The sequence below is a fragment of the Acomys minous genome, assembly GCF_964271855.1.
Source record: "Acomys minous genome assembly, chromosome: 9".
NCBI lineage: Eukaryota > Metazoa > Chordata > Mammalia > Rodentia > Muridae > Acomys > Acomys minous.
This window is the reverse complement of record NC_140490.1, coordinates 72,213,878-72,693,005: the sequence shown is the minus strand read 5'-3', so window position 1 is coordinate 72,693,005 and position 479,128 is coordinate 72,213,878. Positions and strand designations below refer to the sequence as shown.

At 42.2% G+C, this 479,128-nt stretch overlaps 2 protein-coding genes, 2 long non-coding RNA genes, 1 pseudogene and 3 gene segments (V, D, J or C); 4 read left to right on the top strand and 4 right to left on the bottom strand.

Moving 5' to 3' along the window:
• Positions 1-15,134: 15,134 nt before the first annotated feature.
• On the bottom strand, positions 15,135-57,834 carry LOC311605725. 2 transcript variants are annotated; one of them, XR_014782070.1, is made up of 5 exons: positions 57,731-57,834; positions 56,394-56,470; positions 48,409-48,569; positions 15,704-15,760; positions 15,135-15,266 (listed from the first exon to the last, which is right to left on the bottom strand). It is a non-coding gene; the product is annotated as an uncharacterized lncRNA (long non-coding RNA). The 2 variants fall into 2 exon arrangements; XR_014782071.1 differs by lacking the exons at positions 15,135-15,266; positions 15,704-15,760 and adding an exon at positions 45,993-47,424.
• Positions 57,835-57,861: 27 nt separating this feature from the next.
• AMPH (amphiphysin) lies at positions 57,862-254,534 on the top strand. Of its 7 annotated transcripts, XM_084796448.1 has the most exons (22): positions 57,862-58,017; positions 149,879-149,959; positions 171,044-171,098; positions 178,683-178,777; positions 181,328-181,423; positions 189,648-189,755; positions 191,017-191,102; positions 199,299-199,374; positions 199,932-200,014; positions 202,152-202,290; positions 203,451-203,579; positions 215,431-215,547; positions 218,475-218,498; positions 220,287-220,310; positions 220,530-221,012; positions 223,058-223,090; positions 223,755-223,811; positions 224,607-224,729; positions 239,505-239,711; positions 240,886-241,152; positions 245,026-245,127; positions 253,343-254,534. In XM_084796448.1, exons 1-22 carry the CDS (start codon positions 57,949-57,951, stop codon positions 253,448-253,450), a joined length of 2,562 nt encoding a protein of 853 aa, XP_084652574.1. In that variant the 5' UTR covers positions 57,862-57,948; the 3' UTR covers positions 253,451-254,534. The 7 variants fall into 7 exon arrangements, with proteins under 7 accessions (XP_084652574.1, XP_084652573.1, XP_084652572.1 ...); XM_084796445.1 differs by lacking the exon at positions 220,530-221,012 and having other exon boundaries at positions 57,864-58,017; positions 223,755-223,799; XM_084796443.1 differs by lacking the exon at positions 220,530-221,012 and having other exon boundaries at positions 57,864-58,017.
• A 43,844-nt stretch (positions 254,535-298,378) lies between these two features.
• LOC311605096 (T-cell receptor gamma chain C region C7.5-like) lies at positions 298,379-305,140 on the top strand. The segment is given in 4 exons: positions 298,379-298,438; positions 302,167-302,496; positions 303,850-303,894; positions 304,436-305,140.
• A 6,358-nt stretch (positions 305,141-311,498) lies between these two features.
• Positions 311,499-335,282, bottom strand: LOC311605721 (T-cell receptor gamma chain C region 5/10-13-like). The segment is given in 8 exons: positions 335,044-335,282; positions 334,634-334,947; positions 328,242-328,296; positions 322,491-322,820; positions 319,545-319,592; positions 315,154-315,207; positions 313,791-313,835; positions 311,499-312,040 (listed from the first exon to the last, which is right to left on the bottom strand).
• A 28,614-nt stretch (positions 335,283-363,896) lies between these two features.
• Positions 363,897-392,279, top strand: LOC311605716 (Ig heavy chain Mem5-like). The segment is given in 6 exons: positions 363,897-364,135; positions 364,232-364,527; positions 372,900-372,966; positions 379,808-380,137; positions 383,015-383,062; positions 391,183-392,279.
• Positions 392,280-400,923: 8,644 nt separating this feature from the next.
• Positions 400,924-439,825, bottom strand: STARD3NL (STARD3 N-terminal like). Of its 2 annotated transcripts, XM_084796456.1 has the most exons (10): positions 439,678-439,762; positions 422,368-422,495; positions 420,315-420,596; positions 416,653-416,730; positions 416,087-416,164; positions 414,080-414,133; positions 413,859-413,976; positions 410,901-410,996; positions 402,241-402,314; positions 400,924-401,375 (listed from the first exon to the last, which is right to left on the bottom strand). In XM_084796456.1, the coding sequence occupies exons 3-9, from the start codon at positions 420,516-420,518 to the stop codon at positions 402,256-402,258; spliced, it is 687 nt and encodes a 228-aa protein (XP_084652582.1). In that variant the 5' UTR covers positions 420,519-420,596; positions 422,368-422,495; positions 439,678-439,762; the 3' UTR covers positions 400,924-401,375; positions 402,241-402,255. The 2 variants fall into 2 exon arrangements, with proteins under 2 accessions (XP_084652582.1, XP_084652581.1); XM_084796455.1 differs by lacking the exon at positions 422,368-422,495 and having other exon boundaries at positions 439,678-439,825.
• Positions 439,826-443,087: 3,262 nt separating this feature from the next.
• On the bottom strand, positions 443,088-450,631 carry LOC311605724. Of its 3 annotated transcripts, XR_014782067.1 has the most exons (6): positions 450,502-450,631; positions 449,451-449,509; positions 449,109-449,291; positions 445,668-445,945; positions 443,689-444,048; positions 443,088-443,550 (listed from the first exon to the last, which is right to left on the bottom strand). It is a non-coding gene; the product is annotated as an uncharacterized lncRNA (long non-coding RNA). The 3 variants fall into 3 exon arrangements; XR_014782068.1 differs by lacking the exon at positions 443,088-443,550 and having other exon boundaries at positions 443,627-444,048; XR_014782069.1 differs by lacking the exon at positions 443,088-443,550 and having other exon boundaries at positions 443,627-444,048; positions 445,668-445,942.
• Positions 450,632-455,203: 4,572 nt separating this feature from the next.
• On the top strand, positions 455,204-455,686 carry LOC311604492 (cofilin-1-like; annotated as a pseudogene). Its single transcript has one exon. The product of its transcript is annotated as a cofilin-1-like (transcript).
• Positions 455,687-479,128: the final 23,442 nt, after the last annotated feature.

The following is a 479,128-nucleotide window of genomic DNA, read 5'->3' as shown; positions in this document are numbered from 1 at the left end:
AAAAACTCACAGAACTTATGAGTTGAGGAGCGAGGGGACTAATTCCAACACATTTTACTTCCAAGGTAAATAACACTAATTACTAAGTCACATTTGGACAATAAACCCTAAGTGCTTCATTCTTTTTTTTTTTTTTTTTTTTTTTTTTTTTGGTTTTTCGAGACAGGGTTTCTCTGTGTAGCCTTGGCTGTACTGGACTCAATTTGTAGACCAGGATGGCCTCGAACTCACAGCGATCCACCTGCCTCCGCCTCCTGAGTGCTGGCATTAAAGGCGTGCGCCACCACTACCCGACACTTGCTTCATTCTTAAATAGTTGAGCTGAGACACAATAATAAGGTGGGCTCATTCCATTTTTCAAAAACAACTTTGAAAATCTTGTGCTGTAAGCAAGGAACACCACCTGGATGATTTTTTATTTTGAAAAAACTATGGCAGACAATTGTACTAAAGGGTAATCAGTCCATTCCACCGTTTTTCCTTTATAATGATTTAAATATAACTAAATAATAAGGTTTCTCGTTATCCACCTTTGCAATGTGTGAACAGGCCATTAAAACAGATTTGAAGGAATATTTCAGTGGTTGAGAGCACTGGCTGTTCTTTCATAGGACCTGGATTCACTTCTGAGCATCCACATGGCAACTCATAACTGTCTGTAACTTTAGGTCCAGGGGCTCTGACACCTTCTTCTGGCCTCTGTAGGCAGCAGGCATGTGTGCTGCACACAGACACACATCCAGCGAAGAAAACACAAGTACACATAAAATAATTCAAATTTCTTAAATAAATAAAATGCGTCTGAGGCAAGGTTGGCCCACTTGCCCTTGAGGCAAACTGTCCTGTGTGTGAATCATCCAAATTCAAAGTTAATTTTAGTGACAGCCATTGTGTTTTGTTTGTTTTTAACCAGAATTTCCTTACTAGCTTGTACTCTTCATTGAAAAGTTTTTCAGGCACTCTCAGTCAATTGATTGTCACAGTGTTTTAATACTATAAAACAAATCTTTGTAGAGTAACTTCCATGTTGCACAAGCCTTAGCCAGCCTGCGGCCATTATGAAGACTTCTTGGTAGACTGCCTGTTTGCCCATGAAGGAACGCAGAGGCTCAGCAGCTCGCCACGGGCCAAGGCAGGAGTCGGTGTGCCAGCTGGATTCAAACCCAGCCAGTCACAGCCTGCCTCGGGGTGCCTGCTCTTACCCACTGCAGATGTTTTCACACAAGTGGTTAGCTGACCTGCTCTGGTCAGTGTGTAGAAAGAGAAAAGTGTTGATGATGAGATTTCCACAGGTGACAGAATCACTGGTGGATCTGAAGAGCAAGCAGTGGAAAGACTCTAGAAGCATCAAGCCACCCACACACAGCCTGGCTGCTGTGGCAGCCCTGAAACCGCTGCCCACTTCCACCAGGGGGCAGCTGCACCCAGCAGTGTGAATCATGATGTGTAAATAAAACATTGACCTGTTTCCCTGGTCCACGTGAAGTTCTTGGTTACCTTAAGGAATACTGTGTAAGCACATATGTATAGGGGAGATGTTTCTATATGTCAAATACAGAATCTGTGTGTTGTGGCTTGTTATTAAGGCCCGGGGTGTTAATACTAAATTTCGTATTGTACCAAGTTTCACTTCCTATGCCTGGATTCTTCTATAAGGGCTGGCATCTACAGTCTGAGGAAAGGTACTTTCCTAGTGTGGCACAGGTTTGGGTGTGATTAGGAACAACGATGTGACACTAGGAAAGACCAGAGAATGGAAATCAGCCTGTAACAGTTCTCACAGAACCAGCCATTGTCCAAGCTCCTCATGTGCACCCGTGTGGGAGTTGAGAATGCAAACTCCATGCCATCGCCCACCCAGCATTTGAGGGATCCTTGTGTGTGCAAGGGCTGGCAGGCTTTGGTTAGATCTTCACAAGGCATTGCAGTAACTACAGCCTCCTGTCTCACTCCTGCGTGGTAGCCACATGACTTGACTTATGGCCCTTCACCCTTGCCCTGCTGCTGTGCTCTGCTACTCAGTCTGCTCAGACAGTCCCCACTCACCCTGACCTTGGGACACTGGCTAGAGGCATTCCCCCGTGCTCTACCCAGCACCGGGGTCTGTCTGCCTTTGACAGCTTCACGGTTGTCTGTAGAGCAGATGTATTCCATTACCCATTCCCAACTGGCTCTGGCCATCAGACCTTGCACTAGCTGTGGTGCATGGGGAATACAGACTTGGTAACCTGCTTGCTCTTTGTCCATGCTAAGAACGCGTGGAGAGGGGTGGAAGAAGATGGACATTTGTGTTGAGCGACTGCTGCTTCTCAGAGGAACCAGAAAGTGAGACAGATGGCTCCCTTTAGCTCCTAATTAGCCCTTCCCTACTAACAAGCTGGGTCCTAAAACAGAGGGCGCCCACCCTCAGCCCTTAGTGCTGCAGCCTGGTCACTTGAGCTCTCGGATCTTTAAGACAGTAGAACTGGCTCCTGCATTTATTATTATTGTTGTTGTTGTTGTTGTTGTTGTTATTTTATATATTTGGGGGGTTGCAAAAGTTGGGTCTCCTAGCAGCTATCGACTAAGTTTTAAAGAATGTTTCTGAACCTAAAAGACTTGCTTTTCCTTTCCTGCTGTGGCACCCCTGCCCTCGTTCCTATCTTACCAAGAGCAAGGAGACTATGGCTGAAAACGTGAGGAATAGCAATAACCCATCCTGATTATAATATCTCCATGCCAGCTCAATAAACATCCAGCCCCAGTCCCCTTCCCTTGTCACGGCACCCTGGGGGCTGGGTGGTGCAGTAAGTACAGAAACATCTTATTCATTTTAGTGCCTTAGATCCCCTGCTGGAATGACTCCAGACATTTGGAAGATGCTGAGTGAGCAAGTGAATGAATGAGTTTATTTGTGGCAGGGTAAGGTAGGGAAAGAAGTTCTTGATTTCTTGCAGAATTCTGTGGTGAGTGTTGGGAGTTGTCCGCAGGGCCCTCTCTGCCTCATTTTCTCACCTCTGCATTACTCTACCTCACCCCTTTCTCTCTTGGTCCTCACTATCAACGAATAGAAAATAAATGAATGAAGTCTTCCCTGGTCTACCTTATTTCTCTTAGAATGGGCCTGGTTTCTCCCATGGTTCAGTATGGCTAAAGCCTCACACCTTTCCCCATCTTGGCCTCCCGTCCCTGTCCTGCCTTCACTATTTCTCGCCACCTCGTCACCTTCCCCTTTCTCTTGAACCCAGATTCACATTATCTAACAGCTGCGTGGATTTTAAGCTTTTCTTCCCCATTTCCTTGCTGCAATGTCTACATTTCTGAGTTTTCCTGCATACATCCTACAAGTTGCAGGACTGGTGATGCCACACTATACTTAACAGGATGAGAAAACAGTGAGGTTAAATCTGAAACTGCCTTCTCCCTTCTACGAGAAACTGTAAGTCATACTTGAAAAAGCAACCCTGCTTCCATATTGCTGGTGGATCATAGGGACCGAAGCTGAAAAAGGGGGCGATACAGGGATGCCAAACCCTCCTGAGGCTGAGCATGGTATTGTGGGCTTGTGGCTCCAGCACCCAGGAGGCTGACACAGGAGGTGAGAATGGCAAGATGCTGCCTCTTTATAGCAAGATACCATCCCAAAAGCTAATGCCTTTCAGAGTCCTTGCTGCTAAGCAGAGCATCAGGGTGAATGAGCATTGCCCGGAGCTCTATGTAGGATGGAGAGTCGAGTACTCTCCTCATTAAGGCAAGAATTGAGAGATGAAGGTTTAGTAAAAGAATGGATCAAGGTGAGTGATTTTTTAAAAAATGTTTTTAAGAAACCGTGAATATTTAGTTACTTCCTACACTGATGTGCTTCCATCTCCCTAGACATTAAGTTAACTAGGGCATACAATAGTCATCACTAAGCCATTTCCCATATCCTGAACCCTGAAAAGCAGAAAGAAGAGACTAGCAGCAGGGGATAGGATCTGGGATTGAGTGTGAACAGGTGCCCAGGCCCACAGTTAGAGCAAAAGATGGAAAACGGGAGGGGGTGCAGCAATTCTGAGATGTCTTTGCAAAACGCAAGAGATTAAAATCCTCGAATCAGTTCCTTATGAGCATGAACGATCTGGATGGCTGTAGGCAGGTCCAATTGCACATTCATATCTGTGCACAGAGTACAAGCTGATAATTACATTTTTGTCACTAAAAGTTTATTCTATTCTTAGTGTGTCTCTTGTTTTAGATTCATCTGTCAATTCTGAATTCTTAATTATTGCTGTAGACTGTGTCCTGTCCACAAATAGAAAATTTGCTGGTGACATTAGCATGAACGGAAGGAGGTCACACACAATGAAGCAAGAGTGACAGGCACCTTATGATCTTATCATGCTTAATGATGTAGCAGAAGTAAAGCGAAAAGTTGTCTAATTATGGTCACAAAGTGATTTGCCAAAGTGGATTGGGAAGGATGACCTGCCCAGAAGAGGAAAGGGAAGGAAGCAGAAGCATTTTGTACTAGAGCCAAAATCTTCCACACCTCAGTGATGAACATCAGCTATTAGCATTTCTACCCATCACTTGCCTTAAGTGTCAAATGAGGTCATAGTATCAACTTGGGAAGATTTCGACATCAGTAAGTAAGATGCTGCATGGAGTGGCTGGCTAGTACTGGGAGCAGGGAAAGCACACAGAGCCGGCGCTTAGTTACTGTCTGCACCTGAGGGCTGTGGATGTGGCTTAGTAGTAGTGCTTTCCTAGCAGGTGTGACACTCAGGCTTTGCTTCAAAGCACTAAAATAAACGAATGCTGCTGTATCTAAAAGGACTCTCGCCTCTACTAGAGTTGGTTTGTGTGATTAATGGAATATAGCAGAAATAGATCTATATAATTCTCAAAATAGAGTAATGAAGGGCATTGAAGGAAGTCAGATCCTGCAGAAAGAGGTCATGAGGAACTGACACCCCACCTACAGCGAGCTCTTGTGTGTGAGCTTAGAAACCATTGTCCAGTTCCCATCAATCTCCAGGCTCTAGAGTCCCAACCAACACCCTAACTTACACATGCCAATGAGCAGCATACCCAAATCACGTCTAGATCAGAAACAATGGTGATAGCATTTAAGCTTCTATGTTCAGGGGTCATTTGTTATACAACAGTTGGCTGCTACCACCTGACCACAAATTTGAGCCATCTGTCTGTTAAAAAAAGAAAACTGTGATAATTTTAATAGATTATTTGTCCTATTTACAGAGAGAAGCGCTCCTGATTTAGCAGGTGAGAATACTTCTTTGGTTTAGGTGTTTTTTAAAAAACAGATCCGACAAAACAGAAGCAGCTAGGAGAGGGATAGAATGTGAAAACCATGCCACTTAAGAAACAGTGGACAAATGGGACAATGCAACATTTTAAAGTCACAAACTCTACATTTTAGAATTTAGAAATTTGTTATATAAGAGGAGAGGGAAAAAAGATACTTCCAGGTGACGTCAAAAAAACTGCTGAGATGAACCGGTGAGAGCTGCAGCAAGAGAGATCCTGGCTCAGCCTAAGATGGCTTATGTTGGCCAGTGCCCATCTAAATATGGGGGCGCTTTGGATCCCAGAGACACTGAGCGAAAGCGATGGCTCAAGCTAAGATTGGTAACCATCTAGCAGGCTGCAGAATGTGACACTGAGCTGCCCCCAAAAGAAGTTGATCTCCCAGCCCCCACTGTACTCTAAGCAGGCCTAACTCCCCGGAGAAACAGCAAAATTAATCAGCTACCGTTATTTTTGTACCGAGATCCTGTGCCCATCTGGTGTGTGTCTGAATGCCCACAGCTTGGGCCAGCTTACTAACTCGCCATCTCTTCAGGCCCCTTTCTCCTTCCCTTCCTCCTTCTGCTGGGTACCATCCATGTGCCTCACCCATCTGATGACTGCAGCTTCCTTTTTAAAATTGGTTTTGGTTACATCAGTGCACTCAGCCTCTCCATCCCCCCACTCAGGATAGGGCTAGTTCTTGCAGAGCTGTCAATAAGTAATACATATCTTGATTTTTTTTTTAAAGAAAAGGTGACTGAATGTTTGCATGTGTTATAGGTAGGATGGGGTTCCCCCCCAAATTTGAATTTTGCAGTCTCTACTTGACTCCTTTGAATGTGGCTACATTTAGTGATACAGCCTCCCTACATGGCATGACCTTCTTACAACACCAGGGCGCTGCCTCAGACCAATCCATCTTAAATCTCTCTTTCCAAAATGCTGTATTGTCGATAGTACCAATATTTTCTCTCTGAATCCGTGGTGCTAGGTTTCCCCACCAAAACATGGACTGAGGTTATATCTTGAACTATATTTCTACTTAAACATTAAAAATCTCAAGAACACAGATTTCTCATCCCCAAATTCTGGAAGTATTGGTTTTTTGTTTTGTTTTGTTTGTTTGTTTGTTTGTTGTTTTTGCAGGTGTAATTTTTTATTAATTCATTAATATTGCATCTCAATAGTTATCCCACCCCATGTATCCTCCCATTCCTCCCTCCCTCCCACTTTCCCCCTACTCCCCTTCCCTATGACTGTGACTGAGGGGGACCTCCTCCCCCTGTATATGCTCATGGGGTATCAAGTCTCTTCTTGGTAGCCTGCTATTCTTCCTCTGAGTGCCACCAGGCCTCCCCATCAAGGGGACATGGTCAAATATGGGACACCAGCATTCGTGTGAAGGTCAGTCCCCTCTCTCCACTCAGCTGTGGAGAATGTCCTGTCCATTGGCTAGATCTGGGTAGGGGTTCAATGTTTACTGCACATACAGTCCTTGGTTGCTGCCATAGTTTGGGCGGGACCACTGGGCCCAGATTCACCCATCATAATGTTCTTCTTACAGGTTTCTAGGAATCTCTGGATCCTTCTATTTCCCCATTCTCCCATGCTTCTCTCACCTAGAGTCCCAATAGGATGTCCTCCCCTCTATCCCACTTTCCTGGTAAGTGAAGACTTTCGTGGGACATGCCCCTTGGCCTAGTGTCCTGATATAAGTGAGTATATACCATTTGACTCTTTCTGTTTCTGAGTTAACTCACTCATTATAATCATTTCTAGTTCAATCCATTTGTCCACAAATTTTAGAAATTCCGTCTTTTTAATAGCTGAGTAGTATCCCATAGTGTAAATGTACCACAGTTTCTTTATCCAATCTTCTACTGAGGGACACTTAGGCTATTTCCATGTTCTGGCTATTATGAATCAGGCCACTATGAACATGGTTGAGCATATGTCCCTGTTGGTACTGGAGCATCTTCTGGGTGTATTCCAAGGAGTAGAATAGCTGGTTCTTGAGGAAGCCCTTGTCCCAGATTTCTGAGATAGTGCCAGATAGATTCTGAAAGTACTGTTAAGAAGTTAGTATTTTGTATAGGATATCATCCTAATTGGAATTTTATTACAATCTCTGTAACAATATTTTCGGTTTCAGTCACTTAAAACCATGAATTAAGGTTTCTGTTCAAACCACATACTGTAAAAAGGTAGGTGATGGATCAGTTGTGTAATGGCAAATAGCAACGTGGCAAACCAAGCTCTATTGAAAGGAAGCTTGATGCTATGACTTCAATATGGCAGTGTCCTCAAGAGGTCCATGTGTTAGTCTCAGTCTCTATGGTGGCAATGATGGCAGCTGAATTGTAGGAAGGAGAGGCTAGTGGCTCTGTGATTTTATAAGGCGTGAAAAGTGTGTGTCAGCACACTTCAGTGACCTTACCAGAAGAATGCCCCTATGTGGCTGCTCAGTGTAAGATACAACACCACAACAAATTCCCCCACCCCTGCGTGTGTGTGTGTGTGTGTGTGTGTGTGTGTGTGTGTGTGTGTGTGTAAGCCTGTGTCAGCTATTTCGTAGTAACACAAAGTTGAGTAGCATGATAAGTTTGAGCGCTAGGTTTTTGCTAAGGCTCTGTGTTTCTGAAAAGGACCCTTGTGCAGCCTACAGAGAGATCAACTTCCTGGAGGTGCTGTTCCCTGGCACTGGCTTCCTGTGTTCCAGAGAGCACATTGTTGCTGGGAGTCCGGCTTCAGAGGTAGGCAATTTGTCCTTATTTGTGCTCTGAACTGGGTTCTCCAAAAGTACTTCTTAATTACAAATGGTGTGAGCTGAGGAGCAGGACAGCACCTCACTTACTGATGTTACGGGAGGAAAGTGGTGACAACTTAGAGGAAGAGTATTGCCTTTGCCCTCTAGCTAACTCCTGCACATCTGCCAGCATCTCTTCACATTCGCCCAGAGGCCCAGTTAATGGTTTTCATTGCAACTTAGACTTTAAAAAGTTTAAACCATTGGAATAATTTATTTAGTTTCAACTTTCTACAGTTTCTATTGTGATTTCAGTGGTTATTTTTAACTCTTGTCTATTCCCAGTGCCTACGTAATATACATAAAGACTAGGAGGATAGTGTGGATCTAACTCTGCTAAAGCCCCAGCCTGTGGAGGCCCAAAGCAAGCTAAAAGCAAGAAAGAAAAGTCCTCTGGAGGCCTGACTGCTGGGCTAGTCTTCATGCATTTCCTTCTTCCTCTCTGTTCACTTGCCCAGCATATTGTTGCCGTTGCTATGGCAAGAGATGCAAGCGAGGAAATGCTGACCGTGTAACCAGGAGGTAAGGAGTTTACATAGAGCATGGAGGGAATCAAGGTTTCTGCACCGTGAGTCAGAGGATGGAGCAGCTCACTGCACTTAAAATGTCTATTTTCAAGAACTTGGGGGGTTTTATGGGTTGATAATTTCAGGGTTTCCCCCTTCCTTTTATGAGCACCCCTTCCCGGCCCCAGTTCCGTTTGAACCAGCTTGAACATTTCTGACATAGCATATCCTAGTTTATCAAGTGTCTGCTCAGGTGGGCCGTGGGCATGTTCCTTGGTCCCTCTGGATATAAGTAGATATTTTGCCTTGTTTTTTAATATTAATGAGACACTATGATGGCAAGAAACATGAAGGCTGATCAAGAGCTACCATGAATACAGTGGCAGCAGTTGGATGGGTAGCTCTGTGGACTGTTGATTGGCCATGTTGAAGGCTCTGTCCTCACTATAGACATAGACTTTTCACAGACACATCTTCCAGGTCCATGCGCTGTCCCCTATGATAGACATCATGCCCATCAGAGATTAGTTCTATTGCTCTCATTTAGCAAAGACAGAGATGAACACTTGGCGATATGAAATGACTCGTCAGCAGTCAGGAGTCCCAAGCACATCAGTGTGACATTTTACCCCTTCATGTCCTATATGTTCGGGCTACATTTTTTTCACCTGTGTAGAATTTCATTCCCTTCCCAGGAAGAGATGGGAGAAGGCACACCCCACTCAGGGACCCCTAGTTTTAAAACCCTGGTGTGTAAATTGCAGGAAGAAGGCAAGGACACCCTGGAGCGTCTACCTCTGGGGTAGCTTTGAAGTGTCCAAATAGACCCAAAAAATTCCACCTTTCAGCCACATTGGATTTTCTGGGTTTCTCTCTGGAAGGAGAAGGGAGTTGCTCCCCTTATCCATGCTCAGATAAAACCAGCTTTTTCAGGAGAGGAACTGACTCGAACCTCTGTCCAGAAAAGTCCCACACACCTGCACTGAGATTCTATGCCACCACAGGATGAAAATGATGACTAAAAGCTGAGGGCTGTTTTGTGTGGCACCTCTGACCAAGCTCTTAGCACACAGTGGGCTCTCAACGTTTGTTTGTTTGTTTGTCTATATATTTATGATATGAATGATCTCCTAGGCACTGACAGAATTTTGTCAATAGCTGGCCCTTGTTTTTAATATTTATGAGACACCATGATGGCAAAGCCTTCCAACTTTGCTAGCCAAAATGAAAATGGGGCCAGGACATAGAAGAAAGATTCAATTGCATTTCCCTTGAAAAAGTGCTCACACACTGGCAGGAAGTCTTCCAAAGAATATCCACAAAGGGACTAAATTATTGCTTGATTTTTTTGGATTAATATCTTTCTTATCATTCAGTAATGCCTCAGTCCTATCTGAAATATCTTTGATTCTCTGCCACATAACCTTTAGGTGACCCTATGTTCAAGGTTGCACCCTCAATACATAGACAGTTAGGATACTCCTTCAAGACCACTGGGGTATATTAGATTTGTAGTTTCCATCCCAAAGTACCTACAATTTCTTATATTCATTTAATATAAAAAAATGACTTTAATAACCTCAGCAGCCTGGTCACTGGCAGCATCCATAGCCAAGAGTTTATGAATATAATTTTTCTTTGTGGCCACAAAAATAATGGGAACCTTTTCCAGTAACATATATTGGAGTCTTGAATGGAAAGACATATTGGCCACAAGAGACTTTAGCAAACACTTTTCCTGGAAACTCATTTACAGCCCATCTGAGACAGAGTTCAGAGGGAAAGGAGCCCCTTTCCAATGGTCCCAGAGAATTTCTCATATCAACTGTGAGTGGCCTACGGTGGTTCATATATATATGGTTAAAGCCTGCTGTTGAGAGAGAGCTAGTCACATCCAAACCATAGAGACAGAGAGTACAGAGGCTGGAATAGGGGAGGCAACTAAGGCAAATGCATTTTTAATACTTGTAATCTGCTTCGACCTATTTGCTAAAACAAAACCTCAAAAGCCTCCCAGGAAGTTTATTCCATAACCCTACATCCTCACATCTTCATGACTACGGTGTTTCATGGACCATGCTGCGTGGTCAGATTAAAAGACAAAAAAAGATAGTCTAGACCTTAAAGAAATGAAATGGTTTCTCTCAAATGGGAACTTGTAAAGAGAAAGCCCAATAGCACACTTCAAACAGAGGAAGCAATATAGATAGGTTATGTCAAAGATCCTCTCAGGGATAACAGAGCGAAGGAAAATTGAAGATGTCTTTGGGATTTGTACCTTCTTCATGTTATCAAAGTGGGGAAATAGGGAGTGTGAGCTTCAAGCGTGAGAAAGCAAGTGCAGCTGGGCCATGGTCCCTGAGTCCAAAGAACTACTGTAAGGTTCTGAACGTTCTGGATATACTGGTGGCCCTGTCACTGCAGACTGTGCTTACCATGACCTCACTGGAAGCCCCCCATATCACGGCAGCTGCCCACAATTGCCAAAGTGTTTTGGAGAGAAACATTAGAAGACTTTTTTCCCCCTCTGGATGTCTCCTAATCTCCCAAGAACATTTTCATTGGCAGAATGTAATAAGAACCTGGCTGCCAAGGGATTCTGGAAAACGTACTTTGCAGACTCGTGGGCCCAGTAGAATGAGACCCAGGATGGCAGATGTGGAGCTGAAATACAGGGAGTGAATAAAGAGCACCGTGGTGTGAACAGATGGTTGTGAAACAGCATAATGCTAGAGCATAATAAAATCTCTCATCTGACCCAGACATCGGCTGAGGAAAGAGCTTCCTAAGTCAGTTCCAAAGAGATGCTTGTGAATCAGTCCATCCTTCCTTCGTTCCTTCGTTCCTTCCTTCCTTCCTTCCTTTTTAGAAAGTATTCTATAACCTACTGTCCATCAGACAAAAGAAGGGGTCTAGTTAAAACGAAAGATAAGAGGAAGCTCATGAGGGACACAATAATGTTTGTTACATCATGTGCAAGATATGATGTGGGGCAGATAAAGGGGTTAAGTCACACATAGCTGGACATGGTGGCTCACAACTGTAATCTCTGAGCACAAAAAGCTGAAGCAGTTGGACCAACTAGTGCTGCCTGGAGAAAGTATTTTATAGTGACTAACCCAAGCAAGCTTCCTACCCATAGAAGTGGCTGTTAACCACACAGGTGCGATACAGACCTTTAGAACTTTGATTTTCCTGTAGGAAAGATACCCTTAGTAAGGGTTGCACACTATACTCACAAGTTGAGTAGGCTCCCTCACCCACATCCTTCTTGCAGGATGGAAGGGTGCCCTGGGACTCAGAAGCCCAGGAACCACACAGCTCTGAGAGCAGGCCTCATCAGCAAAGGTGCTGCAGCTCCCAGGGGAGGGTATCCCCAGCTGAGCTGAGATGCTCCAGAGCCTCAGTCAGCTCCATGTCTTCTCTTCTTCCCTTCCTTTCATCTCTTCTTGGCTTCTTCCAGTGACAGAGTCATACAAGGCAGCAAATCTCATAGAAGAGAGTTATTGGAAGGGTCCAGGGTGTGAGGAACAAACCCAGGGCTGGCTGGCCCTACTCCTGGGAGAAGACAGCCGGGAACTGAGCAGACACAGCCTTTATATAGAATTTCTTAGCAGGTGGAGCATTTTAGGGCAGACATTTCCACGGTGATGATTGGTGGGAGTTCAAGTCCTGAGCCTGGGGGAGCTCAGGGATTGGTGGGTTTTCCTTTTCAGGGATCGGTGGGTTTCTGTGGAAACTTCAGGGATGGGTTGGTTTTCCTTCTCAGGGATTGGCAGCTTTTTGTTCAGATTTTTCACCTAAAATTAGCACAACCCTGAAAGGGTCCTATTGAGAAGGTGGAGGTGACCTATGTGATAGTTGCAGAGGCTGGAGAGGCTGTTATGACAATTAGAGAGGTCTGGGGGATGGGCTGGCTGCTGGGCTTCTCAGGTAGGTAGTGGTGGTGGGGTGCTGGCCACTTTCTCGCCTTGAGGGTCTACAAAGTTTACAAAGGGAACCCACTTCCCTGGTACTTGTGTAGGCATGAATATCCAACAGCTACAGCTCTTAAACATTAGATGGCATGTCTGGGGTAGAAGAAAAGGACAAGCTATATAGTACAGGGAACAAGCAATTGCAGCATGGAAGAGGCTGATGCAGTAGATGGCTGCATTACAGCAGACTCCACACAACCAGCCAGTAAGAAGCAAGACCTTCCGAAAGAGTCTCGGTCTAACACTGCAAGTGGAAACAATAGCTGCTGTGCTCTGCTTCATTATAATGGCTCCCCGGTAGGTTAACTTTGCAGAATAGATCATCTTGTCATGATCTGATACCATGACACATCTAAATCCTGTAGGACAGAAGGGCCTTAGCTCCATGTCACTCTATGAGAATACCTGCACTCATTCCCTTACCACTTGACGGGATGCTTTCACTTTGTATGAAAAGCTTTCTCATCTGCTTTCTTACTGTGTCCAGAGTTCCTTTTCTGTCAACATAAGAGGCTAGCCATATAGGTCTAAGGGCCCTTATCTCGTCTGTGTGTCCCCAAGACATCCTGAGTTCTCACACTGAAATGAGTTGTCAATCTGGTCCATGCATGCCCCCCTCTTATTGAACACTACCACATAATTTTGGAGTAAATCTTTTTGATGTTTTGTTTTGTTTTTTTTTGAGACAGGGTTTCTCTGTGTAGCCTTGGTTGTCCTAGACTCACTTTGTAGAGCAGGCTGGCCTCCAACTCACAGAGATCTGCCTGCCTCTGCCTCCCAAGTGCTGGGATTCCAGGCATGCACCACTGTGCCCAGGTTTTGAAGCAAATCTTACATATCTTTCTGGAAAACATTGAAGTGTGTCTGGTTTTATGTTGATGTCTTTAATCCATTTGGACTTTAGTTTTCTGCAGGGTGATAAATATGGATCTATTTGCATTTTTCATTTCCTCTCTATAGGCTTCTGTCATGGCCTCTCTAATGTCCTCAATCTGTTTGGCTGCATCTTCCTGTATTTGTTTATGGATTTTATTCATTTCCTCTATTATTATCTTCATTATTAAAGATCTGAGGTCATTTGTGTGTGTGTGTGTGTGTGTGTGTGTGTGTGTGTGTGTGTGTGTGTGTGTGTTTCAGTTGTGTTTGAGCTCCCAGAGTTGAATTCCTTGGGATAACTGGGCTCTGGAGATGCCATATTATTTTGGCTTTTGTTGTTTGTGGTTTTGTACTGGCCTTTAGTCATCTTCCTGTTTCTGATGTTAGGAGGTAGTTTCTGTTGTTCTTCACTGGCCATTGAGAGCAGTTCCTTGGTGATCATCTATAGGTTGATACTCCTAACCTGTGGGGATCAGGGAACCCTTCCCTGAATCAGGCAGGTGACCTGAGTTCAGCTCCTAGGGACTTGGCTCTGCACCCTGGGCTCCCCACTGGGCCAGCAGAAGCTGGTGCTGGTGCTCTGCAGCCCAAGGTTCATTCTAAGAGAGTGTAGATGCAGCCTCTTATCTTGCCTTTGGCTGGGCTTTGGCCACTGGGACACTGGGGCCTTGGTTCAGTTCGCCAGAGAGTGTGGGTACTGAGCACTAGCTTGTGGCTTTTTCCATTGCTTGTTGCCTTTCGTAAAGACATCAAAGGCTGCCATTTTCACCAGCTATGGAGTTGATGTGTTTAGTGACAACTTGACCTTGTAGTCTTGCTTAAGAATGTTGAGTACACCTTCAGAATAAATCCTCTAGACATTTCCATAGAAGATCTCAAGATGCATGTTGACCAGACTTGGGCTTGTGTTTCATGCTCTGATTTTTAAGAAGTCAGAAAAGCCTGTGTTGCTTTCTTTTGAAAGGAGCAGTTTGATTTTCTCAAACTTTGGTCTCAGAATGTAAAAAGACTGGGACAATTTGTGATATAGGAAATATCTTTACTATTTGCTTCTTCAAATATTTCATGAGAAGAATAACATAAGGACAATAGGTTAAGAATTATAAGTCAATGGCCACTATGACATGTATCACATGCTTTTCTATAGTATAACTGCCTTAATGCTGAAAGCATGAAGGTGACAAGCTCTGGGAATACCACATCATCCCATCCTGTTCTAGTTCATTCTTAGAACCTACATACCAAACTCTAATGGACACCAGGTATGAATCTGAAAAAACTGAGTGATCCAGACAGCAGGCTTATCATATCTTCTGGTAGCCAGTTGGTCTCATCCATCAGACATATGAATAATGTGGGGATGGCCATGTCTGGGGATCAAATTCACGTGTTGAGCCTGACATTCTCCTCCTGAAAGGATACATTATTATGAGCCCTATGGGTAGCTGAGATCCCCAGAATGGAACACTGAAACCAGAGTGGAAATACTGCTTACCTTGTCATGACAAGACAGACCTGGACAAAAGTATAGCTGGAGGTTGATATCATCAGGAATGGAGAATAGAGCGTCAAGAAAGAAATCCCCATCTAGCCACAGACTCAGTGTGGATAGAGACCATGTGTTCATATGGTCTTTCTGCTGTCAATAGTGCCAAATCAAGTTATTGCATATAAGATAAACATCAAGAAACTTACAGGGATGGAGAGATGGCTCAGCAGTTAGGAGCACTGACTGCTCTTTCAGAGGTCCTGAGTTCAAGTCCCAGTACCCACATGGTAGGTTACAACCATCTATTACTGTAGTCTCATGAGAACAGATGGCCTCTTCTGGTGTACCGATAGATGTACATGCAGACAAAACATTCATATACATAAAATAAATAAATCTTCAAACAAAAAAAAAGAAAAGAAAAGAAAGAAACTTACATACCTGAGCTATTGTTCAAACTGTAAGTGGTCCCCAAAGGCTCATGAGTTAAATGTAGTCAAGTAAAAAAAAATGTAGTCAAGTTTTGTGTGCTTTTGAATGGAGGTAGGGCTTACTGAAAGGAGACAGGTCCTTGATGATATGCCTTTAAAGGGGATTTTGAGAACCCAGACCCTCTTTCTCTTTACTTTTTGAACACAGTGAACAGGCTGTGTCTGCTGTGCACATCCACCATGATGTAATGTGCTGCCACAGGCACAAAGCCACAGACACATGTGACTAAAGAGTCCAAAAGCTCTGAAATAAACAGTACCTTACCTCTTTATAAGTATTTTACCTGAAGTATCTTGTCATCATGATGGGAACATGCCATACTCTACACTTTCTGAAAATCCTATGAAAGGGAGTCCAAGAAATATGTTTTAGAAGCAGGCTAAGTCTTCAAGCTGGCCATTTCTAGTTTTATCATTTCAGATGGAATTAATCTATCTTGAAAATGTTGTGTTATTTAAATCCTACTTGTTTGTGTTCACTGGTGTTTTCTAGTGTTTAGTATTTCTTCTCTTCTCTATTTTTTTAATCTATAATAAGATAAAGCAAAAACCATCACATCAAGGGTGGACAAAGCAACTCTAGAGGGAAAAAAAGCCTCAAGACCAGGCACGAGAATCAGAGAACCACTCACTGACATACTTAGATGACCCATAAAGATATTAAACTAAAGGCCATAATATATATACAGAGGACCTGGTGCAGATCCGTGTCGGCCCTGTGCATTCTGCTTCAGTCTCTGTGAGTTCATATGTGCTTTGCGTAGTTGATTCAGAGGGCCTTGCTTTCTTAATGCTTTCCACTGCCTCTGATCTCATACTCTCTGACTCATCTTCCACAGGGTTCCCTGAGCAATGGGGGGAAAGATTTCATAGAGACATCCCACTTAGAGCTTGTATTCTAAGAATTCTCTCTCTCTCTCTCTCTCTCTCTCTCTCTCTCTCTCTCTCTCTCTCTGCACAATGAAAATTCTATGATGATGACTAAAATAAAACAGTAATCTATGAGTATAGCAGAATATCATTGGAAGTCATTTTACTGATCCAGTGGTGTTTGGTTTTATCCTTGGATTTTGAGCCATCTATTCTCTGGTTCTTGGTCCCCCAAGCAGTGTTGGGTGTGGCTTCTGTCTTGTGGAGTGGGCCTCAAATCAAATCAGATGTTGGTTGGTTACTCCCAGTTCTGTGCCATATCTTGCAGAGAGGCAAAATTGTAGGTCAAATGTTTTGTCACTGGGTTAGTGTTCGCATTTCTCTTTTGGTGGCCTGTAGAGTGTTGTCCTCTACCAAACACACTAGAACACAGGGGTGAAGTCTCCATGTAAGAACGAGCTCATGTTTAATGAGTTGTATGGGTGTTGTCCTCAGCAATGGCATCTCACATTCACTTTGCTGAGAGCTCTCCATTGTCTTTTTTCTTTTCTTTTTTTTTTACTTTATTAATTTATTCTTGTTACATCTCAATGGTTATCCCATCCCTTGTATCCTCCCATTCTTCCCTCCCTCCCATTTTCCCCTTTTTCCCTCCCCTATGACTGTTCCTGAGGGGGATTACCTCCCCCTGTATATGTTCATAGGGTATCAAGTATCTTCTTGGTAACCTGCTGTCCTTCCTCTGAGTGCCACCAGGTCTCCCCCTCCAGGGGACATGGTCAAAGTTGAGGCACCAGAGTATGTGAGAAAGTAATATCCCACTCTCCATTCTACTGTGGAGTGCTCTCCATTGTCTTAGCAATGATCTGGGTTTGGTGGGATTTTCACTGAACCCCATTGACCATGAGCTCAATTGAATGCAACACAGTCCCACTACAGGAACTGACAAGAGATGGCCAGTTGAGTCTCCATTTCCTCCGTTATTAGGAGACCTCATTTGGATTGCCTTCATATATGTTAGGAAGTTTCCACTGTACTAGTTTCCATGTCATCCATCCCTCAATGCACCTCAGTTTCAGCTGTCTCTGCCCACATTACCTCCCTCACCTTTACCTCCCCCTCTCCCTCCCCTTCCCGACATGATCCCACTTTTTCCATCCACCCCAATCCCCAGCCCACCGGTAAACTCTATTCTATTTCCTGCTGCTCCAAGTCTGCTTCTGCCCCTTGGGGTAGGCAGCCCCTTGTGGCTGGGCTGGAGGAAGGGCTAGTGGATGCAATATGCAATACTGGGGTAAAGATCACACACATACACACACACACACACACACACACACACAGAGAGAGAGAGAGAGAGAGAGAGAGAGAGAGAGAGAGAGAGAGAGAGTGTGTGTGTGTGCTTCAGGGAACTGGTTTTGTTTATTGGTGGGGAAAGTGGGGAGGGAGCAAACTTCTGACACCCTCACTTGAAGCACCAATCCAGGATTGAAGCTCTTCGACCCTTCTTCCCTAATCCTGAGCAATTATGATCTCCCAATATCCCTCTCCAGTGAAATCCATATGCCCCTTAGCCCCTTTCTTTGTACCTAAATTCTCTGGGACTACAGACAGTAGGCTGGTTATCACTTATCTAATGGTTAATATCCACATAAAAGCAAATATATACCATATTTATCTTTCTGGGTCTTGGTTACTCGACTCAGGAAATCAGGAATAGTACGGCCTCCAGCAGGTTTTTTTTTCTATTGTTCAGAATTGTTTTCACTATCCTGTTTTGTTGTTTCATTTTGTTTTGTTTTGTTGTTGTTTTAGGATGTTGAAAATTGTCCCTTTAAAGTCTATAAACAATTCTGTTGTAATCTGATGAAGATTATATTGAATTTTTAGATTGGTTTTGGTAGGATGGCTATTTTTTTTTAATATGTTAACCCTACTGATCTATGAGCATGAAAGATCTTTCCATCTTCTGATATCTTTCACCCTTGTACTTATTTTAGTTTTGATGCTGAAATAATTTGCATTGCTTTTTTGAGAACTTTTCTCGATATATATATATATATATATATTGTCTATTTCTTGTGTTTCTTCTAACAAAGTATTTCCACAGGACCTAGTGGGGCTGGTAAGATGACTTAGTGGGCTAAGGGTAACTTGCTGGACTTGCTGACTGGAATTAGATGCTTATGTTCCATCGTGGAAGGCTAGGATGAAATCTTGAAAGCTGTTCTCTCACTACCAATGCCCAAGCTCAGATACTTTAAGGTGTGTTCAATTAATGTGATATGAGAGATTGCTACACATGGATAATTCATCATGTAGCAGTTGGTGATAGACCAATTTAAAGTTTTAACAATTAACATTTACATATTAAATACAATGTTTTGTTTTTAAATGATTTCAGCTGACATTTATTTCACATTGGTATCTTATGTATTTTTATTACCAGATTTTGATCACTCAGATATATAATCTTGTCACAACATAATGGTTGATAATTTTTGAACCATACATTTATAATACATTTAGCAGGAATTAAAACTTTAAGTATATAATCCATCACAGAAAAACAATTTTACATGTATTGTAATGTTTACTCGTTATTTAAAAGCACATAGTGAATATGTACTAAAAATAACACACAGATTTTGCTGGTCTTAATCAGGAGTATCGAGAGTTCAAGGGCATCCTGAGTCACATAGTTAATTCCAGGCTAGACTGAGCTTTGTAGCAGCCTCTGCCTTAACAAGATAAAGAGAGGAGTCTATGATTTGAGAATTTCATAAAAATTTCCAGGAAATCCTACTACAGAAATATTTCAATGGTATTCTATTGAGAACTTGAGAAAACACTTGCCTTACAAAATCCCTCCTGCATGGCAGGGTCTCCCTCCACTGCAGAGCCCCTCCTCCACTGCAGGGCCCCTCCTCCACTGCAGAGCCCCTCCCACTGCAGAGCCCCTCCTCCACTGCAGAGCCCCTCCTCCACTGCAGAGCCCCTCCCACTGCAGAACCCCTCCTCCACTGCAGAACCCCTCCTCCACTGCAGAACCCCTCCTCCACTGCAGAGCCCCTCCTCCATTGCAAAACCCCTCCTCCATTGGAGATCCTCTTCTGTAGATATGCCTTCATTTCTCGCCACATTTTGTCTTTGCTGTACCTTATGGTCAGAGAGATTCATATGCAAAATAAATCTGAACATTTTACTTTCCATGTGAAAATACTCCTGTGGCTTCCTACAACATTTTGATCCCAAACTGGAATGCTACCTGTGTACAAATTTGATAATCTACCACATACGTATTTTTATCTATAGCTTGCATAAATGTATTATGGAAAAAACGGTGCATTAATCTTAAGGCATTCAAATGTAAGCATATTTAAGAATGAAATTTCAAAATACAGAAGTTCTAAGACCTGTGTGGTGTATACACCTTTAATCTCAACACTCTGGGAGGCAGGGACATGCGGATCACTGTGATTCGAAGCCATAGTGGTCTACAAAGCGAGTCCAGAACAGTTAGGACTACACAGAAAAACCCTGTCTCAGAAAAACAACAACAACAACAACAACAACAACAATAACAACAAAATTAAGCACATCCTCCCCCCCCCCCCCAAAGAGAAGCTGTACTCTTTTCTTTGGTAAATCAGGAATTCATTCAGAGGCAGAAACCCATAGGAAGTTCTTGGGCTAACTGAGGCATGCTCTCAAAGCTAAGGTGGCATGGGTGTCCCCAAGCCTACAAGAGTTGTGGCATCTTGGCTATTCCTCCACTCTGGGCTCATGCCTCTCTGCACCTCAGCCCCAGGCAATGCCTTCCATCCACCACCGCACCCCCGCCAGTTTCTCTGCATCCCATGTCTGTACCTTGATCCCTGATTACCTCCACAGACTCACATGGTCCAAGGCCCCCTAAGTGCATCCTCATTGATCTTCCCTGGCACAGCACTGAAAACATTTAAAAATAGGACAAGAACAGAAGTTGGTGGTAACTGCAAGAGATGTGGACTCAAAGGCGGGCTTTAGATGAGAGAGACCAGAACAGCTTTCATACTTGCTAAGGAAGGACCATATAGGGTGCCAGGAGCACTAAGCACTGAGGTGAGGATGAGGGCAGACCAGAGAATGGGCAGAGAGGGGACTGAGAAACCCCTTCCGTTCTGGTTCACGTGAGGGAGAGAGATCAATGAAGATACATTAGGGTGAGAGTGTTCTGCCCAAATGACTGCCACCTTTTCTCAGGAAGAGTATGTTGTTTGCTTAAAAAAAGTTTGCTAAAAAAAAAATAAAGGAAGGAAACAAGAGACAGAGCTCTTTTCTATTGCAAATGGCTGCCTAGGGATGGAAGATGAGCCACCACACCAGGTTGTGTGGGGTCCTGCTGAGGAACGATCTTTCCTTCCCGCGTGAGTCAGTGTGTTAGTCTCTACCGGCCTCATTGGCCTTGGGACTGTTAAGCTGAGAGGTGAGGGGTTGTTGGTTCCAGTGTTAACAGGTAGATGTCATTGACTGCCACCTGTCTGACCAGCGGGAAGCCCAAACGTGTAGGAGCTTTAATGGAGCTAAAGAAAAGGGGCAAAGCAAAGGAGGAGCACTGGAAACTCAAGGGTTGCACTTTTCTAAGGTGGGAATTCTAGAAAACGACGGAGCGTACAGTGTACTTTTGACTGAGTAGCTGAGCCGGAAGGCTTTGAAGGAACGTGTGAGAATTCAGGAAACGATATCACTTGGGCTACTTGCCGATGCTGCTGGGGGCCATGGAGGAAGCCTGTGGTAGGACCAGGCTTCATTCCTGTGCCTTGAAACATTGTGTTAAAAACTAGACACAATGAAGTAGGCTTACACAGAGGAGACAATGAATGGATTAAAAGAAATTCCTATGATTGTGTTTGTTACATGGTTTGTTGATATGCTGGAATAAAAGTGAGCAAGGAAGGGCTGTTTTGTCTCATAGTCCCAGAATACAGCCCATCAGTGGAGAATCACAGGGCGGGAGCTGGAGGCGGCTGTTGAATCTGCTCCCACAGTCAGGAGGCAGAGGAAGGCGAGCGTTCAGATTGATTTCTCTGTTTTAACTGGAGAAAGTAGGATGGCATTGCCCTCACTTACCATTGTCTTCCCATCCTGCTTTACCTCGGTGAGATAATTCCTCACAGTTAGGCCCGGAGTCTTGACTTTTCAGTGATTCTAGAACCTGTCAGCTTTGAGGCAGAAACCCTACCCCAATGATAAAGCACCATTTCTAGTTATCATGAGAATCTGATGCTTGGCAGACCATTTGGGGGAAAAATAGTTCATTTTCTACCCCAGTTCTTAAAGCCAAGCAAATTCAGAATAGAACAAAAAGTCGAATTACAGAAAATGTAGTCCATAAATAATTTATAAACATTATATATAAGTACACATTATACATTATATATGTTGCATGTACATTAGCTTATCTTACCATGATTTCTCATTCTGTGGCTATTTTATGGTTTTCTTCTACATTTACATCTTTATCTAGAATTTAATCTACTCCAGTAATATACTCATTTATTCCTATTATTATAGCTTTATAGTGCTGGGGGAAAGTTCACACAATTATTTTTCAACAATGCCTTAATCTTACAGTTTTACTCATTTTTCTCTCACAAGTTCATTCTTATATATTATTTTTCTTACAAGTATTTTTTCTTTTATTATGAATAGATACTTATAATAATTTTAAACTCATTTTTATCCAGTTTCATTGGTAGTCCTTTGTGATTTCAAATGAAATTATGTATACAGATTCACGGATGAAGGATGGGTACCATTATAGTTCTGTCTAGAAACCAGTGATGCTTCTCTATTCTGCCAATTATTCATGCATCTTAGGAGATTTAGATGCTTCATTTTCATTGTTCTATTTTTACAATTCTTCTAGTTTTATAATTTAGACGGCTGTCATGATCCCTGTCCTCTGTGACTTTTGGTTGCAGAGGTGGGAGTTAGTCATGTACCTCATCTCTGTGGGTCATCTTCCTGCATTCCTTTCTTTCCCATTTCTTTTCTTCAGGCTCTTATCTCCAAACACTTCAGTGTCTTTTATAGCCTGTAATAGTCTGGGTCACTCTCCAGTCCTGATACACTCTGTTGTCCACACCAGCCCTAACTCCTTCTATTGCTCTCTGCTGCCTCCAAACAGTTTTGCTTGGGGTTGATGGTGAGTTTTAGGATGCTGTTATTTTCTAGCCTTTATGATGAGCGATTCAGGTCCTAATTCTCCTATCATTGCAAACATCATATTTTGGATGATTTTGATTGTTTCACTCAACTGTTGTGTTTTCATGGATGTGAATAAATGATAGAATAGGGACCAAGACTACAAACGCTAACCCAGAGCACTATAACCAGCAAGTCTGTCCATCATAATAAAAGGAGAAAGGAAAACTTTCCATGATAAAAACAAATGTAAGGAATCTAACTACTGAGCAAGTTTCATAGAAGATACTGGAAGGTAAACTTAGGTCTGAAGTGATGAAAACATACCCAGGAAGATACAGGAACGAATGAGCAATTGCAGAACACTGGATTGGAGGAGGAATAGCACAACACCGCAAAAGTGACCACACGACAGCAATGAGGACACATTGTCCAATAACTCAATATCTTTGTCTCAACTCTCCAATAAAGAGACAAAATGACCACAAATCAAAAAATCACACACATTAAAGGAAATATCCAACAACAGAATATTACAAACCTGAATGCATATGAATCAAACACAGGAGAACACAATTTTAGGAGAGAAAGGAAAACAATTACATTTAAAACCACCTCAAAAAATCCTGGAATAAATCTAATCAAAAGAGAGAATGAAACCTTTAGGATCATGAAAAAAGAAATTAAAGACGACACTAAAAGATGAAAGCACTTGCACACTCCTGCCTTGGAAGGATTAAGATTGTAAAAATGTTCACCCCCACCCAAAGTCATTACAGATTTAATGCCAACACTGTCAAATTTCTAGTATAATACCGAGAACATTTTTTTTAAATCCTGATCTTTATTTTGATATGGAAATCGAGAAGACCCTGATAGAGTAATCAATCCTAACGAACAAGAATCCTGCTGTAAGTGTCGTCATCACAGATCTCACTTTATACTACAGAACTATAGTAATAAAACCAGCCTGGTAGTCAGTAAAAATGGACTCCTTGATCAATGGAATAGATTTGAGGACCCAAATATAAGTCCACACTCCCATAGCTCCCTGATGTTTTGACAAAATGCTAATTATACACATGAGAGAAAATACAGCATCTTCAACAAATGATGCTAGTCAAATTGGATAGCTATCTGGTTCATTTACTAAATGGCTAAAGAAAAAAACCCTCACTTTCTAATCCAGTTTTTAAAATAAATTTTACTGTTTATTATTTATAAAACATTAATATTAACAAAGAATCAGGCATTGTTTTTATCTCAGGGAATTGAACTTTGACCTTAATAATTTTAATAATACAATTAAACTTACAATAAATACTTACAATTAAGTTTAGATAACTTGTGTCATCTTTACTCACATTTTAATTGTCAGGAACTTTTTTACAACATACTTTTTTCTAGTATTGTTTGGCTTTTTCCATTTTGCAAGAATAATTTACTCTGGCCAAAATCTCCACACAACACCTTTCCTATTTAAATCTCCCTTTCCCTCCCCCCCCTCTCTCTCTCCTCTCTCCTCTCTCCCACCTCCTCTTTCTTTCTTTCTTTAGCATTTTAACTCAAAATAAATTTTATAATTATAACCTTTATCTCTTTTTCTCAGTTAATGCTTTCTCTTTACTTTATTATAAAATTTTGAAGAACCCCCTTTGTCAATAAAAGCAGGTATATTTTGAATAAAATGCAGCAAACTATATCAGAATCACACACACACACAGAGACAAAATCCCCATGCACTGTGTATCTTGAAGGTGTGAGAGTCGTAACTTTCTGAAAATGTATGTACTCAATGATTTGAGACCCTAAATGTATGCATCATCTTTCCTTTTTGAACTGAACACTAAGTAATGGTTATCTTAAACTGAGCATGCTCACGAATGTGCCCATGCCCAAAGTACGAATGAATGTGCATAGATTCTCTGAATCAAATAATGTTCGTGCATCCTTTGTTTGAGAACACTGCTTATGGAATAACCCAGTAGGTGTTTGATACTTATTTGCTGCAAGTAGAAAATCCTTTTCCATTTTCTTATGTGCTTACAATTTCACTGCTCTGTATTTACCAAGAAAAGAACATACATTGTGCTGTGTTGTAACCAGTCTATCCCCCTATTGCATGGTTCCCTTAAATGCTCCTTGTAGGGAGCAAGTGAAGTCCTGACAAGGGAAGTCCTGAGTGAATGTGTATTGTTTGACACAAACCATTCAAGACCTTTGGAATCCTGGCAAAATGTCCCCCAGGTCAGACTCAGACTGATAACAATGTCTTCCCCTGGACTGGGTGTGGGTGTTGGCAATGTGTGCAAAAACTACCAACCTCAGCTTCCTCCTCCCAGATGTTTGCAGCCTGAGACAGCTTGACTACAGAAACTATCTACAAAAACTGGCTAAACCCTCCCTTTCTGCTCTACATAATAAACATGCCTAGGGGCCATGCTGTTGCATAGTTGATGCCCCTCTATTAGAATGCACACAGCCCGCCGGACCTCAGCTGTTCTGCATGTGTGTGTCATTCCTTTCTTCTCCCTGCCCCAGTCAAACTTTCCAGGACCAAGCCACATGAGACGTGGCTGCTCCTCAACGTCTACTTTTCTGCTGCTGCTGAGAGAGGAGCAAGCAAAAGGCACACATTCAGAATTGAACCCCCTGTCCCTCTAGAACTGAATTCTGAGCTGGTGGTGGGTGCTCTTTCTTAGGCTCCAATTCATTGCCTTACACTACCATGTGTTAACAGGGACACCTGACGCTCATTTCAAGCCTTTGCTTTGAACATTTATTCACAATGGTAAATGGTACCAGGACCTAGAGGTGGCTGAGAAAGTCCAGGCAACAGTGGAGAAGGTCTAGGTGAGCAGAAGAGCTCACAAGGGTCAGGGACATGCATGCCCAGCACTGGATCTCAGTCCCAAGATCTGAGAATTTAAGAAACAGCCTATCCAAGCTGATGACAGAGTGCTAGGAGGTGAAACGGTCTCTACCTTAAAGGGAAGCTGTTTGCGAGACCTGGGCATAATGCTAATCCTCAGACACTGGAAGAAATCCCAGTCAAGCTAGCCTGCAGAATAGTTTCTGTGGAAACTCTTCAGCTACTTTAACCAAACTCTGGGCAATTCTGAAGGTGAGAATTGGACTTTAATCTATACTTAGGCCATGGAACCTCTGCCAAAGCCACTGCAGAATAGCAAACATCTCCACGTGAAAGGCTGCCAGAGCATGCTGCAGGCTCCATGTGCTAATTTTCTTGCTCTGAGGTTTGCCCCAAGTGTATGGGGAAACTTGTTCATGTGCAGGCTCTCAACTGCAAGAGTCTGTGTAAGACAGGGTGGTTTTTGTTGTTGTTGTTGTTGTTTCATTTGTTCATTTTTTTATTTTTATTTTTTGTTGTTTGTTTTGTAGATTCCTAGCTTCTATAGAACAAAAAGAGACTTCAAGCTGTTAGAATTTGTGTCTAGTGGGCCAGTCTGCAGTACTGGCTGCAATGTATCTGTCTAAATAGCACCTGTTGACAATACTGTAAAGAGTAATTATAACACATGCAAAAAATGTTTAAATCCATATGGTACAGAAGATGTAAAAGACTAAAGTCTGGCAAACAATATCTTTCATTATCTCTTCTTGTCTCAGCTATCTACTGCTGTGTAACAAATCTCCCCTCCCACCCCCCGCCCCAAACAGTGGTTTAGCACATAAGCATTTATGCAGTCCCAGTCTCTGTGGAGCAGGAGAGCAGGTGGTGCCAAGCTGGTTGTCTCTGACTCTGTCTCCTTCAGGAAAGCTGGTCTCTGACTTCAGCCTCTCTTAAACGCCCATCTGTGGGAGGAGGTTCTCTCTTCTCCAGTCACTTGTTAACACCATTTAGTTTCTTACACACTCCCTGGATCCTTGCCACTTGGGCCTCTACAAAAGGCAACATACAACTTGGCAAATAACTTCCTTCTGTGTGAGCAGATGGAAGAGAAAACATCCAAGAAGGAAGCAACAGTCCTCCAGGACTGAATCTTGGAAGTGGCGTCCATCACTTTTATGAAAGTAGTCAGTGAGTCCAGCTGATGCAGGGCATTACATAAGGGTTGAGGACCAGGGTGTACAGTCATGCCTATAGAGACTGCATATCCCACCTCCTTACCCGCTGTGTTCATGTCACCCAAAGTTACCATTGTTATTACTTATCATTCTTATCAGAGAGTAAAAAAAGAAAGAACTATATTTGAATCAATCTCTAAGACACAGAGGCATTCTAACAGTTACTGTTAAGATTTAAATGTCAGCCATTTCTAAGTGGCATAAATGTCATCTTCTTAGCCAACTAGACCAGATGAGCATTGAGACTCACAGCTTGTAGTCAAGTAAAAAAGGTAAACAGTAGAGCGATGGTAACACATGATGGGCCCAAATGTGTGTTTACATTTTCACAAGTGAAAAAAAAATCAACCGTAGAACACATGGCCGATGTCTCTAAAGTTCCTGAACAAAACTGCTCAGAAAAGCAAGAGCTGAGAGGGAATCATGGCTGCTGATCCATGGCTATGTCATATTAGCCTGATGTGGAGTTACCAGTGATTGGTTTCTGCTTGCCAGGATGCAGTATCTATCCCTATTAGTGAGCACAACCAGCTCCAACAAGGCAGTGTTGTTAATTGCCTTTCTCAGATGAAGATACCACAGCTCTAAGGAGAGAGTGAGCTGTCCATATTTCAAGACACAGGTCTTTGGTTTCAGTGCCTTCTTTTCATTTCATTTTCAAATGCCAAATGCCTGTCTCATTGCCAGGCACAATGACCTGTAACCCCAGCATTGGGGAGGCAGAGGCAGAGGCAGGCAGATCTTGGTGAGTTCGAGGCCAGCCTGGTCTACAAAGTGAGTTCAGGACAGCCAAGTCTACACAGAGAAACCCTGTCTCAAAAAACCAAAGCAAATGAACAAACAACTCCCCCCAAACCCAAACAAACAAAGAAAAACAGAAACCAAAGCCCCTCTCTGCCTTTGCTGAGCCCAAACTCTTGTACAGTGTGAGGAGGAAGACTTAAGGCCAGGGAGTTGAGTTCTCCTCCACTGGCTTATCCAGAATGATAGTTTTCAGATGGTCCCTGGGAACATTCTTCCCTGGGAAGGACTGAAGATGGAGACCACCTGCTTCTCATCTGCTTGCTCTCAATCTAGCTATGTAACACTCCATAAGGTCATTTTATTTTACAGTAGCCAGAAAATGTTTAGCAGCCATTCTTCCTCTGTGTATGTAGCAGCTGGGCTTAAGATACTGGCTTTTGTCCTGTAAACATTAAAGTTAAGAAAACAACTGAATAGATAAGACTCAGCTATTTATAAATATTTATAGACAGCATCAAACACAGACGGTAAAGCATGCAGTTTAGTTAGAAAGGCTGCTAGGAAGTAGACAGTAATGGCACCTATTTTCATTTAGAGAGTCAAGCTATCACTACCTAAAAAAATTCAAGTGTTTTAACTCAGCCTCTTCCCACCCACCTGCAGCCTGCCTGTATTACTTACATTTCGGTTCTTGTATTAAAACACACATTAATAGAATAAAGAATTTATTTTGGCTTCTCGCTCCAGAGGATTAGAGCCCATTATGTCTGAGAAAGTGTGGCAGTGTGGAAGGCATGGCAACAGAAGCAAGATGCTGTGAGCTCATTCCTTGAACAGCAGACAGGAAGCAGAGAGATCAAACTGAAAGGGAGACATTCATCTCAAAGCCTGATACCCTGTCTGCATCAGAACTCCATTAGCTTAACCTCCCCCAGATAATACCACCAACTAAGGACTGAATTTTCAAAAGCCCAAGACTATGGGCACATTTTTATCCAAACCACCACATTCTACTACTTGGTCCATCTAGGCTTGTGCCCATGAAATAATACAAAATGCATTTGGTTCAACTTCAAAAGTCCATAGTTTTTAAAAAGTCGAAGTCCCTCACAATGACTCAATGAATTCTCTTAATTTTAAGCCCTTGTAAAACCCAAAAGTAAAGTGCATAGTAGAGCGATGGTAACACATGATGGGCCCAAATGTGTGTTTACACATAGCAGCACAGGATTTACATTAGCATTCCACAGGCAGAAATGGGGTATAATGAGGAAATACTGAACCAACCCAAGGCAGTAACTCAGCAGATAAAGCATCTAGGCTTATAGCTCCATGTCTGTTGTCAAAAAGCTTGGATGGCTCTACTCCACCAGCTCTGTCGCATGCAACACACATTTTTCTCTTGGCCTGTTTCTACTACCATATTCAGCTCTTCTCGACAAATACCTCTCAAGGCTCTGGTATCTCTAACATCATGAGGTATCCAACTCCATCTAATATTCACCTTCATAGTGAAGGAAATGGTTTTCTCAGCCCTCTGGCTTCTCACAACCGTCACACAGGTAGTCCTGGTCTTAGTAGTTCTTTGAAACCATGGAGGAAGAATCCGTATCCCTTTAATTATTACACCTGTCATTCCTCTAAACTAACACTACATGGAGGAGGTTGCCAAGTTCTGCTGTCACCTTGGGATGGGCCCTTCTCTGCTTGAACGTCAGCATCAGCTTTTGTTTGCTGTTGCTTCCCAAGAGTAGAGACATCTTTAGGTCTTTTCCTTTCACGGTTTGGGAGCTTAGCTGGGTGGACCCTTTCCTTGCATTCCAGTGCAGAGGAGGAGGTGTCATCTTAATTGCACCAGTTCCTTGTCTCCCTCAGCACAGGCCTTGGTTACAACATCAAGTTGAGCAGTACTCCTTTTCTCTTCAAACTGCCCGTTTTTAAATTCTTTCTGTCCTTGCCCCCTTTTCATTGTTAACCAGCACAGCAGCAATTATCAATAACCATGGTACAGAATCAATATTATGGTTGCTTGAAACCACCTCTAGCAAGGAAATCAGTCTGTTGTTTTTAAATTTAGCCTGAGGAAAGTTCTCAGGACAAGGGCAGAAGTGAGCTGGGTTGGTTTTTTGTTTGGTGTGGTTTGGATTGCTAAAATACCCCGGGAATGGCTTCCTCGTAGGAAATATTTTTTCACCTCTGAAACCTCTTGATCTGAGCCTCCATATCCCACTTCTCTCTCAGAGCTAGTGTCTTCTAGGTTCCTGCCCCATTTAACTCTGCTTGCAGCATTTAGCCATATTCTAATCCAAAGGGCCAAAGTCCTCCACATTCATCTAAGAAGCAACATGACCAGGTTCTTTGCAGCAATACCCACTTCCAATAACAATGATACAGACGTGTTACAACCTTCTATATTAGTTTCCCTTCTGTTGTTGTGATAAAACATCTTTTTCAAGGCAACTTATACAGTAAACAATTTATTTTGGCTCACAGTTCCGGTGAATCAGAGTCAATAATGACAGGCATGACATGGCATCGAGTGGCAGGCATGACGGCAGGAGAGAGTGGCTGAGAGCTGACATACTGAGCAGCAATGGGAAGCAAAGTTTGTTTTTCACACACCATTATTCACAGTGCTTCCTTGTAATCTTGTATGTTTCTCTGGTATCAATATGAACGTCTCCCCTTTCCTCTTGAATTTCATTCCTTTGTATATTTATTCATTTTTTCTTGGTTAGGCTAACTAAAAGCTTATGATTGATGATATCTGTCATCCATGTCACTACCAAAGGGTGGCCTGTACTGCCACCTGAAACCATGTTGACATCCATGGGCTGTGTGGATGTCTGTGGTCTGTGCTCCCCCTCGATGCCATGTTGATGTTCCTGGTCCATGTTACCACTGAAGGCCATGTTGATGATATATGTGGCTGGTGCTGCCACCTGAGGTCATGTTGACATCCATCCATGGTCTGTGCTGCTGCCAACTGCCATGTTGCTGTCCTTGGTTCTGGCAGGGGGCCATGTGGATATCTGTGGCTTGAGTTACCACTGAATGGAATGTTGCTCTGGGTGGGCTAGGCTGTCGCCTGAGTCCACGCTACAGCCAGAAACCATGTGGAAGTCCACGATCCATGTTGCTGCCAACTGTGAAGGGCAAGGAAGCTTCTTTTGCAATGGTATTGGTGACTGCAGACTCACAGCTGAGAATGAGAGACATAGAGGCTTCTATGTCAACCTCTGCCCACCTCTCCTCACCAGAGAAACACTCTAGACAGGAAGACATTGAAGAGAACTCTTTAGGATTGTGATAGGGATGCTGACGTGTGGCTCTTCATGTTGATGGCTTCTGGAAGGGGTGGGAATAAGATAGGACTCAGTGTTTTTAAGGGGCTGGCTGATTACTAGGAGTTTAAACATGATCCAGCGAGTATATGGGCAGCGAAAATTGGTTTTGGTTTCCTCCTCCTCCTCCTCCTCCTCTTCTTCTTCTTTTTCTTGCTCTTCCTTTTGCTTTGGCAGAGGTCACAAAGGTAGGAATGGACCTAGGAGGACTTGGAAGTGAATGTGATGTGGATACATTATGTGTAATTTCCAAATAATCAATAAAATATGATGTTTAAAAAGCTTATCATTTCTTTAGTTCTTCAGGAAACCAATGTTTTATTCATATTATCTCTTGTATTATTTTTAGTAGTTTTTAAATTTATGCTTTGATTTTTTTTAAAAATAATTTTCAGTTTAGTTTAGGTTTTCAAAATCTCAGGCATCTATTTAGGCTGTTTATTTTAGCTCTCTCCTTTTATGCATGCATCTACTGCTATAAATGTCCCTCTCTCTGATATTTAAAGCACTGAGTATATATACCACAGATTTTGGCACATTGTGCTATAATTTTCCTTTCTTTCTGGGGTATTTTAAATTTCCCTTTTAACTTGACTCATTGGTCCTTTTGGAGAAGGTCATTCTGTCTCCTGTGTACTTTATGAGCTTTTGGTTGATTTCTGGCTTTATCCCATTGTGGTAAAAGGATTCATTACATGATTTAAATATTTAAAATTATTTCTTCTATTTTTGAGATTATATACCTAAAGTTAAAAAATATTGATGCTTGACTCATGACTTATCATGTGAGAGAATGATGGAGAGTATTCTATGTGTTGATAAAAAAACATGTATTTTGATGCTGTTGAATAAAATATGTGAATATTTGTCAGATTCATTTGCTCTATAATCTGGTACAACTCAGATATTTGTCTTTATATTCTGTTCCTTTAGAAAAGTGTAATGTCAAAGTTCCCAATTATCATTATAATAGTCTAGTCTATATTTCCCTTTAAATTTAGTAATATTTGCTTTATACATTTTTGTCTTTCCACAGTGAACATATATACATATGCATATGCATATACATATATATCAGAATTGAAGGAATGCACACCCACATATGTTCTTTCTATGACACTTCATAGACATGATATAAAAAAAATACATCATCCCATCCATAAGGCATCCCAAGTAATGATATCTGTAGAAATAAACTTAAGAAGGAAGCGAAAGATCTCTACAATAAAAACTTCAATACAATAAAGAAGGAAATCAAAGAAGATACTGAACTATGGGAAAGATATTCTCTTAACAGAATTAATATGAAAATTACTCTATTGACAAAAATAATTTACAGGATCAATGCAATTCCCACTAAAACTGAAATGTTACTTTTCACAAAACTAAAAGAAAACCGAAAATTCACATGCAAGTACAAAAGAGCATAAATAACCAAAGAAGTTCCAAGGGAAGTGACCTAGCTCAAGGTAGCACACTATCTGCCTTGAGAAGCACTTGTCCCTAATACAGTGACACAGACAGCCTGGTATTGGCATAAAAACAGACAGAAACACCAATGGAGTAAAGAAGAAGATCCAGAAATCAAACGAAGCTATAGCTACCTGACTGTCAACAAAGGTCTCAAAAAAAAAACATGAAACAGAAGAAAGCCTATTTGTCTAACTGTCCTGGCTAACCTGCACATCAACCTGAAGAAGGCAAGAGCTAAGGTATATCTTTCACCCTCACAAAAACATTCTAAAGTGGATTAAAGATCTCAATTTAAAACCTAAAATGGGGTCCATAGAGATTTCAGTGGCTAAGAGTGCATGATATTGTTTGAGAGTTCAGTTCTCAAATCCAAAATGTTGGGGGCTCACAATCACTTAGACCTCCAGCTCCAAGTGATACCACATCCAGAAACATCTGCCTTCCTTAAATAAATACATGTGGCACACAAACACACAGATGTGCTTCATTAAACTACCAATTAACAAATGAATGAATAAAATGAATAGACAGTTCTCAAAATAAGAAGTACAAATATCCAATACATAGTTTAACAAGTTTTTAACATCCTTATTTATTGGGGGAGATGTAAATTTAAACTACTTTGAGATACCCTCCCCTGAGTCAAAATGGCTATCCTTTAGAAATCTAATAATAAATGCTGGTGAAGATGTGGGGAAAGTGGAACTCTCATTCATTGCTGGCGGTAGTGTCAACTATTACAGCTATTGTGGAAATCAGTGCAGACATTTCTAATATAATTAAAAATAGAGTTACCACATGACCCAGCCAGAGCACTCCTGTGCGTAAGCTGAAAGAACTCTATTTTCTCCCGTAGAGGTACCTGTGCACCCATCATCATTGCATGCCCATATCTGATATGACAGCAAGGTCTTGGAAACAGCTTATATGTCTATCAATAGACAAAAAGATGATGAAAATGCACATAGATTTAATGGAATTTTGTTAAGCCATGAAGGAATAAACAGAAATTAGCAGGAAATGAATGGATCTGGCTAGAAAAATATTGTGAGATGAACCAAACTCAGAAAGACAAAACCCACATGGTTTCTTATTTCCCTCCTGTGGTGGTTTTTTATAGGTTTGGCCCCCATAGATAGATCCATGTGTTTGAATGCTTGGCTCATAAGGAGTGGCACTATTAGGAGGTGTGGCCTTGTTGTTGGAGTAGGTGTGGCCTTGTTGGAGTAGGTGTGGCCTTGTTGGAGTAGGTGTGGTCTTGTTTGAGGAAGTGTGTCACCATGAGGATGGACTCTGAGCTTTCCTATGCTCACTCTCTGTGGGATGACGTTCTCCTCTGGCTGCCTGCAGATCAAGATGTAGAACGCTTGGCTCGTCCAGCACCGTGTCTGCCTGCTATTAAAAAATAGACTGAGCCTCTGAAACTGTAAGCCAGCCCCAAGAAATGTTTTCCTTTATAAGAGTTACCTTGGTCATGGTGTCTCTTCACAGCAGTAAAAACCAAACTAAGACACCTCTTATCATTGTATCCTAGTTTGCAATGTATTTATATAATCCCATAAAATGTGGTCAGAGCCTAGGCAACAAGAAAAGAGGCCAAGAGAGGATAAAAAGGAGAAGCTGAAACCAAGGGACAACATTTGACGTGAAAGTAGAAAAAAAGGGGAGGCAGTGAGGGAGATGAGACGCAGCTAAAACTTCACTCAATAATGCCATGCTAACTTGTATTTTGTATGCTAGTTTAAGCAAAAATAAAAAAACAAACAACAATAAAGAATATATCTATAAAAATAAAGCAACTTCATCTCCAACAGTTATAAAAATAAATTATCTAGGAATAAATTTAATGAAGTCATTGGATGGGATCTACAATTAATACTATAATTTCTATAAAGATAGAAATCCTGGCATGAAATTCTGTGTTTATGAACTAAAAGAATTTATATTGCTAATACAACCATGATACTCAAAGTGGTCTATAGATTAAATTCAGTTTCCTACAGAGTTGTCAGTAAGTGACTATTTTTGAAAAAAAAAAACCATATAATCCTCTAATCAATATTTTCTGATCTGTCTTCATCCATTTCTCCATTTCTGGTTGGCTATCCTGGCTTGGCACTTTCCCATCACTCCTCTTCAGGTTCACAGTCACCTCCCTGTCCTCAAATTCACTTGATGCCATTCACACTTTATTTTGCCACTGAATCCACCAGTGATACTGAATTAAGCGTGTGCTTCCAACTCTACCCCCTCTTACTGGTAATGAGTATTTCTTAGACCTATTAGATTCAGTAGAGCTCACTTGAACAAAGCAAAATCAAAACAAACTTAACTGATATGGTGATTCTTAGAACTAGAGCAACTTCTCCAAACTCCGGGCAACAGTTGGATCACACGGCATTCACAAATAAGTGGAAGTGAGGCACAGGCAACAATCTGATTGGCTACCATTTAGTCATCAAGGCACTTGGAATTTGTTAATTGGCTACACAGTTCAGCCATTGTGACTAATCTCTACATAAGTTTAGTCCATTGGTCTAATGTAAGTGGCCTCTAAGAGCATTTTAACTTTTGTTCTTTTTGATCAAGCGTCACCTGAACGAGTGTAGGGAACACTTGAGTGATTAGCATCACTTGTAGTCCCCGTGATCCTGATTTGGCATTAGCATGTTAGGCATGGAATCGAATCCTCATGTTACTGACTTTGTAGAAAGACCATTTAGCCTTCAGCAGATGGCTGCACACCAAGGACACTGCTTTATGATGACTGGAGGAAGGATACCAAGTATTTGGAGCAAACTGCTCAACCAGGCTCTCTGTAATACACCAATTAGGAGTGAATAACGAGGCTGGGCCACATGAGATTCTGTCTGCTTGCTTATTAATTCTTTGCAGCTAGGTCTACAATAACCAATGTATTGCCTTTATGGAAAGAAGTGTTAGCAAACCCATAGTCAGCTTCTCCATCACCCAGCAAGCAATCTAGCACTACAAAGGAAGCAAATGAAACCAGGAGTGGAGACAGTGTCTAAACAAGTTTTAGGAATTCACTTTCACAACGGAAGCCACCAGCGCCTCATTGTGCTAAGGCTGCTGCTAACGTTAGTCACCGTGGACCAATGATGCTCTAAGTTACATAAAGATCCAAGTTTAGTGTGAAGGACCCAACACCTGAAAGGCACTGACTGGGAAGGTTTTCTCTTTTTGACTTTAACATTTTTGCAGACTATAATATGATCATATCACTTCTTCCTTTCTTTTCCTCCCTCCAATCCTTTCCATATGTTCTTCCTTGTTTTGTTTCAAAGTCATGACTTCTTTTTCATTAATTTTTGTTGTATGCATGAGTGCACATGCATGCATGTGTGTTCTTAAACACATAAACACAACCTTCTGCATCTGTATAATATGTAGATGAATACGCATCAAATAACCAATTGATGTGCTCTTCCCTGGGGAAGACGGCAGCTGAATCTGTGTTTTTGAGGCTACCACAGACTGTTTTCTTCCTGCTCCTGGGAACATGGCTGAGCTCTGCCTCAGGTCCTAGTGACTCATCCAGAACAGTTAAAAGAAAAATTCCTTAGGTCAACTACAGTTAGCAGAGTTTATTAGAGCAGAGAAAAGCCAATTTGAGAATAGCGCATTCCCTGGGCCACGGCAGGCCCTACAGATTGCTCAGATGAATTCAGACAGAAAGAAGGCATGAAAAAGCCACTTAACGGGCCACAGCCAGTGGGTTACAGCCTACGTCACTAACTGTTGACACCAAAGCTCAGGTATTGTGGCTGAACTCCAGGCTGGATTGCTCAGTGGTCCCAGTGCACTTGAATCCAAATCTGTATGCTCTCATAATTCTTAGCACACACTGTGCATTCACATCCCTTCTAGCTCTCTGCTGCCTTTTCTTAATTATCTCTTACTAAGCTATTGCACTCGAAGTTCATCAAAGCCCAGGTCTTTTTTTCCAACACACACTTTCCTTTTATGCAACAGCATCCAAGATGATTATTTTCAGCTGCTAGCTAGGACTATATATAACCACAGTTACAGAGTTGGCTCAGACGTCTACTTTGACCTCCAGGTGCATATACCTAGCTGCCTATTTATCCCAGAAGCATTCCAGACAATTCATGCCCCAGATCAAAGCACAATGCCTCTCTACAAATCTGCTTCTACACCTAGGTGATTCACCCACCTTCCTGGCCTTCATCTCCACCACCATGGGGCTTTCCATGTTCTGACCTAGCTTCATCGAGTGTTCTTTCATCTCTTCCCTTAGATAAATAAACTCCAGATATTTTTATACATTATTTTACTCAGCAAGATTACTCATGGCCTGAAAACCTACATCAGTGTTCTTTATTCCATTACTCTTCATTGATGTGCTCATCTACATATGAAGGTTGCGTTCATTAGCTAGTGCAATTATTTAGCAGACCTTTAGGGCTTATATTGTCTCTTATGTCTTATATGTCTCCCCACAAAAAAAAGTACCTCATCTGTTATTGACCTCGTAATTCTCTGGTGCTCAGATAGAACAGATTACCAATAATACTTGCTAATACATTATTTAGTATTAACATGTAGTGAGATACTACTTACTCTCTGTGTAAAGTTTAAGTAATTATAGACTCCTTGTAGATGCTGAAGTCCCTTATACAGAATGACACAGTATTTTGCATACCACATCTCTCTCTCTCTCTCTCTCTCTCTCTCTCTCTCTCCTGGCTGTGATAGTGTTTTCCCAACAGATTGAGGTCATCTGAGAAGGAGAGACAGTCTATCAGGTAGATCTGCAAGGAAGTCTGAGTGGAACATTTTCTTGATTAATTAGTAATGTAGGAGGACCATCCTACAGGGGCAATGACACCACTGGACAGGTGATCCTGAGTTATATAAAAAAGCAGACCAATAAAGCATGGAGATCAAGCCAGTAAATAATTTTCTTCCATGGTCTTTGTGTCTAGATTCCTGCCTTGGGTTCCTGACCTGAGTTGTTCTGATGAAATACAATCCTTAAGCTAAACAAGCACTTTCCTCTCCAAATTGCTTTAGAGCATGGTGTTTGATCACAGCAATAGAGAGTGAGAAGGAATACTCCTTTATACTTCAAATAATTTCTACATTATTTATAACACATTAATCAATGTTAAGAAGTTGGTGTAGAGTATTATATAGAGAATAAGAGGAAAAATGTTTAGTTCAGTCCCATTTTTTTCTAAATGTTCTCAATATTTGCTTGTTTGAATCACCATATTCTTTGGATAGAAAGGGGTGACTGTATTTTGGATACCTTTCTAGTTGGGAGTGTGAATTGGTTTATTTTGTTGTGTGGTTAATGCCAGGTGTGTCTTCAAATTCAGTATATAAAACCACACCTGTGATTGTCAAAGCACTTGAGAGCAGGTGCCAAAGGACAAAACTCTAGGAGACTATATCGAGAAGATTAAGAAAACTAATCCTTAAAAGAAGATCTAGAGACTTCGGTTGCCTTTCATTCCTGAAGATCAAATAGCCAAAAAGCTAAGAGTATATTAGGATATGTGAATAATTCCAGAATATGAAGGCAAGGAGGGTATTTGTGAAGACGCCAGTCTGTGTGAACGTGAGACTGCAGTGTTCCTCCCATATCCCCCCCATGCCGCGGTGCTGGCTGTTCTAATATAAAGGGCCACCTAGGGATGAGTAGAATGTTCTAAGTTTCAAAGGGTAAACTCATCTTTCTTTTCAATAAATTCCTAGAGAATACAGAGGGACTACAAATCAAGGGCCCTCACAATAGAAACCAGGGTTAAGATACTGACAAAGTGAAAATTTCTACTCTGAAAATAAAGAATTGCCAAACTGAATGACAAGCAGTCCTGTAGTAAGTATCTGTACAGTGCTAGACCCAGGTTCTAACCTAAGGGCTCAACATAAACAAAGTCTTCTTGTCTTTAAAGATGAGAAAACATCAATAAAAAATAGCTAAATAGCAGCTTCAAGATCATAATGCATGTTGTGTACCTTGGACAGTTCTAACCAGGCACTAATTTGGATATGAAACAAATAACTCCGCATTCCCCAAGATGGACTAGTGATAGCTTGTGGGTGGGGACCTGACAGTGACATGAAAATCAAGACAGGCTTTTACTGGGAAGGTTTATTACTTAAAACTGGTGGGGTCACAGATCACTATTACAAATCTGCCTTCTCTGAAGGTTTGCTTGAGCCTTGTATGAGTATTTTCCCCTATCTATTTATCCACGCATCTATCTGTCTATGCCTTAGCATTTTTCAGAATCTTTTCAAGAGATGCTTTCTTGCTAAATATGTATTGGAAATCTACTAAAATTAGGTGTAGTAGATGGATCATGGTGCAACTGAGAAACTTTAATTTCCACACTTTACAGTTAGTAGAATGTGGGTGCACGAGAGATTGTGAGCACAGGTCCTCAGATCCTTCAGGCATGAATCCTTACCATTTTGTCTAAATGCAAGGACCATTGGGGGCCTCATCTAAGAGTGTGTCAGTGCACGCAGTACAATGGAAGACCCTTCTGTGTGCAGAGAGAGTGAGCATAGAGGAGAGTGCATGTGTTCTTGCTTGGCTAGAGTAACTTCACAAGTAGCAGGGAGATCTAAACTGAAGAAGTGTAACAAGAGACAAAATTATGAGTAGTAGTGATAGCAGACATACACTCAAAAGATAAATTATTGCCAGAAAGATTGGAGATGAGTTCAAATCCCTGGAACTGTACAGTAGCAGAGGTCCTGTGGCCAGTGAGCAGCATTTTAGATATTAAAGTACCTCACATGAGAACACTAGAGAACCTTGAAGTGGGAAACAGGCAGGTTCCTCCAGATCTCTGCAGCCAGAGCCGCTTTGCTTGCAAGCTTCTGCTGGGATCCTTGGAAGGAGCTCAGTTGCTGGTTCCCATCTCTCCAGAGCATTGCCCTTGAAAGCAACTGCAGTTCTGACAGTCTACAATAGATGGCGCTAGAGAAGATCTTCCGGTAAAAAGCAGCAGGGATGTCAGAGAGTTTGGGGGACTAAGAGCATGTGCAGCACGCCTAAGGAAACACTGAAAAAATGCAAATGAGTAAATGTCTTTGAAGAAGAGACATTAGACTCAAGGCTCAATAACAGCATGACTGCGGACAAGGCATGACAGATGGGAAGGGCGATTCCTGATTTCTCTTGTCACCAAGTGACTGAGTTCCTTTAGGCCTGCCTAGACAGTCACCACAGAGAACGCAGTATGAACAACAAGAGGGTGAACCTCACTGCTGAGTGAGGAAACCAACACCGTGCAAACATGGTTTTCCCTGTCAGTGCAGACATTGAAGTTAATTCAAGTTAGAAGCCTGGTGCATGTGTTTAAATTGGAGTAAACGAGTTTAAGTTTATATAGAAGAATACTTGATTCAGAGTGAATTGTGAGGATGATGACTTTTTAAGATATTAAAAAAGGTTAATGAGAGACACACAGTGTTCTCATAAGAACTGAAAAAAAGAAAGAAAGTAGGACCCTGTAGCATAGGGTGACCAACATATACTCTCTGTCTGTGGGAACTTGACGTGTGTAAAATATATTTTAACTAATTATGGTACTGGAAAAATGTTGTTCTGCAGTGGGAGAAAATGATTCTGTCTATATATTCAAGGATGCTTTTGATGTGTTATCCATAAAGGTATGAGAAAATAATTTAAAATCCTTTTTAAAATGTGGTAAACCACACTGTATATTACAGATCAATGAGGCAGGAAATCTGTAAACCACTATAGAAATTGGTCACAACTGATTTTATAAATATTAAAACATCTTATAATGTAAAATAAATCAAATAAATATGTGCAAAATGTGGAGTGACAAACACCTGCAATGGACATAATAGTCGAAGAGTGTATAAGGAACTATATAGCAAATACAACCCAAAAAGCTTGAGGCTCAATAGGAAAATGGACAGAGCTGTAAATAGGCAGTGATAGATGTGTAAAACTAAAAGGTCCTAGGGAAAAATCCTTCAGGCTTTTGGCAGACAGAGAAAACAGACCAAAGCATCAATGAGTCATCACCATGTGTGTGCCACATATAGGGACAGACCAAAGCATCAGTGAGTCATCACTGTGTATGTGCCACCTATCGGGACAGACCAAAGCATCAATGTGTCTTCACTGGGTGTGTGCCACCTATAGGGACAGACGTTAAAGTGAGTGTTGCCTACTGCTCTGGAGACTGATTATCCAGTGACTCCTTACATTTGTGTGAAAATGCCCTGCAAACATTTGTTTTAAAAACAAGTGTGGACACATCCAATCTCTTCAGATACAGGGTTTAGACCAGGCGTAGGATGCAAAGCATGGTTCCCTGCCTGTGTACCAGATCCCATTCCACCAGAAAGCAGTTGGTTACTTCCGTAACAGCCATGCATCTGTTACACAAATAGGCACGTCTTGCCTGGCAAGTTAGTTTTACACCATACGGCACCAAATCTTGGCAAGAGTATTGCTGGCTGTCCCCACCCTTCTACAGACTTCCTAGCACCTTCCAGCAGCACAAAAACTACCCAAGAAGGAGGAAGCTCCCAGTTTGTTTCCAGCATGATTTTCTTTGAGCTGCATTCAGCATGCATGACATCTTCAGCAACAGGATGGTGCCATCTAGCTCTGATGGGCACTTGAGAACAGTGGCAATAGCCTGTGATGCTCTGAGAGCCCGTGGTCCTCCTTGATCAGCCGGGAGGCAGACCCCATCCAATACTGACTTTTTATTTAACTAGCTATGGCTTCCGTGTGCAGTATTATTCACCTATGTAGGCGGCTTCCATTCAAACTCTTTTGAAAAGAGCAACATGGTTTTATGTGTATAGGTGTTTTGCCTCCATGTATGTCTGTGCACCACATGTGTGCCAGGTGCCCAAGGCAGCCAGAAGAGAGTATGAATCCTGTGTAGAGTTTCAGATGGTTGTGGGCCACCATGTGGGTGCTGGGAAATTGAACCTAGGTCTTTTAGAAGAGCAGCAGTGCTTTTTAGGGCTGAGCCATCTCCAGAGCCTTCATTATAGCTTCTCTATATAACAAATGATAGCCCAAAGCATACGGCTCAATAGAAAAATGAGAAAAATAGAAATAAATTAAAAATTCAAATGTATGGGGCTTTTTTTCCGAGTAGTTTACAAAGTAGCAGGTTTCTGTCTGTCTTTTGCCTGTATTCTTGGTTCTGGGTATCCCTGCTCCCACGTGACTCTCTCCATCACATAACCAGCCCCATCATCTCCAACCAAACATTCCCACTCTCAGAACTTCCTTCCTCTGTTTTCACATCACATGTGTTACTGCTCCTACACACCCCGCCCCTTTCTGGGGTCCCAGGCTTTATACTCTCTCACTCCAACTTAAACAAACAAATATAAAAATTCAAAGCTGGATCCAAATGTGACAAGAACAGTGTTTTTATTTTTTCTTTCTGAGTTTGGGTCACCTCAACATGTATAAGGTTTTCCAGATTCACCCACATTCCTACAGATTTCATTTTTTTCTATAGCTGAATAAAATTCTGTTGTTGTATGAACATTTTCACTCTCCATTTGCTACTTAATGCTGATCTAGGTAGATTCTACGGCTTTTTGTTTGTTTTTGTTTTGTTTTGTTTTACGTGTTGCAAATAGAGCTAAGCAGAGTAGCACAAGCACACATGTGCAAGTATGACTGCGCTAGGCCATAGAGTCTTTCCATTATAGACCCAGAAGTGGTAATTTTTAGGGTTCTCAAAACCCTAAAACTAAATACCTAGTGATCTTCATATTGGCTACCCTAGTTTACCTCCCCTACAGCAGTAAGAACTTCCTTCTTCACAGTGTTATCAGTATTTGCTATTATTTTTTCTTGATGATAATCATTCTGACTGGTATGAAACTTAACTTCAAGATACTTTCATTTTTCTTTACTTCTCTGAGGATTTTGTACATGTTTTCATCATTTTCACCCTCCTCCCCAACTCCTCTGAGATCCATTCCTCTTCCATACCAACCCAATTTTGTGTCTTTGTAACCCATAAAATCTAATTTGTAGTGCCCAATTATTCTTAAATGTACAGTTTTCCACTGACGTAGGGTTGGTTTACCAAAGCCCACCCCTCCTAGTAGCTATTGATTGCCAGAAGCTTCTCATCCAGGCTTGCTACTTCATTCCTAACTCCCATACGCATGCTGGGATTTGGTCTGGTTGAGCTTGCACAGGTCTTGTACATGCTGCCATAACCACTGTGACTTCATAGGCAGAGCTGCACTGTTGTTTCCAGAAGACACTATTTCCATGCAGTTGACCACAAACTATTATACTTTTTCTGTTCCCTCTTCTGCGATGATCTGCCATGTCTTGGGAGGAGGGGCTGTGATATACATGTATATTTAAGGCTGAGCATTCAGCAGTCTCTTTTTCTCTGCACCTGGTGAGTTGTGGGTATCTGTGTTAATTACCTTTTACTGGGAATAGGAGCTTCCTGTATGAGTATTGATTGAGAGATGCATTGATCTACAGTATAACAATAAGTCATTAAGAATCAGGTCAATATTATATCTATTTGGAAAAAATAACAGTAGCAGGCTTTCTCCTAGGACCATTAACCTGTCTATCCATGAGTTCTGGGAATAATGATGGTGCCAGATATGGGTTTCATCTGATAAGATGGGATGATGTAATTTATTTAGAAAGTGGTTGGCCATTCTCATGGTGGTGAAGCCGCTATTGCACCCCTGGGGATGCATTTCTAGGCTAGTCATTATTGTATCCACCAGGGTCCACGGGCAGGTAGGAATGACAGTGCTTTCCCCCTCCAGTGGTATGTATAGCACCTCCAAATACAATGAAAGCTAGCGAGCAGGGATAAAAAGTCTAGGTCACAGCTTGAGTTCTTGTGTTCTAAGACTCAAGTATGAGGAGCCTGGAACATAATCAAGACTGTAATGTCTTGGGAGTCTATGAGACCTCACTAGGTAACAACTACAAAACAGAAAACCTATTCCTGGCACTGGGTTTTTTTATTTGTTATTCTATGGTGTGTAGCAGAGTAACTACATGTACCCAACTCATCTCTCTGTCTCTCTTTGTCCCTGTCTCTGTCCCTGTCCCTGTCTCTGTCTCTGTCTCTCTGTCTCTGTCTCTGTCTCTCTCTCTCTCTCTCTCTCTCTCTCTCTCTCTCTCTCTCTCTCTCTCTCTCTGTGTGTGTGTGTGTGTGTCTGTCTGTCTGTCTGTCATGTATGGAAATTCTACAGTAGTAGGCTTCCATATGACCTTTTCCAAAAGATCTTAAGTAATTTTGGTTTGCATTTTCCTTATGCCTGAGGATATGAAACACTCTTAAATGTTTGTTGTCCATGTATATTTCTTCTCTTAAGAATGTTCTGCTTAGTTCTACAACTCATTATTTTAAAATTAGGTTATTTTTGTGATGTTTAATCTTTGAGTTTTTGTACATTCTAGATATTAATTCAATGTCTGAAATATGGTTGGCAAATATTGTCTCTTGTTCTGTAGGTGCCCTATTTACTTTTGTCCCTCTTTGATACAAAATAAGCTAGTTTCATAAAGTGCCACTTATTAATTATTTTTCTTATTTCTTGAGCAATCAGAGTCTTTTCAGAGGTAGAGACCTATAACTATGTCTTAAGGTATTGTTCATGCTTTCCTATAGAAGTTTACTTTCTAGCTTTGCATTAAAGTATATGGTCCATTTGGAGCTTATTTATTTTAAATGATTTATTTTCATATGTATGTGTTTGTATGGGTCTATGAGAGTATATACGCATAGGTGTGTGGATACACACAGAGGCCAGAAAAGGGCAGCCTCTATCACTCTTCCTATTCCTTTGAGTAAGGGTCACTTCCTGAACCTGGGTACAGTGTTTTCTTGACAAGAATGGAAACCAGAAAGCTCCAGTATTCCCCCTGTCCCTGATTCTCTTAGAGACAGGACCAGTGACATATAAGAGATAGCCATTTATTATTTTGAGCTGAGATTTGAACTCTGATTCTTATGGTCTTGAGACAATAACTTCTATCTATTGTTGGGGAACTGGAAGGGATTGTAGCGGATAAGGTTTAGAAGGGAGGTAGAGATAGAAGAACTCAAATAAAATAGCTATAAAAATTAACATAAAGGGCTCTACAGTTTCTGTTTTCAATTGTGTTTCTAAATTTAGACTAGGAATAATCTTAGTTTTATAAACTATTTTGACACTAGTATTCTTGTTCCTGTGTCTAGGATAGTTTGAGAAGTATTGGTGTTATATCTGTTAAGGTCTGGTAAAATTAGCCAACAAGTCCATCTGAACTTTTTTGGTAGGGGCATTTTTGGTAGTACTCTTTTCAATTTAACTTACTTATTTCATCCTGATCTAATTTGCAGAAGTTGCGACTGAGATGGTCAGAGGATGGGAGCTTGGGAGAGCTGGCCCTACCACTTGTTTCCCCTCCTGTGTGGTGTCATGGAGGAGGAAGAGATACCTACCCCTCCACTCACCCCTCACCATCTGCAGCAGGAGGGGAAACCTGGTCCTAAGGTCATGAGAGCAGGAGGGCACATCCTGCCCTTCACCAGCTGTAGCACTCAGGAGAGCAGGCCCTGCATTTTACCGAGGCAGCACAGTAGAGATGACCCTGGTGCCTGGGGTGTGTATGAGGTATCTCATATATATTTAAAAATTCACCCAGTTTGCTTAGATATTCCAACATGGTTGGGTATATATTTTTGGCATTCTTTTTTTAATTTAAAAATTTTTTTCATTCTTATGATGGTATGATTTTATTAGTGACTGTTATAATGGGTTCTTTTTCATTTCCAATTTTATTAATTTGAGTCTTTTTCTTTTGGCTTCTTACTTTAGTTTAGCTCTGGGTTTAATGATCTTATTTATCTTTCTGAAACAGCCAACTTTATATTTCTCTTTATTGGTATTGTGTTTTTTGTTTGTTTTTATCTAGTTACCTTCTGCAATGATCTTACTTTTTTTTTTTTTTTTTTTTTTTTTTTTTTTTTTGTCTACTGATTTTGGGAATTATTTGTTCTGTGTACCAAATCCTAAAGGTATATCACTGAGTTATTTTATTTGTTACTTCTCTGATATTTTGTGGAATGTTTGTCTTTCTCAATCATGACATTTATTTTTGATAGATATAGTAGCCTAAATTGACAGCTGTGGTTCTTCAGAACTTGGCATCAATTTTTTTTTTCGACAGGGTTTCTCTGTGTAGCCTTGGCTGTCCTGGACTCACTTTGTAGACCAGGTTGGCCTCAAACTCACAGTGATCCTCCTGCCTCTGCCTCCTGAGTGCTGGGATTAAAGGCGTGCGCCATCACACCCGGCTCCTCCAAGCCCTTCTTGCTCCTGATGTTTCTGCTGAGCGATATACTGGTATTCTGTTTGGCTTGCTTATATGTTTGGTGTTTCTCTCTTGCAGTTATCACTACACTTTGCTTGTTCTGTATATGTGGAGTTTTGTTTGTGAGGGGGGAAGTTTCTTTTCTCTTTCTGTCAATTTGGTGTTTACCTCTTGTATTTTGAGGGGATTCTGAGTCGGGAGAGCAGGGGCTGGTGGTGTGAGGTCTCCGACCTCACCAAGCTTCTCAGATTTTTAATTGGGTTATATTGTTGTTGAGTTGTAATAATTTTCTTTACATTACATTATTGTTCAGATATACGGTAAGCAGATACATCTCAGATCCAGTTACTTTTAACTATGCATGATAAAATTCTTTGCTGCACCACACAGTTCAAATGAATGAAACTCTGATTATCTTTCTTTCCTAAGCTGAGCACCATGAAGCTCATCATTATGCCTCTTCTATGTGCTTAACACTTTCAGGTCTATGTCGTAATCTCTGATGCATTTACATTTAATTTTATTTGTTGTGTAGGGTAAGAAGGCAACCTATTTTACTTCCATGTGGGTATATCTAGGTTTTCCAGCACTGCTTGTCTAAAAAAGCTTGTCCTTTTCGTCTTGAACGGCCTTGGCTTTTTTTGTGGAAGATCAATTGGCCACATCATGCAGTGTTTATTTTGGGCTCTTTATCCTGTTCCATTGCTGTATACATATCTTTACTCCAGAACTCCAAGTAAAGTTTCAAAGCATTCCTTTTATTTTTGACTCAAATAAAAGAACAACCACATCAGGAGTTCTTCTTGGTAGGATTTTGGGTTGTAGTGATAAAAATATTCTGAAAACATTTTGTGGGTATTATAGAAGTGTGAAAATGAATGAAGTTAACGATACTGTTCCACTCATGTGTAACAGTAGACAGGAGATTTAAACATCAAATAGGAAGGCAAGCAAGAAAATTGTATACATTTGAATTATAAATCTCAGTACAAGTTTATTATTTCACACATTTACACATATACTCCATCTACTTGATATCAATAAAGAGGCATAAAGGCCAAGTCGTTGATACTAACATTATGGTATGTCAGAAAAGTCAGGGACCTATTCTAGGGCATAGGTAGGGGCAATATAAATGAAATTTAACTTTATTTTTCTAGAAAAAAAGAGAAGCACTTCAAGAAAAATAAAAACGGGACTGTACATTTATCTAAAAGACACTGTCATTGGCCAGATCTGGCATAATTTGAGCATCAAAGTATGAAAAAAAATAATAGATTAACAAAAGAATCTAGGACTCTGTGCTGATAATAAGGAGGTAATATATTAAATAAATGAGAGGGGAAACCTGTTTTCTACAATAGGTCTCTGACTATCAACACTGCAGCACTGAGGAGCTTGGAAAATCCTCTTCCAGTGAAAATGGGTTTTGCTAAAACATGTTCTTGCTTGATTGGAGGAGGGAGTGTTAGATAAGAAACAGCATATTTTTATATTCTCAAAGTATATTTCTAACAATTTCTTGTAAGTGGAAAATCCTGCATAGTAGAGAAGCCTTGGAGAATGTTCCTTAATAACCCTGGCAGGGCAGGAGCAAATAAATGGTTAATGGTCAAATGAAAAACGCCTATACTTTCTGAGTGCAGCCAAGTCAGTAGTAAGGTACCTTCAGACACATCTCAGTGTGGGTAGAAGGAAGGCATCAACATACAGAATGGGGAAGAGACAGAGGATGACATTTTACAGAGAACTCTAATGCACATGGCTCCTACATGCTATGAGCACTACATCTTAGCTACATAGAGAAGGGGACAGACCCCTGACGAGATGGTTGTGCACTTACCAGATTCCACCAGCACCCCCAGCATGGGCTCCGCAGCACACAGTTACCTTAAATATGTGAATGCTCCCCGAGGTCCAGATGCTTCGTGACCTATAGTTAAGTTACATTGTGGACAGTGCTAGGCATGGCTTTCTATGGCACACCAGCCTACCCCTTCCGTGGCCCAACTCTTTCGTTTTTTCTTTCACTGACTCACTGTTCCCTCATCAACTTGTCCTGAAGGTCCATCTCAGACTCTTTTTCAGAGAACCTACCTTGCACCTGGCTTTGGACTGAGGGTAAATTCCAAATCTGATGCTTTGAGGAAAATACTTGGATAGTGTATATGTTTTATGAGGCTGTCGTATCAAAATGTCACCCACTGTATGGGTTTAAAAATAGAAGTTGGTTCTCTCACAGTTCTATGGGTCAGACATGCAACACAGACTTGCTAGCAAGGCTGGGGACATTCAGACTCTGTAGTGGCTGACAAACCATAGAGTTCTTCAAGGTGTCCAACTTCATCCCATCTGCTGTCATTGTGCAGCCTTCTCTTCTCTGACTATCCCCTCAGTGTGGCTTTTCTTATATGGACATCAATTACGTTGGTTAAAGAGTCACCTCCCTCTACCATGAACTCATTTAATTTATGTTGTACTTATGTGTGTACAGACCTATCTCCAAAGAATTTTGTCTGCTTAAGTGCCATTTGTAAAGACTTCAATCGTCCTGTTTAGGAAACATCTATCTATCTTCAACAGATCCTGTCTTAGATAATCCCCTGTTGGCCCTGCAAATCTGAGCTTCAAAGTAAGTAGCATCATCAAGATGGATTCCTCTCTTCCCCACCCAAGTCCATTGACTGTTGTGGTATAAACATTAAGCCACAAACAGGTCCCGGGTCTTCAAGAGACCTGGGACATAGTGTGGCCTCTGGAGCAGGAAGAGACATTGCTGAAGGAAGGGAAGCATGTCTTTGTGATAGAAAAAAAAAAAAACAAAACCAAAACAACAACAGCAGCAGCAACAACAACAACAAAACCCCAAGAAAACAATAATTAGCCCAGACCTCCTGTATCTAGAATAGTACCATACCTGTGAGCTGGGTAGACAGTAAAATGTTATCATTAGCTTTGGCTGAAGTGAGAGCTCAGAACGAGGGATACAGTGTTGAGGAATCTCATGATGAAAGGCAAGGCCTCTGCTGTGCCAGTGGCCACAGCTCCAAGAGCTCCACGGGTGTCTTCTGAAGGATTCTGGTGTTGGAAAGGGGGGTGGTAGACAGAAGCAAGCAGGTTAGGGAACTGCTATTCTTTTCTTTTTCTTTTTTCTTTTTATTGAGTGTCTACGATTTACACGTCATGCATTGAAATCCCTCTCCTCCCCACCCCCAGTAAAATAAAACAAAGATTCAAACAAAAAATCTTGTCACAGAAGCTGCAGTGTATCACGCAGTATAGCCTTTTGTCCATATATGTTTACTTTCAAATGTTCATTGCTATGAATCATGGGTCTGGTTTGAGGCCTACACTATTGTTACCAGATCCTCACTGGAACTGCTGTCGGATATCCCGTTGTTGCTGTGTGTCAAGGAGATTCTTGATCTTTGAATTTGCAAGTCCGGCCCCTTCATGTGTTTCAGCAGGCTATACATGGGGTAGATGTTGGGGTGAGGTCGACTCAGAGCCCTGGATCAGGGCCTGTTCCGTGTCATCATGGTAGAGCCAGCTCTCCCGCTCTGGTGTCTTCAGGGCAGGGCCTGCTCTCCCTCTGCCGTGTCATCAGGACAGAGCCAGCTCACCTGCTCCCATGTTCTCAGGGCAGGGCCAGCTCTCCAGCTCCTGTGTCCTCAAGGCAAGGGCCTGCTCTCAGGCTCCCATGTCCCCAGGGCTGGCTCACCTGCTCCTGCGTCCTCAGGGCCAGCTCTCCTGCTCTTGTGTCCTCAGGCTCAGCTCTCCTGCTTCCGTCTCCTCAGGGCCAGCTCTCCTGCTCCCGTTCAATTTGCCAGATTGTTGCTGGTCGTCAAGGCCTGGAAGGCCTCCTACTCCTGTGGGTACTGGATCTTGTAAGCCATCAAGCAGGTGGCAAATGGAGGACGCTCAAAGTCTACATTGAGTTGCTCACAGAAACCATTGATGTTGGCCCAGGTCAGCTTTTTGTCCCGGGGAACTTGTGGCTCTGTTGATTCGTGCCTCCTGAGTCTCTGGTTCCATCGCATGCTCCATCTGCCATGGCCCCGCCTCGATGCTGCCTTAGTATCCACTTCTGCATGATCCAGCTATCAGCACTGATCATGGCCTTGGCCCGTGAGAGGAGGTCTGTGAGGCCTGTGGTGCGGGCAATGCAGTCCTCGCTCAGGCTAGACTTGAACAGCACCCGTTCCTCAAATGCCATCTGCACCGTGCTGGGCCACAACCCGAAAAGCAGCAGTAATGGCGGTGGCAACAGCAGCAGCAGCCTGTGGTCCCTGGGAGCTCACCGGAGTGTGGTGCCATGATCCTGTGGTGGGAGGGGATGGACGATCCACATGACAGGGTTGCCACCTTTCTGGGAAACACCAGCACTGTGTTTTGGAGCTCTTGGTATGGTTCTTTGGTGGCTGTGCAGTCACTGCTGTTCCGTGTACCAGACACATTGTGTGATCGACACCATCTTAGATGATCTTGGCTTGAGTATTTCTAATACATTGTGCTAAGTGTTTCCTCCCAATCAGGCTGCTCTTGTTGGTTAACATTTGTGTGTAGCTTTGGAACACAATCATCCTTCTCAGAATGCATTGGGGACCTCATCTTTCGAATCCCACTGCCTTGTGCTGCAGCATGGCCCTAGCCCCACACTGCTGCCGGGACTGCTATTCTTATGTGACTATATTCCTCCAGAAATACAGTAAACTTCCTATCTATCTATCTATCTATCTATCTATCTATCTATCTATCTATCATCTATCTATCATTTATCTACCTATCTTATATTTTCATCTACCCATCATCTATTTTCTTTGTGTAATTCTGGCTGCCCTAAAACTTGGTCTATCTGCCTTTGAACTCAGAAATATGCCTGTCTCTGCCTCCAGAGTGCTGGGATTAAAGGAGTGCACAACCGTTACCTGACAGACATGAGTAAAACTAATACAAAATAGTTTCCTAAGCCAAAATCCTTGGCAACACAGACAGAGCCTGAGTTACAACGTTTTGGCTTAATGAGTGGGTTTTGACTTAAAGATGGTGTAAAATATACACTCACTAAGAACTACAGTTCAGATTTGGAATTTGGATCTTTTCCCAGACTAATGATGCATGGCATGAGTCTCTCTGGAGATATGGGTATTGGCAGTGAGTTGGCACCCACTCATGGCCTCTGAGAGGAAAAAGCCAACCGTCTACAGTTACTGTGATGCTAAGCTGTGATGTTTGGTACATTAGGTCTATGGAATGCACTCTGACTTCTGGTACACTTCCTTAAGATGAGTTTATTAATATGTAACTCCAGCCTAAGTTGATGAGCATCTGTGTATGGAAAGTAAGTATCTTAAAGATGTGTAAATGGATAGAGTGCTATAAAAAGCTGAGACTTGCTCAAGCTGGAAAATGATTCCTGATAAAATCGTCAACTGGTGAAACAAGTAAAAAGGGGCTCTCAGTAACACAAAAGTACCAATTCCCACATTGTACTTGGGATTTTTAAAGTTTATTTGTAGATTAAAAAATAGCACAAAATACTCAAAAGAGCTCATCTTTTCCCAGAAAGAGTTATGGCTAATTAGAATTTTGATTTCATTTTACTCTATGACATCTCATTTGGCTTGTAATATATTAAATGATATTCAAATAGAGGAGTATTTTTTTGCATCTGCTTTGCATAAATGCATCAAGCAGCATCAAAGCCCATTTACTGGGGTGTTGCCTTTAGTGGCCATTGGCTCTCTGTAAAACACAAATCTTGGCTCTTACTTACCATTTGCCATTCATAAAAGATTCATTATCAATGTAGCTAAGAAGTGATTTTGAAACTCAATAAAATTAGAAAAGGAAAAGTGTAATGATGCAGGCAAAGTTGAGTTATATTCATGGGACTAGCTCATAGGTAGTGGGCCTAATTTGAGCACTACTATGACTGTGCTTCATCACTTATGCCTAAAATGTGAAGGATAATCAACCAAAATATCTTTTCAGGACATCCTAAATTTACTTCCATTTTCATTTAATATTTGTGACAACATTAGATTTCATTCTTCAAACAAGGAAGCAAGTACAAGAGATAAGCATAACTTGAGTGAGATCAAAATTCTTGTTGTGCTAGTCTGAAGGACTGGATATACTATCATTGTAACTACCCATAAAAGGACATCAGGAGTGCAGTAATTAGAAAGAAGTAATGAATCAACTTTCAGCAAATGCAGCATTATAACACATGCATAGTGACAAACAGCTAGATGTGTGTAAATCTCATTTAAGTACTTCTTTCCCTAAGCGTCTTGGTTAAGCTGATGAAACATATATGAATTGAATTGTGATAACTGTAAATCTGGGCTGATTTCAACCATTATTTAAACCTATCATAATTTACATTTTGAGTCATTAACCAATTTCAAAGGAAGAAACATGAATCAGAAATAAAGAATGGTTAGGGAATTCTGTCTTCTATGGATGGAGGTCTGGAGTCGAAGTTGTGATGTCTTTTTGCAAACTTTGTGTAAACATTAAAAACTATTTTATATTCTCAAATTACAAGATAATTTGATAGTAAAATAACTACATATGTAGGTTTACTTCAGAAATTGGAAAGAGTTGCAGTTAACTTTTCATAAATAATAAAATACAGTAGATTGAGTTGGTCATAGCTTTCCTTGAGTGGTCGAGAAGGAAAATGGTTACCCAATAGGAGAGAGAGTGAGAGAAATAAGTAGTTAGGAAATGGTCGGCACGCCCAGTGCTGCCAGAATGAAGAGGGTGTACATAAAAGCGTGACCTTACCACGTGAATAGTAGACAGGACCACTGAGACCCTCTTGTGCCTTTGCCCTCCGCCTGCTTCAGGGAGATCTGTGTGTCTGAGATGGGCACTGGGGCATCTGTGGGAGTAAAGGGGGCTCATGGCTGATTCTGGGCATCCAATACCTTCTACAACAAAATTCCCATTTCCTTAGAATATTTAGGTCTTAAGATTATGAAAAAAGATACCACTGTGCATCACAAAATGTGTAAAGACATGAAAGTTGACCTCCATACTTCTCTTTGCTCCAGCAGCATTATAGGAAATCTGCCATGCTGCACCTTTGCATATAATTTGAACCTTGGTTTTGCCTGCACTATAATATTTGGTAAAACAGATTCATCTACTCTGTTAACATCAACACACCTCTAGTATGCCAGATTTAAAGTTTGTGTTGTTGCTGTTTATTTTACAGAACATTACATTTATCTGTTGTACTAAAGTCTTGTACATTTTGACACCAAATAACATTTTAATATACAATGTATGATCTCTCAGATCTGTGCCTGCAAAGAGCCCAACTGGGCATATTACCTAGGAAATAGCCCCTGCTCTGCAACTGTGCAGGTAAGGCTTCCAGTATGATCTACATTTTTTTCTCAGTTATCTGAGCTGGGAAACTGGTACGTATAAAACAAAAAAGGCCACGAAGGCTGAAACTATCCTCATTCTTAAAAAATAACCTGTGTAAGAAAATATATCCCTTTTCAAATAAATGTCAGTAATGGCTAAACTACAATCTAGTATTTAAAATTATAAGGAATAATATAAAGTCAAGGGTATAAAATGAAACATTAGAAGAAGCATTAAAATATAGGACCTACCCCAATGATGTGTTGAACCCTGTATGATATCTATTACCAGGACACACAACAGAAAGAGACACTACATCAGCTCTTCGGTCACATGAATCTGGTGTCAGAAGTGCAGAGGAGAAAAAAGGGGGAGGTGGTTATAAAAGGAAAGGGGGAGAAAAAAAATAGATGCTTAAGAAAAACAGCAGCAACAACCTAGAAACCCAACCAAAAATGGAGGGCATCCTCATGGAGTCAGGTTCATGGTGTGCGTGGTGTAACCAAGATGAAACAACTCCCTGGCTTACCTCTCAGATTTTCAATAGAGGGGTCTAACTATTATATTTTCCCTACAAACTCTCATTTCAAAGTCTGTGACAAAAATAGTTTCACATAAAAAAGAGAAGGTGCACTCACCCCACCCTAGGTGTAAGGATTACTTGTGTCAATTGCACTGACAAAAGCTGTCAGGAGTCAGAAGGCGGGGGAACCACTGACATGCCCACATCCCTTGTTTTACACCCTGCCTCTGAGGACTCACTCATCTTTCAAAGGAACCACAAAGCCCCAATGGACCAGATGTGATGCTTAAATATAAATTAAGCTGTGGAAGAGAAAGGCCAGAGAGGCAGGAGAAATTCCCACAGGCGAATCATCAACAGCATCAAAGCCATCTGTCTTCTCATTTTGGAGGCAAGAATTGCTGTTGCAAACTAGCCTGGCCAAGGCATTGGTCCTGAGTACCCACATCTGTGATGTTCTTCAGGAGAGGGACCACTGAGGAGCAAGAAATCTATCAAAGCCCTGGTCCCACTTACAGGAACCTCCTCTAGTAGGGAATGCCCCAGTGACACTTCAGAACTGTTCTGACACAGACAGGAGCATTAAACCATCAGTATGTTGGGTTGAAAAGGATTGGCCCCCATAGACTCATGTGTTTGAAGGCTTGGACCAGAGGGAACGGCACTAGTAGGCACTGTCACCTTGTTGGAGGAAACGCATCACTGTAGGGGTGGGCTTTGAGGTCTTCTACGCTTGAGCTTCGCCCAGTGTGGACTCTGGACCTCCTCCTGGCTGCCTTCGGATGAAGATGTGGAACTCTCTGCTTCTCCAGTGTCAAGTCTCTTACTGTGCTTCCCACCATGATGATAACGGACTGGAGCTGTCAACCAGCCCCAACTAAATGTTTTCCTTTCTAAGAGTTGCCTTGGTCACGGTGTCTCCTCACAGCAACAACACCCTAACTAAGGCAGGGAGTAACAGAGGAGGCAGGATCAGAGGTAAAGGTTTTTTTAGTGAGAAACTGGGAAACAATGCAGCAATCTTATCCCTGACGCCATGCCCTGACATACATCACAGATGCACTTGATCCAGTCCATTGGGGTTTCAGCAACTATTTTCAAAATGCCTACTAAGTACCAGCTAAAGTGATTGGTTGGCATTTCAGAGTGCCCAGAAGGAGCTCTGTGGCAGCTTGCAAACCGATACCCATTTGCCCTCATTTGGTAAATTTTGATTAGTTTGCACCTAACAATTGTTTAACATACCCCTCAAATGACATGACTCTTGCTCCAGACCTAGAACTGGGCACAGGAATAATAAGTAGTTAATCATCCATAGCTTTATTTCAGGAGAGTTCAGTGGTGAGATAACTGCAAGAAACATGAGAGGTTCTGTTGTGGATTGACACCTCGGGGGAAAGTAGATTTCCCATTTAGAATGCCTCTCCCAGGTTTATAAGGAGAGAACATTGCTATCTACTCCTTGCCAGAGCAGAGAGGGTCCTGACACTGATACAACCATGAATGGATAAACTCCAGGATATTCTGACCTCTTCTGTCATTCTTTTTTTTTTTTTAAATTTCCACTTTACATCCTGACTGTAGCCCCCTCCCCCATCGTGGCCCAGGCCCATCCTCCCTCATACCCTCTCTCTCCCTCCCCTAGTCCTCAGAAAGGGGAGCCCTCCTCCCCTAACATCTGACCTCAGCCTATCAAGTCTCATCTGGACTGCATGTATCCTCCTCCTCTGTTGCCTGGCAAGGCCACCACCCCAGCGGGAAGTGATTCACGAGTGGGCACCAGAGTCCATGTATTCATTAATCCCCATATTAAGGGCCCCACAAGGAGACTGTGCTGCCTATCTACTACATCTGAGCAGAGGGTCTAGGTCCTCACCGTGCACGGTCCTTGATTGGTGCATCAGTCTCGGCAAAACCTCCTCCTCTGCCCAGAATTGTCAGCTCTATTGATCACCTTGTGGAGTTCCTGACCCCTCCATGTCCCTCTACTCCACAAACTCTTCCATAAGACTCCCTGTGCTCCACCCTGGAATTTGGCTGTGTCTCTCAGCATCTGCTTGGATCGCCTGCTGGGTGGAGTCTTTCAGAGGACCTCCATTGGAGGCTCCCTTCCTGTTCCTTCTCTTCAACTGCTTCCACACTACAATACACAGACCTACAGAAACTAAGCAATAATGAAGACCCTAGGGAAAAATGCTTAATTATCATCCAGAAGGGCAAGTAGAACAGACACCTGAAGCTGATGAAGAGGAGGAACAGGAAGAAAGGCTGCCATAGAGGTCTTCTGTCATTCCTAAGCTTGTCTTCTCTCAGTCAAAAGCTCAGGGCAGAGCTGGGGTTCTGAATCCATTTTCCTGCACTAGAGAGAACTGATTGAAATGCCTAACTACCGAGTTTGTCTTCTTCACTGAATGTTGACCGAGGGCAAGAATCAGCTTTCCTCCTCATGTCTCTGTAAAGTAAACATGGACGGATAATCCCCGGGAGGAGCCGCAGGAACAGCTTAGTTATTCAGGGTGCCCACCACGTATGAAGTGATGGTGCGTATTTACGTTGTGTGTTTTGGACTGAGATGCACTGGACCACTCTTCCGTGGGGCTTGGCGATGTGCCTGTGTGGCCACGTTCACCCAGGCAGTTGGATGGATAATTGGGATGCTTGTGCTTTCCTTCTCCAAAACTCTCAAACACCTTCCTCTTCCCATGTGGCCTCTCCATAGCTATTGCTTGTTTTTATTCAGTGCCAGTATCAGGGCAGCTGAGTTTCTTATTTGTCTACAGAGGGTTCCACAGAGTGGAAGCCCTTGGAGCGTCTCAAGGCTGAGTCCTTCAGCTGGCTCACTGGCCTCACGCCACATCTTATGCATTCAGATGGCAACAGCACGGTTCCCAAAACCTAGGCAATGGAACTACAGCCCACAGAAGAATAATACTAGGGACCGTTGTGACAGAGGGGACACCTAAGTCGCTCCAGAAGAGGAGCAGGGTACTCACCTGTTCGGTGCCTGCCCAACCTCGGACTGGTGATTGTTGGATGACAGCCCCTTTCTCTACTCTTATCCTAATGAAACCTGAAATGAATAGTTCGCCCATTGTTAAAAGCCTTCTGGAGTTCCTTTACTGCCTTGCCTTTGCCAGGTGCACAGAGGACCCCATCTTCCTGTTAAGACTGTCAAAAGGAAACCATCTTTAATCCCACCACTCAGGGAAACAGAGGAAGGACTATCTCTGTGAGTTCTAGGCCATCCTGGTCTATAATAGCAAGTTCCAGGACATCCAGTGTAATGAGTATAGGTTAAAAAAAAAAAAAAGAAGCCTTTTAAGCCATGTAAAAATAGCTTAGTCACAAACCCCACCACACCCAAGGCTGCACCTGATAACCAGAACACCCTGACATCACCCACTCAAGATAACCGAACACAGGCCTGGAACCCCATGATGCCCACTGAACACTATATAAGCAGGGATGGAGAGCGATGCTCTGCTTTGCACATCTGGAGAGACCTTGATCTGCCCTGTACCCTAGAGTCAGCCCAGGATCTTGATCCTCGAGTCAGAGACAACTGCTAGAGACTGGACCTGTCATACAGCTAAGGTATATGACACAGATGAGCAGCCTTGGGGATGTAAGCTCAGGGCCATAGTTAGGAATTTAGAGTGTGATCTTGATGTAATGACTTAAAGCACGATGAAATAATAACTTTTGTTAAACTAATTATGCATCTCTAGTTTCTTGCTGGAGACGGTGCACTCAGGCAGGAATATATAGAGAGGCCTTGTCTCAAAAACAAACAAACAAACAAACAAAAACAAACAAACATAACTGACAAAAGACTGCTAAGGAAGCCTCAAATGGACCAGAGATCCAAACGTCCCCACGGGTCTTCTCACTGCATTATTGCTTGGAAAACTGCTGTGCTAGGATGTTTGCCGTGTAGGAATTTGAGTGCTGGCAAGGTGCAGGACCTGTGCATAAGAGCTTCACATTCAAAATTAAATAAGGGGTCCCTCCCCCTCTTCTCTCTTGCAAACTGTCCTGCCAGGTCTTTCCAGTCAGCTCCCCCCAACTCTGGAGGGTGGTCGGATTCAATTCTTCTCCACTCACGGTGTTTTTGAGGGGGCAGTCCTTTGGGGTTTTAGAGCCTTGCAGACTTTTCCTCACCTCCTCACGTTTCTTTAATTAGCGGACAGAATTAGGGCCTTCTGACTCTCCTTGCTGCAAACCTTCTTTTAGCCACCCCCCTAGGAGCCTCCAGACCTTCTATCTTCATCACCCTGACCTTCTCCTCCATCAAGGTGGATGCTTGGCACTTGACTCTTTTTCCACGTACCTGATTCCTGGCGGTGTCACCCATAGAGGCCGCACCCTCTGCTCTATCTCTTTAAGCCAGTCCCATCGCCGCTGCGCCCCTCCCTCACCCGTTGCCTCCTCTGCTCCTCACGCCTCTGCTGCTCCTCCTCTCGCTCCTCCTCCTCTTCCTGGGCTCCTCCTCACCGGCAACGGCCCGCTGCGCGCTCTGCTCTTCCAGCTCTGCGGACCGCAGCAGCCATGGCCGACATCAAGACGGGTATCTTCGCCAAGAACGTGCAGAAGCGACTCAACCGCGCGCAGGAAAAGGTCAGCAGAGGGCGGCTGGCTGCGGGGCTGGTGGCGCGAGCCGGTGCTAGCGCGGATGGATGGAGGTGCTGGCCTGGCGCAGGCTGCTGCGCTGCAGGGCCGCAGGTGCAGGTGCAGCGCTCTGCGGAGTCCGAGCAAGCTTAGGGTGGAGGTGTCCCCTGTCTTTGCTCCCAGCGTTTGCAGCTAGGCGGGATCCATACAGGCAGTATGGGCAAGGCACGGTGATGGGCACTCTCCTGGGCACGCCTCCCAAGATCAGGGTGGCAGGTGCAGCTGCTCTCCAGCTGCACCCTGAGCAGACCAAGTCCCTGCGTGCCTCCATCTCCCCGCGCCTGCACATCCCCGGAGCTGAGCTCAGGCTCTCCCACAAGCAGCTCAGGCGTCCTCTGCCATAGATCCGGAAGGGAGATAGTCGCATCTCTGTTTCATGGGTGGGGGTGTTGGGGGTATTTGAATGAGGTCTGTCGAAACGGAACTACTTAAGCAGAGAAAACACCCCCAGGTGTGCATAGACCAATGGGACAGATAATAAACAACCGACACCTTAGTACAGCGCAGAACTGGAGTTCCAGAGAATGCACTTTCCCCTTATGTACCTGTGTCATTTTGAAGCCAGTGCCCTCTGGAAGGTCAAAAATAAATAACCTCGACCTCAGAGTTCTTCTTGGCACAACTCTGCAAAAGACGCTTGTTTCTCTGCTTAGGAAGAAACAAAAACAAACCCCACTCTTATCAGAGGGTCTGGGGTCCAGGGTTCTCTTTTGCAAGCCCGGGAGTAAATTAGTCATTGTAATTTATGTCTCTTCTGGAGGGATATGAACAAATTTAACCCAGATTCATAGCAAGTCCAGCTCTGGGCTGTGTGTGTGTGTGTGTGTGTGTGTGTGTGTGTGTGTGTGTGTGTGTGTGTGTGTGCGCGCGCGCGCGCGCATTTTGCAGGCACTGGGTTCCCTACCTTCCCTGACCGCTCTCAGGTCTTGGTAATGTCCTGAGCAACAGACTTGGAACTTGAACGTTGCATTTGAAAGTGAACCTGGGCTAGTTGGTAAATTGAACTGTGTTTCTCCAAATGACATTGATTTCTGTCCCTGGGATGAGGGGTGTCTGGTGTTTTCCTGTCTTTCTGGAAATCAGATTTTCTTTGTCCCTCACTCTGATAGCACATACCCTCTTTTGATCCAAGTTCAAGCTACCTCCCCCCTCCCCCGCCCCCCGCCCCAGTCCAAGCTGTGCCAAGAGCTGAGCCAGAGAGCGTACAAACTCCGCCAGTCTCAGGCTCCGTGGCTGCCTGGAGTCCCTCCCTCCTCCTTGCACACAGGCACCTGCCCAGTGCTCTAAGAGGATTGTATTGCTTTTAATATCTACTCAAGCTCATCCTGAACTCCAGGATCCTCCTCCTGCCACTCCCTTAGAAGCTGAATTAGCCAAGCTACTTGTCCCCTTCCAACCACTGGATGCTTGACCAGAAAAGAGCCAGATATTGGATGCCTGCCAACCTCAAGATTCGGACAAGACTTTGTCGCCATTTTCCCCATTTCATTTCGCCCACTTGTGCTTACCCCTCCCCCTAAAATGATCACTTGGATTTTTCGTCTGAGGCTTTTCACTGAGTTGGCTTCCCATCTGTGAAGTGATTTTGCGATATGGCTTGCTTTTTCACATATTAATCTAGGTCACCAGCTGTTAATATGCTCCAAACAAATGAAGGAAACTGGAGTCTTTCTGACAGAGCATCCCAACCTGTATGAACCAAAGAAAGCTTATTTCTTCATGCTTAAGGTCAAATGTATGTTATGCTGGCCGCCGTGGATGGTGTCCACCCTCTACTAACTGGGAGTTCAGGAGCACTTCACAGGACTTCTTCAGACTTTTGTTTTCTTCACTGGGATCATTGCTTGTGTTTGTGCCTGTTTTACTCCATAGGGACTTAAGATACCAAGAGGTCAGAGGGAGATGTTCTGTCTCCTCTTTGAACCCGGGCAGCACTGGGGTATGGTTGGCACAAGGATGCAGCTGCCCAGCAAAGCCCAGCTGGCAGCTGTGCTTGTTGGAGTTTCCCAGTTGGTCTGCTCTTTCTGCCTCTTTGGTCTCTTCCTCCCAATGCAGATGCCCCCTTTCACTAGCTGAAAGCCACACATGTTCTTCAGCGCCTTTGCTCACTGCTTGGATAAAGCAGATTTTGTTGAAGAAGGCTGACTTTCCTCTCAACTCTTCTCCACTTAAGGATTCAAGCACAGTTTGGCTGCCAATGCCTGACTGCAATTACCCTTACAGGGACTGACAGCATCCTATACCTCTAGAAAGCAAGGTTTTTTTTCTTATCAAAAGTCAGTTAAAGTTCATGGGTAGGAGAAGTAAATATACATGTAAACAGGAACTAAGTCAAGCAGATTAGGAATCTCATACTTCTGATCTCTAGATATTTTAATATCTTCACTCCTCAGCCTTTTGGCTAAGATGGTGCCTGCAAGACATTCCACACATATATGCACACACTTATACAACTGGCTAGGCTGAGACTCTACACTCAGCTTAGTTATTTCATTTAATAATTGTGAACTGCCTTTTATCCATGCACATATTTTACATGACTGAATATAATATTGGAACACACAGACTTTAATGAATTCCACTTTTAGATATTTATTTCTCAGTGTTTCTTTATATAAATGCAAACCAGTACGGCTAGGAAGAATATTTGCAACCTTAATTATGACCTTAGGTTAATTTCTAAAAATAATTATGCATATTTTTATTATGGCTGCATTGCTTCCTATTTATACCTTTCCAGCAGTCTGTGGGACACCAGCCAAGACTGAGTAATAACATTTAGCTGTATCATTGGGAAAAATAGTTTATTATTAATGCCATTTGTTTACTTTTTGAGAATAGAACTGTTACATTCCCCTTCATTTTCAATTCATAAAAGTCCATGTTAGTACTCTTTTTTTCACAGTGTCTCCATCTTGTTATATGCGAGGGCAACAGTGCTACTAATTTTATGGGTTAAAACATTGTTTTACTTTTTATGTTTACTTTTACAAAGCTATTTTTATAATGGCAGGGTTTATATTTATGCTAATATGTATAAATCTATCCATTGGGTTGTATGGCTTTTCTTTGAGGTGGGCGAGTAAGTCAGGATCCTGCCAATTATCAGAAAACTCAAACTGACTTTTAGAAAAAGAAATTTAATGACTCATAATAAAACTAGATAATAATTTATATTTGGACCTTGCACATAGGCATTAAAATTTTTACCATATTAATATGCCTATGCATTTTTATGCATACATAAGTGTATGCATATGTATGTATATGTATATTAAATCATATAATTTACGTGGATACCTTTAATACTCCAGCTTTGTAGATGAGAAAGAGGTTGACGACGCAATTAATTCATAGCAAATCTGATTTGCACTTGGGCAGCTCCGTGCTTGCCCATTGTGCTCCCATGGTTCCACCTATTTTAATTAGAACCAAACTTGAAGCCTCCCTAGTGTCAGAGCTCAGGTGTCGTTCTACTTCCTTTTCTTGGTGGCTCCGGAAAAGAACAAGTCTTTCCTTCAGAATTTCCATAGAATTGTTTTGGGCGGCATTCACTGGCAGCAGCGGACCTTGTATCGATCTCTAAAGGAGAGACCTTCCTATGACTAGGGACCAAGTTTGTAGTTGCATTGGGCCAGAGTCATAAGCCATTGCTAGAATAACTGGGGATTGAGAGGCCCCTTTGACTGCGTGGACTCACAGTGGAAGAAAAGAAGTTCAGAATGCAGAAAAAAGTAGATACCGAGGTAGCAGAGTAAAAACTGCCACTGAGGGATCTCTAAGATGCCTTCTCCTCAGGGTCATGTAAATAACCACATATTTAATCATTAACCACTTATTATTTAAATGTTCTCATCAAATTAATCTATTACTTTAAGAAAATCAAATATTAGTAAGAAATACTTAGCAGTGTCCTCCTTAGCCTCTACCTTTGCTTTGCAGAGACAACTTTTTACTAAACACAAGATTTCTTAAAATTACAGTTCTGCAGCTGTTTATTAACTATCCATACATATTTGAGGGTGGTAGATACAGACTCAGGTCGTTTGCACTCATCGCTTTCCTTACCCTTCCCCATCACGTGGTACAACAAAAACTGTTGTAAACCCAGCTGGGTAGTGTCTGAATGGACATCTGCGTGCGCTTCCAGATCAAGTTACTGAACGGCTCATGTCATTCTAGACACTGATCTGTGCTCTTGTTTTTCTAGTTCTTTGTCTTTTTGTGCTCAGTCCTTTCAAATCCCTTGGTGTTGATTCGGGAGCCTATTCCTGGGTTGCCAATTACTTATTGGTAATTTTGTCTATTTCCTTCAGGGACTTGTCTCTTGAAGTCTGTGGCTTGTCTTTCCTCAGTACGGCTTATATTCTTCTTGTTTTATAGAAACTCTTTGTACATAAAGCTATTATCTCTTGTCATGTTTTGTCATTATTTTCTCCTCTACATGTGACGCCATGCCAAATGGGAAAACATCACCTTAAAGGAGCATTAAATATCATTCTTCCTCTGACTGTTGTGAAACTTTTGTAAGGAGTTGGCTGGTTGTTCTCTTTGCTCTTCTATGAAGGTACCATATGATCTATAATAATTCTTTTTTGTTTTTAATTAATTTTTAATATATATTTATATTATGACACATATATACAATAAACTACCTATATCAAGAAGAACCATGGCACAATCAGGAATTATTTAAATGTTACATTCTTAGTGTTTTGGCTATTTGTATTTGGCAGCCTTGAAGAAAACATCTTTCCTATATTGGTGCATCTAAAATTCTTAATGTACATCATTATCTGTCATATCTCATCATTGTCAACTTAAAGCATCTATCTAGACCTAAAAACATCTTAACCCATAAACAACTCAGCTTAAATGTAAAACTAAACTGTCTGGTCTTCAACCCCATTAGAGACTTCAGAAGGAATTAACTTGATTACCTGAGTATGCTGGGAGTGCAGGTTGGTAGCTTTCCAAATGAGAAGATGACAGAGACAGTTTTCTACCTGGATAGTCACCCAAAACTCTCTATTATGTTGGAGCATCTTCTTCAGTCTTCTGGCCCAATATATCTGACAGACATATTCATGAGGCAGAAACTTTTGAGGACTTACCCTGTCTGGATAGAGTTTGGCCATCAACTCTGCCTGCATCCAAGCTTGCCCAATTCTGTCTGTGGTAGAAACAAGGACATTTTGTCCAGTGGCTTGTTTGCTGCATCTGAAGCCATCTCCATAAGGAGGTTCTTTGATGCTCATCATCTTCTTTGAGATAGGCTGCGTGTTGCCAGGAGTTAACCTGTCTCATTGTCAGTGAATCTTTAAAATAATAAAAAAAAAAAATTTTAAAATGCCATATTCTGCATATCTCTGAGTTTTTTGAAGACCTTCTACAATAATTCTTATGTGTGTTGTTCACAATAGAAACTTTATAGTTATTAGGTTGCACTGTGTGGGATTTCCATTTTTACAAGCCAACCAGATATTGACAGACTCATGTGGATCTTCCCACTGTCAATTGAATGAAATGAGAAGAAGAGCAGTTGTCTCCTAGCACATGCCTAGTAATGTGGCATGTGGGTTTCCTGGGAATTCTTGATTTGTTGATGGTAACATTTAGGCTTATGATTAGACACAAGGATGAGTTTTATGTGTGTGTGCACATGTATGTCTGTATTTGTTTGTCTAGAATATTCTTTTATGTGACTCTAGGAGTCTTGTCTACAGAAGAAAAGCTTATATGATTGTGATTATGTCTCAGGCATCAAGAATGCTCAACTTCTTGGACACATCACGAGTTCCCTTTTTAAATTTACACAAAGATTTGTTGTTGCCTACTTCATGTTTTACAAACTAGTGCCTCATTTCAAGGATGAGCTGTCCACAACAAAAGCATCTACAAAAACCCTTAATTCTCAGACAACAAAATTGTGAGAAGGGGTTCTAGTGGGAGGAGCTAAGGTCATGAGAGACACAGCCTCTGGGATGGATGGATGGACACTAATGTGCTAAGGCTTGCAGCTGCTGTGTGACCTCTTTGTCTCTTTCACATCAACTTTCTGCTGTGGAATAATAGGGGATGAAGGCGCGGGTCATATGCTCACTTCTCTGCCTTAGACTTTCCAAACTCTGGATCTGTGAGAGATAATTCTCTGTTTATTATAAACCATATGCTCTCAGACATTTCATTATTGAATCATAAACCAGACCAGGCCACTGTCTACTAAGACAACCATACCCCTCTGGTTGAATTAAAAATTGGGAAAAAAAAATAACATGGCATTCTTGTTCAAGTGAGATTTCCTTCCATTTTGTTTCCAGAATGAGTCGACTTGAGGATTAAGATGACAAGAAGTGGTATTTAAATAGTAGTGCATATTACCATTATGCTTTGTAACATGACTTATTTGTGGGAGCTGTGCATGTTTTTATGCAACTCATATATATGCACAGCATATATAATTCAATTATATAATATATAATCATATATGTTTGTATACCTATTCATACATATATGCATATCTACACATATATGTTTATTTATTAAGTTTTACATAAAATAATATTTTGAGGTACATTGAAAGGAAAAACTAGGTATCAGAACATATGTTTTAAAAAAGAAGGTTTTATGTAATTATTAAAATGCAATTACAAACGTCTAGACATTTATAATAGGAAGACTTTGAGTAGACCTCCTAAGAAAGTAGGTAGACTGGAAGGTTTCTATACAGAGAATGAATATACAAAACTTCCTATGTCATAAGTACCGTGTTCTCACCAATATTAATAATGGTGGACATTTCAGGAAAAAATGCTGTCATCCCAGTGTCCAAGAATCTACTTGTAAAAGATTATAATGGCTGTACATGTAAGCATACATATATATGTGTGTATATATATACATATCTATGGCATCATACAGAATTAAAGTGCTAATAATAGCAACTTCTGAGAATACATTAGTGGGCTGCCTTTCAACATGAAAATGCTAAACTTGCATTCTTATCGATTCACAATCTAAATTTAAGTACTTTTGCTTAGCTGGTATTATACTTCCTGAACACATTTGAAAAGCATCTCTGATTTGGAAAGCTGTATGAAACCACAGAGAAGCTCTTGTTTTTTAAATAATTTTTACTCCATTAGCATCTAGCAGTTTTGATAACCTTGACACTTCTTAGAACAAATGTATTAAAAAAAATCAGAAAACCACCGTTTCAATAATTTCAATCTTATTCTGATTCAGGTATTTAGTTGAAAGCTTAATGAGTGGGAAAACGTGAATATAAGATAATGGCACATATTAATAAACATGTATGTGTTTTTCCTATCTTAAAGTGTCTTTAATATCATGAAATCTCACGGACCTCAGATAATATCCAGCGCAGGATACTAAGTTTATACAGTCCATAATTATTCTATCGTCAAGTCAATCCAGTGGAAGTTTTTACTTCCGTTGGAGACATTTGTTAAGAGTCTAGTATGTGAGAGGCACTTGCTAGCAACACACATATCTTATAACAATAATCATTTTTATTTTTCAACAATATATTTATTCAATATTTATTCAATATAAATGGCATTGTTAATATTATTTAATACTTGATAATAATCAATATAATAATAATTATTAAATTAAATGTTTATGGTAACTGCATAAAGCAAGTTTTATCAGGCCATTTATTTTTTTATGACTTCAGATAATTTTTTTTACTTTAAGCAATAAAGAATATTTAGGTTATGGTGGAGATATTAATATTGTAGACATAATAATACTTCATTATGTGGACATAACTTTGTCCTTTTGTGACATTCACTTGGCTGTGTGGTTTGATGTGGACCTGGACTTTCTCCAGGTTACACTTACACTTGAAAGAAAGCAGTTAACAAAATTGTCCTCATACACAGAGAACATCAAAGAAACTTTTATCTTTGCATATATAAGAAACTGCATGATTATTTATGAAAAATCTTAATAAAAATTTTTGTAAGGAAAAATACATTTTGTATTTGTGGAACTAACCTAGAGGTAGAGGGTTGAAAACCCTTGCATGAAGAAGGCTGATGTTAAGCTAAGGTCTTTAGGTGGCTTGAAGGCTTTGGGAATGTAGAGTGTGTGTAGGAGGGAGGGAAGCAGGACTCTGGAAATATTCCATGACTCCTGCACTTTTCCTGTATTCACTGAGCATCAATAAGAACTGTGATATAGAATCCACTGTACGTGTTGGCATTCTATTGACATATTCCACCATTTATGTTTTTAACTGTGCAAAAAAGACCCCAGTTAGGATGTTCCAACCTTAGTGCCAGTTCTTCTTCTTCAGTGCAATCTGATTTCAGCTCATACAGTGAAGGGCTCGTCATGGGCACACTTGCCCCTTTGGCACACAGTCAAGACACTGGGTCAGAGATGACGCACTCTCTGAATTAGCAGTCATACAAAACTCCTTTGTAACAAGCAGTAAACTCCAACTCAGATAGCTTTCTTGGATGTTTTCAGAGTAGGGGTTCTTGTCTTAATCTATCAGAAGCTCAAAATAAGAGTGAATCATAGAATTCTCAAACGTTACATATGTAGAAAGATTATTTTGCCTCTAAAAGGTTTGGCCACATTTGAAATCCTCACATTTAATTAGATGTTTTTGTATGCGTGTGCATGCAGTTATTTTGGCACATTCATGTAGAAGATAAAAAGTAGGAAGAAGGGGAGACAGCATGGTCAAGGCCAGCGCCAGCTTGTTTCTGGTGTGCATCGCCTTGCTTGTTTTGTAGGCAGTGGTCCTGGGTCTATGAATGATCAGTATGAAATGATTTATAGGTTGGGAGGAGAATCTTTAGTTGCACGTAGTTTTCTCAACTTCACTGAGTCATGGTTGCAAACTCCGACACCTCAGATAGACCGGGTCTTGGAAGCTGTCCTAACTCATGGAAGTGTGGCTTGGAAGGTTGAAGAACAGGGAAATCCCTGTGATCCAAAGTTCCTCGGTATTTAACTCATTGCTGTGGAATGTGCTGATTCCCTAACATACAGATTATATAGTATGGGGTCTACTTCTGCCCTCACTTCTCAATTCAATGAGCTCTCGCCTAAGTATCTCCTGGGAAAAGATGATAGACTTACCTTTCATTCTTCACAAAACTGGAATAGTTAGTGTTCCTGAACTGTGAGATGAGACATATGACTTACATCTCAGGGCCTTCTTGGCAATCCACATTGGTTCATCATCATTCCTTAAACATAGATGAAGAACCTGGAAATCAACTACTTGCAGATAGTCTGGCCAGGAGTGCTCAGACTCTCAGACCCAGATACTAGTTTCCCAAATTAGAATCTCCTAAATAAGACTTGAGCATCCGTATTTAAACAAGTTCCTCTGGTGGTTTTAAGGAGTAATGAATTCTACAAAGCACAGTGCTTTTGGGTTGAGTGTTAGGTAATGACTTCTTATTTATGAGCTCTTAGTGTTCTAATAGGAATAGTAAGATTTCTTCCAATGTAGGAGTGAGGAGTGGGGTACAGAGTCCCCTGTAGGCTGCTTTAGACTATCCCTATCCTTCCAAAAGCCCACCTAAATGTCTACAACATCATTTGGTTTTCTGGAAGCCAAATTGGCTTCTAGTTGCTTCTGGAAGTATGTCAAAGACCAAATGGCTTCCTTATTGGGAATGGATTACATGGCCTGGATGCTTGCATAGCATAATGCATTCTGTGTAATCTGATTCTACAAAGAACAGTATTTATTTATAGCAGCAGTGGTTGATGCAACAGTCTATGCAGACACAGGAAAATGAAATCCCAGCTAACAAACCATTGCTTTCTGTTTTGTAGGTAGCAAGAGATGAGAGAGATTGAGGAATATTTATAATTACTCTGATTATGTCTGTTTTATTGTGGTGTGGGAAAAATCAGAAAATTTAAAGTGATTGTAGGAAGCAATAAGCACTCACAGGAATATTTTGGTCTACTAAGAAAGAAGCTCCATTTTCCTGGAAACCTTTTTATTATTTTCTTGAAGGCTTATGTGCCACATTTCTCATGATATCTTTGTTTAACTTTGGATCTGGGTAGTAAAGGCTTGAGAGACTAGGAATGCATTCTCTCCTCTTTTATATTTTTGCAAGAGTTCAAAAGACTAGTGTTAATTTAATTTACAGATGTTGGGAGAATTCACCAGTGAGGCAATTGAAGTTCAGGGTTTTTAAAATTCTTATTTATGGGATGCTTTGATTAACATTAAAATTTCTTTACATGGATAAGGTCTACTTAGACTGCTTGTGTCCACTTTACTTTGTCTCTGAATTTTGCCTTGTCTAGTTATTTTAAATAGATGGAATCATATAGTACTGCTGGTCTGACTAATAACTAACATGTCTCAAATAAGAATCATGCACAAGTCAGGCCTGGAAATGCCTGCTGATAATGCCAGAATGGGAAAAGGAGGCAAAAGACTAAGAAATCAGACTCACTCTCATCTTCAGAGCTTCTTAGAAGACAGTCTGGGCTCCTAGTATCAAAATTATTTATGTATTTTCCATACAATTCCTTTAGGAGATATTCAACTTACAAATCTTGTCTTTTTATTTTGTTACTGTCTTTTGAATTATTAAGTCTTATATATTAATATTGTCATTTTCCCTTTCATTTGTAACTTGTATCATTAGTGTCTTGTTTAAAACGTCTTTGCCTAGTACAAGGTCACAAAGCTCTTCTTCAATATGGTTTGTAGTTTTACTCTTTACATTAGGTGTATGATGCACTGTGGATTAAGTTTGGATCCTTGAGTGAAGGTCTGATTATTTTTATGTTTTATTTTTTGGTTTTAGTTCATAGTCCAATTTCCTTGGCATCATTTGTTGTAGGAGCACTCAGTCCCACAATATATTGTATAAGCACTTTAGTTATAAATTAGATGTTTTGAGCTGTTTATTTGCCCACTATTCTGTGCCCAAAGGTCTCCCTAATATGTTGAATATGTGAATTTCTATGTATCTTTTTTAAATACTTTTATTTTATTACACATGTATAAAACAAACTACATACAGCAGGAAGAACCATGTGACAATCATGAGAATAATGAGTTCTATACATGTTACATTCATAGTGACTTGGCCATCTGCAATCTGCATTCGTCTTGTTTGAAGTAAGTGTCTTTCCTGTCTTGTTGGGTCTGAATTTCTGAATGAGATTCAGTATTTATCCTATCTCAACCCTAATAGCTTAACTTCTTTATCTTGATCTAAAATGATCTTGTCCCCTAACCAACTAAACTTGGTTGTAAAACTATACTATCTTGTCTTCAATGCCCCTCAGAGACTTGAGAAGGAATAAAACTTAAATTCCTGAGTGAACCACCAGTAGGGATTAGGAGCTTCCAAATCTGTATCTTATGTATGTTCATAGGAATATGTCTCTCTATAGAACTGTCAACATTTTGAATTTTAATAAGGTGGCAGAAGAGTGGTCCCTTTTTAACTTAAGATGCATACTCCTTTATGTAGAGTAGTTGTTAGATATTGACAATGTGGATAGGGATCAGGAAGACTGTGGTACAAACAGTCCATGGAAGCAGAATCATTTGTTTTGCTGTATTTTTGACTCCTGTCTACTAGGTTTCCACATGAGTGGTAGTTTTCCTTCATTTATACATGGCTTCCTAACTCACGATCTGTATCTCTCGGTTTAGCCAAGATCCAATGTTATGACATGATCTTATACCCTCACTCTGTGTTCTCCAGTCACATGGTTACTACCATGGGAACTACAACGATCTTCTAATGTGTCACATTTCCCAGCTTGATTTTTAGTATTTGCATGCTCATGGCATTTGTATCATAGACAGCTTGTGGAAGGTGAACTTAAGGTCTTCTATACTATGCAACCCTTGTTACACAGTTGTGCCCTAGGTTGTTAGTGATGAGGTCCAAGAAGTGATATTCTGTGGTGTTCAGTGGGACATAAAGGCATATCTCTTCCCTAGTCCTTGTGTTATCCTCAAAGAGTGGAGATGGAATAATTAGGACTTCCCCCACCCCATTTTCCTTTCTTTCTTGGAAAGAAGGGCTCTCTCCTTCATTACCCTCATACTCCTCTCACACAGAGCTTATTGGACTCACATGGATAGGAGGGAAACTGCATTAACACCAAAAGGACTCTAGAGGCTAGACCCTCCAGGTCTTATTGTCTTTTATGGATTTTTGTATACTCAATAAAGAAATGAAGAATTACAGATATTTGTCAGTGAAAGATCTTAATTTTTGTTCCCTGCTGTGGTTTCATAAAGAATTGGTTCTTACTTCCTGCAGACCAACTCCAAGAAGAGAGAAGAGAAAGTTTTGGTGGTTCCATAATAGGGAGAATTGACCAGGAGCGGAGCACTTAGTTAAGGGAAACCAACTGTTGGTGAACAACTAGCTAGAGGGGCTAATTGTTGAGGTGAGTTTGAAGAATGGAGGAGAAAAAAATACTGAGACCCAGGCATAAAATGTGGTGCAAACTGAAAGGTCTAGCCCAGGAGAACTTCGTTTTTCTTCTGCTTTCTCTGTCTCCTTGAGCCAACCCCAGTACTTTATTTAGTGAAATTCTGTTTTTCCTTCATTACAGATTACATCATGATTTTTTTCATATTTTACAATCAGTAGAGCCTTTAAAAATCAACAGACCAAGAAACCAATCTAGCAAAAAATACAAACAGTTCTGTATAACCTACAATGAAGCATACAGCAAAAATCAAGCAATATCCAAGCAATGATCAGCATGACCTGATTATTTATTTCTTAAACAATATTTGGGAAAGCTTAATCATAAATTTCCCTAGGCTAAAGCCATTGTGTTTACATGATTGCCATAGCAGCACAGCTTGAAACTAAATGCCTTTAGCACAGAAAAAACTTGACTTACTTCTAGTCCCAAACCAACAGGTATGCTATCCAAGCCTAGGCTAAACTGCCAAGCGGTCCTCTCTTGTAAGATAACTGTAAGACATGACATTACAAGTTCACTTTCTAATATTTCCAAAGCAACTTCTAAAGAAAGAAGTTTTACTTTTCTACAACTAACAATATCTAGCCAGATACTTTTATGTCAATGTCCTAACTTTCTTTTCAAGCAGTTTCTGCTTGACTGAACACAATAATCAGAGACAAGACTCTCTCATTGTCTGACGACTTTGGCAAGACACCTTCTTTCAACATTATCTGTGGGAAAATGTTTTCAGTGTATTTCTCATTAGAGCTCATAGTGATTACTGAGAAATAGAGAAAAAGACAGTTTTAGGAGAGAAAAGGTAGATTTGAAAGTAGCTTTTAGGCAAAATTACACCTGGACCATAGACAATATTTAAGGGCAGTGGTGATCATCTGGAGATCTTTGAAACTTTGTCAAGAGAACTTTCAACAGTTTTGGATGTCTAAAGACCATGCTGGGCAGTCAGAGGTCTTTGAAACTTTGTCAAGCAAAGCCTCTATGACTATTTCTCATGTCTGTGACTCTTACTCCTATCTTCTAAGCAATACTGTTAGTGATTTACATATATTACTCCTTTGATTGCTCATAGCAACCATTTTATAGATGAGATGATTGGCACACAGGTAGGAAAAGGGCAATTAACTTGAGATTATTTTACTAGTTAAGTATGCAGTTGGGACTCGGCTTTGAGGTCTTGTTCCAGAGAAATTGGGTTTTCTGAAATACTATGGATTGAAATACAGTGTTGACTTCATTGTTTTTTGACAATGTTTTCTTGCAGCAATTCAAGGCATTATACCTTGGATTCTTAGGCTCTCAATTGATAATTTGGAGGTGACATCAACAGTATCTGACATAATTTCAGTGAGTGTCTTAGTTAGGGTTTTTATTGTGATAAAACACCAAGACCAAAAGCAGCTTGGGGAGGAAAGGTTTTATTTCACCTTTCAACCCTGCTGTACCTCTACCACTGAGGGGTGTCAGGACAGGAATGTTAGGTCATAAGCCAGAGACAGGAACTGAAGCAGAAGCCATGGAGAAAAAGTGCTGCTTACTGACTTGTTCTCCATGGCTTCCTCAGCCTGCTTTCTTATACAACTCAAGAAAACCAGCCCAAGGAAGGCATCAACCCCTGTGTGTTGGTCCCTCTACCACAAATCATTAATTAAGAAAATACACTACAGACATCCCTATAGGCCCATCTAGAAGAAGCATTTTTTCAACTGAGATTCTTCTTTCTAGATAACTCTAGCTTGTGTCAAGTTGAAAACAAAACAATGGCAACAGCAATAACAACAAACTCATTGAAAAATTCCAAGTGCTGAAAAATTTCAGTTGTTTCAGAATATTCCAAGTAGTGATTTTTTTTCTTGAGTGCTGGAGGTTGCATTTAGGACATTCTACATGCCAGGCTGGTGATAAACTAAGCTCACAACCTTCTGAGCTGATAATTTGTCACTAGATGGTTGTATTTGGTTCTGGGAGTGGGAGTATGTGTGTGTGTGTGTGTGGGATAAACTCTTTTGCTTCCACTGTATATTGTGAAAAAGTCACTCTCAGTTTATTTATATGTCAGTCATTGGTCTGTGTTCTCATATATACAAATACCTAGGACCACACTGTTACATTCCTTTTACTTTATGGAAGCTGTTTTCTATAATATACTAGACTTTTCTAAAGCAAGGAAAACTGTTATGACAATCTACTGGTTTTTGATGTATGATGGTCTCATGGAATTTGAGGAGTCATTGCAGTTTGGATTCTTAGGGTTTCAAAGGATGACTTGGAGATAACAGAGACTAACTGAAGTCATTTAATTTATTATAAGACAAGATCATATAAAATTATTTCAAATTGAATACCAGAAAATAATAAGAGAAATATGTGCCACCAATAAACTGACCTTACAAACTGGGAAGAATAGAGTTAAGCATGGATATGTGTGCCTTGACAGAAAGGCAGTGGCCAGATACTTTCAAAGCCATCAGAATACTTGTGCGAGTTCTATATATGCTTAGTAGCAGCTTATATATGCTACGTATCTGGATTTTCATTTAATGTAAGCTCTCTTCAAGACCTTTATTTCATCTTTTCAGATATTCCAGAACTCTCAATTTGACATGAAGCTCTAGCATTGTATGCCTGTTTTAATTTTCAATTTGTTATGTAGCAGACACTACAGGTTGCCCCTAATATTAATTCTTCCCTTTACCCCAGGATATGGCTATCTAGCTATAGAGAACATGCTCAAGTTTCACTTGTAGTTAGCTGTGCCATGTGATTAAACTCTGACCAATAGTAGACAGATGCAGAAAGTTAATAACTCCTAGATCTTGATCATCTCTGGCAATGAACATGTGCATGCCCTGGCTGGAGGTGAAAATGTTACCTTATGCTGTATGATGGATTCATGCCATCTCTCGCAGGACAACGAGACCAGAGGAGTCTGATCGCCTGGCAACCTGGGTTGCTTAACTGTCACAGTGATGTGAGAGGGAAAACCCTCTCTCTACAGAAGCTATTGAGTTCTTTTTAAGATTTCCTTTCTGAGGCTCTGTCTAAAGATTTAGCTTGAAGCATTCAAAATCGATACACTTTGACGTCAACATGTGTTAAAATGTCATCAGTTTCATACAGTTGAAGTTAAATGTGCACATTTATTTATTTTTTTAATTGGGCTTTACAATGTACTGCCTGAGACCATACTTTGGAAGTGGAGTGTTTTAAGAAGGGTGCAGAAATGACTGAGGGACAGTAGAGAAATCCTCAGTTCAGAATACGAAACAAGAAGCAGATAACAAAATTCTTAAAATTTGTCTGTGTTATATGTTGCTCTGAGATAGTTTGAATGGGAATGTCCCTCCATAGACTCAGATGTTTGAAACCTTAGTCCCCAGTTGGCAGAGCTGTTTGAGTGGGCTTACGGGGTGTGGCCTTGATGTTTTGGTGGGCTTAGGAGGTGTGGCCTTGCTGGAGGAAGAATGTCATTGAAGACAGGCTTTGAGGATTCAAAAGGTTTCTGTGGTGCTCAGTGTGCTCTTTGCTTCCTGCCTGTGAGTTAAAGCAGGACTCAGCTTGCTGCTCTAGTCACCGTGCCTGCCTGCTGCATGCTTCTTCAGCATCATGGTGATGGACACTTACCCTTCTGGAAACATAAGTCCAAATAAATCCTTCCTTCTATGAGTTGTCTTGGTGGCAGTACTTTATCACAGCAAAAGACAAGTAACTAGTGTAGATTTTTTTAAGGTAATACATCCCTTTACAAGGAAGGTAGTGTTATTGTATGGGAGAAGTCTGTCAATGGCATTGAGACTCACTCTTTGGGCCATATTTCTACTTGAACTGTGATGTGACTGACCCACCTATATTGGGTCTGATGGCATTGGGAGGAGCTGAAAATGTTGTCAGGTGTAGAGTAACTACAATTCCATCGAAAGGGCAGCTTTGGTAAAAGATAAGCTATAAGCTGTGGTGGTGGGCTGAGAGAAAACTGTAACTATTTGAAAGCATTTTAAGACTTTAGGAAAAGTCTTTGGAATATGAATCTCAACATTCTCACTTCCCAGCTTTGTAGTGATGGCCAAAGCTTTCTAAACCCGTGACTCTCCTGTAAAGCACAGAACAGGATGCTAACGGGTTGATCCTGCAATTAGAATCAGAGCCAATGTTTCAAAAACTGGCACAGTTTTTAGTATTTCTACAGAATTAATTGATAGCTATTTTAATTCATTTAGACATCAGTGTCTTTCTCAAGGTGATAAATTTATGCTGCCTTTAGACTAAATGGTAAAAGGAAACTGTAAGCATATTCTTTATACATCTATTTGGGCCAGGGTACTCAAATGGGCACCTTGTTTGGACCAAGAGTTCTTTGCACCCAATACATATTTCATTTCAGTAGCACTCAGGTATGCTAATGAGCTGCCCCAGTCCTCCTGGGGTAAAGGATGACCACTTATGCGCAAGGGCAGCATTCTGCAACCTAGCAGTCAGGAGTGTGGGCCTCTGCCTCAGCCATGGGGAGCAACCCCCACAGAGCCTTCCGAGAATCATTGATCCTTTCTCTTGGAAAGATCCAGATGAAGGGAAGACTGAGATAAAAAGACACCACCATGTCCTCTTTTCTTCCGAAGCATGTATGTGCCGGAACTTCTGAGAAAAGGCTGTTGAGACTGCAGGGAAGGATTCTGGCCTCTGGATGCAGCTCATAATGTGTCACTCGGCTCCAAGGGTGTCTTTGCAATTCTAGTCGCCTTTCCACAGTGATGGTGTTAATAAGACAGAAAACAACCCTACTAGAGGATCACTGAATTCAGCTGTTTGAATTAATTGTTTGTCTAGCTGAGGTCACTTAGATTCCTGGAATGAGTGCTCACTAGTAAGTTCTAGAGAGCATGTAGCTTCAGAGAATATTGGAAATGTTAGGATACAATGAAAGTCAAATGTCTGGTGCCATGCCTGTAAGTTATAACAAGTTCACAGTGCATGGGGGAGGCTGATTTTCAAGTCTAACGTAATTCTGGCATTTTACATTTTTCTTAGAATATTATGTCAACAGAATTGCCCTTCTATGCATTTGTCTTTTTCTGCGAGTCTCTGGGTTTCTTTTATATGATGGTCATTATTCTTTTCACTACATTTGAATAGAGTAAGTTTTAAGAAACGCTTATGGGATGAAAGAACTGATGGTTGTTCGGCTATTTTTGATGTGCACTAATAAGCTAAATTCTTATTTTTTGAAATGGGTTTTAAAGAATGTGAATGTAATCTACAATCATGATAAGGAACATCTACAACATAACCCTTCAATGTGTGTGTGCATGTATGTATACTTTATATTACATTATCCTAATATTTAAAAAATAGATTTTTAATTCTTTTTTAATTTAAAATTCTTAAATTAGGTTTCTCAGTTTTTTGTTTGGTTTTCAAGACATGGTTTTTCTGTACTACAACTTTGGCTGTTCTGGAACTTGCTCTGTACACCAGGCCAGCCTCCAACTCACAAAGATCCACCTGCCTCTGACTCTTGAGTGCTGAGATGAAAGGCCACCCCTGTGCAGCTTTGATTTTTAAAGCTGAGATTAGCTTTAGACTTATAGCTTTTTTCTTGGCATCTTTTTGGGCATCTTTTTTTTGGGGGGAGGGGTTCAGCATGGCTGGAGAGCATGCATTTGGGGTGGATCGTAGTTGGAAGAAGATCCCTCACTCACTGCTCTCATAGAGTGCTAGTGATGGCCTCAAGTGCTTCTCAGTGCTGCACTGCCAACTGTCCAGAAGCTTCCTGAGCTAGTGGCCACTGCGGCTGAGTTAGGCAGGAGGATTTCTAGAGGAGGTCCAACACATGCCCCTCAAGGAGCCGCAGGTGCCTTTTCCGGAAGTCTAGTAAAACAGAAGTAATTTTATTCTCCTTGGCTGTGTGTGAGCCTTTGTATGTGCTGTATAGTCTCTCCTGCCTTTGACAGTACTGACTGCTGTGGAGAAGAGTTCTCACTTGAGACAACCCTGAAATTAGAGCAGAGTTGATGTCTGCAATCTGTCCTTTTCTCTCCGCCTTGCAATGGAATGTTCTGCCTTCTCATCAACATCTTATTTTTCTAGCCAGTGAAGAATGGTCTAAGAGTTCATTTGTTTTTAAGCTTTAAGTCCATCCTTTGTCATTTTTAAAGGTTTATTTATACATTATATATGGACTCTATACAGTATTCTGCCTTCAAGTGTGCCTGCAGGCCAGAAGCAGACACCAGATCTCATCATAGATGGTTATGAGCCACCATGTGGCTGCTGGGAATTAAACTCAGGACCTTCGGAAGAGCAACAGCCAGTGCTCTTAACCTCTGTGCCATCTCTCCAGCCCCACACTTTACTACCATTACCCAAGTAAAGCAGTTAATATAGTAACAGAATGCCCATAGTTAAAATTGCTGGTTTTGCTTAGAAAACACCTATCTCCTTTGTCACCTCTTCTTACAGAACATTTCATTTCAAGTGTTGGTTTAACAACAGGAAAAGGACAGGCTGAAAGTTACTGTCATGGCCCGTATACAGCTGCTGATACAGTCTTGTCATGTGATTTAAAAGGATGAGCTACCGGAGGCATTTGTATTGTGCGTGGGATGCTTCATGTTACACACTCCTTTTTGTCTGAGCCCTCACTGCTATTTCTTCTGTGGGATATCAGGGTTGATAAGTGATATCAGTAATGCCAGTGGCAGTGATATCAGCACATTGGAGGATGAGAAACAAATGTGATGTGATGGTTTGAAGACTTGGTCTCCAGTTGATGAGACTGTCTGGGAGTGATGAGGAGGTACGGCTTTGCTGGAGGAGGTGTGTCACTGGGGGCAGATGTTGAGAATTCAGACCACTTGTTTCATTCCCAGTGTGCTCTCTGCTCCCTGCTTATGGACCACAATGTAATCTCTCAGCTCTTGCTCCAGTTGCCTGCTGCCATGCCCTCACTCTGCCATCAAAAATGCTAACCCAACCCCAGTTAAGCACTTTCTTTTATATGTTGCCTTGGTTATGGTGTTTTATCACATCAATAGAAAACTAACACATATGGACATGCAAAATGATTATCCTTTCTTCTTTCAAGTCTGGGAGATGTGGTAGGAGGATGGTCAGGATAATAAGTGTGCTACAGAGCTCACCTATAAGGCCAGCGTTATGTATCAGAAAACAAGGAGCTACTTACTGTGGAGCCTTTGCTGAAGAAGACAAGAGGGGAGCCTTTGCCAGGCAGTCAGGTATTTTCTCTAAACAAGAGACGGTGGCATTGTTCTTGCTGCTTTTCCTTCAAGAGGACACCAGGCACAGGGCAGTAGGGACAGCTGGGAGTGAGGGTGGGGCAGTCCCTGGGACAGCTGTCCATAGAGCAGAACTCCTAGGCTCCCGCTGTGTACACAGGCATCCTCAGCAGCTCCCGCAAAGCACTTTAGGAAAGCTGTAAAAAAAAAAAGTCAGTTACAAACTTATGTCACTTAAGTGGTCCCTTAGGTCCACCAAGGGAGAAGAGGGGAAAATGTTCTATCTTATTAGTACTTTCCTAAGGTTTGATAAACAGAATTTAATGTTTATGACACCAAAATTCACCTGGCAAAGTCTGGGTATTAGAAATCTTAGATTCTGGTTTTTTGTTTGTTGGTTTGTTTTTGTTTTGTTTTGTTTTTTAGCAACTTCAGGGATCTATGCAAATCCAAGAAAACTCTTCACCAGGAAAGTTGTACTGAGCTCCTCGGTACTACCTAGATGCTCTTCACCTTCATGTCACCTTTCTGGGCCATAGAACAGGTGACTCAGCAGATTGTACACTCCTCCCCGTTAACAGAAACAAACTCTCACATTTCTCTCCACCACCCACACACTCCACCTCTCTGTGGCTCTAATACGCTTCTAGGGGGCCTCTATTTCTCCTTAGTCACGGTAGCCTTTTTCCTGGTAGCTAGACACCTCACATTTAAAAACCTTTATACTCTATAATTATAATGTCATTAATACTTAAACACAAACTTAGCCATGTTTTTAGCATTTGCACATTCTGTCTTGGGATTTAGTTTAAAAGGTAGTTTATGACTAAGAAACCTTAAGAGCTGGTTCAGTGGTTTGAGATTGGGTGCAATAGAGGCTTTGGGGATTGTATAAGCTATCTTTCTGTTGCTGTGATCAAATGTATGACAAAAAAATGTATGAAGGAAGAGAGGGCTTATTTTGGCTCACAGTTTCAGTGTGGCATAAGCCCTTCATGGGTGGAAGGCATGGCAACAGGTAGGGAGGGGATGGCAGTGGGAGCAGAAAGCTGCTGATCACATTTGTATCCACACATGGGAAACAAGGAGGGAAAAAGAAATGGGGCCAAGCTCCAAAGCTCAAAGCCTCCCTCCCCCACTCCAGTGACCTACTCTCTCCAGCAAAGCCCCACATCCTAAGGGTTCCACAGCCTTCCCTAACAACAGCGCCACCAACTGGAGACCTAGTGACTAAATATTTGAGCGTGTGTGTGTGTGTGTGTGTGTGTGTGTGTGTGTGTGTGTGTGTGTGTGTTTGTGAGTGGAAGTGGGTGTGGGGTGGGGAATTTCTCATTCAAACAACCACAAGGATCCTCAGAAATGGATAATGAAGTTGAAAAAAAAAAGCCTCAGTTTGTGTAATTGAGATCAAGTCTCAGTTACCATCTCCAGAAATGTATACTTTCTGTGCCTTTTGCAATTCCTGGAAGATTGGTGGTTGTCACAGAAATCAATTCTTTGGAGGAACTGGGGGGTGTAGTGATTATTACTGTGCATAATTTCAAAGTAATTGAAGGTAGGTGTGTAACAAAACGTTGTGCTGTCTTCCCTTGCTCTCTGCAGGCTCCACATCCTTGCATTCAGCCAACTGTAGATTTTGTCTAACTAAGACATATGCTGCTGTGCCATTGTTCCTTAAACAGAAACTTGCATGTCACTTACACTGAATTACCATCGCTAATATAGACATAGCCTGAAGAACACAGGATGGACATGTGTGTAGGTTATATGTAGACTGTGTCATTTTACAGAGAAGACTGTACATCCATCCATAGATTTTCATATTGATATTGTGGGATCCTATAAGTGTTTTCCATGTTGTCAAATGACAACTGTATTTGATTGTTCACAAGAGTATCATTTATAATCCTCAAAAGTGAGAGCAGCTCAAAGTCTAGACATGGAGGAATGGGTAATTAATATGGTTATCATATAATGAAATATGATTTAACCTTAAAAATAAATGGTACTCTTACACAGTCGCATGGGTAAACAGAGAGAACTGTGCTGAGTGAAGCTGAGCAGGTTATGCTAAATGAAAGGCCTCACACACAGAGACCATGCATCGTACAATTCTCTGCTGGGAAATATCCTAAGTGGAAAATACACGGAGAGAAGGGCCAGATTAAGGGTTACCATGCAGCCGTGGGAGGGAAGAGTAAAGAGAATATTCTGGAGAATAAGGGCTCCTTTTAGGGGATGAAACACTTTCATGTACACATGGGGAGCGCACTGAATGTCATCAGATTGTCCCTCAGAAGGGTGGCTTTTATATTGAATTTCACTACAGTTCTAAGAAAAAAGCAAGCCAAATCTCTTCCAAACGTCTGGGGATGTAACTTAGGTGGTAAAGTGCTTGCCTGGCATTTCTGGGACCCTGGGTTTCATGCCCAGCACTACATAAGCTTGACATGGTGGTGTAGCCCTGGAGTGCCAGCAGTTGGAAGCCAGAAAGAAAACGATCAGAGCTCAGTGTCGTCCTTGTCCATAGACAGAGCCCAGGCTAGCCTAGACTACATAAGATCCTGCCGCCAAGACAAAAGCAGAAAACCACCACCCAAAACAAGCAAAGCGATCTCTTCCAGACTCTCAATATGGAGGCTGCACACAAAGAATTGTAGACCCCGAAGGAATGCTGGGAAATAGTCTACCATGAGGTACAGCAGGAACAAGCAGTGGTGTGAGAGGGTTTAGAGGGAGTAAAGAGAATGGGGAAATATGTAGTTAAATCATCATCTCAAAAATAAAAGAGGTAATTAAAAGACACAGAGGCTGAAGCAGAGTGGCCCAGACTATAGTCCTGGTTCCTCATTTATTCGCTGTGCAAGGTCACACAAGTTACTTGATCTCCGTGGATTTTTTGCTTATTTGTTTGTTTTTGTATGTGTGCAGGGTAAGGACACCTTGATCTTCCATGCTGTGTGCTTGTGAGGCCTGGGGATGTGCCTGTAAAGAACGGTGCTCGACTTGTCTGCTGAGGTTGACTTTCTCTCAATTTGGGCCACAGATAGTTGGAATATCATTGTGAGCACTATTTGATTCTTTTTTAAAAAATTTTTTTAAAAAATATTTATTTATTATTTATACAGTGGTCTTATGTACATCTGCAGGCCAGAAGACGGCATCAGGTTACACTATAGACAGTTGTAAGCCACCATGTGGTTGCTGGGAATTGAACTCAGGACCTCTGGAAGAGTAGTCAATGCTCTTAACCTCTGAGCCATCTCTCCAGCCCCACTATTTGAATCTTGAGTTAAGATTCCAACACGAGAAGATGTGTTAAGCAGACTGTCTTCAAGTTCTTCAGGGAACACCATGAGATCTGCTATAGCAAATGTATAAAGCTGTCTATAATGAGACCAAAGGGAAAGAATCTCAGGTGCTACAGAAAAGGCTGCTCTACAGATGCTGTTCTGTATCTCATTCTTTATCCATCATGACAACTTGACCCCCTAGGAGCCTTCTTTCCTACCCAGACTTAGTCTGTGTTCCTCATCCTTTCTGCACTGAGTACATCCCTGTTTCATCCTGAACCTCAGCGTGACCTTGGCTTAGTTCTATCTGAAGTGGTACCCATTAGCCAAAAAGGCACTCTCACCCCACCAGATGTCAGGGATGACAAGATAACAGCTTTGTCTCTGTCACAGGAAATGTGTGTGCTTGTGGTAAATATTCCTCAACAGCTTCAAATGAGTTCTGCTGCTCTTTTGTCAGTTTTCAGAAGGACAGGAACTGCGTTGCCAAGCTGCTCTGACTTTCACATAGGAGAAGCACTAGCGAAGACGGAGGCAGTGCTATTCCTCTGGGTAGCGTGAGAAGAAAAGGTGGGAGAGAGAACTTTGAAGGGATGCCAATTGCTTGAGTTAATAGAATATTTCTCCAGAGGAGGCTGAGGGCAGGGTGAGGATTGGTATTCAAGGGTCACTCGCTGCAGGTGGGATTCTCTGGGTTGAAAGGTCACACACCACAGGTGGGATTCCTAGGAATGACCCTTAGGAGGGATTTCCTGCAGGAAGCAACTCTCCCTGAGGTGAGATCATCTGCTCAGCTCAAATGAGGCAGGATTCTAGGGAAGCCTCAGGCTCAGAGCCCATGCTCCATAGCTCTGCACCAGGTGACAGGAAAGTGCAAGCACTGGCTCCTCTGCATCCTGCATGCCTCCTTCCTTCACTGTGTAAGTGAGGTCACAAGCCAATTCAGCCCACTGACTCAGTGAGGGTCAAGTAGCTACAAGAGGCTCCTGGCTGTGGGGTTGGAGGCCACACCCCCCTCCTGGATTCTTATTCTTGTCATAAGATCTAAAAATATTTTACTTCTGTTTGTGTGTATGCGTGTTTGCTTACATGTATGTGTGTGTACCACATGTGTGCCTAATGCCTTAGTGAGACAGAAGAGGTACTTGGAGACTCTTGAATTCAAGTTACCGATGGTTGTGACTCTGTATGTGAGTGCTGGAAACTGAACCTGGCCCTGCTGCAAGTGTGGAAGTAGTCTTAATCAACAAACCATCTCTCCAGCCCTGTTATAACTTCTGTATCATTGGCATTTGGTAGCTAGAATTTGGTTGCCTCTAGATTTGTGACTATTCTTAGTTTTGTATGATTTTTTTGTTGTATACATTTATTTATTTATTTAGTTTTTAGAGGACAGTGTAAAACATCATTTTTATTCAGCAAGATTTTGTGTACAATTTAATTAGCCTGATTGTATTCCCCAGTAGTGGTCCCTGATCACAGCCACATTGGGCTATCTCTGAAGAATAGCAATCCATAAGACCATTTTTTAAAGCTTTCTGGTGACCTGGACTGGTAGGTTGTTCTTCAGTGACAGAATCCTTAGAGAAGGGAATAGGAAGATAAAGAGCATAGAAGACAGAGAAGATAAAAAAGCTTGGCACTAGGAGGTCTTTTACAAACTATATTATGCAAAGCAAGCTTATTAAGAAATACAGCATCTTATGTACAATTTCTAGGGAAGAAATAGGACAGAGTCATTAGAAGCTATCATACAATGGGAACAAGTCAGTGGGAAGATAATCAAACAATGTTGCTCAAGAGGAACACAGGGTATCTCAGGAGCATTATAGACTGAGCATACTGTGCCCTGAGACTGATAAATACAACAGCTTTGGGTGAGAAAAGTTGGGTTCTCATGATCTAAAGCCACATCTCCCACTAAGCCCTGGCCCCAGGCCTTTACCATCTCTTCCAAGCACATTCCTGGTTGTGTAGAAGGAACTGTGTTTCTCTTCTACACATGAGGTACTTGGGGATAGCCTCAGATGATCAGTCCAACCCTCATCATTCTGAAAGTTCCTTCAACATCTTTGTCAATACAGAACTAATTCTCCCATTTGGCTACTTTTTCCTGCCAGATGACCCGAGTCTTGTCTGCTTTGCTCTGTTCTACTGAAGAAAGGTACTACTGGTATCCTGCATTTTCTTAGGTTTGACAAAATCTGTATCTCCCTTCTTACGTGGGCTTCCAGAGTGAGAGGAGGGCCTGGATACAAATCAGTGGTGTTTGGTGATGCTCTATTCTCTGGGGGTGAATAACAATCTCAGAATTGGAGAAGTGTCACATAAGTCCCCAGTGCATGGGCAGGGAGAGTTGGTGCTAGTGTAATACCTGACACCAGCAGAGATTTGGCAAACCTGTAGTATGGTGGCTTTCAGGACCTCTCTGGAAGTCTTGTTTTTCTGGTGATTGTGGGTCACACATGTGCGGTGTCTTGATTTTAGGCCAGTACTGGCCCTTATACAGCTGTAACTCAAGCCTAGCTAACCATGAATATTTAGGCAGAAGAAAGATACTATTCCAAATAAGGTTGGAAGCATAGAAAAGAATTTCAAAACTGTCATTAACACCTTACTTCTTTGCTTCAAAATTCTTTTAGTATAACTTTTATGACATATTTTCTGTCTTATGTTGTATTGTTTTTTGTTTGTGCTATTTTGGGGATTATAGAAAAGTACACAGTCTTTCAAACATCAAGAACTTGACACAATATCATTATGTATCTGTAGAGCTAGTCCAGGACTCAATATAGCCTTTTAGCTGCTTTTTATATCAGGCAATCTTCAGACTTTTAGCTTAGGGTAGCAACAGTCCTTAAAAGCAGTGATTTTACTAAGCATCCCTCAGTTTGCATGCCTGTTTCCTCGTGGTTCTGTGGTTCAAAAGATGACATGACTGTATTCTCAATGCATCCTGTCAAGGACTTGGAGACTGAGGGAAAGAATAAGCACTGCTGCATCCTAGCTTCTGGGACCAGTCAATATACCTTACCTGTCTAGAGTAACTTGGCAGTGTGATTAATTTTCTTGAGGTAGGATGATGATCTGGGTATTCTGGTTACTTCTTGTATCACAGAGATTCTTTTAATGGCAGGTGGAAAGCAGGAGTCAAAAAGAGACTTATGGCATCAGGAGTCAGATTTAGGGTGAGGCTTGGCCATGACTGTAGCACTGACATTATAGAGGCATTGAATTTGGTTCTTAAATGGGAATTGTGGATTAAACTAGGCTTCTCAGTTTGTGAGTCAAGTACTGTACTGAGTGAGTTGTCTACATGGGATCACAAAGTTACAGATTCCTATATAGCTAATACTAAGAAGATGATGAAAATATGCCACCTTTAATAACAATGGGAACATATAAACTTCAGTCCATCCTGAGCTTCATAAAATACTACATACAAGGAATCATAGCTTTAAGCAAGTGATACTATAAAAATATTGGGATATGTAGAGAGATGTCCTGTCTTTTCAGCAAAAATTGACTGGAAATTTTAAGCCACTTCCCAGCTCAATCTCAATTTTAAAACTAACAGAAGAACGTTAAAAATAAAAGGGACATGCATCTTGGATACTTTTGTGCTATCAGATAGTATTTTTCCTTTTATTGAAAGAAATACAAGGTATGTAATTAAAGCAATGGTCGGGCCATCCAGGAATCCACTGTCAGTTTATATTTGAATACTAAATCCAGGAAAAATGACAGACCCGTTGCAAAAATATTTCTGTGACAAAGGGAAACATGTGAAAATGTCTATAAATAATCAATCACAATAAAAAACATTTAAATGGAAGAAATAATGAATTAAGTCTTTATTCCATAGGCAAGAATACCTTCCGTACAGTTCAGATATGCAAACGATATCAGAGGGCCTTAGGGTATAGCACTTGCCTCCTCATATAATTTGTACAGAGCTCTGGGTTCAATCCCCAGTATTATAGATAATCAAAATCAGATCAGGTCAGACGCAAAAATGAAAAGTTAATGTAGTGTTAAGCTTATAATAATGACTACAATAAGAATAGGGTAAGACAACAAAATATGATATAGCTTTTATCACATAGAAGTTTCTTATCAAGTGTGTAGAGATCTATTGAAAAATAAGCACTATATATATTTTGCCAGGTTAGTTGACTTATTACCCTATTACATCAGAAGGTCGTTAACTGACTAAAAGTCAATCAAATATCTGTGTTTTAGCAGAGAAGTGGATCAATGACAGCTCCTAAATGGCTTATATGTCTCTTAAAAGAATAAAATTTATTTACAAGGCATGAAATGGTTCAGATTGATTTTTATTGGAAGAAGTCAATCTAAATTGCAAAGGTTGTTGCTGTTTTGATGTTGTTGTTGTTGTTTTGTTGTTGTTTTTGAGTCATTAAACTATTGAAAAACAGAGCATAAAACAGTTGGTTTCCTCATGGGAAAGGTACTGCCTTTCAAAATACTTGTAACTTTAGCTCAATAATTTCATCCTCAACAAGATAGTACAAGGAATAGGGACATTTTTAGATCACAACACTTTTGTTTCTCCCGGCCTAGATGAAATTTGCATCAAGGCTCTTAAAATATCAGACATGTGGTCTACCACTGAGCTCTGTGTCCAGTCTTTTTGCTTTTACTTTGAGACAGGATCTCACTAATTTACCAAGTCTAGCCTTGACTCTGTAGGCAGGCATGCCTTTTCCTGCCTCAGCACCCAGAGTAGCTGGGATTACATTCATAATGCTTTTTTTTTTTTAACAAAAGAAGTTTATGTTAGTAGAATGTTGGAATAAATGGTGTCTAAAGTAGGAACTCTTAATTTATTTATGTTACATCTATTACTCTATTAATGGTGCTATTATCAAGTAGTATTTCCAAAATTTAAGTTAAATGAACATTTAAAGCATTTCAAACTCATTGGCTCAGCATTGTACAAGTTCTTGCTCTGTAGTTTTATGCATATGAATATATTATCCATCTGATATAATCATAGACATAGTCATATATTAACTGGAGGATATGACTGGCTTTTTTGATATAAATTATAAACTACAAGTGATTTATTTTATCCTGTAAATGCAGGATATATGCTTTCCCCAGTGTTTCAAGATATTCACATAAATAGTACTATTCTATAGCACTGTAAGGATTATCTCACTGCATCTGTAAAAGCAGAAATCACACAGCTCGTATTCCCTTCACAGTTCACAGAATTAGAAACAATTCACAAGGTTTACCAGAATTCAACTCCTTGATAAATTACAAGGAATTCTGTTAAGAACATTATTTCAAAGAAAAGAAACCCAGAATGCTTGTAGACATGACATGGAAGTGAATTCCAGCCACACCACACACTGAGCAGTGTGGACTATAAATATGCGTATGTGAGACCAGCCAGCACCTTAAATGCTGTTGTGGAGGAGCAGCCATCAACTTCATTGCTTATGTGTTTCTGGAGTATGAGGAGGCTCCACAAGAAGCTAGGAAAATAAAACAAAATGGCAAAGGAGAGAGGAAGTAATCAAGATAAAAGCAACAAGCAAGGTCATTTTGGAACAAAGAGAGAGCAAGCCCTGGACCACATATCCAAAAAAAAAAAAAAATGAGGATGACCAAAATGTAAATTAGAACACAAACTTAATTTAACTGGAGAATTCTGATTAATGACGTCAAAACACTGCACAACGTATGGCAGCAAATAGAGGCCAGTGAACGGATGCTGCTCTCATCTGGCCAGGTGTCAAGTATTACAGACTTAAAGACTCAGAACACTGAAAAATTATGGAAGATTGAAACATAAAGCCAAAGGTGTGTTTGTTTAGCAAACTATCATTGGATAAAATGGCAGCTTTATCTTATGTATCACCAGCAGCTGGCATTGAGATTACTGCATGGATATCAGTGGAAACTGAAGGTCTGGGAGTCTTTGGAACCAGGTACCAAAGAAAATGTTTTATCTCAAAATATTTAAAAGTTTCTCTCCATAGGTCCCAGAGAAGAATAAAGTGTCTGTAGACAAGGATAAAGGACACGGATGGTTTCGCATTGTGGAGTGACTCAGCCTGTGGCAGCCCTGGGCTTGTTGTAGGCAGTTTCAGCTCACTGGAAATAATGTTGCTTCCTATGCATAGTCTCAGTATTTGGTAAAAACAATTTCTACCTCTTCTAGTTGTGCGATAAAAATTGACTTTCATTGTGGAAAATGATTAAAAAGAGATTTCACCTAAACATGACAAGCATATCTAGTTCTGTTTAAGAAATTTCAGATAATGAATTACATCAAAACATATTTCTTGAATCAAAATATTTCATAACTGATCACACAAAAGCACATGTGTTTTACCTTGAACTTCTGGGTGTAGAGCTGAGTCAGAGCCTTCTTCAGTGCATAGCCTCCTGAAGCTGGCGATTTGTAAGAGCTTTATTTCCCTCTGTCTTCTGGGAGAAATATTTGATAGATGTTAATTATTTAGTTAATTTTCATGCTATGAACTATTAAGTGGAAATGTGATGACACATCCACATAGATTCCTGTACAGAGTGTGTGCCATGATTACTTACAATTCCACAAGAAGGCACTAGGATGACAGAAATGAAGGTGTGTGTGTGTGTGTGTGTGTGTGTGTGTGTGTGTGTTCACATGTGTGTGGGGGACAAAAGTCATCTCTCAGGACCTATCCACTTTGCTTTTTGAGACAGCATCACTCACTCCTTAGTCTAAGTATTAGCTAGCAAGTGAAATCCACAGACTGCCTCCCTGGCACTGAGATTAAAAGCCCACAGCACCTACCCTGACATTTTATATAAACACAAAAGATCAAACTCAGGTCTTCATGCTTGTGTGTAGACATTTCACTGACAGAGCTATTTGCCTAACTCCAGCATCTGAAGCTCATAGGGTTTATTGTACTAAACTGGAGAGTAACCTCTTTCCCCCTGGTGCACCACTGATGGTCTTCTTATTTTCAATATCTGTCATGCAACCTGGTGGTACTGATATTAAGAGGACAATATCTTTTGATATTGTAAGTCTCAACATCTGCCCAGATGTCCCTGACACAAAGCTCCACAGGATTTGGGAGAGAAGGAAAGCTGATGAATTTCCTCTATGTGGCCCCACAGTGTCAGACAAGTATGAACAACTCTCCTAGGATGTGCTGGCTGCTATCAGTGTTTGTGCCAACAAATATATGGTGAAGAGTTGTGGTAAAGATAGCCTTTATATTCCAGTGAAGGCTGCTCTTTCCAGGTTGTGCTTGCTAACGAGATGGCATCCTGTGCTGGGCAGATAGGCTTCAGACCAGTGTGCAGGGTGATTTTGGGAATCTCCAGGCCACTGTGGCCAGGATTCACATGGCCAAGTCATCATGTCCATCCACAGAAAGCTGTGTGGATAATAATGAGGAAAACGGGACTGAAGGCCTGTTAGGAGCCAAGTTTATGCTCCTTGGCAATTAGCAGCGTTGTAGTGCAAGAATTGCCAGACAAACCACTCTAGGATCAATAGCGGTGAGATATTAATGGTTTATTGAACGCGCACCCTAAGACAAGGCTGATTACAATCAGGGCCACTAAAAGGACTCAGGACCCTAACTGTGACATCGACCTGTTTTCTAGAGTTAGTTTATAAAGGCAAAAACAACAATTAACTCATACGAGGGGGTGGAGGGTGAAACAAGGCGGTCAGTTCTGACTCAGGTTATTTTGCTAACAATCAGTTCTAGCTAATGTAAGTGAGATAATCGAGGCAGTACTTAGGGTACATCAAAAGTGTATCCATGTACGGAGATAGCAAAGTACGAATTAAGACATCATTAAATCAGATAACAAGGGAGTAACCAAAGTGTGGCTTAGTATAAGCTTGAACTTGCAGGGAATGTTACTGTAGCTATGAATAACTGCTTCTGGAAAGCAGAGCTGAAAAGTTTAATATTTTTGAAATTAATTTCACCTTATTAAAAATGGAAGCTGTGTATAGAAATGGCTACAGCTTTATCAAAGAGTAAGCATCAACAGCAGATCCATAGCACAAAGAAGAACACTATCAAGTTTAATGCCCAGGAGTCTGAAGGCATTGTATCTGAGAAGAGTACCCATCCCTGATGGCTGTGGGGTCAAACATATCACCAATCATGGTCTCGTGGACAAGTGGTTGGCCCCGAGAGCTTCCTATGTTGATTTCTACAGCCTGCCAAATCATGCTCGGCAATCCACCTCATATCCGGTCTGCTTAACGGTCATGATGCATCTTTCTCCTCTTTCCACCTCTTCTCCCAAGGTTTACAAGCATTACGCTTGGGCACAGCTCAGTGCCCAACTGGAGTAGGATACAGAGAAATGATCTCAACCATATGTTGACTTTTTTTTTTTTTTTTGTGGGCAGGGACGCGCTAGGCTTTATCCTGCAGTGGAAGCCGCTGAAGGAACAGGGTTGTGCAAGCTGAGTGTCTGGGAACCGCTTTGCCTCTCATGTAGGAAGTTAAGATGACAGGGAAGTGGAGCCCAGTTAGAGATGAATGTGTGGGTGAGCTGACTGGAGGCAGGTTCCCAGAATTCAGCAGTCTTTGGGAAGTAGAGTTGTCAGGAGATGGCATGGCGGGTGGGGAGAATGCTGGCGGAAGACAATGTTGAATTTCTGCTTTGAAGAGAGGAGGATGAATTTATTCTGATTTTCACCTCAGCGAGCGGGTTCAGTTTTATTTGTTCTTGCTTGATTGCATCATACAGAAATGAAATTCTAAAGCTGCATCAGGGACACACAATTCCGAGCACGTGTCTGACGTGGGATCCAAATGTAAGAGTTGAAGTTTGCTATGGTTTGGCTATGGAGATCCTGTAAACAGTCTCATGTGCTGGAAGATCGGTCCCAGCTTGGAGCTGCTGCTGAGGGGAGATGGATCATGAAGGTGTTACTTTCAGCAACGGACAAACCCACCGATGAGTCTGTAGTTGAATGTGTTGTTAGGAGGTGAGGCACAGTATCTGGAAACTGTGATGCACACTTGTGTTCTTGGCACTGGTGAGGCAAAGTCTCTAGTTTGTGGCCAGCGTGGGCTATATAGTAAGGCTTTGTCTTAAAAACAGAACTAAACAGAAGGGATGCTGAGGAGCAGTGCTTCACTTAAGGTGTATCTTTGAAGGGAGTACTTACTGCCAGATGTTTTTGGATCCAGCTCTCCATGTTCCCTGGTTACCATGAACTTAAGACTTTCCACCACCACAATGCTTCTGTCCGGCCCATAACCTAAAAATGGATGGAGCCTCTTGGCATATAAAACTGCTCACCAGTTTCCTTCCCCACTTTAAATTATTTCTTGGTTATTTTTGTAACATCAAAAAAAAGCCACTAACAGTGGCATGGACAGTGTCCTCTCTCACTGTATTCTACCATCGCCATGTAATATGGAGAATTTAACCTTCTACTGCCCATGCGTCTCATCTGTGGCCTCTTTTCTCAAATGGTCTAAGGCTTCTCCAGGTTCTTTGTCCTGGCTGAAGGCTGGGTGCTCTGTGGCCCATTTGAGGCTGGAACTGACCAGGGAGGCTGGAAGGCTCTCTGCTGATGCCTCCTGGAAGCTGAGTGTGACCAAGCTCTGTCCATCTGTGGACTCATCTGTTCTCTCCAATTGGGCAATAAATCCCTCCTCTTCCTCAGCTGTGTTCAAGTCTTACACTGATGCAGCCCCTCTCTAGCAAGTACTCATGTTTTCTGGGCACTCTGATTTATATCTGACCTACATTCCTTTGTGGAAATCCTTAGGGTATTTTTGTTGTTGTTTACAGCATTGATTTTGTGTTTGAACTTCATGGGACACTTTGGAATTGGCATTATTTCTACAAGGGACTTTGTGTCTACCAGGGCCAGGCGTGAGAGATACTGTTGTATTGGCTGTGGTGTCCACAGCCCAGACTTCAGACCCTTTTTGTTTTCCTTAGTACCTTCTCTCCAGTCACTGACCTCAGACACTCTGCCTGTACCTACTGCTCTGCCTACTGTAAAAGCAGAGTGGGAAGCCAAAGGTGATGGCTGAAGATAGAAAGGCAGGAAGAGAAGACAAGCCCCAAAGGAAGACTGGTTCCAAGCACATTGTGTGTCAGGGTGTCTACGGTGTAATGGGAGGTCAGCTGCCTTGGTCACTCTGTAGGCAGGGGTCTCTGAGTTTCTGCCTGCCAGCAGGCCTCTTTCCCAGGTCCTCACAGGAGACTTTTCTACTGTAGAGCAGAGGGCATTGGGTAAATTTTTTCAGGCTCTCGTGCTGATAGCCTGCAATGTATAGATCAAAGTGGAGCTTTCACATGTTTAAAAATGTATTTTCTCTCTTCTCGTTCTTTGAAGAGTTTTGCCTCTCCATCACCTAAGATGATCATTTGAAAAAACAATTGCTTTTAATAAAAATTAGTTAAGAAAGAATCAAGAACTAATATCTGTGCCTTGCTGGCATGGGCTGCCCTTAAGGTACCTGTGTGACTGCAGATTTGATAGTTTGGCTCATACTATAGTTGCTTTTTTCTATTCATATGTTTAAATATCATAAAATTTTAATGTAATAATCAGGACTTCTAATTTCACTACATCAATGCATCATGAGACTACAGTGGCCCGGTTTTCCCTCAGTGCATCATCAACCTCTGCTGAGTCCCATGCTGCTTTTCTATACAAAAAAAGATAATACTCAGCAACCCAAAGGCTTCTAATGTGCGCCATGAGCCTTCAAAATACCAAATACACTGTCCGATACAATATGGATAGACAGAAAGGCGGGATGCTGTCCTCAAATGGCTACTGTACAGGAAGAAAGGAGTGTCTGTATGAAGAAAGTATATGGGGGCTATCAGAACTGCATCAGGATATTGGGGTTCACTAGGATCGTGTATGTTTTGCTTCATCCTGGCAGAAACCCAGACACCCTAGATTACTCTCTCCTGCCCTACTTCTAGTCATCAATAAACCATCAAAGTCTGCTTTCCACAGGCTGCCTGGAATTTGACCGCTCCTCACGTGGCTGCTTAAGACTATTAATTTCCTCTCGCTTGTTTATGGAAATGGTCGCCCAGTGTGGCTTCCTGCTTCTGCCTTTGCCACATGGCTACCAGCATGAAAGATTCTAGGCCGTCAGGCCTCTCCTCAGACCTCTTAAGTGGCTCCTCATAGTTCTGGTGCGAGGCCACTGCTCTTACCAAGCTCCGTGTCCTTGTCACTGTGACCCTCCTGTCTTCTCTGGGCTCATTTCCTACTCTTATCTCATGTTCCCTCTACTCTGTCTCTCCCTCTGACTTCCCCATAGTACCTCCGGGTTTACCAACTAAACCCTACACATTTACTTGTCTTATTGTTATATTCATCCTTATTTGAATGCCTGCTTTTGGAAAGGGTTATTTTTATAACATAATATTTTTAATTATTTGAAAATTTAATAGATAAGAGCAATGCATTTCGATCATGTCCACCTCCCCGCTCCTCCCCCTAACTAGTCCCAGATTCTACCCCTACTACCCCTCCCAACTTTGTGTCTTTTTCCTTCTATTTTTTTTTTCTTCACAAATCTGATGAGTCCAATTTGTGCTGCCTAAATAAACATGGGAATTAGGCCATCTATTGGAGTAAGGTTGACCTGGTAGGGAGCACATCTGTAAAGAAAATCTAATAGCTGTCCCCTAGTCAATTGTCAGTGACACCTGAGAGTGGGTTGGGGCCTTAAGAATGCCTTTTTAAAAAATCTATGTTGAAATGTTACTTGTCTTGGTCTTGTGTGGGTCCTGTGGAGGCTCTGAGTTCATCAGAAACTTTATCCTGTCATATCCAGAAGGAAAATCCAATAGGAATTTTCTTCCCAGTCCTCCTTGACTTCTGGTTTCACCGTCTTCCTGCCTCCTCTTCTGTGATGTTCCCTGAGCATTCAGGGAAGAGGCACAGCATAGACGAGTCGTGTGTGGGTGAGCATTCCACAGACATTTGTTATGTGCATTTGACGAGTTCTGACTTTTCAGTACCCGCTGCCCACTACATACAGAAGCTTCTTTGGGTAGGACTAAGAAGCTGCACTAATGTATTTACATATACGAGGCACATCAAAGGTCAGTTTGATACTGTGCCCATTCAGTAAAATATAGTAATATGTTCACCTCTAGGACCTTTGATATCCCCAAGGAGTTCTTGGTCAGATTTACAATTCTAGCCATGTATTTCCTGTGTGGAGCAGGACTTAAATCCAATTGAAAGTAATTGGTTAACCTATAACATTCATACCACTATTGCCCCTAAGGACATATCTTGCCAGGCTGATCATTATTGTTATTTTCAGAGTTTACAGCTAGGTGAGACCCTGGTAACCTTTCTCCCCCAGCAGCCTGTACAGCGCCTTTCAGGACTACGAAAGGGTCAGTCCTTGCTTGGTTTCATTATGCCCTATGAGCAAAGTGTGTGTGTGTGTGTGTGTGTGTGTGTGTGTGTGTGTGTGTGTGTGTGTGTGTGTGTTAGATTTATCCTACACAAGAGATAATGCTCCTTCCAGAAGTCAGAAGCTACCAAATAAAAAACTCAGTCCCAGATGTGGAACACCTCCCTCAAACTGCTGGTCGAGGCTGTCTTGAAAGACCCTCAAGACAATGCAGGAAATTGCCATTGTTCAGAACTTGATAACAGGACCCTGTTGCTGAAGACATCATATACTTTAGCCACTGGCCAAGGGTTTTTGGCTACGTGTTCTATACTGTATCCTCAGTGATCAGAGCAGCATGAAGTTCTTCTGTGGGTGGCCAATAAGTATTTGTTGGTGCAGGAATGAAAGCTAATTAGAGCATGCCACCAAGTGGGACTTCAGGTAGCATTCTTCTTTCCAAATCAGAGCTGTGGAGTAAGGCAGCAAATTAACACTTGCTATTTTTATAAGCGGCAGTTACCTTCTGTGCTAGAGCTGAAAGCAGTCACCGGGAATTATAGGTTCTTTCATATTTTTCTTTGATTAAATGTAAGAGCCACTCAGAGACATGGCTTGTTATCCTTTGGTTCTCTGGGTAGAACTTTGTTTAATTAAATAGTGTCTATTTCCTTCAAAACACACATTTGTTAGGGTGCACTGTGAGAGCCTCCGTATTTTCCTCCTCCTCCTCTCCCTCCTTTCCTTTGCTCCCTCTTTACTTGTTTTAAAGAGTGTTAAAGCAAGAAGTGGAAATGGTTTTATATTAAAACAATAATTTCTGTTTTTCTCAAATGAAGAAGATTTGTTAGTCTGCTTCTTTGCTTTGTCTTTTGAAAGTAGATCTCTCTGCGTAATCCCTCTTCCCACAGACTCCTAACTACTGGAATTGTAAGTGTTGCCTCCACGCCTGGCTAGATTTTTAATAGGCATATAATTACTAATATTTTGACTGCTGTAAAGATAATTTATGATTTCATTCCTTGAGATGCCCTTCATTTGTATCATTTATTCTACTTATTTGTTTTGTCCCCACTATCTGCCAAATAATTTCTAAGACACACATTGTTACTCTAAAGAGAAGTCTGTATTTGATAAAGTTCATAAGAACTACAAGAGGTTTTTTTTTCACAATTAAAAACAACAAAACAAAACACGAGATTTAACAGCCACCAGGGTCTTAGAATGTGACAGCCACTGTTGTCAACTTGTCTAAGCATGTGCCCTCATTTAGTGAACTGCGAGGGAGGTGCTCCTGTCATTTCTTTATTGATCAGGGAACCAAAAAAACAAAGACTCGGTTCAAGATCACATAGCAAGGAAAGTCAATTTTAATTGCAGTCATTAGGCAGCCAAGGTCGTTATGCCCCAAGATCATTTGATTCTACGGCCATTTCAAAGTCATTCCTCATGACACTTCAACATGGCCAAAGCAGTGCTGTGGGAACCACCGCCGTGAGGGCTAGATGCTACCTGTGGTGAGAGACTTCAGGGAAAGTCATTATCAAGGGTGCATGGCTGGTTCTTAGGGACAAATGTCAGGTCCCAAGCAGAACAATTGAGGTGTTGAGTACAGCTGTAGGTGGGTCCCTAGTTTTTACTCATGGTGAGGGGATGGTGAGATTTTGGAACTTTCTAGAATCTGCCCACTTTGGGGAACTTTTTCAGTTTAGGTGAGCCAGGCTCCAGCTCGGCGCCATGGCTTGCTGAGCATGGCAGTAGGAAGAAGATACTGGGTTCCTGAGCAGTTTTCAGGAGGTCCTGAGTTTCTCAACTTTGTGAGTTTCTCTCTCGGTTGAGATAAATTTTTACTTTGTCTTAACTTTAGGAACTGACGAGATTGGAGTGGGAATCAGAGGACATCTAATGACATAGCCCAAAGCTAAGAAGTCCTGGGCTTAGTCATACACTAAATATGACTTAACTTTGGAAGCATCTTGACTTTTTAAAAGTTGATGAAATATGAGTGTCAATTTGCAATGTTAATGTATTAGTTTATTAATATATACTTAAATTTTTTGTCTATAAATTATATCATGCTTAGAGATATAACTTATCTAACCTTTCACTATATGAAACATTAAAAAAATCTTTATATGCATCTTTGATCTTGGTGATGTTGTTAGTAGAGTTCCTCTTTAAATTGCTTAGCTAATTTCTCAGGGTGTCTTAGCACTCTTACATTGTTCTTATGTCCTTCTTCGGGGGTTGGATTCAGATCCTAGGCAACATGAAGCTTTTAATACAATTTGTGACTTTCCTTTTCTTCTGACTGTACTTATTTATGACTCCTGAAGCAAAATAGTTAGAAGTTTTCTCCATATGGAAAATTCCACCTTTGTGATCTTGTGTTTTGGTGCCTCTTTCAACATCAACACTGACATTGGTTAAGATTATGTCTGGCTTTGTTTGTTTATTTGTTTGTTTTTGTTTTGTCTGCCTGAAAGTGATTCTCTTATTTTTAATTAATAATTATAAGTTAGTTACCATATGGTGTGAAGTATTTTGTAAATAATCAAATACCAGATCTATAGCCTGAAAGGAATATTTTTATTTAAGCAAAGTTCATCTCCAAGTTGAGCAAAACCAAGATTATTTCAAGTAAGAGCTTCAGAGATGATGAAAATGCATGCCATTTGACACACCCACTCTGATTTGAATGCAGCCATAGTGGTGAAGTAAGATGCTGACATGGTAATAATCTAAAGACAAACCGCTGCCCTATGTGTAGCTGTGTAGCAGTCGTTTCAAGTTTGCCACATTTGAAGGCATCTCAGCACATGAGTATTCTCATAATTGGGTTCTAGGTTATTTCTTGTTAGTCTCATTTAATTAATTATTAAGCAGCGGTGGTTTGGGGAGTAGGAGGGGTTTTAGAAAAGGGATTTGGACTCCCATTGATAAAACTCAACAATCAAAGTTTAGCTATTCTAGCCCCATTCTCTGCAAAATATCTGTTAGTGTGGTCAACATTTAATGAAAGGACCACTTGCCTTCAAAGAGGATGATTTTTTTTTTCAGACACTGCTACCAAGTTGATAATATGCCTTGGTGCCATTTGGGTCTGTGTCCTTAGCCTGCTGTTCTACTGTGTACTTAGCCTATTTAAGGTTAGTTTCCCTGTAAGAAAATGATGTAACCAACCTTACTCACCTTTGGTTTTTCTATGTTAATCAGAATTTACAATCTAAACTAGTATGTAACTAGTGTGCAATGTGATGTTATATACTCTTCTATGTCACTCACAGAGAATGACATATGTGTATACATATGTATGTTGTAGTAATCATTTGCCGAACACCTCCAGCTGGTTGAAAGCAACCTTAAGTAAAACAAATATCTATCATCAATCTTGGAAGCAGCATCTGGATAGATGTAGGTTGATAATATTTTTTTGAAGTTCTGAGTGATATTCTTGGTCAGTAAAGGGACACACAGTAGACATCCAACAGGCTAGTAGCCACAGACTACCAACTAATAGGAGACATAGGGAGAGAGGTAAAGAATTCAAATTTGTGCTTGCTCTTGATCAAACTAATTCAAGAGCAAGTTTCTGTTTTCATTGCTTAATGCAGTATGACTGCATCTCGGTGCCCCAAGGAGGTGCGCGCTCTCTCTCTCTCTTTCTCTCTCTCTCTCTCTCTCTCTCTCTCTCTCTCTCTCTCTCTCTCTCATTTGTGCTTTATCTTTTTTTAAAGTTAAAAAAATTTTTATTTTTTTTCAGATTACAACTCAATTGCCATCCCATCACTTGCATCCTCCCGTTCCTCCCTCCCTCCTGCTTTCCCCCTATTCCCCTCCCCTAGGTCTATGACTGAGGGGGATCTCCTTCCCAACTATATGATCATAGGCTATCAAGTCTCATCTTGGTAGCCTGCTTATTCTTTCTTTGAGTGACACCAGGCCTCCCCACCAAGGGGAGGTGGTCAGATATGGAGCACAGGAGTTCATGTCAATGTCAGTCCCCACCATCTACATAACTGTGGAGAATGTCCTGTCCGTTGGGAAGATCAGAGTAGGGGTTCGATGTTTACTATTGTATTGTCCCTGTTTAGTGCAATAGTTTGAGCAGAACCCCCTGGGCCCTGATCTACCCATCATGATGTTCTTCTTGTAGGTTTCTAGGATGCTCTGGGTCGTTCTATTTCCCCATCTCCTATATTTCTCTTACCTAGAGTCTCAGTAGGATGTGCTCACATCTATCCCAATCTCCTAATGTGTTAACTGTTACATGTTAGTATCATCAGGATCTTACAGCTTTGGTGGGAAACAGGCTTTCTGGAAAATATTTTTCCATAATTGTTTGAGAGCTTTCCTTGAAGCTATGTATTTAGCACAAATCGCCTCCGTGTATGGGATACTCTGGGGCACACAACAGTCAAGAATGTGAATGAGGGGGAAAAAAGAAAAAATAATAAAATAAAATTAAGTCACGAAAAAAATATAAACGAATTTGAGTAGGACACAGTATAAGGAAAAAACCTCATTTCTTCACAAGCTTGCTTTGATGTGTTGCTGTTAACATGTCTCTCAGAGTTTTCATTAAAAAAAAAACACTGTCCCTTTCATTAACATAAATGAGTTCAGTAAGAGGGAAAACACCAATTAATGAGTGAGTGTGCCTATATGCATCTGGGCATCTTCAACTTCTACACCTGGAATGTATGTGTAAAAGAAATTCAACATGCTGAGAAAACTTAAAGTTAGGGTTAATTTTGTGGTTCCTAGTTTTAGATCTGAAAATCTTAGGTGTTTCTACAACTACAGAGACTTTAATATTACAGTGAGGGTTGTTTGCTTCAGAGGACGGGCCCAGTTGGCTGTCATGGTAACTGCAAAGGTTTTCTTTAAGAAAGATCTTCACATACATGGCATGATTTTTGGTTCTCCAAAGCTGGGATATCCATGGAGCACTATTTTTTGCATTGTGCAGAGGTCTGTTTCATCATTTCAGGCATCTGCTAATTAAATATTTTCATCTAAGAATAAAGTTTAGAGGAGCCCGTGCTGCCTCTCTCACCAGCAGCATTTGTTAAGGCTATAGTGCAGTTCTTTCTCATTTGCAGGCTCTCATTAGTTAACCGTCAAAATCTCTCCAAATCCCCTGTCAGTTGACTTTAGCACAGAGTGTTATTTAAATATCAGAAGGTCTTTTCTTAGCCAGACTTAAACACCACTGATAATTCAGGAAGTTTGGGCTGACAGTCTCTGAAATCCTTCTAGTGAGAGATCAAGAATGGCCTATGTTGCCATTTAACAGTCACAGTGTCTGGACCTCCTGTCTCACTCACCTTAGGAAACACCAGCCTTTACAGGTGCCTGAGCCTGTAGTGGAGGGTATGGAGCTAGGTATTCAGACTGGCGTGACTTTAGCTATTTAATATGTGCATAAAGCCAGAGCTAACCAAATATCACACATCCACGTGTAACCACTACTCAAGGGAGTCAGAATAACTATATTGTGTGTGTGTGTGTCTGTGTGTGTGTTCATTCTTTGTTTCACTTATATTTTATTTTTATTTTTAATTTATTCACTTTACCTTCCCTAGTCTCCTCTCAGTCCCACCCTCTGTCCCTCATCCCCCCTTCCCCCACTCCTAGTCCTCAGAAAGGGGAGCCCTCTTTCCCTCTCATCTGACCCCAGCCTATCGAGTCTCACCTAGACTGCTTGTATCCTCTTCCTCTGTGGGCTGGCAAGGCTGCCCTACCAAGGGGAAGTATCAACGAGTGGGCACCAGAGTCCATATCAGAAGTAGTCCCTACTCCCCATATTATGAGATCTACAGGAGACAGTGCTGGCTATCAACTACATCTGAGCTAGGGGTCTAGGTCCCCACTGTGTATAGTCCTTCCCTGGTGCATCAGTCTCAGCAAACACCACCCCACCACCATCACCTCTTGGGACCAAAGCTTGTCAAGAGGAGATTTTGAGCTTCTGGGCTGTGAGGACTCAGCTTCTACCTTAGGCTCTGCTAAGAAAGTCACTCTCTCTTCAGTAGACATTTGAGAACAACAACAACAGGAAAAAAAAGAATTATCTCATTGAAGATGAAAGAGACAATGTGTGAAATGATTAATACAGAATCTATGGCATGGATCAGCAGAAAATAGTTATGATAACAAACAAGACATGGACCTGTCACCTCTGTCGTTGGGGCAGTGGAATGTGGATGTGCAGCCTCCTGCTTTCTTTCTGTGAAGTGCTTTAGTTTCCCTTAGCTCCTCTCACCTTTACCTTGTTTTTACACAAAGCGTGGTACATGGGAGAGTGAAGATTAGTTCCTGCTGCTTAGAGCTGACTCACAGTAACTACCTGCATGTCCATATCCTAGTTTGTGGCGAGCAAGAGTTACTATCTAGAGTAATTTTTAAATAAGAGCAGATGCTTATGATTTGAGATTCTCTGTGGTGGAAGCACCTGAAAAATCATTGTCATCTCACAGTCTGCCACTGTAATACTAAATTTCGTGTGACTCAACTCAGAGAATGTCCTTCAAAGTCTGATGTGGCCAAATGAGGCATTGCATTCCTGTCATCCGGGAAGTTGAGACATAAAGTTTGCAAAGTCAGCCTAGCCTATGCCACCTCCAAAAGGAATATAAATAGAAAAAAAAATCACAATTTCAGTGAGAATAAGATGAATATATGATGCGACCACGGTGGAAAGTTGGGAATCTTGAAGTCAGTAGGAAGTGTGTGTGGATGTACTACGTATGCTGCTTCTACGTATGTGAATGCTGGAAAACCTCCCCGTTTAAACAACTTGGGGATGCCAACAACCTTTTAAAATATTTATAAATACTAAACAGATTCTACATCCTGCATAACTTCACCAAGCCACTGTTTGGGTGTCATTTAATACGTCATGTCACTATTATAGGCAATATAATATTTTCTGTAATCTATAATTTATAGATTATACAAAATAGTAAGAGAGATGAAAGTTAATTCATGAGCTATACAAGGAAACTGTCTCATTGCAAGGACATGATGCTTGGGGGAAAAAAAATCTCAGTAGATCTGCAACTCACTGTCCTCAAGGATTATGTAAGTTGAATCATCTTGTCACCAAAGCTATGCATACAATTTATATTTAATGTTCCCACCAGGAGAAGTAATCAGGGCTGAAGCATTACTGAGGGTTACACACCCCACAATATACCGCACTTGAGTGATGAGAGAGGTTTCAAAAATAGGCCTTGCTGCATTTAAATAGTCTATTCGACAAGAGTCTTCCACGGGCGCAGCAGCCTGTGAGGCTGTTTAATAGACCCATGCATTAAAAGCTTAGGCTAACTTTGGGGTTGCGATGCGTAAAATAACTGCAGAACCCAGCATCAAGAGCCTTTGCTGCCTTGTTTTCTCAAAAATGCATGTGATATATAGAAGCCGGGGGTATGCCGTCAGGGTCTTCTTCACAGGAGACCTCGACGTTTGCTGTCACTTCATTAAACCCTCTCACTTTGCAAGAGTTCCTATGAGGGTCCTGCTAGAGTTAACAAAACTGATGGATAGCCCCGCCCACTGACACTGAAAGCTAGTGGCCAAGTCAGAAGTCCTACTCTGCTTTATGCCACCTGAACCAAGGGTTTGTGCTTGCTGTTTCCTTGAAGTAAATGTCTCACACCTTGCATTTAGGTGGCCCTAGGTACAAATTGCCTATGAATGCTGTACGGAGCACAGACTCACAAACTCTCAGACTCCTCATCATAATTTAAGAGTAAGATTGCTGTCTGCCCATAGAGTTGCTATAAGAAAAGGTGAAACATGACTATCCATTGAACTGACACTAATATAATAATAGCTACTGCGGATTATTATTCTTGTGGTTGGGTACCATCGACCTTAAAGCCTGAGGGTGTGGATGTAGCTTGCTACCTCTTCAAGTTCAAAACAGCTATTTTTTCTTGGTTGCCATGAAGAATTCAGAAAAGGGCACTTTTGTAATTCACACTTGTAAGGGACTAGAAAACTCAGTCTAAAACTTGAAAGGCTTGGAGATCTTGTGGCTGTTCGCCCAGAATGGACAGATGCCCTTGCCCATTGGAGTCAAGGCCGTAGCTTTACATAATGGCTGTTTTATTTAGGTAAGCATCGTGAGGAGGCAGCTCCGTCTGCTCAGGTTTCTACTGCAGCAGTGCCAGAGCTAGGATGTGTGCCCAAGGGAGTAGCACATAGGGCAAGTTTCCAGAAAGACAGGGTGTTGATTTCCCATTTCCCTCCTCAGAAACCGTCCTTTCAGACCATAGCGGGCCCTTTTCCTTTTCTCCCACGTTCCCTGACTCAAGGGTCATGCAAGAATTAGCCGCCCCAGAAGGAAGAGTGCATCCTGGTGGGAGCTGTAACTTTTCCTGAGTAACTGACTGGGGAGACATTCTCTTAGGGATGTTAAATGGAAGATTCCAGGGAAGATGCTAAATAGAAGTGAATCACTCAGGGATGTACAGAGAAACCCCACAACTGTGGCTACATGTAGAACCACTCCAGTCTATTAGAGATCCCATAGGCAATGTTAACAGTACAACAGTGTCCATTCCTCATGAAAAGGAACAGTTTCCTGCTCAAGATGTCTTAATGTCAGGGCTCCTCAGGGACATAGTTTACCTCATGTGTAGAAGGAACGGTGTAAGATAAGATTGAATGTCATGTTATGCTGTAGCCAAGGAAGCTATCAAAGACTACACAGTTGTCAACTTGAAGGGACTACAGTCCTCTGAGATGCCACAATACTGGCATCAGAAAGACAGTGACTAAAATGGACCCAAACACATCAAATATATACAAACTAATATCCTCTTAGTGACCCTATATTTTAAAAATGCAATGTACATATAAAATTAACTTGTTGCCATCAAGTGTTTTTCACAGCCTAGGGCCAATGGGGATGAAATTCTAAATCATTACAGAGCAGTGCTCAGCTTGAAGACATGAGAGCAGGCATGGCTGGACTGGGTACCTTAAGAGCAGCTCCCCCTGGGTTCTTTCTCACCTTAAGGAAGGCAGCAGCCCCAGTTTGCTGGGTAGCGGGCAGTTTGCCCACCTGCTCTGTCTCCGGGGATGCTCAGTAATGACCCTCAGTGATTTGCTTGCTCTGCTCTGCAGCTTAATTTAGGCTCCTGACATTCCAGGGCAGAAGGGGCTGTGTTTTGTTCTCTTGGTATTCCTACCATTGGCTAAGGCACCGGGCACAGTGTAGCACTCAGTAGTGAAAGCTGGAGAAGTGCCTGATATGAGGTCCCTGTGAAATGAGCGCGGAAAGTCACTATCTACACAGCACCCCATAAATCCCTGAGTGTGTCTCCTGCTTACTGAGAGTGACTTTGTTGCTACTGTTCACTTTATACAGGGTTTTGCCCTATAAATCTGGCAGCCCTCGTTCAGGCTGACCTTGAACTTGTAGCAATCCTCCTGCTTCAATCTTCAATCTCTCAGCTGCTAGAATTACAGTTTTGTGCTACTCTGTACAGCTGTATCGTAACATTAGTGTTTACCTTTAACTGTTTAATAGGGAGTGGCTTATACTCCATGGCTAAAATGCTAAAAAAAAAAAAAAAAAAAGCTAAAATCTACCATTTGTACAACATATACCATTTTTTCTAAGTTTTATGTTAGTTTTTTAGAGGATATAGTTTTTTAGAGGAGCCAATGAGTCATGCGATCTGGTGACCCAGCCCAGAGCAGGGGTGAGGTCAAGACATATTCTTCCCTGCTCTGGACCTGGATGTCCTGACACATGTAGCCTTGTAACTTCACCTCTGCCACCCTGGAGGTAGTCCAACAGCCTGGTGGCCAGGTGACAGGTTAAACTTCCTCTCTCATAAGGACATGTCTAGCTATCACTGGAAATCCTTCACGCAAACGAAGCATTCCCAGCACTCCCTACCCAATCTCCAAGGTTAATACAGGCCTTCTTTCCCCCACCGCCCCTCCTGAGCTAATTAAGAGAGCTGGTTCAGTGAAAACTGTCTCCAGAGAAGGCTGTTTCTCCTGCGCTCATGCCAACCAGGATCCTGACTGCCCACCCGCCCCAGCTAAGCGTCACTCTTTCCAATCCAAACTGGTGCACAATGTGCCTTGGAGACCTCAGCGGGAAGAGCAGGCCCGGGTGGCAATAACTGAATTGATTTAACTCACAAACCTATCAATCCCACATTTGGCTGTTTGGAGAATTAATTCTCAGAGATATCAAAGCCTTGTGAAATCCATTCAGCTAGAAAACAGTCGGGTCCGGGTCTGGCAAACTCCATGGTTGATGCTCTCTTCCCTTCTTTGGGATATAGAAATGCAATCTTGGGCTCACTAAATGTTTTGGGTAAAAGAGAGCTTGAAGGAGTATTGTTCCTGAGAATGAATAAATAAGACAGCGGTGATTCTTTTAGCTGGGACATTTTTTTATTACAAGAATTCTCTATTCCCACCAGCAATAAAGCATGTAATTTTCAATACATTGTTTGCTTCCGTGTACAGAGAATAATTCTAGCCTATATTTCCCCTTAGACAAAATACTTGGGAAAATAATAAGAATTTGAATCTGTAGATCTAATCCTGCTTGAACATTGGGTGGTCAGTGCATTTTAAAATACAATCTTGGGTAAATTCACAAAGTCACTGTGGGGAGCCGGCTTTTGACTCAGGCCTTGCGTGTTGTCTGTACATCCCTGGGAGAACACGCCATCTCTTGGGTCTACTGTGGTGTCTAAGTTCCTAGGTGACTGATAGTAGAAGAAATTCATGTGACTGACTTAATACTGCGTGCGGTGGACCTGGGAGAAGAATCAGTGTCGCAAGGAGCACTGCATCCGTTCTCACGGTCAGTGCCTTGTCAATTAACACTATCTACCTGCCATCTATTATCTATCTGTCTATCTGGTCTATCTATCTATCTATCTATCTATCTATCTATCTATCTATCTATCTATTGATCTATCGATCTACCTATATCTATATTTATCTGTCTATCCATTTATCATCTATCTCTCCATCTATCTTTCTGTATTTCTATAAGTTTTGACTTAAATGGGTTTCTAGTACTGTGCTATGTATGACAACCATGACCAAAAAAACTTGCAGGGGAAAGAGTTATTTGGTCCAACGTCAGGAACACCATGGCAGGAATTCGAGACAGGAACTGAGGCAGAGACCATGGAGGAGTGCTGCCTATTGGATTTTTGTACGGCGTACTCAGCATGCTTTCTCATACAAGCCAGGACCACCTGCTCAGAGATGGCACAACCCATTGTGAGTTGCAACCCAAACTCCAACCACAAATCAAGAGAAAGTGAGAAAAACATGGATTTTGATGGATAGGGAGGTAGGGGTGATGAGGGAAGAGATGGAGTAGGGGAAACATGATAAAAATATCATATGAGAAATTTTTTTTAACGAAAAAAATCAAGAAAAGAGGAAGGAGGTACCCCTGCTTATTTGCCCACAGGTAGTCTGACAGAGGTATTTTTCTTTTTTTAAAAAATTTTTTAATTAATTTAATCAGATTACATCTCAATTCTTATCCTCTCACTTGTATCTTCCCATTCATCCCTCCCTCCCTCATTCACCTTATTCCCCTCTCCTAGGTCTGTGACAGATGGGGACCTCCTCCCCTACCATATGGTCACAGCCTATCAAGTCTCATCCTGGTAGCCTGCTTATCCTTTCTCTGAATGCCACCAAGACATCCCACTCAGGGGAAGTGGTCAAATATGGGGCACCAGAATTCATGTCAGAGGCAGTCCCTGCTGCCCACACAACTGTGGAAAATGTCCTGTCCATTGGCTAGATCTAAATAGAGGTTCAATGTTTACTGCATGTATTGTCCTTGGTTGGTGCAGTAGTTTGAGCAGAACCCCCTGGTCTAGATCTGCCTGTCATGATGTTCTTCTTGTAGGTTTCTAGGACCCTCTGCATCCTTCTATTTCCCCATTCTCCCATACTTCTCTCACCTCAAGTCCCAAAAAAAGGCCCCGCATCTATCCCAATATCTTGGTAAGTGAAGACTTTCATGGGACATCCCTTTTGGGCTAGTGTCCAATTATAATTGAGTATATACCACGTGAGTCTTTCCTGGTCTGGATTAACTCACTCAGGATGATCATTTTTAGTTCCATCCATTTGCCCACAAATTTCAGGATTTCCTTGTTTTTAATAGCTGAGTAGTATTCCATGGTGTAAATGTACCACAGTTTCTTTATCCATTCTTCAACTGAGGGACATTTAGGCTGTTTCCAGGTTCTGGCTATTATGAATAAGGCTACTACGAACATGATTGAGCATATGTCCTTGTTGTGTCATGGAGCATCTTTTGGGTATATTCAAAGGAGTGGAATAGCTGGGTCTTGAGGAAGCCCTATTCCCAATGTTTTGAGAAAGCACCTGGGAGATTCCCAAAGTGGTTGTAAAAGTTTGCACTCCCACCAGCAATGAAGGAGTGTTCCCCTTTCTCCACATCCTCATCAGCATGTGCTGTCACTTGATTTTTGATCTTAGCCATTCTAATAGGTATAAAATGGAATCTCAGAGTCATTTCGATTTGCATTTCTCTGGTGACTAAAGATGTTGAGTGTTTCTTTAAGTGTTTCTCAGCCATTCGATATTCCTTTGTTGTGACAGAGGTATTTTTTAATAGAAGTTCCTCTTCTCAAATGACTCTAGCTTGTATCAAGTAGATAGAAAAGCAAATAGTACAAAGTTTTCAAATATTTTTCTCTTAGGGTACCATTATATTCTTAAAAACAATGAATGTCTCAGAGAATTTGGTTTAATATTCATTATTACCTGCCAAGTTAGATATCAAAATAGAAACAGTTCATATATAAGACTATGCAGACACATGTGCCAGTAACTGCAAGTACAGGCTGTCATCATATACTGTGGAATGACTGGGAAAGTGTGCTGCACATGCCTCACCAAAGAAAGTACAGACAGGATTGAAGCAATGCAATTATGCAAGAATTTTGTATGTTCTGTAAGGGTGCCTTGACCATGCTTTGATAAGTACACATGCTCACATGTAGGTATACACAAAAATGAACACACACACACACACACACACACACACACACACACACACACACACACACAGAGAGAGTTTCCCTTATTGTCTCTTGACATTGCCTACTTTGTTTTCTACATGGCCATGCCATTTAGCAGCCCTTAAACATATTATTTTTCTTTCTTCATAATTAACTTGGGATGACCATAATCCAGTCTCAACTTTTAAAATACCATTTACATGCAGACACTCAGCCTTCACCTTCCCCCTGAACCCTGAGTCTCTATGATCAACTGCTACTTCTTCCCATGGGTATCCATCAGCACTTCCAGCTCAGGGTGTGCAGAGCTCATCTCTTCATCCCTCCATCAGTACCAGTATAAAGGTCTTCTTCAAACACTGATCGGATAGTTACTCTTGGAAAGGGGAATCCATCTCTAAATCCTTCATCGAGTTTTCATCTCATGCATACCTTCCCCAAACCAGAGCTTCCAAATGGTCCTACAGAGTCTATCTGGATTGCTCCTTCCTTCCCTTATTTTTCTTTTTGTAAGAGATGAAAATTTATTTTTATTTGGGTGTATGTGTGTTTTTTGTATGTGAGTGCAAGTGCCCTCGGAGGTCAGATGTGCCAATAGAGAACCTGGAACAAGTATTTCAGGGAGTTGTGAGTCATGTGACATGTGACATGGCTACCTAAACCAAACTCACTCCTCTACACTATGTGCTCTTAGCTCCTCACCACCAAGTCTTCTCTCCAGACCCCTTTTTACAACTCTCCTTCTGACAAATTCTCTTCTTGCCACCCTGCCACCCTGTGGATCCTCAGGGCATTTGCACTTACCATTCCCCTCCAGTGATCAATTCTATTTCTGTGGTGTTCAAAGTTACAAGCCTTATATCATTATCTTTGCAAATGAAACAATCTCTCAATCCTCTCTTTAAGATCATAGCTTGCTCAGCACCACTTCCCACATTACTTGCTTTATATTTTTTTACAGAGCCTTTTAAATCATCTAAAAGTACATTTTACTTATTACAAAAAATGTTGTTTCTGTCTGTTGTCTAGCAACAAATGGACAACTCAAGGCAACAGCTTTTTCCTCCTTTGTCACTCATCTTCCGCTGTTCTTCAGATTTTCAGGCATGCCTGGCATAGCCTAAAGTTTTAGTAAACAATCATTAAATAACTAAATAAATGCAAGTGAGTTATTTTAGGTCTTTAGATTGAGAATATATTAGGCATATCAAAGAAATGTAACCAGATTAACTATCAGACATATTTTTGATTCTTTAGGCCACTGGTGGAGGGGGCAAGAGACTCCATTACAGACCTGGCCCAGCAATCGGGGAAATCATGTCCAGTATTTACTGTGTTTGGTGGTCCAGAATTGACATGAAAAGATACACACTGTGAGTGGTAGAATTTTACAGTATTAGTGAATGTTATGGAATCATGGATGAAGTTAAGAGAAAATTACCCAGGAAGTGATCAAGTCCCTGCTTTCCCATGGCCTGTTGTTGTTGCTGCTGCTGCTGCTGCTGTTGTTACTGTTGTTTTCGTACACTGGGATCCTCTAAGGAGGAGGTACGGAATGTAGGATTTCGTACACCTAGAGAAACACAGAGCCCTTTCTGTCTTGTAGCATCTCACTATGAGAATTTGAGGACATAAGTCCTTACTATTCGTATGTGCTATATTTTTCATTGTGAATTCATTAAACAAAGGTATCTTCCTTGCAACCCAACTATCTGAAACAGAAGGGAAAGGAGATTAAGGAGAACAGGAATGAAACCTTCTGGGTATCATTTTCACCGGCTGAATCCCTTGGTGTAATTCTCCAGGATCTAGCCAATCCCCTACCCGACAGAAGAAGCTGTACTGTCCATGGTCCAAGCTTCTAGCCTGTGCCATATTTTTTAATCTTTTTTTTCCTGGGCCACCAACTCTAGAAAAAGAGAGAGAGAGAAGTATATAGCAAAGTAGAGAAGCCTTATATTAATCATTGTTTCCAAACTGGGAAGAAAGGGTGTCTTGCACTTAGAGTTAGACCAATGCTCCAGTCTGTCTGTAAATGAGACCAACAGAGGCCAACTTGGCATTGTGCAGATTCCCAGGAGTGTAGATTTTCACAAAACTGTTTCTTTGTAAGTGGGGGGGGGGGCTTCTCTCACAATGCATCTGTTCTCTCAGTCCTGTGTGCTTCTCTTTCCCTAGGTGGCATTTGCAAAGAAGATTTGGTGAGAAAGGAGCTCAGCCAGCAGGCCTAGGAACTGACTCATTGGTTCATTGGCCACTGGATGGGCAGGGGAGGGAGCTCTTACCAGTTTTGACTAACCCTTTCTCACCCAGCCAACTATCACAACTTACAGTTGGAAAGCAGAATTCTTAACCAGGCCTTTTTTCTATTCCAAAACAATTATCCTTTAGTTTCATATATCTCAAGTAATTTTTTCCTTTAAAAATTCAGAAATACCAACAGATTACTCCACAGTAACCAACAGAGTAACAGTTGTAGCCATCACTCAGGAGGAAATAAATTGTGTCTTGGATCTCATATTATGATGCGACATAGGAATTGTGAAACTAATTGATATCCACTTGTTCGGGGCGGGGGAGTCTTTCATACTGAATTTGCAGTTGAGGAATACTATTCTTTAGGAACGGTGTGCAAGTAAATCAGAGGGGACAACTGCAAAGGGTCTAAGCCATGCTTGTTGGGTCAGCTTTCTAATAGAAAGGTATCTTGATGCAGTCCAAAGCTGTGTCTTGGTGCTGGTGCTTCTGTGTTCCCACTGCGGTGTCTGCTGTACTCTGTGCAACGTCCCATGGTGAGTGAGGCTGGATCGATGGTGGAAACTGAGAATGAGAACATATCTTTTACATTGTTAGGTTTCCCCAGGTCATTTCACTGGTCTCCACTTGATTTACAGCTACTGTTCTCAAGATGTGGTCCAGGAACCCATAGGTGAGGCCAAGAGCCTTTCTGAGGCTTTGGGAAGGCAGCATGATGACAGCAGGGTGTTATTTGCTCCTCCTACAAGTGTACAGTGCGGTTCTCCACGCTCTGCCCACGTGATGTCTCAGAAGACTGAACACAGAAAGCAGACATCCCATCTGGCTTCTGAGAAGCCAGGCAGTAAGAAGATTTTAATCGTAAAAGCTGAAAGCCACAAAATATCATAAGGTGTTATTCATGTTGACATGTAGACTTTTAAAATGTTAAATGACTTAATACGTATTTCAGTGCATTCTCACTTTGAATCCAATCATGTAAATATTGAATTTTACATGAACTAAAACTCTTTGGGAATTTGTTTACACATAAGTGCCCCACATATTGCATGAATTATTACTTGCTAAGCCTGGTGTTTCTGCTCGTTCGTCCTCATATATGCCCACGTGCCTGCCTTTTAGGAGGAAGATGGAGACTAAACTCTTCTTGCTTTTTATTGTCAGCCACTTGGGCAGATTGGGCTGGGCATGCTCTTCTTCTGTCCCTGTGGCTGTTACATATGTTCCTCTTCTTGAGGAAGTTGAAGACTCCTTGAAAGGCATCACCGGGAGGGTGCCAGGCCTCTAGAGTTCACAGCAGCAGTAAGTGCGATTGAACTTCATCCATCTATCCCATCAATTACCAAACACAGCGGAGCTGTGTCTGTCACCACTGGTAGCATAGCTGTGCTTTCCTTCAAGGTTAAGAACTTGGCCTTCGGAATCAAGGGCTAAAAAGCTGGTTCTCGAGAGGCTGCACTGGCATCATCACTCATTCAGTCATTTTCCCTTCCCTCAGTTTCCCTTCCCACCTCTTTTCCTCTTCTCATCCCCGTTCTCCCTTTTGTTCCATGAGTATTTAGTAGCACATGCAGTATGTGAGCTGGTGTGTTAAATACTGGTTCTCAGAAGAAAATGTGAAAAGTGGTATTCTTGCCATAAGAAAACTTAATATCCAAGATTTAAAAAAACAAAGCAAAACAAATAAAGCCATGGTTTTTAGGCATTTATCGTGTAGCCAGATATCTTCCTGCTTTCTTATTTTATAATTTATTTTTAATGTATGTGTTCACTTTACACCCTGATTGTGGGCCCCTCCCCCTTCTCCTCTTGGTCCCTCCCTCCCACCCTCTTCCTCCTCTCCCCCCCTCCATTGTCCTCAGGAAAGAAGGGCACCCACCAACCCACCCCAGCACATCGAGTGGCATTAGGACTGAGTTTCTCCTCACCCACTGAGGCCAGGCAAGGCAGCACCGTTAGGATGAAGTGATCGCAAGCAGGCAACAGAGTTCATGTCATATACTCGGCTACGTTTACAGACCGGAGCCTAACTATACAGTTCTCTGAGAGGCCCCACCCAGCAGCTGATTGAATCACAGCCAAGCATTAGGCGAGTCCTGTGGAAGAGTGGGAGGGAACAATAGAAGGACCCAGAGGGGACAAACGACTGCAAGAAGAGCAACAGAGTCAACTAACAAAGACCCATGGGGGCCTTACAGAGATGGATGCACCAACCAAAGAGCATGCATGGACTGGACCTAAGCTCTCTACGTATATGTAGCAATAGACTATTTGATCTTCATGTGGGTCCCCTTGTGGTGCTGTCTATGACATGGACTCTGTTGCCTGCTTTCAATCACTACACCCAGAATTCTTTATGGTTGACTTGTTCTAAGTTCACAGTAGAACGAAGCATGTAAATGAGAAGGGAAGCATGTTACTCTGCATTTAGGGGATTACTATTTCCTGTGTATTCAATTTCTCAGCACCTCCATGTGGAAGATCGAGTGCTATGAAATCCTGGCCCTGGCAGGGTCGCAGCTGGGCAGGAGAGGGAAGCCGCAGTGACAGAAACACATGGTTCACTTACTATATATGAAGTTTGGAAACCTATAAGCCAAGAGTTATGACACGCACATGTGACTTATTCTCCTTATTCCTTTTACATCTATAAAGTTAGTTTTGGATGGGAATTCTTTTGCAACATTTTAAACCAATATCATTTTGTAACATCGTACAATGAAGTCAGAAGTCCTCACCTGCTTATGCTGCTACGTATGGACTTACAGACCACGCCCCCTCCCCCTCATTCTGTGGAACTGACCTGTAGTTGTGACGTGAGGATAAGGTGAATGTCTGGGCTGCACACAAGTGTTCTTTAAGGATACCACTTCCCGGACTACACCAAGGCCTCAGGTGTGTTGATGCATCTTACTTCTTAAGCAAACCTGCCAGGTAGACATTATAAATCAACTACAATTACATCATTCAGACGTGAGGAAATGCTAAGAAATGTCGAGCCCCAAAGCACACAACAGTTATCTAGGGTTGTAAACATATGGTCTGCACATATTCCTTATGCTTGATAAGGTAAAGAGTCTTGGGGCTGAGCCCGGTGTCCTGTTTTCTTAGGCTTTACTTTAAAGAATTAAAAACGAGAAGGAGCAATTCACAACCCCACACACTCTCCCTTTTGTCTTTAGTACTCTGACTTTATTAACTTGACAAATTGACAGGGACAATGGCTGTCTGGGCATCCGATCTGTACCCCGAATGACTTCCTGGAAGGCCTCAGCTGTCTGAGCATCTGATCTGCACCCCGAATGACTTCCTGGAAGGCCTCAGCTGATTTGTCCTAAGTGTTCTCACGTGCATAAGCACGAAAGCAGGAAAAAGCAACAAAGGCAGAATAGCAAAACATGACCAGGGAAATTGCCATAATTCAGTATCTGAGGATATTAAATTGAACATTGGAAGGGCTGTCATGCGAAGAAGGAAGTATTAGTTCTTCTCTGGGGAGATGAATTAAAGGAGCCAATAAAAAGATATTACAGACGTGGTTTACAGAGCTCACGGTTAGGGAGTTCTCTTGTTTGATGGTTATTTATTAATTTTAGAATTATTTCCTCAGAATGCTTGAGTTCTCTGGCATTCACTGGCCAGTTGAAAGACTTATTATGAAGGTTTTTTTAATTCTTAATTTTGTCCCTTAACACTCGTGGTCTTACACAGCACTACCATTCTACAGGTTCTGAAACTTCAGCAGCAGTCTAGCCCACACTTACAGTGAGTGTTAATTGGGAAAATGACTTTCTTTTTTTCTTTTTCCTTTCTCTCTTTTTTATTTTATTATTTTTTATTTAAATAATTTATTCAGATTATATCTCAATTGTTATCCCCTCACTTGTATTTTTTTCATTCCCCCTCCCTCCCTCTTTCACTCCATTCCCCTCCTGTAGGTATGTGGCAGAAGGGAACTTCCTCCCCCACTGCAAGATCACAGCCTATCACGTCTCATCCCAGTAGCTGACTTTCAAAAGGGCTAATTAGAGAAGGGTACTGAAGCCTCAGTGTTGGGTGAGAAGGGACCAAGGGAGGCTGTTGATAATGCATCCCCATGTGCTCTGTGGGAACTGACACATCAACCACCTCCTTTGTTTGGCTTTCATGCACTGCAAGTTCCCTGTAAGAGCAGAGTCCAGGTGGAAAGTGGACCAGATATAGGACAGCCATGATGGACAGTATCTGGGTGGCCTTTGAAAATGGCCCTTAAGGGCTGGAGAGGTAGCTCAGAGGTTAAGAGCATTGCCTGCTCTTCCAAAGGTCCTGAGTTCAATTCCCAGCAACCACATAGTGGCTCACAACCATCTGTAATAAGATCTGGTGTCCTCTTCTGGTGTACATAGAGGCAAAACACTGTGTATATATGAAAAATAAATAATTAAAAAAAAAAGAAAATGGCCCTTAAAATCCTATTGTTGGCATTATGTGTCCACTCTCCATTTTAACATATTATTAACATACCATGCTAAACTGCAACATTAACTACACAGATAGCCAATGGCTGTATATTTTCTGTTTAAATAAAACAGGTCAGGCTTTACAGCTAAGACAAATCATCTCTCACTCCTTCCTCCCCAGTGGCCACTATAAATTCTGCAGGAGACTGGATGCATATTCACAGATAAAGGATGCCAATAGGAAACTGAAGTCTAAGATCATTTACACTGCTCTGTACTGTTAATTATTTTAGTATTTTTAATGATTATTACTTGTGTAAGAAGAAATGATACATTTGGAAAACGTAGAAAAAAATAAAGGTGTTCATCTAGAGTCCTATAGCAGGAAAGTAGCATTGGCATCCAGTTCTGTGTTGTAGTAGGGTCACGCCATTGCTGACAGTCCAGTCTCTTCAAATCCTAAGTGGTAAAGATGATGTGAGCATCAGCTGCAGCTGTGGATCCCAGCTCGGCTTCCTTCATCTTGTAATTTGGAAAAATCTTAATGAGAGAGGAATAGTGCCACTGACATTTTCAGCATTCTTGCGAGTGTTCATTTGCAGTTGAGGGGCCTGTGCCTCAGTGGGGCACAGGAGAGGCTAATCCTTGGGCCATCCAGATGGCACAGGCCCAACGCCTGCTGTTTGGGATTTTGAGTCACCATCTTTGTACCTGTGGGTGTAATGGGGATATCACAGCTCTGCTTCATCTCTGTCATCTGGCACCTATGAGATGCCAGGAAAAATACGGTGTGTAAGTAATAAAGGTCAAATCATTGACTGTGCGAAGTAAAGATGACTCAGGAAGGCTTAGGCAGCTTGTGTGTGACTCAGGAAACAACACTTCAGCCTTTTGCCTTAATTCACTATCAGCGTGCAATCAAGGTAAGGGTTGAGGCTGAGGCTAAGTGCAAAGAATCTATATATTAGATTTGAACGTCTGTTCTGCCACTTACTGGCTGTGTGGTTGTGGTTGAGTTTATCCATCTCAGTAAGGCTTTATTTTGTGTGAAATGGGGATGCATTGCTGGCTGCTTCCTTAGGATACTTTTGACAAGCAAATGAGCTATTCTGTAGGTTACTGTTTAGCACTGTAATCTAAGAGAGTGGCTGGTAATAAGCAAGCTCCCTATGCCTGTTAGTATTGTTGTTCCATGAAGTGTTTTTTTTAATTTAATGAAATTATTAAATATTATGAAAAAATATAAATTATTATTTTTATATTCAGAGTGAGAATGTCTTGCCTTGTATGTATAATGAGCACAGAAAAACATAAAGGAATTACTAATTTGATTACATAAACATTAAGATTATTTTGCATAAGTTAATAAAGCAAAGTGAAAATATTTATAGTATTACAAAATAAATTAAAAACAATAAATAGCTGCAACCTATCTGACATGCATAGAGTTATTAGGCACTAAATTAACTTTGTATTGTAGCACAGTTCATGCATTGGATTTATGTTATAATATTTTATACTTGCTATTAACCTCAGCTCAAAATGACATACACAGTACTTATTGGTAGTGGATAGGTGTGTGTATATATGTATGTATTTCTTCCCTGAATATTCCATAAGCTATTTAAATCAGGTTGCAGTGATGCAAAATACAAACCAGCAAATATGAAAAGCAAAAGAAATGAGAGGCCTTGGCTGAGCTATGTATGGTCTAGCTGTGATTGAGCTAGACCATGTGGCATGCCAGGGTGATTGCACAATCCAATGGCCAAAGCACCAATATCTATATAAGCTGATGACAAACAGTTTCAGTACTTGGAAAACAAGAAAAAAAAATTCTCTTCAAAGTCTCCAGAAGAGAGTATAATGTGCTAAACCTAGTGTCATGTCCTGTAACCACAGCTGATCAGGGGACCAAAGCAGGAAGATTGTAAATACAAGACCAGCTTGGGTTACAGAGCAAGTTCAAGCCCAGTTTGGGCAACTTACTGAGACCTTGTCTGAAAAATAAAAAGTGAAAATGAAGAGATCTAGAAATATACAGCTCCGTGAGAGAGCAGTTCCCCTGTACATGCAAGGCCCTAGGGTCAGCCCCAGCACCATCCCCCACCCAACGAGGGAGGCGTCTGTATAAGGAGGACCACACAGATGCCACTTTCCCAATAACGATAAACATGGTGCATTTCCTTCCCTTGGTCTGGGCTTGTTAGCAGCACACCAAAGCCTGCTGCCAGGAAGTGAAGACAGGCGCTGTGGTGGTCACCCTGAGTCCACTTGCCCTCAGCCACCATCTCTCTGTCCTTCTCTGCCCTATATGTAGGATGGTGCTCTAGGCTCTGCAGCTTCCTATCCCAGACTGTGTCACTTGTCGTCCATCTGGGATTGGCTAACGAGAAGAACCCATGGGAGCCTGGAGAGTGGGTGGGAGGGAGAAACCAGGCTGCTTCTCCGCCTGTTTCACCTTGAGTGATTGTTTGTAGAGCAATTTCTCATGGACATCTTTTTTTGGGTACCAGCTTCTGCCAAGTGACCGCAGTCCTAGACCCCACTCTGTTCACTCACAGGAGCAGCTTGTTTTCCACGTTTCTGAATCTTTGGCAAACCTCACTACTTCCCATAGCTTCTAGATCTCTCCAAATTTACAGTTAGCTACACTGTAAACATCCAAAATATTTCTGCTTCCCACCCTATAGCCACCTGGATTCTGGATGGCAGCGTATCACCTTATATCTTAAGATGAAATGACGGTGCAGTGTGAAGGCTGGCACGCCTGCAGATGGTAATGCAGGGTTCAGGATACTACAAGGTGCAGTGTGAAGGCTGGCATGCCTGCACATGGTAATGCAGGGTTCAAGACATTACAAGGTGCAGCAGGAAGGCTGGCATGCCTGCAGATGGTAATGCAGAGTTCGGGACATTACAATTTGCAGCATGAAGGCTGGCATATGTGCAGATGGTAATGCAGGGCTCAGGACATTACAGTTACAGCTTCTATTGCATTTAGGAGCATTCTTTCTTCACCAAAAGATTGCTTTGGGATTGAAACTGAGCCTGGCTTTGGGCTTAGAGTCTCCAGCCTCTGATTTTCAGCATTCACGAGGGTAATTTCAAGGCAGGCTGCTCGACTGTCCTCTTGTGTTGAGCAGAGGATGTAAATCTGTGCTGTCATGGAGAATTACCATTTAGATTGAAAAAACCTAATTCATTTGTTTCAGTAATTTATTTCCGAGAAACTTGTGACCTGACAAATTTGACATAATTGGAACATTTGGGTCTCCTTGTTCATGAAAATTGCTTCCATCTCTGAATTAGTAGACAAAGAACATATAAATAATACTTCAAACAGTCCAGCCATGCCACTTCCCCATGCCTGCCTGACCAGCTGCCCTCACAACGCTGTTCAGAATCGCCCACCGTGATTACTCTGTCCTTCCCCATCTGCCGAGCCTTGAACTCAGGTTGTGTTTCATTTTCACTTTCCAACTCTAAATCCTTCACAAGTATAGCATTTAAAGTTTTCCATATTTTTTTTTAAGTTGTACCGATTTATTAGCAAATGGAAGCGGTTCTCCGGCAGCCACATTTGTCTGTGTGTTACGGATTCTTTTTTCCTGTGACAATGGCACGATCTTGTATCAGGTGGCTTTGTGCTTTATATAATGTGCGATGGCATTTGCATAAGTACATGGACATAGTGTTCATGGAACAGACAGATCCCAGTGCATGTAAAGCACCTACACCGAAATACTAGCTAACACCGCTCATTCACAAAGAGCGTGCATCTTTAGATAACTACAGTATCTGTGCATAAAGGACAAGATGCAGCTGCATGCTTTGCTTTCTGGTTCACTGGTTTTAGGTACCCGCCTTTGAAACCATGATGGTGAGAACACTCATCACAGCCACTTGGTATTTAGGTTACTAGGCAGTAAAATTATCTTCTAATGTTAATATCATGCAGATATACTTGGAGGCAAAATAGCTAAAGCTTGGGTTTTTCAATGACATTAAATGTTGAAAGACGTACCTCTAAGTAGGCTGGAGAGGTGGCCCAGTGGTTAAGTGCAGAGTATAAATTCAGTTCCCAGTACCCACATAATGTTTCACAAACATCTGTTGCAGGGATTTGATATCATCTGGCCTCTTTCAGATAAGTGCTTCACACGCATGCACATAAAAATTAACTAATTAGGGCTGGAGAGATGGCTCAGTGGTTAAGAGCACTGCCTGCTCTTCCAAAGGACCTGGGTTCATTTCCCAGCACCCACAGGCAGCTCACAACTGTCTGTGACTCCAAGATCTGACACTTTCACACCAATGCACATAGATTAAAACTAAATAAAATACTTTTAAAAAAGAAAGTCTTAAAAAATTAACTAATTAATTTATCAAACAGAAATGACAATATGTCTAATAGCTAAAAGCTTCCACTCTTTAGGTCTGGATTTGAGGCTCATTTTGCCCTCTGCTGTGCAGAGATCTCCTACGTTTTTCATAACTTCATGAAAACATCCTTAGCATCTATTGTGCTGAGCCATGTGTTCAGCATGGCAGCCACTAGCGTTGTGTGTCTATGGAACACATGGTGTATGGTTATGAACTGAGCTGTGCTATAAATATAAATATACATTGGGCTTGAAAAACCAAGTCTCTAAAAGAATTTAAGTGTTTCATCAAACATTCCTAAATTTCATTATACATTAAATCACAGCATTTTAGAAAGACAGTATTACCACTTTTAATTCAATTTAATATTCCTGCAAGAAAACTTAAAAATCACATATCTTGCTCACATTTTTATTGAACAGTTATAGTTTAGATAGTAATATGTGATAATACCGTAAAACAGAGAGCGCATTCCCAGGCAGGCACAAGACACTTCACTTCCCCACTGTTTGCAGCATTACTGTTGGTAGGAGGGTACAGCTGCTGCTGTGATGGTAACCTCAGAAGTCAGATGAAGACCAAGTTCAGGAGGGATGTAGGAGGAAGGGAATGGCCTCTAGGATACGCAGAAGGACACTCAGGAATGTGAATGGGCAAGAAGGCATATTGCTTACAAAAGACAGTGTAGGCAGCCTCTAGCATTGGTCCACTGACATCCAGGCTAAGGAGATGGTGAAAACGCAAGAATCCCATTGCTGTTTTTTTTTTTTTAATAAAACACCCCAACTATTGTCAATTTGAGATAACAGTATAGTACAGTCACCTAATATATACAGAATTCCAGCAGTTGGTAGCTCAGCTAGTGTCACTTATCTGAAAACTACTGTCTCTGTATGAGCAGGGGCCCCGGGAGGGTATGAAGGCTTATGAATAAAAACACATCGCTATAATAATTTATTTTTTGTATATTTTTACAGCCAATGAGCTCTAAGAAGGTCTGAGCTCCATTATAGCTGGACAGCGTTTCAGTTTGTCTCACTGTGCTTTTCCCAACAGCATCAGAGTATTTTTGTTCTGTCTTAATTTTTAAATGTAGCAAATGCAAATTTTTGTCCTCTACTACAAAAGCCAACAAGACCCAGAATCAGACATATAAGCAAGGGAGCAAGCAGGCTTCAGAGCTTAGCTGAACTGCAGCAACAGCAGTACTCACAAACAGGCAGAGCAAGTGCGGAAATGTAGGAAGAAAGCTTACATAGACACATTTCTGTGGAGGGAGCTGGGTCTCTGTTCATACTGATGGGCTCATGTGCTGGGTCTCTGTTCATGCTGATGTGCTGCTCATGTGCTGGGTCTCTATTCATGCTGATGGGCTGCTCATGTGCTGGGTCTCTGTTCATACTGATGTGCTCCTGTGAAGCCAGTGACACGAATGCCTCGATGTATGACTTTAAAAGGGAAAGTGGTGGTTTCATAAATGTTGCTTTGACTTTTTGTTTCAGTGTTTTAGGCCTACTAGCATTTTGTCTTGTAAACAAGTTCTCTCTCTCTCTCTCTCTCTCTCTCTCTCTCTCTCTCTCTCTCTCTCTCTTCTTTTTAAATAAACCAATAGAGGTGGAGAAAACAACACAGATAGCGGATTGTTGGAAAGGAAAGCTGTGTAGTAGGAAAGAAAGGACCCCAAACTCTTGGCTCTCAGCCTCTGTTGGGTCCATCCCAACCCCCACTACAGGCTAAATTGTCTCTCTAAGCCTCATATTCTGAAACCGTGGTCCCCAGTGCCTCAGGATTTGTTATAGAGGTGGGGAGTTGAAATATGTCTACTTGGATGTGGGTATAAATTACAAAATGAGAAAGGAGAACGGTGGAGGGGAAAACATGCTAAGGAAGGTGAAGAGGGCAAAGAGACAGGAAGTTATGGGGAGAGGGTGGAAAGATACAAAGTGGGAGGAGTCAGGAGCATCCAAGAAAAAGGTGAGGAAGATAGTCAACAAAACCAAATTTTATTTGAAAACACTGTAATAAAACTTAATATTATGTATGCCAGTAAAAAAGTATTTAAAGAGAAAACAAACATGGCCATGTGATCCATTTTTTTTAGATATATGCCTTTTAATTATAGTACCCATAGCTAATGGGATCCTGTGTCCCTAGGCATTACAGACTATAGCCATAGTAGTTGGTTACGCTCTAGAACTTGATAGGAAAGTCCTATTAGGGATGATATCACACATTCAATTCATAAAACATGAAGAAATCAAGCTGGTACTGACCTAGATGCTTCATGCCTGCATGATACCACTGCAGAAAAAAATAACAGAATCATTCACAGACAAATCCCATTAGCTACAGTAAAACTGGCTTGGTAAGATTTGCCCAGTCACACAATAGTTGCATAAATGTTATTATATAACTAACCACTTTATAATTTGAGCAAATTCCAGCTCCACAAGATGTAACCAATACTTGGTTCTGTTACTGTATCAAAAATCAGAGCCTTGAGCCAGGCATGGTGGTGCATGCCTTTATTTCTTTTATTTTATTATTTTATACTTTTAATTTATTCAGATTTCAACTCCATTGTTATCCCATCACTTGTATCCTCCCATTCCTCCCTCTCTCCCTCTTTCACCCTATTCCCCTCCCGTAGGTCTATGACGAAGAGGGAATTTCCTTCCCTACTATATGGTCATAGGCTATCTTGGTAGCCTGCTTATTCTTTCTTTGAGTTCTGGGAGGCAGACTGATGTGAGTTCGAGGCCAGACTGGTCTACAAAGCCAGTCCAGAACAGCCAAGGATACACAGAGAAACTCTGTCTCGAAAAAAACAAAAACAAAACCAAAAACAAAAATCAGAGCCTCTTAAATGAAGTCATAGGCCCTACAGGATAAACATCTCCTCTTATTCTTCTAAATGGACATGGTAATAAACTGCTCCCTATGTTTTTACCTTTATATGCATACATTACTGTATCTCTTAACCCTCATAAGAGAAACTTCTCTTTATAGTAGATGGTAATTAATGCAGAGAAGCTCAACTGATCAAGATACAGACAGTAAGACTATGAGGAGTTCAGCCCTAAACAGAACCGCTCTGTCACATTTCCCATCCTCTAAGGCTCAGGAACCATATCCAAAGAGGCAGAAGATTGTTAGGGCCACAGGTAGTGAAGTTCTACAGTGAGACAGTTCTCTCTGGACATGATAGCACCGCTCGCACACGTGAGCTCTCCGTGGTTACGACTACCTATGTAAGACTTGGCTAAGATCAAGCTGGCCAAAACTGCAGCGTCACTGGCAGAGGACCTCACTGAGTTCCACTCCCTGGCTGAAGAGTACCAGAGGAATACTGTGGGGAGGAGAATCAATTTCCCTCAGGGGTGCAGCCACTGATAGGCTACCCATCGGTAGCTCCAGGGCCCATGCACATTCAGGCAGCATTAAGTATATTTAGTGGATTTATATAACATAAAAGGGTTCATGAAGTTGGGAAGGAAAAGTCATGGGAGGGGAAGGGAAGCATTGCAAGGGAAGGAAAGAGGAGTGGATTTGATCAAAATGCATTCAACACATGATAAAAAGAAATGATAGCTTTTAAATGAGAAAACAAATATGGCCACTAGGGAGGGTCCTGATTCATTTTGACTGATGCCATTATCAGAAGACATTAGGACACAGAAAAGGGCATACATAGACAAAGGCAGGCAACAAGAAGGGGCTGTCTGCAAGCCAGTGAGAGAAGCCCTTGAGGAGAAAAATCTGACAGTGCCTCAGACCGGCTTTACCGGCAAAGCTGATGGGAAACTGAGCCTTTTAAGGCAGGTTGTACTTGGATGTGAGCAGCCTAACAATGTAATGCTCCTGTTTCCCAGAGCAGAGCCCACGAACAAAAGGCTAACATGGATGGAAGCCCTAAATAAAGTCATGGCAAATCAACTAAACCGTCATTTACCAGGACAAATTTATCACAGGGAGAAAAGACTTCTCCCATAATAAGCTCTAATATGTAAGACACGGGGTTTTCAGTTCTTAGGGTTTCTTTACCATATCAACTCTCAAATAAGCATTCTTAATTCAAAGGGAGCGACTTGGCATGCAGGCACCATAGTAGAGTGTTGGAAAAGAGACAGCTCCCATGGAGAGGGGGCTCAGTGTCGGTTTCTATTAGGAAACCCAGTGAGCAGGTGTCCAAGTTTCCATTCCCCTAGCATCTAAAAGGGGCTGCCAGCTTTGACTGTTCTTGCTTCTTGATGCGGCACTGAGGTATGGACAATCCTTTATCCTTTTCAGCCCTGAGGTCCCGCAGTCCGGGTCGACGCCACTCCATGTCTTAACTGGGCTCTGTTACCGGCAGCCCTTGAGTCCATGTGACTTGACTTTAGACACCCTAGGGCTTTGCGGTTGCTTTTCTGTCATAGCCTTGCTTCTCCTGTGCTATAGATTGGACCTCCCTTACTCCAAAACTCTTAAATATGAAATATTACTAATTCAACATTTTGAACAAATATGACACCAGCTGAAAATGCTGCAATATGGGTTTTTTTTTTTGGTACACAAAATTACTTTAAAAAGTATAGACATCACCTTTGTGCTATGTGCATCAGTTATATATGAAATATAAGTAGACTTTATTATCAGATTTGGATTTTTATCCTCAGGATGCCAGTTTGTGCCTGTGCAAATATTTCACAATGGACGAAGCAATTGAGATCAAAGCATTTCTGCTGTCAAGGGTATTAGGTAAGGGATATGGAAGCTAGCCATCCAAGAGCTAGGCCACATCCTGTATGGTCCCCTTGAGGAATTATGGAAATTCTCTCTCTTACTCGCCAGTGAAGCCCCATAGATGTAGATAGTAGAGGAGATCAAAGAGATCAAAGTCAAGGGATTAAAAAATCCTTCAAACTCTGTTTAGTGCTCCCGATTTCACACTTGCTTAATAACTTGAGATATTTTGCTCCCATTGCATACTGACTTTTTAAGTAATCTTTCTTTTCTTACATGTACATTTATATTGCTACACATACATAAAATAAACTACATACTGCAAGAAGAGCCACGAAACAATCAGGAATTATATAAATGTTACATTCATAGTGATTTGGCTGTTTGTATTTGGCAAACTTGAAGGAAGCATCTTTCCTATCTTGGTGAGTCTAAAATTCTGAATGAAAATCAGTATTTATCATATCTCATCTCTATAAACTTAAAGCATCTATCTAGACCTAAAAACATCTTAACCCCTAAACATCTAAGCTTAATTATAACACTAAACTATCTTCTGTGTGAACTGGAAGTGCAGGTTAACAGCTTCCAAAATGAAAAAAAAAAATGACAGAGACAGTTTGCTGCCTGAACTGTGAATTTATTACAATTTATTACAAAAGCTACCACAAAATTGTTATAAAGAACAGTCCTGAGCCGGGCACAATAGCACACACCTATTATCCCAGCACTCAGGAGGCAGAGGCAGGCGGATCTCTATGAGTTCAAGGCCACCCCGGTCTACAAAGTGAGTCCAGGACAGCCATGGCTACACAGAGAAACCCTGTCTCAAAAAGCAAAAACAATAACAAAGAAGAATATCCTTGGAGGATTGTTTTATCGTTGTAAAGTATTGGCAACCATACCTAAGAGTTTGTCATTTTCAAATAATGGCCAAATTAAAAATATGTATCATTCAAATAAATAAATGATTGAAATAAATGAATAAAAAGCAATGATTTAGAAAGATACTACCCCTTAAGAAAAGATTGGTTGTTTTTTTTTTTCAAGAATATTTATGTGTATTCCTGGTAAACCATGAATCCTAATCTAATCATTCTTCTGCCATTCATTCATTCATTCATTCAATCATTTATCATTTTATTTTTAATGAGCAGTTGCATAGTGGTAGGTATAAAATACCTTTTTAAAAATTCCTTCTTCAGAAAACATATTTAAATTAACATAGATAAACATATTTAAAATTAGATAGATAAATACAGTGCATTCAACAATTGTTTCCCCACATGAGTGTAGGTGCTAATGTACATCTACTGAAATCAGATTAATGGTTGTGCTTAGTTAAGAAGGGCCACGTAAGATGGAACTGAGACCAATGCTTGGAAATTCTGTTTCCATCTAATCTTTCACCCTTAGTGGCTGAGGCAGTCTCCATGGCACAGCTGGTGTCTTAGTTTGGTCCTCTGGCTGTAGCATTCTTGTAATGGGGCATCATATATGACAGAAGTGACCCCTCTTTTCTCCAAGCCACTTTCCTCTTCTTCCTCTCTTATAGTCACCCCAATATTGTCTCAGCAGTTCAGACTCAGTCTTAATGTCACCCGCTCTTTAGGAGTGCTTAGCTGTTGCCTTGCGTCTGCTAGCTTCACAGTGTTGGAGAACAGTAGGTCTTTCTCTCTGTCTCTGCCTTGCTGGTAAATGATAAAGTGTATTCATGAACTTCAGGTTCCGTCTTGGTGCTATTACATTATTATAAATGACATCATCCCAATCTAATATCTGCTTTAAAATCAATTGCTTCTTTTTTTAAAGATTTATTTATTTTATGTCTATGAATGCTCTATCTGCATATACACCTGCACTCCAGAAGAGGGCATCGGATCACATTATAGATGGTTGTGAGTCACCATGTGATTGCTGGGAATTGAACTCAGGACCTCTGGAAGAGCAGAGAGTGTTCTTAACCGCTTGAGCCATCTCTTCAGCCCCACTAAAATTAATTGCTTTAATCAGAAAAGGAAACGACAGAGCAATTAGCACAACCTCACTCATCCAGCAGTTGGCTGGCGCAGCCTGACAACCCATAATGACCTTCTCTTTGAACAGGAGGTCTTGGAAAGAATTAACTCATGCCCACAGTCTCCTGCTGAAGAGGATCACACAAGAAAGTTGTTCTCTTCTGCCTAGAGAGACTGTCCCGTGCTTGTCTAGTCATCCCGCCCATGAGATGACTGGCCCCACCTCAGCATCCGCCCGCCTCCTTTGGCTCTCTTATGTTCTACTGGCTTCTCGGCATATGGCTTTCCTCTTTGGAACAGGTGAAAGAAGGTTCCACAGAATGTGTGTATTGAACAATAAATGTTTATTTCTCATACATCCAGGTTAAGGCCCTGGGGGATTGAGGTTTGCTGTGGAGCATTTTCCTGGTTTGCAGGTGGCCATCTCCCTGCTGTGTCCTTACATGGCTCAGGGCAGAAGCTCAGCTGTCTTTTTCCTATAGGGAGCTAATCCTGTTGTAGACTCTCCACCAGCAGGACAAAATCTAATTTTCTCTCCCTGCCTCCTAATGCTGCAAGACTGGGGATTAGGTTTCAATTTGGAATTTTGGAAGGACATAAACATCGGGTGATTGATGCCTCGGCTCATCTGAGTCAAAGGAGTTCTACTCTTCCTTTCTGTGACCCACATGCCAGTCAGGCAGTTTGTGGGTTTCTCTTTCTATTTGTTTAAGCATAATTAGTTTAAAAAATCCAAACTCTCTTTCTAATCCCCCTCCCACCAGCCATGCCTGTCCCTGATGCTGGGGATTCAATCTACAGCATGATGTATTCTGTGCAGGTTTTCCACCTCTGAACTATATTCTTAGTTCTCTTTACTGTTTTAGTCTGGAACAGGAGCTCAGTAAGTTGTGAGTTGTCTCAGTTAGATTGGTACTCACTGTGCACCCAGCCGTGATAATCCTCCTGTCCTAGCCACGGGAAAAGCTGCAGTTTCAGGCCTCTGCCTCAATGCAAGGCAGGTTCTCATAAAGAACATATACAGTGGAGACGTGAGGCTTGGATTAAGGTGGACGCGCAACCACTTCACTGCTACTGCTGCAGGGCTGTCAGAGCACGCTCTCTTAAGTTCTGTGCCAGTTAGCTTGTGGTATAAAGAACCACCCAAAACCTAGGGGCTGAAAACAGCAAACATTTTTCACTTTTCAATTCCATCTGTCAAGTGAGGGATTCTGGAAGTCTAAGGCACTTCTGCTGGGGGATGGCTGCTGTAGGATGGCCACACTGACTTAACCAGTGACTGATTTGTCATCAGCTGGAGCAGTGGAGTGACTTTGCTGCAGCTGCCTCATCACCCAACAAACTGTTTTAGGTTTATCCACATTGGGGGTGAGAGGATTTGGATTCTTAAGTTAAAGAAAACAAAATCTTATTTTTCCTGTCATTCCCTACATGCTCCAAATGCAGCAAATTACAGGGCCAAAATCCAAACTGAGGGATGAAGAAACAGTCCATATTTTTCCATGAAAGGAATGTCACAGTTTCATGGTCACACAACAAAGCAGTATGAATATTGGAACAAGAAAGAGTCTTGTAGCCATTTTTATTTTGTGATCACAAGATTGTGGCTAACAGAATTCTAGGTGAAACAAAGTTGTCTTTAATTACATCCCTTTGTTGTATTCTCCTTTTACTTAACTTAGGCAGGACTATGTTATGTACTCCTAGCCAGCATTCTGTGTTCCACGTACCACAGCCATCCCAGTGCTCTTGAACAATCCATAAGTTCAACATTACAGAGCAGGAATGTTCTAAGGGTATGGGCATGGGTTTCTAGATATAGCTCTAATTCCTGTTTACCAACACCCATAACCCTTTGCTTTCTCACCTCTGACCTGGGTGTGATGGTACCCAGGTTCCTGGTTGTCTATGTGTCAAGTAAAACCAAACATATTTTAAACTTTAGAAGGTACAGTTGTTACAACAGGAGACCCTAATTTGTTAATGAGACCTAGAGAACTTCCTACAGGTTTCTATATGACACAAGGCTGGACCTCACTGGGTATATGAGTCTATTGTCAGTGAAGGCTGACTGAGCACTCTGCCTGTATCCCTGGATCACCATTTCACTGCGGATAGAGTGCAGCTGGAAGCAGAAAGCTGGCTTGCTTTCAGAACATCCTGTAGAGACTGGTATCCTGTTCTCTAAGCTAAAAGTTAGATTTCCATACTTGTCCTTCATCAATATTCACCTCATGTAAGAGAGTGCAAAGTAAGGCAGGTGTTACTGTGTGCTCATCACAAGCGAGGCAGGAATTGGAGAACTGTGGTGCTGTACCTAACTTTGATTTCAGTAGGATGGATGCCTACTGGATCTGCCCACAGGCTGACAGAATGCTGACAGCTTGCCAGGTTTTAATTATTGTGCCTACAGAGAGCCAAGAAGGAGAAAACACATGGATTATGTATTTAACAACACAGACCCAGAAAGGGCATGTCCTTTGTGACTTTAGTTCTTCATTAAAATTAACTTTTTTTAAATTCAAAATTCTTGTATTTCTGCCCAATTCCCCAGGATAAAGGAAGGGGGAAAACCACAGAGCTGCTATTGAGTGCAGAAGCAGGAGCCGTTGCGGCTTTCTGCATTCCAGAAGCTCCATGGCTAAGGCTGACAACCTTAGCCACCAAGTTCTTCACACCTACGGAATGTCACAGGGTTACCACCAAGCAGGCGCAAGCACCTTTGAAATCACAGTTTCTTTCAAGATATGAAGATGGTTATATAACTGATAGCGTTCTGTGTTTTAACCTCTAAACCCCCATTTAAGAAGAATTCTTCATGCTTTCCTCAGTCACCCTCTCACCTATTAACTGCCCTTCCCCCCGCCCCCCTGCTCTGCTCTGTCTGTTGCCCAGCAAGTTAATAGCAACAGTAAGCTAAGTGTTTTCCGATTCCATCTGAGTAGAGTTTGGTTTTAGAGAGAATTCATTTGATACAGGAAATTCCAGGCCTCTGAGCAAGCCAAGACACTAACTTCAAAGCAGACACCTCCATGTAGAACTAAGTTGTCAGAGGTCAGCCTCTCTTATCAGAGTACAGGCCAACCATTTCTGCCAAGTGTATTGCACTGGTATTTTTCACATCTTGATCATGCACCAGGTGTCATCATTCCCAGCCTGAGCTGGGCACTATGGACGCCTCCCCAAGTGGGGGCCATCTGTCTGGCCTCCTACTTGATATCCTTTCTCTGCGCATCTCACAGATGTGCTCTTTACTCCATCAGTGTGGTTAATAGTGAGGGTGCTGGAATTTCCCAAGGAACCCTGTGTTCTCCTGTACTTTCCCCTCTTAACCATCATGGAGGTTTTTCTATTTTCTCTTTTCATTAATTCTTCTTCATAGCACTAAACTACTTGAAGTTATTTTTATTACATCTCTTCATTAATTTTTCTCCTTGGCACTAAACACTAAAGATATTTTTGTCATATCTCATAATATATAAATCCCCACAAGGAAAAGACCTCTAAAATGTTCAAGGCTATGTCTCAGTATCTTAAAGGAGAGCCTAGTACACAAGTACAACTACACTAATGCCTACCACAGCTGTGTCCCTTTGTAGAATTGCAGACGACTTAAGCAGTTGTGGCATAAATGAATATGCCATGTGTGTTTGTGCATCTTGATTCAGCCCACCATTCTCTCACTTGTTTGCTGTGACCACAGCTACCCCAGTCTCCCCATCTTTCACCTAAAGCACTCCTTTTCATCCGCTCTACCTCGGAGTCACTCCTTTGTTTCCACATAAAGGCTCAGACTCATTGTCTGTAGAAATTCTCCCTCTACTGCTTGCCAAGGCAGAGTGAGGTAGTCCACAGGGTGATGCCCTATGCCTGGTTTCAGTCAGAGATGGGCTGTACACTTGATACATCTAGGGATCCTCATCCATGCTGTGCACTCCTGGGCCCAGAACTGGTTCACATTCATCTGTAATTGTGCTTCTGCCTTATGGGTTTCGGTACCCAGCGGGTGTCTAAGAACAATATTGTCTGAAAGGAAGGAGAAGCTATGCACAGCTCACATCTGTGCTTCCGTTAGCATTTACCTAAGGGGAGCCAAGGCATGCCAGGAATTATTGCAAATGTTTTATTATAGATCAGGTGTAGTTTTTAAAGTTTAAGTTTTGTCTAATAATGTTTTGTGTGATTTCCAAATCATACGTACATTTTAGAGGGTTTGGAAAACACTAAAATTATGAGAACAGTGGGAAATTTTGTAATTAGATACCTTCCATTTATAAAGTTTACAACCACTGGCAATATATTTCCTCCACAGGCTTCAGATCCGAAAATTGATCTATCTATCATCTATCTATCTATCTATCTATCTATCTATCTATCTATCTATCTATTTCTCTATCTATATCTATCATTTATCTATATCATGTATCTATCATCTAGATAGCTAGCTATCAATCACCTAGCTATTTATCATCTATCATCTATCTATCTATGCCATCATCTACCTTTTGTCATATTATCTTTCACCTATTTTTAAAAATTCTTTATAATTCTCTTACAATCATAACTTACACACTTAAATGCAAGTGACCCTCTCCCCCTGCTTTAGAAGATTACTTGTGTGTGTTTGCTAAGTCTAAGCCCTCAGGCACCATCACTCAGTGTTGCATAAAATGAACAACTTAGCTCGAGGCCTGCCCGTTGCCCACACAGATGGCTGTGCAGTCGCTTTACGTACAGTGAGGCCAGGCTCTGTTTTCCACTTCCAGGAATGGCTTTCATTCTGCTTCCCCAGCAGCAAGGTCAAAGGGGGCCATTTTTCTTGTGCTCGCCTTCTGGGAACGGGTATGGGGATGGTTTTCATTCATCATGACTCTGAAGGTGTAATTTTCTAGAGTGTCAGCCTTAGGATAGGGTAGAGAGAGGAGGGTGCAGGGTTCTGGGGTGCTCCCCAGCCTGGGTTACCAGTTTCATCTCTGTCCAGGTCTATCCAGGCAGCTTTCCAAACCGTGAAAGCTGTCCTGTAGCCAGAGCTTTAGAGCATTCTCATTGGCCTGTAATTCCCAGCTTTCTTGTTTTTTTCAGTGATACATTGAAAATAATGCTAATTATATTTTTCTTGAAAGTTTCAGTTGGAGGTGATTTTTTTATTTCTCTTTTATCATGAGTTAAATAGAAATGTCAGCAATTCCCACTTGAGAATATTTAATTTGTCTCTAGGGTTTTGTTATCACAGATAAATTAAAACAAGCATTTTGTAAAGATGTCTTTCATTAATTTCTGAGTATATTTATAGGAAGAAAACTTCTGTAACAATGAATATAGATATTTTGATATATCTTCAGAGAAGCTTCCAATTTTTAACCCCATGTGGCTGACTCAAATTCTGTGCTCACATCTGTATCCATTCATTTGTTTTTAAGTTCCTATATATAATGACTGAGTTCTCCTGAGACTTGTTCGTGGAGACAGGAAAGCCTGGGACACCCCTGGAGCTACTGCAGTCGCGGGCTTATTCTGCTCTTTACTGAACACAGAGGCCATCAGAAGTCCCTGTTGACACAAGGCTAAGGCCTAAGTGTGGTGGATGAAAACGCTTGGCATGTAGCTTGTGCACATCTTTCTCTTAGGAAAGCAATCCAGCCGGGTGGGTGAATTAAAGGGACAGATAAAGGTTTGTCATGTGTCAAAAAAGGGCCTAAGCTAGGTCTGGAGGTTACTAGTGTTTCCAGAACATTATAGAATCTGTCCTTTTGGAAGCAAAGTTTAGTGGTACCTGAAGAATGCAAACTCTCTGATTATAATCCTGTTATAATGCCCAATACTCTCAACAGCTGTGGTGTGGCTTTTAAATACTGTTTCCAGTCTGTGGAGTTGGAGCAAGAGTCTCCGAGCATGTGGCTTGGGCTCTTCCCGGGGTGTCTTTTTTAAAACATCACCAGGCTCATATTTAAATCAGCTCAAGTTTGGGAATCGTATAGAAATCAAAGGTGGAAAGCAAAGAAGACCTGTCCTCTCTGCTGAGAGGTCAGGAAGAGAGTCTGAAGGGCTTTAATCAGATCTGATGTCTGCTGCCCTTCCAGAGTGGCAGGCTTGGTTTTCAGCTGGAGCACTCCAGAACTTGCAGCCAATTAAACATGCAGTTTCGTTGTCCAACATCCAATGTGTATTCAAATGGCTTGCTTGAACCCCTTCAACCATCTCTGAAAAACCACATTCTTCAAATATATAAAAATGTGTTGGCCTGAATGCTTTAAACCTGTAAATAAGTGTTCTACACTAAGGTTGGGTCACAGCGGGGCACAGAAATAGGGACAGAGATGGTGAAATACCTCATCAGAATAAAGAAGGGGTCTCCAGGCAGTTGTGAAGGGCTGGAGATGTTTGGGTCATTCGGTTCCTGCCTCTCTCCACTATCCCACTAGAAGCTACAGCCAGGTCTCAGGAGGAGTAGCTGCAGGATTAGTCTTCACGACAAAGTGACAGGAGGGGGGAGATTGGAGCCTGGTAGAAGGTTAGACTGTTTACCTTCCAAGGTTTCAAAGTGCCCACTCCACACAGTTGGTCTTATTGATTTGTTTGGTTGTCACCTTCATGGTAAAAGAACAGTGGGAGGGGTGAGAAACCTCAGTTAACCCCGTGCAGAGCTGGGCCAAAGCATCTGCAAAGTTATCTCTGCCTTATCTGAATCTGGTTTATTCTGAATTATTCACATACAGAGTTAGTGATGTGATTGTATGTACCGCAGTTCTTTGACTTGAAGAAGTGGGAGGAACTATAATATAGGGGTTATAACACAGGCCTTGGCAGCAAGTGAGTATCAGGGTCCTGTGTGAGGTATGGGTTGGCAAGCAGATGAGGATAACATGCTTCCTGTGCCTCCAAGGCTTACGCAAGACATCCAGTTATTAGCTCATCTTTCTGGGAGGTAACACATTTGATCTCTGGATGTTGTTCAAGCTGGTCATTTTAATTAAGACAGTGCCTGCGTGGGAATGTGTTTATGCCCTTATCTGACAAATGGGAGCAATCCACAGGTTCATTAGAATGATCTGTGCCCGAATGCTGTCTGTTGATCTTGGTGGCAGCCTTCCTCGAAGTTCTCCTTCAAAATTTCCAGAATTTTCTGAGTCCAGGTTGAGTCTGTGATGCAGTAAGTCCCCCAGGGGCACTTGCTAGTTATCAATCTTCCAAGATGCTCTGAAATAAACCAAAACAATACATTCTGCCTCTAACTCTGGAAGCTTTAGAGTGTGTTTACATCTTAAGGCAGCGTGAAGCTATTCAGTGGCATAATTTAGGTTCATGCTGAACTTTATATTATTTTGTCTCTCCAAGTAGTTATATAATCCTATAGTTTGGCTTTTAATACTATGAAAACAACACATATTGCATTTGCAGGTATGCACACAGGTACATATGTATGCAACCATTTTACTTTTTTCTCCTATCAGTTTCTCTGATGGTTGATCTTGCTTTCCAAACTGACGTGATTTAGGATTACCATGGGAGCAAATCTCTGGGCGTGTCTGTGAGGGATTTTCTAGATGAGGTTAACTGAGGTAGGAGGACACATGTCTAAATGTGGACAACAGTTTTGCATGAGCTGGGGGATCCTCCACAACCATGAGGAGCAACAGCATCCGTCCATCTCTCTCTGCTGCCTGACTGCAGATGCAATGGGTTAGCTACTTCACCTTGCCGCCCTCACCTCCCTGCTACAATGGACTGTACTCTTGAACCATGAGCCAGACTAAACCATTTCTTCCCTATGTTGATTTCATCGGGTATCTTCTCTTTCCAGTGAGAATATTTAACATTTCCTAAGCTGCCTACTCATCATGTGTAGTCATGTACCTTCCAACTTCTCCTTTGTTCTCCAAACTCTCACCCTCCTAGACCACTTGGGTTTTATATCCATGGGCAGAATGTGGAGAGATTCTAGATTCTGGGAATCTATGAACGATGCTTCTGCCCTTCATTTCTATGAAGAGAGATTTCCTATGCTAATTCTGGTCATCTTCCAACATGTAATACAGCATCATTGTTGCCTATTTTATGGAAACTGCATCTCTTATTAGAGTCCAAATAAAAACCGAAGGAAGGAGAGAAAAAAAGAAGTCAATTATGTGATGGAAATCCTATATATTCTACAATTGTAGGTCAAAAGGAACAATGACCACTCAATGTTTTCAGTCTCCCCAAACAGAGCAAACACAGTACCTTGTTCACAGCTCACATTTGAGTGGGTAGTTGGTTGTTGACTGTTCCTTGAGATTCTGATGAAGAAGCAATGATTGGTGCCATGTTACTGCTGCTATGTCCCTCCTGTGAGCTACTGGAAGAAAGCTCGTGTCTTATTTTGTGTAAACAACGTCTTCATTTGACATGCAGATTCTCTAGTTTACAGCTATGACCGCGCAATACTGAAATCTCCTGCTTGTACACTGTGTTCTTGCTGCAATCTAAAAGCAGATGCAGCTCATCTGGCCTCAGCTTTTATTTCCACATGAAGGAACAGAGTCAGCCATCAAGGGATTTGAGCAAGCCAGAAATGATTTATCACTTTGGGTCATGACCAGGAAGGCCTTCATGGATGTTGCTGGTTCATTTATGTGAGTGCCACTAAACCTGAAATTTGAGGTTAATTCATATATTCTGGACCAAAATGTAACTGACAGAATGATTCCCCTCCTGCTAGAGAAGTCTGCAGAAACATCTTTTTCTAAAAATCTAAATGTAATTCTCTCATTAAGATGCAAATTGAACTACAACAAAACGGAGCTGAGTCAACCATCCAGGACACTTAAGCATTTGGGAGTTGTCAGCCTTCTGCTTTAAGAGGATGAGGAAACACAGCAGAGATTATGTGTTCATTTAAGTAGCCAATATTAAGGGTGCACTCTACAGCATTACAGCTTCGAGACCATCAGTTCCTGATATCTTTCTGCATCTGCATAATATTTCCAGAACAATGACTACATTTTTTTTTATTTACTTAAAACTCCATAGGACATAAAGTTTGTAATCAAGAGCAGACATGCTGAAATTCCTTGCACAGGCAATTTGCCTACAGACTTTTAGTTAAACTGTAAATTCTGCTAATGGCATAGAGAACTAGATTCTTCATGTGCGATGTACCAGATGCTGCTGTTTTGTGTGAGTAGCATGAGAGGCAGAAAGATAAAAGGGATGAAAAGACTCGTCAAATAAAGAATAGCAGTAACACGTTCATGAAGGCAACTTACTCATTCATGGAGAAGCTGTGTCTTAGTTCATTTTCCTACTGGTATGATAAAAATGCCCTGCCCAAAGCAAGCTCAGGGGAAACGTTTGTTCTGGCTCACAGCTCAAGGGTACTGTCAATCAAGGTGGAGAAGCCAAGGTTGCAGGAGCCTGAAGCAGCTGAGCACACACCCCAGCCACAATCAGGAATGAAGACACACTGCTGCTCAGCTCCCTTTCTGCACTCAGTCTAGGATGCCAGCCAGACAGTGGTTCCACTCCAACTGTGATGGGTCCTCCCATATCGATGAAGTCAATCGAGACCACCCATGCAGGCACAGGCAGAGCTACTTCCCAAGTGATTCTGGATTTTGTCAGATTGCCAGTGAGGCATCCCACAAGGTGATAAAAATTTTTTAAAAGTGTTTGATGCCTTGAGTTCATGCAGACGTTACAGGAACAAGACGTCAATAGTCTCAATTTTCTGACTAATTGGATGTTACTTATTATAAGTTATAGTTTTAACAGAAATGCAAGAACTGGAAGAAAAAGAACCAATACTTTAAAAAGCAACTTTATCTAAGTTCTACATAGATGACAAAGAAGTATTCTCTTTTATTTCATCTGATGAGGTGTGGAGTGGGTGTGTCTGGTGTCTCTGAGCCACCATCTCTGGAGAATACCATCTGAGTGGTTTGTTCCAGAAAAGTGGTTAAGTCCTTCAGTTTCTATCCTCTGTTCTTAACAGCAACCCCTGTGTGCACATTGATTTCCCCATGGACATGGAATAAGAATGACTGAAGTTTGTTCTTTGGTGTGATTTGCTCTGCTTGGGACTTAAAATGTGTTAAAGTCACAGGTTCTGAATGAGATCACTTTTCTAATGGGACAGAAGTAATTCATCCATCACCTTTTATGATTTCTAGTCTGTAAACTTGACTTCTAATGGCTTGGGAATAGGATGTAGCATCTTTCTTTAGTCTCCTTTTCAAAACTAGCTTTGGCTTGTCTGTATTTTTCTTTTACCTTTCCACACATATTATAGAGTTAACTTATTAGTTTCTTTATAGTCACCTGGTGGGATTTTTGTTTTGACTTCCCTCAATTCCCCAAGAAGGAAAATCAACATTTGAACAATGTTGATAAGACTGTCATGCAAAGTCCTGTGATGGAAGTTTTGAAGGCATTACAAGAAGGAGCATCATCTGCCCCAAATTGGAAAGGTCTCCAATGGAAGGTTGAGCACATCCTATCAGACACTCCTTGATGATAAGCACCTATCATCAGCTTGGAGTCTATAGTCCTGAAAACGTCTTGGCTGGCAGAGCTCATCATGGGATTACAATGCTCAAACTTTCTAATGTTTTCTGGTTTGGTGAATTGTGCTACCTTCTTTTAAGATCATTTCTATGATGTGACATAACAGTGGCGCTTTTACTCATAACAGAAGTATGATGCTTGTAAATATTAGTGAGGTAATTTCATATATGTTTATATTATATAATGATCAAATTGGAGTAATTAACATTTCCATCTCTTTAAACCTTTGTCATTTAGTTGAATGATTATTAATATTTAATATTGATATATCATTTTAATAAATCAGTGGTTACTCCTATACCAACTTTACACTCAAATAAGCACATAGAGAGACTAGGGTATATTTAATTAGCCTATAGCACAACAGTGTGCAATAAGTTCTCCACCCTAAACTTTAAGCTAGTATAGATTCCTCCCTTTCAGATATCGCACATCATACTTGCTTTTCACTCTCATCTCCTAGGGCAGGTTGATTTGTCCTGGAGTTTTGTGGTCCTCTCTATGTGCATCCCTCCTTTTCCTTCCTGCTCTTTCTCCTCTTCTCTCTGGACCAGGATGTCCTAATCTATTCCCTGTTATGTTCAGCATTGACTAGTTGACTTTTATTGACAATACAGAGAAGAAATGGTGACATGTTTACACAAACTTGAAACTGGAGTTACTTAGAACAAACATCACAATGCAATGTCCAGATTGCCAACAGAGAGTCAGGTAGAGAAATCAGCATTTGAATGAACAAGGATAAACTGTACACAGTCCACAAGAATACTATGCCAACATTGTTCATATTCTGGGAATGTTTGTACATTTTTAATTATTTATAAATATTGTTCATTACCTCACAATGCTACAGACACCAGAACTGATTCTTCCTATATAATGTATTTTTGGATATCTTACCCTCTCCATCCCTTCCTAGTCAATATGATTACTCTTCTACACTCTATCATTTAGAAGTGTATTGCTTTGATACAAATGGCCCCAGCTGCCATGGGGGCAATGTCTGTCAGGAACCAGGGCCTGTATCACGTCTCTGACCAAGTGGCCTGGGGAGGATATATTTCTTTCAGTTGAACATAACTCTTTAAACAGCCAGGTGAACAAAATGAACTGAAAAGAGTGGGGTGCTTTGAGTTAGAAAAATTCTCCACATGTTTATTTGGCCTTCATGAAGAGCTGGCCAATTAATTCTCAAAAATCAAAACTGCTCCAGTTTCTACAGTATCTCATTACCCCTGTAATATTTGTCCACACAATAGGAATTTGTAGGTAGAACCTTGAAAACATGCTTAACATGTTTTTTTTTAATGAGTCAGCGAACTTGCTGGTAACTCCTTCATATTGCAATTTAAAGGTATTAAATCAAGAAGGGACTCTACCCTCATTAAATATTTTCAGATTCTACTAGTACTTTTGTTTATGTTCGTCTTTAATTTCTCTGTAACTACAGAAAGACAAAAATAAACAAACAAGCCTGTTCTTACTCATATGTGGCTCCTATGTAGCCTACAGTGTATATGTTATCATATGTAAACAGGTGTAAGTAAGTAAAGAGTCTTAAAATCTAGAAAGGAATTAGCAAAAAAGAGAGGAGTATTTGTTGAAGAGGAAGGATGAGGGGTGAAGAGTGAGGAAAGGTATCTGGGGGAGGAGCGCATAAGAGGGGAGCATGCGCAGTGGGGAGCAGGCCTGGAAGAACCACAAATATACTTTGTTCACAACTAGCATGGTGGCACTTGACACATTGCATGCTGGCTAAAACCATCCTTTCCAGAGATGCTGTTTACTCAGTTTCTATAAATGAGGAAACAGACATTGAAAGGTTAAAAATCTTTGCACAGGCAATCCATCCCTCAAAAATGGAGTCCCGTTTTATTGGAGTTTTTGCTTACTTGCTTTTCAGCATGCCCAGGAAGTCTCTTAACATTCAAAGCAGTGGTCTCCCTTGCGATGGAGACCATGAACTTTTTCCAGCATAAAAACATAAAATATTAGCCATCCTTCCAACAGTTCAAGGCCTTCCCAGATTCCAGCACTCTATGCGTAAGTGTCAGATGTAAGACTCCTTGCAGAGAGAGAGGTCCTAGTCAGTCTGTGTGCCTTGAGGAAAAGTAGCTGCCTCACCCTCGTGTGAAGGTGTGTGGTCAGGGGGTGCTGTCTGGGTGTGCTTCTTGGGGGTCTGTCTCCATCAATCATGCCTGTTTAGGATTCTGTTTGTTAGGGTGTCAACAATTCTAATAACCCTGGTTCTGAGCACTGATTGCCAGGCACTGAAATAAAACTTTTCCATGTATTTTCATACTTAAGGCATACTGAGGTCCACTCTCAGTATTATTATGCCTAATCACAGGTAGGAAAAAATGTTAGGAAAGTGAAAAGCCTTGTCTAGCTCAGCCTGTCATCAGGTCTGGGAAGTGAACTGTACACATGGAACCAATGCACTCTGTGCCAGTCTAACATGCTGCTATGTATCACATATCTCTTCCCGTGGGAGACACTGGCTGTTTCAGTTTTCTGGAAAAAATACTGTCTATTTTCTTAAACAAAATAACAACAACAACTTCACAACTAGAGCTTGCTATAGCTCACATAGTATAGACCTGAGCTACTCACCCCAAATTGCTTCTCTGACCCAGTTTTAATTCTCATACTTTAAAAATGTAAATTATTTTTTGAAGGAAGCTCATGTGAATTGGAAAATAACTTTATAAGCTAGCTGGATGTCCTGGGCTTAGTAAAGTTCTGCACTTGATCTTTTAGGGAGATGAGAGTTTATGAGCTATAGAGATAGAAGAAATTGTGCTCAACTTGTGCACGGTAGGATAGAGACCTTGCAAGATGTCCGTCATGCTAGGCCAGCTGCTTTATGACAGGATTTCATGCAGCCTCCATGCTTGTGTTGAATGGAGCATTATGAAAGAACAATTAACTATGTCACGGAAGAGGCAATTAACTCTGTCCACGTGTATCCCCCACTTTATCATGCCCTATGCCCTGCAGGTGTGGCTTCTGTCGCTTCTTTGGGAATTTACTGCAAACTCTCTATTTCCTTCATTAATCAGTGAAAAAAAATTACCAACCCATATTCATTTAAAATTTTTACAAGCACTTTGTTTTTTTCTCCTTTATTAATTTATTCTTGTTACATCTCAATGGTTATCCCATCCCTTATATTCTCCCATTCTTCCCTCCCTCCCATTTTCCCCTTATTCCCCTCCCCTATGACTGTTCCTGAGGGGGATTACCTCCCCCTGTATATGCTCATAGGGTATCACGTCTCTTCTTGGTAACCTGCTGTCCTTCCTCTGAGTGCCACCAGGCCTCCCCCTCCAGGGGACATGGTCAAATATGAAGCACCAGAGTATGTGAGAAAGTCATATCCCACTCTCCACTCTACTGTGGAGAATGTTCTGTCCATTGGCTAGATCTGGTTAGGGGTTTAAGGTTTACCGCCTGTATTGTCCTTGGCTGGTGCCATAGTTTGAGCGGGACCCCTGAGCCCAAATCTGCCTATCATAATGTTTTCCTTGTAGGTTTCTAGGACCCTCTGGATCCTTCTACTTTGCCATTCTCCCATGCTTCTCTCATCTAGAGTCCCCATAGAATGTCCTCCTCTCTGTCTCAGTTTCCTGGTAAGTGAAGGCTTTCATGGGACATGCCCCTTGGGCTAATATGCAGATATAAGTGAGTATATACCATTTGAGTCTTTCTGCTTCTGGGTTAACTAACTCATTATGATCATTTCTAGCTCAATCCATTTATCCACAAATCTCGGGAATTCCTTGTTTTTAATAGCTGAATAGTATTCCATAGTGTATATGTACCACAGTTTCTTTATCCATTCTTCTACTGATGGACACTTAGGCTGTTTCCATGTTCTGGCTATTATGAATAAGGCTGCTATGAACATGGTTGAGCAACTTTTCTTGTTGTGTGCTGGAGCATCTTCTGGGCATATTCCAAGGAGTGGAATAGCTGGGTCTTGAGGAAGCCCTATTCCCAGTTTTCTGAGATAGCACCAGATAGATTTCCAAAGTGGCTGTACTAGTTTGCATTCCTACCATCAATGAAGGAGTGTTCCTCTCTCCCCACATCCTCGCCAGCATGTGGTGTCGCCTGAATTTTTGATCTTAGCCATTCTGATGGGTGTAAGATGGAATCTCAGAGTTGTTTGATTTGCATTTCCCTGATGATTAAGGAGGTTGAGCATTTCTTTAAGTGTTTCTCAGCCATTTGATATTTCTCTGTTGAAAATTCTCTGTGTAGTTCCAAGCCCCATTTCTCAATTGGGTTATTTGGTTTGGTGGTGTTTAGTTTCTTGAGTTCTTTATATATTTTGGATATTAGACCTTTGTCAGATGTAGGACTGGTGAAGATCTTTTCCCAGTCTGTAGGCTGTCGTTTTGTTCTCTTGACAGTGTCTCCTGCCTTACAGAAGCTTCTCAGCCTCATGAGGTCCCATTTATTAATTGTTGACATTAATGTCTGGGCTGTTGGTGTTCGGTTCAGGAAGTTGTCTCCTGTGCCAATATGTTCCAGGCTCTTCCCCACATTTTCTTCTAAGTGACTTAGTGTCTCTGGTTTTATGTTGAGGTCTTTAATCCACTTGGATTTGAGCTTTGTACAGGGTGACAAATATGGATCCAGTTGCATTTTTTTTGCACATAGACATCTAGTTAGACCAGCACCATTTGTTGAAGATGCTATCCTTTTTCCATCGAATGGATTTGGCTTCCTTGTTGAAAATCAAGTGACCATATGTATGTGGATTCATATCTGGGTCTTCGATTCGATTCCACTGATCAACCAGCCTGTTGCTGTGCCAGTACCATGCTGTTTTAATTACTATTGCTTTATAGTACAGTTTGAGATCAGGTATGGAGACTCCTCCGGAGCACCTTTTATTGTACAAGATTGTTTTAGCTATTCTGGGTTTTTTGTTTTTCCATATGAAGTTCAGAATTGAACTTTTTACAAGCACTTTGAGTCTCCCTTCTGAAAACATTTTGCAGTTTCTCTGAGTTTCCATAGAAGAACATATAATATTTCATGCTTCTTAATACTTATCCTGGAAAATGTTTTAATGCTGATTCCTTTCTTTTCCATGAAACACGTTGGAAATCTTGTTCTAGAAATAAAAATAATACAGGAGCAATGCTGCAAACCAAATCTCAGCCTTACACAAATCACAACCAACCAACCAACCACACCCTTGAGATGCAGAGAGGGCAAATATCCCTGTTCTCATGTGCTCCCAGCTGGCGTGGGCAGAAGCAGATAAGAAATCATCCCAGACTCAAAGAGATCATATTCAATATTGCCTGCTAGCAAATTTTAGCCCAAACTTTAATATACAACTTTAAAATAACTGACTGTTTTCAGTCTTCCCTCACTTTTGTACACCTTAGTTTTTCAGTGTCTCTCTTGAAAAACAAGAAGACTTTAGTGCCATGAGTCTTGTCAAATGCGAAGATAGGCATGTTAGCTCCAGCCCAGGAGCCCAGAGCTGGGGTCACTGAGGCAGGGAGATTGCAGGAATTCAAGGCCAGCCTGGGCTATTTAATGAGTTGCAGGCCATCCCTAGCTACAGAGTGATACTCCCCCAAACATACCATACACACACACACACACACACACACACACACACACACACACACACACACCCCATAAACAAGAACAAAAACCAACCAACTAAACAAACAAACAAACAAAACCAGATAGCCTCACCCACAGCTTAAAAAAAAAAGTCGAGAAATCTCTGCTGTGGTTTCTGAGTAGTGAAAACCTTCGGCTCCATGAACCTCCTGGCAGGATGAGAGAAAGGAGGGCGCCTCTACTGAAAGACATTCAGTGAGGTGAAGATTTTAGCGTGTGAGGAGCTTATGAAGTGCCATAGGAGGCAGGGTTCTTGGGTTCTGTCTGTCAGTACAGATGGGACAGATATAATGAGAGGGCTCTGCCTGTGGGCACCCAGGTGTCCCAAGAAGAAGAGGCTTTGTGAGCCCAAGCCTTCCTTCATGCTTCTGGGGAGTTTACAGCTTGCCCTGGTGGGGTGGGTTTTGTATAGACTTGATAGCACATATTAAGTTAAGCTGTCTTTATTGTTTTTCCAGGACCAATTTTTCCTGAATTCATGAGTCATCCTTTGCGTATCCATCTATAATGTTGGCACAAGGGAGTGGCGGCCACTGGACCTGTATCTTACTTAGGGTTTCTGATGCTGCTATAAAAGACCATGAGAAAAAGCAACTTAGGGAAGAAAGGGCTTATTCTAAGAGCACAGTTTCACATCACACTCCGTCACTGAGGGAAGTTAGAGTAGGAACTCAAACAAGGCATGAACCTAGTAGCAGGAGCCGATCCAGAGGCCATAGGAAGGTACTGTTAACTGGCTTGCTCTCTGTGGCTTGTTCAGCCTGCTTTCTTATAGCACCCAGGTCCACAAGCCCAGGGGTGGTCCCACCCACAATGAACTGGGACCTCCCACATCAATCATCAATCAGGAAAGTGCATGCCTATAGGCCAATCCAGTGGAGGCATTTTCTCAGTTGTCATTTTCTTTTCCAAAATGACTCTAGCCTGTGTTGAATTGACATAAAAGCAGCCAGCACATCCTGTTGCTAACAGAGCATAATTGGAAGTTGTCTCCAAGTAAGAATATTGTGTTTAACTGGCTTCCCTTCTCGTGGTATATATGAGTTGAAATAATAATAATCTATTTGGATAAAGTTGAATGTCAAATGGCTTCCATTTTAAAAACCTATGGATCAGACACTGTTGTATGAGCATTCCTAATGTGGGTGGAATATAAAGTGGAGAAAAATACTGAATTGTGAGGGAGACGTATGACTACCAGCCGCCTGTGTTTCCATCTCGACTGCAGCTTTCAGGGTATTAGTGTGTAGTAGGTAGGAGCTGACTCTGCCATTAGACTGTCTGCTTTGAATCTAGCTGTTACACATTAGCTTCATGGCTGTCAATTATTCAAGCTTTCTAATCTCCACATAGCTGTACTGTGTTCACATGGCCTTATCAACAAGAGAGATCAACCACAGTAACCTAACTGACTAGATTGTGGGGAGGATTAAGATAATTTTAAAACTAAGGCATTGGAAACTGTGTTTGATCCAGTTAAGGTTTCCAGCAATGATAACTAACCCATTAGAATCATGGCGTTGATGTGGAGCATTTTCACAAGAGGAAGAATAGTAACAACATGCTCTCCTGTCTCCAGAGGCTCCATCCATTTGTTTCTACTCGCAGGATGGGCAGCCCTCTCTTATCCCAGATAACTTGCTGCTGCTCCCAGTTGATGCTTTAGAAAGGCTTTTTTGGACGTTGTGTTCTACCTTCCTTAAAACTTGTGGAGCAGTCTGAAGTTTCAAATAGATGGTTTGTCTGGGTAAGGAAGGTAACTGACACCATAGAACTGAGCAAATAAGTCTGTAAGAGACAGCCAGGAGCAGAGCTCCTCCTTTGTGCTGCATCGCTGAGTGTAGATATATCCTAGATTTCATGTTTGGATATGTTCTTAAAACACCAACAGCTTTGTTATGGGGTCCACTGCTACAGGCTCAGTAAGTATGAGAAATCTCTGGAACTTCAGGCTAATGGTACATGGAAGCATCTCTCCCCTTGCCTAAAGAACCTGATTATTGACGTTGTGTATCTTGTATAGACTTGGCACATGGCAGTACTGTGACTGTGAAGAGGGCTGCTGGTGAAGGAAAATTTGGTTCATCTTTCAGTCTCAGGAGATGACTAGGAAACCTTCACTATAAGCTGGCATGCCCTGGCATTGAGACTTGCACATATCAAGTTTCATAAAATGGTAGTTCTGAGAAAAGACTCAGCCCAGGGTATGGTAGTGTGAATACAAAATGCCCCCATGGTTCTTTGGGGAGGTTTAAGAGGTGCAAGGCATTGGGGTTGCTTTCAGGGCATAATGTCTCATTCCCCTCTGGTTTGCTTTCTGTGATTTATGTTTATGGGTGATGGTGTGACCTCTCCGGGTCCTGCTCTAGCCACTGTTTCTGCCTGCTGCCATGCCTCTCCACCATGATGGACTTTTATCCCTCTGGCACTGTGAGCCAAAATCAACTCTTCCTTCTAAGTTGTTTTTGATCATGGTGTTTGACTACAGCAACAGGAAAGTATCAGAGACACAGGGAGATGGTGGGCTCAAAATCCAGTCATCAGTTCAAGATCAACCTCAAGCTATCTTTTTCCATGAAGGTTTTTTTTCCCCTTTCTTCTTTTATGTCAGGGGACTAGATGTTCTCAATGTTAAAGGATTTGGGATAGAAGAGAGCAAAATTCTGAACTTGATAGCTGATGAGAAAGCTATGGTTGGAAAGCCACACTGGCTGGTTCTTACTCTCACTACATCTGATTCCCATGACTTCCAGTCATTTACCTCTGATCCCTGCTAAACCTCTGGTTTTCTTTCTTTTGTATCTCCCACCTTATTTCCCTTTGCTCTGTTTAGGATTAGCCTACTCACGTGAGACATGCAAGGTCTATTAAAGATTATTCTCAGACTTTTCAATATGAAAAGTGAGGCAGGAGGCTGAGAACATTTCTTGTCTTAACTGTCCCCAAAAGTGTCTCCTGGAAATATCAGGAAGGTCATACCAGGCTGAGGAGTTTTGATGAAACAATGCCTAACACACTATTAAAGTCTTCCAGAGCGCAGAATGGATGCTTAACTGTACAAAACTATTGTCAACAAGAAGATGAGTCTGGGGACATGAGGCGATCATAGCACATGAACCACACTAAAGATGCGTTTTCAGTAATCTGTCTTATTCTTCTCTGGGTAAAGATAACATGCATTGACTAAAATAATTGAAAGAAGTTGGAAGACCATTGTACTAACACTGCTGTCTAGGTCCTGAAACACATCTAGACCATTGTGAAAGGAATGATATGCCGGATTTTGAAAAAACATCACCGCACACGTCTAGCAGGAAGATGTAGGAAAGCAGCAAGGGTGCACTTACCTTATGTGACGTTGAGGTATTTGAGTGTGCACTTACATGCTTTATAAGTGAGGGAATGACTGATGGAGCTTTGGACAGGGTATGGACAGGCCCTGAGCATGCCTTGGCCATCTCATGAACAGATAATGTTCATATAACATTATGTGCTTTTTTTGTGAGGATAGAAGAACATTAAGATGGGCAGATCTGGGCCCAGGGGTCCTGCTCAAACTATGGCACCAGCCAAGTACAAAACATGCAGTAAACTTCAAACCCCTACCAAAATCTAGCCAATGGACAGGATATTCTCTACAGTTGAGTGGAGAGTGGGGTAAGACTTTCACATGAACTCTGGTCCCCCATATTTGACCATGTCCCCTGGATGGGGAGTCCTGGTGGCACTCAGAGGAAGGATAACAGGCTACCAAGAAGAGACTTGATACTCTATGAGCATATACAGGAGGAGGAGGTCCCCCTCAGTCACAGTCATAGGGGAGGGGATTAAGGGGAAAATTGGAGGGAGGGAGGAATGGGAGGATACAAGGGATAGGATAACAATTGAGATGTAATATGAATAAATTAATAAAATACATTAAAAAAGAAAATCTGAAGGGAAGGTGCTACAGTATTCAAAGAAAAATATTGTAATTGTATCATTCTCCCATTGACATTTAGAATCTGATGAGAAGGAAGCATGAGTCACCAGGATGGGAAGTTTGTCTCTTCTCCACTCTCATCCACCATATACATTTCTCTAAGGTGGGCCAGGGGTCAGTTCTTCCAAGTACATTTCAGAATACATAGCTCTGGTCAAGCCAGATGTGAACACATCCTTGACATCCCCATATGGCCTTCTGTTTGAACTTCTTTGTAGTGTGCATTGTTTGTCCTTATCAACTTGTCCAATTCTGCACCCAAGGCTGGTGTTGCTGCTTGGGAGGTCAGACATAAGCATGGCTGAACCTTGCTTTGATCTTTTCCTTTAATGAACAGAAGCCATTTCCATAGTAAAGGGAAGGTTTAGGTTTTTTATCTTGTACTTCAAATGCCAAGTTTTTTTTTTAAAGCTGCCAACTTACTGTTTCATTTCTAATTTAAAATATTAACAGAACTGCTTTTCCCCAACCACAGCTGCAGTCAGTAGTGGGTGCCTTCCACTTTGGGAACATAAAACTTGATTAGAATTTTGTCTTTACATTATAGAGAAAGCATGAAAAGCAGAGTTCTAAGTCCTTGGCTAATCTGCTTGGCCACTTTGTTCAGGAATAATTTCCTTAGGAAACACAAAAGAACCATTGGGGAAATGCTTGCAACTCAGTCTCAGGAGATCACCTCTAGAAAGGACAGGGAAGAGGGCTCAGGACATCAGTGCTGGAGAGGACAGGGAAGAGGGCTCAGGAGATCAGTGCTGGAGAGGACAGGGAAGAGGGCTCAGCAGGAACCACTCTGACTTGTCATATTCGTGCTTTGCCTCTCCATTTGGCTCTTTACTTGATTCTATTAGAACTGGAACAGACTCAGCGAGCCTGGGAGGATGAGCACAGCCCTGGGGGGATGAGGTAGAATCTCACTGCAAGGAGGTACATGGTAAGATTTGCATTTATGATTTGCCTTTTGAAAAACAGAAGTTAACGATTAAAATTACATTGTTTTCAAATAGCAGAGTGTTCATGTGGATGAAATTAAAGTCCTTGATCCAAACATTCCCCAAAAGCCAGGGTATCAGCTCAAGGGTAATATCATCCACCATGAGCTGGCCCCAGCCACATGAGTCACTAATTAAGGCAATTCCTAACAGGTGCTCTATGCCAATAGTATGGGCACATTTTCTCAATTAAAATTCTCTCATCCCAAATATGTCTGGGTTTGTGTCAAGTTGACAAAAAAACCAACCAGGACAGACATAGATCTAACCTGTAACTCAAACTATAGAATGTACATTGTTTATTAATATCTGCATTTCTCTTGATTGCCTTAGTGACACTACCATTGAGAAGGGTGGAGAGAATGTAAGCTATTAAGAAAACACGGCCAAGTGTAACATGAAAGTGAAATCCAATGCCCAGATGCTTTCAGAGCAAGGATGAGGATTATCAATAGGACTGGAGTTCTCTCTTACATAGGAATGTTCTCCTCCAGTGACTAGCTTTGTGCTGTCTCATAGTTCAGGTCTCCGCAGCTACGAACTTGGTAGCATATGCCATAAAGTTGTCATGACAGTTCAATGAATTAACACATTTTAAGTCTTTGGAAAAAGAACCTGAAAGACAATATAGCTCAATCAAATAATTAGTTGATATGGAAATAACCAGAAGTCCATGACTGCACTTTTGTTACTATGGCAAATGGGAAGAAGCTAATGATGACGATCCAACATGAACTAGGACAGCTTCATGGGGGATTGAGAAAGCTTCATGACTGTATGATAGTAGAGAGGCTTTTGTAGGTTGAAGGTGGTGGAAAACATCAATGTGGGAATGAAATGTTGATTAAAGAAACTTTGGATATAAAAGTATAGCTAGATCTTAAATTATAGAGGACAAAATCCTCCCATGCTTAATCCAGGAGCTATCTTCAATTGATAGCTACCTACTAATAAAAATTTAGTTTTCTCCAAGGAAGTCTTGCTGGGGGGGTGGGGAGGGGAACCTACTCTTAAGGGTGGGCTGCATGCCTAGCTGCAGATGGCTTACAGAAAGGAATTCAGAAGCAATGTTGTATCAGGGCTTTTAGAAAGATCTTTTTTTAATTTTTAACATTATTATATATAAATCACAGTTTCATAATATATAAATATATTATTATATTAATGAATATGTATTATGTATATGCAATTTATGTATATTAGAACTTTCAGCTTCGTGTTTTTATGAAATTTTTGAGTGTAAATGAGTGGGTCTCTGTATCTATATCCCTTTCTTGTGCCTGTTCTCGGGCTCTTTTCCTTCTGTATGTCTGTATTGTCCTTCTGATGTGTTAGTTATCTTTTTAAAATTATTTTATGTTGTTGTTATCCATTAGAAGAAATGGGGTGAATCTGGATGGGAGGTGGAGAGGAGGAGCTGGAAGTAGTAGCATGAGAAGCTGTAATCAGGATTTATTATATGAGAAAAAAATCTATTTTCAATACAAAGAAAAAATGTAGGTGGCGCATATGGTTTTGCTCATGCCTAAACTGTGAACTTTAATGACTGTTCTAAGGTCACATGTACATTGAGAAGATTCCAATGTTGTGATAAGTCAGGATTTCTGGGGGCCTTGCAACATGGCAGCCTGTAGAGGGAGCAAATATTTCTTCTTCTGTCCATAATGTCAGAAGGTATTACAGCTTTGCCCACCCCCATCACAAGCAACTCATATTTGGTTCATGATGAATTGGGGATCCATTGAGGGGCTCTACTGAGAGACACTGAAGAAGAGGAAAGTAATTCAGCACCTACCATGGAGACGTCTTCTTGGGAGCACATTAAGTCTGACAGCTAGAAAAGTGTGGCATAGACGTTTCAGGCGTGGCATCCTAAGTCCCTGTTTTACAATGTCAAAGCTCTGGGGTGACACTGTCTTTGTAGGAAAGTCACCATAAGGAATGGGATACACGACTTACAAAGGAAGTGACTTTGCGTGCGCATCCATTTTCTGTAAGTCTCAGTTGACTTGTCTCTAGCTCAGGGATGAGAAGGCTGTTTTAAGGGTCAATTGAAGGAGAAGGCACCAAGTTCTCAATGTGGCCGCTGGAGTGATAAATGTTCCTTGGAAAGGGTAGCCTCCCTGTCCCTCCTCCTTTCCTAACTCTCCTCTGTGGACGCTGCTACCAAAGGCAGCATGCACACAGATGCAGGACTCCCACAGCTCAGGGTTCTGCACACTCTGTTACTCTCAGCGGCACTGTCAAGTTGGAAACTCTTTTTACATGTAGGGACTATTCCATGGCTGTTTTATGGCCTCATCTCATGTATATGTCATGTACAGGAGTCCACGGATGTTCTTCCCACCGTTACGATCATGCGTCCCATAAGACACATGTTTCCTAGAGCCCATTGGCCTTAATATAGATTGTTCATGAAAATAAGAGTATTTGATTTGGTGTGGGTCTTGTCTGCTTCCTTTGAGAAGGAAAAGGCCATATTGGTGGTGACAGAGGCACTGGGCTGCAGAAAGGTGATTTTCCGCAAAGTTTACAAGAGGCCACCTACTTAGCTTTGTGATATTAGTCCTTCAGATGTCATATGGTTAAAACAGGTTCCACACAACACTGTGAGGATGAAAAGAAAGGCAAGCTATCTTCTGTGATTTCAGGCTCACAGTGGGCATGCAATGCATATTTGTAGTGTTCATTTTTATGCCTAGGATAGAGTACATATTCACTGCTGTAGCAGCTTGTAAAGCTGAGACTGCAGCATCCCTTGCCTGCAGGCTGTTGTCAATGGATGAGTAGTTAAGTGGGTCTCAGCAAGTCCTGTGATACACAGTACCTAAAAAGAGTTGGGTTTGTGGACTTTGAGATCTACAGGAACATTGTGTGGTCCGTGCCAGCTCCCTTCCATCATCATCTTTAGGCTTGTGTATGACTCTACATGTGTCTATATATGTGTGTGTGTTTCGGTAGTCAAAAGTAATTTGGAATAGTTTTCTTTAAAATGTTTTTTAATGAAAAGGTAAAATTGAGTAAAGCAGCAGTAAAGCCAAATTGTCTTTCTGAAAATCATGAGATTTAGAAAGAAAATACAGGAGAAGGTGCGAGCCTTCCTTGGTTATTTTGAGTTTGTCTCTGTTGCAGGTGTGGCCCCTGTTGCTTTTCTTTATCTCTGAAACAATAATAATGACAAAAATAGTAGTAAGACTTGGAAGCATAGCTCAGCTCCACACTGTTGTTCGTTCTGCATGCTTTGATGAATGTGGATGGATCTCTGTAGTAGAGCTTTTTAAATGATGTTGGATAACGCTGCAGGATGCATTAAGGCGAAATTATAGAAGGTAATGTTTATGGAGTTTCCATATCCTTGAGCAAGCCAGAGTTTTAAAAAATGAGATATAAGGACACTGATCATCAAATAGCAAACTCTACCACAGCACTCGGGCTCTATCTGCCACATCCTGACACGACCTCTTATTTGTCTTTAAGAAATGCTTGCTTTCCTTGGCATCATGTCCTGTGTTCCAGATGTAATAGTTCTTCCTGTGAATTTACTTAGACCCCATCATTGCCTGAAATGAACTCTGATGCATTCCTGTCAGTTGAATTGCTAACAACACATTAAATGCCACCTCCGGGGCATTCTCTGAATCCTTGAGCTCCATGAGATATGGTTACAACAGTCTGTAACACATTTGTGTTGCTTGTACAGCATCACCTCCGATTTGTTCTTATAAAGCTTCCTTATGGATTCTACTGCACTGTCAGATGTTTTTAGGATAAATGCTGCATACTGATTTATGCGTCTTAAATTTCTGGGTAGCCAATAGTCGGCATTGGGTTGTACAATAGTGTATGCCCATGATCACTTTGAATGTTTACCAAGTTGAGGGAAATAGCAGAGCATGTTCAGGAGAATTGAATGCCATCCCTAGCATGTACACTTTAGTCATAAAGCCTGGTTTCTCTGATTAACACAGAGCTGGGTACCCCTTATACATTATGCATTTTGCTAGCTTCTGGGGGGACAAAATAACAAGTAGAGATTAGCTTCCTTCTTAAAGTTATGCCCAGTATCCTAGAGGAATTCATTTGTAAGCAAACAAATGCAATGGTGCATGACCCTTGCTCAAAATCACACTGCTTATGGGCGATGGATATGTGATTACAATTCAAGTCTATTCAGTTCCAGAGCCACCAAGCACAACACTTCCAGAACAGAAAACTTAGCAGTGCTGGGGGTGGATTCTGTTCAGACCCCTTGGAGAAAAGCGTCGGTCTCCATGGAACAAGCATGTGGTCCTGCTCTATAAACACTATTAAACCAAACCATTTTGTTTCATTCACAAACCAGGTCCTCCAGAAGCTGGGGAAAGCTGATGAAACAAAAGACGAACAGTTTGAAGAATATGTCCAGAACTTCAAGCGGCAAGAGGTGAGTCCAGTTCTTACGGTTCTGCAGCAGGAAGAACTATTTGTGTTTTCATATATGGTATGGTTTGGATGACTCCCAAAGCTTGTCTGTTGGAAGTTAATCCCCACCGTGAAGCCTTAAGGAGGACCCAATTTAATCGACTGTGGTGTTTAGAGGCCAGGACTTTCAGAAGTGGTTAGGATTAGAAAAAGCCATTCGGGTGGCTTTATAAGAAGAGGGACAGAGGCCAGAGATACATGCTTTCTGACTCTTGTTGTGTGACTCTGAGCTGCCTTACATCTACGCAAGTAATCCTGTCATTACTGGATGTACCCAAGAATAACAAGCTACAGTAAACCTCAAGTCTTATACTGTGCTTAGTCTGTGATCCTGTGTTACTGGCAAAAGAAAGTAAGTGCACTAGCTCAAATGTTAGGATGATGCCTGATATTTCTATACTTTGTGGACAACAAGAGGAGAGGCAGGGTGGCAGACGGTAAGTGTGGAGTATAATCTCAGGACATTACAGGTCACTGCTCTGGACTTCTACAATACAAGTAACTCAGCAAAAAAAAAAGAGATGCTGATTTGGTACTTTGTATTCCACAGAATCCCGGAGAGGTATTAAGCATGTCTATCAAATGATTTCTGTTAGTGCCTGAGCTGGCGAGATGGCTCAATTAGGAAAGTGATTACCTTGCAAGCAAGAGGATGAGCATCTGATTCTTATCACGCATACAAACGCAGGACATGCTGGTGCACACTTGTAATCCCAGAGCTAGGGAGACAGAGACTGAAGAAGCCCTAGGGTTTGATGTATTCACAGTCTACCCTAGTAGATGCACTCCAGGCCAAAGAGAGACCTGTCTGAGAGGATGTGTATGGTCTGAGGGTGACACCTTAGGTTGTCTGCCTGCCTCCACACGTACACATATTCAAGCACATCCCCGCAGGTGAACCCAACCTTTCTCCCACAATAAAAGACCATGCATTTTTGACAGAGATCACATCTTCCCAAGAAGTTAAAACCTATTCCCAGTGGGTAAAATAGAACTAACCTCTTGATGCCTAAAGCACAGATAAACACACATTACATTCATAAATATGTGGCATATCTATGCTATTCAATTTTCATAGAGTATGTAACTAGACAAGTGATGCCTAGTAAGACTCCTCATAGGAGATGATAATATAAAGGAAGGCTCGGGATCAGTGTGTGGTATTTGCTCCTTTGTAGACAATTTTAGTTTAACAGACACACGAATAAATAAAGTACTTTTTAAAATGGCCTGTTCTAATTAGTAAGGCTTACATAATTGACTCAAATATCACTTTCATAGTAGAGAGGAGGTGAGAAGAAGATAGGGCCAGAAGACTAGGAAAAATGGGCTTATCCATGAGGTCAATGTTAAGATGAAGGCTGTCTGTCATTAGCGCTACCTGGGTCCACAAGGAAATCTTGACGCAGGGAATGACAATCGCTAATGGAAGATCACTGCAGGTTATTTGGTCAGCTTTGCCCTACATAAAGACCCCTGGTATTAGAGACTCTCTAGTTCTGGTTGCACTAGAGCTTCTATTGTTTCTTCTCATGGGAGACACAGCCTTGCCTGAAGACAGAATCCCAAAGGCATTATCTAGTCTAGACAATGTGGAGTTCATGTTTTCCCAACAAACATGTGCTTTCCAATCCCCAGTGGTGTGATTGGCAGTATACCACGAATTGAATTTTTATTAGTATATTATAGTCATGTGACATTTAAATTTTTAAATATTCTAAAACTACATTTTTTTGTAAAATATGCACCATTTCTGGTATGTTCCTCATTAGTCTATAGTGTAAAAGGGCGGCATGTGGTCTGCCTTGGACTCTGGTTTGGAGCTTACATTTAATTTATTACAAAATAATTTTTTAAAATATTTTCTCTTTTCCTGAAAGACAGTTAGTTTGAGACAGGATGTATATGAAGGGCCTGTATGCATTGTCCTACTAGTCTTTTGGACTTCCAGGTGTAGTTTTTGAGACCTAGATTTCAAACTGCTTAATTGTGATGAAAAGGAAAGGAGAAACAAGGACAGAACAGCGAATGGAATCAGCGAAGTCTCCTATGAAGAACTTGGAATTTTCCATGATGAAAGCTAATCCAGCAGGAAGCGACAAAATCCGATGCTAATCCTCACTCCCCAGATGTTTACCCCCTTTCTGATTTTCCTCATTTATTAGAGCTTCTAATAAGTAGCAAAACTGGATGGTGCGGGCACCAATTATTTTCTGTTCACTCTGCTGCTTGCTGCCAGGTCCTTTAATGAGGGGGAGAGAAGCCCTTGGTGGAAGGAGGGAGCTTGATGTTTCTTCTTCCTGCCTAATAAACTCACCCTCTCTGCTGAGAAGCTCACCTTAGCAAGTTGGCTAGCTATAATGAAGGAGCAGGTGGGTTGGCTGGACCTGGGTCAGCAACTGTCAGAGCACATCTTGGTGAAAGCTGATGTGAGCACATTCATCCAGGTCAGATGCGACAGCGTTGTTTCAAACACAGATCTGTGGTTCGAATGTCTCGATTTCCTCTGAGAAGGGCCATGACGCGGGTCTTTCTTGCTTCTGTCTCAGCCACGCTTCAGAATGCCTTGTTTTGGTAAAATGCTTAGGACTAGTTGTGTTTTGGGTCCTCAAGACTTTTCTTTTCCTTCTTTCTTTCCCCCCCCCCCCCCCGAGACAGGGTTTTTCTGTGTAGCCTTGGCTGTCCTGGACTCCCTTTGTAGACTAGGCTGGCCTCGACCTCACAAAGATCCTCCTCCTCAAGTGCTGGCATTACAGGCGTGTGCCACCGTACCCACCTCCTCAATACTTTTAAACTTGGACATATTTGTATAATTTTTACTTGTTGGACATCATTTATCAGAAAATCCAAAATCCAAACTACTTCTGAACTCATCTTTAAAAAGGTTTCTAATTCGGAGTCTTTCAGACATTAGACGTTCTGGTTAGAGATGCTCAACGTGTGTGCACTGAGAACAGAAGCAATCCTGGGCCCTTGACATGCTTTTCGGCTGAGAGTGCAGACCTGGGGCCTATGGTTGTTAGGCTGCGCTGGCAGCTCCTGGCTTTCCCCAGCCACAGGTCCTGCTTCACCACTTTCCTCTACGGGACCCAGAGTCATGCTCTGAATTTGTATACATGGTTAAGGGTCCTCATCTCGATTCTTAGAGTAGACTTTCAGTTCTGAGATGAAAGCGACGCTTATTGCTTATTACGTGCTTCAATTGTGACACTTGTACAACACATTCAAAGACCATGGAGGGTGGATATCAGTGATTAAAAAGAAAAAATTAAAAATACATTTTAAGAGCACTTGAGTAAAAAGTTTATTTTCCTGTGTGCTGACATTTGAGTTGACACTTAGGATTTTATCATGATAAGTTGCACTTGTGTCCTGAAATGCTGGCGGTTTGGTGAGCAGTGAAACCTAGCACCTACCTTAAGTCCCCCTTTCCAACAATAAACAACCATGATGTGGGTGTGTTTGTGTATTCACCTCTCATTAAATATGAGCCATGGCCTCTTCTTTCTGAGCTAGCCACTACCAGAGCATACGTGAGCCCAGCAGGTCGGCTTTGCTTGATGATCCGGCTCTGTTCACAGCCTAGTGAGTCTCAGCCACCAAATCCTCCTTTCAGGTCATGAGACCTTCTAGACTTGGGGAAGAACCTCATTTGTTGAGTTGTATGTTTACCAGAGCAGCATCAGTCAGCGTTTAGCTTCTGTGTAACCATCCAGAAGGCCTAAGCACGACCTAAGTTTTTATTTTCCTAATTTTTTTCATAGTTCTGGGGACAGCCTTATCCTGCATTTATAACCTAACTAAAGTCAATGATACTGGTCCAGGGACAGTCCTTGGAGGACCTGTACATTGGCACAACTGGTACATTCCTCATGCCATGTTTTCTGGTGCCTTCTCTGGTTAATCCCTTCACCTTCATCACTATGGACAGGGCCTACTTTTAGTACCTTGACATATGGGAAGAGGTTGTTGATCGTGCTTTGGTTTATCTTTCACCTTCATGGAACCAAACAGTAGAAAGGATTTGTCTGTAATGCACGCGATGCCGAGTGCATCGGTGGAGCTCCTGAAGCCTCGAGGTTGTCATGGCAGCAGATGCTAGACATCCGGCTAAAGTACAGATGTCCTTGTACTTCCGTCTTAGTGAGAATGAGTTAAATGGGGGTCTCTCTAGGTCCTAAGGTTTATAAAGGGAAATTGGAGTTAGCAGTAGCACTCTAGATTTAGGCTACCGGGATGAAGTGAAGAGGGTTTGTCTAGGGAAAGATGGAGGTCTTTTCTCTACCAGCAGCTAGAGCCTCAGTGGAAGGGAAACTTAGAGGATTTAATGTGTACACTAGAACTAAGAAACAATCACAAATCGTTAATCTAGTTCTTACCGCAAGAAATTAGAACAAGTGCAAAATAAACCTGAAGCAAGCAAGACCAAGATCATAAAAAAAGATAAGAACAGAAATCAATGATCCTGAAAATCAGAAAACAGCAAGAAGATATATGAAACAAAAAAGCTGGTTCTTTGAGACATAAATCAATAAAACTGATAAATCTCTAGGCAAGAGTAACAACAAAAAGACACAAACCACCAGTCTGAGAAATGAAAGATTCTCATTTTAGACCCTGTAGCCAGTTAAAATATAGTAAGAGAGTACTGCAGTCAACTCCGTATTTAAACATTTAACAACCACAGTGAACCGATTTCTTCACGGCCAAAACTACTGAACGGGATGGGTAATCTGAACATATTCATTAGAGAAAGTGAATTTGTGGCTGAAAATTTGATAAAGATACTTCTATGTCCATGTTGTTCTGCTGGACACACAAGATGCTTAAATAGGAATTAGGATTACTTTTTACAAAGTCTTGTAGAAAACAAGAGGAAACATTTCAGCTCAGTCCCCTGGTTCCAACCCAATATCTCTTGATAATTTGAGCCTTCTTTCCATCCATATTTGTACGTCCTTTGAGAGTGAGACACTTGTTTCCCACTAATCTATGTACAAATATTTATTTGTACAACTTTCTTGTGTAGCAGTTCTTCTAACACATGTGCCATCTCCCCTGGCCCTGTGTTGCACTACTGGATAGTCGTGCCCCGTGCACTAGCTGTGGTCTGACTCACACCACTGTGCCCTCTCCTTCCCTCCACCCTCAAGGGCTGCTGGCCATGAACTCCCAGCTCCTCAGCTCACCCGCTGAGAGGCCTCACTTGCCTGGTACAGTGTCTTCAGAGAGCTTGTTCCATTTATTTCTGTTAATGCTGGCTTTGCAGCAGGAAATATTCTGGTTACTAAATGTCAATTAATTAAATTTATAATAATGATTATTAAAAGCTGCCCATGGTACAAAGTTGGCCCATTGCTACACTATATTGAATTTAAACACTTTATTATATATCTAATTATACTGAATTATAATAATTATTAATTTCTTTAAAAGTTATGAGTTAATTTAGTATGAACTGAGCATGAAGGCCATTAGTCGCTTCTTTAACACTTGTGGTATACTATTAGGTGACATGACCTTTAAATCTGCTAACCACTATGATTGGAGTAGTCTGCTTTTAGACTTTAAGAGTAGATGAGTTAATTAAAATACATGGTTTGTTTGTGTTTATCTTTAGCAGTGGTTATCAACCTTACTAATGCTGAGACCCTTTAATACAGTTCTTTATGTTGTGGTAAAATCCAACCATAAAGTTATTTTTATTGCTACTTCATAACTGTAATTTTTTACTCTTATGAATTGTAATGTAAATATTTTTGGAGAGAAAGGTTTGCCAAAAAGGGCACAGCTCATAGGTTGAGAACGATTGCCTTACAGAATGAAATATTGTCCTTGGTTCTTAGGAATGAGATCCCTGCTTGAGATGCCTTTTGTGTCTGCCTTAAACACTGACCCTAAAGATCCCATTTGTAGCCAGCCACACCCATTTTTTAAAGAACATTCTTAAGAGAAGTGGAGCAGTAAATTCCACAGCATGTTGGAGTTGACTCTAATTACCCTGTTCCATCATGACCAGTAAGAGAAACCAGAGTAGGACCCTCAGTGCTGGGATGAGCACTCACTCAAGCCAGGCGTCCTCTCTGGTACAAATTACAGGTTTGTTATTTATAGAACATTTATTTTTCTGTTTTTTACTTGGAGTACATTATCTCAGCAAGCATTATTCCAGGCCATGTTGAGAAAAAGAAATCATTTGCTCATAGCCACGGGATGTAGGATATAAACTATCCAAGTTGTGTAAAGATTGCATAGCAGGGCTCTATCAAATCACAGCTGTCAGCCGATGTGGAAAGGCATGCCACCAAGTTCGTGATCTTTACTTAGCAGGACACCACAAGCGTGTGACAAAGTGGCTGATGTTCAGGTTTCAGCCCATAGGTTGACACCCTTCAGTGACTTACAGGTTTACACTGGATTAGGCTTATCTTTGTGCACACTATGCAGTGGGGAAAGATGTTTTAAGTGGAGGGGAGGGAAGGTTGATGGCAGGATGAAGACCCAACAGTGTCACTTACAGCACCACTAACTTCTGGTGACACTGCAGCAAAGAATGCTGAAGAAAAGCTTCTCCAGAAGGCTGAGACCATGCGGCATCTCTCACATAGAGCATGAAACTCTATGGGGGTGATGGCATTTCCTTTCATCTAAGAATGGGTAGTAAATGAAGACGTGAGAAAGAAATACATGGAAAGAAGTATTCTACTCACGCTACACTTTTCCAGAAATTTCTCTGTGTCTATAAATATGTCTCACTTCCCGCATGTATTTCAAAACAGAAAGTAGCTAACTTCTTGTCTTATGTTGCTTCCTTACCTTTTCCCCTAAAGTCTATGTGATTTGGAACAAATCTTACTTGTTTGGTCTTGTCCTCATTTAGAGTCCTGCTCTGTTGGACACATATTGTTATTGGGATTAACTTTGGGCTTCATCTTACATCCAAACATCAAAACTTTCTTTGGCCAAAGCCAGAGATTTAATCACACGTCCCCTTCAAGTATTTGGCAGAACTCCGCAGCCTACCGGCCAAGCAAATGCCTTTTCTCTTTAAGGATCATGACAGAGAGGCACGTTTGAGCCAAGACACTCTGCTATAATGAAGAGAGGAAAGGAAGTGGGGGCAGTGGATAGGTTATGGTCAGTGCATTTGGGGGGGTCCCTTGGGGACTACACCACTTGTCTCCAAGTTCTTTCTGCATCCTCCCGTGTACCTAATCCCTTATGACTGCCTCTTCTTGTCCAGTCCTCCATTTCCACACTGAAGTCTTACTTGTTAAAAGATCTGTTGTTAGCCTACAGTTGCCCTGGTGTTTCCCAGTCCTTTCAGAGTGTGTAAATCTGTTTCCTTCACTAACACAATATATTTCCACTTTTTTGCATGACAGCTATTATCTGTGTATTAATGTCCATTAGGTTGCCATATACCTAGAGAAAGACTTCCTGTCACAGCCATTTAAAGAAATTCCCCGTGGTTGCCATCACATGCCATGTGCTTAATAGGTGCATTCCAGTTTTGACTTGCTTCCTTGGAACATGTGTGTCTTGCTTTGCACATTATGTGCCTCCTCTCTCACTCACCATCAGTTCCTGTCTTTGTTGTCACTATATATTTTTTTTTCTTCCTTCATCCTAATTCTTGGCATCAAAATACTTACTTGTGGATGTGTACATGGTTTGGGCTCAGCTGTAGCTTGGGTTCCAGAGCTACCTTACAACCATGGGTGCCATAAAGATCACTGGCATATACTCTTTTTTCATCTTCAAAGAGTCTTACATATTTTTATATACTTAAGTCACTTTATTTAGGCAGCAGAATATTTCTCTAGTCACTGAGCTCTAATTCTGTTCTTTAATTTCTAGCATTAAAAAGCATGCATTGGGTAGGCAGTAGTCAATGCAGAGACACACAATTTGCCCAAATGATGAGAATGAGAGGCTGAATGTTCATCCCTAAATCAGCTGTCTCTATCAACCACCATCAGCACCACTACTCAGGGGGCATGAGGAAGAGGAGGTGGAAAGTAAGAGCTGGGGGATGGGATACAGGAGATGTTGTCATTGAGCCACAGCATGGATACCGCACTCTTGAGCTCAGCTGTGGTTGCCTGCACAAGAAAAAGCCAGCCCATATTCTGGCATAAATAAAAGAAGTGCTCTCTAGTCCCCACTCCTTACTGGGAAGCTATTGGCAGTTATTAATTGGCTAGAGGACTGAGAATTATTCTTTTTTTGAGGATGTGGCAACTGGTAGGTTTCCTATACTCTGGCTGATACACACACACACACACACACACACACACACACACACACATGCCACATGAACATCTTGGCACTATTTTTGCCTTAGTAGATTATCAAAATATAAAATAAAAGAATATATGAAGTTCTGAAGGAAAAGTTTTGGAGGTCATGGGGGAAGTTAAACATGGAAATAAATGTCAGGTAGGTATGATCACCTTTCCTTATATTCACACACATACACACACACACACACACACACACACACACACACACACACACACATACACACATATATATAATTCTCAAGGTAAATAACATTGTTAATAAAAAATATGCTTTGTGTTTCAGAGAAAGCTCATTCATTCCTGAAACAACTCTTTACTAAAAAGCATCTGGATACTAAATTGATATCACTAAATTCTGAGAGAATTGTGAAATCCTGTTGCCCGGATTTACACCTGATGTCTTTTAAAGTGAAATTTCAGTTGTCATATATTATCCTGTAAGGGGATCTGTATCTGTCTGCATCTCTGGAAGGTTCTGCAGGATCCTTCACTCCACTTTTAGCAGGAGCTCTATAGCATTGTCCTCAAAAGGTTACAGCATTTAAGCCGATTCCAAGGTCATTTGTAGGTTATTTGATAGGTGCTATTATGAGGAGGCATATTACAACAGTAGTGAGCAAGTGCTTAAGCAGCCATTGCTGTTTATTGACTTTCTTCATATGCCAGGAGCTGAGCTAGGCCTTCAGCAAACTTCAAGTCAAAGACAGAAAAGTCACTGTTATTAAAGACCTTACACCTCCCCCTCACCAAATTAAAATGTAACAAGTAGACAAATTATATTATCTTCCCTAAAAATTCAAGAATATGGAAATACAGGTAAGTAGGAAAGAAACCAAGTAGTGAGTGTGATGCTGGCAGCCTTGAGGAGATCAGATCTCAAGCTCTGCTTCTTACTGGAGCTATCATCTGCAAGCCAGGACTACAGCTGAGAATGAAAGTAAGGCAAAAAATAAATAAACATTGTTTAACATGACAAATGTAGATGTTAATGGGAGCTGTTTATTCCCAAAGAACAACGTGTTGATTCAGTATAAGGATGCTCAGCAGGTCTGCATCCCATGGGAGGAGAAAGTGGGCTGGCATACACAAGTGGGGCAGTTGGCTTGGGCAGGAGTTGGACAGCTCTTCTCTGGAAGAGAATAGGCAGAGAATGACTTCCCTTTGGGTAAACGCCTGCCTGGCGCACTAGTACCAACACACAAGCATTGAGCCTTCAGAGCTCAGGGCATTGGTCCCTGGAGAAAGAGCAATTAGCCCGTCTGACATCACTCTTGCTTTGGCTAAGCTTTGCTTTAGTTTACAGAAACCTTTCTTTTGACACATTTAAATAAATAAACAGAAGGAACAGAGTCTTTGGACAATGTTACTTGTTTCTACCATCACGATACAAATTTCTGTTGTATCTTTTTTTCAATTTAGTGTATGAGTTTCCCCTAATCACAGTTAATATTCCTAGAAAACTAAATTACTTCTGTGCTTTCTCATGATACCATTCCCAACTGGACTTTGCAAGCTCAGTGAGAATATGAGAGATATTACTGAGATGAAAAAAATAATATACTAAATGTCCTGAACTATGTCGTAACTTGGTGTGAGAGTCTTTGCTTAATTGTTTGAGATGTGTTCCTTATACAACAGTCATAGCAGAATAAGTTTCTTACTAAGTACTCAGTGAAGACTGTCCATGCAGGGGTGGACGGGCTTAGCAGCTTGAGTTGGGCTTCTGGTCCGAAAGGGCCTGGGAAGGTAAGTGGGACGTGAGTTCCCTAGCTGGCCAGAGGTTCATTTTGTAGTGTGTGTGTGTGTGTGTGTGTGTGTGTGTGTGTGTGTGTGTGTGTGTGTGTGTTGTTTGCATAACCTTGATTTAATGTAACCCATCAAGGCTGTCAGGCGCACTGGATACTATGAGATGGAACAGAGAGTGGATGCATGTGGGTATGGGTGGGTTTGCCTACTTCATATCCATGCTACAGTTGCTGCCTATGCTGCCAGATGAGGAAGGACTCCAGTCATATTTATTAGATAGCCCAAACATCTCTAACCTCCTTACTCTGTGTGTCTACCATATTAACAATGGTCTGCCCCGTCCCCATTCTATCTTACATAATGCAAATGCTTTAAAATGAACAGAAATTTCTGTCATTGAAAATAACAGTGTTTCTAGCATCACCTGCGGTGCCTATTCCCAGGTGAAGAGATGGTTCCTGGAAGAGAATCTTCATGGTATGCTCTACAGACTTCTGTTAATGCATCCTATTCTGTTACCTGTCTTTAATTACCTTTTGCCTAAGTGTATCAACCATGACAACTGAAGAGGGTTTGGCTTCTCATTCTTCAATATCTACCAAGAGATTGATTACATATATCTCCACTTCCTCCCGTGAGAAAAGGTCACTAGCTATTTGGAAACCTCTCTAAATGGCTCCCATCCTGACAGTGTCATGCTGGTATGGCATACAGAGAAACAGGCATCTTTCTCATGGATGCCTAGGAAACAACCACCTGAAATGGTTGAGAATCTACATAAATGATTGCAGCCGTTAGATTGTTTCACTTGCTCTGTGTCTATCATAAGTCACCTTGCAATCCCATTGTTGGCCCTGCCAGTTGAATAACATTCTAAAAAAAAAGGCATTACCAAGGATCTCCTATGGCAATTGTCTGAAACCTGGAGCCAGGCATGTGGTTAAGTGCAGGGCTGTGCACCAGAAGCCAGTCAACATATTAAGGTTCCACAAAGTGAGAGATAGATGCAGTGAAGAATTAAAGAAGTTTTCAACAATCACCAGCTGCAGGTCTTTTAAAAGGTCGATTCCTACATCCAACTCTGGACTCTTTATTGCTGCAATGTTTAAAACCATAAAAAACTTTCTGAGTAGCTTGACTGTGCATTTGATGTATACCCCAATGAGTCATCCTGTGATGGAATCATAGTCTGATATTTTATAACAACAGGAGACATACTGGCTCCTTAATATTTTTGAACATGAGACCATACTTAATTACCTGTCTTCTAAGGAAGATTGTGATTGTTAAGTTTCTAAGCCCCACTGGACTACCACAAACAAAATACAAAGGCGCTTGTTTATGAAACATTTTTCAGGAAGAGCTTTGCCAATTATAAACTGTAAATACAGCATTTACTTGATTCACGTAGTGACTGACAAGTGTCACTTTGCTATATATCTGGGGAAACTAAAGACATGTTATAAAACTTTTGGGAGTCAGCTTAATTATTCTTCTGCTGTTAATATTCATGCTTTCTAGTTTCCACAGTCAGTAAATTTTCAGATGAGCTTAATGTCTCCCATATCCACTGTTAAATGTTTCCTGTACACCTGTGTAAATTGCTCCTGTGTGCCTCTGGAATTCTTTATTGCTGCAATATTTAAAACCATTAAAAACTTTCTGAATAGCTTCACTGTGCATTTGATACTTAGAAGTACAAATGAACAACAAGGACACATTATAAATTCCCACGGAGGCTGTTTGGTAACTTGGCTTGTTCCTTGTGAAGGTTTTCTCCTGAATCATGGCATGATGCAGAATTTAGTGCATTTACTTGTTAATTATTGAGGGGAGGTCCATGGCTACAATATGTGTATGGCAGTCGGAGGACAGCTTTTAAAAGCTGGTTCTTGCCTTCCACCTTGCTGAGGCTGCATCTGCTGCTAAGCTTTGAGCTCCAAGGTATGTGGTCTGCAAGCTGCCAGGTGATTCTCTCATTTTCTCCGCCAATCTCACCATAAGGCTCTTGGGATTGTGGATGTGTGGCACTGTGTCTACTTAACACTCCAGAGGTCAAACTGGGGTTGGCAGGCTTGGCTGATAGGCAGTTTTACAGACTGAACCCTCTTAGTTCCGTTAGACATTTATGAAACAATCTCTCTTGGCATAGTTGAACATTTGGAAAGCATGTAATAGGGTAGTGATAGTGACATATACTATATAGCAAGTGCATGGAACATTCCAGGCACATTCTATGAGACTTTCATGGACCTCATTACTCAGCCTTTGTTGTTGCTCAAGCTAGTAAATCCTGTGATTATCATAATTTTACAGAATAAAATTAGAGAGGCTAAGTAGTTGCTCACGGTTGCATGGCTAAGACAGGGATCATATTTATTTATTTTTACTTTAATTCTTGAGGCTATACTATAAGTACATTTCTTCCTTCCTTTTCTTCTCTCTATACCTTCCCAAATACCCCTTCTTTCTCTTTTTCAGGTTCATGGCCTCTTTTATAAATGTTATGCCATCCATATGTATATACATATACATATGTATTCCTAAATAAAGACTGCTCAGTCTGTATGTTACTTGTATGTCTGTCTTCAGGCCCTACCACTTGGTATTGGATAACCAATTGGAGTTCTCTATACTAGAGAAGACTGTTTCTCCCACTCTCACTATTCCTTGGCTGCTGTAGTTCTTTGTATAAAGTTGAGGCCTCATAGGATTTTCCCCATCTACTTTGGCATTTCTGTCAGTGTTGTCTTTGTTCAGCTTACATTCTGGCAGTCATGCTGGTTAGATGCTATTGGTGTATCTTCTGATATTACTAGTAGACAAATTCTCACAGCGATCTCTCTAGCCTTTTTCCTCTCATAACATCACCTACCCCCCTTCCACAATGTTCCCAGAGCCTTAGGTGTGGCATTGCTTTGTAGATGTACCTGCTGGGACTGGTCTCCATAACTCTGCATTTGGATTGGTTGTGGTTTACTGTAGTGCTCTCCAGCTGTTGAAAAGAGAAGGTTCCTTACTGAGGAGTGAAGGGTACACTTATCTGCGGGTACAAGAACAAATTTTAAGATTGTTGTTGGGCAGAGTGATGGTTTACAATTGACCTGGTACTGACCTGAATGCCTCCTCCATGAATCATAGTTCCCAAAGGCACTGTGCAAACTTCCCAAAGAGGCAGGCAAGCAACAGTTCTAGCCAGCTATGGTGCCTATGGACCAGAGCTCACATTGTAAAGCCAGGCAATGTGGTCAAGGCACCGTGTCATAAGGATATACAAATTACATCAAGTAAGTTCTGTTGAATCATGAGATTTTGAGGGAAAAAAGTAATTAAATTTGGCATTTTAAGTTATAACTGAGGACTGTATTAGAACATAGGGAATGGTGCCCTCAGTTATATTTTCCTCATTGATCAGCAGTTGACCTTTCCTCTTTCATTGCCCTCAACCATGTCTTCACACCCTGCAGCACAGAACTCATAGAGAAGCAGAGCTCCCCACTTGTGCACACATAGGGCTTAAGCAGCCCAGACTGCCTAAAGTCTAACAGATAGATGTTAGTTGGGGCAGGTTTTCTTCTTTTGTTTCAAGTTTCTCATTTCTAAAAGGGAAACACTATTTCTAAAACTCTAAAGCACCATGGCCATCTTATGGAGTTGTTGGGAAATAGCAGCACTGTAGTGTTTGGGACAGCTCCTCTAATAAACAGCACAGTAGTGTCAGACTTTATAATTATATTTGCCATATTAACGGCTTCCACTGAGAACATTGTTCAGTCATGAGTTGCACTTTGTTTCCCCCAAATCCATAGGTTGAGTGCTGACCCTCAGGACCTAGGGATGTGCCTGTATTTTGGAATCATCCTTATAGTTGTAGATTAGATTAAATGAGATCTTTCAGGTGAGTCCTAAACCAATATGGCCAGTGCTATTATGAGAAGAGACAAAGACTGCAGAGGTATAGACACTATGAGGATGCATTGAGAGGCTCTTTCTAAGCCAAAGAGAAACCAAACTTGTAATAGCTTGGGCTCTCTGCATCCAAATCTAGAGACTTGTGAGGAACTAAATTTCTGTTGGGTAGGGCCCCATGCTATGATAGTTTTTAGTAGAAACCCTGCAGAAATAGCTTACAATTCAGATTTTATATGTGGCGGCTTCAGGAACATATTAGATATTCTGTAGGGTTGGATTAATGACAGTCAAGGTGCATTCTTCTTCTTCATTAATGCATTCACTTACCTTGACCCAGCAGTTAATTTTAGAGAGCTTTTATGTCTGTTCAATTTAGTCATGAAAGAATATGATAAGTAGAGCCACCAGCCACATACACAATAAAAGACACTGAACAAGAAGATGTAAAGAGAATTATTGCTGGGCCGAGGCTCCTGTGGAGTTTCCTTTGATTTCACTCACCCTTTTCCTTATCTATCCATTATGCTCTAGGTCTTAAAGAAGTAATGAAAAGATATTTAAATAATGCCCTGGTGAACCTTACAAGTCACGTCCTTCCCCCTTGCCTTCTCCAAACAAACACATGTGAACATGCTAACCCAAGGCTTGTTTACCTTTGAAATGCTGTCTTACAGTTTAGCAGCACCTAAACTTGTCTTAGGGAGGACTGAATTTATAGCCTACTGAGGGTGCTTGTGTTGTTGAGTAGCCTACTGATCCATTTGATCACATGTAGATTCAGCTATCATTGCTTGTTAACTGAATATGGCCTCATTAAGTCCCAATTCTTTGATAACTTAATTTTATTAAAGTCTAAAATATGATAGACACTTTTTATTAACATTGCTTTTATTATTGAGTTAACTTTCCTGAACTTTTATAAATCATAGCCAGTTCTAATTTTGATGTGTGACTTCAACCATTTTCCAGTGGAAAATGTCAGCAAAGGCCAAAAATAAAAAGGTTAATGGGAGTTCATGTAGGCTTATCATCATGGGTGAGACGGTGGAGTTTAATCTTATGAAATCACATTGTGAAGTTCCCTCTTTTGAGGCCCAGGTTTCATGTATCTGTTATTACTGTGGCCTTCACACAAAGACCCCTTTCTAAATTCCAGTTTTCAGCTTTTTAATTAAGGGATGATTTAATGAAACCTATTTTCTATATGTGCAATACATATACATATATGTGCATATATATTACTATGAGTGACACTTCATTTAGTCATTTCTTTACAACTGACATTCAGGGAAATCAAAATTAACCACCTTACTAATGAGCTTCTTGTAGACAGCACAAGTGGTTCCATGCACTCTAAGTGGATATTTGGAGCCCGCTGCCCTGCCGTTTCACAGTATACTCTTACCTATTATTTTGCTTAGGGAGATCAAGTCCACAAGGATGGTGTTAAGCACCACAGTCATGGTGAGGCTTCAGGGTGCTTTCGGTTTTGTTTTTACAGATTTTTTAAAGTTGACTTAGGCTGAATCCTCATCTGAAAAATGAAGTCTACATGTTTCCCACTGAACTTTCTTCCCAGTTTACACCTAGCCTGACTTGGTTTTTATAACCAGTTGAGGAACTGGTATAAAAAATTACTTTCCAGCTGCCAACAATTTCAGTTTCCTCAGCTGAGGTGAGTTCCCACAGCTGTGCCCTGAGGTCTGAGTTCATCTCCATCCTGAGCAGAGCCTGAGAGATGCTCAACTCACACTGGTTAGTTTCTTAGTCTTGGACCTCACAGTCTTGATGCCCAAGCCGAACATGGCCTTGCTGTTATGGAGTGTCTACTTGGAAAGAGGTGTTTCGCTTTTGCTGCAAAAGTTATCTGAAAAGACAAATCAGTTATTACATTTACCACATTTAATAAGTTCATTCAACATTTACTGCTTTTTAAACAAATATCAAGCCCCTGAAACCTGAAGGTAATTTTCAGCCCTGCATAATCTCATTAATAACATCTGTTGTGCCTGGCTTCATAAGGTTAGTGAGTGATAAGTGATTCACATCCCTTGCCCACGGGTGTCATGCACAAAGTAGTATGTAAAAATAGTTCCAAAACGATCGAGGACTAGGTAATACACTAAGATATCATCAAATCTATGCATTTTGTTCATAATCCTATCAAATTAATACCTAAACCATGGCTTTTTTTTTTCTGGGAAGAACTATCCAGGATAAAAGCAAGCTAAAAAAAATTGTCCTTTTCGACTCTTGCAAACCAGAATGTAAGCATTTATTATGGCTAATTCCTCAGGTATTTTTAATTCTTCAATGTTAATTTTCTTTTTTCTTTTCTTTTTTCTTTTTCTCTCTTTTTTGTTGTTGTTGTTGGTTTTTTGTTTTGTTTTGTTTTGTTTTTTGTTTTTGTTTTTGTTTTTGGTTTTTCAAGACAAGACTTCTCTGTGAAAGCTTGGCTGTCCTGGACTTGCTTTGTAGACCAGACTGGCCTTGACCTCACAGAGATCTGCCTCCCTGGGGTTACAGATGTGTGCAAATGCTACTTACTATGCCTTGATGGAGACCTGGCTTTGAATTCAAATACCTAGAAGTCTGTCCATGAGTCTGGCAGCTACTCTCACCCTCTCTCTTTATAGAATGCCCACCTGCCACTACCAGGGCACATCATGACATTTCCCTTCAGTGGCATGCTTGTTAGGGTCTTCATAGAGTGCTTCATGGAGAGTGGCAGCTGTCTAAGGTTCTGAGGACTCTTGCAGATGAAAATCACTCATGCCACACTCTGTTGCACTGTCTGACAGCCATGCAAATAATTAATAAACATTTGTTACTCTGAGCTAGCATGGTGAAAAACATCTTGAAAACACATTGAGTTAAGTATGAAATGTGACTTTCTTGTACTACCACAGATCTTGGAAATGTTCACTGCTGATGTGCTTACCTGAGTGTTAATTTGATTATATCCATTGATTGATTTTAACTTCAAACTGATCATTAGGGGGTGTGTTGATGAAAGCTGCACATGAGAGAAATAATCAGAAGCCATAGAACTCAGCAAGGCTTTTTGAATGAGGCATAGAGTCTCAGATCTGTGTAGAGGCCTTTTAATCCACATGAACTTTGTGTGTGCCTACTAGTTTTTGAAACCTCTATGATGAAACCTTCATCATGTTTACCAGGAGATCTGAGAAGAAGGCAACTTGAGGGAGCACTTCCTTCTTTCCTGGGCTGGAAGAGTGTGAGACTCCATGGGGAGAGTGAGTGAGAGAGCTTTAATGTGGAAGAAAAAAAGACTATAACTCCCTTAGGCTGTGTGTGGGAAAGTGCAAGCTGGGGGCCCAGCTGGGCTCGAGAAATAGCATGCAGCTACTGACAAACCGAAAATGATTCAGATGAAAAAAGAAAAGAATTTCTGACCAACACTGGAGCTGTGTTGCAAGAGTATAGTGTTTGGCAGGATAAGGGACTTTGTAGGTGGTAGATTCTTCTTGGATCCTGTCCAAAGAAGAACATTGCTAAGAAATTCAGATGGCTTAATTGCAATAGATTTATTTTTATTAAATTTATTTATTTGTTCCCTTTATATCTCGATCACAGCACCCTCTCTCCTCCCCTCTTTCCCCCTCCCATTCTCTTAGGAAAAGGGAGGACCCCCCACCTGTACCAATGCACCCGGACCTTTCAGGACCAAGTTCATCCTCTTCCACTGAGGACAGATAAGGCAGCTCAGTTAGGGAAAGGGATCCAAAATCAGGAAACAGAGTCTATGTCAGAGACAGCACCTGCTCCACTCAGTAGAGGGCCCACATGAAGACCGAGTTGTCTATCAGTTACATATGTGTCAGAAGCCTAGGTCCAGTCCATGTATGCTCTTTGGCTGATGCTTCAGACTCTGAAAGCGCTGTGGACCTAGGTAAATTGACTCTGTTTGTATTCTTTTGGAGTACTTGTCCCCTCTGGATCCTTCTATTTCTTTTCTTCCTTGTTGCCATGAGCCCTGAAGAGATGGTGATCAAGATATGAAATTGTATTCTTAAAATTATTTGGTGGTAGAATTACGTTAAAATGTTGATAAAAGTAAAGCCATGTAGTAGCACAGGTGTGGGTATTTAAATATATCTACTGCACACAGACAATACAAAATCAAGACTGAGTGAGCGAAATGACAGTCCTCAGAGGAATTCAGAATGATTTCAGATTCAACAAGATTTGACAAGTTGGATAAGAATGTTTCAACTTAAATTGAAGAGAACTTGTGTTGAGGCCTGGATTCTGTGGAGCTATAGAGGAAGCGCTGGAGAAAGTGAAGAGCTCATTATAAACAGATGTGGAAAACATGTACTAGAAAAGCACAGTGCATTGGAAACAAACCAAAGGAAAGCATTTTCCAGAAGAATAGCATGTCAGTGCTTCAAGGTGTTACCGTGTTACTGAGAAAAAGGTATGCAGACAAGGGGAGTGCAGACAAGGGAGTGGGTAGGAAAGCCACCAGCTAGACTATTACAGAACAGTAATGGATCCAGGAAAAAGGCCATGTCTCTATGCTTGTCCATTATAAGATACCAACAGGCAAGCCTTAGAAACATCAAACAACTCTACTAGACCGCACATGTAATCAGTGACAGGGATCCTGGTATATGTTATAGATGAATACAAAGTAAGCATGAATAAATATGGATGAAGAATTTTTTAAATTACAGACTCACCCACAATAATGATGTAGAAAAAATTCCACATGCAAAAGAAGCTACCCCATGGCATGCTGGAGGTGACGAATTTTTGTGCAAAGCCTTCTACATTTTGGAATCAGGCAGAATTTTAGATGGAGCTCAATGGGCTTGTTACTGAAAGATTTGCATGACCTTATGGGGAATATTAAACATGTCAATAACAGGAAAGAAGAAGGTCATTTAAATTAGACCAACTTTTTGGCTTAAATTGAACTAATCTATTTAAGCCAGTGTCGGACAGCCTGAACTTTCCCTCACTGTTACACTAAAAAATGATCTCTTCTGAGAATCTCATTCATTAAAAACAAACATTATTGTTTCCTGTTGGCAAGATGAATCCAGTGTGCAGAGTGGAGCTTGAATAATTTAATTTTCTTTCTTGTTTTCAAAGAAAAGGCAGTGACTTAATTAGGGGCTGTATCTGACATACTTTGTTGCATGAACCTTTAGGAGGTGAGCGTTCCTTCCTGGGACTCTTGCTCTTCTGTATGTTCCCTGAGAAGCCACTGGTGCAGTCCAGTCCAGACTCTTTGCTTTCCTGGTTTGAGAAGTGTTACACTCAGGAACCCAAACCCTCCCATACTTCGCCCTTCAGAACTTTGAGCTTCAGACTGCTTTGGGTCTAAATCTTTCCAGGAAAATCTAATGTCTGGATTCGGCTTTGACTCCCTCTATGTCTCCTAATCTCTGATGAGGAACCTGGTCTCTCTGTCACCACCGCCCCGTCCCGTCTCTCTCTGTCTCTTTTCATTGTTCCAGCTTCCATATTTTCTAACCATTCTAACCATCCTTACCACTTCCAGTTGGTTTTCTTTTCTGAATGTTTCTGCAAATTCCATCAACGCTTTTCTGCTCAGCAACTCTGCTGGATCCTTTGTTGTTGCATTTCTGCCTTCCCCACAGGTCAGCATTCTCAGTGTTCGCTGTGACTCATTTAATTGGGCAGCTTGCCCTGCATTCTGCTGAGGTCACACTACCTCCATGGCTTTCTACAGAAATAGTTCTTACTTTGGGAAATGCAACTATTAGCTGCATTATGTTGTTCTTTTATTTATATGTGGATAAATTACTCTTGATGTTTTCATTATTGTCGGAAATACTGTTTCATCATTTTCCTAAAAGGTTAATTAGGAATGCATATTAACATATGATACATGTGGAGTAATAATAGATGCACTGCACGTTCCTCTCACCTGGAGCAAACAAGCAGTCCTCTCCCTAGGTGGAACATCGTGGGACTCAAAGCCCAGGAAAGGCACATCAGGGATGTAGGATGGCTTCCACCTTAGTGATTCATGGTACTTCTACTCACTACACGGCCCACTTACACATAGTGCTACATGACCCACTTACACGTAGTGCTACATAGCCCACTTACACATAGTGCTACATGACCCACTTACACATAGTGCTACACGACCCACTTACACGTAGTGCTACATGGCCTATTTACACTTAGTGCTACATGGCCCAAGAGGAGTCCTATAGCCAAGTCTGGTACTATTAAAGCTGGGAGTACTACTCTTTTTGAAAGAATCATGAGAGTTAGGCAATAATAAAATATCCCAAATATACATTTTGCATCTTTCACTTACAACACTTTCTTTTCTATGGGGAATAAAGACCAAATTTTCTGAAGCCATGAATTGTATCAAACCTGTATACATTGATTTTTCCCACAATACACACCTATAACCTACATGTGTATAGATGAGACAGCAACAACTTTTCGTAGCTCCTAAGATCATATAATCCCGTCAAACTATTTTTCTCCTTCCTTAAGTGCAGAACTCTCACCTTTTCACTCTAGGCAAGAACTTTACGGGTTCTTTTTGGCATGTCTAAATCAACGTGATGAAGCTCGCACTGTTTGGTGGCCATTGTAAGATAAAATAAAATTCCTGGGAGACAAGGGCAATGATGCAAGAGTACGACGCATACACAGCATGCCTAAGATGTGTGTACAGCATTGTGCCTCAGCATTTGCTCTCTGAGAGGCAGCCAAACTGACTTACGACAGTCAGCTGCCATTCTGAGCCGAGGAACCAAAACCTGTATTGTTATTTCCAGGTGTCAAAACTAAGAGTCATTGATTCTTAAGTACATATGAGTCTGTCTGCTGGACACCATCTTCTATTCTTAGCAAAATGTCATTTGTCTTTTTTTCTTCTGAATAGCACCTCTATAAGTGCCAAGACTGATGTGCATATTACCTTTTTTAGATTGTGCTAACATGATTATATCTTTTTCCAATAACAATGTTCTGGCAGTGATAACTGAATCTTATCACTTTTTATATATTTGCATGCAAAATATAAATGTTTAGCATCTCTGTACTTATGTGTTTTTCAGGCAGAGGGTACCAGACTTCAGCGAGAACTCCGAGGATATTTAGCAGCAATCAAAGGTAATGTGCATGTGCCTTATTTACTGCCTGTTTCCAAGCACAAGGCATTCTTGCAATTTGCAGGAGTCAGGAGTGAATGTTAATGAAGAAGCCAATTGGCTTTCTGGCAAGTAGTGTGCTCGAACACAGGTGTTTGATTCCACCCACTCCCAATTTCCATTGGAATGATAATCAGAATATACAAGGACAAATATACTTCTGCCCTTATGCTGCAAACTAAGAATAAGTGCCACCCACACGCCAGAGATTTCTAGGAAGGCTTGTTCGACAGAGTGAGTTGGAGACTTTACTGAAACCAAGCTGCATGTGGCTTTCCTTCTGAGAGAGTTGTCCCTCCTAGACTCACCCAAGTCCTCTCACTACAAGGAGCAAGGTGTTGCAGCAAAATCAGGTGGAGGCTGGGAAGGGAGCACATGCCTGAGACTTCAAAACAAACAAAAAGCAAAAACACACCACCACCACCACCACCAACAACAACAACAACAACAAAACCCCAACTGTTTATACATTCTCGCCAATGTACACTCTAGGGAGCAGAGAGGCCTCTGCATTGGTTTCTGACCTTTGTTGTGCAAGCTAAGAGGCTGGCAGAAGAGGGAAGGGAGGGGACTGAATGGTGCGGTGTGCTCAGCCGGCTGCTCCCCATTCATCACCAGGCCTCCTTTGCAGAGTCAGAGCCAAGAGCGCCAACAGATGTGACACCCCATAGAGCACACCCCCAAGATGAGCAGACAGAGGATGAGATTCTTACAGGAAGCCCAAAGAAAACTCTCCCAACACTGAGAAAACCTAGAAGGCCCAACTTCACACTTGACTCCTTCTCAATTCTTATAAAGATTTAAACATGCACACGTAAAAAGTGTCAGCAACCTTAGTCTTTTTACCTCATGCTCCTCATCTCACTGCCTTTGTGAAGTGGTATATAATTGTATAATTTTGGGTGTAACTGAATGCTTGGGCTTTCAATACAGTGTTCATATAAAGCAATAAAAATGTTATTTAAAAAAGTGTCAGCATGAAATCATTAGTTTCCATTTAGGGGTGAATGAAGCCTTTACAAGATACTTCAAAAGATATAAACCAAGAGATTCGACCATGTAAATGTGTGTTTAAAATTACCATAATTTTGACAATTTATTCAATGCAATTGAATTAAGATATAAAGGACCTAGTAAGTAAACTAAATGGAGAATGGTTTATTTTTTTTAAATGGGCAAAATATTTGAAGAAAAAATTATCTAGAAGAAAATTAAACAGGGGAAGCTGAGGCAGGAAGATCATAAGTTCAAAGCTACCCTGAGCAACTTATTGAAACTATCTCTGTATAAAAATGGAAAGCAGGCTAAGAGCAGGTGACACTGTTTGGTAGTAAAACACTCACTTGCTTAGCTGAGGTGAAACTTTAGGTCCAGTCTTCGCCAAATCCAAAAGAAGCAAAGAGCTGTTGATGGGTGGGACGTGAAAAATGCTTAACCTCAGGACTCATCAAAGAATGGTGAAGAAAATGAGACAGGAGATTCCATCCCTGCCTCTCTGCGTGTTCAATGACAAGAGAAACTTTTCTGTAAAGGTAGCGCTCCTGGAAAGCAATTTGGCAGAAGCTTCTAGGGGAGAGTAGTAGTCTTTGAGCTTTTTACACAGACCTTTACACACAGCACGTCACATCTAAGTAGGCATTCTCACGATTCAGGGTGAGTATGGAAATCTGATTATAACAATACTGATAAACAATGAAATACTGGCAGTGTTAATCCTGGGAAATTAATCATGATGATTGCTCAAATTGATTTTTAAACTGAAAGGTATGTAAGCCTTTTACTTGCCAGGCACACACTTCCCATCTTCCTGAAAGCTCTGTGATGCAGATACCTCTCGTGTTTGCATTTTTAAAAAAGGGTTTATTTATTTCTTATTTTTAATTATGTGTTTCCCTATGTTTCTCTGTGTGGGTGTATGCATGAGTGATGGTGACCAAGCAGGCCAGAGGCATCATGGCCTTTTGAAGCTGGAGTTACCTATAGATGGTTGTGAGCCACACAAAGTGGGTGCTGCATCTTGGAACCCAAACTTGGGTCCTCTATAAGAGTAGTATGTGCTCTTAACTACTGGGCCATCTGTATGATATATATATATATATATATATATATATATATATATTCAATGACATAAATAAAACACGTTTAATTAGCCCAAGAGCCATGCTTAGTAGACCATATGCATGGTAACCCTGTCTGTTTTCGTGTTCCCCAAACCTTCAGTTTTACCTGCTTTCTGACATGCCTTCAAACTTCATAACTAATGGTGAGCATCAGTTTCACTGAGTTTTAGCTCATTTATGCAAAACTTTTGTGTGTGTGTGTGTGTGTGTGTGTGTGTGTGTGTGTGTGTGTGTGTACATCAGACATAACCATGTGAGTCCCAGGGATCACCCTCAGGTTATTAAGTTGGTGGCAAGAGTTCTCACTAGCTGACCCATCTCTCTGGCCCTGCTACTCTTACTTTTTAAATAACACTTTCTATGTGCTGGACTCTGCACTAAACTACTTTAGGAATCTTACTTATTTACAGTCTTCCAAGCTGATGCATGATAGAGTAATGCCATTAACTCTATTTCACATTTTCTAACAAATAATGCCAAGAGTTTAATAATTAGCTAATCCAAAATCAACTTCAAGTACTACTTGGAACAATTACATCAGAAAATACAAATTTCTCTAGATATGTATTATTATTAATTATTGATTTAAGCTAAGAACACATGAAGTCATATTATTTCAAGGTTGGAGCTTCTCTCTATGTTAACTTATATATATTTTTTGCTTGTATATATTTGTTGCATGAATAGGCTCTCCTATGTAGTTCTGTAGGGCTTGGTCTCCTCTACCTCATTGGGACAGAGAATGCTGCATGAAAAGACTGGCACGATTCCTTTCTTGAATGTGGTACATTAAAGAGTGAGTGAGGCATTAGTTCCACTGAGAAACTGGGTGGAGTCTGAGAGCAGCCCCTGCCTGTTGCTGCTTATGCGCACGTCTCTCTGAAGGAGACTATCCCTGCAATGGGAGCGTTCTCCTACTTGTTTTATGCTGCTTGGATGGTATTAGCTAGTTATAGGCCACAAACAGTGTTCGCTGGTGAAGTTACTTCAGACAAAGCTGGTTAGCACAAATGTTTATGCAGATGCCTCTTGAGCTTCTCAGGGGGCTTCTGTGTTGTGCATAGTTGCTGTGAGGTAGGCAGAACATCCCAGATGGCCTCTCTTCTCCATGTGAGAAATCAGCCATGTTCCTTGGAACACATTTAGGCTTGGGAAACACACTTAAACACAAGGTGTATGCATGCATTAAGTACATCATATTTGGCCTCTTGGGAGACATTTCACTTAAGCCGATTTCTGTTTTCACAGAAAATTCTGGCTAATTGATAGTGCTGCAGTGCACACATCAGAGCAGCGTTTTCGGAGTAGCACAAAGGGATGGGATTCAGCCACAAGGGGTCCTGGGAGCTGAGGCAATTTTGGGAAAAGCAGTGAGCCATTGGCTGCAGGCATAAACACGTTCTCAAAACTAGTACCCTAGGTCTGACAGTTATACTCTTCCTGGCCCCTCTCCTGTGGTGGTCATTGAACCTTAGGTCTAGGAGCTTTGTTGTAGATGTGCCAATTGGAGTTTGTTTCTCGGTGGCCACTTATTCTCTGCATTTTGACATCTGTGGATCTCTGTAGTAGCCACTGTCTACTGAATAACAATAAGCATCTTTGATGAGGGAGAAACTCTACACTGTGGATATGAGGATAAGTCTTTAGATTATAGTTAGAAACCATATTGATTTAGAAGATTGGCAGTAGTAGGCTATCCATCCTCTAGGCTCATTACTCCTCCTGCCAACCCCCCTGCTCACCCTGTTGAGTAGCCTTAAGTCCAATTAGATAGTGGTTCATATCTCTGAAGGTAAAATCACCACAATTGCTCCTTTGGGAATATCTTTTTAAAATTTTATTAATTTATTCATATTACATCTCAATTATTATCCCATCCCTTGTATCCTCCTATTCCTCCCTCCCTCCCATTTTCCCCTTACTCCCCTCCCCTATGACTGTGACTGAGGGGGACCTCCTCCCCCTTTATATGCTCATAGGGTATCAAGTCTCTTCATGGTAGCCTGCTATCCTTCCTCTGAGTGCCACCAGGCCTCCCCATCCAGGGGACATAGTCAAATATGAGGCACTACAATTCGTGTGAAAGTCATATCCCACTCTCCACTCATCTGTGGAGAATGTCCTGTCCATTGGCTAGATCTGGTTACGGGTTGGAAGTTTACTGCATGTATTGTCCTTGGCTGGTGCCATAGTTTGAGTCGGAGCCCTAGGTGCAGATCTGCCTGTCATAATGTTCTTCTTGTAGGTTTCTAGAACCCTCTGGATCCCTCTATTTCCCCATTCTCCCATGCTTCTCGCATCTAGTGTCTTTGGGAATATCTTATCATGCCTGTCATTGCTGGGGTTTGTAGGCTTTACTTTGATTATGTTTCTCCCTGGACTGCTTTGGTGGCATTTCTAATACTGTGAGAGCTAACTGAGTGATAATGGGGAGGGAGGTATCTTTGCCTGGGACTTTCTGTTGGGTAGTCTGTGTTTCTGGTGAGGAATACTATCAACCCATGTAGTGTGACTCCAGTGACAACATTCTACAGGTTTATTGGAGTGGTTGCTTATTGTCCTATATAAGCCATGTTATTTTTTACTAGAACATACATGCCAAGGCCACACAAGCAAAGACTACTCATATTGGAGTGCAGTCTCTACCACCAGTCATAGAGGATGAAAACAAGCCTATGAAGTTGGCCTCAAATGGAAATCTTTTTTTTTTTTTACTAAATACCTTGTAGAACGTCCAACATTTAGAATAGAGACCCCTATTCAATAGGAACCAAATGCTCCTCCTATATATGGCACTCTGTAGTTGCTTTGCAAGCTTATAAGTTGCTAATCTTATAAAATATCATGTATTTGGTATTAACCGCCAGCAACAGCTTTCAGCATGAACACTGCTCTACAGTTAAGAAATTACTTTGTAAGGAAACTGGATTTTAGCTGTCTGCTCTTTTATGCCATATTCTGCCACCAGAGTAAGTTCTTTGCTTTAGTTTGGTTTTGTGCTTTTGTGGAAATTTATAAGGAATATGAACTGAGTAGACTCATCTGGAGTCTGAGACGTTCAAGATCAAAACCCCACATCTGGAAACCTTCTCTGGTGCATCACATCATGGTGGAAGCATCCCTGGGTAAGAGAGAGAGAGAAGTGACATGCTCATTCCTCTTTAGAAGGCCAGCCCTCCTGGTAATGACCCTACTTGCTCAGCTGCAGCACTAACTTATTCTTGAGGGCAGAGCCTCCTGGTGGTCTCTGTTTGAAGACCTCACTTCCCAGCCCCGCTGGGCTGGAATTAAGTTCCTAAAAACCAAGCTTCCGGAGACATAGTCAAACAGAAATAATAGCCAGTTTTTAAACCCGCAAAGTCTTCACACACCTTAAAAGAGCAGCTGGCCCTGGCTCGCTTGACTCACAATCCACCTGCTTCCCATGGAGTCAACTTCCGGGAACCCATTTCTTTGTTAAATTGGCTTCTTTCCAAATTCTCTGTGTATATGCGCAGTAGTGGGCATTCACTTTGGCCTAATAGAAACGTGACTGTACATTGTGTGAGTATTTTTTTATTAACTACATTTATTTATTTATTCACTCTACATCTCAAACGCAGCCTGTCCCCCTCCTCCCATTCCTACCCTCTTTCCCACCTCTCTTTCTCCTCACCAAATAGGAGCCACCGCCACCCCTTGCCCTAAACTAACCCACCCTGTCACATCCAGTTACATCAGGCCTATGAAAATCAAAACATTGTGGGTTTTTTTTTTAACCATCAATGAGTAAAGTCTTATACAATTTTATTTTGTTGTGGCCAATTTTATTTTTCACCACACAGTGACAGTGCTGTTCCTCAACTTGTCCAGAACCTATTTCCTTAGCTATTTATAATTTTTTTCCTCAGTCAGACAAAGACTTAAAGAAAATGCTAGAAGCCTTTGTCATCTGGATTATAAAAATACAACACCCTGTGCTTGTTGTGAAATTAGTGTTTGTCACAAAATGGAAGAGTATGTTTCTTAGTGCAATTTGCATGTAAGGGTGAATATGACATATGGGATGGTGCAGTTGTCACCTCAGTTGTGAGAGAATATGTCTTTGTTTGCTTGAATATTGGGTGGATATGGGTTCTGCATCACCTTTCTCTTGTTTATGCTTGCATGCCTATGGTTCATCCATCTCCACAGAGACTTCAGTCCTCACGGACTCTCTCTGCCTTCCCTCCAGATGTTCATACAAATCTCTCCAGCCACACGGGCCTCACACTTCATTGTCAAGGCCATCTTCAGCCGTGCTTAGCCATGCACTCCTCACGATAGGCTTTCTCACCTCCAACCGCAAGCGTGCCAGGACCGTTATCTGCGTACGGTTGTCAGGGACACAGGGAAACCTTATGGTTGCATGTCAAATTATGGGCTGACCTTCACATACTCTTCCTGAATATGGTGTATCACCTCAGGCCTCTTTTGTTTTGTCTTTTCAGACTTCTTGCTAAGCCCAGAACTGTTTACTGTCCAACAGCCATGTGCCTGTTGTCAACTTACAAATGATTTTGAACTTTGCTTCACTGCATTAGATTTCCTCCCCTTCCTTTTGTCAGGCCCTTACTGATGAAAGCGTAGACGTCAGTGTGGCCACGTGGGCTCTGCCAGCTGCTGCTTGCCTGTTGTTCTGCTGCCAATCATGGGCCACCTCCACTTGGACCTGGAATTTGCATCTTACCCTCCATGTTTTTCTGGGTCTGGCCACAACAGGAGGAGGGAACAGGGTGGTGTCTGCAAAGCCTTGGAGATGCTTTACACCCCTGCTGCTCATAGAAACTTCACCTCATGACTATTATTAATAAGCACGTGTTTGCAGCCTACCAATGTGGAAAGAAAATTTAGACCCATAGACTCATGAAGCCAAAGCTTTCTGAAAGGTTTTATTCAAAACTATGTTGATAGTTTTGAAAAACAGTGATAAAATTCCTTTCACTCGTCACTTATAAAAATAAAAGTTCCTCTTGAATTGTAACCACTTTCAACAATTTTACTATTTAAATCATTTCACCACTTTCAGCTGATATACACTAAAATCCTTTTTATACTTTTTCTACCTGCTTCAAAGGTATTTTATTTTTCTACAGTGATTCAGGATTAATTTTGCAGCTTTGTCTCCTGTTTCAGTGTTCTAGATACTTAATGTTAGCTTCCCTTTCATGAGTGACTAAAGTACATTATTACTGCAGTTCTTAGAATATGACAGTGGTGGTGACTGTTTTGGAGACCTGGTGTTTTGCTATCATTGTGTAAGTAACTGAAAATGTGTACCTAAGAGTCTGAATGAAAGATGTAGCTGTGCCATCACAGTTGGTTTTGTGTCACTTAGCAAAGCAGAGCAGAAGAGAGCAATGCCTCCGCCATTTGATGTAACAGAGACTGTTTTTCTCCAATGCCAGGCATGCAGGAGGCCTCAATGAAGCTCACCGAGTCACTACATGAAGTCTACGAGCCAGACTGGTATGGACGGGAAGATGTAAAGATGGTTGGTGAGGTAAGAGCTGGGTGGCAGCTCCTAGGAGTCCTGGGGTGGCTTGCAGAAGACTTTCACTGTTTGTGCCACCGTCTACTTTCCCACTCGACCACATTAATCACAAAGCAAGATTAGATACTCAGAAAGCTGTAAACATTGAACTTTTTCAAACCTACTTTATTTGGGGTTCTTTAACACTTACACCTCCCTTCCAACCCACCTACCCTAGATAGGAGAGAAAGGAGGTGAATGGGAACAGAAGGAGACCCTCCTAAGCTCAGTTCCTTGAAGCGATTCCACCCTTCGCTCAGCCAGGGTTTCAGCAGACCCATTAAATAGCAAGCCAGCAAGTAAAGGAGCAGGAATCCGGAGCAGCAGCCAGAACGGAACCTCGAAGCATAACAAAGGGCACGCCTCCACAGGAGGCGGTTCCTCTTCTAGTGGACAAACCCCACGTGTCCTCTCATGTGTTTCCATTGAGCAAACACTGCATGCCCTCACACAAGCCTGTTTCATATCCCACACTTATGATCAAAACAAAAGCATGTTTCCATCCACTACAGAAAGCAGCCTAGAGTTCTACTGTCTAAGCCACGCTTAGGCTTAGGGGAAGGTGATGCTAAAACCATTTGGGAAGATTTGGATGAAGGATTGCTTTTCTTCAAAAATAGCAATAGCTCTTTTCCATTATATATCATAGCTTGTGACAGCTGTCTGGGGCACAGCCCTTTTATAGGCTTAATTTTTATGCAGTAATTTCACCCTTTTATTCCCATTTCCCCTTTAATTAACCACCTTGGAGTACAAACGCAAAAGCTCAGAAGACCACCCGCCCACTCCCCTGTAGCACTAAACTTCACTGAACTTCATGGCAGCCTCGGACTTAGCAATATCCTTACACCGGAACTGAACACTGTGGCTCTGGGTCACTTGGCCTGAAGGAAGTAAGGCAGTGAGTGTCACTGCTCTGTGGAAGGCAGGGTGGGACAGGCAGCAAGCATGGCCGTGACACCTCGGGCAGTTCTTTCATCTTCTTGCAATTCATTCCCATGCACAAGGTTGAATGATAATTACAGTAACTGAAAACACATCGGAAGCCTTTGTGTTCCGTTCCTCTATTCAGTCTGGTCACTGACAGGGGATGGGTGGGTGGGGCTTCGAGGCAGCAACTATCTCCCCTCCAAGTTTCCTGTTGAAAGGAAGATGTCGTCACTTCAGGTGAGGCAGTGAGGCAATACAGCCCCTCTAGGAATGGAAGATCTGAATGAGACGATGCAGCCAAGGCCCAGGGGAAGGTTAGTTCAAGGCTGCAGTGAGTCTCCAGTGGCTGCATGAAGGTGTTGACATCCCTGTTGATCTTCATAATCTCCTTACGACTGAAACGGAAATGGATATATCTCTGAGAAGAGCTCTTGTTGGACATATTCCATAGACCAGAATCATTTAAAGATGCAGATTTGGCAAAACTGTCCCCACGCACCGTTATTTAATGCAATTATCAAGTGTTTTTGTCATCTTACATTTTCCAGTATGTAAACATCGTATTTCAACAGCATGCTGTTAAATGCTGATCTCACTTTGTACACTTCTGACTCATAATGTATTTTTAAAGCTCATCACAAACAAGGAAAATTTAAAGAATAATGGAAAGGTGTGTTTCTATCCTCAGAACATTACATGATCCCATTTGTCCACATCAATGCTGCTATTGACAGTGACTCTTTAATAAAATGGCTGCTGTCTACATTAGTTTCTGTGGATCCCAGGACACTTAGGACCCTCAGCTCCAGGTCCAAACATCATCCTTTGGATAATGGAGCAGCTGATCATTACATGTTCATAGTGTCTGCTCACAGTGATGATGAGCCTTTTTCACTTGGTGGATTTAAAGTATTGTATTTGCATAAGATTCTTACATTGGGCATTATAATAACTAGGATCAGCTTTTGAAGTACAAAGAAAGGAAACATAATGCAAATACAACTTCTTTGTTTTGGAAAATATCTCAGAGAGACAAAACTGTACTCAAACCTACTGTCTAGCTACAGCTAGCCTTGATTTTCTTGCCTCTCTTTACTAAATAAAGGGATTATAGATGTGGGTCACTATATCCAGCTTTAAACTTGGTTTTTGTTTTTTTAACAAGATCAAAGTAAAGACATTTGGAAGTGACAGCCCAGGAACTGGGGGAGGAGGGTTAGAACTGACAGATAACAAAGGTTTTTCTATAAATGATATTTAAGCCATGTTTTGTTGTTTGTTTCTCTCTGGATTGGCTCTAATTTCATCAATTGCTGCAGATAAATTAGCTGTCTTATAGAATTCTTCTAAATCTTTTAGCTTCAATGCCTGCCTACTGGGATTAAGAAACCTGTTACAGCTTCTTCCATCTTTAGTTCACTAGAACTCTGGCCAGATTGCCTTAAAGGTTGACTGCATTCTAATTAGCTCGTATTGTATCTTTTAATTCCTCAGGAATTATTGCTTTACTAAGTTTTACGGTTTCAGATGTTTTAGAAGTTTGGTGAAATATGTCTGAGCTCCTCAAGCCACTGTCTGTTTCTCCTTTAGAAGTGTGATGTGCTGTGGGAAGACTTCCATCAAAAACTAGTGGATGGGTCCCTGCTGACACTGGACACCTACCTGGGCCAATTTCCTGACATAAAGGTATTTCATTCTGTGCATGAAGGAAATAATTGAAAGGTCTTGTGTAGTTAGTGAAACCAGAGCAACGGAGGAGAATTAAAAGTTCTCAGGCTGAAATGAAAGACATTTGTAAGTTTTCATTTTTTAAGCATGGGTTTTTATTCTATTCCATTATTGTGAAATAAAATCCAGCTACAGAAATCAAAGTGCCTCTCTAAGTGAAAACTTCAATGTTTCTTTCTTTACTAAAGTCTTTTCAAGCCTGTAGATACAAAATCAGAACTCAAACTACCAAAACATTGAAGTTTTCATTCTATTTGAAACCTTTTATGCATGGTGTGTGCAATGATTTTCATTAGAAAAAGTGATTGTCATGGAGAATGGAGAAACCCAACTGTAAATGTGAGGAGAAATCTGATATTTCACTATTTAGTGTTAATTTCACATGTGGTCACAGTACACCTGGGTGATTTTTGCTGTCCTTGAAAATTTCAGATTAACGTTGAAATATGAGCCTTTCAGGTGTATTTGCATCTGGATATAAAAACATTATGTTTAAAACAATGGTTTTATCTCTTAACTCTCTGGCAAGGGTAAATAAAGAAGTGAATGGCTAAATGTTGTAGATTTGTAACTGACAATGGAGGTAAGACAGGTTTGAACAAAGGTCTGTAAGCAACAGATATGCAGTGTAGGCCCCTTTGCTTCTAAGCTCAAGGTGGAATCAGGGTACGTTGGCCTTCTAGCATGGTGAGGAGGCTATGAACCAGCACCAGTGGGCATCTTGGGCACTTCCTTTCACAAATCCACTGTGACCTGGCCTTTTCTGTAGCCATGAACCAATACCAGGAAACATCCTGTAGAGAACGCGCTGGCCGTGGCTACACAGTGAAATGAAGTGGTTTCACTGTGTCAGCACTCAGAGCAAGGATGGGCTTCTCTCCTCCCACAGAGAATGAATAGGAACAACTGGCCAATATGGAAAGAACATTCTGGGCTTCCTGGAGAGCTGGGCAATAACTTGAGTGGATCTCTCCAAACATATTCCACTTGATGGCCACATATCAAGGAAGCAAATGTGAATAGTAGGTTCCCAATGTTAACAAGAGCACCATTGAGGTTTTTTCCTCTGTATTTTCATTTTCTTTGAGTTTTCCTGATGGTGTCTGCACATTAGATAAAATAATCACCTGTTCATCAACAGACACTGGAGTGGAGAAGGCAAATGCTAGAACTGACTAGGTTCTTGTGTTTTAAAATAAGGGATTAGATGAGGAAAACATGGATTGTGATAAAAAAATAAATGGTTAATTGATAAGTCAAGCACCTCCAGGCAAGGGAGAGGACCAGAGAACTGGGTAAGAAGTCAGGGGTGCTGCTTTTTAGGCAGGCGGGAACTGTACTATGCAAAACAATGTGCCTGTTCCATTTCTGTCAACCTTGGTTCTGTAGAGTTCTTATGCTTACTCTATCATTGGTTTCTGATGTGCTCATCTTGATGGTCCACTTTTGGTCCAACCCACATAGTCATCCCTGTCATATTTTGAGACCCTTTCTGTCTTTCTGTAGTACAGCTCAAATCCTGTTCTTTTTTAAATAGACTTATTATTAAAAAAAAGAAACCTGGCAAATATAGTACTACCTCCCCCAAATTAACCAGACTTAAAATCTATATAACTTAATGAATTGATGGGAATTTAAAATTGGTGTTCAAAATGGAACCTGTGCAGCTTCCCATTAGAGTTCATGCTTTCAGTAGTGAGTTTATTTTATGCACTTGTCCACTACCAAATCCATCTGCTTGTCTCAGTTTTCAGTTATCTAGAGGGAGCTTGGCTCCATCTGTGCTGAGTCCAAAGCCATTTCCACAGGCAGTCTTTCTGAAAGTGGGACCACTACACACTTGTTGAACTTTTTACTTCTGAAGGAAGAGGGGTCTGGACTTTTTTTAAAAAAGCTTTGTTTGCACTAAGTTCAGAGAGACAGTGATGGTGATTAATTCCAGGTTGTTACTGGCTCCTCAGTGTGTTAAGCGGCATCCCAATACTGTGAGCCAGCCTAGGAATACAATGCAAAAGTTCCTTGTCAGATAGTGGATCTGAGAGTCTCTACCCAGGTAAAAACTGGGAGTCAGAACATAGCAGCCACATACCCTAGGCTGTGCCAGGTAATGGAACTACTTCAAGTGGCCACACACTTGTTGAGTGTCTTCCAACCAAGGCTTTCCATTGCACTTGCTGCTCATGTAGAAACCTTTCAACTAAATTCTGTTTTCCAAAGAGAATCTATTTGTAGTTTGAATTAGTGTATACAGGAAAGAAAGAAGAGCCAGGCTTCTGTTTCCTCCATCTTTTGATATTCCCTCTATTGCATGGTAATTTAATCACCACAAATTCAAAATCAGTCAAAAGAGGATAAAGAAAACAGTATTCTCCTACCTGAAAACTTAAATCAGCTTGCAACTTCTCTCAGTTGTGTTTTCACAATGTGGCTTGACTAAGTAAGATTGGGATTGACTGGGTAAGCAGACAATTGAAAGGCACCTGCATTTCAGAAGAAAAAAGAAATGGAGTGAACTATTACCTAGAGGCAGCTATTTTATTGTCTATGTTTCCTAAAAGTATATAGTTACAGAGCAAGCACGCACAGAATTACAGGGTTAAAACAAACTCATAATCAATTATGCTGGTTGCTCATTTCAGTTCATTTGAAGACAACATAGTGTAAACTCAGTAGAACTGTTACCTAAGGAGTTCCTTTCTTGAGGTACACAGGTGGATTCCTACTAATTATTCAGTGACGGCACATCTGGGACTAACAGGATTATAGGCCTCGTTCATGCTACTATCAAGGCAAATGCATGCTAAAGTTTTACATGTGTCATGTACAGGGGCGGATTCAGTCTCTTCTTTCCTATCGTTCTTTACTCTCAAGCTACGTTTACAAAATTAACAACCAAGGCAGAGGCTTGGGAAACTGTGCAGCATGATAAATGATAAAGGAAACATCCTGGGTAGCTCAGGAAAGAGACAATTTGAAGAGTGACAACCAGCTATACCTCAGTTGTACATGTACTCACCGAGTGCAGTTGACAAGGAGCAGAAGGCTCCCTGGGTCACAGCATGATGGCCAGCAAACATGTGGTAAGGGGCTTCTGATAGAAAGGAGCTCAGTGAGTAAGCGTACCTGAGTGGAGAGGTTTCAAGGCATGGGGCAAACCTGACGTCCTTGACGCCCATTAAAGTCAATGGGCCACATGCATGGAAAGCCTCAAACAAGTTCCCGAGCGTTTACTGTGGCCTCTCCCAGGCGACTGTGAAGGACTGCTCATGAGGATGATGTTTGACGTCTGAGCTGTGACTGGCAGGGCACTCTGTGCTGTGGTTCCCATTGTATAGTGCTGACATCAACAATCAGAATTATAACACATGGCACCAACCAGGCAGGCTTATATCTGTGAACAGTTATCATAAAATGTAGTTCAGATTCTAAGGTGGCAGCCATGCATGAGCAACTAAACATATTTTTACTTCAGGGCACCAAAATAAATTCCAAATTGGGTTTGTTAGAGAATTTTAACAAGTGCAACAAATTATTTTCTAAACCACAGAAATTTAAGGCAATAAGAAATTTCAAAAGTTTTAATTAAACGTATTCCATTTAAAGTTTATTTCTATTATTCAAATTGACTTAAAGTTTACCATTGGGTACCCAGTTAGAATTGTATTGTATGAAACAGTTCATTCTAGTTAATGCTGCTTTTATAAATCTTTTAAGTATTTATTTGTTTATTGCTCCAAACTTCCAAAATGTCACATAGGAAAGGAAATAAGATTGACTTGTTTTTATAGCACAAAACCATCCTTGTCAAGGGAATGACAGATCTTAAAATGTTCACTTCCACTCTAGTGAGCCACCTTCTGTGAGGGCCTTGCCAGTTACAGAGGAAGATGCCTCACGAGATTCACTTCACTGATTTTTCAAACAAAACCCAGTTGACCATTGCGCTCTGCCACCTCTTTGGGAAGCATGGTAGTGATTGAATTTCAACTCTTTTCAAAGACCAGCATCATTCAAAAGCTCATGAGTTGCTGTTTGGAAGATATTAAAGATGTGCCTATGGCCAAAGCACTTCCGTTCCGAAGAGCTCTGAGGGCGCTGAATGCTGCACAGGCTTCTGCCCCTTAGAAAAAGACTGTCAGGTGCTTGTTAAAAATAGCGAGCGATCTCACCTTTCTGGCACAAGAAGTCTGCTAGCCTTAGGGAGGGAATTCACCCTTCCCCACCTGGGCTATCTCAGTGGCCATCGTAAAGCCACCCTGGCTGTGTCTGGAAGCAGTTCGTGGCTATGTGGAAGTGGTAGAGACAGAAAAATATCATTGGGATGGTAATTAAGATCTGAAGCCACTCAGTTTGAATAACCTTCCAAATCTACCTGTCACCAGTGTTGGGGCTGTGAAGAGGTTATGTTGCATGGCAGGAATAATTAGCAGTGTCTGTGCAGGCATTGGAAGGGGCATTAACAGAGTCCCAGGAGCAGGGTAGGGTTGACAGGAAGTCAGGTAGGAGAGAGCCCGGAAGGTGTAAATTGGCAGGAAGCAGTGTCTGGCAGGTGCACGCCTTGAGCTCACACTGCTGAGGGTCGGCTGCCCCTTGAGTGCCCTTTCCCTTGCCTCTTCTGCTCCTGGTGCCAGTGGGTGCAGTGCATTTCTGATGTAATTCCCACTAGGTTCAGACATGATGAATAGTTCTAGGCAAATTACAGGTCTCCATGAGTAAAATGAGAATAACCCTTACTATATCCATACTGTAGGCTGGGTGGTTTCTGCACTATGTAAAAACATAAATATATTATTAATATTGTTTTCCCTCTTGTTACTGTATCCAATTTGAGAGCTTTTCACATGTCATCTCATAGAATTGTATTTATTATTAGACCAGCTGGGTACAACTAGACAGTTGCCGAGACAGAAAATGCATGGCTGTCAAATCTTCTCCGAGGCTTATTAAGTCAGAATCTAAACCCAGATCTCAAAATTCGGCATATTTTACCCTTTTTGTTTATTGGTTCCACCTCCTTGACTAAGCATCTTAGTGATTACTACACTCATTAAATATACATTTTCAACTGTCATATTCAACTCCATCTATTTATCCCACTGCATACGTCGTCTGCCAACGTCATGATACACTCTAGCCCCCTCCCCTTCCCTTCATGAGGATTTACCTATGTCTCCCTTTGCTCGTTGTAAGCACCAGACATTGCTTCTGGATTTTGTTTTTCATTTTGCTGATGTTGTTCTGAATGACCAGTAATGTTTTCATGTGATTAAAAGTAACAGAAGGCAGTCATGTACATCAGCCTTGCCTTTTGTCCTTTAGATTACCTACTGGGTCATGCAGTCTCAATTATGATGTTAAAAGCATTCTGCTAGCAATGGATTCCTTAATTTTTGACTGAAATTAATTTTCTTTCACCTTCATTTCTGGAAGTTATTTTTACTGGGTATATGCTGACTTGGGGGATTTTTTTTTTCTACATAACTTATTTTAAGTGCTTTACAGATAGCCCATTGTTTTTTGCCCCCTGTGATTTTGTTCCTTAGAGGGTTACTAAAGGTTGGCCTGCTGTGGTTCTCAGAGTTGTACTGTACTGACACTGTTTTTAGATTACTTGTTATCTTAGCATACAAAACAATGGGTTTCTCTCTCTCATTTTCTTACAAACATATTATGGGTTTTGTTCATGTTCACTTCATTTTCCTCTGTCATTTTTCATTATTATTGATTTTTAAAATATATTTTGTTTATTCATATTACATCTCAATTGTTATCCCATCCCTTGTATCCTCCCATTCCTCCCTCCCTCCCTCCCATTTACCCCTTACTCCCCTCCCCTATGAATGTGACTGAGGGGGACCTCCTTCCCCTTTATATGCTCATAGGGTATCAGGTCTCTTCTTGGTAGCCTGCTGTCCTTCCTCTGAGTGCCACCAGGCTTCCCCATTCAGGGGACGTGGTCAAATATGGGGCACCAGAGTTCGTGTGAAAGTCAGTCCCCACTCCACTCAGCTGTGGAGAATGTCCTGTCCATTGGCTAGATCTAGGTATGGGTTCGAAGTTTACTGCGCGTATTGTCCTTGGCTGGTGCCGTAGTTTGGAAATAGAAGGATCCAGAGGGTCCTAGAAACCTACAAGAATAACATTATGATGGGCAGGCCCAGGGGTCCTGCTCAAATTATTATTGATTTTAAATAGCCCGACTATGACAGGTCTAGGTGTCTATAAGTCAGGATCTTTCCCTCCTAGGTTTCTGAGTTTCTTGAACCTGTGCTTTTGTGCCTGAGCCCTTAGGTTCACAAAGTTGATGCTCAGTTTCCCTGTGCTCTAAAAGAAATAAGGGAGCAGGAATTGATAAAAAGAAAATGGACTGAGGCACAGTTTGGTCAGCACTGTATGTAGGAGGCGGGGTTCAGTCTTTCCTGAGGTGATGTTCCGACCTTGGAGAACATAAGTCACAATAGCCAGGACGCATATATAAGCATTTAATGGTGGAGTACAGTTCAGGAACTGTGTGAAATCTCTTCCCACGAAGCCAGTTCCTCTTTAGGCGAGTGCGAGAGCCTTTGCTGTCTTTCCTCATGCATAGGATTTACGGCAAATTTTAATTCTTTTGGGCCCATTGTCCCAATAGTTTGGCCTCTCCTGGGCAGGGGCACAAGACTCTGTCTTAGGCTGTCAATTACCTTCCAGAGCTTCAACCTGGAATCCTGGTTACTGCCTCTCTCCCTCCATTCAGTCTTGAGTGAAATCCTTAGGTGGGGCACAGATAAGTTAAAGGACATTCAGCTAATGTAAGGTTAACTTAAAATTAATGTATAGGCATTATTAATATGCCATACTCAGATTTACCAACTTTGGGAAGGGCTGGCAGGACTCTGCGCTGTGGAGCCTGTGGAAGTCTTCATGCGGGAGAAGTCTCTTTCTAGTTAGAGTTTCTTTTGGGGCAGCTTCCTGGAAAGCAACTCGTTCATATGAAGGAGAGTAGCCCACACTGGCTGCTACACAGTTCTGGAAGCCTTAAGGTGGGTCACTGTGCACATAATTTCTAGGTATATAAGCCCTATGCAAGTAGGGGTCATGCAAGTAAAGGTGGTCCTGGTTGATCAAAGCACAGTCCTGATCAAAAACTTCCTCGTGGGGCTGGAGTTCTGTGATGTCAAGATACATCACTCCATAGCTAGTGGCTTGGGATTTCTGGATCAGAAATTCCTTAATGAAGTGGCCACAAGAATGAGCTAGTCCATCAGCAGTGTCCATGTGCACTAGACACCAGCATTGCCAAAGTGATACGTCAGCTGCAGAGATTCTAACACATAGCTGACAACAGTGGACTGAGAACAGATTTCTCAGGCAGCACATCTTTTAGGGAACTGCTGTTGGTATGCTACTATATTCATAAAACCAAACCCAGTGGGCTAGAGAGATAGCTCAGTGGTTAAGAGCGCCACCTGCTCTTCCAGAGGTCCTGAGTTCAATTCCCAGAAACCACATGGTGGCTCACAACCATCTATACTGTGATCTGATGCCCTCTTCTGGCATGCAGGTGTACATGCAGATATAGCACTGTATACATAATAATGAATAAATAAATCTTAAAAACAAACAAACAAACAAACAAACAAACACCCAAGCCCAGTGTGGCTTTCTTCTATCTTCAGACTGCAGCATATTGAGAGTAGATGCTAACAGAGAGTCCAGGTTTGCCTGTTCCCTCAAAGCAACTCCAGGACGCCCCTGGTCTTTGATGGAAACACGTGTTTAGGTGCTCATGATTGGCCTCGTTTTTTATCAGAACGGGCACTGTTTAAAGCGCAAAAGCCTAGACGCTTTATTCTGATTTCTAGCTGTCTTTACTCATATCCCTGATCACCTCTATCTTTCGTTAAAAACCTCACCTTCCATGCCACTGAGCTGGCTCAGCAGGTAGGGTTGCTTGTCACCAAGCCTGACAATCCACCTGAGTTCAGCCTCAGAAACCCTCGTGGTAGAAGGAGGGAACAGATTCATGTAGATTGTTCCTTAATTATCCGCACACAGACAAATACACACATATGTAAATGCAGTGATTCTTCTAAACGCCACAGCTGCTTTCAACACAGAACGCATTTTGACCTTTGACTTTTGGGAGTCAGGGTCTCTGTGAACACATCTCCTTCAGTCCGTGTGTTTTCCATGTTGGCAGAACCGCATCGCTAAGCGCAGCAGGAAGCTCGTGGATTATGACAGTGCTCGCCATCACTTGGAGGCTCTGCAGAGTTCCAAACGGAAGGATGAGAGTCGGATCTCTAAGGTATGGATGGAATCAGTGAGTGACATCACTCTCTGAACCTTAAGGCGTGTAGCAACCTTGCTTTTTAAAAGTGAGATGTTCCCCTTTTAAAGAATGGCTACAAAATCAGGACAGGATTCAAACTAAGTTATAGTTTTCTAAGCCACTTTAATTAAAATAAGGGTTTTTTTTTTTCATGTTGTTATAAATGAGATCACATGAGTGAGACTTACTGACACTGGTCACACATTGTGACCAGAATAGTTTTGAGCCTGTTGCCGTGTTGCAAGGTCTAAGAAACCAAGGAATGTTTTTGCACTTCTTTCTATATGGTCTAAGAGCACTGATAAAATATAGATTCAGGTGAGAGGCCAACCTTGAAATTCTCCAACGAAAACTCCCAATCAAAAATAAAGATAGCGGCGACGTGTGCATAACATTACCTTTCTTGTAGAAGGACCACTCCAGTAGCTCTGATCATTGCATTAGTCACTTTCCTGGTGCTGTGATCACATGCTGGCCCAGTCAACTTGTAGAAGAAAGACTTACTTGAGGCTGAGCATTGTGGGGGGATGTGAGTCCATCAGCATCCCAATGGGGAAGTGTGGCAGCAGGCAGGGCTGGTAAATGGATCAGAAATCTGGGAGCTCATACTTTAAACCACCAGCAGGAAGCAGAGATCAAACCCACAACTGTGCGAGGCTTTAAGCTCTCGAAACTTGCCCCCAATGACATCACGCATCAAGGCTACACTTTCCAAGCCTCCCTAGAGATCATGACTAACTGAACAGGAAGTATTCAAATGCCCGAGCCTGGGGCGAATGGGGGATGTGTTATCTTATCCAATCCACCACAATCATGTTTGCCAGCAATTTGCAGATGCTAGTTAAATGGTGTCAGCTATTCACTGTTCCCTTGGGCTCCAGGCTTGGTTTGTCTTTTTTTGCCAAATCTCCTTTCAATAAGGCATCTCTACATCAGGTTCCCTACTGCTCACCTCTTAATAGATCCCATTAGTAAAAAAAAAAAAAAAAAAATCTAAAGCCCCTAGCATGGCATATAAGATCTTCACGGTTTGGTTATAACTTACTTGTCTACCCTTACCACCTGTCAGGTCCTTTCTATTTCCTACTTAATTACAAAATGTTGTGGATTTTAACAAATATCTCTCCTCATAACCTTCTCAGATTACCATAAGGCTAGTCCTATTTAATATGAAATGATGCTTTTATGTACAGAAATGTCTCCCCTTGTGTGTAAATGCATTGCGTGTCATTTTTAGGCAGAAGAGGAGTTTCAGAAAGCACAGAAAGTGTTTGAAGAGTTCAATGTTGACTTACAAGAAGAATTACCATCATTATGGTCAAGGTAAACATGCTTCTGCTCCAGTTTGCCCACCCCAGTTAGCAGCTGAGGAGGAGGGGCTTTCTTCTGTGTCACTTCCCTTGCCTGTGGTGCTTCTAGCTTGTTCAGGAGAAGTGCCATGCCTATGGGTTCCGGTGTGGAAGCCACTTACCACGTAAACCTGCTGAACACTTGGGATATGGCTGGAGAGACTGAGGAACAGAATTTTATATTTATTTCCTTGTATCTCATTTGAATTTGATAGCCATACGTGTCTTGCAGCTGTTTAGACCTTGATCTGTTTGTCAAGTGGAGACACAACATGTAACGAGAGAATTTCCCCTAGTCTTACAGCAAGAGCCCTTCAGCTCTTGGTTGGGTTTCAAGTATTGTAAGATGTCATCTCCTCTTCTGACCTTGCTCTTTGGACTTTTAACCTGAGCTATATTCCCATTTCAGACACCAAGTGCTGTTCTTCTTTCCAGGCATCCCGCAATTCTCATGGTGTCCAGTGAGATTTATGTGGTTTATCCTGTTTTCATGACTCAGAGGTAGAGCCATGGAGTTGCTGGAAGCAGTGGTGCCTTCTGCCCTCGGTTCTCATCAGCAGTGCCACGCCACCAGCCCCTCAGATAGAGCCTTGCTCGTCATGCTGTATCACTCTTACTCAATCTCCTCCCCTTCCTTCCAAATAGCTGGTGGTCCCAGAGAAACTAAATACACCAGCAGGCTTCATTCCCCGCTGCTTTTATCTGCGGCTCTCTTTAACTGAAATTGCACACGGTCATGACTTTTCACAAATACGTAGTTCTTTTTCCATTTACATAGCTCAACCCTGAAATTGAGGTCAGTACTTTTAATCTTCAGTGTCTCCTGCGGGGAAGGGCATGGGATTGGACATGCAGCTGGGAACACGTACTCAGTGACGAATGCTTGAATTCCTGCCTCAAACTCACATTAGACATTCAGAAGTTATTCATTGTGTCCCGTTGTGCTGTGGTGTTCCTCAAGTCCTCTCCTCTGTGTCTTCTGCCTAATTAGTCTGGTTATCAATGAAGCTGAGATATCGACCTCAACTATTTCCAGGCCCGTTTTCCTCTTCAGTTATGTCAGCTGTTCAAAAATATATTTTACTCCTTTTTCAGATGTGAATATTTTTTGGATGTGAATATGAGGATATTATGCTTATAAAATGTCCTACTTTTTTTTTTGTTTTCCTACTTTGAGATAGGATCCCATGTACCCAGGCTGGCCTTTAACTCACCCTGTAGCAAAGGATTACCCTGAATTCCTGATCCTCTTGGCTCCACCTCCCAAATTCTGGGATAACAGATGTTCATACCACGTCTCTCCTAATAAGAGTCTGTCTGATACCTGCTCCAGGTCTTTGCTGCTTAGTCTTCACATGGTACATCCTTTCCCACTCATTCTGTTTGCATCTTTGCATCTAAAAGATGGGCAGTATTAAGCTTGATGCTTGCTTGTTTTTTGTTTTTCCTCTTTTGTTCTTTTATCATCTATAACTTCCTGCTTCCATGCAAAGAAAATTGTTTCAAAAGTTTGGATGCATAAAGAAGAAAAGTAAGGTCTGGGGAGATGACTTAGCCGGTGAAGTACTAGCCATGATGTCAGATCTCCAGTGCCAAGTAGAGCTAGACATGGTGGCATGCATTTGCAACCAGCGTGAGGGCCAGAGACAGATGGATCGCTGGATCTCAGCAGCCACCAGCCTAGCCAATCAGCGAGCTGCGTGTTCAGTGAGAGGCTTGTCAGGTGAGAAGTCTACCTCTGGTCTCCACATGCACTCGCACACTCACACGCACATGCACACGCACACACACACACACACACACACTGAAAGAAGTAATCTACTGCAGAGAGGAAGGTATAGGTTGCAGACAACTGTAAATATATTTTGTTTTCTCCTTTGGGGGAGTTGCTGGGGATTGAACTCACCCTGCGCAGGTAGGTACTCTGCCTCTTGACCTATATCGATATTTTGACCAAACTTGTGATTCATAGTGAAAAAGTGTTACTATAAAGAAGGAGGACTCCATATGGAATGCCTAAGCTGAACCATGGAAGTCGGTATTTGGTGAACAAATATTTCAAGCTGATGAGTACACAAGTAAAGGCAGGGGTATTGTAACTTTTTTAGTTTTGAATTTTTGTCTTATTTTACGTGTATGTATATTTTGCCTACGTGTATTTCTGGCTATCACATGTGAGCCAGAATAGGATGTTAGGTACTCTGTAACAGGGGCAGTTAAGGATGGTTGTCAGCTGCCATACAAGTGCTGGGAACCAAGCCCAGTTCTTCTGGAAGAGAAGCTAATGCTCTTTACCACGGAGACATTTCTCCAGCTCCAGTTCGTGGAAGTTTAATTAATGCAATGCAGCATGAGGTTGATTGGAAAGAGAATGCAAAGGAGGGGGTTGTGTGCAGAAGGCAGGGCAGAGGCTAGGGGTTAGATTCATTTATTTATCCAATATTATTTGGCCGCCCACTGTGTGCCTGGCTTCGTTGATGGACTACAGACCTTATACTGAAAGTTTCATTTTCTGACAGCCTGTGTTGAAGGGTGAAAAAAGAAGCAAACAATAAAATGTCAGACAAAATCACATAATGGAGACTGACATGGCTGGGTGACCAGTGTAAATTCAGAGATGAGAGAAGCCTTCTCTCCACGGCTTAGTGTGGAACGAAAAATGGAGGTTTGGAAATGCACTCAGTTCCATCCTATGTGTGCGGGGCTTAAAGAAGCAGTAAGAAGTTTACAAAGATAATGAAGTCTGTAGCTATGAAAAAAAAAGGATAGGAGACACTAAGGATGGGTGATGTCCATGCCCAGATATCTGAGTGGCAGTATGAAGCGCTGTACAGTGTCAGGAAGGCCTGGGGGAAAATGACAGCTCTATCAGAGCCCTGAAAACAATAGACCCTCAGGATGCTGAGAACAGAGAACACGCTGATGATGCACGTGTTACAGGAGTCATAACAGGAAGACCAAGGACGTGAAAACTGACGATAATTTACCTTTGCTGAACGTCGAGAGAAGGCTTAGTCAGGGGAGGGACCCGAGGCGCCACCGTGGCAGCACTGGTGACCTCATGAGACATGAAGGAGCAGCACAGTGGATGCCTCTGGTTTGGGCTAACAACTGAGATGTAATATGTATAAATTAATAAAAATGTATTTAAAAAAATAATATATCTCATATGGAAATACCCTCTGATGTAAACAGAGACACTTTTTATAGAGAGGGTTCCTGATCATCGACTTTAAGTCCAATGTATATTCCTTAGAAATCAAATAAATAAAAGCAAGAGAAACAAAAAAAAAAAAAAGAAAAAAAAAAGAAAAAAAAAGAAAAAAGAAAATCTTGATTTTTAGGACGGGCGTGAGGAATCGTGCAGCAGACACAGAGGACTGATAGCACAAGGGAAACCTTTGAAAATCAACCCTTGTTTTCAGAAGATGGCAGTGCCAGTGGTTGAGGGTGGACATTCAGCCTGAGCATGTGCGGGGTGCGGGGTGGGTAGGAACAGGATGAGGGTGCGAATAAGACTCGTCAGGCAGGGCTGAGGGCTGATTCTCATGATTCTGGCTTGAAGGGGACTGGACCCCAGTCTCTGTGGCCTGGAATAAAGAACTCATGACCTAATGTGCAGGGTGAGAGACCTGTCCTAAGTGGCATGTCTTCATCAAAATCTTCCTCCCCTTACGGCTCAGGGATTAATGTGGAAGAGGAAGCATAGAGATTGTTAAAGGCAAAGGGGACAGAAGACTCCAAGAAAAACATGGCTTCCAGACACAACAGGACTGATGCAAATATGAACCCACAGAGACTATAATGGCATGAACAGGTCGTGCCCGGGCTCAAGACAGATAGAGTCCCAGCACTGAGAAGGGGAGCTGAACATGGTGCCAAGAAGCTATCTACAACTGATATATGCAAGCAAAGAAAAAATAGTTTTCTCCAATGAATTCTCATTGGGTATACATTGCACTTAAGGGCAAGCCTCAGTTCCAGGAGTAGTTGGGCAATACAAAGCAAAGTCAATGGTATTTTTGTAGACTTTTTGTCTCATTTTGTTTTGTTTGAAGTTTTTTTTGTTTTTGTTTTATTGGTCCTTTTCTTATTTATTTTGAGTTCTGTTTTGTGGGGGTTTTAAATGCATGTGTTTTGCTTTTGTTTTTTGTTTGTTTAAAGAGAGAGAGAAAGAAAAAAGAGAAAGAAAGAACATAAAGTTGGGTAGGCAGGGTGGTGAGGAGGATCTCAGAGGCATTGGGGGAGGAGAAGTGTGATAAATATGTATTGGATGAAAAACTGGACGAAAAAGCTTACAAAACCCAAAAGAGTAATCTTACACAAGTTTTAAAAGCAGGGCCACAGGTGTTCGCAAATGTAGCAATGAGGGATTCTTGCCTGTGGCAGGTTAGAGTGAGACAGTGAGTGGCTCCACTTCACAGATGGAGGCGTGACTGTGATGCCAAGATCCAGGATCTGGCATAGATGTGGAAGAACAGGCATCATAACGTGTTAGGGCTACGATACAAGCACTCGCTCTTTAGGTAGATAGTGACATGAATTGTGCTCCTGTGAGGACTGAGTGGAAGAGTGAGTGAATCCGTGAGACCCACCCTGATGCAGAGAAGATGGAATAGGGTTGCAGTTTCGATGTGAAGAGGCTAAATATTAAGCAACATGAGTGTGATGGGGTTCATCATCCGGGGAAACGTAGAAGAACACTAGCGTTCTCCACCCCACCTCCATGGCAGGTGAGGTGTGACCCCCTCCATCTTACATGCACAACCCCTTTGGTGCATTCTGTGAACCCTGGAGGATACAGTGTATATATGGGCTTGCATGCACCATTTGTTCAGCTTCCAAATAGTTTCATCATTTCTGAGGACAAAATATGTATCAGTGATGCCAATGTGGTGACAGCGATGTCATCAAGATGGCTGAATTATTTATTTTAAAAGGTACAGAATTTGACAGCCAATCACAAGGATCCTGTTTGGAAAAACTGGTAAAGCCTTAAAATTCCCTTCTTAATGAAGAACTTGTGACGTGGGCCTTCTAAGGACTATCAGAACCCAGAGCCTTGGACTTTGTATACATGTGTTTCACTGCTATGCACACTAACATTTCATAAGTCCAGGCACATCAGGATGTGCCCTTCCAATGGCTCTTTTATTTATTTATTCAGTTGTTCATTCACTACTTTGTTGTTCACTCACTCACATAATATTCACCATGTGCTTTCTGTGTCCCGGGTGCCATATCTGGGGCCAAGACTACAATTGTGAACAACTCAAAGGCCCCTTTTGAAAACAGTCCCTGATTTCCTATATTGAGAAAAACTTCTATATGATAATTTGTATCACCACTATGGCCATTTTTTTCTAAATTAAAACATGCTACTTAATTTCTAAATTTTAAAATGAAACCAATTATTCTGAAAGTATACATGCTTGCTTAGTTATTTAAAATACAGCTTTCTTTCTGGCACTGTTCCAGTTATTTATTTCTATAAAACTGATGTAACAGATAATATGGCAGAGAAACAAAAATTAGACATGAAAATACAGTATCTTAGTTCCTATTACTATAATAAAATACCACGACAAAAGGCACTTAAGGGAAAAGCATTTTCTTTGGCTCACAGGTCTAGAATACAGTCCACTGTGACAATGAACTCACAGTGTCAGAAGCTTGAGGGAGCAGGTCACATTGCACCCACAGCACAGCGAAAAGAGAAATAACTGCACACCTGCTGGCACTTGCTGGAGGCAATATGTCATCAGGATGGCTTGTGAGAGCTTAAGCTTCACCCTACAGTGGTCTCTCTGCCTCACGCTTACTATTCACGACATGGTCTCTCAGGTTCCTTGTACTGCTTCCATGCTGTCTCCACCACTAGGGAGTCCTATTACTCTGGGATTGAAAGCCAAAGGAAACTGATTCCTGTCCTGGTCATGGTGTTTTATCAAAGCAGAAGACAAGTAACTGAGGCGTCTGTACCAATCTTCACGTGAAATCTGACCCATCCTCCTGCCCCGACTACTTGTGTCTTCTCAAGCAGATGCTTGCAGCTGGGTTCTTTTAGCTGTTTGTGCCCATATCCATTTATTTTTTTCTATTTAACCATGCATGAACTACTGTGGCATCTTGCCATGCACATGTGGTTTTATACTTTGCTTTTATAACTTCGTTTAAGCATAATTGGAGCACATGCTCACTAATTAAGCCCCTATGAGTACTTTTTTCTATTGAACTATAATTTCTAAGTACATTTGAGCCCACCACTATGAGTATAGTCAGATTTTAATATGTTTTGTTGAGTAATTGGGCAAAGAAAATATTGACTAAAGTCTAAGAAAAATTGTTATATATTCCACTTTGACCCTCCAGAATCATTTTTCTGAAAATACTACAGTGAGTGCTTTCCTCTTTGCAGCATTTTCAGGGACCCCACTGTCTCGTATTTTCCATCTAGCTGTGTCTGACCTTGTTTCCTCAAGATCAAGTGCAAAGTGCGCCTCTTCCCGTATCTCCAGCATATCTGCATGCTCCTCCTGCCTGCAAATCAGTGTGATTTACAGCCTTGCAGGCTCTGCCCCTCAGAACCATCTGCCTCTCTCCTCCCAGCCTCTCACCTGAGTTCCCTTACACACTACTCTGGGGTTTTTATTACTACATCCCTGTGTGCCTCAGTATATGGACACGTGGAAATACAAATAAGTGTCCCTGTATCTGTGGAGAATTGGTTCCCAGAAACCCCAGGGGAAGCAAAACTTATGGAAGCCCTTTACATAAAAGGATGTAGTGTCTGTGTGTAACTATGCACTTTCATCCACATCTAGATTACTCAGAAGACCTAAAACCACGACAACATCATGTAAATAGTTGTTTTGCTGTAAATTGTTCAGAAAATCAAATGGAGAAAGAATACCGTCTATGTTCCATGAAGATGCCCTCTTGTTTTTGGATGGTTTGGATCAACTGATAGTTCAGCCACAATATACAGATCCATGGATACAAAGAACCATATGTGCACATGTGCGTGTGTGCATGTGTGCGTGCGTGCGTGTGTGTGTGTGTGTGTGTGTGTGTGTGTGTGTGTGTATGTGTGTGTAAAATAGAGGATTTGAAATCAGTTACAATAAAAACATGAGCTTGGAGTCACATGATGACTGAGGGCAGAGGAAATAAATGTAATGTGCCAGGGACACAAGGTACAAGAGAAGCCACAGAAAAACAATGCCTTATTTATGGGACAGATTTACTATTTAATTTTTCACTTCATTTCAGAATTCTTAAATTTGGGTCTGAGTTTTTATTTTAGTTAAAATTCAAAAACACCTAATTTAAGCAGAATTTGCTGACACTGACATAACAAAAGTCATGGTTAAAAAATATTTCTTGTGACGTGTTCTGTGATTTTCTATTACATTTTCCTCTTTGGGAGGTTTAAATGATGGTTTTCTCCTGACACTGGACAATTGACCCTGTTTACTTTTTCTAGTCAATGAGGGTCACTGCCCCAGGGGAGCGTTGTGAGCATCAAATTCGGGAACAAATAAAAGACTTTGGTGGCTCCTGGTTCCATCCACACTGATGGTCTTGCTGTATCTTCTTATCACAACCCCACACACTGCACGGCTCAGCTTAAGCAAGAGAAGATCATTAAGTTTCCTGTTGTCCAAGTCCTTGCTTAGTTTTGTTTTGTTTTGTTTTTGAGAATTCAGATCTAATTAAACAATCGAGACACTTCACAGGGTTTTGTTTTGTTGAGAATGTCATTGAAACAATAAGATGAATAAATTAAAGCTGTTGTTACTCAGATGAATGAAAAAGAATAAAGTAATTTTCTCATTAGGAGAAAAAAAATTATCCTGAGGGTAGCAGGCTACTTCTCTGTTTGGCTTTTGTGCTTCCTCTAAGGGAACTCAGATAACGACAGATGGAATTTGCCTCATGTCCCAGCACCCTTTCCATAACTTCCTTTTACAAGTGTGTTTGAGATGTTGCCGATGGGCAGCTTGTGTGCTCAGCAGCTGAGACAAGTCAGCCTTACTCTAGGATGCTATTTAATCCAACGCCATCCCAAGTTACACATAGGAAACTTAGCCATAATTTGTTTTATTGCCATTAAAATCCTTTTTTTTTTCTAACTGGCCTCTCCCTTCTTTGTATTTCTCCTTGGTAGACGAGTTGGCTTTTATGTCAATACTTTCAAAAATGTCTCCAGCCTTGAGGCCAAGTTTCACAAGGAAATCGCAGTGGTGAGTAACGGGGACTGAAGAGAGGCCCAGGGCATGGCTGCTCATCCACTCTCTTAGGTGGTTTTTGTAGCAGTGGCGTGTCAGTTCTCGCTGCACTATTTGCATTGCTTTTCGTCAGTAGCTTTCTATGTTCTTTGAAGATTTTGTCACAGCCTCACTGTTCTGTTTTTCTCCTCTGTTGGTTGAAGAGTTGTAAGTTCAAGTAATGTTCTAAAGTGATGAAAAACTGGTCCCAAAGTAATTAGCCATAATGTCATCTGCTGATTTCTTAGTTTATCAAGCAGTTTATAGGACAATTTTTAACAGAATTAAAACAATCAGATTTTCCTTTCTGCTTCATATTCTAGTGAATACATATCTGATTAATTTAGTGTTTGGCTTATTTCAGCTTAGCTATAGATTTTTAATTTGGTATATGGAGTTTCCAGTGCGTGGAGACTAATCTGATTCTCAGAATAGTTGTATCTTGTGGTTAAACAGTTTCTTTGGGGGCAGGGGGACGATAGCACGGATGGGTACCAGGATGGCCAGTGGCTAATAGGTCTCTGTCCCCTCAGCTTTGCCACAAACTCTATGAGGTGATGACGAAGCTGGGTGATCAGCACGCGGACAAGGCCTTCAGCATTCAAGGAGCTCCCAGGTAGGCCACCGGTCCTCAAGGCTAGTTCTGCTCCGTGTGCAAGTGATGAGCTGTGGGTTGAATTTTCTGGAGTCTGCATCCCACATTATATTGTTTCGTTCACCTTGTAAGGCCTAAAAGATTCCTTTCCATGTGGAGAGTGATCGCAGCCTTAGATTTTTGCCTCTTATGTTTACTTCTGGCCTTCAGTTACCTCACCGTGGTACTGGGTCACCGTAGAAGTAAGTAGCTGCCTCTCTGATTTGCATGGGGCCTGTGAGCAACAGTGCGGGAGCACGGTCCTTTCTACTTGTTACTTTCTCTGGGATAGAACAAATTTAAAAATCTCACAATTTTGTGCTGATTCTTAGCTATTGAAGAAAGGAAAGAAGGGGAAGAAACCTTATCACTCTCTCCAGACCTCTGCATTCCCACTTTCTCCTGTAATTTTTATTTTTTATTTTTTTTCTCCTGTAATTTTTAAATCTCTTTTATTTCACCTAGGCTCAGCAAGCCTTGAGCAGGGAGTTAGAAGCTCTGGGTTTCAGTTCGGTGCCTCTGTGGCTAACTTTCTTTGCTTTCCTTATGAAGCACCAATAACACTTTTAGTTTAAAAAAAAAACCCTTAAAAACATCTAATGAAAAAGTGGGGTGCTGTGGCATGAAATGGTTTCTTAAAGAAAGTAACGTTCAGCTCTGAGATTCTACGCCTGAGGTTTCTATGCCATTCGTTGTAAACACTCCTATGGATGAACTTAGAGGATCACGCGTAAACACATGCAGACGCCAACTTCTCCATATGTCGGTGTCTGAAGATTGCTATTTTCATCACTTGCTGCTCCTTAGCATGGCTGTAGCTGCAGCCCCTGCTATATCTGCCATAGCAGCAGGCACCGTCTTCTGCCTCCAAGGGAAGGAGGTGGTCGAAAAGAATCCAGGAAAGAAACAGAATCAAGGCTCCAGCATTATTTTTTATATTATTGAGCTAGGAAGAAGAGAAGAAGAAGAAGAAGAATGTCAAACTGCCTTTTGGATATTGTAAAAGGAAATTAAGAGAGGCTCCCTCACATGGAAATGAAAGCAACAGATGCATTTGCAAATATCAGTGTCATAATCAGCTAAAGCAAGAAGTAGGGTCACAGCCACTTAATGGATGTCTTTTTTTTTTTTTTTTTTTTTTTTTTTTTTTACATTCCTCTGCAGATCAAGGTGGTGAGTTTGCTCTGTGGGCAATTTGTAGACTAGAGCATAGATGGGGATGTTTCTAGCCAGAGGTCATGATTGCTGGCCCCAAGCCTGAATCATGTAGAGTCTCTCTAAAGAACCCAGCTCGCTTGGCTCTTGGGTGCGTAGACCGTGCTGCTGCGTGTGTCCTCCTATTTAGGTCACAGACTCCGTTCCTGCTGGCTGTTGTCTTTAAAAGTTCTTAGAGAGTAGGACGTCTTACTCATCCTGCCAAGCTGTTCCCAAGCATCTGGCAAGGTGCCTAGGACATGGTGGCTTCTCAGGAAGTTGTGGAATCTCACCTGTCATGTGGTCTGCTGGCACACTACAAGGTGTCTGAGTTAGTCACTGTTTCATAAGGTGTAGAAAGAAGTAATTGGTGAATCAAAAAATAATCCCACCAAATATTCATTAACTCTCTCTCTCTCTCTCAAGATGCCTTTGAAAATAAAAGTGTCAGTTTTCTGGGTGATTTTCTATAGGTTATAGCATGGCACGATTCTCCTCTATATCAACAGTGAAGCTGGTTTTATTATTACACCTTATGCTGAGAATTCTTTGAAACTTGTCTGGCATATGGAGGGAACAAGACATTTGTACTAAGAATTAAACACAAATGTAGTAAAACGCTGAGTGTCTTTCTTTGTTTTTAAACTACTTCTGCTCTACCATTTACATATCTAAAGCAGGGACAATATTGCATGGCTGCTGTAAAGGAAAGAGATCACGCAGGGCTGGGGTCTGGTCCACAGGAAACAATAAGTACGCCAGCTATCAGCATCGATTACTATTACTAATAGCTAGAATCAACGTGGTGGCGGGGAGTAAAATAACAGTGAGATGAGCTTCAGGATTTCTCCGGGATGAAGAATTGTGGGTGCTAGGAACCCTGTTTCTCAGAAGGCTTCTTGCTCAATCCTCTCTGCCCATCCAGTGACTCGGGTCCTCTTCGTATTGCAAAGACGCCGTCGCCCCCAGAGGAGCCTTCACCCCTGCCCAGCCCAACGGCCAGTCCCAACCACACACTAGCGCCTGCATCTCCTGCCCCAGTGCGACCCAGATCACCTTCACAGGTAGGACCTGTGTGCCAGGGGCATGGGAGAACCCATGGGGAGGGGACTTGATCTGAGATCCTCCTGTGGTGACCAAGCATTGCAGAAAGTTTCTATGACAAGACTAAGTAAACACCAAATTATTATGACTGTCTGCTCTTCTACTTGATTTTGGTTTTTCTCTTGTACTCAGTGTTTGAGTCACTTGGGACTTCTTGTCCCATCCCTAGCTTCCTGGGCTGGACTATACTCATCTTTACCTTCTTTTGCTCTTAGAGTCCCATCTTTCAGAGGCAGGAGTGGGAGTCTATTCAGTGATGGAGCACTTGCCTGGCTTGCCCCATGCTGGGAGCACAGTTACTAGCCTTGAAAAACAAAAATCACATCTTTAGAGTCCCATTAATTCTACATTCTTCCCAAACCTCCTTTTCAATGTTACATTGGGGTCCAGGAGCTCCAGGACTGCAGGATTTTAGGTATCCCACCCCCATATTGTGTTACAGATGGATGGTCACTCAACAAAAGCCTAAAACATGTTAAAAGAAACTGTAAGGACCGGGGTGGGGGTGGGGGGGAAGAACTAAGGTAAAAAAATTAGCACTTTTGATTTCCCTACATTGAGTGAAAATAGTATTTCTGTAAGGCTGTGTACTGTCCATGGTCCACTATAAGCTTTTGTCAATATGATAGAAGCTGGAACGTGGCAAGAAGACAGGTGTAACAGATTCTACAGCTCCCATTTCAAAATCCTGGCGTAGAGAGCAAAGTGGAAGCTATCTCGGGTTGGTCTCGTTGATTCAACTGGGGGGGAAAAACTAGCTTGATTTTTGTTTTGAAACTGCAATTTTCTGCTGATGAGAGAAATCATTTGTAGTTGAGCTGAGAGAATGCATGGCCTCTGTGTGACCTCGTAGGTCCGGCAGCTCTGAGCGGTACTCAAATTGAGATGCATGGACTCTCTTCTCATGACCCGACTTCTTCCAGTTAGACCATTGGTTGCAGTGTTCAGAGAGCCTCGCAAGTGGGCGGCATTCTTGACTCGAATCAAGTAATCTTCCACCTATGTGCAGCTCAGTTTTCAGTCAGAAGTCAGTCTTACATAGCTGTGTTCTTGTGACACTTTCTCAAAGATGTCGCAGACAATGTCTTTGGCTGCCATGTTTGTGTTTCATGCTTCCTAGACAAGGAAAGGGCCTCCTGTCCCACCTCTGCCTAAAGTCACCCCAACAAAGGAGCTGCAGCAGGAGAACATCATCAATTTCTTTGAGGACAACTTTGTTCCAGAAATCAATGTGACAACACCTTCCCAGGTGAGTGCTCAAGGCGTCTGGATAACCATGAAAGTGCCATGGTGGGAGGGACTCCCTGGCTGACTGTAGAGAAAGGAGCAGATATTTGAGCCATTAAGGGAACTTTGTCACTTGAGCATGTGTCATTGCTTTGTATAATCAAAAGACTATTAAATGCAAGATGTATGGTATTTGAATATTCTAATACCTATTGAGTAGAACATATTTACTACAGGGTATATTGAAAAGTGTAAAGCGAAGAAGACTTTCTGTCATCCTACCAGTGAGATGTAACCTTGAGCACACTCTGGCCTCTTTTCTTTCTGTCCCCCTTGAGGATTCACACTTTTTTTTAAATTATTAATTTATTCTTGTTACATCTCAATGGTTATCCCATCCCTTGTATCCTCCCATTCTTCCCTCCCTCCCATTTTCCCCTTATTCCCCTACCCTATGACTGTTCCTGAGGGGGATCACCTCCCCCTGTATATCTGGTGCTATCTCAGAAAACTGGGAATAGGGCTTCCTCAAGACCCAGCTATTCCACTCCTTGGAATATACCCAGAAGATGCTCCAGCACACAACAAGAAAATTTGCTCAACCATGTTCATAGCGGCCTTATTCATAATAGCCAGAACATGGGAACAGCCTACACGTCAATCAGTAGAAGAATGGATAAAGAAACTGTGGTACATTTACACTATGGAATACTACTCAGCTATTAAAAACAAGGAATTCCTGAAATTTGTGGATAAATGAATAGAGGATTCATGCTTTAAAATTCAGGTTGTGTTGTTATGCAGCCCTAACATAGCAACTTCAGCTCACTGGTCATATTTCTGCCACAGTGTTGTCTTTACCAAAGCCCTGAATGTAACTATTCTACCAGTTGGGTGTCCCATCCCCTGACTCTTAGCTAAATGTTAATTTCCAGACTGCACCAGCTCCCACCTTTGCTACTAGCCAGGGTCATTTTCTGTTTCTTCCACATTAACATTTGCACTGAACATATTTTAAGATGGCTTGTCCTTTGCTCAGTAACCAGTGTCCACCCATGGCAGCATCCTCTCAGTTCCATCACAAGTAGAAACGTCAGTCCTCTAAGGAGCCTGTGTGCTTAGCTGAGGAGATCCCTGTCTCGGGGATGGGGCTACTTAAGTGGCAAGCAGGGGAGAGAGAGTAGTGCTGATAGCAAGATGAGGTCCAGAAGTGTTCTTTCTTTGTAAGTGTTTTTATTTGAAGTTTTTTTTTTCTGGCCCTTATACAAGGACCCTCATGGTGGGGACAGAGAGATCCAAAGTGCTTTTGAAAATTACAGACACCAGGAGAGTCCTTCAGTGTTCTGGGAGCATTAACTCTTGCTAGTATTGTTGAAAGAGATGGGAAATGGTCCTTCAGGATGGAAGCCTCCTAGCTTACAGCTAGAGATGCTCACCTGCTCTCTGTAACACTTTCTTAGGACCTCATGGAACCTCTCTACTGGAACCAGACATAACTGATGGGTCATGTGTCGCATTTGTTAGTCTGTCAACTGAATTTGAACTTACTACCCACTGAGAGACATATGGCAGTTCACTGGGGCATGGGGAGCATTCCTTGTCATTTCATATGTTTTCTTTTAGTTTAAGAGGGAGAAAGAAGAGGGGTTCTGGTTTTGTTCATTTGTTTGTTTGTTTGTTTGTTTGTGTTTTACCTGAGAAGCACCTTGTCTCCAGGGCCTGGATCACAGAGTCTGAAATCCAGCACTACCAGTTCACTAAGTAGCTGCTGGTTTTGGACCAATGTGTCCAGAAAAGAGAAATGGGGATTTAGATTTTGGTTTGTCAATTTGGGCTTTTGAGTGAGGGGAAAATCTAGTTTTATTTCAAATAGACTGAAACTTCCTTTTCTGTAGTGTTTTAAACACTTTCTAGTTGCTTGTCCTTCTGTGACTGGAAGCAGCATGTGTGTCACTTCAGCACGCACCCAGTGTGTCTCTACTCTTCAGACCCCTCGAAGGGCTGCTGCTTTGATCAGTTGGGAGTCTACATGGTCTAGATCAGTGATAGTGAAATGGCTGCTGCAGTGAATTAACAGCTTCTGTTCCTGGCGCTGTCCTGCCAAGCCAAGGCTGGGTAATCACTGCCCATATACAGCCGCCTCACTTAAAAATAGTCTTATTTCAAGTGTTTCATGTAGGATTTTTGAACACTTATGTGCTATATCCTTATAATATTAGTTGCATTGAGAAGACTGTGTGTCAGGGCATTCATTATAAGCTAATGGATTATAAAATCTGGGTAATAATCTTTTGGGCAGCGCACAGATGAATGGTTAGTAGAAGGAAGATAGCCATTCGCGATGAAAATGGGACAGTAATTGCAATTATTGAAAACTGGAAAGCAGAGGATTATCTGAAAAGATTTCCCCCTACATTAATGCAAAATGATTCTTTTCAGTGTCGCCTCTTTTTTCTTTTTCTAAGTGAGTCATCCTACATTTAGAAGATGGTTTATGGCTGCAGGTGGCTATTTTTATCATGCACTTAATGGGAAAGAAAAATGCCTGTGTTAATCCTGGCCAGATGCTGCAAATGTAAGAAGCAAATCCTATTCTGTCTGGTGGAGAAATCACCTTTCCAAACTGTGTCCTTGGGCCTGAGACTAGCCTTCCACCAAGCCTGCAGAGCCCTCTCTCATGGCCCAAACCTCAACTGTAGCTCAGAATGTTCTCTATCAAATCCTTTTTTCCTCCCTACTCATAGGGACACCATGGAATGTCAGACCAAAATGCTTTGCCTGGTTTCTTAAATTTCTGTTCACAAAAATAAACTGCTAAAGGACAAGCTCATCCTTTCCCAATACTCCCTCAGCAGAACATCAACAGTAGCTGGGTGCAGTAAGCCACGCCTGTAATTTCAGTACTCAGGGAGGCAGAGGCAAGCAGATCTCTGTAAGTTCGAGACTAATCTGGTCTACAAAGTAAACCCAGAACAGCCAGGGCAGAGAAACCCTGTCTCCAAAAACAAAAAACATAAACAACAAACAAACAAACAAACAAAAAAAACTAAGCACGACCACCATCAAAACAATGAGAAAAACAAAAGAACTTAAACAGTGAATACAATCCTATGAACATATCCTTTATTATGTTTTAATTTTTTATTAATTCTTTGAGAATTTCATACTGTGCATTTTGGTAGCATTAACCTTTTCCCTGATTCCTCCACGAATCCCTACCCCCCTTCCCTACCTACCTTACTCAGCGACAACGACTTCTCCACTTCCCCTCCCCGTCTTCCCTCTTGTCCTCCTCCCCCTCCTTCCTCCTCAGGCCTAACTTACGCTGCCCATATACTCTCAGGTACGTGGCCTTCCACTAAAATGTGGTCAGCCTACGAAATACACATCAGTAAAGAAAGCTGGCTCTCCCTCACCCCAAAGCTTAAGCTATCAATTAGCAGTAGCTCCTCAAGTAGGGGTGGGACTTTGTGAACAACTCCCTTTCAGTGCTGAAATTCTGTCTGGCTTCAGCTTGTACAGGTCTTATGCATGCTGTCACAACCTCTGTGAGTTCATATGTGAAACTGCCCTGTTGTGTCCAGAAAATAGTTTCCTTGTGGTCACCCACCAACTCTGGCTCTCATAATCTGTCTGCTCAGCTCCTCCACAATGATCCCCATTGGAAAAAGGGGTGCGTGTGATATAGATGCCCCATCTAGGATTGAGTATTATGCAGTTACTTTCTAATTCTCTGTGTTTTGACCAGTGATGAGTCTTTGTATTAATTGCTATCTACCACAAACACATGTTTCTCTGATGACAGCGGACAGATGCCTTAGTCTATGGATATAACAGTAAGTCACCAGGATTTGGTTTAATCTATGTACATTTAGTACAATAATAGTAATAGGTTTTCCCTCTAGACTGTCTGACCTGTCTATCCTCAGGCTCCTGGCCCAACAGCGGTACCGGAAATAGGTTTTTAACTTGTAGAGTAGGCCTTACATCCGATCATAAAGTGATTGTTCATTCCCATGATATTCATATTACTATTGTACCTTTGGACATGTCTTAGCAAACAGGTTGTTATTATAGATTTCCTGGTTCACAGCTGGGTCGGTTAGTGATTAAATTTCATCTCTGGTAACATATAGTACCATCTCAACAAAAACAAACAGGCAAAAACCAATAAGACCTAAATTAAAAAAAAAAAAGAAAGAACAAATAAACGAAAGAAAGAAAGGTCCCCTGCTCATCCCTACACACAAACACAGAACATGAAGTCTGCTGTGTGTTTCCCAACTACTCATGAGCATTGGGTCCTCCAATAGAGTTGCTGATACAGCCAGTGGCACTCCATTATTGAAAATTAATTTTCTCTTTTCTAGTAGGCATCTATTACAAATAGCTTCTTGGGTAGTGATTTTTTTCATCTACTTCCTCTTCTTGGTGCTGAGACTTTATCTGGTTTAAGTCATCCTGTGCATGCTGTGCATCTCTCTGGGTTCACATGTGTATAAGTCCTGTTGTGTCTAGAAGATACTGTTTCCTTGGAGTCATGTATGGCCACTTCTGGCTTTTAAACTCTTTCTACCTTCTCTTTCTTGTAGATAGATGCCTGAGCATTGAGGAGGGTTTTAATAAAGTGCTCCAAAGTCTCTCACTCTGCTCATTGCCCAGTTGTGGTTCTGGGTTAATTACCATCTAGTGCAGGAAACAGCATCTCTGATGATGGTTGAATGAGTCATTGGTCCATTAAGAGTCATTTAATTTTTTGGTTCCTTTTGTAAATTAGTGGTAGTAGCTTTTTCCCATAGGACCTATCAGCTACCTAGTCTCAGGTTCTTAGCTACTTTAGCTGTGTTAGGATGGTCTCTCTCTCTAGGAGTGGGCCTTAAGTCCAATAAAAACAAAGGGTTAGTTACTTCCATAATATTTGTGTCATGCCACTGTTACACTAGTATTGTGGCTATTATAAATAGAAAAGCAATGCATGTTCTTAAAAAGCACCAATCTCATGACATGTTGTAAAAAGAGGGACTCAGGTTAGGGTCATATGAGACAAGGAGCATCTCCGTCCAGTGTCTCCTTGTTATACCTCATGCTAGAATTCTCAAGGTTCTATGACATGCTATAACAAAAGCCCCAATTTACTTTTCTTTAAACTACATTCTCTAATGGGCCCAGACCTTGTTCTTGACAAATAGGTTTGGTAAAATATTTTAAGAAATGAATATTTAAGTGATGTATCTCTGGGAAACAAATCTATAGGTATAATTAAGGGCTTAATAGTTCGCAACAAAAATAAAGCAATCACATAGATACACACAACATCTAGGCACACCTATGTAGGAGTCTAGCCCTCTCTCTGATTTTTCCTCAGAAAAAGATTTAAACTGTTTTCTAGTTTACCTTAAGGACTTTATTTCAAATCCATTCTTATCTGCCACCAGAGTCTTCCTGAGGGATTCTTGGCCAAGAGTAAAGTTTTTGTTTTTGTTTTTGTTTTCCTATATAAAATTCTTAATTACTTGAAATATCCATGTCAGTAACAATTCTGCTATCAAGTCGCATGGGAGTACAAACGTTAAGTGTCCTGTTAGTCAAAGGGACAATTTATTCAGCAGCCAACTTCTTATATTGGGACTCCTTCCTGTGGCCAATTTATGTCTCTGTCAGTCCACTAGTCATCATGGAGGCTCATTCTAATCAAAGCAGCCATCCATCTTTCTTGCCCTCTTCATCACTGTTGGCTTTCACACTGAGTCACGGCATAATGAAGGCATTCCAGGAACGCCATGGTGTGCTGGACCCAGGATGACTTTGCAGTCCTTCAGCTGGCTTCTGAGAAAACAAAAACAAAATAACTAGGAAATCGGTTCCCTAGAACACTGAGTTCATTGTGTGCCAACTTACTAGGACACAGCCAGGTTCCTACGTGTGTGTGTAAGAACGTGAAGCAAATGTGACACTTGGAGGAGGATGGTGAGTCAGTTCGTAGATAAAAGGACCTGAGTTACATTAGTCTTTTAAATCTTTCTATGTTGTGGGGAAAGCACTTGATAGCATTACTTTTTAATGAGTAACGTTTGCTTTCTTCTAAGATTGTGAATATTTACATCCTGTCAGCGTGCCACTGTTCAGGTTAACGGTGCTGCATCTACAGCGCTCTCCTCATCCAGTGCCAGTCCGGCAGTTAGGTTTCCTCAGCTAATGCTTCCCCATGCGTATTGATGAAATGCTACAACTTTGCTCATTGCTGTAAGTTATCAACTCTTTGTTAACTGAAAGCTATTGATATGTCACAACTCCCGACTCGCCTTGTTGCCACAAGCTTTATCTTCTCTGACGTAAGCTTCCCGCTTGACCTCCCCGGCTTCATTAAGAAGGTTTGGAAACAAGCAAATACTGGGGATATAGTAAGTGTTTTTCAAATGTGTTGAAAGATCAGAAGTGGGAACAAGCTCTAGAAGGAATAGCAGTGCCCTCATTGGTCTGGCTCATCAAAATAGTACATTACGATTTAACACTGTGTGTATGCATATATGTGCACATGAAGTTATGGAGTCTAGTTTTTGGAAGTACATTGCAGTATCTGTTGCTTCATATGATTTTGGAGGTTTTATATGCTAAAAAAAAAAGGACAAATAACTAACACAAAAAGTTTGTAAAAATAAAACAAAACACAAGATAAAAATTAAAAAGCACAATTCAAATTCTCAGAAATAATATTTTTAGTAATCCTATTATTATATCATATTTTTATTTAAATACTTAACAATGTGGCTTTGAAATTTTTATAATTTTCTGTTGTTTCATAATCTGTTGAATATTGTACTGCAACTACAGAAGGAGTATCTCAGTTTGACTTGACCTCACCCTTATAAACAGCAGGCTGAGTTCACTGTGAGAGTGTGTCATGACAGATGCAACCTTTCCTACTGCTGGTTCTTTTCATTAGTCAGTGTACTATGCACTAACATACAGTAAGGTGCACACATTTACAATGTATGTTTGACCTGCGTGTACACCTAAGAACCACCAGTAGGCAGTTTAAGGTGAGAATAACTGTATGATTGTTAATACTACTGCCAAAGAAGGAGATACTCTCAAGCTTCGGATAGACAGACATTTTAGGTGTTGGGGTGACGCTGTTGAACCGGAGTGTAGTTCTGGTTGATACTGAGTGTACAGGCTAACGATATATCTAAATTCTGATTTGTCTAACCCATAAGTTCATTGTCTCTCTCTGTGAAGGTATTTTCCGGTTTCACTGTGCCTTCCTTATTGGTTTGCAGTGAACAGTTGTAGACAATCTTTGCTTGATGTGTTTTGAAATACATGATTTGTGCTATCATAAATCAAACTTTAAAATTTCAGTTTGTGGTGGTTAATATTGTATGTAAGTACAATTAATTTTTATGTATGAATGCTGTGTTTTGCAAAACTGAAAACCCAATTATTTGTTCCTACAGTGTTTTATGAATTCCATTGCCTCTTCTGTGTGTACCATAGCTTTCTGTGAATAAACATAGTTTCATCCTTGCTTCCTTCTAACTTAGATAACATGGCTTTTTTTTTCTTGTTTTATTTCATTGGTTTCTATCTTCATTATAATGTTGAATAAAAACAACAAAGGGGCCTTAGGAATTCAATAAAGTAATAGTTTTTCTAAAAGTACTCTAAAAATTTGACTACTTGATATACAAATATAAGCAACATTCTGGTGTCAATCTTTTTTGTTGTTTTTAAATTCGTTCAAAATCTTGTATGATGTGAGCACCTTCAGGAATGACCCTTGGGATTAAAAAAGTAAAACTTATATGATTTGAGCTCAAAGAAACAAGACACATACTTGCAGGCAGTCAAATGACTATTAAGAATATATAATTAGAGTGATTTTTATGTAGCCACAGATAATATGTCATTAATAGCAATGATATTAGCTTCAATTATTCATACTTTTATGTATTATATATAGCACATATATTGTCTTTATTATTCATGAGAATTCTACTAGGTCATATGGCATTCATTTTATGAAAAGTAAGAATGAAGTTCAAAGAAGCTGAATTAATTAATCTTTGATATCTCTGTATCCACACAGCCCTAACATGACTCATTAGGCTCAAGGGGCAAATAACATTTATGATTTTGTGGCCCACTTTTGTGTGGCAAACCATTTTCCAGGGTTTTATGCTCCCTGTCTTAAATGTATGAATGATACAGACTCCTAGCAGCAGTCTAGAAAGGTCCTAGGGTCAAAGGGACTTGTCTACAGTGCTGCCTCTGCTTCCCAGTGTATCTGCAGGGCCCACAACAAGACCATACCAGTCAACATTACATTGAGGATGAGCATGTTCAGCCAATTCTTTTACCTCCAGATGAGCACACAACACCATTGTCTCTCCATTTTTAAAATAAGGATTATATTAAACAATGCAGGTAAAATGCAGCTTGGAGAACAGTTGCTATTTTAAAGGACATAATAGTGTTATTGTCACAGACTGCATTGAAATATATTAGCATGGTTTAATGTTGGCACATGCCCACTTCTTAGACTATCATCTGCCTAGTACACTTCATTGCTTTGTTTGTTTGTTTTTGAGAATTTTATACACTGATCATATGTATCCCACCAGTTTGCCCAGATTCTCCCATTCACCACTCAAATTCATGTTCTCTTCTTCTTCTGTGATATGTATAACTAGTGTCCTGTCTATGTGTATAGATACAGGGCTTAGCACTTTGGCAGGGGCAATCCACCAGGGAGCTCCTGCCCAGAGAAAACTGATTCTCCTCAGCAACTATTGACTCCCTAAAGCTTTACATCCTGGGACGAAACCCTGTGAGCCCTTTTCTCATCCTCAGTGGAATGCTGCCTTGGTATGGTCTTGTGCAGGTATTCATAGCCATTGAGAGGTCGTGGGTTGAGCATACTTGCCATGTCCAGAGAACAATATTGTGCAGTACCTTGGCTCTTGCACTCTGTCCCCCACTTCCACAATGTTCCCTGAGCTTATGCTGTAGGAGTTGTGTTATTGATGTCACATTTGGAATTGGGCAATGACAGTCACTTACTCTCTGTACTTTGACCAGTTGAGGTTCTCGGTAATAACTCCTTTTCATTGTAAAAAATGAGAGCCATTGGTAAGAAGTGAGAGTGGCACTGTTATATGGGTATAAGGATTGGCATTTTGAAGGCAATTAGATACTATATCAGTTTAGCAAGTTGGCAGCAGTAGGGCCTCCTGTAGAGTTCATGACCTCCCTGGCTGTGAATTCTTAGCTAGGTTTACTGTGCTTAGGCTTAAATACAACCAAACAGCTGCTGGTTAGCACAAGATAGTGCTACTATTACATCATTAAGCATCCCTTCCCAGATGATTGTTGTCATTTTTGTAGTTCACAGGATGAACAGTTTAGGACTGCTGATAACTTTAATAGAACCAGGAGCCTTTATTTTGTAATCTATAAAGATTTGAATTACAAATGTATTCAGGAAAACATTGTAGTTAATGATGAGAAAAAAAGAGAGGGTAATGAGAATAGAGAAGAAGGTGAAGGAAGATGAAGAGGCAGAGGATGAGAAGGCTGAGGAGAAAAGGGAAGAGATCAAAGAGCTAAGTAGGAGCGTACTGCTCTTTTGTGTGCTGCTTTAGCACATTCCTACAGAGCGCTGGCTTTGATAGACAGGGAATGACATTTTTCCGGTGTTCTTAGTGATCACACAGGTTCCTGATTCTTCCATTATCAAGGCTTCTAGGTCTGATTAACCAGTTTCTGTTCAGTTCAGGGAAATAGCTTGCTTTCTGCTACCTTTTTTTTTTTCTAATGACCTGTTTGCTATGGTAGAAACATGATACTTTTGTAGGGAAACACTCTCGAAAATTCTGTATTTGGCATTGTCAGATTTATAAAGTGTATATTATTTATTCCTTTTCACATGTGTATATAATATATTTTAATGGTAGCAATCTCCATCATTCCTTCTTGAACTCCCCGCAGACCCCTCCTACCACTCCTCACCTCCAACTTCATGTCTCCTCTTTACAGAGGACATGGTAAGCAGTTTTAGGATTTAAATTATTAACAAAAGAAGTGATTTGGGAAGAAGAATGTCTATGAAATTTTAAAAGCATATGAGGAATAATACTGAAAAAATTGAAAACTAAAGACTAATATTAAAGCATATATATGCATATATATATGTCCCAAAAAGAACCAATGCAAACTGTCTAGAAAAAAAATTGGACTATAAGGGGATGGGAGAAAGAGTAAGGTGTATGGGGTGAATATGGTCAAAATATACTTGATTTAGAAGCTATTTATGAACCCTTCACCCATACAATGAACATCCATCATTTAGAACTATAACAAAAGAGACACATACTGAACTGAGAAATATACTTTAAGTTTGACTTAATTAAATATCCTTACTTTTTTAAATACCATAAAGAATATGACTAAAAATCCATCCCTAAATATTAAAAATAACTTAGTATATATAAAGGTTTAATGTAGTAATAGGAATGCATTATTCAATTAAAAAGGGGGCCCACAGATTGGAGCACAGCAGCTTTCCTACTCAACAAATGTGGAGTGTTAAAGGTTTACCCATTACCCGCTTCCAGCTGCTCTTCCATTTCTGTATTCTGACGTTTGTTTCTTTGACCAGTAATGAAAACAATTCTTGTTCTTCAAAACCTTTCTTCAAACACTTCAACTTTATGTAGTATATTACCCATTGATGTGCCCTTTTGATTTCTACAGACACACACAAAAACTGTTCAAAATTGAAACATACCAAATATTAGAAACGTGTTATTTGCCTGTGTGGAGCTGCCCCCAATTCCCGTCCCTGTGATATCGCTTCTGGATACCTTGTCTCGGCTCTGCACTTTGCCTTGTAGCTTGAGCCCAGGTTAAACCAACTTTGATCCATGCCATTTTCCTGTGTCCCTTTGCTACAGGGGAACAGATGTCAATGTCTAACATAGTCTTATAGTAGGAAACAGACTTTCATTCTGTGTCTTAGTTGCTTAGCTGCTTACGTTGCAGCAAATGGCGGTTGGCAGAGCACTCTCAGACGTCTCTGTTTTTACCTACCATTCTTACACACACACACACACACACACACACACACACACACACACACACACACACGGTAGGGTGGATCATATGATAGCTGCATCAAGGAATGAGGCATTCTTTCCTGATGAGCAGCATCTGCAGTCAGATGCATTTCAGTTTTTCTTTGGGGTGGTCATTTCCTCATGATAGGGAGGAAACCGCAGCAGGAACACGAAGTGGCTCGTCACGCTGAGTCCACAGTTAGGAAGAAGAGAAAAGATAGGAAGGGAGCAGGCTGTAAAATGTCCAAACCCCATTCTCACATGTCCACATGAAGCTCCCATAGTCTTACCCCAAACTGCCAGCCAGCAGGTGGGGACCAAGTGTTCACACTCTTGAGCATCCGGGACACATTTCAGGCTCACTCGTCTCGTGGGAACCATGGGAAGATGAAGAGGATGAGGGAGGTGAGATGGGCAGCAGTATGCATCACTTCCTCAGTGTTAGCAGCATTGATGTACGCCCCTGCAGTGGGTTCTACTAATGAGTTCAAATTGCAGTGCATTTTTGTATTTTTTACAGTTGTGTGGAATTTTCTGATTTTCACTGTTTGAGATAACTGAAAGGGAGATTACTTTTCGCGGTTCCAATACCTCCCCTTCGTGGGCAATCTAGCCTGGGGCGTGGTCCAGGGAGATGGGTTATGTGTACCTGGATCTTACCACTGTATTGGATGAAGTGCAGACCTAGCTCAGGCATCTCAGTGAGATGTTCCACCTTGGCCCGCTCCACGAACTTCTATCCATCTGTCTTAGCAGAATGAAGTCTTGGAGGTGAAGAAGGAGGAGACTTTGCTGGATCTGGACTTTGACCCTTTCAAGCCTGACGTGACCCCTGCAGGTTCTGCTGCAGCGACCCACTCACCCATGTCTCAGGTATACAGTGAGTGGGGGGTGTTTAGAGGTGATGAACCTTAATAATTATGTGTAATTGGTTATCTGGTCATCGCTGTGCCTTTCGACTGATGACTGAATACATTTCCTTCTGGCTGACAAATATTTCCTATTTATAAAGTATTGAAAAAAAACTTTATTAGTACCAAATATTTCACTCTTCTCCATGCCATTAGCCTTCCCTTGCCACGGAGATGTTTGTGTCAGAATCGTGTCTCACTGGGTAGTTATCACTGCCTCACTTGCTCTCAAAGGAGTGTAGGTTCTGTAATGCACCTCCTGGCCTCGCCAAACAAAGCTGTCTACATTTCCCATTTCCCTACTTCTTTCCTCAAATTTTGCAAGTCAGGGTGTATTTGAGTAACTATCAGGCCATGCCCCCACAGAAACGTACTTGTCGTCCGCATGGTTCTGAGCTTGAAGCTGCACTGGAGGCCATCTTGCAGAACCATGCCCTGGCTGCTGAGCACTGTGGATGTGGAGTACATTGCTTCGTAGGCTTGTTCTTGCTCCACCCTCCTTCCCTCTCTCTCCTTCCGGTAGTTACTGTGGTAAGAGTCTCTGTGAGCGGGATACCTGCACTGGTGTGTACACCTGTGGATATCAGGATGATGCATTTGGAGTAGTCAGTGTATAATTGTCCATTTTCATGAAAGGCAGTCTACACAAAATCTGAAGAAACAGTGAAATGTGGTGGTACACACCTGTAATCCCACCCAACTCAGGAAGACGTAATGGGAGGATTGACAGTCAGCAGCCAGCCTGGGTTACAGTATCTCAGAACAAAACACAAGTCAGCACTATTGAGAGTAAGTGTATGTGTTGGGGACAGATCAGGCACTCACATATTTCTCTGAGAATGTCCAAGATTCTAGAGTATACTGCAAATTAAAACTAAAATCAAATTATATGTAATATGAATTATTTTATTTTTCAATAAAAATGTGTTTAGACAAAAAAAAACCTAAAATCATTACAAAATTCAACTGGGAATTGAGCACTGACTTGATTTCTAGTCTTGATGACTTGAGCCATTATAGCTAACTCCAGGAGAATATAAATTGCTCCGTGTGGACAGCCTTCCTGCTATTTTATGCTTTGCCAGCCTGACGTGACTTCTGAAGGCCTACTTGTTTTAAATGGGAGAAATAATAATCTGATAATCAAATACAACCAGCCTTCCAGGTGCTTTGCAAATAAAGAGGATCTCTTAGTTAGGAGGCTGTCCGTAAACTCTTCTAGGAGATTCACAATGTGCATAAATTACCACAATTGGGACAGGCTCTGTGTCCCTGTGATCTTCCTTCCTGCCAAGGAGGAAGTGACTCTGACTTTTCTGGTGGCCTAAAGAAGTGGCCCTGCAGTCTCTATATTTGCCTTTCCTCTGACAGGAGCAAGTCAGGTTGAGGGTGAGTCTTGGAGTCTATTCAGTCCTGAGCTGCCCTTTGCCCCTCACTCAAAGCCAGCTCCTTTACCTACCACTGAGGCCTTGTCGGCTGATAGTCTAGCTGCGAGCTGACAGCCTATCCCATGATCTCTGCAGCACTCACACGAGCTAGCACAGCCTTTCCTGCTCCCGAGGAGCCATAAACACAACCTTTCCCATTGCTTCTTCCTTTGGAGAAAACACTGCTGCTGTCTGCACTCCACCGAGACTTGTATCTTATCACTTTTATTATCTTCTGCTTCTAGCAAGGGGCTATAGAGAAACTATCAGGATAGACAGAAAAATCAGAAAATGGGCATCAGATACAGAGGCATCTGCAGACACAAATAAGTGTGGTTTCAAGGGAGCTTTTGTCTCCTATCCTCCTGTTAACCAAAAGGCTATCCAAGCTGCATACAGAAGAAGTTAGCAGGCCAGTCTGTGTAGGGAAGGAATATCAGTCCGTGCCAAGGACCTGGCTTTCTTTTTTTAAATATAGTTTATCAATTTATTCGTATTACATCTCAATTGTTATCCCATCCCTTGTATCCTCCGGACCTGGCTTTCTATGGTACAGAATCTGTAGAAGGCAGCTGTAGCCTGTAGAACCTCGTTTAAAATAAATGACTTCTTAGCTTTCTGTTTACCTTTAGTGAACCGAAACAAGTGGGTGAATGCAGCCCGAGTCACAGAGGTATAGTACACAACAATGAGGCTTTAGCAGGCTTCTCAGTCTCAGGAAGATAGGTCTCTCCCATTCTCTTCACCCTCAGTGCAAGTGGCTCTAACCACTGGGATTCTTTCATAGGTCAGCAAGCTTATGATTAAATTATCAGCTGTGAGTGCTTGTCAGGCATGTCATTAATATGTTCTAATGGGCACCTACTAATGTGCACGACTGCCAAGTAATCTGTGTGTTCCCTAACCCAGCCTATTGGAGAATGGCTTTTAAGGGTCTGTTTGCCATCAAAGTGATCATAATATGTATTCTTGAGGTAGTAGGGAGAGACAAGCAAATTAGTTAAGGATTAAAATCTGCATTTCCTCAGGTATGATAACCCTACAGTTGGAGAACGTCTTTCCTTTAATTGTGCATATTGAAGTGACAGGCTCATTGTATATCACACTCAGTACTGAGCAAACTCCTCTGAAGAGCAAAGGACAGATTGGTTAGATCCGCGATGTTCTCACAGTGTCTGTATATGGCTAAACGAAAATTAAGTAAAAATTTAAATTATATAAAATATAATAAATTTTGGTTCAGTTAGACTAGCACATTTAAAGTTCTCAATAGCCACATGTGACCAGTGTCTACCAAAACAGGTAGCAGGAGTGAGGCGTTCCTTTTACCAAAAGTGGGTTTAAGGAAGAGTGCAGCTCTAAATGCTTGTAAGTGTTTATGATGTCACCACTATTCCTAGCCTCTTAATATTCATCACTAAGTGTAAGAACTTTTACTCAAAATGTTTTTCTTTGTTTTTAGACATTGCCTTGGGACTTATGGACGGTAAGGCATCTAAGAACTAACTTTATATATTTTGATCTATAAAAATTTGGAGACCTCAATGTGCTTTTTCATTTGTGAATAAAAAAGAAAGAAAGAAAGAAAACCCATAAATTTATGTGATAATGTATTCCCCTAGAAGAAGGTTTGAGCCTTTCTCAAATCTGAAAAACCTAGTAGAGAAAGCTGTGACTGTGGTCCACATTGATGAAATAACAACAGCATTAAAAGACAATTATTGTGTTCTTTGTGTCCTCCTGTGGGGCCGGATGACTAAAAGAGCTGTCATGGGGGTAGGCATGCACACATGTGGTACTCTTAAACAGAATCAAAACAGAGTGTGATGAGAAGATGGCAGGCAATGGGAGTTATTTTTCATCATTATATTCAATTAAGTTTCATTGAAACATTTGGAAAATTTGAGCTGGGCAGCCATGGATTTGAGTTCGAACACTAATGCTTATAATCGTGCCAATTTGATCAATTTCTAAAATTCTCTAAGCCTCAGCTTTTCTGGTCTATACAGTAAAGGTAATGCCATCTACTTCAGAGAGTTGTTCGGTGATTTAATAAGATATGTGCCTGGCATTTATCCCAGTATGTGGTATGTATCAATAAAAGGTACCTATGATGACAGTGTTATTTTAGAAAGCTAACCTGATGTGCAAGGTTGAGTGTTTTTGGGTTTAGACTCAGGAAAGAGAGATGAGCAGAGATCTATGGCATTCATCTGCATTGCAAAATTAGGAGACTGAGACACCCATGTGACCCCTTGCATTCCTCGGGGCTGGATCTTAACCTTTAATGACTTCTATAGAGTTTATGTTCCATTTTTTAGGATCCTTGGAAGAGACCAAGAGCCCCACTAATAGTTTGGGTTGAAGGTACACATGATTAAGTCAGTCCTTTTACACTGAATTAGTTTTACTTGTGGATTTACTGAAGGGGAGACTGAGTTGATACTCAAGGCCCTAGAATTCTAACCTCAATGTTGCATTACTTTTATTGCTGATTGTGAAAATAATACTAATCCTAGTAATCCCAGAATTTTGTTTACTTTAATGAGAACTATAACACATTTTCTTCCCTCTCTAAAAGGAGTATGGTGAGGAAAAAGATATCTTCTAGAAGGAACTTTTCACTGCTTCAGAGGACAGGCTTGCTAGGAAGAATAGTCATAACAAAAATACATAAAATTGTGGCTTTCTGGACATACTGCCATGATTCTTTGTCCAATCTACTTTTCAGATTATTTTCTTGTGGCTTCCAGGTTGAGGGAAGACTGACAAGAGAGCACTCAAGGTAGTCAGTGTGGCTGATATGAATTCCTTCTTCGACCAGGACACACCTCAAAGATAGACCCTAATATAAAAGAATGAGTTTGGGGAGACTTTGCTCTGATGCTCTTACAGAGCATATGACATGGAGTGATTTCTTGACTTCTATGCTTGTTAGCATCTTGATTTTCTCAGACTTACATGTTCACTTAGATAAGCATTTTCATTTTATGGTTTCCTAAGGCAAAAATTGTGAACTAGCCATGAAACATCCTCATTGATGCTAGAAAATAACACCGGTTCTTTGCGTTCCATTTGTGCCTCTTTATCAATTGTCTTAAATAAGCTTTAGAACAAAACCATTCCTACAGCCAAATGAGTTGTAAAGTTTAATTCCTGGACAGTAAAAGCCACCGCCTTTAGGAGAACGCTGTCCCTGGACAACATGAGACTTCAGCATTGCAGTTAAATGTCTTCTCATTCTTTATTCTTCTCTCTCCTCCCTACTTTACAGACAAGCACTGATTTGGTACAACCGGTAGGTTGATTTTCATATGATTCTGGATTTAAAAGATAGTTAATATACACATGGTATTGTTTGTAGGATGACTTTTCCGCATGACGTGGCTAGTCCTAGACTTGGCCTTAAGCCAATTGAACTGATACTACAATGGTGAAGAGCTGTATGTTTCTCATCAAATATCTCATGGTCTATTTTATCTTTTTCCCCCCCTTTGCTTTTCTACATACGGTAAAGACTGACTCTTCAAAAAGTCTTTCTATGTGTAACCTGATCATAGAGGAAACTCCTGACACTGGTTTGGCTGAAGAGATTCAAAGATGTGAAACTGACATAGGTGCATTTATCTGGGGCCCCCATGCTAGGACAGACAGTGTCATCCAGGAGATGACCCCAAGTGGGTCTCGAGAAGACATTGTCTGTCTCTCTGAAGCTGAGCGAGACATGAGATTATCCACTGGGATGCTTTCTTCCGCTGACCATTCTACTGTAGCTGACCAGGGTGAGGATGCCCTGGGGCCATCCCCTCCAGCTAAAAGTGAGCAGCTGTCCTCAGAGCCTGAACCCCAGGCTGGCGTTTCTATTCCTGCATGCGTGGAGATGGACCAGTCATATGCATTACTTGACTCAGAGATGCCAGACATGGGAAAAGTTGACCTCCTCAAAGAAGGTCATGAAGAAGCTAAAATATCAGATGAAGAAATTAAACAGAAACAGAAGGTAGAAGATCCTATGTGGGGGCGTGTGGAGACATGTCAAAGGGTAGACATTGCAGCTATTGATATCAAGGTGGAATGTACTAAGGGGCTTGAGGAGAATGTATGTGGCAATCTAGGAAATAGAACACGAAATCATCTCAAAAAAACATCAGAGCAAGGCCAGGAGACCTTCAAAAGAAATGACATGGGAAGTAGAAACGATCTAAGGGTGAGTTGTAAGGAAAGATTAGAAACCTATGAAAATTATTCTGAAGAAGCTGATCTATTAGAAAAAGACAGAGAAAGATTCTATGTGGCAGATAAATTTGGTGACAGAATCCAAGAGTTATCCGATGAGATTCAAGTAATAATCAGTCATCATAGAAATGTAGAAGGCGCTGGGGATACACCTGCCAATGACACAGAAAGCTGTAATCTGCTTATCCAGACTGACCCTGTGAATATTATTAAAAATCCAAGCATTGAGGTATGGGATTTAACCAGAAAAGAGATAGGGAAACATTCAACAGGCCCTCACAACCATTCTACAAGGCTTCGTCCAGCACAGCGAGGTGCAGGTACAGAAGAAATTCGCTGTGACATTGTAGTCAATGCTCATGGAGCTGACGGGCGTAAGAGTCAGACTGATGCTTTGTCAATCAAATGTGCAGTGGTAGTGGAGTCTCCGACTGGCCCTAACTGTTCTCTGGAAATGCTTGCAAACAGAAAAGGACAGTGTTCATATAAGGGAGGGGAGTCATCATCAAAGCCTTCTGCAAGTACAGTGCCTGCAAACCCTAGTCAGGACATTAAATTGCCAAGATCTAAAAAGACAGATTCTTGGGGAACAGATCCAGCTCAAATCTGGCAGCCAGACTTGAATTCGGCAATAAGCAATGTGGATGTAGTGGGAGTCTCTGGTATTCCAGATGGCCAGCAAAGCCAATTTGCCAAGTGGCAGGAATCTAATAGCCACAGGCCTATCAGAGATATGGAAGGTTTACATAAATGCTGGGAACATTTGGGAGGAAGTAAGAAAGGGCTGGAGGAGGACTTACCAGCAGATGTGTGTAGGGAACATGCCAGTGCTAGCAGCTTGGATCAAAACCACAAGACAATTAGATCCTTGGTTCAGGGAGCCTCCCAGAACACTAGCATGGACTGTCCGGATAGTCCCCGAGACAATGACACCAACAACTCAGATTTGTCTGAAGATGAACTTGCTAACCAGAGATATGGATTGTTGTATCAAGAAATAGAGGCTGATAAAGATGAGGTACTTACCCTAGAGTGTAGCATACGCCAGCCGGACTTCCTTAGGTTCTGTTTTTCCTTATGTCTCTTACCAGCTTCACTCTCCATCGTTGATCTCCTTGACAGATGTACCTCTTGAAACCTATGTAAACCGAACACAAACAGGTTGACAAAAAAGAATCTACATGACGATTATACTTAGTATTAGTGGAGTCTTTCTTACCATCCTACTTTCTGAGTCATTTTCTCTCTGTTCTTCTCCCTCTTCCTCCCTCCCTCCCTCTCCTCCCCCACCTCCTTCACCCACCCCCTTTTTTCTGTTCACACACTGAAATGTGCAAAACCATGAGCAATGGAGACTTTCTGTCTCTAATATGGCTCCACGCCAATAAAAATGTATGAAATGTTTCTACCCAGGATCATTAAACCAAAAAAAAAAAAAATCCCACTTGCTTGCTCATTAAAGTGATGCATATCAATGACTGAATAGAGATATAGAGATATTAACCCTTGTGGTCCATGCCTAGACTTGTCTTCTCATGATCGAGAAGGTTAGTGTTGGCGAACACTGAACCACATACATGCCAGGGACAATGGTAAAGCTCATCTTTTATTTATTTTTATTTTTTGTCAGCCTGTTTTTAATAATACAGCATGGCTTTTCTAGTTCATAAACACTCTCAAGGAAAGCAACCTGTTGTATTATTTTTAAGTTTGTGTGTGGTAGATGTTCCTCTCCAGCTAGTCTAATGGCTATTCACTCATCCTGTGAAAGTATCGGGAAAACATTACCCCATTTTCCATTTCCTTTAGGCCTCTGGAGATTCGTTTAATGGCTTCCCCCAGGTAAGGAGAATCTGTTTTCTTACATGAGCCACCAGCTGGGAATGTTGTCGTTCTTCCCTGTGTGGATTTTGTGTTACGAACCCAGCAAAATGATGAAGAGCATCAGTACAGAATTTGACCTCACGATGTAACAACCTGAGGAGACGGCGCTGTGTGTGACAACGTTGTGATGAAGTGAGCTGTGCACATAGCCCAGCGGCCCAGCACATTAGATGCTCCGTAATGCTATGCCAACCTTTCTACCTATCCTCAATCCTTAAAAGTGATCCCAATCTGAAAAATCCTTTAGACTCAACTCTTGGAAAAGAGGAGATAAAGTTATTTTGACTAAGGTGCTGGATCTTTGGGATGATGTTTTTTAAAAGTGCTTTCTAAAATGTCAGAGTGAGCTACACCATGTGAGAGTACAGCCATCCTCTCAGGGATTCTCCAGAAAAGAGCCACCTGAAGACCAGAAGCCACACCCTGGCTCTGTCCAAGAGAGCAGTGGTTCCTGGATGCGTCCTGCTAGCACAGATCTATGTATAGAATAGCTCATGTCAACACTTAATCGATATTCTTTTAGTGATTTAAAATGTGACTTATAAAATTATTTAAAATGTGTTAATTGATGGTTATTAGTTTAGACAGCCGTTTAAATGCCTCATTTTCTTCTTCTTTTCAGACCCAGGACACTTCATTATTCACAGTCCAAACAGATCAGAATATGGTAGGTGGCTTGGTAAGTTGATGGTCCCTCCGTGTTTAGGGTAATTTACATTTACACGTGGAAAGTTCGTAGAACTATGTGCCCTATAAATTTTTCCCAACTCATTCCACCTGGCAAATGTTGAACCTTCTAGAGATAGTTTCTCTGTCTCTCTTTGTCTTTCTCTTTGTGTGTGTCTCTCTCTGTGTCTGTCTTCTCTGTCTCTGCCTCTGTCTCTGTCTGTCTCTGTCTCTGTCTCTGTGTCTGTCTCTGTCTCTGTCTCTGTCTGTCTCTGTCTCTGTCTCTGTCTCTGTCTCTGTGTCTGTCTCTGTCTCTCTCTGTCTCTGTCTCTGTCTCTGTGTCTGTCTCTGTCTGTCTCTGTCTGTCTCTGTCTCTGTTTCTGTCTCTATGTCTGTGTCTGTCTCTGTCTCTGTCTCTGTGTCTGTCTCTGTCTCTGTCTGTCTCTGTGTCTGTCTCTGTCTCTGTCTCTGTCTCTGTGTCTGTGTCTGTCTCTGTCTCTCTCTTTCTCCACACAACAGAAGAATGATTTCAAGTTCTCTCACACAGGCCATAGCAACGTGCAGACAAACTGTTACAGGTGAATACGATGGCAGGTCTTTGCCTGACTCTGAAGGAAACAGTTCTGGAGTCTGTTCAGAAGCAGCTTAACACAATTCCACTACTCGATTCTTATTTTTTCTAGACTGGATTGAGTGAAACTGGCCACCTGCTCCCATTGATGATGAAATTCTGGGTTGTCTCGCATTCCGCAGTGCCACCTATTCACATGTTGAATCTTCCTTTCTTCTTACCCCCAAATAACTCAAGGCTGCAGCTGAGCAGGCTCTATCCGCAGAGCCCGAAGCAGAGGAGGCACCTGCCACCGCTGCTGCGCCTGCTGCCGGGCTGGACCTCGGACTAGAGATGGAGGAGCCAAAGGAGGAGGCAGTGGTGAGTACCACTCCCTGCCCCCTCCATCCACCCTGCTTCCTCCTTCAAGCTTTTCCCATGATCCTCTGTATCATTTCCTGTCCTGGCCCCCTCTGGCCTAAAGGATCTCTCCATTTCCCATGGTTCCCAGAATCAAAAAGCCTTCTATATTTTTATAGTAAAACACAATTCCCTGACATCATTGGACGTTTTGGTTTTTGCTTTTGCTTTTGTTTGTTTGTTTTTGTTTGTTTGTTTTGTTTTGTTTTGTTTTTTGAGATTATACCACAGAACTGAATTTATGGATTAGGGACCCGCCCATGTAGCCATAGGAGCAGCTCTGCAAACACTGTGCCTGGATTCCTTCTGATGCACTCCTTTTGTCAGTGGAGAAGCTGCAGAATGTGGAGAAAATTAGCCTATGTTTGTGTTTGGCCTGAGACAGGTAAGCGTCCTGTAATTAGGGATCCAATTGCCAGAGATAAATGTAAGGATAACTTTGTTGGTTGTATCTGTGTTGCTGGCAGTTGGGTCAGGACAGTGTGTTTTCAGGTTCTTGGCCTCTTATTCAAAACAATATGAAATGAGGTCTCATAAGGACCTGCAAAGAGCCAAGATAAATTTATTTGGAGCAAAGTGAAAGGGTGAATGAGAGACACACGGAGAAGATCGAGCACATGAGGGAATATACTGACAGCTCCCAATTATGCTGCTTCTTTTTTTTAAATTAATTTTTTAAAAAAATCATTCACTTGCTGGGCGTGGTAGCACACACCTTTAATCCCAGCACTCGGGAGGCAGAGGCAGGTAGATAGCTGTGAGTTCGAGGCCAGCCTAGTCTACAAAGCAAGTCCAGGATAACCAAGGCTACACAGAGAGACCCTGTCTCGAAAAACCACAAAAAAACCTCATTCACTTTACACCCCGATTCTATCCCCCTCCCTCCTGTCCTCTCAGTCCCGCCTTCCCTCCCTCTTCCCCCATCCCCCTTCCCTAGTCTTTGGATAGGAGTGTCCCTCCTCCCCTACCATCTGACCTCAACCTATCAAGTCTCATCAGGACTGCCTGCATCCTCTTTCTCTGGGGCCCGGGAAGGCCACCCTGCCTGGGGGAAGTGATCAACAAGTGGTCAACAGAACTCGTGTTAGAGATAGGCCCTGTTCCCCATATTGGAGACTAAGCTACCTATCGGATACATCTGAGCTGGGGGCCTAGTGAAAGGGGATCCAAAGGCAGGCAACAGAGTCAGAGACAGCCTCTACTCCCATGATGCATGTTTGCTCCATATATGTAGCAGGTCTAGGCCCAGCCCATGCATACTCTTTGGTTGGTGGTTGAGTCTCCTCCGTGCATGATCCTTGGTTGGTGCATCACTCTGCAGGCCCCCCTGGGCCCAGATTTGTTAACTTTGTTGGTCTCCTTCTGAAGCTCCTTTCCTCTCCTGGTCCTTCTATCCCCCACCTCTTCAATAAGACTCCCTGGGCTCTACCCAAACTTTGTCTGTGACTCTCAGCATCTGCTTAAATGCCCTAGTGGGTGAAGTCTTTGAGAGCACATCTATTGTAGGCTCCCGTCCTGTTCCCTCTCTTCAGCTGCTTCAGGTGTCTATCCTATTTGCCCTTCTGAATGAGAAGTAAGCATCCTCCCTAGGTTCCTCCTTGTTCTTAGCTTCTTTATGTCTGTGGATTTACTATCTTGTATTATGTGGCTAATATCAGCTTATAAGTGAGTATATACCATGCATGTCCTTCTGGGTTTGTGTTACTTCCCTCAGGATGATCTTTTCTGGATCTATCCATTTGTTTTTTAATATCTTTTTTTATTAATTCATTCATATTACATCTCAATGGTTATCCCATCCCTTGTATCCTCCCATTCCTCCCTTCCTCCCATTTTCCCCTTACTCCACTCCACTATGACTGTGAGTGAGGGTGACCTCCTCCCCCTGTATATGCTCATAGGGTATCAAGCCTCTTCTTGGTAGCCTGCTATCCTTCCTCTGAGTGCCACCAGGTCTCCCCATCAAGGGGACACGGTCAAATATGAGGCACCAGAGTTCGTGTGAAAGCCAGTCCCCACTCTCCACTCTCCACTCAACTATGGAGACTGTGCTGTCCATTGGTTAGATCTGGTTCGGGGTACGAAGTGTAGTGGCCTTATTCATAATAACCAGAACATGGAAACAACCTAAGTGTCCCTCAGTAGAAGAATGGATAAAAAATTGGTACATTTACACTATGGAATACTACTCAGCTATTAAAAACAAGGATTTCCTGTAATTTGTGGACAAATGGATTGAACTAGAAATGATCATAATGAGTGAGTTAACCTGGAAGCAGAAAGACTCAAATGGTGTATACTCACTTATATCTGCACACTAGCCCAAAGAGCATGTCCCGTGAAAGTCTTCACTTATCATGAAAGTGGGATAGAGAGGAGGACATTCTATTGGGCCTCTCGGTGAGAGAAGTATGGGAGAATGGGGAAATAGATGGATCTAGAGGGTCCTAGAAAACTACAAGAAAAACATTATGATGGGCAGATTTGGGCCCAGGGATCTTGCTCAAACTAAGGCACCAGCCAAGGACAATACGTGCAGTATCCATTTGTTTTTAATAGCTGAATAGTTTACCATTGTATAAATGCACCACAGTTTCTTTATCCATTCTTCTGTTGAGGAACATCTGGGTGGTTTCCTGTTTCTGGCCATTATGGATAACACGGCTATGAACAAAGTTGAGCAAATGTCCTTGTTGGATGGTGGAGCATCTTTTGGGTATAGGCCCAGGAGCGGTGTAGCTCGGTCTTGAGGTAGAGCTATAGATCTCAAGGGGGAATGGGATGGCTACTGAGGGGCATAGTTTGAGAGCTTCTCAGTATGTCATCATTTCTCTGCTCTACATGTCCTTTCCCATAATGCATCTAATGTTAATCATAACATGCATGGCCAATTATGCATAGGCAGAAGATGATCCCTAAAAGATGACACAGTTTTACCTTACTACATATGTGACAGAAACTAGTTCCAGCCGGATTGGCCCTTCTACTCTTCACACCCAGATATGTTTGAGATTCACTTGAATAGTAGCTGTTACCAGGGTGGGGAAACTTGTACCATTGTTCAGAAATGGAAATATATGTAGCCTGCTGCATATAGGAGTTTAAGGAGGTTCTGAAATCTTCTATGCATTGCTGGAAAGGAGTGCTTACACGGTATGTGCAAGTGACAGAACTAGGCTACCAAGTGCACTGTTAGAAGTGGGAGCGGGGGAGTTGAATTAAGTCAAAATGAAAGGATGTCTATGGTCACTAACTTGTCTCCTATGATTGCCTGCCACATATGTATTGATTCCTTGTTGTTTTACTTTCCTAAGTTGGTGATGGGCCAATACTGAACCAATAGTATATATTTTAGAGCCAAGAATCTAAAAAGATTGATTCTTTACAAATATTTCTCAGGCCTTGACACTCTGGGGGCCCTTAAGGATGCCTTTTGTGCTGGATTCGAGACCCACCCTATGGCTCAGATACTTGTGCTTACCCTGATGCATACAGGCATGAGGAAAACCTGCCAGAGGACAGCTCCTTGGCTGTAGGAAGCTGTGTTGGGGAAATATTTACCTTCTGTGCCTGTCTCTCATCTCTCCCTTAAAAGAGTTGCACCTGATAAACATTTCTTCTGCTCTTAAAAAAAAAAAATCTACATCCAAATGCTTTAAAATGTAAAGACTTTCAACTCCCTGTGGTATGGTGAAACACTCATTTATGGCTGTTTCCAGCCTGTGTTTGCTAGGAGACTAGGAGGACAGATCACCATGGAGCAGTTTACTCAGTAATGCCACAACTGTTTTAAAGCTATGAAGAAAGGGGCTGCCCATCTGTGTTCTCAGTGTGGTGCTCAGCTGCCCTCTCCTCAAGCTTCGGGCCACACACTGCCATCTGTCAAGGCCTAGGCTACTCCAAGACCTGTACATGATCCTTGACACAGTCAGGGTTGGGAACATGAACGTGGGAACATGAACATGAGAATATTCAAGTGATTTTCACCCCGGTCTTCCTTCACCTAGTCTCAGGTTGTGCCTGGCACCTTTCCTTCAGTTCTGTCATCCTCATCAAAGGCCCGCTTAGGAGGTGTCCTGCTGCTCTTGTTTTGTTGTCAGTGTTTAGAGTCAGAGTCTTACTGTGTAGGTTGCCTTGTCACTTACTTATGTAGCCCAAGCTGTCCTCTTATCTCAACCCTCTAAATGCTGGGGTTTCAGACACATGCCACAATTCCTGACTTGCAAAGATGTCTTTTTTTTTTTTCTTATAACTTATTCAGACTACATCCCAATTGTTATCCCCTCGCTTGTATCTTCCTGTTCCCCTCCTACCCTTTTCCCCCTATTCCTCTCCCCTAGACGTGTGACAGAAGGGGACCTCCTCGCCCACCATATGTTCACAGCCTCTCAGGTCTCATCCTGGTAGCCTGCTTCCCTTTCCTCTGAGTGCTACCAGGCTTCCCCACCAAGGGGAAGTGGTCAACTAGTGGGCACCAGAGTTCATGTCGGAGGCAGTTCCTGGTCTCCCCACAACCATGGAGAATGCGCTGTCCATTGGCTAGATCTGAATATGGGGTGGAGATTTCCTGCATGCACTGTCCTTGGTTGGTACAGCAGTTTGTGAAGGCCCCCTGGGTCCAGATCTTCCAGCCTTGATGGTCTTGTGGTGCTCCTGGACCCTCTAGGTCCTTCTATAACCCCATCCTTCCATACCAATTTCACCTGGAGTCCAATAACAAGACCCAGCTTCTGTCCCGATGCCCCGCTGAATGAAGACTCTCAGAGGACATCCAAACATGCACTGTGTCTGACCAGCAGCACTGAGCCTAGGGATCGGGATGGGAGCTACAGAGGCAAAGACATCTTTTTAAAACAATCTGAGGGTGGGAGTTATGACTCAGTATTACTGTGCTTGTTTTTCATGACTGAAGCTCAGGGTTCAACACCAAACACTGTTAAATAGAGTTAAGTTAAAAAAAAAATCTTACAAACTTGGGACACCTATTATTATTGCTTTCCAGTCCACTGCTCACTTGTGTCCCCGTGTCTGAGTAAGCACAGCATACAATACCTTTCCTTCAAAAGCTACACCTACTTGTAGTCACTTTGCAGATAAATCACTGATCAAAATTTTAATGCCACAATATATTATTAATGTATACTGTGCTCTGTGCTTAAAGCCAAATTAACAACAACAAAAATTGATTAACTTTGGCATCTCTGCAGAAGATGATTTTTTCAAGGAAGATGTGGAGCTAATTTTGACAGCTGTTGCCATGGCAACATTGCAGCAATTGGTTGAGTTGGACCAGAATCCAGCTGCTTACAGTTTCCGATGAGACTGCAGGAAAGACTAAGATAGCAAATTGAAAGCTGAGTGAGATGCAGATGAGGGAGGGAAAACTCCTGTAATTCTCTTTGGAAGGAAATGCATGAATGTGACAGCCAGATTAGCAATACCAGGTACCACTTCAAACAGTGCCCATTGGACAGCACTCTCCCTTTGGTCTTGCTGGAGGGAGGCTGTGGTGGGCAGTATTTTAAATATCATTAATAGGAAGAGGTGTACCAACTGCCATCCTATGTCCAAGTACCAGAATCCTCTCTGTGGGATTATAATGGTCTCTTGTAGACCTGAGCTACCTCTTGACTTTGTCTTTAAAATAGACCCTGAAGAAAATATTTCATCCTTATTTTTAATCCTTTTAAATTTGGATTTAAAAGCTTATAAAATGCCAGGATTTTCAGCATGTCAAGAGCTCCAGCTGGAGCCTTACTTAAGGACAGTGAGGAAAAGGCAGCAATGGCCGATGGTGGGAACTGTCACTGCCTCTGTCCCTTTACTACTTTCCTCTGTAATGCTATACAGCCAGCTCCGAAGAGAATTGACAGTCCACCTCCAGCCCTATCTCCAGCATTCCTTTCACCCCACTTTATTTCTTCACTGGGACGACGAGAACACAGAGCTACAGGGGCTTGCACGTTTGGGATGACATTCATCCTTAGCTAGCGAACATCACTGTGAAGCATTTCTGTTTGTACTGCAATGAATGAATCCAGGCAAAGATCAGTGGGCCTTTTATACTTTTTCATTCTCTACATAGCTTTCTAAACAGTAAAATCTAGGAGATAAAGTAATGTAGAAAAGTTCTACTCAACTGTTCTAGTTTCATTCTGTAACTGGGATAAACACCATGACCAAAGCAACTTGAGGAAGGAAAGGACTTATTCTATTTAAATTGCCATATCATAGTTTATCTGTGAGGAAAGTCAGAACAGGAATTAAAAGCAGAAATTATGGAGAAATACTGCCTGCTGGCTTACTTGCTTAACCTTATGTTTAGCTACTTGTATAGTCTAGAACTACTTGATTAGGGAAAGGTGCTACCCACACCATGTCCCCTTCATCAGTTAACAGTCAAGGCACTGCCTCCACAGACATGTCAGCAGGCCAGTCTGATCTAGGCAATTCTTTAATCATGGCTTCCTTCTAAGCTGTGTCAAGTTGACAATTAAAACTAACTAGAACTCCAACTAACCTCTTCTTGATTTCTGAATTTGTTGCAAAATTTGCTGTTGATTATGAGACTTTGTGATATGTCTTTGCGAGCTCCCAAATAGTACATAAAATAGAAATTACTTAAAGAGTGGCATTCCAAGAGCAAAAAGACACACGTTAGCTGTTTAAAGGGATACTTAGAGTTCTCTTCAAACATGGCTGGCTTGAGAGTTAGCACCAGCGTGTCTGTAGGTGGCGCTCAAGTTCTAAGGACTGCTAGGAACCTCCCTAATTTAGATGTTTATCTTCTTGGGTACAGATTGGTATGACAAAACCACAGAATTTGAACAGACCATTCCAAATCTGTTTACTGGCTGAGCAGGTTACTTTAGCTTTTGTCATCTTAGTTAACTTCTAGAAACCGGGAATAAGCTATAATAGAGATGTTAAGGGAATAATATGCAACAAATGCAAAACTTCTGTGATAGAACCAGGAGAATGTTGCATTTATAGTAAATGCTGGTTTCTTACCCATGTTACAGCATGGACATATAAAAAACTGACAGAAGTAGATGGTTTGTGCATCAGAATTATTATTCTTCAGCATTGAATAAACTAGAAACCCCAGAGCTTTGTGATCTTTCAATCAGTTGTCTACATAAAGTAAACATCAGGAATATTGCCGTAGTCTGACTCCAATATAAACTGTTCAGCAGTTATCAAAATGTATCATTTATCTAAAATCTGTAATATATATACTTACTGTAGTCTTCACTTACCATTTGTGTCATTTATGACAGAAATAATGTAAATAAAATAACTACATAAGTGAAGATGGGATGAAAAAATTGAAAATACTAAAAAGCCATAAAGAAATAAAGCTAACTTTTATTAGTTCTTCTATTGTAATCCTCAGAATTGACAGCAAAAGAGAATTTTGACAAAGAACATCAAAGCTTCTATAGTGCTATATTCTAGAAATTTCAGCTATGACCAGGAGGCTGTTCCATAAGTGAAAGCATAGAGGCAACTGAAGTCAGAGCCAAGTTTACAAGGCACATGAGGACTGAGTATGAAGTCAGAGCCAAGCCTACAATGCACATGAGGACTGAGTATGAAGTCAGAGCCAAGCCTACAAGGCACATGAGGACTGAGTATGAAGTCACAGCCAAGCCTACAAGGCACATGAGGACTGAGTATGAAGGTGCTTGTCTTAGCACACACACATTACACACACCTTGGCAGTGTGCTGATGGGAGCACGCTTACACACCTCTGACACACATTTGAGACATTCAAAGTAAGTGATTATATGTGACAACTGGATAAACCCCTGCTTTGGTTTCTTTCTACGGCTGTGATAAACACCATAACCAAAAGCAACCTGAGGAAGAAGGGGTTATTTGACCCTCACATCCCAATCACAGTCCATCACCGAGGGAAGCCACAGAAGGAGCTCAGTCAGGACAGGCCTGGAGGCAGGAGCGAAAGCCAAGGCTGCAGAGCAAGGCTGGTTACTGGCTTGCTTCCTATGACTTGCTCAGCCTGGTTTCTTAAATAACCTAGAACCATCAGCCAGAGTAGGCGGGGCACTTCTACATCAGTCATTAATCAAGAAAATGCCTCGCAGGCTTGCCTGTAGATCAATCTGATAGAAACAGTTTTTTTCGATTAAAGTTTCCTCTTTCCAGATAATTCTGGCTTCTGACAAGTTGAAAAAAAAAATCTAATCGAGATAATGCTGTCCATCTGTTGACCTGAAAGGGGCATCTGAATGTCCCCAGGTGGGATGCAAAAAGAAACCAAAAAAAAAAAAAAAATGTTTCTAACTTACAGGAACTGCTGAGACATCACCAAACTTGAAGTAACTAAACAAAATGGAAGCAGTGTGAAAGCAGCAAAGAGCAAATAAAGCAACAGAAAATAAGGAAAGTATTGCTTATGAGATAAAGTTTCATTTTAGAGAACAGATTCCAAGAGTATTCTGCAAAATCTGGGGAGAAAAGCTTGAAACTATCGCCTCACCCTGAAACCCAAGATGACGTTGATGAGAGGAAAAGAGTCATCGAGAGTCACGTGGAAAGGATCGAACAGTGGGCTTTAAGGGAATAAAGTGGCATGTTAGAGGGCCAAGCGGTAAAGACCAGGGACGACTGTGTAGAATTTAAGCATAGGAGCAAGCACGGAGGATCTCCTGGCGTCGCGGACAGAGGGTCTCCCAGCGCCGAGGCGGGGGCGGAGGGGGAGGGGGGTGGGGCGGGAAAGCAGAGCAAAGGTTACAGAGCGGAAGGGCAAGAGAAGGGTTCAACTGCTGGACCACTGCTGATCCTCCAGAAGGGGCTGGGCAGAGATCTGCAGACTCAAGACAAGGCGTGTCATGGTGAACTGAGGTTTTCTATTGAAAGAATCTGTGAGGGCAGATTATAAGAAATCACAATCAGCAAGAGACATTTTTCTCAGGTGGATGTGCGTAAATTCATTTATGCAATAAATATAGTCGTCGGTAGCTATGACAATGAGGAAGTGAGACCATTTACAGAGAGGAGGGGGGAGAACAGGAAGGCAGACATGGAATTATGGTCCAGCAATATACCCACAGAAATGTCTATAAAGCCCATCACTACATAAAAATGAATATATGCTAACAAAAATCACGCAACAGCAAAACTGATGGCAATTAACATCTAAATATATTGTTAAACTATTAACTCAAAACATAGAAAGTTATGCAAGCCTCTCTGTTATTTGCTTATCTAACTTTCTAAGTTTTGATTTTATAGACTTAGCCTTCTCAAAACAAGGCCAGAGGTCGTTAGACCAGCACCGAGCTTCCATGGACACTGTAGCATCTGCTCCAAACCAGGAACTGACTGTTCTGAAGAGAACAAAAGACACTATCAAAGCATGGCAAAATGATGTCTCCAGAAGAACCATGAAACAATTTGTGGGAATATATTTCCACTGACGCTCATGTGGATCATATAAACATGGATAAGTGAACAAGTGACGTGTTAGTTGCCAGGTAGATAAGTAGAAGATTACTGTACGGTTCAGTTTTCTATTTGAAAATTTTCATAATGCAATAGCGTATAAATCTTCTCTCCCCAATATCAGCAAAAACAAATAGATAGAAGAGTTTAGTATTTAAGTGGATAGTGTTTGTAGGTGTTCCCAAGGCTAAGGGCTCTTTCTCACAGTGCACAGCAGTAAGAACTAGAAACCAACAAGTAGCCAATATCATGAGAACTGTTAAACAAATAGCTGAATACAAAAGCAATGAAAGCATCGTATGCCACTGATAGAATTTTTAAAATGAAGATGAGCCACCTTTTACTTAATAAATAAAGCCAGCCCCTGGATGATTATAAAAATAAGAAAAATAAATATGTCAAAATTATACTCTGACATACTTTCGTTATCTTTTAGATCATAATATCCTCTTTAAATCAGAAAATGCATGTATGTATCGAAATATTAAATCAGAAAATGCACATATTATCTCTTTCTATACACACACACACACACACACACACACACACACACACACACACACACGGGACCTATACTGAATTGAAGAAGAGTCAAATTATCTTCAGTTGTCCACATCGACAACTGGTAAATAATTGGCAAGCTGCTTTTCATGTATTGTTTGTAGTTAATGTTAGCAAGCAAAGGGGTAATTAATCAAAAGAATGAATGGCGTAGCTTCGCTGATTACAAATTCTCCTGCTGCCTTCCCTGCTGGGGGATCTCAGCCACTGCGAACCTGCTTCTGTCACTTCGCTGTGTTTTCCCTCTCTCAAGACTTGATCCCTCTGTGATTGTTACATTATATTCCTGTAATTCCACGCCCAGGTTTTGCTAATGTAGTTACTGGTGTTTAAATGAGTCTGACAGAAATGTCATAACTTTCCCTCCAACACAGAACGTAAGATCAGAGCAGATGAAAAAGCAGTGTGTCTGTGTAGTGGGGTGGCTGCAACACTCCAGCTCCGCAAGGTTTCCACACGGTTTCTGTGGCATGCCTCTGCTGGCTAGCAGTGGTACTGTGTGTTGTGGCTTGTGGGCCTCATCATCATAGAAAAGAGCAGGTGCCTGGGGTCAGGGGAGAAGGACATTGCCCACCAGGAAAAAAACCTTAGGCAAAGTGTGATACTGTTGTTCATCTGAACACCGCACAGCCCCTTCAGCAGCTTCTGTGTTCCTGTCTTCCTGAATAATGCTTTTAAAAAGCAACGGTTTGCACAGTGAGTTATGGTACCCACTGCAGCAAGAAAGCATAGAAATGGGTTGCCTTTTCTTATCTACAGAAAGCTAATTTATTGGGATGAATAAATACAATAAAAGAGGAAAATATTAGGACTAAAAACCTTTCCAGTCCTTCTCTGATTTAATCTAGTACTAACACCTACATTGAGCAGGTTCCTAATCTCTGTTGTGGTTTTGTATTATTCTGTTAGTCAGTAAATATTCATAGGAAAATGTTGGTAAGAGTAGAAATTTGAAAGACAATGCAGGAGTAAGAGGAGGGTTGAGGCAACGCTAAAACCCAGGTCAGACACAGAAACCATGTATGAGGAAGTGGAATAGGCCGCTGAATGTAGTATTTTAAGCTGTAAAATCAAAAATGTCAATTGAACATTGCCAGAGGATTAGAAATCCATTGCTAGATGATGCAAAGGTTTGGGAAGCAGTCTTTTTCACTTTCACTTTCTCAGTAGGTCATTCCGAATGTCGTTTTCCTCGGCTGTGAAAACACTACTTTTCTTAGCATCTTTTTCTGGCATTGTTCATTTCAGTGTTTGGGCGAGGAGGTTTATTTGCCACCACTTTTATTAGCCCTTTGCTGCCCTTTGGTCCCTTCCATGTGACAGAGTTCCTGTGAATTGCTGCGACCCTGAGGCTGACATACCTGCCTGATGAGGACCGAGTCCCTGGTCTCCACCTGCTGGTAGCTGTTGTCATAGCAGTGCTGGCATCAGAACAAGCCTGTTCAGCCGACAAAGCGTTTTCAGATTACATAGCCGAAGAAGAGCTATGATATGCACGTCTGGATACAGTCCAAACACAGACAGACAGAAAATAATCATGCATAGGCTAATGATTCTGTTTGCATCAAATGAGTTTTTAAATTATTTTTGGTGTTTTGGAGAGATGGCTTGGGGGTTAAGAGTGCTTGCTGTTTTTCCAGCGGACCCCAGTTCAGTTTCCAGCACCCACGTGGATACCTCATATCCACCTGTAACTGCAGCTGCAGGAGATCTGATGTCCTTTTCTGACCTCCACAGAAGCCTGCATGCATGTGCACATAAAGGCACAATCGCACATATACATAAGTAAAATAAAATAAATCTTTAAAAAATTTAATTAATTAAAACAACACCGGGTTTCCAGCCAGAGACCCTGCATGGACTGGACCTAGGCCCCCTGCACAGATGTAGCCTATGGTCAGCTCAGTCATCATGACCCTAGTGAGGGAAGTGGGGGTCGGCTCTGGCTCTGACAAGGACTCTGCTGCCTGCTTTTTTGTTGCTTTCCCCTGATGAGGCTTCCTCGATGGACCACAGGGGAAGGGGGATGCCCTCAGTCCTGATGTGACTTAATATGGGGGGCAGGGGAGGAGGGTTGGGGGGAGGGGAGGTTCCTCTTCCCTGGGGAGTAAAGGAGGGGGGAATGGGGAAACAGGGAAGGAGGGTGGGGCAAGGGGAGGGAAAGATGGGAGGGGACTATGACCAGGATGTAAAGCGAACAATTAATAATTTTTTAATTAAAAAAAGAAAAAACAACAACACAAAATTATTCTTGGTAATGCCATCAATATGCCATAGAATATTAATGTTTCCTTCAAAAAAAGTAACATTAATTCACTTAACACAGTGATAGTGATATGTGCTGCCCAGAACATTATGCATGGAAGAATTTATGTAAGGGAGGCACAGATTATGAAACTTTCATCTATAGCTCTGTGTGTGTGTGTGTGTGTGTGTATGTGTGTGTGTGTGTGTGTGTGTGTGTGTAGGCTGGTTTGCCATTCTGTCTGCATGTATTTAGAGCCCATCTTGTTCAAAGCCATTGAAATCATTGTGTTGCTCATAGGAGTGACTTTTCTTAAGACAGATGAAAAGCAAAAGTAACAGAATTATGATCAAACAGTTTGTCTTCCGCACTTGAGCCTGTGAAGCCCTTCCGTCATATCATTTGTATGAATAGTTCCTAGTGTGGAGGAAAACTTGCATAGTCTTGAGTAGCCAGGTGAAAGCCTCTTTCCTTCCCCTCCCTCACCTCCCTCTCCCTCCCTCTCCCTCTCCCTCCCCTCCCTCCTTTCTTCCCTTCCTGTTGTTTAATACCTGGCATTAAAACTGGAGCCTCAATGCAAGCACTGTAGCACTGAGCTGCATCCCAGCCGGAAACTGTTGATTTCACCAACAATAACCCATTGTTACTCTAGGGGTTAAGATGCCTTCCTAAGCTGTCGCTAAGTATGCTTCTCTTGACAACAGTGACATTAAAAAAAAAAAAAGACCACTGTTTACTTAAACGAGGGGTGTGATTCTCTTAAGTTTTTCATTTATTTTTGTTGTTGAAATGTTCAGTCATTCACAAAAAAAACCCTCAAATCTCCGTGTAACTTTTAACTAATTTCAGTATTTACCAGCATGTAAAATTCATTTCAATTAAGCGCCAGCTACAAATCACACAAGAAGATCACCTTTTTGAGTCCATGTACTTTTAATAACATAGTAAGAATAAAAGAAATAAAAACAAGTGGCTACATTTGCACCATGGCCCATGTTTCTCATATCAGGAGCTTCTCACACGAGACATGGAAATTTCTATGAATGTGACCGACATTTGACAGTGTGTCAGAGGACATAGCTTTTATAGTAGTTATCTAAAGTGCTTCATAGAAGATTACGTAACATAGCAGTTGTGACATTGAGGCAGAGGGGAGAGTTCCTGGAGGAAACCATGTTGAGAGCTGTGTGAGGTCACATTCCCATGTGACCCATCTGTGGTGTCCACTGAGCGCTGCTGTCCATCGCCCATGTCAGAAGTCACGGTTGGAGAGCCAGTGCTTGCAAGAGTACAGCTTTCCTGACTTAGCACAGTGAACAGCACAGAGCTGACTCCATAAAGGAAAGCATTAGCCCTTGCTAAGCCCATCATAAAGCAGTGCCAATTTTTGGAATGTGTATCCTGGGGACACTATGTAAAATCAGTCTTACCATTCTTTCTCAATGGTCTCTTTTATTCTACCTTCTCAAATCAGGCCTGCCATGCTGGTAGTATTAGAACCCTATTAAAGGGTTAGACTCGGTGCTTTCTTTATTTCATCATCACATGCTTTAAATACTACTGAAAGCTTTTTTGATTTTGCTTCCCTTAGTAAAGACTCCAAGTCTGACTGTGACATTTTCCTCTCCAGCAGCTGACTCCATGCATATCTGCATATTGCTGATGCATATTAAAATTTAGAGCTAGTTCCCCTCATCCACTAACGATCTTTTGGGCGAACCCCACCATCATTCCAATTTCCCCAAAGGATTCAGATGTGGAGAGCATCACTAGTGCAGCCATCCTGATTGTGGCTGCCTGGTGGGATGCTGACCCACTGTGCTGCCTGGTGGGACGCTGACCCACACACTGTGCTGCCTGGTGGGATGCTGACCCACTGTGCTGCCTGGTGGGACGCTGACCCACTCACTGTGCTGCCTGGTGGGATGCTGACCCACTGTGCTGCCTGGTGGGACGCTGACCCACTGTGCTGCCTGGTGGGATGCTGACCCACTGTGCTGCCTGGTGGGACGCTGACCCCTGTGCTCTTCCTCCATGAGGCACACCTCACATGGACCCAGGTCCATTCAGTGTTTTAACTTGTGTGATCCCTAAGGCTTATGCCACTGTTATCTGCTTTTATGCAACAACAACAACAAAAAAATAGCCCATGGAGAGAGATTCACCCACTGCTTACCAATAGCCTTTAAACTTTAGAGTCCAAAGAATGGTATATGTCACTTGGTCCATGCCATCTACAATATCTGGCTGAAGGGAAAGCCAAGGGATGCAAAATCCATATCATTAGATGCTCTGGGGAAGAGTGAGCTCTGATCCTGCTGCCCCTGACTCCTGGGATTTGGTCCATGGCAAAGCCGCTCAGAGCTGAGCCTTTAGCAGTTGAGGACTAACGATGGAGTGGGGCTGAGGCCTTGCGGAGACTCTGAATGCACAGACATAGTGACTGCCTTCTCCCTTACAGATCCCTCCAGAAACTGATGCCGAGGAGGCTGTGGGGGCTACAGTGCCAACTGAGGGGGTTCCAGTGGAGAAAACAGAGGCGGAGAAAGCAGCCCTCCCTGCTGGAGAAGGAGAAAGTCCAGAGGCAGCCAAAACAGATGCTGAATGCACTGAGGGTGTGAGCAGCGAGAGCCTGCAACCAGCAGAGCCTGAAGGCGCTGCTCCTCAGGTAAAGGGTTCTTGAGGCATGTCTAAGGCGATGGCTGTTGTGTGGGCCTTTGTCCACTAGCCTGGGTGGTAGCCATCTGTGTGGAATAGATTTCCTGTGCCTGTGGCTGATGCACGGAAAAGAACAAAGGAAGCTGCAACCATAGTAGGTGGAAGGAATAAAGCATAGACATTGAGTGTCTTAGGGTTTCTGTTGCTGTGAAGGGACTCCATGACCATGGCTACTCTTATAAAGGAAAACATTTAATTGGGGCTGTTACAATTCATAGGTTTAGTTCATCCCTGTCATGGAAGGAAGCGTGATGGAATGCAGGTATGATGCTGGAGAAGGAGCTGAGGGTTCTACATCTGGATCCACAGGCAGCAGGAAGAGATAGTGTGAGCCACTAGGCTTGGCTTGAATTTATGAAACCTCAAAGGCCACGCCCCAGTGACACACTTCCTCCAACAAAACCACATAACACCACTCCCTATGAGTCTGGGGGGGGGGCATTTTTATTCAAACCACCACAGTGAGAAAGCCCATAGTAGTGAGAGGAACGAAGCATGTGATAAAATGATAGAACTGTTGGGGTTAGAAACGCCCCCCAAAACTTAGCTCCCTGCCAGCCCTCGGGGGGAACTCAGCATGAGTAGTGAGGTGCAGTTACTATATCACTATTTAGTGTTTGTCACTTGCAGGGTATCTCAGACTCTTCACAAGGCTTCTTACACACACACACACACACACACACACACACACACACACACACACACCAGTTACAGAAAACAGCACATCCCAGGCCCCTATGCCTTGGCACTTACGAACACCCATTGCAAAGTGTGACAGCAGCATGAAGTGTCCTTTCTATTTTCTTTTCAGCATAGTCTCCTGCCGCCTCAGGACAGACCCCCTCCCTTTTCAGTCTCTGACCACCCTGGATTGCTCATAGACCCCTCCCATTTTCCAGGCAGTGCGACAGTTCAAGGGTCTGGATAGGGTTCCCACTAATGGGTTAGCGCTCAGGCGAGACGGTGAGAAAGTCAGGTCAAACGCAGCTCATGGGCGTCTGCAAACTCAGTGATCTTGGAACTGTGGGCGAGTGGGATAAAGTATGGGTGGCTGGTACTGACCCAGTAGCAAACACACCTGCTGTTTCCCAGGCCATGACACTTTCCACTTCTCCACCCACCAGGAGAAGGTTATCCCTTCCGTTGTCATCGAGCCAGCCTCCAACCACGAAGGGGAAGGAGAACACCACGAAGCTGCTATGGGTACTGAAACGAGGGAGGCCACCGAGGATGCAGCTCCTCAGGGTCCAGGGGCTGAGAAGCAGGAACTGCCTACAGAGCCCGCACCGCTGGATTCTCAGGCAGCTCCACCTGCGCCAGCAGATGCTGTGGACTCATCGCTGTCTGCAGGCGATGCCGCTCAGAACCTGCCTCCTGGCTTTCTCTATAAGGTCTTTGTATCGTCACTTCGGGGTCATTAATCGTTTCTTCGAGTCTCTTTTGCGCCATTTTCTGGTTTTCACGTGGTTTGAGGTATTTTGTTTGCTCATTTTTTGTTTTGTTTTCCATTGTGTATTCTTAAATCTGCTTCCCTTTACTTGACCTCCCCTGGGTGAATGGCCCCACGGTGCGTACTCTGGGCAAGCAAGATCTACAGTGATACCCTTTATATTTCCAAATAGAATAACTAGATCGCATATGCACTGGCCCTGGGTAGTGAGCGGGCACATTGCATACGCACTGCCCCTGGCTAGTGAGCGAGCACAGTGCATACGCACTGGCCCTGAGTAGTGAGCGGGCACATTGCATACGCACTGCCCCTGGGTAGTGAGCGGGCACAGGGCATACGCACTGCCCCTGGGTAGTGAGCGGGCACATTGCATGTGCACTGGCCCTGGGTAGTGAGTGGGCACAGTGCCTTCCAAGCCTCCTCCTTCAGAGCTGAGTCTGGCTTCCCTGCCTAGTGAATTGTACTCCATAGTCTGTCCCATGAGGAGTGGTCAAAGAGGCAGCAAACAGAGCCACTGGGTACAGATTGAGGGGCCAACAAATAGTCTAAAAAAACAAGTATCCAAAGACTCTGTGGGCCTTCTGTGAAAAGGAAGAAAGAAACGAGCCTTCCTGGGAAGAAAGTTTTTCTGGGCAGGGATGAAAGCCTCCTTACCAGTCGACAAAACAACAACAGTAATTGCCTAGAAAAACCACTTACAGCCCACTGTTGGCGGCAGATAAGGTCCCCGAAGAATCTGATTAGAGAGTGTAAATGTTTTATAATTTGATACTGTATTTCAAAATGCAGCCCTTGTTTTGTTTGGGTGGTTCTTTGTTTTGCAGTATTGAGAGCAAACTCAGAGCTTTGCACATGCCACGCAACCCTCTGCTGCTCCGCGACATGCCTTTGTACTTTTTCATTTTGAGACAAGGTCCTACTAAGTTTCATAGGCAGGCTTTTGCCTTGTGATCCCCTGCTGTAGCCTCCCAGAGAGGTGAGTGATAGGCACAAGCCACCATACACACACACACACACACACACACACACACACACACACACACACACATTCATGTTTATAAGTATGGGATTCTCTCTGTCCCTCCTTTAGAAGGAAACCTTGTCACCAGAAGTGGGTGCCGGCATAATAAATTTATGAAGGGATTAACGTGTGCCAAAATAATTTGAACATATGGGCTAAAGTTAGGACTAGAACCCTGGTTATTTGTTTAAGCAGTATAGCAAAGGTTTGTGCCAGGTAAGACTGGGGCATGAGGGACCCATCTTAGCCTGCCGATCACTGTGGTGTGACTCAAGGCGCATTGCTCCGCCCTTCTCTGGACCGCTGTTCCCATTGCTTACGTTGATGTTTGGATAATGGGCAGTTCTAGCTCTGATAATTTTTATTCTACATATGAGATGCATCTTTCAGAGACAGGCTGTTTCATCTTGAGTGTGCAGGTGTTTTCATGGAACCAATATGGAAGAAATAATACCGGTCAGGGCTATCCTCAAGCTGAGAAATGGGTATTCTGTCTTTTCCATAATGTAAACTTTATTTTTTTTTAAGTGAAAAGAAAAAACAGGCTGCCACGGCATAAAGCGATATGATAGAAAAGGGTGAATGTTAATTTTTAGAAAGCCATTTGTTGGGTATATTCCAAAGAGTGGAATAGCTGGGTCTTAAGGAAGCCCTATTCCCAGTTTTCTCAGAAAGCACCAGATAGATTTCCAAAGTGGCTGTACTAGTTTGCATTCACACCAGCAATGAAGGAGTGTTCCTCTCTGTCCACATCCTCGCCAGCATGTGGTGTCGCTTGAATTTTTGATCTTAGCCATTCTGATGGGTGTAAGATGGAATCTCAGAGTTGTTTAGATTTCCATTTCCCTGATGACGAAGGAGATTGAGCATTTCTTTAAGTGTTTCTCAGCCATTTGGTATTCCTCTGTTGAGAATTCTCTGTTTAGTTCCAAGCCCTATTTCTCAACTGGGTTATTTGGTGCTCCAGCACACAACAAGAAAATTTGCTCAACCATGTTCATAGCAGCCTTATTCATAATAGCCAGAACATGGAAACAGCCTAAGTGTCCATCAGTAGAAGAATGGATAAAGAAACTGTGGTACATATACACTACGGAATACCACTCAGCTATTAAAAACAAGGAATTCCCGAAATTTGTGGATAAATGGATTGAGCTAGAAATGATCATAATGAGTGAGTTAACCCAGAAGCAGAAAGACTCAAATGGTATATACTCACTGCATACTAGCCCAAGGGACATGTCCCATGAAAGCCTTCACTTACCAGGGAACTGGGACAGAGGGGAGGACATCCTATTGAGACTCTAGATGAGAGAAGCATGGGAGAATAGCAAAGTAGAAGGATCTAGAGAGTCCTAGAAACCTGCAAGTAGAACATTGTGATAGGCAGATTTGGGCCCAGGGGTCCTGCTCAAACTAAGGCACCAGCCAAGGACAGTACAGGTGGTAAACTTTAAACCCCTACCCAGATCTAGCCAATGGGCAGAACATTCTCCACAGTTGAGTGGAGAGTGGGGTATGACTTTCACATGAACTCTGATGCCTCATATTTGACCATTTTCCCTGGAGGGGGAGACCTGGTGGCACTCAGAGGAAGGACAGCAGGTTACCAAGAAGAGACTTGATACCCTATGAGCATATACAGGGGGAGGTAATCCCCCTCAGGAACAGTCATAGGGGAGGGGAATAAGGGGAAAATGGGAGGGAGGGAAGAATGGGAGGATTCAAGGGACGGGATAACCATTGAGATGAAACAAGAATAAATTAATAAAAAAAGTTTAAAAAGAAAGCCATTTGTTTAATTAAATAGTAATTCTTATATAACATGCAAGTTTGCCTATTTTTTCATTATTTTACAAAACAGCCTTTTATTTTGGCATATTTAGCTGAACTTAAATAGTCATCAGTGACAATAAAATATCTAGTAAAAATTAAAAAACTAATATTTCAGCTATTGTGTATTACATTGAATTAATAAGCATAGACACGAATGGCCTCATACAAGTCAGCAAGAAGCAAGCGTATTAAGTAATTAGAAAGCAGTGTTCCCAAAAGTATTTTGAAGTTTTCTTCTCCCCTTGGCGTTTGAATTAGCCTGACTTATATTACCATATCAGGATGCTGGATTCCACATCTTTAGACAGATAAGCAGTTTATTTACCTCACAATGGGAAGTTCAGAGAACAAGTGGCAGTGGCCCTGCTCTGGCTATAAGCAGATGCTGTCATTTAAGAAGGAAAGTTCATGTGATGGCAGAGGAAGCATGGAGAAATCCCACTCTATTATAATCCTCTTGCAGAATGCCAGAGTCCTATGAGAAGCCTGCTAGTTCCCTTGAGGACATCACCCCAGGGCCTCCTCCTACACTCCTTGTCTTACTGTTTTCCATGCCTCTCTCCTCCCCTCTGTGGACCAAGCTTCTCACACCCACAAATGAGCCTGTGCAGCAGGCCGCATCCTACCTATAGCAGGATTGTAACGTGCATCTTCATCCCTTATTTACTCGGAGAAAGTTTCTAGCAGTGTCTGCATAATCTATTAGGAAATGTGACATTATGCTTGCCTTCCTTCCTTCCTTCCTTCCTTCCTTCCTTCCTTCCTTCCTTCCTTCCTTCCTCGCTCTGTAGCCCACAGCCCTTGCTTGTCTAGAGCACAAGAGGCAGCCCAAGCTGACTTTGAAGTCACTGCTCTGTTCCTCCCTTCGACCGACTCCTGGGTGCTGGATTACAGGAAGAGCCACCACACTCAGCCTCGTTTCTAAAACTTAATCAGTTCCTTTTAAATGTGTTGCAGGTGGAAACCCTGCATGATTTCGAGGCAGCAAATTCCGATGAACTTAACCTGCAAAGGGGTGACGTGGTGCTCGTGGTCCCCTCAGACTCAGAAGCTGACCAGGTAACGTATGAGGCTGGAAAGTGCATCAGGCCACATGGGTTTTTTGGGATCTGTTGGAGAAGGGACTTCCTGAAGCATTTCTGTTCTCTAAGATGCTGCAAGCCAACTCTGAAAGGCCCTATGGACCTGCACGCTCAGCACTCCATCAGCGGGGTTCTCCAGGGTACCCATGTCGGATACCTCTGGCTGTAGCTTTCTGTACAATTAGATGTGATGGCCTTTTCCTGTCTCAAGATTTCTTGCCAGGGATGCTGCATCTGTAAAACAGGTTTCAGCAAATTCTGACACTGGGCATGAACTAAGCATCCCTTTCAGAAGTGACTGCCTCTAATACCATGGTAACCCATGGAAAGGACCGGGTAAAACATTTTAGGGAGGTTGAAATGTTTTGAGTCTTGATGAGGCCACACACAGGTAGACTTTGTTAAACCTTATTGAACTTTACAGCTAATGACTCTACCATTATAGAGCACAGTATTTAAGTTATACCTCAACTGGGAAATGTCTCTCTTAACAGAATGATTGAATAATAAGATGCTAAGAACTCCTAGATAATTCCTATTCACAATTTAGGAATTCCTGAAATGGTACGCATGTGTAAACAAGCCTGCGAGTGGATATTTTACAGAGAAGAGCTGTAACTCCTGTACTAGTTTTATAGAAATGTATTTATATGTCTTTTCCCTCAAAATAAAGTTTAAGACCACACCTTTAAAGTAGTATTTATAAACCAACATTTTGTTCTTTCCTTTGGTAATAGATTTAGCAATATAAATCAACTGATGTCCAAACACCCAGATAATTGCCTCTGACAGAGTTAGAACTTAATAAAAAAAAAAATACTCTAAAGCACCAAATATTTTAAAAATTAAAAACATGTTTATAAACAATAAATTTAATCAAATAAACAATATTTTAATTGAAAAATATATTTCATAATGGGCCTGGAAGGATGGTTGCTCTTCCATAGAACTCAGATTTGATTCCTAGAATACATATGGTGGTTCACAACTGTCTGTGTCTTCAGTCTCAGAGAATCTAACACCCTCTTCTGGCCTGCGGGCATTGTGCACATATGTTGCATGGGCATGCGAGCAGGCAAACCACCCATACACATAATAAATAAATGAAATTATACATATTTAAATATAGTGAAAATTACAATTATAAAATCAAAACCAACTCTGGAAAACACTGCCAATGTTCTAATCCTCCAATTAAAAGATCTGCTAGCGTTTACTTCTATGTGTAAAATTAAGCAAGTACAACCAAAGAGCTGTTTAAAATAAATTATTTATGATTTATTAAGTAAAATAAATAAATAAATATAATGAAAAGGAAACAATAAAAATAAATTTACAAATGAACGCAACCAATAGCACCCAAAATCCAGAAATGATGGCCCATGTCTGTATTCCAGCACTCAGGAGGCAGATACTGACAGAGAGGCTTACCAGATACAGACTATTATAAGACTACATATTGAAAATGCATTTTCAATGTGCGTGTGCACACATGTGCACACACACACACACACACACACACACACACACACACACACAAACTCAGAAAACAGCAAAGTACAAAAAAGCCAAATCCTGAACAATTAATAATAGTTAATAAGACGTATGTTAATTCTTTGAAAGGATTAATAAGATTATTATTTAATTATTATGCTATTTGTGAGGAAAATTGATAAAGCAGAGATTAACAATATAGGCAGAAGCAGAAGCATCTCTGTGCATTGTAAAGCATTAAAATCCCATTTAATTAGTTACTTGTCTCATTGCTGTGGTTGACTTGATGAGAAGCAACTCAAGCAAGGAGGGGCTTATTTGGGCTCATAGTAGGGCATATAGTCCATCCATCACTGAGAATTGCCGCTCATCAATCAGTCTGATAGCAGGTGGCTCTGTGGCAGTAGGAATGTACATCCAGCCCTCCTCAAATCTTGCTGGATGGGAAGCAGAGAAAGGGGCATGTTAGAACTTAGCTGGGTCCCCCAGATTTCCTTTTGCTTAGTTTAGGTCACAACCCAATGGACAGTCCTGTGTATATTTGGAACCGGCTTTCTCCCCTTGGTTAGCCCTCACTGGCAAAGCACTCATGGAAAAGTCCTAAGGCACCTCTCATGAAACGCTCTTGGCGCTTATCAATCTAATCAGGTTGACAACGGAAAGTAAACATGGCAAGTATATCCCTTGTCAGCTTAATAAGCAAACGTGTCTCACCCTTGAACCCTTTACCTCACAATGCCAGTGCACTTAGTCCATCTCCAGCACCCCCAAGATCTTAACAACTCTAACATTGCTCAAAAATCTAAGTTAGTCTCAACTGACACTTGACAACTTCTTAACTATAAGGCCAGGAAGAAAGAAATAGAAAGAAAGAAAGAAAGAGAGAGAGAGAGAGAGAGAGAGAGAGAGAGAGAGAGAGAGAGAGAAAGAAAGAAAGAAAGAAAGAAAGGGCAACCCTATTGCATACTTCCAGTATACATCCCCAGAAAGAAAGAATAGGAGAAGAACAAAAAATACTGGACCAAAGCCAGGCAGAATCCCAGCAGACTCAGCACCAAATCCTGCAACCACATGTGTAGCATCTCAGCTTGTAGAGTTATGTTCTGTGCTCCAGTGGGCTTCCTGTCCCCACCTCCTCCAGCACTGCTTCCTTCAGCACTGTGTCCTCTCCCCTGGGTGGACTTCACCAACTACATGAAGCTTTTCTTGACAGACATCCTTTGCCTTTCCAGTACCTCATGGGATATTTCAGCTTGGCTTCACCTTTACATCTTTGTGCATTTCCCTCTTAGAGCTCTACGCAGAAGATCTGACTTTGCTGCTCATTGATAGACTCTGGCTTCTTGGAGCCTTGGTGTGATTCTTCAGGACTCTGTAAACTTTGTATGTTGCATGTTTGAAAAATTTAATAACCTATGGAAAAGGCAAAAACCATACTGTCTGTTCAAGATGTAGCCTGGCTTCCTTAGACCACAATCACAGTAGCTTCTTTTTGTTTCAATGCTGAACCTAGGAAACCACTTCACTAAGTGGCCATTGCTCAGTCTGGATGCCCTAGGACCAGTCTTCAGCAAATTATTACATTTCAAATGAGTAAATTAAGACACATTTGCATGTCTACAAGCTGGAGTCTAATGGCCCCAACATCTCTCTTACCTTCCCAGTACAAAGCTCCGGGTTTTACATCGATTGTGCAGATCTTCTTCACAGCCATATCTGCTTCTCCCTCATCAGTTATGTTTATAACCATAACTGGCTCAAGTTCTTTGCCTTCAACTACACATTTTCTACATCTTTCTGTTCCTTTACACTATAAATATAAGCCAATGCGCTAACCCTGGGTTACTAACATACCCTGGTCTGGATATTATGCTGTCCTCTGCCAAATAGCTTAGCCCATTGCTTTTTAATTTTTAGTTCAATATCATTTATACTTTCAAGACACAGGCAAAACTCAGCCTGGTTCCTTGGCAGAATAAACCATGAATGGCCCATTAGAGTCCTTGTCCCTCACATCAGCTTCATGAGCACAGTCAGTCTTCACCTCCAGCACTCTGTCAGCATTTTGATGTCCAAAATCCCATCAGACTATCCCGTTAGGATGTGTGAACCACATCCGAGGTCTTTTCTCACCCAGGGATCCAACCCCTTCCACTGTTCCCCACAAAACAGTTCCAAAAGCCTACAAGGCACATAGGCAGGTAGTCACAGTCGCAAGCCTGCCCCACGGCACCAACATCCCATGTTAGTTACCATCCTCACCTTTGTGACCATGTATCAGACAACAAGCAACTTCAGGGAGAAAATGCTTATTTGGGATCACGGTTTGAGGGGATACAGTCCATTGTGACAGGAAGCATAGTAGCAGGTCGCTCTGCTTCGGTGGGGATACAGGGATGTGCTTTCTGGCTTCCTCATATCTCATAATAACAGGAAGCAGAATAAGAGGATCCCAGTATTCGCCGAGTTTGCTGCCCTTTTTCCTTTTTATTTACTCTAGGATCATGGCCCATGGAATTGCACCACTCCCATCCCATGTGGGCATGACTCTCTCTTCAGTCAACTCTCTTTTGAAAAAAAAAAACAGTTCTTCTAGGCACAACCAATGGTGTGCCATATGATGCCCTAGGCATAAATCCCATCAAGGTGACAATTGAAACTATCCATCACACCTATTATGTAAATGTATGTATTTTTTTCACTAACTATAATGTGTTTTTTAAAAGTAAGACAGAAGTCTTTTATAGTTACCAGTACACTCTATAATATATATATATATATATATATATATATATATATATATATATATATATATATATATGTAATATATATGAGGGCATATCTTTCTGATTAATTTTTCTTCCTTGAATGCTGGTGTGCTAACAGCTAATCCTCTGAGCCTTTCTTCATTTGTATTCACGTCAAAAGACTTCTCACTTAGAAAAAGACTCTAGGCTGACTTTTTTTCCTCTCAACACTTCAATATCTTGTTTTTTGGTCTCCATTGTTTATAATTAGAACTCAGCTGTTGTTTGGTTAATATGAATTACCCATAAGCAATTTAACTGATAAGTTGGACTATAATATGGTAGAGTGGTGTGTGTGCGTGTGCATGTGTGTGTGTGCGTGCGTGTGTGTGTGTGTGTGTGTGTGTGTGTGTGTGTGTGTGTGTGTGTGTGTGTGTGTGTTTTCGTACTTGGAGTTCATTTTGTTTCTTTGACTCATAACATTTTATTTCCCATTATATGGAAAACTATCCGGTATTATTTCTTTATTTTTTCCTACTTCATTCTTTTTCTTTTCTGTTTCAGAATTTCCATTTATATTGTATTCAAAGCTAATGCCTAGCAGCCTGTTCTTTTTTAATCAATATATATTGCACTGTGGTAATCAGGTTGGGGAATTTTTAAGACTCTCTTTTGCTGCTCTGTAGTTGTTGCATTTATGCAGTAGCTGTCTCAGTTCTAGGATCACTCTGTACCATTTTACCATTTCTTTCTGGTCTTTTTATGCAGTTTCCATTTCCTAGTTACGATTTCCCATATATTGTCTCATAATCACTACCTTCCAACTTAGATACTTGAACAAATTCATAATAATTGATTTAATAGTCTCAAATGATAATTCAAAATCTGTACAACATGAGGGTATATTTCTATCCATTGCCGTTGTCTATGGGGCATATTTACTGATTTTTGTCCTAGGGTCTGGTAATATTTATATTAACATTGAACACTGTAGCGAGCTGGATTCTGTTTTCTATATCCGAAGGCCATTTATTTTTGTTCCAAGTAGGAACTTAGATTATTTACTTATCATCCAAATTTTGGGGAAGATAGTTTGGTTTGTATTTTCTTATAATGTCATCCTATAGACTTTTTACAAATTCTTAGCCCTAGGACAGTATTTCTACCTCTAAAACCGAAGGCATGTTTAGGGAGATGTCTATAGAAGGCCTATAGTGTAATGTTTTATCAATTCTCCTAATTCAGTATGCATTATTTTTAAGATTTATTTTATTTTAAACTTTATGTGTGTATATGTGACTGTATGCAGATATGTGCACCTGAGGCAGGTGCCTAGGTAGGCAGGGTATCAAATGTCCTGGCCTGGAGTTATGGGTGTTTGTGAGCTGTCTGATGTGGGTGCTAAGAACCAAACCCTGGCACTTGGAGTTGCACTCTAGTGCTGCAAGAGCGCACACTGTTAACCACCGAGTCCCCCTCCAGCCCGACTCAGGCTTTAAACTCCAAACTCCCCCTTTACTGGCAAGGCTAAGACTCTTTTTCCAATTCTCAGCTATTCTGCTACTATTTCCCTCCAAGCTCTTGAAATCTCATTCATAGATGCAGGCCAGGATTTAATGAAAGTGTCTCTGAGTACTTGGGGACTTCCCTCCTCCCAGAACCTCTGTGCCCATCAGTGCACGCTGCTCTTGTGACCTCGTCTTCTGTAATCCGTCAGCACAGGGAATGAGCATCATCCGTGGGGTACAGATGTATTAACCTGTTCTCACCCACACTGATTCCCTAAGTTTAAAGGTTAAATATTTTCTATTCTCTGCTTGTTTTTTTTTTCACTCTTGCCTTTAGCTGGCCCTGCATATGATTTATACCCACTTCTACTATGCATAAATGTCTTATATTTTATGATTATATTTCAAAGCAAAGAATCAGCTATGTACAGATTCATCTATGGAGACACATATGCAAAGTTATCTGGAGTCCTTACTCTGTGCATAAGCATTTATCCAATACAAGGGGTTCCACCATAATCAAAACTGAAAATTCCCCTCCACCACATACATATTTTAGGCAGTTAAAAATTTAATTTTCCTCAGCTATAGATTTATATTGCGTAATGTCCTTCACTGTACAGTTAAAGTTGTACTTAAGAGGAATGTGTTAGAATATATTTTCATTATGGGCTCGTGGATGCCGCCTCTTATCTTTTTGTTCTCTGCTGAAAGAATTTTAAAATGCCTCGCTCTATTTGGCCGCATTGGACTGTGACTCACTGTAAATAAAATCCACTGTAGACATGTGGGAGGGAGACTGACCTTTCATATGCATGGTAGAGGCTTGGGGAATGTTTACTTATCGTCTCGTACGTTAGCTATCACTCTGTCCTTTACATGTGCAACATCATAATTTGAAGGAGGGCACCTTCCCTCATCAGCCAGAGTGTTATCAGTCAGTTCCATTGGGGCAATTGTTTTTCCTCTGTTATTTTTGAGGAGTGGTTGTTTTCCGCTCTCTTCAAAAATTGGCCTGTCTAAGTGCTTATATTTCTTGTCTGTGTGGAAGCATCAATTTATAGTCTTAGATGATATCAAGGGGAATATATCCAGCACATTATTTAATTTTTGAGACCTCTTTTATCAGATGTACTTGAGCTTCCGAGGAGCGGTTCAGATTAAACCTGGCCATCCCTCTTTGTAAGTGGGCTCTCTTCCCTGCTTTGGTTAACATAACAAAGATGATCGTTTCCCACTGCTGTCCTCGAAGTATGTCTCCTTCCATGTTCCTCAGGTCAAGGACAGAGGAGAGCCTGCAGTTCTCAGTTGTCGCAGCTGTCTCCCAATCTGTAGGTGGCCAATCCCAGCATAGCTCCTTTAACCTATGGCTAAATGTCTTTATTTGCCTGATGGCACTTATGAGAGAAACAAAGCTCATTTAGAGAGAATGTGTGTCTCCAGCAAGAATACCACAGCATCAAGTTTCTCTGCACTCCACACAAATGGGAAACAGCAGGCAGCAGGCAGCAGGCAGCAACAGTAGCAGCGGCAGCAGCAGCAGCAGCAGGCAGCAACAGTAGCAGCAGCAGCAGCAGGCAGCAGTGGCAGCAGCAGCAGCAGCAGCAGGCAGCAGGCAGCAACAGTAGCAGCAGGCAGCAGCAGCAGGCAGCAGGCAGCAACAGTAGCAGCAAGCAGCAGCAGCAGGCAGCAGTGGCAGCAGCAGCAGCAGCAGCAGGCAGCAGGCAGCAACAGTAGCAGCAAGCAGCAGCAGCAGGCAGCAGGCAGCAGTGGCAGCAGCAGCAGCAGCAGCAGCAGGCAGCAGTGGCAGCAGCAGGCAGCAGCAGGCAGCAGCGGCAGCAGCGGCAGTAGCAGCAGCAGGCAGCAGGCAGCAGCGGCAGCAGCAGCAGCAGCAGCAGGCAGCACCCGTCCAACACTCAGTAGTGGTGAACCCTGTATAAGGTTCTTTCTTAGGGCTGTGTGGTGTGAGCTGTGGGGCATTTCTTTCCTATAAGAATGTAGCTCAGGATGCACAGCAGACACTTGGTGGCCATGCGGCACTATATTCTAATTTAACAGCTTTACATTTGACCCTCCTTGGCACCAAGGATTGTTTTCTGGATCCTTGGGCTACTGTGAATCACAAAGCCAGTTGGCTGTGTTCATTGACTACCATATTTTCCTGTGAGATCCCTTTTTCTTAACAACTTACAATTCAGTTAATGTTAACTAAATATGCCTTACACAAAATTAGAATGTTCAATTTCCATTCATTGTGTACAATAGTACATACCTCAAATTATTTGTTCCTTTATGTTTTTCAACTAACAAACTTTACAGTGTTTTCTAGTAGCGTGGCATCCTGAGGCCACAGCACTGGCTGAATGGGTTTCATGTAAGTTCTGGGAGCTGTGGACGTGGCCGGTAGTTGGTCCAATGCTGAAACACTGTTCTTGTGTTGCAGGATGCAGGATGGCTGGTGGGGGTGAAGGAGTCAGACTGGCTTCAGTACCGAGACCTGGCCACTTACAAAGGCCTCTTCCCAGAGAACTTCACCCGGCGCCTGGAGTAGGGCTGCAGATGTTGCAAAAGAGTCACGTGACTGGGCTTTTAAACCTCCACGAAATACGGAAGAGTTCACTTTTGCTACTACACTCTTAATGATTGACAGACTAGTGCCGGATGAGACTTGGCAAGACCGATCAATAGAGCATGTATGCAAAAACTGTAAGAGGAGGGGAAATGGCAAGTTGAGGAGAGAGCCCTTATTTTGTTCCCCGTGTTCGATAGAGGCTTGCTTGTGCTTTGTCTAACTGTGGACACTGGTACTTGCGTCCCCTCCCACCAAGTCTAAAGTACCTTCCTCCAGGCCGGACATTGACTTCTTTGCATCAAGTGTGTGGTGTCGAGTGGCTGCCCTGCAGATGTGATGAATTTCCCTGTAGTAAGGCATCATCTTACTCCCTTGCCCGATGTGAGCACCTGCTCTCATTCCCTTTCAAGGTTACCGTGTTTAAAACTAAACAGCTGCAAACATTCTTTAACAGTCTTTTCCCATCACCTCTATACACATATGTACGGACACACAGCCCCACACGCTGTTCCCATGCCTGCTGGACCTATGTGTATGCAGATGGCTACATATACATAGCTGATTCCTCCCTCTCCACTGTAGCTATTTGCCTCCAAGTGTCATTGATACACGCATTGCTCTTATTCCGTCTGGCATCCCAGCTGCAGTTTTGCCTCAGTGCAAAACCACTCATCCCATTGCCAAAACAGTTGACAGTGTCTGTGTGTGTGTTGTGTGCAGTTTTCAGAGTGATACAACAGATAGCACGTCCATGCTGCTGCCCCTTTGGAGAGAGCCCTGGCCGTGCAGCTGCCCAGCTACTAAGTTCAGATAAATATAAGATCTGGACCAGCAGCTGTGCAGTCCTCACTTCTGCCTTTATGTGATTGACTAGGTGAGGGGGGGCAAAAGAACCTATTTACAAAAGCTCCTCTATTCCTCCATGTTATATTTATGCAACTCATCTTCACAGATCATTCTAAAATGAGCGAGGTGATGTATGCTGTACCACAAACCATCTGTAACAGTAATGTTCTCAGTGCTGTGTCATTCCAAATAAACCTTTGGTAATCTCCAAGTCACACCGATTCCTTTTCACGAGTGCTTTTTTTCTTTTTTTTTTTTTTTTTTTTTATCTTTTTGAAACCTTGTTCCACTTGGAGCAATTTACAGCAGAGTTGTTATTTGTGCAGATGTGTGCTTGCTCCACCACCAGGTTGTGCTCTGTGACCCTGCCTCACTTACCCATCCCTCCATCCCAGTCATTGCTGGCCACTGGGACTTCCTGGGAACCAGCAATTACTAGAGCACAAATAACAGCTGCGGGGAAACCCCCTTCCGTTGCTGGCTGTGGACACTCAAGTCTGTGAATCACTGGCAACCAACCGTGTGACGCATAATCAGTCGGCATCACAACAGCTTCATTTTTGGTCGCTTCTCTTTCTGGCATTTTTATGTTTGTAAGTGCATAAAGAATTAGGTCTGATGGGATAAAAAAAAAGTCAGTTCGTAGAGCCATGGCAGCTAGAAGAGAACGCATCGTGCAAGCATGTTTCATCCTGAGGGATTTCTGCTAACACAGCTCTACATACATACAGTGTATGCAGATCAGGAATGTGTTTCTTATTTGTGTTTCAGATTTCCTTAAGGATTACTGGGTTTTATGTTTTTTAAGTGTTAGAAGGGAAATGCCTATTACTGACCCACCATTTTCCCATGAGCTAATTTACAGGGAGGCTTGGTCGCTTTGCATGGAAGTCTAGTGCAAGAAATTAAAATGCTGCTTGCTAGGGAGCTAGGCAAGCCAAGTGCAGCAAGGTGAATCGTATAAAGGAAATCACTCCTGACATGAGAGCGTATGGGCTGCTGAAAAGTGACTGAACAAATCAGGGGGTTGAATTCTCGGCTTCGGTTCTGTTGTTGTTTGCAGTGTTTGGTATTAAACTCTGACCCCTGCAAGTGCTAGGCAATGTATCTGCTTCCCCAGCACCCCAAATGGTTTTGGTAATAACATATATGTAAGCTGTGCAAAGCTAATTGTCACATCTCCAGGAGCAGTTACTCTGCAATTCCACTGGGAGCCTCCCCTGAGTGGCTGACACAGGGCGGAACACGACAGACAGGACATGGTTCAGATAAATTTTGCCCTTAACTTCCTAGATGAATGTACCTAGGTGAAGCTAAGACAACGTACTTTCATCACTTAATCTTGCTTTTAAGATACTTTTTGCTTGTGAAACAATAACTACAAGTAACCAGATTGTTTTAGGACCTGGAAAGACCCAAGAATTCCCAATGCCCTGATAAAGAATGGGTGGAAGGCAGTGCCCTAGTCCTGTGCTGCAGAAACTGCTCCTACGTGCAGTGGACATTTTTTTTTCCAGTGGGCTTTCGAGTGAGTTGGCAGTGGCTTCAGGAACTAGCGTGGCTATGGCTGTGGTGAACCCACGGTGTGCACATCATTCGATCACATACCGTTCAGTTTGTACCTGTATTTTATTCCATGTGGCCTGAATCCAAAAACCTGTGGAGCCACTTGATTTTTTTCCCTCTTTGGAAACCAATGGCATGTAGATTTTCACATCTTTAAGACTCAGATAGAGAAAGCCTGTGGTTCCCATGAAGTGGACAGGACAGCCACTGGCCCCTGCTAGAACTTTACTCCTTCAACACGTGGGGTGTGGATAGCTACAAAATCCTTTGCTGTTTTAAAAATTCAATGACTCAGGGTACACTGCTCCTTTGAAAAGGAAAAGCTCCACACACTGTGCAGCTGTGCCACTCCGAACAAGACTCTTTATGTCAGTCAAAGCTCGGGAAGTCCACAAGGAAGCCGTGGTGACGGCATCTGCTGGGTGGAGGGCGAAGACTCCTTAGATGCTCTTTTACAACATATAGAAGCCTTGGCTTGGGTGGTTAGGAAAACCTCATAGCGATTCCACAACCCATTCAGATGTCCCGCTAAAGAAAACACCGTGGGGAAACTCCAAACACACAAGAAACGGGGAATTTGGTGATGACTAAGGCCCAGGGCTTTGTTCCACACAAATTGCAGGACTGAGCACTTTGAAGCTCTAGGAACACACAAGTCAACAGAGTCCTAGGACTCTACTATTCCTTTTTGAAAATCTCAACTTACTATCTGCCTTCTGATTTTTACTTAGAGCTGATAGAAAATCCTTATAAATACTATGGGCCAGACCTTGGTGCAGGGTGCCTCACACTGTTCCTGCTTGGTAGTAGCTACTGCCTTCCCACAGGGTTACCTCTTCTTGGGCCTCAAGCAAATAGACATTTAGTAGCTTCTTTGAGAAGACAATGACTGTCTCTTGGCAAAGTTAGACAACTGAGAGCCATGTGGGTTTGTTCAGCCTGGAGACACTCTTTTTCCTGACTCAGTCTTTCTTTGAGTTATTCTACAACATTAGGCTGAGACCAACTCTCTGTAGCCTAGCACAGAGCAAGGGGCTGAGCAAGTTCAAAAGCACCAAACATTTAAATGCATGAAAAAAAACTGAATAGTTCCCCCCAAATATTTTGTGAACTGTTAGTAATACCTTTTTCAAGATTGCTTAATGACTTTTACAGTTTACAAGATAATTAATTGTGACACAACTCTTACTTAAATCTATGCAAACTGAGAGAAAGACCCTAAAACTTTTTCTTTGTATTAGTTTCCTACAATACAAATAGTCCCCAGACCCTTACGATCTCAGGTCAAACACTTAGGTTTGTGTGATTCTTGAAGGTCAAGTGGATCTGCAAGCTTACTTTTGCCTCCCTCCAGCACCTGCAGGTGTGACAGTATTTAGCTCTTGAGAAATGCATCCTTGTACATCATAACGCTGTGTAAGCTCAACCCCCTGTGAGAACGCCTTGTCTGTAAGCATTTCACCACAGGAATGATGCCCGTGTGTCCTCTCCCCACTCAATAAATGTGATAGAACTCTCACGTTGCCATACCTCCCCCACCAGTGACCACCATGAGACTTTTCTGGAATGCCGTGACACCATTAAACATTTCCGCACTCTCCCTAAGATTCCAGAATACAAATCCGCCTTGTCCCACCTCTCTAATTTTCCCTTTCTTCCTGTCTGTGCTCATTTTTTTTCTCTTTCTGTGGGTGCTGGGAGTGAGGGGGCTAAACGAGGGCGTATTTCTGCTGTCCAGGGACTGTTCCCTTGAGAGGGTCCTGCTGTTGCTTCCAGGTCCACATATTTGCGTGTTCATTAAACAGTTGTCAAGCAGCCTCTCCGTCTGAATTGCTACAACTTTCATAGAGCTTTTCTACAAGACTCCACCTTGCAGCCAGCACAGGGCTGAATCCTACACATCTGTATTTGGAGCTTCCTTTGTGCTTTGTTTTCTCAAGAATGCACACCCACCGTTGTCTGTACCCTCCCAAAATGTCGTGCCATCCTGCATTTTAGTTTTGACTACCCAGTCCTGTAGGCATGTCCCCATAGCCGGAGGTGATTTTGTACTTCCTGTCTTCCTAATTTGCCGCTCTCCTCAATTCATTTTATATGCAAAACACTAGTGCCAGCCTATGATTAACACCCGCTCATTACCTTTACTCCTCATACCCATGTGACGTCATTGGCACTCAAGGATCTCTGTCTTCACAGGCACTTCCTCTCATTTGAGTCTCCTTACTGTCCCTCCCTGAACACACTACGCAAGCACACACTACATCTTTGCTCACCCTGCTGCAGTCCTTTCTAGAGTGACCTCTCTTCTGTTTGCCTGCACTCTTCCCCTGCCACCCCAGAGTGCAGCTTATGTCTCACTCTGAAGTAAAGGGCTCTCCATCGGTTCCAGCCTGTGGCCTCACCCACACAGACTGCCTTCTGAATGAAAAGTGGGCATGAGGCCCTCAGTCTTTTGTTCCCTACACTAACAGACACTCTATCTATCTCAACTCCATATTCTCCATCACTCTGGTACACACACACACACACACACACACACACACACACACACACACACACACACATATATATATATATATATATATATATATATATATATATGTCCTAAGTGGGTAAGCTAGAGACATAGTACAGAAACAGCCCTATAACAGCATTCCAGGATATCTGAAATTAAATATAAATGAAATACAAAGTAATTCTGTCACACTGGAAAGGGTAATTTTAAATAAAACTCCAAAGCATACCAAGTGTACAGACAAAAAAAATAAGCTTCATTTAATGAGACATAGAGACAGCAGAGCAACTTATACATTTGTTACGTCTGAAACTCACAAAGGATTGACAGGTAACACACAAAATGTGCATCCAAGAGGACATTTTAAAAAATTATCCTTACAAAATTCATTCCAATGGCTTCTTATATTCATGCCTATATTTTTGATTAATTGGCATCAATAGTGAATATAATGTTTGGGTTTTGCCAGGTTCTCTAAAAGTTTTGTGTTTGAAACAACTTGATCTTTACAAAACTATGATGTGATCATTAGTCTCGCTCATCACAAACCGAAAAATCTGAGCAATGTCATAGAGTAGCAAACCAGGCTGTGTCACCGCGGAGGACTGCCTCCTTCACTTACTCTCTGCAATGTTACCTCCTTTTTACTGTATATAAGGGACATTAAATACCCAGAAGTTGGGGAAGGAGATCCTGCTTAATGTGCGTGCGTGTGTGTGTGTGTGTGTGTGTGTGTGTGTGTGTGTGTGTGTTTTCTCCATGACCAGCAACCCTAGGACTGAGTTCCCAGGAAGAACTGACCTTCTGTCAGGAGGCCCATGAAGGTTACATCACACATGGGTAGTGACAGCAAAGGCCCTAACCCTGGGAAGTTACATGAATAGAACTCAGCGGATCCAGTCACCTCCAGTGGGAAGAGTGTGTGTTGCTTCTGTAGGTAAAATAAGCGCTACGCCATTCTCACAGATCACAGAGGCTCTAGGGACCTGCATCAAATGTGTTAGGTCAGGTGCACAGGAAAAGACAGCTGATGGACACGTGAAATCATGCCCCATTACTGGCAAGAGTTAGTAATGACAGCATGCCACCATTCAGAAATAGAATGGAAATCCAGAAGACCTATAATCTGAAACAACATAGGCAACTCCACAAGATATCAATTACCAATTTTTGTATAGCCCATCCAAAACCTCATATTTAAATTACTTTCATTCTTTTGCAGTAGTGGGAATTGAATGCAGGCATGCTACCCAAGCACTCTACCACTGAGGTACATCCCAGCCCCTTTATTATATTTATTTTTGAGAGAATCTTAAGTTGCCCATGATCAACGTAACTCAGTGTTGAAGAGAGGCAGCCCTTAGACCTGACATCCTCATACCCTAGCCCCCAATAGCTGGACCCACAGGTGTGTCCCACCATGCCTGGTCATTAAGCCTTGAGACTTAGACAACCCATAATCCTCAGCCACAGAGAGTGGTTTCAGCTCATAGACTGAGACCAGGGTAGAAAGAATTGTTCTCTTTCTTTGGTGGTTGTAAAAAAAACAACAAACAAACAAACAACATGGTCTCTTCTTTTCTCAGGGAAAATTTGTATCCAGTAGCTGCAAAAGGCCATCGTGGTGGCTCTGACCACTGGTCACTCATCTTGGGGGATTTGTCACACCTGGAATGAGGGGAATAAAGGACACTGGATTCAGGACTCTCATAGCTCAGTCATATGAACATTAGAGAAATGATAGGAGCTTGCTTTTAGTAAGATGTTACCCAAATCATAGGTGTCCCTCATGTCCCTCAGTTACAGAATGTTACAGAGTCTCAGCTGAAGGTCTTGCTGGTGTCTTGCTGGTTCTTATAACTGGATTATTGAAACATTTGAAATGTTAAATAAAACAGGCTGCATCCAACTGAGAGGAAACCAGCAGATGACTCATCCTTAATATTCCAGGTCAGTCCACTGTTTTTTTTTTATTGAGAGGTCTTCTTTTTCAATTTCTAAGACCAGTAAGATTCAGCATGACTCAGTTTCTCCTGGGTGCTTCAGTTGTGTATGTTTGTGTGCAAGCATGGGTCCAAGTGTGTGTCCTCCGTGAGTTACCTCCGCAAAGCTCAAGTTTCTTGGGGGAATTTTGAGCATTGCCATCCATCCTATTAATCTAAACCTAGTCCGCTGAAGTCACCCACCTTAGACAGTGGCTTGGCTAGGTAACTAAACCACCATCTATTCAGACACTCCGTATCCCTTGTGGATTTCTTAACAATTCTACTCAGTGTCTAGTAAAGAGGATAAAAGCAATATACATTATTTCTGAGTCAAAATTAAAGTGATCATGCTTCCTTTTTTCACCTTATACCTGTTACCTCAGTGTATGAACCATCCATTCGAACTGGGGTCCCAGAAGACTAAATCTGGAAGAAAGCAAACGCATCAGCCACTTCTCTCACTTTTGAAGATTGGAAAGTAGACACTAATTAAGCCCATGGTATGCACTAGGGGAGCATTAGGGCCTGCCTTGATTTTTGGCCTTTTCCAGTCCTTACTCAGGATACCTGCTCTTCAAACTTGATTTTCTAGAGGCTCAGTATGGCAACACAATGTATTGCTATACCTACTATGGCCAGGAGAGGGCACCAAAAATTAGTGTACAAACTAAAGCAATGGGAAAAAAAAAATCAAAAACCTATCTTTTAAGCAGAAGTTGAAAACTTAGAGAAAGTAGATCACCATCATGTCTTCTTGTTTTAAATGTGGCATTCTAGCAAAAAATAGTTAAATCTGAATCATACACGCAAGTAATTTACTCAGGGCACAGGCTCAGTAGACTGCGTGGCTCTTTCAAAATTTTTTCATTTATTTTTAATGTTTTGATTTGATTTGAGGTGTGTGTGTGTGTGTGTGTGAGAGAGAGAGAGAGAGAGAGAGAGAGAGAGAGAGAGAGAGAGAGAGAGAGAGAGAGGGAGGGAGGGAGAGAGAGAGGGAGGGAGGGAGGGAGGGAGGGAGGGAGGGAGAGACAGAGAGACAGAGAGACAGAGAGAGACAGAGAGAGAGAGAGAGAGGGAGAGAGAGAGAGAGAGAGAGAGAGAGGGAGGGAGGGAGGGAGGGAGAGGGAGGGAGGGAGGGAGGGAGAGGGAGGGAGGGAGGGAGGGAGAGACAGAGAGACAGAGAGACAGAGAGAGACAGAGAGAGAGAGAGAGAGAGAGAGAGAGAGAGAGAGAGAGAGAGAGAGAGAGAGAGAGAGAGAGGACCGAGACAGACACACACACACAGAAAGGAGGGAAGGATGGGGGGAGGGAGGTATGTTATGGGTATCTATGTGTGTGCATGCTTGTGTGTGTGCGCATAGACACATGCTTGCCACACTGTGGCAAGTCAGTGGACAACCTTGAGTGTTGATCCTTCCACCTTGTTTGACACAAAGTCCCCTTGCTGTTCGCACCATGTACGTCAGACTAACTGGCCAAGGGGCTTCTGGATCTTCTGCCTCTGCCTCTGACCTGTGTCAGCACTGGAGTTGTGGATACAATCCCTGAAACAGCTAGCGTCATGGCGTGCTAGGGACTCATGCTCAGATCTTCACACAGGTGTGGCACGTGACTTAGCACCCACTCATCTCTGCAGCCCCCTTTCCAAACTCTGAGTGTCCTCTGGAGAGTTACATGACATCAACGACTTCTTGATCTCTCTGCTGGAACTTCATTAGAGAAACTGGAACACGTAACGCCTACTCTACTCTTCCTAGGGAAAGGCTAAATATGCCCTAAAGGCTGTTTGTTATCATTTAATGGATGAAGAATTAGTTTTTCAAAAAGTGACATTAGCTATCAAAGTGCTGGGACAACAGTTTACCACTTTTTTCAGCCCCCATAAGTTACTAAATGATCTGAGAATACCCTGGGCTTTTTTTTTTTTCAGTTTCTGCAATTTTCTTTGCATTGTTCCCTTACATTGTCTAGGTTAGGCAGAAGTTCTGTCTACACTGAGTTCTTTCTATGTTAAGTGGTTGTGGCTTCCATTTGGGAACCCACTGGGCTTATATTTAGTTCAAGCCTCTTGTGCCTTAAATGGCCTTGAGCAGGTGAAGTTTCTTAAACTCCATTTCTCTCTCCTGTCAGATGCAGTTTTTATCTCCCTTGAAAAATTATTATAAAGATTCAAAGGTTCCCAACTTTTAAATTGTCCTTAAAACTAACCTATCTATTTTAGCACCAGTATATTGATGCAGTTCCCAGCACTTCATGGTCGGGTCATACAGGGAAAGAGTTATTCTTGCCTGGGATGCTGAGTTTCCAAGGAGCACACTCCTCTGAGTGGCAGCACTTGCACTTGACTGATCACAGAGTTGTAGGTTCTCAGCCAAGCCCTCTCAAGTGTCCTTCCAGAAGCGTCATCCTGGGAAGTCCCTGGCCCCAGTGCATTGTGTGTGGATCATGCTAACAGCCGCCCTTCCCAGATGAGCCCCACGGCCTGACTGTGTAGTGTGACAGACATGTAGCCTGAGGCAGGGCTGGATCAGAACTCATGGCCTCCTGATATCCTCATGCATATATGGACACAGTGACCAAGAGGTGGAGCTTTGGATGAAGCTTCCAAGACACACCCAGCATCCTGGACATGGTGCCTAGCCCAGACTACCTGGGTCTATGCTGATATTTGTGGTCCATGTTGCCACCAAAGGCCATCTAGACGTCTGTAGTCTAGGGCACATCCTGAGACAATGATTATGTCAGGGGTCATGTTGACACTAGGGCCAAAGTGATCTGAGTAGCCTGTGCTGCCACCTGAGGCCATGGTGATGTCCTGGACCCAGCTGCTGATGAGGGCCATGTCTAGGTCCATGGCCCAGGTGCAGATCATGTCCCAAGTTCCCACCAAAAGCCATGTGCATGTCTGTAGTCTGGGATGTCACCTGACACCATGTGGATATCTGAGGGCTGTGCTGTCATGGCTGTCATGGGATGACTTGTAGATCTGAGTGGCTGGTTCTGCCACCTGAGGGCATGGTGCTATATGGGCCCCTGCTGCTACTGGGGGCCATGTCTGGGTCTGTGGTCCTTCTGCAGCCAAGGTCTGTGTTGATATCTGAGGTCCATGTTACCACTGAAGTCTACACAGATGGCTCTGGTCTGGACTGCCACCTGAAGCCATATTAATGTCTGAGCGCTATGCTGAGCTAACCTCACCCATCTCCTGGAGCAGGAGAGCTCTTTCCACTCCTCACTGGCCACCACACTCAGGAGAGCTGGATCTGGCTCTTACCAGGACAGCTGGCATATCTGAAGGAGAGATGTCCTTTCCCCAGCCACAAGCCCACCCTTGTCACCTACAGCACTAGGGAGGGCAGGCCCCGCACCTTGTCTGGGCAGCACAATAGAGCTGACCCTGGTGGCAGGGGCACCTATGAGCTAGCCCTGAAGGCATGAGCAAAGAAGAGCTGGCCCTGCCCTTCATCTTCAGTGTGGTTTTATGGTACAATGAGAGATGCCATCCTCCACCTTGCCTCTTACCACTTACACATGCAAGAGAGCTGACCCTGGGGTCATGAGAGCAGGAGAGTGGGCCCCACACCTGGTCACAGTAGAGCTGGTCCTGATGGCCTGGGCATGGATGAGCTGGCCCTGCCCCTTGCCAGCTGCAGCACTGAAGGGCTAGCCGGGGCAGTGCTGGAGAACTCACCTGATGGTGCAGGCACTGAAAAACAGGCAAGCTGACCAGCTCAGCTACCTCTCATGTAGTCTAAGTTTAAAAGCAATAGACAAATTTCCTTGGCAGAAGAGATTTTGAGAAGAAATATAACGAATACAGCTTGTAGGGACAAGGTTAGTGTCACATCTAAGGTTCATGTTAGAAGAGAGACTGCAAATGCTAAGGAGTTCAGGGCCATTAAGGAAAGCCCTGATCTGTACTGGACCAGAAAAGAGTGCTCTCTCGGCAAGATCCCACCCAGATAAGCTTTTAACTTGTGAAAGGAAAAGGCACTGTGTCATGGAGATCCTGCACCTTTGGGTCTGCAGGACCAGCTCCTTCACGCACTCCAGAAGTTCACAGATGGGCCAACCCACGGCTCTGGATCTGGGCCTGGGTGGTAGTTGAGCTAGTCTGTCCACTAGGCTCCACCCATGCCCATGCCATCAAGGCCCAGTGGAGGTGCAGGGCCCTCTCTCTTGTGCTGTAGCAGACGAGGGCCTGAGCCAGCTCTCCCACCAGCAGCAGGTGGGAAGGGGGAAGGGGTAGCTCTCTGTGCCCATACCATCTCAAGGGGGCTGGATAGCTCTCCTGCTCTTACAGCCTGGGGGCTGGCTCATCTAAACCCCCACAATAAGGGGCCAGCTCTGCTAATGTCAAACCTTCAGGGCCAGCTCTACTATGACCCTCAGGGGAGCGATGGGGCCAGTTCTGCACAGCCCTCAGGCATCAACATGGCCCCAGATGGCAGCTCAGACATCTGCCTGGCTTTTAGTGAAAGCAGATGCCTGCTGCTACAGGGGCTATGGACCCAGACATGACCCTCTATGGCATCCTAGGCCAGGACCAGAGCCTTGGCTGCTTAGCAAGCTACTCAGATCAGGCTGCTCCTCACTACCCTCGAGTCTCCAGCCCCACCTCTCTTCACTGTGCACACACCCTCCTGCTTCTCTGTCTCTTCTGTCTCTCCACCACTTACATGCTCATCTTAGTGGCCAGTGGTGCTTCTGGGTGTCGGGGGTCAGCTCAGGAGTGCTATACCACTCCCTTGTGGCACCAGGGAGGGATGGTCTCAGCGGTAGTCTGCCCACCTGGGCATGCATGGCACTGGGCAGGGGGTTGTCTCAGGCTTGCTCTGACCCAGGCTGCTTGAGGCTGGGCAGAGGTCATCCCAGGGTTGCTCTCCCTGCCTGGGCCAAGTGCCACTGCATGACATTTTTATAACAATATTCTTTTCACTCTGGTCGATGGGAATTTCCCCTTCCTTAGGTTTAACTCTGAGCCTTCTATCTTAGCAAGAGCCTTCCAGGCTCCAAGACAGTAGAACTTGTGAGGCCCTGAAACATTATCCTATGTGGCACTCCCACCCGCACCAAGGCCTCTGATTTCAGAACGGCTTCCAGGGCAGCTTCATATTCCTGTGCTTTGGACCTGGAGACAGAAACAAAACAACTGGACACAAGCTTTGTGATAGTCCAGCTTCTGTTCTATCAGAAAGTGAGTTCCCTAATAGAGGCCAGAAAGTGCCTGGGATAGACATAGCCACTGCCTTGCATTTAATCACAAGCCTTCACAAACATTTATTCTCTCTGTCTGTCTCTGTCTCTGTCTCTCTGTCTCTGTCTCTCTGTCTCTGTCTCTGTCTCTGTCTCTGTCTCTGTCTCTGTCTCTCTCTCTCTCTCTCTCTCTCTCTCTCTCTCTCTCTCTGTGTGTGTGTGTGTGTGTGTGTGTGTGTGTGTGTGTGTGTGTGTCTGGGTCTGTGTGTCTCTGTCTGTCTGTCTCTGTCTCTCCCCTCTATGTATGCATGTGTGCGCACATGTGTGTATGTGCTCCTGCATGCATGTGTAGCATGGGTGTGTGTCCCCGAGTGCATGCATGTGTAACATGCATGTATGCAAGAGCCTACATTGCATTCTCTGTAACCGGGGTAACCAATACTTGTGAGCTGGCACGTGACTGCTGAGAACCAAAGTTGCTTCCTCTGCAAGAGTAAGAAGCGGTCTTAACCACAGAGCCATTTCTCCAGCTCCACAAGTTTTTTACTTTTGATATTTTATTTTTTTATCAGTACTGGCTTTGTATATATTAGGAATGTGCTGTACCACTGAAATATGTCCCTAACTGCCCTTCATCTGTTCAGAAAGTCAGCTTGCAGCTGTTGCTGCTGTACAACACAGACGAGCCCACACCTCACTTCTTACCTCTGACCCCCTCTACTCTGAAAAGGAAATTCTTGACCCCATGACTTTTCTTTACCTTGTACCCATCCCGTTCCCTTTGGCCAGCTGTATTCTGGCCGGTATTCTACCACTGGACATTTCTACTGACCACATTTCATAGTGAGGCAGTATCTTGCTAGGTTGCCTAGACTGACCTTGAATTTACTATGTAGCCCAAGCCGGTCTCTCCCTTGCAAGACACCTGTATCAGCCTTCATAGAAGTAGGTTTACAATCACACCCAGCAAGTCCTGCAGGAAGGGGTTTAAAGAGTTGATTTATGCAAACATGCAGTCTGTGTCTGTCTGTCTCTGTCTCCCTCTGGATCTCTCTTTGTCTGTCTGTCTGTTTCTCTCTCTCTCTCTCTCTCTCTCTCTCTCTCTCTCTCTCTCTCTCTCTCTCTCTCTCTCTCTCACACACACACACACACACACACACACACACACACACACACACACACACAAACACACACACATTCCTTTAGGAGGGGGTCAGATGTAGCCATCATCTGAGTTGCAGGAATTTTTCACAGTGGGGTAGGCAATTTCATCCAGTGCTGTTTCCAAATGTGTCTGTGCTGAGCCTGCTCCAGGTTCCCTCCATTTACTCACATCTCTGAGTTGTGTCTCTTCGCAGTCACCTCAAGGGGGTGCCAAATACATGCAGAGAAACAGAGGGGCGTGGCTGCTCCCCCTCAACCCTTCCCATTGGACAGCTGCTTGAATCTAAGAGCTGCTTTAGCTTAAGTCTCTGCTTGTCACTCAGCCAGCAAGACCAACATTGAGTTGCAGTTTTAGGAACTCCTGTCTAAGAGAGTTCGGTTTGGTTTGGTTTGGTTAGGTTCGGTTCGATTCGGTTTGGTCCATTTTGGTTCAGTTCAGTTTGGTTTGGTTGGGTTTGATTTGGTTTGGTTCGGTTCAGTTTGGTTTGGTTTGGTCCATTTTGGTTCAGTTCAGTTTGGTTTGGTTTGGTTTGGTTGTGCTGAGCTTAGCCTTTCCCAGTCCACGGAGCAGAAGGCATGCTGGGGACTCTAGGCCTACTTCTAGCTTTCTTGCCTGCTGGTGAGTATATGGCATAGATGCCCGTGAGCTTTAATTCTTCAGTGGGAAGCCAGGCTGATGAACTCCGATTCTACTATTCTCACTCTGTTGCTGTTACCTCTGCAGGCAAACAAGCATCCTCCAACTTGGAAGAAGGAATAATGTCAATCACCAAGCAAACAGGGTCCGCTGCTGTCTTCACTTGTGATATCCACATTCTCACAGCAAACAATTACATCCACTGGTACCGATTCCAGAAAGGGAGGGCCCCACAACATATTCTGTACTATGACTCCATTAGGTCAACAACTGTGGTGGATTCTGGACTCAAGTCAGAGAAGTACCATGTTTATGAAGGCACAGACAAGAGTCATAAACTTGTCCTTCGGAATGTAGAAGAGTCTGATTCTGCTCTGTATTACTGTGCAGGCTGGGGTGGCACAATGATTCAGCCCTGCCTTCATCTGTACCAAAATAATTAACTTGCAGCTGTTCCTAGTGCACAAAACAGACCAGCTGCCACCTCATTTCTTACCTGTGACCTCCTCTACTCTGAAAAGGAAATGCCTTATATTTCTCTTCCACCTATTCCATTTCTTCCTTTCTAGCTCTACCCCAACCCCTAACAGGACCATTGGACATTTCCGCAGACCAAACTACCACCTCTAAGCCATGACCAAGACCCTGGTTGAAAATATAACACTTTCAGCTCTCCTAGAGTCTGCTGGAGGCCCACACAGTTGACAGTCTGGAATGAACAAGTTTGCTTAGGATTGATATTTGTCACAAGATGTTTACTTAAGGGAGCACTTTGGAAAAATTAGTTAAGTGGGGCTATGTATGTAATCGTGACACAGAGAAAATAGCACAACCAATTATTTTTTATTACTCAGAATGTGAGAAATTTTCTTCCTGAAGACGTCATGCTAATGTACACTCATTTTTTTTAAACAAACTGATTTTTCAATCATCGTAATACTTATAACATTGCTTGTTGGAATGGAAATAAAGGAAAATACTTGTAAATATGCCAACTATTGTGTCTACTTAAAGAATACAAATTCGACCCACTGAATTTCAAAGATATACGATTCCTTTAGGGGCTCAGGAACAAAGGTTTCCAATCTACAAAACAGAGAGGAGCTCTGCTGGCGTTTGCCTAGCAGCTTGAGCCTAACAGAAAACAGCATGGTTCACAGAGAAGATGTCAACGTGTCAACATGTGGCTCCTGTTGACGTGTAGGCTAACGTAGAGGGCCTCCGTCAGGGTGCCACCACGGGTACACCAGTCCTCTGGAGAATCTCCTTGATGTTGTTATTATCTTTAGGAATTGTGGGCACACTGGCTTATTTCTTTGGCTACTTGTTCTCTCCTCTGTTGCTGGAAAAGTAAACAGTGTGGGTTTGGTTTGGAGACATGGAGCCTTCAACAGAGAACTGCATTTCAGTTTTAGCCTGTTCGTCCCATGGAACCAGAACTTGATCTCTACCAATGGCCTCCCATAAATTCTTTGGACACACAAACCAAAATACAGCCCAGAGACAGATCTGCTTTTCTTTACATAAATAAATATAAGGTTCCAAAGCCAACCTGCAGATTGACAAACCAAACCAGTATTGCCTGGAGAACCAATCACATTGCTGATTTTTCCCCCAATAAATAAAACTAAGGAACACATTGAATGATCACATAATGCATAGTGCACATTGGAGATGAAAGCACACAAGAAAGGAAGAACAGATGCCAAACTCGGTCATATATAAGGATATAAGATTAATATGTAATTAACGAGATGATGAGATTTGTAGAGAATCTGCATGTGACTTCAGAATTATGAAGGAAAATGGGTTTGTAGACTTTTAGTTTCATAATTTAAATTTCATCCACTTTGGGTATAAATAATTGCCAGGCACATGAGTGCATATGCACTCTACCCAATGCCCTTGCCCATTGCACTTAGGAATTATAATTGTATTCCTCATATGGTTATTTTAGGGATTCTGTTGCGGTGATAAAACACTATGGCCAAAGGCAACTTGGGAAGGAAAGAGTTTATTCTAGGATGCATCCCTCGGGTCACAGTCCATCTTCAAAGGAAGTCAGGGAAAGACCCGAGGGAGGGAAGAAGGAACCTGGAGCAGCAGATGATGCAAAGGTCAGGGAGGGCTGCTGCCTACTGGTTTGTTCTCCGTAGTTTGCTCAGTCTTCTTTCTTCTACAACTCAGGACCACCAGCCTAGGGATGTTGTGTTTTGTGGGGTAGTGTGGGTGCCTGGCATACTGTGTGTGTGGAGGCTGAAGGACAGCTTGTAGGAGTCAGCTCTTTCCTTCCACTATGTGGATTCTGAGGATCAAACACTGGTTGCTAGGCTCAACAGCAAGTTCCTTTACTACTGAACAATTTTCAAGCTCCATAAGCTTTAAAATATGTAAGTTTAAATAAATGTTTATAATCCTTCTCCTTGAAAGCATCTTCACTCAGATGAAATGAATCAACATATAGATAATAATCAAATAAGTAATTGTGGTTTATTAGATCTGTAAAAAGAATTATCCCTGACTCACAATCACTGGGAAGAACTCTGTAGAAACAAGGAGCTCTGCTGGACACCACAGAAGGACTTGCTATCTCTAACATGGCCCAATACAGTAGAACATGGGGTGAAGAGGTGCTATCCATAAACGTGAGCGCCATAAATATCAGCGCTGCACACTAAGTGACAGAATTGTTGTGCGTACTCTTCACAAAAGATGCTGATGGTAAGAGGGAAATTTTACATGGTGGTTGTTCATCCGGAGTCTCGCTTTGTCTCCATCTCAGCTTACCTCTGACCCCCTCTACTCTGAAAAGGAAATTCTTCACCTCATGACTTCTCTTTACCTTGTACCCATCCCGTTTCCTTTGGCCAGCTGTATTCTGGCCACTGGACATTTCTACTGACCACATTTCATATTGAGGCAGTATCTTGCTAGGTTGCCTAGACTGACCTTGAATATACTATGTAGCCCAAGCTGGTCTCTCCCTTGCAAGACACCTGTATCAGCCTTCTTGGAAGCAAGATTATAGTCACACCCAGCAAGCCCAGCAGGAAGGGTTTAACAAGTTGATTTATGCACACATGCTGCTGCGTGTGCCTGTCTCTCTGTCTGTCTCCCTCTCTCCCTCCCTGTCTCTGTGTCTCTGTGTCTCTGTGTCTGTGTCTGTGTCTGTCTCTGTGCCTCTCTCTCTCTGTCTCTCTGTCTATGTCTCTCTCTTTCTCTCTCTCTCTCTCTCTCTCTCTCTCTCTCTCTCTCTCTCTGTCTCTCTCTGTCTCTCTCTCTCTCTCACACACACACACACACACAAACACACACACACACATAGAAACACACACAGAAACACACACACACACACACAGAGAAACACACACACACACACACACACACACACACACACACACACACACATTCCTTTAGGAGGGGGTCAGATGTAGCCATCACCTGAGTTGCAGGAATTTTTCACAGTGGGTCTGTCTCTTAGCAGTCACCTCAAGAGGGTGACAAATACACACAGAGAAACAGAGGGGGTGGCTGCTCCCCCCAACCCTTCCCATTGGACAGCAGCTTGAATCTAAGAGCTGCTTTAGCTTAAGTCTCTGCCTGTCACTCAGCCAGCAAGACCAACATTGAGTTGCAATTTTAGGAACTCCTGTCTAAGGGGGTTGCTTGGTTCGATTCGGTTTGGTTTCGTGTTATTAGGTTCAGTTCGGTTTGGTTAGGTTCAGTTCGATTTGGTTTGGTCCAGTTTGGTTCAGTTCACCTTGGTTTGGTTGTGCTAAGCTTAGCCTTTCCCAGTCCACAGAGCAGAAGGCATGCTGGGGACTCTAGGCCTACTTCTAGCTTTCTTGCCTGCTGGTGAGTATATGGCATAGATGCCCGTGAGCTTTAATTCTTCAGTGGGAAGCCAGGCTGATGAACTCCGATTCTACTATTCTCACTCTGTTGCTGTTACCTCTGCAGGCAAACAAGCATCCTCCAACTTGGAAGAAGGAATAATGTCAATCACCAAGCAAACAGGGTCCGCTGCTGTCCTCACTTGTGATATCCACATTCTCACAGCAAACAATTACATCCACTTGTACCGATTCCAGAAAGGGAGGACCCCACAACATATTCTGTACTATGACTCCATTAGGTCAACAACTGTGGTGGATTCTGGACTCAAGTCAGAGAAATACCATGTTTCTAAAGGCACAGACAAGAGTCATAAACTTGTCCTTTGGAATGTGGAAGAATCTGATTCTGCTGTGTATTACTGTGCAGGCTAGGATGGCACAATGATTCAGCCTTGCCTTCATCTGTACCAAAATAATTAACTTGCAGCTGTTCCTAGTGCACAAAACAGACCAGCTGCCACCTCACTTCTTACCTGTGACCTCCTCTACTCTGAAAAGGAAATGCCTTATATTTCTCTTCCATCTATTCCATTTCTTCCTTTCTAGCTCTACCCCAACCCCTAACAGGACCATTGGACATTTCCGCAGACCAAACTACCACCTCTAAGCCTTGACCAAGACCCTGGTTGAAAATATAACACTTTCAGCTCTCCTAGAGTCTGCTGGAGGCCCACACAGTTGACAGTCTGGAATGAACAAATTTGCTTAGGATTGATATTTGTCACAAGATGTTTACTTAAGGGAGCACTTTGGAAAAATTAGTTAAGTGGGGCTATGTATGTAATTGTGACACAGAGAAAATAGCCCAACCAATTATTTTTTATTACTCAGAATGTGAGAAATTTTCTTCCTGAAGACTTCATGCTAATGTACACTCATTTTTTTAAACAAACTGATTTTTCCATCATCGTAACACTCAAAACATTGCTTGTTGGAATGGAAATAAAGGAAAATACTTGTAAATATGCCAAGTATTGTGTCTACTTAAAGAATACAAATTCAACGCACTGAGTTTCAAAGATATAATTGGATTCCTTTAGGGGCTCAGGAACAAAGGTTTCCAATCTACAAAACAGAGAGGAGCTCTGCTGGCGTTTGCCTAGCAGCTTGAGCCTAACAGAAAACAGCATAGTTCACAGAGAAGATGTCAACGTGTCAACATGTGGCTCCTGTTGACGTGTAGGCTAACGTAGAGGGCCTCCGTCAGGGTGCCACCACGGGTACACCAGTCCTCTGGAGAATCTCCTTGATGTTGTTATTATCTTTAGGAATTGTGGGCACACTGGCTTATTTCTTTGGCTACTTGTTCTCTCCTCTGTTGCTGGAGAAGTAAACAGTGTGGGTTTGGTTTGGAGACATGGAGCCTTCAACAGAGAACTGCATTTCAGTTTAGCCTGTTCGTCCCATGGAACCAGAACTTGATCTCTACCAATGGCCTCCCATAAATTCTTTTGACACACAAACCGAAATACAGCCCAGGGACAGATCTGTTCTGCTTTACATAAATAAATATAAGGTTCCAAAGCCAACCTGCAGATTGACAAACCAAACCAGTTTTGCCTGGAGTACTAATCACATTGCTGATTTTTCCCCCAATAAATAAAACTAAGGAACACATTGAATGATCACATAATGCATAGTGCACATTGGAGATGAAAGCACACAAGAAAGGAAGAACAGATGCCAAACTCGGTCATATATAAGGATATAAGATTAATATGTAATTAACGAGATGATGAGATTTGTTGAGAATCTGCATATGACTTCAGAATTATGAAGGAAAATGGGTTTGTAGACTTTTAGTTTCATAATTTAAATTTCATCCACTTTGGGTATAAATAATTGCCAGGCACATGAGTACATATGCACTCTACCCAATGCCCTTGCCCATTGTACTTAGGAATTATAATTGTATTCCTCATATGGTTATTTTAGGGATTCTGTTGCGGTGATAAAACACTATGGCCAAAGGCAACTTGGGAAGGAAAGAGTTTATTCTAGGATGCATCCCTCGGGTCACAGTCCATCTTCAAAGGAAGTCAGGGAAAGACCCAAGGGAGGGAAGAAGGAACCTGGAGCAGCAGATGATGCAAAGGTCAGGGAGGGCTGCTGCCTACTGGTTTGTTCTCCGTAGTTTGCTCAGTCTTCTTTCTTCTACAACTCAGGACCACCAGCCTAGGGATGTTGTGTTTTGTGGGGTAGCGTGGGTGCCTGGCATACTGTGTGTGTGGAGGCTGAAGGACAGCTTGTAGGAGTCAGCTCTTTCCTTCCACTATGTGGATTCTGAGGATCAAACACTGGTTGCTAGGCTCAACAGCAAGTTCCTTTACTACTGAACAATTTTCAAGCTCCATAAGCTTTAAAAGATATGTAAGTTCAAATAAATATTCATAATGCTTCATGAAAGAACATTATGGTAGCTCAAAGCTGCATTCTTGATTTCTTCCTTTTTGGGGTACATTTTGGGGGAACAAATCCAGGACCTCACGCATGACAAACAGGTGCTCTACCACAGAGCTGTGCCTCAACCCTTGATGTTCTTTACAGCAATAAATATTTAATAGAGTGATTCCCCCAGCTTTTCCCTGTGAGTAGAGGATTTGCTGCCTTCATCTGTTGCCTTAGCTGACATCCCTCCTGTAGATTTCATGCACCTTCTGAATATTTTTGACTTAACCTTTCTCTGTTCTGTTCACATACTGATCATCACTACACTACTGAAGTGCCATTGATTTCATTTCTTAACATATGAAAGTTACAGTTGCCAAAAATCCGTACCCACACTCTGAAAAGAAATGCATCAAAATTCGAATTTTGTAGGTTGACTTTATTCTTATTTACATTACTTAACCCAAAGAAAAAAATGAAAAATAGAAAGACTTAAAGGGCAACACCAAAAATTAATTAATGCACAGAAAAATAAGTGAACAATGTTCATTTAAGAAAATCAGTTCTGTATAAGGAAAGAATGCAACAAACATTCACCTAAGAATGTAATGATAACTATTGTCTTTCGATACTGAGTGTTAGCACTCTGTCTTTTAATCCTAATTAAAATATTATTAAAAATGAAAGATATAGCCAGGTATGGTGGTTCACAGCTCTGATCCCAGCACACAGGAGACAGAAGCAGGCAGATCTCTATGGGTTTAAGGTCAGCCTGGTCTACAGAGTCCATGACAAGCAGAGATACACAGAAAAACCCTGCCTCAAAAAAAAAACCCAATAAAATAAAATAGAAGGTGTCAAATGTTGTGATATTTGAGCTTAGTTTAAACTGAACATTTTCCTGCTTTCTTTGCAGTATTGAGCAAAAGAGAATAAATACACTAACCTCCAAGCCTTTTGCCTGTAAACACGCCAGGGTGAAATAAATAATGTTTTTACCCACTGTATGGTTTGTTTCATTGCCTGCCGCCTTAGACTGTACTCTCCAGAGTGAAATGACATCATACAAATGAACTTGAATTCAGTGCTTACTTAAAAATGATCTATTGAAAGATTTATTAAGCATTCAGGTTCTTAAAACAGGTGTTTACAGGCCCTTTCCCAAAGGAATGAAAGACACATAAAGAGCAGTGTTTGTTTGTTTGTTTATTTATTTGTTTTTACCCACAGAAGAGCATCACATTAGCTCTGAGCTGCATCTCTGCAACAGGAGGCATAAGAGAAAGGGGGAGGTGAATGATGTGGAGGCCACAGAGGATGAGTCCCTGTGTGCCCTGCTGGTCCCCGTTGTCAAACAGAGGCTGAGCGATAGACATTCTTATTTAGTCTTCATAGTTGAGGGTCAGGAAGGGTCTGAGAAGCAGGACACAGGCACTTGATGCTCCCTTCTGTACACCACGTGACTTGGTGCTAAGGAAACAGGCCTGAGTTTCAGCAACCCTCCTCGCCCCGCCCTCCCCCCTCCCCTCCCCCCCCCCCCCCATCCCCGCCACCTTCCCCTTGCCCCTTCCCACTGGCATGATCCTTCTGCTTGAAAACTTTGTCGCTCAGATGAAATGAATCAACATATAGAAAATATATGGGAAAACTTAAATAATCAAATAAGTAATTGTGGTTTTATGGGACCTATAAAAAGAATTATCCCTGACTCACAATCACTGGGAAGAACTCTGTAGAAACAAGGAGCTCTGCTGGACACCACAGAAGGACTTGCCTCTCTCTAACATGGCTCAATACAGCAGAACATGGGGTGAAGATGTGCTATGCTTAAACGTGAGCACCATAAGTGTCAGCACTGCACACTAAGTGACGGAACTGTTGTGCATCCTCTTCTCAGAGAATGAGGTGTAAAGAAGCTGATGGTAAGAGGGAAATTTTACATGCTGCTTCTTCGCCCGGAGTCTCGTTTTGCCTCCATCTCAGCTAAGACTTCAGGACAATTATGCTAAAATGTACCTGTCCCTAAACGTGTGTCTAAGACAGTGGTTCTCACCTGTAAATCATCTCCTCCGGGAGACACTGCTAGCGTTTGCAGATACTTTACGTTATCATAGAAGGATGAAGTCAAACTGTCTTCCACTGGGTAATTACCATGAGTCAGCCAAACATGCCATTGCCCATAGCACAGCTCTCTACTCAAACCTCAGGACCAACGACCACAACCAAGGTGTTCACAGAACCAGGCCAAGGAACTCTGCACTATACATATGTCCCAAAGGCTTAGTAATCATTGAAACCAATAAAATAATAATGTTGATGAAGGATCCATCCTCAAACTTTCTAAGACTTGAGAAAGAAACAACTCTTGTAACATTTGTCTCAATAAATGTTAGGTGTATACAGAAATTGGGCAACCCTGACCCATTAGCCCTTCTGGGACTGGCTGATCTGGGTGTGTCTGTTTTCTTTCTAAACACTATAGGATACAACTCCTCTTCCTTCATTTTACCTTGACACCTTCTGAGGCATTTACCCTGACTCCGCCTTCCTCTCCTTAGACACAGAGCCCGTGCTAGTGGGATGTTATAGCTACAGATATTCACTTTCTTTCTTTCTTTCTTTCTTTCTTTCTTTCTCTTTTCTTTTCTTTCTTTTTTTTTTTTTGGGTTTTTGTTTTGTTTTGTTTTTTTGAGACAGGGTTTCTCTGTGTAGCCTTGGCTGTCCTGGACTCACTTTGTAGACCAGGCTGGCCTCAAACTCAGCGATCTGCCTGCCTCTGCCTCCTGAGTGCTGGGATTAAAGGCATACGCCACCACGCCCAGCTTCATTTGCTTTTCAGTCTTGGGGTTTCTTCTTCTATTCCTAAGACTGCGAGAAAGATACTTTTAAATGATGTTTGGTATTCCTGCAATTTATATATTTCTCATAACTCTATTCATTGGTTTGAAGTAGAAATTAACAAGTAAGCTGAGCGAACACATTACACTGCAAAAATGACGCCCATCTTTTCTCTGCAGGCTCTCCACATACAGCTTTTTATACATACTTAAGTATGAAAAGCTCCAAGTGAGCCTGTTGAGGATCTGATATTTACTTCAGGAAGAAAAAAAAAAGTATCCGAGGTCATTTACAGGCAAAGAGCAACAAATGTGAGGCACACAAAATCCTCTCTCCCTTCTTCGATACGTAATACAAATTTCATGGAAAGACAAGACACGGTGACATGCTGGCCTTGGAAAACTGCCATGATTAGCATCACAGTAACGAGCGCATACACCCTCTGCATGTCTGCAACCACTTCCTTCCTACCAGAGAGCAACCCAGTCCAGCCCTGAGCCTCCTCAGCCTCCGGCCCCACCTGCAGTACCTCTATCAGGGGAAACCAGAAACCCCACAGATGCCAGGAACCGTGGCCTCAACTTTGTGGGTCGCCATAATTTCCTGTTGACTTGCTTTAGACATTAAGTGCATTAAACATTGTCTGACTACCTCAGTGAGAAAGCAAGATTCCCCTCTTTCAGTTCCCATGGTTTTTCAATAGTGCCGGCTCCGGTGGAGGCGCTGAGAGGAAGCATAGGGCAATGCATATATATTCTCAGCTTCCATCAGCTCTCACATTATTCAGTGCATATTCTATTTGCTTAGGATCTAACTCAGCCAACAGATCTATATAGTCAGACAACCCACAGGAGCATAACAACCTTTGACCTTTTGTAGCACTGAAGAAACTGAAGATTGGCCAAGTATAAATAAGTCTAATGAACAAGCAAAGATAAGAAGCCCAGTTGTCTGAACTAGACCACAAGGCCACACTAAGAAACGTAAAGACTGCAGTTCTGTAAGTGGGTGCTAGAATATCTGCAGCACATTAGGATGGAAGAAGAACCCTTCACTGGGACTAGGAGCTGGGAAATCTTTCAGGATGCTGCCATCAGAAACAACTGGGACCATTTCAGCCATGAGGTGAGCCCCAGCATGGCGTGCTTGCAGCAAGGCAAGAGAGAACTGCTGAGGCAGAAGCTAACCCCATGTGTAAGCTCTCCACTGATGTATCAGTTCCTTACAGCCACACTACCTAAAGTATCTGTGCTTTTCTTGTCAAACATATCAGACTCAGAAACTAACTGAAACACCAAATGGCCCAGGCGTTTATTCAGGCAAGGGTCCATGATAGAGCAGGATAGAAACACAACTAACATGGTTCGTTACTATAAAGGGTTTCATTTCTGGGGACATAAAACAATCACTTGATTATTTCCACTCCATAGACGAGATGTGCCATAGTGTAATGTTAATCAGTGTTAATTATTACTGTATGTTGAAGCCATGTCCAGGATCTGAATAATTATGTGGTTTGTGTACTAAGTAGTATGCTAAGAAATGCCAAGTTAATTTTTTCATGTAAAACAATTCAGCCAGCCTGGTCTACAAAGCGAGCCTGGGGACAGCTAAGGCTACACAGAGAAACCCTGTCTTGAAAAAAAAATTCAGATTCCTTGTCTTTCTTATATTTAACAATAGTAGTCTTCAGGAAATAACATGTCTCTCTTTGCTGTACCTACTTTTCAACTTAATTAATCTTCAAAATTGTATCAACATGTTCACTCGTGCTGTTCCTTGTGTCAATGATGCACAGTTTATTGATTTATTTGAGGCACATTTGGGAAAGTAGAGAAGAATTTACAAGGTAGGCGAACATGAGCAGTATGTTTCATAGACCTTTGACACAAATGTAGACATATGCTTCATCCAGTTCCCCTGTCTCTATTTATGATCATGCCTTTTTATTCCCATCTAGATCTACATACAATGACTATCATACAGCCTTTGCTATCAATGTGCTATGTGTTTATTAGTAAGATTAAAAGATACAATGGAATATAATGAAATTTTCATGTAATAATTAATCTCTGAATAATACAAAAATCATGACATTTTAGAAAAGGAAATATATTTTCCTGACTTTTAAATAGTAATTATTTCCAAAGAAATATGTGTTTTAATTTCTTCTACATACATTTCATAACTTTACTTGTTCTTAAATGAGATGATATTATGGCTTTGTAAAAATGATCAGTGCTCTTATTCTCTGTTGTTTGGTAATGGTTAATGACAGCACTGAAGACTTAGGATGCATAAGACATACATACCTGAACGTTTAATTTACTTACTTTACATATCACAGCATTATAAATCTCCTAGCCTAAAAAAAAGATGCCTAGAGGCAAGGTACTCAAGTAGAAATCGAGGCACAGGAGGCATAATAACCTCAGCTAGTTCTCCACGAGATTGTGACTATAGGAATGCACTTAATTGCCATTGGTTCCCCAAAATGATGATCATATAGATATAAAGGTGAATAATTGGAAAATAAATGGAAGGAAATTTAAGATCAGTTGTGCACATCCCTCTTAGAGTTATGTGCTACATACACAAATATAAATGACACCGAGGAGCCTTTTTCTACTAATGAATGCAAAGTAAGTACAAAAAATGCAAACTATTTTAATGATATTATTTGTCAAATAAAATGCCCATAACACCTATTCTGAAAGGCTATCAAAAAGTTCAACTAAATATTATAAGATAGTAAATTAATCTTAAAGTTCTCATTACATATTGAAGTTAACACTGACTTACAAATACCACTGCCTCTGACATCTGCTCATGGGGGATGGGGATCCATTACTAGAGGGGAAAAAAACTCATTTTCACAGCTAGCCTCTCTCACATGCCCAGTAACCGCGGTCTGATGCATTCTTAAAGGGACTAGGGGTACAAATGAAACGGTTTCGCTGGCTCACAATTTGCTTAGTGATTCCCCATTGATTAAAGAGGACATAAAAGTATCCGGTCAGAGCTTCTGCATTTGGCATGTTAAGTAAAGTCAGCAAAAACATTTCAAAGGCCAGTGTGTCGTTGTTAGACTATTAAGGTCACTTTTTTGTTTCTTTGTTTGTTTGTTTTGTCTCCAGGCCTGAATGTACACCACCAAATCGTGGAAAGGAAGACATGGAAAGAGAGCAAGCATAGCATTATATGAAGCTCATATAAGTCTTTATAGCTCCGGAACAGCTTTTCTGCGGTAAGCAATTGAAGAGGGGAAGGATGAGGAGGCTGCACTCATGCTGCCCCACCCCTAGAAGAACAGCCACAACTTACGTGCTAATCTGAGCTGCTTGTGTGGGCCAGGAAACCCAGAACCACCCATAACTACGGTAGACCATGAAGAAACCTATCTGGAAAGTCCTCCTTCCTCGACGCCTTCCCTGGGAAGCTGGCCCTGCAGACGGAACTTGGCTCCTGAAAGCAGTCGTTCTCTCGTGCCTCGTAACTTGTGAGTTGACACTGTCGTGTCCCTGTGCAGCAGAAAATGAAGTCAGTCCAGATTTATGTTTCTTCCCCTGCCGGTGTTTCATGGGGATTTTCCTCCTTTGCTTGCAGGTGGACATGAGAAGTTGCAGCAACCCCTAGTGTCACTTTCCAAAGCAACAGACGAGAGTGCCCAAATATCCTGTAAGGTTTCCATCAACAACTTTAAAAGTGTAACCATACACTGGTACCGGCAGAAACCGAAGAAAGGCTTAGAGTTTCTGTTGTATGTCCTCGCAACCCCTACCCGTATTCTCAAAGATGAGAAGCACAAGAAAATGGAAGCAAGTAAAAATTTTAGTGCTTCCACATCGACATTGACAATATACTCCTTGGAGAAAGAAGACGAAGCCGTCTACTTCTGCTCCTATGGCTAAAGCACAGCGTTTGAGCTTCCAGAGCAGCCTACACAAGAACCATCCCCCCCAAGCCTGTGTTCCAACCCACATCCATCTCAGCATGAGCGCCACCTGCCTGTCAGCTGGGGGCACCACCTGAGCCTTGCCTTCTCCATGCAACTGCGCGGATTCTTCTATCCAGGTGAAGCCTCAGAGATGATACTGCAATCAAAGGCTGGATGGAGACTGTTTCCTACTAAGTAAAAATATCTAAGAACAGTTCAGTACAGGATGGGAGGCTCACTGCACGATTTGGCTCCTTTTCAATTGTACCGAAGTTTCTCATAACTACGTTTATAAAGAAGGCAAGATAGGCTTATTTGTCAAAAGAGGGGTGTAGCTATTTCAGAGATGCTGAAAGCTACAGTTACCTTCTGATTTTATTCATGAGCATCAGAGGCTTTTAGAGGTTGGAAAATCTGGCGAATGTCATAAGTGGGTGACTGTTACCACTATCTTAAGGTCTTTCTGGAAAAAAAAATAGTGACCATTATGGCAACAAGAGACAATCATCTTTTTCCAAATACAACAACAAAACAGAATCCTGCATGTGGGATGCAGCTCAATGCAACTCAGGAGCAAGGCTGAGATGAAGAAAGATCTGCTCTAGGAAAGCACTTTGGCTCAGTTCTTTAGAGGTCTATAAGAAACAAATAATAACAACCCTACATATGAACTGTGCTGACTCCAAAAGAATAAATAGTACCTGCTCCTTGCACCAACAGAGAAAATCATCATCCTTCATAAATTGGAAAAGTAAAGATTAATTATGGACAACTATTACGTGTTTATTTTCCCACTTCTTTTTGGAAGGTTGGGAACATTTAAAAGTTCCAAACATTAAATGCCTAAATTAAATGAATTTAACAATGCAGTATCTCACAGTGCACTAGCCATTCATACAGTTTAGCTACAGTCTCTGAAATATCTACAATATGTTTTTGATTCATTTCTTTCCTCTAAGGATCAGGTTGGGCTGCTAAGCCGAGATGTCATTGTGGAATGAGAGAACGGGTAGGTGCTCAAGACATCTCCCCAAGGGGCAGACTCAGCCCCCTGGTGCCCCATACTGTACATGATGGCTTCCGAACATGGCGGTCCATGGTGGGACCAAGCACAGGACCCATACTGCCTCTTGCCTACCGTGTGCATAGACACGATTGTAAGAAGACTGTGGAAAAGATGGAAAGAAGTGGACCAAAGGGTGGAGTTAAGCTTCTTATACTCGCTGAGCTAAGTGCTTGGTGCAGAGGACTTCACTTGATTCTCAAAAGAGCAGTGGAAAGTCCCAGAGTCTCAGCTTTCAAATAGATTCCTGGGATGTAAACTTGATGGATGCTGAAGAGATGGAAAAAAGAGAAAGGGATACCTTATCTGTGGCTCTGAGGTGGCAAAATAACATGTAATCATTAAATACACTCTTTGAAGAATTGTTGGTACAATGGAAAGTATTCATTACATTGTAGCAGTAGAAGAAAGGAGTCTTAAGAGCACCAAGACAAAGAAAACCAGGCAACAACTGCCTGGGCTAGTCAATGCCCATGGATGTGTACATGCTGGCTGGTCTCATTTGAAAGTGCAGGCTGATCCTGTCTCTCCTGCAGCTCCTTTCTTTCTGCCTCCCTTCTCATTCTAACCAACACTACATAGTAATTCAAAACACTGAATCCAAATGTATACTGCCACAAATAGGAGATAAAGAAGCCAAAAATTCATAAAAGTCTCAAGCTCGTGACACTGGGGGTTCTGTAGCCTTAGTCCGAAGGCCTCCAGGTGCTTACTAAGGAAAGCAGCCTTATAGTCTTATGTCTTGAATTAAAAAGCCCGCTACAGCATATTTGCTGGAACTGTGTTGGCTACAGAGGTGATTTGTATTTTAAGTTTTGATATAAGGAACATATTTATTGGCAAAGAAAAGATTAAATAGAAAGAAAAATTTCCAAGTTTAGGAAATGATTGTGAAAACAATAGGTGACTTAAAAACATTTCTGGTCTCAGAGGAAGGATACAGGCTACCAAGACGGGACTTGATACACTATAAGCATATAAAGGGGGAGGAAGTCCCCCTCAGTCACAGTCATAGGGGAGGGGAGTCAGGGGAAAGTAGGAGGGAGGGAGGAATGGGAGGATACAGGGGATGGGATAACCATAGAGATGTAATATGAATAAATTAATAAAAACATTAAAAAACCATTTCTAGTGCTGTCATAGACTTTACACATGCTCATAGAAGCTTCTGTTACATAAAATGTTAGGTATGTATAGTAAATTTAACATGTTTATATATGTGTTTAATGGTGAAATTATTTTTACAAACATAATCATACGCATAATCATACGCTTGGAGGCGTTTTACTATTTATGTTTTCACACTCATCCGTGGTACAACTCCATGGACAAAACCAAGGCAGGATGAAGTGACATGGTCATTATAATAACAGTCACAAACAGCGGAAGAGCCATACACTTGTGTCTGAGCCCATAGCCCTGGCCTGTAAATAAAGGTTGGTCCAGGTATAGCTTCCAATCACTTGTATGCTACCTGAAGATGAAGTCTCAGGGAGCAGCCTAGTGAGTAGTTGTAAGAGATGCTCACAGAGCGCGAGGTAGTTATTACCTGGCTCCCTTAAAAACGTATTCGTCACAGCTGAGTCTGGAGCTCGGTTAGTAGCTTGCCTCAGTGCAGGATCTTGGATTCTGCTCCTCAGTGTCACATAAACTGGGCATAATGGCTTCCGTACCTACAGTCCCAGCACTTGGAATGCATCAAGCCTGTCATAAGTAAAGAAATCCAGGAGACTAGTCCATAGCTACCAGCGAGTGTTAGCTGATGAATGACACTTATGATGGTTACTTTAATTTGTGTTTCTATGTTTGTCATCATTCTCTTAGTGGACTTTTGTTCTACTTCCAAACTCCCCATATTAGTTGTTCATCTTTGATTAAACTACTTCACCTATCTATGACCCATTCTCTTAACTTACAAATGAATAATAACAAGAAATTAACTTGAAGTGTTGCAAGGACCATCTCAAAAAAATACACAACCCCATAACAAGGACATAGACCATGAGTGTGTCTGATGTTCAGTAACTGGAGCTAATCTCATTGGTCTATGGCAGATCAGAAAATGGCAGATTATTTTGATTTATATCCATGGCACCAGCAGTTAGATGTGCAAAAAAGAAAAAAAAAATCAAATATCAGTCTAGGGTAACTGAGTCTAAATCTCATTTCCCAAGGACCCAGGTCCCTCTGAGACACTTACAATCTGAGGTGCAGAGTCTAGGTGCCAGGCTGTTCCAGGGATGAGCCCACGGCCCACAACAACAAGAAGCTCATCCCATTTGCCTGGATCAGCTGGTCTGGTGTCTTCTTTGATCCCTTGACAGAAATAGTGAATTGCTACTTGATTTCTCTGTAGCCAAACGCACTTTCTAACCAATGCATGCACATGTGGTTTTCTATCCATGTATATATATTTTGTACTTTCTTTATAAAATGCATTTCGTAAATCAGTGCAAATTTTCAGTCACTACCTTATTTCCTAGAAACAGGTTTTCTTCACTAGCTTGCATTTTTTTATTTACAGCTAATCCACAGGAAGATTAATTTTTGCTTTACACACAAAATGCTTGTCCTCTTATTAGTAGCTTCATAGTGCTAATGAGAAAGCAACAGAGATCAGGCAAACGGTTGTGGAAACAACATCATTTCCATGTGTCCACCTCTGCATATCCCAAGCAGGCTCTGGACCCACAGCTGCACTTCCTGACAAGGCAGATTCTGAACATTTCCAGAGAGAGAGAGACTGTGCTACAGTCAGCTCACATCACTTGCTCAGGTTTCATCTTTTTCCAAGGAGTGCTGGGATATGGTAATCTTACATGGATAAGGTCTCTCTGTCCAGCTCTGCCTTCTGGGCTTGTGCCTGAGGACTGATCGTGTTAGCATGATGCCCAGCACCACCGCTCATGGTGCAAAAGCGAGTGTGTTATCCTCTCCCTGTATGCTTTGTAATGATCACTATCAGATATGTACTCATTTGTAAGAAGGAGTGATGGGCCTGAGAGAGCCACTCAAACATGCGATTTAATGGCAGCATTCAAAAGCAGAGCTAGAAAGGCATTTCTTTGTCTAGATTACCTACAGGACAAAGTAAACCATACCTACTCAAGTGATCCCTGAGACCTGTGCCCAAAACTGTCAGGTTCAGGGTGATAATGATCAATGAAAAGCTCCCATGATGCAACATGGAGGAAGACTTCTCAGTTCTCTCTCCTCCCCTTTCCTCGCCTCCCTCTTCTCTCTGTTTCTGACTCTCTTCTTTCCCTTCTTCCTTTCTTCTTTTCTTTCTGCATCTGTCTCTCTCCTCACTCGTCATTAACTCTGTCTGTATTTTAGGAGTAATCCAATAAAGAATGTCGGTCTTTCAATAAGACAATCATTTCTGGCCAGTAAAGAAGCAAACGTTCTCTCTCATAAGTGCAAGGTAAAAAATGTCAACCTGAAACTGAAATTGTGGTTCACAGGGCTTAAGAAGAGTGGAGAGTGAACACTGTGCATGTGTAGTATTTCCACACTCCATTGGAGGCATGCTCACAGGTCAAGAAATTGTTTATTTAAGTTGACAGTCTTATAAACAAACATCTTTCATAGAGAAAATAGTGACATCTGTTAATAATTGTGTTTGGCAAACCAGTTTCCACAGAAAACCTTGGTGAAACACCATGCCCCCTCCCCCTCCAGTCTGCAGAATGCCACTTCCTCTTCCTGCACAGTCTCCAATTTATTCTGGTCCTGTGTAGACTTAGTGTTCAGTGCCTCTTCTGGACAAAGGCTGTAGAATGTGGCTCCTGCTGCAAATCTTCATGCTGGTCTCTCTCAGGATTTGTGAGTAGACGTACTTCACTCATGGGAATGGAGAATCCAAAAAACTGGGACAGTCAGGTCACACCACAATCACTGAGCGGATAATTATACAGCCGTTCAAATTGAGCCAACAAATCATACCGTGATTCCGAATCCTCCTTCAATGCACATGTTGCGGGAGGGGAAGGCAACAAAACCCGGACACTGATTTGAATTGGATGCCAAATGTGTCGTATCTTAATGAAATTCAAAATTCACAGTTTTGGAAGTTTTCAAAAGTTTTAGCTTTTATTATCTTTCAGACACAGGAGGAAGCATTCCCACTTCCCATCTGGCATCATATATCACCAAGAAAAAGGGAAATACAGCATTTCTTGAATGCCAAATAAAAGCAAGTGTTTTGAAACGTAATTCATATATACACTGGTACCGACAGAAGCCAGGCCAGCCTCTAAGAAGAATGCTTTGTATTTCTTCAAGAGAAAATATTGTCTATGAGAAAGGCTTTAGTGCGGAAAGATATGAGGCAAAGAAATGGCAGAGTGGCTTGTCCTCAATCCACAGAATACACCATGTGACAGAAGAGGACACAGGAACATACCACTGTGCATACTGGGATACACTCTATCAAGATGCTGTACTGTTAGCAAACAAAAACCCCATGGGGGCTCACCTGCACACAGACACATGCTTCTCTTTTACTCTTTCCATGAGCACTGGACCACTGCCACTCAACAGAAGCCATCCTGACTCGTCCACTTGATTATATGCACATCCTCACCTCCTTCTTCCCACTTTCCAGAGAGAGAGAGAGCTCAAGATTACTGAGAATTCATATCCTGCATTTTTGCTCTGAGCTTGATCTCACCAGAATCCCAAGGGCTCATTGGAGTGTCTCCTTCACCGGGAGCTCTTCTCCTTCCATCCCTGGGGCAACTCCCACCAGTGTCCCTGCTTCCCTGCCTAGGGAAAGCTTCCTGGGAAAGCAGCCAAAGTGCAGTGCCTAAGGAGGCTCGTGGACTTCGGGAATGAGCAAGTGAGTAAGTGGTGGAAGGTCCAAAACATTTTGAAAAAGACAGAGCTGGATTCCAGAACTTCTCAGCTCAGAGCCACAGTGATGCCAAGTGCACAGGATTCTGGGGACTTCCTGAAAAGTCTCATTCGATGGTTTTCAGCATCATGATCAACCAAGCTCAGTCTTTCACATTACAACACAATTCTTCAGTGAGATCTCAGCTCCAGCAAAAACATTCCCTAGCTCGGGAAACCCTGTCATCCTCATTCTCCCAATAAAATTAAAGCAGAGCTTTCATTCTTGAAGGGTATTGTGAGTGGGTCAAATGAAGGACATTTTTCTTCAGTAGGATTTCATTCAGAAAAATCACAACTTGGTGTCTTTCATTACCCTGCCTGTTATCATAAAGTTATCAAGTTGAAACAGACTAGTGTGTCGTGTGTGCCTACACACAGGACAGTGAAGAATCTCATCCGCTATGCAGAGTAGAGCTACTTTTCTTCCGTGCTCATGAGACCATTCATACTTACCTACTGTGTTTATGAAAAAAAAAAAGGAAAATAGTTTAAAACTTAGGGAGTGAGAAAGATGTCAAGGAGAGGTGTCACTGAAATAATACTTAAGGAAAACAGGGGTAGAGGGATGGGGGCACAGCTCCCAACGGGAAAGGTAACGCTGCTGCTGTACCGGGTGCTTTGATGACATCTTCTGATACCTAATAGTTCCTTTGCACCAGGGACATGATAAAATGACCCCGAGACACAGCTCAGGGGGCAGGACTTTAAACAGCTCAGAAACGAGTCTTGTCTCCCTCCCCTGTCCCTTCTCCACAGAGCTGAGACTGCAGCTTCATCCACTGTAGTTTGGTCCTACCCACAGGCTCTGGGTGCACACTGCAGCTGCCATTGGGAATGGCAGCCCCTTGGGTTTTCCTTCTTTCTTTACCTTGGGTTTGTAAGTTAACTTCGCTCCTTTTCCTCTTTCATCATTTCTGGGTACCAAGTAAGCTGGGAATAAAAATGATTTGAACATCTCCGATTTCTCTCCCTCGCTTTTCAGATGGAGACTCCTGGATCTCTCAGGATCAGCTGTCCTTTACCAGGAAGCCAAACAAGACGGTGCACATAAGTTGCAAGCTCTCTGGAGTCCCCCTTCAGAACACCATTGTGCACTGGTACCAACTGAAAGAAGGGGAGCCCCTGAAACGAATCTTCTATGGCTCATCCAAAACTTACAAGCAAGACAAACCTCACTCGCGTCTGGAAACAGACGAGAAGAATGACGGTACCTTTTACCTGATAATCAACAACGTTATCACATCAGATGAAGCCACGTACTACTGTGCCTGCTGGGATCTCACAGTAGCTCAGCATCTGAAGGAACCAGTAAGAAAACCTTCCTAGCTTCTTGGTTGCACTCACAGCCCCTCAACCACCAAAGGCCCTTAGTGCGCTCGTTCATGGTTCACAGGTGGTAGGACTGGGCGGGTCCTTGGGACTCCTTTTGTTCAAGGATGTCCCTGCAAATGGGGAAGCTGGAGCCCAGAAAAGGCAATTGGCTTGTCCCAAGCAAGTGACCAGAGAGGTAGCTACAGACTTGTATCCATCTCTCTCCAGCCCCCTTTCCTTGCTTCTCTTATGGTCACTACTAGGATAAACCTTTATCATTCAAAGGGACACTGAGGCAGGAGATTGCTTGGCTTCCTTATACCATTAGACCCCCCCCCCCCGGCTGGGTGGCTGATGTAATCCAAATATGACAGTACCACACAGCTGGAACGGAGCTGGACAGAGATGACAGATGCATTCCACACCCGACATCCCCAGCTACCTGTGCATCTTCGTTCTTATAGCCTTCTCTTCGTCCTGAAGTCCCAACACCCAGAAGAGCTTCTGTGGCATAAATAGGGTGTGAGGGACACAGAGAATAACTTCTTCACAGGTATATTTATATAAGTCTTTGCCAGTTCTGGAAGGATCCTTTGTATAAGGCCTACATTTCCTAGTCTACTCTGTAAAACAATGGATTTCTCATAACTGAGGCCATGGGTTTTCCTCAAATTTGGTGGTCTGGCCTGATATGTGGCTTGTTAAATAGATATAGACCGTGTGTGTCCAACATCTGTGAGCCTTACCTAGAGAACGGGAACAGCAGCAGCAAAACCTGTGCAACTGTGTTCTAGGCAAATGCTTTTCCTCAGATGTCTCAGCAAGAGCCAAGTGATTCCAATTCCAGTCTGACTCTGACATGCAAGCCATTGGTTTCTCCTCTCAACCCCTTGCTCCCAATGCCCTCCATGGCAAAGATGCGGATGTACTGGGAAGAGAACAATATGATTCTTGGTTTTGTTTTTTTTTCTTCTTCATTTTTTAGCTTATACATGCTTTGTCTCCTCTACTGAAAATAACAGACAAATGAAATTCAGCTCTGCTTTTTAAAATATTTCTTTCATTTCTATTTATGTGTTTGTGTCTGTCTGTTTGTATGTGTGCTTGGGGTGTGTGTGTGCATGCATGTGTGCCTGTGAGGCCTCTGGGGGCCAGAGGGGTTGTCAAAGTCCCTAGAGCTAGAGTTACAGATAGGTGTGAGCGGCCTGACTGGGTACTGGGAACAAAACTCAGATTCTCTGCCAGATCAGTTAAGGGCTTCTAGCCACTGAGGCACCTCTCCAGCTCTGACCCACTCCTCTGAGCTTTCTATGATATGGAATGTGGAAGGTGACAGCACCCTGGGATCTGTGGTTTCACCTGTTAGAAAGTCAACCACAGCTAGACCAAAGTCTGACACTCCCAAAAGTGTGGTGGCACTTAAGATAGGATCATGACCCAAAAACTCTGTGGGCCCAATGAGACAACTGCAAGTCCTCTCTAACACTGGCCTCTTTATAGCAGACAGCCATGACAGCAATAACCACATAAGCCTGATTCACATCAGTAAAAAGCAAATGTACCCACAGATGCTGCAGTCTCCTTGTATAACTGAAAAAAGAAAAAGAAAAAAATCAAGTAACATTTGTGTGGACACTCACGTTAATCTATGTTCAGTTCTCATGGATTTGCTCCTTAGATATCTACCCTGTTTATCCATGCTTCACTTTATTTCTACCTATAAGGTAAGCACCAGGAGACTTAAGTCCTTGAGTAGTAAGAGTCATATGGCACGCTGCCCACCATCCTAAGAATATACCATATAATTTTCCTCATTATATAAGTTTTCAATTCTACAGACAACTAGCAGACGTGTAACCAGAAATGAAAGAAATGATAAACTAATTCTTAAAAGAAACACATGGAATGTCATTCACATTAAGTGCTGACATTCACAAATTTTAAAGTTTCCAGATGTTTTTCTTCATATTTCTCATTTAAGTGTATTCTTTAACTGATATATGCAACCCAAATCTGTAAACATCCAGGTAGTAGTTTGTGGTTCTTTAAAATCATTCATACAATGTATAAGACTCAAATCAGGACAAACATATACATTTCTTCAACCCATTATTACTTCTTCAAGGTGAAACACTCAAACTTCTTCTCATTTTTTAAAATATACATTGTTGGCAAACTACTGCTCCAACAAAGGGCAATACTTGCAGTAAACATCGAACCCCTTCTTAGATCTACCCAATGGACAACACATTCTCCACAGTTGAGTGGAGAGCAGGGACTGACTTGGACATGAACTCTGGTTCCCCATGTTTGACCACTTCCCTGTGATGTGGAGGCCTGGTGGCACTCAGAGGAAGAATAAGCAGGCTACCAAGATGAGACTTGATAGCCTATGACCATATAGTGTGGGAGGAGGTCCCCCTTGGTCACAGACATAGGGGAGGGGAATAGGGTGAAAGCAGGAGGGAGGGAGGAATAGGAGGATACAAGGGATAGGATAACAATTTAGATGTAATATGAATAAATTAATTAAATAAATAAAAATATATACACATTGTTCATTATCCATGGCCCCCTAATCTTTGCTTGAGTCACACTAACATGTACTACTTTTATAACTTATGGACGAACCATCCCTCTATTTCTTATTTACTGTGGCAATCCATGTGGTCCACACAAGTCAGCACCCAGTATTACAATACTGGTTCATTTTAGATGCAGATCCTCTGATAGACACTGGCCAGGCAGAGACCGGAGCTGGCTCCAGCCACACCAGCCTTCCCACTGCACCAGTGTAGTGACCAGTGTAGTGTGAAGGAATTGAGTGAACAGAGTCTGCAGTCTTTAGTCTTGAACTCAAACCTCACTTCAGTGGCCCACCTGATTTCTATTGGTCATAAAAATTTACAAATGCACCTGAAAGGTAAATGTATGGATGATGGTTCATGGAAAATTCTCTGTGAATTTTCTTCTTGCTCACTGCCAAGAGCCTAGAATCTGAACCTGTTATCCTCAAATATGGATATAGGAAATTTTACAGCTGAGCTGACTATACATTTCAATGGAAATTCATATACTTTCCAAAAGCCATGGGTTACATCCAGGGTGTTTGCTTGTAAGCATTCCATGTATCAAGAAGTTTCCATATCATATATAGTGGTATGTTACATGTTCAGTATGAACAAAGCCTTCATTCATAGACTAGATAATAAAAATGCAAAAAGAAAAACAGTAGTAAAATCACTAAGAGGAAGCCCCTTCCAGGACTGCTATGGCCTGTCCTCTTCCAAACAGTGCCCTTGAGTATATATAAAGAGACAGACCCAGAACCATCCCATGACCTGCTCTTCTGTGCAGGAACATGCTTGCCATTACATGTGTGACATGGTAAGTGGGGTTGCAATGATAGACACTACGAATGTTAATGTGAAAAAGTACTTATCTCTTGAACATGTCAAGTGATATGACTTTTTAAAAAGATAATGTTATATTCATTTGTTTTCTTATTGGAAATCTCTGTAAATTACTCAGATACAAATTTTATTAAAACTGATAATTTTAAGAAAATGAACCAATGCAAAAAAAGTGGCTGTTGTGTTTTAAGAAGGCAACCAAAACTTGAAATATGGTGTTATTTTAATCACAAAACAAATTTGTCTGAACTTTCTCAATTATAAAAGTTGTCATTTCAAACTTTAAAAAAGTGAAATTAAACTTTACAAACCACATAAAACTGAGCTTTATGATGCTTCATTAACTCATAATTTACATATTTATTTATCCAATCTTTTCTTGAATTAGAATTTAAGTTGTCTTCACTAGTCATCTTAAGACTTAAGTGAATGCATGTGCGGAGGCATGAGAAAGAGAGAGAGAGAGAAAAGGAGAGAGTGAGAGAGAGAGAGAGAGAGAGAGAGAGAGAGAGAGAGAGAGAGAGAGAGAGAGAGAAGGAGATGGAGGCGGGGTGTGTGTGAGAGGGATGGAGGGAGGGAGAAATAAGACAGAATGAGGAGGAAAAATTACTGCTATTTACACCCAAGTCTAAGATAGTTTTGTACTTTATTAAAATGTAAATCAGACAGACAAGATGTCTAGGAGATAAAGGAGCTTGCTATCAAGCTTTTGACCTGAGCTCAATCTTTAAGACCCACATAATGGAAGGAGAAAACTGACTAGCAAAAGTTGTTCTCTGAACTCACCATGAGTGTGCACATGTGCGTGAACACACCCCCCCCCCCACACACAAATATATATAAAAATATTAAAATGGTCTGTACCTGAAGTTTCACATCACTGGTAAGAGAAACCATTTATGAGTACCTACTATGTTGGAATGTCTATTCTAGAAACATTTCATTGAAACCTTACAAAGTCCTGTGATGCGTATCTCATCCACTTGGATGAGAACACCGAGAATTGAGACCTAAACACATCAAGGCCATATCACCAAGAGTAGAAGCATTGTGGCTGATGCTCCTCTTTGGAACTAAAGCTTCTCGCCCATCAATTTCAATGTCCTGAGGCAGTCAGCTGACTCCTTACATGATGACCTCCTTGAAACTCTGTTAAGCCTCTCAGCATTCATCACATCAGCCACGTGCTATGTCACTGTCAGAAGCAATGTCTTCTACTGACTCGTCTCCATCACCTTCAAGAGGTATCCTCTGTACTCATGAATTTATATTCTGATGTGGCCGTGCCACATTTCTTCATAGAGCCACCAGTAAACCCTGACTCTCTTAGAAACATTCATTTGAAAATACTGTAAATTATAATATACCACACTGCATTTCTTAAATAAAACATTACATGGTGGTTCTTCTATTCTTCAATCTAGGAAATGCAATGTGTTGTTTCAATATAGTCTCCCCAATATACTATAAGCATTGTTGATTTTAACTTAATTTGAACCTATCTTACATAGAAGTTAGATTTTTTAAAAGTGTTTCTAATGGATAATTTTTGGCTGATGGTAGAAATAGTCAATAATTTCACATCAACTTTGAAATGCTGTATTAATGCCTTCATTGTATGTTAACTCTAGAAAGGAATTTTACCTTGACACTTCTGTACATGAATATAATGTACTTTGATTACATTCAGCTCATTTTTGCTGAGACAAGATTTCCCGTAGCTCAGGATGGCTTTGAACTCTCTATGGAGCTGAGGTTAACTTTGAACTCCTGATGCTCCTGCCTCTACTTCCTGCCTGCCAGGATCATATGCTTGAGCCATCGACCCTGGCTTCTATTATTCTTTCTTCTCACTCCTCCCCTATCCTCAATTTCTCTTCCTTTCTGCATTTTCATCATTTTCTCTTTTGTATTCAAGCCAATTTTCCTTTCCCTCTGGCATCCACCAACGAAAAAGAAAATAAAAACATGCAATATTTGTCTTCATGAGACTGTCTTATTTCACTTGAAGTGATTATCTCCTATCCCATCTCTTTCCTACAAATAATATAATTTATCACTATTTTTTCCTTATCTATTCATTTATTTTGATCTTATAAACTGACCATTTTGAGAAGTCTTGCAATGGATGCAAATGTGCAGATATCTCTATACTAATCTGATTTTGACTACTGGGGGTTATTTATACATAAATGAAATGGTTGGATCATATTGGTGATTTTCTTTATTTTTTTGACTTTCAAAATGACTGGACTCTTCCATAATGACTCCTTACAGCCACCTCTGCAATCCTTTGTGATGTTTTTGATTCTGATGATAGAAGGGATTCTCACTAGGAGAGGATGCAGTTTTCATTTGTGCTTCACTGGTGATGAAGATTTTTGAACACATCTTAAACTACTTATTGGTCATTTAGACCTCATCATTTAAGAAAATGTCTGCCTTCCAGTGCTTTTTGGAAGCTGTGGGAAGAAAGGGAGTTTAGCATAGTTAGCAGGTCTTGAAACGCATGCAAAGCCAGAGGTAGGAAGAGGAGTCAATGACCAGTTAAACTAGGTGCACAGCATGCAGTTAGAGAATGAACACCTCTTGGCTGGACTAGGTGGACATGCACTGTCCATGTGTGCTGTCTATTGGACTAGGTGGGCATGCACTGTCCATGCGGGCTGTCTATTGGACTAGATGGACATGCACTGTCCATGTGTGTTGTCTATTGGACTAGGTGGACATGCACTGTCCGTGTGGGCTGTCTATTGGACTAGGTGGGCATGCACTGTACATGTGGGCTGTCTATTGGCTCACTCTGCAGTAGTCCAGAAAATTAATAAAACTCATTGGCACAAAAGACAACTTCCCAAACAGAACACCAAGAGCTCAGGCACTAAGACTGACAATTAGTAAATGGAACCTCATGAAACTGAGAAGCTTCATTACAAAGGACACTGTCAATAGGACAAAACAACAGAATAGGAAAAGGTCCTCACCGACCCTACATCCCACAGAGGGATAATATCCAAAATATATAAAGAACTCAAGACATTAAACACCAACAAACCAAATAACCCAATTAAAAATGGGGTAGAGAGCTAAACCAAGAGTTCTGAGCAGAGGAATATCAAATGACTGAGAAGCACTTAAAGAAATGCTTAATGTCCTTAGTCATCAGAGAAATGCAAATCTAAATGACTCTGGGATTCCATCTTACACCCAATGGAATGGCTAAGATCAAAAAATCAAACGACAGCACATACTGGCAAGAATATGGAGCAAGGAGAACACTCCAACATTGCTGGTGGGAGTGCAAACTGCTACTGCCACTTTGAAAATCTGGAAGTTTCTTAGAAAATTGGGAATAGATATACCTCAAGACCCAGCTATACCACTCCTGGGACTATACTCAAAAGATGTTCCATCATACCGCAAGGATGCTTGTTCAACTGTTTTCATAGCAGCTTTATTCAGAAACGCCAGAAACTGGAAACAACCTAAATGTCTCTCAACCAAAAAATAGATTTTTAAAAATGTACATTTACAGAATAGAGTCCTGCTCAGCTATTTAAAACAATGACATCATGCAATTTGGAGACAAATGGAACTAGAAAAGATCATTCAGAGGGAGGTAACCCAGACCCAGAAAGACACTCATGATATGTACTCATTTATAAGTGGACATTAGCTATAATGTACAGGATAATCATGCTACAGTCCACAGCCCCAAAAAAAAACAAAGGGAAAATGCCTGAATCTCACTCAAAAGAGAAAATAAAATAGACATCTGAAGTAGTGGAAGGGAAGGAGCTGTGTGGGAAAGAGTGTGGGGAGGGTAACAGGTGTGGGGAGAGCATGGGGGAGGGACAGGAGGACCTGGAGAGAGAGCAGAAATAAGAGGAACATCTCTTGGACAGGGGAGTCCCTGGGGGAAGTCTATAGGGGTGACCCTAGCTGAGATTCCTAATGGGGATGATGGGATACAGAGCCTGAACTTGCCACCTTCAGGTAGGACTTCCAGTGGAGGAAGGGGGACACCAACCCACCCATAAAGCCTTCAACTCAGAATTTGTCCTGCCTACAAGAAATGCAGGGATAAAGGTGGAGCAGAGATTGAGGGAATGGCAAACCAATGTCTAGCCCAACTTGAGACCCACCCCATTGGAGAGAATCAACCTCTGACACTGTGAATGACACGCTGCTATGTTCGCAGACAAGAGCCTAGCATAACTGTCTCAGAAAGACTTCATCAAGAAGCTGATGGAAATAGATGCAGAGACCCACAGCCAAATAGGGCAAGCTTGGGAATTTTGGGGAAGAGTGGGAGGAAGGATTGAGTGAGCTGGAGGGGTCAAAGACCCAAAAAGACCTACAGAATAAACCAACCTGAGCCCATGGGAACTCAAAGAGACTGACCACCATCAAAGAGCTTGCATGGGCTGGACCTAGACCCCATACACATATGTAGCAGATGTGCAGATTGGTCATCATGTGGGTCCCATAACAATGGGAATAGGAGCTGTCTCTGACTCTGTTGCCTGCCTCTGGATCCCTTTCCCCTAGCCGGGCTGCTTTGTCAGGCCCTAGTGAAAGAGCATACACTTAGTCCTCTCCAACCTGAGGTGCCAGGGTGGTTTGTGTACCCCTTGGGGGGCCTCCCATTCTCTGAGGTGAGAGGGGGTGGGGGGAACATGAGGGTGGGACTGTGGGGAGAGGAGGGAAAGGACTGGGGTCAGGCTGTAAAGAGATCAAATAAATAGGACCTTGCACAATACTTCTCTGAACTTCTGTTTTGGGTATGGGAGGGGAAGAACTAAATTAGCAGATGGTAAGAGGGGTCTAGTGTTTTGCGCTCATTTGTAGCTGGAACTAAGCTGTCACAGGTACTTTGAAAATGAACCATCAGGTGTTATTTCTAACAGTGTTCCCCTGTTTTCTTTTATTGATTCCAAGTTTCATCACCTTCCATTAAGGTATTTTTCAACCCATTTTAGAGTGATTACTTTGTAGAAACTAATAAGTAAGGATCTAGTTTCAGGCTTCTACATGGAGGACCCACTTTCCCAGCACTACTTATTAAGGAAATTGTCTATTCACTGTCATTGAAAATGGCAGTTGTGCTGAATCGGCTTATTTCTGATCCTCTATTCTATTCCACTGCTGCACATGTCTAATCTATGTGCTGGAATCACACTAGGTTGTTTCCCCCTCTATTGGTCTGGAATCTGTTTAAAATTAAGTATTATCCATCCCTCCACTTTTCTACAAGACTCCCTGTGCTTTGCCCAGTGCTTGGCTCTGAGTCTCTGAAGTTCTTTGGATGTACTTCTAAGTATACCCTCTCAGAGAACAGCTATGCTAGGGTCCTGTGAGTGAGCGTTGTTAATGGTGTCAGAAGTTGGCTCTCTCCCATAGAGTGGGTCTCCGGTTGGGCCAGGAATTGGTTGAACATTCCCTTAATCTCTGCTCCATCTTTATCCTTGCACATTATGTAGACAGGGTAAATTTTGGGTCAACATTTTTATGGGTGGGTTGGTGTTCTTCTCCTTCCAATAGGAGTCCTGTCTAGATAAAGGGTATCCTATTCAGTATCCATGACCCCTGTTCCTCTGAGTCTCAGCTAGAGTCACCCCTATATCCTCCTAGAAGTCTACCTAGTCCTATGTCTTCAGTTTGTCACAGAGATGCCTCCTGTGACATTGGAAACAGACCAGAGAAGTCACAGAGAAGGACCTGGGGTCCATGGGAGCTCCACAGGAAGACCAACAGAGCCAACTAACCAGAGTCCAAAGGGGCTTGTAGAGACTCATGCACCAACCAGGGACCATGCATAGACTGGACCTAGGCCCCATACAGATGTAACAGACGGACAGCTCATGCTTCATGTAGGTCCCTTGCTGCTTTTTGATCACTCCTCCCCCCCCCCCGCCGGCAGGGCTGCCTTGCTACACCACAGAGGGAAAGTAACTACTCAGTCCTGATACTACTTGATGAGCTGTGGTGGGTGGGTGGGTGAAGGCTCCTCTTCTCTGAGGATGGGGGAGGAGGGAGGAGGAAGAGGGAAGGGGAGTGAGTTCTGGGGAAAAAGAGGGGCTATGATTGGCATGTAAAGTGAATAAATAAATAAATAATAAAACTAAGAATTATAATGCTTTCAACATTGCCCTTCTTACTTAGTTAGGTTTACTTTGGTATTCAAAGCCTCTTGTGTTTCCATATACATTTAATGATTATTCTTTCTACTTCTATGAAGACTGTCACTAGAATTTCAGTGGACATTTAATTAAATTTGTGTATCACTTTTTTTTAGATTCATTTATTTTATTTGCCTGTGTTATCTGCAGAAGAGGGCACCAGATCCCATTATAGATGGTTGTGAGCTACCATGTGGTTGCTGAGAGTTGAACTCAGGACCTCTGGAAGAGCAGGTGGTGCTCTTAACCACTGAGGCATCTCTCCAGCCCCTTGTGTATCACTTTTAAAACATGTATTTTTAATTGTATGTGAATAGGTGTTCTAATAGTAGAGAACAGGGCCTGAAATCATGCCATGCCTGCGTAAAGTACAAAGGGAAAGCAACAGGTCTGAGTAAGAGGAAAGTGCAATCAATCACTAAAGCAATAATAAAACTTTATAGCGATTTACAGATATACTTTTTATGTAGCCTTCTCTATTCCAGTAAGGCGTGGCAGGTTACATTTTTCATGGATATGGCTAAAATAATTGTTCTTGATTCCAACTAATAATGGCAACTTTTAAAACAGAATTTGGGTTACATTTTTTTCGAATATGTTGGCATGGTTTTGCTTTACATTACTAAAGAGCTTTCTCTTCTCGGAAATATTTTCCCTCTTCCTAAGAAGAAACTTTGGTGCTCGTGGGAACAGAAGATGGATTCCTTTGATGCAAACACTGAACAGTTTCAACACAACTGAACTCATGGAAACTAAGAACAAAACAATTCTTGGAACATTTTTTCTAGTTACTTGAAAAAAATAGTTGGTGGACCAGTTAGCCCAACTTTTCTCTTTTCCGATTGTACACCTTCTATTTTCTGTTGGTGAATCTCGATTATCGCTACCTCCAGTGACATGTATGAGGCTAGTCTGTGAAGAAACTTACAAGTTATCAGATGCCACACTACTTATATTCAATGGCTTTCTAAGGGACCCAGAAGGTCAGTTTATCAGAACAAATTTTTACCCTGTTCATTATGTCATGAGTGTTTGGAGGAGGTTCCGATTTTTGTAGAAGCTGAGAGCACTGTGATAGCACTGGCTGGAGCAAGGTATTTGCAGAAGGAACTAAGCTCATAGTAATTCCCTCTGGTAAGTGACTTTTTTTTCTGCTTTATTCCGCTGATGAGAAGCACATATATGGTTGTAGAAAACATAAATACCTACTATGAGCTACTGTATCTGACTACAATGTTCTTAGCCAGAGTCATCTTTTCAGAACAGATGACTGGATATGACAACAAAATCTACTTTAGAAATGGTTTCTTCTTTCCCTCCGGAAGACATTAAAATGTTGTATTTAGAATATTCACCTATACAAAGGATAAATGGGAGTTATTTTAAGGATCGTGTGAAAAGGATATTGATGTCTCTTCTCTGTATTTTGAAATACAACTTAGTACTACATTCTCCAGTCAAACTGAAAAATAATTATTGCTTTGCTAGTTTTGACTATAATTCATAATAAATTATTGTAGAACATGAATGAATCCCCTTCTTATTCGTCTGACTCTTTGTAGGGCAGGTTGTGACTCATCACAATTTATGTCATTCTGACTCTTGAAATATTACCTGGAGATTTCTCAGTTAGAATTTGTAGTTTGTACAAACCACTTCTGTGCAGTGTCCATGAAAGACTCTTTATGGAATTACACCTGCTTTTTATCATTATTACCCTCAATTTCTGCAACCTGACTTTTTGTAAGAGTATCTTTATTGCCTAATTATTAGTAGTTATGCCTAAATACATGACTACTGCTTTTATATCGCTCTGAAAATTCTGGAAACTCTAAATTGCATTCTAGGCTTAGAACTGATCTACAAATGACAACCCTTTAAGGGAGGAAATACAGAAACTTCTGGAAAATCCTGAAAAGATAAAAATAAGAATTTTCACCTATGTGAACATGGCTCAAGCTTTGAGGCTTAGATTCTTAGATCCTCATCCTTAGATCCATTATCACCGTTAGATGTGATGTCACTTTGTTTTAGTTTTATCTCCACTTAATACCAACAGATCCAATTTTATATATCCACACAAGTGGTAACAAAATATTGTCAGGGATTCTATGTGTTCACAAGATACATTTCAGATGTTGGCTATTACATGTAAATTCATTCACGTGTTTAACCTAGGCATAAAGAAATTTTCTTCATATTGTACAGAATAAAGCAAGGAGATGGCCAGGATGCTGGTGCTGCACACTCCAGTCTCAGCATCCTTGAAGTGTTCCTGATTTGACCATGATGTCCAGGGAACTCAGGCTGCTTGTCTATGAGGCTGTGCTCTTTCTGCTCTGGCATGGGACACACGAGCAAGGAGTGCAGAGCAATTAAGGACCCTTCAGAGGGAAAAGCACACAATTAACATCCAGAAGTTAAAATGAAATGTAGTTCAGCACATTTTATTGATTGATAGTGAAGCAGACCAATTTCCAACCGTGATAATTTTTCCACTGTAAAATTGGAGAAGTAGTCCGGGGAGATGGTTTAGTGGATAAAGTGTTTGAGGCACAAGTGTGAGGACTTGAGTTTGAATCCTCAGTCAGTCTCAAGTCCTGCAGAGCAGTCCACACGTGTGTTCCTATGGTAAGGTGGGACAGTGGGGCAGGGAAAACCCCAGAATGTCCCAGGCCTGCTACACTGTTCTTTGGAATGGTAAATAGCAAGAAAATCTTTGCTAAAACCATGTGGACAGTGAGGAGTGAAGTAAGGCTGTCCTCTGAGTGCCACAGGGGCATGTTGCAAGCATGTGCCTGAACTTACAGGCAGGAACTTTGAGGTTCCACATACACATAGCATTGGAAAAAAGATTTCAAAGCACATTTTCTTCAAAAGGAAAGTGGATATTGATTGGAAATTGTCTCCAACATTCATTTTGAGAAATGCACGCTCTCTCTCTCTCTCTCTCTCTCTCTCTCTCTCTCTCTCTCTCTCATACACACACACACACACACACACACACACACACACACACACAAAGTGACCATTAAACAACCCACTGATACTGCTACTAAATCATAACATTTGATGTCACACACACACACACACACACACACACACACACACACACACACACACACCAGAACTCTCAGCCTATGAAGTCAGGCAGATATCAGTGCCCGAAGATGTCTTTGAGGACCAGCCTCCTGCTATTTCTTCAGTTAGTTTTCATGAACAAGCCAAGCCAGCAGCTGCAGCAGAGAGTTTGGCATGAGCTGATGGAAGCCATACTGTAACCGAACTTTCAGTAAAAGATCCAATTCCCATGTGTTTTGTTGCTGGCTGGGAGCATAGCCACTGTTTTGGACAGCAGAAACAATGTGTTCCGTCCACTGACGCACATTCTAGGCTTAGCCACATCTCCCTTTGCTATCCTAGAGCAGCAAGTCTCTCGTGGTGGTGGATTTGGCAAAGTAGACCATAGATGGTGGGTAGAGAATAACCATTCCTTTCCTTACCTGACCTAGATTTATTGGAAACCAAGCCCTCCTTTTCTATGGTTTATAGCAAAGTGTTTATCCATGGAATGCTAATGTCTCATTGAAGCATAAGTTATGGAAAATAAGTTGCTGGTCCTAGCCGCCATGTTGATAACAGTTATAAGCTCTGTATTTTTTACTCTTTTAAAACAGTTTTTCTCATCTTGTTTCATTAACGTGCTGAGGCTGGATTGATTTCCAATAACAGATATGCTTTATGGAAAATGAAACAGCTAAAAACGTAGAAGTTGTTTGGTTTGCTCGGTCTCAGAACTTGCTACAAATCAGTTAAGTCCAGACCGTCATGTTCTCCTTGGACTCTGAAGAATCAAGGACACTAAACTAATATAGTAGTCTCAATAAGACTTGAATAGGATAGTGTTCCTCCAACTTTGGTAGAGGAATGAAAAGGGATGTCATAGGTGGATTCTGAGGGAATAAATTTTCAAAGTCATCAAGGGAAGGCAAAGTATGGCCACAGTGGAGTGGCCTAGCAAAGCGTGCAGGAACTGGGCTTCCATTAAACATTCATATGTAATGTATGGAAGCCTATTATTGGGCTGACATGGGTTCATTATTACAGTCAAGAATGTAAGGGACTCAATAGTCTGGCACCTTCCCTTTTCTCCTAGTTAAGTGTGCTGTGAACAAGTCTGAGATTTGAACTCAGACACGGAACTCTGGATTCCCCATTTATTCCTAGAGACCATGAATTAATTTATGTTCAGATCCTAATAGGTAAGACAAATGCGTGCCTGAGAATAGCAAGCTCATGTACGAACCTAAGGTGATGATGTGAATAAAGCATGTGGTACATTGTCCAAATCATAGCAGACACATGGAAAGATATATCATTACATAAATGACTGTATGTAGTTACAAGGAAAATTTGAAAGCGGCTTCCTGACCTCTACTGCGATATAAGAAACTCAAGGCTCATTGTAGAGTCAGTTAAATGAACAGTGGTTGCACTGACTTGCATAGCCAGAACACAAAGAAACAAAGGGTCGGGCTGGGAAGCATGCTAGAAATGATTTTTTAAAAAAAGAGTTCATGTGTCCATTGACAGTAAAAGCAATGTAGTCTCTCATCCCCCCAGTGTGCTTTACCATGAGAAAACAAAGGTCTGTTAAAAAAAATAAATTGTCTGTAACCATTCAATATTTGTGTTATTGTAATAACTGTTTTGAGTGATTGGATTTGCTGGTGCCCATCCATAATCCTAGCACTTGGGAGGCAGAGGCAGGAGGACCAGAAGCTCAGGCTATCCACAGGTACATAGCAAGACTAATTACTATCATTATTATCATCTTTATTAGTGTTCATTCTCTCCTACAGACAAACGCTCTTATTCAGACAGTTCCCCGAAGCCCACCATCTTTCTTCCTTCTGTTGCTGAGACAAATCTCCATAAGGCTGGGACATACCTCTGTCTCCTTGAGAAATTCTTCCCTGACGTTATAAGGGTATACTGGAAGGAAAAGGATGATGATAAGATTCTAGACTCCCAGGAAGGAGAAACAATGAAGGTTGATGACACATACATGAAATTTAGCTGGCTTACCGTGAGTGAAAAGTCAATGCACAGAGAGCACAGATGTATTGTCAAACATGAGAACAACAAAAGAGGAATTGACCAAGAGATTTTATTTCCTCCAATAAAGAAAGGTATGTGTGTATATCCTTTGAAATATAGCTTTCTAGATAATGTGTTTGAAAATAACCAACATTTTTCTACAGTGTAATAATAAAATATTAAGATGACCTTTAATGCGACCATTACTTTTATTTTACCTTGTATTTTTTCTTAAGCTTTATAAGCCTTAGCATCATTATCCATCATATTTAGATGTATGTATGTATGTATGTAGAATTGTTAATTGAATTAAAAGAAATGACACATTAAAGCAACAAGTAACTCAGTACATAATAAATGCTAAAATCAAGGTTCCACATTTGATGATATAATTAGCAATATTCTACCAAACAAGTAAAGTTGTTTGCTTTAATCTTATTGTGTACAAAGTTCAGCCTCCAAAAGCTGGTGCCTTAGGAACTGGTGCTTTAGTTAACAACATCTTCAAATGAAAGACCCACAAAGCCTGTTCCAAAAAAAGGAGTAGGCTTAGCAGCCTTGACAATTTCAGGTTTTATTGTTGTATGTACCACTGTCAGATAGAATGTCATAGTTAAAGACTGAGTGAGGATATTGACTGCAAGTGTTTTGCTGTCTTCATAATTAATGGACCTCTTGTTATCTCGGTGCATTTCAGAATGTTCTTTCTGTGCCAGCACATATAGGCCTGAGTGTGTGTGGGGAGACCAGGATTAGTCAGTGTCCCAACATGGAGGGGGACGTGCAGTGAAGAATGCACACTCTTTCCAAATTACTCAGAATAATTCAGATGCAAGATCGCAAAGGAGCCCCTTGATTTAGTGAGGGGGATGGCTGCACATCCAGGCAGAGGGCTGAATGTGCAGAGGTCCTCATAATCTTGTAATTCATTAAATGTCACTGCTGATGGCTCCAAGGATGTCCTGAAACTATAAGGAATGAGTAGACATAAAACGTGTGAGCTACTTGATGTTCATTGTCTGGGTTTCTCCTCTGAGACCCCAAGTCTACAATGGTCAATGAACTTCGACCAGTTGCTTTGGAAAGACATTTGATTTGGAAAGATGTGGCTGCTTTTCTTTGAAGATTGTTTTAGACAGTCTACTATTTTTTTAGGGTAAAAAAGAAAACAATATTGTTTTCTACTCTGTACTTCTCTGCATGCAGAAATAGAACACATGAATGACATGTACTGAGTTACATATAATGATACTAGTTTTATAATTATATATATGATTATATATATATAATTATGGAGTTCGTGTTTTAATACACTTCTGTCGATGTGAGGACATCTATGTATTTATTTGCTTTTAGATATATGCATATTCACAAACACACAGAGGAAAGTCAAAGTCAAATAATGTACATATTAATTAACAAATTCTTGTTGTCGTTTGTTGTAGTTGCCATGAGTTCGAAGCCTACAACTTGCTGGGAAGATAAAAATGGTAGGTTTTAGCACATGTTTGCCTTTGTGCCACTTTACAGCACTTTTCCTTTTGAATATAGCAATGTTTGAACTGCCTTGAATTAACTTTAAAATATCTGAATGTCTGGGTGTTACAGTATAGACAGTGATATTTACAACTAGTATGTTGCTCTACACAGACATCACAGCAACACGGTGAACTACCAGTTCAGTATGAGTGGCTGTTAGGTGGGATACAGTGATGTCCTCATTTCCTCCGATGCCGATGGCTTCTAACCACCAAAGAAGTATGATAAATGTCAAGGCTAAGTTTTAAAAAGCATCTAGTTACTCACTAATTACCCACACTGAAGGATTTAGACAGGTTACCTCCCAAGTTCAATCTCCCTATGTGTGGCTCTTTTGTGAACGGTGAGTGCTGCCTTTCAGATTTGTGTGAGGAGACCCATTCCTCAATGTAAGTCATCAGAAATTAAATCCTATTACTCCCTCCTCAGTAACATGGGCTATACCATAAAAGAAAAAAAAAGTAGATGGAACTAATTAAAGAATTCTTTTAGATGCTCTGCAGCTTCACTTCACTAGCACCACCGCCTGCTACATCTACCTCCTCCTGGTCCTCAAGAGTGGGATCTACTTGGCCATCGTCAGCTTCTCTCTGCTCAGGAGAACAGCTGTCTGTGGCAATAAGAAGAGTGCCTAAGGACATGAGCAGCGAACAAAAAGCCAGCTAGTATTAATCCTTCAATGTCAAAAGATGCCTTACGGGAGTCCAGCTGGGTCTCCTTGTTAGCTTTGACTTCTATAAAGTCACGAGTACATCATTCTGTCATTGCATAAAAGTTTGAAAACTTTTATGAGCAATGTAAGCACTTTCAGTATAGCTGGGCACACCTCCTTGCTGAGCATCTTCTCAACCAACCGCCTCCCCCAGGAGCCCGAAGCATCTCACTCCCCCCACCCCCAGCACACACAGCCTGCAGCTCCTACCTTGGCCCTGCTCACTCCCTGAGAGCCCCCACTCTAGACAGCCTTCTTTTTTTTTTTTTACTTAAATTCTGTGCCTTGTATGTCATATTAGAGACAATAAACTTTTAAAAACTCAGAAGTCTACTTGTGTCAATTTTTGCTTTCATTTAGAAGGAGATTGGGATAGATATTTGGGTTTCCTATTGGGACTCCAGGTGAGAGAGGCAAGAGAGAATGTGGAAATAGAAGGATCCAGAGGGTCCTAGAAACCTACAAGAAGACCACTAAGGCTGGCTGATCTGGACCCAGGGGGGTTACTCAAAGTAATCTGAATAAATTACTTAAATAAAAAAAATGAAAAAAAGTCACTGAGGGAGAAAAATAAAAGCTACTTAACTGACTTTTTGTTTTGTATTGTTTCAACCAAACAGTGTAGTAGAAGTGGGCTGTCATAGTGTTTTATTTAGCAATGTTTTCAATAGAGTAATCTGGCTCCATGAAGTATTTCTAACAGTCCATTAATTCTCTTCATCCAGGACACTTGTAGATGATGTCACAAAATCTGGGAATCTTGTGTTTGCTTTTCTTTCCCGTGAGCACATCCTAAGTGGCAGGATGCTACTTCCACTGATACCCATGCTACACTTTTCTCATCAAGGAGCCACATACTCAAGCATGTTTTTAGGAACGTGCTCTGAATTTTTATGAAGATACAGAGAATATGGCCTTATCTTCTCTTCTTTGTCCTTTACTCAATTTCTGTCTAAGTCAGTGTGATACCACTGTGATAATATCTACATCAGGAAAAAAAAAAGTCATGCCAACTTCAGGATCTGACACCTGCTTACCTGCAGCAGGCACTCCCTGTGTGGCCGTCCATGAAGAAGTACAGTGAGGAGCACGGCCTTCTGCTGTAGTTTATCTAGGTCTCTCTTATATTCTCCATCAACTTGGAAAATATTTTCATGATCCCAGGATGTAGAGCAGGGCACACAGAACCAAATATCATAGTCAGAGTCATATTTTACTGTTTCATCTGAACATCTTTTTGTTGCTTAATAAGTTTTTGTTGCCAGTATTCATATTTTTCTATAAAGCCTTTAGAGCCTAAATATGAAGAGAAAAATTGTTTAATATAAAAATATCTACAGAATTATTTAAGCAAATAATCCATCTTATATTAGCTTAAATGCTTTCATGTAGTCATGCTTAGTAGAACCTATTAGTGCAGATTTTTTTAAAGGTAATGGTAAAATGGTTGGCTGGTTTCCTATCGTCCATCAAAGCATCTTTATTTAGAAGCTGTTTTCCCTTGGCAATCACTTTGTGGTCAAGTGACTAGGGATCATAATCAGACAGAACTTAGCTCAACTCCTACCTATCAAGTCACTCCATTTATCAAAGTCTCCAACTTTTCATTATAAAATTAAGATGATAAAAATGTGTAAATGCAAATCAAAACAACTCTGAGATTCCATCTTACACCCATCAGAATGGCTAAGATCAAAAATTCAAGTGACACCACATGCTGGCGAGGATGTGGGGAGAGAGGAACACTCCTTCCTTGCTGGTGGGAATGCAAACTAGTACAACCACTTTGGAAATCTATCTGGTGCTATCTCAGAAAAATGGGAATAGGACTTCCTCAAGACCCAGCTATTCCACTCCTTGGAATACACCCAGAAGATGCTCCAGCATACAACAAGAAAATTTGTTCAACCATGTTCATAGCAGCCTTATTCATAATAGCCAGAACATGGAAACAGTCTAAGTGTCCCTCAATAGAAGAATGGATAAAGAAACTGTGGTACATATACACTATGGAATACTATTCAGCTATTAAAAACAAGGAATTCCTGAAATTTGTGGATAGATGGATTGAGCTAGAAATGATCATAATGAGTGAGTTAACCCAGAAGCAGAAAGACTCAAATGGTATATACTCACTTATATCTGCATATTAGCCCAAGGGGGATGTCCCACGAAAGCCTTCACTTACCAGGAAACTGAGAGAGGGGAGGACATTCTAGTGGGACTCTAGATGAGAGAAGCATGGGAGAATGGCAAAGTAGAAGGATCCAGAGGGTCCTAGAAGCCTACAAGTAGAACATTATGATAGGCAGATTTGGGCACAGGGGTCCCGCTCAAACTAAGGCACCAGCCAAGGACAATACAGGCGGGAAACCTTAAACCTCTACCCAGATCTAGACAATGGACAGTACACTCTCTACAGTAGAGTGGAGAGTGGGATATTACTTTCTCACGTACTCTGGTGCCTCACCTTTGACCATGTCCCCTGGAAGGGGAGACGTGGTGGCACTCAGAGGAAGGACAGCAGGTTACCAAGAAGAGACTTGATACCCTATGAACATATACAGGGGGAGGTAATCCCCCTCAGTCACAGTCATAGGGGAGGGGAATAAGGGGAAAATGGGAGGGAGGGAAGAATGGGAGGATACAAGGGATGGGATAACCATTGAGATGTAACAAGAATAAATTAATAAAGAAGAAAAAAATGAAAAAATGTGTACATCTCACCTTGATTATCAGATTAAATTGTAATTAACATGAGTCAGCCACAGAAGCCTTACTCAAGAATCAAGAGCATCATTGCTAAACCCAAGAAGGCATTTGCAATGATGCGCACATTCATCCTGGACAAGGTTGACAGAATACTCTGTATAACTGACTACATGTATAGCTAAATATTTTGGTGCTTTAGCTTATTTAGGTAAAAACAGGAAATGTGCAGAACCAGGCGAGTCTATTGTCCCTTGGACTGTGCATTTTGATTCTATCAGGGTCTGAATATGGTTACATAATAGGTTTTTTTGGTAACTTATAGCTTTTATAGGTTAAGACAGATAAAGGGAAGGAGACTGCAGGTAGGAGTGGAGTCTTCCAGTGACAAGAAAAAATGGTGACATCTGACCATTGATAGCTTTGTTGGTGAGTTAATGAATTTCTTAATAGTGATACCTCATCAATGTCCACCTTACCTCCAGTCTGATCCAGTCCCTACCTGTGGTACTCAGATGACACCATGGTCCTTTTTCTGTTATCTGTAACTCTGTCTGACCTGATAACGAGTAACTAATAATTTTGATTTTCCGGGGAATGAGAAGATTTCTTAATGTATTGAACTAATACTTTCATGGTAAGTGAAATGCTCTTTTAAATAATCAAACTTTGGTGTTTGAGCCTCACAAAGCTCGTATTTCGTTTAAGATATGCATTAACACTAATGTTTTAAATGATGTTCCTATTTCTAAACATTTGTTTTCTGATTCTAATCTATCATTTACCTAATCCTATGTTAATATCTTCAACCAAGCCTTTCTCAGAAGGACTCTGATATCCTCTTCCTCATTTCGTGGATGGCACTTGGCATAGCTGAACTCAGGCCTTTGTTTCTGTGACTTCCTCTGGTACATTGTTCTTGCCCACATCTTCATTTCTCTGCACTACTTGGCTCAGGGCACAGCCTTGTTACTGTTCAACCACTGAGAAAATGAAGCAACAAGCTCATTGTACACTTAAATCAAGCACCTGAGAACAGTTTCTTCATGGGATGTTAAAATGGTGTTGGGGCTCTATCTCCCCTTCTCTGTTTCTTCCTTGGGTTCAGTGACTACACAGTTTTAGGAACCAGATTCCAGGACCAACAGCTGAGCACTGTGAGGACCAGCCACAGCAAACCCAGCCTCCATCAGCACAGAGGATGTTTCAGGACCACTTCCTGTGTGCGGTGTTGGAGGTTTTCTCTCTGATAGCGGTGGTCGTTTGAAAGCTAGCAGAACCTCCTGTGGTTTAACAGCTCCTATGTGGCCTTCTCACACCTTAGCCACATTTTTTGCTGCCCCAAGTAGAGGAGGTTTGACTTTAACCGTTCTCCAGGAAGTAGGCACAAAGATGGAGCAGGGAAACAAAAGAAGCTTGAGAAAGTAAAACCTCCACATCTATTCTCACTCCACCCCTCTGTCCCCAGCACTCTCCCAAGGTACACTGCTGAGGCTCAGGGCTGCTCCAGCAGGAGGGGGCTAAGAGGCTTGACACCACACCAGACATAGTCTGGCGCTTTGTCCAATGATCCCAGCCCCACAGGGCCCTTGCTGATGGTCAATTTTCAGTCAAAGGCATCTGTTTTCTAGTGCATCCATAGCCGTGGGTCTGTTTAGAGGCCAGGAACTTGGCCTGAAGAGGTCTTGTTGGTTCAGAAGCATCTGGGACTAAATCAAAATAAAATTTTGCCTTCTTAAGCCTGGCTATTCTTGTTACTTTTCTGTGGGAAACTCTTGGTTTCACAGAAACTAGAGTTGATTGTACAAACCCAGACATTTTCATGTTAAGTCAAAAATATGAGATCTAACTGAGGACGTGTGGGTGGGTAAAACAGTCATTTGCTTCATCCACTTTGAGCCTAATAGCGATAGGAGGTTTTCCTGAAGAATAACCTGTTTCAGTCCTACAGACAAATGCTGTAAGAGCAGTGTAAGAGCAGAATTGTTGACACCAACCAGCCGAATGCTGAGTCCTGCCGCTCTCTGTGGTCCTATAGGAGATCCCACAGTGTTCCCTGCCACACCTTGTAGACAACCCAGAAGCCTTGTCTGTCTCACTGTATATTTATGATACTCACCTGAGGTATTCCATATTTAATCTGCTACCTGGAAAATACCACACTAGCGATTTCCACTTTTATGTTGTTCAGATGTCAACCACTGTTTGTAAATTTGCAAGTGAACCTGAAATGACTTAATTGTATGCATTATTCTAGAGATGCATGTATGTGGAACTAACCACTAGAAAATAATAATAAAATGTGTATTTCCAAAGGCAGTGGAAAAGATTTTGACTATTTATTACAGAATAAAAATAATGAATGGACACTTCAGAAAAACAGTGTGCTTACCCAGATGTGAAGAATACTCAATATATGTATGGACTCAAATATTAATTAGGATTTCATGAACATGTACAAATTTTGTCATTCAAAGAGAGAGGCTGGTTTAGTTGAGAAAAGGCAGATGAGGTAGCCAGGATTCTGTGAAATGCGGCTTTGTGTTTAGGGCACTCCCTCCAAATTATGTGGTTACCTGCATGAGTCTGTTGTGTTGACAAAAAGTGAATGGGCCTAAGGGATTGTATAACCTCCTTTTTGAATCAGGAGTCACCTGGATTCTCAAAATCAGTCTATGGATGACCTTGTTCTCAGGATGCTACCCACATCTACACAGCAGCACTGTTAGGGGTGCTACCATGCCTGAGGCTCACAGCCCACTTTATCCGTGTGCTCTCCAGAAGAGCAGTTTTACACCAAAACCAAATGCTCAATGGAAAGCAGAATGGCTGTTCTACTTGTGGCAGGGGGCACAATTGTCACTCCTCAGAAAAGGGGTGCCCATTCACCTCGCCACCAACCCACCATAGCACATTAAGTCACATCAGGACTGAATGTATCCTCTTCCCCTGTGGCCTGATGAGGCAGCCCATCCAGGAGGAAGTGATCGAAAAACAGGCAACAGAGTCCAGGTCAGAGACAGGCCCCGCCCCTTACTAAGGGATCCACATGATGATGCAAAATGTTCCCTGCCTGCAAGATGTGCAGGGATAAAAATAGAGCTGGGATTGAGGGAATGTCCAACCAATGCCTGGCCCAACCTGAGACCCACCCCATGAAAGAGAGCCAGCCCCTGACACTGTTAATGAGACTCCTCTGTGCTCTCACCTGGGAGCCCGGCATATCTGTCCTCTGAGACGCTCCACCCAGCAGCAGTTAAATCAGATGCTGAGACTCACAATGAAACATTGGAAGAAGCATAGGGAGTCTTGTGGAAGAGTGGGGGCAAGGATAAAAGGGAGGGGACAGGAGCTGCACAAGTAGACCAACAGAGCCAACTATTGAAGGCCCAGAGGGCCTTTCAGAGACTGAAGCACCAACCAAGGATCATGTATTGGCTGGACCTACCCCACCCCCACCCCCAGATGTAGCTGACAGGCAGCTCAGTATCCAGTACTTTTCTGTGGTAGAGTCTAGAACATATACCAAGCCTCTTGAGGCCTGGCCAGCACACAGCTTTATTTTATCCATCTGGTGTGCACAGACCCAGGCAATGCATCATTCTAACTTTCTGTCAAAGGAGAAAACTGTGGTGTGGAGAGTTTGGTGTTTGATCTCACACAGATACTAAATTCTGGACCCAGAATGAAGCGCGGGTCCTCAGGCCTACAGTCCATGTGGCTTTCTCCATCATCCCCTTTGTCATCCTTCCTCTATGAGGTGTGGGCAGCTCTCTTGGGAACAGTGTGAGAACTGGGAAGCGTGGAACTGTTAAACAGGGGCATCGCAGACAACACAGCACACATCTACTGGACATCATTCTGTTCCCATGGGGATGACTCAAACCAAATGCCCCAGGGCTGGTTTCCTGATAAACTGGTCACGTTCACGTTGGCTCTGCACTTGGCTGCAGCTCCTAGGACCCACTGCTCCAGAAAACTGTCCCAACCAGCATCTAAGGGCCAGACTTAGGAATATAGTTTTGGACCGTGTTACCAATGGGCATTGCATGTCATTACTCAGCGAGTCATGTTGCTTGAACCTTCAATCAATGTCATAAATAAAAGCACACAGAACACCAAGAGTAGGCCTGATTTTTTGTTCTTGTTTTGCAAATCAAAGCACAAAATTAAACTCCAAATAAGGTTTCAGGACATGGGAAGTAGAGGTTTTGGGGGCATTATCTGGTTGTAGGGCATGAAGTGGGGTAACAAGAAGCTGCAGTCTGCACATTAAGCCTGAGATGCTCGGCGCTGTGGAGGGGCTGAGACAGGATGGGTCAGGATGGCCGACTGCTTCCTTGGGCTACTGTTGTAGAGGGCAGTTAAGCAGTTTCCTCCCTGCTTTGAATGCATTTGCACAGTAATGAAATAAGATTACACACATATGACCTTGAGGAGCCAGAGCTAACAAGCAAGCCCAGCTAGAGCCTCAGCAGATACTGAGGTGCAGAGCAGGATGACAGCAACATCACCCTTCCGTTTCATCATCCGTTATGAACTTGGAACATCGCCAGGCCCAGCTGCTCTTCTGCACAGACAGAATACAACGAAGGCCAAGTGGACCACACTCTTGACCAGCAGGATGAGGTAGGTGTAGAACACAGAGGTGCTGGTGACTTGAAGCTGCAGCAGATCTAAGAGAGCCTCGAGTTAGTTTCATCTGCTCTTTTGACAGAACAGCACACAGAGGCGATTTTTAAAAATCTGCCGACCTACATTGAATGACAACTCAACACCTACCGACTCTGTCCAGAACCAGCAAAAAGACTCATCTTGGAAGTCTGACTAATAACAGCCCTTGATAAATTCATTTATAATCATCCTAGTATTGAAAAGAGAGCTTGCACTTGGGATAGATGGATCCATTTGATGATTTATTGGGATAAGTCACTTCCAGTGTGTCTATATAATAGATAATATCCACCATATACAAAGCAAATTCTAAACATGATTCTGACATCTTTGCACAAGAAACTTTCACTTTTTCTAATAAATTTATAGCTTTTGGTGGAGGAATAACTTTTATTTCCATTTACAAACAGAGGGCCCAGAGAAATAGTTTGCCCAATGTGTATTAAGTAAACTACAGCCTAAGTCTTTGTGTACAGAAGTGACATTAAAGAAATGTTACCTATTTTTCTTTGTATATCTCTAACTGTCATCTAGACATAAAAATGTAAGCACAAATACTGTGTAGAATATCTGCAGCATTATACAGGAAGCCTGCAGTGCTATGGAAACCCAACAGGAGCACAGCAGATTATAGAGAGGGCACTAAGGAAAAGCCTGAAGGAACCTGTCAATCCAAATTTCCCCAAGCATTCACCTATGCATCTCAAGGCTCTCCTTGGGATCTAGTGGGTAAGTGAAGTTTTGTAAGAGACATGTGATGTCATCACTTAATACAGTGGTGGAATTGGAGAGCCACAGTAGCTACTTAGTGAGTCAAGGCCATGGCTTCTTTCTAGCCTTGAGATAAGAGATCTCAGTAATGAATTGTTTTAACTCTGTCCTTGGTCAGGTCCATTCATCATGTGGTACCTCAGATTCTCAGATCTTGGCATTGAGGAACTGGCAGAGCAGTCAGCCCTAAAGCCAATTCATGACTCTCCTTTTGCTGCATATGTTGAGAGAAAGGACCAGAGAGTAGTCCTTCACTCTGCCTTCTAAATATGGTAACTACAGTGGACATCTGACATCTTGGCACCCATCTCAATAACTGAATTTAGGGCAATTATTCTGCTTGCAGGATGGAAATCACTCATGCACATATGGACACGTGGATCACTAGAAGACCTGGAGCCCTAGTCTGATCTGGGGCAGCCTGGAGCCCATGTCCCCAATTCATCCAGCATTTGGCATTGCACCATAGACCACAGCTTACTCTGTGACTTAGATGAAAAATGTAAAACTGAGTGAGCAATCACATTGCCTTTTGGTGATCTGAGTTACCCCAGACCTGTATGCGTGACATGTAAAGAGGACTAAGTATGAGCTCACCGTCTACATCTGGGAAATAAAGGAAACCATGACAATGTATGGGAGGAGTAATAAGGGAACTCTTCCAGATATACACACAGACCCTGGATCAAGGGCCTTTCATCTAAAATGGACTCTGTGGGTGCTAGAAAAAGATGGTTAATACCTAAAAACAAAACAAAACAAAAACTGCTTTAAAAATCTATAACGCCTAATCAAATTCATACTGTATAAAGACCAATTGTTGGCATAACCAGGAAACAACTGGTGAAATGGTGGCATCTTTCAGTCTCTACCACTATTCTAGCCATTATGGCTTTTCTTAAATCAGTGAAGTTAAGAGTTAGTACGATTAAGATCATGTTCTCAATAATAAGATAAAAGGAAACTGATAGTAAGACGCACCTCTGCTTTCTTCCAGGCAAGCTTCCAGAGCGGTAGTATTGTTAGCTAGAAGAAACCGGAACAAGTTCTAGTGAGTTACCATGGCCATTATTTGGCATGCTGTGTGTGTGTGTGTGTGTGTGTGTGTGTGTGTGTGTGTGTGTGTGTGAGAGAGAGAGAGAGAGAGAGAGAGAGAGAGAGAGAGAGACAGACAGACAGACAGACAGACAGACAGACAGACAGACAGACAGACAGAGACAAAGAGACAGAGACAGACAGAGACAGACAGAGAAAGGTGGGGAGATTTCACTTATTGACCGATGATTGCTATGCTGGTCAATGTATTAAATGATTTACATTCATTGTATTTAATTTCATAGTCACATTTCAATGGCTTAAATTCTGAATGTCTCCATGTATGAGAAAAGAATTAGGCTTGAAAGATATAGTCAAAAATATTACCTGGTTTTATTTATTTATTTGGTGTGTATAGAGTGTTCTGCCTGCATACCAGAAGAGGGCACCACATCTCATTATAGATGGTTGTGAGCCACCCTGCGGTTGCTGCGAATAGAACTCAGGACCTCTGGAAGAGCGTCCAGCACTCTAACCTCTGAGTCATCTCTCCAGTCCCCACATGACTATTTTTTTTTTAACGACAGGGTCTTTGGTTGAAAAGTAAATCTATTAGTAAAAGTGCTTGTCTTGAAAACATAAGAATCAGAGTTTGATCCTCAGTTTAATCCATGTAAAAATGCTCAGCCTGGGTAAATTCTCTAGCCACTGTGCTGTGTCATCAGGGACAGAGGGGGCTCCCTTAGCCCAGGCAGTCTAGCTTACTTGGTGGGCTCCAGGCCAATGAAAGACCTGCTGCACTCCCAAGGTGTTCCTCCAGCTTTCACAGGCTCGTGCGTGTATACACACGAACTTGCATGCACACTCTCTCTGATCCCCGTACCCCACACGGACACATTTTAACAAAGCCAGTCTCATCCATCCCAGGCTGTTCTTGAACTTTTGATCCTTCTGCCCCTCTCTCCCAAGCACTAGGATTACAGGCGTGCCTCACAACACTTACTTCACACATCTTAATTCTTAAGTTTTCCTAGAAATGGCTTTTTTTTTTTTACTACAAGGGCTGAGCATTCCAGTACAAATCTTTCTGATAATGGACAAATAGGGGAGAAACTTGTATTTCTTTTAATCTATAGTGACATGGAGGAAGATATTGCTTTAAAATGCAACTCAGTCTCTTCTGCTACATTTAGCCATTGCTTTTCTTTGTTTGTTTTTAAAGATTAATCTAAGGATGTTCATAAGATGAGGTAATAGAGAGGAAAAAAACTTTCTTACACGGCAAAGACAAACATACATTAAAACTTACCATTTTCACTTCTCAACACACTTTCTTTTGGGTTAACATGAATAGTTTTGAAAGCTAAAAGAAATTAAAGTGCCAATTAGTTACTCATGCTTATTATTTGAAAGTAAGTGTGTATGTATGCACATGTGTGTGTGTGCATGTGTGTGTGAAATACATGTGAAATGTTGACAGAGAGAGGAGAAGCCATATTAAAATATATGAGGCTCATAATTCCCAGAATGATTGCAGTCACTCTGAGATTATTCAGTATATAACAGTTGTCATTTCCTAAAACACAAGATGCCAGGTTGCCTGCTTTTCTTCTGTATCTAAGCTCCATGCCCAATTTGCCACAATGGTATGGTCAACGGAAGACATTTCAAGTTGGCTGATTTTCACACTTCTGCACTGATATGTCATGTTCCACCCATAATGACTGTGTCTGACCTTAGAGTCAACAACAGAATCGTATGAACTATGAGGTGGTCTGGCTTAGACCAGTTTCTATCTAAACAGCCACATCTTTGTAAATCACTCATGTCCCCAAATGTCCCACTCATATGGTTGCTGGCAGAGAGGTGCTTGTAGCCATGCACGTCAGCATTAATCAGAGCTACTGTGCATCCTGTGATCAGGGCTACACCAGGAACTGCCTGTGATCACAGTTACACCAGAAACTGGCTGGGATCACAGGTACACCAGGAACTGGCTGTGATCACAGTTACACCAGGACCTGGCTGTGATCACAGTTACACCAGGAACTGGCTATGATCATGGCTACACCAGGAACTGACTATGAGCGTGGCTACACCAGGAATGGCTATGATCACAGCTACACCAGGAACTGCCTGTGATCACAGTTACACCAGGTACTGGCTGTGACCATGGCTACACCAGGAACTGGAGAAGCGTGTCCCCAGCAACATCTTGCTTAATTTCCTGTAACCCTAAATTGAGTCAAATTCTAGATATTCTAACTTCGGATTAAAAAATAAAATATAAAGGAGCTTATGTAACTCACAATGGTGAATGAGAGCATTAACATATACAGGAGAGTGTGGATTTAATAGATGTGATATGTGGGAAATACTTTGTAAATATCATCAAACTTGTGGAGCATTTATATTCTTCAATCAAAATAAAAATATTTGGAATAGAATGCAGGTTTGATAAAATATGACATTTACACATCTATAAAAATAAGCATGACCACAATTCATAAATTTTGGTAAATGATCAAGAGAAAATCAAGAGATTCATAGGGTATGAGAAATAGCTAAGTTAAAATGGGAAAAACTAAATATGGGTCTAAAAATGTAATCAATAAAACTATAGTTGAGCATTTCAAAACCAGAGAAAGATATAAATATCCAAACAAAAGAGGCACTTAGAATACACACAGTCAGAGAAGAGCCCTGCATGGCACACTAGAGCCGAGACGTGAAAACTATAATGGAAAGAAGTCACAAAGAGCTTCAAAAGAAAAATATCAAGCCGCAGAGGCACACATATTGGGATTTCAGAGCACTCAGCAGGAACCCTTAAGGCAAAGAAATAGCCGAGTGATAAATTTCAGAATGTAAGAATCTGCGCATGATATGTGCAGTTGTATCCAGGAAATGGTATTTGAAAATCAGTGGAGAAACAAAAGAACTTTTAGGCTGTGCGTAAAATGACATCCGACACGACACAGCAGAGAGGAAGAAAGAGTATCAACAAGAGAGAACGGCAAAGAAGAAATTTCATATACAAAGAAGAACCATATGCAGACAGCTCGGCAACATAGAAAGTTCCTAATGAAAGTGGGAGAGAAAGAAAAGAAGGAACCATTACTTCAAGCAGAAATACAACCAGCACAAATTATAGAAACCAGTAGAGCCCTCCAGTAATAATCTGGAATGCAAATGGTCCAATTCTCCCATGAAAATATGACAACTAGCTTGTAAATTATACAAAGTGAAAATCAGGATTAAACAATTGTTGTCTGCCTACTTGGTTTCAAGTATTTGTCGTTGAGGAATCTTCTCCAAATAGGCATAACGTGATATCTGTCTCTCCTATCTATAAGCTGAAACTGATAGTAGAGAAAATAGGTAGGTAGGGCTTTGTGCATAGGTCTCCAATAGCCCAGCAATAGGCTTAATTGACAAGTAGGATTGTATAAATTGAAATTTTTACACATAGCAAGGAAATGATAAAAAAAAATAAGAGAAAGCCTACAGATTCTTGGAAAAGCATCTACCTACATATCTGATGGGATTAAATCAACCTTCTTCCAATCTATTAAAAAATGTCAAATGTTTTGAATAGAAAGTTCTCAAAAGACTTAATTCCAGTAGCCAATAAACATAAAAATCTTCAGCCATCAGGAAAATTCAAATTAAATCTGCACTAAGATTCAATCTCACCCCAGTCAGAACAGCAATCATTAAGAAAACTAATGACAACTATTAGAGAAGATGTGACAGAAGTAATAATCATTGCCTAAAGATAAAATAACTATTTTATGAACTATTATTAGAAACTGTGTTATCTTCTCAAAAATAAAATAATAAAAAAACTACTTTATGATGCAGCTGGACCACTCCTGGGTATATACAAAGGGAGCTAAGTTAACACACCAAAGAGCGATTTAAAAATCAGAGCGTGTTGTAGTACAATTCACAAGAGCCAAGATGTAGAACTAGCCTAGATACCCACAAACAGCGGATGAACAGAGAAGATTTGATATATGTATGTTGCTGCATGTTATCCTTATACCCATAGGTAGGTGCAGCTCTCACCCCATCATTAAAGGAACCTGTTTTTTGTTTGTTTGTTTGTTGGTTTTGTTTTGTTTTGTTTTTTTTACAGCAAATGGAGACTAAAACAAAAACTGACAACTGGACACAATGCAGACACCAACAGATCACGAGGGCCCAACCCTTATGTGTACATCTGCACCAACATCACAGTTAGTGCATCTTCAACTAGGGAACGTCCTAAAAGACGGAGAAGACAGATTTTAGAGCCAGCATACCAGGAAGTCTGTTTTGAAACAGTCTGTCCTGGAAATGGCTGCATAAACAAGACAGGAACAATAGCAGTATCAATGGACATGCTAACATGGAAAGGAAAAAAAAAAAGACCTCGGTGGAGTCCCACACTTAGCAAAGATCCACAGGCAGCTGTTGGCTTCTGAAGGAAGGAGAATTAGCTCCTCCCAGGGATTAATGTGCTTTCTAGTTTTCCAGTGCGGAGTGGTCAGCTTTGAAACCACATACACACACACAACAAAAACAGACTCAGAGAGTTCTATGTGTTTATATTGGTACATACAACATATTGTATGCAATCTGAAAGAGGCTGTCTTTATTGGAATCTGGGGGCATTGGAAGATATTGAGGGGACAAAATTTGGAGGGGCTGAAGTAAATAAAGCCAGATGGGAAGTCATGTAATTCTGTTTCAGCTAAAGGAATTAAAAAAATAAATAAATAATTTAAAAAGAAGAAATTATCCTCTGAGTGTTAATGAATGGACCTGCAGATCCTCTTGTAAACGAATGAAACATACAAGGACAGATGTGGCGCGATTTCTCTGTGTTGTAGAGGTTGTGTGAGTCTAGAAGAGGAAGTGTGGATGCCAGTAGGAGTGAGGAGGCAGGGCTAGTGATGCTAACTAACCGTGGGCAAAGAGGGGCAAAGCCAGGGAAGGCACACGGGCACGAAAACGGAGTCACGAAACTCACTGTTTTGGACCCTAAGCCAAAACAGGGGGTTCTGAGTTGTATGAAGATTCAGGACATGGGCTACTGCTGCAGAAGCCAACTGCTCTTCTCCTTCTAGATGAGAAACCCTTTGCCCTCAAGATCTGTATTATTATATTCCAAGCTGTAAGTATGTAAACTCTTATTCTATAAAGAATATATTGCTTTCTGTATATTCTTGTGCATGCTTCTACAGTCACTTTTTGGGGACAGGCAATACAAGCCTTTGTAGGATTTTTGTTGTTTGTCTGTTCATTTTTTAAGTGTCTGGTTCTCTGAATCAAACTTAGGGTTCAAATTGTAGTTATCAGTGTTTAAAAGCAACACTAGAGTAACTTGGTATAACACTTTTTCTAGCAGTTAAATGATGGATGGATGGGTAGTGGGTGTTTGGGGGGATGGATAGATGGATGCTTGCATGGATGCATGGATGGGTGGATGGACAGACTACATTCTCTGCAGTCATTCAGAGCATGTCAGTGAACCCTCCCATTTGTTAATTTTCAGTGTTTATGTGATGCCAAGGAAATGACTTATAGCTCTAAATGTCACTCAGTATTCTCTCTGTCCAGCAAAATTCAGCCATTCTGCTTTTTCTACCTAAAGCAAGATGGACTCAAAAGTTATGATGACTAAGAAGGAAGAAAATGCAATCTAAAACTTACCACTTTCAGTTCTCAAAGCAGCTTCTGTGGGAGTAATGATGTTGGCAACTAAAGGGAAGGAAAGCAAACACCAGTCAGCTCTCTGTGGCTATGATTTTTCTGTTCATGTACATGTATGTATGACATATTTATACACCTATTTGTACACATGTGCATATAAATTTAATGTCAATAGAAAGAAACCCATTAAAACATGAGTCTCTTAAATCCAGAGATATTAGCTGCATTGTATATAATTTAGTAGGCGGCATTCACATATGGGGAAGTTCACAAAGATTACACTTTATCACAGCCTCACTGGAAATGCCCAACACTTTCTAGCCACACCCACTTTTCCTGTGTACTCCTAGGTCCTAGAGAAGCTTCTGCTACAGAAGAGAAGACGTATACATGCATGCTCAATGAAAAACAAAACAGAATGTCAGCTGACCCGCGGGCCTGCACATGCATGACTTGGCGTGCCACACTATAAAAAGCAAGCCTGGTCTATATAGTGAGTTCCAGGCCAAACAAGGCTTCAGAGTAAGACCTTGTCTTAAGAAAAAAAAAGCCTATTAAAATCCAGTTATTCCTTGGTGCAGTTATTTCTCAGAGATAACCCAAGTTATCAGACAATCCTAGTTTTCTGTATAAAATTTGAGATGAGAGAGAGACAATTGTGAGTATTTTAAAGCAAAAAAAAATGTGGTGCTTAATTATTTTAAATATGTTTGAAAAGCAGACATCTGTTCTTTGAGCATATTCTTCAGTTAAGTGTGTTCCCAAAGGCATGAATTTCTGTCCACTATGGAATTTTATTGAAGAACAAGCTCTGTGTGCATAAAAATGGATTTGAACTATATATGCATATATATAATACCCACATAGACATATGTTTAATGAAAATGTATATGCAGTCATGTTTGATTCCTAAGTATTTTCAAGATATTTCCTTAATGGCTCTAAAAATCTATGTTTTGTCCTTTCAGGTACTTTTTTTTATCTAAAAGATAAATGAAAATCACTGTCAGCATGAACTGATTGGGGTACAAAGAATAGTTAGTAATAATATAATCTTTGTATTTCTAAACTCCCTCAGCCAACGGGAATTGCAGTCTTAGAGATCAGCTTCATGCCATTTCATAATCACATTATTAAGTTCTATTTCATGTATGACTTTGAAGCTTTTATCAAGACAAAACATACAGAATGAGGAGTTTTCCTGAGGCCCTATCAGAAGATTTTTTGTTAAATGTTGTTACAAGAAATGCCCTTGATCACTTTCCTGACATGAGACGCAAGTAACAAAGACTTGTTTCAGTGTTCATTGTAAGTAAATGTTAATAACTAGAAGGTCTCCCAGCAAGAGTTTTACTGTCCTCTTATATTGTCTTCAACCACTAGAAAGGTAAGAACATAATTAAACTAATAAAATAGTTAATAAAATGGTTATATTGGCTTCATGCTTTGTGTATTTGTCTTGCCTCTATCTCTTTGAGCTGGAATTAAAATATGGGGCTGTCTTGTGATGATTTGCTATGCTGTAACAAACAACTTCCTTCATTATTGTTAATTGATTTCTCTCTAAGACAGCCATAGGTAAAGACAGGCAACTTTACAGACATCATTGGGTACTGCTGAAACAAAGTATTCCAGAGGACAAAGACTTACTGAGGATATCTGATGAGCAAATGGCAAACATATCCTCATGTTTTGTCATTTGTTTGTTTCTCCACTAGATCAAAAGGGATTGTAAACCACATGGCAGAGAAATAAAAGGATTCTTTGTCTCTGTCTCTCTGGGGCCCAATGTGTACTTTCCACTCAGGATAGGCACACGCCCACACACTGAACCAAATACTGGCACACCCCCAGTCTGCTCACTCAGTCCTCTGCTTAGCTGTGTAGAAGTGTCTAGGACATGGTATTGGAATAATGCATGATTCTAAATGATTAGAAACAGAACATAGACTCTCCACTGTAGCCATTGGGATACTAACTTGTCCCAAATTATTCATCTACATTGCACTCAGGTCTGACATAGAGGTGACACAGCAAATGTCTACCCAAGTGGCTACACTTACCAATGGTAAGAAATCCATTCACCATGGAAAACAGAAATGTGTTGCATACATTAGCCTCGCCCAAACTTCAATTATGATTGCTATGTAACAGTACCACATAAAATAAAATAAAAAAGAAGTGCATCTTCAGTGGCCAAATAGTTCTATTTTGCAGTTACTGTTGCTGTTGTTGTTGCTGGTGGTGATGGTGGTGGTAGTAGACATGTAATTGTATTGTGAAAGCACCATCTTCTCACTTAAAAACTTACTGTAGACAAAATGGCATTCATTGAAATGGAATTGGGTGGTTTTGTTTAATTTACTTGGTAGAACATTTCTGAAAGATGTATATAGTTCTTATGTCTAAATCAAGAAAAGTCAGCAAAAGTAGCAACAGCATTTCAGCCTTTTATGCTAACTGAGTCACTAGATGTTTTCAGGTATGTTTTTCCTTTTTAAAAAATATTTATTTATTATGTATACAGTGCTCTGCCTGCATGTACACCTGCAGGCTAGACGGGGCATCAGATCACATTATAGATGGTTGTGAGCCATCATGTGGTTGCTGGGAATTGAACTAAGGACCTCCGGAGGAGCAGTCGGTTCCCTTAACCTCTGAGCCATCTCTTCAGCCATCATGTATGTTTTTCATTCAATCAATTCTTTAAACTATGATATGATCTTCATATTTTACATAGTGCAACTGAGGCCTACTAAATTAATAGCCAATCTTCTGCTATTTTGTTCCCACCTGTAACATTCTCTGGGACAGAACAATATATGTAATAAGACTGAAGAGAGATTCACATTTCAGTTTTGTGAATGCACACTATAACAACAAGATTATTCCCTTTCACATATGTTTTCTGGAAAGTTCTATTTATATTAACTTATACATACATACCTTTATCTATGGGAGGAAACAGAATCTCTTGGTCCACTCCGTTCTCATTGTTCTCATGCTTGACAATACATTTATGCTCTTTATCCATTGACTCTTCCGGCACAGTCAGCCAGCTGAACTTCGTGTATGTGTCCCTAGTCTTCACGGTGTTTCCCTCCTGAGATTCCAGAATCTTATCGCCACCCTTCTCCTTCCAGTATACACTTATGACATCAGGGAAGAATTTCTCAAGGAGACAGAGGTATGTCCCAGCCTTATGGAGATTTGTCTCAGCAAGAGAAGGAAGAAAGATGGTCGGCTTCGGGGAACTGTCTGAATCAAGGTGCTTGCCTGTAGGAAGATGTAAATGTAAAAAGACTCAGATATCCAATGGATTTACATGGTCTGGTGCACAGTGCTAAGGAGACAAATCACGACTGAGTTAGCCATGCCCACTGTAGACTTCCACCCACCGCAGGCCACACAACTTACTATCATCCCCGTTTTAAAAACTATACAAATGATAGAGATTTTCCCATGACTTGCCGGGGTCAGCTGCTAACTGGAGGAGCCTGACTGAAACCTGGACTTGGCTGCTCCACAGGCCCGCATGGATTATTCACTACATCTTCTGTGTTTTCTCAGACTAGAGCACATTTTCAGGATGGATGGCGGAGTACAGGGGAAGCCTGCATGCTCTCCTCGAGGACAAGGACATGGACTTCCTGACAGCTGGTCTTCTCACCAGTTGTCTCCCTCACACTGTCCACGGGATAAGTGCTCTCCCATGCGTTTGTAATTCAATTAGCCCACCCAGGACTTAGCTGATTCTCAAATGTGCGCCTTTGACATTGTGTCACAGACGAGGTGTCACATGGTGGTTGCCTGTGTTGGTGGCCATCTCCTCCCACGTGCACTAGGCGCCCTCTGTGGATCCCTTGCCTGTGCCCACGGATCTCTGCCCAGGTCTGCAGTTCCTGCTCTTTCTCTATTGTTCCACACCACCCCATCTCAGCCTCTGTCCACACTAGGCGTGGGGGCTGCAGTGGAAAAGCTTCCTTTCCAGATGAATTGCAGTCTCTCGAATTTGAGGTAAACAAGAACACATCCACAACTTCTATTCAAAAGAATTAATGTGTTTATATTAATCTTTCAAGGTACCCACTCTAGCATTTTTGTTTTGCTTAAAAAAAGAACTTATTTTTGTTTCATTTAAAGTTGAAGCATCAGCCAGGTGTGGTGGTAGAAGCCTTTAATTTCAGCACTCAGGGAGGCAGAGGCCCGTGGATCTCTGTGAGTTCAAGGCCAGCCTGGCATACATAGAGAGTATAAGACAGCAAAGGCTACACAGAGAGACCCTGTCTCCAAAGAAACAATTGAAGCATCACTAAGATGAAATAGAAATGTGTTTCTCAAACTTGTTTTAATGTGAATTTATCTGATTTAAGAGACACTTGATTCAAAAAGAAAGAAAGAGACTTGATTCATCTCTCACGTCCAAGTTTAAACTCTATGCATTTCGTAAAATTTGTCAATATTATATGCTATGCTGTTTATATGTCCAAATAAGCTTTCATTTAGGGTCACATAAGTTTATTACATTATCAGCATTATATACTTTATATATGTGCACTTTGTAATTCACATGTTCATAAAGCTAAATCCTATTATGTTATTTGTACAATGTTCCTGTTCTCTTTTGATAAAATTACTTGTATTAAAACTCCATGTAATATTAGTACATCAGTCTCCATTGTATTAACATCTCCTCAGTACTCTTACTGTTTCCCAGTATGATCATCTTTTACCGTCCCTCTAACCTCAGAAGTATCACTGGTCCCAACCTGACAAGTGTTGTTCTTGTCCTAAGAACCCCACAGTGACTACACACACACACACACACACACACACACACACACACACACACACACACACACACACACACAGACACACCCTCTCCTTTAGAGTTTCTGATTCTCCAGGTTCTGTAGACAACATAATTGTATAACACACTCTGTCACTGAGCAAAGCAAGTGGCCTTAGAGATTTCAGCTCTTTATTTCATTCAACTCTCTACCAGCAATAGAAGCCAAAGTGAAATGGTGTTCGGAGAATCACTTGATGACAATCTCACAGATATACAAGAGGTCACTGTTTCTTTCACCATCGTCACCACCAGAGACATTTGTGTTCTGGGATAGCCCCAGCAGGGCATTTTACTTGCATTGCACCAAGCCTGGCAGGTGCTCCTGGGAGCTATGTACTCGCTCTCAGTTAGATTCATGGCAAATACGAGCAAACTGAAGTTCCTCTGTCCTCCATTAGCATTCTGCTCTGCTCTGACTGTGATGGCATTCTCAGCATTGTGATCTCAGGAAACGTGCCTTTCATACTCCACCTTCAGTGGCATCATCTACCTCAGGTGCATGTTAAGGCAAGCAAGAGAGCCCCGCCTGGCTGCAGCCTGGTGTCTGCCAATGCATGGAAACACTTCACTTCCATTATCCTGAAGAACCGATCTGTTCCAGGTTGGCAGCATGGCACACGGGAATCCTATCTTTTCCCAGAAAGAGCAGCTGCAAACTGATTTCAGACAGATCATTCCTAAATCTCTTCATGCATGTTGAGTAGAGGAACAGTAGACATCCATGCTGCACTGCCATCATAGGTTCCCAAGTGCCAAATTCTATAGCCTATCTTCTGCGGGATCCCAATCTGCATGGCACTAACTATTTACAGGCTCACAGCACTGATGCAGTGTCTGTGTCACGGATTCACTTCATAAGACTCTCAGTGGATGCTGAGGCTGGTGATTGCTCTGTGCTCTGTGCTCTGTTTTTCTTTTCAAGGTCTCATGCAATGAGGTATTTTCTTAAATTTGTTATAGAAAACACCTTATTTCAAAATACAATTTGTTTCTTTTTTAAAAAATAATAAAAAAGTATGTGTTTCATTCTGTTTTCTTTTTCCTTCAAGCATAAAGCTGTAATGTCTCTTGCTAGGTGTTGATAACTTCATCTCCTTTTTGTTTCCCTTCCTGACTTGTATTGCTTTTTAGTGGGCTGATTCCTTGAAGGCCACATGGTGGTGGCACACACCTTTAATCTCAGCACTCAGGAGGCAGAGACAGGTGGATTGCTGTGAGTTCGAAGTCAGCCTGGTCTACAAAGTGAGTCCAGGACAGCCAACGTAACATAGAGAAACCCTGTCTCGAAAAAGAAAAAAGAAAAAGAAAAAAAAAGAATATAATTGCCTAAACAAAACTGAAAAAAAAAGTGTCACTAGTTAATATGCCAATTTGGATGGGAGAAATCTCTCAAGGGTCCTCTCCTAGATGAAAAACTACAGGCAATTCATGGCCACTGAGAGAGAGAGAGAGAGAGAGAGAGAGAGAGAGAGAGTCAGACTTCTTGAGGCATGAGTGTCTGATGGGTTAACTAATTCCAAGTGGTCTGCCCTAAGCATATACACACACACTGGCAACATTATTGTATCTATTGTATCTATAAATTCATTATATATGAGTGTTTATTAATTCTAATATATTTATATAACATATAATGTATAATGCATAAAATAAAATAAATGATGTATATAATAATAAAATTCTTATTAAACAATAAGAAGCCATAAACTTAGGAGGGAGTTTGGAGGAGACATTAGAGGTGTTAGCGAGAGGAGAGGGGGGAGCAGACATGGTGCAAATAAAGTTCTAGTGAGATTCTCAAAAACCTAAGTTATGTAAAACAAAGCAATGCAAATATAGTCAAGATGAGCCTATATCAGTACTCATGTATTTGAACATCTAGTAAATATATATTAAATAATATTTATGGACATGTGGTGATTCAGATAAATGAAATGAGTGGCATCTAGATTGATTATAGCATGTAACATGACTTCTAACTCATATCCGACTCCAACTGAAGAAAGATGAGTCATTTCACAGAATGAATGCATGTTTTTCTCTGGGTTGGGGGCAGGGAGGTAGGCGTAGTTTCTGGAATACTGGTCAAGAATTCTACCCCTGAGCCGTAATTCCCAACCACACATGTGAGTGGTTAATGATGACCTTGTAAGCTGCTCCTTGCTTTGAAAATCTTTTTCTTTTTTGACTTGAGCATTCCCTGACAGTTTCCAGAGCACTGACTTTTCATTCCTCACTCATCACCAGAACCTGCCAACCTGTGGCTATATCTATGGAGTCCGGGCAGCTGTGAGTTATGAAACCAAGGAGTGCCATTTAGTACAACCTGCCTTTTAGAATCTTCAATATTCCCAGCAAATTTGATGCCAATACAGAAATGAAAGTGAGTCATGTCATACTGTCCGGTCACATGACAGAAGTAACCAAAGAGCCATGCCCTGCTCATTTAACTCACAGTGGCCTCCCCTGTCTTCCCCCCACACCCCCTGAGGAGAAAGAGGTAAGTGTGGCTGAACAACAGAAGCATTCATTTACATGGCACTCCATGTAATTATACAAATTGTGAAGGTTTGTAATCAAGTAGTTAACAAAAGCATTCAGGTAAAAAGCCAAGCTGCGAAGCAGGAACTATTCTGAACTTAAAACAAGACGGGCTTGTGACACTGGAATGCATGAAACTGTCCACCACTGTGTGCTCTGTAACTCGGGACACCAAGCCCCTCAGCTCCAGTGTTTCCCTGCGTGAAAAGATATGAACCTAAGTACGGTGATGCAGAGTAGCCAGAGCCCGTGCACATGCTCCTTAACATAATGTCTAGCCTTCAAAATGGTTTCCAATGTTATTTTTCTTTTTAATCACATAAGTTGTGACCACAATCTCTAATTTCTTTTTTCTGACCACTCATCCAAAATGCTGGCACCCACCAGATTTTACGCAGCGTTGCATGTGAAATGCTCACCCTAATTTGGATTTTGAGAGCAATAGTTACTACACAAATAAAGAATGAAAAGGATTCTCCGAGCCTAGGGCCTCTGGACTTTGTGGAATCTGCACCCCAAGGCCTTGTGAGGCCTAATCACAGCATCTAGGACATAGAGTCCCAGGACAGGAAGCTCTGTAGAGCGGAGTCTGGGTCTTGTCTACGCTTTTTATCGCTCACATTCTGAGCAAGAGCTGCTCACGAGCTGACAGCGGAGGTGATTAAATGCAGATGCGGAGCCATGAAGACTCTTTTCTCAGACTGGAACTCCAACCCTTCCGGAACAGGCACATGGCACTAAACTGGGCCTTCTTTAAGCAGCACAAGTGTCTCAGCGCCATGCATGCTGTTTGTTCTCACACTACCCGAAGCCGTCAGGCAAATAAGAGGGCTGTGTTGCCACCCTTAGAGTTTGCTGTGAGAATGAGTTACCTCGCTGTACTTAGGTATGTAACCATAACCAGGAGTAGAGATTTCGCAGTTTTCTGAAGAAAGGAACATAATGTAATGTCCCCCATATGTAGAGAAGAAATTAATAAAATTCTAATTGGAAGGGTTCCGCTTAAAAAACCTTCGACAAAAAGTAACCTGCTGTAATATTAATATTTATGACTAGCATAAACACTGAGTCTTCATAAGATTCTAACTTTCCCCTCATCTGTGCTCTGTAAATGCAGGATTTCAGTTTGCTGACTGACAAGGAAGGAATGAATTGCTTACAAGGTAGCTTTATTTCTACACCCAGTAACTCATAACTGTGAAGTTGTGGTCAGATATGGTTGATTATAATTTTATTCTAAAAATAAGAAAAAAAGACCTAATCAGTTGTGCACTACCTAGATAGCACTACAATGCCTTCCTTACCTGAGGGAATCACTCGGAGCTTTGTTCCATCTCCAAATATCTTGGTCCACGATGACTTTTCACATTGTTCAGAGCTTCTACAAAAACGTGACGCCTCTCAAGCTCCAGTACCATTTCGGAACCCTGCCTTAGAAAGCTGACCTGGGTTCCTTTGCCAAGTTTTGTTTAATCCCATAGTTTATAAGTTTTCTTGTAAACTGATTCCATAAAATCTTCCCTTTTCTAAGATGGCAATGACTGAAAAGTATCAACAGACAGTGGGAAAGATAAAAGCAGAGAGAGAGAGAGAAAAAAAAAAATAAGCCACAAACCAACTACCTTTCTAAGTTACCAGGAAACAAATTCTGAGAATGAAGTCTCTTTTTGTTAATTCCCAGATGCTCAGATTTGTTGTTCTCAGAAATACCAAAACCACTCCTTCAGTAATTTGGAGGTCGCTTAAGGGAGAAGGCTTTCTAGCAATAGCTGTTGAAATGTACCACCCCAACCAAGTTTAAGGATGGGAGCCAAGCCTAATGAGGACACATGACTGCTTGCCATCATGAGTCACCATCAGGGTGGCAATGATAAGGACAAATGTCTTCTTCAATGACTTCCGATTTTCTTGTGTATCAGAAAATAAAACTATACAGTTGTATCTCCCATAGAATTAAAAATTACTTATTTAAACTAGAATAAGGAAACTAAAATCCAGTGTGCTGAAAATCTGGGGAGCTGGAGGGAGAGACAGGCTCCTGAAGGTGTTTCAGTGAACTCCTGACACTCACCTCAACAGGAGGAAAGGGATGGCCAGAAGAAGATCTGCCAGGCCTGCCTCCTCCCCGTGACCCTTCGGTTCAGGCTTACGTTACATGAACAGACACGGACTCTGTGCCTGAGGATGGAGGACTGTTGGTGATCAGAACAGCTGACCATCCACAGCCCACTCACAGGCACCAGCCCAGACTGTAAAGGAAAATTATATCCTGGATATGGTTTTCAGTGTAAATGTTAAAATTTTAGTTTTCTGTACGTGAGTGTTTTGCCTGTGTGCATGTATGTATAGCTCATGCATGCTCAGGACCCACAGACCACAGACGAGAACGCGAATCCAATGAACTGGAGTGAACAGGCAGCTGTGAGCTTTGTGTGTTGTGGGAACCAAATCTGGGACTTCTGGAAAAATGGAAAACAGCCTTGCTGCTAAGCCACCACTCAGTTGGCATTTTGAGACAAAATAATAGTTTGTGCATTGAGTTCACATCAGTTCATTTCCAGAAATGTTGCTGTCTTTTAATCAGATCTGGTCCCTAACTAGTTGGAGATGTCTATGAGAGTGATGAGCAGCCTGATTTCTTCAGCAATATAAGCTGTTTTATATATGTGTGTGTGTGTGTGTGTGTGTGTGTGTGTGTGTGTGTGTGTATTGGCAATACATATATATTAGCAATACATTATATTTACACTATTGACACATTCAAGAGAGAGGAATCATACACTTTCACACAGTGGTATCATTGTGAGTTTACAAGTGACACACAGTCCAATGGCAATTCTCCCTTCACACTCTCCAGGTGATTCTGACTTGTGCCAAGTTGAGAATCAGAGCTATTCAAAAACTTCATTAAAAGGAGCTTGGCTTAGCACTGATCATAAAAGAGGCACTGAGACTGAAATACAAGTGCAGCCACCTTTGTAAGGCACAAGGTCCATTCCCTCTCTGGATTTCACCTTCCCCATTTGCAGTGACAGCTTTGAGCTCAATAGTCCTAAGGACCTGCTCAGTGCAAATACCTGTGAACCTATGCATGAGAGAGCACTGAGGGCTTTGGGTGGTTTGCGGACAATGAATGCAGCTGAGGAGCCAGGACAGGAAGGTTCCTTTCAGATGCTAAGGCACTGGGAGATCCCAGCAGGCACAGTAGTAGGTGGCTTCATCTGATGTGACAACACTGTTGATGAACAGGTTAAAGGCACCGTTGTTCTTGTCTCTTTCCAAGTGAGAGTGGGGCTTGTCTGATTTGTAAGTCTTGACTGAGTCCTAGAGGGTTTGTTGCAGGGGCCTCTCCTTCTTTCAGTTGGTATCAGTGCGTAATGGTGTTCTGAATGGGACACCCAGAGACCTTGAAATTTATATGCACCATCTTGTTTGTTCTTTGGAGAAAGGACAGCTGATCCTCAGAAATCCTCACTTTGGAGTCTCTATCTGAAAAACAGGGAAGAGAAATTAGAAACTTTCAAATCATTTTTATTCCCAGTTGCCTCCAAACAAAGAAATAATGGAAATGAAGAAGGGAGCAAAGTCAGCTTACAAACCCAAGAAGTGAAATTATCCCTATTTGCAGAGAATTCTCAACAGAGTAATATTGAATGGCTGAGAAACACTTAAAGAAATGCTCAATGTCTTTAGTCATCAGAGAAATGCAAATCAAAACAACTCTGAGATTCCATCTTACACCCATCAGAATGGCTAAGATCAAAAATTCAAGGATGCTGGCAAGGATGTGGAGAAAGGGAAACACTCCTTCATTGCTGGCAAGAATGCAAACTTTTACAACCACTTTGGCAATGTATGTGGTACTTTCTCAGAAAACTGGGAATAGGGCTTCCTCAAGACTCAGCTATTCCATTCCTTGGAATATATCCTGAACATACTGCGTCACACAACAGGGATATATGCTCAACCATGTTCATAGCAGCCTTATTCATAACAGCCAGAACCTGGAAACAATCTAAATATGCCTCAGTTTAAGAATGGATAAAGAAATTGTGGTACATTTACACTATGGAATACTACTCAGCTATAAAAAAAACAATGAAATCCCAAAATTTGTGGACAAATGGATAGAACTAAAAACAATCCTACTGAGTGTGTTAACCCAGAAGCAGAAAAAAACCAGATGGTATATACTCACTTATAATTGGGCATTAGCCCAAGAGGCATGTCCCATGAAAATCTTTACTTACCAGGAGATTGAGTTAGATGTGAGGATATCACACTGGGACTCTTGGTAAGAGAAATATAGGAGATTGGGAAATAGAAGGATCAACAGGATCTTAGAAACCTACAAGAAGAACATTTTAATGGGTGGATCAGGGCCTAGGGGTGTCTGTTGAAGCTACTGCACTAACCAAGAGACAATACAAGTAGTAAACACTGAAGCCCTACTGTGATCTAGCCAATGGACAGGACATTCACCACAGTTAAGTGGAGAGCAGGGGCTAACTCTGATATGTACTCTAGTGCACCATATTTGATGATCTCCCCTTGGAGGGGCACCCTGAGGGCATTCAAAGAAAAAATAAGCAGGCTACCAAGATGAGACTTGATTGCCTATGACCATGAAGTGGGGGAGGAGGTCCCCCTAAGTCATAGACTTGGGGAGGGGAATAGGATAAAAGCAGGAGAGAGGAAGATATGGGAGGATGCAATAATGGGATAACAATTTAGTTGTAGTCTGAATAAATTAATTAAATAAAATAAAAAACAAACCTCTATATTTTATTCTGTCCTATATTTTTAGTTTTCTAAACAATCACATACACTAATATGAACTAATAATCCATGTCATCAGTCCAGTGCCTCAATTATTGAATGATGGATGAGTATAGGTATTACAAAACTTAGTGTGCATTATTTGCTGATGCCTTTAAATAGTTCATTAAGGTTAATATTATCTATTTTCCATTGCAAATTATGAAAACAAATATAAGATACACAATTTAACTAAAGCCATTCAGAGATTGTTAGGGAATGGATATGTACCAAAGATTCATTTGTAAGCATTCACGAATAGGGAAAGATAAAAAAGAAATTGCACATATCTAACTCTTGGCATCCCAAATTCCAGTGCCATATACAGGACCCACCAGAATGCTTGCCCTCTTATCATGTAGGAGATGACACTACCAATCTCTGGTACTACCAAGCACCACTGCCATAGGACCCTGATTGCTCCCTAAATTGTAGAGGAAACAACCTTGAGAACTGCTGCACCCTCTTCCATCCATGCCAGCTCAAGCAGAACACCAACTAGTGAGGTCAGAGGTCATACACCTCCCAGCTGTGCTGGTGTCAGTATAGCTTCCCCACTCATAAACCAACATGGAGTGCCTCAATGCCTCAACGTCCAGCATCATCTAGCTGATATAAAGCCAACTAAGTCAAGGGAACAGGAGGCAGAGAGCCACACACTCAGTCAGTGAGGGTGGGCCAGAAACTCGTACCAAAAATGGAACCAGCAAATTACTTTCAGGTGTGAAAGTCCAATCTCAAAATATGAGCAACATGAAAAGCCAAGAGTATGTCTCCTCCAAAATTACCAAACATGCAGTCCCTAGTGAGAGTAATTTAGACAAAACTCCAGAAGAAGGGGTTTTCAAGTTATAAATATCTTTCCAAGAAATATAAATATTTTCAAAGAGGACATAAGTTAACTCCTCTATGGACTCAAAGAGAATAACAATAAACTCCTGTATGAATTCTAAGAGAGCACCAACAAATGAAGACAATTCAGATTATGAAAGTAGAATTGAGCAAAGCCATAGAGATGTGGAAGACAATTCAAGCTAAAATAATTCTTGAATACATAAAGCAAAAAAAATTCAATAAGTCAAATCAAAGGCTAAGTGGAAAGTTTCAGCAATAGGATAATCATGTGGGCAGTAGGGTATCAGGGCTTGAAGACAAGGTAGAGAAGTTGCATCACTCAGTCAGGGAAATCATAATTCCTAGGAAGCATATGAGTGCAACAATGGAACCCTTTGGGGCAGAGTGGAAAGATCACATCTGCAAATTAAGGGATAGAAGATGGAGGAGAATTCCAAGGAAAAGACATGGAAACATCTTAATATAAAGCATAGAAGAAAATTTATCTAAACTATGGAGAGGCCCATGTTATGTTACCTCTACTATTAGTGCTAATGATATTAAGAATATACACACAGACAAACAGACGTATGTGTATATATACACATACACATATAACCTTCTTCAGGTTCTCTTCTCCTGGCTTGTCTCTCCGTCTCTCTCCGCCTTTCAATCTCTGCCTGCCCCTCCCTTCCCCTGTTGGAGCAGCGCCTCACTGTGCTGCCCAGGCTGCCCTCAATCTCATGCTGTTCTCGCTCTGGCCTCCCAAATGTGATCAGCACAACATATTCCCCTTATAAACTACTTACAGGATCACTGCAGAACACAGCTCTCATTCAAATGGGATTAAGAGAGAGTTGGATATCTGAGAGAAATATAGGTGCTCGTTTCCCAGGAACATGGATTGATTTTATCATAAATGCCATGTCTCAATATAGAAACAGTTTAATAATGTCTTTGTAGTAAATGAAAAGAAGTCATGAATCCAAGATTCTTTTCAAATATTTCAGTGAGACTATCAAGTAGGTAAGTGGATTGTAGCAATGCGGGGAAATCTCTACCATAGGTGTCAGGTAACATCTCATAGAATGTTTAGCCTTTGAGTTGGTGGCAGCTAGTGTCCTGTTAACATATTCCAAAGGGATTTATCTGTTAGGCATAAAGATGCTTGTCACACACAAACAAGGACAATTAAAAATCATTAAGTGGTTAAAGATAGTTGAGGGGAACTTGCATGCATATGACACATTTTGGTCTCACTAACAACTCCATCCTCTCTAATTCATCTCATCCTAATCCTTCTTCCTTCCTAGCCAGTCCACCGACTCTACATGTCTTTTTGTTTTTTACTCTGTGACCCACTGGCTGTCATGAGGCTCTTGCTCTGAATTCATTATTTTCTTTGCAGATCAGTGAAGTACAGGAGAAGAGCTAGCTTTGTCCCAGCCATGAGCCCAGAGCACAGACCAAGGTTTAGCACATTGAATCACCTCCCAAGAAATATTCTCTGGTCTCTAATACCTCCCAGTGAACTTAGTTTTGACTTATAAGACTCACTATAAACTATAAATCGTAAATAAAGACAGATCTTCCAACCCCTGAAACTCTCCATGACCGGAAAGAACTGGGAAACTGTAGCAGGAAATAGCCCCAAGGGAAGCGCATTTCTCCTCACTCTTAGCCCTCTCCTGACTTACTTCTACTGTTCAGTTACTGCAAACCTCTGTTCAGAGAATTAATAAAAGACATGATCATGTTGCAAGCTCCCCAACCTCCTTTGAATAGCTTTGAGATACCCTAACTATGCAGGCAATAGTGCGGGGCTATCCTGGCACTGATATTCCACAGGACCTAGGACCTCACTAGGGGAATTAAACCCATGATGTTGCCTGGTTGTCCCCCTGCCCCCCGCCAAGAGCGCTGTGGGGAAAGAAGTCTCGGGTGGCCCCTCATCTGAGCAGCGAGTGGCTGTGCCTGCCAAGAAGGATGTGGGTGCAGACAGATGGGGGATGGTTCTTATGCAGGCTGGTCTAGACACTCTAACGTTGTGCGATATCCAGACTGCACAGTAGTAGGTGGCTTCATCTTCTTTCTTCAAAAAATTTACTTTCAGGACAGAAGTAGAAGTTTGAACATTTTTACTTGCTTCAATTTTCTTGGTCCTCCCTTCTAAGTAGCGTTGATTATAGTTTGTATTGACATATATTAGATGCTCAAACGGTTGGTTTGGTTTATGCCGGTACCAATGTATATATAATCTGTTAAACTCTGGGAGAGAAACCTTACAGGTTATTTGGGCGCTCCCATCTGTTGCCCTGGTGACTGATTGTTCAGTTTGCTCCAGCTGCCCGAGTCCAGCTGCAAGCAAAGAGAAGAATTCTCATGAACGAACAAAGCAACGAGTGGAAAAGAGGATGACTCCACCGCCCTCTGCGCACGGAAATGTGGACTTACAAACCCAGAGGCAGGAGAAGGTGAACAATGTCAGGAGCAGCATCCCAGCGGCCAGGCTGCTCCACGAGGAGGCAGGGAGTGGACCGGATGCTGGAGTCTCAGGTCACCAGCAGGAGGGTGGAGCTGTCCTAGTGTCTCAGGAAAATGCAGGGTCAGTGGGTCCCCCAGGGCTGGTCACGACCTGCTGACGTTCTGAGCAGTTCTGGGGTTTCCTGCCCCACAGCACTGGGTCAGATGTACACGTGAGGTAAAGGTCTACAGACAACGTCCTCTGTCTGCCTGTCTTTATCTGGGTACAGAGCAGAGGCAGTGGCCCAGCCCTTCCTTCACTGTACTGTTTGTATGTTACCTGGAGGCTACAAAGAGCAAAAGACATTGCTCTACTCTGTCTGGTTTTGGGATTTGCTGTTGACTCAAGATCCAAATATGAAGGTTTACTGTGATGTTCTAAACTAGGAGAAAAAAACCCTCAGATGCCATATTCGGTTGACACTCTGTTCACAATCAAAAAGGTATTTTGTGTTTTCTTTTACCAACAGCAAAGCCATACAGTAGATTGTGACTACAGGAATATAGGAAATTCGAAGAAAGAATCTGAATTGAAACTGTGGCCAGGTATGGAGCAAGGCAATCCACACAAAGTGTTGTCTCCATGGTGCTATGTGCCTTTAATCCTAGCATTCAGGAGGCAGAGGCAGGAAGATCAATGTGAGTTCAAGGTCAGCTTGGTCTACAAAGAGAGTCCAGGACAGCTAAAGTTAACACAGAGAGACCCTGTCTCAAAAATAAAACAAATAAAAAACAAAAAACAAAAAACCCCAAAACAACAACAACAAAACCAATGTGTCTTGTCCTCTTGGGTCTTGGAGTCTGGAGTGGATATTAGCTAGAGACAGCTTGAGACAGCCATGATTAACATTCACTGCTAGCTTTAAGATTAACCTTAGAGTTTCATAGGCATTGGGGGTTTCTCGGGCACTTGACAAGCTTCACTACAAGACTTGACTTAACTCTATCCATGACTCTATGAAGTGGGTACTGTGTTCTTCTCCATTTGGCAGATGGAGACCATGGAAAAAAGAAGCGAAACAACACACTCAGTGACACAGAACTCTTACATAAGATGATTCTTATAAACAAAAATCTGCTAATGAATGTATGAGTAAGCTGAAAAAGTCAGTGAAGCTACCAGCCATATATATTTTCTTCAAAATTTCCTCTACATATTTATGGGTATAAATAGAATCTCTTCACCCCCCACACACACATTGTGCACATGCGCCAAAGGAATAGAAATCATCTAGTCAAACTGATATTTGATTCTGCATAGTTTTTGAAGCACTATTCCTATGAGGCAAGATATGAGCTAATTTTATTTTCTAACTATGGATGAATGGATAAAGAAAATGTGATGTGCTGTGTGTGTGTGTGTGTGTGTGTGTATGTTTATGTGTGTATGTATGTGTCTGTGTGTATGTCTCTGTGTGTGTCTGTATGTGTGTCTGTGTGTGTATGTATGTGTCTGTGTCTGTGTATGTATGTGTCTGTGTGTGTATGTATGTGTCTGTGTGTGTATGTGTCTGTGTGTGTATGTATGTGTCTGTGTGTGTGTCTGTGTGTGTATGTGTCTCTGTGTGTGTATGTATGTGTCTGTGTGTGTGTCTGTGTCTGTGTGTGTCTGTGTGTGTCTGTGTCTGTGTATGTATGTGTGTGTGTCTGTGTGTATGTGTCTCTGTGTGTGTCTGTGTCTGTGTGTATGTATGTGTCTGTGTGTGTGTGCACACAGGCATTCAGACAATGAAATATTATTCAATTATAAAAAAGGAACAAATAGCATCATTTGTAACAATAAAGGTAATAAAGAACAATATTGTATCACATGAAAAAGCGAGGCACAGAGAGACACATGTATGTTACTTATCTTAATTCCTGCTATAAGAGGGCGTTTGTATCGCATTTATTTGTGGATACTAGAAAACTGGTGTCAGAGATGTAGAGAATAAAATAATGATTGATAAAGCCTCGAGTGTTGAGGAGAAACGGATGGGGACAGCGTGGTTGAAAGCCCAGGGTGCAGTTAGGCAGTGGGAATATTGTCTAATGTTGTACAGCAGACTAGAGCGCCAGCCTAGCTCTGGGTTTGTTCCTCAGTTCCACGTAAGAATGTGGTAGCAATCGTGTCATCCCAGAACTTGAGAAGTAGATGTAAAGGCATCAAAAGTTCAGTGTCATCCTTGGATAAATATCAACTTCCAGGCTAGTGGGACTATATAAGACGCTGTCTCAAAATAAGATAAATGTCCCACTTTACCCTACAGATATTACTATATACAACTACTATGTGTTGATTACAAAAACACATACTTAATTTTGCAATGCATATATGTTACACCCTTAACACATACATGTTACACATGTAATTCATGTTAGTAATCTGAAAACTTCTTAAAAACAAGAGATTTATGGTTTACGTAGTGAAATTGGGAGTAGTGAAAAAGAAGGGATAGGATCATTTGCTATTATGCACATATACACAGGCACACAGTGTGCACTTGTGGTATTTGCAAATGTGGCTTCTTCTACTCTTTCATTGATTAACTCACTGTGAGAAGCAGTATAGACTTTTAAATAATCTATATAGAAACTTAATGAATGAAGAATGAGGGGGAAATCGTCAATATTTCTTTACTTTAGAGATTGTTGACTAACTTATGTAAGCTTTGATTTCAGCATGTGTACCTTGTCGACACTTGAACTTTTAGTATCATTAAGAGGCTGACATCATTGAATGACACCAGAATATGACATAGAATTGCCACATAGTAGCAGCTGACAGACAAATCAGGAGTTTTTAATGATGTCATTTAATCCCTTGCATTACTTTTATCATCAATAAGAGAAAATGAAACACTTAAAATATATGTTTAAAATGTCAAGCAATGGGTTGCTTTCTTTTTCCCACAGTCCTGCCTTCTACAACCCACCGTGGACCACAGATGCCAAGCGCAATGCCAGTCTCACACTTTGCGTTGAGTTCCTCACACTCCTTTTTAACAATAAATGCCTGAGACAAACCACATTCAAGGCCTTCTTCTGATCCTTAGAATGAATCCTCATCTCTATAGGGTGCTTGTGTCTCGTTCTCAGAACTGCTTACTGCAGGGTGCTGGACAGACCCTGCTTAAAGCTCTGCATATCTGTTAAGAGGACTTCCTCTCAGACCTCATCAGTCACCATCCTGCTTGACTTTTCACTTACTTTCTTTTCTCTTTTTAGAGTCTCACTCTGAGGCCTGGGCATGACAGTCTTGAACTCTATGGTTAAAATTCCTCCACTGCCTTCAGTCCCCTAAGAAGTAAGGACTACAGGCCTGTGCAAGCATGTCTCTGTGGCTGAGTTGTTTTGTTTTGTTTTAAAGGAATCTCAAGTGTGGAGCAGAAAATCCCGCTGTACTGCAGACTTCTTCCCAAGGACTAGATGAATGAGCCAACCTAGTCTTGTGGGTGACTCCAGAGATGCCAGCTGATCTGGAGATGACAAGACCCTTATGTGACATGCCTGTGTGAGTGGCTGTTCTGTCTCTGTTTCCCTCTCCTCCTGGTCCTGTGCTGGTGGTGGCGGTGGGGGCGTGGGGGTAGGGTTGTGAAGGTGGTGGGTGGGCACTGCACTGGGAGTGGTTTTCTTTTCTGGAAAATGAATGACATGAAAGTGGTAAAGAGCCTTCGCTGCTGTGGCAGAAGACCTGATGTGAGCTGCTAGGCCCAAAGCCAGGGGCTAGAGGGATGGGCTATGGCAGTGCAGCTTACAACTATCTGGAATTCCAGCTTCAGGGCGTCCTGGCTCTCTTCTGGCTTCTGCAGGCTCCTGCCATCACAAGTGAGACACAAATGTAGACATAAATAAAAACAAAATGCATCATTTAAAAAGAAGACAGGACAACGAGTAAGAGTGAGGCTTCTGGAATGGGAGCTCTGCTTCCACCTTCAGTGTCTTAGCTCCGTGATCCCTTAGCAAGAAGCTATGTGCCTAAGGAAAACCGCCCATATCACACTGTAAAAGTCAAAAGACAACGACTGCTGGTGAGGATGAGATGAAAAGCTTTCGGCACTGTTGGTGGCAGAGCAACAGTGTGGTCTTTCTAGGGAGCATAGGGAAGAGGTCTCATAAACTGCCACAAGACACAGCTGGCAAATTCCCAAATGGAAAACCAAAAAAAAAAAAAATCAGTTTAATTTTGCAAAGGGATGTATACACTCTGATGTTCACTAAGCATTTATGCCATCAAGGAGGATGTGAAAACCTCATAATTCTGTATTTGGACGAATGAATAAAGGTAGTAAGGTAGTGCAATGCACACACACGCACACGCACATCCGCACACATACACTCACCAGGGATACAGCCAACATTTATGTGTGACTTCATTACTAAGTCAATAAAATAAAAAAAATTAACCCATGGGAACTGTTCATATTCTCTCTCTCTCTCTCTCTCTCTCTCTCTCTCTCTCTCTCTCTCTCTCTCTTTCTTCTTCTTCTTCTTCTTCTTCTTCTTCTTCTTCTTCTTCTTCTTCTTCTTCTGTATTTGAAATTTATTCAGAAGACATGTTCTAGACTGTGTTTTCATGTGCCTCTGTTTCACAGAAACATTTCTCAAATCAACTAAAAAATACCTTTTTATGATATTTCATTCCCTTCAACACTTGCTTTGGGAGCCTCCTGTTGCCTGTCTCTACTTGAGGGGTGTTCTGTTACAAGCTTGGCTGGTGGCCTCTGCTGCCAACCTACACAAGTCACTGGAGGCAGAGTGACAATGTCATGTCCGAAGTCACTGCCAGTGTCTACAGCCTCATTGTGTGCTAGCCACACACAATGTGTGTGTGTGTGTGTGTGTGTGTGTGTGTGTGTGTGTGTGTGTGTGTGTGTCTCGGCAGTCGGGGTGTTCCTGATTTTATTATCATAAGATAGATGAGGAACAGAAGTCAGGAAATGTTCAAAGGACTCAGACCGCGCAGGCAGGCAGTGTCAGTCTCAGAGTTGTCCATAAATAGTGTTAAACACTATTTACATTAAAACTTCTTCCATGAGATTTACATCTATGGAGTTCTTGGTTAAGTTTTTTTTTAAAGTTGCACCTTAAGTGGTTATCCGTCACGGGCATCAGAATACATTCAATGCTTCCATTTCCCTAGTTCACTCATCTGTTCTCTTTTTTATATACTCTACAAACAAATCCAGGGAAGCTAACCTTGGTCTCCATCTCCTGAAACAGTCCCTAACAGAAAACAATGGACAGGAAAAGTTGTAATAGAAGAGGACACAAGGGGGCGCCACTATCCAGCGATTGGAGGTGGCAACCTCTGACTTCAAAGGAGAGGGAGGCACCCTGAGGATGCAGCTGAGACTGCCTAGGAAGCTGAGTTAGAAGGGAGCCTGAGTTATGCAGAACATAGGATTCAAAACAGGATTCTGTGTAGAGACAGCACTACAGAATGCCAGGGTTCTGGAAACTTGACTTCATGCTCACAAACGAGGCCGAACAGGAGAGAATTCTAAGCGTGGAAGAGGGCCAATGAGATCTGTCACAGATGGAGATGGAGTTGGAAGAAGACCAGGGTTGGAGGCATGGCTTCCTGTGGCAGGAGGCGGTGACAAATGTCTCGGGCAGGAGGTCCGGGAACTGAAGTGTGAAGCAGTGGAAGAAGAATGAACTGACACTATGGCCCTGCAGTGGACAAAGTGGACAGCAGTGACAGGCCCTGGTTTGGAGGTGGAGACACCCTCTGCTGAGGCCCGTGTTCAGCAAGCACGCAGCGGTCTGTGGGCATCTGCATATGTTCACAGGAGAGCAGGAGAGAATTGCCTTGAAACGTCTGAGACTTTCTCCCGCCCCTTAAAAATAATTAAAGCTGGAACTGTAAGTGACTGTTCTGTTAGTGAAATCACAACCAAAGACAGATGTTTAGGGGGTGGATTTTGGAGACCAATTTGTGGAAATGCCCTCATGCTGATCAAATGTTCTGGGTTAGGAATAAAAACATAAAATAGTGATCTAGGTATCATGGCTAGTTTTAAAGGGACAAATCTACGCTTTATGAGCAAAATTCAGGTATTTGAGAAAAGGTATTTAATGTGAACAAAGATGAACGTCTTGGACTCAGTAATCAGATGGTAACTGTGACCAAAGAAAGCCCATGAATAGAGTTTAGGGGTAATTACAGGCTGGGAACCCACAGTTTCCAGCAGGGTGAAGGCAAACTGTCTGTGTACCACATGATGCTCAGCACAGCTCCAAGTCTCACTGGATAGCTCACAGCATCATTGAATAGCTATTGAGTTCTGTTATAGGTGGTGAGGGAAGAAAGCAAAGATGGCTATCATGGCTTCAAGCCAGGCCCTTAGGACAGTTCCTAAGGGACAGGTGACATATCAATGTATCAGTTTCCCAAAGACCTATGTCCTGTACGTTGTGCATGGTGGAGCTTCTGCAGAAAGTTCAGGCACAAGGGTGAGCAGTAATCTGTTCATACAGTTTTGAGAGAGAAAGAGAGAGAGAGAGAGAGAGAGAGAGAGAGAGAGAGAGAGAGACAGAGAGAGAGAGAGAGAGGTCCCATGAATTGTAGGTGATGAGTTGTTCACTGCATGCCTGAAGTCAGGTTGCCCGTGGCAGCAGAGGTAAGGAGAAAGGTTTGGCCCTTTAATTAAGCCATGCCCATCTTATAGGAAGAGCCTCCTTCAGCCATTAATTGACTAGGGCTCTAGCCAAACTTCTGTAGGGAAAGTGAGGATACGAGCTCGGTGGCAACCACACAATGCCCCTGGCATTTCTCTCACAGCAGAATAAGAGGATGCCGCAGGGGAGCCAGGCTGAGTGCTCCTACCCCAAACTCAAGGCTCCCACAACCTTATCGTCTCACACAGGAAACACAGATCCTGTGGTTACTGTTTTGGATGTTGGGTCCTCTGTGGTTTGGCCTGGTATCTGGCATTTCTGTAACTGCAACATGTTAGATTATATACTAAGGATATGTAACATCCATCAATCCAATGAACCAATATATCTGTCTACCTGTCTTGGTTTTCTTTCTATGGCTGTGACAAAATATCATGAAAAAAAAGTGTTTTAGGGAGGAAAGACCGTCAACTGAAGAAACAATGAACTTGGAGGTAGAAACTAATGTAGCGGCCAGGTTCTGGCTATGACAAATAAGGCTGCTATGAACATGGTTGTTCATAGCAGGTTGTTTTAAATTATAAATTATAATGATTTTGCTTGAAAATCTTGATTTCAAAGTGTCACCTTAATTATATATAAAAAGTAAATAATAGTACCCATTATACTAATAAATAATAATATTATTTATAATACTTATTTATATGTTACTATATATTTATAATTTTATATATTTATTGGGACCTGGAGTTTGCCCATTAGTCTAGACTAACAAGCCACAAACCCTGGGGATTTGCCCACCTGTACCTCCCTAGTGCTGGGATTATAAGCCCATGCTGTTACACCCATCTTTCTATGTGGATGCCAGGGATCAATCCCAGGTCCTTTTACTTCTTCTGATCACACTCTCCTGACTAAGTTATCTCCCCATCTCCTTATTTATTTAAATTTGAGACAGCTTGTCCTGGAACCTACTATTCATAACACGCTGGATTTGAACTTGGCCATTGCTACTTCTAAGTGCACTGGTATGTACTAGCATCTTTATTTTTAAACTTTTGCTTCACTTCTCTGAGAGATAACATAGGCTTCTCATTCTGTTTGCTTCCATGAAGAGAGGTAGGCACTGAGAACCTAATCTTCGTCAAGCATGAGTGCCGTCCTAGGTGTTGGTATAAGACTTACCACTTGTAACTTATTTTTGGGCTCTATTAGTGAGGAATTGGGCAAATTCCCATGGGAACATGAATATCTAGCCTGGGAGGCTCTGGGAAACTATAGCAGAAGTAACATCTAGATTAAGTCCTGAATGTGAATAAGAATTATTCAGAGAGGGCATTTAGGGCAGAAGAGCTGAAGGCAGCAGGCCAAGAAGGAAGAAAAAGCAGGATGTGGAGATCATCACAGCTGCTTTGCTGCTGCCCTGGGGCCTGGGAATCTGGAAGGGGGAGCCTGGGGTGCTGGTTTACAGGCCCTTCTGGCTTTTAAGGTCTCTTCTGAGAAGTCAGGTGTAATTCTGATAGGTTTGCCATTAAATGTTACTTGAACTTTTTTTCTCATATGTTTTTAATAATTTTTCCATTGTCCTGAATATTTTGTGTTTTGATTATTATGTGACGTGAGGTTTTTCTTTTCTGGCCTATTCTATTTGGTGTTCTGTAGGCCTCTTCTATGTTTATAGACATCTCCTTTAAATTGGGGAAAGTTTTTCTATATTTTTGTTGAAAATATTCCCTGGGCCTTGGAGTCGGGAGTCACCCCTTTCCTCATTGCCTATTATTTTAGGTTTTTGTCTTTTCATGGTGTCCTTGATTTTTTGGATGTTTTGTGTCAGGAATTTTTCAGATTTAGCATTTCTTTGATGGTTGCTTCAAAGCTTATGACTGTATCTTCTAGACCTGAGATTCATTCCTCCATCTTTGGATTATGTTAGAGAAACTCATCTGTGTTGTTTGCTTTCTTCTCTAAGCTTTCTCTTGCCTGTTTTTCTTCTGTCAGAGTCTTTATCATTGTTTCCATTTTCATCTTCAGATCTTAAATTCTTTTATTGATTTCCTTCAACTATTTGTTTGAATTTTCCTGGATTCCTTCCAGTGCCTTTCTATAGGCCTCTTTTATGTCTTCTACCTGTTTGACTGCCTCTTCCTGCATTTGTTTATGGATTTTATTTGTTTTTGCTATTATCATATTCATTACTAGGGATTTGAGGTCATTTTCTTGTATTTCAATTGTGCTTAAGTTCTCTGGGTTACTTTCTTTTGGATAGTGGGGATCTGGAGATGCCACATTGTTTTGGTTTTGTTGTTCATGTTCCTACGCTGACCTTTCATCATCTTGCTGTGTCTAATGTTGGAAGGTATCTTCTGGGTTTGTTCACTGATCGTTGAGAGCACTTTGTTGTTGAGTGATTGTAGGGCCTTTGCCCTTGGTGGTCAGGGAACTCTTCCCTTGGAAAGGCAGGTGCCCTGGTTTTGGCTCCTGAAGACTTTGTCTACATGCTGCCTTCCTCACTGGGTCAGCTGAGGTAGGAGTTGGTGCTCTGCAGTTCTAGTATCAGTTTGAGGTAATGTATGTAGAGCCAACTTTCCTATGTTTGGCTGGGCTTTGAATACCCTGCCCTTGGGCCCTGAGGCTTTGGAACCTAGGCTCTGATCAACCTAGAGTGCCTGAACCCCTGTTGGCTTCTAGAAGTTGTTTAGGTTTCTGCCTGCTCCAACCAGATATATAAAATTATAAATATATAGTAACATATAAATAATTATTATAAATAATATTATTATTTATTAGTGATAATGGGTACTATTATTTATTTTTTATATATAATTAAGGTGACGCTTTGAAATCAAGATTTTCAAGCAAAATAAAAAACAAATGTAGCAAAATCATTATAATTTATAATTTAAAACAACCTGCTATGAACAGCCATGTTCATAGCAGACTTATTTGTCATAGCCAGAACCTGGACACAACGTAGATATCTCTCAGTCGAAGAATGGATAAAGAAACTGTGGTACATTTACACTATGGAATATTACTCAGCTATTAAAAACAAGGAACTCCTGAAATTTGCAGGCAAATGGATGGAGCTGGAAATGATCATCCTCAGTGAGTTAAGCCAAACCCAGAAAGACACACATGGCATATATTCACTTATAACTGGGCACTAGACCAACAGAGATGTCCCATGAAAGTTGTCACTTAGCCGGAGATTGCGATGGATACTGGCACTTCCTATTGGGACTACAGATAGGAGAGGTAAGGAAGAATGTGGAAATAGAAGGATCCACAGGACCCTAGAAACCTACAAGAAGACCACTAAGGCTGGCGGATCCGGGCCCCAGAGGGTCAGCTCAAAGTACTGTACCAAGCCAAGGACAATGCATGCAGTAAACCTAGACCCTCTATCCAGATCTAGACATTGGACAGCATGTTCTCCACAGCTGTGTGGAGAGCAGGGGCTGACTCTGACATGAGCTCTTGTGCCCCCTAGTTGACCACTTCCCCTTGGTGGGGAGATCTGGTGGCCCTCAGAGGAAGAATAAGCAGGCTACCAGGATGAGACCTGATTAGCTGTGATCTTATAGTGAGGGACAAGGTCCTATTCTGTCACAGATCAAGGGGAGAGGAATAGGGTGAAAGAGGAAGGGAGGGAAGAAAAGGAAGATACAAGTGAGAGGGTAACAACTGAGATAATCTGAATAAATTACTTAAATTAAAAAAAACTAAAGCTTCAGCATGAAACAATTTGACAACTAGACCTTGGCATTCAGTAAGAAGAGTCTCAAAACAAATTCCCAATCTTTGTTCGGAGTCTGTGGTAATGACATTTCTTAAGAGAGTGGCTGTAGAAGGAGCCGCAAACTATTGAAAAGGCCATGTGACTGCACTTATAGGCCACCATATTTTGGAGATCATTAGATTTTTGGCAATCTGGAGGCAACGAGCAAATGGCTAACACGACTCACACTGTGTGTGGTCAGCTTCGGGCCTGTGTTTCACAACAGTATGCTTTCTGAATCTCAGACTGTTCCCTGAAAGCTGCCAGAACTCCAGAGAGGAGAAGTGAGAGGAGAGGCCTCAGACGCTGAAACCCCTGCACCGCAGCTTCCCTCTGTAAAATGACATTACAGCATTCTGTCTCCTAGAGCTCTGCATGTGCAGTGAATTAGTAGCAGCAATTGCAAGCAAGTCCTTTGGGAGCCCTGGCATAGTCCCTTGACTACCATAGAGAGAGTGGATACCGCACTCACACACAAAGGCACCAATAGTGATTTCCATTCTTCTCCATGTTAACGCAACAGTGTCATATCTTGTACTATGCACCTAGCAACCCCTGATCCTAACTACTCTTTGAAATAGCTATAATTATGGGTCACAATTCACAGATCGGAGCGTTAACCTCCGTACTAAGATTGCTATTTTGAAGCAGTACTCATAATTTAAAGCCAGATTTCCCTGATCCCGTGTGTGTGTGTGTGTGTGTGTGTGTGTGTGTGTGTGTGTGTGTGTGTCTGTGTGAGAGAGAGAGAGAGAGAGAGAGAGAGAGAGAGAGAGAGAGAGAGAGAGAGAGACAGAGAGAGACAGAGAGAGACAGAGAGAGACAGAGAGAGACAGAGACAGAGACAGAGAGAGACAGAGAGAGAGAGACAGAGAGAAAGAGACAGAGAGAGACAGAGAGAGAGACAGAGAGAGATAGAGACAGACACAGAGACAGACACAGAGACAGAGACAGACACAGAGAGACAGAGAGAGATGAAGAGAGACACAAATAGACAGGCAAAGACAGAGAGACAGAGACAGACAGAGACAGACGGAGACTAGAGAGACAGGAACAAAATGAGTCAGAGAGAGTGTATGTACAGTGATGTACCCCATCATCCAATATCTTTCAATGATATTCAGAAAAATAATAAGATATAAAAGCATCCATTGCCACCTTAATATAGTTAGTGATGATTTCTTTAAAGTCTTGTGAATTCATCTCTTTATTCCTCGTGATTATTCTATGCCACTGACTTGTCATTCTTACTCACTCATTCTTACTCTACCTTTTCATTTATTTATTTATTTCATCCCTTTACAGCCTGATCCCAATCCTCTCTCTCTTCTCCCAGTCCCATCCTCATGCTCCCCTACCCTACCCCTGTCTCCTCAGAGAATAGAAGACCCCCCAAGGGGTACCCAATCTACCCTGGCACCTCAAGTTGGAGAGGACTATATGCATCCTCTCCCACTGCGGCCTGACAAGGCAGCCCAGCTAGGGGAAAGGGATCCAGTGGCAGGCCACAGAGTCAGAGATAGCCCTTACTCCCATTGTTAGGGCACCAGCACCATGACCAAGCTGCACATCTGCTACATATGTGTAGGGGTCTAGGTCCAGGCCATGCAAGCTCTTTGGCTGGTGGTTCAGTCTCTGTGAGCCACTATGGACCCTGGTTAGTTGACTCTGTAGGTCTTCTTGTGGTGTCCTCCAGCTCCTCCAGCTCCCTATGCCCTTCCTCCCACTCTTCCACGGAACAACCTGGGCTCAGGCTGTTGTTTGACTGTGGCTCTCTGCATCTGTTTCCATCAGCTGCTGGATGAAGCCTCTCAGAAGACAGTTATGCTAGGTTCATGTCTGCCAGCATAGCAGAGTATCATTAATAGTGACAAGGGATGACTCTCTCCCATGGGGTGGGTCTCAAGGTGGGCAGCCACTGGTTTGGCATTCCCTCAGTCTCTGCTCCTTATTTATGCCTACACTTCTTGTAGGCAAGACAAATTTTGGTTCTTATGTTTTATGGGTGTTGTCCCCTTCCCTCCACTGGAAGTCCCTCTTGGCTACAGGAGTTGGTCACTTCAGGCTCCTTAACCGCCGCTGCTAGGAGTCTCAGCTAGGATCACCCTTATAAACTCCAGGGAGCCTCCCCTGTCCCAGAGATTACCCTCACCCCGGAGAAGATTTCCATTCTTTCTCCTGGTCCTCCCCACCACACCCTACCACCACTCTCAGCACACCTGATCCCTACCCCAATTACCCTCCTCCCATCCAGTTCCTCCCCTCCATTTATTAAAAATATAATTACATATTAAAGAGACATTGAATTATATAAGATGCTGAGAATAAAGATAGTTGAGGACACAGACCTCAATACACATTGATACCATCCATTCAGACTCAGGGAGTTTTGAAAAAGAGGAGGTAGAGAGAAAGTCAGACCTGGATGGAGGGAGAAGGATTCTATGATGCCATCTTGTAAGCAGGGCACAGCCACAACAGGCATGAAACTGTAACAGCTGAATCTGCTGACACTGGGCCCTATATAGGTCAGTCTCACTCAAAAGGCAGCTAAGGATGCTGTACTGGCTGGTTTTCTATGTCAGCTAGAGTCATTGGAGAGGAAGGAACTTCAGTTGACGAAATGCCTCCATGAGAGATCCAGCTTTAAGGCATTTTCTCAACTAGTGATCAATGGGGGAGGGCCCAGCCCATTGTTAGTGGTGCTCTCCCTGGGCTGGTAGTACTGGATTCTATAAGAAAGTAGGCTGAGCAAATCATGTGAAGCAGGCTGGTAAAGAACACCCTCCCTGGCCTCTGCATCAGCTCCTGCCTCTAGGTTTCTGCCCTGTTTGAGCTCCTGTCCTGACTTCCTTTGGTGATGAACAGTGAGGTGGAAGTGTGAGCTTAATCCAACCGCTCACTGCCAACATGTGATCTCCTCTAAAACAGTGACAATTGTGCCCCTTGCTACACGTAGAACAGCCATTCCGCTTTCCATTGAGCATTTGGTTTGGGTGTAAAACTGCTCTTCTGGAGAGCACACGGATAAAGTGGGCTGTGAGCCTCAGGCATGGTAGCACCCCTAACAGTGCTGCTGTGTGGATGTGGGTAGCATCCTGAGAACAAGATCATCCATAGACTGAGTCACCTGCAGATGTTTCTGGGAATCCAGGTGACTCCTGATTCAAAAAGGATGTTATGCAATCCCCTCGGTCCATGCCCTTTTGTCAACACAACAGCCTCATGCAGATAACTACATAATTTGGAGGGAGTGCCCTAAACACGAAGCCGCATTTCACAGAATCCTGCCTACCTCATCTGCCTTTTCTCAGCTAAACCAGCGTCTCTCTTTGAATGACAACATTTGTACATGTTCATGAAATTCTATGTAATGTCTGAGTCCACACATATCGAGGATTCTTCACATCTGGGTAAGCACACTGTTTTCCTGAAGTGTCCATTCATTATTTCTATGCTGTAAGAAATAGTGAAAATCTTTCTCACTGCCTTTGGAAATGCACACTGTATTATTATTTTCTAATGTTTAGTTCCACATGCATACAATTAAGTCATTTCAGGTTTACATGCAAAGTTACAAACAGTGGTTGACATCTGAACAACGTAAAAGTGGAAATGGCTAGTGTGGTATTTTCCAGGTAGCAGATTAAATATGTAATACATCAGGTGAGTATCATAAATACACAGTGAGACAGACGAGCTTCTGTGTTGTCTACAAGGTGTGGCAGGGAACACTGTGTGATCTCCTAAAGGTCCACAGAGAACGGCAGGACTCAGCATTCGGCTGGTTGGTGTCAATAATTCTGCTCTTACACTGCTTTTACAGCATTTGTCTGTAGGACTGAAACAGGTTATTCTTCAGGAAAACCTCCTATCGCTATTAGGCTCAAAGTGGATGAAGCAAATGACCTTTTTACCCACCCACACATCCTCAGTTAGATCTCATATTTTTAACTTAACATGAAAATGTCTGGGGTTTTGTACAATCAACTCTAGTTTCTGTGAAACCAAGAGTTTCAGACAGAAAAGTAACAAGAATAGCAAGGCTTAAGAATTTTATTTTGATTTAGTCCCGGATGCTTCTGAACTGACAAGACCTCTTCAGGCTGAGTTCCTGGCCCCATGGCTATGGCTGCTCAAAAAACAGATGCCATTGGCTGGAAACTGACCATCAGCAAGGGCCCTGTGGGGCTGGGGTCATTGGACAAAGCACCAGACTATGTCTGGTGTGGTGTCAAGCCTCTTAGTCCCCTCCTGCTGGAGCAGCCCTGAGCCTCAGCAGTGTACCTTGGGAGAGTGCTGGGGACAGAGGGGTGGAGTGAGAATAGATGTGGAGGTTTTACTTTCTCAAGCTTCTTTTGTTTCCCTGCTCCATCTTTGTGGCTACTTCCTGGAGAACGGTTAAAGTCAAACCTCCTCTACTTGGGGCAGCAAAAAATGTAGCTAAGGTGTTAGAAGGCCACATAGGAGCTGTTAAACCACAGGAGGTTCTGCTGGCTTTCAAAAGACCACCGCTATCAGAGAGAAAACCACTGGAAGTGGTTCTGAAACAGCCTCTGTGCTGATGGACGCTGGGTTTGCTGTGGCTGGTCCTCACAGTGCTCAGCTGTTGGTCCTGGACTCTGGTTCCCAGAACTGTGTAGACACTGAACCCAAGGAAGAAACAGAGAAGGGGAGATAGAGTCCCAAGATCATTTTAACATCCCATTAAGAAGCTGTTCTCAGGTGCTTGATTTAAGTGTACAATGAGCTTGTTGCTTCATTTTCTCAGTGGTTGAACAGGAACAAGGTTGTGCCCTGCGCCAAGTAGTGCAGAGAAATGTAGATGTGGGCAAGAACAATGTACCAGAGGAAGTCACAGAAACAAAGGCCTGAGTTCAGCTGTGCTAAGTGCCATCCAAGAAATGAGGAAGAGGACATCAGAGTCCTCCTGAAAAAGGCTTGGTTGAAGATATTAACATAGGATTAGGTAAATGATAGATTAGAATCAGAAAATAAATGTTTAGAAATAGGAACACAGTTTAAAAACATTAGTGTTAAAATGTATTTTAATGGAAATACTAAAATTTTGAGGCTCAAACCCCAAAATTGGATTATTTAAAAGACCATTTCATTTACCATGAAAGTATTGGTTCAATACATTATAAAATCTTCTCATTCCCCAGAAATTCAAGATTATCAGTTACTCGTTATCAGGTCAGATTGAGTTACAGCAAACAGAAAAAGGACCATGGTGTCATCTGAGTACCACAGGTAGGTACTGGATCAAACTGGAGGTAAAGTGGACATCGATGAGGTATCACTATTACAAAATTCATTAACTCACCAACAAAGCTATCAATGATCAGATGTCACCATTTTTTTCTGTCACTGGAAGACTCCACTCCTATCTGCAGTCTCCTTCCCTTTATCTGTCTTAACCTATAAAAGCTATAAGTTACCAAAAAATCTATTATGTAACCATATTCAGACCCTGATAGAATCAAAATGCACAGTCCAAGGGACAATAGACTTGCCTGATTCTGCAAACTTCCTGTTTTTACCTAGACAAACAAAAGCACCAAAATATTTGGTTATATATTTAGTCAGTTATACAGAGTATTCTGTCAAGGACTTTTTCCAGGATGAATGTGCGCATCATTGCAAATGCCTTCTTGGGTTTAGTAATGATGCTCTTGATTCTTGAGTAAGGCTTCTGTGGCAGACCCATGTTAATTACAATTTAATCTGATAATCAAGGTGAGATGTACATATTTTTATCATCTCAATTTTATAATGAAAGTTGGACACTTTGATAAATGGAGTGACTTGATAGGTAGGAGTTGAGATAAGTTCTGTTTGAATATGACCCCTATTCACTTGACCACAGGGAAAACAGCTTCTAAATAAAGATGCTTCAGTGGATGATAGGAAATCAGCCAACCATTTTACCATTACCTTTAAAAAATCTGCACTAGTAGGTTCTACTATGCATGACTACATGAAAGCATTTAAGGTGATATAAGAGGGATTATTTACTTAAACAATTCTGTAGAGACTTTTATGTTAAACAATTTTTCTCTCATATTTAGGCTCTAAAGACTTTATAGAAAAAATATGAATAATGGCAACAAAAACTACTTATTAAGCAACAAAAAGATGTTCAGATGAAATAGTAAAATATTACTTTAACTATGATATTTGGTTCTGTGTGCCCCGCTCTACATCCTGGGACCATGAAAATATTTTCTAAAGTTGAAGGAGAATATAAGAGAGACCTAGATAAGCTACAGCAGAAGGCCGTGCTCTTCCCTGTACTTCTTCGTGGACGGCCACACAGGGAGCGCCTGCTTCAGGTAAGCAGGTTTCAGATCCTGAAGTTGGCGTGATTTTTTTTTTCCTGATGCAGATATTATTATTTCCTCAAAGAATTTGGAACCAGGATTCAAAGACTGAAGCATGAAGATTACATAGGTATTGCTAGAATCCATGGAGTGAATTGTAGCCAAGTGTGGTTACCAGTAAATGTCAGTTTGCCTGTGGTATCACACTGACTTAGACAGAAATTGAGTAAAGGACAAAGAAGAGAAGACAAGGCCATCTTCTCTGTATCTTCACAAAAATTCAGAGCACGTTCCTAAAAACGTTCCTAAAAAGGCTCCTTGATGAGAAAAGTGTAGCATGGATAGGTACAGATGATTGGATAAAACCTGAACACATGAGTACCAGTAGAAGTAGCATCCTGCCACTTGGGATGTGCTCAAGAGAAAGAAAAGCAAACAAACGATTCCTAGGTTTTGTGATGTCATGTACAAGTGTCCTGAATGAAGAGAAATTATTTGGCAGTTAGAAATCACATGTACTCTGGTGCCTCATATTTGACCACATCCCCTGGATGGGGAGACCTGGTGGCACTCAGAGGAAGGATAGCAGGCTACCAAGAAGAGACTTGATACCCGATGAACATATAAAGGGGAAGGAAGTCCCTTTCAGTCATAGTCATAGGGGAAGGGAGTAAGGGGAAAATGGGAGGGAGGGAGGAATGGGAGGATACAAGGGATGGGATAACCATTGAGAACTAATATGAATAAATTAATAAAAAAATTTTAAAAAGAAATATTTCATGCAGCTAGATTACTCTATTGAAAACACTGCTAAATAAAACACTGCGACAGCCCACTTCTACTACACTGGTTGAAACAATACAGAACAAAAAGTCAGTCTAGTAGGTTTTTTTTTTCTCCCTCAGGGACTTTTTTTTTTCATTTTTTTATTTAAGTAATTTATTCAGATTATCTCAATTGTTATCCCCTCACTTGTATCTTCCCGTTCCCCATCCCTCCCTCTTTCATCCTATTCCCCTCTCCTAGTCAGTGACAGAAGGGGACCTCCTCCCCCACCATATGATCATAGCCAATCAGGTCTCATCCTGGTAGCCTGCTTGTTGTTCCTCGCAATACCACCAGGTCTCCCTACCAAGTGGTCAACTATGGGGCACAAGAGCTCATGTCAGAGTCAGCCCCTGCTGACTATCCACTGGCTATCCATTGTCTAGATCTGGATAGGGGTCTAGGTTTACTGCATGCATTGTCCTTGGCTTGGTACAGTACTTTGAGCTGACCCTCTGGGGCCTGGATCCGACAGCCTTAGTGGTCTTCTTGTAGGTTTCTAGGGTCCTGTGGATCCTTCTATTTCCACATTCTTCCTTACCTCTCCTATCTGGAGTCCCAATAGGAAGTCCCAGTATCCATCGCAATCTCTAGCTAAGTGACAACTTTAATGGGACATCTCTGTTGGTCTAGTGCCCAGTTATAAGTGAGTATATGCCATGTGTGTCTTTCTGGGTTTGGCTTAACTCACTCAGGATGATCAATTCCAGCTCCATCCATTTGCCTGCAAATTTCAGGAGTTCCTTGTTTTTAATAGCTGAGTAGTATTCCATAGTGTAAATGTACCACCGTTTCTTTATCCATTCTTCGACTGAAAGATATCTAGGTTGTTCCCAGGTTCTGGCTATTACAAATAAGGCTGCTATGAACATGGTTGAGCATATGTCCTTGTTGTGTGGTGGAGCATCTTTTGGGTATATTCCAAGGAGGGGAATAGCTAGGCCTTGAGGTAGCCCTAGTCCCAGTTTTCTGAGAAAGCACTAGGTTGATTTCCAAAATGGTTGTACAAGTTTTCACTCCCACCTGTAATGAAGGAGTGTTCCCCTCAAGTAGCTTTCACTAACACAATTTCTAGTGCTAGAAGGACTGATCTTGGGAAAATAATACCCAATTTTAGTATCGTTGTTTAATATACATTTGAACCAAACTTGAATTAAGCTGTTCCTCACATTGAATCCTGATATTTTTGGTGAGAACATTTTAAACCCTTGTATAGATATTAGGACTGTTTGTTGTGTCTGGATGTCTATGCTTTCCAAGAGTTTTTAAATGGATAATTAGAAAAACAAGCATTTCTTTGAAAAAAAAAAAACAACTGTTTTAAATGATAAATTATAATGATTTTGCTACATTTATTTTTTATTTTGCTTGAAAATCTTGATTTCTAAGTGTCATCTTAATTATATAAAAAATAAATAATAGTATCCATTATCACTAATAAATAATAATAGTATTTATAATATTTATATGTTACTATATATTTATAATTTTATATATTTGTTGGGACCTGGAGTTTGCCCATTAGTCTAGACTAACAAGCCACAAACCCAGGGGATTTGCCCACCTGCACCTCCCTAGTGCTGGGATTATAAGCCCATGCTGTTACACCCATCTTTCTATGTGGATGCCAGGGATCAATCCCAGGTCCTTTTACTTCTCCTAATCACACTCTCCTGACTAAGTTATCTCCCCATTTCCTTATTTATTTAAATTTGAGACAGCTTGGCCTGGAACCTACTATTTATAACAGGCTGGATTTGAATTTGGCCATTGCTACTTGTAAGTGCAGTGATATGTACTAGCATCTTTATTTTTAAACTTTTGCTTCATTTCTCTGAGAGATAACATAGGCTTCTCATTCTGTTTGCTTCCATGAAGAAAGGTAGGCACTGAGAACCTAATCTTTGTCAAGCATGAGTGCCATAACTTATTTTTGGGCTCTATTAGTGAGGAATTGGGCAAATTCCCATGGGAACATGAATATCTAGCCTGGGAGACTCTGGGAAACTATAGCAGAAGTAACATCTAGATTAAGTCCTGAATGTGAATAAGAATTATTCAGAGAGGGCGTTTAGGGCAGAAGAGCTGAAGGCAGCAGGCCAAGAGGGAAGAGAAAGCAGGATGTGGAGATCATCACAGCTGCTTTGCTGCTGCCCTGGGGCCTGGGAATCTGGAAGGGGGAGGCTGGGGTGCTGGAGCGGGACAGGGGATGGGTTTGGGTTATTGGTTGGTTGGTTGGTTGGTTGGTTGGTTGATTGGTTGTTTGTTTGGTTAGTTTGGTTTTTCGAGACACAGTTTCTATGTGCATCTCTGGCTGTCCCGGACTTTGCTTTGTAGACCAGGGTGGCCTCAAACTTGAATAGGTCTGCCTGCTTCTGCCTCCCTGAGTGCTGGGATTAAACGCATGCACCATCACACTCAGCTACAGAGGACAGTTTTTAATGCTACTTAAGTCTCCTTGTTACAGATAATAAGAATCTATTGAAAACATCAGCTAAAATAGAAACTATGGGAGAATAGTTGGAGGGCTTTCAGAGTTAAAGAAAGGCCTGACTACCAAGTCTTTGGAGAGAGTAAACAACGAGGGCAACTTCTGGTCTTTCTGAAGTCCTTGTGGAATTTTCTGCAGGGCTCTGTCCTTAGTTAACTTGCTCTAACTGCAGAGGGTCTTGTTCTCCACTTAGATATTCAGTGTTTGAGGAATAGCATGATTAATCAGCACTGCTTCCTAAATTTAAATCACAGTGTTAGCTAATTTAGGTCCTTCTCTGCTGCTAGGACTTCCGGTGCTGGGGACCCTCTGTGAATCTCAAGGGGTACAGAGGTCATTGGATGCTGTCTCAGTGGGCCTGAGCCCAATCTCTGTCTCCTCCTGGCAACCACACAGGAAGCAGTGCTGAACACAGCCAGCCACTGAGACTGCAGCTCCATCTAGTCCTAAACTTCCCCTTCCATTAGCTTTAGGTAATGTTTCTCTGACCCTAAGAAAATGAAAGGTGAACCATGCCATAAGGAAGGTGCTAAATCAGGGGTTTACTATAGTGTTCACATGGAATTGTGATTGTTAATTTGAATTAAAATTAAGTTTAGAATGACTTTTTATAACAGTTTCTTCAGTATGTAGGTGTTCTGTCCACAAACTGTGATAGAATCACTAACAGTGATGTGATGGTAAAGTTCTCAATACACAACCCCCTCTCCGTGTGTGGCATATAGCTGTCTCTGTGTGTGTGTGTGTCTGTGTGTGTGTGTGTGTGTGTGTGTGTGTGTGTGTGTGTGTGTCTGTGTGTCTATGTATATGGTGTATGTGTCTGTGTGTGTGGTGTGTGTGTCTCGGTGTGTGTCTGGGTCTATGTGTATGGAGTGTGTGTCTCTGTGTCTGTGTGTGTCTGTGTGTATGTCTGGGTCTGTGTCTGTATGTCTGTGTGTGTGTCTGTGTGTCTTTGTGTATGTGTGTATGTGTGTGTGTGTGTGTGTCTGTATGTGTGTGTAGAAAAGAGGGAGAATATATATGTTTATTGCCAATAGACAAGTAATATATTGGCTAGTATTATGTTGACTTCACAGAAGCAAGGGTCATTTGGGAAAATGGACTCACAACTGAGAAAATGTCTCCATAAGCTTGGCCTATAGGCAACTCAGTGGAGCATTTTCATGGCTAACGGTTGGTGTGAGAGGGGCAGCCCTTTCTGTGTTGGTCCTGTGGGCTATAGAGAAGTAGGCTGAGTGAACTATGAGGAGAAAGTCAATAAACAGCCCTCCTCCAGAGCCGCTACATTAGTTTCTACCTCCAAGTTCATTGTTTCTTCAGATGACGGTCTTTCCTCCCTAAGACGCTTTTGATCATGATATTTTGTCACAGCCATAGAAGAAAACCAAGACGGGTAGACAGATGTATTGGTTCATCGGAGTGATGGATGTTACATATCCTTAGTACAGAATCTAACATGTTGCAGTTACAGAAATGCCAGATACCAGGCCAAACCACAGAGGACCCAACATCCAAAACAGTAACCACAGGATCTGTGTTTCCTGTGTGAGACGATAAGGTCGTGGGAGCCTTGAGTTTGGGGTAGGAGCACTCAGCCTGGCTCCCCTGCGGCATCCTCTTATTCTGCTGTGAGAGAAATGACAGGGACCATTGTGTGGTTGCCACCGAGCTCGTATCCTCACTTTCCCAACAGCAGTTTGGCTAGAGCCCTAGTCAATTAATGGCTGAAGGAGGCTCTTCCTATAAGATGGGCATGGCTTAATTAAAGGGCCAAACCTTTCTCCTTACCTCTGCTGCCCAGGGCAACCTGACTTCAGGCATGCAGTGAGTAACTCATCACCTACAATTCAACTCTCTCTCTCTCTCTCTCTCTCTCTCTCTCTCTCTCTCTCTCTCTCTCTCTCTCTGTCTCTCTCTCTCTCTCTCTCTCTCTCTCTCTCTCTCTCTCTCTGTCTCTCACTCTCTCTCTCTCAAAACTGTATGAACAGATTACTTCTCACCCTTGTGCCTGAACTTTCTGCAGAAGCTCCACCATGCACAACGTACAGGACATAGGTCTTTGGGAAACTGATACATTGATATGTCACCTGCCCCTTAGGAACTGTCCTAAGGGCCTGGCTTGAAGCCATGATAGCCATCTTTGCTTTCTTCTCTCACCACCTATAACAGAATTCAATAGCTAGTCAATGATGCTGTGAGCTATCCAGTGAGACTTGGAGCTGTGCTGAGCATCATGTGGTACACAGACAGTTTGCCTTCACCCTGCTGGAAACTATGGGTTCCCAGCCTGTAATTACCCCTGAACTCTATTCTTGGGCTTTCTTTGGCCACAGTTACCATCTGGTTACTGAGTCCAAGTCGTTCATCTTTGTTCACATTAAAGGTCTATACCTTTTCTCAAATACCTGAATTTTGCTCATAAAGCATAGAATTGTCCCTTCAAAACTAGCCAGGATACCTAGATCACTAGTTGTATGTTTTTATTCCTAACCCAGAACATTTGATCAGCATGAGGGCATTTCCACAAATTGATCTCCAAAATCCACCCCCTAAACACCTGTCTTTGGTTGTGATTTCACTAACGGAACAGTCACTTACAGTTCCAGCTTTAATTATCTTTAAGGGGCGGGAGAAAGTCTCAGACGTTTCAAGGCAATTCTCTCCTGCTCTCCTGTGAACATATGCAGATGCCCACAGACCGCTGCGTGCTTGCTGAACACGGGCCTCAGCAGAGGGTGTCTCCACCTCCAAACCAGGCCCTGTCACTGCTGTCCACTTTGCCCACTGCAGGGACACAGTGTCAGTTCATTCTTCCTCCACTGCTTCACACTGCAGTTCCCGGACCTCCTGCCCGAGACATTTGTCACCGCCTCCTGCCACAGGAAGCCATGCCTCCAACCCTGGTCTTCTTCCAACTCCATCTCCATCTGTGACCGATCTCATTGGCCCTCTTCCACGCTTAGAATTCCCTCCTGTTCGGCCTCATTTGTGAGCATGAAGTCAAGTTTCCAGAACCCTAGCATTCTGTAGTGCTGTCTCTACACAGAATCCTGTTTTGAATCCTATGTTCTGCATAACTCAGGCTCCCTTCTAACTCTGCTTCCTAGGCAGTCTCAGCTGCATCCTCCAGGGTGCCTCCCTCTCCTTTGAAGTCAGAGGGAGCCACCTCCAATCGCTGGATAGTGGCGCCCCCTTGTGTCCTCTTCTGTTACAACTTTTCCTGTCCATTGTTTTCTATTAGGAACTGTTTCAGGAGATGGAGACCAAGGTTAGCTTCCCTGGATTTGTTTGTAGAGTATATAAAAAAGAGAACAAATGAGTGAACTGGGGAAATGGAAGCATTTGAATGTATTCTGATGCCCGTGATGGATAACCATTTAAGGTGCAACTTTAAAAAAAAAACTTAACCAAGAACAAGAACAAAATGCCTCACCCATTAGACTATGGACTCCATAGATGTAAATTGCATGGAAGAAGTCTTAATGTAAATAGTATTTAACATCTGTTTATGGGCAACTCTGAGACTGACTCTGCCTGTCTGCAAGGTCTGAGTCCTTTGAACATTTCCTGACTTCCGTTCCTCTTATGATAATAAAATCAGGAACACCCTGCCCGCCATCACATGCACACGCACACACACACAGTGCTCAGGACAGTCGCTAGCACACAATGAGACCATAGCCCCTGACTGTGATTTCTGACACAATGTTGTCATGCTGCCTCCAGTGTATTGTGCAGGTCGGCAGCAGAGGCCACCAGCCAAGCTTGTCACAGAACACTCCTCAAATAGAGACAGGCAACAGGAGGCTCCCAAAGCAAGTGTTGAAGAGAATGAAAAAAAAAATTGGGACCAATATCATACAAAGGTGTTTTTGAGTTGATTTGAGAAATGTTTTCGTGAAAGAGAGGCACATGAAAGCCTAATCTAGAACATGTCTTCTGAATAAATTTCAAATACAGAAGAAGAGAGAGGGAGAGGGAGAGAAAGAGCGAGAGGGAGAGAGAATATGAACAGTTCCTGTGGGTTAATTTTTTTTTATTTTATTGACTTAGTAATGAGGTCACACATAAATGTTGGCTGTATCCCCAGTGAGAGTATGTGTGCGGATGTGCTGGTGCATGTGTGTGCATGTGTGTGCATGTGTAAGTCTGTTGCACTATCTTACTACATTTATTCATTCGTCCAAATACAGAATTATGAGGCCATCATGTCTTCCTTGATGGCGTAAATGGTCAGTGAACATCAGAGTGTAGACATCCCTTTGAAAAATCAAACTGATTTTATTTTCATTGGTTTTCCATTTGGGAATTTGCCAGCTGTGTCTTGTGGCAGTTTATGAGACCTCTTCGCTATGCTCCCTAGAAGACCACACTGTTGCTCTGCCACCAACAGCACCGAAAGCTTTTCATCTCATCCTCACCAGCAGTTGTTATCTTTTGACTATTAAAGTGTGATATGGGCGGTTTTCCATAGGCACATAGCTTCTTGCTAAGGAATCACGGAGCTAAGAAGATGGATGCAGAGCTCCCATTCCAGAAACCTCACTCTTACTCGTTTTCCTGTCTTCTTTTTAAATGATGCATTTTGTTTTTATTTATGTCTACATTTGGGTCTCACTTGTGATTGCAGGAGCCTGCAGAAGCCAGAAGAGAGTCAGGACCCCCTGAAGCTGGAATTCCAGGCAGTTGTAAGCTGTGCTGCTCTACCCCCTCCCTCGAGCCCCTGGCTTTGGGGCTAGCAGCTCACTTCTGGTTCTCTGTCAGAGCAGCGCAGGCTCTTTACCATTTTCATTTCACTTACTTTGGATAAAAGTAAACCACTCCCTTTTTGCTTCTGGGTGAACTCACTCATTATGATAATTTCTAGTTCAATCCATTTGTCCACAAATTTTGGGAATTCCTTGTTTTTTAATAGCTGAGTAGTATTCCATAGTGTAAATGTACCACAGTTTCTTTATCCATTCTTCTACTGAGGGACACTTAGGCTGTTTCCATGTTCTGGCTATTATGAATAAAGCAGCTATGAACATAGTTGAGCATATGTCCTTGTTGTATGGTAGGGCATTTTCTGGGTATATTCCAAGCAGTGGGATAGCTGAGTCTTGAGGAAGCCCTGTTCCCATATTTCTGAGAAAGCGCCAGATAGCTTTCCAAAGTGGTTGTACTAGTTTGCATACCCACCAGCAATTAAGGAGTGTTCCTTTCTCTCCACATCCTCTCCAACATGTGGTGTCACTTGAGTTTTTGATCTTAGCCATTCTAGTGGGTGTAAGATGGACTCTCAGTGTCATTTTGATTTGCATTTCTCTGAAGACTAACGAGGATGAGCATTTCTTTAAGTGTTTCTCAGCCATTTGATATTCCTCTGTTGAGAATTCTCTGTTTAGTTCTGAGCCCCATTTCACAATTAGTTTGTTTGGTTTTGTGGTGTTTAATTTCTTGAGTTCTTTATATGTTTTGGATATTAGACCTTTGTCAGATGAAGGGTAGTGAAGATCTTTTCCCAGTCTGTAGCCTGTCACTTTATTCTACTGACAGTGTCTCCTGCCTTACAAAAGCTTCTCAGCCTCGTGAGGTCCCATTTATTAATTGATGACATTAACGCCTTGGGCAGTTGGTGTACTGTTCAGGAAGTTGTCTCCTGTGCCTATGTGTTCCAGGCTCTTCCCCACTTTTCCCTCTAACTGAATTAATGTCTCTGGTTTTAAGTTGAGGTCTTTAATACTCACTTATATCAAGACACTAGTCCAAGGGATACGTCCCATGAAAAACTTTACTTACCAAGAAAGTGGGTCAGAGGTGAGGACATCCTATTGAGACTTTAGGTGAGAGTAGCATGGAAGAATGGAGAAATAGAAGGATCCAGAGGGTCCTGAAAACCTACAAGAAGAACTTTATGACAGGCAGATCTGGCTCCTGGGGTCCTCCTCAAACTAAGGCACCAGCCAAGGAGAATACAGGCAGTAAACTTCAAACCCCTACCAAGACTTAGCCAATGAACTGGATATTCTCCACTGGTGAGTGGAAAGTGAGATCTGACTCTCACACAAACTCTGGTGCTCCTTTTCTGACCATGTCCCCTGGATGGCACTCAGAGGAAGGATAGCAAGTGACCAAGAAGAGGCTCGATACTCTAAGAGCATATATAGGGGGAGGAGGTCTCCTTCAATCACAGACATTGGGGAGAGGAGAAGGGAGGAAGTGGGAGGGAGGGAGGAATAGGAGGATACAAGGGAAGGGCTAACAACTGAGATGTAATATGAATAAATTAATAAAAAAAAGAAAGAAAAGTAAACCACTCCCATTGGCTTGCAGGCCCAACACTTCCCTGCACCCCCACTTCCCACGCCCCCACCGCCACTCCCAGCACAGCAGCAGGAAGAGAGGGAACAGGGACAGAACAGCCACTCACACAGGCACACCACATAAGGGACATGTCGTCTCTAGATCAGCCAGCATCTCTGGAGTCACCCACAAGACCAGGTTGGCTCATTCATCTAGTCCTTGGGAAGAAGCCTGCAGTACAGGGGGATCTTTCTGCTCCACACATGAAATTCCTTTAAAACAAAACAACTCAGCCACAGAGGCATGCTTGCACAGGCCTGTAGCCCTTACTTCTTAGGGGACTGAAGGCTGTGGAGGAATCTTCACCATAGAGTTCAAGACTGTCATGCCCAGGCCTCAGAGTGAGACTCTAAAAAGAGAAAAGAAAGTAAGTGAAAAGTCAAGCAGGACGATGACTGATGAGGTCTGGGAGGAAGTCCTTTTAACAGATATGCAGAGCTTTAAGCAGGGTCTGTCCAGCACCCTGCAGTAAGCAGTTCTGAGAACGAGACACAAGCACCCTATAGAGATGAGGATTCATTCTAAGGATCAGAAGAAGACCTTTAATGTGGTTTCTCTTAGGTGTTTATTGTTAAAAAGGAGTGTGAGAAACTCAAGGCAAAGTGTGAGACTGGCATTGTGCTTGGCATCTGTGGTCCACAGTGGGTTGTAGAAGGCAGGAGTGTGGGAAAAAGAAAGCAACGCATCACTTGACATTTTAAACATATATTTTAAGTGTTTCATTTTCTCTTATTGATGATAAAACTAATGCAAGGAGTTAAATGACGTCATTGAAAACTCCTGATTTCTCTGTCAGCTGCTACTATGTGGCAATTTTATGTCATACTCTGGTGCCATTCAATGATGTCAGCCTCTTAATGATTCTAAAAGTTCAAGTGTCGACAAGGTATGCATGCTGCAATCAAAGCTTACGTAAGTTAGTCAACAATCTATAAGGTAAAGAAATATTGATGATTTTCCCTCATTCTTCATTCATTAAGTTTCTACATAGATTATTTAAAAGTTTATACAGCTTCTCACAGTGAGTTAATCAATGAAAGAAAAGAAGAAGCCACATTTGCAAATACCACAAGTGTACACTGTGTGCCTGTGTATATGTGCATAATAGCAAATGATCCTATCCCTTCTTTTTCACCGCTCCCAATTTCACTACGTAAACCATAAAATCTCTTGTTTTTAAGAAGTTTTCAGAATTACTGGCATGAATTACATGTGTAACATGTATGTGTCATGGGTGTAACATGCATGCATTGCAAAATTAAGTATGTGTTTTTGTAATCAACACATAGTAGTTGTATACAGTATTATCTGTAGGGTAAAGTGGGACATTTATCTTATTTTGAGATAGCGTCTTATATAGTCCCACTAGCCTGGAAGTTGATATTTATCCAAGGATGACACTGAACTTTTGATGCCTTTACGTCTACTTCTCAAGTTCTGGGATGACACACTTGCTACCACATGCTTACGTGGAACTGAGGAACAAACCCAGAGCTAGGCAGGCGCTTAGTCAGCTGTACAACATCAGACAATATTCCCACTGCCTAACTGCACCCTGGGCTTTCAACCACGCTGTCCCCATCCATTTCTCCTCAACACTCGAGGCTTTATCAATCATTATTTTATTCTCTACATCTCTGACACCAGTTTTCTAGTATCCACAAATAAATGCGATACGAATGCCCTCATATAGCAGGAATAAAGATAAGTAACATACATGTGTCTTTCTGTGCCTCGCTTTTTCATGTGACACCATATTGTTCTATATTACCTTTATTGTTACAAGTGATACTATTTGTTCCTTTTTGATAAACAACAAAGACCCTTGTTGTTGTTTTGGGTCTTTTTGGGGTTTTTTTGTTTGTTTGTTTGTTTCATTTTTGAGACAGGGTCTCTCTGTGTTAACCTTAGCTGTCCTGGACTCTCTTTGTACACCAGGCTGACCTTGAACTCACAGCGATCTTCCTGCCTCTGCCTCCTGAATGCTAGGATTAAAGGCACATGCCACCACGGAGACACTTTGTATGGATTGCCTGCTCCATACCTGGACACAATTTCAATTCCGTTTCTTTCTTCGAATTTCCTATATTCCCATAGTCACAATCTACTGTATGACTTCGCTGTTGCTAAAAGACAACACAAAATACCCTTTTGTTTGTGCACAGAGTGTCAACCAAATATGGCTTCTGAGGGTTCTTTCTCCTAGTTTAGAACATCACAGTAAACCTTCATATTTGGATCTTGAGTCAACAGCAAATCCCAAAACCAGACAGAGTAGAGCAATGTCTTTTGCTCTTTGTAGCCTCCAGGTAACATACAAACAGTACAGTGAAGGAAGGGCTGGGCCACTGCCTCTGCTCTGTACCCAGATAAAGACAGGCAGACAGAGGACGTTGTCTGTAGACCTTTACCTCACGTGTACATCTGACCCAGTGCTGTGGGGCAGGAAACCCCAGAACTGCTCAGAACGTCAGCAGGTCGTGACCAGCCCTGGGGGACCCACTGACCCTGCATTTTCCTGAGACACTAGGACAGCTCCACCCTCCTGCTGGTGACCTGAGACTCCAGCATCCGGTCCACTCCCTGCCTCCTCGTGGAGCAGCCTGGCCGCTGGGATGCTGCTCCTGACATTGTTCACCTTCTCCTGCCTCTGGGTTTGTAAGTCCACATATCCGTGCTCAGAGGGCGGTGGAGTCATCCTCTTTTCCACTCGTTGCTTTGTTCGTTCATGAGAATTCTTCTCTTTGCTTGCAGCTGGACTCGGGCAGCTGGAGCAAACTGAACAATCAGTCACCAGGGCAACAGATGGGAGCGCTCAAATAACCTGTAAGGTTTCTCTTCCAGAGTTTACCAATATAAATATATATTGGTACCGGCATAAACCAAACAAAGAGATTGAGTATCTAATATATGTCAAGACAAATTATAATCAACGCTCCTTAGAAGGGAGGAATAAGAAAATTGAAGCAAGTAAAGAAGTTCAAACTTCTACTTCAATCTTGAAAGTAAATTTTTTGAAGAAAGAAGATGAAGCCACCTACTACTGTGCAGTCTGGATATCGCACAACGTTAGAGTGTCTAGACCAGCCTGCATAAGAACTATCCCCCTTCTGTCTGCACCCACATCCTTCTTGGCAAGCACAGCCACTCGCTGCTCAGATGAGGGGACACCTGGGACTCCTTTCCGCACAGTGCTCTTGGCGGGGGGCGCGAGGGGGCCAGGCAACTTCATGGGTTTAAGTCCCCTAGTGAGGTCCTAGGTCCTGTGGATTATCAGTGCCAGGATAGCCCCGCACTATTGCCTGCATAGTTAGGGTATCTGAAATCTATTCAAAGGAGGATGAGGAGCTTGCAACATGATCATGTCTTTTATTAATTCTCTGAACAGAGGTTTGCAGTAACTGAACAGTAGAAGTCAGGAGAGTGCTAAGAGTGAGGAGAGACGCGCATCCCATGGGGATATTTCCTGCTACAGTTTCCCAGTTCCTTCCCAGTCATGGACAGTTTCAGGGGTTGGAAGATCTGTCTTTATTTACAATTGATAGTTTATAGTAAGGAAAGCTAGTGACCATTACACTTGTGAGTAAATACTCAGTTCACTTGGGGATATTAGAGACCAGAGTATGTTTCTTGGGAGGTGACTCAATGTGCTAAACCTTGGTCTGTGCTCTGGGCTCATGGCTGGGACAAAGCTAGCTCTTCTCCTGTACTTCACTGATCTGCAAAGAAAATAATGAACTCAGAGCAAGAGATTCATGACAGCCAGTGGGTCACAGAGCAAAAAACAAAAAGACATGTAGAGTCGGTGAGCTGGCTAGGAAGGGGAAAGGATTGGGATGAGGTGAATTAGAGAGAGTGGAGTTGTTAGTGAGACCAAAACGTGTCATATGCATGCAAGTTCCCCTCAACTATCCTCAACCACTTAGTGATTTTTAATTGTCCTTGTTTGTGTGTGACAAGCATCATTATGCCTAACAGATAAATCCCTTTGAAATATGTTAACAGGACACTAGCTGCCACCAACCCAAAGGCTAAGCATGCTACGAGATATTACCTGATGCCTATGGTGGAGATTTCCCCACATTGCTACAATCCACTTACCTACTTGATAGTCTCACTGAAATATTTGAAAAGAACTTTGATTCACGACTTCTTTTCATTTACTACAAAGACATTATTAAACTGTTGCTATATTGGAACATGGCATTTATGATAAAAATCAATCCATGTTCCTGGGAAACGAGCACCTATATTTCACTCAGAAATCCAGCTCTCTCTTACTCCCATTTAAATGAGAGCTGTGTTCTGCAATGATCCTGTAAGTAGTTTATAAGGGGAATATGTTGTGCTGATCACATTTGGGAGGCCAGAGCAAGAACAGCAAGAGATTGAGGGCAGCCTGGGCAGCACAGTGAGGTGCTGCTCCAACAGGGGAAGGGAGGGGCAGGCAGAGATTGAAAGGCAGAGAGAGATGGATGCTTATTCTTTCTTTGATTGCCACCAGGGTGCCCCTCCAAGGGGAGGTCGTCAAATATGGGGCACCAGAGTTCATGTCAGATTCAGTCCCTGCTCTCCTCATATCGGTGGAGAATGTCCTGTCCATTGGCTAGATCAGAGTAGGGCTTCAGTGTTTACTATTTATCTTGTCCTTGGTTAGTGCAATAGTTTGAACAGACACTCCTGGGCCCTGATCCACCCATTATGATATTCTTCTTGAAGGTTTCTAAGATCCTCTGGATCCTTTTATTTCCCCATCTGTTATATTTCTCTTACCCAGTGTGATGTCCTCACATCTATCCCAATCTCCTAGTAAGTAAAGATTTTCATGGGACATGCCTCTTTGGTTATTGCCCAATTTTAAGTGAGTATATACCATGTGAATCTTTCTGCTTCTGGGTTAACTCACTCAGTATTATCATTTCTAGTTCTATCCGTTTGTCCACAAATTTTGGGATTTCCTTGTTTTTAATAACTGAGTAGGATTCCATAGTGTAAATGTACCACAATTTCTTTATCCATTCTTGAACTGAGGGGCATTTAGGCTGTTTGCAGGTTCTGGCTATTCTGAATAAGTCGGCTATGAACACGGTTGAGTATATGTCCCTGTTGAGTGCTGGAACATCTTCTGGGTATATTCCAATGAGTGGAATAGGGAGTCTTGATGACACCCTATTCCCAGTTTTCTGAGAGAGTGCCAGATAGATTTCCAAAGCGGTTTTAAAATTTGCCTTCCCACCAGCAATGAAGGAGTGTTTGTTTCTCTCCACGTCCTTGCCAACATGTGGTGTCACTTGAATTTTTGATCTTAGCCATTCTGATGGGTCTCAGAGTCATTTTGATGTGCATTTCTCTGGTGACTAAAGACATTGAGCATTTCTTTAAGCGTTTTTCGGCCATTTGATATTCCTCTGTTGAGAATCCTCTGCAAATAAGGATAATTTGACTTCCTCCTTTCCCATTTGGGTCCCCTTGATCTTCTTTGGTTGTCTTATTGCTCTGGCTAGAACTTCAAGAACTATACTGAAGAGATATGGAGAAAGTGGGCAGCTTTGTCTGGTCCCCAATTTTAGAGGAATTTTGTTGAGTATCTCTCCATTTAATTTGATGTTGGCTGTTGGCTTGCTGTATACAGCCTTTATAATGTTTAGGTATGTACCTTGTATCCCCAATCTCTCCAAAACTTTAAACATGAACAGGTGTTGTATTTTGTCAAATGCTTTTTTGCATCTAAGGAGAAGATCACGTGGTTTTTTTCTTTCAGTTGTTTATATGATGGATTATATTGATGGATTTTCATATATTAAACCATCCCTGCATGCCTGGAATGAAGCCTACCTGGTTATGGTGAATGATATCTTTGATATGTTCTTGTAATTGTCTTGCAAGTATTTTATTGATTATTTTTGTGTCTATGTTCATAGGAGAAATTAGTCTGAAATTCTCTTTTTTTGTTGGGTCTTTGTGAAGTTTAGGTATCAATGTGACTGTGGCCTCATAGAATTTGAGGTTCATTTCTATCTTTTGGAGTAGCTTGAAGAGTACTGGTATTAGCTCTTCTTTGAAGGTCTGGTAGAATTCTGTACTGAAACCATCTGGCCCTGGGCTTTTTTTGGTTGGGAGACTATGAATGATTGCTTCTATTTCTATAGGAGAAATAGGGCTATTTAATTTGTTCATCTGATCTTGATTCAATTTTGGCAAGTGGAACCAATCAAGAAAATTGTCCATTTCCCTTAGATTTTCAAATTCTTTGGCATATATGCCTTTGAAATAGGATCTTATGATTTTTTGTATTTCTTCTTTTTTGGGTTCCTTCACTGATCGTTGAGAGCAGTTTGTTCTTGATTGATTGTAGGTCGAGGGTCTTTTTGCCCATAGTGATTAGGGAACTCTTCCCTGGGACAGGCAGGTGCCCTGGTTTGGCTCCTGAAGACTTTGCCCCACACCCTGGGTTCCCCACTGGGTCAGCCGAGGTAGGAGTTGGTGCTCTGCAGTTCCAGTATCAGTTTGAGGTAATGTATATAGAGCCAACTTTCCTATGTTGGCTGGGCTTTGAATACCCTGCCCTTGGGCCCTGAGGCTTTGGAACCTAGGCTCAGATCACCCTAGAGTGCCTGACCCCTGTTGGCTTCTAGAAGTTGTTTGGGTTTCTGCCTGCTCCAATCAGGTAGTGGGGCCTATGTTCTGCCTGTCAGGGAAAGAGCAGCAACTGCCTTTTGATTGTTGTTGGTTAGCAAGATTTTTGCTCTATCTCCTCTGACCTTTCCAGCCACTCCCACTAGTATGGGAATCCCACCTAGGCTGTGGAGCCTAGCTAGACTGGGTCCATTTTGACCAGTTGTGCCAAGGTAGTGCTCTGGGGCTAGCTGTATGGCTTCTGCCCAGCCCTGCTCAGAGGGCTGTTGTGGTCCTTGACTCCTGGCAGCATCTCCAGTCTCAGATCACACTGCTGTGGCGGTGTATCCCTGATTTCAGCAGCTCACAGCTTTCAGGTGGGGTTCTGAGCAGATGCTGGAGACTGGATTGCTGTCTGTAGAGTCTCCTTCTCAGAGCACACAGAAGCTGGAGACCATACCCACAGCTGACTGGGTGCCTAGGCATTCTGTGGGCTTGCATGGGGTCAGTGGGGGCATCTGAGGCCCCCATCCACTCGTGCCCATAGATTTCCCTAGGCCAGGAGGTTTGAAGCACTCCAGCTGCAATTTCAGTCCCAAATCCTGAGTTCACCCACCAACCAAGGCCACTGCATTTCCTTCTCAGAGCGCACAGCAGCTGGGGACTGTGCCCACCGCCAACTGGGTGCCTGACTGGCGCCTAGGCTTTCTGTGGGCTTGCATGGGGTGAGTGGGGCGTCTGAGGCCCCAATCCACCCGTTTTCTGTAGATTTCCCTAGGCCAGGAGGGTTGAAGCACCACTACTATAATTTCAGCCCCAAGTACTCAGTTTGCGCCACCAAGCAAAGCTGCTGCTCACAGCTCGTCTCTTACAGTCTGATTCCTGTCTAGTGCTGGGGACTAGTCTGTCATCCTTCCTGGGGTGCTCGATGACCAGAGGTCTGACTCACCTGTGGTCCGTACTGTGTCGATCTCTCTCATCCAGTTATCCACAGTTCCCACGTTCCGTGGGTCCAGTTAGCGTCTGTGGTCTCTTCCTTGCAGATCAGGCAGCGTGTGTCTTCGTCGCTGCCACCTTGAATCTCCCCACAGGTTTGTGTTAATGCATAGTAAAATGGTACAAGAGCAAGTCATCTTTATGTTGGCCATTTAATTGCAGCACTTAACAGCAAAACAAAGCCTAAAGCAGGTTCCTTTAGCTGGGTAGTTAGAAGTCTAAAGTTGGGATGGAAGTAAGTTCTCTCTGCAGCCTGTCTCCAAATAGTCCACGTGAAGTGTGGTGTGAGCAGCAATGCTAGTACTGTAAGGGAGAGTTATCTTTGAAACACCTAACAGACAAGAGGTGGGGCGGACTGGCCACTAACAGCGGGCAGGAGACTCTGTTATCACGCACAGGCAAAACAATGACATCTTCTGGTATCTAGTATTTCCTTTGCCCAAAAGAAAATTCAAATGTGAACATCAGGGACTATCTATCTTCTATCTATCTCTTAACTATCACTTAGCTGTCTATTCAGGATTTATCATCTCTATATTTATATACTTATCTGTCATCTATTATCTACTATTTATCTATCATCAATCTTTATCTATTATCTATTATCATAATCTACATATCTATCATCTATTATCTAGCATTTGCATATATACATATGTATATATATATTCTAAAATTTATTTCAGTACTGCTCAACTGCCACCATCATCTTTCTTCTTTCTCTCCATCCCTACTTTTCTCCTCCCTTCATTTTCTTTCTCCATCTTTTTAGTTTTATTGCTTCCTTAAATTCAAGCACACAATAACTTTACTTTTTAAACAACTAGGTGGCTTCTTTATGTTATGCCTTCAAATAGAAAATAAGGAAAAAAATCACATTTTTTAAATTTAAAAACTGACTAGTGAACCAATTTCTGCAGCGCACCTTGATGAATATGAGATTTGCTCTTCTGCTACTCTTCAGGATTTAGCTGAAAATGAGTAATTACAGAAAATGGGTAAGAACAAAAGGTGTTAATTGACAGCAGTGTGGGAAGTCTTCAGCCATTATTGGAATAACTGGAGTCAAGCGCAGGACTGTGGTAAATGCTGCAACTCTGAAGGGAATGTGCTATTCATAGGGCTCTGAAATTCTCTTTTATTAGTGTGTTTCCTCATCTCATTCTTTACTGGATATAATAATAAAGCCCTTCCTGTATGATTACTACAATCACATACTATTAGAGACCTCTTAAATAATATGGAAAAGCATAACATCAGTTTCTTAAAAAGTTGTGAGGGAGAGCTATCTTTGAAACACCTAACAGACAAGAGGTGGGGCGGACTGGCCACTAACAGCGGGCAGGAGACTCTGTTATCACACACAGGCAAAACAATGACATCTTCTGGTATCTAGTATTTCCTTTGCACCAGGGACATGATAAAATGACCCAATGGCAAAGCTATGAACCATGCTTCATGCCCCCTTTCCCCTGTCCCTTCTCCATAGAGCTAAAGCTGCAACTTAACCCACTGTAGCTGAGATTCTCTTCACTGTCTCTGGGATCCACTGCCACTAGCACTGGGAAATGCTGGCCCTCTGAGTTTTTCCTTCTGTCACTGGCTCAGGTTTGTAAGTTGATTTTGCTCCCTTCTTCCTTTCCATTATTTCTTTGTTTGGAGGCAACTGAGAATAAAAATGATTTGAACGTTTCTAATTTCTCTTCCTTGTTTTTCAGATAGGGACTCCAAAGTGAGGATTCCTGAGGATCAGCTGTCCTTTCTCCAAAGAACAAACAAGATGGTGGACATGCATTTCAAGCTCTCTGGTGTCCCATTCAGAACACCATTATGCACTGATACCAACTGAAAGAAGGAGAGGCCCCTGCAACAAACCCTCTAGGACTCAGTCAAGAGTTACAAATCAGACAAGCCCCACTCTCACTTGGAAAGAGATGAGAACAATGATGCCTTTACCTGTTCATCAACAGTGTTATCACATCAGATGAAGCCACCTACTACTGTGCCTGCTGGGATCTCCCAGTGTCTAGGCATCTGAAAGGAACCTTCCTGTCCCAGCTCCTCAGCTGCATTCATTGTCCGCAAACCACCCAAAGCCCTCAGTGCTCTCTCATGCATAGGTTCACAGGTATTTGCACTGAGCAGGTCCTTAGGACTATTGAGCTCAAAGCTGTCACTGCAAATGGGGAAGGTGAAATCCAGAGAGGGAATGGACCTTGTGCCTTACAAAGGTGGCTGCACTTGTATTTCAGTCTCAGTGCCTCTTTGTGCCTCTTTTATGATCAGTGCTAAGCCAAGCTCCTTTTAATGAAGTTTTTGAATAGCTTTAATTCTCAACTAGGCACAAGTCAGAATCACCTAGAGAGTATGAAGGGAGAATTGCCATTGGACCGTGTGTCACTTGTAAACTCACAATGATACCACTGTGTGAAAGTGTATATGACTCTTCTCTCTTGCACATGTCAATAGTATAAATATAATGTATTGCTAATATATATGTATTGCCAATACACACATATATATGTATGAAACAGCTTATGTTGCTGAAGAAATCAGGCTGCTCCTCACTCTCATAGACATCTCCAACTAGTTAAGGACCAGATCTCATTAAAAGACAGCAACATTTCTGGAAATGAACTGATGTGAACTCAGTGCACAAACTATTATTTTGTCTCAAAATGCCAACTGAGTGGTGGCTTAGCAGCAAGACTGCTTTCCATTCCTACAGAAGTCCCAGATTTGGTTCCCAGCACACACAAAGGTCACAGCTGCCTGTTAACTCCAATTCAGTGGATACATGTTCTCTTCTGTCATCTGTTGGTCCTGAGCATGCATGAGCTATACATACATGCACATAGGCAAAACACTCACATACAGAAAACTAAAATTTTAACATTTACATTGAAAACCATATCCAGGATATAATTTTCCTTTACCGTCTGGGCTGGTGCCTGTGAGTGGGCTGTGGATGGTCAGCTGTTCTGATCACCAACAGTCCTCCATCCTCAGGCACAGAGTCCGTGTCTGCTCATGTAACGTAAGCCTGAACTGAAGGTTGACAGGGAGGAGGCAGGCCTGGCGGATCTTCTTCTGGCCATCCCTTTCCTCCTGTTGAGGTGGGTGTCAGAATGTCACTGAACTGCCTTCAGGAGCCACACCCCAGCTCCCCAGATTTTCAGCACACTGGATTTTAATTTCCACATTCTAGTATAAATAAGCAATTTCTAATTCCATGAGATGTAGGACTGTATAGTTTTATTTTCTTATATGCAAGAAAATAGGAAGTCATTGAAGAAGCCATTTGTCTTTGTCAGCACCACCCTGATGGTGACCCATGATGGCAAGCAGTCATGTGTCTTCGTTAGGCTTGGCTCCCCATCCATAAATTTGGTTTGGGTGGTACATTTCAATGGCCATTGCTAGAAAGCCTTCTCCCTTAAGCAACCTCCAAATTACTGAAGGAGTGGTTTTGGTATTTCTGAGAACAACAAAACTGAGCATCTGGGAATTAACAAAAAGAGACTTCATTCTCAGAATTTGTTTCCTGGTAACTTAGAAAGGTAGTTGGTTTGTGGCTTATTTTTTTCTCTCTCTCTCTGCTTTTATCTTTCCCACTGTCCGTTGATATTTTTCAGTCATCGCCATCTTAGAAAAGAGAAGACTTTGTGGAGTCAGTTTACAAGAAAATGTATAAACTATGGGATGACACAAAACTTGCAAAGGAATCCAAGTCAGCTTTCTTAGGCAGGGTTCCGAAATGGCTCATGGCGCTGGAGCTTCAGAGGCCTCACGTTTTTGTAGAAGCTCTGAGCAATGTGAAAGGTCATCACGGACCAAGATATTTGGAGATGGAACAAAGCTCCGAGTGATTCCCTCAGGTAAGGAAGGCATTGTAGTGCTATCTTAGTAGTGCATAACTGATTAGGTCTTTTTTTCTTATTTTTAGAACAAAATTACAATCAACCATATCTGACCACAACTTCACAGTTATGAGTTACTGGGTGTAGAAATAAAGCTACCTTGTAAGCAATTCCTTCCTTCCTTGTCAGTCAGCAAACTGAAATCCTGCATTTACAGAGCACAGATGAGGGGAAAGTTAGAATCTTATGAAGACTCAGTGTTTATGCTAGTCATAAATATTAATATTACAGCAGGTTACTTTTTGTTGAAGGTTTTTTAAGCGGAACTCCTCCAAGTGGAATTTTTTTAATTTCTTCTCTACATATTGGAGACATTACATTATGTTCCTTTCTTCGGAAAACTGCAAAATCTCTACTCCTGGTTATGGTTACATACCTAAGTACAGCGAATTCACTCATTCTTACAGCAAACTCTAAGGGTGGCAACACAGCCCTCTCATTTGCCTGACGGCTTCGGGTAGTGTGAGAACAAACAGCATGCGTGGCGCTGACCCTTGTGCTGCCTGAAGAAGGCCCAGTTTAGTGCCATGTGCCTGTTCCGGAAGGGATTGGAGTTCCAGTCTGTGGAGAGAGGCTTCATGGCTCCACATCTGCGTTTAATCACCTCCACTGTCAGCCAGCAAGCAGCTCTTGCTCAGAATGTGAGCGATAAAAAGCGTAGACAAGACCCAGACTCCGCTCTACAGAGCTTCCTGTCCTGGGGCTCTATGTCCTAGATGCTGTGATTAGGCCTCACAAGGCCTTGGGCTGCCTCATCCACAAAGTCCAGAGGCCCTAGGCTCCGGGAATCCTTTTCACTCTTAATTTGTGTAGTAACTATTGCTTTCAAAATCCAAATTAGGGTGAGCATTTCACATGCAACGCCATGTAAGATATGAAGCACTGGTGGGTGCCAGCATTTTGGATGAGGGGGCAGAATAAAGAAATTAGAGGATGTGGCCACAAGTTATGCGATTAAAGAGAAAAATAACATTGGAAACCATTTTGAAGGCTAGACATTATGTTAAGGAGCATGTGCGCCGGCTCTGGCTACTCTGCATCACCGTACAGAAGTTCATATCTTTTCACGCAGGGAAACACTGGAGCTGAGGGGCTCGGTGTCTCCCGAGTTACAGAGCACACAGTGGTGGACAGTTTCATGCATTCCAGTGTCACAAGTCCGTCTTGTTTTAAGTTCAGAATAGTTCCTGCTTCGCAGCCTGGCTTTTTACATGAATGCTTCCGTTAACTATTTGATTATAAACCTTCACAATTTGTATAATTACATGGAGTGCCATGTAAATGAATGCTTCTGTTGTTCAGCCACACTTACCTCTTTCTCCTCAGGGGGTGTGGGGGGAAGACAGGGGAGGCCACTGTGAGTTAAATGAGCAGGGCATGGCTCTTTGGTTACTTCTGTCATGTGACCAGACAGTATGACATGACTCACTTTCATTTCTGTATTGGCATCAAATATGCTGGGAATATTGAAGATTCTAAAAGGCAAGTTGTACTAAATGGCACTCCTTGGTTTCATAACTCACAGCTGCCCGGACTCCATAGATATAGCCACAGGTTGGCAGGTTCTAGTAATGAGTGAGGAATGAAAAGTCAGTGCTCTGGAAACTGTCAGGGAATGCTCAAGTCAAAAAAGAAAAAGATTTTCAAAGCAAGGAACAGCTTACAAGGTCATCATTAACTACTCACATTGTGTGGTTGGGAATTACGGCTCAGGGGTAGAATTCTTTTTTTTTTTTTTTTTTTTTGGCTTTTCGAGACAGGGTTTCTCTATGTATCCTAGGCTGTCCTGGACTCACTTTTGTAGACCAGGCTGGCCTCGAACTCACAGCGATCCGCCTGCCTCTGCCTCCCGAGTGCTGGGATTAAAGGCGTGCGCCACCACGCCCGGCTAGGGGTAGAATTCTTGACCAGCATTCCAGAAGCTGCGCCTACCTCCCCCCCGCCTGCCCCCTGAGAAAAAAAATGCATTTACTCTGTGAAATGACTCATCTTTCTTCAGTTGGAGTCAGATCTGAGTTAGAAGTCATGTTACATGCTATAATCAATCTAGATGCCACTCACTTCATTTATCTGAATCACCACATGTCCATAAGTATAATTTAATATATACTTACTAGGTGTTCAAATACATGAGTCCTGATACCGGCTCATCTTAACTATATTTGCATTGCTTTGTTTTACATAATTTAAGTTTTTGAGAATCTCATTAGAACTTTATTTACACCATGTCTGTTCCTCTCTCTCTCTCTCTCTCTCTCTCTCTCTCTCTCTCTCTCTCTCTCTCTCTCTCTCCATAAATTGCCTGTATTCTTTCATCTAGGAGAGATGGGAGAGATTTCTCCCATCCAAATTGGCATATTAACTAGTGATTTTTTTTTCAGTTTTGTTTAGGCAATTATATTCTTGAGATTCTGTGGGTGTAGTTTTCCTGTCACATACAGAAGACCCTTACAGCAGATATCCTGGTCCTCTGTCTCCTACAATTTTTTGTCCCCCTCTTCTGTGATGTTTCTGAATCTTAGCTGTAAGGGTTGTGTAAGAATTGGGTTGGGCACCCATTGGTCAATTGTCTGCATTTTGACCAGTTGAGGCTTTCTGTAATGGTTTCCATCTGCCGAAAAAGATACACTAAGTTGTGTTCACAGAATAGACATGTAAAATGCAGTTAGAAATTATTCTTGTGTAGGGAAGTGGCTCTCCTCTAGGGTTGACAACATCACCAACCAAGAGAAGTGGGCTAGGTTTGTGGTATTAGGCAGACATACTCTCCGTTAGGGAAAGCCTTAAATCCAATTAGAGGGCTGTTGCTTACCCACAAGGTATAGTTGCCACTACTGCACCTTTAAGGATATCTTGTCGTATGGTCATTGTGGTTCATAGGTCACTCATTGCTTTTCTGCCTTGGCAGCTTGCATACCTTCTTCTGGGACTATGAGAGAGAATTCCCAGGAAGGAGGCTTCCAGGCCAGTTCCATCTCAACTTCAACTACTTCAAATTCTATATTTAAGGTCTCTTCAGCAATAAGATCATACTTACCCTGTCCTGAGGCAACCAAGAGCAGTGTTTACAACCTGTAGTGTTTTGGAGGTCCCCTGGGCTCCCCTGACCAAAACAGAATTGAATTTTCCCATTGCTAGCACTGGGGGGGGGGTTGGAGATAGTGTATAGATGGGGAGAAGCCCTGTGACCCTAAGTGACCCCTCCCCCGTGTGCCTCCCCCCCTCTCTCTCTCCTGTGTGTGTGTGTGTGTGTGTGTGTGTGTGTGTGTGTGTGTGTGTGTGTTATTTTAACTATCCCCTATGGCTTTTCGAATCTCTTTAGTGTTGTCTATCCCCCCGCCCTGTCTTGCTCTCCATTTTCCTTTGCCAGTTAAAGTCTCTCCTGACACAAGTGCTCTTAGCTGCGAAATGATCTCTCCAACACACGCTCCCCACACCCAGCCCTTTATTGAGAGTTTTATAAATATATCCTGGGTACTAATACTCTGTCATATATACAGTTAGCAAAGATTCTCTCCCACTCTGCATGCTTCTTTATCTCTTAATTGAGTATTTCCTTTCTGTGAGAAGCTTTTTAGTTTCTTGAGTTCCTTTTATGAATGCCACCTGCAAAGTTAGCATCATCTGAGTCCATATAAGTCAGACGTACTCTCTAAGCTGGGCTTTGGTCATCTTTCCACATGAAGCTTGCACGAAGGCTCCATGCCATAAAGGGCAGTTTGGTAAAGAGGGCCTCAGTCTATGTTCTCGCATTTTAGAACTGCTTAAACACAGCCTGTGGTGCTCCAGTCATAAAGCCAGTACTGAGAAACAGATCTCCCACTCTCCCACACCATCAGCCCACAGGGTGGAAAGAGAAACAGCTATCACACACAAATGTGGACTGATTGTTTTAAATGCCAGTTTCTCTGTTTTGTTTTGTTTTGTTTTGTTTTGTTTGAGACAGGGTTTCTCTGTGTGGCCTTGGCTGTCCTGGACTTGGTTTGTAGAATAGGCTGGCCTCGAACTCACAACAATCCACCTGCCTCTGCCTCCTGAGTGCTGGGATTAGAGGATGTGCGCCACCACCACGCAGCCTCCAAGGAATCGGCCCTCTAAGAAGCAATAGAGGTCAGGAAGGGAAACAAAAGAAGATGCAGTTGTCAACACCTAGCAAGAGACATTACAGTTTTATGCTTGAAGGAAAAAGAAACAGAATGAAACACATACATTTTTATTATTTGATAAAAAGAAACAAATTGTATTTTGAAATAAGGGGTTTTCTATAACAAATTTAAGAAAATACCTCATTGCATGAGACCTTGAAAAGAAAAACAGAGCACAGAGCACAGAGCAGTCACCAACCTCAACATCCACTGAGAGTCTTATGAAGTGAATCCATGACACTGACACTGCATCAGTGCTGTGAGCCTGTAAATAGTTAGTGCCATGCAGATTGGGATCCCGCAGAAGATAGGCTATGGTAGCTGGCACTTGGGGACCTATGATGGCAGTGCAGTCTGGATATCTGCTGTTCCTCTACTCAACATGCATGAAGAGACCAAGCCAGCCATTTTAGGAATGATCTGTCTGAAATCAGTTTGCAGCTGCTCTTTCTGGGAAAAGATAGGGTTCCCATGTGCCATGCTGACGACCTGGAACAGATCGGTTCTTCAGGATAGCTGAAGTGAAGTGTTTCCGTGCATTGGCAGACACTAGGCTGCAGCCAGGCAGGGCTCTCCTGCTTGCCTTAACGTGCACCTGAGCTACAAGATGCCACAGATGCCGGAGCGTGAAAGGCACGTTTCCTGAGATCACAATGCTGGGAATGCCATCACGGTCAGAGCAGAGCAGAACGCAAAGGGAAGACAGAGGAACTTTAGTTTGCTCGTATTTGCCATGAATCTAACTGAGACTGAATGCATAGCTCCCAGGAGCACCTGCCAGGCTTGGTGCAATGCAAGTAAAATGCCCTGCTGGGGCAATTTCAGCACACAAATGTCTAGGGTGGTGACAATGGTGAAAGTAACAGTGACCTCTTGTATTTCTGTGAGATTGTCATCAAATGCTTCCCCGAACACTGTTTCACTTTGGTTTCTATTGCTGGTAGAGAGTTGAATGAAATAAAGAGCTGCAGTCTCTAAGGCCACTTGCTTTGCCCAGAGATAGAGTGTGTTATACACTTATGTTGTCTACAGAACCTGGAGAATCAGGAACTCTGAAGGAGAGGGTGTGTCTGTGTGTGTGTGAGTGTGTGTGTCTGTGTGTGTCTCTGTGTATGTGTGAGTGTGTGTAAGTGTGTTTGAGTGTGTGTGTGTGTGAGTGTGTGTAAGTGTGTTTGAGTGTGTGTGTGTGTGTGTGTGTGTGTGTGTGTGTAGTCACTGTGTGGTTCTTAGCAGTAAATCTTCAGCACAAGAACAACACTTGTCAGGTTGGGACCAATGATACTTCTGAGGTTAGAGGGATGGTAAAAGATGATCATACTGGGAAACAGTAGGAGTACTGGGGAGAAATGAATATAATGAAGATTGATGGAGTAATATTATGTGAAGTTTTAATACTTTTGATAAAATAATTTTATCAAAAGAGAACAGGAACATTGTACAAATAATATAATAGGATTTAGCTTTATGAACATGTGAACTACAAAGTGCTCATATATAAAGTATGTAATACTTATAATGTAATAAATTTACGTGACTGTAAGTGAAAGCTTATTTGGACATATAAAAAATATAGCATATAATATTGACAAATTTTAGAAAAAGCATAGAGTTTAAACTTGGACGTCAGAGATGAATCAAGTCTCTCTCTCTCTTTTTGAATCAAGTGTCTCTTAAATCAGACACATTCACATTACAACAAGTTTGAGAAACACATTTCTATTTCATCTTAGTGATGCTTCAACTGTTTCTTTGGAGATAGGGTCTCTCTGTGTAGTTTTGCTGTCTTAGACTATGTATGCCAGGCTGGCCTTGAACTCACAGAGATCCACTTGCCTTGCCTCCCTGAGTGCAGAGTTTAAAGGCTTCTGCCACCACACCTGGCTGATGCTTCAACTTTAAATGAAACAAAAATAAGTTCTTTTTTAAAAAGCAAAATAAAATGTGTGCGTGTGTAACCCTGTAAGATTAATATAAACACATTAATTCTTTTGAATAGAAGTTGTGGATGTGTTCTTGTTTACCTCAAATTCGAGAGACTGCAATTCATCTGGAAAGGAAGCTTTTCCACTGCAGCCCCCACGCCTGGTGTGGACAGAGGCTGAGATGGGGTGGTGTGGAACAATAGAGAAAGAGCAGGAACTGCAGACCTGGGCAGAGATCCGAGGGCACAGGCAAGGGATCCACAGAGGGCGCCTAGTGCACGTGGGAGGAGATGGCCACCAACACAGGCAACCACCATGTGACACCTCGTCTGTGACACAATGTCAAAGGCGCACATTTGAGAATCAGCTAAGTCCTGGGTGGGCTAATTGAATTACAAACGCATGGGAGAGCACTTATCCCGTGGACAGTGTGAGGGAGACAACTGGTGAGAAGACCAGCTGTCAGGAAGTCCATGTCCTTGTCCTCGAGGAGAGCATGCAGGCTTCCCCTGTACTCCTCCATCCATCCTGACCCCGGCAAGTCATGGGAAAATCCCTATCATTTGTATAGTTTTTAAAACGGGGATGATAGTAAGTTGTGTGGCCTGCGGTGGGTGGAAGTCTACAGTGGGCACTGCTAACTCAGTCGTGATTTGTCTCCTTAGCACTGTGCACCAGACCATGTAAATCCATTGGACATCTGAGTCTTTTTACATTTACATCTTCCTACAGGCAAGCACCTTGATCCAGACAGTTCCCCGAAGCCCACCATCTTTCTTCCTTCTCTTGCTGAGACAAATCTCCATAAGGCTGGGACATACCTCTGTCTCCTTGAGAAATTCTTCCCTGACGTCATAAGTGTATACTGGAAGGAGAAGGGTGGCGATAAGATTCTGGAATCTCAGGAGGGAAACACCGTGAAGACTAGGGACACATACACGAAGTTCAGCTGGCTGACTGTGCCGGAAGAGTCAATGGATAAAGAGCATAGATGTATTGTCAAGCATGAGAAAAATAAGAACGGAGTGGACCAAGAGATTCTGTTTCCTCCCATAGATAAAGGTATGTATGTATAAGCTAATGTAAATAGAACTTTCCAGAAAACATATGTAAAAGGGAATAATCCTGTTGTTATAGTGTGCATTCACAAAACTGAAATGTGAATCTTTCTTCACTCTTATTACGTATATTGTTCTGTCCCAGAGAATGTTACAGGTGGGAACAAAATAGCGGAAGATTGGCTTTTAATTTAGTAGGTCTCAGTTGCACTATGTAAAATATGAAGATCATATCATAGTCTAAAGAGTTGATTGAATGAAAAATACACCTGAGGGCTGGAGAGATGGCTCAGAGTTGAAGGGCACCCACTGCTCCTCCAGAGGTCCTGAGTTCAATTCCCAGCAACCACATGATGGCTCACAACCACCTATAATGTGATCTGATGCCCCATCTGGCCTGCAGGTGTACATGCAGGCAGAGCACTGTATGCATAATAAATAAATAAATATTTCAAAAAGAGAAAAACATACCTGAAACCACCTAGTGACTCAGTTTGCATAAAAGGCTGAAATGCTGTTTCTACTTTTGCTGACTTTTCTTGATTTAGACATAAGAACTATACACATCTTTCAGAAATGTTCTCCCATGTAAAATAAACAAAACCACCCAATTCCATTTCAATGAACGCCATTTTGTCTACAGTAAGTTTTTAAGTGAGAAGATGGTGCTCTCACAAAACATTTACATGTCTACCACCACCACCACCACCACCACCAGCCACAGCAACAGCAACAGCAACAGCAAAATAGAACTATTTGGCCACTGAAGATGCACTTCTGATTTTTATTTTACATGGCACTGTGACCTAGCAATCATAATTGAAGTTTGGGTGAGGCTAACGTATGCAACACATTTCTGTTTCCCATGGTGAATGAATTTCTTACCATTGGTAAGTGCAGCCACTTGGGTAGACATTTGCTGTGTCACCTGTATGCCAGACGTGAGTGTGATGTGGATGAATAGTTTGGCACAAGTTAGTATCCCAATGGCTACAGTGGAGAGTTTGTGTTCTGCTTCTAATCATTGAGAATCATGCATTATTCCAATACCATGTCCCAGACACTTCTACACAGCCAAGCAGAGAACTGAGTGGGCAGACTGGGGGTGCACCAGTATTTGGTTCAGTGTGTGGGCATGTGGCTATCCTGAGTGGAAAGCACACATTGGGCCCCAGAGAGACAGAGACAAAGAATCCTTTTATTTCTCTGCCATGTGGTTTACAATCCCTTTTGATCTAGTGGAGAAACATACAAATGACAAAACATGAAGATATCTTTGCCATTTGCTCATCAGATATCCTCAGTAAGTCTTTGTCCTCTGGAATACTTTGTTTCAACAGTACCCAGTTGTCTGCCTTTACCTACGGCTGTCTTAGAGAGAAATGAATTAGCAATAATGAAGGAAGTTGTTTGCTACAGCATAGCAAATCATTACAAGACAGCCCCATATTTTAATTCCAGCTCAAAGAGATGGAGGCAAGATAAATACACAAAGCAGGAAGCCAACATAACCATTTTATTAACTATTTTATTAGTTTAATTATGTTCTTACCTTTCTAGTGGTTGAAGACAACATAAGAGAACAGTAAAACTCTTGCTGGGAGACCTTCTAGTTATTAACATTTACTTACAATGAACACTAAAACAAGTCTTTGTCACTTGCGTCTCATGGCAGGAAAGTGATCAAGGGCATTTCTCGTAACAACATTCAACAAAAAACTTCTGATGGGGCCTCAGGAAAACTCCTCATTCTGTATGTTTTGTCTTGATAAAAGCTTCAAAGTCATACATGAAATAGAACTTAATGATGTGATTATGAAAGGACATGAAGCTGATCTCTAAGACTGCAGTTCCAGTTGGCTGAGGGAGTTTAGAAACATAGATTATATTATTACTAACTATTCTTTGTACCCCAATCAGTTCATGCTGACAGTGACTTTCATTTATCTTTTAGATAAAAAGTAACTGAAAGGACAAAACATAGATTTTTAGAGCCATTAAAGGAAGATCTTGAAAATACTTAGGAATCAAACATGACTGCATATACATTTTCATTAAACATATGTATATGTGGGTATTATATATATGTACATATAGTTCAAATCCATTTTTATGCACACAGAGCTTGTTCTTCAATAAAATTTCATAGTGGACAGAAATTCATGCCTATGGGATCACAATTAACTGAAGAATAAGCTCAAAGAACAGATGTCTGCTTTTCCAACATATTTAAAATAATTAAGCACCACATTATTTTTGCTTTAAAATACTCATAATTGTCTCTCTCTCGTCTCAAATTTTATACAGAAAACTAGGATTATCTGATAACTTGGGTTATCTCTGAGAACTAATTGCACCAAGGAATAACTGGATTTTAATAGGCTTCTTATTTCTAAAGACAAGGTCTTACTTTGAAGCCTTGTTTGGCCTGGAACTCACTATATAGACCAGGCTTGCTTTTCATAGTGTGGCACACCAAGTCATGCCCGTGCAGGCCCGCGGGTCAGGTGATATTGTTTAGTTTTCCATTGAGCACGCGTGTTTACATCTTCTCTTCTATAGCAGAAGCTTTCTAGGACCTAGGAGTACACAGGAAAAGTGAGTGTGGCAAGAAAGTGTTGGGCATTTCCAGTGAGGCTGTGATAAAGTGTAATCTTTGTGAACTTCCCCATATGTGAATGCCGCCTACTAAATTATATACAATGCATCTAATGTCTCTTGATTTAAGAAACTCACAATTTAATGGCTTTCTTTCTATTGACATTAAATTTATATGCACATGTGTACAAATAGATATAGAAATATGTCATACATACATGTACATGAACAGCAAAATCATAGCCACAGAGAGCTGACTGGTGTTTGCCTTCCTTCCTTTTAGTTGCCAACATCATTACTCCCACAGAAGCTGCTTTGAGAACTGAAAGTGGTAAGTTTTAGATTGCATTGTCTTCCTTCTTAGTCACTGTAACTTTTGAGTCCATCTTGCTTTAGGTAGAAAAAGCAGAATGGCTGAGTTTTGCTGAACAGACTGAGTGATGAGTGACATTTAGAGCAATTTCCTTGGCATCATATAAACACTGAAAATTAACAAATGGGAGGGTTCACTGACATGATCTGAATGACTGCAAAGATGTAGTCCATCCATCCACCCACCCATGCATCCACCAATCCATGCATCCATCCATCCATCCATCCATCCATCCATCCATCCATCCATCCACTCAAACACCCACTATCTGTCAATCCATCATTTAATGACTAGAAAAAGTGTTATACCAAGTTACTCTAGTGTTGCTTTTAAACATTGATAACTACAATTTGAACCCTAAGTTTGATTCAGAGAACCAGACACTTAAAAAATGAACAGACAAACAACAAAAATCCTACAAAGGCTTGTATTGCCTGTCCCCAAAAAGTGACTGTAGAAGCATGCACAAGAATATACAGAAAGCAATATATTCTTTATAGAATAAGAGTTTACACACTTACAGCTTGGAACACAATAATACAGATCTTGAGGGCAAAGGGTTTCTCATCCAGAAGGAGAAGAGCAGTTGGCTTCTGCAGCAGTAGCCCATGTCCTGAATCTTCATACAACTCAGAACCCCCTGTTTTGGCTTAGGGTCCAAAACAGTGAGTTTCGTGACTCCGTTTTCGTGCCCGTGTGCCTTCCCTGGCTTTGCCCCTCTTTGCCCACGGTTAGTTAGCATCACTAGCCCTGCCTCCTCTCTCTTGCTGGCATCCACACTTCCTCTTCTATACTCACACAACCTCTACAACGCAGAGAAATCGCGCCACATCTGTCCTTGTATGTTTTATTCGTTTACAAGAGGATCTGCAGGTCCATTCATTAACACTCAGAGGATAATTTCTTCTTTTTAAATTTTTTATTTATTTATTTTAATTCCTTTAACTGAAACAGAATTACATGACTTCGCACCTGGCTTTATTCACTCCAGCCCCTCCAAATTTTGTCCCCTCAATATCTTCCAATGCCCCCAGACTCCAATAAAGACAGCCTCTTTCAGATTGCATACAATATGTTGTATGTGCAAATATAAACACATAGAACTCTCTGAGTCTGTTTTTGTTGTGTGTGTGTATGTGGTTTCAAAGCTGACCACTCCGCATTGGAAAACTAGAAAGCACATTAATCCCTGGGAGGAGCTAATTCTCCTTCCTTCAGAAGCCAACAGTTGCCTGTGGATCTTTGCTAAGTGTGGGACTCCACCGAGGTCTTTTTTTTTTTCCTTTCCATATTAGCATGTCCATTGATACTGCTATTGTTCCTGTCTTGTTTATGCAGCCATTTCCAGGACAGACTGTTTCAAAACAGACTTCCTGGTATGCTGGCTCTAAAATCTGTCTTCTCCGTCTTTTAGGACGTTCCCTAGTTGAAGATGCACTAACTGTGATGTTGGTGCAGATGTACACATTGGGGTTGGGCCCTCGTGATCTGTTGGTGTCTGCATTGTGTCCAGTTGTCAGTTTTTGTTTTAGTCTCCATTTACTGTAAAAAAAAAAAAAAAGGCTTCTTTAGTGATGGGGAGAGAGCTCTGCGCATAGCGATGAATTATGCTGTGTTGGTGGTAGCAGTTTTGTTTTGTGTTTTTCTAAGGTACATAACTTCACTAGCTCAGGAAGCTGGCTTGTTTCTAGAACCAGGCAAGATCTCTTCCTATGGAATTGACCTTGACTCCTATTAGAAATGAACCGGTGAAATTTTTAGGTAAATGGAAGGATGTGGAGAAGTTTATATTGAGTGAGGTAACCCAGACTCAGAAAGATAAAACTCTACATTTTCTCTCTCGCCTGCAGTCCCTGGCTCAGATGGGAGTATACAACATGGCATAATCACAGAAAAGAAATTATAAAGGGACCATAGATATGGGGAGTTTGGGTATGAAATAGCAGGATATGGGTGATAGGAAGTGGGAAATAGAATAAAGAAAAGAGGTTCCAACTGGGAGGAAGGAGAGAGATCAATACAGAAAAAGAAGAAAGGACCATAATTCAAAGGTTATTTGATAAAAACTAAAACATCATATTATTTGATATTATCTAAAATTATACATAATACTTATAAATGTATATGCATGCACATGTGTGCACTTGCATGTGCACATACACAGACACACACACACACACACACGCTAAAGGGAGTTAAGCCACTTGGCTGGTAATGCATCCCAAAACATCTATAGCATGACAAAAACCCCAGCACCAGATATAAGAATCTCTCAAAAATATAGATATGAGTGTAACCCCCAGTTGCCTCTACAGGGCTGGGTGTGGGCCCTGTTGCTGAAGACAGCGCACATTTAGGACATATGGCTCCATGACTGGAGATGGCTTTGACCTGAAAGCTTCCGTCCTGTGGTCTTGCTTTCATGGTACCAGGAAATACTCTGCAGCCAAGGTAAGGAAACAACTAACTACCCAGCTACAATGCCATGAACAAACATAATTGGCCACATGGCAATATATGCATAAAAGTGTAAGAAATGGGAAATTTCGTCTTTGTGGCTGAATAAAAGTACATATATATATATATCACATTTTCTCTGTTCATCGGCTGTTTGTGGGTATCTAGGCTAGTTCTACATCTTGGCTCTTGTGAATTGTGCTACAACATCCTCTGATTTTTAAATCGCTCTTTGGTGTATTAACTTAGCCCCCTTTGTATATACCCAGGAGTGGTCCAGCTGCATCATAAGGTAGTTTTTTATTATCTTATTTTTGAGAAGATAACACAGTTTCTACCAATAATTCATAAAATAGTTATTTTTCTTTAGGCAATGATTATTACTTCTGTCACATTTTCTCTAATAGTTGTCATTAGTTTTCTTAATGATTGCTGTTCTGAATGGAGTGAGATTGAATCTCAGTGCAGATTTAATTTGAATTTTCCTGATGGCTGAAGATTTTTATGTTTATTGGTCACTGGAATTTAGTCTTTTGAGAACTTTCTATTCAAAACATTTGACCTTTCTTTTTTAATATATTGGAAGAAGGTTGATTTAATCCCATCAGATATATAGGTAGATGCTTTTCCCAGAATCTGTAGGCTTTCTCTTATTTTTTTAATAATTTCTTTGCTTTGTGTAAAAATTTCAATTTATACAATCCTACTTGTCAATTCTTAAGCCTATTGCTGGGCTATTGGAGACCTATGCACAAAGCCCTACCTACCTATTTTCTCTACCATCAGTTTCAGCTTATAAATAGCAGAGAAATATATCAGGTTATGCCTATTTGGAGAAGATATGATCCTATATTTTAAAAGCCTCAACAACAAATACTTGAAACAAAGTAGCATAATAGAAAAGCAACACACAAAAGACTTTTCTGTATATTGATAATGAACTCCTTGATAAATGAACTAGGAAATAGACCATCCACAATAGAGTGAAAAGCACAGCACATATACAAGAGTAAACCTAATCAAGAGGGTGAAATTTTTCTCCAATGAATGGTAAAATAGGAATTAAATAGTATTCAGAAGTTTAACAGGCCTCTGAGGGTCATAATTAGGTTAAATTAATTTTAAGAAATGGATATATTATCCAAAGTAGTCTACAGATGCAAAGAAATCTCCATTGAAATTCTAATACTATTGTTCACAGAACCATAAAAACCTTGAAATTTATATGGAAGCAGCAAAGATCTCAAATAAGCACAAATATTCTTAACAGAGAAATAAATACCGAATGTCACACATCTGCTTTCAAATTATACTACACTTAAGGAGCAACAAAATCACTGGAATTACAAGAGTGCACACTGTGTCCGGCTGTGCACCAGTTTTTCTTTCTTTCTTTCTTTCTTTCTTTCTTTCTTTCTTTCTTTCTTCTTTAGTATATTTTATTGTACTTTTTTCATTTTTTTATTAATTCATTCATATTATATCTCAATTGTTATCCCATCCCCTGCATCCTCCCATTCCTCCCTCCCTCCCATTTTCCCCTTATTCCCCTGCCCTATGACTGTGACTGAGGGAGACCTCCTCCCCCTGTATATGCTCATAGGGTATCAAGTCTCTTCTTGGTAGCCTGCTATCCTTCCTCTGAGTGCCACCAGGCCTCGCCATTAAAGGGATGTGGTCAAATATGGAGCACCAGAGTTCGTGTGAAAGTCAGTCCCTACTCTTCACTAAACTGTGGAGAGTGTCCTGTCCATTGGCTAGATCTGGGTGCCAGTTCCTTAATGAGACTACTTAAATGATCCTGTTTCTTTTACTTTGTATGATATACAAAATAAAATGTGTTCTGGATGCTTGTTTGAAAACACGCACAGAGAGAGAGAGAGAGAGAGAGAGAGAGAGAGAGAGAGAGAGGAGGGAGGGAGAGAGGGAGGGAGGGAGGGAGAAAGGGAGGGAGGGAGGGAAGGAGAGAGAGAGAGAGAGAGAGAGAGAGAGAGAGAGAGAGAGAGAGAGAGAGAGAACAAGCATGATACACAGAACAGCTTAGAGACACACAAGACATCAGACCTGATGGTGTAGATAGGGGACCCAGAAATCTCTCACCTCATTGTTCAATGCCTTCTCTGCATCTGCTGAGATGACATGACGGTGTGACCCCCTGCCTGAATCTTCTTAAGTGCTGAGCTGCAACTATTGTGTTGTATAGGACTCATCCCTGATGGTGTGACACTTCTAATGTGTTGTAGAATCAGGTTTGCGAGCATTTTATGCAGGTGTTTGTCTATGCTCACCAGGTAAATCTACCTTGAAGACTTCCTCACTTGGTGTTGAACAAGGATATAATTGGCTTTATAGAACGCGTTTCATAGTGTCCCCTCTCTGCTCTGTGGAAGAGTGTGAGGAGCAGAAGTGCTAGCTCATATTTCAATATATGGCAGAATTCAGCCATGATTCCATTTAGTGTCAGGCTCTTCCCTGCTAGGAAATAACTGCAGTTTCAATCCCATTCCTTGTTACGGGTTTGTGTCCTCTTGGCTTGGTTGAACAGGTCTTATGCATCTCATACTTCATGTCCTATTGCATAACTTTTTATGCCTGTGGGAACTCAGGTCTCTAATCAGGCCCTGGAGACCCTCTGGACTTCCTTAGTATCTGTTATAAGGTTGCCCTTTCCTCTCATTTATTGATTTTGTCATTGTTCTCACGTCACTTTGGGTAGTGTGGCTAAGAATTTGTCAATATTGTTCATCTGTTCAAAGAGCCAAACCCACTTCATTATTCCCCTGCTTTGCTTTTATCCCCCATTTCATCGCTTTCTGTCTTGATTTCTGTGACTTCTGACATCCACTGCTTCAAGTTTGTATTTGTTTCTATTTTAAAGATGTCTTAGACCTCTGATATTTTTTCAGATAAACATTAGTAGCCATAAACTCTCCTCTCAAAAGTGCATTTGCAATATCCCAAAGTTTCTAATTAGTCTCTCTTTCATTTTCACCTAAATCTAAAAATAGTTTACATTTCTTTCCTGGCTTCTTTAATGACCCACTGGTCACTCAGGTCATTCTGTTGGCTCTTCACACATCTGTGCTCTTTTGTAGTTTCTCTTGTTACGTTCCTAGCTTTGTTCTGCCGTTGTTTTGACTAAACAAAAGATATTATTTCTTTTATTACTTGTTAACACTAGCTTTATGTCTTAAAATATTATCTGTTTGAAGCCAAGTCCCATTGGCTTTTAGGAAGAATGTGTATTCTCAGTGAGCTAAAATGCCAGGCAAGTCCACTTGAAGTATGATATGGTTTAGTTTTGAAGTTTGATGATTTTGTAATGTCTTCTATTTTTTGTAATGTCTTGATGGTGTGTCTATTGAACAGATTATGATATTGTAAGTAACTCACTATTAATATGTTTGGTGTTATCTATCCTTCATTTCCATTACTGTCTGTTTCACTCAATATTCAATCCATAAACTCATAGTTACTATAGCACCTTGATGTGGTGTCCCCTGCAGTAATATTCTGACCTTCTTCATTTCTCCTGTGAATGTTGGATTGAAGACTACCTGTCAACTACAGCTACAGCTGCTTCTAGTTGTTCAGGGCTTATACCTGCCTAACAGATGACTTGCATCCTTTCCTTCTCAGGATGTGCACATCTGTATCAGTTACAGGGTTTTTATAGGCAGGCAACAATTGTTTAATCCTGGTTTTCATTTTGTTTAATTTACAAGCTGGTTGTCATATTTTCATGGGAGAATTGGACCATTTGCATTCCAGATTATTACTGGAGGGCTCTACTGGTTTCTATAATTTGTGCTGGTTGTATTTCTGCTTGAAGTAATGGTTCCTTCTTTTCTTTCTCTCCCATTTTCATTAGAAACTTTCTATGTTGCTGAGCTGTCTGCATATGGTTCTTCTTTGTATATGAAATTTCTTCTTTGCCGTTCTCTCTGGTAGATACTCTTTCTTCCTCTCTGCTGTGTCGGATGTCATTTTATGCACAGCTTAAAAGGTCTTTGTTTCTCCACTGGATTTCAGATACCATTTCCTGGATACAACTGCACATATCATGAGCAGATTCTTACATTCTGAAATTTATTACTCAGGTTTTTTTTCTTTTTCTTTAAGGGTTCCTGCTGAGTGCTCTGAAATCCCAATATGTGTGCCTCTGTGGCTTGATGTTTTTCTTTTGAAGCTCTTTGTGACTTCTTTCCATTACAGTTTTCACGTCTCGGCTCTAGTGTGCCATGCAGGGCTCTTCTCTGACTGTGTGTGTTCTAAGTACCTCTTGTGCTTGATTATTTATATCTTTCTCTGGTTTTGAAATACTCTACTATAGTTTTATTGATTACATTTTTAAGACCTATATTTAGTTTTTCCCATTTTAACTTAGCTATTTCTGACACCCCATGAATCTCTTGATGAATCCCTTGATCATTTACCAAAATTTATGAATTGTGGTCATGTTTATTTTTATAGATGTCTAAATGTGATATTTTACCCAACACGCATTTTATTCCAAATAGTTTTATTTTGATTGAAGAATATAAATCCTCCACAAGTTTGATGATATTTACAAAGTATTTCCCACATATCACATCTATTAAATCCACACTATCCTTTATATATCAACGCTCTCATTCACCATTGTGAGTTACATAAGCTCCTTTATATTTTATTTTTTAATCCGTAGTTAGAATATCTAGAATTTGACTCACTTTAGGGTTACAGGAAATAAGCATGATGATGCTGGGGACACGCTTCGCCAGTTCCTGGTGTGGCAATGATCATAGCTAGTTCCTGATGTAACTGTGATCACAGGCAGTTCCTGGTGTAACTGTGATCATAGTCAGTTCCTGGTGTAGCTGTGATCACAGGCAGTTCCTGGTGTAGCTGTGATCATAGCCAGTTCCTGGTGTAGCTGTGATCACAGGCAGTTCCTGGTGTAGCTATGATCATAGTCAGTTCCTGGTGTAGCTGTGATCACAGGCAGTTCCTGGTGTAGCTGTGATCACAGGCAGTTCCTGGTGTAGCTGTGATCACAGCCAGTTCCTGGTGTAGCCCTGATCACAGGATGCACCGTAGCTCTGATTAATGCTGACGTGCATGGCTACAAGCACCTCTCTGCCAGCAACCATATGAGTGGGACATTTGGGGACATGAGTGATTTAGAAAGATGTGGCTGCTTAGATCGAAACTGGTCTAAGCCAGATACCTCATAGTTCATAGGATTCTGTTGTTGACTCTAAGGTCAGACACAATCATTATGGGTGGAACATGACATATCAGTGCAGAAGTGTGAATATCAGCCAACTTGAAATGTCTTCCATTGACCATACCTTTGTGGCAAATTTTGGGCATGGAGCTGTAGATACAGAAGAAAAGCAGGCAACCTGGCATCTTGTGTTTTAGGAAATGACAACTGTTATATACTGAATAATCTCAGAGTGACTTCAATCATTCTGGGAATTATGAGCCTCATATTTTTTCATATGGCTTCTCCTGTCTCTGTCAACATTTCACATGTATTTCACACACACACACACACATGCACACATGCACACAAACACACACTTAGTTTCAAATAATAAGCATGAGTAACTAACTGGCACTTCAATTTCTTTTAGCTTTCAAAACTATTAATGTTAACCCAAAAGAAAATGTTTTGAGAAGAGAAAATGGTAAGTTTTAATATATGTTTGTCTTTGCCATGTGAGAAAGTATTTTTTTCCTCTCTATTACCTCATCTTCTGAACATCCTTGGATTCATGTTTAAAAACAAACAAAGAAAAGCCATTGCTAAATGTAGCAGAAGAGACTGAATTGCATTTTAAAGCAACATTTTCCTCCATGTCACTGTAGATTAAAAGCAATTTGCATCTGAAACTTTATTTACAAAAATACAAGTTTTCCCCCTATTTGTCCATTATCAGAAAGATTTGTACTGGAATGCTCAGCCCTTGCAGTTAAAAAAAAAGCCATTTCTAAGAACACTTAAGAATTAAGATTTGTGAAGTAAGTGTTGTGAGGCACGCCTGTAATCCTAGCGCTTTAAAAAAGAGGGCAGAAGGATCAAAAGTTCAAGAATAGCCTGGGATGGATGAGACTGGCTTTGTTAAAATGTGTCCGTGTGGGGTACGGGGATCAGAGAGAGTGTGCATGCAAGTTCGTGTGTATACACGCAACGTGCTTGTGAGAGCTGGAGGAACACCTTGGGAGTGCACCAGCTCTTCCATTGGCCTGGAGCCCACCAAGTAAGCTAGACTGCCTGGGCTAAGGGAGCCCCCTCTGTCCCTGATGACACAGCACAGTGGTTGTAGAATTTACCCAGGCTGAGCATTTTTACATGCATTACACTGAGGATCAAACTCTGATTCTTATGTTTTCAAGACAAGCACTTTTACTAATAGATTTACTTCTCAACCAAAAACCCTATCTTAAAAAAAAAAAAAACAGTCATGTGCAGGCTAGAGAGATGACTCAGAGGTTAGAGTGCTGGACGCTCTTCCAGAGGTCCTGAGTTCAATTCGCAGCAACCACAGGGTGGCTCACAAGCATCTATCATGAGATGTGGTGCCCTCTTCTGCTATGCAGGCAGAACACTCTATACATACCAAATAAGTAAATAAAACCATGTAAGATTTTTGACTATATCTTTCAAGCCTAATTCTTTTCTCATACATGGAGACATTCAGAATTTAAGTCATTTAAATGTGACTAAGAAATTAAATATAATGAATGTAAATCATTTAATACATTGACCAACATAGCAGTCATCTGTCAATAAGTGAAATCTCCCCACCTTTCTCTCTGTGTCTCTGTCTGTCTGTCTGTCTGTCTATCAGTCTCTCTCTCTCTCTCTCTCTCTCTCTCTCTCTCTCTCTCTCTCTCTCTCTCACACACACACACACACACACACACACACACACACACACACACACACATACAGCATGCCAAATAATGGCCATGGTAACTCACTAGAACTTGTTCCTGTTTCTTCTAGCTAACAATATTACCGCTCTGGACGTTTGCCTGGAAGAAAGCAGAGGTACGTCTTATTATCAGTTTACTTTTATCTTATTACTGAGAATATGATCTCAATCATACTAACTCTGAACTTCGTTGATTTAAAGAAAAGCCATAATGGCTAAAATAGTGGTAGAGACTGAAAGATGCCGCCATTTCACCAGTTGTTTCCTGGTTATACCAACAATTGGTCTTTATATAGTATGAATTTGATTAGGGGCTATAGATTTTTAAAGCGGTTTTTGTTTTGTTTTGTTTTTAGGGATTAACCACCTTTTTCTAGCACCCACAGAGTCCATTTTAGATGAAAGGCCCTTGATCCAGGGTCTGTGTGTACATCTTGAAGAGTTCCCTTATTACTCCTCCCATATACTGTCATGGTTTCCTTTATTTCCCAGATGTGGTCGGTGAGCTCATACTTAGTCCTCTGTACATGTCACACATACAGATCTGGGGTAACTCAGATCACCAAAAGGCAATGTGATTGCTCACTCAGTTTTGCATTTTCCATCTAAGTCACAGAGTAAGCTGTGGTCTACGGTGCAATGCCAAATGCCGGATGAATTGGGGACATGGGCTCCAGGCTGCCACAGATCAGACTAGGGCTTGAGGCCTTCTAATGACCCACGTGTCCATATGTGCATGAGTGATTTCCATCCTGCAAGCAGAATAATTGCCCTAAATTCAGTTACTGAGATGGGTGCCAAGATGTCAGATGTCCACTGTAGTTACCATATTTAGAGGGCAGAGTGAATACTACTCTCTGGTCCTTTCTCCCAACATATGCAGCAAAGGAGACTCATGAATTGGCTTTAGGGCTGACTGCTCGGCCAGTTCCTCAATGCCAAGGAGAATCTGAGGTACCACATGATGAATGGACCTGACATTAAACAATTCATTACTGAGATCTCTTATCTCAAGGCTAGAAAGAACCATGGCCTTGACTCACTAAGTAGCTACTGAGGCTCTCTAATTCCACCATTGTATTAAGTGATGAAATCACATGTCTCTTACAAAACTTCACTTACCCACTAGATCCCAAGGAGAGCCTTAAGATGGACAGGTGAGTGTTTGGGGAAATTTGGATTGACAGGTTCCTTCAGGCTTTTCCATAGTGCCCTCTCTATAATCTGATGTGCTCCTGTTGGGTTTCCATAGCACTGCAGGCTTCCTGTACAATGCTGCAGATATTCTACACAGTATTTGTGCTTACATTTTTATGTCTGGATGACAGTTGGAGATATACAAAGAAAAATGGGTAACATTTCTTTAATGTCACTTCTGTCAACAAAGACTTAGGCTGTAGCTTACTCGATACACATTGGGCAAACTATTTCTCTGGGCCCTCTGTTTGCAAATGGAAATGAAAGTTATTCCTCCACCAAAAGCTATTAATTTATTACAAAAGGTGAAAGTTTCCTGTGCAAAGATGTCAGAATCATGTTTAGAATTTGCTTTGAATATGATGGATATTATCTGTTATAAAGATACACTGGAAGTGATGAATTCTAAATTATCCCCAATTATTTATCAAATGAATCCATCTATCCCAAGTGCAAGCTCTCTTTTCAATACTAGGATGATTATAAATGAATTTATCAAGGGCTGTTATTAGTCAGACTTCCAAGATGAGTCTTCTTGCTGGATCTGGACAGAGTCGGTAGGTGTTGAGTTGTCAATCAATGCACTTCTGCAGATTTTTAAAAATTGCCTCTGTGCGCTGTTCTGTCAAAAGAGCAGACGAAACTAACTCCAGGCTCTCTTAGATCTGCTGCAGCTTCAAGTCACCAGCATCTCTGCGTTCTACACCTACCTCATCCTGCTCTTCAAGAGTGTGGTCCACTTGGCCTTCGTTGTATTCTGTCTGTGCAGAAGAGCAGCTGGGCCTAGCGATGCTCCAAGTTCATAACGGATGATGAAACGGAAGGGTGATGTTGCTGTCATCCTGCTCTGCACCTCAGGATCTGCTGAGGCTCTAGCTGGGCTTGCTTGTTAGCTCTGGCTCCTCAAGGTCATATGTGTGTAATCTTATTCAGTACTGTGCAAATACACTCAAAGCAGGGAGGAAACTGCTTAACTGCCCTCTACAACAGTAGCCCAAGGAAGCAGTCGGCCATCCAGACCCATCCTGTCTCAGCCCCTCCACAGCGCAGAGCATCTTGGGCTCAATGTGCACAAACTGAAGCTTCTTGTCACCCCTCTTCATGCCCTACAACCAGATAATGCCCCCAAAGCCTCTACTTCCCATGCCCTGAAATCTTATTTGAATTCTGTGCTTTGTTTTGCAAAAACAACAACAAAAAAATCAGGCCTACTCTTGGTGTGCTGTGTGCTTTTATTTGTGACATTGATTGAACGTTCAAGCAACATGACCCGCTGAGTTATGACATAAAATGCCCATTGGTAACACGGTCCAAAACTATATTCCTAAGTCTGGCCCTTAGATGCTGGTTGGGACAGTTTTCTGGAGCAGTGGGTCCTAGGAGCTGCAGCCAAGTGCAGAAGCCAGTGTGACTGCTCTCTGGAAACCAGGCCTGAGTTTGGTTTGAGTCATCCCCATGGGTACAGAATGATGTCCAGTAGATGTGTGCTGTGTTGTCTGCGATGGACCTGTTTAACAGTTCCATGCTACCCAGTTCTCACACTGTTCCCAAGAGAGCTGCCCACACCTCACAGAGGAAGGATGACAAAGGGGATGATGGAGAAAGCCACATGGACTGTAGGCCCGAGGACCCGGGCTTCATTCTGGATCCAGAATTTAGTATCTGTGTGAGATCAAACACCAAACTCTCCACACCACAGTTTTCTCCTTTGACAGAAAGTTAGAATGATGCATTGCCTGGGTCTGTACACACCAGATGGATAAAATAAAGCTGTGTGCTGGCCAGGCCTCGAGAGGCTTGGTATATGTTCTAGACTCTACCACAGAAAAATACTGGATACTGAGCTGCCTGTCAGCTACATCTGGGGGTGGGTGTAGGTCCAGCCAATACATCATCCTTGGTTGGTGCTTCAGTTTCTGAAAGGCCCTCTGGGCCTTCAATAGTTGGCTCTGTTGGTCTACTTGTGCAGCTCCTGTCCCTTCCCTTTTATCCTTGCCCCCACTCTTCCACAAGACTCCCTATGCTTCTTCCAGTGTTTCATAGTGAGTCTCAGCATCTGTTTTAACTGCTGCTCAGTGGATCCTCTCAGAGGGCAGATATGCCAGGCTCCCAGGTGAGAGCACAGAGGAGTCTCATTAACAGTGTCAGGGGCTGGCTCTCTTTCATGGGGTGGGTCTCAGGTTGGACCAGGCATTGGTTGGACATTCCCTCAATCTCAGCTCTATTTTTATCCCTGCACATCTTGCAGGCAGGGTACATTTTGCGTCATCATATGGATCCCTTAGTAAGGGGCGGGGCCTATCTCTGACATGGACTCTGTTGCCTGTTTTTCGATCACTTCCTCCTGGATGGGCTGCCTCATCAGGCCACAGGGGAAGAGGATACACTCAGTCCTGACGAGACTTGATGTGTTGTGGTGGGTTGGTGCGGGGGGGAGGGGGCTCCCCTTTTCTGAGGAGTGCGGGGAAAGGGGGAGGCAGGGTGAGACCTGGAGAAGAGGAAGAAGGGGCTATGATCAGGATGTAAAGTGAATAAACAACCACAAAGAAATACTGGATAACACACACACACACACACACACACACACACACACACACATACACACACACACACACACACACACACACACACACATACACACACACACACACCATACAAAGCACCAAAAGCAAGGACAGCTGACAGACTTAGCTTCTACTATGCACCAGGCAAATTATGATTCTCTAAGAGTCCTTTGATGCAAGTACAATTTCATCCTACAGACTAGAAATTTTAAATCCACTAATTCTTCAATTAACAGTCATAATTTAAAACAAGGTATCTCTGGATTCAGAATATTTGTTTTATGGGCATAAGTAATTTATCCAATATCAGGTGCCTTGCTCTAAGTCATCCTCAAGAAAGATAAAACAAATAGCTTGAATAGTCTCGAGATTTCCTGAAGGGCTGGCATGTCTATATTTTCCTTACATATACTTGTTCGCCAACTTCTCAGTCTTTCTTCTATGGGAAAAGCTGTCCTGTTGTGGAATCACAGTAGTGTCTCCCTCAGCCATCAGTGGATGCTCGCTCTGCCTTCACCTGCTAGCACCTACCATGTGCCTGCTCTTTCTGGGAGAGCACCAATGAAGTGGGCTATGGGGTGCAGCCCCCACAGGGAAGCGACACTGAGCTCTTCCACACTCGGTGGGCTCTGAAGCCCTCAGCCTCACCACATGGAAGACTCAGATGAAGCCAGGGACCTTTCTGAGGAGGGGACAGTTATCCATCCTTCTTCATCCAGGGCTTCTTCACCAGAATTGCTACCTATAGAGAAGCTGTGGGCTTTGGTGTGAGGCCCCTAGATGAGGAATCACACTCCAAAGCCATCTACGAGGCCGAGATAGTCGGTTTGTCTCTAACAAGTTACACTAGTTTTCCCCTCCCATAATGACACATAAAATGTATATGTAACTACAGAACCCCATGTGATGGCTTGACGAATGTCTACACTGTAAACCTTCAAACAACTGTAAACATCTTTGCCTCAAATATTTTTCAACCTTTTAAAACATTTAAATTTTTTTTCTCTCAGCTATGTGAAATGACACTACATTATATGGATGATTTAGTCTGATGCTGAAATTTAACTCTTGCGGAGAACATACTCCGGTTTCTATGCACCTGCAAATGCATCTACAGAAAGCCTAATGAAGAACATTGATCATGGCATGTGCTGCCTAATGTCATGTCTCCTTCGTGTACAATGAGACAAGCACAAGTGACATTCTATAGACTGGGAAAGTGAGGCAGAGATGAGTAAGAAATCGTCCCACAGCTAACAAAAACTAGAGCTGGGATTTGAACCCAGGCCGCCTGGCTTCAGCAGCCATGCACTTGCCTTCTAACTCATTTGGTTATGAGGCCGAAACCAAGAGAGAATCCTCCTCACCAGGCTAGGAACTGGCTGAGAGAATGATGTCTACCTTTCCTTTCCTGGTTTTATGCCATTGTTACAATCTCAGAGCTAGAGGCCATCCTGCTGGATTGTTCAAACAAGGCTGACTTCCACAGACTCCCTGCCCACCAATAAGGCTGTTCTGCTGAATAGCACAGGATGAGATTAAATAAATCTGGGAACACAGGTCCTGCACCCACAGACACTCAGTAGAAAATGAAGATTTGCACAACTCCACACACAGAACGTCCTGTCTCAACAGCAGCCTTTCTTGCAAAGCTTCAAAAGACTTTGACTACAGCCACCCAGTGCCTTGTCCCCATGGCCGGCCTTTGAGAGAGTGCAGAGTGTGCTCCAACCACCGCACAGCTGGCAGAATCTGGCTGACTAGTTTTTCAGGTTTTCCTATACACACATGGTGACTGGGCAAGCAGAGGGTACTGTAAACACTTCTCAACAATAAATACAACTATTTTAGAAACTCCACGTCTCAATTATAAAACAAAGAGAAATTTTCTAGGCAACACACCCTACAACTTTCTCCAGTACTTTGTTCATCACTCTGTATTTGGTTTTTTTGTTTTGTTTTGTTTTGTTTTGTTGCAATTAAATAAATTTTACAAATAAATAAATAAATTCTGCAAGGATGAAGGCTCAAGTCACTCCCTAGAGCTCTCAGAAGAATCCTGGAATGGTGATCTATGCTTGTCACCGCATCCCTGAGGAGGCTGGGATAAGCATATTCTTGGTGCTCAATGGCTAGGCAGCCTAGTTGGCTTGTTGGGTCCAAGGCCAGTGAGAGTCCCAGGCTTAAACAAGGTGAACATGCCTGACAGTCAACACTTGGGGTTGTCTCTATGTGGACATGCACACACTTACACGTATGTGCAATCACAGACAAGGTATATGATCCATGTTCTCTAGTGAGACTGAGAAGGTAGGCCAACTGACCGTCCACAGATGGCCCAACTTACCTCTGCAACCCAGGTGTATGTGAACACACGGAAGAGCCCCACCAAACAATGCCGTGCTAACATTTTAAGTCTAAAACAAGATCTTACTGTGGCATCATTTTATTTCTTCTGAAGGTAAACGTTTCATCTGTTTGAGGTCTGTTTATACGACCTGTTTGTATGTCTGTCTACATGTATCTATTTATGTCCTTTCCCCATTTTTTACTGTGCACTAGCAGCAGCAGCAGCAGCAGGCATGGCCCGTTAGGCACGCTTGCACTTTTGTGTGCAGTGGCATTAAACAAAATGTGCTACGCGTAGTGGCTGGGATGAGAGTTGAGAGTGTGTTTCACACCTTTTCTAATGGACACTTAACAAAGTTAGAACTACCTTTGAGTTAAAATTATATCCAACTTTAGTACTGGAAAGGTTGCTTACAGGCAGCCTGAGTCTGAAAAGCAGGTTCTTTGGAAAGCGCGCAGAGCCGCACATTTGGAACATGAATGATTTCACTTCTGTTAACTCCTTGATGGTCCCGAGCTGATCAGACCTCTGCAGTCCAAGTTCCTGGCCCCACTTTACAGGCAGGAAACTGACAATCAGCAGCCGCTTCGTGAGGTTGTGACTAGCCCGGACACAGGCCACGTCTCTGTGGTCTGAAACCTCTCAGCCCCCTCCTCCCAGAGTCCACCTGGGCTCCCCAGTCTCAGCAGTGCAGAGAGCCCCAGCTGCAGCTGAGGGAGGAGGGGACATTGGAGGGTGACTGTGCAGGGTGAGGCTGCTATGGCTCGTGGCTTTATTTTCTCAGACATCTTCTGTTTACCTGCTTGGTCAATGTGGTTACTTCCTGGAAAAATGTTCAAAGCCAAACCCACCCCCTACTGATTAGGCAACACAAAGGGTAGTTAGGGTGTTAGAAAAGAAAATAAGGGCAGTTAAACCGCAGCCAGCTCTGCTCGGGTTTCAAAAGGCCATGGCTAGTAGGAAAAAAAAATCTAGCTTTGTGTGTGGGAGGTGTCTGTCAAACTGAAGAGCCAAGCTGAGAGCAGCAGGGCTCCTTGGTGTCCTCAGTGCTCAGATGCTTCAGTTAGAATCTGAAGCCCAGTACTACACAATGCATCTCTGGTCACACCCCTGCTACACCCACACAGACACACACGCACACGCACACGCACACACACACTTCACCTTGTGTGCTCTAAGGAGCATACAAAGTTCTCTGTAGCTCCACCCCCTTAGCCTCTTGCTGTGGGGTCTGAAGCCCTTCACCCACAGATGCTGACACTTTCAACTTTTGTTCCCAGAACGCAAAGGGTGCAAGATGTGCATTGATTCCTGTTGACGACGATGTGGGCCACAGGAGCGTGCTTTATGAGCAAAGAAATGGAAGTCAAGTAGAAGCCACTGAAACTGTCCCCTTTCCTGGGGCGGCGGGGCGGGGGGCGGGGGCTGGGTGATACCAGAGGCTTTGCAGCAAGGCTAACCATAGGATAGGTCAGAGAACAGGCTGGGTGCAGAGCAGACACACAAGCCCCAGGGCTCGCTTGGCCTGCCCCAGAGGAAGCATGATGGAGCTAATCTCTCTAGACTCGCAGTGTGATTTCTTTCACAATCGCACACATACCCTGTCCACTTGTGTCTGCAATCAGTCAACTTCTTCCCGTGGCTGCAGTCTTCCCAAGAGTGGACTAGCCGCATGTACTGGCTCAGGCCAACACTCTAGCAGTGTTCTTTCTCAGCCACTGACATATGGGTAGGCTTGGGGTATATAGTGCTCCACTGTTGACACTGTCAGGAAATTTGTTTCTGGAATTGTTCCATCAAGTTCCTGAGGTCTTGCCCTGAGCACAGACCTGGGGAGTCCTCTCTACTCTCCTTTGCCATGAGTAGCCCTCCTTGGTGCAGCCCAGCCTACCTGCCAGAGCCCTTGTGGCACCGCTGAGGTGGGCACACTCTCAGAACAGCGCCCAAGCCTGCAGCATCACTGCTGTGTGCACTTAACCTTGCTGGCACAACACAGCCAATGACGGAGACTCAGGGTCTGCCCTTCTGGGAAGCCGACAGCGAATTGGGAAAAGTGACTGGAAAAGCAGCTGATGATGTAAATTAGTTCATATTAATCTGAATGAAGTACACATTCAGGGAAAGCGGCAGCAAAGGCATCCACACTCCTTGCAGGTTGGTTTGTATGTAGAACAGCAGACCATTATTTCAGAACAATATATTCCGGAAGATCCTACAAAGCGCAGGACAGCAGTTTCCAGGCCCCCCGCCCCCCACCGCCACACCTCTTCCTTTTGTGATCCCACCACTCCTGGACAAATATATAATACAGACAAAATAAAATAGTTGTTTTGATATGTTGGATTTATTATTTTAAAATTGTATAAAGAGCACATGTGCATGAGTTTACAAGTGAAATGTAAGGAGTTACAAAAGAAATACAAAAGAAATCTGAGACATGAAACAAAAAACAACACATTCTGGGAATTGAAATAAAATGTTATGTCACTTACTATGAAGTTGTTATTTCAATATATTAAGCAGTCTTTTGATTCAGATGCAGCACAAGACCGAGTTACTCATTATCAGGTCAGACCGAGACTCACGGACTAGAGGAAGGACCCACCGGCCACAGCAGTGGTGACGGGGGAGAGGTGGGGCAATGCCCATGAGGTATCACCATAAACAAGTTCATTAGCTCATCAGCAATCAGCAGTGAGCAGACCCCGTCTCGACTGTACAGGGAAGCCCCATCTCCACCTGTCTCCTTGCACGGCTTGCAGTGAGCCTTCTTCACACTTAGAGGAGAGCAAAGACAAACAGAGAGCAGGGTTGGAGGTCCAGTGCTGTGCTGCCTGCCAGTTCCTAACCCTGTACTGAAGGCGGGCTGTGACAGACACACAACGGCATGACGACATGGGGATTTATTTTAAAGGGTTTCACACAAAGACTAGTTCATGCTGACAGTTTTGCCTCTTATGGGTCCAGCTGTTGTGTGGTATGTGCTGTGTGCTGACTGTAAGGGACACAGGGCTCATCTGCTGTGGCCTTGCATTGTGAGCCAGTCTGACGCCTCTTCCCTGGTGGCTATAGCCAGAGCACTGTTGCCCTTCTCTTGCTGCTTACTGTCCTTGTATGGAGGATGTGAAATGACTTGTCATTTGAAGACACTTGCCAATGTCCTCCACGCTGGTGCTCACAGCTTTTGTATCAGAAGTGTTAACACCCTTGAGATGCATCCCTGTGGGCCCTGGGGATAACTGGGTGTATCTGAGCTCAGCTCCCCACTCCATGCTGTGCTGCCTCAACAGGTCCCTCAACCCGCCCCTCCATCCAGAAGTGCGACAGAGAGGTGACGGCAATCCCATGTCTCACAGCATCCCTGACCAAAGGGTTAGGAGGTTGTTTCAAATTAAGCCAGCACTGACACTCCAGCTACTTGATGCTCTTAGGCATTTGGGTCCCTGAGGGATCTTTTAAGCTACACATTTTCCACCCCCTACACAATGTGAAGACCTCAACCTGAACTTTTTGTTACCTACATAGAAGCAGGACAAATCTGGATCTGGCTGCATGCGCTGAGACACTTCTTTTGAATCTACCCAAAGGGTACGCCCACACTTAAAACACTTAGTTGGTATAATTTCATTTACAAACACTTACTTCACAGAGTAGAACTCAGAGTTCTAAAAGTGGTTTCTCACTCTCCTGTTTTTCCTCAGCTTCTTCTTCAGATCCTATGAGGTAGGAAAGAGAAGGAGAAACAGGGTCTCATTGTGTTACCATTACAAACTTCTCCATACAATGTAGTCATAAAATTCTATATAAAAGAAACATGTTTAATCCCCAAGAGACTGAGATTAATAAACGGCCATTCTAAAGTGTGACCTTAGGTTCTGTAGGGAGAAACTTCAAACACTCCCTGTACCTTGGACTAGGGTGCAGCAATGGACTCGCTTACATAACAGTCAGAGGTACTCACGGACCAAGAATTATTCTGGCTTGCTAGTCTTCATTTCCCTGTTTGCTAAACCATGTGTGTGTAGTTTTTAAACCTAACTTTGTAGGAACGGGTGTTTTGTCTGCATATGTGTCTGTGCATCCCAAGCATGTCTGAAAGGGTATTGGATTTCCCAGACCTGGAGTTAAGACAGTCATGAGCGGCTATACAGATGGGTGCTGGGAATTGACTCCATGTACTCTGGAACAGCAGCCAGTGCTCTCAGCCACTGGTGCACATCTCCACCCCTCCGTGTGTGTATTCTTAAATAAATCGTATTTAATCTAGGTGTTTTTAGAGACCACAACGCAGGCTGAACTGGGGACAGCGATGGCTCCTCATGCTGAGGAAGGCACTGCCAGATGGTCATGCGCTCCACGGACCACTGACTAGTTCTTCTGGACAGTCTTCAGCCTCAGGTTTGCCCATGACTGAGAAAGCTGTCTAACTCCGAAATTCCTTCCTTTGGATCTATCTTAAATGAAAATACTATTTATCATCAAGACTTTTTTCTCTAGAGATCAGAAATGAAATTAGAGCTATCAGTCTGAGTTATATTTCTGTGATATAACTCACATCCAGTTAGAACTAACTTATATTTAACAACATGGAAATTATTGTGAAATCAAATTCATAACAGAGTTTGTACATTATAAGCTTGCATATGACAAAATTAAATATATATAAATGATAAAGAATATAAAATAACCATATAGCACTTACATATCTTTGAATATTTCAAAATGTGCACAGGAAAATGACAGTAACTAGTTTTTAACTATTAATTTTTCTGCATTTACTGTAGAAGTGTAGGCACAGTGGTGTGAAACTGTACACACACAATTAGAAGGAAACACAATGAGCTGTGGCTGCTGCTATTGCTCTGTAGTTTGAAAGACAGGTCGGTGTCACCTGTTTGTATGCGAGTGTGCAGCATTCTCATAATCAGGGAAGGCCTCTAGAAGGAGAGTGAGAAGACCAAGGTGCAGACAAGGAGGTGGCCGCCTCGTGGCCTGCAGACACTGGGAGACGACACACTCACAGGTGCACATCTGTCTTTAGAGAATTCTACCTGATAAAGCAGAGAACAAGCATGGTACAGGGGAAGGGATGGCGGAGCATCCCAAGGCTGTGCCTCACGTTTTAACCTCATCAACTTTAACCACTCAGGTGCCTTTGGGGTGGCCAGGTGAAGGTAGAGTGGCCAGGCTTCACGTCCAGCCCAAACTGCTCGCTGTACCCAATGGAGACTCTGTGTGGGCCAACTACTTCCCTTCAGTGCAAAGCAGCCTCAGAAGTCTGTCCAGACTGAGCATGTCTGCTGCCAGGTTCAATTACACCCACCCGGCCAACGGCATTAGTGAGCATTTATGTCTTGGGTCTTCTACAGCAAGCTCCACTCTGCCCTGTGGCAGGGAGAGAGGCCTTGGGCAGGAGCTTAAACCTGACTTCTGTCTAGACACTGGGTACCACTGAGCACGGGAGAGTCCAGAGACTTCTGGGAAGTGAGGCTTACAAAGCAAAGCAAGAATGTAAGAGGCAGAGGACGGGGAAGTGCTGTGAAACTCTGTCCACTGGGCAGGACATTTCACACACAGAAACTCACAGCAGCTACTGTTACCTGAACAGATCAGGTGAGTTAAAAATGCCAGTGTGGAAGGCGGAGGGGCATGGAAGGGCCCTTTTGCTAGCTGCTGGGAGGGAGAGCCAGTTTTTAGGGGGCTGTCCATGCCCCGGTAGGTTACCCTGATCCCCACACACACACTCGTGCACATGTGGGCAGCACTAATTGCACGCAGGGAGTTAAAGGTAAGAGGACACGGAGCCGGAGGCAGAAGTGCTGGGTGTGCTCACAGGGACCTCGAGGGAGAGGGCAGCTCCATCTGACACACACATGGAGTCTTCAAAGCATAAATATTTTCTTAACACTTAGTAAAGTTTAAAAATCAAGTTTTTGAATAAAGGGGAAAATATACAAAAAAGAAGTAGCATTGTTCCATAGAGAAGTGTAATTTTGTGGTTAATTTGCTAAAGTGAACATGTTCTTTTAGGGGGAAAAATCCAACTTCAGAACTGTGTCATTATACATTTAACAAAATGCATTACTTAAAAAAAAAATACAACAGGCTAATGATCATTCTGAGAAAGACCAAAAAAAAAAAAAAAAAAAAAAAAAGACAAAGCAAATCACCTGTACACTTCCAAATGCTATATTATCCAATCCAGGAAAGCATCAAAACATCAATAATAAATACATTCAAAGGATATGTACAATCAATTGAAGAAAGCAAAGACAAGCATGAGAAAAAATAACTAGAGATTGTCAAGATGTGGTAATATTGAAAAAGAACAAAGATTTAAAAAAAAAACAAGTGCTGGCATGAGAAAGCTGAAGTCAGGAGCATCTGTGGAAAGGGATTCATTCAGGAAAGCGAGAGCTTTCGGCTTCATGAGAGAGGGACAGCATCCCATCTGCAGAGCAGAAAACAGCCAAAGGCTGTGGAGCAGACAGACACTGGCCAGGTAACAGCAGCAAAGCAGTATGTACATGGGGAGGTCAGGGGCCAGGAAATACTGGCCACGTGTTCCTGCATTGCTGAGAGCTATTAACCCATATATATAACGGGCTGAAAAACGGAAATAAGGATCTACACAAACGGCCACATCACCGACTCGTTGGTCAGAACGCAGTGGTACCAGTAAACAAGGTCTAGAAGAAACCACAGCTTGAAAGGCCTGTGTCAGATCACACGGAAAGGTCTAAAGCAACCAAGTAAAAATAAGTAACTTTTTAAAAAGTAGACATCCAATCCAAAAGGAGTCAAAGGAACAAGTGGCTCGGCACACTCACAGCAAACAGCTCTTAACAAGTATGCCGAGTGGGTTCAGTGGGCTCACTGTTTCACACACAAATGGAAAGACACCCAACATCAAGAGAATGTGTACGTAGTCCTGTATTTCTTCTGTATATTAAAAGTAATCAAAACATACTATAATCCTAAGAAATAAAAAAACAACCAAGCAAAAATACCTTAATCTTAATTGAAACTTCTAGACAAAAGCCACAGGCAAATCCCTTTCTGACCCAGACTGAAGGTACAGAGCTTAGACATGTCCACAAGTGCACTACCATGAGAAGAGCAAACCCACAAACCAGGCTTAACTGGCACTAAGACACAAGACACGAGAAGCCCTCAGGACAGGCACCACGTGACAGTGCGCTTCAAGACTGTTGGGCCAAGGACCAATGCCTCAGCCTTGATCAGAGAAGCTTCTTTTGCCTCCAACAGAGGTAAATGCAGAATCTCATGGCTGATCAGGGTGCTGAGAATAAGTGAGTATTGAGTGCTCGGGGCCATCACGGGGAAAGGACAGACAGATGGCAGGACCCGTGACAGGGCAGGGGTGTGAGTCACTCACTCATGGATGGGATGTGGACATCACAGGAATGAACTCCCAGCACCTGCAGGTCCTACACAAGACACCAGTCAGCAGTGAGTAGGGGATGGGGCCACAGAGCCTGCTTCTCCCTGCGGAGCTCCTGAGTGCTGCCGGCCACTGGGAAGGAGAAGCCACTGTCCTCAGTCGTGTGGCCACTGCCGAGTTCCCAGGGCTCCAGTGGACAGCGTCACACTTGTGCTCACAAGGACTCTGGTTCAACCCAGAAGGTAACAAAACCAAACAAGAAGACAAAAGAATGGGAGGGGCATTTGTAGGGAGGAGAGGCGTTCACACGTGTGGAAGGGGGAGAGGGTTGCGTGTGATCAGTGTTATGTAAAGGTACGGAATTGTTATAGAATTTAATTAAAATATGAAAACAGTGAAAAGGCATGAGGAAGGTGGAGCAGGAATGTGGCAGAGCTGTCAGCACCTAGGGACAAATTAGGTAAAGCACAGCGAGCAGCTCTTCAGTGTTGTTAACTACCAAAAGCAAAAGTGTGCAAAGGGTACCTAGTGTTGGCAGAGCTCCATAAAATAAAGCCAATGTTCACTGCTTGAAGGCTGTAGCAGAGGACTGCGACGAGCCGCTCATGAACAGTTCAACAGGCATCTACCACCCAGCACAAACAATCTTTTAAAAATCCAACCAAGAAAAAGAATAATGTCCAAACACATATGTAGCTGCACACAGCTCGGTTACTTATAATAGCGCGAACTTCGGAATCTGAAGTGCCAGCAACTGACAAACGGTGGTGCAGCATCCGTCACATGGTAACCCGAGGCAGCTGAATGCAGAAAGCACACTGCGTGTCTGTTACCAGCACATGTCCAGGAGAAAGAGTATCAAGATGCAAAGCAGACACTGTGGCCTTAGTTAGGACAAGATGTACACACGGGTGCTAAGTGCAACCGGGCACAGTTTGTTGATATAATAAGATGGCCTAAAATGATCACTAGCCAGAACCCAGTGGTAATTCCCCCAAATGACCACTGGGTGGCAGACACCGCAGACGGAGGCCTTGCATCCATCCTGGAAAGCCTGGTGGGGAAGAGCTGCTGCTCAGCACCTAAGATGAACTTAGTTGTAGAATGTTAAAATTGTATGTACTTCTATAAAGCTCAAAACACCCACTGATTAATACCCCTAGGAATGAGTTTTTAATGCACTAAATACATCTCTATACAAAGGGTGAGCACCTAATTGAAGAACCTTCTGAGGGATAAAGGAATGAGGCAAGACTGCCACGGCAAAGCAGGGGCACAGGGCTCTCGGAACTTAAGTGCCTTTATTTTGACTTGCACAGAGGAAGTGCTGCATGGTTTGAGGTTTTCATTCATCCATGCTGCTGTCCACTGCACTGGGATCAAAGGTTTTACACACGCCAGACACGCGCTTCTCTTCTCAACTACACATCCTCACTCCTAAACTAGTCTGCATTTCAGACTAGACGCTTCGTAGGGGAAGAGACCTGTGTCAACCCGAGCATCCCACGCGGCTCTTTTCTGCTCCTTCTACACATCCACCCAGTCACCCAAGAGGTCTGCTCGTTCTTTTTTTTCTGAGCAGGGAACACAGACATGCAGGCTACTACTGTTAGACCAATCAGTAAGCTTTGTGGACACAGCAGGGTGATGGGCTCAGCAACACCGCCGCTAACACGTGCTGATTTCTGAATTCCTACTCTAAATTTCAAGCTGCTCCTTCCAAAGAAAAGGTAACAATTTCCTTTAATGTCCTTCTCCACTTTACTCCACCCCTCCCACAGACATGTGTCAGGTACTAGCTTAGCACTGAGAAACAAGGCAAGCGAGGCAGCCCCAGTCTTCAGCACCTCTACCCTCCGCAGGCAGGCGGCGCTGCTCACTCAGCGTTAGGAGAGCCTGAGTAGCGAATGGCTTGCCAGTTTTAAGCATATTACCATCTGTAGCAATTTCATTTTTCTCCAAACTGAACATCCATATAATATGAATGTAACACAAGAAATCAAGCTGTCTGAGCATCCACCTCTGTTCACCACTACTGATACACATCTGGTGTCGTAAAGCAGCTACCTAAAGGAAAACTATGGGGTTGTTTCTGTTCTCTCGGGCGGCATAACTCAGTGGTAATTCCCCCAAGTGACCACTAGATGGCAGCAGACATCACAGACAGAAGGCCTGCTGAGGAAGAGCCACTTCATGGCATTACTAGCCTGCTAGCTTAGCTCCTCGTTCAGAAAACAAATTGGTACTGAGAAATTGCACTAGCCTGGGGAAACTAGGCAAAACAGTTACATTTGAATTAGGTTATAAATTTCATTTTTCAAAACAAGTCCTGTGACAAAATATCTGACTCCAATACTCATAATGAAGTAGTAAGAAGTTTCGCTTTTAACTCTGCTTTTACGGCTTTCAGACTAATATTAACATATGCCTGACTTTTCCACTTCACACTGTGTTTGATCCCACATCAACAATACACAGCGTGAGTAACCTGACGTGACACTGCACAGGGCTGTGCCTTCCGTCAGCTCCTCCCGTCTGTTAACAGAGTGTAAAATGTTCCCTTGGTCTAATGTTGACACTACAACAATGTAGCCTATAATTCAAGTTACATCCTAGGGGCAGCAATGGCCAAATGACTGCTGGACACAGTACAGACGGCACAGGATGACCCGGCTGTAGACCAGGACCTACAGGCCCACGGGTGCCCAAGCCAAGACGGCAGGAGGGCCAGCGGGCGGGGGAAGGCAGGAGGAGGGGGCGGGTCTTGGAGCTCTAGCTAGAGGTACAGAATTCAGAACAGCAGTACGATGCAAGTGGCTGGCGGGCCTCGGAGCTAAGGACAGAAAAGGTAGGTGAGAGGTGGACACTGACAGAGGGAGGCCAACAGAGGTGACGTGGGCCAGGTCACTGAAGGCTTTGGGCAGAGAGCTGCCCCGGCCACCCTGGCACTTCCACCGACATGAGGAGTGTGCATAGCAGCTATGAACACCGACTCCCAGCACTGTGCCCAGCACAGCACCCACCGTGATGCTGGTGTCCTCCTGTTCCTCTCTACACCAGTACAGTAAGCTCAGCTCACACAGTGGTTGCAAGATGGGACTGAGCCCTGCTGCCCTGTATTTCCCTGGTACCTGTAAAGTCCTAGCAACTTAGAACATTTTTGACATGGTATCAAAACAAACGTAAATAAAATCAAGCATTTGGGACAATCTTTTTACCTTCCCCACGATGGCTCTTTAGCCGTGTTGAAGTGCTCCATGCACTGGCATTAAGGTCCTGCTGACTGTGAGCCACTAGACTATTCACCTGCACACGCTCCATCCTGCACAACCACTACTTTATTGACTCTTGGGATGTGAACTCACTGTACCTTAAACAAAATCATGTAAGTATTAGCCTTTTGCATCTGGGTTATTTTATTTCACCTATTCTGTTTAAGCATCCCAGCTGTTGTCTCATGGGTCAGACTTTAACTCCTTTTCAAGGCTATAGCATATTCTGTTGATTGATATTGTAACTCTATGTTTAATTTTGTTGGGAACACCAAGCTGTTTTCTACAGGGGCTGTACCATTTTACCCTCTCACCTCTTGGGCATATGGGTTTGACCTGTCCCATGTCCTCACCATGAGGAGGGGATTTTAAAAGCAATACTTTAACAAGGTACAGTGGTACCTTAGCATGGTCTTTGTATTTTTCCCAAAGACTGTTGGTGTTGACATGATTTCACACAGAAGCGGCTTTCTGCATACCTTAAAAAAAAGTTGTTTATTCTAGACCTTTGTGCACTTCTGGTCAGGCTTGTTGCTACTGCTATGGTGTCATGGATTGGTATCCCCCTGGCCACTGTTACTGAGAAGCAAACCCAGCAGCCGTGCATGAGGTCCTGGGAGACAGTAAACCAGGACAAAGGACCCATGTTTGGAACTGGTGTGACTTGAAGCAGATGGTGCAGGCGGAGAGGACAGGCTAACCGACAGCCTATGGGTGACAAGGTGACAGCCTGTGGATGACAAGGTGACAGCCTGTGGATGACAAGGTGCCGCTGTGAGACAGGGAGGTGGTCCTGAGACAATTCCTAATGGGAGCAGCTGGGTGGAGCTGCCTCTCTCAGCTACAGGCAATGCTAGACGAAGGCTGGGTGAGGGTGGGAGGGGACAGATGAAGGCTGGGTGAGCATGGGAGGGGACAGATGAAGGCTGGGTGAGGGTGGGAGGGGACAGATGAAGGCTGGGTGAGGGTGGGAGGGGACAGATGAAGGCTGGGTGAGGGTGGGAGGGGACAGATGAAGGCTGGGTGAGGGTGGGAGGGGACAGATGAAGGCTGGGTGAGGGTGGGAGGGGACAGATGAAGGCTGGGTGAGGGTGGGAGGGGACAGATGAAGGCTGGGTGAGGGTGGGAGGGGACAGATGAAGGCTGGGTGAGGGTGGGAGGGGACAGATGAAGGCTGGGTGAGGGTGGGAGGGGACAGATGAAGGCTGGGTGAGGGTGGGAGGGGACAGATGAAGGCGCGCTCTCTCTCTCTCTCTCTCCCTGGTGTTTATTTACTTTTCCCAATGACAATATAATAATAATAATAATAATAATAATAATAATAATAATAATAATAATAATAATAATAATAAAAAATTAAATAGCAAAACCAAGGGGGGCCCTAGGAGGAGGACAGAGTGAAGTGTGCTCCCTTCTGCCTTTTTTCTAGGCCATGTACCGCCAGCTCCAGCATCCATGACATTCCATGACCTCTGCCTCGCCACTGCCTCCAGGGAGACTCCGCTCTGAGTCCTACACCATGCACGCTCGGGGTCTGCTACTCAACAGACTGGGAAATAGGGCAGCAGAGGGAGCAAATGAGGGGTTCAAAACGGACCAAACCACAAAGTTCAGTGAGCGCTCACCTGCTTCAGACTCAGGAGGGGAGTAAAACTGACCATCAGAAAGTCCTGCAGGAATGAGAGCCGCCCTCTCCGATGCATCCTGAACTAGCAGGAGTCCTGGGAGGGAAGAAAACACAGATGCTAAGGATCACATGACGTTCCTGGGAAGATTAACTGTTTTTATAAAGCGGTATTTCAATACATCAAATAAACTATTAGAAAAACAAAGTACTTCGAAAATCTTTCACCCACCAAATAAAAATTCCATTAATAAAACTACACACCAACCCTATGAAGATTAAAGAAAAACAAAAACCAAAGAGTTTTGGTAATCATTTCCAATTACTCCTGGGCTCAGTATTCAGAGATTCAATCCCTGGAGGAGTCTCACTTGTCTACAAACATCTACAAACTTCAAAAACAAACATGAACTAAAATAAAAACTGAGCTAGCATGGACAAATGGTCTACCAGCTAGACTTGGTCAGGGAAATGGCAGATGTCAAATGTAATGCCCACGTGGCCTTTTACCAACACACAGAGAAAGCTGTAGACAATAAAGTGCTCTATGTTTAATTTATTTTTTAAATATTTAAAAAATTGCATGTGTGTGTGTGTGTGTGTGTGTGCATGCACATGCTGTGTGTCTGTATCTGTTAGAGAATATGCATGTGGGTACAGATGCTCACAGAGGCCAGAAGAGGGCATCTTGTCCCTGGGAGCAGGAGTTATTAGTTGTGAGTCACCCTGTTCTGATGCTAGGAACCAAACTCAGGTCCTCTTAAAAGTAGGACATACTCTGAACAGCGCTCTCGCTCGCTCTTGCGCTCTCTCTCTCCCTCCCTCCCTCCCTCCCTCCCTCCCTCCCTCCCTCCCTCCCTCCCTCCCTCTCTCTCTCTCTCTCTCTCTCTCTCTCTCTCTCCCTGGTGTTTATTTACTTTTTCCAATGACAATAATAATAATAATAATAATAATAATAATAATAATAATAAAAAATAATAATAAATTAAATAGCAAAACCAAGTGACAGAACTTTATACAAGGAGGAAGACCATCTGTTCTTGAGACTTTTTTGCTAAAATCAGTCTCAGTGTTAGGAACTGTGGTAGCAAGCACCTGGCAACACACCAGATACCACATATATTTCCTATGTGCCACTACAAGGAAAGCAAATGGTGCTTTTAAAAAATGTGTTCATGTTTTAACATAACAATGACTTTATTGCAATGAACTCACAGAGACCACGCAGCTACGTGAGCACAGCCACACAGACGCTGGCCCAGCCCTCAACTCTACTCCTCCCCCTGAATTCCATAGTCAGGCCATCCCAAAGCCACGGAGACTCGCTCGGGGTTTTACACATTCACTGTCAATTATGTTTTTATGCGCTTATCTACCAAAAAAAAAAAATAGTTAAAACTAGAGAAACAATTAACTTTCTATATTCTTCCATGAGTCATGTACCTTTACCTGCATTGTCCTTTCTCAGCACCTAATATTATCTTTACTTTCCTGTTCTTGCTAAGTTATATTGTACCCATGGGTAGATGTACACACACACACACACACACACACACACACACACACACACACACACACACACACACAGTAGAATGTAGGCAGGAAGAATGCTTTCCCCCATATTGGGTGACTTGGCTTAATGCTCACTTCTGAAGTGGCTTGTTTTTAAATGCTGATGTAGTTGGGTATGTGTGCGCATGTGCCACAGTGCATAATCAGAAAACAATGTGTGAAAGTTGGTTCCCTGCTTCTATCTCTCCAGCCTTTCTATTCAGCTTTATTAAATATCGTGAAATTGGTTAAAAGCTCAGTCGTGTGAGCACTTGATGTTTCAGCAATGCTCAGTTTGGAGTTTACATACAACAGAGAGTGGCCTCCCTACACTGACGTGGCCCACCCCTTCTCAGCTAGAACAAAGCACACAGAACGCCAGAGCCATCTTGGATCACCATTTAATGAGCTCTGCAAATTCACTCTTGAATTAGAATTTTTAGAAATGTTGTCTGTTAAGGAAGTTTTTCAAATAAAACTTTATGTAGAGCAACTCTTGATCCTGATGCTTCTGGAGCTACAGTTACGTTCAATTTTCTACAAAACACAGGATTTTTTTCCTGTTGGGACACACTGAGCCGGATGCAGTGTGTGTGAGGCAGCATGCCGTTCTACCCTGAGTTGTGACCCACTGCCCTCCCAGAGGGGCAGGTCTCCATTAAAGGTTTCTTGTAGATTAGAACCCCAGGCCAGTAACCAGCCACACAGCTCCTGATGGACCCACTGACCTTCCTCCTTAACACCCTGGCACATGGTATCCACGCCATGTGGTCATGTAGTAGCTTTGTTAGATCTGAGAAAAAATGGTGGCACATGTCACTCGGCCACTCAAAGGCAGACAGTGGAAGGCTGAGTGGGCAAACACCACAATAGCTAGAGTTTTCCTCTCAACTCCAAATGAACCCTCATGGTCTCCGTGTCAGGCACTTAACTGTTCTGCTTGTGACCCACCCTAAGCCTGCTGCATACACAGCGATACGGCACTTTGCAGAGCCACTGGCTGCTTTAAAACTGCTTCTTACCACTTAGGATTGGTTCAATGCTCTCTGGCCCTGCAGACACAGTTCTGCTCTGTATGCATGCTTACTGACCTGAGGATCATTTCAATGAGCAAAGCTCAAGGCACCCACGGAGAGCAACGCAGTGGCTCCTCTCTGTTACTTTATGAACGTCTGTTCAACCCATGGCCATACCTGCTAGGGGACGCCTGGCCCAGCAGCCAGGGAGAAGTCCTTCGAGTAGCCGTACACTCACATGCCCGCCCACTCTCCCCTCAGTTCAGACACAGCCACTGAAGAACCCAACTGCCTCAGTTTGGGCCCTGCAGCTTCTCTCACAGTAAGAAGACTCCTTGGTTCCCCAGTGTGAAATGTGCACGCCTGGGAGGCTGATAGTAACAAAAACTTACTGTTTTCTTCTTCTGCCTCTTGAGGTAACACTTTGAAATCCAGGAACCATGTCTCAATCCAGGCGAGGATGAAAGAAATGATGGGCAACACATAGCCAAATGCCCCTTGAGAGAACAGCTAGAGAACAGAGGTGTTGAGGGAAGCGGTCACCATCAGCTCACACAGCGGGGAGGGCTTCATCATGGCAGACAATGACACAGAGAAGGAGAGCCACACCTACCTTTGAAAGGATCACTTTTGCTAATAAAAAGGCACTGGTCACTGCTGTCGTCAACTGCAAGACACATAATATAACACTCATCAAAGTGGACACTTCACACTGTCCCTCCCTCAATTAGAAAGCTGAGCTAGAGCAGACAGTGCCGGGACACACTGTCCCAGCCTTGCGACTTCCCACAGTCTGTGCTCTCTACAAACCCATTCTGGACAGCATGGGTTTCCTGAGGCATGCAGTCTGGGTGGCTCTATACGACATTCCTCCTCCTGAACTGTGTATGGCTAATGCGCTGGTAAACTTCTGTCCATACAAGGTGCAAGTCTATTACACCTAAGAAAGGGCCCGTGACATGCACAGACAGGGCTCTCTCCTGGCTTACAGAGCCCAGAGCAAGCCCTTCACACTGAACACTGTTACCCCTCCTTCAGCTGAGACGTCAGCATGGTGAAGCCTGACAAGAATAAATGGCAGAAATGACTGAAGTGACTGGCAAGGTGGAGGCCAGGACACGCTGAGTATTAAGCAGGTACGTACACATACCAAAGTGATTTGTTAAGAGAAAACATTTTACTATCAGACAATAATTTACTGTAGAGATTGACACCGCTTAGGTGACTTAGCTGATTTCCCCTTCCTTCAAATAATTTAAATAATCAGAAACAAAAACTGGAATTGATACATGAGGCCTTTCCTTACTTAGACTGAGATGTCTAAACACAGGACCAATGAAACTAAGCTGAACTCTATTTGAAAATGAAAGCAGGTGCTTTATTGTAACCCACTGCACACCTCTTTCATACCAAATACCAAGATGGACAGTCTGGCAAAATGAGTCTACATGGGGACTCTGGAGAGAATGTCCCAAACGCAGAATGTGAGGGAAAACCAGGAAGGAAGGATGACCAAAACTACCACATCAGCAACAGAGGCGCGAGCCAGGCTTGCTGCGTTGTCAGCTACAACTTTGAAATGAGACTCCGAATGACAGAGGGTCTGACCTGCGCCTTGTGGAGGGCGACACAGGCACAGGCAGCCCTGGACGAGGGTTGTAGGAAGGGATGAACAACACCCAGGACAGCCATGGGCATGGCTGAGACCATGCAGGCAGCTAACTGACTCTAACATTTAGTTTCTTAATATTTACCAAAAATGAACAGAATGAGCCCGGCCTCGGTGCTAGACACAAGGAGAGAGACTGGGGGAGGGGAAGCCAGAGGAACAAAAGAAGAGCAGGGCAATGGCTTTTCCCTCCTTGACAGCTGGCCAGCATGACTGTTGACATGTTGGCATTTACAATCATTTCGCAGATGGACCTCTGAGCGCATCTGAGGACATCTCCAGAGAACTTAATGGCCGAGGGAGGACCCACCCCACCCCGAGTGCTGGCAACAGCTGGGCCGGGGTCCACAGTGGCAGAGAGGAGAAGGTGGGCTGAACTGCAGCATTCATCTTTGTTTCCAGACTGTGGATGCCATGTGACCAGCTGCCTCACGTTCCATGTTCGCCTTCCCCTCGGTAATGAACTGCACCTCAAACTGTGAGGCAGCAAACTCTTCCCTTCCCAAGCTGCTAATGTCACTTAGATGAGAAAAGTAGCTAATGTAGACTGTTGTTGGGTGGGGATTGAGGGTGGGGGAGTTTATCAACAAGATAAAGAGCTCAGATCACTGCATGACTGAAAAATCACTAAGCAACGCAGGCTCCAGATATCTCAATTGGAGGCACCGCCCTCCAGTCCTATCAGAAAGATGACCAGGAGGACAAGGAGAGGCGTGGCCAGTGCTTCCTCCCGGGCCTCTAGACTCCTCTACAGACCATGCCAGTTACTGCAGCAACTGTTTTCACTGCAGTAAGACCCTGGTAAAGTAAACCCTTAAAGTGAGGGAAGAAGGGGACTTAGAAAAAAAAATGGTGAAACTAGAGATCATTAAAATCCTGTCTCCTCTCAGCACAGCCTGTGTGAGCACCCTGGCTGCCGCCCGGTGGGTGGTGACCCACTGCTGCACTCACCGCTATTGCCCACCAGTGGCGCAATCTGCATACAGCATATCCGAGTATCAGCACTTTGAATCGAAAAACTGCCAAAAGCTGAGGAGGAGAAATGGTAAGAAAAGTTATGTGAAACACATGAAAAAATAAAGCAGCTTCGGTTTATTATCATTTTTCTGACTCAGATGTGGACAGCCCTGAGAGGCTCAGATCCCATACTGCCAGACTATGCAAAACTGCAGCCCTAGATCCTTCTAGCCAGTGCTTCAAATCAAGTCCCTATTATCAATATATCAAATAGGAAAAAAACAAAACCAGCAGAGAGCAGGGCCAGCTCTCGGTCCCGGGAACCAGGGCCTGTGAGTGTGGCCTAGCTCAGCCAGGGAGGCGACGAGTGTGAGGAGAGCCCTGGTCTCCCATTTGCCTTTTCTTTCCTTGCACCATCAGCTTCTTATGAGACACAGAACACTTAGTGGGCAGGGGATTCAGCAACACAGTCACTGCTCAAAGGAAGGCAAAATGGCGCCGCATTTCTGGCCCTTGGCTTCCATTTCACTACATCTGAATGACGATGTAAAAGCGCTTACGAATATGTCAAAGTAAGAGGAGTAGTAGTCGTAGTGAATCACTTCCTTCTTCAGGGTGTTCTCGATGCCCCCGTTCACCTAGGAGAATCAGAAGCAAAATGAGAGAGAGAGAACAGGACAGTAAGCTTTCTCTAGACTTCCCGCATTCCGCCTTGGAACCCACAAGTGCTCAGTCAGTCTGATTGAATCTCACAGATTTCAGGAGGACCAGGGACCCCGATCTTACAGCAGCTGTCCCCAGGGCTAGTTACCATGACATAAGACATGTGTGCCAACGTTTCCTGTGGCTGGCTTTGTTTCAATCTGCTCTTGACATTTAAAAGTTTGACACTCTTATAGATTCAAATGTATTATTTTGTTAAAAAAAAAAAAGAGCGGGTTTGACCTACACTCCTACGTAACAGAGGGTACAGCAAACGAGGACAACAGAATCCAATAGGATGAACTTTTTATTCTTCCATACTACCAAAATGAGTTTTAAATGATCAAGTTCAGAATCCCACTGATTAAACTAGCCAGGAAAGAAAGAAACAAACAAACATACATACATACATACATACATACATACATACATACATAATTTCCCCCCAAAGTAGGGGCCATGTTTTAGGCCATTTATGCCACCCAGGAGGGTGCTCTCTCTATAGCCTGGAGCTGTGGCTCAGCCTAGTCAACTCAAGTTTCTGATTACAAACGTAGTCCTAACAGACAGTCTGGAAAGGGACAGAGCAGTTGACCAGACAACGGGGACAGAGGGGAAGTGAAGAATAGTTTCCCAAGGCCGCACGGCTTTCAGCTTAGAATGAAAATGATCACATAGAAAGGGAGGTCTTAGCATTTGCTACAGGAATGGAGGCAAAGCCTGGACAACTACTCTGTCCCTCACAACTCTTGAGAGGTCAGGGCTCTGAGCGGTGAGTGTGCATCCGCTACAGACCTACATGGCTGTTGATCTACACACAAGTGAAGTGCCGAAGAGAAGTCATATGAAAATAGCCACTTAGCCTGACACTGTGGGTTGCAGGGTATTTGATCACAGTGTGAACCCTGAGGTTGTATACTAGGAAAAAATGTTTCTAACTGTGGTATGGCTCATCTTTAATCCTAGAGCTGTTTACTGTAAGCAAGTACCTGTGGTGTGGTTCAGCCCTAGCACACACCTTTAGTCCAAGAGCTAAATAAAATAGGTCAAGAGTGAGGATGAACCCAGCCCACAGGGACAGGAAGTGAACCTAAGTAAGCAGAAAGGAGGGACACTGAGTTGAGGGTAAAATCAAGCACAGGGATTTTGTTTTTCAAGCAACATTACTTAGCTCTTGGATTAAAGGTGTGTGCTAGGGCTGAGCTACACCACAAGTACTTGTTTACAGTAAACAGAAAGCTCTGGGATCAAAGACCGCACCACACCATAATTAGAAACAGATTTTTCCAGTAACAGTCTCAGGCCTCACAGTGTGATCACATATCCTGCAACAGCTGTGTCCCTGCAAACCACACAAAGCTGTCACTGAGAATACTAAAAGAATGGTTAGTTCCAGGGGTCAAGGCAAAGAAGGTTCTCCACCTCAGACATCTCCTGCTGGGTACACACTGGCCACAGGAAATGCTTTTCTTTGCTATCTGTATGCACTGTATCTTGACTCTGCATTGTCTATAAGCAGAGTTCTTACAGTTTATGTCTGAAACTCAAACCTGAACTTAAATCCTTATTTCACAATCCTAGGTTCAGGGGTCCCCCAAAAAAACTAACTACAGTTGAAACAAAATCTCTTCCAATCATCTTTCCCGATCAAACTGAGCATCCCATATCTACATATCTGAAATCTGAACTGCTTCAAAAACCTGAGATTTTCTCTAGACACACGTCACTGCAAGTGGGAACTTCCACCCTTGACCTCACATGAAGAGACTCATTCAACAAAGAGTGTAAACTGGCCTTCATACCATGCGAATAAATTGGCCATTATACCGTGTGAATAAAGTATAAATAAATAAATGTGTCAGTAAGTTGGGTTTCATTCTCAAAATATCTTGCTTTGTAAGTATTCTAATACCCTCAAAGTCTGAAGCCCTTCTAAGCCCGGCACCTCAGGTAGGAGACGGTGTGCCCGCTGTTCTGCGCGCCATCGTCAGAGCAGTCTTACACTGGGGCAGATACAAGCTGGCTTTTAGCCCCCGCCTCCTGAGCGTGCCACCCAGGTGAGTCCTTCCTCCCTAGTCAGGCGCTTGAGTGGCATTCCTTCCCCAGCTTCTTTCTGACTCTGTGTGCGTCTGCCAACCTGCCTCCAGCTAAACCCAGCTGCTCCTACTGTCACGCTGGGAACCCACTCGGTGCTGGGCACTGCTCCAAACACAGGAAACACCTGAGCAGTAAAACAATGTCTGTCTTCAGGTACTTACCACTGAATAGAAAGACAACAACAAAGAATCACAAGACCGAGTGACAGAAGAGTGGTGACATGTGGACTGACACCAGCATGACAGGATCCCACAACCCACAAGAGGCTACAGGAAATTAGTATTTTATGCAAAAGGAGCCCTCTATAGAAGTCTTAAGGCAGACAGGAGCCTGCCCCAGTCTGGAAGCAGGAGGCCTGCGTGGCTGACAAATGACATGAAGCATAGAGCAGCCTTCCAGAAGGGCCTGGCTTAGGGCTAGCGAATACAAACAACCAGACCCAAGGCTTTGAGAAATCTGGGTTAATGGAATGCATTATTACAATAAAGTTCACCTTTTTATTTTAAATTTATTAATATACAACTAGAGAATTTAAAGTAATATGTTAAAGTTTGTATTGGATTTCTATTTTGATAGTACTTATACAGATAATTATTGGGAAACATAATTGCAAAGTTCTCCAAATTATTCTAGAATTTGATCAAGAGAATATGAAGAATAATTTTTTTTCAAAATCTTAACGAAGGGGATTAAATAGCAGACATAATATAGCAAGCATATTTCAGAAGCATATTATACATATATTTGAATATTAAAAATTATCCTACATATATGAGCATTCTGCCTACGTGTATGTCTATGATCATGGGTGTGCCTGGTGCTCTCAGAGGCCAAAGAGGGATCAGATCTCCTAGACCTGGAGGTACAGATGGCTGTGGGGTATCATGTCCTTGCTTAGAACCTGAGTCCCTACAAGAACAGCCAGTACTCCTAACCACTGAGCCATCTCTCCAGCCACAACGTTTTTGTTTGTTTGTTTGTTTGTTTTTAATAGAAAGAGCTGGTAAACTTTTATCTAAAAAGACCCAAGAAATAATTATTTTTGCTTTTTAAGTCAGGTTTTCCTCAATTACTCAAATCAAAGGAGAGACATAGATGAATAAGTCTGTGCGCAATCACCTGAGTTGCGTCCTAGAGAAGCTTTATAAAGACAGAAAGCTAATTTGCTCAACAGGCTGTGTACTTTCAGTTCTGTATTATTAAGCTAAGCACCAGGAAATCAAATCTCAAAATAACAGAGGAAGCGAATCTTACATTTCCCAGATGTGTTTCACACACTAACAATAGAAAGTAGGAAAAGCTTAAATCTGCCAGAGACAGGTAACACGGCATCTTTTGAAAAAATATGTAATTCACTAAATAAGACAAAATGAGAAAAGAAATTTAAACTTTTTTTCTTAACTTCTGGGAAAGGGAAACTTACATTTAACTCTATTATCCACAGTAAAGTTACAAATAAGAGGTCAAAGGTGACAAAGAGACAGAAAGTCCTCCTGACATCAGATATGCCTTTCTTTTCCCTTCCTTCATAGGACTCAATCCTGGCCATGAGCTGCGCGGGGTTGATGGACTGGATGTCGCGCAGGGAAGCGTGTGAGCTCTGGCTCCCAGTGAGAGTGCTCTCCATGGCCTCTGGCAGGCGGTTCACCCTGGAGGAGGATGGAAGGAGTCTCCACCAACTCCACCATCCCTAGTGAGAAGCAGCCTGCAGAAAAGAAAAGAGAGCATCCACATGAGACGTAGGTGCGGTCACACGACCCAGCACCCTCATGACTGGGAGACTTGGTCTCACTGAGCCACGGTGCTTTGACATAGACATTCATGTTTTGACAGAAGCAAAGAGGAAATAAAATAAACAACACTTGCACTCAATATTACTGCTTGGATTAGAATGCCAATAAAGAAGAGAACGAAGTTACAGTAGGAAAAGGTGAAGATGGGGTGGGTCCTAAGCAGAGCGAGAGGATCGGAGCAGAACACACAACCCAGCTATAGCACAGGCCCTAGTGAGGACCACTTCCCAGCACAAGGGCATCCTGAACCAGCTAGCACTGCTCAACCCGCTCTTCATGAACAAGCATGCTTTCTGGGCATCTTCTTAGGAAAGCGGCATGTATACTCCTCAAAAGCTCAGCACTATGCAAACACCACATTGATAATTACAGAAGTTATGGTCCCATATAGGGGTTCCCCAAGACCTGGAAGGGGTTCCCCAAGACCTAGAATGCCTCATCAAAAATAAGACTGAAGAGGAATAATCTGAGAGGACTCTTCACGGATGAGGTGAGGTTACTGAGCAGAACTGGGGGTGCTCACTGCAGGGGCGTGCCAGTTTTCCATCCAGTGGTGCCTCTCCCTGGGGAGGAGCGTTTGTGCTTCTGGCTCCACTGACATTCATGTTTTGCTTTGGCGATGAATGTGGACAAAAAGTTGGTGGTACTTGTATCCAAATTTGTACACTCGCCTTTTTAACTGTCACATGACTGTCAGTGTCCAGACCAGGATCATTTTTAGGATGAATAACACAGATTTTGGGAGCAGACTGCTAAGATTCCCGCCAAGGCTGGGAGGTCTCATTGGGTCTTCCTCATGTCCCATCCTCTTCCCTGACACTTGGCTCTACTCTCTGCTTTCCCACACTCAGGCACAAAAGTCCATCCACACATTTATTACAATGTGGTGGGAGGATTATATTATTTCCAAGGCAATTTAACAACATGAACTGTTATTTTAACATATACCTCTTGCTATAGCGACTCTAATTTTAGTTATTTAAGGGAAATAAACCAAGCCACAGACATTTAATGCAACAGCTAGTCTACAGCACTGGGGGTCAGGAGGTGGTTGCCTCGGAGGAAGAGAAGGGCACAGTGACTGGAGGCTCAACCCAGGAGTGTGTTTGGGAAACTTGGTAAAGCTCTATCTTTTGACCCAAGTAGTAATAACACAGCTGTGTTCATTGGGTGATAAGCTATGTTCACTTGGTAGTTCCAGTGGAGTGTTGACTGTTAAAAAATGTTAAATGTTTTACATGCATTTACATGCACACATATGTGTAGTCTTTTAGTAAAATTAACATTAGAAAAATTTTATCATAAAATTTCTATAAATAACCTGCTACTTAATGAAAGGAACAATTAGACATATTGTTATATGGAACAGCCATTTAAGGCTGATTTAAATGGACCCTCATGAGTCTTTATAATGAGTAAAGCTAATGCTCAGGTTATAATAACTGCGTTAAAACTCTAATGCTAAGTGCAGCACGTGCATGTATATATATGACTACTAAGTTAATTCCTTAGGTCACACTCATGAAATATATAAGATGCTAGCGAAGACTATCTGTGAGTGATAAGAGTTTTTTTTTTCTTCTCCTTTTTCTTCCATTTACAAGTGTACTTGGTACACAGTACGTTTAAAACAGGAAGGATGAGTGCACATGCCATGCTGCTAGGACTCTGTACAGAACTGACCAAGAATCTATCCAGCTCTCTTTTACATCCCTCCAAACTGGGTGACATCAGCTCACAGTGTTTGGGTTACTTGTCTCTTCAGAAGCAGCAAACCAGCAAGACATTCTGTAGGAATCAACTTCAGCGTACTGTGAAAAAAATAATGCTTTAAATTTTGAAAATATTTGCACAAGATTTCGTTGTCAATTAGGTCAAGAGCATCCTAGCTCTTGTTACAATTAGGTTGAGCAGACAAAGTATGGAGAACGTAACACAACGTTTATTTATTCCGAAGCTCACAGGCCTTCAAATTCAGAGTTAAACAACTCGGCCTTGTGCACCTTGCTTTCAAACTGTGTTAGGACTAGGCCTGCCCTGTTTGTTGAATTCTCCAGCATTTTCTTGTCAGGAAAGATGGCCAGAGCACAAGAAACAAGCTGAACCAGATAAACTCAGTTAAAGTCTCTATATCGATTATTTTTGTTCACATCAGCCAAAGCACGTTTCTGGATGTTTTACTAGAACTCTGCCGTGTCATCTGTATTGTCTTGGGTGCTTTGGTACTGTAACAGCAAGAATGAACACCTGCAAAAAAGAAAACTTATGGTCTACAACGTTGAAAACACTACCCTTTTTGTCCCACAAAGTATTGATGGTCTCTTCTCACAGAAGAACTGGCTGACATGAAGTGACGGTGTCAATGTTTGCAAATCATGAGTAGCTAAGTGACAAGTGTCAGCTTCTACAGGATATTCTGACTTAGGGAACAACAAAAGCTCGAGAGCATGTGTGTTTTCCCCAGGTTACTCTGTAGATACGTGTGTTAAGCACAAGTGATCCTATCTGAGGGAGGGGCCACTCAAGCAGTGCTTGCAGACAGAGCACGCCCGCCACCCTGCGCAGTGCTTTCTTTACCCACATAACTGGGCCTCTAGCAAAATTATCCTACATATCATGCGGCTTCCTCAGGAGAAAGAGAACAAAAAGATGCTTTCTGCTTCCAGGGGCTTGTTTGTATCTTCCAGGTCATTTCACTGCATCTTCCCTGTGCTGGGTACAAAGTGGAAACAAATTTCAACCCCATCTGCTTCCACACAAAAGTGGCAACACCCAGACAGTAAACAGCCGCCATGAGGATCAACAGTGTATGGAGATGCAATAATAAAATCCATTATTTTGTATGATAATTTGAAAAACAACCGACTCCCATCTATGTATTATTTTATGGAAATGCAGTGTGCCTGCCTATGAGGACAGACATGGAGGTTGTCCTGCTTACTAGTGGCAGCCAGCTCAGTAAACCAGCGTAATCCCTACCTACATCCTGAACATTTGTCCTTCTGTTCTACCCACAGGTGCGCAGGCCTCACCCTTCATCAGGGAACAGGCTCTTCACAGCAGATAGAGGCCATTACCGAAAATCACAACCAATCAAAATGCAGAGTTGTGGAGCCCAGTCCCCAGGGACATCTACAAAATCCTCTCACACCTAAAGCTCAGGGACCAATGCTAAGGACAGGGCAGAAAGACCGTCAGAGCCAGAGGGCCAGACGGCTTGCTACAAGACTGTGTCGCCTATGAACGTCAGAAGCGACAGCCAGGAAGTCTCCCCAACATGACTGCCTTGAGGTGAACATGGACCATAACAATGAACATGCTAACAGAGAACATGTATGGCAAAGTCCAGGAGGCCTCAACCCTACATAAAGAACTACAAGAAACTAAGGAATACTGAGAGCAGGAGAAATAATATCCCTCAGGGAACAGTAAATTCATTGGTTATCCAGTACTAAATGGTCACCCCTGGAAACAAACATACAAGTAACATTATATAGACTGGGCAGCAGTTTGAGTTTGTGTATTTAGATATATATGTGTATGTGCTTGTGTGTGTTCATGTATTTAGAAATTTATATGTATGTGTCTATGTATACACATATATAACAAGTAATAAAAAAGATCATGAATTTGAAGAAGAGCAAGAAGGAGGGTTTGTAGGGAAGAAAGATAAGGGGTAAATGATGTTGTTCTGATAACCTCAAAAAATAATGAAATATATACTTTTTAAGTTAAAAAAAAAAGAAATGCAAAGAGGAGAATGTCTGCCAATCTTGAAAAAGAAGAAAACAAGAAGGCTAAGGATCTTAAAGGCTCTCCATAAAGCGTCAGTAATCAAAACAGTATAGCACTGGGTGACGGATAAGTGAACAGGTTATGGGATATAGCTGGGCCTCAAACAGACCCATATATATACGGGCATCTGACTTTTGATGAACATATCAAAGCAATAGAATAAAGAAATAAAGCTTGTTTTCAGAACAGTATGCTAGGACAGCCATATAAAAATTGAAAAAAACCTGTAATTACATACTGTAAAAAACATCTGTAATCCCAGCACTTGGGAGGCAGAGGCAGGTGGATTGCTGTGAGTTCGAGGTCAGTCTAGTCTACAAAGCGAGTCCAGGACAGCCAAGGCTGCACAGAGAAACACTGTCTTGAAAAAAAAAGACAAACAACAACAATAAAAACAAACAAACAAACAAACAGAAAATGCAACAGCAGAAACACTAACTGAAGGTGGCTCATGGACCTAACACAAACACTAGAATATGACGCATCAGAGGCATCACAAGCTGGAAGACGGGGCGGGAGAGGACAGTCAGCAATGCACTCAAATGTCAAACTAAAGCCCAGTTTTGTGCATGCTAATGGAAATATCAAAGGATTTCTATATCTGTATCTGTTAGAGCATGTGGAGAACACTTTTATAACCTTTTTATAGATACAGGTTTCTTAGAAAACACAAGAAACAAAATGTTAAGATTATTAAAACTGTGTCAGCTGTCTTGAAGGACTACCTACTGTCCAATGTGAAACAGTGTGAGCGCTGATGTTTGCCTAATGCTAGCATGGTTGGAATTCACGCTGGAAAACAAACCTTAATTGTGGCTACATTGTAACAACAGGTGGAGTGGGCAGGAGGTCAGATAGCCATGTGGGAGGAGGAAAATCAGGAAAGTCGGTTTACAGTTCTCAGTGCAGGGATTATTTATGCAAGAAGCATTAGTTGATGCTAACAAGTATTTTAAATGTAATCAGAATAGTCTCAAAGTATTACCTCTTGAGTAAGTTATGTTCTGTTGGGGGACAATATATTTTTATGGAGGAGACTTGGCAGTCAGCTGGACCAATGCTGGCACAAGCTCACATGATATGGGTATCGTGTTGCAGTAAACATGTAACAACTGCAGCATATGCCCCACTACACACGTTTAACCTGAATGTGGTTATAAGGAAGTAATCACACTCAGACAACTTTCCTGGACCCTACAGAAAAGGCCGTGAACAAACAGTCGACAAAACAGTAAGTGCAGTGGTGCAAATACACTTAAAAATGAAAATGGCACAAAGCACAAACATGAAAAGGCTTACGTTTAAAAAGAAAGGGTCACTGAGACGGGCCAGTGCATCAAACAACATGAAACCCAAGCATGCTGCCCAAGTTTGGTCACTGGACCCCATATAAAGGTAGAAAAAGAAAACAAAATCCACCAAATTGTCTTCTGACTTCCATATGCATGCCACCACATGGTGAGCCGACACACACACACAGGCAGACATGCACCCAGCGTGCTCACACAGATTTGTTTTTTAAGTTTTAAAGAAAAATGTTTTTTAAAGAACAACAACAACAAGAGAGAGAGAGAGAGAGAGAGAGAGAGAGAGAGAGAGCGAGAGAGAGCGCTACAAAAGACAATTGGAGAATTGATCAGCTTCGTGAACTTGTTACTTGAAATGCCCTCATGTGGGTGGAATGTTGCATCTTTGCGTTAGTGAAAGCCTCTTCCGAGATGGGCTCTGGGAGCCAGACTGTTCTTTGATTTCTTCCTCGTGTTTTTCAGAAGCTACTATCAGTCCAGGCTAACTGGAACAGGGTCTCTGTGGTAACCACCCTCCATTCTCCTGGCTCTCTCCTAGAAAGGCACCTTCTAGTGCTCAAATGGATTCTGCATCTTCGGCTCTAATATGACATTCAAAATCCTTCATCTCCACACAGCATCTAAAACGCTGTTGTCTCAAACTCTCGGAGGATGAGTTGCCTGTTGGAGTTGTTGTCCAGTGGAGACTCACAGAATCCCAATTACAGGCAACTGCCAATGCAATGCATTTGACAGTAAGACTCTATCATTGATGGCACAGACATACTTGAGTCATACAACATGGAAAAAATTAGTGGGCACCGAACCAGAAGCTTCATCCCTACTGGCTAGCCTTCATAATGCTGGACGATGATGTGCGTGACACTGACACTGGGAGAGAAATGTAATCATCTGTCTCACCCAGCTGTGAACCATGCAAGCTGCAATAGTGCCCTAGCAAAATATGCTCATTGGTGCAATCGTGGTAGGTATGTTATGGGAGTAACCAAGTTTTTTTTTTTTAATGGACTGTGAAAGAGGCCGAATGTCTGTGGCTAGACAGGCAATGTCAACAAGATCGAGAACCCTCGGCTCGTTAGGTCATGGGCCCTAGCAGAGAACCTATTATTACGTTGCTAAAAGGACATTGTACTAAAGCCTCCTGCTGACTCACGGCTATGCCCTCAGATTGATCCATCATCAGACGCTTCCTCATCAGAGGCTTCTTACTGCAAGACGGCAATTGATGCAGAGAAGGCTCAGAAAGGATCAGTGTGCAGAGAAGAAGAGAACTGAATGTTCAGTCCAATCTTAGTTTGCTTTCTTAGGTTTATTTTTATAAGTGAGTGTGTGGTTCGATGTATGAGTAGATGCACATGAGCGCAGGTGCACACTGAGGCCCGACACATCTGATGCCCTCCCGGAGCTGGAGTTACAGGTGGGTTATAACACAGCCCATAAAACTGTGCTTGGAACTGAACTTGGGTCCTTTGGAAGAGCAGCATGAATTCCTAACCACAGAGCCATCTCTCTAGCCCCTTAACTTGCTTTCTATAGTTATGAACACCATGACCAAAAGCAACTCAAGGAAAGAAAGGGTTTGTTTCCTCTTCTAACTCCCAGGTCACAACTGAGCACTGAGGAAGGGCAGGACAGGGGCTCAAACATGAACTTGAAGATAGGATCTGAAGCTACTACCAACTTGTCCCTCCCCATGCACACACAGTTTCCTCTCTGATACCTCCGGAGCTACTGCCTAAGGTTGGCACACAGAATGCTAGGCCTTCCCCTATCAATCCTTTCCCAAGAAAACATTCCACAGACTTGCCTACCGAGCAACCTGATATAGACTTTCTCTCAAATAAGATTCCTTCCTCCCAGATGACTCTATCTTGGGTCAATGTACAAAACTACCCACATAAGCCCTACCTGTGCTGTCACCATCCCACACCCTCCCTCAAGGCCAGGGGATCACTGTGGAAGAAAGAACAGAAAGATTTGAAGAGCCATGAGCTGTGACTTCAAGGATAGTGCTTCCAGACTAAAAGAGAGGGCAGAAGCAATTATAAACTCAGTGATTGTGATGGCACATCCAAGCCCTGCACAGGTTTAATTCAGATAAAATCCCAGCTTAAAGCAGGAAAGCGGGCATGAGGACCCACCCCTACTTGATGATCTTTCGCATCTGATGGAAAATTCCTTTTCTTTAATGGTATGGTGCTTGGTATGGGAAACACACTCCAGAGCAGGTCTCACACCTATGAGTTGGTGGTGGTCAAAAACTGGACCAGTTGTGGGGCAGAAGCATGAAGTTGGGGGGGTCGGGGGGGAGAAAAGCTGGATATGGAGGTAGGAGGACCCAAGAAGAGTTGGGGGAGGGGATGAGTGTGATCATAACACACTGTATGAAATTCTCAAATAATTAACAAAGGCATTAATCTTAAAGTTAGACCTCTCATAAACATTATCTTCTGTCCCCGAAACCAGGACTGAGACAGGGTTTACCACATATTTGTCACGTTTCTCAGAAACAGCCTAGTGCGCAGTCAGCCAACTCCACCAGCCTCTCTAGAGACAGCTGGCTTCCTACTCATTTAACGTCACATGACTTTGTTTGGAAGGTGGCTAAGAACTCCAGAACATGTCACTCTGGCTGCTGGCAAATCAGCCCACTGGCTCCTTAGTGTCTCTAGTATAAGGACTCCGGGAGGCATACTTGGGAATACATAAGAATAAATTCCACTGAAGTCACCTGAGAGCAGCTTCCTCTTTCAGGAACTAGAGCAAGTCAGTAGAAGGACGAGCCATTTTCATCTAGGAGCAGGAGCACTTACAAGCAAAATTTGAATGGGTCATTTCCTATAATGGATATGCACACAGGATGGAGGCCACAGCTTTGAAAATAATTTTCTAATCTCTACCACAGATAAACGTCTGCAGATGAAATCTTAGTGAGCGAGAGCAAGAGATGTCAGTCTTAAAATACTAATGCCTGGATTAAAAAAAAAAAGGCAGTGCTACTTTTCTTTCCTTTTTTTCATTACATGTTTTTCACACTTATACAACAAACTAGACCTTCAAAGGACAAGAATCAGGAACAACTTCCAGGGTCATCTTTATCAGGCTAATTTGTGCCTCAGAAAGTGGAATCTTATGAAAGAATAGAAAGCACTAAGAGATGTAATGCAACTATATTTCCAAGAAAGCAACGTATATCCAATAAAAACCTCCTCCGCCTTTCCTCCCTCTTTTTCTCTCCCTCCCTCCATTCTTTCCTCTTCCTTTTTTCCTCCCTCTTTCATTTGTAGCTAGCTCAGGTTGGTCTTGGGACTGCCACCCATCAGAGGATAGCCTTGAGCCTTCTGCCTCCACCCCAAGAGTTCAAGTGTAGGAAAGACAGGCACGCTCCACCATGTCTGGCTGGCTCTCTAAACTCTTACTCAGTATCTGTAAAGACTTTACAGAAGAAACATGCTCAATAAGTTTAATTTTATAATTTTTAGAAAAACTTAAGTGATTACAATATCAAAGTTACAGTGACTCAACAAAGATCGGGGCAAACACACATCACCTACAAACACTTCCAAATATCTAAGAATATTCACTAACCACCAGGGAAGTCTTATTTACAGCTCTAACAGGAAAAGGTGTTAACACTGCTGCTGGCACCATCCTCACTGCAGACAAGCATAGCCCCTATCGCTCTCCCCAGCACCCTCACTGTTTTCTCAGTCACCTCTCGTCCACCAATCCAGCCTTTCTAGTTCCAAGTCCCCCTCCTCCCTCTGCTCAGAAGCAAAGCTTTCCTCCCCCAGTGCTCCGGCTATGCTTGGGAATCTGAGTTCCTTGGACGGGTTGTGGCATCTGCACCTTTGCTATGCTTCAGCTGCACCTAGAATGCCCATTCTGCCCGCCACCTACCTGTCGGCAGCCTATCCACTGCTCAGAGACGTTCAAAACGCTCTCCAGATCCTGAGGGCTCTGGGTGCCTCCATCAAAGGCTCAGGTGCTAGCATCTTGGGTCTCAGTGTGGAGAGTCATGTAACAGAGGGTGAAAGCATTAAGAGGCACAGCCTAATGGGGTACCTGGCTCACTGGAGAAAGACACTACTGCAGTTCTCTGGGACTGGTTGGTTCTGAAAAGGGCACAAGATTGCAAAAGGGCAATCATGGGCTCTCAGTCTTCTCTTTTGACCATGGAGTCTCCTCTGCACAGAGCTTTTTCCTGTCCATTCTTCTGTTACACTGAGACAGTCAGGGACCCTTGCCAGCGGCTGGGCTATGGAGCTATTTGACCATAGATTTCTATCCTCCAAAACAATGAGCTAAATAGTCTCTCTCTTTTTACCATTGAGGTGGATTTTACATAATATAAAATTATAAAATTTAAGTGCACAATTCAGAGGCTTTGAACATATTCTCAATATTGTATAATTTTTACCTCTATCTAGTTCCAAAGTATTTTCATCACTGCCAATGGAAATTTCATAGCAATTACACAGTAAGTCCTTACTCCCTCTCATTGCCCTACCCTGACAACACTGATTTGCTTGGAATATTTCATATGAATGAACGTGCTGTATTTTGTGGGGAGCTTCTTTTGCTCATCACAATGTGCATGTATTAGCAAAGGTGGCTAATGCTGTTCTCGTGCTTTCTGTTGCTTTGGTAAGTACCAAAAGCAACTTGGGGAGGGAAGGGTTTATTGGGTTTACACTTCAGGCCAGGATGTATCACTGAGGGAAGTCAGTGCAGGAACTCCAGCAGCAGTGGCAGAAAGCAATGGAGGGTGATGCTCACTGGCTTACTCCCAGGCTTGCATTCAGCTGCCTTCCTTAAAGAAGGCCAGGCCCACTTTCCAGGGATGCCTCTCCCACAGTGGGCTGGGCCCTCATAGAGCAAAGTGCCCCCAGAGACATTGCTGCCCAACTGAGCCTCCCTCAGGTTAACTCCAGACTGTGTCAAGGAGACAGCTGAAGCTAACCAGGAGACCTATTTACAAAATAAACCACTTATTTGTAAAATTATCCTATATCAGTTATCTTATTATAGTAATAGGTATAATATGTACAGGTACCTTCAAGATAACCCCTATTATATTAACTGGTCAGTCTTGAAAACCTATACATACAAGTAACATTATACAAACTGAACAGGCTGTACATACACACACACACAAATACACATATGAAAACATATGCATATAACAACAATGAGGACAGAGGCCATGAATGAGACAGAGAGCAAAGGGTGATATATGGGAGGATTTGGGGGAGGAAAGGGAGGGGAAATGTAATTATAAGCTCAAAAGATTAAACAGTAATTTTAAAGATGAAAGCCAAAGGTTTTTTCATGTATTTTTTACAAGTTGTTTCTCATGTTAGTATATGGTCCATCACCAAGTAACTGATCTCTATTAATATCTATTCCCTGTGCGATATTTTCTTGTTCTATTTTTATAGCCTCTGTTCGCCACCATGATAACCACTGTAACTGTTGTGCTGCTTCCAATACCGCTGAAACTAAATTTTTCCAATCTTGGGGAACAAGTCTATTCTGATAGGCCCAGCTGTTTAACATTTGTTTAACGAAGTTAGAATGCATACCATATCTGACGACGGATTCCTTAAAATGTTTTAAATCCATCATGTCTACAGGACACCAGGCTATTTCGTCATGACCCTCAGCACCATTTGGCTCGATTACATGTCTTACAGTGACTGGAAAAGCTGAAGGTGCCTGGGTGACTGTGGAAGTATCCTCCACTGGTACATTTACTTCCAAAGACCTTTTGGTCGGTCTGGCTTCCTTTGCCTCTGGTTTCTGACCTTCTCCACCCTTTTTATATAGGTGTATATAGTTCTTAATTTTTTAGAGAGAAGGGTGAGGTGTGGGAAAGATTAAGCTTTGTCGCAGGTGGAAGCAGTCTTGGCGGGCTTTACCCTTGGGGCACACCATGAATACCTTGTGAGAGACTGTTTGGAGCCTTCCTGGGCTTGGAATTCAGGAAGCCTACCTAGGAACCCCACCGTGGCTATTGTTTTCCTAATTGACCCTCGAAGGGAGAAGGGACCGCCCTTTGCATATGACTGGGAAGAGGTAGAAGGAGAGAAGAAGAAGGCGCGGAGAGAGAGGAAAGGACCGGACCAGCTCCTGGGACTGAGACACCTAAGGACCTGTCCTGCCGAACGGATTCCAGGAGGTTTTAATCTTCTGTCCCTTTAACCTTTTTTTTCCTTCTTGTATATGCTAGTTGGGTTGTATGATAAAGTTTAATTGTTAATAAACTGAGCCAACAGTTGTTCAGAGGTCTTTTATGAAGCACAGTATCAAAAGTTCCTATGGAACAATGAGGTATCCATAACCATTTTTCCTACACATCAGAAGCCCTTAGAAATCCAGGTGTCGGGCACACACTCCAGTGCTGGGGCCAGGAGGTGTACAAGCAGAAAGTTACCTCACTACGCAAGGTCCTCAAAGCCGCCTTGGCTTATATGAGGCCCTGCCAAAAAACAAAATACAACGGAAAAATAAGAAAACAAGAACACCAACAGAAAACCTTCTAGAAAACAATTCTGTATCCTAGAAAAGTGGTAGCCATGCCAGACACTCTATTTGCTTGTTAGATTTATAAACTACAAATCGCGCTGTATAAACATAAAGCGGGCTGGGGTGGCAGCGCACACCCTTAGTCCCAGCACTCAGGAGGCAGAAGCAAGAGGATCTCTGTGAGCTCAAGACCATCTAATTCCACATGTCACACTGCAGGACAACTGCCCCAAAAAAAGAAGGGAAGAAAAAAAGAGTATAGAACCTGGGTACTTCCTATGTAAAATTTTTAAAAATTACATGTTTAGAATTTTAACATGATATATTAATGTACCAAGAATATTTTCTTTTTTCTAAGCTAGGGTCTCAATGAACTCCCAGTATAGTGGAGGATGACTGTACCCTGAATTTCCTGCATATACAAGTATGCTTAGCCCAAAGTAAAGAATATTCCTTTCAGTTTCTATTCTTGGAAAAGTAAGACAGAAAAGCACTGTCCCTATACTCATGTACAAATTATACAAGTAGTTTGAAAACAAAGTATAAAATAAATATGAAAAAGAAGCCTGAGTACCAGTTTGTGACCAGAAATGCCATCAAGAAAAGGCTTGCTAGAGCTGGAGAGATGGCTCAGTGGTTAAGAGCGCCGTCCTCTCTTCCAAAGGTCCTGAGTTCAATTCCCAGCAACTACATGGTGGCTCACAACCATCTGTAATGTGATCTGATGCTCTCTTCTGGTTTGCAGGTACATGCAGGCAGAGCACTGTATATATAATAATAAGTAAATAAATCTTGTTTAAAAAAAAAAAAAGAAAGAAAAGACTTGCCTTAGAAGAAATAGGCTTAGAATGACCTGAAAAGCTGTTACTTATCAATGAGGAGGAAGAGAAAGGCAACTTAAAATGGACTAAGCATAAGCATGCCCACCAACAGTGAGTCGGCCTCTGTCTAGGGACCCCGGGTGAGGGAACTAGGGAAACATCTGGAAGGATGGAGCATTGTGTGGACAAGTCAGAGGGGGGCTGTGAAAAGCCAGCATTGGAATGAGCACACCCTTCCCATAGGGCTGGGCTGAGGACAGCAGGTCCTGAGGGCAGGGCAAACACCAAAGGCCAGCAGGAGTTCAGGGCTTCTACAAGTTGGCAGAGAACTTCCTTCTTCAGAGAAAGGTAAACAAGACCTGCAGGCTAAGTGGCTCTCAACACACAGGGTGAAGTACGGCTGTGGTTGTTTCTCCAGAACAGAGGCACTCAATTCCAGATTCCAGAGTCCATGTGTTCTCAAAGCCCTGTGAGGTTTTATGTAAGCGCTGGGAAGCCATGAAAGAAAAAATTACCAACAATGCCTGTCACATTACAACCTGGCAGGCCTCACGGTCAGCAGCAGACTCAGTGCAGAGCATGTTAGCTGGCCAGCTTTCCTTCCACAGTCCTGTGGCTGAGAACACAAGAGTAAGGCTGTGGTGCAGAGGCCGTATCTGCATCCTCATGGCCATCCCTGCCCTCCACTGAGCATGGACCTGACTCTCCTCTTCCACCTGTTCACATCTCCTTAAGTCAGCTCAGCATTTCCATACACCTCCAACCCGGCCCGTGGACTAAGAAGTGGGGGCTGTGTTTACCTGCTGGCTTACAAGCTTCCTAAACAGGCAGTTAACTGTCAGTGTGCAGAGATGAACATTTCCACTAATGAAATCCCCAGGTTACTAGTTTCTCTTGAAAAAACAGGCAACTGGCAATATTCTCCAACTCACCAGATTGCTGCCTCCTCACTGCGCTTACTTTTAGCACCAGCTGGCTCCTGCTGGCATTTATTTTTCTTATTGCTTATTATAATTTAAATTATCTTTAGATTTCTGATATTAAGTCAGAGTGGCTGCATTGGATAAAAGTTAATTAAGAAGAACACGTTTGCTTTTACATACCAGTATTATCCTTTTTATATGTTTTTATGTGTTTTTCAAGATAGGCATAATAATACTGCAACCTAACTTAGAGGTCTGGGGAATAAAGACATCAGAAGTTCCCGATGGACAGGGCACGAGGGAGATGCGTGAGCTCGCAGCCCTGGGGCGTTTGCCACATAGTTGTCTACCTAGGGGTAGAGGCCGCAGATCGTCTTGGACATCGTACAATGAGACTTTTCACATCCCATATGTCAGTGGCACTGAGGATGGGACACCCTAACACAGCCCATCACAACAGCTCTGGACACAGAAAAAATTTCTGAGCTAATTACTAGCAACCATGCCAAAGCAAGTCCTAGCTGGAGAGACTTCTAACACCTCAAGAGCTGCTGTCATCTTTGACGAATTTACGACACCACAGGGACAGGAGAAGGGCGTGAGAAGCTGAGGAACGGCACGGCATCTAGAGCACAGAACTCCTCTATAGAAGACATACTCAGTTCTGTCGGGCGTGACTGACAAGCACTGCAATGCCAGATCTTGGGAAACTGATGCTCCCTTTTGGACTCTACAGGTGCCTGCACATACAGGCGCATACAGCCACAACCCGACATATACACAGGCACACATAATTAAAAATAAAAATAAATGTCTAAAATAAACATAAAAAGAGGTTACTGAAATTACTTGATTCTGCATCATTAAATCAACAAACAGGAACCAATTAACTCAAGGAATTATGAAATGTATTTTTCTAAAATAAAAAATAGTATACTATAAAAAGCAATAATATACACTATTTGAAAAGTCTATTGTCCTGAGAGATACAAAATATAAGAAATCTATTAACTGCATTTTCAATTTAAAATGTTCTAAGCCAAATCATGCATTTAATAAAGTGAAGAGTAACTAGTCACAAAACATTGGGGGGAGGGGGGGCCTGTGAGAAACTGGAGAAAACAGCAGAGGTATGTTTCAAACTGAAAGAGTACACAACCAGCCCAGCCCAGCTCCTGACCAGAAGAACCCTCCAGACTTAAACAGCCGGAGTCAAAGACCCTGAGTGAGAACTGAGGCTTTGATCTCCATTCGCTGCAAGACAGGAAGTATCTTCCATAGCTAAGCCTGTTCACAAAGAAAGGAAGCAATCAGAGAGGCCTCAGCTGTCACCATCTGAAGAACATGAGCAAGTATTTGGGATTATGGATGGGAGGCAGCCAGATAGAAGTTATTGGAAGCAGATGGCATGGGATTGAGACAGGGAACCCATGCCTGCCCCATTATGGGAGGCATTTAGAGAATTGATATCTGCCCTGCCCCGGGATAACTAAGGCTATCTTAAAATATGACAAGTGTCTGTGTCTTGATTGATTGCTAGCCGGGCCCACAATAATACATGCAATTTTAAAAACAAGAAGTGGTGTCCAAAGTGTAGGCAGGTATCCACACTCTTAAAAATCGTATTTTGTCATAGTCTAAGCTTGCCTCCTGGTAAGGTTCTGAAGTACAGCCAAAGCTGTAAGTAGTGACCAGGCCCAAGTAAGTAACTAAGAGCCCCAGGTCAGTCTCTCTGTCCCCTCTGCCTTTCCATCTGTAATAGCAACAATATTAATGCCTGGAACTATTTTACCACGACCTTTTCAGAAGCAAGGTGTGCTCAACATTTTTACATCTAAAGATTTAAGTTTCTCAAGCAAGGCCCGCTGGAGGCTACAGGAGTCAGACCCAGGCTGAAACAGGAAGATAGTTCAGTGGAATCAAAGCCAAGAAAAGCTTTCCAGCACTTCTTGCAAAGATGGTAATGAAAGCACAAATAAAGCTAGAGGGCTCTACACTCTGAAAAAAACACTCTATGTACTAAGCAGATGAGGTCTTTTAAACTTCAGCCAACAGGATTTGAGGACGCATCCTTGGTAAGGCACGACCAAAGGGGCAAAGGAAAAGCATGTTGCAGAGAAGGCGTCCCAAAAAGTGCTGTGAAAAGAGAAGGCGTCCATTAGTGAGAGAAGAGAAATGCTTTATTGAGAGAGCCCAGGGCTGGAATGGACTCTGAGGTACAGTCAGAACTTCGGGCAGTCACCAAGCAGAATTCATGCAGTGGCACTGAAACGGCTAGGGTCCATGGTTACGGCACAGGAGTCACCATGACAACCATGTGGGGTCTAATGTTGACAGCCTGGGTCTCTACAAATGTGGGCATAAGCTCCACGAGCATCCTTACAGACAGGGAGACTTGGTCTAAACACACAGTTTTGATATTTTGGGTTAAAGTGAAAGAAGCTCTTTTGGATATATGTAAGGGTTATCTGACATTTAAGAATTCTATTAACATTAGTCTAAAGCCATTAGACTCAATTTCTGTTACGACAGCAGGTCAAAGGGCAGCCAGAAAGCAAATTAACCTACTGATTTTAATTTTTATAACTTTACTATTAGTAATCTAATAGTTTTCAAATAAGAGAACCTTACAACCAGTTGTCCTTCTTATCCCCCCCCCATGGTCCTTTTTTAAGTTTAGGACTACCTACATATTTCTCAACCATATAACAAACTGGTTTCTCAACCAAATAAAGTTTATAAACTGGTTTCTACTTTTTTTTAAGTAGTATGAGAAAAATTACATCACAGAGCAAGCCAAGCACTTCCTCAATCATGGGAAAACTCCACTTGCTACCAGAACCAAAGAACCAGCAAGCTGCAAGCTGCATTACCTCACGTCTAAGAATAACAGGAACAGGTTGGGAAACTATTAACAATGTTTAAGTTTCTTTAAAATCTTTCTGAAATTAAAACAAATGAATTTTTTCTAAGGTATTAGTGATTGAACGCAGGGCTGCTCAGGTGTTTGTTCCATGCGCTACAATACTACTATTTTTTTTTTTTAATCAAGAGGCAGGGTCTTGCGAAGCTGCCCAGGTTGGCCTACACCTTGGAATCTCCCCTCCCAAAGCTTTGCATATAGTTGGTATTACAGGCCATGAACCACTGGACTAGGAGTCACTTACAAGCCATATATACCAGTGGACTGGGAGTCACTTACAAGTGACAGCCTTCTAACAAAAAGGAAGGGTGCATAGAAAGTGCTGACATATACAGAAAGCAGGGAAATATAAGGATTATTTTAGTTCAAGGAAAATTACTGCCTCATCTTTGAAACTGTCTTCTATGAGTTTAGGATCAATGAGTTTAGTTTCTCAATACTAACTTGCTGTACTTTGATATACGCAAACACTCTCTGCTATAGGATTTTCAAGAAGGCCACAGAACAAAATAAAATCCTAGCATGAAAACTTGGAGGTGAGCATTTGGCACTCCTGGCCACTTTATGTACCGAATGTTGGAAACCGCTGCACATCTATGGCTCCAGGGCCCCTTCTCCACCAAAAGGGTCCAGCTCCTGAATTAGAAAATGCAACATCAGGAGCCAAGTTTTGAAAAATCATTAACCTGTGGCTCCTTCTACACACTTCAGGGAGAAGGGGTGCAGCATGGCGCAGCGACCTGGGGTAAAGCTAACCACGCCATCAGTCTAGCTGAGATGACTTAGTGCTACATTTTCTTCACTGATGAGAAGTTTAGTATTTGCAATATGTCTGAAAGAAAAGAATGCATGTGATGTGCCCAGAAACTACAGGAACTAAATAAAGACAGAGTAATCCTGAGTCAGTATTGCGGGTTCTAATGGGAAAGGCTAATCTAATTACAGCCGCATGTTCTTAGCACTTGTTTGGGCAGAGCAGGACTGCCTGCCACTGCTTTCCAAATGCAAAGCAGGTAAGACTGTATTAGAAATCATTTCAGGCTAGGAGTAAGGAGGCAAAAGCTAGAGGTGGAGATGATCAGATGGTTTGAGTCTTGCATACAACAACAAAGAAAGGGGAAAATAACCGGGATGCAGAGATAGAGAACAGAGAGCTGAGAGAAACATAAAATGAAGTAATGAAAAAACAAACAAAAACAAACAAGCAAAAAAAATGAAGTAATGGTTTCATAATCAGACTAAACTGAAAGCTGCTGAGATTGTATGGGTTCCTCTGAGTGAAAAGAAGAGAAGCCTCTGAAGTGTAGACTCCGCACAGGTCGCCTGCGCCTTCTTCAGGTGCCCCTCCAATCACAAGGCACTCACCAACCTCTCTCTGCCACCTTTAAGGCCATGGCAGACTCCCCTCCACTAAGCCTACACTCCCTTTCCAGCCTTTGCAATGTAACTGGAAACTTCCTGATCCTCCCATGACTCTCTCTAAACATTCAGTGCTCACCCAAAACATCATCTCCTCAGGGACATTTCCCCAGCTCCCACATAAAGGACCACACCAATGTGTCTCACCGCTCGATTTCCTAGCATTCACTCCTATCTAAAATTATGTTATTTGCACATACATTCTATCTTCATCAAAAAAATCTAAGGAATTGAAGGGCAGAACCCTTATCCAGTGTTCAATATTCAGTTTCCAACATCTAAAACAGCATGTGGCATAGACAGACATTCATTGTGCAACTGTCTAATGATTACGTCCAAATGATAATCACTATCTTGAGAAGGTAAGTCCTCAGAGAAATCTTAATTTCATTTCTTTAATGCATTTGACAGCACAATTTAAAGGTCCACACTTAGACAAAAAGGTTTCAAAGAAAAATTTATTCTTCCTAACAATACAAAATGTTGCATATGTATGAATATTATGTAGCATGATTATCCAGCACTTTACTTATTCATAAACACAGCCAGAATACTGTAAATCGTTGTCTTTCATCAAATCCTGCTCTAGGAGTGGACGGTGGGCAGATGACGCATAGGTGGGAATTATGGTTCGGACCCTTAAACAAAGACATCAGACAGGACATGCTCGAGGAGCTCCAGTGCACTGAGAAATCAGACCTGTTACTGTGTTCAGCTTTGCTAACCTTACCCAAACCAGTACAGGGTCAAGAGACTGAGTCAGTGATTCCATCCGTGAACACACAACTGCCCTACTAAGAGAACACTAAGAAAAGTTCCACAGTGTCCATCCATGTTCCAACCAGAAGAGGAAGAAAAAGAACGCTACTGAGATTTAACAAAAAACAAAAACCAAAAACCTAAAGGCAGAATGAGTGGGCACAGCGAAGAGCTGAAACCATGGCTAGGACATTCGTGACTCATGCTTTAATTTTCGTTTTGTTTTGTTATATCAGGGCTTTCCTGATGAAAGTACAAGGCTGGTAGCCGACAGTACCTGCCCGACCACACCAGCACGTCACCCAGGTCTTGAGGGAGGGTGAGCGGCACCGGGCTGGACCCTCCTGGTGAGGATGGGAGTGGGCCGGGGACCCACATCCCTCCCGCGCGCCACCGCGCACCGCAGCTGCACCCACAGGCCGCGCGGCCCTGGCCATGTCTGCGGAGCCCCGCGAGCCCCGGAACCTCTGACACTTGGCTTCGCAACCTGCCCCGCAGGACGCAGGAAAACAGCCTACCTCCTCCGCGGCGCGGGCCGCCCGCTGACCTGCAGACCCGGCTCCGCGGTCCCCGCCGGCTGGGCTAGGGCGGGGATGCAGGGCGGGACCGCCAGTGACGTCAACACGCTGCTCACGCAAAGACGCTGCCGCTTGCCCGGACCGTGAACAATGGCAGAGGAGACTGGTTGGTTTGAGGATCTGTCAGTCTTGTGACGACCAGTAGGCGGCTCAGGAAGGAAGCAGTGGGCGGGCCTGGGGAACCAGGCGGGGCCTCCAGAGCTAGTTAGGGTACCTGTCCAGTATCCAGCTGCATGGTTGTACTGGGTTTTAGCTTCCTCTGGGATTTTGCAGAAGGCGTCCTTTAGTCTCCTCCTTTAATTCAGGCTGCAGCAGGCAAAAGGTATCCCTCAGGGTAGATTTCAGGTCCTGGCACCTTGGTCTGAGCTGTCCGCTAAGAACTTGTTTATGCTAGGACTCCACCATAAATCTCAACCTGCCCAGACCTACATAGGAAGGCTTTTTTTTTCCTGCTCTCCCACTCAGTAATACCTTTGCCTTAAGCCTAACTGTATGTGTATGATTGTTATACACGAAGGTAGGCACTAAATTATGTTTATGTTTTTTCCAATAGATGCTACGGTTACATCCTTCAAGAATGTAACGTTACAAAGGAAGGCAAAATACTATCAGTTCCAAAGATGCTCGGTCTTTTGGAGGAAAATAGTATTGATAATTAAAATACTCTTATAAAGTCACTTAATTGCTTTTATACTGTTTAAATCACAAAATTAAATTTATATACGTGCAAAATTTTGGACAGTACAAGTTAGATGAAACCTATTTTTATACATCAATTAAAAGCTGAATCTTTGAGTGATGGGTCCTTCCTGTGCATTGACGTATTTGAAAATACTTGTTAACACTTAAGTTCAGGTGTTCATCTATCCTTAAATGTGCCTCATTGCTTTTTAAATGCTGTGTGAGAGTCCACAGCACCAATAGTAATAATTTGCCCTTTCAGTGCCCTCAGACATTGTTTTTTGTTTCTGTAATTGCTAATAGGGGAAGTGCTACCTTAAGCGTGTGTGTACGCATTTCCCTACTTCTGTCCAAGTACTGCTTATGATGCAGATGCCAACAAAACAGCCTGCCTCTCAGAGCACATACATCTTCAGTCCCAGTCGGAGATGCTTCTGGTAAGGGCCCCTAGTGTTGCTACAACGTTCGTTTCCACCCATCAAATGTAAATAACCCTGCCCACCATCCCTTTGAAGAGAAATAATATGCAAGTTTTTGGGTTGTTTGTTTGTTTGTTTCAAATTGATGAGCAGGAAAAAAAAGGATTGGGTGTGTGTGCATATACAAACTAAGTGCAGGGATCTGTCTGCACTGGCTTGGGCGACAAGATGAAGCAGCCGCATAGCTGCTGTTAACTCAGAAGCCTTCCTCTTGGTAATTAAAGCACTGCGCACTCTTCTGATAACTACCACCGTGGCATGTTCTCCCTGCTGCTTTCAGGCTTTTGTGTGCCCACACAGTGCATTCTCCAAGGCTCCTTCTCCTTGATTCTCTCCTAGGTTATATTGGTTATCTCCCTCACAGGGCTTAGAATCACCTAGGAGGCAGACATCTGGGTATGTGTGTGAATGTTTATAGGTTGTGTTAATTGAGGGGAAAACCCACTCATGCTCTGGGGTCCCAGACTAATACAATGGGGGAAAAAATGAGCCAGCAGCTGCATCTATCTTGATGTGTTTCCGGACTGTGGATGTATCTGATCATGTGTCTCACACGCCTCCCACCCACCATGCCTTTGCTGCCATGTTGGATTGTAAGTCTAAGCCAAATTAAACCTTTCCTCTTTAACTTGCCTTGTTTCTTGTGTTTTATCTAGGCAACAAGGAAAATAAGTAATATAACGCCATATTTGTAATACTGATATACCTGAAAAGAATGTTGTAGTACTTTATCAGCTCTCAGTGTTGCTTACAACTTCAAATTGTTTTTTATTCTATCACATGTAGGTAAGAGGTACATAAACAGGAAGTATATCAGGGTGTATGTGTGCCCCTGATCGGACAAAGGAAGTACAGAGCCATGTGGATTTTGCCTTTATAAGCAACTAACATAACTTGTGGCCATTCTTTGGGAATCCTGGGTATGGACCTGGCCAGTATCCATCATCCAGGCCAGTATTTAATAAAGCTTGCTTCAAATTTGCCTCAAAACTTGTGGTAGTGGTCTTATTGTCACCCAGTGGGATTAGCATTTTCTGGAGGCCCCAGCAAGATCAGACTACCTACCCAAATTCTAAAGCTGCTCCTTCAGTCTGGGGCTCCAGGCCTGAAGGCCTCCTTCAGGAAGTATACTCCTTGAAATGGTCCCAGGCTCCAAGGCATGCTTTTGGTTTTGCATACCAGCAGAGCTAAATGCTATGCTGAGAAAAGCAGCAAGCATCTACTGAAGCGTCTCATGGTAAATCACAGTTGGGCTGTGTTCTGCGTGATACTGATCTGGAACAGGGAGGCACATGACAGGACCCAAATACTCTCCCACGCAGGACATTGCCTGCCCACCTGGTTCTGATTGTTTGGCAAGCTTTGTCCTGTGTGTGTGTGTGTGTGTGTGTGTGTTTGGGTCTGTGTTTTCTGGTGTGCCCCCCTGCCTACCAGGTTCTGATTGTTTGGCAAGCTTTGTCTGTCTGGTATGTGTAGTGTGTGTGTGTGTGTGTGTGTGTGTGTGTGTGTGTGTAGTGTGTCTGTGTGTGTGTGTCTGTGTGTGTGTGTGTCTGTGTGTGTGTAGTGTGTCTGTGTGTGTGTGTCTGTGTGTGTGTGTCTGTGTGTGTCTGTGTGTTGTGTGTTTTTGTGTGTGTGTGTGTGTGTGTTTGTGTGTGTGTGTGTGTCTGTGTGTGTGTTGTGTCTGTGTTTTCTGGTGTGCCCGTAAGTTTTGTTGCAGCACGGGAACCGAGCCGAGTCTGGGTCAGGGTTAGCTGGATGTATGAATGGTGGTGACCACTGCATGTTTTGCTTCTGTCTGGTCTCCGTTGTGTGTGAGAATGTTCTGTGTTCTGTGATGCTGTTAATTTAAAAGTATGGCCTAATAAATGTTTAGTATAAGGCTTATAATTCTTATGGTGGTATGATTTAACCTGCTTTCACAATCAATAAAGACACAGACACCTGGTATATTTTAGAGTAGCCTTATCACCTACTGCATGACAGATATTAACTCCTAAGCTACCTTCCAATTTCTCCCACCCTCCATCCCATGGCATCTGCTTCTAATAATTTCTGTTTGGGCTACCTCCCATTTATAATCCCCAAATACTTGCAAACGTTGTTCTTCTGGGCCATTTCTTTCCATGGTGAACTTCGGAGTTCCTCCTCTGGGCCCATGTGGCTCTTTTCTGTCCCATGATGATCCTCCCAAGATCCTTCTCTTCCCAAAAGCCCGTGGACCATCCCCAAGCCTACCTTCCTCCAGCCCTGCTGCTATCTGCTTTTTATTGATCAACCAGAAATAATTTCTCAGGCAAGGTTTACAGAACAAGGACAGGTGTAACTGAGAATGTGCTCATCTCAGCAGCAGCAGCTAGATGTTGGGAGCGACACCAGCAGTTCTGTGTTTATTGATTTTGTTTTTGCTTTCTCTGCTGCTGCCAGCCAATATCCACAGCCACAAACTCCATTTGCTGTGGCTGATTTGATGGCCAAGGGTTCAGAGTTTATCTTCGAGAGTTCTGATCACAGGATTCAGTTTAGCAGGGATTCTGGATGTGGGTACTATTAAAGTCGTTTCAACCTTATTGGAAAGTTGGGTTATGGTTCTCTCTTCTCTAGACCCAAACATGCTTATTTAAAAGTTTTCTGTGTCCTTCATCAGGAAAGCCACCTAATTTTATGACAGAAAAAAGAAAGCAAAGCAGAACAGCTTTAAAAAACAAACAAACAACAACAACAACAACAACAACAACAAAACCCTATTGATTTCATTTGACACCTAAAACTTTTGCTAAGACATAAGCCTTACCTCAAGACTTGTAAGACTACTATGGGAACTTTCTGTACCTCAAGACTTGAAAGAAAACACAGGAGTCATAGTTCAAAATCTATACGTGGGTAATTTTAAAGAAACCATGTGGTGTGATGCCATCTGGGAAATACGCAACATAGGGCTTGCTGCTGTCTTAGCTGTTGTCCCTCACCAGCATGGAGGCCGCCATGTGGCTGGCAGCCATCTTTGCTAGGGTCGGAGAGGATGGATGTCATGTGACTTCACTGCCATCTTTCTTGATTAAAGGTGATCACATGGTATAAACCAATCAAAGAGGCAACAACAGGTCTCAAGATATTCTGGATTAAGGTGGATTATTGTATGCTAACTCTTGTCCTGATAACAAAATCATAAAAACAAGGTTTATGAAAGATAAGATTTAAAAACAATGCTTGCTTAATAATGCATTAAAGCTGATTCTCCATGTATTTATATTTAAGAATGTACCTCATGACGACAGCCAAACTTGGTAATGAAAGAGTCACCTAGGTGGTACTGGTTTTTAAGGCGTGAAGGGATCCCGAAGAGTAACTGAGCCTTGGCACTGTGTGCCAGGGTTGGTTTCTAAAGAGAACCCAGGAGAGGGACCCCAGAAGTTTTGGAAATGCCAGTGGCATGTGATGGCCACCAAAAATAACAGCCACAGTAAAATGAAATTAGATGGGGCCTAGAAAACAGGCTGTGTGTGCTGCCAGTGGTGGGGCTGCAGAGGCTTTCCTGAGCCCCCTGGGAAAACACAAAGGATTGTGAGTGAATCCCAGCATTGAGTTGTTTGCACTGTTGGAGTTTGATTTAACTTTGTCCAAATTGTGGTTGTTTTCTCTTTCTTCCCTCTTGAAGTAAAAAGGGGGTACTTTATTTTTGATATTGCAGGAACCACAACTGAGAGATTTTTAAAGAAATTTTTAAAGGAAATTTTGGAGTTTACAAAAAATTTAAATAAAAAAGCTGGATCTTTTATTAACTATTTACATTTATAAGGCTATGGGACAACTTAAGTTTATAAAATGTTTTATATTATATTGTATTCATTAATATGGAATATTAAAAAATAAATAAATAAAAGGCTAAAGACTCAGGGCCACAACTATTGGCACCAAGCACTAAACACCAGAAACTTGGATATTCCTGTCTTCTGACACAGCGAGACAATGACCTAAGGCGTCTGACAAGGGCCCTGGAATGTCTCCAGACCTCTGGTGTATTCAGGTTGACAGAAACTGATTCAAGAATGTATATCTAACCCCCTTGTCTTTGCTTTTAGCTGTTTTGATACACTGAATCATACAAGAAACTGTGATATTCTGTAATGTGCCACTATAAAAGGACCAAGAAAGTAAAGTTGCTGGTTCCCATGGACAGTGTTTATGGTTTAAAGTTTTTCTTTGATACTTAAATAGTTTCAATTGAGATTTGTTTTTAAAGTTCTAACTTAAGAGATAAAGCTGAAAATTCTAGTCTTATAAAAGATACTTATTGTAAAGTGTTATATAATTCATTTACAGTGACAAGCTTTATTTAGCCTCTTGTATGTGTTTTTAAAGGTTAAGCCTGAAACTAGTAACTGAAAAACAGTTTAGCTCAAATATACTTAACAGGTTATGGTCCTCAAACTCTGCAGAGATCTGAATGTGGCATTTCAAATGTTTAATGGAAAAGGGTTTTTTTGGTAGACAGAACTGCCAGGTGCTAGTGGCAATCTTAAGATCATGGAGCACAGACAATGCAATGCCACCAGGATTGTGGTAACACAAACCACTGGGCAACACTGCCTCATGCCCTGCTTGCCATCAGGACCCTTGACCAAATTGTGGACAAGCAGGGCACTGGACAGTTGTTGGCCTCACTTTGCTTTAACAAGGTAGGCCAGTCCCCCAAGTTCCGCCGCCACAGAAAAGTATCTCAGATCTACTGGGCCTGGTGGCCAAACACTGATGCTGCCCTTGGACACCTACCTCCAGCAAAGTCATTGAGACCACAGGAGCCTAGAGTAGCTGTCTAGGCAGTGGCTGAGTCTTTGTCATTGTAGTTGATACGTTGGTCATTAGGATTACACTTCCCGCTAAAATTATCCTCCTCAGATCTTTGATGGTGTCCGGATAGGTTAAGTGTAGCTTTGTCAGTTTAACAGCTGCAGGCAAGCAGTTCCTTCCCCAAGGCTTCAGCTACTTGGGTAGTTCATTTTATAGGTAAAAGTCAGGCCTAGCTTTTTCTAGAGCTCCCAGGTCACCTGCTGAAAAAGGGAAACAGGTTTGACTTGCTAAAAAGCTTCATGTTCAAGGTTAAACAGGTTTCAGATGTAACTTTTTATGAACTTGCTTTGCAGTGACTGCTCTTAGTAATCAGCCACTTGTGCCTCGTGGTAAACGACTGGATTAAAAAAGAAAGTCTTAAATCTATGTAAGTGCTGGTGGGGGGGGTGTCTAAGAAAGTGTTCTAAGGTACGTAAATCCAAGTTGTAAACGTTTGAGAAAGGGATTTAAGGTAATAAAAATGTTTCAGATTTCTTTCCTACCTATATACTATTGTTATACTAACATTTGAAAAGTTGTGAGTTTTAACATTGACCAATAGAGTTCTAATAGCTGCTAAAGCACTGTCTGTTATCAGTCAGAAGCTCGAGATTGCAAATTTCCCATGGTTGTCTTTCAAGTTTGGACTTAAAAGTACTTCTCATGGGGTTAAAAATATGTCCATATGATTTATATTTATCAAACTCTCTGGACAGAGAAAAGAACGTCTATGCTTTCTAAAACAAAGCCATGGCTTCTGCTATGACTTAAATGTACTCCAGCTGTTACTGTCTACAACAGCGGTAAAGCTAATATAGATAACACTTTTATCTCTTTGTAAACTGAAAAATGCTTGTAGAGCTGGGCGTGGTGGCGCACGCCTTTAATCCCAGCACTCGGGAGGCAGAGGCAAGTGGATCGCTGTGAGTTCGAGGCCAGCCTGGTCTACAAACAGAGTCCAGGACAGCCAAGGCTACACAGAGAAACCCTGTCTCGAAAAACCAAAAATAAATAAATAAATAAATAAATAAATAAAATAATGCGTGTAAGTTTCAGGGAGCCATAAGATTTGGATTCACCTCTCAAATGGACTCTAACTAAGCCTATTTCTGCTCTCTCTCTGTGTGTGTCTCTCTCTCTCTTCTCTCTCTCTCTCTCTCTCTCTCTCTCTCTCTCTCTCTCTCTCTCTCTCTTCCACGCCTTACTCCTGGTCTTAGGACTCTTCCCCTCCCCCTACTACCAGAAATATGTGCCTGAAAGTTCCAAATTTACATTTTCTTTTAAGTTCCTAAAAGTTAACTTCTGTTCTTAGTCTATATCTGTCTTGGCAGGTTTCCACTTGGCTGACAGACACCACCTAGGCATCAGATACGGGCTACAAACTGCTCCAAATGGTTTCAAGCTCTGGAACTGCTGAGGATTCCTGTGAACCAACCCAGTCCCTGTGATTGCTGCCTGCCTCTCCATCTGAGTCAGCTAACCGGATGCTTCTGAGGAATTCATTGCCTGGATCCCCTCCCAGCCTTTGGCACCCGTGGGTCCTGACAACCACATTCTAATTTCAGCAGAAGTAGTTACAGAAGAGATTACAATACCCTGTATTCTTAACTAGAGGCTGACATGTTAGCTCAAAAGAAAACTCCTTGGCATACAGGGCAAAGTATTGCCCATTGACATACCAGGAAAGGTGCCTATTTAAACCGAACAGCCAGTTCTATCAACAGGTGGATCCATTGCCGGAAACAGTTCTACAGTGTGATAGGGCACTCAACCTTCTCTATATAGAGAACAAAGAGGTACTGAGTGGCATTAAGGTAAATTGCTAAACTACTTGGTAATCATTAGAGAAAATCTGGCTGTACTTTTGAAAAAATTGCCAAAAAAGGGAGGTAGCCGAAGTGAGCTATGACTGGTCCCATGCTTATTTTTCAGAACCTCCTAGATAGTAACTCTGAAGTGAGCCATCACCGGGTCTTTGATCCTTCTGTTTCGACTAATTACTGTTTGCTCTTGTATCACTTTACAAAGTACATAGTGCTTTAACTATGTGCACACATTCCCACCCAGGTGCTGCTGAGCTGATGGTTATTAGTTCCCAGTATGAACAGGGACTCACCACAGAGTCAAGGATTTGACTTAGAATGCAACTCAAAGGGGAAATGGGAGGGATAAAATGATATTTTAAGTTTTAATTACTGTGCTTAAGAGATCTGTAAAATAAAAATGCCTCTCACTTGTAAGCCCCACTTGCCAAAGGACAGACAACTTCCTGGAATGCTGGAGGCTGTTATTAATGTAAGATGGCAAAATAAGTCATGTGTTTTCACCTCTGTAAGCAAGGTTGATTGTCCCAACTGCACAGAATGTTGTGTTTTGTTTTTTTTAATCACATGTAGGTGAGAGGTGTAAAGGCAGGAAGTGCATCATGATCTTTGCTTGCCCCCGATTGGATGAAGGTGGGAAGCATGCAGCCTTATGAGTTTCTCCTTTATAAGCACCTAACATAATTTGTGGCCATTCTATGGGAATCCTAGGTATGGGCCTGGCCAGTGTCCACTGTCCTGACCAGTATCTAATAAAACTGGCTCCAAGTTTGGCTCAAAATTGTGATAGTGGTCTTATTATCACCTGGTGGGATTATCAGGATGAAGCTGTGTGAAATTTCTGAGAGCTTGTGAGAGAACGCCAAGTAAATAAGACAAAAGTATTGTAACCTCTGCGCCTCCATAACGTAGATTTGCAATTGGAATATGCTTTCATGTCCCCCCCAGTGTAGTAAATACAAATGGGTTTATTTAGATTTCCCATCACCTTAGACACTATTATTCACTTTTGTGATGTTTCTAACACAGGTTGTCCTCACGACTGTATACAGGCTAAAACACGTTTGACCTTGCCCTGCGATAGTATACACCTTGAACTCAAGTGAACTTTACTTACCTTAACCCTCAAAATGCCCCAAGAACATAAAGTGTCTGATGCCTTGAATAAGGTGTTCTACTGCATGAAACTTTAGTCTGCCTTATTTTTAGGTTTCACTCTCTCAGGTTCATGCTGCCAAACAGAGTGGCAACAATACTGTGAATATTCTTGCTTATCTGTGGTTCACCTTTTCATTACAAAATTAATATACTATAAATCAGCCTTCTTCCTAGTTCTTGCCTTTACATATTTTAATTTTCTTAGTATTTTGTAAATGTGCTGTACAATTAAATTGCCTTTTATATCAGGCAGAATATAATTTTAATTTACATAAACCATTTATATTTACACATACATTTAATCATTCTTTTGCTTATGTTTCTCCATACAACTCTGAGGGCACGTCAGCAATGCTTTATTAAACATTAGAGTGAATCTTCTGGGGGAATCGCTACTGCTTACCGAAGATGAGATAATATTGTTACTCTTACTCCAAGCTGATTTGGATACTTTTAGATACAGCTGTTTCCGTTTCCCATGGATTCCAGCAATATGTTTACCCGTGAGTGTAATCACAGGTGGACAGTTGGAGTGATACCAAAATTTCATCACCCTGTAGAATATTCTGTGTCTTAGGAGGTATTCCTACAAGATAGAAGGTTTCGCCTCAGAAGAGATTGCTACATGATAAGAGTACATTGTCCTTCCCCAAACCAGGACCTTCCCCTGCCAGGATGACTCGGGTCTCCAATGAGGAGACCATTCTTGACACTTTCTCAGCAGTACTGTGGGTTCCACACTAACCTTGAGAACTTGAGCCCGCTTTTATTTTCACTTTCTTTTTCCTCTTGAATTTAGCTGTCCTGGAACAAAATAAAAGCCAGCACTCCTTTCTTGGAGTCCTCATTACACACTGGCATAGGAGCTGTATCTAAGGAATGTCCTTATATTTACTTAACTCTTATAAAAAGTACCAAAATTCCCATCACATATTAGTTTGGTGATGACTTAAACACAACCAGGGAACCACGTGTCAGCAGGGTCTTCTGTACCTATGGACTACGCTGTGCTACAATAGTGCATCAACTCCTTCTTAGTTCTAGAACTACATCAATAACCTGACCAGTCACCTCACACGCATTCCAGAGAACTCCTAGCTGGACTTGAAACTGAGACCCCCACCTCCACCCCATCCTAGAGATAAAAGAAAAGAAAGGCAAAAAGTCAAACCCAACCAACAGCGTTTCAGCAAACCTCCTGAAAATTATGGTCCTCTCAATTTTACCCAGGATAGACCAGTACTCACAACCTGCACAGGTCTGAGCTCCAAACCGTTCGAGACCGTTTATCTGCACCAGTTGATGCTGCAAAGCAACTTAAGCAAGGTGCAGAAGGCCGGTTAGCTCAAATTCTGAGACAGAAGGTCTCTGTGATCTACTGCAATCCTTATTGGAGTCCAACAACTTTTCCAAATCCAAAACAAATACATACACGTGCATGCTTATGCACACACACACACACACACACACACACACACACACACACACACACACACACGGGGTGGGGTGGGGGTGGGGGCGGCACATCATACCAAACCAAATACCACAACAACAGAAACAGAAAAAGAAACAGCTCCCCTCAAAAGTCAAAACCATTCCCCTCCACTAATGAAGTGAAAACTTCATTATGTCTTCCATCAAAAGACATAAGAAACAGCCTATTAGCTGTCGCCTATTAGCTGTCGCGGCCGCCATCAGAGAGCGTCAGCCATGGCTCCACGCTACCCCATGGCCTTGGGCCTCCACAAGGGCCACATGGTGACAAAGAAGGTCAGCATGCCAAGGCACAACCTCACCAAGCACATCAAGTTCGGGCAGGACACGGTCAGGGAGGTGTATGGCTCCGCGCCCTATGAGCGGAGAGCCATAGAGCTGCTCAAGGTGTCCAGGGACAAGCGGGCACTCAAGTTCATCAAGAAGAGGATGGGCACGCACATTCGGGTTAAGAGGAAGGGGGAGGAGCTTAGCAACGTGCCGGTAGCCATAAGGAAGGCTGCGGCCAAGAAGGACCGATGCCTCCTCTCCCAATAAAAGTTTGTGGGGCACACACACACACACACACAGAGAAAGAGAGAGAGAGAGAGAGAGAGAGAGAGAGAGAGAGAGAGAGAGAGAGAGAGAGAGAGAGGAAAAAGAAAAGACAACTTGAAACATCTATCTAAACTCAAAACCATATTAACACCTAAACAACTAAGCTTAATTGTAAAACTAAACTGGTCAACTAACTATGAAAGATAATTAATTTACATTCGGAATTTTAGACATACTAAGATAGGAAAGATATTTTCTTCAAGGCTGCCAAATACAAATAGCCAAAAACACTAAGAATGTAACATTTATATAATTTCTGATTGTGTCATGATTCTTTTTACTATAGGTAGTTCATTGCATATATGTGTAATAATATAAATGTATATGTAAAAACTAAAATAAAATAAAAATAATAATAAAGAAATAGCCTGTTCTGGACCTAAAATATGACTGGGCAGGGTGTGGGAACACAGATTTAGATTACCCCAAATTTCATCTTCAGATGTAATAACAGTTTCATGGAGTTTGTTTTACAGTAACAGAACAAAGGAAAATAACAAGTCAACACAATTTCCAGATGCATTGATGGGTATCAGGTAAGCAGGTTAGAGCAAGAGGGGGAAACTGCTGCAAACCTCAGATGCTGTCTGATGGCATGGTTAGCTCTGGGGTGGGTGGAAGCCAGGAGTCTGTTCATACATACATACCAAGGCTGCATCTGTAATCTGTGTGTTAGGTCACACACAGAGGTGCACAATAAACCAGAAGGCCTATTCAAGGAGACGCCGTAGTCTAAGATCATTTGTAATTTAGCTCTGGACCTCTCCACAATAATTGAAGCTCTGAATAGGCAACAGCCTTTAGGAAATTAATATAGGGCCATATCTCCTTTTAGAGAATGTTAGGCCAGAAAGTGTTTGTAGTCAGCCAGTGTGATGATCAGGAAAGAAGGGGAAACTCTGGTGCACGGGCTCTCCGGGCAGCTAACGGAATGTCCCTGGAACTCCAAATGTCCGCTTAGCTAGCCATATGCAGTTGATTCTTCTCTTCCTTAGCAGTCCTGGGTCCACCCATGGAAAATGAGAGGGTATTGCTGGCCTGAAGGGGTTGGACTCCTTCTCTGTCAGGCAATGATAAAAACCTTTACCATGCTTAGGGTTTGCTCAGCGCTTCCCTGAGAACCTTGGAGCCTGGTTAGTATGATGCTGTGGCAGGTAAAAGCACTTGCCTTGCAAGCCTGAGGGCCTGACTCAATCCCAGAACCCACAGTGGAAGGAAATGACCACGTCTCCAGACTGTCTTCTGATCTCCCGCATTCAGACACAGTCATACACATGCCAATGCACACAGTACTAACAAATAAATACATGTATGTTTTAAACCTATTAGACCTTAGTGGAAGGAAGTAAATTTGCTTAAGAATGGCCCTGAGGGAAATAGAAAGGACATTTCTGTCTCAACTGTCCACCTCGAGAAGAGGGGTAGGTTCGGAATGTGGACTTTTATTGGACATAAACTTCAGTGAGACAGCCTGTGGGAAATTCCCCTACTGACTGGAAGTTTTCTTTTTTCTGCAGAATGCAGTCTTTCCCCCTTCCAAAGTCAGAAGGGACTGTCAATCTTGACTTCCTGCTACTAGTATCTGCATTTTTTTTCCAAGCAGACATTGAATTCTGCAAATCAATTCACGTGAAGCCTCTCTAGAATTCTGGTTTGCATATGAAAAGTACATTCATTAAAGGACCAAAGACAGGATTACTGAGCTTAGGCAGAGTTAACAGAATCTTCATGTGTGGTACAAAGCCAGCAGTTTGCTCTGCCATGTGCTCTTACCAAGGAGTGCACCGCATGCTCAGCGCAGTAGGTCCACTGACTCTTGACCAAAAGTGCTGAGTCAGTAAGCCAAGATGGCCCTTACTTCTTATAACTTCATGATCTGAAGATCTTCTCACACTTGTTTAAAGCCAAACAACACAAGTGACAACTGAGGGAAAAGTCCCTTCCACATTTTGTGCTAAGAGAATTAGGCATGTTTGTGCATAATAGAATTGGACTTGTATATTTTTTCACATACAATGAACTGAAAATGGGAAAAAGAACTAAGTAGAAGAGCTAAAGCCACAAAACTCATAGAAGCTAACATAGAAATAATCTTATGCACCATTATCTTTATTTATTATAAATGACTATTTACTTATTTACTTACTCAATTACTCTTGTCGGTGTTTCCCTATTCTTCTTGACCAGGAGGCAGTGAAAGTGAACTTGGAAGTCACAGCTCAAGGTGGTGTTGGTGACAGTGACTGTCCAGCACCGTAGCTCCCCCAGGGTAAGCTCACCTAGAGCAGCGACACCATGTCTCATTCACACAGCATTTTCCTCCAGGGAGAGTATATAGGTCAGGGAGGGAAAGCCTGGGCAGAATCTTAGCCAGCATCCTCATCTGAGGCATCAAGTAGAAGGCCAGAGAACATAAACTGAGCTCAGAGAAGGTTGTGCAGACTAGCCGTGAGGAAACAGTGCCCTGAGAGATGGAGAGGCCCATGCATGCTTTAACTCAGAACAGGTTAGATTAGAGCTGAATGGAAGAGAACACAGGGTTGGGACAGAGACATAGTTGAGGAATATTTCCTTAAAGAGACCAATAGTGAAGCTGGTGGTGTGGTGATGACATTAGTATTTGACTTGGTGCTTAAGAAAACAAGTAGAAAATGGAGAAAGACAAGAATTATCAGAAAAGCCTGCGAAGCCTAGAGGGCAGCCTTGACTGACTGGTGACCAGAACCTCATTTGTCAGAGAAATCAGACCAATTCTGAGAGGGCTTCAGTGGATCCTCTGATGAAGGGAGGAAGACCGAACTGTTTTGTTCTGACTTTCTCCATGCCTGTCTTTTTCTATTAACTTGATTGGAGTTTTTTTGTGTGGGGAGGGCACGGTGGAGTTCTGAGACACAGTCTCTCTGTGTAGCCTTGGCGGTCCAGGCTGGCTTCAAACTCACAGTGATCCGCCTGCCTCGGCTTCCCAAGTGCTGGGATTAAAGGCGTGCGCCACCACGCCCGGCTTCTATTAACTTGCAATTAAAATAATTTTATGAGTTTGTCTAAAAGAACACCCCTCTAATCATTTGGTAATAGACAAAGTACAAATGCCTATTACAATTTAGTTTCCACAAATTAATGTTACATAAATAGCATTTAAACATGAGGATTGCTAGTCTTAACTTAAAAAAGGAAAAAACACACCAATTCTGGAAAAAAAAAAAACCCATGACCATAAAAGGATATCGGGAAGTGGTGAGTCTATACTATCCAGACGATTGATTCTAAATTGAACTGAGACATTTGGAACTACTCTGGCTGGACTTCGAATGCTACTCTATTCTTAATAGTGCATGGAATGAATTTGCTATAGAGCTTATTGAAAAGTCGGGTTCAGATGCAGCAGATTATCTCTAAAAAGTTGAAAAGACAAAGAAATTATAATTTATGAGCCCATAGCTAATGTTAGAACTTGGTAGAATCTTGCCAATCCAAATAATCAGTAAATTTGGTCATTTCCATCCTGTTCCCTCCAAACATGAGGGATCTGGTTGCATTTTGGTGAAAACTATTTAGCTCAATGTGGTCTCTCATGTAACTCGGCACCACAACTCCAGCGAGAAAACTCTCCTGCTCAACTGAGTGAGTCAAGACAGCCAGGAAGGAGGCCCCCTTCTGCCACCATGACTCACCACGCATGAGACTGAGCTGGTGACCTGGGAAGGGAGCCGCTTTATCTTCCTTACATGTGGACCCACTGTTAGCCAAGGTCGGTTAGACCACCAATCCCACACGTCAAATTAGGCCTTTGCCTTGCAAAGTACCAAGGAGTCACACAGAGGTCATGGGTCTACTCTTCCCAGCTGTACTTACAAAGTTTTCACACAGTGTTTATGTTGGCAGGAAGAGTCTCCTGAAGAATCTCGTGGTAATGTGTGGGGAAGGGCCAAACTAATAGCAGCATATCCAGGAAAGTGATGCTTACTGTCGTCATGAACTGTTTTCAAAGAAAGTTCTCCTCGTTGCTTTTTTCTCTTATTGAGAAGTTTTATTGTAAGCATCTGTAGTCTATTGTGCTTGCTGTGGTGACAGAATTTGAGTAAATTAGCTGGTAGTAAAATTTACCTTTTGACAGTCCTATGTTGGTGCAGAGCTTTCTCTATAAAAGTATTCTTCCCATAATGTTCCTTGGAAAGCAGATAAATCGTGTACACACAGGCAACGGTAAATATGCAACACTTATTGCTGAACCTGTTTTTTCATAAGCAGGAGCTGACAGAGTTACTGTGTGTGAGTGAGTGAGTGTGTGTGTGTGTGTGTGTGTGTGTATGATCTGCTTGGAAGTTTCAGCAAGAGTTGGATCCTGGCAGAAGCTGCAGCAGCTCAGTTCTTCTCTACCTCTCCTGTCTCCCTTTCACCTCTGAAAACATGGCCTCCGGTGTGGCTGTCTTTGATGGCGTCATCAAGGTGTTCGACGACGTGAAAGCGTGCAAGTCCTCAACACCAGAAGTGAAGAAATTCAAGAAGGTGGTGAGAGTTCTTCTGTGTGAGTAAGAGCAAGAAGAACATCATCCTGGAGGTGAGCAAGCAGATCCTGGTAGGAGATGTGGACTGCCCTTTTGTCACGATGCTGCCAGACTAGGACTGCCACTGTGCCATCTGAGATGCAACCTATGAGCATCAAAGAGAGCAAGAAGGACAACCTGGTGTTTATCTTCTGGGGCCCTGAGAGTGCACCCCATAAGAGCAAAATGATCTATCCAGCCTCAAGGATTCCATCAAGGAAAAGCTACAGTAATCATGCACAAATTACAAACAAACTGCAACTGCTACCGGGAGGTCAAGGACTGCTGCAGCCTGGGTGGAAAACTAGATGGCAGTGCGCTCTCCCTGGAGGGCAAGCATTTGTGAACTGCCTCCTGCCTTCTGCAGGCAGCCTCTAGCAGTCCCAGACTTTCCTGTGGACTCCAGGCCACCCCTTTCCTGCCAGTTCTGGCCTTCCCAGACTGCTATCCATCTTCTGATTCCTCTTGGGCGGAAGCACGGGTTTGGGGAGAGCCTGTGATCTTTTTTTTTTTTTCAAACAATACCCTTACTCCTCATCCCTCTCCATCCCAGGCTGCCAACTTCTAACCACAATAGTGACTCTGTGCTTGTCCATTTAGTTCTGTGTGTAAATGACCGCCCCACCCCCCGACCCTGTGCCAGCTGGTTGCCCTCCCCTTTTGCCTTCATCTTGGTCACTCATGGAAGCCCCTGCAATTAAGACAAAACAAAATAAAAACAAGAAGAAGGCTAATTAACTAAAGAGTAAAAGAAGTTTAGGGGAGAGGAGATTAGAGTTATATGCCTCCCTCCCTTGCTCTGTCTCCTCCCCACTTGTCATAGAAGAAAAAAAAAAAGGTAATGGAGAAAGCACAGTTTCTATTATATCTGGCTCACAGCTATTGTCAGTGTTGGAATCCAATAGTTTCAACCACACTGAGGTGCTTTTGTTCATTGCTAAGTTTCTTGTTTTTGTTTTGTTTTGTTTGTTTTTGATTTTGTATGTGTGTGTGAGCATTTTGGCACTAATCCTAATAAGGTATATGATTTGCAAATATTTTCTCCTTTGTAGAATACCTATTCACCCTGTTTATATTTTTCTTTATGAGCAATTTTTAATAATATTTTTTATTAATTTATTCATATTATATCTAAATTGTTTTTCCATCCCTTGTATCCTCCCATTCTTCCCTCCCTTCCGCTTTCTCCCTACTCCCCTGCCCTATGACTGTGACTGAGGGGGTCCTCCTCCTCCTATATATGCTCATAGGGTATCAAGTCTCTTCTTGGTAGCCTGCTTTATGAGCAATTTTTAAATAGTCCCCTCCTTTGTTGCTTTTGTTTCCTATGGTTTTGTTATTGAATAAAATAAAAATTACAAAATCCAGTATCATGAAATTTGTACTTCTGTTAGATTTAGACCTAATATTTCCATGTTTTTAAGCTATTGTTAGGTTTTTGTTGTTTGTTTCTTTTTGCTTTTTTTTTCCCCCCGAGACAGGGTCTCTCTGTGTAGCCTTGGCTGTCCTGGACTGGCTTCAAACTCACAGCGATTCGCCTGCCTCTGCCTCCGGAGTGCTGGGATTAAAGGTGTGTGCCACCACTCCTGACATGGATTAAGGCATAGTGGGAAAATCAGATGCCAGCATGCAAAGCAGTAGATTTTCAGGTTACCAAAACAAAAGAAAGCAAAACAACCCCCCCAAAAAAACCCAACCCAACACAACACAACACAAAACAAAACTATAGTTGTAATATGCACGGTAACCTGAACACCTACTGCTTTGCATGCTGGCATCTGATTTTCCCACTATGCCTTAATCCACGTAACCTCTTCCCAGTGTAGTTCGTTGCTTTTGTCCATGATCATGGGAACACAGACCTAATAGTTTTTTTCCTCAGATCTTTACTGCTCTTTTGGTCCAAATACCTCTCTTTCTGCAGTATCAGGTTTGATTAGCCTTGTGATGTTTCAAGCAGGTCTTTTAATTTTCCTCCTCCTCCTCCTCCTCCTCCTCTTCTTCTTCTTTCTACTTTGTCTTAGCTGTTTATGGTCTCTTGATACTTTATGTGAATTTTAAGAACCCTTTAGCTAGTTTTTTTTTAAGTGTCATTAACATTGTATAAGGACTATGTTGCATCTGAGGATTTCATTAAGTAGTGTGGGTCCTGAAATAATAGTTTTCTTCCATGCATGTTCCTGACATGTTCCTACACTTACTTGTCCTAATTTTTAACTTTTGTTAAATGTATTTAGTGTGTGTGTGTGTGTGTGTGTGTGTGTGAGTGTGGAGATCAGGGGATGACTTACTGGAGTTGATTTTCTCATTCCATCATGCGGATCTCAGGAACTAAAGTCAGATTATGAGCCTTAGAATTCAGGGCCTTTACTTCTTAAGCTATCTTCAGTAAGCTATAGCTAATGCATTATATAGTGATTATTTTAACATTTTAAAAATAAAATTTCCCTTGCGAGTACACACAAATGCAACTGATTTTGTGTGCCGACTTCATATTTGGCTTTGGCATCAGGGTCGTTTCTGCTCTCCTGGCCTGACTTTGGAAGTCCTCCCTCTCTGTCAGCATGTCTGTCTGTTGGAAATCTTTAGGAGCATTAGTGCTAACTCTGTTTCAAAAGTACTATAAGATTCTGTGGGAAATCCATCTGCCATAGACTTGTGGGGAGATATTTTTAATTCCTAGTTACAGATTGTTTGTTTGTTTGTTTATTGTTGTGAGACAGGGTTTCTCTGTGTAGCCTTGGTTGCCCTGGACTTGCTTTGTAGACCAGGCTGGCCTCCAACTCACAGCGATCTGCTTGCCTCTGCCTCCCGAGTGCTGGGAGCGCCAGGCTCTGGTTATAAAGTTTAAGAGCTTTCAGTCTTAAGAGCTTTTTAGTCTTTGTAGGTTGTAAGGTTTTTAGAAATTTATCCAAATTCTAGGCTATCCAATTTGTTGTATAGTTATTTGTTCTCTTAGAATATTTTTAATTTAATGTGTACATCACATGTGTTCAGTGCCGGTGGAGTAAAAGCCAGAAGAGGGTATGGGTTGTCAGCAACTTGAGTTACAGATGGTTATGAACCACCATGCGGATGCTGGCAGCACAACCTGGCCCGCTGCAAGAAAACAAAACGAATCAAACAACAAACAACACTTTGAACTGCTGAGCCATCTGTCCACGCCCTTCATCTTACATCACACATAGGACCTCCTCTTTCGTCCCATCTTAGCCAAAAGTTGCTATATCTAGTTAATCTTTTTCAAAAAATCTTACTTTTGTTGGCTTCTATATGATTTTCTATTACAAAATTTAATGTATTTATTCTCTAATGCTTATTGCCTTCTTCCTCTGCAAAGTTTGGCTTCGGTTATTTTTGTTTTCTGGTTTGCTGAAATTTAAAGTTTGTTGGCTTGAGATGTGCTTTTTAATGACAGTATTTACGCCTTTACACCTCCCTTAGTACTGCTTTTATTGCACCCAGTACATTTTGGTGCATTGTATTTTCATTTTCTGTAGTTATTTTCTAAGATCCCTTGTATTCTTTCTTTGACCTGGCTTTGATAAGACTCGTTTAAACTCTACGTTTTTATGAAGCACCCAGGTCTCTTGTGACTGTTTTCTAATCTCATACCATTGTGGTTTGTCTGTTGCTGTGCTAAAACACCATGACCAAAAGCATCTTGGGAGAAAAGGGTTTCTTTCAGTTCGCAGATTGTGACTCATCCTCAGTGAAAGTCAGGGCAAGAACCTGAGGCAGAAACCTGGGTATAGGAACTGAAGCAGAGGCCACAGAGGAATGCTGGTCACTGGCTTGCTCAGTCTGCTTCCTAATATACCCTAGCACTGCCAACTCAGGGGTGACACCACCCACACTGGGCTGCCCATCCCATTGCCTGCTCAGGGGTGACAACACCCACACTGGGCTGCCCATCCCACTGCCTGCTCAGGGGTGACAACACCCACACTGGGCTGTCCATCCCATTGCCTGCTCTGGGGTGACACCACCCACACTGGGCTGCCCATCCCATTGTCTGCTCAGGGGTGACACCACTCACAAGGAGGTGCCCATCCCACTGCCTGCTCAGGGGTGACAACACCCACACTGGGCTGCCCATCCCACTGCCTGCTCAGGGGTGACAACACCCACAATGGTCTGCCCATCCCACTGCCTGCTCTGGGGTGACACCACCCACACTGGGCTGCCCATCCCATTGTCTGCTCAGGGGTGACACCACTCACAAGGGGGTGCCCATCCCACTGCCTGCTCAGGGGTGACAACACCCACACTGGGCTGCCCATCCCACTGCCTGCTCAGGGGTGACCACCACCCACACTGGGCTGCCCATCCCATTGCCTACTCAGGGGTGACAACACCCACACTGGGCTGCCCATCCCACTGCCTGCTCAGGGGTGACAACACCCACACTGGGCTGTCCATCCCATTGCCTGCTCTGGGGTGACACCACCCACACTGGGCTGCCCATCCCATTGTCTGCTCAGGGGTGACACCACTCACAAGGAGGTGCCCATCCCACTGCCTGCTCAGGGGTGACAACACCCACACTGGGCTGCCCATCCCACTGCCTGCTCAGGGGTGACAACACCCACAATGGTCTGCCCATCCCACTGCCTGCTCTGGGGTGACACCACCCACACTGGGCTGCCCATCCCATTGTCTGCTCAGGGGTGACACCACTCACAAGGGGGTGCCCATCCCACTGCCTGCTCAGGGGTGACAACACCCACACTGGGCTGCCCATCCCATTGTCTGCTCAGGGGTGACACCACTCACAAGGGGGTGCCCATCCCACTGCCTGCTCAGGGGTGACAACACCCACAATGGGCTGCCCATCCCACTGCCTGCTCAGGGGTGACACCACCCACAATGGTCTGCCCATCCCACATCAATCACTAATTAAGGAAATGAAACAAGGCGTGCCCACAAGCCAAACTGGTATGGTCATTTTTCTTCATTGATGTTCCTTCCTTCTTGCCAAATGACTAGCTTATGTCAAGTTGACATAAAACTAGCCAGCACAGAATTGGAATTGATAATATGACTCAAATCTTTTAATTTGCTTGGGCCTGTTTTATGGCCTGGGATAGGGTTTAGGCTGGAGGCTGTTCAATATGCCATAGAGTATAAGGTATATTCTTCGGTGGTGGGTTGTACTTCCTGTGTATGTCTACGTGCAGTTGATATGTAAGTGTTGCTCAAGGTGTCATTGCCTGTTGGTGTCCTACTGTCCTAGTCATTGCTAGAAGCAGATTATTGAACTCCCTACTAGAACTGTGCTATTACTTACTTGTAAGCAAAACAATATTATTCTGTTGCACAAATAAGCCCTTGAAGAGAATAAAAGTAACGAGCAAGAACATTCCTTCTTGTAAAAAGGATGCACCAAGGCCCAGACTGGACTAGCAAGTAACAGGCAGGGCCAAGGCGGTCTCTGTCTTTTGCTCCTAACTCAAGGCAGGATTCTCGAGTGCTGATTGGCTAATTGGAAAAAGCGGTACAAAAGAATGGGAGGAAAACAGGAAGGGTCAGCTGTGGGGATGCTCTAGTTGCAGGAATTTACCAAGGTCTTTGAGTAGAAAAGGACTTACCAGGTAACTGAAGTAAAAAAATTTGCATAAAGTTTTACAAGGTAGGGCAGATAGATGGAATATTGGCCCTTGGCAGGCTAGCCACCTTGACAGAGGCGGGAGTGGGGAAAACATCACCCCTCAGCTGCTTCTGCTGTCAGATGCTGTCTCTTTACGACTTTAGTTTTCTCCTGGTACAGCCACTGTCAGTGCTTCAACCTTTTGTTATGCCTGTCTCTATATCCTATTCACTTTGGTGTTCCTGTCTCAGTTCACACTTCCACTGCATTTGAATTTATTAACTATTCCTGCTCTGCCTTGTGGGAATTCCTCAGGGCTATTTTCCATTTGTTTATTCACACTTTCCCCATTACCTTCATTATTGACATTATTTTGTATTTCTGAAATTTTTAGTTTGTGGGGTTTTTTTGTCTGTTTGTTTGGTTTGGTTTTTTCGAGACAGGGTTTCTCTGTGTAGCCTTGGCTGTCCTAGAATCGCTTTGTAGACCAGGCTGGCCTCAAACTCACAGCGATCCTCCTGCCTCTGCCTCCAGAGTGCTGGGATTAAAGACATACATCACCACACCCAGGTTTTAGTTTGATTTTTTAATATATTTTATTAATTTATTTATATTACATCTCAATTGTTATCCCATCCCTTGTATCCTCCCATTCCTCCCTCCCTCCCATTTTCCCCTTACTCCCCTCCTCTATGACTGTTCCTGAGGGGGACTTCCTCCCCCTGTATATGCTCATAGGGTATCAAGTCTCTTCTTGGTAGCCTGCTATCCTTCCTCTGAGTGCCAGCAGACCCCCCTTCAAGAGGACGTGGTCAAATATGGGGCATCAGATTTCATGTGAAAGTCAGATCCCACTCTCCACTCAACTATGGAGAGTATCCTGTCCATTGGCTAGATCTGGGTAGGGGTTCGAAGATTTTTAGAGCTTACTTTTCAGTTTCACAGGATTCTTCATGTTTTATGATTTTTGTTTGATTCTAAGTTTTCGGTGTGCTTTTTAAATTCAAGAACTTACGTCAAAAACCTCCCAGCTATTCATTTTGTTGGCTGTTGTTAGTTACTCATATGTTTTGGAACTTAACTTTTTAGGCTGGTTGTCTGTCTGTCTGTCTGCCTGCCTGTCTGTCTGTCTGCCTGCCTGCCTGCCTGCCTCTCTATCAACCACTCATTCTTTCATCTCCCAGTCTCAGATTTTCAGGTTGCCTTCTTTGGGACCTCATGGCATTTCAGTGTAGACTAGATTTACGTAATACTCAAAGCTGATACAGTCAGCAGCTGCTTTCCATTCCTGCTTGTGCGGGTGTCTGTGCAGCACCCCATTTCCTTCTGCCCTCAGCTGCCTCGACACTCTAGCCACTCGCCGCTTTGGTCAGTCACAGCTTGTTGAGCATTTCCCTTCACACCAACCCCATACACACTTATTGGCTTCTTTGTGGTCAGTGCAATTTCCTGGCATGAAGTCCGGAGTCTGAGTGTGAGATACCTTGTGTTTTCCGGTCTTCTGATCTCAGTGACTTGAATCTGGATTCCGGTCCAGGGCCACAAGGCTGGCAGGTTTAGGCCCCTGGACCTCTTTGCATTTCTTCCAAACTCTGTTTCAGAAAGCGATTGTCCTGTTACCAAGCTAAATCACTTTCTGCATGGGACTGATAAAATTATATTTTCCTTCCTGTCCTAACTTCAAACCTTTTGACTTTCTTTCCATAGTTTTTGTTGCTGTCTCTAGTTCTTTAGATATGAAGAAATATAGCATGTGTGCAGGGGGGTGGGTGGGTTATGAGAAAGTATTCTGTTTTTAAAATAAAATTATAAGGTCTCCAAAATCTTTACCAACACCAAGACCAAGGCAAACAGTATTACTGCATCCCTGAATCCGCTGGAAGCCTCCTCCCTCCAGATCTGCCCTCCCCACCTCTGTACGGTGGCCAGTGGGCAGTACTTTAGCCTCACTCTTTCTTTCCCTGCTGTTTGATTTTTGCTTTCATTGGTATCCATTAACACAGTTTTAGTGTTGCATGGTTTTGAGTGTAGTGTAATCTAAATTTCTGCTTTCCCCCCCTTATAATTTGCTTCTTTTACTGAACATAGTGTTTAACATTCATTTTTCCTGAGGAAAGTGAGCCTTGCTCCATTGATTTTTCAGTCGCATCATTTTCCACCATATGCCTGAACTACACAACTTTACATTTTCAGTGAACATTCAGCATTCATTATTATAAGCACGGGTCCTAGAAAGAATGAAGAATGTCTTTTATATATTTATGCATAGTGAAAATGTGTAGAACCTTCCAAAAAACATAAAATGACAGATTAAAGGGAAATATTTAGGCAAGCTTACTTTCCCTAATGATTATTGTAATACACACCAATATATTGCAATAACCATTTTATGGATAAGGACTCAGTTTCTCTCATATTTTGTGGAGAAATTTTACATATTTTGCCCTTCTGCGGATGACAGCAGTTTCATTTCTTTTGTTTCTAGTGCATGTGTGTGTGTGTGTGTGTGTGTGTGTGTGTGTGTGTGTGTGTGCATCCCATTGATAGCTAACGAGCACCTGCTTCCCTTCCTCTTTTATGAAATTTGTATTCATATTTCTTGACTACTCTTTCTGTTGAACAGGATTTTCTGCACCATGCTTATCTTTGATCATTTGTGAATGATATACCTATCATTGGGTAAACTTCTGCCATTGTTGTTTGTAACTTTCTTCAAATTTGTTGATCCTCTTTAATTGTCTTACGGTGGTCACTTTTCCACTGTGATTCATTTCAATGTAGTAAATATATTCATTCTTTCTGTTATGTCTATACTTTTGTTTGTTGTTGAATAAAATTCTTCCTTACTCTTGTTCTATAAAGCATATTTTTTCTTCTGTTTCTCAAAGGTTTTATAGGTCTTTTACATTTGTTTTAGTTAAACTCAGATTTGGATCAACTCAGAACTAAGGCACAAGACAGAGAATTATTTTCCTGTAGAAGACCAGTCAGCTTTGCTCTCCTAATGAGTAATGGCATCTTTGCCATCAAGGGGTTTCCTCATATATGCATGTTTGCTTTATACTGTCTATGCTGTTCTATTGGTCTTTCCAATGCATACTGACCTGGAAAAGTGGAAGGGTCTCTGGCTTCCTTTCTTCATGAGCTATGTGTTTGCTGTCCACCTGCCTTTCCATAGCAGCCTCAGTCAGCGCACCAAGCTGCATTCTACAGCAAGACCTTTGGTTTTGTATAGACTTATGGTGGACTTGTAGGTCATTGCGTCAGAGTGTGCATAGTTATGGCATTAAGCTGCTTGTTCCATGGTAAGAAGTGTGCTCTCACTACTGAGTTACAACCATTCTGTGCAAACTCTCAGCAGAAATTCTGTGCTAAGTTCGGACTTTGCAAATAATCTATATCATCTATTTCTGTTACTGTTTGTATACTTTGTGTTCCTATTTAAGAAATCTTTACCTAACCTTAGGTCATGAAGATTTACTCTTATTTTCCCAGGAAATCTTATAGATTGAGGTATTTTTATTTACAAACATAAATTTAAATGTCAGCCATTGTTTATTAAAAAACTTTTTCCCCATATTTAATTGTGAAGCTATCTTCATTAAAAATCAATTGGCTACCCTCTGTGTGGTCTAGTCTGGGAATACGTCCTCTACTCCTTTCAACATGTGAGTGACCCAGGCTCACTGTGTGTTCGATGCCATGGTTTTTATTTTATACATGCTAATACGCTTGTAGGGATACCTCACTCTGCTTTAACTTCTCTTCCCAATGAACAATGGCATGAACATCTTTTATTTTTCATGTAGTTATTTGCCACTTGCATATTCTTTTTTTGCAATGTGCTGTCTTCTGGTTTTGTGATTGAACTATTTATTTTATTTCTATTGCAAGAACTTTATATTGTTCTAAAATTCTAGTCATTTGTAATATCTTTAGTTTAAAAGATTCTCTTCTAGTTTGTAGCTGTAGTTTTGCCTCCTTCACATGACTAGAATCCACCATTTAATGATAATGAAGTCCAGTTTCACAGCGCTTCCTATCCTGGTTTGGTTACTGTGTTAAACGCCATAACTAAAATAAACCTGAAGAAGAAAGGTTCATTTCAGGTTAAAGGTTATAGTCTATCCTGGATAGTCAAGGCAGATTGCCAAGTTAGATTGCCAAGGCAGGCACGTAGAGACAGGAAGTAAAGCAGAAGCCATAGAGGACACTCCTCTAGCTTGATTGAAATATATATATATATATATATATATATATATATATATATATATATATATATATTCATTGTGTAGCCCTGGCTTGGAACTTGTTATATAGACCAAGCTGGCTTCAGACACACAGAGATCCACATGCCTCTGTTTCCCAACTTCTGGGATTAAAGACTTGTGCCACCCCATCCAGCTTCAGCTCTCACTTTATTTTATTTTTTTAAAAGATTTATTTATTATGTGTACAGTATTCTGCCTGCAAGCCAGAAGAGGGCACCAGATCTCATTATAGATGGTTGTGAGCCTCCATGTGGCTGCTGGGAATTGAACTCATAACCTTTGGAAGAGCAGTCAGTTCTCTTAACCTCTGAGCCATCTCTCTAGCCCCATCAGCTCTCATTCTTTTTAAAAATAGTATATTTTATTAATTTATTCATATTACATCTAAATTGTTATCCCATCCCTTGTATCCTCCCATTCCTCCCTCCCTCCCATTTTCCCTTTACTCCCCTCCCTTATGACTGTGACTGAGGGCGACCTCCTCCCCCTGTATATGCTCATAGGGTATCAAGTCTCTTCTTGGTAGCCTGCTATCCCTCCCCTGAGTGCCACCAGGCCACCCCATCCAGAGAATGTGGTCAAATATGGGCACCAGAGTTCTTGTGAAAGTCAGTCCCCACTTTCCACTCAACTGTGGAGCATGTCCTGTCCATTGGCTAGATCTGGATAGGGGTTTGAACTTTACTGCCTGTATTGTCCTTGGTTGGTGCCATAGTTTGAGCAGAACCCCTGGGCCCAGATTTGTCCATCATAATGTTCTTCTTGTAGGTTTCTAGGACCCTCTGGATCCTTCTATTTGCCCATTCTCCCTTGCTTCTCCCAGTTCTCATTCTTATACAGCCCAGGCCTATATGATACTACCCATAGTGGACAGGGCCCTCCTATATCTTCTAGCAATTAAAAAAATGCCCACAGAGGCTGAAGAAATGGCTCACTGGTTAAGAGCACTTGCTGCTCTTTCAGAGGACCTGAGTTTGGTTCCAATTCCCCACAAAGTGGTTCAAGACTATCTGTTACCCCAGCTCCAAGATACGCTGTTCCTTCTTCTGAGCTCTGAGGGCACCAGGCCCGGTGCACAATCATGCATACATATTCATATCCAGGCAAAAAATCCATACGTACAATATAAAAGAACTAAATCTTTTTTTAAAAAGTTTTTTTAAATGTCCATGAACCAGTGCCATGCATGAGTGTGTCTAGCTGACAGCAAAGGCAAGATAGGCATTAAATTTCCTTTATGTGTTTTGGTTAAATCTAAGAACATCCTAAAGATCTTCTCCTGTGACTTTTTTTCCACCAAAAGTCTTAAAGTTTTCTATTTACAATTAAGTCTGTAATGCATTTAGAATTGCTTTTGAACACAGTATTAAAGGTAAGTGGTTTGTTGTTGTTTGGGTTTTTGTTTTTGTTTTTGTTTTTGTTTTTGGTGTTGGTGTTGGTTGTGATTAGTTGTCTGTGGTTATCCAATTATACTAGGCATTTATACCAGTGTAGCAATAGGCTACATAAATGTTGTAGAACTAACTCTCCTTCTCCCTCCCTCCCTCCCTCCTTCTCTCTCTCTCTCTCCTTCCCTCCCTTCCCCCCTCACACACACACACCCTTACACACACCGGTGGGTGTGATCTAGCTATCAGAGCAAAGGCAAAAGTTGAAACCAGTGACAGTGATTACTTACTGCCAAAGTGCACTCTTAGCAACAGCAATAAGAAATTGCTGTAGAAGGGCGGCTTTCACCACTGCATCACTGTGGTGGACTGGAGGGAGAAGACTGCAGCAACAGGGAACCAGGTAGACTCAGCCAGTCAGGGTGTCTTGACATCACATTTAGTAGTGGGGATCACTCTGTGTGTGCCTTTCAAGTCAGCAAAAACAGCAACAATCCTCCTGTCCAGTCCACTGCTGAGCAGCTGCCATGCCCAGCAGACTAGTATTTTGGCAAAAGACATATGACATTTATTCACTGATACCACTGACACAGGGAAATAAGACAGAATTATTGCATAGAATATGTCACTGAATTGAGGAGAGACATAATTTCCTCACAGAAAATGGAGTAGGATGTGAGGGAAGGGTTGGGCTTGGGCAACAGCCCAAATGTTGTTGTTGGGGAAATTTATTCTTGTTTGGAAACTAAAATCTATGCTGTTTATCTTCTAAAAATGCTTAGTTTTACAGTCTTGGTCCAGACTGAATAAAACTTTGTCTCTGTCAAAGTGCTTTCTATATTGAAAGAGAAAAACTGTTTCAAGGTTTAAAGTGTCACCTCTTTCCACCATGAGTCTGTTATACTTTTCATGTGTGAAGTCACTTTTAAAATACCGCACAAGGTGCACTACTGCTTCCAGAAGGCAGCCACACACTGGGAGGGGGAGTGGGGGTAGTGTCTCAGTCACTGTTTGGTTAGTAAACCACTGTTTCCCGCTTCAAGTCTACACTGTAAAAAACACTCCTTTCCAGAAAATGTGGATGCCTGGAGTTGTCACCACTCTGCCTCTTACAGTCCTTCCACCTCAGCTTCCTCATAGTTCCCCGAGTCGTGCGATACCAGGAAGGGTGCGATACCAGGATCCCACTCAGGGATGAGTACTCCAAAGTCTCTCGCTCTGTGAGTCCCTGCCTTAATTACTAGTCACTTCGAAAAGAAGCTTCTCTTGAGGCATCCACGATACACAGAACTGGCGGTGTAGCAGTGTCACAGGGATGGTTCTATTGCTGTGTTCCTCTACACACAAGGCGCTGACGTACGTATGAACCACAGAGGCTATGCCAGCGTACTCAAGACTTCTACAAGTTCAAACCAGCAGAATCCCCAAAAGGAGAGTTGTAGTGGGCACAAATCTTTCTTCCTTGTAAGACAAGCTGATCTTCGGACAAAAGCTCTTTGCTCTTGGTCTCTGTTTCAGTGTTAGTTGGGGGATGGGTGGGAGGAATGGAGAGATTCCTGATGCACCAGTGAGAAACAGCGAGGGAAAGAATTGCTACACAGATTAAGCAAGAAACACAAGCCTGCCACAGAAGGCTGTGTGGCCAAACGACCTTCACTGTAATTAACCTTCTAGCCCCGCAGGCTTCTTCCCACTGCTAACTCTGAGAAAGCAGTGATTGAATTTGGTCATGTTATAACTTAGAGCAAATGTAATTTTTGTGGTTTGCTTGCATATATACACTTTCCCCAAGTCAGCAAAACAGACAGTTCATCTGATGCCCTCTTTCCTATACTCGCCTAGTCCTGAGAACCACCCGCGGCAACGGAAGAAGCACCGACTCCTGCCCTGGCTCATGGGCCCATCCCTGCAGGAGAGGGTTTCTGAGCACCTACTCACTTTTGAAAAATCCGCAAAGGAGCTTCATAGTGAAGGAGTTTGCGAACACTGGAGTAGGTCAGCTTATAAACAATGTGAAGTGCGTTTGCAACCCCTCCCTAGAATTAACCCATTGGTCCTGGTATGGATACTCATCGCATATCTTGAGTTTCTGGTCCAAAAGTCTGAGTTTCTCCCTAGCCTCAGCATCTCTTATATACACCTAGTCACCAAATCTGTATTCCCTAATTAAACTAGAGTGGCTATTGCTTGTAAATTAATGTGTATTCCTATAAGAAACAAATATGAGGTATATACAAAGGAAAAACCTATTTCTTGCATAAAGAGAGGAAATGTTCTTTTTTTTTTTGAGGTATTGTCATCAATCTTATGCAACTACACCATATAACTGTTGCAGAGAGGCACAGGAGCACCTGTTTTATAGGTGCTTTATAGATGCTAAGCAGTTTCTACCACATACAGCATATATACATTGTCCAGGACCCAAATCAAGATAAGTTCTTAGGACAGCAAACTCAGACCCTGTGTGGGGACGAAAGTGTTACAAATTAGTGTTGTATTTCAAAAACAGATTCTCCCAGAAAGAAATAGTCTTACAAATGTTCACTGTCTTGAAAACTAGCCCTGCTGCCATTAAACTGAGATTCTACATAAAGAATGTTGAGCATAGAGTCTCCTCTGTTGTAAGTAGTAGGTGACGCTCAGCAGTGGTGTGTGCTTTTAACTCCAGCCCTGGCAAGGCTTGGCAGGGGACGAACAAGCTTGAGTCCAACCCAGCTCCATAGGGAGATCCTCAGTAACCTGAATCTCAGGGATTTAAAGATAGTGCTTGAAGAATGCATTTCAAGTTAAGGCCTCTGATCTTACTTGTCTTGACAGGAAAAGGAAGTGCAAATGTGGACACTTGTGGCATTCGAGAGATGGTGCATGGCAGGAGAAGGGCAGTGAGCATCACGTTTAGAAGAAAGGAGGTTAAACGAGCATTCATAGGAACCTTTTGGGTGGTGAAAAGTTCAGAACTGAAAAAGTAACACAACAATCTAAGCGCCTTAAATATAATCCAAGCAGAAGGTGGGGCCGGAGAGGGTGAGGGTGTAGATGGCACAGGCTGGGTTTGGGCTGTGAATTTAGTGTAAGGGAACTTAGAGTTCCGGTGTAGAGAGTGCCTCCGTGGCAGGAAGGACGCTCTTACTGCTCACACATAAAAGCGACATTGGGAAAATGAGTGGCTTTGCAAAGTGGCTACTCCTAGGTTTGGTTTCCTCTTTCTCAAGGTCGTGCATGTCAATACAATAGCAGGGCTTTGTCCCTGGGGTAGTAGAGACAAAAGTGCATCACTTCTTCTTTTATGCAGAGGTCAGGCAACATCCGGAACGAGCAGGGTAGGAGGGCGGGACAGAAGTCAATAGAGGCTCTGGTGGGAGACAGATAATTCCAGAGGTCAGGGAGGGTCAAGAGGCTTCTGCAGTGACCTGTGCACTGCCCAAGGACGGGGAGCGATCAATCACGCCTCTGCACTAAAAGGCCAGAAGGAAGTTGATCCTCTGAGAATTGGAAGGTTGGGAGGTCATGGTGAGGGTGCAGAGCTTCAGAATCTGTGATTTTAGAGCCTACATGCATTCTTGAGGCCTGCGTTAACCAGACCGCCCTTTCAGCTTAGCGAGCAAAGGCAAAGGCCCAAAGAACGGTTTCTATCACACTCAATTGTGTCTTCACCAAAATCCCAGGTCAGTCCTAGGCTGAATGGCCAGCGGTGCTGCTGACTCACCAGTTTCTCTAATTCCCATCCCACTTTGCTTAGCATTTAAGGAAAGTCTGGTTAAATGTAACTATTAATTAGACCCTGCAAAGTGCTGACTAGAGGGAAGGATGGCAAGATTCAGCATGCAAACTTCGCCCAAACATCCTCCAAGCAGATTGGGACTGTGAGCTGCCCCAGCAGGGCTGTTTTTCGAGGTGTTTGTTCTGCAGGAGTTTCAATTGCACACTTATTTCCAATACTGTTTAATAAAAAGCTGTGTGATGGAATAATCTGATACTAGGTGTAATGTTTAAAGATGCGTCAAAGACAGGATGACTTAGCCTAGAGGTTTTGAGACACTATGGAAAAATGGAACTCTTGGACTGTTCTCCATAACTACTGTGGATAACCACAGCTTTGCCCAATCTGCAAAATATGCAAATGGAGGCGTCATAGAAAAAGCTTTTAGAAAATGGAAAAAGTAGATTTATGATTTTTCTCCCAACACAGTTTATTAGCATTTAATTAGATTTCCCTCTGTTCTCTTAAATATTATCACCCACAATTCACACAGGACCAGAGCACACTGTGGGCTTATGGTTGTGTGGTTAAATGTCTGTTATCTTTGAAGATTTTCTTAAGTTCTTTCACACAGAGCCCAAGAATATGGCTTCACAATCCTGCCAGAGTGGAAGCTGCCTCTGGACACTATGCCCTTGGTCACTTCATATCACTCAGCTCTCCTAGCTCCTGGTAGGGGACCAATGTCCTGACCTGATGGAGGAGAATGGAGGATTCTTACACAAGACCCATCGCCTCGCTAAGCATCTTTTCACTTTGCCCTAAGCTGGTAAAGCTCAACAAATGCCGCCATGAACTAACTCACTGTGTCCTATGCTTTGCTGGTTTAGAATGTTTCCATACCCAAAGGGTGATGTTTTGAAAAGTCAGTCCTGGCTCTGACTTTTTCTAGTACCTCAGAAAAGTTCAGCTGAATTGAGCCTTCTGATAGAAAGAGATATTCTCCAAATTATTGTTTCCAAATGCTGCTGCTCAACCAAGGGTGAAGATACTTAGAAAAAGATGCCCTTTGTCTAATGATTTAAAAGGAGAGCAGCTTGCTTTGATTTATCCCACAACCTTCCAGCTACATTACTGCCTTGAGCAATGAAGGAAGAGAAGTTCTAATCTACTGAATTTTTTAAACAAAGGGACATAAAAAAAAGGAAAAAAAAAGAAATTTGCATGTTTCTTGCTGTACTTTAAATCATGTGAAAGCAGAGGTTGGAAGTACAGCATTAGCTTTGATGAACCCAAACCAACAAAGGGGCTGGAAACAGAGTCTGATCAGGAAGCTAGTGACAGAATTTTAGAACCTTTGTCTACATACTTTAGTTACATATATTGAACTCTTTCAGCACTTTTCTAACTCCAAAAATAAAACCTTGTTTAGTTTTTTCTCTTTTTAAAATATTTTTTATTTTTTACAAATACATTTATAGTATTACTCATATATATAAACCGCATTCAGCAAGAAGAACCACAAAACAATCAGTAATTATATTAATGCTATATTCATAGTGTTTTGGCTATTTGTATTTGGCTTGTATTTGGCAACCTTGAAGAAAACATCTCTCTTATCTTGGTGAGTTTAAAATTCTGACTGTAAGTCAAGATCTATCATATCTCTTCTCTATCAACTTAAAACATCTATGTAGACCTAAAAACATCTTTATTCCTAAACAACTGAGCTTATGTAAAACTAAACTATCTGGTCTTCAACCTCATCAGAGACTTGAGGAGGAATAAAATTAATTTCCTATATAAACAGGAAGTGTAGGTTAGCAGCTTCCAAAGTGAAAAAAATAAGAGACAGTTTGCTGATTGAACAGTCACCCAAGACTCTCTACAACGTTGGAGCATCATCTTCAGCCTTCTGGCCCAGTATATCTGACATACTTATTTGTGAGGCAGGAACTATTGAGGGCTTGCTTACCCTATCTTGGCAGAGTTTGGCCATCGACCCTGCCTGCATCCAAGTTTGCCTATTTTTAGGCAGAATTCTGTCTGTAGCCAAAACAAGAACATTTTGCCCAGTGGATGGTTTGCCACATTTAAAGCCATTTCCGTAAGGAGGTTCTTTGATGTTTATCATCTCCTTGAGGTAGGCTGGGTATTGCCAGGAGTTAACCTGTCTTGTTGTCAAAGAATCCTTAAAACAATAAAAACATTTTTAAATGCCATATTCTGTAGGAGTCTGAGGCTTTTTGAAGACGTTATCTAACTATTTTACGTTATCTATCTATAGAATCGTACCTATCTGTTATACCTAGGATGTATGTTGTTTTGATAAAAATAGACTAGTTATTAACATGACCATGATTTGACCAACTAACAATTAACTTGTATAATTTATTATCCTGAACAGCCTGCAGTAGTACTTTCAAAGTATTGGAGGTAAACCTTGTGTTCTACTTGAGTTGTATGGGCACAATACCTCATATTAGAGTATGTATGTATGTATGTATGTATGTATGTATGTATGTATATATGTATATATATATATATTTTATAGTGTGTGTGAAGAATAATCTTAAATTTGAATTTTATACCAATATATCAAAATTAAACGTATTTTTATCAGTATACAAAATCCTATACCAATGAATTAAAAATAACCTTATGAGCAACAATTAAGTCATAGATTCAAAAGTTAAGGAGTAGACACAATAATCTACTTTTTGTCTTATCATTTCTATATTCCTTCTGCTTTCTTTTCAATCCCCATCTCCAAACCGGGAGTTGGTTGTAAGTTACTATTGGTCTTCTTCAGAGAGAAAACAAGGTTGGACTCAGGGATGTCTCTCTTGGTTAGGTATTTTAACCTGTGGTCCTAAAGCACTCTTGCTTATATGCCCTTCTAAGACCTCAAACTCAATGGGATATGCCATTCTAAATTGACCGCTAAGCAGTAGTCTGCAGAATATGCATTTATGTGGCTCTCTTCTCTGTTAGATATTTTTGTAGAGCCTGTGGGAAGTTCATTCTGTGAGACAGAGCTCCTAGGTACAGTGAGCACTAAAGCAGAAATGGTTTTTATTCTCCCCCCCTTCCCTGAAGGAAAATGGTCTCCTCAAACTAATTTTAAAAAGATAGGGAGGCTTCATGTTTGCCTGTGCTTCTTTTTGCTTTGTTGCATTTTGTACCGAACACTCTGGTTGAAAGACTGAATTGTGATGAAGTGACACAAAGCTGCATGTTCATTTGAAGCACCCTGGAGCTTGTGACCCCATCATACTCTATGAGAATTGAAACACAACAGCACATTCTGACGTGTGGATTGCCTACGAACCACAAGGAGTAGCCACAATGTCAACAACTCTCCTTTCTTACCTCTGACCAAGCATTCTGAAGCTATACCCTGGAGCTGTAATGTAGAGCATTTTGATTGTGGGGAAGATGTCCGTTCAGTTCTAATACAACATGGAAAAACAGGGAGTGCTGACACTTTAGCTTTTTTCACTTCCCCTAACAGAGGAGAAGACTGAAGTGCAAGGCAATGAGCTTTGCCTATTAAAAGGACAAAATGGTTGAATAGAAGATCTCAAAGACTCGTTTGCAAATGTTGTCTGTTGTTTTGCTTCAGAATGTGCCCTGTCACTGTTGTAAAACAATTGCTTAACAACATCTATTTTTTAATAATAAACGGGCTTCACAAGTTAGTTTTCTTGCCTTATGTGAAACTTAATACTATAGTGGCAAAAAGTGTTCCTTGAGGACCAGTTGATCTAGAGTGGGTAGGCAGACTGTGAATGCAATTCCTCTTCTGGATAGTCTTAGATACAGGCACATCTTAATGCTTGGGAGAGAGAGGGGGGATAAACTATTCCTGTTAGTGAAGGCCATGTTTGTCCTATGTTCAGAAACTAGCTGGTTATTTATACTTGGATAAAGATAACACCAACATCTATGAACCTGGTGTTCTAACTCCAACATAGGACCTAGCACTGGGGTTTCATGGAAAAAAATAAATAAGATTTGGAGCTAGGTGGTAGAGATTGAGTTGGCACACATAGTTCATTTCAACCATGACTTTGGTTTGTTTGCTTGTTTGTTTGTTTGTTTTTCAAATTTCTCTCTCTTTGACTAGTTGAGCATTGGCTATATTTCTGTGCTACTGAATCTCTAGGGCAAATTAAACCATTAGCTACATCCATTTTCATCCTGTTCATTTCATGAACTCAGCTTTATACATACTCATCATCTCAACTCTCTGCTCAAGGTACAAAGTTTAGTCAAGTAAGAATGAACTTTGAAGATATTCCCCCCCCCTTTTTTTTTTTGAAATTGGAATTTCTCTTTAGCTGTCATTGGGTGTTCAATTGTATGCATTCCTAGCTCTTAGACAACAGAGAATAATGATTATTTTCTTTTACTTTTAAAAAGGCTTATGGATCATCTTGGCATTGAACTGCTGTGGATGCTAAATCTAAGACTGTAAAGGCACATGCTTTATCTGTACAACGTAGTTTAGTTCATAAACAGCAATTCTCTAGGTAAAGGAAGGGTTTGCAAGCATTGTAGATGTAGACTGTCTTTGCAACAAGGTATGTGTGGCATGGGAGAATGGTATCAGTCTTGTATAAAAATGGGTCATGATCATTGGGGCAAAAGATGGAGAAGTTGATAAAAGAGGATAGAGGAAAGGTAATATTGATCCAATACACAGATGAAAATGAACATTCTCCCAATCTTAGCAAATCTGGAGATTACATACAGATCATATAAAAATGGATTTCAGGTAAATTCAATATCCTAATTATAAAACTAACTTGGTATAGAGGGATCAACCCTGTATCTAATGACAGTGTTATTGTAGATAGTGACACAAAGAACAAGTTTCTTGCCCTTGTGGTGTTGGTGTTTTCAGGTCAGTCACCACAGTACTTCCCTACAGCGATCACATTCTTAGGCAACCCTGCCCAGGAGGGAGTGGCCATGTTCCCCCAGAAGATTCTGGTTAGTGAAACTCTGTGATAGAAATTGTAAATAGAAGAGCTTCGACCAGTGTCAGCAAGGGTTCCAGATCTTTCTTTTGAGGCATGGAGGTTAGTATCTGTGGGATTTTGGAGATCTCACAGGAAGGAGTGTCCAAGTGAATAATAATAAAAAAATGTGTGTAATCCAAACTGGCCATTCCAGAGTCTGGAGGGAGCTTCAGAATGGAGACAACAAAGACATCTTCGCCCCCCCTTTGTTCAGGGACCATCCATCACTCAATAGGGAATACCGTGATCAATCAGTTTGAGGTCTCAGAAAGGTTCAGTATGAGTGATAAGCTACAACCCAACTTACCACCCAATAGCCTCTCTGTTGGAAGTACAAGCTAACAACTTGAGCTTTTTCTCAGAGGCACATGGGTTTAAACCCATATTTATACTCACCAGCTATAACTTTAGTGATATTACTCAACTCTAGACCTTAGTTTCTTACCCACAAAACAAATGAATGCATGGATACATGACAACACAAGCCATGAGGCAATTTTGAAAATCCAATGTGCATAAACATTACATAAAGTACCAATCCTAGTGTTTGACACAGTATTCTGAAATTTGCTGAACGTTGTAGTTTTACCTTAAAAAAAACTTGCTCTTCGGTCCTTTGTTATCTGTGTTTAATTTGAGATCCATTTGTATGTTGATAGATCATATATCCTATATTATTCTGTTTATCATCATAATGTATATTTCTAACGTGTGTTTCAGTGCTAAATTATATATGCTGTCTTGAAATAAAGAAACATAGCTAAGAAAAACACAAAAATAAACTTTGAACAAAGCCATAATGTAAAGACTATAAAGAAAACCACCTCCAGACACCAGAGTTGGGAGAAACTGTGTCATAAAGCCTTTAGTGTTCTGAGAGACACAACTTTTAAAGTTATTTCTATTGTGCCTATGTGTGTATGCATGATGTGTGTGTGTGGTGGAGGGGCGGGTAGGGGAGTGGAGTGTGCTGCCAGTGGATGTGAAGCCAACAGAGCAACTTGCAGAACCCATTCTTTATTCTTTCTTTCTACCTTCATATGGGTCCTGGGAATGGAACTTAGGTCCTGTCCTTAGATTTTCATGGAAGATGTCTTTACTTGCTGAACCATCCTATAAAGAGACACAGTCTTAAGAGCCTTGGGATATACTTCACTTGAAAAGTGCTTGACAGGACAGAACACACACACACACACACACACACACACACACACACACACATACACACACACACACACACACACACACACACATGAAACACACACAACTTTATAATATGAAAGTCTGTAATTTTAAATGAAAAAATGATGAAAATATATTCATGGTCCAGATGTCTTTGGTAGGGTAAATATCCACTTTCAAGGTTAAGTAAAATATCACCCCTCTAAGGCTTGAGAATGTCAAAGAAGAGAAGAGGGAGAAGCATGTGGAATCCAGAAGATAGGATAAAAGGCTATGAAAAGCCATTATCTAGACTCATGCAACTATTCCAATTATTAACTCAGAGTAACTGTAGTTACCTGCAGCGGGCCCACACAAGGCTGGCCATAGGAACAATAAGTCAAGTACAGAGGAAGTTCCTATGGGGTCCACCCTTTGGCTTTAAGCTAAAAGCTGTTGGTAGGTTCTAGGAGCAGAGGAATCATGGTCTTTTGCTGTGCACCCACTACTGAACCCACAGGGATCCAACAGATAGCTCTGTAACCACGGTCACATAGCCACAAATTAGTTTCTGTTGGTCACAAAGCAACCCAGATAGTCGTGAATATGAAAGAATGAGTTGTGGAGGAGGTGTGTGAGTGAGGTGGATAAGGATTGTGTACGTGTGCTAAATTGTGTAAAAACAGATTTAATTAATAATAAAAGATAGAGTAAAAACTTCTGGTGAGTGCCACCTAGTGGTAAGAAAAGATAATTAAAAGATGAAGTTCTGTTTTCTTTTTAACCATTTTTTTAAATTAATTTGTTCATATTACATCTTGATTGTTAGCCCTTCCCGTTTCCTCCCATTCTTCCCTCCCTCCCACTTCCCGCCTTCTCCCCTCCCCTATGTCTGTGATTGAGGGAGACCTCCTCCCCCTATATATGCTCTAAGATTATCGAGTCTCTTCTTGGGAACTTACTATCCTTCCTCTGAGTGCCGCCAGGCCTCCCCATCCAGGGGACATGGTCAGAAAAGGGGCACCAGAGTTCGTGTGAGAGTCAGATCTCACTCTCCACTCAACGGTGGAGAATATCATGTTCGTCGGCTAGGTCTTGGTAGGGGTTCGAAGTTTACTGCCTATTTCTCCTTGGCTGGTGCCTTAGTTTGAGGAGGACCCCAGGAGCCAGATCTGCCTGTCATAAAGTTCTTCTTGTAGGTTTCCAGGACCCTGGGAATGCAAACTAGTACAACCACTTTGGAAAGCTATCTGGCGTTTTCTCAGAAAAATGGGAATAGGGCTTCCTCAAGACCCAGCTATCCCACTCCTTGGAATATACCCAGAAAATGCCCTAACACACAACAGGGACATATGCTCAACCATGTTCATAGCTGCTTTATACATAATAGCCAGAACATGGAAACAGCCTTAGTGTCCCTCAGTAGAAGAACGGACTAAGAAACTGTGGTACATTTACACTACGGAGTACTACTCAGCTATTAAAAGCAAGGAATTTCCGAAATTTGTGGACAAATGGATTGACCTAGAAATTATCATAATGAGTGAGTTCACCCAGAAGCAAAAAGAGACAAATGGTATATACTCACTTATATCAAAACACTAGTCCAAGGGATACGTCCCATGAAAAACTTTACTTACCAAGAAAGTGGGTCAGAGGAGAGGACATTCTATTGAGACTTTAGGCGAGAGTAGCATGGAAGAATGGGGAAGTTCTGTTTTATAACGTAATGCTAAATATTAAATGGTGATAGACGTATCCTGGCAGGTTTTTAAAAAACTAATCATACACTGAATTTGCTAGCTTCGGAAGCTGTGGGCGTTGGTGGGTTTTGCAGGATGATCTACCGAAGAAAGAGTGAAGTCAGGCTCCTCGGCAGCAGGGGGATCAACCTTTGAAGGAGCGAACCCGACAGCTTCCTAGAAGCTCACTTTGTTGTTACACCAAAAGGCACCTTTTAGCAAATCAATTTTCACATACTAAAACTCCATTTTTGACTTAGGGGCTATCATGAAAGACCCATCACCTAAGCATTTCTCTGCCTGTTGTAGTACAGCAATTGCCACACAAATCACTAGAGCACCAATCTCAGCAGGACTGATGATTTGTTAAATGCAACACCCCAAAACTGACCATGGCCAGGGACACAGGGGACTTGAAAGCCAAACTGTGACATCAGCCTGTTTCTCAGGCAGGCCTTTTATAAGAAAAACTAAGCAGGTAACAACAAGGTAACCAGGTGGGAAGCAAGGAGGGGGGGGGCAACATGATGTCATTTTGACTAGCTAAGCATAAGAAGGACAGATTTTGTTCCAAGTATCCAGGTGGCTAGACAAAGCCTTTTAAGCTAAGCTAGGATGTAGGCTTTTGGACTTTCCAGTTCCCCACCATTCCTGCAGAAGGGAACATAGCAGGATGTTGCGGCCTTAACTCTAATAGAACACACATTTATCATTAACTCAAGCAGAACACACATTTATCACCTCCTGTTTTATTCTAGGCAGCAAGCATTGAACCTTCCCAGTCCCTGGCACATGGGGCCTGAGAACTTGAACTTCATTTTACCTTTTGATCAAAATGGAGACTTGGAGACAAAATGGCTTCTGCCAGCCTAAAGGGGGAAAGCAGGTGTTAACAGAGAAGCCACAGTT

Bases quoted from the DNA above. Each gene is read 5' to 3' on its own strand.
- AMPH (XM_084796448.1), top strand. From the start codon at position 57,949: ATGGCCGACATCAAGACGGGTATCTTCGCCAAGAACGTGCAGAAGCGA. The intron at 223,091-223,754 runs GTAAGGAGAATC...TCTTCTTTTCAG, and splicing joins CGTTTAATGGCTTCCCCCAG to ACCCAGGACACTTCATTATT. The intron at 223,812-224,606 runs GTAAGTTGATGG...AAATAACTCAAG, and splicing joins AGAATATGGTAGGTGGCTTG to GCTGCAGCTGAGCAGGCTCT.
- STARD3NL (XM_084796455.1), bottom strand. From the start codon at position 420,518: ATGGAGAGCACTCTCACTGGGAGCCAGAGCTCACACGCTTCCCTGCGC. The intron at 416,731-420,314 runs GTAAGTTTCCCT...TGATTCTCCTAG, and splicing joins TGTGGATAATAGAGTTAAAT to GTGAACGGGGGCATCGAGAA. The intron at 410,997-413,858 runs GTAAGTTTTTGT...CTTCCCTCCCAG, and splicing joins AGAGGCAGAAGAAGAAAACA to GACTCCTGCTAGTTCAGGAT.